At 43.7% G+C, this 473,027-nt stretch overlaps 1 protein-coding gene and 1 non-coding gene across 2 annotated transcripts; one reads left to right on the top strand and one right to left on the bottom strand.

Moving 5' to 3' along the window:
- The first annotated feature begins 163,554 nt into the window (after positions 1-163,554).
- Positions 163,555-447,188, top strand: slc4a10b (solute carrier family 4 member 10b). The gene is made up of 25 exons (XM_041200245.1): positions 163,555-163,632; positions 164,474-164,555; positions 237,719-237,862; positions 246,739-246,877; positions 249,275-249,435; positions 260,597-260,782; positions 272,524-272,612; positions 298,320-298,477; positions 311,598-311,685; positions 326,349-326,495; positions 332,475-332,575; positions 334,459-334,633; positions 342,335-342,468; positions 354,988-355,233; positions 361,840-361,945; positions 365,372-365,533; positions 370,635-370,748; positions 374,838-374,999; positions 376,208-376,459; positions 389,477-389,545; positions 402,438-402,611; positions 403,701-403,823; positions 414,187-414,254; positions 415,814-415,930; positions 447,137-447,188. Exons 1-25 carry the CDS (start codon positions 163,555-163,557, stop codon positions 447,186-447,188), a joined length of 3,327 nt encoding a protein of 1,108 aa, XP_041056179.1.
- On the bottom strand, positions 383,141-383,275 carry LOC121285356. The gene has a single exon (XR_005944650.1). It is a non-coding gene; the product is annotated as a U11 spliceosomal RNA (small nuclear RNA).
- Positions 447,189-473,027: the final 25,839 nt, after the last annotated feature.

The following is a 473,027-nucleotide window of genomic DNA, read 5'->3' as shown; positions in this document are numbered from 1 at the left end:
ATTTCTATTGGGTAGTATGGAGCCTACACATTTATGCAGAGTTGGCTGTTGTATCAGGGGGAGCAGTGGTGTAGGAGGCGGGGGTGCTGGTCATGATGGCGAGAGATCATCTGAGATCCAGTGGGTGAGGCCATTGAAGGTAAGGCAGATATGGAGGGACAAAGATGAAGAATATAAAAATCTGAGCAGGGACTAATAGGGGAATTAAGGGACAAATTTTGAGTGTCAAAACTGAATGCTTAGTGGGGTGTATTTGTCCAATTTTATCTGTTTGTAAGGAGGAGAATAAGAAAATGACTTGTAAGAGCTCTATCAGAGATTAAGATCTTGAGACTCCGTGAGATCACAAGGTTAAAATTATACTTGTGGGTAGTGAAGTTGATGTGGACAGTAAGGTTGAGGGATCCAGGGAGGGTCACAGACTGGGCAAATAAATCAATGGAATAAGAAGAGGATGAGTTCAGATGGAGGTCAAAATCATCAAGGTCAATGTTATTTTTCAGTACAGATACAGGACAGACAGACAAAGGAGTTTTAGTAAGGAAATTATCTGGGGGCTTAAGTGTAACAATGTGAGGAAGACTTTAAAGAAAAGACAGACAAGATGACATAAGGTTAGGTGCTCAAAATTAGAAGAAAAATGAAGTATAGTGGCACAGGTCATGTGAAATTTGGAGATAATATTCACATCATGATTCTGGCAGTTAGGGCAAAAGGTAAAACACTGGGAGTAGCCTTGATGAGAATAAAATACTGCAATCAGAAATCCAAATCTCTATAATACTGAAGACATCAACACACTTTTCAAAACAATGTTGTGAATGATAATAGACTGATCAGCGATAGGAAGGAGTTTTTGAAGGGCATTGCAAAGTTAAAGAGAGTATAAGAAAGAAGGGAAAGAGGACAGAAGAATAGGAAGGAGTTTTGAGAACATAATCCAAAAGGAGTGGGATGGATGAAGGAAGTGGCAAGAGAGGATAATAGGATTGTTGCATGGTTGATGATAAAATCATTATGTCTCAATAAACACCATCAGAGAACAATCGAGCTAGAATAAAGAGAGGCAATGGGCCCAACTAGGAATTACAAGAGATAAATTGGTGGAGAAAGAGAGACTTTTAGATAGAGAAGTAATAGATGGGACCAAGAAAACACTTGAAGGGGAATGGAATAAGGGAGATGGAGAAAGGGCAAGGGTTGGTGGGGAAGAAAACAGGACAAGACATGGAGGAGGTAATAAAAGTTGAGGGATCTTGTGTCTGGAATAGTCATTTGCCCTGATACTTGATAAACAAAATCTCTACCAACTGATTCATTTAATATTGTGTCTGTAGTATTTGCTGACTGTTGATTAGTTATGTGCAACATGTTAACTTCTACAAAAACATTCTATTTCGGTGGCAGTGTTCTGCATCAAATGAGGTGAAAGAGAGACTGGAAGTGTGTGAAGGTCCATCATATTTACTTTTTACAGTATGGTAACAATCAAAAATTCCAGGCCTCATTACTGACCATTCATCACCCCTTAAGCACCTGGAGTCAGACCTATTAATGTGTCTCTTTGTCCTATAGCCCAGGAACAGGAAGTAAGGTGGAAAGTGTTCACCTCTATGGTTGGAGGTGGTCCCTACCTCCTTGTTCAGGCCAGTGGATGGCCCTGCAAATATAAGCAATGAAGCACTGACTGCCTGAGAGTGTTTGCTAAGAGATATGTCTGCAATGTTTTAAATGGGTCTATTGGCTGGTACCTTACGCTGTGTGGTGAAAATCTGGTTCATAATTCATATGTCTTAGAATAAAACTTTTAGTTTCAAGAATATAACTTTAAGATTGGGGGTTAAAGTGTTAAATTTAAGATAAGTGGACATCTGATTGAGAAACTGATAATAAGCCTGGGACTATTACACTTAAAAGGTAAAATGTGTTTATCATGCAAGTTGCTATGAAAGCCATATGTACCTGCTTGTTGGGAACAAAAGTCAGGAATTAAGCCCTGATAGTCTTTGGACTTCCTGCATATGCACAAGCCAGGAGTGGGCTGCATGTGTGCAGTTTGTGTCTTTTATGTTCATTGGGCCGAGGGCAGGGAGAGTTCCCAAAAGGAATTACCAGGTAAGGGACAAAGACACGGGACAGAAAAAGGTCCCAGTTAAGTTCAGTGAAAAGGAAGGAGCAGAGAAACAGGCTCCAATTAGAGAAAAGGGCTGTGGGAGTGGAACTTAAGTGAGGTGGGCTCAGGAGAAGCCCTGGTAATTGAAGAGGGCAGCTAGGGCAAAGGTACCCATTTGGAGTAGTAGCATTCCACTCGGCATAGCCGACAATCTGAAATTGTGCTTGTAAGCTGATGTTTGTGTACTCGGGAATCCAGGGGAACAGAATCTCAGAAGGCGAGATTGAAACCCAGTGAGGTGGGCCATTGTTGAAGCTATCTGAGTTGGAGTGACTTTTGGAGGGAATTCCAAGGCGAGATCTTTGAAGGTGAAAATTGGAGAGAGACAGTTTCAGTAAGATTGGTTAACTGTGTTATGTACATCTGGGGGGTGGGTTGTTGAGAAATTCATGGAATCTGTTTTGGTCACACTTGGCATTTATTGTGTAGCATGGTGCATTCGATTGCCATTGGTTTGGTGATTCATATGTACCTCATAATAACCCTGAATGTTAGAGTATAAGATAGATATTATAAATTGTTTTATATTTCTGACCTTGTACAGTAAAGTTTTTTTTGTTTGTTCAAAACCTGCAGAATCTTGTGGCTTTCTTCACTAAGCAAGTGTCTTGAATGTCAACTTTTGGTCAAGGTGTAGGCTGCAGCTTACTGACTTGGGAGAACCAAAGAAAATAAATGTTCATCAGTTAGGCCTGCACTTCAAGCAGAGAAAATACTAACTTTGTCAATCACCATGTGGAATGTGCATGGGGCTCTATCTCAGTTTGGATTTCCTGAGGGAAAAGCAGCTGGAAGATTGGCTCTAGCTTGCAGCTAGTGGAAGAAATCTACAGTGGTTCTCACAGAGCCTTGTGACAGAAAGCAGAAGGCAGAGTTAGCTTGGCAAGCTATGGGAAGGCAATTGAGTATCTGCTGGCAACCAGAACAATTGCTGTGGCATCCACAGGCATGAGGTATTAAATAAAAGTTGGACGGCTGCTTAGCCAAAAAGCTAATGGAAGGATCCCCATAAAATATTACCAGGGAGCATAGCTAGAATATTGAGGAGAATTAAAGTGAATTGCAGGGGGCTGTGGCATACCTTTGGGTTGATAAAGGAAAGCGAATGAAGCTTCAAGATTTTTGTACTGCAAGGAACTCTTTGGGGGAGGGGGAATAAAAAGTAGAACTGAGTTCTTAGCATAAGTAGTTATAAACTATAGCATTAAGTTAATAGTGCTCGAGTGCTTGCTTTGTTTACTTTTCATATACAATAAAGTTTGTTTTTGTTTAAAAAGGTGAAGTCTTGTGGTATAGATCTGTCAGTTAATTACTGGTGTTTGGATTTCTCTTTAAATGTTAACGGTCCCTAAGAGGATCGGAACACTTGAGAAGCATTTCCACCTGTGTCATCTCTTGCCATTTATTTGCTGCTGAGCACTCCCCACCCAATCATGATCAGAAATCTGCATGAAGGAAAACTGCTAATCTACAATGAGATTTTTGAAAACTTTATTCATGGTGTTTTCAATCTAATTCTTTGTGGCAAGAATAAAATATTTTTGTTTATAGCATTTTGTTTCATTTTTTCTTGTGAAAGTATGTCTTGCCTTTTAATCAATTGTAGTAATCTGATGTGTAATATACCTTTAAGACAAATGTTGTCATGTACAGTCACATGATCTTGGTGCCCAATAGCAGAGTAGCTGGCTACCTCTGTAGCGTAGTCTTGAGTTAGTCTGAAGAGTAAAGACAGAGTTTTGAGTTGTAAGCACACAAGTGTAGCTGCTGAGTTCCTTTTGTAAGTAAACAGAATATGTTTCTTTTAAGAACAGTCAGCTGATCTTCTCTGTCTTGGTACCAACAACATCACCCTGAAACAAGTGTGCAACCCGGATCCTTTAGCACCAAAAAACCAGGGCACTGGATCGAACAAACTGGCGACAAGAGTAAAAAACAAGAAAAAGACACGAAAGGCCGAGGTAAAAAGCAAGAAAGAATGAAGGAAATCAGAAGAACCGAAATCAGGCCATACCCCAAATGGTAGTTGTAAGTAAAGAAAAATTTCCTTAGAGCATGCCACAATTTGGAAGAGTTGAGCCTTTTGATCCAACCTCAGATGACTGGTCTCATTATGTTGAATGTCTCGCGTTCTTCTTCCAGGTGAACAACATCGTGGGGAAGAGAAGAAGCGTGTGATCCTTTTATCAACATTTGGGAGTAATGTATGGATTAATTAGAAAGTTGTTGGGACGCAGTGCACCAGATTCAAAAAGTTTTGATGACTTAGTGAGCCTTGTAAAGAATCATTAGCAGCCCAAGCCGTCAGTGACAATGCAATGGTTCAAATTTAACTTAAGGAATAGAACTGTGGTGGAGGCAGTTGCTTGTTATGTTGCAAGTCTGAAACTATTAACTGAATATTGCGAGTTTGGTACATCTATCAATGGTATGCTTAGGGATCGTTTGGTGTGTGGTATAAGTGAAGGTGTGATTCAGAAAAGATTATTGTCTGAAACAAATTTAGATTTTCAGAAGGATTTGGAAATTGCTCTGGCAATGGAAAGTGCAGTGCGAGACTCAAAAGCCATACAGGGAGTGCAAAATGGCGCTGTCCTCCATGTTGGACAGGAAGCATCAGCCCAAAAGAGTGTGAAAGTGCAAAGCTTTACTCAGAAATGGGAAGCAGCCACCGCTACCAGACAAATTAAAAGAGATAACTTAGCAACAAAAACATGGCATAATGTTAACAGAGGCGGAAGCAGTCACCCTTGTAATGAATCATAGTTTAAAAAGATTGAAGGCTTTTTCTGTCATCGCAATGAACGCCTCTTGAAACATTGTAAAGATAGAATCAGGCAGACTTTCAGACAAATGCAAAAACCCAATGAGATTAACAGCATTGAAAATCCTGAAGTAATAGATTCTGATGCTTATTCATTGTATAATTTAAAAATAGGAAGAACGAAGCCTATGTATGTAACTGAGAGAGTGAATGAGAGGCCTATCAGAATGGAGGTGGATACTGGAGCGACCATTATGGTGATAGGTGAGCATACTTTTCAATACCTGAATCATGGGGAATGTAAACTAAATTTATAAGAAACTGATTCCCAATTGAAAACTTACAGGGGAGAAGACATACAAGTCACAGTACACAGTACACCAAGGAGGTCAAACAGTGAGATTATCTTTGATAGTGGTAGCATGTGAGAGACCTAGTCTGCTCGGATGAAACTGGCTGAAAAAAATTAAATTGGAATGGACTGAAATCTTCCAACTGAGAACTAATGGGCTAACGGAGCTATTACAAAAATATGCCTCAGTTTTCAAGGACGAACTTGGAAAGATTGAGGGGCTACAAGGAAAGATTCATGTGGATCCAGAGGCAACACCAAAATTCATGAAGGCAAGACCAGTACCTTAGGTAATGCCGGAAAAGGTAGACCCGAACTGGACAGATTAGAAAAACTGGGAGTGATACAATTAGTGCAGTTTTCAGAGTGGGCAGCACCAATTTTCCTGTTCTCAAACTTGACTGAAGCATTCAAATTTAGTCAATAAAGTGGGGACTACAAATTAGCAGTTATTAAAGTGGCTAAGTTGGACAGACATCCCAAACCAAAAATTGAAGACTTGTACTCTAAACTGGCAGGTGGAACTGCCTACACGAAGCTTGATATGAGTCATGCTTATCAGCAATTGGAATTAGAGTTTGTCACCATTAATACACACAAAGGGTTGTACCAATAAACCTGTTTAACCTTTGATGTATCTTTAGCTTGTGCCATATTCCAAAGAACCATGGAAAGTTTACTATCGGGTCTGCCCCACGTTGTAGTTTATTTGGATGATGTTCTCATGACAGGATTCATCGAAAAGGAAGGTTTTGATGAACTTGGAAGAAGTTTTGAAATGCTTTTTGCAGGTTGGAGTGAGGTCAAAAAAAGAAAAGTGGACATTCCAATTGAAAAGAGGTAACTTACCTAGGTCACAAGTTAGATTCACAAGGCCTACATCCAGTTGAATAAAAAGTGAAAGTAAGGAGGCACCAGTGCCAAAGAATACATCCAAACTGAAATCATTCTTGGGGATGATCAATTACTATGGACGCTTCTAGCCTAATTTGTTGACAGAACGAGCACCCCTGTGTTACCTGCTCAAGAAAAACCAGCACTGATCTTGGCAAACACCACATGAAGAAGCTTTCACAAAAGTTAAACAGTTGTTACAATCATCAATGCTTCTAATATATTTTGACCTAAAAGGAGAGTTGGTATTAACGTGTGAAGCATCTCCCTATGGAGTGGAAGCAGTGCTTTCCCACCGAATGAATGATGGACCAGAATGACCTATAGGATATGTATCAAGAACACTCAATACAGCAGAAAAAGTGTACTCAAATAGAAAAAGGTCTGTCAATCATCTTTGATGTTAAGTTTCACCAATATGTACACAGTCATCATTTTACTATCTTATCGGACCACAAGACATTATTGCGATTGTTCAGCGAAGTCAAAGCTATACCCCCTATAGCATCAGCTAGAGTACAAAGATGGGCATTCATCTTGGCTGCGCATGAGTATACTTTCATTCATAGACTCGGAAGTCAAATTGCAAACACATATGCACTCAATCATTTGCCCATGCAAATAAAAGATGAGTATATTCCAATTCCTCAAGAATTCATTTTGTTATTGAACTTCCTGGACTCATTACTGATGTGTGCTAGACAGATTAAAGATTGGACAAATCAAGACCCAGCCTTATCCAAAGTGCGAGATCAAGTTCTTTGTGGTTAGTCATAAGAACAAGAATCTGATTAAATGAAACCGTATTTCCAGAGAAGATACAAAATAACCAGCCAGGAAGTTATCTTATTGTGGGGAGCACGAGCGATTGTTCCTCCAAAAGGACGAAAGCCGTTGTTATCTGAACTTCACAGTGCACATCCCAAAATTTCCAGAATGGAGGCAATAGCATGCAGCTATTTATGCTGACCTGGGATGGATGGAGAAATAGAAAACTTAGTGAGAAGTTGTATGCAGTTTCAGCAAGTACAATTACCTGTGATAGCTCCGTGAGTTGCCAGGAAGGCCATGGATGTGAGTACTATGTGGGACCTTTTATGGGAACCATGTTTCTACTTATCGTCGACACTCACTCAAAATAGGTGGACATATATGAAGTCGCTGACATCTGCTACAATTGACAAGCTACGACAAAGTTTCACAATCAATGGACTACCTGAAGTGGTTGTATCAGACATTGGAACAGTATTTGAGTGCTGAATTTCACTGATTTTTATCAGCCTCAATGGTATTACTCATGTGAAAATGTCACCATACCACCCTTCATCAAATGGACTGGCTGAGAGAGCAGTTCAGACATTCGAATCTGGTATGAAGAAATTGTGTGGAGATTCTATGGTAACTAAGTTAGCACATTTTTCCATTATATAACCACCCCTGATATGACAATAGGTGTCACACATGCAGAATTGTTGATGCGCCATCTCTGATCAAGATTAAACCAAATTATGCCAAACCTGTGGAGAGGAAGGTGGAAAGGAGTCAGGGAAATCAGAAAATTGAGCATGACTGTCAGTCGTGGCAGGAAGTTTAACGTAGGACAGAAGTATTTGTGAAGAATTTTAGAGAAGGACCAACATGGTTGTTTGGGGAAATAAGTGTAGTCACAGGACGTCTTTCCTACCACATGAAAGTGGAAGATCAAGTCATATGGAGACATATGGATCATGTAAGAAGAGGAAGAAGAAAATACCCAGAAATGATTCCACCAGTGTTCATGACTGAATCAACGCCTCCTGTTGAAAGAACTCAATTAAGTGCAGATGTGTCTGAAGGGCTGACTGTACCTGAAAGAGTTTAAGAAACAAATTTGCAGGTACCTACTGAAGAACCAGATGCTCAGCTGACTATAGTAAAGGAGGTACCGGGTAAAACATCAGAAGCTGTAGACCTGAGATGTTCTACACACATAAGGAAACCCCCCCAGAAAGACTGACTTTGTAAATTATTTATCTGTGTGAATAGTTTGATATTTTGAGAAAAATTGTATAATGTATTTGAGTAAAGGGGGAGGTATGTAGTAATCTGATGTGTAATATACCTTTAAGACAAATGTTGTAATGTAAGATCACATGATCTTGGTACCTAATATCAGAGTAGCGCGGACTACCTTTGTAGTCAGTAGTCTTGAGTTAGTCTGAGGAGAAAAGATAAGAGTTTTGAGTTGTAAGCAAACAAGTGTAGCTGGTGAGTTCCTTCTGTAAATAAACAAAATGCGTTTCTTCTAAGAGCAGTCTACTGATCTTTTGTCTTTGTACCAACTCCGTCACCCTGAAACAAGCATGCAACTGGATCTTTTAGCCCCAACAAACCAGGGCACTGGATCCAACATCAGTCATGCAACTTTGTTTAACTAACTTTGTGACAAATAATCAAGCATAAATTATATGACATTTATACTGTTACTTTTTGACTTGAAAGCCCATTCTAAGGATTTTTAAGATGGCAAGTGAACATACCTGCAAAGACATATGATGTGGCTGCTATAATCATATGGACAATATAAAAGTTGGCGACAAGGTGCACACAAAATAACAGCATGAGAAAAAAATCCCCCCAAATTAATTGAACTATTGATAGTGCCTTGCAAACAGAATATCTCACAGCCAATAGTGAGATCGGGTAAATATATCCACTAAAGTCCAGTTGAAATTTATTCATGATTACTAGGTTTTTGGTTAAACCATTGGAATTGATATTCAACAATAACAATTAACTTATGATGCCTTTAACATAATGAAATATCCCAAGATGCTTCACAGGAGCATTGTAAAGCAAATTTAGACATCCAGCCTTGTAAGGCAATATTAGAATGGCTGGCCAACAGCTTGGTCAGAGAGGTATATTTTATAGAGCATCTTAAAGGATTTGGGAGACAACAACACGTTCGAGGTCTTTGGGAAGGAAAAGGAGGTTGGACATGGGTTGGAGGATTGCCAAGATGGTCCGGTCAAGGGTTGTTTTTTGAGGAGAGGGGTGATGACTGCCGAGAGAGAACCATTAATAATAGCAGCAAACGTGGACAAGAAAGGGAGTAAACACAGGAAATGCTAGAAATACTCAGCAGGTCAGGCAGCATCTGTGGTGAGAAACAGAGTCTTAGGGCAGAATTTCGCCTTTGGTGGGCGGGTGGGCGGGCCCCAATTTTTCGGCAGCGGGCGGGCAGCCGATCGCTGCCGCCAAAGCGGGCCCGGCTGCCATTTCAAGTGAGCGGGCCAATTAAGGCCCACCCAGTGGGTTGCCCGACCGGAAGCGCTATGTGCTTCCTGTGCGGGGGTGGGGGAGGGATTCCCCAACTGTCAAAGTGTGCTTTCTCGTGCATGCGCCCGAAAGAGCGCACATCTCCCTGAGATAAAGTGCTGTCTCAGAGAGATCACTGACAGTGCTTCAAAGTTTAAAAATAGAATAGTAAAAAATTTATTAACATGTCCCCCTCATGTGACAATGTCACATGAGATGGGACATGTTAATAAATATGACTTAAACTTTAATAAACTTTTGAAAAACAGACATGAAACCTCTTCCCGCCGGTGGATGAGGTTTCATGTTTTTTCAGAAGCCCGCTGGGGCTCCTGGTCTGCCGGCCAGCCTTAAGGTTGGATGGGCAGGGCCTTTAATTGTCTTAATTATCCTGTCAATGGCCTCAATTGACCATTGACAGGTTGGCAGGCGGACAGCTAATTTGGCTGTCCACCTGCCTTCCTGAATATTTAAATGAGGCAGGATGATGTTGGGGGGTTCCACCCGATGTCAGCCTGCATCATTTTCATATTGGCGAGCTGGCCCCACCCTCAACTCGCTGACGGAAAAATTCTGGCCTTAATGTTACAGGTCAATGAGCCTCATGATGAAGGATCATTGACCTGAAATGTTAACTTTGTTTCTCTCTCCACAGATGCTGCCTGACCTTCTGAGTATTTCCAACATTTTCTGTTTTTATGTCAGATTTCTTACTTTTACAATATTTTACTTTTTGTATTATAACCAGGAAGGGAAGTTGGTTGATCAGCACTTTAGTGGGAATAAGGTTGAGCCAGCAGAAGGTGGGTCTCGTAGACAAGATGAGCATGGAGAGTGCATGAGGGGAGATAGGAGAGAAGGCATAAAAGGAGTGAGATCAGGACTAGGGCATTATGGTATAGCTAGCAGTCAGTTGTGATGAATATGTGAATTATTCACAGTTTCTGCGCAGTATGCAGCCATGTTAATGTTGATAAAATATGGTTTTGAATGCACACTGATGTGCAAGAAACAATATAACAAGTGCTATGCCAGCAATATGAAGCTGGCGGTATAAAACCTACAGTACCCATTCTTGCACAAGGTTAAAGCTGTACCTTTACAAAGTTTCCAGGTGGCTCTTTAGATTTTTGAAGAACTTCATAAGCTCAAAGAAGTCTTTATACGGTAGAAGAAAGTGTTCTGTCCCAACAATAAAAAAGTCTATCCAGATTGTCAGTAACAGAAATAGCACAGCCACAAACATCTGCCAACTTCATCTAGCTTCAGTAACAGGTGCTGCATTACTTAATTTTAAATGTCACAAGCTGGAATTTGTGACATTGGCATTAGTCTTGTCATGTAAACTAGTAAAGCCTTTATTTTGTAAATTGACTTGACTGAGGTGGTTTATTAGCCTTCTCACAATAAAAATCTGGTCTCACACATTAGTACTGGCTATTTTATGTGAGATACCTTCAGGAATGAATGGAGAAATGAGGGAAAATTGAGGAAAAAAGCAAAATACTGTAGATGCTGCAAATCTAAATTGAAAACAGAAAATGCTGGAAAAATTCAACAGGTCTGGCAGAATCTGTGGAGAGAGAAACAATGTTAATGTTTCCAGTCTGTATGACTCTTCAGAGCGTGGAAAAAAAGCATGTTCTCTTAGAGAAACTATATATTTTCATGAAGGGGTGTGCGGATGGGGTATGGGTGGTGGGGGTGTTCCCTACCTGTCTGGTGTAACTTCAGTGGAAGAGCTCCGTCAACCCTGGAAAAATAAGATCATGGTCCATACATTACACTTCATTACTGATGAAGAAAACAATTCTAAAAACTTGGGTATTTCCAACCAACACTTCTAATCTCCAGTGTGAAATTAACAAATACGTTCCAATCTGAGAAGTTCCCTTAGGACAAATGAACTTCTGAATGATCTGAATTCAACGAGACCCTAAAGGACATAGATCTATGGAAGCAAACTGGCCTGTTGAGAATTGGAGTAGCATTTCTGTCCTTATAAACAGCAAGTCATTCAAATTACCATCTGTGATGTCAAAAGTGATCATGAAAATAGTAACCCTGAATACATTCCCCATTTGTGTGTGTTTATAGCTCAAACTGAAATATTAGCATTTCTGAAGTTGAATTCTGAGGTGGGACCTGTTTCCATTGGACTTCTGTCCTGTGATAGCAGCATTGTAGTTTCAAATGTGATCTTGTTACTTACATGTTTACACTCACCAATGCTGCTAAGAGCTCATTAGTATGTTTTAAATGAAGGGAAAAGACACTGGTGCCCTCAAATCCTGTCGCTTGTGCTTCCATTGCACCAAGGGTTGTTAATGATGAGTTAAGAGAGGTGTACCTATTGTTAGTGTCAGAGACTGGCAGGAATGGCTTACTTCAGAGCCTGCCCCACCAAATAACCATTGAAAAGAGATTGTTGGGCCTGCAAGATTACTGTGATATTTTTTGGCTCCACCCATAAAAAGATTTTTTGAGCACCAGATATCGGATTTCCAATGAGTAATCCTTGGGGAAGAATGAGGTGAGAAATGAGAAGGAAGAGTAATATAACATCATAATCCTGGCCCTCTCCCAAAGAATTTTCAGGCAAAAAGAGAGTGCTGTCTGCAACTGCATAAAGTCCTGCAGCCAAGATTATCGGTTTAGACAGCTCTGACTGTGGCTGTGATGGCTGCATTTAATTTTTAAGCAGTCTGATGGATCTGTGCAATATCATCCTAGCATGTATTCATCAGGTAATTGACAATTTGGGGAGAGCTGAAGAACTCAATGGATTGGCATAATGGCAAAGCAGTGTCATCCAATTTTATTGTGTTGCTGGTATCCCTAGAGTAGCAGGTGCAATAGATGGCATGCATCAGGCATGCAATCTTCAATTGTTAACCTTCTTAATAGGAAGGAATACCAGTTGCTGAATGTCCAAAGTGTGTGTGACCAGGTGCAAAGAATACTTCACTTCAAAACTAGATTCATTGGAAGTGCCGGTGATACACCCATCCTCAAGAATTCTCACCTCTTGGAGCTTTTCCAGGAAGATAGTGAAATGAACGAATGGCTTGTGGTGACAAGGCATACCTCTTGCTGCTATGAATAATAACTCCTCTAATAATGATTATCAACAAGATTAGTGTTCATAGTGTGTGCAAAGCCTTGCAGTTTGTAAACCCCATTTCTCACCTCTTGCCTTTCAAAGTGATGAAAATTACTGGCAGGATAAGAACAGGAAAAGAATTCTGGAATGTTGAAGATAAATAAATGTCAAGATAGTACTGGAATAAACAATATAAAACATGAACTTTTATGAGATACTTTTCCTTTTTCAGGAAAATAATGCATATTCATGGATTTGTTTGTACAATTGATGTTTATTAAATATATATTTACTGTTCCAATGTCAGATTCCTCCCACTTTTCGATTATTCTCCTCAAAATCTTTCAGGAATGCTACTTCGGTCTGGTTCTTATCGGCTTACTATTGTTCCTACTGTCTGCTTGTTCATCTGCTCCACGTACTTTCCATTTCTTGTGTTCAATCACCCAACTATGGTACTGATGCAGGAAGCATTTATACATTGCCTCTGCCCCCAACCCCCACCCCCACCAAATAAAATTCTTCCTGTTTTTTGACATGTCTGACTGCCTTCAAGCCATGCCTTTTATGGAAACTGGATTGGTTGCATTCTGTTTAGTATGAACGATCCAGGCTTGGTCACCATATGTGACATGTGTTTGAACATTAAAATTGCATTGAGGCGCAATGTATCTCATAGAACCCTGATTTAAATATATTACTGAGGCTCTTGCCTCTTTTGCCACCTATTTCAAGCCCTCCTTCAAAACTGCAGCAGGCAGAAATTTGGTGAGAAGTTTATATTTGCCTTTTTCTTCTCATTACTACATCATTTCTGCCAAAGTACATGGTGGTAGCAAAACAAAAATTGGTCCCCATAACTTGATTCCATGCACTGAATGTTTAGGCCCTGATGACGGTGGCCATGGAGACATGAGGGTGTAGAACTTTGCACCACCAGCTGGCCTGCTTGTCCCCTGGCTCCAATCCATTACCCAGAGGTGGTAAGGGGTGGGGTGGGGGGTGCAGTCAGAGCTTTCTGCCCACAAGTGGCAGGTAGCTAATTCAGCTAGTTAATGGTAATTTAACGCCTATTGTTGGATGCTGGCTGGGATTCTGTAGTCGGCATCTAGGTCCCTGCAGGTGGTTGGAAACAGGGCTGCTGTCTGGAGGTGAGTGCCTGACAGCAGATCCAGGGGCCCAGCACTCCAGGCCCTCTCTGCCTGCCTGGCTTCATATGTTGCTGCAGCTTCCCCCTCCATAGTGGTGGCCTGGCTGCTAAGGCCTTTTATAATTTAAGAAGTTGGAGAGATAGCAGATGGGCTGTAGAAGCTGGAGGGCCAATTGGCCTCCTATTGGCTCTCTGGCTTCTATAGCCTGTCTGCTGTGCTTAACTGGACACCAGTTCTGCTCTTTGGCCATTAATTGGCTAATTCAGGGAAAATGACAGACAAGCAGAGTAACTGCTCCTCACACAGGCTTCTGTGAGGAGCCTGATTGTCGCAGCCTGAAGTCTGCAGGGAAAATCCTGCATACATCTCAGAGTAGCTTAAAACAGTCTCCCATAGATCAGCTGGTATTACATGTCATTATTGCATTGTGTGACAAAGCACAATGGAATAGATGCGTTCTCTGCTAAAAAATAGTTCAGTGTGAGCTTGCTCCCATTATTCACCACAAAGAGTTGGTGTTGACTGAAATTTATAGAAGGTTGCTCACAGAAAGTAATGGAAAATAAAAGCATCAGTCACACACAGATTCTTCCTCATAGTCAGTCATAAAGACCAGAATTTTCAGGCCTTGCCAAGGTTGAGAATGGAGGTGGATGGGTCCAAAAAATACTGGAACTGACCAATGTGCTGGTTTCCCTATCCTGTTCCCAACACCAGCCATTTTTGCCAAGATGGGTTCAGGACCACCAGGGCTATCTAACCCAATGGTTCCCCAAAGTGTCAGGGGACAGTTTAATCCCCACTAACCACCTCAACAGAACCCCCCCCCCACCCCACAACCCCCACCCCCCACCCCCACCACACCACCACCACCATCACTGTTGTGGTCTGGATGCTGCATCTGTTTTTTATTTAAAGATTTAGAAAGTTGCTGTAAGTTGTTGAAGTGCCCTCCCTGTTTCCTACACTCTATTGCAGTCTGCTGCTCCTTGTAGCTCTGTGATTGGCCCTCCAGTTTTGAGAGCCCACCCATGGCCTTATTTTGTCTCCATGCCTATTAAGGGAATGCCTTCATGAAAATTCTAATGAGTGACTGCTTCCCTGAGGGTGGGTTCGGAATCCAAAAAGAGTCTCAAATCCGGTTTTGCACCCCCGAAGAGGAAGTTCAGCCCAAAGTGACATTGATAAAGGTCGGGGCTAATTTTTTGCTCTCTCTCTCAGCCAGAGATAGGGCATGGCATGGAAGACCAAAGAGAAGGAGAAGGAAAAAACCAGTATACGCACAGCAAAATCATACTAGAGTGATTACTAATGCCGGTTTCCAAAAGAAAGAAGAGAAATTTCACACAATAAACTCATGTAGTATAATAGCTATCATAGGCTGGCAGACCTGCTGAGTGTACTTTGCAAAAGTGGCTCCCACACAATTACAAATGACTTGGCATATGGTCTCATTGTTTATTCAGTGTGCAGGAGCTATTTATTGCTTTGTAAACTTGGCTGCATAAACATATATCACTTAAGTATATGGTAGCATCACAATTGGCATTATAAACAATAATTGCATGACAAAGGCGATTCTTTAAAGTTTTATATATATATATTAATTTAGTAATTTTTGTAATAAGTATGAAAATATTGGCTTAGAAATTTACATTGTGATATTTGTAGACAAACACTTAACACATTGCTTGCTATTTTAATGGAGGTGTTAATCTATTTAGTTGAAATGGGTTAATTTTTCCACCAAAAGATTGGACAGAGAATTATTTTACAAGTACATTAATCATTTGTTTGTTGATATCACTGACAGCAATTTTTTTAGACTTACATGGAAAATAGTATCCTACCAACTTACAATGACTTATTTTTCTTTGAGGGCAATTTTGGATAATGCCTCGAAGGAACCTTTCTTGGAACATCTCTGAAGTGTGTCCTTAACTTAAATAGTACAAAGTAATTCACTTTCACTGTGATTCTCTTAATTATTCAAATGCCCCTTATAATTGCAATTTCAATCATAATTTTAATTGCAATAATTAATCATATGCTTTTATTAGGCCATTGGTTCTGGGGTTTTGAGATCCTTGTTGAGATGAGGGCTAAGTGATGGAAGAAGCGTATGCACAGGCTGAAGCATAAATGACGAAAGATGAGGCAGAGGTCCAGGTGAACAACTGCTGAAGATACAGTACTGATCAGGCTTTGTTGAGTCTTATATGGCAAATGGACTCTGATGTTTCTATTTTCACATCCTCTTCTAAGACCAACAATTTAGAGGCACTTCAGATGCTGGTCATGAGAAGATCTTGTCCATGGGTCTGTTGAGGTACTGTGCCTTCACGTACAGTAGCTGAAAAATAAAATGAGCCTGTCTTGTGTGGAAACTCATGACCTTGTTCGAGTCTCCAAAGCAGATATTGACAAATCTACACCTGTAGAATTTGCCCAAAATGGAGAGCACATTCCCTCCTTATTCACAGACTGGCAGAGCCAGGAATTGGGAAGCCCATATGTGTACTATTGGAATTTAACCAGCTAAAACAAGCAGCTTACCAGCACTGATGAGCTTTTTGCTACTTATCTAGCTAGGATCACCCTACATGTTAGGACATTAGCTGGTGCTGATGGAACTGAATGGGAATAATTCTATTCCTCACTGCCAGATCTATCCCATGAGATTCCTTTAGTGGGACAGGCTGAGAGGTCAATTATCAACAGTGTGCTTTGGTGTACTGTGTATCTGTTGGTTTAGGTAGCCAACTATGGAATCTACCACAGGGGTTTGACTAGGCTCTGAACTTCCGCTGACAGCTGTGTTAGCTGGGAGCCATCTTGACCCCAAAGAGTGCCTGTTTACCCCACCCTACTCATCCCAAGGAGGATATTCATTGGTTGGTCTGTGTAACTGCCAAAAGCATGTTATGTCCTGAAGTTGTGACATGGCATAAAGTACTAGAAGCTCCCCACAAGTGGTATGGTGAACAGCAGATGCACCATAGAATATGTGAGTGTATCACCATTATTCTTCTGACCAATAGATGGAAGCGTACTATGCTCAATTGAATGGTGGTTCCACTAGTTGGAACAGCAGCTGGAACATCAATATTTCAAGTATTTATGCACGAAATACTTTGAGATGTTTCTGAGGGTTGTAATAAGATTTTATGCAAAACCAAGTTTTTCTTTCATTAGTTGTAGAACTGCAGGTAGACGAGAATTGCAACTATTTGGCTCAGTCTTTACTGATATTATTTTAGAATGCAGTAATAAAACACATAATTTCCATTTAAAATAAGATGTGATTTATTTCAGGACCAATAAGTCTGTATATAACCTAATCATAGCAGGCACCACACTCTGGATATTATATTCATATTCTCAGACCTAATCATCAGCTCATGCCTTTCAACAGCTGTCGTCCAAAGTTTCAAAGTTTTCTCATCAGTTCTCCAATTTACAGCTGCTTTCTGCATGGTAGAAGGACCCATAAAGGACAGCTTGAAATGTCAGGCATTTTCACATTCTAGATTTCCAATTCCTTATTGGGCTAACTTATTATCCTAAAAGACCAATGAGATGAATCCCCAATTAGTTGTGTTGGTTGGTCGGGGGATAAATGTTGGCCAGGACATTGAGAATTCCATGTTGTTTATTAAATAGTGCCGGGGATATTTAACATCTACTTAAAACATCAGAACAAGTCGATGAACCTTAGTTTAATATCTCATCCAAAGTACAATACTAGGCAGTAATAATTAGTAATTAACTAATGGTTGCCCCTAAGTATTATCTAATTGCAATTAGCAATTGACTAAAGTATCAATCAAGACCATGTGCTCTCAAGTCCTGGTGTGAAGCTTAGTGAAGTCATACAGCTGTGATTTGCTGTGCTGACTGTACTATAAGATATTTTAATGTATAAAGAAGGAATAAATAGCTAAAGATGTAAGGCTATTGGTATCATTCATAATTCAAATATTTCTAAATCTAAACCTTAAAAAGGGATTTATTTATAAGAGTTGCCATATCAAGGTTGGTGGCTGAGTAACTGTAACATGATGAGATTGGTTTACTAAATTAGTTTATGTCTTTGAAATGGAGTAAAAAATTAGCAACTGTCACATCAGATGGCTGATCACAGCTATTGCATCAACTTTGAAAATTCATTAAAGGATGTTCCTGAGACACCTAATCTAGATATGTGAGATTCAGTACTTCCGAAACAGCAGTTAAGCCACCCAAACAAAGAACTAGGATGTAGTGCCTGAAGAGGTGGCAGAAGCAATTTGCTTTCGTGAAGTCTGTAAACTTTGCCACTTTCAATAGTTTAAATCTGTGCCTACTAATTCATGACAAATTCATTTTACAAAGTCAGAGAGGAAGTTAAGGCAAATCGTTTTAGCCTTTCAACTGGGATGTAACATGTTGGTATAGTGCTACATAGGAAAAAAAAAGTAAAAATAATTAAATCTCTGGGTGCCAAATTCAGATGCGTAATACCCAAGGAGTTGCCTTAGAGGTCAAAAATGGTTTCCGTAGCACGCGCACAAACTTCTGCTGTGAGTTGTGCAGATGTTTAAATTGGTGAGTGCATTGATGCATGTCAAGTAAAAGTCCACCAGAAGTATTGTAGAGCATGAAGATCATGACATCAATCAGCGTGCAACAATGTTTTGACATCAGTACCGCCATTTTGGAGCTCAACTTTCCAACTAATTCCTTCCTTTAACCTCAGATGGCTGAACACTGTTCAGTAATAGGAAGAACCCCTTGCCAATGCTATTTAAAGAGATAATCAACTACTTTCAGGTTAGTTGCTTATTGATTTCTACTGTCTGTTACTGCAATTGTATAAGTGTTTTGTGCTTTATAGAGTGCTTTAAAATTGCTGAAGTTGACAGGGGTGTTGTGACAGGTGCTAAAGGTCCCATCCACCAACAGTTCCACTTATAACCTCCCCTCTATCTTTGACTATTGTGCCATCCCTTAGGCCACAATGGAAAAATAAAGGCCACCAAAATAGACATTCCAAATTGATTTTATAAATTAAACGATACCATATTACAAACAAACACCAATGAATCATCCTTGTGCATTTCCTTAATGTTCTGTCTTACTGGTGCCTTTACCTGTCCTAATTAATTCCCCTCCACACTGTTATCCCAGTGACTGATGGAATGCTGCTGACTCTCATTTGAGGAAACTGCAGATGGCGTTACAGGACAACCTCAAGCAGCTCTGGATGTAAAAAGCATGGCTTTGTACTGCACCATGTTGGCATGGGCGGCAGTAGTCTGGGCTTATTAGCTGCCAGGCAACAGCAAGGACCCTGGACCCTAGTGGAGCAGCAGTGGTAAGAGAGACATGTCACTCTGAAAGAGTTCAGTAGGTTTGTGCTCCATGGAGCCAGTGCAACACGTGCCTCAACCCCCCACCCAACCACCACCACCCCCCCCCACCCCTCCCCTGGGATTATCAATACCGGTGTCCATAGAAATGTTGGCAGCAATCTGAGTTTGCTTGCGAGCAGTGTGAACTTCCACTGTAGCACTCGCTGATGAACTGATCAGAGCTGATGAAAAGGCATCTCGACCCAAAATACTGTCTGACCTGCTGAGTGTTTCCAGCATTTTTTGTTTTTATTTCAGATTTCCTGCATCCACAGTATTTTGCTTTTGTATTAGACTCTGGGTCATGGTTGGGTCCACAAATGTGCAAATGGAGTTGGCCACTACTTTCCACACTGAAAAGGATGGGCTCCAAGCCCTGCAGAAAGCCCTATATCAAGCTGGTCCTAGACTCCTCTTTGCACCTTGACATTGCACACAGGCTTTCTGGCAGGCCTGCCAATGTACCAAGCATTTCATTGGGCATATCCATCAGCCTTATTCTGTAGCCTGCCCCATCAAAGTGCTCACCTGAGTGCTTCACAACAGAACTTCTATGCAATCTTGGCCTGGGGAAGCCTGCACCTATACTATCCTTGCCCCCTGCCTGGCTGCAGGGTGCATGTGGCCAGTGCCTCAATGCATGCATATCCCGAGCCTATGCTATCTACTAAAGTACATGCAGTGCCAGTATTTGAGCTGTGAATATGAGGTCACGTGAAGCTGTTTCCTCATCTTCACTGTCTTCTTGCTTTTCCACTTCTTGCTCTTCCAGCACTGTCAGTCAGGTTGCAGTTTTCATGTTTCTGAAAGGGAAAAGGCATGGACTAGGACTCTGGTGAGGACCTGGGCTGGTGGGTGGAGCTCGCATCATCTGCAGCTTGTAAATCAGAAAAGATTGTGGGATGCAAGAAGGGGGATTTGGTAGGAGGATACCATCATCTTCAATGGTTCCAGCCACATCACTGGCTATGGCCCCAGCAGTGGCTGCTCTAATGATGGTGCATATAGTCTTTCAAAAAGATAAGGACTGGCAGCTGTGTGTGTCCCCCACTGGTTAGCACCTGCTGTCTCAAGTTATGCATCGCTATGTCCTGAAAGAGAGGAGGAAATGTGTCGGTGAGTGTGGTGCAATTTGTTTGGGTTATGTGGCTAACATGGTTGAATAGTTGGCAGTTTATGCCAATCTGTGAAATGTGCGTGTTGGTTTGTAAGTATGTGAAGGTGAGATGAAGCTATGAATGTTTGATATGAGTCCAGATATATGAGTAATTGGGGAGTGTGGTGCACTGACCAGTGTCTGAGGTTAATGGTACAATTGGTTGGATATTTGAAGATGCATTCACTGATCTTGATCAATCGTGGGTCATTGGACATTTTGTGGCACTGAATCCAGGTCTTCAGGGTTTCACTCCTGGCATTGACTGCCACAGCTATCTGGTCCACTGCCTTATTAGAGTCTGTCTGGAGAGGCTCCCTACGGATAGCACATCTCTTCCCCCCACCTCCACACCTGCTTGACTAAGGCCTCCAATGCAGCTTCAGATAACCTTAGAGCCCTTCATCTCCTATGCTGTGCATTTCCCAGGTCAGAATCAGTTTTGGAATGACTTCAAGCCCTTTCTTTAGCCACGATACACCTCCCCTTTAAGAGGGAGAGATCTAGCAGCATATGTGGAGAAAAAAATAGAGTTAAAATTTCAGGTCAATGACCTTTCATCTGAACACTCAGTTCTTCAAGAGGTATGGGCCAGCTTTAACTGGCACTAGCTTCTCATGATTGTGAACCTTCTGCTGTGATATGTAGTCATTCAACAATGTGGCTATCACTGGTACATGCTGTAATCATGTAAATTAGTAGACAGCACCAATTTGATGTGCTGCCTGCATCAGAAACAATAGTTGAAGACTAATCCCAGTACTTTGCGAATTCTGAACCTGCTTTTGGAGGCTATCAAATTTGCCCCTTCTATGCCCAGAAGCACCAGGCAGGTATGGATATAAACCTATGCATTTTTCCCCCATTGGGTACCAAATTAGTTATTGCAGCATGAGTTTGTTCTGCACAAATGATTTACTACCTCAGGATACTGATCCACTCTTTCTTTACCTGATATTTCTTCATCAAACTGTTTAATGAGGCCTGGAGCAGGTAGAACAGTGGAACTCAAACTTGTAGGGGCTGCTACAGTCGCTGATGCCCTCCTTGCAGCCTGTCTTGTTCCCAACTGATCCTCCTGCTTTGCTGATAGAATTAGACATTTCAGTATGTATTTCAAGAAGGAATCCTGGCCGTGCCATAGATTTTACCAGATGAGGAATTTCTGCTTACAGTAAGCGATCGTCTGGTCCTAGACTGAAGCAGTGAAGTTAGGAACTGGAGTGCAGCATCACAGCACAGACAGTGACTTTGTAAATGGTGGTGGGGAGAGCTGGAGGGAAGAGTTCCTTTTAAAGAAAGGATACAGGAGAGGAAGGAACATGAGTCAAAGAAAAAAATTAGGATAAATTGCTGAAGACCTGAAAGTCTGACAGTAATAAGGAATAAGAGTTAACTTTGGAATACGGAATAGGAGGAGACCTGTGTGGAACAATAACATTGCACCTAATTGGCCATATGCCTGTTTCTGCCTTTTAAGTACTTTGAAATACAGTTCTCAGATTCATTTGATGATTGGGCAGCTTTTAGGAAGGTGGTAATCAGGTGGATATATTGATTACAGTTAAATCAACAGTTTATTTTTCCAATAGTTTTTAAATCAATTAAAACCCTAACACTTGTGAAGTAAACAAAATCACATTTAATCCAATGCATCATTTGTAATTCATATTTCAAAATATTCTGATACAGTGCATTGTTAGGATCCAAATGGAGAAACCATATTTCAAAATAACCAAATTTACTAAATGAACCCCCAAAGAAAAAATTGCCAACAAGATTTCACTTTTTGTAACTTTTACTTTAACATAAATCAGAAGCAACAGAAATTAAACATGCATTAACAGGCAACGGATAGTTCAAGTAAAAAGGTAAATCTTCACTTCAAGCAGTGATACAACAAAAATATGTCTTACACAACCACAAGCATTCCCATTCAGCATTACCTAGATACACAATTACACAACATGCTGCTCTTTACTCTAACAGGGAAGGTCAGGAGCCTTAGCTGACAATAGCTTTCAGTCCCGAGTTTTATGGGTACTATCATCGTCAGCAAGGCAGACTTCTACAAACCTACTCTCCCTTGGGTAATGACAGTCCTGATGGTGTAGCTTTCCAGAGTTCCTTTTCATGTGGTGTGTAAGTTCACGGTTTGGCCACTTCTGGGAAACACCCAGCTCTTTAGCATAACTGAGCCATTCATATAGTTTTCCAGGTTTCAGATCTTTTTAACCAGCTAGCACAGTGTCTCCAAGAGCTCCTATCTCCTTTTCTTCCTGATAGTGATTTGCTTCTTCTCATCACAAGAATTTGGTGTGTCCCTCTTTCTGTCTCTGTCTGCACTTTCTCTTTATGTCTAAGTCTCTGCCTTCACCCTCCAGCTCCTCTGCTCATAGTCCTTCTTTGTGTTTGCTACGCTTCTTTGTCTGCAACATTTCTTTGTATCTGGCTACATGGTTTCTGTATCTTAACTTCCTTCTTTTGGTGCTGCTTTCAGGTCAAGGTTACCAGGCTAAATGGACCAGTATTCCTTATTATCCAAGAAAGATACAATTGATCCTTTTACAATTGATGCAAACTCCTAAAAGTCCTTTTCAGACATTTTTAAACAACTGCAGATTCCACAGACGTTTTAAAGAAATTACAATTTTTCCTCCCTTTACTGCTTCCAGGCCAAAGATTGTCACAGTGTGGACAGATTTTCTTACAAGTCCATAAAAGACGGATTGATGCCGCATTTGGAGGCAATGCAAAACATTCTGGCCAGAAGGTGTCAGGTACCTCAATGTGCTGCACCAACTATGTGGTCTGCTTCAGAATCCTCAGATGTAAGTTCATTCTTCCAGTTCTTAACTGGACTTTAAGTGAAAGGTACTAAATAGACAAGAAAGCTTTGCTCCATGGGAGAAAGTCAAAGTTAAAAATAATAAGATGGACCAGCATGCTATCTTATGTTTCTTCATGTCTGATTATAGCATAACAGTATTGGCAAAGACATGGGAGTAAATCACCTGTATGCCATATTTGTTGGGGGATGGTGTGTGATATGGGAACTTAAAAGATGGATTAGCAATAGAAAATAAGGGCTCTGTTGGCATCAAACCAGAAATCAGAACACGATCCCATTCAATGTAGTATTTAGCAGATTTAGATTTGTCAAAAAATTCATCACTGCCAGAGTTTGCTCAGTATCCTGTGGAAGTCTAGAAACAGTCAAAAAAAATGATACCCAGGATTGAGTATGTAGAAAGAAACCATCAAATGGTTTATTTTAGTTATTAAATAAAAACAGAAAATGCAGGAAAACTGAGCAGGCCTGATTGTTCCCCTCTCCACAGATGCTATCAGACCTGCTGAATTTTTCCAGCATTTTCTGTTTCTATTTCATACTTCCAGCATCTGGAGTATTTTGCTTTTATTTTAGTTATTTTATTGAGAGAAGTGGGAACTGAAGTAGAAACTAATTCTATGATTAGGGTATCTATCAGGATTCTTGGCATTTTCATTTACTTCCTTGGGAACTGTCATTCTCTACGAAAAATCTGATTATGACATTGCATTATAAAGCTCATAACCTGATCACTACACCGGGCCTTCTTCAACTATCACTGAGTCAGGACAGGATGACGAGGAAGTTTGTATTTTGAAAGTTAGTGGGTGCCATGTTCGACCTGCTGGAGAATATGCAGGTGGAGCACAAGGAAACCATGGGCTTGTTGAGCAATGATTTAAACCTAAGGTAATAGCAGAGGATTAATGAAAGGCTGTGGTCTATGATTTCCGATCTGTGCTCGCTGTAGGTGTTGCTTCTCACCAATAGTGGCTGGCAGCTGTCGCAGGGAGTCAGGTGATGTTTGGTGATTAGGAGCCATGGTTGTCTCATGAGAGATTCAATGTACTTAGGTTCAACCTATGGTTTGCTAAGTTTCTTTTTACCAGGGATTTTAGAATTTCACACATTTACTTAACTTTGTACTTGAGTTATCTCTTTTCTGCAATCCAATTTCAGCATCAACTTTCTTTTTCCTAATTCTTTACTTCTGAAGGTTTTTCTCTTGCTCATCCTTAAACTGCTTTGTAATCTTTATGTGCAGTCAGATTGGCTTCTTCCTATGTGGTTTGACAGTGTCACTTTTGAGTAGTAATTAAAGTGGGAATCTGTGAAGGAGTTAGAAGAAGAAGAACAAAAAACTTAAGTAGATAATTGGCTTATGGAAAAATCATTATGGCGGCAGGTGCCGGATTGTGTTGATGATACAAATAAAACAAATAATCATAACTCATAACATAGTTATAGGCAATTATTAAAATAAAATTAAAGTATAAAATAATAAAAAGATTGCACAATTATAAATAATTACAATATGTTGCAAAATGCAGGTCTCCTTAATTTACAGAATAAAAATGAAATGTCTACTGCACTCTGCATTTTGTATTAAAGCCCATAGATCGTATGTTGTCAAGCTGAGTTCATTAAATTTTCAATCATTTACATACTATTTACGAACTTTATAAAATTGGCACTTGGGCTGTTTGCAGTCTATTCATTCTATATTTTATTTGCAGAATGGTGTCTTTTCTCTTAATTCCATTGCACAGTTACTTTAGTGTGGTTATGACAATAGGAGGTGAGATTCAAGTGTTTTCTAGCAAAGTCCAGAAGTGCTTTTTCTGCCTTTCAGCAAGGGAACACATATTCTGTTGTTTGTGTCAGAGTAGCTTTGGTACATGGATCAGTTTCAGTGCCCATTTCTGAATGCTTTCAAGCTTGTTCACATGCTCTTTGGTAAGTCCAGCATTCCAAGCAGATGCTGCGTATTCAACATGTGTCTTAGGTAACTATTAAACACTGTGATTGGTCAGTTTGAGAAAGTTTGTGATGCTTGAGAAGATGTAGAATCTTATAAGCTTATGTACATGGTAAACCTATTTAAGATCACTTTGAATGTGGATTCCTAATAGTTAAATGCACGCTTGTTGTGCAATCACAGCATCATCTAAGAGATGAGAGGGATATCAGGAGTATTGTGCATGAAACACAATTCCAGAGCATTGCATTTTTTTTGGGTTCAGTCTCATGGGATTTGCTGTTTCTCATTCATTCAATAAAGTGATTATCTCTTGCAAGTGTGATGTGTCACCATGATTACAATACTCCAAGAGGGTCAGGTCACCCACATATATATAGCATCTGCATATATATAGCAATGAATAGGCATGGTGATATCAATACAGGCATTGATTATGATGGCTAAAGATGTAATAGGATCTAATTTGGTTCCTTGTAGGGCCCCAGCATGTAGTGTTATCCAACTGGACATATTCGATATAGATTGAACAATTTTTGTTGATTCCTGAGAAAGTCTAAGTTCAAATATATACATGATGGGCTCACTCTTAAACGAAGGAGATTGTGATTGTAATTGCATGGGTGAAGTTGGTTGAGATAGGGTGCTGTCAATCTGTATCTCAACCAAGTTAAGGCTCACAGATTTCTACTTTTCTTAGTATTCCCTTGATCCACAGTATTTCCCCAAAGACTCTTGCAGCACTCCAATATATATTTGCCATATATTTTTATTCCTCAGTACTGTATTGCTCTAGATTCCCCACTTCCTTCTATGTGCATTATTTTCATTCCTTTCCCCTGTGTTTACGAGTAATTGCCCATTTCTTTTACTAGATGCTAAGGAAACTGTAACAAGAACATTTCTCATTTCTATCTTTTAATGCAGCAGTAATTAAAACAACTTGATTTTGATTAATGGACAGGAATGCTTAAATTTACCTCAAAACAGCTTTACTTTCAAACCTCTTGGCAACCTTCACTCTCAGATTTATAAATGTTTTCACTGTCATAATTATATAGATATTGGATATTTTTAAGTCCTACATCTAGCTATGATGACCTAGATTGAAATGAAAGCAATTCTTTTCCCAGGTTTAAAATGGAAGGCCAGATGGAATTTGTTTTACAGGACCACATGTTAACATAAAGGCTTCTTTGATTTGGGCTGTGATTGAAATAGTGGAGATCACAAGATATCAACACCTGTGCTGACATCTTGTGATCTTCATTATTACAACTATAAGTTACACCTCAGCATTGTATAGCAGATGTTTAACACCATTGTCTTTTGAAAAAGGATCACCATTCTAGTTGTCTACTACTTCTCATAAATTTATATTAAGAAACAGGAAGAGAGTCTGTACTTTTGTTGTGTGCTATTTGATTGACAGTCCCTTCATAAAAAAATTGTCTTTTAAAGTGGGAGACTTTCTGTTGATGAATATTGTAGCTGTTCAGCTGAAAGCCTGCCGAAAAGGCTAAAAAATTTGGATTCTGCACCAGAGGATGGTTGAGAGAATTGTTTTATTTAAGGCCAGAATGAACTGCTTACTACTGAGGGCAAATACTTGAACTGGATAAATAACCCGGTGTACAAGCAGCATTATTTCTTACATGAGAAAAGCTGAGCGAGCAACTGTCTTCCTCTGAGAATATTCCAGATATACAACAACAACTTGCCTTTAGACAGTTCCTTTAGTGCAAATAAAGTCCCAAGGCTAAATCCCAAGTATGTATTTTAAAATAGGACTTTGTATGTCAGGGCTTTGATATTAACCTCCAATCTACGATGGATGGAAGAAGGTTGTGGGGGAGGGTAAGTGCTTAAAAGTGTAAAATCTGACCCTAACCTCACACGTTCAAGCCTGCCACCCTCTGGGAATTTTATCCTTATGGGTGTTATTATTTAAATTTCATTTGGAAGGAGGAATACTTGGCAAGAAAAGAAGCATCAGCAGCCCCAGTAACCAGCATAGCATCCAGGCTTATTAGGAGATAGTGGCTGAGGATGCAGTGTAGTGCTATACACAGTGTAGTACACAGGGTACACATGATAAGTGCCACTTCTTTTTGGATCTATCTGGGGGGGCAGCGCTTTGGGAGGTTGCACTTCTCAAAGCCTTTGTTGCAGATTTCTGCAGCCTCCTGCTGGTTGTTGGATCAAGGAATCAAGGAGAGGGAGTTTCATGCCATGTTGGTGGCTGTCAAAGTGGCCACAGGCCTTAATGTATTTGCCACTGGCTCCTTTCAGTCTGTTATCAAGGACATCAGCTATATATCGCAGCCTGCTATACAAAGCTGAATTAAACAGGTCATCAATTCCCTGTTCACCAAGGCTGACCTGTACATCACCTTCCCCATAGACATTAAGGTTATCACGAGGCAACTCAGTGATTTTTGCTGTGGCTGTTTTCTTCACATACAGGGAACCATTGACTGCACATAGGGTGCCAGAACACCAGTGAGCACCACTTATCACTAGAAAAGGTTATCACAGCATCAATGCCCAACTATTCTCCAAATACAGGAGCAGGATCATTGCAAGTTTGTGCATAGTTTTCAAATAGCTGCCATGATCAATTTTCATGCATGGCCGTGCAGCTTAGAGGGAACATTGGCCATGACACATTCATCTTGGGACATTCTATTACCCAACAATGCTCAACCATCTCAGGAACGTAAAAGGATGGTTGCTGGGGGCTAAGAGATACCCAGTGCACAAATAGCTCAGCACATCCTTTTGCAGTATCAAGCCTATCAGCAACATAAATATAAACAAAACCAGGGGACCACCAGAATCATTACTGAGCACACCACAGGGAGGCAGAGATTTGTGTCTTGACATGTTTAGGAGTTGCAATAATGTGCCCAATGAATATCCTTCCTAGTGTGTGAAGCATCCTAAACAACCTCATCAGTAGGACCCTGAGGTACATCAGTAGTAGCAGATTTTGTTCTGTGAGGAAGATGGGGGAAAGCAAGGAAGCAATGAAAGTAGGAAGGCACCTCAGCGACTTGCAGAAAGAGATGTGAGGGATCAGCTGACTGCTCAAAGATTCCACTCACCTCATTCTCCTGCCTTGAAAACTTACAAAGAGCCCCTTTGCATTAACAGTCCGTGTTATATCATTCAGCATTCCCTTAATCCTGTGTTAAGGAACACTCAAACCATTCATACAGCTACTATACCAAAAGGCAGACTCAGAATTTGATATTAAATCACACTGCAGACTGCTGCAGGGTGTTGGTTATCATTCAGTAGATCTGAAGGAGTCTCTGTAGTCATATGTAGATTAACTGTAAGTCTTTATTGACTCTTAGGATTATTTACAAATATACAGTAAAGAGTACAAGCTAAGAACTGTCTCCATGCTTGCTGGTACACATGGCTCTGTCCAACACTCAACTGACTCTGGGTGAGGGTTATGTGCTCTCTTACATTACTGTGTGAATGGGACTGTACTGAGTACCACATTAACCCTATATGTGCTGACCCTTATTCTACATCTCCCCCAAGTTTTTGTCCAATGTATTTTAAATTATTATAATTACCTTATGTCTTACATTGCTATTACTATCATACATTTACATCATCATTATTACATTATCACTACCCTACCTCACCCCTTCAAGTCCTTGAATTCAAAGGTTCAGGCGGTCTGGAGGCTTTATAGCCTTTCCATATCTCATACACACTACTGTTGGAGGAGTGATAGGCTCGGTTGCTGCTGGTTCTTCCTGCAGGTTTGGGGGTTATTCTGGCATCTGGGTATGTTTTTATTCTTCTCTTCCAACCTTTTATGTTGATTCAGCTGTTGCGCTGGTTGGTGGTTGCTACCCTAACCACAGAAGGCCAGGTATGCTCTCATCAAGGTCCCTATGGTATTCAAGAAAGACTTCTTTACACTTGTACTCCAATTCCTATGTAATAAAGGCTATTTGCTTTCCTAATTGTTTGCTGTGCTTGCATGTTAACTTTGTGCTTTGTGCACAAGGATACCCAGGCAATGTTCCCTGCAAGCTGTGTGTGCAAGTGGCCCTGCACCAATCCAGAGGTATTGCACAGGCTGCTCACAAGTTTTCAAATTCTAGTCCCAATACTTTTTCCAGTATTACTTGTTTACTAATAATAATTTTCTTAAGTCCCTCATTTTCTCTAGATCCATGGTTCACTACTACTTCTGAAAAGTTTTTCTATGTGTTCTACCATGAAGAGAAACAAAACAAACTTAATGTGAATGTGAACTTTCTCTTTTTATGTTATCAAGGTTAACTGTAAAACCCTTGAAAAAAATTACCCCTTTTAGAATGGGGTGTAACTTGGTCTTTAATGACACTAAGTCATAATTACTGCTGAAAAACCTTAACAGCTCTGATAAAGTAGATTTGTATTTGTGGAGCATCAATTTTTTCTACTATGATAGAAAGTTCCACAGATTTTTAAAATAATTATTTTTAAAGATAATTGTTCATGATATTTTACTGTCTACTTTAACCCTATCTGTATATCTCAATCTTTATTTCACCCTCAGTAAAATAATAAAAATTTGATTTATCATCAGTGGTTTTTATTTCCTGGTTTGCTGTCTGTTGGAATACTTGAATGTGATTATCTATTAGATGAAATGACTGCTGCTAGATGCTGAAGATTCCCTACAGATCCCACTGGAATGAATTTAATTCCAGGTAAGGTGAAATCCATGTCACAGAGATTGTCAAATCTTTGTGGGCAGTTTTCTTTGAGGTTACTGTTGAGTGCTGTCACTTCGTTGCTGAATGCAATATCCAGGCTATTCCATTCATTCCTCACCCATGGATCAATTTATAGTGCCTTTCTTATAAGGCAGTTTCCGTTCTCTCCTATTCCTATGAGATACTTCCCTATCGGCCTCAGCAAAGCTGGTGGAAGGCCGTTGTTTCTCATATTGGGAACTTTTGAGGTGCTCGTGACTAGTGACTTCTGGGTGTTCAATCCATTGAGGGCCTGGCTGTAGGCTGCTGCCAGTGCAGTTTTGCCCAGCTGAGTTGTGGGTACTATAGCAGGTATCTGTTGAAGGGCAGTGAATTCACAGGTATGCTGACATCCAGAGAAAGGATGCACTACTCCTATCATGCTATTGCCACTCCCATGAGGTTGTGCTCATCACTTTGACTGATCTGCAGAAAGTAGACTGACGAGGGTTACCTGACCTTTTGAAAACCCCTATCTAATTGGTTCACCAATGTAGACACGTACCTTTGCAAGGTGTAGCCTAGAGCCTGCATGGCAGGTTGCTCCCAACAAAGCTGAAAAGGTTGATGGCACTGACTTACTTTGTGAGGGCAGAGTTTTAGCATCCCTGGAGGTGTTGGTGTAGTGGTAATGTCACTGGACTAGCAATCCAAAGACCCAGGCTTATGCTCTGGGGGTCAAGGGTTCAAATCCCACCATGGCAGCTGGTGGAATTTAAAATTTAATTAATTAAATCTGGACTTGAAAGCTAGTCTCAGTAAAGGTGCCATGAAAATATCACTGCTTGTCATAAAAACCCATCTGGTTCACTAATGTCCTTTAGGGAAGGAAATCTGCCTTCCTTACCTGGTCTGGCCTACATGTGACAGCAATGTGGTTGACTTTTAACTGCCCTCTGAAATGGCCTAGCAAACCATTCAGTTCAAGGGCAATTAGGGGTGAGCAACCAACACTGGCCTTGCCAGAGGCTCCACACCCCATCAAAGAATAAACAAAAGGTAATCACATTCTCCATGTTAGGCTGCAAAGAACTGATTCATACAAAACGGCACAACACTGACTGGAAGCAAACTCCTTCACATGATCAGCTGTAGTGCTAATACTCCTTGGCATTGGCATGCCTTTCAATATGATGTATAAGTGCATGTGTGAGGTTAGTAGTTAGTTTTTGTAATGATTATTGTTTTATTTAGTGTGCAATGTACCTTTAAGAATAATACTTGTTAAGGAAGATCACATGATTTATAGTAACCAATAGGAGAGAAGCACGGGCTACCTGAACAGTCAGTGTAGAATTGGAGTTGCAGTTGAAAGCACACGTGTAGTTGCTGCTGAGTATATTGCAAATAAACTTAAAGTTGCTACCCAAGAAGTGTCTGCAGATCAACTCTATCACTAATAGCATAACTTGGCCAGATTACAACAGTTTTGTTTTCTTCTCTGAGGTCCTCAACTCTGTCCTACTCAGTAGAGCTTTGGAAAGACCTCATGTTCCAGCCAATTCTCATGAGCTGTCTCTTGTCACCAATACCTGTTGCTGCCTCCTCGTGCTTGGTGTCTGTCTCACTATCCCATGTGAAACACCAATGTCTGTGTTGGTGCTTAGGAGGGATGGAACACATGATGGCGCATCCTCAGGGGGATTTTCCTACTCTGAGGTGTCCATTACAGGAGACTCTTGCAGCTGAGAAAGATCAGGATGAAAGAGAAAGGGGACAAGAGTTAGGATAGCATTAAGAAACTGGTGATTACAGGTGATAGCTTTGAGAATACAACTTGAACTTTTGAAGCTTGCTGCATTTTGCTGAGGTGAATGAAACATTGGAAATAATATGCAGGCACACTGTGCAGTTAAGTTGCCTCTCCTGATACTTGTGGATCTGCCTGGGCCATTGATCTCCAGAGCATCTAGCTATGCTTGAGTAAGTGCTATAATTTTAATCACTCCTTCCTCGGTGTTCTCCCTCACATTTTGCTTTGTTTTGTCCTGCTGTAGGATTGAGTGAGATTTGGTGAGTGGTTGTTGCCCACCACCTCGGCACAAGGCTGCTGGGAAATTGCACTTTCCTCCTTTCCCTCATCTCCTCCACCAGGACCTCCAGGGTGATATTGGTAAATGGGAGGTAGTTGCACAATAGTTTCCTGGGTTGTTCTGCTGAAGATCAGAACAGGTTCTGCAATATCACTTTGCATTTCCTGCCATAAATAGGCCTTAGAAGTCCTATGTGTTCTATTGTACTATTGTCGTTGACATCTTTTGATGATCTGCTTCTATCACTGCTTGTTTGTCCCTACAACCACACACCCCCCCCTCCACCTCTCTGTCTCTCTATCTCTCCACCCCCCACACACACACCTTAAACCAGCTTATATTTCAGCTCTTTCTTGGACTCGAACTCAAGTTCTGTCGAAGGGTCATGAGGACTCGAAACGTCAACTCTTTTCTTCTCCGCCGATGCTGCCAGACCTGCTGAGTTTTTCCAGGTAAAAATTCTGTTTTTGTCTTAGAAGTCCTGCTGGAAACTGTGCATGTGATGTAACCAGGCTGCCTGATTTCCATTGGATTTGTATGATTATTACACAATCTAAGATGAAGTTGGGATAAATCTTGTAAAATTTCTCCTGCAACGATTATTCCTATACCATTTTTTTGGTGTGTCATAAGGCAGGTGTAGCATCTTGTTATCTACACCCCTGTTTGACATAATGATGCTTTATTTAAAACTTTTTTTGTGCATACAAAAGCTTTTTGTACAGTAAATCCGAACTTAAAGTTATCGTAATGGAAAAGCTGTAGATAGGTTCTGTAGGACCTTCCTCATCAAAAAAAAACATTAAAACATTATAAAAAAAAAAACAAACAAAAAAACTGCGGATGCTGGAAATCCAAAACAAAAACAGAATTACCTGGAAAAACTCAGCAGGTCTGGCAGCATCGGCGGAGAAGAAAAGAGTTGACGTTTCGAGTCCTCATGACCCTTCGACAGAACTTGAGTTCGAGTCCAGGAAAGAGCTGAAATATAAGCTGGTTTAAGGTGTGTGTGTGGGGGGCGGAGAGATAGAGAGACAGAGAGGTGGAGGTGGGGGGGTTGTGGTTGTAGGGACAAACAAGCAGTGATAGAAGCAGATCATCCCTACAACCACACCCCCCCCCCTCCACCTCTCTGTCTCTCTATCTCTCCACCCCCCACACACACACCTTAAACCAACTTATATTTCAGCTCTTTCTTGGACTCGAACTCAAGTTCTGTCGAAGGGTCATGAGGACTCGAAACGTCAACTCTTTTCTTCTCCGCCGATGCTGCCAGACCTGCTGAGTTTTTCCAGGTAATTCTGTTTTTGTATTAAAACATTATACCCTGTAAGTTGAAATACTTCACATTACTAAATTGTTATATTGGTGAATGAAATAACTTTCAAAATAAAATAAGTGTAAAAATATAAAATAAATACAGTATGGTAACTTTCTATTTACCTCCTGCTCACTGCTGATCCTGTTTTCCAAACTTCCCACTCACCACACATCCCGCTCCCTGACCCACGCTGCGGACCCTTCCTCTCGCCAACCCTCTGACTTGTGGCCTCTCCCGCTCCCTAAACCACCCTCTTGCTGCTGACCCTCTGACATTTGGCCTCTGCTGCTCTCTGACTCATCCTCTTACCAATCCCGAACCTCCTGCTCTCTGGCTTTCTTGCCCGCGCTTCCCTCTCCTGAATCCTTGCTGTGTGCGAAGGCTCTGGGGATAATGGTGAGAGGTAGGAGGAATGGCTTTGACTCAAATCACTTAAAAAAAAGAAATAACTCCATGGCATCTTTAGCCTTAAATATCAAAAAGAGAAAGATGGTTTGCACAGGGGTAGCAGATTTTCAAGATATGACCCTGGAAATAAGTAGCTGAGGTGGCACTGGGTCTCCACGGATGCAAATGCAGTGCGAAGTGGTGGAAATGTGCACAGCAGACAGTGATATGGGGAGAAAATTAAACTCATTCCTGGTTTCACATACTGTATGCATTGTTATGACCCTGGACCAGACCCCCAAATGTTTGGAATGATCTGGCTAGGGACTTTTGTTTAAAGTAGACAAAATTTGAGATCTGAGACAATTGTTCAAAGAATAAAGCCGCAAGATTCCATGGGTTTTGAATGAACAAAAATAAACTTTATTATACAAGGTCAGGAAGATAAAACAATTTACAATCTCTATCTTATACTCTAACATTCAGGGCCAATATGAGGTACATATGAATTTACAGGCAAACTGTGGTCAAACACACCAGCCTGCGCAATGGTAAATGCAACCAAGACAGATTCCACAGACATCTCAAGAACACACACAAAGGCACCAGTAAACACTGTGAGTCAACCAATCTTGCAAAAACTGTCTCCCTCACGAAGGATTCCGGTCCTCAGCCCTGAGGATCTCGCCTTAGAATTTCAAAAGTAGATCCAACTTGGACTGCGTCAATGATGGCTTGCCTCACAGGGTTTCGATCTCGTCTCCCAAGATTCTGTTCCCTGGATTCCCGAGTATGCGCTCAAGCACAGACTCTCAAGCACAATTTCAGCTCTTTGGCCAGGCAGCTGAATACTACTGGTCCGAAGGTTTACCTTCACCTTGATGGCCCGCAGCATGGAATCACCAACCTTCTGCTGCTCTCTTCAATTGCCAGGGCTTCTCCTGAGCCCTCTCTACTTAAGGCCTGCCAACTTCAGCCCCTTTACTGCTTGGAGCCTCTCTCTCTTTCTTCTTAACTGGGACTGCTCCCTGTCCCCTTCCTGGGACTCTTCTCTGAAAATTGTGCCCTGTTCTTTTTACCACTTCATTTAGGTGCCCCAAGATCCTCAAATGCTGTACTGTGCATGCACAGCCTGCTCCCAGTCCACGCACGTGTAGAATCTCCCAAGGACTGTCGGGACTTGCAGTTCCTGGCCCCTGTTCACCAATGAGGTAAGTTTGGCTTTTGTAACAGCATTTTTAAAAAAACATTGATTATAATAGCCGCAGCTTGGTGCTGCTGCATCAAGATCTGGATCTTGGACCTTCTTTGAACAGGAACATAGGCTCAGGAGAGGGAAGTAGCGAGCGGGAAGTCCGGAGCAGGTGGTTAGGCGAGAGGGTGAGTCAGGGAATGGCAGGGGCTGCAGGTTCAGGGTCGGCAGCAAGACGGTGGTTTAGGAATGGGGGAGTCCGCTCCAAAATGGTGCCGATAGGTCTTGCGGCCCCATGTCAGTCTAGCACAAAACAACTTTAAAAGGAAACTTGTGATTCTAAGTGAGAATACAGGCCCATTAACTGACTGACGTTAAAGTGAAACAACGAAACAGGGCAAACTTTAAATGGAAACTTACTTTACAGTATTTTTAGTATAAATACCATTGTTACAAGATCATTATAAGTTCATTGGTGGCATTGTTTTCAAGAGCAAGTGTGATTTTGGTGATAAACCATTTAACTTGTGTTTTTTTTATAATCTTTTCCCTTTATGTATGAACTAAGTTTGGTCCTAGATACTTAGTACTTGTAATTTTCATCTAAAACACTAGAGACCAGTCTTGCATTGAATTAAACCTCTCCACGAGGCTAAAAGTTAGTTATTTATCTTTTTAAAGCATTGCAAAACATTGCACTTGGCCTGTTGGAGCTCAATTCACCAGTACCCTGACTGTCTCAGACTAACAACCATCAACATTTTTAATGCTCTAATATCTTTGCTCTAAGTCCTTTAACTACAGCACCTCAAAGTTTTTTTTCCATAACTACTGTCTAGTAATATTCTGCAAACATTAGGCAGGAGTGATTCTGACATGGATAATCCTTCTGCTCACTGATGAAGCACTATGCTACTTCAAAGTGTTTCATTTATAGTCAGACTAAGAAATGGAAATAAAAAATTCCTAGAAGTGGGTTAGGATTGACAGGCAATTGAAAATGGGTCTTTAAACTTCTGGCACAAAAAATGGAATCATGTAGCTGTAGACCTTTCTGAATGACTGTGTTTTTAAAATTTAACATTCATTCCTTGTGCTTTTATGACACTACATTTTATAATTATAGCTTCCTCAGTTTTTCTTCTTGTTCTTTCTATGTTCCAAACACGCCAAACTATTCGCTGTTCCTCCTTACTGCATCCCAATCTATTAAAGACTCACTGCACCCACCAATTTATTCATTTCCTGGACCTCAAAATTGTGCATTTCTTACTACTCTATGTTCCCTTTATGAAATCTTTAGGCTTTTAAAAGTTTAGCTCTATGTTATCTAATCACTAATATATGATTTCCCTCCTCTATTCTGTTAAACATTGGTCATGTTATGCATAATTCTTAAGTTTCTGCCAACTGTAGATAAATAAATGGCCACAATGTGGAGCTATTGCACGATCATTCATCACAATACAGAAGTGCCCTAAAATTGAACAGGATCCAAAAATGTGCACAGATATCGCAATGCAAAATTAACTTGTACTCTGATTTGGGCAACATGCAAACTTCATGCTGTCTGATGATTTGGAAAATAGCTACGTGCAGTCAGTGTCAAACACGTGTTGAGTGGCTGCACGCCACAGCAGACGGCCTACGTTTCCATAACACTAACATTATTTAAAGCTATCCTATACTACTTAAAGTCAGTCTACAGCAATTAAAGGAAAGGTGCATTCTAGCTGGTACAGGTGCTGGAACAACCTGCAGGGCAAAGTGTGAGCAAGAAGAATACTGTGTTATGGCACAACAGGGAAGGGAGCATGCGCCAAAATTTTCTGACTCTATGTTGGATGCCTTGCTGGAGGAAGTGGACAAGAGGAGGGAGGTCCCATGTGCACAGGGTGCCAGGAGGCCCTTCAGAAAAATGGTACAATGGCATTGCGATCAGATGGCTGTGGCGGTATATGCCAGGCTCTGAGGATCTGCAAGCAATGCTGCAAAAAGTTCAATGACCTCTCATGAGCGGTCAAGGTCAGTGAATGCATCTTAAAATGCCAAATCACCCAACTGCACCACTGACCACACACATTCTTCAATTTACCACAGCCCCATCTTTCACCTACTAACAATCTCTATCAAGTACAACTCGCACCTCAAATTCATAGCTTCACCTCACCCAATGAAACCACTGAAGAGGATGGTATACTCATACTTAATCTTGCTTTTAACACCCCACTACGCCTTTATCCTACAATTTCTTTCTGTTTTATAAGCTGCATATAATATAAGCATGCACCTCTTGATTTCCCACCTTCCCTCACCATAATCCTAAGCTTGTATTTTTCTCCTTTCAGAACTGCAATCAGGCCAGGCAGTGGTGGAAGAGAAAGAGGTGGAACAGCAGGGAGACAGTAATGAAGAAGAAACATTGTCACTCACACTCGCAGCCACCAGCTGAGATACTGTTAATGTGCATATAGTGGGACACCAGGCACAAGTAGCCTGCGGCCAGGTCAGAGGACTAGAATAGCGCAGGTGCCAGCTTACAGGAGGACGAGGTTGCACAGAAGTTCTGCTGCTGAGCAACCAGGTGAGGTCTTCAGAAGAAGGCTGACAGGTATGCAAGCTGAAATACCTGGTACATTGGCAGATCTGCTAGAAAGCCTGTAGACAATGTTAAGGTGAATGGAGAAGTCTGGCTCCAACTTGGCACAGCACTTTGCACAGAGTTTGAAGGCCAGGTTTTCCAGTGTGGAAGTGGTGGCCAACTCCATGAGAACTTTGCAAACCCAACCTGTGCAGCATCTGATGGCCAATGTCCCAGCTTCCATTGTAACACAAGCAGGAGCCACCTAACATCTGCGTGTTGCAGTGGAAGCTCAGGCTGAAGTCGGGCAAGCTGAGCTTGCTGTCATGCAGGCACAGGCTGCTGTCATCAAAGCTGTAGATACTGGTGATCAAAGGGGCTTTCCATGTCTGGCAGCAGTCCAGCAATCCCACACGTTGCTAGGATCGTTGAGGCACTACCCAATGGCAGTGGCACCATGGATCAGGAACCTGTCCACACTCAGGATGACAGTTTTCATCTTCCCACTGCTACCAGTCCAACATTGCCCTTACTCTTACCTGTCTGCCAATCATCTCAGATTTCTGCCACTCATGCCGAGGTGATGCAGTTTGACATCAGGCCTTCTAGGGCCAGAGCCACTCAAGGTTGTCCTGGAAGACCATCTGAAATCTTCCCAAATGAAAGTCAGTCCTTTCATTAGTCATGCTGTAGCCACTGGGGTAGCATTGTACAAGGGCATTAGAGCAGGGAAAGGCACATGGAAGGCAGGCACTAAGGTAATGCACAAGGGAAAATAATTAACTTTAGTATGTATTATCGCATGGTTTGATTTATAAATGTAGCTTTGAATTTTTGTTTCGTGGTAGCTTTTATTTTCGCTTTTGGGCCAAGAGAATGGTGTAGTGATCAGTTATAGAGGGAAGGGAAGGTGTGGGACTGTTGGTGAAAAAGGAATTGGGGTTGTGTTCATTTCTACTGTGATCAGGGGAATTGGTCACGGACAATCTGGTCACAAAGGGATTTTGTTGGTTTCCTCCTCCATTCCTTCTGCTCAGCTGCTGGCTACATAGCTGGTGGCAAGGGTTGTGCCCTCAAGATGGTGAGATTGTGCAGCAAGCAGTGAACACAATTAATTTTGACACATGCTGTGCTGAGTTCTGCAGGGTTCCTCTAGAATGGTCCAGGCAGCAGAAGCTTTGTTTCAGTGGCCAAATGGTCTGCTTGATCACAATTCGTGTGGCAGCATGGTTCTCTTTTATATGCATGCTTCCCATATCATTGTGGTTTGTGCATGAGGCAAATGGTGAATATGAATAGCCCATGTCACCCAGTAGCGATCCTCTGGATTGTCATGGTGGCTGAAATGTAGACAACACAGTGGACTGATCCCTTATCTTTTGGGAAGAGCGGTTGGAGAGAGAGGAGATACACGGGGCAGGGAGAGAATAAATACAGCTCAGGGAGCATGGCCTACATCACTCACCTTCGGGAAGAGCAATCAGAGAGGCAGAGAAGTCAGAGAGACGGACCTGTCAGCTGCTCAGAACTGGCCCGCGTTGAGTTCAAAAGGAGAGTGAGAAAAAAACCACATTGTGGCATCACAAGGAAAAAGCAATTTGATTGGTTAGAGAAGAAGCTAACTGTTTGGTGAGTATCTAATAAGTTGTTTAAGTTTATTCTATTCCTAATGTTTAAAATAAAGTAGGAACTGTACTTTTTGGTAAGCTTTATTAAGTAGGATTTAAAAGTTTAAGGTTAAGGCATGGTAGGACAGCTCAGCCAAGCAGAATGCCTCTTCTATGGCATGTGGGGAGTCATGGACACTCCTGAGCCAGACGAGCCCATGTGCAAGAAGTGTCACCAGTTGCACAAGCTTGAGCTCCGTGTTTCAGAGCTTGAGCAGCAGCTGGAGTCACTGAGATGCATCCGTGAGGCAGAGAACTACGTGGATAGCACGTTCAGAGAGGTGGTCACAACACAAGTTAGGGGCAAGCAGACGGATAGAGAATGGGTGACCGCCAGGCAGTTCAAGAGGAACATGCAGGTAGTGCAGGAGTCCCCAGAGGTCCCGCTCACTAACCGGTTTTCCATTCTGGGTATTAGTGAGGGCGATGGATTCTTGGAGGAGTGCAGCAAAAGCCAAGCCCGTGGCACAACAGCTAGCCCAGCTGTACAGAAGGAGAGGAAGAAGAGCAGAAGGGCAGTACTGATAGGGGATTCTTTAGTTAGGGGAACAGACAGGCGTTTCTGCAGCCATCAATGTGACTCCAGGATGGTTTGTTCCCTCACTGATGCTAGGGTCAAGGATGTCACAGAACAGCTACAGGACATTCTTGTGGGGGAGGGCGATCAGCCAGAGGTCGTGGTCCACATTGGTACTAACCACATAGGTAGGAAAGGGGATGTGGTCCTGCAATCAGAATTTAGGGAGCTATGTAGAAAATTACTAAAAAAAGAAACTAAAATAGTAATATCTGGATTACTTCCAGTGCCACATGCAAGTGAGTAAAGAAATAGGAGGATAAGAGAGACAAATGCATGGCTGGAAAGATGGTGCAGAAGGGGGGGCTTTAGATTCCTGGGACACTGGGACTGGCTCTGGGGGAGAAGGTACCTCTACAAGCCGGATGAGTCGCATCTGAACAGAGGTGGGACTGAGTTCTTTGTGGGTCATTTTGCTGGTGCTGTTGGGGAGGGTTTAAACTAGCTCAGTAGGGGTGTGGGAACCAGGAGAGAATATTAGAAGGAAAAGGGTGTACAGAATGTTGGGAGAGGCTGATAACACTAAAATAGAGAATAGTAAGTTAATAGATGAAGTCGGAGTAAGGGAGCAAGAAATGAAGTCTAAATCATGCTTACACTGCATATATGTGAATGCACGGAGTATAGTTAATAAAATTGGGGAGTTACAGGCACAGGTTGCCTTGTGGGATTATGATGTTGTAGAGATAACAGAGACCTGGTTTAAGGAAGGGCAGATCCGAGTGTTCAATATTCCTGGCTGCAAAGTGTTCATAAAAGATAGGAAAGGGAAAAAAGGAGGAAGGGTGGCGTTTTGGTTAAGGAGAGTATTGCAGCACTGGAGAAATAGGATGTGCCAGAGGATTCAAGGACAGAATCAATTTGGCTAGAGCTGCTGGAGGACTGGAGAACTGCAACCTTTTTCAAAAAAGGTTGTAAAGATCTGCTCTGGAATTACAGACCAGTCAGTTTAACTTCGGAAGTGGGGAAACTTCTAGAAACAGTTATTCGGGGTAGAATTAATGGTCACATGGAAAAATATGGATTGATTCGGAAGAGTCAGCATGGATTAGTTAAAGGAAAATCATGTCTAACTAATTTGCTGGAGTTTTTTGAAGAGGTATCAGAGATGGTTGATGAGGGCAAGGCCGTTGATGTGGTATATATGGACTTCCAAAAGGCATTTGATACAGTGTCACGCAAAAGACTTGTGAGGAATGTTATGGGTCATGGAATAAAAGAAGCAGTAGCAACGTGGGGACAAAATTGGCTAAGGGAAAGGAAACTGAGAGTAATGGTATTTTTCGGGCTGGAGGAAGGTTTGTAGTGGAGTTCCCCAGGGGTTGGTATTGGGACCCTTGATCCAGACCTTGGTGAGCAGGGGACAATTTCAAAGTTTGCGGATGATGCAAAACCTGGGAGAATTGTGAACTGTGAGGAGGACAGTGTAGAACTTCAAAAGGACATTGACACATTTGTGGAGTGGGCAGGTAGGTGGCAGATGAAGTTTAATGTGGAGAAGTGTGAGATGATACACTTTGGTACAAAGAACATGGAGAGACAATATAAAATGAAGGATAATATTCTAAGGGATGTGCAGAAGCAGAGAGAACTGGGTGTATGTGTACATAAGTCATTAAAGGTGTCAGGACAGGTAGCGAGATCTGTTTCTAAAGCATACAGTACTCTAGGCTTCATTAATGGGGGTATAGAGTAAAAGAGCAGGGAGGTTATGATGAACTTATGTAAGACACTGGTTAGACATCAACTGGAGTATTTTGCATAGTTCAAGATGCCACACTATAGGAAAGATGTGAACGCATTGAAGAGAGTGCGCAAGAGGTTTACGAGAATGGTTCCCAGGATGAGATACTTAAGTTATGAGGAAAGATTGGGATAAGATGCTTAAGTTATGGGGAATTTTCCCTGGGTGAAATTGGAGAAAATTGTGGCTCATCCAAGGCTAGATATTGGACAAGCAGTCTGATAGTACAGAGCGGTAGAGGTTTTGAAAGAGAGACGGAGAGTTAGAACTTTGTCATCAGTGAATGCATGGAAGCTGACCCACATCTTTGGCTCATGTCACCAATGAACAGCTTGTAGAAGATTCTACAACATTCATTGTATGAAAGGTGGGCACTAATTTTGGAAATAACATCACGTTCATGAACTTTGGATAGGTAAGGAAACCTCATAAGACCATCCCCTATTGCAGCTGTCTGATATTTTACCCACTTTCCACAACAGCCATTCAATGGCATCTTTGATTGAGATTGACAATTAGTGCAAAATTAGGCATAATTAGGATCTTTTGCTAAGGACCAATGCCCACTTGGGGTTACACTGAGATTAGTTCCCCAAGAGCAGTATAAATTGCAGTATACCATAGATACCTGTTTCTATTTAATGGCATCAGTTGGTCCCAGATATGACCTGAGTATTTTATCACTCATTGGATTTAGCTCATGCTGCCCTATATCAATGATAGTTTTATAAAGGAAGGTTCCAGGAACATAGTGGGTGAGGTCAAAATATGTCAAATGTTGTTGCGTCTGCATTTGTTTGCCTGTTAATAACTCTTGCTCATCTCAGTTGCGCAATGCATTTGTAACTTTTAAATACCAAAAGCAATCAAGAATAATAACATTTTGTCTGAAAATAATGGAAGGTTGCCAAATAAAAGTTGTGATGACATGAAATAAAATGAAGGAAAAGACAATTGAAAGTGAAAGGAAAAACATTTACCTGAGGAAGAAGTCTTTAAGAAACCTACTGGAGCAGGCCAGATCCTAGAATTCATCATCCACCAATTGGGCAGAATTTTCTGGCTGGCTGGCAGGTGGGCAGAGTGGGAGAGGGCGCGGGCAGGACCTGATTGCTGCCTGCGAGCAGGTCTGTGGCACCATTTTATGTGGGCTGGCCAATTAAGGCCCACCCAGTATGAATCGCAGCTCCCGAGGACAGCAGGAGTGGGTGGGCGGCGGTGGGACTGCAATGACCACTGGGTCCAATGGTGACCCGATGGCCTGTTTTAAAAAGTTGCTGCAGCCTTTCAAAGGCTGTGAATCATGGCCAGTGGAAGCGCTTCCCAGAGCGCTGCTGGTGAGCAGGCCAGGCAGGAGGGTAGTGCAGGGGGGTTACTGACGATTGCCTTGCTGCCCTCCTCGAGGAGGTGGCAGCACGGCTGGAGGTCCTGGTACCCCAGGATGGGAGGAGGAGGCCCCCCCACATGACCAAATGCGCCTGGGAGGAGGTGGCGGAGGTTGTGAGCTCCCACGGCAGCACAAGTGCTTCAATGACCTCTTGCGCTTGGGAAGGGTGAGTACCATGTTGCCATTGGTCACTTAACTCAGCAGGTAGGTTCCCCCCCCCGGCACCCCTGCCCCCAACCACCCTTCCCTCTCCGAGCCTGAGTGTAGTGATGGCATTGAAACATTGACGGCACGTGTCCTTCGTTGGGTGGGCCAGCAGATATTACCCATGCCACCTTGGGAGGGTGGTGAAGAGATGTGTTCTGCCCCTGCAGCATGTGGTACACTGAGACCCACATTACTGTTTTGGGGACAACCTGGAGGAGCTGCACCTGGGCGCAGTGCTGGAACTCCAGGATGTGTCAAAGTCAGGGTGATGACATGCTGGGAGGGGAGCTTCAAGGTGATGTAGGCACCGATTGATCTGTCCTCTTCGCTTCACATGCTTGTGCCTCCTTGCTATGGAAAGTTTGAATGTGTAGTGCCAAATGCGATGCAGGCAGCATTTGGCCAAGGCGGATGGGGGGAACAGGCCTAGCAAGTTTGTGTGAGTGTTCAGTAGCAGCAGGGTGAGGGGGCGCTGGACCTCTGCAATGTCCCACTCTGGTTGGGGTGGACCAGCCACGAAGAGAATCCAGGTACAAGTAGCACTAATCAATGTTCTTCTCTGCTTTTCGGGAGAATGATGCACATAATGCCGCCGAGTGGGGTGAGGACTGGCAGAGGGCCGGCCCAGGTGGCGATGCTTAGCCAGTTCAAACAGGAGTCCCTAGATATGGAGAGGCGCCATTAGCTCAGGTCCACCGGTATCAGTGAGGCTGGGGTGCAACGGGCAGGTATTTTTGCCCAGCACTGAGGTCACTGTTGTTCTCCCAGCAACCATGGCAGTGCTGAATGTTCAGTGATTGAAGCTTGCAACATGGCTTGACCATTGCTTATGGAAGGATGAGCGCATAATGATCCGGGGGACAGGGATGCACATTGACATTTTCTCCACATTAACTAATCAAATGTCCTTGTTCTTCCTTTCAGTATCAGTGGAGCAGGGCCAGGAGGAGCAGCAGCAGGGGCCCCCTCTCACACCTGAGCGCCCTGAAGTCTCAGACTCACCAGTGTCACACCATCTATGCCAGGCAGGCACCGGTGCAGATACTAGCACCTCAGTGGGAATTAGAACATCGGCTAGTGTCCTGGGGCACAGTGGTGAGGGCACTTCACAGTTGCTGAAAGAGCTGGTGGAGACAGAGAGTGCTCATGGTGCCAGCAGTCAGAGGACTGTAGGGAACCACGCACATGCTCAGTCGATGGCTGATGATGTGCCTTTGGAGTTGTCTGCGACGCAGCAAACACAGGAAATGCAGCAGGATGAGTGGGAGCATCTGGTGGAGATACATGAGGCCATGCTTGACTTGGTGTCCGTGGTGGAGGAGTCTACACCAATGCAACGAGCCTCATGGCCAAGCGCCATGCGTCCTCAATGGAAAAATTGCAACTCTCATGTTCTCCTCCAGGAGACCCATCAGGGCTTTCTGGGGTTGCGCTCAGACCAGCAAGCCCTCACATCGGCGTTGACCTTAGCTGGTTAATGCCATTGTGGGAGAAGGTCTGGGCACCAAGTTTCCCAGCTCGGTGCCCATTCATCTACGGTAAGGTCCGAACCGACCTCACATTGGCATAGCAGCTGCCTGTCGTCTCTGTGGGCTCCTCTCAAGGTGCTCCGGATGAGGGGGGCAGCTCCTCCGCCCCTCTGCCAGTGACCATTGCATCCAATGAGGCTGCGATGACTGGGGAGATGCCAGCTGTGAAACTGGCAGCTCCCTCTCAGGCGGGGCCAGCACAGGCTCCACAGGCCAGAGGATGGCTGCCAAGGTCATCAAGGCCTACAGGACAGCAGAGTGAGCAGGCTGTCTCAGATGCCACTCCCAGTGAGGGAGCAGTACCAAGTCGTAGCACCTGAAAACGTAAACATAAGGCACCTTAGGCACACCATGAGTTTATCACTGGTGCTTTTGTGTTGGCCCACAATGAGGTCTTTATGAGTTGGTGTGATGTTGAACACCTTGTCATTTTGTTCTCTTAAGTTCCTTTTGTTATACCATTAAATTCAGACATGCCACCATGGCTGAGGGTGCCTCTCTTCTTCTGCAGGTGGATGGTTACCATTGATGTTATGAGTGATTTGTGGGACATTCAGCTTTATTGGCAAGGCCCTTAATTAATGTTCCTACCAGGCAGATTTTGCACTCAGGTATCAAGTATGGAGCCTGCAACCCAGGCCTGTCCTGGAGGTCCACCTGTGGTCTGCTAGCTCAAGGTTCATTGGATTAAAGCCTCCTGGGTATCCCTGCCTCCCTGGAGTATGCCTGGGTCAGCATCTACTCCCTCAGCATTTCCCTTTGCGTGTTCATCCTCAGACTCACTGCTGGACTCATTGTGTGCAGCAGCAGCCACTGTGTCTACACCTTCGTCCACAACGTCCCTCCTTTCCAGCGCAAGGTTGTGGAGAGCGCAGCATGCAACCGCTATCAGCGACACACGATCTGGGGGGTACTGGAGTGTGCCCCCTGAACGGTTCAGGCATTGGAAGCGCTTTTTGAGAAGACGGATGGTTCTCTCCCCCACAGCCCTTGTGGAGGCATGGCTCCTATTGTACTGCTGCCCAGTTTCTGTTTTTGCATGGCGGAGAGGGTCATGAGCCACCTCCTGAGGGGATAGCCCTTATCACCCAGCAACCATCCATCCAGCTGGGCTGGAGCACTGAAGAGCCTTGACAGCTGGGAATGTCTGAGGTTGTAGGCATCGTGGGAGCTGCCTGGGTATCTTGTACAGACTTGTAGAATCAGCATCCCGTGATCACACACTATCTGCACGTTCATGGAGTGGAAGCCCTTCCTGTTGATGAAGGCACCGGCCTCACCTGCTGGCACCTTGATGGCCACATGTGTGCAGTCTATTGCACCCTGGACACAGGGGAAGATGGCAATAGCCGCGAAGCCTCTGGCTTCCTGTGCCTGAATTGCCTGGTCCCAATGGAAGTGGATGAAGGTCAATGCACACCTGAACAGAGCATCTGTAACCTGCTTGACACAAGTGTGGGCAGCTGATTGGGAGACACCGCAAAAATCACCCACTGAGCCCTGGAAGGAGCCAGAGGCATAGAAGTTGAGGGCAGCTGTGACCTTTAGAGCCACTGGCATGGGGTGTCCACCCACACAGTTAGGGGAGATCTCAGGCCCAATCATCTGACAGATATAGTTCACTGTCTCCCTTGAGAGGCAGAGCCTCCTTTGGCACTGCACCTCAGACATATTGAGGTAGCTGCTTCGCCACCTGTAAACCTTGGCAGCAGGATAGTGGTGTCTTCTGCAGCCCCTTCCGCCTTAGACTTGGCCCTGCATCCCTTGTACCTACGCCTCTCCTCCCAAAGGTGGCTCCCCTAGAAGCTGAATGTGCACTCCTGGCCTCCTCCCCCTTCTAGCCCTCTCTTCCTCCTCAGAGGAGGTGCCTCCAGTGGAGAGTTCAACTTCATTCCCAGGCCAAAGGGAGGCTTCCTGAAACCTGCAGGCCCAGAAACAATTCTTCACTGCAACCTGAAGGTTGTGAGTCCAGTCCAAGCAGCTGGTATGTGTTTTGAAGTATTGCAGATCACACAGGCAAGTATCAGTAACTTTGCAAATTAAATATTTGACAGAGCACACTCGCGACCCCACTGACCCCTCTTATCCCACCCGTGGATGAGGTTTATACAAATGTCTCCTACCCACCTGCCCGTTGCGCCCGTGCGATGAACCGTCGATCGCAGGGCACTGAAAAATCGTCGTTAATTGGCGCCTCAAGGGCCTTAAGTGGCCCATTAATTAACGGCAGGCACGCATTGGATATCATCATGCGCCTGCCCGACAAAATATCATGATGGCGCGCAGTGACATCGGGACACTCGCTCGACATCACCGTGCGTCATTTTACACATTGGCGTACGGGCCCCTCCTCTGTACGTCAACGGGAAAATTCTGCCCATTATTTATGTGTAAATTTGCACTGTGGCTCCTGTGAATTGGCTGTGCAAAGTTGGCCAGGTCACCCATTTTTCAGATGTGTCACAGGTATGGACTCTCCATCCTGGCAGGGCCTTAAAAATGAGTTTATCAATATTTTCAACAAAATAAATGATACTTTAATAAATATAGGGGTTGAAATGAATGCTAACATCATGGTATGCAAACATTCTATTTCTGTGGAGGCATTAACAAAGTTAAATTAAATAGAATAATGGCTCTGTTAAAATAGTAGGTAGAATTAATCATGTGTGTAATAACATTACTCCTGGTATTTTCTACCCTTTAGATATCAATCTCATTACAAAAATGGTCATTGAGAGCTAAGGTTATGACTGGGGATTTTCCAGCCGTGCTTGCTGCCGGGACCTTCCAGTCCCACCAAAAACCAATAGACTTTTGGTTGGGCTGCCGCATCCCCCATGGGGGGTTCCACTACAGTGGGGCAGGAAAATCCTGGCCTTTTGTGTATTATATCAATTTCAATGGAGCAGCGTTTTCTCCCTGAAGTTATGTTATGACCAATCAATAGTTTTGATGATTCTTATGTTTTGGGAGCTTTTCATCATTTTTCCACTGGAAGAGTTTGGAAAAGAGTAGCATTTAGTCATTTACCACAAAATTGCTCAGAACTGATCTTGCTCAACCAGCATTACTTTAAGCAATATTATGGCCTTTGGCTTTTTTTAAAACAAAGTATATTGGCACTAATTTATAAAAACATTGAAATCAGAGGTTGTTAAAAGGCTGATGAGCTAGATATGAAAATTGTTTCCACTAAGCCTGCAGTCTGCTAATCTGCCACACTGACTGATAACCCTCGCACCCATTGGCCTAGAAATTTTGGCACGCCGACTTTTTGCACAATTGGGGTGGGAGGGTGGGGTTGCTTGGGCACAGGGTACAATTCCTGTGTCTGAATGGTGAAGCCCTGACGTAACTCCATTATTAGCATCCAACCTCATTTCCATGAAGTGGGCAAGCTGCAGAGAGTAAGAGGCAGCTCACCTGATGAAGTGTAGTCACAGAGAGGACCACTCTTGGGTAAGTTATGAAGATGGGAGTGGGGTGGGCTGGTGTGGAGATGGCTGGATATGGGAGGATCACTAGAAAGCAGGTGAAGGTATGGGGAGGGGAGGTTGAATTGGTAGGTTGGAAGGGATGGCCATTATCTGGGACAATTGGTAGTCAGGAGGGGGTTAAGTGTGTGTGGGGCCGGGGGGTGTGGGGTGGTGGGCAGTGTGCAGATCACTAGCTACATTGGTGGCTGGAGATGTTGTAGAGTTGGGTGATTGGTAGCTGCAGCAGCATCAGTTCATCTTCTTTTATTGTTGGGAGGAGTCCTCCTGCTAATCCCAGTTCCACATTGAGTTAATTATATATTTTTAAAAACTTGCCTTGTTGGTTGAGGCCCAGCAGGATGCCCCCTTAAGAACTGCCTGTTAGGCTGCATGTAAGCCTGGTTTTCTTATGGCTGGTGTTGGTGTTGGCTGCTTTTGGGCAAACCAATCTGGCGATGGGAGCTCAAATAGGTGTTAGGTCCCTTTTTTGCATATGCAAAAGATCTCTTGCCAGTTTCAGTTACGAGCAATGTACAAAGGTCATGTGGCCTTGACCAATAGGGCTGCTGGTGCACTTAGTAACATAGGAACAGGAGAAGGACATTCAATCTCTCAAACCTATCCTGCCATTCAATGGTCTGGATTTTACACTCTTTCTGTTGGCAGGTTTGAAGACAGTATGAGGGGCGCATGAAATCCAAAGGGTGGCCTACCGGTCCACCCCTGCCCCACTGCAATTTTACCAGTGGTGAGGGTGGTGTTGGGCAGTTAATGCCCACTAAAGGGCCTCATTCCATTGCTGCTTGAATTTAATGGACGTTGGTGGAGGTTTATACCAAGCGCCCAGCTGAACACATTTACCTCCGTGGGTTAGTGGTGGGTGCGGGGAGGTCCTTCTTTAACTAGCTCCTGAGCCCAGGGGCCACCCCTAAAAGTTGTTACCCCCAAGTTCCTCTTCCCCAATGTCCCCACTCGCCTTGGTGAGACTCCCAAACTGTTCCCTGATCCAGTGCAGTTCGCCTCCTCAAGCCCCAAGTGCAGTACTAGTGGTGGCCACTGCTCTCTGTGGTGCTTCTGGTATTGGAGAGTTGCTAAAACCTGATTGGCTGGCAGGTCTCTGAGGTAGGACTTCCTGTCCCTGAAGGTTAGGAATCCTTCCTCCAGTGCATTAACAGTCAATTGGCTGTTCATCTGCTGGGCGGGCTCCCCCATCCCCAACTGTTTAGTGGACCACGGTTCCCTGCAAGATCCAGCCAATGGGTTCATGTGTATGCTAACTCCATCCATCCACCTTATCTATAACCCTTGGCTAACAAAATTGTATTGATTTCAGATTTAAAATTGAGCTCGCATGCATTCCTTTTCGTAGGTGAGAATTCAATACTTCTACTCCCCTTCTGCATGAAGAAGTGTTCCCTAATTTCCCTCTTGACTGGTTTAGTTCTGATTTTAAGGTTACATACCTTTGTCCTAGACTGCACCCCGACAGGAGAAAGTGTTTTGGTCTATCAGTTCCTTTCAAAATCCTAAAACCTCGAACACATCACTCCTTAACTTTCTATATTCCAGGGGTTACAAACTTAATTTATGTAATTCCTCCAATAATCTAACCTTTGGTGCCTTGGTAACATTCTGATGAATCTGTGCTGCACTTCCTCCAAGGTAAATCTATCCCTTCTAAGTGCTGTGCCCAAAACTGTAAACCAGATGTACTCCAGATGTGGCCTAACAAAGGTTTTGTATAACTGTTGCGATAGATCCTTCCTTTTATATTCTAGTCTGCTGATTACCATATATGTTGCATATAAGACACACCAGGATTTTGGAAAGAAATATCCAGGAAAAAATATTTTAGTGCATATATGTAGCTAATAACATTTACCATCACAGAACAAAGACAACAAAGTAGCATGAAGTTTTAATATAAAACATTTACATTATGGAACAAAAACAGGAATGCAGCACAGAGTTTAGCTATTAAAGTTTACCATTACAAAACAAAAACAATAATGCAGCATGAAGTCTTAATGATCGTAGAAGCTGAAAGTTTCCTTAGTACTGCTGGCACACTCATCATCACTGGTGTTATGTAAACTGTCACTTTCTTCAACTAGTATGTCATCTTCACTACCATCGAGGGTGTAGCTGATTTCTTGAATCACGACACAATTATCTCATGTTTCGCTAATTACCATGAACTTCTCACCCACTCACATGCCTATGGAATGCTGGGTTGCTTCATTTACCGTGTTGGTATCAAATCCTGACTTGGAGTCTCCATCCATCCGGTCCACTTCTCACACGTGCATTAAATGATTTGTCCATTAAAACACCCGGGGACTGTAATTGGCTAATAAGACTGCTTGGAATTACAGCCAGCTGTGTCTTTAATTGTGCAACTTCCCTCTTCGTGGCCTCGGTTACATATGTCCAGAACTGGTTGCCCAATAATAGGGCTTTTTTTTTAAGAGGGCCACCTGAACATTTCAACTGCACTTTCTCCAGGCACAATTTCATCCTTTCTTCATTCATCCATCACATAGGGTGAACTTGAACAAGAATTACATTGGAATTTCAACCTTTTATGTTCTTTATCTCTTAAAGATCAGTAACGGTGGCAGATTTTTGCCATCAGAATATCATGCCAAAATGATAATGTAGTTGATCTTTTTCTGGTAAGATGTTTTACTGGTATTATTTTAACACTTTTAATGTCCATAGTCTTGTTTGATAAAACATTGAAAGTTAGGGGAACTTTATCCAAATTATCTATCTGTCCAAGTTGAAAATGTGTTTTTTTTTCTTTGCATTATTCAAAAACCTGTGTAATTTGCTTTGCATTTGGCTAGCATCTCCTGGTTCTAGTAAGCATGTTTAGCCTGTGCCTTTTCATAAATCTGTAGCACCAATAGAGTCCCAATCTGTTAACTATTGTTATTGTTAACTCCGCTTGTTACTGCTATTCTTCTTGCTTCACATATAATCGTTTAGTAGATAAAGAAATGTAATTTTTGCTGTGCTCTATTATTCAATTTTTCACCTCCTCTTCCATCTATGGTTACTTTCAGAACACCTACAAAAAGCGTACTTGCTCTTTTCTATTTTCACTAGTTCTTCCTCTTGCTTCTTCCATTCCCATATCATTTCCTCGGTTGGAGGAAGACCAAAATGCCTTTCAGCTACTCTATTTCCATGCTCTTTGACATAATCTCAGTTATCGTAAAAGGAAACTTTTTTGTTTCACAACAAATTTACAAGAAACCCACAACCAATTAGTCGTATCATCATCACTGTACATAACTCCAAAACACGTGCTAATGACTTGTGTATGGGGTAACTTCGGATCTAGGATACACATTAATTTTAGGTGGCTTTTTTCCAGAAAAATGTGCATCTTATAGTCTAATAAATATGGTACAAAAGCTAAATTTTGATAAGCCTTTTGATTCTTTTTGTACCTGACTACTAAATTTTAGTGATCTGTGCACATGGACCTTGCTATGTCTTTGGGCCACCACTGTTCCTAATTATTCACCATTTTAAAAACACCCTGATCTATCCTTTTATGATCTGAAATAGGTGGCCTCACACTTCACTGTGTTGAAATCCATCTGCTACAGTGTTGCCAAACGATTTGGTCTATCAATGTCTCTTTTTATCTTCTGCTTCTGTTTATGCTATTTTCTTAAGGCACCATTCTTTGTATCATTGGCGATCTCAGATATAGATCTCTTTTATATTATCATTAATAAAGGAAGAACACTGAGAGACAATATACGGGTACAATTTTAAAGCGGGTGCGGGAGTTTATACGTGCATAAATCATTGATTTATGCAATTAAGAAAGCATACAGCATCCTAGGCTTTATTTATAGGGGAAGCAAGGAAATTATGCTAAACTTGTACAAACACTGGTTTAGCCTCAACTGGAGTATTGTGTCCTGTTCTGGGTGCCCCACTTTAGGAAAGATGTGAAGGCATTTGAGGGAATGCAGAAAAGACTCTGGAGAATGTTCCCAGGATTGAGAAACTTCAGTTACATAGATTGGAGAAGTTGGGACTGTTTTCCTTGGAGAAGAGAAGGTTGAGAGGAGATTTGATAGAGGTACTCAAATTCATGAGGGGTCCAGACAGAGTTGATAGGGTAAAACTGTTCCTATTGGTGAAAGGATTGAGAAAAAATGGGCACAGATTTAAGATAATTTGCAAAAGAAGCAATGACAACACAAAGAAAATCTTTTTCACACAGCAAGTAGTTAGGATTGGGAATGCACTGGCTGACAGTGTGGTGGAGGCAGGTTCAATCAGTCAAGAGGGAATTGGATTGTTAGCTGAAAAGGAAGAATGTGCAGTGTTATGGGGAGAAGGCGCGGAGTGGCACCAGGTAAATTGCTCCTATGGAAAGTGTTATGTTCCTTTTGTCGGGTTGCTTTGCTCGCAAGCACAGTTGCACACTATCTACAGGTGGGTCAGTTGGCAAACAATATACTGCAGATGAAGCGACCCTCAACTATTTACACAAATAAACTACTTACAAATTCAGTCTTTCTGGAGGTTTCTTCAAACGTGTCAAACATCGTAGTGCTACGACTTCAGATGGTTTATTTGAGGCCTGCCTCTCAGGAGTCATCTGTCCACTAGGCACTCCTGTAGGAACCTGTAAGTTTGTCTCTTCGATTTTCTAAGGCTCAATGGATCCTATAGGTACTTCCGAACCAAAGGGAATTCCTTCCACATGTGGTGTAGACTCAAATGGGAATGCTTTTACCCTCTTTTGAGCCCAATCGCATGCACTCCTGCTGCCCCTCCCCTCCAAGTTCAAGAATATGAAGGTCAACTGTCAGGAAGGTTCTCAAAATCAGGATGTGGGCAGGGCTAAATTCAACACAGTATGATTAGCTTTCTGTTGTGTAAAACAAAAAATCAGAGCCTTGTCAGTAATTCCGCTTTTTCTTCCTATGTGTTGTCTTTTGATGGGTTTTCTTCTTGGCAGCACTGACTTTAATCTTGGCCTTCTTTTCAATTTCCCTATTGGTCAGACTAGACTTAAGGTATAAACTCAATTTGAGTGAACTCGATGGTTGAGTCTTCCAGCATTTCCTCATCTGTCAGCTCCTTTGAAAACTCAGGGGTCTCTATTTTTAAAGCTTCTTGGCTTTTACATAGCTGATTCTTCAGCTCTTCCATTTCTTTTTTATATTTGTTAGTTGTATCCTGGAGAATTAAACATTGTTGTGTTTTTTTGGCTAATTTCTTCTTTATCCTGGCCAGGGATATACTGAAATTTTTCTGTTCTTCCTCATACCTTCTTACTGGTATGACTTGGGATCTGAGGGAAATTTGTGATATGCGAAAGTCCTTCAGCAGGTTTTCTTTTTCTTTTTCTTTCTGGTGGTTACTGACTTCAACTCAAACTCTGTCCTGAAGCATCACCTCTACGAGTTCCTTTTGTTGAGTTTTTACTTTACATGCTCCTTTTTCCAAACAGTAACATTTCCTGCTTCTGATTGAGATCTCAGTTGTCTCTCAAGATTAATCTCTCTTAATCAGTTTCTTCCGAGGAGACTAGTCCTATGCCTGCTGTCACCTTTAGGGGTAGATTAACAGACTGATTTCTGTACTGTACTGGGACCTTGCATGTACCTCTTACTCGTATGCCTTCACCAGTATACATCTTTAATTTAGCATCTGACTTTTCCAGATTTAATGGGTGGTCTCCTCCATTTAGATATTTGAATGTATGTTCCCCTATAACTGTTGTGGATGCCCATGTATCCACCTCCATTCAGATGGGTTTTCCGTTTTCTTCAACAGTCACATAGATTGGCTCTCTTTTACCCATTTTTAAGTTGTGTAGTGAATAAATATCTGTTTCCTCTATTATGTGGATTTCACGATTTCTACCTTTTTGTTTAAAATTTTGTCTCAATCTGTCTTTACAATATCACATAATGTGCCCATTACGATGGCAGTAGAAACACTCAATTCTTTTAAATTGTCATTCGTTTGCAGGTGTCTAGTTCCATTTCTGGCATTATTAATGTGGGTTTTCTCTGTTAAATCATTGCTTTTTGCTAGTCTGTTAATGGTGGCTGTTTCTCGCCTTTCTGCGGAGCTCTGCGCTTCTGTACCATTTTAACCGGTGCTTCCCTCCTGATGTGATGGACAGCGCCATTTTGTGCTCCCTTGGTTGCTTCTGAATCCCTGACTGCACTTTCCATTGCGAGCACCAACTCCAGTGTCTTGCTGAAGTCTAAATTCATTTCTGACAACAACCTTTTTTGAATGGCGTCTTCATTAACCCCACATGCTAATCAATCTCTTAACATGTCGTTGATTGACATCCTGAACTCTCAGTGCTCTGTCAGTTGTTTTAAGGCTGCTATATAGGAAGCAACACCTCAAATTAAATTTAAAATGCTGCGTTGTTACTCAGGATTTTGGCTGAAAGTGGCTTTTCACGAGGTTTACCAACCCTTCAAAGCTCTTGGGATCTGGGGTGTTGGGTGTCGTTAGACTACAAATTAGGCCACATATTTTACTACCACATGTCGATAAGAGGATCGCCCACCTCTTATCCTCCCCCGATATGTTGTTGGCCTAAAAGAAGAATGCGAGGCATTCATTGGTGGTCTGATCAAATGGTTCAATATGGCCAAACTATGGCATACAGGAGGGAGATAACTTCACTGATTATGGTGAGGGCTGTACTTACAATTGACCATGGGAAAATGGCCTCCTTCGATGCTGTAACAATTCTGTGATTTTGCTCATAGCTAAAGGGAGGCAGAGATCATATTTGTAATTTTAATTAAAAACCAGTCTCTTGCTTTTTGAGACATGGGTGCTGATTATAGCATATTACCAACATATTCATTGTAATTTACAAGGTGATATTGTACATTGTTAAGTGAACAAAACTTTGATGAAATGTTATTTTAGAAATAATTAAACAAAAAGTAGATGGGGGGAAATACGTAATCACATAATTTTGGCTCATATAAGATACTGAATGAGCTTGATTTTTTATAACTATACAATCATGTTGGTTTTAGAGATGATTTCTGATCAAGTTGAAATACTGGAGGCTGCAGCAAGTCTGGTTAAGTTAACCTTTGAAGCTTGGAAAAATCCTTCCAAAAATGGGTACGACTTATACGCTGAGTATAAAATATGAATGAATGGCCAATGTTGGTGTAGCTGATCGCTGTCGAAATTTGAAAAACATAATACCAGAAATCCAAATTAAATCAATATGTCACATTTTACTAAATGAGATAATCTTACAAGGATGGTTTGAACCACAACCATAATGCTATAAAAACTGTCAAATTCATCGCCTTCGGCATTCAATGCAATGAGTTCATCAAATTCATCCTGAGTCACTTAGGCTATAGCATCATTGTAAGGATCCCACTCTGGATCAGAAGTAGTGCTTTCACTTTCAGAATCGTCCCTCCACAACAAATCATCTTACTTACCGTCCATTGAATTGGATGTTCCACATTTTTTGAATAATCTAACGACAGTTTGTGCCTTAAAAGCATCCCATGATTCCCGGGCATTTCAATCATGTGGTCAATGTGAAATAATAGGCACTTATGTTTTTGCTGCTGTCTGATGATGGATTGCTGGAAACTGATAATTTTGGCGTCAAGGTCTTTTGGTCATCTCTGAGTGATTTTGGTCTTCTGCTGCAACACTAGATATTTTCATTCCATAAAGCGGCTACACCAATTTGCAGGACTTGGGGTTTGACTTAGCATTTAAATGCTTTGCATTTCTGCTAATATGTAATCATTCTAAAGATTTTCAAGGACCCATTCCAATTCATGTTTCTCAAGATCGGGCCAGTGACTAGTTTCTGTTCTGATGGTACATTTGGTCTTGGGCATCTTCTTCAGGGTGGATTCCTTCTCCTTCCATTCTCACACCAGTTTTTCACTGACACTGAATTCCCTCCCTGCAGCACAGTTATTTGAAGAATTAGCAAATGTTATGACTTCTAGCTTGAAACCAGCTTTGTGCTTCATTCTTTTTGCAGGATGACCCATTTTTGTTTGTGTTGCCAAATGCGGTCTGCTTTGTGTGGTTGTGTCTTATATTTCTGCACACCTACATGCCAACACGGCCTATAATGCCTGCTTGATCCCATGTGCTAACTTATAAGGTGAGTATAACCCTAAACATGTACTTCTGAGCTGTAAAATGAGTGGTGGTGTGCGGCTAACACGCCAAGTATAGGCCTAAACATGTATTCTTGCACCAAAGATCATATCGGCTGCGATCTACAGTATGGATTTTAAAGCCACAGGAAAATAAAGCAGTTATTCAAATTATTCATCACACCTCAGTAGAGATCAGATTAAAATGGAAGATTTCTGAATGAGTAGTATACTTTAAAGTACACGTGTGAATGCAGAGGTTTGGAATTCAGGTGTTAAAGCAATCATAATTAATTCAGAAATTCATCCAAAGGCAGGATTTTCAGAAACCATTTTAAATTCTCAATCAGGAAAAAGAGGAATTATTGAATAGTGCTGTACTAGAGATATAACTATGGAAACTTCTTGCTCAGTTCAAGGAATAACTATGAAGAATACAAAGAACCATGTATAATGTATGAAGAGGTTGCTTTATATCAGTCTGAATGATCATTTGATTCACTTTAACTTGAGAAGAAGACATCCAATTTTTGATGTGGAGTATCATCAAATTCCAAACCAAAGGATTACAAATTTAGCAGTTGTTTTCTGAAAGCATTTTGTGTTAGTGGTGTAATAAGGATTATAAATGTGGCTAAAGACAGAGGCTGGGGAAGGGTATGGAAGGCCAAGGCTTGACTGGGAGGGGTGGAGCTGTGTGGCAATGGAGCCAGGGGAAAGGGTGCAGGGAGACACGTTGCTGGAGGGGTGGGCGTGGCTGACTGGGGAAGAGAGCACAGAGACACATGGAGGATGACTGAGGAAGAGGTGGGGGAGGGATGACTGGGGAAGAGAGCACAGAGACATATGGAGGATGACTGAGGAAGAGGTGGGGGAGGGATGACTGGGGAAGAGAGCACAGAGACATATGGAGGATGACTGAGGAAGAGGTGGGGGAGGGATGACTGGGGAAGAGAGCACAGAGACATATGGAGGATGACTGAGGAAGAGGTGGGGGAGGGATGACTGGGGAAGAGAGCACAGAGACATATGGAGGATGACTGAGGAAGAGGTGGGGGAGGGATGACTGGGGAAGAGAGCACAGAGACACATGACTGGGGGTGGATGGGGTGCAATTAGTTGGGGCCAGAAAGCATAGACCATCCTGGGCAATAGTGCAAGATGTAGTCAGGACCAGAAAGCAGAGACAGTCCTGGGGATTTGCACCATAATTTAGAGGGCTGTGCTTGGCACACCTGTCCTCACCTCAGTTGTGCCCAGCATGGTGCACAGGGCGTTGTCATTCCCTCACACACTTTGGTCCTGGGGATTGGCAGCTTGATACTGTGCCACAAATGACACAGTCACAGTCAGGGGAGACATCTGCAGCTTGTATATGGGAAACAGGTAATGTGGGGTGGGGGGTGGGGGGGGTTGACACTCAATGGTCTCATGGTGGGGGGGTTGTGGGTGGAGAATCTCAGTAAGTCACAGTGCAATGAGCCTCAAGATGGAAATGGGGTTAGGTCTATTTGGGACATCAGGACATCAATGTTAAACAGTTCCGTGGGGAGAACAGGGATACCAATGACAATGACTTTAGGGTTGAGGATTAGATGGGGAGGAAGGAGAGTGATTGGAGTGAGGGAAATGTGTATATGATGCTCTTCCAGCAAGATGGTAGGGTAATGTTACTTGTTTTATGTTCCAGAGACCTAGGGCAGAATTTTCTGCTTGATGTGCGAGGGATGGGCCCTGCATGTCAGCACATAAAATGATACACGTTGACATTGGGCGAGCGTCCTGACTTCACCATGCGCCATCACGATATTTTGCTGCTGGGCAGGCGTGCAATGAGGTTTGACGCACGCCCGCCATTAATTAATGGGCTAGTTAGGCCCTTAAATCGGTAATCGATGCCTGTGTGATCTTCAGGTTGGTGGGCAGGCGGGTAACAGACTTTTCAATAAAGCTCATCCGCGGGCGGGATAAGAGGGGTCAGTGGGGTTGTCAATCTAGCCTGTGAGTATTTATTGCAGAACGTTTTTTAAACTTGCTGTGTGATCTGTAGCAGTTCAGAATGAATTCCAGCAGCTTTCTGTGTACTTTGAACATTCAAGTCACCACTCTGCAGTCAGTAATCTTTACCAGGCCTGCAGCTTTCTGGAGGCCTCCCGTTAGCCTGGGTATGGGTTCTGACATGTCCACTGCAGGCAGCTCCTCTGAGGAGGAAGGGAGGGCTGGAATAAGGAGGAGGCCAGGAGTGCACAATCAGGCTCCAGGGGAACCACCTTTGAGAGTACAGGTGCAGGCACAAAGGGACGCAGGGTCAAGAGGTAGTCCAAGGTGGAAGGGGCCACAGATGATGCCACTATCTTGCTGCCAGGGTATACAGGCGGAGAAGCAGCCACCTCAACATACCTGAAGTGCAGTGCCAAAGGAGGCTCCAACTGTCAAGGGAGACAGTACACTACATCTGTCAGATGATTGGCCCTGAGATCTCTCCTAACTGTGCGGGTGGACACCCCATGCCAGCGGCTCTGAAGCTCACAGTTACCCTCCACTTCTATGCCTCTGGCTCCTCCCAGGGCTCAGTGGGTGATCTTTGCAGTGTCTCCCAATCAGCTGTGTACACTTGTGTCAAGCAAGTCACAGATGCTCTGTTTAGGCATGCATTGACCTTCATCCACTACTGTTGGGACCAGGCAAGTCAGACACAGCGAGCCAGAGGCTTCACGGCCATTGCTGGCTTCCCCCATGTCCAGGGTGCAATAGACTGCACACATGTGGCCATCAAGGCGCCAGCCTTCGTCAACAGGAAGGGCTTCCACTCCATGAACATGCAGATAGTGTGTGATCACAGGATGCTGATTCTACAAGTCTGTGCAAGGTACCGAGGCTGCTCCCACGATGCCTACATCCTCAGACGCTCCCAGGTGCCAGGGCTCTTCAGTGCTTGATGGGTGGCTGCTGAGTGACAAGTGCTATCCCCTCAGACATGTCTCCATCATCCAATATCAGAATCTGAGCAGTGGTTTAATAGGAGCCACACCTCCATAAGGGCTGTGGTGGAGAGAGCCATCGGTCTTCTCAAGATGCGCTTCCGATACCTGGACTGCTCACAGGGTGCACTCCAGTACCCCCCAGATCGTGTGTCAGTGATAGTGATTGCATGCTGCGCTCTCCATAATCTTGTGCTGGAAAGGGGGGATGCAGTGGATGATGAAGATGTTGACGCAGTGGATGCGGCTGCACAGGATTAGTCCAGTGCTGATTCTGAGGATGAGAAAGCACAGGGGAATGATGAGGGGCTAAATGCTGACCCAGGACTACACCAAGGAGGCAGAGACACCCGGGAGACTTTAATCCAACGAACCTTAAGCTAGCTCCACAGAAATGGATCAGGAGGACCAGCCTTGCCAGGTGCTTCCATACTTGCCACTTAAGTGCTAGATCTGCCACTTCATCAGCTGAAACTAAGGGCTTTGGACATAAACTTCAATGTCCACTCAAACACTCATGACATGTATGTAAAACATAAAATGCAGAACAAAGGAGCCACCCTCAGCCATGGTAACACATCTGGCTTTAATTTTCACCATCATAATGTCACACAAAGTCAAACCAAAATATTTTTCAAGCATAAACAAATAATAATTCCCTAATCTAGGGCCAACACAAAGGCACCAGCGAAAAACCCATGCTGTGCCTAAGGTGCCTTATGCTGACATTTCTGGCTGCTACGTCTTGGTGCTGCCCCATCGCTCAGAGTGGCATCTGAGACAGCCTGCTGACTCTGCTGTCCTTTTGGCCTCGATGACTTTGGCGGCTGTCCTCTGGCCTAAAGAGCCTGTGCTGGCCTCGCCTGTGAAGGAGCTGCCAGGTCTACAGCTGGCATCTCTCCACTCGTCGCAGTCTCACCTGATGAAGTGGTCACTGGGGGAGGGGCGGAGCAGCTGTTGCCCTCATCCGGAGTGCCGTGAGAGGAGTCTGCCGACGTGAGATTGCTCCAGACCTCCCTGCTCACCATTGATGGATGGGCAATGAGTTAGGGAGCTTGAAGCCTACACCATCTCCCACATTGGCAATGACCAGCTGTGGCCACTGGCACCGTGAGGGCTTGCAGGTGCGAGCATAACCCCAGGAGAAGCTGCTTGTTCTCCTGGAAGCCCCTCTCCACAAGGGTTGCCACTCTCCATGGAGGAAGCATGATGCTCTGACATGAGGCTCATGAGACTCCTCCATCAAGGACACCAAGCGAAGCATAGTCTCATGCAATGCTCCCAGATGCTCCTGCACACCCAGCTGCATTTCCTGCAGCTGCTGTGTCGCAGACAACTCCAGAGGCGCATCATCACACACCAACTCAGCATGTGCCTGGTCCCCTGCGGTCCTCTGTCTGCTGGCGCCATCGGCACTCTCTGTCTCTGCCAGCGCCTGCAGTGATTGTGACGTGCTCTTTCCACTGTGCCCCGGGACACTAGCTGATGTTACAATGCCCACCGATGTGCTGGTATCTGTGCTGCCTTTCTGAAATGTTGTGATGCAGGCGACAGTTGAGGGCCCTCAGGTGTGAGAGGGGACATCTGGAACTGCTCCTGGTGGACAGGCTCTGATGATGCTGAAATTAACAACAAGGACAGTGGATCAGTTAGCGTGCACACACTGACACACTTCATCCCTTTCTCCCCGGCTCTTCATGCACTCAACCTTGCAGAACCTATGGAGATGAACATTGGTGGGGTGGCAAATAGTCAGGAGGAGATCCTTACATTACAGGAGGATACAGACAGGCTGGTCAGATGGCCTAAGGAATGCCAAATGGAATGTTATGTGGATAAGTGTGAGGTGATGCACTTGGACAGGAGAAACAAGGTAAGGGAATACACAAGGAATGGAAGGACCGTGGAAAGCAAGGAGAATCAGAGGGACCTTGCTGGGCATGTTGACAGGCCCGTTAAGGTAGCGGGACAGGTACATAAGGCGTTTAAGAAGGTAAATGCCAATTTGCCTTTATTAGCCGAGGAATAGAATATAGGAACAGGGAGATCATGTTGCAAGTGCAGAAAACGCTGCCTAGGCCACAGCTATAGTTCTGTGTGCAGTTGTGATATGCACTTCGCGGGAGAGATGTGATTGGAGTGGAGGGAGTACAGAAGTCATTGACCAGGATGCATGCTGGGCTGGAGAGTTTGACTTATGAGGAGACATAGCATAGACAGGGGTTATGTCCCCTAGAGCAGAGGAGATTGAGGAGTGACATTAATGAGGTGTATAACATTATGAGGGGCATAGATAGGGTCGACAGAAATGAACTTTTCCCCTTTGTAGAGGGATGAGTAACCTGGTGGCATTGACTTAAGGTAAGGGGCATGAGGTTGACAGGTGAAGTGATGAGCAACTTTTGGACACAGTAATGTGGGATGCACTGCCTGAAAGGGTGGTGGACGCAGAAACCCTCCTAACATGTTATAAGTATTTGGATGTGCAGTTATGATGCCATGGCATACTAGGCCATGGGGATAGTGTCGGAAATGGGACAAATGACTTTGGAAGGTGCTTGATACGCGCATCCTCAAGGGGCCGAGTGACCTTTGTCTATGACCCACACCTCTGACTCTATCAGCCTGTGAATGAGCAATGTTGCAACAATAACGATTCAAACAATCAACAGTGCTATGGATGGTGAGAAGACAGAGCTATGTCACTGTTGACCTCAAATACCTGGCCGTTCCACCCCAGCCTCACTGACACCAGTGGACCTGGGTGCATGGTGCCTCTCAAGCTCCAGGGCCTCCTGCTAGAAGCAGCTTAAAATCATGAGCTGGGCCTGGCCGCCTCCAGTCCATGAACGCTCACATGCATTATGAGCATTCTTCTTCTGAAAAACAGAGAAGACCATTCATTGTGGCTAATCGCATATGGACTTTGTACGCGCAAGCTACACCCCAACCACAGTGGCCCATCTCTGGCCTCCAGTGCCTCCTCTTCCCACTACTGCTGATTAGTCACACAAAGATCGTACGCCTGCTCCCAACCCCCCCCAACATCCACCTTGGACACATTCTGCATCCATCACTTTAGGAAACACATGGTCTTAGCTCCCATAGCAAGGAGACGCAACTACGTGCAGCATTGAGGGCAGCAAATGGCTCTTGGCCACGAGACCTTGAGGCTCCCCTTCCACCATCTCATCACCGTGAATAGGACATGTGTTGGAGTTCTGAGTATGTGCCTAGTTGCACCTCCTGTGGGTTGTCCCCAGACTAGTCCTGTATGACTAAGAGCAACACATGGTGCAGTGGAGAACTCATCTCCTCATGAACCACCCAGGCTGATGTAAGCATGGGCACTATCTGCTTGCCCACCCAGCGTACGAGAAATGCCCAACATGATTCAATGCTTGGTTGTTGGCGGGGGGCCCTCAAAGGCTAAGGGTACCTGCTGGGTTAAATGCCCTATGCCAACATGGTACTGACCCTCTCAGAGCGCAACAAATTGTTGAAGCGCTTATGGCACTGGATCCAGGTGCACCGCACCACGTTGCGGGAGTTCACCACCTCCTCACATGCACGTTTGGTCATGTGGGGGACTCCTCCCATCTGGGGGACCAACACCTCCCACTGTGCTGCCATCTCCTGCAAGGCAGTCATCAGAAAAGCGAGGGGCACATTGGCCTCCTGCTGGCCTACCCTGCAGCCTGCCCTGCTCCAGTGGCAGATCCTGCAGCCCACCCTGCTCCTCTGCCCTTCCCTCCAGCGTGCCGTGCTCAGCAGACCCCCTGCAGTGTGATCTCGACATGGCCATTGTGAGCGGCCTCCAGGAGGCTGCCAGGCCTTCCTTTAAACAGGCTGCCAGGTTGCCATTGGACTCGCGGTCTGTACACACCCGCTGCAGCCCGCATACTCTCGTTATTCATGGGAGTTGAAAATGCACTGGGTGGGCTTTAGTTGGCCCGTCTGCGCAAAATGGTGGCACGGCCCCGATCGCAGGTGCCAATCGGGTCCGCACCTGTCTGCGGCCGGTCCTGCTCCACCCGCCTGCCAAATGGAAAATTTTGGCCCTAGGCTCTAGGGACATGGGTTCAAACCCCATCATAGCAGCTGGTGGAATTTAAATTCAGTTAATAAATCTGGAATATAAAAAAGCTAGTCTCAGTAATGTTGACTTTGAAACTATCATCAATTGGCTTAAAAACCCATCTGGTTCTCTAATGTTCTTTAGGGAAGGAAACTGCCACCCTTGCCTGGTGTGGCCTAAATGTGACTCCAGACCCACAGCAATCTGGTTGACTCTTAACTGCCCTCTGAAATGGTCTAGCAAGCCTCTCAGTTCTAGGGCAATTATGGATGGGCAACAAATGCTGGCCTTGCCAGCGATGCCCACATCCCATGAAAGAATAAAATAAAAAGATGGGAGGAACTTCAAAGGTCACAGTGAGGTGGGCGGGGCGATTGGGCACTGGTCTTATAATAAAACCTCAGCACCACATTTTTCAAGTTGATCCAATGACATAGTTGAAAAACAAAAAAAATGAAAAAAACTGCCAAGGGAGGGCACTCAAGGCTTGTGGGAGGAGTCAACTACTGCACTTTTGGGCCAATTGAAGGGGTACCTTACTAATTTCCACTTTACCAAATGGAGGGGAGGCAGAGCTGAGACATGTTAGGAACAGTCAAATGCCAATTAAGGGATTGTGGTGCCTTAACTCATTCTTGCGCATTCTTGTGAGAGCCTCTACCCAATGGGGGCCATTTTTGGATTGGTTTCCAAAGACCCTTTGTCCCTCTCTAAGAAAATTGCAATGGTCAGAAAGAACCAACTGTAAAGGGGCAATGGCCAAAATGCATATGTCTAATGTCCCAAATATCTCCAGATCTCACAGATGCCAGATTCAGGCTTTGCACACCATGTATACCATTCCCCCACCCGCTAAATACTGTCATAACATTAATGCAAGTTGGGGCAATTGTGTAATCCAATGGATTCAGTCTGACAGTGCCCTGACTGAGGCTGCTATTGCCTGGCAGCATTCAGTCAGATCCAAGCCCCTGTGTGAAAGACCTGTCATGTCTGTGGTGTTTGTGGGGAGGGTGCTGGGTGGGTGGATGGGGGAATGAAGCCCCTCACCCAGTCTTCATTCTGTGCCCTAGCCACCCTCAGTGCTTCCTCCAAGCGGTGTTCAACATGGAGTACTGATTCATCAGCCGAGGCGGGGCAGTAGGGGGGTGGTGCTGCGGTAGGTGGTAATCAGGAGGTTTCCTTGCCCATGTTTGACTGATGCCATGAGACTTCATGCCATCAAAAGTCAATTTTAAGAACTCCCAGGGCAACTCCATTCCGATTACATACTGCTGTACTGTCACCTCTGGTGGGTCTGTCCTGTCAGTGGGACAGGATATACCCAGGGTGTGGTGCCTAGCTCAATACTGAGTGATCCGTCCGGTTTCGTTCCTTTTTGCAGACTTCGTAGCGGTTTGATACAACTGAGAGGCTTGCTAGGCCATTTCAGAAGGCACTTAAAAGTCAACCACATTTCTGTGGGTCTGGAGTCACCTGTAGGCTACACCAGGTAAGGATTACAGATTTCCTCCCGTAAAGGACATTAGTGAACCAGGTGGGTTTTTATGACAATTGACAATAGTTTCATGGTCACCATTACCAAGACTAGTTTTTTAATTCCAGATTTATTATCTGAATTTAAATTCCACCAGCTGCCATGGTGGGATTCAAACTCGTGTGCCCAGAGCTTTAGCCTGGAGCTCTAGATTACTAGTCTGGTGACATTACTACTATGCCACTGCCCCATTTTCCATGATTAATTCCGCAGACTCACACTCTAGAGGACTTTTTTTTCCTTTTTAAATACCTGTAGAAACTCTTACTATCTATTTTTAGGTTTCTAGCTTTCTCTCATATGTTAATTTCTCCCTTCTTACTATTCCTTGCTGGTTTTTATTGTGAGGAACCTGCTTTTTGGAAAATTGGAAGGGTATTGAATTTTGGACACTGTCCCTCCTGAGTTGTTTTAAAAGTCTGCAAGTTCATTTCTGGGTTGTGAACAAGCTGTCTTTTTTCAAGAAACCACAGGTCAACAGCTAGATGACCAGCAAGACACCTGGTGAGAGAAGAGTTACTTTGTTTACCTGAATTAAAGTAAAACTGCTGTTGCCAGGCTACGGACTCTTGTTGATTGGTTGAAAACACCTGGCCTGAGAGAAGTGTTCTCTGCACATCTTATTTTGTCAGAGTCAGTGAGTGTGTGACTTGAGAGCAGGCTGCTGAAGAAGACTCTTTCTCCCTCCATCTCCCCCACCTTGTATTGCAGTCTGGAGTGAGTTAACCCTCAGTCAGAAAATTCTCATCAGAATAGAAGAAGAACAGAAGAAGAAGAACAGAATTCTCATCAGAACAGAATAGAATTTTGGCACAGACTAGAAGGGCCAAATGGCCTGTTTTCTGTGCTGTAGTGTTCCATGGTTCTAATATCAACTGTATTTTTAAAGTCTGTGAAGTTGTGACAAGCAAGAGTGATCAAAGAGTGTTTCACCAAAGATCCATCTGAAAGGACTTCCAGATACTGTGACCAGAATTCTGTTGGATCAATAGAGTTGAGAGCTTTTCGAATTTATCCTTTTAAAAACAGTACCTTACTCCAACCTCTATAGAGATCTTGTTTGTATTGTTGGTTTTGTGTTTGTGTGTGTATGGGTGATGGGATTTTTTTTAAGAAGGGAATTATTATACATGAGATTACAAATTGTATGTTAACCAGTTTTGCAACTTGTTTTAAAAGAGGTTTGTTTTTATAATAAATCAATTATTTATGTTTATTGAAAGGTAAACCATTTACCATTTTGGTCAGTGAATTAAACATTTACCTCAATTGTTACGATCTGTGAAGATGTGGGGCTAGAATTAACTGTGCACTCCTCCTGTACTAGTTGTAACATTGTATTCTGTCCAATCTTCTGACCTGCAGCTAATCTTCTCAGAATTGTATGTTTTTTTCTTTCAATTTGATACTATCTTTAACTTCCTCAGTTAGCCACAAATGTTTTTTCTTGCCCCAAAAGCTTTTCTTTCTTACAGAAATGTATCATTGCTGAGTGTCATGAAATATCTCCTTAAATGTCTGCCATTGCAACTCTGCGGACCTATCCCTTAACCTAATTTCTCAGTTCACTTTAGCCAGTTCTGTCTTCATAACTTCATAATTGCCCTTATTTCAGTTTAAAACATTAGTCTAAGACCTACTCTTCTCCTCCTCAAATTGAATGTGAAATTCAATCATGTTATGCTCATTGCTACCTAGGGCTGCCTTCACAATGAGGTCACTAATTAATCTTGCCTCATTGTACATTACCAGATCTAGAATAGCCTGCTCTCTGGTTGGCTTTAGAACATGCTGCTCTAAGAAACAGTTCCAAAAACACTCTGTGAACTCATCATGCGTGCTACCTTTGACGATCTGATTTGTCTAATCTATATGTAGATTAAAATCACCCATGATTACTGCTGTATCTTTCTAACAAGCCCCCATTTATTTCTTCCTGTATACCCATCCTACAATGTGGTTACTATTAGGGTGCCTATAAACTGCTCTTACAAGTGACTTCCTACCTTGACTTTTTCTTATCTCTACCAAAAATGATTCTACGTCTTAACCTTTAGAATCAAGGTCATCTTTCTCTAATGTACAAATTTCATCTGAAATTAACTAAGCTACATTTTCCTTTTCCTAGCTTCCTGTCTGTTAATAGGATCCAAGCTGGTTGGTGAAACAGAAACCAAGACACAGAGATATCTTTACTGAGACAGTTTATTGGCTTGTGCAGTCTCACAGCTCACCTTCTACACATCCCAGTGTCTCAGCTATCCCCTATTCAATGTGAGCTCAATTAATATCCATCATCTGTGTCTCTTAACCTTAACAATGTAATTAACAAACCATAACAATGTAATTTAACAAGGCATTAACACTGTCCTTCTGAAATGCCAGGTACCCTTGAATATTTGGCTTGGCCTAAATAGCCAAGTGGTTATGGTACTGGGTTTGTAACCCCAAGATCAAGAGTTCAAATCTCACAATGGCAAACTATGAAACAATGTAACTTCATCTGAAACAGATGGAAACAGGTTTACTCAAAAGAGTATCAAGAGTTCAAATCTCACAATGGCAAACTATGAATCAATGTAACTTCATCTGAATAGGAACAGATGGAAACGGGTTTGTACTCGAAAGAGTTACCCTTGAATATTCAGATCCCAGCCTTTGTCACCTTGCAGTCATGTCTCTGAAATGGCATAGAGTCATAGAGGTCTACAGCACAGCGAAAGGCCCTTTAGCCCATTGAGTCTGTGCCGGTCAAACAAGCACCTAACCATTCTAATCCCATTTTCTAGCACTTGGCCCATAGCCTTTGTATGCCATGGCATCGCAAGTGCACATCCAAACACTTCTTAAATGTTATGAGGTTATCTGCTTCTACCACCCTTGCAGGCTGTGAGTTCCAGATTCCCACCACCCTCTGGGTGAAAAATTCTTCCTCACATCCCCTCTAAACCTCCTGCCCCTTACCTTAAATCTATGCCCCTTGGCTATTGATCCCTCCACTAAGGGGAAAAGGTCCTTCCAGTCTACCCTATCTATGCCCCTCATAATTTTATACACCTCAATCATGTCCCTTCTCAATGTCCTCTGCTCCAGGAAAAATAACCCCGGTCTATCCAATCTTTCCTCATAACTAAAACTCTCCAGCCCAGGCAACATCCTGGTAAATCTCCTCTGCAGCCTCTCTAGTGCAATCACATCCTTCCTATAATGTGGATTCCAGAACTGCACGCAATACTCCAGCTGTGGCCTAACCAGCGTTTTATACAGTTCCAGCATAACCCGCCTGCTCTTAAATCCTCTGCCTCGGCTAATAAAGACAGGTATCCCATATGCCTTCTTAACCACTTTATCTACCTATCCCACTATGTTAATGGTCTGGTGGACATGCACATCAAGGTCCCCTGATCCTTGGTACTTCCCAGGGTCCTACCATTCATCGTGTATTCCCGTGCCTTGTTTGTCCTGTCCAGGTGCATCACCTCACATTTATCCGTATTAAATTCCTTTTGCCACTGTTCAGCCCATCTGACCAGCCCGTCTATATCCTCCTGTAATCTAAGGCTATCCTCCTCACTATTTACCACGCCACCAATTTTCATGTCATCCGCGAACTTACTGATCAACCCTCCTATATTCAAGTCTAAATCGTTTATATACACTACAAACAGCAAGGGACCCAACACTGATCCCTGTGGAACCCCACTGGACACAGGCATCCAGTCACAAAAACACCCCTCGACCATCACCCTCTACTTCCTGCCACTCAGCCAATTCTGGATCCAATTTGCCAAATTGCCTTGGATCTCATGGGCTCTTACCTTTGTTATCAGTCTCCCGTGCGGGATCTTATCAAAAGCCTTGCTGAAGTCCAAGTAGACTACGTCAAATGCATTGCCCTCATCTACACACCTGGTCACCTCTTCGAAAAATTCAATCAAATTGGTCATACATGACCTCCCCTTAACAAAACCATGCTAACTGTCCTTCATTAATCCCTGCCTCTCCAAGTGTAGATTAATTCTGTCCCTCAGAATTGCTTCCATTAGTTTCTCCACCACTGAGGTTTTCCTGACTGGCCTGTAGTTCCCTGGTTTATCCCTTTCTCCCTTCTTGAATAACGGTACCACATTGGCTGTACTCCAGTCCTCTGGCACCTCTCCTGTGGCCAGAGAGGTATTGAAAATTATTGCCAGTGTCCCTGTTATCTCCTCCCTTGCCTCACTCAACAGCCTGGGATACATTTTATCCAGGCCTGAAGATTTATCTACTTTTAAGCATGCCAGTCCACTTAGAACCTCCTCCCTGGCTATCAGGTTATAGGGAAGAATTTTACCCCCATTGGGAGGGAAGTTCAGGAGCGGGCATGTGCAGATGCGCCTCTGATTGGTGCCCCCAATCAGGGGCACGCCGCCATTTTACGTTGGTGGGCTAATTAAGGCCCACCCAGCATGACATCCGCCAGGAAACGCTATGCACTCCCTGTGTTTGGGTGGGGGGGGGGGATTTCCTAAGCCGAGAGTGTGCTCCTCCGCACATGTGCGCGAAATTTTAAATGACACGGGGTGACATCAGGAGTTCTGCCTGACATCATCCCGCATCACTTTACGTGTCAGCAAGCGGGCCCCGCCCCCCCGCTCGCCAAACTTAACATCCTGCCCATAGATATTTATTTCAATTTGAGCTGTCAATTCATCTATTTTGTTGTGAATGCTATACGCATTTGGATACTGTCTCTGACTTCATACTATTTTCACAACCTCTAGCCTTATCTGCTGGCACACTCAAGTTTCCATTCTGTCCCTTCCTGCCACACTCTGATTATCATTTCCCTTATTGCTACCCTATTCTCTTGCCTTGTCTACTCTCTTTAATTTATCGCATCTTGCCTCATTTGATCCCTCGTTCCCACTACTAAAGCCCCAGCTATCATCCTAGTTATGCAACTCACCAAATTACTGGGCTCCAGCATAGTTCAGGTGAAGATCATCCCAACGGTACAGCTCCCACTGTCCCAAGTACTGGCGCCAAAGCCCACTAAATTGAAACCCATTTCCTCCACACCAACCTTTGAGCCACGTATTTAACTCTAAACTTAGTTACCCTATTCCTAATTTCCTTGTGGCTCAGGTAATAATCCAGAGATAATTACCTTTGAGGTTCTGCTTTTTAATTTAGCCCTTATCTGCTCATACTCCATAAGCAGAACCTCTTCTACTCGCCCTGTTCATGTTGTTGGTAACTATGTGGGACACGACAACTGGATCTTCCCCTCCAATTGCAAGTTTCTCTCCAGCCTCAAGCATATGTCCTGAACCCTGGCACCAGACAGGCAATACAGCCACCTGGACCCTGGCTCTCGGCTGCAAAGTACTGTGCCAATCCCCTTGACAATACTATCCCCTGATACTATTACTCCTACATTTCTATTAACTCCCCAACTTGAATAGCTTCCTGTACCAAGATGCAATGGTCAGTTCGTTTATCTAGTCTGCAGCCCCTGCTTTCATTCCCACAAGCTGCAAGATCTGTTGGACAATTGCTAGGGGTGAGGTGCCATCACTTCTACTTTCCCAAACCCCTTACCTGCCTGTTATGGACAGGAAAGGGGTTAATTTAAACAGCACTAATTTTTCCGCTCACCACCCTTCCATAAACAGAAAAGTGTTTTGATTTGTTTATAAGTGGTGGTGTATTTCCCAACCCCTCAGTTTTTGTGTGATCTAATTTTCGATTAATAACCCCACAGCAAACTCAATATAGAATGAACTCAAAAGTTTATTTGCACACATTCAGAAAGCGGGAGGAGTGTCGCGACACCGCCTCCACACTTAGAAAGTAAAGAGAGGCATAGAGAAAAGAAAGATTTACAGTATAGAGACCACTGAGAAAATAAATATTGGTTCCCGCGGGTTCCAGAGTCTCAAATCAAAGTCTAATGAGGTATTCCTTCACAAGGTCGGTGGCTTGAAAATCAATGCTGTATAATTCACTTTTCTGGTGGTGTTGAATTCACGATGAGATGGGTATGCAGAGATGAATCGGCCTTGTAGGCAGTGGTACAGAAAATCCAGCAGAAGCAGGGTAGATGGGGCCAGGTGTCCAACCTGGGCCTGTGCACCTTCAGTGTGGCCTGCTGGACAGATGTTAGACAGCAGACTGAACTTTGCAGCTCAGCAAGGCAATATTAGCTTGTTCAACAAGCCAGAAGCTTAGGTTACATGATCTTACCTCACTGCAAGACCTTCAACAAAAGATGCCAATCCAGGGTCTAGAATCAGCTTGGTCTTCAGACTGCCATCATGAGTTAAAAGGAATGTTTGAGAGACCGTTGTCTTAGTAGACATCCTGTCTCCATTGGCAAGCCTGGGTTATTAAATACAAAAACCTTCGATGTAGTTCCCTATGAAGTTGGGCTGTGCAGTCCCCAGGTGATCATTTGCAGCTCCTCAGAGATAATGAGGTGTGAGATTTCCAAAACTGAAAAGTGGCTCCTTTTGTTGTGGGGTCACAGACAGACACAGTTTCAGCTATTTTAAGAATCTTTGTTCAGTTTTTAAAATTTTAGAAATAGCATGAGGACATCTATATACATTTCATAAAAATATACAGCGTGAGGTCTTAGTCCCTCATATTACCTTATTCACATCATACCCTCCTGTCCCTGACCACTGTCCAAATTAGTAGACTCTTTCCTCGGGTGTATGACTGCCTCCTAGAACAATGGGCAGCATATAACGAGGGGGCAGACAGAATGCCTCCCTCACCCACCAACCCCCACCCCCCACCCCACTGCAGGTAAAGCCAAGGTGGAGCCAACCCGCTCCACACCAGCCTGCCCTGCAGCCATTATGACACTGAGTGTAGACTGAATTGGGCCATGTGGGACTTTTGCCCTTCACTAGGGAAGACAACCTGCCCTCGGGAGCTGAAGGCCAATTGGATTGGCTGGCAGCTCCAGCAGTCCCAGCAGCACCAAGAGCACATTAGTGGGTGCTGCCAGGACTGCAACCAGGAACAAGAAGAAGACCCATGGATCCTGGAACCAGGTAACTCCAGGGTCTTGGGCAGGGAGGGTTAGAGCATTTAAAGTAGGGTGTTTGGGCTGGGGAGGGGTTGGAGTGTTATTTATAGTGCAGGGGGGTAGGAAGAGATGGAGGGTAATATCTTAGGGGGAGGGCAGGGGCTGTCCCCCAATGTGCATAGCCCCCTCCCACCCTGCAAAGATAGTACCCTTCTTCCTTCCTGCCCTTTGAAAAAGTTTTTTAAAAATGGCTTTCCCACACCTGCCCTACTGCCAGTGCTAACCATGTTATGACATGGATGGTGTATTATCAAGGTCAATTTGCTTGTTAGCAAGCTCATTGAGCTTCAATTATTTATTTAAATATGACCACCCTCTCCCCCACCCCTTGCATTATGGGGGTGCACTCGGGGGTAGCCGGGATGGTGGTGGGATGGGAACCTGCCCTATTTTATGTGTTCCCGCTGAAAACACATCCATTGGGGTATGTAAAATGCAACTCAAAGTGTCCAGTTAATTTTCCTCCTCCTTGATGAATGCAGTGTCTGTAGCTTGGCCTCCAGCTCAATGACTCTGAACCAAGCTCCTCAAGCTACACACGCTTCATGCAGATGTGCTTGCCTTGAATCACACTGCTGTTCAGGAAATCTGCAGGTACAGCACATCACCTCCCCTGACATGTTCATTATGAGTTAATTAATTTATTATTTTCTTAATTTATATTTAATAAACCCTACTACTCCCAATAAGCTTTACTACTGCTAGTAAACTTTACTCATATTAAAAAAATTTTACAAATACAAAAAAAAATACACAGGTTTTGAAAGATAAACAAGCAAAACACTCACCAACCAATCACTTAACTGTTTCCCTGTGATCAGATTGGCCAGCAGCTCTTGAGGATGAGACTTTCTCCCACTGAGGGATGGAAGTCCCACTCTCTGCCCGTTTAGGCCCATCATGTTATTGCTGCAGGGTGGCATTTTTTTAACTCGGTAGCTTTGAATTTGACTTATGGAATGGGGGTCAGGGAGTTCAGCCCCTAGTTACTGTCTCTCATTTTCTTAAATTATGGAGCTCCATTTGCAACTTGCCAATCTAAGGGGACAATTCCTGGATCAGGAGAGCTTTCAGCTTATGTTATATGCGTTCTTCCAGCCCATCATGTTAGATGCTAAGGATAATTAGTGCCCGTACAATAGGCCATTTTGCTCTAAGGTTGTACTTGGCATAAATACTGAAATATTATGGGCTGAAATTTTCAGGAAGCCATGCTACTTGCCCTTTCTGGAAGAAAAGCTGGTTGGAAACCGACCAACTTTAAATAAGGCAACCTCGCAGTGATATACACTCTGGGCGGCCTTAATTACCTGAGAGTGGGACTTCTGCACCTTAATGGAAGAAAGTCAGCCTCGAGAGCTAGCGGCTAATCAGATTGTCCAGCTGCTGTTGCAGTGCCAGCACCGCCAAAAGATAGTGGTAGGCACTGCTTGGGACTGCAAGAAGGCCCACAAAGAAGCGAAGATGGAGGGTGGGCATGATAAGCCTGAAGTTTCTTGGGTAGGGAGGGATCAGGCACCCTGTGGCAAGTGGGGTGGGGTTTGGGTTTTGGAGGCCAGGCTGGGAAGCACAAATTGTGGTGCAATCTTAGGGGTGCAGGCCCTGATGTGCCTGTCTATTCATCAACTTTGGTGAAAGAACAGCCTTTCCAATCTCGCCCACCTTCCACTGCCCATTGTATTATGGCAGTGGAGGTGGATTGAAGCCCTTAATTGCCACTTTATTGAACAGTTAAAGGCCTGAACATGGCTAAGGACAGCACGCTAGTCGGCGCCTTACCAATGTCCCCGTATTATGTGGACCGGGTGGGCAGAAAGGCAGTGGACTACCCAGCTAACCTATTTTGCATGCCCCCGCCATAAATGCGGGGTGGCAGGGGGTAGCAGGGGCTATAAAACTCCTGCCTACATAATGGTGAAATGCCAGAGTGTGTCTGGCATGAACCTAATTCATTTTGCATGTTTTTTTCATAACATTATTCATTCGTTTCATATGCAGCAAATAGTTTGATGTCTTTAAGAGTTGCTCAAAGCTTTTTCGCACTTTTGAGACTGTATATTCATGAAAATATCAGCTTTGTTGATACTTGGCAGAAAAATCAATGTTTTGTGTTATTCCAGCTAAGAATGAAGGTTCATATTCAGAACAATCTTGTTTTGTGAGCGTATGTTGCTAAGTTGTGTGGAATGTGCTCTACAAGTGTTGACTTAGCTAAATCCATCAGTTTAATAAATGTAATGAGAAAGTAGCTGTTCATAAAAAGTGGCAAAATCTATAGGGAAAACACTAATTAAATCATAGAATCATAGACTGTTAACCGCACAGAAGGAGGTCATTCAGCCCATCGTGTCTTGTGCTGACTCTCTATAAAAGCTGCTCTTCTACTCAGCTAGCCCCACTCCCTACCTTTTCACCATAGCCCTGTGAATTTTTCTCCTTAGATAATTATTCAGTTCTTCTTCAAAAGACAAGGTTGAATTTGCCTCCAACGCACTTTTAGACGATGAATTCCAGACCCTAACCACACGCTGCATAGAAAAGCTTTTCCTCACGTCGCCAGAGGTTCTTTTGCCAGTCATCTTAAATCAGAGTCCTCTGATTTTTGACCCTTCTGCAAATGAAACAGCTTCTCTATATCTACTTGGTCTAGACCCCTCGTGATTTTGAACACCTCTATCAAATCTCCTCTCACCAATTTATCCTTGTAACTGAAGTCTCTCAGCCCCGGAACTATTCTGGTGATTTATTTCTGCACTGTCTCCAAAGCCTTCAGGAGTGAAAACAGAAAATACTGGAATTGTGGGAAAATGTGAGGTTGTCCACTTTGCAGGAAAAGCAGAATATTATTTAAATAAAGAGAGACTGCTGAAATTCTGCTGTACAGAGGGATCTGGATGTTCTTGTACATGAATCACAAACAAATTAGCATGCAGATACAAATGGAATATTGGCCTGTTTTGCAAGGGAGATGGAGGGAAGCCTTGTTACAACTATACGGGGCAGTGGTGGGACCACACTTAGAGTATTGTATACAGTTTTGGATCTTTACTTAATGAGGGATATATTTGCATTGGAAGCCTTTAAGAGAAGTTCACTAGGTTGATACCTGGGATGAGGGGTTTGTCTTAGGAGGAAAGGTTGAGCGGGTTGGGCCTATACTCATTGGAGTTTAGAAGAATGAGTGGTGATCTTATTGAAACATAAGACTCTGAGGCAACTTGACAGGGTAGATGCTGAGAGGATGTTTTCCCAATTGGGATAATCTAGAACTAGGAGGCACAGTTTCAAATTAATGACAGGGCTGAGGAGGAATTTTTGCCCTCAGAAAGTTGTTAATCTTCGGAATTCTCTACCCCAGAGACCAGTGGAGGTGGCATCATTGAATGTGTTCAAGGGTGAGTTAGAAAGCTATAAGGGAGTCAAGGGTATGGAGGGTTGGCATAATCATTTAATCAGCCTACTGTTATAGCCACAATCAGATCAGCCATGATCTTACTGAATGGTGAAGCAGGCTCAAGGGGCCAAATGGCCTACTCCTGCTTCTATTCCTTATGATCTTATGAAATACTCAACAGGTCAGGCATGAATCTATGGAAAGAGAAACAAAATTAACATTTCAGGGTAATGACCTTTCATCAGAATCTCTACATTAGGATATCTATTCAGGTCACACAGTTCTCTGCATGCATGTTAATGAGGCCCTGCTTTCAAAATTGGGCAGGACAATGTTCTCTACTGGTCAGCTGGCTGCCCAATGGTTAAATTCTACCCCATGATATGCACTGACAACCTGCAGCAGACTTGCCATTGGTGTTATAGAGAAAGTTTCATCCAATTCCTTCCAAGGATACCTACAAATTGTATATTTTTACTTTCTGTTGAAGAAGTTCACTGTTGATGAACTTGAAAGAGGGGTGTGTGTTTTGCTAGCAAGGCAATATTTATTGACTAACTCTGGTTGCTTTAAATCAACAACAGTGCAGGACTGGAAAATCCTATAGGCCGAACAAGGTGGAATGCGCAGGTCTCTCTCTGAGGAACATTAGTACCCCAATGATGATCCACAGATCTTGTGGTCATTTTTCTGATGCTGTTTTGAACTCAGTTTCATAACTTGCTATTGGATTCAAACTTACACCCTCTCATTTGCTCACAGCTACCATGGGTAACCTCCCATGCTATTTATTTTTACTGATTTAGTGTTTGCAGGGAATTGCATATATTTGTTTCTCTTACTTTTGGACACCTGTTGCTTTCTTGCATAATGAACAAAACGCAGTCTGCAAGCATAGTACACTAAAACTGAATTGATTTTGTTGATTATAGGTGCGTGCATTTTGCTGTGTGACTTATGACTCAGGAACTTCTGTGTGTTGCTTTTTTGTGTACTGTTTTACTAGCTGATCTCCTAATTAGTGGAGTGGTGGATAGCTGTCATGTGAACCAATGAGGGATTTAGGGGCCCGTTAACTGTCTCTTTCATTAATGCCAATAGAGTTCTTTGTTCTTATTACTTTCAGAAATTGTTCACTGCCACTCGTTGCTGACATAGAATTGCTGATAGCATGGATACAACCAGCAGTTGCTCTGCTGCTGCATCCATGTCACTTCCAGAGGTCATTTTCTCACTTTACCTGATTGAGTATAGAACAGTGAGCCTGTGTGGGGTCTTTGAATCCCTCCTTGATAACTATAACTTTTTTCCAAGAAAGTTGAAATTGGCTATTATGGTTTATTGGGATTTGTGGCACTAAAGCTTCTATAGCCACAGTGGTATTATTCATCAGTGATGCTCCTGTTGTGCCTCTGGCCTGTGCAAGTGAGATCCCTATTAGAGAGAAGCTGCCACGTGCTTAATGGAAAATTGCAACCCAGACAACCGCTGTCGTTATTCATATGAAGAAGATGCGTATATCTGCGTGTTGCATTCCTCAAATCTAAACAGATGACCTTAACACTGCTGTGTGCAAGGAACCAAGTGACTGGACAATCCTGCAGTCATAAAAGTCTCTGGTAAGGTGGAATGCCTGACACCAGAAGAAAATGCATGTCATTGGCATGCACAGGTGGCCAGTGGTGTTTCCCCACTGAATTTTATGGGTGACAGCCAATTAAGTGGCAGTCACCGGGGCTGCCTGCAGCCCACCCCCGAAAGCCTTAAGCCCAGGCAGAAGGTCAGCAGCTCAGTAGCGCCACAAAGAGCAGTGGCGACCTGCTGCCTTCACAGGTAAGGGAAAAAAAATTGAGCGTCTGGAGGGAAAATCCCTCTAGGGAAATCACTGCAGCTGTGTGGGCCGCTTTCCCTGTCTACCGACCTGTTTGCTTTAGAAAATCTTCCCCTCACCCTCAGCCTGCCACTGGGAGCCAACCCCATTTAACTGGAAACCTCCTCACATGGCAGGGAGTCAATCCACCATCAGCAAAATGCTGATGGTATCATAAAATGGCCTTTACTAGGGTCTTTACATATGTAAATTGGCTGCCTGCCTGCTTCGGGCAGGCACTCTGATTCCGATCCTGCCATCGGTGAAATTACTCGACGACAGGACATGGCCAGGGAGCAAATCCCATGATTTTACCATAATGTTCCAACTCCCAGCCCCCAATCTCTGCCTCCTGGGGACTGGTAAAATTCAGCCCAGCCTGTTTCAAAGCAAATCAATTGCGACCTGCTTAATTTTGGAACTCAATAAGAGCACTTTGTGTGGAATTGATATTCTGCATGAGTTGGCCCCACCTGAACCATCACTTCTGGTACCCTATCATCCCCTATGATTCTATAGAAGTATCAACATCTATTTTGCTTAGTTTTTTTAAAAATCTGTGCTAGTGTTTGATGAAAGTATAAAAATTGGTGATCTTTGCTACAGTAATTGTAACTTCTCTAATTTTGTTGCAGGTCACATGCTCTATGAAGAGAGCACTTGGCATATTATGTGGAATCAGGTTCATTTATCCATTTAGCCATTACAAGCTCCATTATGTATTGTGTTTAGAAATATTTATATCACATATAATGCGGATCATAGAGTATCTGCAGAATATGGTACATGTAATAAGTTATACACTCTCATCCAACCTCTGAAGACCTTCTGTTTTCCAAACTATTTCTGCCAAAAAGATTGATGATGAAATCCTTATGGGATGTTTGAATCTTCTGTGTGGGTCTTGGCCATCTGTTGTAGTTCTCACTCTCAGTTTATAAGCCAGTTTTTCCTTTAAACATAACTGGAGATATAGACAGCATTATTCAACTTCGGCAAAATTATCCTTGTAGTGTATAGTCTGCCCCATCAATTTATGTAAAATGCAGATTTTCATATCGTTATCTTCATTTAAAGTACATTTTATTAACATTTATTTTATAAATAGTTATTTTTTAAACACATCTTTTAAAAATGTATTGATCATGTCCATATGAAGTTCCCTTGTTATTCAGACTGCAGCATAATGCTCTTTCATTAATTGATTTTTGTACTAACTTTCATCCAGTATTTTTCATTGATGCAGTAGTATTCACCATATTCATAATAATGCTTCTATGCTTGTTTTCTTCTCAGTGCACTTGTGCATTATCTTTAGTTAGCAATTGTGTCATCTCTGCACTATATTACAAATCTCCTACATATTCCTGCACCTCATCTACAAAATTTCCTTCATAATGTTGCTGTTATGTCCATCAATTAACTGTTTGATAGTTATACCAGTGAAACTACTTGAGAAGTGGTGAGGCTGATGTTTCATAATTACCTATTATTTGTAACTGCTAACAAAATTTTTCTTGCAGGAATCAGATGTTACAAATTGTGAATTCAAATGCTTTTGTCAGCAGTTCAGCTATATTTAAAAAATGTAGACCCCTCTGCTACATCTCTTTGGAAAAAAGAAAAATCTCATTTTCCAACTGCTATATTAGAAGTTGTTATGACAACGCCATACCGCATTATTGTTTCCTTTTGTGTGTTCTTAAATCACCATCTGAATCTGAAGAAGCTTTGTTTTGATATGATTACATGATGGTAGAATACCAACCTGAAGTCCTTAGGAATCTACCTTGTGTTTTTTGAGATTTTGCTACCAATGATAACTATTATGTTTTTTTGTGGAGTTTATTTGCTGGCTTTGAATGTATGATCGGGTTTTTTTTTGAGTTGTATCCAGTTAATGTTATTTGGGGTTGCATATTGTTTGTTTTCTATGTCTCCTGTGGAAAAAAAATATTTATTCCGATTGATTTATAAATTTGTCCGTTGAAAATTGTCTTTGGATATTAAAGACTGAAATAATATCAATTGTATAAGATGTTTTTGCCTTGCTCTTTATTTTAAATTTTTTTTTTGTTTTAGGAGATGTTTGCTGCATCAAGATGTTGAAGTGATATTGTCTTAATGGAAGAATGCTTGTAAAAAAAATGGATCAAACATTTAATCTGATCATGGAAATTGACTTAAATGCATTGTTACATGGAAATACATTGTGATCAAAATACAGACAGCTATTCTGAATTCTCTCCTTTCCTCAACTGTTTGTCAAAGATTTTTCCATAATAAAAAATCTCCATTTGAACAGTTTTGATAGGTTGCTGACAGGTATTACTATAAGTGCTGGGACTTGAGAGTCTATACGAACATACAAATGAGGAGCAGGAGTAGGCCACTCTGCCCTTTGAGACTGCTCTGCCATTCAATAAGATCATGGTTGACCTGATTGTGGTCTCAACTCCACATTCCTGCCTACCCCTGATAACCTTAGATTCTTGACTAACAACAGAGTCAATCTACCTCTGCCTTAAAAATATTCAATGACCTCTGCCTCCACTGCTCTCTGGGGAAGAGAGTTCCAAACACTCATGACCCTCTAAGAGAAAAAAAACTCCTCATCTCTGTCTTAAATGGGAGAACCCTTATTTTTAAACTCAATATAATGCTCCATATAGCCTATCCCACAAAGAGAAACATCCTTTCAGCATCCACCCTGTTAAGTCTCCTCAGGATCTTATGGCCAGAATTTTTACCTTGGTGGGCGGGTGGGCCTCACCGGCTCAGCGGTGGAGTTCGGCTGCCTGCCCGCTGCTGAGCCGGGGCCCGCCGCCATTTTGAGTGGGTGGGCCAATTAAGGTCCACCCAGCGGCCTGCCCGACAGGAAGTGCTTTGCGCTTCCTGTGCGGGGGTGGGGTGGGGGGGGGGGTGGGGGGAGGGATTCCTCATCTGTCAAAGTGTGTTGTTTCGTGCATGTGCGTGAAATAGCGCACATCTTCCTGAGACTAAGTACTATCTCAGGGAGATTACTGACAGTATAGAAATCTTTAAAAATAGAAAAATATTAAAATTATTAACATGTCCCCCTCATGTGACAGTGTCACACGAGATGGGACATGTTAATAAGAAGCACATAAACCTTAGTGAAGTTTTTAAAAATGGACATGAAACCTCATCCCGCCAGCAGATGAGGTTTCATGTTTTTTCAGAAGCCCGCTGGGGCTCCTGGCCTGCTCGCCAACCTTAAGGTTGGATGGGCAGGGCATTTAAAAAGCTTAGTTATCCTGTCAATGGCCTTAATTGGAAAGGGAATGGAATATAAAAGTAGGGATGCTTTGCTACAGTTGTATGGTGCATTGGTGAGGCCACACCTGGAGTACTGTGTATAATAATTGGCCATTGACAGGTCGGCGGGGGGACAGCTGATTTCGCTGTCTGCTCGCCTTCCTCAATATTTAAATGGATCAGGATGACGTTGGGGGTTCCTCCCCATGTCATCCCGTGTCATTTTCCCGTCGGCGAGCAGGCCCCGCCCCCAAATCGCCGACGGGAAAATTCTGCCCTATATGGTTTCAATAAGATCACCTCTCATTCTTCTGAACTCCAATGGATACAGGTCCAGCCTGTCCAACCTTTCCTCTTAAGATCAAACCCCCCCACCTATTCCCAATACCAGGTATCCGTTCAGTGAACCTTTTCTGAACTGTGCTTAATACATTTATATCCTTTCTTAAATAAGGAAACCAAAGTTGTACACTGTACTCCAGGTGTGGCCTCACCAATGCACTGTACAACTGTAGCAAAGCATCCCTATTTTTATATTCCATTCCTTTTGCAATAAATGATAACATTCAATTTGCCTTCCTAATCACTTGCTGTACCTGCATATTAACTTTTTTGTGCTTCAAGTACAAGGACACCCAGATCCCTCTGCACCTCAAAGTTCTGCAGTCTTTCTCCATTTAAATAATATGCTGCTTTCTATTCTTTTTGCCAAAGTGAACAAGTTCACATTTCCCCAAATTATACACCATCTGCCAATTTTCTCCCACTCATTTAACCTATCACTTAATCATATCACTTTGCAGGCTGTTTATGTCCTCTTAACAACTTACTTTCCTACCAACCTTTGTGTCATCAACAAATTTAGCAATGAAATTTCGGGAAATTTAGTCCAATGCTTACAATTGGCACCAGGGAGCTAATTGTTATTCTGTATACATCAAATGATGCATCACATTACTTAGCAGTGAAACAAGCAAGTGTGGTGTGGGTGTGGTGGGTGGTGGAGGGAGGATTAGGGGAATAAATAACATAACACACAGGAACAGGAGGGGGCTGATCTGTAGCTTAACTCCATTGGCCCATATTGGCTCCATTCCTTAATCTCTTTGGCTAACAAAAATCTATCAATTTCCGGTTTTAAATTATTATTTGAACAAGCGTGTGTTGTTTTTTGTTTGAGAGAGCTCCACACCTCTACCACCGTTTGCATTAAATGTTTTACAATTTCTCTTCCACGTGGCTTGACTCTGATCTTAAAATTATGTCTCCTTGTCCCAAACACCCCACCAGTAGAAAAAGTTTCACTCTAGCTATCCTATCAATTCCTTCCAAAATGCTAAAACCCTCCATCAAATCACCCCTTAACTTTCTATATTCCAGGAAATATAAACCTAGTTTATGTAATTTCTCTTCACAGTCTAATCCATGCATCCATGGTAACATTCTGGTGAATCTGTGCTGCAAATCTTCCAAGGCCAATATATATGTTCTAAGATATGGTACATAGAATTGCACATGGGTGTGATCTAACTAAGGCATGATATAGCTGTAGGAAAACTTCCTCCCTTTTATATTCTAGTCCTCTAGTTATAAGGGTTAACAATTCTTTAGTGTTTGATTTTACTTCTTGCATTGACTAAAACTACATTTTAGTGATTTGTGTACATGGACTCCTCAATCTCTTTGGACCTCCATTGTTCCTAGCTTTTCACCATTTGAAAAATACTCTGATCTTACCTTTTTTGGTCCAAAATGGATCTCTCACTTACCTGCTTTGAAATCCATCTGAACACAGCTTTGTCCTCTCATTTAATCTATTAAAGCCTTTTTATAATTTTATGTTCCCATCTACACTATTTACTATTCCACCATTCTTTGTACCATTGGCAAACTTGGATGTATCTCGAGGCATAGGCCCTTGTGGGACATCACAAGTCGCTTTCTTCCAATTCAAGTGTTATATGTATTAACCCCACTATCTGTTTTCTCCCACCTAATCAATCTCCTAACCAGACCAATAATTTGCTTTCAATTCCATAAACTTCAATATTAGCTGTTTTTAGCCCCTTATAGAATGCCTTCTGGAATTCCATATAAAACTAGATCCACAGACATTCTCATTTATTACTTTAGTTACACCCTCAAAAAATTTGTTTGTTAGACATGATCTGTCCTTTACAAACCAATGCAGACTTTCTTTAATCAGCTCACGTTTCTCTAAGTGCTCAGTCTCTCCCTGTCCTTAACTATAGATTCCAATAACTGACAAGTTTGTGATTTCCTGGCTTCTCCCTCTCACCTATCTTAACAGGCAATAAAAGCCTAAGTAGCAAGAATATTCATAATCAACTGAAAAAAGTGTTAGTAATGACTGATTCTTGATGTAACATCAAAAAATATTTGTTAGAAAACAAATACTGCTTTTTATTTATCAAGAATGATATGCAATCATTATGGTCCCCCATGTGGCCATTAATACAATGCAACTGTTGTAATGGCAACTGAGATAAAAACAGTACCTGATATCATGAAACCTCTTACTAAATATCTCCCAGCAGGGTGAGGAGAAACATTTAATATAAAATGGATTTAAGTTTGACCTTGTTAAATGCCAGCCTATAAATCTCATCAGCAGGTTCAGTCCACTGTTAGGTGTAACTTCTGGTGATTATAAGACAAATGCTTCATCTTGTTAAAAATATTTTCTACACAAACATATAGAATCACAGAATAGTACAACATAGAAGGAGACAATTCAGCCCATAAAGTCTGCACAGGCTCTTCAGAAAAGCAATCCCTCTCTCTTTCTGCATATCCCTGCATTTTTTTCCTTCAAATATTTATCCAATTCCCATGTGAAGATGACTATTGAAACTATTTCCATCATTCTACTAGGCAGTGCTTCCAAATCCTAACCACTCATGGTGTTAAAATGTTTTCATTTCATCATATCTGATTCTTTGCCAATCACCTTGAATTTCATCCTTCAGTCATTGGCAACAGTTTCTTTTTCTAAACCCTTCATGATTTTAAACACCTCTATTCGATCTTCTCTTAGCCTTCTCTGCTCTGCAGTGTCAGCCATGTCTCAGTGGATAGTATTCTTGCCTTTGAGTCAGAAGGTTATGGGTTCAAACCCACTCTCCAGGAATTTGACCACAATATCTAGGTTGATACCCCCAGTGCAGTACTGAGGAAGTGCTGCACAGTTGGATGAGTTGTTAAACCAAGGCCTGTTACCCTCTCAGGTGGACATTAAAGATCCCATGACAATTTTCTTTGAAGAAGATCAAGGCCATTAACCTGGTACTCTATCCCTACGGTAACATCACAAAAAGCAGATTATTTGGTCAATATCATGTTGCTGTATGTGGGAGCTTGTTGTGTACAAATTGGTTGCTGGATTTCTTGCATTACAACAGTGACTACACTTCAAAAGTACTTTATTGGATGCAACATGCTTTGAGGCATCCCAAGGTCATGAAAGTTGCTGTATACCTGTAATCCTTCCTTTCTTCCTTCCTCCCTTTCTTTTCTGGTATAGCTCCCTTTCCTTTCCTTCCTTCGTCTCTGCTTACGTTCCTGGCTCCTCATTCATTCTTGCAGTTCCTTTCACTTCAGTTTCATTCATTCCCACAATACTGCCAGCTATTACTTGACATCTGATATTCACTCAAAGTTTGGTAGGCACATCTAAATGAGTCTCTGATAGCTTCAGCCTCTCAGTGCCCCACCCGACCAAGGTTACATAGAATTTTCAGCACAGAAACAGGCCATTTGGACTAAATCACAATTTTATGCTCCTCATGAGTTTCCTCCCACTCCTCTTCATCTCACCCCAGCAACAGTTCCTTGTATTTCTTTCTCCCTCATGTTTATCTGGTTTCCTCTTAAGTGCATCTACACTATTCATCTCAATCACTTCTTGTGGTAGCAAGTATCATATTCTCACCAGTCACTGGGTAAAGAAGATATTCCTGAATCCCTATTAGGTTTATTGGTGACAATCTTATATTTATGACTCCTAGTTCTGGGACTTCCCCACAATTGGAAAGTTCTTATATATCTACCCTATCAAAACCCCCTGGCGATGGGCTATGAACCTGAAATATTAACTTTGTTTCTCTCTTCACAGATGCTGGCAGACTGGCTGAATATTTCCAGAATTTTCTGTTTTTGTTTCAGCTTTCCAGCATTTGCCATGTTTTTCTTTTGTACAAGCTCCAGCAATTTGTTTTTTTATACCTTATTAACCTGTGTTGATATAAGAGAAGTGCCTACTTCCACTGTTTATGTAATCATCCATTTGTGAGCAAGAGTTTGATCTGCAGATGCCAAAAAATGTCAAACATTCAAATTTTTAGAGAAGGTGCCTGAGGTTGTTTTTAATATTCTACATCTTATTATTGGAATCTGTACAGCTATAACTGCAATATTTAAATCTGTTATTCCTGTTGATTTCTTTCTAGCCTGCATTTGGAGCCAGAATTATGCGGAAACACATGAAACAACAGTAGTTAATAAAAGTTAATTATTTTAATATCCTGATCTTGAAAAATGCAGTCATCTATATTAGTATGTATAACTATGCAAATACACTGATTCTGTTTAAGTATACAGCTGCTAATTTCGTGTAAAAATGTACAACAGCTGGAAAACATGTAAACAGTGTTATCAACCTTTTAGCATTTTATATTTTAGAGGCTTGAAAATAAACAATGATAGGAAAAAATATAAAACAACACAAAGTTAGCTGCACAGACATGGAAACAAATTGCCTAATAGCTATCCAAATAAAGGATTCATGTCAACTTCAACATTTGGAGTGCAAATCCACCAAGTTTTTATATTCTCCGGTCCATCTTACACCAATATCTGATGAGAAAGGAGAGAGTGCATGTGTGTTAAATTATACAGAGGAAGAAATGGATAAGGTCAAGATATTCTAAGCCAAGGAGCTTTTCATGAAAAGAATCATAAGTCTGTAGTAAAGCCCTGTCACTTTGTTTATTCAGTGCAGGAGCACCAATATTCAATGCCATCCATAGATCATTGGCTGGACTAAGTTTTGTGGTATTCATGTGCCACCAGTTTAGTTCACATATTATTTGTTAGAATAAGTTTATCCATGGGTACAGAACATTTTCTATTGTCATTCTTAGGTATTAAGGGCATTGAAATTATGCTGTTAGATACTAATATAGAAAAATACACTGGTTCATCAGAAATTCCTCCCTCCATCAATATGCTCCTATCTCATTGTAATCTCAAGATTAGGTGCCCTGGCTTTAACTCTAGGTGTGAGTGCAGTGTGCAGAGACCACAGTGAGTGGCAAGTTTGCGTGGCATTATTGCATTTTAACTTCAGGCTACATTTCTATTTTTGATGTCTGTCTCCTGTAGGAACCGTGTAGGAATGGCTAATTGGACACCAGACCGGCATGTGACTTAGGGTTGCAGAAGGCATTAAGGCAAGTGGGCAGGTTGGTGCAGGGGGTAGAGTGGTCTGCAGGCAATCACAGTTAGGGACTAGGAGGGAAGCTCCTGGGCATGGGAGGCCCCAGGTTTCCTTGTGGGGCCTGGAGGAGCATTTCTGCTTCTCTGGACCCACAAGGAAACAAACTTTAAATTATCTAATGTCCAGTGCCCTTTGTGGCCCAGCTTATGCTTGCTACCAATTTCACTGGTGGGTCCTGTACTCTGTGACAATTGTGTGTTAAAATTACATCAGGATCCTAGCTGCATCATAATTTTTTAATTTACTAACGAGACTCCTGCCAACTTGTAATACATATAAAATTTTTTACCATCAACCCTATCTTCAAAGTTTCACAATTTGGGGGTTTCTACACTGGATGCTCTTGCAGGTTCAATGTTACCAATCACTTCCAAGAGTGAATTTTGCATCCTCTACGATCAAAAGTGCACCTTATTTGCCTCTCATCTAGATAAATGATAGCTTGACCTGGGATTCTAACAAAAATGCTTACTTGTTAATACTGTCTTTGTAGGAATGGGAATGGGCATGGCCTACTTGGTATTGAGGTAACAGCTGTTCCTTAAAGCATCCTCCACATTTACGTCACTTATCGACACAGACAGGACTTCTCATAATTGTTCCATACCTTCCCACAATGGATCTAGATTCCAAAACCATGCCCCCAAATACTTCCAGACCCTTGGGCCTATCCCCACTAATCCCACATGTCAGGAACACATTTCCTGCTCCCACATTCCCTTACCAAGAAATCTAAACCCCAACAACTCTCTTTTGGTAGTCCCAGATTTAGAGTCCTCCTATATCAATGTACTCAGATGCTTGCAGCCTACTGCTCCTAAACCTGTGGGACACCTTCTCCAGACCGTAATACCTCTTTCCATTATTCCAATATCTCATGAATCCCTCTAATTCTGCACTATATATACATGTCGCCTTACTAGAAACAACTTGGTACATCTTCCCTACTGTTTTCTCATTTATGTTGGTTTTTGAAAAAGGTAAGTGATAAAACTGAGCAAAGCAGACATGAGGTAGAATAATAAATATGTATGTAATCATGTAATTCAAAGCTAAAAATATTATGAGTGTTCCCACAATACCAATAACATAAAAATGCAATTTAACTTCAGGTACTGTAAATCAGTGGCCTAGATAATATATTGGATATTATACGACACAAACTATTGTTCTCTAACTCACCATGGACAATGACCTGGACTTCGACCAGAACATAAGAATGTAAAGGTTAAATACAAAACAATATTGAGTAGTTGTATTTGTTTACAAATTCAATACCAATATAAGCTTTTAAAACACCATGTTATCAATTAAACACAGTTGAACTTGGTACATGAGGCTACATATGTCAGCAGGTTGTTCATTCATAAGGAGGCTAATAACATTTAATATAAAATGGATTTAAGATTTAACTTCTTAAAAATTATAATTCTCATCAACTAGCTGCATTGACTCTTTGTAACTAATAAGTCAAACGATTTGCAACTCATTGTAATTACAAGGTAAAATCTTTCTTGCTTTTCTAGCCAGAGGAAGGTGAACATTGGCAGTGGCTACTTACCCGGCAGCAGCGGATACTGGATAGCCAGTAATGAGTAATTACAGCACTATGAAAGCAATAGGAAGGATGAGGGGGAAGGGAGGGAGTGGGAGAGGGGGAAACCAGAAGAGGGGCCCACGTGGATGAAAGGCACAGCCAGGGTGGAAATGAATCCTCCAGAAGTGTTTCCCTGCCACTCTAATGGCCCTACAGGCTTTAGAACTTGTTAGTTTTGGAATTGTATTGGTGCTCTTGCACTTCTTTCTGACTGAGCACCCACATCTCCTGGTGGGGCTGCCCACCATCCCCAGCTGCAGCCCCTCAATTGGGCTCTGCAGGCTCAGCAACCTGCCAACTATTCTTAATTGAACGGTGAACATGGAGGCAGCCAATAAGGCTACCTCCCAGAAAATCACGCAAAGGGTGCACTGCACACCTATGTGGGATTAGGATCTGGAAATGGTCCCAACACTTGAAGAAATCTAGCATTAGATTCCACCCCATGGCTCCACTTTACACAGCATTGATCAAAGAATCGTTTTGGTGGCTGAACACCAGACCCACATGCAGGCAAATGCTCTCCTACTCTTAGTTAGCAGGACATACAGGTGGATTCTGCAAAAGAATGTGGAGAAGGGGCTGAGGGCAGTCAGGCCCCTCTTCATGGTCCTTGCCCTCACCTCTCAGACAGAGCTGCACATGATGACTGTATCTGCTCCTGCACAGATGCAGCTGGGGCAGTCTTTAGTGGGCTCCGAAGCCCAGAGAACATCTGCTGTGGGCATCTTGTGCTCTCCTGAAGCCACAGGAGTAGCACCATATAGAAGTAATAGAAAACATGATGAAAAGGACTTAGTTGCACAAAGGGAATTATTTGTTACATTATTATATTACACTATATTGATGTGCTTTGAATGAAAAAATTAGTTTTTGTGAACTAATTGTTAAGGTGTCTACTTTGCTGGACCCCCCATTGTTTCTGATTAGTTAAAATGCTGGTAAATGGCAAAGTGATGGGTGGATGCATGCCTGTAGGGTTGCAATTTTCTGGTGGTGGTGGGGTATCAGAGAATTCCCAAGCCTGGTTGTGAAGCAGACATTGAAACTAGGCTGCTTTGGTAGAGGCTGTTTATTGATCACCATACAGCTTACTCTTTCACTCTTAACACCATCACCACAATGCTTTTCTTTTGAATAAACCAATTAAACTAAATTAAGAAAAATGAGGGACAAAATAAGATGCAGCCCCTTAAAAGGACACTGCAAACAAAAAATCAAATGTTAAAGGAAACTTATGAACATTAAACCAAATGGGGTTTGCGGCCGGACATCACATGTTCCATCTCCAGGGACACCCAGCCGCAAACATAGCTGTGATAACCACAATGCTGCAGACACTTCTTTATATACACACCTGATTATAATTAATCAATACCCAACACCTGTTCACTTTATTACCTTAAACTATTAGGTTCTGTTGATGGATGTTAAATACCTATTGGATACTAACATGGGGTTTATTTGCACAGGGGTCACGAGGAGAAGATTTCAATGCTGCAAGCATACTGCTCAAGTGAAACACACTTGGATGGGGGCATTGTGGTCTTCTCAAGCATGAAGATCTGTGTCTGCAGGCACCAATGGCATTTCAGGATATGCCTTGTACAACTTTCCAACTTCCTCCGGCACCTGCTCCAGCCCTCTCTACCTCACCGCCCTGTGCAGGACAGTGAATACCACTACTATCCGGGAGCTTGCTGGGATGTATTGAATGGCACCTTCAGAATGGCCAAAGCAGTGGAACATCATTGTGAGCAAATCAATGGCTTGCTCTATTATCATTTTGATAGTAAGATGGCTCAGATTGGATCTCTCCTGTGCCCCTATAGTAGTTCTCACTGGGATCACCAGCTAGATCTTGAGTAGACATCCCTTGTTGCCCAGGAGCCAATTGCTGAGGCTGTCTAATGAGTGGAGAGTTGCAGAACCAGAGACTGCTGAAGCATGAACAAGGATTGCATGACTCCCTGGTTACTTAGCACACAGTTGCATTATTCTCTTGAGGTAGTCACTTATTGGTTGTATATCAAAGGAGTGAAATCCCTTACAATTGACAAATATGCCTGGCTGTGCTGATAGTGTCTTGATTGCCACATGGGTGCAGTCTACAAACCCTGGACCTGTGGAAATCCCACAACGGAAGCAAAACCAACAGCTTTTAGGGTGTGATTAGCCTCATTGATCTCAAAACTGATGCAGTTGGGAGTCCTCACAACCAAGACATCGATGACTGCATGATGCAGTTGTGAGCTCCAGATTGTGAAATTCTATGGGCAGAATTTTGCCCTTGGTGGGTGGGGATGGTCAGGAAGCCGGCTGCCATCCGTGATCGACACTGCACCGCAATTTTATCCTGGCGGGCCAATTAAGGCCCGCCCAGCATGAAACGCGAATGGCAGCGCTGAACGCTGTCCATGTGGCGGGGGGAGGAGGGCGAGCATGCGCACAAGTGAGCACTGCATAATTTCCCTGAGGCATGGAGCTGCCTCAGGGAGATGAAGAGATATAACAAAAAATAATAAAGAAAATAAAAATGTAATAAAACATGTCTCCTCATGTGACTCTGTCACATGAGCAGGGACATGTTATTAATTCAATTGCAAAAATGTTATTTCATTTTTGTTTGCTTTTGGAAACCTCATCCCGCCCGTGAATTCTGGAACCTACAAGGCTGAAGGCAGAGACACCCTTCTCTTCAACTTCTAATAGAGAGGGGACATAACCCACTTAATACTCCTCTGGGCCCCCCTATGGTTTTCAAACTCTTGGTTCCTCACTATTTTCTCCCATGTGAATGTCCTTGCTCTGGTATCTGGGAAAGAAGAAGAAAATAACGTAGGTGGGAATCTGCAGGGATTGGGGCACAGGTTGCTGTGAGCCAGAAGGAAGCGTGACCTGGCCTGGTATCCTTTCTGCTCGCTTCATCATCATCCATATAGGCTGCTAGGGGGAAGGCCCCATGTCTGATAAAATGTCATTGACCTGAAATGTTAACTCTGCTTTTCTCTCCACAGATGCTGCCTGACCGGCTCACTGTTTCCATCATTTTCTGTTTTTTATTTCAGAGTTCCAGCATCTGCAGTATTTGCTTTTGTCCAGGTCATCATCTGCCTTCTGAGGCCCCTGCTGCTCTGGCAAATCTGCAGGAAAACTTGGCAGAAGGTAATCATGGGTCAGCATGCCCCTCTCAGGATGAAGCAGACATAGAAAAGAGGTGGCAGGCTGAATGTGCATGGTAATGCAAACAGTTGCCAAAGTGACATTATAGGGACACCCAAGATGCTAAAGATGCACTTACATGGCTTTGCCTTCATAATGGGTGAAGGGCTTGAAGATGGGGATGCATCTTCCAGTTGTCTGTCTTTATTGGATATCTACCACCTATTTCAAAGAGATATCAGCATATATTTTTTATTTTGCTATGAAAAATACAGTTTGAAGCCATGTAATCCTTACACATCCATATTTGTCACACATTTTAAGAAAATGCAATTGTGGAATTTTCTAGTTTCAGTGCTACAAAGATGTGTTCGATGAAACAAAAGATGTAATGCATGCAGGTCTTAGTGAGGATAAATAAAAATGTGCTTAAAAATACACCAGAAATGTGTAAAAGCAAAATACTGCAGATGCTGGAAACCTGAAATAAAAACAGAAAATGTTGGGAATACTCAACAGGCCAGGTAGCACCTGTGGGGAGAGGAACAGATTTAACGTTTTAGATCCATGACCCTTCATCAAAAATGAGGAAAGATAGAAATGTACTAGGTTTTGAGCATGTGAAAGTGGGATGGGGGAGGAAGAACAAGAGGGAAGCTCTGATATAGGGTGGAGGGAGGAAGAGATTCAACAATTAAAGGTTCCTTTATTTCTTGTTGCACCTAAAATACTGGTTGTAATATTTCACCTGTTTTGAACCAGCAGGAAATTTGTGTATACCATTCTTTAGCAGAGGGGTGCAGCCATTATAATAAAATAAAGGAAATATGTACATTTTATAGCACCTTTTCATATTGTGATGACGTTTAACCCAGAAGCAGTACAGTCAGGAAAAATTGTAATTTCTTTAAAATATCGGTGGAATTTGTAATTGTTTTTATTAATGGTTGAAAAAGACTTTTAAGAGTTTTCATCAATTGTAAAGGGATCAACTGTAATTTTCTTGAATAATAAGAAATACTGGTCCATGTGACCTGGCAATCCTTGACCTGGAAGCACTACCAACAGGAAGGAAGTTAACATTCAAAAGCCATGTGGTTTGACACCAAGAAGAGCTGCAGTAGAGGGGTGAACAGAGAAGGCACCTTTATAAGGATACATATTTAAATATATTTAAACAGGATAGAAAGCTGAACACAGCCAAGGTTAGACAACGGTTGTAAATGGGACAATTGCACTTCTGCTTCTGTTTTGCCAGAGCTGACCAGAGCATTTAACAGATTTTTAAAGGGTTGGGGTAAGTGAGTCTCTGGGGAGCTGTGCCATCAAGACTGTCATGAACCTAGCTAAGGAGGTTCTGCAGGAATGTAGATTGATGATTGTCTGCAAGGATCTCAGGTGGAATATGGCTGCCTATGGATGTGACTCAAAAGCCAAATCTATTGAGTGGGAGAGTGAGAGATCCTATGTACCAGAGGTCACTTTGGAACTGCATGTGGCATTACATATCTCCAGGAAGTGATGCAGGAGCTTATGGTTTTGTAAGATATATCTTTGGTGGATGGAGTATTCAAAGTGATATTTACCTTTTTTTTGAAGTTTTGTTTGCCTGTTAATTCATGTTTAATTTGCATTGGATCTAATTTGTGTTAAAGTAAAAGTGACAAAAAAATGAAATCTTATTGGTAATTTCTTCATTTGAGGGTCGTTTGATAAATTTAGTTATTTTGATTTACAGATCCTCAAGGGGATCATAACATCGTCCTTATAGCATCCCAAAGTGCTTCGCAGTCAGTTAAATAATTTTATGTATATTTACTGCTGTGACATAGGAAATAATACAGCCAATGCAGCAATGACCAGGTACTTTTTTTTTGAGGTGTTGGTTGAGGAATAAACATTGACCAGAACACCAGGGAGAACTCTAAGATAAAAGCAAAACACTTTGGATGCTGGAAATCTAAAACAAAAATAAAAATACCTGGAAAAACTCAGCAGGTCTAGCAGCCTCTGCGGAGAGGAACACAATTAATGTTTTGAGTCCGTATGAGTCTTCAACAGAACTAAGTAAAAATTGAAGAGAGGTGAAATATAAGCTGGTTTAAGTGGGGTGGGGGGGGTGGACAAGTAGAGCTGGATAGAGGGCCAGTGATAGGTGGAGATAGACAAAAGGACAAAGAGATGTTGAAGGTGGTGATATTATCTAAGGAATGTGCTAATTAAGGGTAGAAAGCAGGAAAAGCAAGGTACAGATAGCCCTAGTGGGAGTGGGGTGGGGTGAAGGAATTGAAAAAGGCTAAAAGGTAGAGATAAAATAATGGTGGAAATACATTTTAAAATAATGCAAATAAGTGGGAAAAGAAAATTCTATATAAATTATTGGGTAAAAAAGTGGGGGGATCGGAAAGGGAGTAGTGATGGAGGAGAGAGTTCATGATCTAAAATTGTTGAACTCAATATTCAGTCCGGAAGGCTGTAAAGTGCCTAGTCAGAAGATGAGGTGCTGTTCCTCCAGTTTGCATTGAGCTTCACTGGAACAATGCAGCAGGCCAAGGATGGGCATGAGAACAGGGTGGAGTGTTGAAATGGCAAGCAACAGGGAGGTCTGGGTAACGCTTGCGGACAGACCTTTTATTTGGAGGAAATGAGAGGAGTTTAAGGAGGAATTGTTCAGTGTGAGAACAAGTTCAGCGAGACGGAGGAGAGTAGTGGTGGATGGGGATTGTTCGGGCCTCTGTTCGAGGAAGAAACGGAGAACCATCAGACCATCCCGGTGGGGGATGGAGGTGTAGAGGGATTGGACCCACCCACGGTGGTTGACGAGGCCCTCAACCGTGTCCGGCCCAGGTGTTCTGCAAAGCATTCACCCAGTCTGCGTTTGGTCTCTCCAATGTAGAGGAAACCACATTGGAAGCAACAAATGCAGTAGACTAAATTGGGGGAAGTGCAAGTGAAATACTGCTTCACTGGAAAGGAGTATTTGAACCCTTGGACAGTGAGGAGAGGGGAAGTAAAGGGGCAGGTGTTGCACCTTCTACGATTCCATGGGAAGGTGCCGTGGGAGGGGGTTGAGGTGTAGGGGGTGATGGAGGAGTGGACCAGGGTGTCCCGGAGGGAACGATCCCTACGGAATGCCGCCAGGGGGGTGAAGGGAAGATGTGTTTGGTGGTGGCATCATGCTGGAGTTGGCGGAAACGGCAGAGGATGATTCTTTGAATGCGGAGGCTGGTGGGGTGATAAGTGAGGACAAGGGGGACCCTTTCATGTTTCTGGAGGGAGAGGAAGGTGTGAGAGCGTATGTGCGGGAGATGGGCCGGACACGGTTGAGGGCCTCGTCAACCACCGTGGGTGGGTCCAATCCCTCTACGCCTCCATCCCCCACCGGGATGGTCTGATGGTTCTCCGTTTCTTCCTCGAACAGAGGCCCGAACAATCCCCATCCACCACTACTCTCCTCCGTCTCGCTGAACTTGTTCTCACACTGAACAATTCCTCCTTAAACTCCTCTCATTTCCTCCAAATAAAAGGTGTGGCTGTGGGTACTCGCATGGGCCCCAGCTATGCCTATCTCTTTATGGGGTATGTGGAACATTCCTTGTTCCAGTCCTGCTCCAGCCCCCTCCCACAACTCTTTCTCCGGTACATCAATGATTACTGCGGTGCTGCTTCATGCTCTTGTCTGGACTTGGAAAATTTCCACCCCTCCATCGTTTTCACATGGTCCATCTCTGACACTTCCCTTCCCTTCCTGGACCTCTCTATCTCAATTTCTGGTGATAGACTGTCCACCAATATCCATTACAAGCCTACCCGACTCCCACAGCTACCTCGACTACAGCTCCTCACACCCCGCTTCCTAGAAGGACTTCATCCCATTCTCTCAGTTCCTTCGCCTCCGTCGCATCTGTTCTGATGATACCACTTTCAAAAACAGTTCCTCTGACATGTCTTCCTTCTTCCTTAAGCGAGGTTTTCCACCCATGGTGGTTGACAGAGCCCTCAACCGTGTCTGGCCCATCTCCCACGCTTCAGCCCTCACACCTTCCTCTCCCTCCCAGAAACATGATAGGGTCCCCCTTGTCCTCACTTATCACCCCACCAGTCTCTGCATTCAAAGGATCATCCTCTGCCATTTCCGCCAACTCTAGCACGATGCCACCACCAAACACATCTTCCCTTCAGCCCCCCCAGCGGCATTCCACAGGGATCGTTCCCTCCGGGACACCCTGGTCCACTCCTTCATCACCCCCTACACCTCAACCCCCTCCCAAGGCACCTTCCCATGCAACCGCAGAAGGTGCAACACCTGCCCCTTTACTTCCCCCCTCCTCACCGTCCAAGGGCCCAAACACTCCTTTCAAGTGAAGCAGCATTTCACTTGCACTTCCCTCAATTTAGTCTACTGCATTCGCTGCTCCCAATGCGGTCTCCTCTACATTGGAGAGACCAAATGCAGACTAGGTGACTGCTTTGCAGAACACCTTCCGTCTGTCCGCAAGCATGATCCAGACCTCCCTGTTGCTTGCCATTTCAACACTCCACCCTGTTCTCATGCCCACATGTCCATCCTTGGCCTGCTGCATTGTTCCAGTGAAGCTCAACGCAAACTAGAGGAACAGCACCTCATCTTCCGACTAGGCACTTTACAGCCTTTTGGACTGAATATTGAGTTCAACAACTTTAGGTCATGAACTGTCTCCTCCATCCCCACCCCCTTTCCAATCCCCCCCTTTTTTCCCAATAATTTATATAGATTTTTCTTTCCCCACCTATTTGCATTATTTTTAAACATATTTCTATCCATTATTTTATCTCTACCTTTTAGCCTTTTTCGATTCCTTCACCCCACCCCACTAGGGCTATCTGTACCTTGCTTTTCCTGCTTTCTACCCTTAATTAGCACATTCCTTAGATAATATCACCACCTTCAACTCCTCTTTGTCCTTTTGTCTATGACATCTTTTGGCTATCTCCACCTATCACTGGCCCTCTATCCAGCTCTACTTGTCCCAATCGCCCCCCCCCCCCCTTTAAACCAGCTTATATTTCACTTCTCTTCAATTTTTACTTAGTTCTGTTGAAGACTCATACCGACTCGAAACATTAACTTGCTCCTCTCCGCAGATGCTACCAGACCTGCTGAGTTTTTCCAGGTACTTTTATTTTTGTTTTGACCAGGGAGAACTCCCCTGCTTTTGTTCAAAATAGTGCCATGGGATCATTTACGTTCTCCCTGGATGGCATACTACTCCACAGTTTAACGTCTCATCGGAAGGAATGTCAGCTCCAATCACGCAGCATTCCGTCAGCAATGCACTCAAGAGTTTGGCTCTGTCTATGTCTCAAACCTGTGTGTTCTTGGAGTTCAGGGCCCCCCAGGATTCTTACAGTATGGGAGTTTAAACCACAGCCTCTGAGTCAGGTGATAATGCTGGCAACTGAGCAATGAAAGGCGATGTGCAGAGCTCAATACTCAAGGAACGATCATAAAAAAAGGAACGAACTTCAGGGTAAAGCACGCGCCGAATTTCGTTGGTCTTTTGCCAGAATTTGGTTTTAGATCCTAATAATGTGTTTTTGGGCACAGATTCACAAGAAATTCTAGCGCACTGTGATGCGGTGAATCATGCAACGTTTTGTCCGGCCTCTGGATATTTGACACTGAGTTCAACTCTTTCAGTTGTTTTCCATGCTGTATGTTATCCATTTTGCATATTTTCAGGCTTTTGGGGGTCGTGGGCCCCTCAACATAAATTGGCTCTTTTTTCTATAACACAGTTTATGCGTGCGCCATACAGTCTGTTGTGGACGCGGTTTTAGCATCCACTGGTGCTTGACCACTAATATAGAATGTGCCAAATAACCTTTCCGGACTTGACTGAGTAGTTGGGGCAACTATTTTTGCGACCAAAGGAAGGTCTATGTTCCTTAAGGATTGCATCGGGGGGCAGCTGTTAAATAATATAGCGCTGAGGATGACCACGGTGTTAAAAACAGTTACAATACAGCAATAATTTTCCAGAACATTTAAGGACATTGCGCCTTATTTCTTCCAGTTATTCGGTTTAAAACAGGAACAATTTGGATGCTTTTTTCAACTGTAGGCCTCTGCAACTAAAACATCAACCAAATGTTCATGCGCATTAAATTCAGAATTCATGGATACGCTCAGAAACGTTTCTGTCAACTCAATCAGCTGAGGCACCAAATAGGCTTGAAATGAAACCACTTCGGATGCAATGTTTTATTTCTCCAAAATATGTGGAGTGCATTTGATATAATATGAAATTGCACTATTCAAAATTATTTTAAGATAGTTACGACATATATGGAAATAAGGAGAGTATTTTGCCATTTCCTGACTCAGACATGATTTAATTCCAATCCACATCACATTAAAAAAGGGGCTCTAAGCGGAAACGCTATTACTTTTCATGCAAAGCCTTCTCCTGGTGAGGGCTGTCTTGAGCCGCCGTCTCCCCAGCATTTCCCTGGACAAATCGAGGTTCACTCCCGTATTACCCTTAATGCCTTTGATGATCTATAAATAGCCATTGCATGAAATTGTCTACGCGCAGCCAGAGATTTTTCATGTCGTTATGCACAATCTGACGGAACTACTGCGGTCAGTCTGTCAGTCACACTAAAAGTAACAGCGACAAAATGCAGACGGATTAAAAATCCAAATACAGCAGGAATGGGGACATAACGGCAGTGTCAATCCTTTAGCAACTGCGGTGCGCGCGACTGAACAGAACGGGTCAACGTTCCAACTACAAACCCCACAATCCACCCACCGCTGCACCCTGATTGGTAGAAAAATCGCCTCCGCAATTACTATTGGCTGAGGAGACAGATCCCGTGCCCGGAGGCGCTGTGTGATTGGTCGCCCGGGCCGGTGTTACCTGATACGAATATCAAGCAGCGAGACAGAGCAGAGGGGCTCGCGGCTTGCGGCACAGGTATCAGCAGAAAGTAGACATGGACACCAAGGAGCAAGGAGCCCAAATGGAGCCATTATTACCAACGGTAATATTTCAATCTGTCTTCCACATAGGGAAATCAAATTGTATTTTCCTTCCGTTCATTTATAGACTTCCCCCCGCACTACGGCACCCCCCCCCCCCCGCGCCGCCGACCCCGGAGTAAACAGTTGCCGGGCGACTTTTTTTTGTTTGTTGGTTTGTGAACGGTGACAGATGACAATGCTGTTATTAATGTTTTTTAAATCTATTTTGAAACGATATCGTGCTTTCAGCAACAAAACGCATTGATTGAAAAATTTTTCCACCTGAACTGGCAGAATCCCTTGAATGTTCGGGCGATCTTTGAGGCTACGCGAATACCAAGTCAGTGAGATAGTAACATTAGTCATGGATGCGGAATATCCCCCGCTGAAGTGTGAATAGCCACTCGCCTTTTTCCATCAAAAGATGTTGGAAAATCTGCGAGAGCGAGGGGATAGGACCGTTAATAAACTGACGTGTTCAGTGCTCTGTATTGAGTACGCAAAGTCATGTTACACTGGAAAGCTAAGAAATGGACTTGACGCAGTTAGAGACTGTGGGAGGCAGTTGTTAGCACGTCGACATCAAAAGAACCCGCCGAGTTCATATTTGTTGGTTATTAATAAACAGAACGAAATATTCTTAATACAAAGCCACGTGAATATTGAATGCTGAAGACGAATAGTTAAAATAGATGTATCATACTAAGGATTTGTAGTACGCCACTTCGAAAGGTTTTTTCTTAAGCTGAAAAGCAAATCCTTGAGAATAGTCACTTACGACGTTTCTTTTCCCATTTAAGAACCTAATTGCTTTATTCCTATTACTTTTATTAAACCTAGAAACATTAAAAAATAGCATTACTCACATTTTAGATGCTCCGCCTCTTCAATGGCAAATTATATTTTTGACGTCAGATTTCCTATAGGATCAATACTACAAACCAAGTTTATTATATTGTGACCAACAAACATAGAACTGCCCATCATAAAAGTTTGCAATAAATATTTGATCTTGACAGTTATGTCTTAAAAATAAATGTATATTTAAATGTCTGGAATTATCAGGTCCCACTTGAATGTTGTTGAATTAAATTTATTGTAAATTTAGATATGTAGATGGAGTTTAAATTTATCATAGTCTTTAAATGGGTAAACCTGGAACACTAGTCAAAATGGATTTGCTCATGACAAAGTGATATGGTAGGTACTTTAATCTTACAAAGCTGTTTTTAACAAAATGAAATGAAAGGGTTTTCTTTATCAAGACATCACTGATGTGTATGGAGCTGGGCAACTTTGCCAGACATACCTGTGTCTTGTGTATTGATGCTCAGTTTCTCTGTTTAGTTAATTATTTGTTCTGGATTAATTTTAGATATGATACAATAGAATTATCGAATTTTGCAGCACAGAAGGAAGCCATTTTGTCTGTGCCCATCTATTTAGTTCAATTCCTCTGCCCTTTGCCTAATTTTTACATATATCAAATATATCAAAATTGTGAAAATCATCTAATTTCATAACTTTCTTTGAGCCATTGAAAAGATGCTCCGTTCCTTTCAGAAAAAGCTTTTTATCCCAAGTATCACCTCTTTTGTATCCTCTCCATGCCCTTGATGTCCTTCCAAAAGTAGGACACCTAAAACGGGACACAATATTCTAAATGTATGGCAGAAACTATTATTTGTATGGATGTAGCATTACTTATCTTCATTTGTATTTCATGCTATTACTTATGTAACCTAATATTTCATGCACATTTTTGTAGCTTTATTAATTTGTCCTCTACCTTTAAAAAAATGTATATCTAAATCCCTATTTCTTTCTGCTCTTCTATTCCAGTTGTGGCATTTACTTTGTGTAATCCCTGAAGGTGACATGTGATGAAATTAATTAGCTCTATAGTGGAATTTGCTTGCTTTAAGATTGACTGATGTGCAACTAGGCAACTGTGTTATGTATTTGATTTAGCGAATGCATCTTAAAATTAAACAGGTTTTCCATTCACAGATGTAAACAAATGGGACCTCCTAGAAATATATTTTGAAAATAGTTTTGAACAGTGGCATTTATTAACATGCATGGCTGCAACAACAATTACATTTATACAGCACCAGAACTGGCTGGACTACTTAAAACACTATCGAGTCCTGTTCACATCTGCTAAAACTGTTCACTATTCCATGATCATCATGTAATGCAAAGATAACGTCCAGCTTTTATTTACTGCAAACCAACTTCCTAAACCCCTCTGCCCTGTTTCCTCCACCTGCAACATCAAGTCATGGACTCCTTTTTCACTAAGCCTGAGATAATCCGATCAGTTGTCTCTGCTGCATCCCTCCCTTCCACTAGTCCATATGGCCAAACTTCTTTTAGCACCCTCCCCTGTCGCAGTCCTGAACTTGCATCTTTCTCTAGATTTTTTCATATCTCCCCTCGTGCTCTCTCTCTGAGCTCATCTTGCTCATTAAGACCTACCTGCTGTTCCTGTGAACCTGTTTCCACTGAACTGCTGATAACCCAACTTCCCTTCTGCACCCCCACCATGTTAGCTGAAATTCTAAACAGTTCTCACTTCAAATGTTGCCCCTCTCTCCTTTAAATCTGCTGTTATCACTCTGCTCCAAAAAGCAAACCTTGACCTCCAGCATCCTTGCAAACTATTGTTCCACCTCCAACCTCCCATTCCTCTCCAAAGTCCTTGAATGTATCCCAGCCGCCCAGTCCTGTTCCCATCTTTCCCAGAACTTCATGTTTGAATTCCTCCAATTGGACTTCCACTGCTGCAACAATACTGAAACAGTTCTTATCAAGTCAAAAAATGACAGTCTATTGATTGTGGCCACCAGTTTGTTCGCAACCTTGGTGTTGCATTTGATTTGCAGATAAGCTTCCAACGTCTTATTTGTGCCATCACAAAGACAGCCTATTTCCACCTCTGTAACATCTCTTGATTTCACTCCTCTCTCCAGCTCATCTGCAGTTGAAACCCTCATTCACACCTTTGTTACATCTACAGCTGACTTCTCCAGTGCACTGCTGGCCTCTCACATTCTACCCCCTGGAACTTGAGCTCACTCGAAACTCTGCACGTGGCTTAACTTGCAGTAAGCCCTGGTTCCCTATCACCTGCTGAGCTACACCCCCAGTAAACCATCATCTTGATTTTAAAATTCTCATCCTTGTTTTCAAATCCCTCGGTGGCCTCAACCCTCCATATCTCTGTAATCTCCTCCAGCATCACAGCTCTCCAATTCTTCTAATTCTGAACATTTGTGCATTCCCAATTTTAATTTTTCCCCATTGGTGGATGTGTCTTCATCCTCTGACCTAGTATCTCCTTACATGGCTCAGTGTCATACTAATGCTCCTGTGAAGTGTCTTTGGATGTTTCATTATGTTGAAGGCTATATAAATATAAGTTGTTATTACTGTTATTTACACATTGTTAACCGCCCAAGATGCTTTCCTTGGGTAGAAGTGACACTGATCAGTAGTTAGAGAAATTAGTTAAGGCATAGATGAAGAAGTAGGTTTTGTGGAGGCTTTTGAAGCTGAGCAAAGGTAGCAATGTTAGAGGGGTTTACCAATAGAATTCCAGAGTATAGGGCCCAAATTTTTGAAAACTCAGATAGACTGGATGGAGTGGTAGGGTATGTAATGAAAATCAGAATCAGAAGAGGGGACGATATGAATGGTTGGAGGATACTGAAGTTAATGGAGTTTGGCAGGAAGAGGAATGATAAAAAATGTGAGTTTTAGAGCAGGAAATAGGATGTGGGCAGCAGAGTTTGGACAAGTTGTAGGGTTAAGGAAGGAGATCAGCAAAGAGAAAATTTGAGATATCGAACCTCAAAGCAACAAAGAGGACCTTTCAACAGCAGTGAGAGTGAGGTAAAATGGTGACGTTGCAGAGGTGGAAATAAATGGTCAATGGTCTTAATGCTGGATAGGATATGGTATTTTAACCTCAGTTCGGGGTCAGGCAGCTCACTGAAATTGCAACCAGCTGCTTCAGCAATCAGTCAGAAACAGGCAAGATTCAGAAACTAGAAAATAGTTTTTGGTGGAAGGCCACAATGTGGCCTCATTCTTGTTAATAAATTTGATTTTGCTAAGAAGTTTTACTGTACTTACTTCTAGTTGAAAATTATGCATTGTGATGACCTATTGACCCTAGAAGCAGTATAGTAAGGAAAATGTCTGTGGAAACATAATTGTTTTTAAGAATGTTTTGAAAGGACTTTTAAGAGTTTGCATCAAGTGTAAAGGGACCAACTGTATTTTCTTGGATAAGAATAAATGATGGTCCATATGAGCTGGTGATCCTTGACCTGGAAGCAGTACCAACAATAAGGAGGTTGAGACCAGAATTCATGTGGCTAACAGACATAAAGGAGAGCTACAAGCAAAGGAGCTGGAGATGAAGGCACAGATGCAGTCAACAAGAGCAAACAGTCAATGACAGAAAGAGGAACACACCAAACTCTTGTGAGGAGAAGAAACAAATCTCTCAGGAATAATCAGTTTTTCTGTTTTGTAGAAAAGGATACGGGAGCTTTTGGAGGCACTGTATAAACTGGCTACAAAGGTCTAAAAGCTGGAAACTGTGAATAGCTTGGAGATGCTAAAAAGCTGGGTGTTTTCCCATAAGTGGTTAAACTGTGAACTGGGGTTTTATTGGTTTTCAGTTGAAAAGGAATTCTGGAAAGCAACACCATTGGGACTGTTGTGACTCGACTGAGAAAGGATTCATAGAAGTGTGCCTTACTGATAATAATTCTACCTGTGAAACAAGGGGTGATGGGGGTGGGGGGAAGCTGTTGTCAGGAAGGACTCTTGACCTCTGATGCATGCATAAAAGAACAACAGTTGTGGAACTCTGTAGCTATATAATGCCATACATGCTAAAGGGGAATTCTTGTGGTTGTGCAAGACCTTTCGACTATTTAAAGTGAAATTTCCCTTTTTTATTTGAAGTATCATTTGCCTGCTAATTCATGTGTAATTTGCTTTGATTGTGATTCATGATAAATTAGCTATAAAAAGTAGAATCTTGGTAATTTCTTCATTTGGGGGTCATTCAGTAAATTTGGTTAGTTTGGTTTGCCCCACAGGGATCATTACAGCATGCTCTATAAATCTCAAAATTGACTACTAAGTTTCTCAACATTTTGGTTGTTGAAATGGAACAGTTCTTGGCACACTGAAAATAGTGTGAGTATGTCTGCTTGGGATATTTTGAGCATGATTCTGCATGCGCATGCTAGTTGAGAGTCCTAATTGAACTGCACAGGCATGGAATGGATATTGATGTCCAAAGACGCAACAGTAATGTAGACTAGACAGAGTACTATCCCAGCAATATTATTACAGAGGAAAGGGTTTAAGGAATTTCATTAATACATGGCAGAATGCTGGTTGGTGACTTTTAGCAAGACTATGAAAGGTGACGTCCTGATGCTTTATTATCAAAAGTGAGATGAGAAAATGGTGCTGTTGTCGTCTGGTGCACTGACCTCTACCTCACGGAGGCCGAACATCAACTCGCAGACACTTCCTCCTACCTCTCCCTGGACCATGACCCCACAACTGAACATCAAGCCATTGTTTCCAGGACTGTCATTGACCTCATCTCCTCTGGGGATCTTCCTCCCACATCTTCCAACCTGATGGTCACCCAACCTCGGACGGCCCGCTTCTATCTCCTACCCAAAATCCACAAACAGAACTGCCCCGGTAGACCAATCGTCTCAGCTTGGTCCTGCCCCACAGAACTCATTTCTCGTTATCTTAACTCCCTTCTCTCTCCCCTTGTCCAGTCCCTTCCCACCTACATCTGTGATTCCTCTGACACCTTACGTCACATCAACAATTTCCAGTTCCCTGGCCCCAACCGCTTCCTCTTCACCATGGACGTCCAATCCCTCTACACCTCCATCCCCCACCAGGATGGTCTGAGGGCCCTTAGCTTCTTTCTCGAACAGAGGCCTGAACAATCCCCATCCACCACTACTCTCCTCTGTCTGGCTGAACTTGTTCTCACACTGAACAATTTCTCCTTCAACTCCTCTCACTTCCTCCAAATAAAAGGTGTGGCTATGGGTACCCGCATGGGCCCCAGCTATGCCTGTCTCTTTATGGGGTATGTGGAACATTCCTTGTTCCAGTCCTACTCCGGCCCCCTTCCACAACTCTTTCTCCGGTACATCGATGATTACTTCGGTGCTGCTTCATGCTCTCGTCGGGACTTGGAAAAATTTATTAATTTTGCTTCCAATCTCCACCCCTCCATCATTTTCACGTGGTCCATCTCTGACACTTCCCTTCCCTTCCTTGACCTCTCTGTCTCAATCTCTGGTGATAGACTGTCCACCAATATCCATTACAAACCCACCGACTCCCACAGCTACCTCGACTACAGCTCCTCACACCCCGCTTCCTATAAGGACTTCATCCCATTCTCTCAGTTCCTTCGCCTCCGTCGCATCTGTTCCGATGATGCTACCTTCAAAAACAGTTCCTCTGACATGTCTTCCTTTTTCCTTAACCGAGGTTTTCCACCCACGGTCGTTGACAGGGCCCTCAACCGTGTCCGGCCCATCTCATGCCCATCCGCCCTCACGCCTTCTCCTCCCTCCCAGAAACATGATAGGGTCCCCCTTGTCCTCACTTATCACCCCACCAGCCTTCGCATTCAAAGGATCATCCTCCGCCATTTCCGCCAACTCCAGCGTGATGCTACCACCAAACACATCTTCCCTTCACCCCCCCTATCAGCATTCCGTAGGGATCGCTCACTCCAGGACACCCTGGTCCACTCCTCCATCACCCCCTACTCCTCAACCCCCTCCTATGGCACCACCCCATGCCCACGCAAAAGATGCAACACCTGCCCCTTCACTTCCTCTCTCCTCACTGTCCAAGGGCCCAAACACTCTTTTCAAGTGAAGCAGTATTTCACTTGCATCTCCCCCAACTTAGTCTACTGCATTCGTTGCTCCCAATGTGGTCTCCTCTACATTGGAGAGACCAAACGAAAACCGGGCGACCGCTTTGCAGAACACTTGCAGTCTGTCCGCAAGAATGACCCAAACCTCCCTGTCGCTTGCCATTTTAACATTCCACCCTGCTCTCTTGCCCACATGTCTGTCCTTGGCTTGCTGCATTGTTCCAGTGAAGCCCAACGCAAAGTGGAGGAACAACACCTCATCTTCCGACTAGGCACTTTACAGCCTTCCGGACTGAATATTGAATTCAACAACTTTAGGTCTTGAGCTCCCCCCTCCATCCCCACCCCCTTTCTGTTTCCCCCTTCCTTTTGTTTTTTTCCAATAAATTATATAGATTTTTCTTTTCCCACCTATTTCCATTATTTTTAAATATTTTAAATCTTTTATGCTCCCCCCACCCCCACTATAGCTATACCTTGAGTGCCCTACCATCCATTCTTAATTAGCACATTTGTTTAGATAATATCACCAACTCTAACACCTATGTGTTCTTTTGTTCTGTTGTTTATGACATCTTTTGATGATCTGCTTCTATCACTGCTTTTGCCTACAACCACACCACCCCCCTCCACTTCTCTCTCTCTCTCTTCCCCCCCCCCCCAACACCTTAAACCAGCTTATATTTCAACTCTTTCTTGGACTCGAACTCAAGTTCTGTCGAAGGGTCATGAGGACTCGAAACGTCAACTCTTTTCTTCTCCGCCGATGCTGCCAGACCTGCTGAGTTTTTCCAGGTAATTCTGCTTTTGCTCATGAGAAAATGTTATTGTTTCTGATTAGAATTTACAGTAATGTCACCTAACTTTTTGAAGAACCTTTTAGATAAACCCCTTGTTGAGTAAGTACACTACGTGGTGTGGTACTGAGCTGTCCAGTTCAAGAAGATCCTAGCCTAGGTTATTAAACTGTAATATGTTATCAAATTTCAACCAGGGCAGCTGTTGCGGTACTAATATTAACCTTCACATCCATGGGGAGGGGATGGGTTTAAAACCAGCCATGTGTTTTGCTTCAGATCATTATCCATTGATGCCTGCTGGAAAGTGTGTATATACAGATGTTACGTGATGACAAGAACAGGCTTGTATCTGATCCCTTGAGTAGCACATAGCCTGCACACACTCGGTGAATAGGTTTATACCAAAAATAACCACTTGGTAATGGAAGATTACAGTGCTAATGACATTGTACTACCAGGACTAAGTATCTTTAGGATTTGATGGGAAATTAGGTGAAGGGTTGGAAAGACTATTTCCTGGAAAAAAACAGATGTGCAAGGCCTTATAACTGTGAGTAATCATAAATTGCCTCTATAATAAATTGACTCTAAAAAGGAGTTATGGAATTTTAAGTTCCTTTTAAACATATACCATATATGTTCTTTAAGGCTGCCAGACTGCTCTGTTGTAATGGCCCAAGTTTTCTGGTTTCCAGATTGTCAGAGATCGGATGTATGACCGAGATGCATGTTGAGACCCTGTGGAAGTCCTGAATTGCTGACCCACGTGGGAATTGCCAAGGAAGTTTCAACCTCTGATGGGCAATTTCCCTGCTTCCTGGGACTCTCCATGAATGTCTCCAACTACAAGCTAGAGTCGGAGACTTCGGACAGTTCTGATGTACTTACCTGGGTAGTTACCCAGGAAATGTTAGATTAAAATCTAGTCTAACAACTGGATAACTATACAACTGACCCCCTAATCACGCACACTGACTCCCCCAACTTGACCTGACTATCCCCCTGGCCCCACCCAACTACTCTCCAGACTTGACTGCCATCTCACCCACCTGCCAACTCACCCGCTTACCTACCTCAACCATCCTGCCCATCTACCCACTTACCTCATTGAGCTACCCCTACTCATTCAACCACTTACCCATTCACTAACATTCAAACTGGACCATTAAACTTACCATTTGGCAGCTAGTGCCTTAAAAAGGGGGCATTTCTTTTATTCCCCCAACTCTAATCTACTATGATGGAGTCCTCTGAGGGGCGCTACACTCTGCATTTCTGGAAAAGCCAGACTTGAAAGGTCCTGGAAGAAATGCGGAGCAGTGTTTTGTAGGGGGATTGTTCGAGCGGAGTGGTAATTGGACAATGATTGCCGCTCCTTGGAAGATTTGGGTCAATAGCTTTTTGTTTATTTGCTTACTATTGATGTATTTTTTGATTAAGTAATTGGATGAATCTATTGTTAGATGTATTTTTTGATTAAATAATTGGATGAATCTATTGTTAGTTTGAACTGAAAAAGTTTGGAGTCCTGGAGAATTACTGTTTTGCTGAGGTAAATGCCACCAGATCAATTTACCTGGCATAATTAAATGCCTATTCAATTTAACATTTCAATGTGGCAGCTTAAAACAGTGTCATAATGTACAAACTTTGTAGATTGCAAAATATCTATATTAAGTTTTTATTTTGTATCTTGATTTATTTTGTAATTCATCAGTAATGGTAGTGGTTTTATCAACCAGATAAAATTCTGATTTTCCACATTCAGTATGATTTTCGTAATCTAAACAGGGACATTAAACCCACAAGAATGGCATTTTCAATGATACATTCCTTGCACTATTCCCTTTTGGCAAATTCTAGCCCTATTTCTAGTGTCTCCTACAATGAATTAGTTTTCAGTTAAACTTTCTTCTCAGCTTCTTACTATCCTGGTTGTAGATATTTTATCGTGCTTTAACCTGTTTTTATAACTTGGTACACTCTTGAAAACGTCTAATTACATACTTTTTAAGTATAAAAATGGGAAAGTTTGTACATATTCATCTCTTCAATTCAGTAAGGTTATTTATGAATACAGGGACCTACTGATAAATCTATGATGTATTAACTTTTCAGCAATATAAAACCTAAATAATCTGATCACAAAATGGGTAGATTTGTATGATAATGTTCTTTTGGCCTTTTAGAGATCTCATAACATAAAGTTTGAAGGAAAAATGATTAAGATTGAATGTAAACCTAAATGTTTACATGAACTGTGTTATGACTGGGATGGGAGGAATGTGCAGTTTGACTAGCCCCATTACTCCACAGGTGTCACCATTAGTTTAAAAGTTTGCTTCTCACCAAAATAACCAATTATTTACCTTTGCTACTGTTACCCAGAATAAAAGAGATTTCACCTAAGCTTTTTTCAATAAACAACAAACTTATTGGCCTGAATTTTTAGGTCATCGGGTGCTCACGATTGTCTGGCCCAGGAGCGAAAACAGACCTCTGACCGCGATCGGTCCCTGACTGCAATTTCACGCTGGCTGGCCAATTGATGGCCAGCCAACCTGCAATGCGGGCTGAAAAGCTCAGCGCTGCCGGGTGGGAGCAGGAAGAAGGTTGGGCGACGATGTCACCATGGGTGCGGGTGAGCACTGCGAAAGCTCCCTGAAGGCAGACAGCTGCCTCAGGGAGCTGCTGACCTGCAAATAATGAAATAAAGCTGTAAAAAGCTGCAAAAAAAAAATGTCCATGCATCACAATCAAGCACCTGAAAGCATACCTCATAAAAATGCTGTCCACAGATATTTATTTTTATTTTGTTCCCTAATGGAGATTTCATCCCACCCTTGGATGAGGTTTGATGAAAGATGTAAAGGCCGATTTGCCCTTCCGCCAACTGTAAGGTTAGATGGGCCATTAAAAATTGCAGAAAATTTCACCATTAATGGGCTTAATTGCCCGCTTAATTGTTGGCGAGTGTGCGATGACATTGGAATGCTCGCCTGACGTCATCTCGCACGATTTTATACCTTATTGGGTTGGGTGCGCGCCTGTCCACGGGACATAAAACTCTGCGCATTAGTTTATTAGAAAACCAGCCTTGTCGAATACAAAGGCAAAGCTTATTAATATACAGTATGAAATATGAAAGTATACCAATTACTCTTTCGAGAAGTCTCTCTCTCTCACACATACATGTATATACACACACACACACACGCACACGCACCCCAAAATAAGAACAGAGGAATTCTGCCAAAGGCTAAAAGTCAGTGGTTCAAAGGAAAATGAAAGATGATGGAGTCTGAGAAATGGCATTCGGTTTATGCGGTTGGTCTCTCAGCGCTGATCTATGAAACGATCAATGTCCCTTGCACTACTTTTCAAGTGGATTTGAGGAATACCTACAGGTACTCAATTCCAGCACATAGAGCAACTTAGAAGCAGCTTATGTTCACTCCCAGCTATGGACTGCAAAAAGGCTGCTGTCTTCTTACACAAGAAGTTGGTCCTCCTTCTCAAAACAAAACCAAAACCAACTTTTAAACACAGTTCCAGGCATGGTTTTTCTTTCTAGAGCCATAAACTACCATGTGACCCCTTTTGCACACAGTCCACCAGGGTCAAGAGGTGTCCAGCTTCTTTATGACTGCTTAATTACCTTTTCTTGTAAATGGAGGTCTCTTCCAAGAAAAGCACTCAGAGTCGTTGCATTGACCTTTTTAAGGAACAGTGTATTTTTAAACAAACATTCTTCCAGAATGTTCTTAGTCCTTAAAGATGAACCATTTTATGTGATTAAAGTGTCCATCACAATTGTATTTACTGAATGGTAAATGACATAAGATTTCATGGCTCTACAGCACTTTTTAATTGAGCAGATAAGTAAATGTAGTTAATGAATGGAATCATATGGCATTGCTCAAATCTAAACATTCAACAAGATGGCTAGCTCTTGGAAAAAAAATTAAATTTTATATATAATTTACATTAATTTACATTTTCAGAAAGTAAAGTAGAACATTATTGCATGAATTTAAAGAAATCATTTTATTTCTGTCCTGTTGACACATTAGTTGCATCAATCATATGAACATGCGCATTTTGAAAATCCTGATATTGAGTTTTTTAGTTTTGAAATGTGGATTGATTCCAGATTAGATGAATTTTGACATTTTTTTCACTTTGTATGACGCATATATAGGTTAAAATAAGCACACCTTCAAGATTGCCACTGACCCAAAGCTATTTAATGCTCCAAGGAGTATTAACTGATGAGACAGGACTTCCACCTCTCACCTGGGCGGAAATCCCAGCTCAGAGAGCTGATGGGCTGGCAGCTCTGTACTGCCAGAAACACCAGTGGCCAGGATTGGGACTGCAAGCAGTCCACAGATTCTAAGAGGAGAATTTTCTCTCCATTGGGGGAATTGGACTGGACTAATTGCCGCCCACGATTGACTGCATGCCGCCATTTTAATTGGCCCGCCCAGTGTCACGCGCACCCGGAAGCACTGTACGCTCCCTGTGCTGGCGGGGGCGAGTAGGCTGAGTCGGTGCCTGCGCTCTTTTGCATGGTTTGATTTTGGAAAAGTGTAACGAAGAAAGAAAAACATTTTAAGACTGTCCTCTCATGTGACATGTCACATGAGCTGGGACATGTCAATGACTTTTATTAAAAACTTTTATTAAACTTTAAAAGCCTTCATGAAACCTCATCCCGCCCATGGATGAGGTTTCATGATAAATGCAAAGGCCGTCTGGGCTCTTCGCTTGCCCTGGACAAGCAGCTCTGTTAATTAGTTTAATTGGTGTTTAAATGGTCTTCATAGGCCTTTGACAGTTTGGCGGGTGTGCAGCCAACTGGGGACGCACACCCACCCCTGCTCGCTAACCCCAAAATTCTGGCCTAAGCTCCGAAGTGCAGGACCAGGTAAGGGTGGGGAAGGGAAGTGTGGCCTGGGGGTGGGGGTCTTGGATAGGCTGGGTGATGGGGTGTGGGTGGTGGTGTGGGTTCTCGATGTGGAAAGGGGGCCCTTGAGGGAGGCACCCTTTTTCTGCTCAAGCCCCAAGCAGGGTGACCTGAACTTTGCCTGCCAGATCAAAATTGAGGCCCAGTGGAAGCAGCCCTTAAGCGGTCCATAATTGAACCATTTAAGTGTTGCAGTTGGGGTGAGCAGGCTGCCCTAAGCCTCGCCTGCCTCACGTAAAATTGTGGACAGGTTGGGGGCAAGTGGGAGGGTGGTGGTAAGGCCACCTGGGGAATTTTATGGGCTCCCCACCTGCAAACCCATCAGCGGGGGACAGTAAAATTTTGTCCTCATTCAGAACTCCTAGGCATACGGTTGAAAGACATCCTCTGGTCCATAAGTCAGATTCTGGGAAAAGCTCTGAATTACATATTGAATGGTGTTTGACGTACTGCTTCTCCTATTTCTTAAGTTGTTATGTTCTATGAGTTGATTTCAAATCCAGCATTTAAAGAGACATTGCAAACATGAAATCTGACAGGTTTTGTTGTTGGGAATAGAACTTAATGATTTTACAGAATAGAGTGTACATGCTCAAATGGCTACCTCTCATTTTAATGATGCCCGTATGGATGTAAGGCTGGGGACAGTAACCTGTTCCCTAATGAGACACACATACCCCTTTATGCAGCGTCATGTCTCTCCTACATGGTGACTGTCAACAAATGCTCTTCATACACATGCCATTGCCCTCCACTCATTGGTATCTTCCCCTTTGCAGGAGGAGAGAGCACAAAATATGAGGGAAAGATACTGAACCAGAAGTGGCATTCCAGCTATCTTGCAATTGACAGCTGGTTAGGAGAAGGCACTGGACACCAGCAGAGTATCATCATGCTTGGCCATCATAGATGGGGACCTCCCAACTATCTGGTGGCAGAATTAAATAACAGACAGCCACAGGACGAACATTAATCACTCATGGTGACTTGATGCCAACAGCCTGTGAAATATGACCAAGTACATAATGATTAGCTAAAACATTCTTAAATTGGCAGTTCTAATTCATTTCTTCATTTCCCCCACAGGACCTTCAAGCATGCTGCAAGAGGTGGTGCAGGAGAAGAACAATAACTCCTCAAAAGAGGTTACTCATTTTGAAAGTGCATTATCATAGGGCTCATGCAGACCATGCATCAGCTTGGATACACCTTGGTGGGATTGATAAGGAAGTTAGTTGGGCTTTAATCTGGTGAATTACACATCAAAAGTGAGCAGGAGCAAATGGTAGAGACAGTGACAGCAATGTACAGTCCACATCGAAAGCTACAGGATGTCCCAAGCTTTGTTTAGGTGCACACACATGCTGAGCCCCAGGGTCTGTAAATGTACAGGATAACTCTGGAGCAACAGGAGAGAATGTGCAATGTGCTGGCAGGTGTTTCAGCCACACTGTGCTTGTTCACAGAGATTGGAGGAACACGTCTCAAATATGAGTGGCATGATGCAGGCCTTTGCAATGATGTTTTCATCCATGGGAAGAGTGGCCACATGCATGGAGTATCTACTGCAGCAATCAAATGAGTGCATGCAAACCCTCACCAATGGTTGGTGCACAATGAATGCTACCTTGAATAGGATTTATGATGCACTAGCCTTGGCCCCACTGATCTGCAGCAAAGTGCTTTCCAGCTTATTGCTAGCAGGAAAGTGTAGTTAGGCTATGAGTGGGATGCTGGTGAAAGAGGACAGGGAAGTGATGATTCAGTTCAAATTCTCACCTGTTAAAATCAGCCCTGCTTCTGGCCCCACACTGCCCTTGTCAGTACCCTATATGCTGACTATGGTCAAGTCTGCCCCTGTATAAGCACACTCTTGGGCTCCAAAACTCTGAAGTTTTGAGATGGGCATCTCAACATCAAAGCAGGAATCTAAGCCACCGGCCTCTGATCCTGTGGAAGCCAGAGGGGTTGCATTATCTAGAAATGCTGGGAAGAGGATGAGTAAAGATTTGTACTTGTATAGGTCCATGAGCATGTTAAACAATGTTAGAATGTTATGTTTGTTTAATTTTTGAGCCACAAATATTATTTGTTTCTCCCACGTACCTATGTTGCCCCTTTTTGGTTGCTATCCTGCAAGTGACCTTTTCACTTGTGATTAGTAAGACAAGAATTTGACACAGCAGTTTGGGGGGGGGGGGAGCGGTGGTGGGATGCTGTGAAAGGGTTACTGCAAGACTACTTTGCATTGGAGGAAAGCTGGGGGCTTGGTGGGTGAAAGTAGCTTTTGCTTGTCGCTTAAAATGGGTGGACTGGTGGAACCTAAGTGAACCTCACAATAGGAGGCCTTCCTGTGCCCTTTGCTGAGACCTTGTCCGCAACAGGTTCCTCCACCCACTCCTCATTTGAATCACCTGACAAGCCTCTGTGCTCTGTACCTTGTGCCTCCTGTATGTGCATACCATGCTGCAATGTTGTACGGAGTGCAGTTCACCATGACCATTATGGTGCTCTTTCTGTTGCTGCTGTTGGTACTGTTGATGCTGCTGGTCAGCTTGGTCCTCATGTGAGGCCCAAAGTAAAAGAGCATAAGTGCACCCACACTGATCAGGTAGATCAGAGCTCCAAAGTGGAGATCACTTGTATGAAATTCCAAAGATGTGAAACTCTCAGCACAAATACTGTGAGCAATCAGGTAAGAAAGCAACTCCTGAGGTTTTATTACTTACTGGCATATTTCCCTATCATGTCTTCAGTACCATCAATTGTCAATGTTACATAACCAATTATATGCTAACACATTTTGCAGAAGTACTATGAGTCATATGTGATGTTTAAATCATTGCCTGGAATACTTCAGATTGCTGAATATTACAAACAACAACTTTTAAACCAAGGCCTCAGCAATGTCTGACTCACAATGTATTCACTAGATTCCTTTAATGCCAGCGGCTTCTTGAATTCTACTTCACTAAGCACACGTGTTAGAGACTGTTCCTCTGAACACTGGTACAATCCAGATGTGCATTTTATTAATTATAAGTGTTGACCTACCAGTTTAAAGAACATAATGGGGGTATATTTTTTTCCCTGGAGTTAAGTGCAGCAAAGAATGAAGTCAATAAACTTGACTGCTGATTATTCCCAGAGATATTCTCATAAATGTACAATTTTTGATGTTTTGTGCATTCTTCCTCTGGGAAAATAATTTATGGGAAGGTATGGGGAAACATATTGAAAGATAATTAACAAAAGCAGTTAAGAGAAATAAATAATTGCTAAGAACACTCTGATGGTGCGGGGAGTGGGGTGCATGATGCGGGGGGGGTTGGTGGTGGTAGGAGGAAGAGCTAGAGGCGGTTATTCAAACCAGTACCAATGACATAAGTAGAAAGAAGGCTGAGGCCCTCCAGGCAGATTTTAGGCAGCTAGGAAATAAATTAAAAAGTAGGATATCAAAGGTTGTGATCTCTAGATTACTCCTGGTTCTATGGGTTAGTGAGTTCAAAAATAGCAGGCAGGAGTTCAGTTGGAGAAATGGTGCAGGAGGTAGGGAGTTAGATTCCAGTGTCATTGAAACCATCCTGGGGGAGATGGTACCTCTATGAGCCAAGCAGGTTGAACCTCAACAGGCTGCGACCAATATCATGGTGGAGAGGTTTGCTAGTCCTTCCTTTTGTGAAAGAGTTAAACTGGCTTCAAAAGAGCAAAACACTGTGGATGCTGAAAAGCTGAAATAACACAAAATGCAAGAAATACTCAGCAGGTCAGGCAGCCTCGAAGAGATGAACTGTTAATGTTTCAGGTTGACGTTCTCTTGTCTGAACTGCTGTAGACTGCACGAAGATATTAATGGATTGGTCAGGAGGACAGAAAAGTGGCAAATGGAATTCAATCCAGCAAAGGGTGCAGGGTTACGCGGAGAAGGTGCAGGAATGGCATTAGATTAATTGCTCATTTGGAGAACCGGTGCAGACATGGCGGGTCGAATGGCCCCCTTCTGTGCTTCTATGGAGTGTGCTGGAATGTATTTGGGCAGGACAAACAAGGCAAGGTAATACACAATAAATGGTAATGTTATGGACAGGAGAGAGAGAAGCTGAACTTTATCCTCTCCCCGATTGTCCATAAACGGAGGTGTTTTTGAATTATTCTTAACGTAAGCTGTGGCGTGTTTTGCCAAACCCTGGGCTTATCCAATTTACAAATACTTCATAGCAAACTCATGTTATGATTAGCTCAGGAGGTTAGTTTATTCACATTCAAACCCAGAGGGGAGTGCTGGTAATGTCACATGCACATGCACGCGCACACACACGTACAGTAAGTGGGGATAGAAAAGAGGAAGGTTTACAACTATAGGCAACAGCAGTAAAAGAAGAAATTAACATTAGTTCATGTGATTTCCAAAGTTCGAGAAGTCAAAGCCCAGAGAGTGTTTCCATCGTGGCGGAGTTCAGTCCTGATGAGTTTCTAGTTGGAGACCACAACACAAAAGTCCTTGAAACAAATGACGCTGCAGTACAATGGGTTTTCTGTGCTTAGACTGTTTGGCAGGTGATGATCAGAGACTTTGAAAATCAAATTAGCTTTGAGGAATTGAGAGATGGGGGCTGGCTACTTGGTCATCTAGGGCCTGTTGAAGTTCTTTCCAGTTGATGTTAAAACAGCAGACTGAGCTGTGAGGCTAGAAATGTAATATTGAAACAATCCAAAAGGTTAGAAACATGGGCTCATGTGATATGATTAATGAGTTAATTGCAGCCTTGCACGAGTTTCTGTACTTTTCGCCAAAATCCATTGTTTCGCTTAGCAGTGAAATGGTGGCTGTTAACACTTCTTCAGATACGAGTTTTGATGTCTTTATCTTTTTTATCATCCCAGCTGGAGGAATCAGTTCATCTGTTAGTCATCTAGTTTCATGATTATAATGTGACCTTAAAATGATGTGAGATTTCACAAGGATGAGAGTGGAACGCTTTTGTTCTTGCACTTTCTGTTGGTAGCTCCCAGAACAGATGGCCAATCTTGAGGCATGTGACCCGTAGCCACCATTCTGTGATTCAGCAGAAGTCCAATTTAAAGTAGCAAAAAAAAAAGTTCGGACACACAGTTTTGGTTTCTTTTCAAGTCTTATTGACATGACATTAAGTTATTGAAAAGTGAAGAGTGCATGCCCACAGATCCCTGAAGGTAGCAGAACAGGCGGCCAGGAAGGCATTCAAAATACTTTCCTTTATTATCCAAGCCTTACGATATCAGAGCAGGGCCTCCCAGGAATGGCTGTTTTCCCACCTACACCCTGCCTCTGTTAAAACTGGAAGTGGATGGGTTTGAAGGAAATTGGGCTTGGTTTTGAGATTTTAGAAATCTTTACATCCCACCCAACCAAACACAGTCAATTTTGCAGGTTCTAATTCTCCTCTTATTTTCTGAAGCTGCAAAAGAAGAGATAATTTTCCAGCCTGAAGTCTTTCAAAGTATAACAAAGGTCAGATTTAATTCTCTCAGTGGTTAGTTTGGAAAGGTCACTTTTCTTCAAGATGTTCTTGTCTCATATAAAAGGATGAGTTTATTGTAGTTTTGGCCTTGAACTTCCCTGTGCAACTGATCTGATTTGTCAAAGAGGCCTGAATGGTTTGAGTCTGAATGCTAATAGTAATGCTATTTCAGGGCTCCCTTCTCCTCTAAAATGAGCATCACAGAGTCTTGTGCCTCTGCTCCAAGTTATTACTGTCTCCCCTTTGTTGATGTTCTCCGTGGCAAGGGAAGGAGTGTTCGGAGTCCATCCTGGGAATGGCAGGAAAAAGAAAATCGAGGCTGGTGGAAGGAAATGGTGGTCTCATTTTCCCATCAGTTTTACTACTATCCCACTTAATTTGTGGAGGGATAGCTAAGGAAAATATCAGCCCATACATCAGTGTATCAGTGAGAGTGCACTGTTACTATGTATGCATAAATTTAAAATGCCTTAAATGGTTATCTTCAAATATGTTTCTGCAGTCTTTATTGGGGTAGGCAGGTTGTGCAGTTTAATTTTTGTACTATTTCAGGAGTTTTCTCCAAGTTGTGGAGCTTTTTTGAGACTATCCCATTTCTGATTCTGCCAAAACTTAGTTTCCAAATGCACCCATGAATAATGGGGACCTGAGAAAGATATGGAAAGGTTGCGGTTGTCTGTGAAGCCAACATAATCCAGTGCCTTCAGGTGAAAGGAGGGAAGTGTAAAAGCAGGTAAAGGATTAAAAAAAACCCCAGCATAACAAAACTAATCTGAATAAAGCTTTTGTATTTCCATGAATAGTGCATCTTACAAATCTGAAGATTTTCTGACCTTAAACTTCCTGTTACTTGGTTGGCCCGGATACACTGGATTACTTGTGGTTTCTTTAAATTGGCAGTGTTATTAAAATACCTTGGAGTGACAAAAATGAATTATTGTGCAGCAAAGATTTTTTATTGCAGCTGTGCTTCCCCCTTTGAAAGCAATATTCAGTTAGAATTATTTATTATTGTTTTTATTCACTCCCTTCTCAGTTTTAAATTATCATATTTTGCCTGATACTTGTAGCTATGAAATTAAAGCATATACAAATGTGTTTTTTTTGTGTGTATATGCATATATGTTTGTAATTTATTGTTAGAATTTTGACAGTTTGCTGACAGAGGTCACAAAATTACCTAATTTTATTGTTCAATGTTCCTTTAACTCTTGTTGGGTTTGTTTTGAAGAAATTACATTTATATCAATGTTTCCTGGCTGGGTAGAAAATCACGAATGTGCCTCTGGAAACTAAGTGGTTGATATTTAATGGATTAGATGGAGTAAATTGGTATATTTGTGACAAACATTAGTGGGTACAAATTAGTTAAGGTCAGCAGGCTGATGGTAATGGGGCACATGAACCATTCCCCGTGCTGAAACAGTTATACCCAAGCCCTGATTGATATTTGACTTTCTGTTACGGACAGAGGAAGAAAAATAAACTGAAACCCACCAATTCCCTTCCTTGCTGCTGCAATCAGTGTGGTTGTTTTGGTAAGTTATGTATGTTTCCAAGCCATTTTTAGTGTGTGGTCTATTTAAACAACCAGCAGCAGATTTTTGTGAATTTAAAAATATAGATTACTTATTCAGACTTATCCTGAGTCTAAACACTACATCAGTCGCACACCACATACTCAGGAAAGATACAATTAAAGAAGATAGTGCACTTTTTAAAGTGTTAAATCAGAAGAATAATTAACAGTTCATGTCATTGGCTTGTTGTAGGAAATCAGTCAGGGCAGGCCTGGTAAAGAGGAATCCTTTCCAACTCTTGAATTGCCAATGGCAGAGCCTTTTGGCACTGCTGTTCTGCAGCTTTCAGCGTTCTCTTTCAGACTGCCCAGATCCTTTTCTGGATCTTGGGATAATATAGGATTTCAGCACCAGAGGCCAGTTTCAGACGCATGATCAACAGCCACTGTCTACCCAGAATGGTTTAAAGCTAAAAGGCCACCGATTTACGATTGAAATAGTCTTTCACAGTTCTATGGATAACTTTTTTCGGCTCTCTTCTGTGAAGCATTGATCTTGAAGGCAAGAAACCTAGAGATCTATTACTTCTATATTTGGAGTGAACTTTGAACAATGGCAGATGTGAATTCCACAGAGGGATGTTGTCTGGGCATTTCCATTCAAAGGGGTAGCCCCACCCCTCCAACCAAGTATGGTTCAATTTGGAACTTTTCAGCAGCTTGAAATAGTCTGTGTTGAAGTTGGAAAGGTCACCTGACTCTTGACAGCCATCTAAGCCACCTTGTTAGTATCCATTTTAAAATATAAAAGACAGTTCCAGAAGCCTCCACAGGAACACAATCCATGTTTGAAGTTAAGAATAGGATATGCCTTCACTGGGCATAACACCTAACATCTTATTTAATAAGACTAGTGAGCTGCTAATGGCTGCTATGCATCCTCTGACATCATGTGATGGCCCTCAAATAAGTCCTAGGAAGGAAGAAGTTGATCAGGAGGGGGCCAAGTGTGAGACAGCAACCACCTGCAATCATATAAACAAGAAGAGAGCATGAAAAGAGGCCGGCAGTGAATATAAAAGGGAATCCCAAGGTCTTCTTTAAGCATGTAAATAAAAGGGTGGTAAAAGAAATGTATGGTAAAAGAAAGAAAGAAAGAAAGAATAGGTCTGATTAGGGACCAAAAAGGGGACTTGTGTGTGGAGGCTGGAGAAAAAGTGGAGGTGTTGAATAAGCACTTTATATCTGTCTTTACAAAGGAAGAACTTGCTACCCAGGCCAAGGTGAGAGAGGAAGTAACTGGTACTCCAGAAAAACTTACAATCGAGAGGAAGGAGGTGTTGGGAAGGCTATTTTTACTTAAAATAGATAAGGTTCCAGGACCGGATATGATGCATCCAAGGGTACTGAGGGAAGTGAGAGTGGAAATTGCTGAGACACTAGTGATAATCTTCCAGTCTTCCTTAGATACAGGAGAGGTGCTAGAGAACTGGAGAACATTAATGTTATACCTTTGTTCAAAAAGCAGTGCAAGGATAAAGTGGCAACTACAGGCCAGTCAGTTAGACCTCAGTGGTAGGGAAACTATAATAACGGGATAAAATCAGTAATCACTTAGACAAGTGCAGAATAATTAGAGAAAGCCAGCATGGATTCATCAAGGGAAAATCGTGTTTAACTAACTTGCTGGAGTTTTGTGAGGAGGTAACAAAGAAGGTTGATAAAGGAAATGCTGTTGATGTGATGTATATGGATTTTCAAAAGGCATTTGATACAGTGCCAGACAACATACTTGTGAGCAAAATTCTAGGTCATGGGATAAAAGGGAAAGTAGGCACTTCAATAAGAAATTGGCTGAGTGGTAGGAAACAAGAAGTAGTAGTAAATGGTTTGCTCTGAAGAAGGGTCATACAGACTCAAAACGTTAACTCTGTTTCTCTCTCCACAGATGCTGCTAGACCTGCTGAGTTTTTCCAGCATTTTCTATTTTTGTTTCAGATTTCCAGCATCTGCAGTATTTTGCTTTTATATTAGTAATAAATGGTTGTTTTCAGATTGGAGGAAGGTTGAAGGGGTCAGTGTTGGGACCCTTGCTGTGACTGATATATACTAATGACCTAGACTGGTGTGCAGGGCATGATTTCAAAATTTTCAGATGTTATGAAGATTGGAAATGTTAACTGTGATGGGGGTAGTCTTGCACTTCAAAAGAACATAGAGGTATTGGTGGATTGTTCAGACAAGTGGCAGATGAAATTCAATGCGGAGAAGTGTGAGGTGTTTCATTTTGGCAGGAAAGTTATGGTCAGACAGAATAAAATAAAGGGAGAGCCTTTAAAGGAGGTGCAGGAAGAGGGACCTTGGTGCATATGTACATAGGTCATTGAAGATGGCAGGCCTTCTTGAGAGAGTGGTTAATTAAGCATATTGTATCATAGGCTTTATTAATAGAGGCATTGAGTACAAGAGTAAGGAGGTCATGTTGAACTTGTATAAGACACTAGATAGGCCTCATCTGGAGTACTGTGTACAGTTCTGGGTACCATACTTGAGGAAGGATCAGAAACCATTGGAGAGAGTACAAAGGAGATTCAGAAGAATGAATCCTGGGATGAAGAACAATAGCTATGAGGATAGATTGGAGAGGTTGGGACTGTTCTCCTTGGAGAAAAGAAGGCTGAGATGAGACTTGATAGAGGGATTCAAGGTCCTGAGGGGTATGGACAGGATAAATAGTGAGAAACTATTCCCACTTGAGAACATCAAGAACTAGAGGACATAGATTCAAAATAATTGGCAAAGGCAGTAAATGTGATGTGAGGAAATTTTTTTTCAACTAGAGGGTAGTTGGGATCTGGAACAAACTTCCTTAAAGGGTGTTGGAGGCAGGTTCATTTGAGGTATTCAAAAGGGAATTGATTGCTACCTGAAAAGAGAGACTGTGCCAAGGTTATGGAGATAAGGCAGGGGAGTGGGGACTAGGTGGAATGCTCTTTCAGAGAGCCAATGCAGACTCAATGGGCTGAATGGCCTTCTCCTGCACTGTAAAGGTACTTTACTGTTATGGGTACACGCGGAGGAGTGAAAAAAATCACTCATCTGTCCTGTCACTCCAACCCTGACCGTAACAAGGTTTTTTGTGAATTTGTAAGGATGAAGGTATTTGCTCAGTGGGTGTAATTTTCCATTTTGGAGAATTGTCGTGATTCCCGCTGGGTGGCGGGGTGGGTTTTTGTGCCTGATTTTCCACCTTTCAGCTTATTATTTATGCAATTTTGAGGAGCACATCAGACCTTGTAGTGGGGCGGGCAGTGATTCACCTGCCCTGCTATGACCGCATAAGCTTCAACGTCCGTGCACCATATTTAAACTGCATCTGAACAGCCATTCACTGACTGCAGGCCAGAACCTCAGGATCACATTTAAAAAAAAAATGTCCAGGAGAAGACAGTAACCATCAGCCCCACGGTTCAGCAGTGCCTTCCTAGAGATTCTCTTCCAGGCGGTCGTAGAAAGGTGCACAGTCCTCTTTCCAAGGGATGGGAGCTGGAGGCCCTCCCGCTTGACCATGGTGGCCTAGCAGGAGGTTGCCAGGGAAGTGAGCACCAATCTGGTGATCACCTCACAGACAGGTGAGGCAGTGACAGTTGAAATCCTTGGTACTTGGAGGACAGGTCCCTGCCGAGTTTGAGTCTGATGACAAGCCTCTGGAATCAGCCCTAGGACAAATGTTGGACATGCATAGAGAGGCAGGGGAACACCTGGCAGAGCTGTCAGAGGCCGTCAGCAGAATGGGACAATGGATGGAGAAGTCCGTCTGCATTCTCTCTGATGTTGTGACTCTGGCATGCGGTTGCCTCGAAGTCTCCGTGGGAATGGTGGTGGCCACCTTGGAGATCCAGGTCCAGCAATTTCTGCTGGATTTGCATTCGGACCTACACTCCATCGCTCTAACCATGGGTGGGATCCAGCAGTGGCTAGGTGAGAGGGGGACAGGGTACCTCAGCCTTCTCCCAGGTGCCCCTTTTCCTCAAGGAGTCAGGGACCACCTTGGCACCCACAAGGAGGAGGAGTGCCAGCCAGGGCACTGCGGATGCATCCACCCAGGGCACTTCAACTCCCCTCTGCCAGTGACCCCACCGCTTCCAGCAGGTCAGGCTGAGGAGAGAGCACTTGCCTTAGAGCAGGAAACCTTTAGCAGGGCAGGGCCCTCTAGACCTTGGACCTCTAGAGGATGCCCACCGAAGTCATCTCAGATAACAAGGCATAGCAGTTAGCCTACTGCCGCCACCCTTGTTGCAGATGTCGGGGCTACACTTAGATATAGTGCAAATGTGGGATGATTCGCTGGCCGCAATAGCGGCCTCTGATGCTGTATTTTCACAAACCCACCGCATTTAATTATGCGTTCCTGGGAAATGCACCGTTTCCATGGTGGGCAGGTGGGTTCTGATTCACCTGTCATATCTTCACCTCACCGCTTCATCCCACCAGATGCCACATTTAAAGTACAGCCGTGTGTGCACCTCTCAGTGCTTCCAGCCCAGGACTGCTGCAAATAAGACATTCGAAAGGTATGGTGACTGCAGCCCCCAGGTTTAGTGACGCGTCCCTCGAGCACATTTTGGATGCTGTGGAGGGCTGCTGTGATGTCCTATACCCCTGCTCTGGCCACAGGAGGGGCAGTAACATTACCACCCTGGCTTGGTAGGCAATGGCGGTGGTGATCAGTACCAATGCTGCACAGAAGAGGTTGGCCATGCAATGCAGATAGAAGATAAACGATCTCATCCATGCTGCCAGGGGGCAACCATCTCATCACTAAACTCTCACTCAAGCTGATTACACATTCACTGGCATCTCACTCACTGCCAGCTCAAGGGACATCATCACTCACTCTTTCATACACCCTCACACCTCCATCTGGCCTCACCTGCTCTGGAGACTGTTTCCTCAGTCCTCACCATCTTGAGGCCATTTGCACAGGCCAACTTGTATGTCCAGACAAATTCCAGGGATACCCCCCACTGCTCCACAGTACAGCCTTCACCCTGCAGCTTCTTCCCTTGCTTGAGACCACTTCTCCCTCTTCCCCAAACAAGCGTAGCTGTACAGGCCATTCCTGCTTTATGGCTGGTCTGGTAGGTAGAGACCTGCCCATAAGCCCCACTAAAAGTGCTGTGGTGCTGTCTGCGAAACTTGGTGCTGAGGACTGCGAGTGCTGTCTGAAGCAAGATACACAAGCAAACCTTGAAGTCCCGGCAGACTATCCTTATAATGATATGCATATCTATTACAGTGAGATTCCCGACGTCCGATGGCGGGCCGTGATTCCCACCGTTGATGGGCTGAGTGGACGATCGCAAACTGGTTTCACGACATCGTGAAACCAATTTTTGGCCGCCTTATCATGTCAGCTGCTCACGCCACCGAGTGCTCCCGATGCCATTGGGCACGATGAACAGTTCTGTCCATAGTGTTGGGGCTCAGAAAATTAAAAGCTATAGATGCACATTGGTGGCATGGGTGTTCATTCATTGTAAATACTTTGTACTTTTTGATAATATAATCTGCTTTCCAAGTTCCATGGATTTGAAGGTTTTTCAAGTGATGCGATGTTCCATGTGCATTCAAAGATCAAACATGCCCCGCATCCCCCCCCATTAGAGCTCCCATCTGGAACTTTAGTTGCATTGATTCCCACATGATCTCACCACAATGAGTAACCTTTATTTCCACATCTGCACCATCAGCAAAAGCACATGATGTGGGGCCATGATGGCTGACCAATGTACCTCATTATTTGAGCACGGGAGAATCGCTCATCAGGCTTGTTGATCATCTGCTGTCGCCTTTTCCAGGTAAAGGATATTCTGGAGGACCAGAGGTGGGTGTTCTTCCTGTTCACAGGTGAGTGTATATGAAGAAAATGCTTTTTGACCAGGGTGGTGAGAGCCATGTGCAAGAAGCCTCACGCAGACACTTGTCCGCTTGTCTCCACTACCCTTGGAACTCTATAGAGAAATCATTGCCTTGGCAGCATAGAATACCATCTGCATACTCCCTTGTCCGCTACACCATTCACTGGGAGGATAGAGGTTTGGAGTTGTGAGCTGAATGGCACCTCCAGCCGTGCCCCTGTAGGCATCCACCTAACCTCTCTTCTGGTCTGACTGCAGCGATAGCAAATAGCTCAGACTGAATGGAAGCTCCACACCTTGCTTGGATCTTGGTGTTCTGAGACCCATGGTTCAGAAGTAAACCTGCTGCCATGTGGGCTTCACCATAGAATGAGTATCACAACTAAGCATTATTGTCATACAGCTTCCTCATGATTGTTAAGGTGACCCTTTAGTCAGCCAAGTGTGTTGACCTTAAACTCCACCCAGCCAAAAAGACCCTCCTCCAACTTTGATATATTGCAGTTTTACGTCGAGAGCTTTGCCTAGCTGCTGATGGAAAAATGGAATGATACGTGTACAAAACTCTCTCCGCCTTTGACACTCCCTCGTCACCCACCAACTTGCCCCATACCCCCATCACCGTTGACCTACCCAGTGTCACCTTTACTCTTCCCTTTATCACCCTTGAACATCCCTCCCCTTTACCACGGATCCAATCACCATCCACCTCCACATGTCTTTTCTCCCCTCGGAACCCACACCTGTTACCGTCCCCGTGCCTACCCTGTTCCTGCTCCTCCTGTTATCCGGGCCACCCTTTTGTCCCACTCCGTGACCCCCACCCAATGACACCTACACTTGCGAGAAATGCACCCTGAACTTCCCACTTCTTCCTCTGACTGCCACTGTTCCCTCCTAAGACCAGTACCCTGGGTTCTCCCCTCAGGTCCCCACCCTGCCACAGACCCTGCCCTCTAGCATACTTCTCCCCATCTCCCCCCACACCCCCCCCCCCCAGACCCCACCCCCTTTCCTAGCCAGACTCTGACCCCCTTCCCCGGGCACTCATTTTTACCCCCCCCCGCCTTTCCCTGCTTTGCCTGCCTCCCCTATACCCTTTCACCCCTCTTCCAGCCTTTGCCTGCCTCCCCTGCCCAGTCATCACGTCACACTTCCACCCTTCTCCCCCACCTCCGTGCACTTTGCCTGATTACAGATTCCAACCAATGCAGCAGCTTTGGCTACTGGCCACCCGAGAGCAAGAGGCACCCCAAGAAGGCAAAAGCAGTGTTGACTGACCGAAAGTCCTGGAAGAAGTTTACCTCGCCAGTCGCACACCACTATGTATGGTTGTGAAACAGAACCTTCTAAATTCCCGTTAGTGGGGTGCCTAATTTGGGGGGGAAACAAAATTCTACTGTGTTGGCCTTCTATTGAGCATTCATGAGATACAAATAGGGTTCCAGACAAAACTTCGTGGGACACTCGCCCTGCCTTTAAGCCACCATGAAAGTTGGGAGTGCAAGATTCCAAACTAATTTCCTGCTGTTGGGAAACTTTCTTTTGGCCTCTCGCCAAATCCTACTCCCCTGCTGGCCATGATTCCTGCGCTGGCGAGAGCAGAAAATTCTACCCAATGTCTGTTCTTAACCATTTACGTGCTGATTGCAAAGAAACAAGTCGGGCAGGCTTTCTTGAGTTTAAAACAAAGAGGGGGTAGTTTTTATTGAGTCAAAAACTCATTCAGATAAAGAAATAAAAAATATTTAAAAGAATAAACCCATGCCTCAACCTTTGCAACCCACATTCATACACACACACACAGACACACATGCAAAATTTACAAGTTATACTATACGTATACTTTCTTAGCCAAATTAAAGCTCACTGCTGAGAGGAGAAAAAAACTTTTGAGTATTCATTGTTTATGAGTCCTTTGCTGCTACCTTTGGCTGCGGTAGACATTTTTCATTGTGGTCTTGAATTTCCAGGAGTGGAGTTGAAGACCATCTGAAACTACAATTGTTGGAGCCAATTTCTTTTTGAACCACAATCTGTCTTTTCCTCAAAGTCAATGATTTTTGGACCTGAGGTTGCTTCCAATGAAAATTCACTATCTCTGTGCTGGATTTTTAACTTTAATAGATATAAGTCTTTGACTTGAGGGAGAAGGGAAGAGAGAATATTCCTGCCCCATTGGCAGTTGTTCCAGACTCCTGTCTTAGCAGTTTGCGTGCTGTATTCAAAAGAGATTTCAAAAATGGTTACTTCAGTCACATGATTTCTCTCTCCCCATAATGATTCCAGAATGTATTTATTTAGCTGATGCCTGAATGATTGTGGCTATTGTTCAGCTATTAGCTTTTGAATGGTTTGTTACCCAATTTGATGAGATAGGGAAAAGCACCTTTCATGTAGCTATTATCCTGTTAGACCTTCTGGTCCTGCTTGAGAAGCAGCTTTATAGAAATGCAAATAAAAGGCCCAATGAAGTTTTCAGTAAATCCTTTTAAAGGTGTTCTTGATGTCAGCAGGTGTGAAATTCCATGAGGGTGGCATGTTTGAATTATAATTCACATTGGAACTTTCAAGAAAACTGGTGAACCTGCAACACCAGACATCAGGTGACTTGTGGCAACCACCTTAAGTCCATGCTTTTTCTTGCTTTTAAAAAGACCTTTTTAAACAGTTCAATATATGTTTCATCAGGTGATGAAATTACAGATTGATACCACTCATGCTCAAGTCACATCATCATGACAGTACTAAGGAGCCTCCATGCTCCACATTAAGCTAAATATTTAATGAGAAGTACCATTTTAAAGAAAGAGGCTCTGCTGAGGGAGCGTGCGCAGTTAGAGGCTATATAAAAACAGAACCACAAAGCCAATAGTTGCTGGATTACTACATGAGCCATGAGCAAATTGACTTGGATGAAGGGACCAAGTGTATGTTAGCCAGATTTGCTGGCCATACAAATCTAGGTAGAAAAGCAATTTGTGATATAGGTGCAAAGAGCCTGCAAAGAGATATAGATAGGTTAAGTGAATAGGCAAATATTTGGCAGGTAAAGTATAAAGTGGAAAAATATGAGATTGTCCACTTGGTGGGAAGAATCGAAAGGCAGAAGATTATTTAATTAGAGACTATCGAATGTTGCAGTACAGAGGGATCTGGTTGTCCTTGTACAGGAATCACAAAAATGTTAGTATGCAGGTACAGCAAGCAATTAAGAAGGCAAATGGAATTCTGGAGAAACCAATGTCTAGCTATGTGTTTCTGTTGATATTGTTGCCAAATGACCTATTATGACTGCTTGGCTGAGTACCAACACTCACTAATTTTATTTTTATTTGTTCATGCGATGTGGGTGTTGCTGGCTGGGGGAGCATTTATTGCCTATCCCTAATTGTCCTTGTTTAGAGGGCATTTGAGAGTCAACCACATTGCTGTGGGTCTAGAGTCACATGTAGGCCAGACTAGGTAAAGATAGCAGATTTCCTTCCCTAAAGGGGCAATCAGCAACAGTTTCATGGTCATCATCAGACTTTTAATTCCAGATTTTTATTGAATTCAAATTCCACCATTTGCTATGGTGGGATTTGAACCCAGCTCCCCAGAGCATTACCATGGGTCTCTAGATTACGAGTCCAGTGACAATATCACTATGCCACCACATCTAATGTATTAACTCAGCAGGGGCCTGTTTACTCAGGCTGAAGTGGAGTGTTAGCTTTGATTGATTGGCATCTTTATGAGGTTTTAATAAGTTATTTTTTCTTTGATCCATTTTTTTCAATGTCCATATGCTTATTTGGGCAAGATTATGAAGTGAGGCAAGGTTTCTGTTATTGAAACTATGAATAGTTTGACACTATTGTCTGATTGACTCTTATATAAGGTTGTAAGAGCAGTTTTTTTTTCAAAGCAGATTTCCAAATGGGCAAGAGCTTGGTCAAAGAAATAGATTTTAAGAAGTGTCTTAAAGGAGGAGAGCGACCTAGTGAGACAAGAGGTGTAGGGAAGGAATTCCAGAGCTTAGGGCTTAGGTGGCTGAGGGCACAGCCGCCAGTGGTGGAGTGATTGAAAACGGGGATGCTTAAGAGTCCAGAATTAGATGAATGCAGATAACTTGGAGGTTTTTCATATTCGTTCTTAGAAGACAAGTGTTGATGGCAAGGCTGGAATTGATTGCCCATCCCTAATTGCCCTAGAGAAGATGGTGGTGAGCTGTCTTTTTCAACTGCCGCAGACCATATGGTGTAGGTACACCCACAGTCTGTAGCGAACAAATTCGAGATTTTGACTCATTTGTGAGGCTGGAGGAATTTACAGAAATTGGAACACAGGAGCAGGATTGGCTATTTGGCACTTTTAGCCTGCTCCACCTTTCAATTAGATTGTGGATGACCATCTATCTCAATGCCACTTGCCTGTGCTATCCCCATATCCCTTGATGTCAATAGTTTATTGATTTCTGTCTTGAACGTGCTCAATGATTGCATTTCCGCAGCCCTCTGGGGTAAAGAATTCCAAAGTTCTCCTTTCTCTGAGTTAAGAAATTTCTCCTCATCTCAGCGGCCTGCCCTTATCCTGAGACTGTGCCCTCTGGTTGTAGACTCACCAGCCAGAAGAAACATCCATTCTATATCTACCCTGTCACACCCTGTAACAATTTTGTAAACTTCAATGAGATCACCTCTCATTCTTCGAAACTCTGGAGAATACAGGCCCAGTTAACTCAATCTTTCCTCATAATACAATCCTGCCGTTCCAGAGATTGGTTTGGTGAACCTCCATTACGCTTCTTCCATGGCAAGTATATCTTCCTTAAATAAGGGGACCAAAACTGTACACAATACTCCAGGTATAGTCCCACCAAGTCTGTATACAATTTCAGCAAGACATCTTTGCTCCTGTACTCAAATCCCCTTGCAATGACGACCAACATAGCATTTGCCTTCCTAATTGATTGCTGCACCTGCATATTAGCTTTTAGTGATTCATGAACAAGGACACCCAGGTTCCTTTGGACATCAACACTTCCCAACATCTTACCATTTAAGAGATATGGAGGGGTGAGGCTATTGAGGGATTTGAAATAGAAGGATGAGAATTTTAAAATCAAGAAATTGCTTGACTGGGAGCCAGCGTAAGGCAGTGAGCACAGTAGTGATAGGTGAACGGGACAGTATGAGTTAAGAGATGGGCAGCAGAGTTTTGTATGACGTCAAGTTTACAGAGGGTAGAACGTGGGAGACCAGCCTGGGGAGTATTGGAATAGTCAAGTCCAGAGGGAATGAAGACATAATGGAGGGTTTCAGCAGCAGATGAGCTGAGACGGTTGAAGTTGGGCCATGTTTTGGAGGTGGAAATGGCCGATCATTGTGATGGTGTGAATATGAGGTCAGAAACTTATCTCTGGTCAAATGTGACACCAAGATACAAGGAATTGAGAGATGTTGGTGAGATAGAACCAGGTGTCATCAATTAGTAAAATCTAACGCTGTGCTTTTGATGATGTTGCTAAACAGCAACATGTAGATGAGAAATAGGAAGGGGTCAAGGATAGGTCCTTGGGCGATAAACGAGGTTATGGTGTGGAAGTGGGTAGAGAAGCCATTGCAAGTGATTCACTGGATATGATTACATAAGGATGGAATCAGCTGAAAGTACACCCACCCAGCTGGATAATGGTGGAGAGGTGTTGGAGTAGGATGGTGTTGCCAAAGGTTACAGACAGTTCAAGGTGGGTGAAGAGGAATAGTTTACCTTTGTCACGGCTACATAGGAGGTCATTTGACTTTTGTAAGAAACATTTTGGTACTGAAATAGGGCAGAAACCTGATTGGAGGAAGTCAAACATGGATTTCTTGGAAAATGGGCATGGATTTGGGTGGCAACAATATGCTAATGGACTTTGGAGAGGAAAGGGAGGTTGGAGATGGGGCAGTAATTTGGAAGGACGTAGTGTCAAAGGTTGGTTTTTTGAGGAGTGGGGTGATGACTGCAAATTTAAAGAAGAGATGGACAACACCTGAAGAGAGAAATATTAACAATATCAGCTAACAGGGATTTAAGGAAGGGATGTTGGATGAACAGCAATTTAGTGGGAATAGGATTGAAGGGACATGAACAAGATGAGCTCAGAGAGAGCATGAGGGGAAGTAGAAGACAAATTGGAGAAAGATGCAAGTTCGGGGTTAGGGCAGTGGGAACTTTAGAGGAAGTTTGGCCCAGTGGGTAGTGGAAGGGAGAGAGGTGGCAGAGGTAGTTGATTGGATTAGTGGTAATGTGGTCTATGAGCTCCTTGCTCTTGTATCTGGAGGTGAAGGTGGAGGAATCAAGGAGAGTAGTTTAAGGAGATGGTTTGAGTAGAGGAAAGAAACCAGGGGTTATCTTTGCATTCCAGGATGATTCTGGAATAGTGAGCGGTTTTAGCAGTCAAGAGTAGGACCTGCTAGTGTCTTGTGTGGTCCAGCTGGATTTAGTGCTAGATGCCTAAACTAGTTTTTTGCCATATCCTTTCAAGTCTGTGTCCCATGGACTTAGGGAGCAGAAGTGAGGGCCATACCAGGGGTATTGTTCAGGGTGAGAGAGAGTAATAGTTTTATTGGAGACTAGAACATCAAAGGTGGAAGTGAGGGTGCAGTTGAGCAAATCAGTTGCTGCTGAAATTTTGTTGCGACTGGAGGGTTAAAGGCTAGACAGTTGGGGCTTTGAAAGTGCAGTTGTAAGTGAATTTGGATAGTTTTTTCTGGGGCTAGATGGAGAAGGAAGTAAACTGGGACAGAGAAGGTGGCTGTGACTGGAGAGTGATATAAGGAAGTCATCAGAGATGGCCCTGAATGTGGGCTGGAAAGTTTACATGGAGGGAGAGATTAGGGAAGATAAAGTAGTGAATGCAGAAGAGAGGGAGCATGATGAGTTGAGATTAAGCCTGAGAAGTTGTTTGCTGCAGAGGCTGAGGGAAGAAAACAGTGAAGATAAGAAAATTGTCAGATTTCCCTGGTGCCAGAAAATATGGTAGGTGAAAAGAGGTGGAAAGATACCATGATGTAGGTGTCTTTACAGCACATGGTGAGCCAGGAGGAACAGGAATGTTTCTCAACATTCCCAACAACAAGCTACACAGTAAACCTCCCCCACCCCACTCTTTGCTCCAGAATCTGCCTGCTTCCCGCATCCCACTAGCAGATTCCCCCCACTCTGTCCAACCAACTCTTCCTCGAACAGTCAGTGCAAACCCCATTGCTATCGGATCCCCTCTGCCCACAGTGATTGAACCCCAAGCAGGAGCTCTGCTTAAGACCCGACTATGACTTAAAAAGAACTTTTCTGGCATTCAGAACAGCTGCCACCTTGATATTTATGAAGAGACACCAATGACCCAGTGACCGCAGAGACCAAATTCCAACTGTCATTTACAGTTCTTAGGCCAGGCCTGGCCATTGGAGATGGAGTCTGCTAGGACAAAGGAACTTGAAACCTCTTTTGAAGTTGTTAATGGTTGAAACGTTACCACACTCAAGGATCCATATTAAGGAATATACATCTTTTGTCGAAGCCAAAGTGGAGAGGTGGGAGTCACAGGACACACACACACACACACACACACACACAACCCCCCGCCCCCCCCAAACCCAAGCTGGTGGAACCTGTAATATTGCCTTTTGGAGCTGCAAAACAGTCTGTCATCTTACATCTAGCAAGCAGCAGCTTCAGAACCAGAGCTCTGATTCAGGTTGGAATGCCCGGCCCCATTGATGTTGTTTGTATGGGAACTTCTGAACTTCTGTACCGGTGTCTACAAGACTAATTCATCTCTACGTTCTTATGCATCATGGAAGTCAATTCTATTGGAAAAGTAAATTACCCAGCATCAGTCTTCAGGCTGCAGAGTCTGTGAAAGATACACCATTGGAATTTGATTCTGGACTCATGTGAATTGCTAATTCTTTATTCTGTGGTTTTTGCCCAGTAAACCCCTCCCTTTCCCACACCCCCCCTTTTATTGTATGAGTGAAAAGGGAGGCCACACTGTGACCCCTTTCTCTTGTGTTTGAGTGTGCGTGAATAACCTACCCTCTGAGTTTATCCTATATCGAGTTTGCTGTCGAGTTGTTAATAGAAATGGGATCACGCCAAAATTGAGGTGTTGGGAAAATATGCCACCACTTGTAAAGAGAGAAATCTAAAATGAAAAATCGTCTTTCTGTTTACAGATGGGTAGTGAGAGGAGAAATCAGGGCTGTTTAAATTAATTCCACTCCTGTCCGCAACAGTAGCTTATTGGGCTTGGAGAAAACATTCCTATCCCTCCTAGCTTACAACCAGGACTGTAAAGTCACTTACCTCCTGGAATCAGCCTTTTTTATTTTCTTCCGACTGTTTATGGGGAGATGATGGTATAGTGGTAATGTCATTGGGCCAGTAACCCAAAGGCTCAGGCTAATCTTTGGGGACAAGTGTTCAAATATGGCAGCTGATGGAATTTAAATTAGATTAATGAAATTGAAAGCTAGTCTCTGAAATTGAATGTAGGGAATGGTGATCATGAAGCTATCATCGATTGTTGTAAAAGCCCATCTGGTTCACTCATGTCCTTTAGGAAAGGAAATCTGTCACCCTTACCTGGTCTGGCCTACATGTGACTTCAGGCCCATACAATTTGGTTGACTCTTAACTGTCCTCTGAAATGGCCTAGCAAGTTACTCAGTTCAAGGGCAATTTGGGATTTGCAAAAAATGCTGGCCTTGCCCACATCCCATAAAAGTATAAAGAAAATCAGACTTCCTGAGGCCAGGAAAGACCTACTGACATGAATTGAAAATAAAATGACTATTAAAATTGAGGCAAGGAGTCTCATTATTGTGTTGGATTAGAACCTAGATTTCTAGAGCTTTCTAACATGTTTAAAGAGGCCTCCAGGCAAAGAGGCACAACCCCTCTGCATTTAGGGGTTGTTGGAGGGGTCAGCTGTCCTTAGGCTTAGTAGCTCATATCCCAACATCTGGGGTCATCAGTGGAGGTGTGAGGGGGAAAGGTTTTTTTTTATTTATTCATGGGATGTGGGCTTCGCTGACTGGGCTAACATTTATTGCCCATACTTAGTTGCCCTTGAGAAGCTGGTGGTGAGCTGCCTTCTTGAACCGCTGCTGTCTATGTTGTGTAGGTACACCCACAGTGCTGTTAGGAAAGGAGTTCCAGGATTTTGACCCAGTGACAGTGAAGGAACGGCGATATATTTCTAAGTCAGGATAGTGAGTGACTTGGAGGGGAACTTGCAGGTAGTGGTATTCCCATCTATCTGCTGCCCTTGTCCTTCTGGACAGTAGTGGCTGTGGGTTTGGAAGATGCTGTCTAAGGAGCCTTAGTGCATCTTGTAGATGGTACACACTGTTGCTACTGTGCGTCGGTGGTGGAGGATGTGAATGTGGTGCCAATCAAGTGGACTGCTTTGTCCTGGGCAGTGTCAAGCTTCTTGAGTGTTGTGGGGGCTGCACTGATCCAGGCAAGTGGGGAGTATTTCATCACACCCCTGGCTTGTGCCTTGTAGATGGTGGACAGGCTTTGGTGAGTCAGGAGGAGAGTTACTCATCGCATAATTCCTAGCCTCTGACCTGCTCTTGTAGCCACAGTATTTATATGGCGAGTCTAGTTCAGTTTCTGGTCAATGGTAACCCCCAAGATGTTGATAGTGGGGGATTCAGTGATAGTAATGCAATTGAATATCAAGGGGCAATGGCTGGATTCTGTCTTGTTGGAGATGATCATTGCCTGACGCTTGTGTGGCGCGAACGTTACTTGCCTCTTGTTAGCCCAAGCCCTGGATATTGTTCAGGTCTTGCTGCATTTGGACATGGACTGCTTCGGTATCTCATGAGATGCACCTCATACAGGTGAAAACCTGCTTGTGGAGGCCCCTTCTCTGATTCTGCATAATTCAGTGGACAAGATCAATGGCATAATTTTTTGTTGCAGTGCTAGCGTAAATGTCAGGATTTGTGGGGTTGATATCTTAAATTGCAGTTGTAAATGTCAATGCTTGATCTAGTGAACAAATAATAACACTTTGTAAATGAACTAAATTTTAGTGAAAGGAAATGAAATACAACATATCTGGACTATGTAAAGTTAATTTACGGTTGGTATATTATGAATATGTAGAAGCATTCTCTTTGGATGATTTTTTCATATTTGTTTAAGCTCAGGCTGAAAATGTTTTCTGGCAGCACAGATCATGCTGTGTTACAACATATAAAGCTAGATTTACAGAGTATTCACTTCCAGCAACCATTCCAGACCAGCAATGTAAGATCATTGGCTGATAAAGAGTGGGGATTATGTGAAATTTAATCTATCTGATGGACGTTTCAAATGAGGATGATCAAAATAAAATTGGAATTCTAGCTTTTGACCTCTACATTGACTGCTTGAGTTAAAGTAGCTCGCTATACTGCTAAGTTCAGTGAAGGAATGATTAATCCTTAGCCCAGCTGGGCATGCAAGAGTGCAAATGAATTGATTATAGTACTTTATATTAGTATTAGTATTAGATATTAGTAGTATAAATACTTAAAAAAAGGAAAATGTTAACCATTGTATTAATCTGTTATGGTTTTATGTGAAGTGATTTTTCTTTGTATGTAGTATGAAGATCATTTTATGTGTATTCTAGCCCCAAAATTGCCCTGCTGCTCCAATGAACTTGATTCTTAAATTCAGCAGATAGACTGGATCCTGGCCTTAAGACAGAATTCCCTAGATGATGTAAGAGAAAAGCCCCCATCTAATCCTAACAATTTCTTGAACTGTGGCAGTGAAGGTGGAGGGTGCGGTGAGGATGGAGGGGGTTGCAGTTGACTTAAACAATGGCAGGGATTTACATAGTTTGGGAGTTCCTTGCAACCAGGCTTCAATTGGGACCTAATGTACCATCAGTGTAAGCATAACTGGTTGAAACTAATGGCAGTGGGACCTACTTCTGGTGCTCTAGGCTGAGGTTGGGTCCTGGACCCTGCAGTGATGTGGGACGCTATGGGGCAAACCAGATTGTTCTTCTAGGGGAGGAAACACCTGGCACTATTTTGGCTGACCACCTTCTGCTGGTGTTTCCAGTGTTCTTGGCTCTGCCACTAATATGCCTTCAGGTTCCGGAGGCCTGCCCCCGGAGACCTCTGCCCCAACCTTGTGATCTTTGGTTACATCATCACCAGAGCTCTAGGGTGAGGATGATCCCAATTTAACTGCATCAGCTAGTAATAGGTGTAGGAGATACGTACATCTTCAGTTCATAACTGCTGGAATCCTGCTGCACAGATATTCTAATCCAGTATGTCCAACTAAAATTGTCACTATTATAGGTTAGAATTAAAGAAGGCAGCTTTTCTATACAGGACCTCTCTTTTGAAGATATTCTTTAGCTAAAGGAATGACTATGAAACAATTTAAATCTGCTTCCTTCTGTGCATTTGATGGTCACAATATACACTCACCTCTTTCTAGTGATGCTAAATGTGTTGGATAACACTACATTTAAGCAGGCAGTGATCTTTCCAGTATGCTGCAGGGTTACTTTTTACAAAAGGTTTATCCATTGCCTTATTGTATCAGATTAAAATCCTTATGGAGATTTGTAAACTGGACTGCCTTTCACATTTGCCTGCATATTCTCTTTAGCTGCATTCATGTCATTAAAGCTTAATACTGCTGACATCTGTAGCTTCGCACTGTCAATGTTTTATGGTCCAAGGTCCAAAAGAATCAGTTGTAGCCTGTTTGTATTGATTTTGTGTGTTTCATTGGTTGGTATGTGAACTGAAGATGTACATGTCTCCAGCACTTATTGCTGTTTGTTGCTTGACTGTAAGGAGATTGTAACCCAGATTTCACAGTAGTATTTATTGCAAAACAGTCAGTGTCTGTCGTCATTACACATCTGAGACTGGCAACAACTTCTGGAGTCTGCACATGAGGCAGAATTTTGCCCTCCGTGGGGGTGAGCAAGAGCAGCTATGAATCGGACTGCCACCCGCGATCGAGCCGTGACTGCCATTTCATGGCCAACCAGTATGAATCATGCGCTGCAGCGCTCAGCCCTGCCTGTGTGTGTTGGCGGGGGGGGGAAGAGGGCAAGTGCAGAAGTTTGTGCATGCGCGTGGGTGCACGCAGTAAAAGCTCCCTGAAGCACAGAGCTGCCTCAGGGAGCTGAAGCTTCTTGAACCTAAGAAAATAAAGAATTTAAAAATGTTAATAACATGTCCCCTCATGTTACTCTGTCACACGAGCAGGGACATGTTAAAAATAGTTTGAAAATGTTTTTTTTTAAAGCACTGAACAAAACCTCATCCCACCCGTGGATGAGGTCTCGCAAAAATTCCAAAGGCCACTTGGCCTTTTTGCCTGCCTGCCAACTTCATTTCATTTAATTTCATTTAATTAGAACTTTAATGGCTTTAACAGGCCTGTTAATTGTCAGCGGGCATGCTGCTGACTCCCGTGCACGCCCGTTGACCGAAATATCACGTGTCATTTTATGCTCATTCGGGTTGGGCGTGCGCCAACCCGACGAATGCAATATCCTGCCCATGCAGTTAAAAGCAGAAATTCAGAAATTTCTGGCAGTGATTTTACATTTCTTCTGAAGAGCATGCAGCCCTTAATTAGAAATCACTGAACTGACAAGAACTTGCCCTTTTATGTTATTAACCATATTGTAAAAACCTTTGAAAAAATTACGCCTTGTTGGATGAGGTGCAACTTTGTTTTTAACGGTGTACTAAATTCATAAATTTGTTGAAAAATCTCCCTTGCCCTGAAAAGCTAATTTTGTATTTGTGGAATGTCACATTTCTTCTGCATAATGATTTAAAAAAAAACATGTATTTTTAATTTACTTTGAAAATTCATTTATGACTACTCAGCATCTATCTGAATCCCATGTGTCTGTCCCAATCATTTATTTCACTGTCTGTGAAATTGTATTTAAAAAATGAAGGATAATCAGTGCATTTTACATCCTGGTTTGTTGCCTATGAAAATTCTTCAGTATGATTTGGCTGCTTTCTCTAATTGATGACATCACTTTTGCTGGACACCTTGAGATTCCCTTAAATTAGCACCAGAATCCAAACTAATGTCAGAAAAGGGGAAATCCATGCTACATGTTGTCACTTTGCCACAGACTGCAAAATCTGGACCATTGTTTCACGATCGGTAAAGAGTGCATGAAACATGTACATCTTTAGTTCATGTGCCAAGTCTTAAAAATCAGGTTTTCCCCACCCAACATGCAGTTAGCCTGTCAATCAGGCTGGTTGTGGGCAGGAAACTTACAGAAGAAAATTTGAAAACATTCTGTGGGTGTTTGGGGATCCCAAAACAGCAATCCCATTCCCTCCCCACCTCCTGAGCTAATATCCAAACCATGTTTCTAGAATCTCATTACACTGAAATATGAAGTAATGGTAAGGTAGCCATGATGCATGTGGTGTGAAGACTCAATTAACACAAGGATTTTGTTTGCTCAATTTTTGTGTCATTAGAAGTTGAGCAGCATGCTTATTTTTCACAGATCTTGAAAGCCTCGGAGGTCTTGTGCAGTGGTAGTGCCCCTGCCTCTGGTCCAGAAGCTCTGGGTTCAAGTCCTACTTAGGACTTGATGGCCATGGAAGGTGCATTCATAATGTGGTCAAACAGGTTGATTATCAGCCTGTAATTCCTTTCAATACACTTGATGGCAGACAGTAAGAGTGGGAGAGTTTTCTGGCCAGCCATACTGCAGAAGATAATGGCAAATCACTGCAGTACTTCACCAAACACAACCATGGACCAATCCAATAGAAGTCCATGGTTGCTAAAGCCCTCTTGGGGCATGGTAACTGAAGGAGGACTACCTTGAAAGTTGCTATTTTCAAATTGTAAATAGTGCATCCATGAAACTGCACTGAAAGAGTTCGAAGCAACATGTAAATTAAATGCATTCAGAAAACTATATGAGATATAAAACTGCATTATACAGTGATGGGCAAGAGTGCACAATCTTTTCAAAGATCAGCACTTTAAGGCTGCTATCTTCAATTTTTTGAAGATTGTGAAACGAGGTACAGCCCAACATGTTTGCATGTTTAAATGTGTTGGTAAAGGTGAAGTAACAAATGGTACCCTGATGGTCAGTGTTTGAAGTCATAAGGTCAAATGTGAGAAACCCAAGTTGACTGCAGTCTTAGGTTCAAAAACCTAGCTGTTGGGGGTTTCACTTTGACTCTGATGTGACAGTCAAATGAATTTGACCAAGTTTGGAGTTCCATTGCTAGTCTTGTATTGCTGCTAAATAGAAACTATTACAGTATGTAAAAGTATTAGTGTAACTGCAAGCACTTTACCAAGTACTTTAAAATGGAATGAACTAATGCTAGACACTACAATTTTAATTTTGTTATATTAGAAGCTGATACTCTGAAATATTAAACATCAATAAGTTGATTATAAAGGGAATATCTGTGGTTACCCACTGTAATAATGAAAACATTATGTCTGTTACAGACAAGAGAGAGACAGGCAAACTGTACTTATTTCCTCCCACCACCTGTCTCTAGGCAGAAGGCGTTTTGAATTATTTTTAAAGTATGCGGTGGCGTGTTTTCCCAAACCCTCAGTTTGTGTGATCCAGTTTACTAATATCTCATAGCAAACCTGTGATATGATTAACTCAGAAGGTTAGTTTTTTCCACACTCAAAACCTGGAGGAGGGGTGTTCGCAACTTCCCATTCCATTACACACACACACACACAAACACACACACACAGTAAGCGGCAGGGTGGGTAGGGGGGGGCGATGGAACAAGCCTTTTTACAACTATAGATAGTAACAGTGCAAGAACCTCAGAAATTAATATTAGTTCATGTGATTTCCAGAGTCAGAGTCCAGTGAGGAATTCTTTCACATAGGAGTTCGAGTTCAGCTGGCTGAAGGCTGGAGTTGTAGAATTCACTTTACCGATGGTGATGATACTGCAAGATGAAGTAGGTACACAAAGACTGAGTCGGTTCTGCAGACAATGGTAGGAAATCTTCCAGCAGAGATTGGCTTGAGGAGAAGGCTGTTGTTCTGCCTGGAGGGCTGCTTCTTGGTGGTTCACCAGTTGGATGTTAAATAGCAGACTGCTTGTGAGGCTAAAGATGTAATGTTAAAACTGTCCATAAAGGCCAGAGGCTTAGGTCATGTGACATATTGCATTTATGATTAATTACAGCTTAATATTAGTTTCTGTGCTCCTGGCCAGAATTCCATTGTTCCTCCTTAGGAGAGAGACAGGTGGTTATTAGCATCTCTTCCAGTATAATGAGCTTTGACCTCTCTATTTTGTGATAGTTCCGGCTGGAGGAGCCAGTTTGTCTGCACTTCCTCTGCTTTCGTTGATTACAAGGGGTCTGTACAATGGGGTGAGAGATTCCAGAGACTGAATGAAGAATTATTTTGCTCTTGTAACTCCTGGTGGTAGCTCCCAGAACAAAGGGCCAGCCATGTGATCATGTGACTTGTAGCAGCCATCTTTTATGGCTCAGCAGAAAGCCAATTTTTTAAAAAATGGCAAAAGAATAAAGTTCTGGATTTCTTTTCATATCATATGGAACCCATCAATGTTATAGAACTATAAATTTTTATAGCACACAAGGAGGCCATTTAGCCTATTGTACATGTACTGGATTTTTCTTAGAGCAATCCAGTACGAATTCACTGACCTCTTTACTCTTGTCCTGTATTTTCTGCTGCTTCTAACATTCATTTGCATTTACTTTAAAGAGCTCAGTTTTCAATTACTTTCTGTGACAAAACAGCCTTTAATGTAGCAATTCTATGAAGAAGTATCTCATAACCTCTTGTCCAGTGGCAAATTAGAATCAATGAACCTTTCATCAGAGGAAACAAATTTCCCTATTTGTCCTATCAAAATCTTTCATTATTTTAAAAGGCTCTCCTACATCTCTTAGCCTTCATTGCTCCAGTGGAAGCAGTCTCTGCATCTGAAACATAACATAAGTAACTCAGATGACTCAAGATATGCCACATATGGTGGAGGGGCATAGTTTAGCTGGGGGTAGTAGGTTGGGGGTGGTGGGGGGGGGGTTATGAGCCGCCATGTGGTTGGGTGGAGGGGCATAGCTTGGCATGGAAGGTATGGGGGGGCCATGGTGGTGAGGGGTGGAGGGCATGTGGTGGGATGGATGGGGAATGGGGAGCATTTGGGTGTGTGAGAGCTGAGTGCTGGAGTGCCTTACTGTTTTTATTATAACTGGGAAGAAGTCCCAAAGCATCGAGGCAGGTCTTTTAAACAGCCCGCCTCAGCATCCGGCAGCCCCTGTGGCTGCCTCTGAATGCTTTCTGGGGGTGACGGGCCTGACTCCAGCACGCACATGCACTGCCAGACCCCCTCCTGCCTCCCCCAGTCCCCCCGTCAGCTGAAATGAAAATCCCGCATTTGCTGCACCTTCTCCCCTGACAGGTGTGCTGAGCTGGGAAATTTCACAACTTCTGCTACCCGCCTCTATGATGGAGATTCAGTCCAAAATGCCTGTTTTTTCCCTCCAGGAGCATTGATGAGTCCCAATAGTGTAAATTCTGATCTTTTTATAGAACTGTTGGAATCTCAGTAACTTTATGGCCAGGATTTTCCCCTTGGCGATTTGAGGACGGGGCCCGCACACCGAGGGGAAAATGACGCGGGATGACATCATACCGGTCCCTTTAAATATTCACAAAGGCGGGCGGACAGCGAAATCAGCTTTCCCCCTGCTGACCTGTCAATGGCCAATTAAGCCATTGACAGGCTAATTAACCTTATTAAATACCCTGCCCGGCCAACCTTAAGGCAGACTAGGAGCCCCAGCGGGCTGAAGATTATTAGTGAAACTTCATCCACTGGCGCGATGAAGTTTCATGACCGTTTTTGAAAAATTTACGAAATTTTATGTGTTTATTATTAACATGTCCCATCTTGTGTGACATTGTCACATGAGGGTGACATGTTAATAATTTTAATATTTATCTATTTTTAGAGTTTACTTACCTCTCATGAATCTCCCTGAGACAGGACTTTGTCTCAGGGAGCAGTGCACTCTTTTGCGCGCATGTGTGAAAGAGTGCACATTGAAAGACGGGGATTCCCTCCACCGCCTGCACTGTCGGTCAGGCCGCTGGGTGGGCCTTAATTGGCCCACCCACTCAAAATGGCGGCGGGCCCCGTTTCAGCGGTGGAGTTCGGCTGCCTGCCCGCCACTGAGCCGGTGGGGCCCACCCGCCCATCAAGGTAAGAATTCTGCCCTATGAAGGTTTGAAGTATTCCACAAAAAAACTAATTACTGTTTTTATTATAACTGGGATGAAAAATAATTAGTTTCTGTCTTTTGCATAATTTAAATATTAAAGATTGATCAAATTGAAAATAGTCAGAGATTGCTATGCCAAGTTTCATTACATTTAATCATAATAAGATTGGAGCCACAATATTGTGCAAAATCATAAGATCATAAGAAATAGGAGCAAGAGTTGGCCATTCAGCCCATTGGGCCTGCTCCGCCATTCAGTAAAATCATGGCTGATCTGATTATGGCCTTAACTCCATTTTCCAGCCTTTTCCCCATACTCCTTGACCCCCTTTAGATCAAAAATCTATCTAACTCCACTGCTGTCTGGAAAAAATTATTAAGTGTAACAACCCCCAGAGAGAAGAAATTCCTCCTTATCCCTGTCTTAAATGGGAGACTCTTATTTTGAAACTGTGCTTCCCAGTTCTAGACTCTCCCCTGCAGGGAAGCATCCTCTCAGGATGTTTGCCAGCCCTCGTACACACTGTTACCTGGACCTTCTCAACGGAATATAGTTACAGTCTATTAATCTTCATTTAAATGTTTATTTCTACATGCACCCATTTCTAGTTCAAAATTGTGTCCATTGGAGTTTCTTCCAATCAGATTTTCGTTTCTATTTGTGATAATCACAGGTGTTCAGTGAGAAAACAAGAATGCTTAAGCAATGGCAGCACTCATTATTTGCAAACCCCAGTTTTATGCCTTATGTCCATCAATAAGACAAATGTCATGGTCCAGTATGTTGGCATATCATCATCTATCTGCATTGATAGTGTGATGCTGTAGGTTTCACGTGGCTTCACATATCTAGGCTCTACGATCACCAGCAATCTGTCAGTTAATGCTGAAATCAGCATTTGCATTGTAAAAGCTGCAGAATATGCCCAAGTTGAGTAAGTGTGGAACAGCAGCAACTTGCCTGACACCAAACAGTGAGTTTACCAAGCTTGTGCCCTCAGCACAGTCCTCTACTGTTGTGAGACTGGACACCATATCCATGTAGGGGAAAAGGCTGAACTGTTTCCACCTTTGCTGTCTCAGACATATCCTTGGCAACTTTTGGCAGGACAAGATCACCAACTCATAAATCCTGGAGCATGCTAATTCCATCAGCGTACACTTATTGCGAAGCTGGCTCGGCCATGTTCATTGGATAGATGACAGTTGTAAAGCCAAAAACCTTCTGTACAATGAACCGGCCACTGGGTCACGACCTCCTGGGCATCCACTGCAAGTACACCTGCAAGAGAGATATGAAGATGGCAGACATCGACACAGCTGGGAGACAGTCGGCAATGACTCTGACCTCTGGAGGGCTAACTGCTTGAAGGGGCATTGGAAGAAGTGAGTAGAAACAGAAAGCTCAGCTCAGAGGGCCCAGAGAAAACAGAGGCTGGTACATTCTGTATCTTCCCTGCCCACTGTCTTCCTCTCCAGCAGAGACTACCATGATGGAGGGGGGCTCCTGAGTCACACCAGGTGTTGCTTAAAACAGTTAACCACCTCATCACAAATCATTGTCTCACGAGAAGGCAGGCTGCCAATAGGGGATAATATTTAAATTTGCTAATTTAAGGCATTCCAAACATGCACATTGAAAAACATAATTATCTACTGATAAATATAGTGGAACAATGATACCTTAATAAAGGTGGAGACTTTTAAGAAAGGAATCTCATTATATTCACATTGCACTACAGTTGATAGTTTAAAGTAGTACTGGGAAGATATTAATACTCTATTAAATTTATAGTTTAACTAGTTAAACTAAATGTAACTACAAATTGTTGTTGAGTAGAATTTTTAAACTTGAAACTCTAATTAGTTAACCTGCCCTTCGATCTTTATTGTATTTTGTTTGTGTTGCAGCTGTAGCACATGGAATCTGGTGGACATCAATGTGATCCACAGCAACCACATGGTCAGTAAATGTCTGCAGCAGTCTGAGCATCGGATGCTGCAATGCATCAGCGGGGAGGTTACCTAGTCATTTTTTTCCAGGAGGCAGTCACACCCCTTGGCTTAGGTAAATTAGATTTAGTCTGTGGTCAGGGTCAAGAAGATGTGACTACAATTGAGGCAGCTATGAGGATCCAGAAGATAGCACTGGAGGAGCTTCAGCCCTTGCAATTGTCCAACAGTTTCAAGGCTCTTTCAACCTGTGTGCACAAGAGCAAGGATTGCAGTGAGAATGAGCAAACTGACCGTAGCACTGTGGTGCAGGGCGCCATTCAAGTGGGACGGTTAAAAAGGAAAGTAGTAGTAGGGGACAGTCTAGTGAGGGGGATAGATACCATTCTCTGCAGCTGAAAGCATGAATCCCAAAGACTGTATTGCTTATTTGGTGCTGGGGTAAAGGACATCTCCCTGGGGCTGAAGAATGGGAGGGAAAGGACCCAGTTGACGTAGTTCACGTAGGTACCAATGACATAGGTAGAACAAATAAAGGGTTTCTGCTAAGGGAATATGAGCAGCTGGGAGCTAAATTAAAAAAAAAACAGAAGCACAAAAGTAATTACCTCTCCATCAGGGTGGTGAAAAAGGCATATGGGACAGGTGTAATGAAAAAGGCATATGGGACACTTGCCTTTATCAATTGAGGCATAGATTACAAAAGTAGGGAGGTCATGTTGGAGTTGTGTAGAACCTTGGTGAGGCCACAGCTGGAGTACTGTGTGCAGTTCTGGTTGTCACATTATAGGAAGGATGTGATTGCACTGGAGGAGGTGCAGAGGAGATTCACCAGGATGTTGCCTGGGATGAAACATTTAAGTTATGAAGAAAGGTTGGATAGACTTGGGTTGTTTTCGTTGGAGCAGAGAAGACTGAGGGGCGACCTGATCGAGGTGTTCAAGATTATAAAGGGCATGGACAGGGTGGATATGGAACAGTGGATAGGGAGCAGCTGTTCCCCTTAGTTGAAGGGTCAGTCACGAGGGGACATAAGTTCAAGGTGAGGGGCAGGAGGTTTAGGGGGGATGTGAGGAAAACCTTTTTACCCAGAGGGTGGTGACGGTCTGGAATGCGCTGCCTGTACTTTAAGAAGTACCTGGATGAGCACTTGGCACGTCATAACATTCAAGGCTATGGGCCAAGTGCTGGTAAGTGGGATTAAGTAGGTAGGTCAGGTGTTTCTCACATGTTGGTGCAGACTCAATGGGCCGAAGGGCCTCTTCTGCACTGTGAGATTCTGTGATCACTACCTGAGCCATGACCAAATTAGCAGAGGATAAATAAGATCAGAGGATTGAATACGATTGTCAAAGCTTGGTGTGGTGGAATAGGTTTGATTCATGGGGATGAAAGCAAAATACTGCTGATGCTGGAAATCTGAAATAAAAGTGGAAAATGCTGGAAAAACTCAGCAGGTCTGGCAGAATCTGTGGAGAAAAGAGTTAATGTTTCTAGTCCGTATGACTCTTCTTCAGAGCTAAGGAGAAGTAGAAATGTGGAGGAATTTATACTGTTTAAGGGGGGTGGAGCAGGCGAAGCAAGATAGAACATCAGGGATAGGTGGAACTAAGGAGAGATTGACGAAGATGTCATGGACACAAGTCAAAGGAAGTGTTAATAGTTGTGGTAAGGAGTACAGAAGGTGCAGATTGTGGCAGACTGTGTCAGTAGCAGAACAAGGGCAAGCGCTCTGTGAAGGCACAACATAGAAAAGTGATACATGGCGCTGGGTGGGGGTGGGGGAGGAGGATGAAAAAATGAATAAATAAAAATAATTAAAAATAAAAATAATAATAATGAATTAAATTTGAAATAAAAATTTTTAAAAACTGGATTAAACAAAGTAGAGATGGAGGAGAGAGTTCATGGTCTGAAATTGTTGAACTTAATGGCCTGAATTTTACTCTTGTCGGGGGCGCGTGATCATGAGGGATGGGACTTCAGTTGGAATCCACATGAGTTGTTGGTGACGGAGGAAGTGAATATGGCTCCCTTGCCACCACCCCTCCTACCTCCGTCAACATCCCGTAGGGACCATTCCCTCTGTGACACCCTGGTCCACACCTCCATCACCCCCAACTCCTCATCCCCTTCCCACGCAATCGCAGAAGGTGCAACACCTGCCCCTTTATCTCCTCACCTTCCAAGACCCAAACACTCCTTTCAGGTGAAGCAGCACTTCACTTGCACATCTTTCAATTTGGTCTACTACATTTGCTGCTCCCAATGCAGTCTCCTCCATACTGGGGAGACTAAACACAGACTGGGTGACTGCTTTGCGGAACACCTTTGCTTAGTCCGCAAGCGTGACCCAGACCTTCCTGGCATCTGCCATTTCAACACACCATCCTGCTCTTGTGCCCACATGTCTGTCCTTAGCCTGCTGCAGTGTTCCAGTGAAGCCTAATACAACCTGGAGAAACAGCACCTCATCTTCCAATTAGGCATTTTACAGCTTTCCGGCTTAACATTGAGTTCAACAATTTTAAACCATGAACTCCCTCTCCTCCACCTTTACTCCTTTTCCTAATTTGAATTTTAAATATTTATTTCTATTTTAATTTTTATGCTTAGTTATTATCATTTTATTTTTTATTTATTCATTTTCCCAACACCACCCCCCCCCAACAGGGCCATCTATCACTTGCCTCTATGTTGTGCTTTCATAGAATGCTCACCCTTGTTCAGCTATCAACACATTCTGCCACTATCAACATCTTCTTTAGTCCTTACCACTACTAACACTCCCTTTGTCTTGTGTCCATGACATCTTTGTCAATCTCTCCTTAGCTTCCACCTATCCCTGACCTTCTATCTTGCTTCACCTGCTCCACCCCCTCTTAAACAGTATAAAACTATCACATTTCTACTTCTCTTTAGCTCTGAAGAAGTCATACAGACTTGAAACGTTAACTCCGTTTCTCTCCCCACAGATGCTGCCAGACCAGCTGAGTAATTCCAGCATTTTATGTTTTGATTTATGGGGCACTGGCACTGATAATCAGAGTGTGACAGGAAGGGACAGAGTATACAAACATCAGAGTGTATCAGCAAGTAGGGTCAGAGTAGGGAAAAATGATGAGATTACTAAGAGGTCTGGAGCTGAGAGATCCTAGCGAAATGCAACATGAGTTTTGGTGAGCGTCTTATTGCTGAGTAACTGCTGCCTGAAAACTGTGTCAGTGACACTGTCTGTCGTTTTGCTGATGATTGAGAGTAGACTGATGGAAGGATAATTGAGTTGGATTTGTTCTGTTTTTTAGTGGACAGGAAAGGCCTGGGCAATTTTCCACATTGTTGGGTAGATGCCAGTGTTATAGTTGTACTGGAACAGCTTGGCTAAGGGTGCATCTAGTTCTGGAGAAAGTCTTCACTAGTGCAGCTGGGATGTTGTCAGGGCCCATAGCTTTTTTTGTATTGAGTGCCTTGAACCATTTCTTGGTATCACGTGATTGAATCAAATTGTCTGAAGACTGCCATCTGTAATGGTGGGGACATCAGGTGGAAGCCGAGATGGATCATCCACTCAACACTTCTGGTCGAAGATGGATGCTAGTGCCTTGTTTTTTTTGCACTGATGTGCAGGGCTTTGCCATTATTGAAGATGGGGATGTTTTTGGAGCCTCCTCCTTCAGCTATTGTTTAATTGTCCACTGCCATGCATGATTAGATGTGACAGAACTGTAGAGCATTGACTTGATCTGTTAGTTGTGGGATCGTTTAGCTCTGTCTATAGTATGCTGCTTCTGTGCTTTAGCATACCTGTAGTTCTGTGTTGTAGCTTCACCGGGTTGGCTTACTTATTTTTAGGTATATTTGGTGCTGCTCTCGGCATGTTCTCTTGCACTCCTCCTGAACCAAAGTTGGTCCCCTAATTTGATAATAATAGAATGAGAGATATGTTGGGCCATGAGGTTACAGAGTGTGGTGGAATACAATTCTGCTGCTGCCTCATGGATGCACAGTTTTCAGCTGCTAGATCTGTTCTGAGTCCCAAGTCATGATGACACAATCCCAAATAGATTGTGCTGACTGACACACTTCCTTCCCCCTTGCAGGACAAAGTGGAACACAACCAGAAGGAGCAAGAACTAACTGGAGGGGAAGAGACATAGATGTACATCTTAACACCCATGGATGAGATAGTTATTGGTCACTCTTAGCCATTATTGAAATACCCAAGGCTGATGCTGCAGCCAGTAGCAGGACTGAAATCACTAAAGATGTCAGTATCCTCATATCTAATCTTCCTTCTCACATCCCTTTAACCCCTTATCCCAGAATCTCTTATTTACAAGCTGAAGATTGTGTAACCATGCAGCTCTTACTTTCCTGCCTCTCCTCATCACACGCTTATCCTTATGCTTTTTGGTTTTCAGACCTGGCCAGGCAGTGGAAGAACACCAAGAAGGAAGTAACGTTGAAGACCAGTGTTCCTTATAAGCTGATGTGTGTTCTTGGCTGTACAGCAATCCAGAATGTAACGCGCGGGGAACAAACAGGTTATGCAGAACCAACATGCCCTTTAAGATGTGCACATGTGCGGTCTTGCGGCAATCTTAAAGGAACCATGCAGTGCAACAAGTTGTTTGCACATAACAAAAAGAAATTAGATGGAACATTGATGAGGAAATACCATTACTTGATTTCATACTCATAACAACCTACTCAGACACTGGCATTGCACGTATCTTAGAGGATAGGTTATAGGTGAGATCTACATTAGATATGAGGACACTGGGCACGTGCGTTGCAGCCAGGCCAGGGGGCAAGGATAGTGCAGGTACTGTCTCACCAGAGGGCAAGGCTGCACTCAAGTTCTGCAGCAGAGGACTCGGATAAGGACGTCAATGGGGCAGATTACAGAAAAAGGCTAGTGGGCATATGTAACAAAATACTTAGTGCACTGGAAAACTTGCTAGAAAGTGTGCATTCAATATCGAGGAACATAAGAGGAGCCTGGTACCACATTTAGAAATGGCTTTTCACAAAGCTTAGTGCCTATCCTTTCCAATAGGAAAGCGGTGGGAAACAATAGGAGCGCAGAGGCGTGGACCCAACCATATTGCAGCGTCTGATGGTTGATTAGCAAAAGCAGCTTCCACCAAAAATCTGACTGCTGCAGTGGACAGTTTGGTTAGTTTGCTGCCTTGTAGGATTAGACTGCCCTCGTGCAAATTTAGAATTCTGCCACCATGGCTGTAGGTACTCGTGTTCAGTGGGAGTTTAGCAGAATCCCAAAGCAACCCAGTAACTTGTCCTGCAACAGATTACTAGGATTGCTGAGATGCTTCCTCAGGGCTTTAGACAGTGGCTCCATGAACCTGCTGTCATCTGTGACGATGATAGCATTTGCACTCTGCCCGTTGCTCCCCCCCTCGCCCTCTCTCCACCTCCTACCCTGCCAGCATTCTTGATATTGCCTTTCAGCCAGCCAATACAGACTGCTGCCACCTGTGCTGAGATGGGCCAAGTCTTCTAATCTCAAAGCTGCTTGAGGTCGTCTTCCATGGCTATTTGTCATCTTTTCACTGAAAGTTGACAGCCATTCACCCGTCATGCTGAAGCCACTGGAGAAGTATTTGTAGGAGCATTCAGACATACAACAGGCAAGGGAACAGAGAGGACAAATGCTAAGGGAGTGCCCAAGGGTGATTAGTTTAATTTTATATGAAAAATGGCATGATTTTTATTGTATTTGAACATTCCAAGTTTTGTTTGGAATGTTCATTTTGTGGTAGCTTTTATTTTTGTATTGCGTTCGAGGATGATGTCTTGACCAGGGACAAATAAGGAAGAGGAGTCTGTTGGTGAATGAGGAGGTTGCAGTTGCTGGTATTGAGCTTGTAAGTTTTTCATGGATATCCCGGGCAGAAATGGTTAAGTCTAGGTTACTGCCTCCCTTCTTCCTCCTTTTCCTCTTCCTACTCTTCTTCTTCCTCCTCTTCCTGTTTTTCAGTTGCTCAGTCTTTTGCCTGAGAATTGGTGATAAGGACTGTTTCCTCATGATGCCGAGATTCTGTAGCATGTAGTAGACCACCACTATTCTTGACACCTGTTCTGCGAGTATTGCAGGGCCCCTCTAGAGTAATCCAAGCAGTAGAGGCATTGTCCAGCATGCCAGTGATCTGCTCTGTCATATTTCTGGTGGCAACAGGGCTCTTAATGTACACATGCTGCACATGTCTGCATGTTGCAAGCTGGAGTCATAAGCCATATAGTGAGCAGATAGCCCTTGTGACCCAGTAACTACCCTTTAGTTTAACATGATGGTTGAAGTGGCGCACAGCACAGAATGAGGGCATCATGTAATTGTCCAGATACTGGATGTTGACCTACATGATGTGCCACGGATAGCCTCGCAATAACTGCACTTTGAGAGAGTGGGATCCTTTTCAGTTGTGGAATCGGATAGAGTTGACATTTGGTACTTGCAAGGGAATGTGTATGCAGTTAATGGCACCCTGCACTGTGGAGAAGCCTGCAAACCCTTGTGCTTGCTTCGTCTGCTTGTCTCTGGCAAGAGATAATGAAATATAGTTGGTTCTCTTTGAACAGAGAGCCTCTGTGAACTCCCTTTTGCAAAATCTAATGACAAACTTTGAAAAGTTGCTAATAACTTTAGCTCTAGCCTGAAAGGAGCCAGATGCATAAAAGCTCCCCACCACAACCACTTTCACAGGTACTTCCAATGCGGACCTGTGTGCACTGAGATTATAGATTTAGCTCTAACAGTTGGCAGATTTCATTGAGGGCATCCTTATTGAAGTGCAGATGTTTCACACATTGGGGGGAGTTTTGTGAAGTCTGCAAGAGCGGTAACTGTGGCATGTGGTGTGACTGAATTACGTGGGAGCCGAAATTTCAGCTTTCCAATGGCAGGTTGAGATGCAGAGATTTGGTCAGCAGCCTGCTTTGACCTCAATGACCATGTGGCACTAAGTCTGATCATCCATTCACTCTTCTGGCTTGGCTGCCCACTCGAACATATACATTATTGATGACCCCATGAGAGACTCCTTTGTGAAGATGTCACACTGGCACTCACCCTGGCGGACTGAAGGAGAACATGAGAAATAGGAGCTGGAGCAGACCAAATGGCTCATTGAACCAGCTCTGCCATTTAATCTGATCATGGCTGATCTTGGGCTTCAACTCCACTTCCCTGCCCATTCCCCATATCCCTCGATTCCCTGAGAGATGAAAAATATGTCTATCCCAGCCTTAAACGTATTCAATGATGGGGCATCCACAACCCTCTGGGGCAGATAATTTCAAAGATTCACAACCTTTTGAGTGAAGTAATTTCCCCTCATCTCAGTCCTAAATGATCGGCCCCTTATCCTGACACTGTGACCATGCTTATTAGATACCCTGACAAGCGGAAACAATCTCTGTGTCTACCCTATGAAGCCTCTTGTATGTTTCAATGAGATTGCCTCTCATTCTTCTAAAATGCAGAGAGAATAGATGCAATTTTTCTCAGGCTTTCATCATGGGACAGCCCCCTCATCCCAGGGGCCAATTGAATGAACCTTCACTGTACCACCTCCAATGCAAGCATATCTTCTTAAATGTGCAGACCAAAACTGCACAAAGTACTCCAGATATGGTTTCACCAAAACCCTGTACAACTCAAGCAAGACTTCTTTATTTTTTTTTGAGTTTTCACATTTTATTTTGCAACTACTGTGCATGAAGATACAACCACAACAGACCAATGTACGAGATCTTCTCATGACCAGCATCTGAAGTGCCTCTAAATTGTTGGTCTTAGAAAAAGATATATAAACAGAAGCATCAGAGTCTATTTGCCATGTAAGATTCAACAAAGCCTGATCAGTACTATATCTTCAGCAGTTGTTCACCTGGACCTCTGCCTCATCTTTTGTCTTTTACGCTTCAGCCTGCACTTAAGCTTCTTCCGCCACTTAGCCCTCATGTCAACAAGGATCTCAAAGTCCATGCATTCTAATCCCCTTGCAATAAAGGCCAACATGCCATCTGCCTTCCTAATTGTTTGCTACACCTGCATGCTTACTTTCTGCATTCCTTATATGAGCACACCCAAGTCTTTGAACACCAACTCTGACAAGTTTCACAACTTTTAAAAAAGGTCTGCTTTTCTATTCTTACAATCAAGTGATAGCTTCACATTTCCCTATATTATACTCCATCTGCCATTTTGTTGCCCACTCACTTAACCTGTCTATATCTCTTTGTAGCTTCTCTGTGTCCTCCCCACAATTTACCTTTCCACCTAGCTTTGTATCATCAGCAAACTTAGATACATAACTCTCCGTCCCTTATGGTACTTCACTGTTCACTACCTGCCAACTTGAGAAAATCCCATTTATGCCCATTCTCAGCTTCCTCTCTATTAATCCTCTATCCAAGCTAATATAGTACCTCCAACTCCATGTGCACTTATTTTGCCTATTAACCTTTTGTGTGGCACCTTATTGAATGCCTTTTGGAACTCCAGGTATACTACATCTACTGGTTCCCCTTTATCTACCTTCCTAGCACATCCTCAAAACAACTCCAATAAATTTGTTAAACAGGATTTCCCTTTAATAAAACTATGTTGACGTGTTCTTGCTTTTCTAAGTGCATTGTTAATAATAATAATAAACTCCATAATAATAGATTCCAACGTTTTCCCAACAACTGATGTTAGGCTAACTGGCTCGTAGTTCTGTTTTCTCTCTCCCTCCTTTCTTGAAAAGCGGAGTAATATTTGCCAACTTCCATTTGATGGGACCATTCCCAAGCTCAATGAATCCTGGAAAATCACAGCCAGTGCATCCACTATCTCTGCAGCTATATCCTTTAGAACTCTAGGGTGTAGGCCATCAAGTTGTTGACCTATTTCCTACACTGAACCCAGGTTCCTGTATGGACCCAATGGTTGCTCACCTCCTTTGCCACCCCCGTCTAGGTGGGAGGGCCTTCTGGCCCCATTTGAAGGAAAGAGCATCTCCTGCATTTCTCTAGTGGCTTGGAGGAGAACCTGCACAGAGGCATTGCTGAACTATGGGGCTGGTTTGTTGTGACGCTTAGACATCATGGAGGGTTTACAGTTTTGACGGGATTGACAGTGAGGTGGGGGGTTATTTTGCAGAACTAGTAGTAAGTAAGGAGGGGAAAGATTTGGGGAGAAGCCTGAGAAGGGGGCTGAGGGTTTTGAAGGGTTTTTCAAATTGACTTGTGATGAATCTCAGACTTGGGACGACCACTGGAGCATTCTGTTAGTGATGCAAAGCCTCCCATTTGACCAGGAGGCTCTTTTATAGCCTAGTTGTTGCTGTAGCATTGTTGACTGACAGTGGGTTTCACCAATGTAAAGCTTCCCCTGCTGTGGAATCACATGTGTCCCTGTGCGCATTACCAGCACTTTAAATTTTAATTAGAATTGCGTTGGAAACAGGAAAGAGCTGGAGGGTGGAAATAGCTTCCAGGTCCACCATCGGGAACAGCACACCACAGTTAAAATTCTGCTCATTGTTTCTCATTGGCGTTCAGGTAAAAGAATTGCTTCCAAATCAGTTGAGCAGATATGGCCTCCATATCTGAAAGCCCTTCTTCCTCTTCTCCACCTCTCATCCTCTTCTTCTGTTTTCCAGCAGCTTGTCGTGTTCTCTGTGGCCTCTACTCATTCTCCCAGTTATGCCCCTGGAGCTGACAATCTCAACAATCTCTTTCCATGTGGTGCACTTGGTGTTTCAGGATCCTCTTCGCGTTGGTTTAAGGTTGCCAACCCACCATGATTTTCCTGGATTCCCCACGAAGTAAGGATTAATCTCTGAGGCATTTACGCAGAATCAGTATGACACTGGAGGAGGTCATTCGACCCATCAAGTCCATGCTGCCTGTCTGTAGAGCAATCCAATCAGTCCCATTCCCCTACTCTATCCTAGTAGCCTGAAAGTTTATTTCCCTCAAGTGCTTATCCAATTTCCTTTTGAAATGATTGTCCCTGCTTTCGCCACCCTCGTAGGCAGCAAGTTCCAGTCCATTAACATTCGTTGTGTAAGGAAGGTATTCCTCCTCGTCCCCCCACTACCCCCATCACTTGCGCACAACATCAAACCTGTGTCCACTAGTTCTTGTGCCATCAGCTAATGGGAACAGTTTTACTTTGTCTACTTTATCCAAACCTGTCATAATCTTGTGCACCTCTATCAGATCCCCCTCAACCTCCTTTGCTCCAAGGAGAACAATTCAAGCTTCTCCAACCTAACCTTGTCGCTAATTCCCTCATCTGGAACCATTCTTCTCTGCACCCTCTCAGGTCCTTCACATTGTGCTTAGAGTGTGGTAACCAGGATTGGATGCAACACTCTAGTTGTGGCCTCAATAGAGCTTCATAAAAATTGAGCACAATTATGATTTTTAGATGATTCTTAAAAATGTGTTTAAAAAAGTTTTCTTTGCACATTTTCATTTATTAGTTCAAAAATATTGGCAGTAGGATAAAAGATTGTTTCACTAGAAGGAGCATTTGGAGATGGGAAGTCATGCGAGGAAATCACCAGAAATATACCCATCCAAAGTTGGCAACCCTAGACTGGCTGAAAGTCGATCTTGTCGCTCTGGCCTCTTCCAACAGGACCTCTATTGAAGCTTCGTCAAACATGTCTATGATTCAATCTGAAGCACTTTCTTTGTCCATCACTCCAAAGCAAAAACAACAGACATGAATGCAACTTCACTTTAAGAGGAGCATTCCCATTTTATGTAGGCTGATGCACTGGAAATTGCACTCCAAAATTGGTGGTGTTCTGTTGAATCCACCAATTGCATTGAAAACCCATCTGAGTTTAAAATAGCAAAAGAGTTAAAATATCTTGGATAGGCTTTTGGTGCATTAGGCAATTTTCTGACTCATCCCACTATCCATCTAAAATCCAGAGATAGTTATTTTTAAAAAATCACACCTCCTTGTACATAGGTAGATTCTGCTTTGAAAAGACAAGCCTTTCAAATGGTGAGTTGGTTTAATTATTTAAATTCAAAAGGAACTCCAAATCAAATCCTTGTGTGAACAAATCATAGAATGTTTGAAACAAAAACAAAAATACCTGGAAAAACTAATTTTTCCAGCTATTTTTGTTTTTGGTTCAGATTTCCAGCATCCGCAGTATTTTGCTTTTATCATAGAATGCTTGAATTTGAATTGGGTACCTGAATCTCTCCTACAGCTAAACCAACAGCTTATTGTAATAAAATAAACTCAAATATTCTTTTGTAGATGAGGAAATGTCCAATTGTGTGTTTAAGCATTTGATTTAGCAAAATTACAAATTCAAGTCTCTCTGTTGATTTGCGCAGCAAATTACAAAGCTTGTGCACAGTTCTGGTTATGTTGAAGCTAAAGAATTAACCAGAGTGAATGAATGAATGACAAGGGCACGATTCAGGTATACATAAGCACTATGACATCTTGTGAATAACTTCCACTTTGGGCAAAGGCAGATAGCTGATGGTTGTGGCCTACTCCTGCCCCTACTTCTCACATCCTTATTAGCCTGTGTATACACTCCACCTGATATTCTTTTCGATCTCACTTAACTTGCAACTTTCCAACAGCAGGTTGAAAATAATCCCCTTACTGAAGTACACATCTTTATGTGAATCAGTGCCTTGGCCTTTTACATTGTGGATGCAAGCAATTGTTTTACTTGATTGGGTTCCCTAGAGAGGCTTATAATGTTGATTATTTATTCTGAATATGAGTTGCAAGCAATTAGGAAGGCAAATGGTATGTCAAGCTATTGTTACAAAGTGATTGGAGTATGAGGGTAAAATGTCTTACTATAATTATACAAGGCATTGGTGAGGCCATACTTGGACTCTTGTGTGCAGCTTGAGGTTCCTTACCTAAGGAAGGACATAATTACCTGAGACAAAATGCAACAAAGGTTCATTAGACTGGTTCCTGGGAAGAAGTGATTGTCCTATGAGAAGAGATTGAGTAGACTAGGCCTATATTTCCTGTGATTTAGAAAAATGCCAAATGATCTAATTGACACACACAAAATGCTTAAGCAGCTTGGCAGGATAGATGCTGAGACAATGTTTCCTTTGTTGGGGAATCTAGAACACAGTGTTTTAGTCTCAGAATAAGGGATCTTTTTGAACTGAGATGAGGAGAAATATTTTCACTCAAAGGGTTGTGAATATTGGGATTCTTTACCCTGGAGAATTCATTATGTATGTTCAGGACAAAGGTTGATAGATTTTTGGGTGCTAAGGGAATTTAGGGTTTTATGTACAGCCCAAGAATGTGGAGTTGAGGTAGATCAGCCATGATCTTCTTGAATAGCAGACCTTGCTCAATGGTCAAATGGCCAACTCCAGCTGCTATTTCTCATGTACTAATGACATCCAGCCTGCAAATAAAATACCATACAGTATATATTGCATATTTGAGTTTGACAATGGGGCCTATGACTAGCTTGAGGGGTTTTGAAAGCTAGTTGAAAATGACAATGGGATCTTCACCTGTGCGTTGCCAGGGGAAAAACCCACAACCTCAAAGTGAATTTATCAAAAATTGGGCTGCAAAATTCAGCTCTGTAGTGCCTGTGTTTTTGGCACTAGGGGCTCTGTTTTGGGGGAAAGATATTTGGGTTGTGTGCACACCCTTGGCGCAGATCCTGCCACATCCCAGATTGGTGAAGGGACTAGGGTGGGCATTAGGAGTGTGTGCTGGAAATATGCTGAGTAGGCAAATCATGATTTCAGTTAGCATGTAACACTAATTTGATTCTAGTGGTTTTTGATCTTAATGGTCCAACTAATACTCACTGGTAATGTTGCGTATCTGAGCATATGTTCAGCAGCAGGAAGGATTCCCCACCACAACAGCACAATTTAAAAGAACAATTCTCAGGGTCATAATCCTTATGCACTGCTTTCCCAATCTGCCCTGCCACCTTCAATGATTTGTGTACATAAAGATCCTCCAGGTACCTCTGCTGTGCACACTCTTTAGAATTGTATCCTTTATTTTATATTGCCTTTCTTCATTCTTCCTGTCAAGAAGGAGCGTTTTGCACCTCTCTGTATTAACTTTCATCTGCCAAATGTCCACCTATTCCACCAACCTGTCTATGTCCTCTTGAAGTTTATCACTTTTCTCCTCACAGTTCACAATACTGCCAAGTTTTGTGTCATTTGCAAATTTTGAAATTATGCCCTGTACTAGCCTATAGTTGCTGGGCTTATCTTTATACTTTTTTTGGATCAAAGGTGTAACATTTGCAATTCTCTAGTCCTCTCGTGCCACACCTACAGCACATGGACTGCAGTGACCAAGAAGGCAGCTCACCACCACCCTCTCAAGGGCAATTAAGGAGGGGCAATAAATGCTGGCCCAGCTAGCAATGCCCACATCCCATGAATGAATTAAAAAAACACCAAGTCTTGGTCATTATTATATATGTATCAAGAAATGCAGTGGTCCTAATACTGACCACTGGGGAGCTCCACTATAAACTGTGCCCCTGTCCTTGAGAAACAACTATTCACCGCTACTCTCTGTTTCCTGTCATCTGGCCAAGTTCATGCTCATGTTGCCACTGCCCCTTTTATTCCATTGGGCTTCAATTTTGCTGACAGGCTTTATCAAACCCCTTTTGAAAGTCCATGTTAACCTCCTTACCCTCATCAATCCTTTCTGTTATCTCATCAACAAATTCAATCGAATTAGTTAAACACGATTTGCCTTCAACAAATCTGTGCTGGCCTTTCTTAAGTAACATGTTAATTTTGTTCCAAATTATTTATGTTCCTTCTATCGGGTGGGTCGTTTTGCTCAGCGAACACGGTTGCACGCCTATCTACTGATATGTGAGTTTGTAATAAGACCATAAGACATAGGAGCAGAAATTAGGCCAATTGGCCCATCGAGTCTGCTCCGCCATTCAATCATGGCTGATAAGTTTCTCAACCCCATTCTCCCGCATTCTCCCTGTAACCTTTGATCCCCTAACCAATCAAGAACCTATCTATCTCGGTCTTAAATACACTCAATAACCTGGCCTCCACAGCCTTCTGTGGCAATGAATTCCATAGATTCACCACTCTCTGGCTAAAGAAGTTTCTCCTCATCTCTGTTCTAAAAGGTCTTCCCTTTACTCTGAGGCTGTGCCCTCGGGTCCTAGTCTCTCCTACTAATGGAAACATCTTCCCCATGTCTACTCTAGCCAAGCCTTTCAGTATTCTGTAAGTTTCAATCAGATCCCCCCTCACCCTTCTAAACTCCATCAAGTATAGATCCAGAGTCCTCAAACGTTTCTCATATGTTAAGCCTTTCATTCCTGGGATCATTCTCGTGAACCTCCTCTGAACCCTCTCCAGGGCCAGCACATCCTTCCTGAGATAGGGGGCCCAAAATTGCTTACAATATTCTAAATGTGGTCTGACCAGAGCCTTATAAAGCCTCAGCAGCACATCCCTGCTTTTATATTCTAGTCCTGAATCAAGATGATGCAGATGAAGAGACTATTGTAAGATGAAACACGTTCTGTTTATTAACATAAGTAACTGAGCATAAACACAAGTGTCTTCTCACTTACTCTAAAACTACTGATTAACAATGTAGCCCCTGCTATACAGCAGTTGGGTAATACAATCACGTGGTCAATCTGCTCACATTCTTCTAAAGATGTATTGCACCTCAGATTACCACTTTCCCCCTCCCTTACTTGAAGGTACAATGTACAATCTTTACAATATATCAACTATTTACATAAATAAATTATTTACAAATTCAGTCTCTCTGGAGGCTTCTTCAAACGTGTCGAACATCGTAGCTTTACGACTTTGGATGGTTTATCCAAGGCCTCCCTCTCATAAGAACATGAAAAATAAGAGCAGGAGTAGGCTATTCGGTCCCTCAAGCCTGGCCTGCCATTCAATAAAATCGTGGTTGACCTGCCCCATGCTTCAACTACTCTTTTGTGCCAGCTCCTCAAAGCCCTCAACTCTCCAATATTTCAAAAATCTATTTACCTCCTCTTTAAACACTTTCAGTGACCTCGCCTCCACAACTCTCCGAGGTAGAGAATTCCAGATATTCACTACCATCTGAGAGCAGAAATTCCTTCACATCAGTTTTAAATGAGTTTCTCCTTATTCTGTAACTATGTCCCCTAGTTCGAGACTCTCCTACTAGTAGAAACATCTTCTCAACATCTTTTCAATAAGATCACCCCTCATTCTTCTAAACTCTATTGAATAAAGGCCTAATTTGTTTAGCCGTTCTTGTCAACCCCTTCATCCCAGGAATCAGCCTAGTGAATCTCTTTTGAACTGCTTCCAGTGTCAGTATATCCCTTCTTAAATATGGGGACCAAAACTGTACACAGTCCTCCAGGTGCGGCCTCACCAGCACCCTGTATAGTAACAAGACTTCCTTATTTTTAAACTTCAACCCCCTAGCAATACAGGCCAAAATTCTATTTGCCTTCTTAATTACTTGCTGCACTTGCATGCTAACTTCTTGTGTTTCATGCACAAGAACACTCAGGTCCCTCTGTGCTACTTTTTTGGTGTCTCTCTCCATTTAAATAATAATTTACCTTGTGATTCTTCCTACCAAAGTGCATTACCTTACACTTCCCTACATTAAACTCCACCAGCCAAGTTTTTGCCTGCTCATTCAACCTATCTATATCCCCTTGCAGATTCCTTACGTCCTCAACCCACCTATTTTTGTATCATAAGCAAGTTTGGATACATTATACTCTGCCCCTTCTCCAAGTCATTAATATAGATAGTAAATAATTGAGGGCCTAGGACAGATCCTTGTGGTACTCCACCAGTTACATCTTTCCAACCTGAAAAGGAACCATTAATCCTGACTCTCTGTCTTCTGTATGTTAACAAATCCTTAATCCATGCTAATACATTACCCCCAATAATATGAGCTCCTATCTTATGTAATAATCATTTATGTGGCAGCTTATTGAATGCCTTCTGGAAATCCAAATACACGACATCTACTGGTTCCCCTTTATCAACTCTGCTTGTTATATCCTCAAAGAACTCTAGCAAATTTGTCAAACATGACTTCCCTTTCACAAAACCATGTTGACGCTGTTTGATTGTGTTAAGCTTTTCTAAATTCCCCACTATTTCTTCTTTAATAATGGACTCTAGAGGCAGAATTTTGCCCTTGATGGGCGGGCAGGCCCCTGCGGCTTGGCGGCGGGTGGCCAGCCAACCCCCGCCACTAAAACTGAAACGGGGCCCGCCGCCATTTTAAGTGGGTGGGCCAACTAAGGCCCGCCCAGCGGCATCCCCGACAGGAAGCGCATAGCACTATGCAATTCAGTCAGTAATGGTGGTCTTCCTCTTGGAGACACAATGACTCTCGCTCCCCACAGCAAGATGCCACCCTGGCAGGTGAGGGCTTCATTTCATCAGACTTTGGCTTGTTAGACCATCCCAGTAAGATTTGTTCCCTTACATGAGACAAAACTGGATTGTTTGTCTGGCATGTACTGGTGACGAATCCAGAAATTTTAATAACAAGACAAGTTCTTGGGAATTTAGAATGTTCACATTGCTGCCGTTCAGAGGTAATCGGCTCAGTCTGTTGGTATTTGCAATCTGGCTACCTGCCCGGTGGATAAACCTATATTTGTAAGCATCTAGAATCAGTGCCCACCTTTGGATGCATGCAGAGGCAATTGGGGGTATTGCCTTGTCTTCGCCAAACAAGCCTAGTAGCTGCTTGTGGTCGGATACAATGGTAAAGCGGCGACCACGGATGTATTGCTGGAACTTCTTAATGCTAAATATAATGGTTAAGCCACCTTTCTCTGTTTGTGAGTACCTTCGTTCTGCAATATAATGAGCCGTTCGGAGCCATCCGCCATCTGGTGGGAGAGTACCGCCCCTACTCTGTAAGGGGGTGCATTGTAGGTCATAATTAATTCTTTCTTTGGGTCGAAAGGTACCAACAGGGCTGATGAATGTAGCAACTGCTTTACTTTTGTAAAAGCCTCTTGTTGTGGAGCTTGCCAAGACTACCTGGGGTTTTTTTGAGTAAACCATATAATGGAGCCAGTACTTTTGACAAATTTGAGAGAAAATGGCCATAATAGTTAATCATTCCGAAGAAAGACTTGAGTTCTGTGGTGTTTTTCGGTGTTGGCACCTCACAAATAGTTCTCACCTTTTCTTCTACTGGGTGAAGGCCCTGCAAGTCAACCCTATGACCCAGAAAACCACTTCTTTTGCCTGGAAGATACATTTTTCTCTTTTGAAACATAAAAACTAGGAGCAGGAGTAGGCCCTTTGAGCCTGCTGTGCCATTCACTATGATCTTGGCTGATCATCCAACTCAATACCCTTTGATCCCTTTCACCCCAAGAGCAATATCTAACTCCTTCTTGAAAGCATACAATGTTTTGCCCTCAACTACTTTCTGTGGTAACAACTTCCACAGGCTTACCACTCTCTGGGTGAAGAAATTTCTCCTAATCTCAGTCCTAAATGGTCTACCCCATATCCTCAGACTGTGAACCCTGGTTCTGGACTACCCCACCATCGGGAACATCCTTCCTGCATCTATCCTGTCTAGTCCTGTTAGAATTTTATAGGTTTCTATGAGATCCCTGCCTCATTCTTCTGAACTCCAGCGAACATAATTCTAATCGACTCAATCTCTCCTCATATATCAGTCCCGCCATCCCAGGGATCAGTCCGGTAAACCTTCACTGCACTCCCTCTGTGGTAAGTATATCCTTCCTCAGATAAGGAGACCAAAACTGCACACAATATTCCAGGTGTGGTCTCATCACCAAGGCCCTGTACAATTGCAGCAAGACATTCCTGTTCCTGTACTTGAATCCTCTGGCTACGAAGGCCAACATACCATTTGCCTTCTTTACCGCCTGCTGCACCTGCATGCTTACCTTCAGTGACTGGTGTACAAGGACATCCATGTCTTGTTGCACATTCCCTTTCTCAATTTATAGCCATTCAGATAATAATCTGCCTTCCTGTTTTTGCTACAAAAATGGATAACCTCACATTTATCCACATTATACTGCACCTGCCATGCATTTGCCCACTCACTCAACTTGTCCAAATCACACTGAAGTATCTCTGCACCCTCCTCAGAGCTCACCCTCCCACCCAGCTTTGTGTCATCTGCAAATTTGGAGTTATTACATTTAATTCCCTCATCTAAATCATTAATATATATTGTGAATAACTGGGGTCCCAGCCCCAATCCCTGCAGTACCCCACTAGTCACTGCCTGCCATTTGGAAAAAGACCCGTTTATTTCCTGTCTGCCAACCAGTTTTCTATCCATCTCAATACACTACTCCCAATCCCATGTGCTTTAATTTTACACGCCAATCTCTTATGTGGGACTTTGTCGAAAGCCTTCTGAATGTCCAAATAAACCACATCCACTTGCTCCCCCTCATCAACTCTACTAGTTACATCCTTGAAAAATTCTAGTAGATTTGTCAAGCATGATTTCCCTTTCGTAAATCCATGCTGACTCTGTCCCATTCTACCACTGTTTTCCATATGCTCAGCTATTAAATCTTTTATAATGGACTCTAGAATTTTCCCCACTGCCGATGTCAGGCTGACTGGTCTATAATTCCCTGTTTTCTCTCTGCCCCCCTTTTTAAATAGTGGGGTTACATTACTTACCATCCAATCTGTAGGAACTGTTCTAGAGTCTATAGAATCTTGGAAGATGATCACCAATGCATCCACTATATCTAGGGCCACTTCCTTATCAGGCCCGGGGGATTTATCGGCCTTCAATCCCATCAATTTCCCCAACACCATTTCCCTACTAATACTGAGAACTCCATCTTGTGAGAAACCCTTCAACACCTCTTCCAAGTTAGCCAGGTGTTCTTCATCAGTTAGTCCTGTTACCAGGAAATCATTGAGATAAACCCCAACATAGGCAGTCCTTGAAGTAAACTTTCCATGGTCAGTTGGAAAATGGCACAAGCTGATGAGACTCTGAAGGGTAACCGCGTATATTGGTATATCCCCCTATGTGTGTTGATAGTCACAAAGTCCAGAGAGGCCTTTTCTAGCTTGACTTGCTGGTAAGCATGGCTCATGTCATGCTTCATACATGTAGTTCTCCCTGCCAGCTTGGAGTACAATTAATGAATTTTCGGCATAGGATGCCTGTCTAGTCTAGCCACTTTGTTAACCGTCAGCTTATAGTCCCCGCATATTCGTACACTCTGGTCAGGCTTTAATACTGGAACTTTGGGTGCTTCCCATTTGGAAAATTGTACAGGTTGTAAGACTCCCAACCTTTCTAGCCTGTCTAATTCGACATCACCTTTTTCTCGCAGTGCATAGGGTACTGGCCTCGCCTTCATGAATCTGGGGGTTGCCTCAGGATCCACATGGATTTTAGGTTGCTGGCCCTGAATCTTTCCAAGCTCCTCCCTGGAAATTGAGCCTTATTTCTGTAATAATTCTTGCAGATCTTTCAGTCTGAGTTGAAAAATCAAGGCCCACTCCAACTTTATCTCCTTAAGCCAGTTCCGACCAAGTAGACTTGGACCCTCCCCTGCTACCACTATTAGGGGTAGATTAACAGACCTATTTCCATACTGTACTGTAACCTTGCATATACCTCTTACTTGTATGTCTTCACCAGCATACATCTTTAATTTAGCATCTGAATTTTCTAGATTTAATGGGTGGTCTCCTCTCTTCAGGTATTTGAACGTATGTTCTCCTATAACTGTTGTGGATGCCCCTGCATCCACCTCCATTCGGATGGGTTTCTCATTGACTTTCACTGTCACGTAGCTTGGCTCTGTTTTACCCATTTTTCAGTTGTATAGTGAGTAAATATCTGACTCTTTCTTCTTGGTTCCGCTGTTATGTGGATTTCACGATTTCTACGTTTTTGCTTAAAGTTTGTTTTAATCTGTCTTTACGATGTCATATAATGTGTCCATTACGATGGCAAAATAAACATTCAATTCTTTTAAATTGTTGTTTGTTTGCAGGCTGTCTGGTTCCATTTCTATTATAATTATTGTAGGTTTTCTCTGTTAAACTATTGCTTTTTGCTGGTCTATTCCGCATACATCTCACTGAGGCAAAGTGCTGCCTCAGGGAGATGGGCTCAGATTTGAAACTTCAAATAAAGATGAGAGAAAAAATTTGCTGCCATATCCCCTCATGTGACAGTCACCTGAGTTGGGACATGTCCATAACTTTCATTTTGAAATATTCTGAGATTTTTAAATCACTCATGAAACCTCATCCCGCCCGTGGATGAGGTTTCATGCCTTTTCAGAAGCCCACCAGGGGTCCCGGCCTGTCGGCCGACGGGCAGGTCCATTAATGGTGTAAATTAGTTTTTTAATGGCCTTAATAGGCTGTTGACAGGTTGGCAGGTGCGCAGCTGAGTCGGCCAACCTGAAAATCTAAATGACGCCCCGACGTCACCCTGCATCATTTTACATGTCAGCAAGCGGGCTGCGCCCTCGCTCGCTGAATAGAAAACTCTGCCCATGGGTATGGAACTCTGCCTTGATCATTGTTTTTAGAAATACCACACAGCACATTCTGAGGTTAGAAGTTGATTCTATTAGTGCAGCTGGGTATTTTTTTTAAAGCTGTTGGATTGCACAGCCCTTTTTTAACCAATGTATTCATGTACACCATGTACATCAATGTATGTGCACCTGTAAATAATGTTTAGTCAGTAATTGCAAATGAAAACAGATTCTGGCTGTTAATGGAGTTTGCATAGTATGGCAGGAATTAGATTACAGAAGAGAAGGACCCTCTTCAGGAAAGCGGGAGTGGGATAAACCAGGAAAATGCAAGCCAGTCAATGTAACAGTAGTGGTAGAGAAGTTATTAGAAATCATTATTAAGGTCCAAATAATCTTTCACTTGGAAGACATGAGTTCACAAAGGAGAGCTAGCAATGATTTGTTAAAACAAATCAGTGTCATTATCTTGATTACATTTTTTGTTGAGGTAACAGAGAAGGTTGATTCGAGATAGTATTGTAGATGTTGAATACACAGACTTTTTAAAGGCATTCAACAAAGTACACACAGGAGTCATGGAATTAAGGAGAAAGTGATGGTTTGACACAGAAGTTGCTCAGTGACAGCAAGGCTGGAAAGTGGTGGCTGTAGCGGGTAATAGACTGTGGAGGGAAGCTGGGCTTCTGGGTGCGTTTGGCATGGACAGAATTTGAGTCATTAGGGTGGTTACAGAACAGAGGGATGTTGGGCCATGAGGGGCATTACAGTGTGGAGGGAAATAGGGCCAGGAAAGAGGTTACAGTATGAGGGAAGTTGAGACATTGGGTGGAGATACAGAATGGAGGAAGTTGAGCCATTGGCAGGGCTACAGTATGAAGGGAAGTTGAGCCACTGGGTGGGGTTACAATATGGTAAGAAGTTGAGACATTAGGGGCATTACAATATGAAGGGAAGTTAGGCTGACAGCGGCATTACAGTATGGATGAAAGTGGTGCCAGTTAGAGAATCTTACTGATTTGCAGAATCCAGGAAATCTACCAGTAATTTATGATTCTGAAAGACTTGTTTTGCAATAAGGGAAAGTCCGACTATTGTAATATTTCCTTCGAGAATCTGCTTCTTCTTGTTCCATGTGAACACACTTGTCATTTTAGTATGATCACACAAAGATCTTTACATTCTGTAAACCTTTGGACAATAAGTGTAATTGTGAAATGTTTATTTTTTTAATGATAGTACATTTGAAGAAGATCGAGAAAAGATTGGTTGTAGATATTTCTTCAAACATTTAGGAATTAAGGAGCTTTTTGTTACTTCTTAAATTTTAGAGAAATGATGAAGAAGCTGTGTTGGACAGAGGGGGAACATGCACCATTCAAAAATCGCATTTTGAAAAAGAAGACTTGGAAGGTAAAACAAATGACTGAACTATCCTTTGAGTGTCAGAGGAGGAATTTAAACCTCCTCTCCCTGTATGTAATTGCCATGTGGGTGTCCTGAATATGAACCTACATTCTGTCAGCCACTAGCACACGATGTGAATGAACCATCCCACTATGACAAATATAATGGACTATCTAAGGAGTACTTAGATTCATCATCTTGTGCTGATCCAAGAGTTACAAAAATAATAATTTCATTCATTACTCCTATTAATTATTGAGTGTTTAATGATTTGTAAACATTTATAGAATGTAAACCCTGCTCTTTCATCCTAGAATGATGAATGTCCGAGATCTAAGCCGTTCATTTTTAGGCTTCCTCCATGCCAGGTAGATTCTCCCACCAGCTTAAAAATTGAGGCTGGATGGGAAACAGCCCTTAAGTGACCAATAATTGGCCATTAAGGGCCTCAATTGGGGCAAGAGCGGGTGTCTCGTCTGAGGCTTTGCCCACTCCAGTGTAAAATTGCTGTGAGCTTGGGGCGGGCAGGAACCCAGAGGGAGTCCCATTCCTTCAATTTTACACTCCCCCGTCTAAAAACCCGTTGGTGGGGAAGTGTGAAATTCAGGCCAATGTTGCAGAAGACTCTGCCTCTCCATGGAGGCGGTCACAGAGCTATGCATAATAGAGGACGGGCTGAGCCCCTTAGGAAGTGGTGGCTACCCAATGCCAGTGGCACTGAAGGTCACCGTGGTACTGACTTTCTGCACCTCAGGATCATTTCAGGGATCTACTGCACCTGCAGCTCATCACTGCATCAAAATGGTCACCAATGCGATCTCAAAATGGCCATCCAGCATGTGTCTTTGCACCAATCCAAAGAATCAGGAGAGGGCTGTATGAGTTGGGGCATTGCTGGATTCCCTTAGTTGCAGGATATCATCATGTATGCATGTGACATCAATGCAAGCACTGACCAGGCTGAAGCCTTCATTAACAGGAAGAGTTTCCACTTGATTAATGTACAACTGGCCAGTGGCCACTGCAAGTTATTCCTTCTGGTCTGTGCATGGTTCCTGGGAAGCAACTGCAATGCCTACGTACTTCATTAGCTCCAGGTGCCAGACCTTTTCAGGACCCCGTGTGCATTTAGGGATGGATACTGGGTGAAAAGGAATACCCACCGAAGGCATGGCTACCGATACTGGTGAGGAACCCAAACAGTGCTGCAGAGGAGATGCAACACCTGCTATGGATCAGCTGGAGCAACCATTCACCCATGGAGCTTATGAAGATGTCGTTCAGATGCTTAGATTTGATGGAGCTCTTCAGTATGCCCCAGCAAGAATCTCATGTATTGTGGGGCCTGCTGTGCTCTGCACAATCTGGTGCTGCAGAAGGGAGAGCTTTTGAGCAAAGCGGATATCGTGGGGTACAATGCCTGCTCCAGTAATGAAGAAATAGAGGGAGATGATGAACAGGCACAAGAAGCTGAAGAACCCTGAGGTCCACAGGCAAGGTGCCATGAGATATGTGCAAGGGGTCCTTGGGATGTGTAAAAGAGCCTTGTTTCACATCATCTTTGATGGCAGACCCACACAATTCAATAAAGCTTCTTTGCAGCCCTGTTGCTACCACCTTGCCATTTACCTGTGCTCAGTGAGACATTAAACTTCGCCATGGAGAATGCATCAACCTCACATGGTGTGGCCCTACTTTTCACACCCTTTGTCAGAGTAAAGGTATTACTGAAGTCTCAGTGGCCTGCAAGAAATCCGAGGATGCCTATTGCTTTGCCACATTGGATGTTTATCGGAGATCCAAACATTTGCAAGGCAATATGCTTTAACAAACTATTAACCCGTGAACCCCGAGTGCAGCTAGGTACTTTTCTTAAATCAATTAAGTGTGCTTCGACATTGTGTTCCCCTTGTGCTGGCAGCTGACTTGGAGGTAGGCTGCTGACTTTGCTTCCCCATTGCTTTTGATGACTTTAGTGATTGCCCTCTGGCGGCGTGAGGCTTGGTGGCCACCAGCATATTGAGGGCCTCCTGCACAAGTGCCGGAGTCTGTCCTAAACCTAGTGAAGTGCTGTGGTCACTGATGGAGGGACTGAGGAACTGCCTTCTGTATCACGAACACCCTGAGAGGAGCTCCCAGATGCTTCAGGCAGTTGCTCCTCCTCCCTTTCAAGACACACCTATAGGAGAGTGAGCACATGGCAATCAGTCCAGATGCTTCACTGTCTTCCTCCCCACCCCTGCCTTGCCTTTGGTGCATAAAGCTTATGGAAATGACAATCGCATGCAGGCCTGTACCCAACTCAGGCATGCACTGAGTAATTTGCTGGACCTGGCTCTCCATAAGAGGGTTACCAGTCTCTTGATGGAGGAAGCCAAGCTTGCCCACGACAGAGGCATGGTGACACACATGGCCTGGTTGGACCCATCCATCGTCCGTGCCAGTGTGCCAGAATGTCCCCTTCCTCATGCTGTAGCTCCAGTACCTGCTGCCTTGCTAACGACTTTAGAGGCAAGTCATTAACCTGAGTCCTAGCATTGCTTTGGCCTCCCTCAGACCTCCAAGTGTGGTTTCCTTGGTTGTCACAGCCTCTGACAGCTGCTCAGGCATGTCTGTGCTGTGCTCACCAGATTGCGATCCCAGATCTACTCATGATCAAATACCCATAAGAGTATCTACCTGGTGGAGGGTGTTGGTAATGATGGGATGGTGTGTCCTCTGAGGCTCCCGTCTCCTCCTCAGGAGTGGATGGCTGTTTCCTGGCCCTCTGGAACTGCCTGCTCTTGTCTTTGTCCTGTTTGAGTAAGAAGATTAATTGGAGGATAATGTGCATTCCACTACAACCCCTAGGCTACGCCTAGTGTCCATATGACACTGGTGGATGCAAAAGCGCTATACCTTGTGGTTGTCAGAGGTGCTCGTGCTCATCCATCCGGCCACTCATTCACTCCTGCCTCACCATCTGCAATGGAGTGGGCTCCATGCTGGCCTCCAAGTTCGAGAACCCCTGCTCCACGGGGGTCAGGATTATGAGATAAGGGAAGCCACTGCCAGCCTGAACCCTCTCCTTGGCATTTTGGGGATGAGGAGATGACCAGGATGGGCAGTGGCAAGCACAGGCTGGTATTCACCTGACATAGGAGGAGTACTCTTGCTCTTTTTAGCTCCACATTAAGATAATTTTAAAAAAAATTAAACTTACCTGTTCCACAACCTTTCAGGATCAATATTTAGGCTGTGATAAACCAAAAAAGTTGAGCAAAGCATTGCAGAACACATTTCATAGCAACATTAAAAATAGGAGTAGACCATTCAGCCCCTTGGCCCTGCTTGGCCATTCAATAACATCATAGCAGATGTAACCATTGATACTCCCACCTAACAAAAATTTATCTGTCCCAGTCTATCCCAAATTTATTTGATATAATTTCCACAGCCTTTGGAGAGAGAGTTCCAAATATGTGTTAAACTTTGCACAGTCTTTCCACATTTCATCCTGAATGGACCAGCTCTAATTTTATGATTATGTTCTTTTATGATGTTCTTGAGAAGATAGATACAGGGAAGCTATTTTCTCAAATCCTTTTAATATTTTAAACTCCTTGATCAGATCATCCTTCAATCTCTGATACTCAACGAGGTGCAAGCCAAAACAAAAGCAAAATACCGTAAGTGCTGGAAACCTGAAATAAAACAGAAAATGCTAGAAAAATTTAGCAGGTCTGGCCGCATCTGTGAAGAGAGAAACAGAGTTAACATTTTAAATCCTTATGACTCTTTCAGAGCTGAAGAAGAGTCATACTGGCTACAAGCTAATTTTATGCAACCTGTCCTCATCATTTAACCCTCTATTCTGGTGAATCTGTACTGCATATATTCCAAGACCATTATATCCTTCCTGAAGTGCAGTGTCCAAGATGTAATACTGTACTCCAAGGCTCTATATAGCTGAAACATAACTTTTTTCCCTTTATAATCCAACCCTCTTCACGTAAAGGTTAACAGTTTTTTTGATAGATTTTTGTACTTGTCTACTGACCTTTAATTATTTGTGTACTTCGACTCACAAATCTCTGCTGCTCCTTCGAGTACCTAGTTTCTTACCATTCAGAAAATAATTTAATTTATTTTTCTTGGGCCAGAAGTGGGTGACCGCATACTTGTCTACATTGAATTCCATTTGCCATAGTTTTTCTCACTTAATCTGTCTCAACCTCTTTGGAACTGCCTACTCTGTCTGCTCCATTTATTGCTGCTCTTAACTTATTCTCCTCTGAGTTTCTGCTGAATTTGGCAGCATGGCCTTAAAACAGATGTTAGCCTCTAATTAACCCATTAAAAGAGCCTAATGCTACTGTGTGAGGTGGGTGCTTTCTATGTGGAAGTTGGCTTCCAGAAATTGCCCCACCCCCCACTTCTATTTTCTCTCAGCCTCTTATTATTTCCGTTTAATCTTAAGTGATTTTGGGCACAATTTTGCCATGAGCATCAGGATCCCGAAGACATGAGGATTTTTGGGCAGTGTGCCTTCTGGTTGAATTTTATGGGAGGCGGCAGCCAATTAATAGGTCACCTCCAAATTCATCATTCAATTAGTGATATTGGGGAGATTCTGGAGGCAGAAGATGGAGACAATGTGATTTGTTACAAGGAAAGCCAGTAGCCCTCACTTTGTGACTGATGGGAGCACTGCTGAGGACCAAACGAGCGAAGCATTGAAGGCCCAAGTAGGAGCGAAGCCGCCATCAGCAGCAGGGAAGCATAGAGACCTCAGTAGGCCCATGATGATAAGGGGCATCTGCTTGCATAACTTCTATATTCAATGGCAAGGTGGTGACATAGGAAGTGAGCATCTTGCTATTTTCTGCTGGAAACATTTAGTTCTTGATCAGCTGTTGTGCAGCCTTCTCCTCTCAATTGCTGGGGTACTGACACAGTTGGGGCCTGTGTCACACCAGTTGCCACTGGATGTGAAAGTTGTCATAATTAGCCACTTGACAATGCCACCTGCTTCAGGTGCACAGTTTGCCTGCCTCAGACACAGCCCTCCACTGGGAAAGTGGCTGGAGGTGGGAATTCATTGAAAAACTGGCCAACGCTTTTTGAATTAGCTTGCTCGCCGCCCACCTCCACCCCCGGCCCCCACACCACTTCAATACCCACCACGAAGTGCCTGGGAAATTTCAGCCCTTTGAGTTTTATTTTCATTGAATGCATCTTTGTAAAAAGACCTATTTTTTCCTCCCCATTTTATTTCTTTTTACACACACTATAAAACATGGTGGATTACATATTTCTTTGCTTCTACTAGTGCCGCTCTGGAACTGGTAACTTGGAAGTGTATAGGCTTTTACATTAGCTTTGCAATTTTGATCCATCAGAAACGACCTTGTATAATGCAAGATGTTTATAAGCCTAATTCCTTCTTTATTGTGAACAATAAGGATTCTTTCCTGAAGCATTTCAAAAGAATTGATTGAATTGGTAACACCTGACTTCTAAGTGCTAAGGGATATAAGCAAATATTTATTCCTCCTTGTACCTTATAAGATCACTAGAATAGCATCACAGCTATACACCCTCATAGTGTCATTAGCCACAGAGAAGGGCATAAATATCTTTGCCATTAAAACATTTTGACAGTTGCTGTTGGTAATGCTTTTCAGTAACAGTACCATGGTAACTATGTACCTTTTGTATTGCTCTGTTCATTTGGATTCCAGGAGCCCAGCATCAGTGAAGTAATTTCCAGTGTTTATGGTGTTTAGATCCACTTTTCATTGACTGCTGGCGGGTTTATGAATGCAGCTCTGTCTGGGTGCACAAAGCTGGTGCCAATTTATTGAACGCAGATTTAGTCTGAAGACAGATCACAAACAACTGACTTGTGGAATCCAAATTCAAAGACCAGCATAAGTTGCACTTACATACTATTTTTTTCAAATTAGTATAGATTGTTGTTTTCTTGAATGTTTAGGATTTTTAAAAACAATTTATTCTTTCACAAGAGTCCGGCGTTGCTTGCTATACTAGTGTTTATTGTCCATTCCGAATGGCCCTTGAGAAAGTGGTGGTTAGCTGCCTTCTTAAACTGCTGCAGTCCATATGCTGTAAATACACCCACATTGCTGTTAGGAAGGGAGTGGCAGGATTTTGACCCAATAACAGTGAAGGAATGGCAATATAGTTCCATGGCAGGATAGACTGTGGCTTGAAGGGGAACCTGCAATTGGTGGTGTTCCCATATATCTGCTACTCTTGTTCTTCTAGTCAGTAGAGATCATGTGTTTGGAAGGTGCTGTTGAAGGAGCCTTGGTGAATTGCTGCAGTGTATTTTGTAGATGGTGCACACTGCTGCATCTGTATGTTGGTGGTGGATGGGGTGCCAATCAAATGGGCTGCTTTGTCCTGTATGGTGTCAGGCTTCTTGTTGGAATTGCACTCATCTAGGCAAGTGGTACTCCATCACACTCCTGACTTGTGCCTTGTAATTGGTGGAGCGGCTTTGAGGAGTCAGGAGTAGTACCTAAGCACCTCTTCCTCCACCCAAAATGAGATGGTGCATCCTCAAAATAATGGTTTGAAACCAGCAAGTCAAAGTAGCCAGCATGTATCAAGAATACCTGAAGCACTAATGAAAGACTCAGCATCTAAGCAAAATGACCTGGAAAGTAAAATGGGAAATAAAAACAAAAGCCTTGCACCCTATAAGTAAGTACCTCAACTCCCTACTGAACAGGAATTGTTGTGGTGCTGCCCCGCACTGAGCAGAACATTGTTGGCAGCATTTTGTTCTCCCCATCCATAAATATTCCCATATATTCACCAATGGCTGCATCTGCCTTTCCAATCCTTCCTTGTCCATGCTCGCTATATTTCACATCCCAACAGTCTGGCTGCTATTACTTCCCCATCCAACCCCCCACTGGCTGCATTTCCCCTTCTCAGGCTGCCCCCTACCTTTTTTCGTTTGCAAATGTGTAGTAACACTCCAGCTACTACCTTTCTGAAAAGCAACCCCTCTCTTCCACACCCCTTCCCCACGCTCTACCCTGGCTGCATTTTTCCTACCAAATGGCTGGCTGTTTATTTCCCCCTATCTCTGTTGATTTGAATTGCCCTTACTGAGCACCCCGTTAAAGAACCAAACTTGTACTGTTGTCTGTTACCCCTTGACTGTGGAGTCTTTCCATAACACTGTAAATAGGGCACATTTTACACACATGGAGTCTCAGCACAATGCAGGAATTCTGCAGGGAGAGTGTTACTGCAATATGAAAAAGGTCTTCGAAGTGAGTTCTCATGGTTGATTTCAAAATGGACTTTCTGGGTGTTTTTCAGTTTTTATTATCATCATCAAGAATCAGGAGAAAGTTTTAAAAAATCCAAGGTAAATTCTGGGTATTTATTTTGAACAGGGTGTTTATAAGTTTTGAGAAAATAACCACTCCCAACTGTTTACACATTTCACACCCACTACTTTATGGTCCTCAATAGCAGTTAGAAAATAATGTTCATTTCCATGATATATTATTTTTCTTTATTATTTTATGGGATGTGGGCATTGCTGGCAAGGCCAGCATTTGCTGCCCATCCCAAATTGCCCTTGAACGGAATGGCTTGCGAGGCCATTTCAGAGGGCAGTTAAGAGTTAACCACATTGCTGTGGGTCTGGAGTTACAAGTCGGCCGGACCAGGTAAGGGTGGCACATTTCCTTCCCTAAAGGACATTAGTTGAACCAGATGGGTTTTTACAACAATTGATAGTCTCAGTAATGGCGTTCATGAAACTAGCTTTCAATTCCAGATTTTATTAATTGAATTTAAATTCCACCAGCTGTCATGGTGGGATTTTGAACTCTTGTTCTCAGAGCAGCGGCCTGTGCCTTTGGATTACTACTTTAGTGACATTTCCACTATGTGACCATCTCCCCATTAGGCCACCATCTCCCCACTAATTTTAGCATTATGCCTGTAGTATTTATAAGTGGACAGTGTGCAATAAAATGTTGTTTGCTAAATTTAAGCTTAAGTCAGCACATCACTGCTATTATCATGTAACCTTTTTAAAGTTTAACTAAACTATGAAATTGATTCTAAAATTTAATTTTTTCAACAGTTGAATTGAACAGTTCTATTGTGATCACTGCATGCAGTGCATCCATTTGGCTGATTGCATTGTCATTGTCATTAATGTCATTATCAAGATGCTTCATCATGACTAGACATTATAAATGTAATGTCCTTGTCTCTCCAAACCTGGCTGCCAGTGAGAAGGTAGTTGGAAATTTCACTTGTTTTGTTCTTAGATTTGGTAGAAAATCACTTTTTTTTTATCAATTTGTCATCCAAAACGAGGGAATTTATCAGTGGCAAGAAGTAATCATTGTTTTAAAAGCCACTAAACATTAAGGGGGAAAGCCAGGTGCTTTGAATTTAGAAATGACATTTCACTATATTTAAATTCTTTCAAATTATGTAAGCCTTGAGCTTTACATACATGTATAGTCAATAGTAAATGAGTTTAGACACAGCTGTTTATAATGCAATTCTTGATATTGCACCTTTTGCATGATTTAAATATAACATATGCTGACAAGGTGTTTGAACATTTCTTTGAAAATAATCATGTATTTTCACGTGAATATAGTTTGCATTTGCAGTGTGAATAAATAGCTACATATTGCTTTGTGTATAAACTCATCAGCTGCTAACTATTTTTTCTATGCATCTTATTAACCTGGACAGCATCATTGATGGATGATGGCTAAAAGTGGTGTTTCTACTTTATACAAAAGATAAAAGATGGAAGAAGGTATATGGTTTAAGGTGTTGATTGACAGACGTGGGCTGAGTTAGCTTGATGTTTGGTGCATAGCTCAGAAACCTGCTGTGACTAGTTCTAGCTAGTTCTGTGCTCTGGCTCATTCTGACTGTCAAGTTGACGTATTGAACAAAGAAGTCTTTTACATCCAAATTGGGTTTGAAGTGTAATTTCTGAGCAACTGAGATTTACATTTGCTATTACTATACTGAATTCTGGTGGAAACAAACTATATAAATGGCTGACTGTAGATTGTGACCTTTACTAGAATAATACTTTTGTGTAGCTAGATAAGAGGCAATCTGTATCTCAAAGAATCATAAATGATTGTTTCTAAAATGATAGTTGTATGCAGTTACTTTTTCATGATATGCTTGTATTTTAGAATGTAAGTAATGGATCACATTTTAACAAATGACTTGTATTGAACAAAATACAAGCTTATTTCTGCATGTTAATGTAAGGATGGGAATAAAGCAACAAAAAGAGAACTTAATTAGGGATTACAGGCCTATCAGTTCAGCTATTAGTGCCTGCTTTTTTTTCCAAGTGCAAACTGGCCTGTTAAGTCCCCAGTTCAGTAAGCAGGAAACATGTGTGCATTTCCAGCAGGAAGTATACTGCCTGCCATATTGAGAAAAGAAAAAATAGATGTCCTTTAGCCAAGTGTGAAACAGGTGTTAGCCCCAAACAAATGCATATAAAGGGCTAAATGCTAGCTTAAGGTCCACACTTTAAGATTAGTTTCCTTTGGGGCAGCTTGTGGCAGGGAAATCAGACATTGAGATTGCATGTGATATAGAACATAAAAAGTAAGAAATTAGAGCTAGAATAGGTCATGTGGCCATTTGAGACTGCCATTCCAAAAGATCACGGCTGATCATCTACTTCATCTCCGCCTACTGTACAATCCTCATATCCCTTCAATCCTTCCTGCCTTCTTACCAACATCCTGATTTAAGGCTGTGGTGGGAAGGCCCATGGACAATTAATGCCCACTTAAGGGCGTCATCCTGCCGCTGCTGGTATTAACCCAGTGATGGGTGGGGGGCTCACCATGCAGGAAGCATGATAAGCAAACCCACGTGGGGTTGCTTGCAGGCTCCCTGGGGGATTCCCTCATTCAAAGGCACCCATGCCTGACTGAGGGACCTGGCATTGGGAAGAGAGCCACCCCCTGCCCTTGCTGCTTACATCCCTTTCTTTCTCCCCCATGAACCCCACCCTGTGACCTCCCACTGCCATCACTCACCTGTGGCCTGAGATCCAGCGATGATCTAAGGCCTCAGATGGAATTGCGCTGGCAGCAGCAACTGGTGGTGCTGCTGTTTGATGGAGCTGCCAGTCTCTGATTGACCAACAGCTTTTGGCAGATGGGACTTTCACCCCGGTGTGCTTTGACAGGCCTTCTCTAAAGACGGCGAGGAGCTCCGTTGGCTGTCCAGCTGGCGGGTGTGACCCCTGTTACCTGCATTAAATACCATCCCTTGTGTAGCATCTTACTGACTGCTTTTTGAAAATCCAAATACAGTATATCTACTGGTTACCCCTTATCCATTCTCATAAACCTGATTTCCCTTTCATAAATCTGCGCTGATTCTGCTAAAACATGATTTCCTAAGTACCCTCTTGCCACATTCCTATTAATACATTCTAGCATATATCATATTGTGATGTTAGGTTAACTGGCCTATTGTTCCCCAATTTCTTTCTCCTCCTGTCTTAAATAGTAGAGTGTGTTTCCTACTTTCCAATCCTTGGGAAATGTTCTTGAAGCTAAGGAGCTCTGGAAGATCACAACCAATGGGTCCACAGATTCAGCAGTTACTCGTTTTAAAACATTATGGTGCAGGTTGTCAGCTCCAGGGGGTTGCTGCCACTTAGTCCCACTTGCTTAGCAATAGCCTGCTCACTGATGCCCAGTTTGGGTTCCGCCAGGGCCACTCAGCTCCTGAACTCATTACAGTCTTGGTTCAAACATGAACAAAAGAGCTGAACTCCCGAGGTAAGGTGAGAGTGACTGCCCTTGACATCAAGGCAGCATTTGACCGAGAGTGGCATCAAGAAACCCTAACAAAACTGGAGTCAATGGGAATCGGGGGAAAACTCTCTGCTGATTGGAGTCATACCTGGCACAAAGGAAGATGGTTGTGGTTGTTGGAGGTCAGTCATCTCAGCTCCAGGACATGATTGCAGGAGTTCCTCAGGGTAGTGTCCTCGGCCAGTTCCTCAGCTGCTTCATCAATGACCTTCCTTCCATCATAAGGTCAGAAGTGGGAATTGTTCGCTGATAATTGCACAATATTCAGCACCATTCGCAACTCCTCAGATACTGAAACAGTCCATGTCCAAATGCAACAAGACCTGGACAATATCCAGGTTTTGGGCTGATAAGTGGCAAGTAACATTCACGCCACACAAGTGTCAAGCAATGATCATCTCCAACAAGAGATAATCGAACCATCGCCCCTTGATGTTCAATGGTATGACCATTACTGAATCCCCCACTATCAACATCCTGGGGTTATTATTAATCAGAAACTAAACTGGACTAGCCATATAAATACTTTGGCTATAAGAGCAGCTCAGAGGCAAGGAATCGTGCGATGAGTAATTCACCTCCTGACTCCCCAAAGCCTGTCCACCATCTACAAGGCACAAGTCAGGATTGTGATGGAATACTCCCCACTTGCCTGGATGAGTGCAGCTCCCACAATGCTCAAGTAGCTTGACACCGTCCAAGACAAAGCAGCCCGCTTGATTGGCACCACATCCATAAACATTAACTCCCTCCACCACCGATGCACAGTAACAGCAGTGTGTACCATGTACAAGATGCACTGCAGGAATTCACTACCGCTCCTTTGACAGCATTTTCCAAACTCACGACGACTACCATCTAGAACGACAAGGGCAGCAGATAGATGGGAACATCATCACCTGAAAGTTCCCCTCCAAGTCACTCACCATCCCTGACTTGCAAATATATCACCATTCCTTCACTGTCATTGGGTTAAAACCCTGGAACTCCTTTCTTGACAGCACTGTGGGTGTACCTACACTACATGGACTGCCGGGTTCAAGAAGGCAACTCATCGCCACCTTCTCAAGGGCAACTAGGGTTGGGTAATAAATGCTGGCCAAGCTAGCAAAGCCGACGTCCCATGAATGAATTAAAAAAAATTCCTCCAGCATCATTTGTGTTCTTAGACTGATGTCTCCAAGTTCCTCATTATTGCTACTTTCTTGTTTCCCCATTATTTTCGGAACTTTTGTGTCTTCCATGATGAACGTTGATACAAAGGCCCAGATTTTCTCCATGATGGAGAGCCTCTCTGTTGTAGCTAAAATGGCAGAAGTGGCCGAAAATTGTAAGTCCTGCCCTGGAACATGGCACTTCCCATTTTTGTCGGGGCAGGAATGAGTATGGAGCGCATTTTGTGCATTCGCCATTTACAGAGGCAGCTGACCATTTAAATCATCAGAGATAAAAATAAAAAACTGCGGATGCTGGAAATCCAAAACAAAAACAGAATTACCTGGAAAAACTCAGCAGGTCTGGCAGCATCGGCGGAGAAGAAAAGAGTTGACGTTTCGAGTCCTCATGAAGGGTCATGAGGACTCGAAATGTCAACTCTTTTCTTCTCCGCCGATGCTGCCAGACCTGCTGAGTTTTTCCAGGTAATTGTGTTTTTATTTAAATCATCAGTTGCCTCTACTGAAGTGGGATTTTGTTAGCCCAGAAGAGTGAAACCCTAAGGCTGGAATTTTATGGCCCTGTCGTGGTGGGACCTGCTGCGGGAGATTTAGTGGCCCAGCCAAAAGTCCATTGACTTTCGGTGGGACTGGATGATTCCGGAGTCCCAGAGGTGGGTGGCGGCGGAAGATCCTGCCCTAAGTATGCAAATTGAACCAGGAAAGAACTTGAACTTTGTGGATAAATTTCAATAGCCAGGGTACCCTTTGGAGATAAACTACCCCTATGGATCTGGTCCCAGGACAACTTTGGGGGAGGAAAGGTGTGCTTTGGGGTGGGTCAGCTGTCCTTTGAAATTGTTAAAAGTAGGCATAAAGGTGCATAAACTCATTACTGTCAAGCTCATTGGAACTGTCAACAGATCTGTGAAAAACTGTCAGAAGCACCTGTCAAAGGGACCTGTCAATCTGTCAAGGTATTTTCAAAGTCCTGCCCTTTAAACCTTTGAAAAAAATGATTGGAAAGCCTTTTAAAAAATATGATTGCTTGCTATTTCACTTTGTTGACATAAGCCTGAGAGTTTCCATTACTAGATTAGTGCTAAGTAGCTGATTTCACAACCATCCATTATCACAGTAAGGTCCCAGCCATTTCACTTATTGACAGCTACAATTGGTTATAGACTCTTTGATGTGGGACTATGAATTCTAATGCTTGTTGTTATAAGACATTGTGCACTTGAATAAAATGTTTGTTGTTATAAGGCTTTATTTGATTGGAGGAATGTAAATGTAGTAAAAATGTTTTTTATGAATGGTAGTGCTTTTTTCAATCTGGTGAATTCTGCAATAGACACTGAGGCCAGGAGTGTGAAACTCAAGAGTGTGCAGATTATAACAGATAAGCAGAGGTCTGAATTTGTGGATTAGATTGGATAGCCAGAGTGCTCCTTTAGGAGAGGTAAGGTACCCTTTTGGGTAGGGTCATAGGACCTTTGGTGAGAGCTATGGCACCCTTTGGAATTGTTAATAATGAACATGACTATTCACTTTTTACGTACAAACACATTGGAAATGTCTACTTGTCAAAGGACTGTTAAAGAACTATCCAGCTGTCAAAGCTGTTGAGGAATTGTCGAAGGATACTAGGTAAATTAGCATGGAGGGGGAAAGGGCAAAGAATGATGGGTGGGGGGCTGAGTTGGCATGAGTTGGCACTAAAATGGCATAGGGGTATGAGAGGCCATGGGGTGGGTAAAGGGTCATAGGTTGGTATAGGTTGGCATGGATGGGGCATAGGGAGTATGGATGTGGCAGTGAGAGGTAGAGGGATGTTGCTCGTTTTATTTATTTTTCACTTATTTAAACACAGTGTCGAAGCATAGAGGCAGGCCTTCTGCCCAAACAACTTCTGCACCTGTCAGTTTCCACACTCAGCAACCTCTGCACTCATTCCAGGGTTTTCCACCCTGATTCCTATTTCAGCCTGCACCACCCACCTCACCTGATGGAAAATCTGACCTGCAGGCGGCCTTTTTTAAAAGTGAGATTTGCAGAGTCACAACTCTAAAGACAAAAATCGAGGCCTTAGAACTTTATTGTATATAACTTTATGTTATCTCATCTCTGCATGAGTTCCGAGGTCTGCCCATTGTGGATACTGGGTGAGTTTTTATGGAAGGTGTAAGGGAAGAGGGTGGTTGGTTGGGGGGGGGGGTGGGGGGGCATGGATTGGCATGCAGAATTTGAGGGGTTATGGGGCTGATTGGCGGAACATGAGGTGGCATGGGTTAGCATGGATGGGGCATGAGGAGTGTGTGGGGGGCGGGGTGACGGGTGAGGGCTGGAGGGACAATTCATGTTTTAATCTTTACTTTTAAATCTTTGGACCTAGTGCTGGAGACTGAGGTAGGCCGTCCGCCCAACCCACTTCCGCATCTGCCATCCTCCTCGTTATTTCCCGGGTCGCCTGTCCTGACTTCTAAACCAGCTCGCCCCACCAACCCCTGCCCCCCTCTCCCACCAACTGAAAATCTGACATCTGGGCAGCCATTTTCGATGGTCAGGTCTGTGGAGCTGCGAATTATCCCGTCTCTATGCACCCAACCCAGGAGCGCATATCTGGTCCAAAGTATTTTTTTAATGTCTCTGAAATTCCACATTTTCCATTATAATTTAATCTCCCTGTGCCTGTAATGGGCCCATGCTTACTTTCACTAATTTTTCTCTTTACATACTTGCAAAACTTGCTTGTCGACTCTAAAATTCTCTTTTCTCTTCCCTTAACACTATTATTCCTTAACACTTTCTTGGTCCTCCTTTGCTGAATTCTAAAATTGTCCTAATTCTCAGCCTTGCTACTCTTTTTGACAGCATGAGAAACTTCTTGCTTTGCTCTAACACTATCTTTAACTCCTCACGTTAGCCATAGTTCAATCACTTTTTCTGTGGGCTTTTTGTGCCTTAAAGGGATGTATATCTGTTGCAAATTATATGTCAATTCTTTAAATGTTATCCTGCTTGTCTACTGTCACATCTTTGAATATAGTTTTTCACACTATCCCAGCCAACCCGCCCCTCATACCTACATATTATGTTTAGATTTAAGACCCTAATTTTGGATTGAATCAAATCCCTTTCAAAGTCAGTATAGCATTCTATCATTTTATGGTGGCTTACAAGTTAAGATTTTACACCGACTTACCTGAATGTGGAGGCAGGAGAAACAGGAGTACTTCTTCCACCCCATATTTAAACTCTCCTCCCCAGGTTGCTGCCACTTCTGAGCCCCAGCCCCATGATCGCACTCCTCCAGATCCCCAATCCTGGATTACCACTGACTTCTTTAAATTCATCATGCTTTCTAGACCTGTGATTCCAGTAGCCTCCAATCCTGACCCTGATAGCATAGTTGAATCAGCAGATTTTAAATCAAGGTTAGGTAATTATCAAAATTTATTGTGCTCTAGTTGGACTGTTCCTGCAGTTCTGGTCACCAAGAAACAAGCGAGATATTCAAGTACCAGAAGCAGCACAGCGGAGAGACATGTTGTTGAATTCCAGTGGCAGTGGTTTGAGGAAAGCTTGGTGACACCTGGAGTTTTTAGCCTGGAAAGGAGATGACTGAGAGGTAACCAAATAGAGGTATATAGGATTGTTAAGGGTTTAGAGAAACTAAAATGTTACTTCTAATTGAACTGCAGGATTAAATGCAGTGGACACAGGGTCAAACTAGAAAAGGGTACTGGTAAGAGACAAATCAGGAAATTCTTCTTCGCATAAAGGAATATAAAGAATAAACGTCTAGATAGACTAGAGAAGACAAAAGCCCAGGAATAGTTTAAGAACGAATGGATGAATTGGATCGGCTGAATGACCTTCCTAGTTCGTAATTATCTTGCGATCTGGTAAAAGAAAATGGTGGGTAGTTCATCCATTATAGTAATTTGTGTACATAACTGTTAACCTTATTCGAATTATGATGACTCTAAAGGAGCTTTTGATATGTCTGTCAAATCTAGAGAGTGGAAAGATGAGCTAATCATACCACAAACTATTGCTTTCATTAGCACTGATACAAATGAGATTTACGATTTCCCAAGGAAAAGAAATCTACAGTGATACAATATTCTTAAGCAAGAAAGACAGACAGATGGTGTCTTTCCAGGGTTCTGTCATGCTGCATTTTATCAGATGATCATTGTTATACAGTTAACCTATAATTTTAGTGTTTGAACTCAAGCTTTTGTATTGTCATTTCACGTAATCAATTTATTGATTTTATTTACTTTTTCACTTAAAATGCTTTATCATTTAGCAATCAGTAGTTGATGTACTGATTATAAAACTGTAGAAATCATGTAACTGTAAAAATCTACAATCAATCTACAGTGTCACTAATATATGTGTTGGATATTTGGCTGTCAGCTTGTAGAATCATACAGCACAGAAGGAATTCACTTGGCCCATTGTTTCTTTGTTGGCTCTTTGAAGGAGTTATCCAATCAGTCCAACTCCCGTGCTCTTTACCCATAGCCCTGTAAATTATTCCTCTTCAAATAATTATTGAATTATTTTTTGAAAGTTACCATTGAATCTGCTCCTGCCACCCTTTCAGGCAGCGCATTCCAGATCACAACAACACGCTGTGTAACAATATTTCTCCTCATCTCCTCCTCTGGTTCTTTTGCCCAGTATTTTAAATATGTTATTTTAAATATCATCCATTATAGTAATTTGCACATATAGCTGTAAACCTTATTGGAATTATGATGACTCAAAGTTTTTGGCATGTCTGTTTTTCCAGCATTTTCTGTTTCTATTTTAAATATGTCCCTTTGGTTATCTGCCACTGGAAACAACTTCTCCTTTTTTACTCTATCAGAACCCTTCATGATTTTGAAAATCACTTTTAAATCTCCTCTTAAACTTCTCTGCTCTAAGGAGAACAAGCTTAACTCCTCCAGTCTCTCCACATTAACTGGAGACCCCCATCCCCAGTGCCATTTTGCTAAATTCCCTCTGCACTCTCCCAATGCCTTGACACCTTTCCTGAAGTGTGATGTCACAATATTCTAGCTGGGACCTGACCAGTGTTTTATGAAAGGTTTAGCATAACTCCCTTGCTTTTGTACTCTGTGGCTTTTCCAACAGCATTTTCAACATGTCCTGCCACCTCCAAAAGTCTCTCTTAAAATTACACCAATTATGAGCATTTAAACTCAGGATGGGGCATCAGCGGTAACATTGACCTTTCCTGTGATGTGGGTAAGCTTTAGCTTAAAGGGCTATGAGAGCAAACTCCAATGGAACAACCTGTTATTGATTACTTTGAGCTTTCCTAGGAATTGCAGAGGATTGTGTCCTGTGTACACTAGGGTCTCTTGGTGCCCATGGCGAACATAGATTTCAAAATGTTGGCGAGTTAGAACAAGACACAAGGTTTCTATCTTGACTGTGAAGTACCTTTCCTGATGTTTGTTGAGCTTTTTAGAAAAATAGCCAATTGGACACTCGAGCCCAGAACCATCTTCCTGAAGTGGGACAGCTGCAAGCTCTAGATCTCTGGCGTCAATGGCCAGTCTGAAAGGTTTGCTGAAGTCTGGGGCAGCTAGTAAAGACTCATTTACCAGGATGGCTTTCAATTTTGCAGAAGCCTCTTGGCACGCTTCTGTCCAAGCGTGTGTGTTTCTTTAATGCATCTGTTAGCGGAGTGGCTAGGGTGCTAAAGCTTGGGGTGAACTTTCTGTAGAACCTGCACATTCCTAGGAAACACTTGATTTCCCTCTGGTATTTGGGAGTAAGGAAATCAACTAGGGCATGTCCATTGGCTTCACGGGGTAGCATGCTTCACAGTCCCACTACATGCCCCAGGTCAGTCACCTTGGCTGTTGCGAATAAGCTTTTTGCCGTGTTCATTACCAGGTCTGCCCTTTTCAGACCCTGGAACACTGACTCTAGGTGGCCTAGGCGGTCATTCCTGGTGTCCAGTTATTACCTGGTTGGTCAACCTCTGAAAGGTTGCTGGAGCATTTTTAAGATCAAAGGTCATGATCTTATATTGGTACAGGCAATCCGAGGTGAAACAGGCCAAGATTTCCCTCACCCTGGGGTCATGGGGAATTGCCAGTTCCCTTTTAAAAGGTCAATTTTGCTGAGGTAGGTTGAGTGGCCCACCTTGTCTTATACAATCTTCAAGGCGTGGGTTTGAATAGGAGTCTGCCCTGGTTACTGCATTTACCTTGTGGTAGTTAATGCAGAGCTGTTTTAATCTATTTGGCTTCAGGCCAGTACGATGGGGGAGTCCAACTACTCTGGTTAGGCTTAGTTATATCATTATCCAGCATGTACTGGATTTCCTGACTGACCTGAGATAGCTTGTCGGGGTCAGCCAGTAAGGGTTTTGTTTTATTGGTGGGGTGTCTCCCATGTCCATGTTGTGGACTGTTACGGTGGTATGCCCTGGCTGGTTCCTACAGATTTCTTTGAACTTTCCAAGCAGGGTGGCCACATCTTCTCATTGCTCTTTGGCCAGGTGTGTTAACTGAGCAATTAAGGCTTCCAAGACTTTGGTGTTTGCCAGCCTGGTAGCCAGGGGTTCAACTGAGGGACCCTACAGTGTTCAGTTCTCCTCCTCAGCAGACTTCTCCGGGCTGCCCTCAGATATTTCCATCCTCTGGTAAACACCCCACTGGGCTCTCAGCTGTAATATATCTTTAGCAGGTTAAGGTGGCATAACCTGTGCTTTTTCCTCCTATCAGGTGTGTGGATCAGGTAATTGACTTCACGGATCCTCTTGGCCACTTGATATGGGCCACTGAACTTGAGCGGAAGGGGTTAGTGGGTAGTGGCAGCAGCACTAGGACGTAGTCTCCTGGTTGGAGAATCTGGATCTTGGCCCCATTTGTCTGCCTGCTTTTTCATGGTCTGAGGGGAAGCTTTTAAATGCTCTTTGGCCATTGCACAGACATCGAAGAGCTGTTCTAGGAAGGTGGAGATGTGCTCCAATGTGGAGGTGTCATTCTTGGGCTCCAGAAACTTCTCTTTTAGTAGCTTCAGGGGGCCCCTCACCTCATGCCCATAAAATTAATTCAAAAAGGCTGAGACTAGTGAATTTGCTTCAGGAACCCCTGGTAGTGAACAGCAGGAAGCCTAAACTCTTATCCTAGTCATGTGCATACTCGGAGCAATAGGTCCTAATCAAGGTTTTCAGGGTTCTAGGGCCCCTTGAGACTGAGGATGATATGCTGAGGACTTCAGCTAGGTTATTCCAAAACTCTCTACAACATTCTGAAACATTTGGGACATGAAATTGGTTCCCTGACCTGATTGAATCTCTTGGCAGCTCTCTCTGTACTGAGGAAAGAACTGGGTTAGCTCCTTGATCATGGCCTTGGCTGTGATTTTCCTGAGGAGATTGGTCTTGGGAAATCAGGTGGCCAAATCCATTACAGTGAGGAGGTATTAGTAGCCCTCTATCAAGTTGCCTCTCAGCAGGCAGAGATAGAAACCACTTCTGTTCAATTGTTGTAACCTCTCCGTTCTGGTATCATTCTTTCCTGATAGGTATAACCTCAACATTGTAATGGCTGCTTCATCTACTGTCTGCTTCTTTATGTCAGTGTCACTGAAAAGGCTGCATATATCATCCATTCCTAGTTGTTCTTGAAAAGGTGTGGGTGAGCCACCTTCTTGAACCACTGCAGACTGTGTGGTGTAGATACTCAGTGTTAAGCAGGGAGTTACAGGATTTTGATTCTTTATTTTCCTCTCTTTTATCTCTCCCTTCTCTCTCCTCTTTCTTTTTTCTCTTTTTTTTCTGTTATTTCTGCCGCCTGCCCTGTGAATTCTCCCTGCAAATTCTTCCATGTGACCTCCCTCCACGAAGTCCCCTGTGACTCTCCCCTGGCAAATCTGCCCCCGTGAGTCCACCACTGTTCCCCAGATCTCACCACCTTGAATCTCACACCATGAAACTCCCACCCCCCACATATCTCCCCTCACGAATCTCGTCATGGCGACTCTTTCCACTCCTCCCTCCTCCTCTGCCCCAGCCATGCACATCTACCTGCTGCAGATCTCTCCCGGCAATCTTCCCAAACAGCCTCCTGCGAATTCACACCGCCACAAACTTCCCCTCCTGTGAATCCTCCCCCTCCTGATTCCCCCTCTCTCCTCTCCCATCCTTTCCCCCATTTGCTCCCTCCTCCCACCACCACTACAGGTAATTTCCCCTCGGGCACCTCACAATATGATGCTTGATACAGAGTATGGAGGCCTGTAATATTTTTTGATGTTTTGGTTGTGTATACAAAGTGTATTTTTGTTGCTTTTATTTAAAGTGAGAGAAGGGAATCTGTTAATTGCATATTATTTGGGGATTAATTGTATTCAGGTGGGAAGGTATTAATTTGGGACACACAGCCTGAATTTTACCCTTTGTGGGCAGGTGCGATCAGTGGGCCTGTGACTGGTTGGGAAATAGGCCGCTGCCTGCGATCAACCCCTGACTGCGATTTCATGCTGGCTGGCTAATTAAGGCCCGCTCAGCGTGAAACGCACCTTCCCAATGTTTGGGAAGGGCTGGAGGGGGTGGGGGCCTATGGTTGTCGGGTCTAAAGGCGACCTGGCGACAGTTGAAAATGGCACAGGCAGCTCCTTGAAAGCTGCCAGGGAAGAACATATTTACAGCGTTCTGAAGACTGAAGTTGTGGCCTCAGGTGCAGCTGGAGACGCCAGGAAGGAGGGCAGGTCGGTTGGGCACTTGGCCCCCTCCGCCCCACCACACTTGACAAAACGAGCTTAGAAGGAGGTGACAGCACAGGTTAGCAGCCACTATGTTGTGCGGTGCATGGGGTCCAGTGCTGCAAAAGGTTTAATGACCTGCTGTGCTCAGGAAGGGTGAGTGCTATGTTGGCATGGATCAGTGTGGTGTGTTAAAGCCTGGCTGCCCCCCTGTGGAGCTCAGGGGTGTTAGACTCTGACTGTCAACTGTCACTGACAGAGGTGCCAGCCAAGGGGGTGAGCCCTGGATGCTTGGCCTGAGTGCCTAGCGGGTCGAGGGCCATGACTCAGATGTGCCCTGCAAGGTGCCCCACAGTGGGCTGGTGGGGGGTTGGTGCTTGCCAGGCTGCAATGGTGCTGCAGGTAAAGAGTGGACAAATCAATGCTCGTCTGTCATTTCAGGAGAAGAGAAGCCATAACACCAACAAAAGAACTAGGACAGGCGGAAGTACCCTAAAGTTCCTCATTCTGACGAGGTACAAGATGGATGCCTTGGAGCTGGAGTGCTGCCACCCACTCAGTCAGCCGTTCATGGCTAACCAGGGGTCTCTGAGGAAGGTAAAAGTGCAGTGCACAGAGGTGAGAGTGTCGGATTGTGCAAACGTTGTTTAGTCTCATGATTAATGGGAGCCTCAAATATGAAGTCCTCATTGATTATTGAAAGGTGATGGCAGCATGATGCAGATCTCCATGGTCTCACCAGGGCACCTGGCATGCACAGTGACAGAATGATGACTTAAACATGTTGTTGTTTTCCCCTAGAATCACCAGCTCGCCCATGAATGTTGGACCCCGAAGAGCCACCCCTGACGCCAGAGGATCAGTGGGGTTTTGATGCGCCTGTGTCACACCTCCTCTCTGCAACAAGCACTAGCGCAGATACCAGCACCTCGGTGGGCATTAGATCATCGGCTATGTCGGTGCATTTCGGTTAGGGCACTTCACGATTGCTTGAGGAGCAGGAGGAGCCAGAGAATGCCCAGGGTGCTGGCAGTTGGAGGACTGCTGGAGACCAGGACGATGCTGATTCGAAGGCAGATGATGAGCCTGTGGAGTTGTCCATTAGGCGCCCGATGCTAAATGTCCAGCGAGATGTACGGGGGTGGGGGGGCGGGATTTGGTGGAGATCCATGAGGATATGCGCGTCATGGCCTCTGTTGTGGAAGAGTCCATGTGGAGCCATGGCGCTGCATTAACCTCATCGCCGAGTGCACTGCCTTCTCCATTGAGAGAATGGCGACTCTCATGGAGAGGCAACTCCAGGGAAAGAATCAGGGGTTCCTGGGTCACGCTTGGACTTGCAAGCTCTCACAGTGGCAATGACTTGAGGTGGTCGGTGCCAGTGTGGGAGATGGATGAGGCTGCCAGATCCCAGCCAGGTGCCCATCCATGAATTGCGAGCAGCGAGGTCCAGAGTGACCTCACGTTGGTTCACGACCTGCTTGTCATCTCTGTGGGCTCCTCTTAGGGCACTCTGGATGATGGCAGCAGCTCCTCTGTCCTTCTGCCTGTCACCATGGCACCTGATGAGGCAGTGCTGACTGGGGGAGAGGCCAGCCATGGCACTGGCCGCTCCTTCCCAGGTGGAGCCAGCACAGGCTCCACTGGCCAGACAACGACCACCAAGGCCAACAGGATAGCATAGTCAGCAGGCTGCCTCCAATACCGGTGCCAGCGAGGGAGTGGGGGGGAGGGGGCAACAAGAAGCAGCACTTGCAAACCTAAGTTTAAGGCACCTTGAGCACAAGAGGGACTGTTCACGGGTGATCTTCTGTTCTGCCATGTTTTGTTAATATGTTTACTGGTGTGACCATTAAAACCATATATTGTTATGTTCATTTGATGTGAGTGCCAACACAAAATAAATATTGCTTTTGTCTTAATGCCCTAAGTATGCTTCACTTGTTTTGTAGGTGCAGGGCACACCAGTATCTCATACTGGATGTGAGTGGCTCTAAACTTTATTGCACAGGCACTGAGTGGACTTTGGATTCAAATGAAAGGGACATTTCAGACATCCAGGATGGAGGCAGCACCCCTGACATGAGGTGGAAACAGATCTCTGGCAGCCTAGCTGAAGGAGCATTGGATCAAGGTGTCCTGTTTCCCCTGCCTCCCTGAAGGATCCAGAGGTCTGCCTCCACGTCCTCACCATTCTCCTCACCGGGCTCCTCTTCTGACTCACTGCTGGACTCATCATCTGTGGCCTGTGGAGCTGCCTCAAGATCCTCTTCCTTCAGTAGGTCCCCCCTTGCCAGAGCCAGATTGTGGAGAGCGCAGCATGCAACCACGATCAGTGACATCCACTCTGGGGGGTATTGTACTGCGCCCCCTGAGCAGCCCAGGCATCAGAAGTCCATCTTCAGAAGACCTATGGTCCTCTCTATCACCGCCCTTGTGGAAGCATGACTCCTGTTATATTGCTGCTCTGCCTCTGTTCTTGGGTGGCAGAGAGGCATCATAAGTCACCTTTTCATTGTATAAAAGCAAAATACTGCGGATGCTGGAAATCTGAAACAAAAACAAAAATTGCTGGAAAAACTCAGTAGGTCTGACAGCATCTGTGGAGAGAAAGACAGAACTAACATTTCGAGTCGGTATGACTTCTTCAGAACTGTTTTCATTGGATAGCCCTTGTCACAGGGGAGGAGTAAAAAGTGTGGGAATGCAATAGTTATAGGCGATTCAATTATAGGGGTAATAGATAGGTGTTTCTGTGGCTACAAACGAGACTTCAGGATGGTATGTTGCCTCCCTGGTGCTAGGGTCAAGGATGTCTCAGAGCAGCTACAGAACATGGTGAATGGGGAGGGTGAACAGCCAGTGGTCATGGTACACATTGGTACAAACAACATAGGTAAAAAAAGGGATGTGGTCCTAAAAGCAGAATATAGGGAGTTAGGAAATAAGTTGAAAAGTAGGACCTCAAAGGTAGTGATCTCAAAATTACGACCAGTGTCACGTGCTAGTCAGAATAGAAGTTGCAGGATATATCGGATGAATACGTGGCCGAAGAGATGGTGTGAGGGGGAGGGTTTCAGATTCCTGGGACATTGGGACCAGTACAAACTGGATGTGTTACAGCTGGGCAGAAGCAGGATTGATGTCCTAGGGGGAATTTTTGCTAGAGTGACTGGGGAGGGTTTAAACTAAAATGGCAGGGGGATTGGAATCTATGCAAGGAGTCAGATGAGGGGAATCAAGGACAAGAACAAAAGACAGAAAGTGAAATAAGAAAAGTGATAGGCAGAGAAATCAAGGGCAAGAATCAAACAGGGCCTCAGTGAAAAATAGTGGGAGCAGGACAAGTAATGTTAAAAAGACAAACCTTAAGGCTTTGTGCCTGAACGCGAGGAGCATTCGCAATAAAGTGGATGAATTAACCGCCCAAATAGATGTAAACAAGTATGATATAGTCAGGATTACGGAGACATGGCTGCAGGGTGACCAGGGATGGGAACTGAACATCCATGGGTATTCAGTATTTAGGAAGGACAGACAAAAAGAAAAAGACTGTGGAGTTGTATTGCTGGTTAAAGAGGAAGTTAACACAATAGTGAGGAAAGATTTTAGCTCCGACGATGTGGAATCTATATGGGTGGAGCTGAGAAACACTAAGGGGCAAAAAAATGTTAGTGGGGGTTGCCTATAGACCCCCAAACTGTAGTGGTAATGTTGGGAAAGGCATTAAACAGGAAATTAGAGTTGCATGTAATAAAGGAACATTTGTAATTATGGGTGACTTTAACATGCATATCAATTGGGCAAATCAAATTAGTAACAATACCGTAGAGGAGGAATTTCTGGAGTGTATACGGGATGGTTTTCTGGACCAATATGTTGAGGAACCAACTAGAGAATGGGCCATCCTAGACTGGGTATTGTGTAAATGGGAAAGGAATAATTGGCAATCTAGTTGTGCGAGGCCCCTTAGGGATGAGCGACCATAAAATGATAGAATTCTTCATCATGACGGAGAGTGACATAGCTGATTCTGAGACTAGGGTGCTGAATCTTAATAAAGGAAATTACGATGGTATGAAGCGCGAGTTGGCTATGATGGATTGGGAAATGTTACTTAAAGGGCTGCCAGTGGAAAGGCAATGGCAAACATTCAAAGAGCGCATGGGTGAATTGCAATTATTGTTTATTCCTGTCTGCCGCAAAAGTAAAACAGGAAAGGTGGCCAAACCATGGCTAAGAAGGGAAATTAGAGATAGTACTGGATCCAAGGAAGAGGTAGACAAATTGGCTAAAAAAAAACAGACCTGAGGATTGGGAGCACTTTAGAATTCAGCAAAGGAAGACCAAGGGATTGATTAAGAAGGGGAAAAAAGATTACGAGAGTAAGCTTGAGGGGAACATAAAAACTGACTGTAAAAGTTTCTATAGGTACGTGAAGAGAAAAAGATTGGTGAAAACAAATGTCGGTCCCTTACAGTCAGAAATAAGGGAACTTATAATGGGGAACAAAGAAATAGTTGACTAACTAAATGCATACTTTGATTCTGTCTTCACAAAGGAGGACACAAATAACATACCAGAAATGTTGGTGAACACAGGGTTTAGTGAGAGGGAGGAACTGAAAGAAATCAGTAATCAGTAGGGAAATGGTTTTGGGGAAATTGATGGGATTGAAGGCCGATAAATCCCCAGGGCCTGATAATCTACATCCCAGAGTACTTAAGGAAGTGGCCCTAGAAATAGTGGATGCGTTGGTGGTCATCTTCCAAAATTCTATAGACTCTGGAACAGTTCCTACAGATTGGAGTGTAGCTAATGTAACCCCACTATTTAAAAAGAGAGGTAGGGGAAAAACAGGGAATTATAGACCAGTCTGCCTGACGTTGGTAGTGCGGAAAATTCTAGAGTCCATTATAAAATATTTAATAGCTGAGCACTTGGAAAACAGTGGCAGAATGGGACAGAGTCAGCATGGATTTATGAAAGGGAAATCATGCTTGACAAATCTACTAGAATTTTTCGAGGAAATAACGAGTAGAGTTGATGAGGGGGAGCCAATGGATGTGGTTTATTTGGACTTTCAGAAGGCTTTCGACAAAGTCCCACTTAAGAGATTAGCGTGTAAAATTAAAGCGCATGGGATTGGGTGTAATGTATTGAGATGGATGGAAAACTGGTTGGCAGACAGGAAACAAAGAGTAGGAATAAATGGGTCTTTTTCCGAATGGCAGGCAGTGACTAGTTGGGTGCCGCAGGGATCAGTGCTGGGACCCCAGCTATTCACAATATATATTGATTTAGATGAGCGAACTAAATGTAATATCTCCAAATTTGCAGACACAAAGCTGGGTGGGAGGATGCAAAGATGCTTCATTGTGATTTGGACAAGCTGAGTGGGCAAATGCATGGCAGATGCAGTATAATGTGGATAAATATGAGGTTATCCACTTCGGTAGCAAAAACAGGAAGGCAGAATATTATCTGATTGGTATAAATTGAGAGAGGGGAATGTGCAACGAGACCTGGATGTCCTCGTATACCAGTCGCTGAAGGTAAGCATGCAGGTACAGCAGGTGGTAAAAAAGGCAAATGGTATGTTGGCCTTCATAGTGAGAGGATTCCAGTACAGGAGCAGGGATGTCTTGCTGCAATTGGTGAGACCACACCTGGAATATCGTGTGCAGTTTTGGTCTCCTTATCTGAAGAAGGATGTTTTTGCTATAGAGGGAGTGCAGCAAAGGTTTACCGGACTGATTCCTGGGATGGCGGGACTGACATGTGAGGAGCGATTGAGTCGGTTAGGATTATATTTGCTGGAGCTCAGAAGAATGAGGGGGGATCTCATAGAAACCTATAAAATTCTAACAGGACTAGACAGGGTAGATGCAGGAAGGATGTTCCCGATGGTGGGGTAGTCCAGAACCAGGGTTCACGGTCTGAGGATATGGGGTAGACCATTTAGGATGGAGATGAGGAGAAATTTCTTCACCCAGAAAGTGGTGAGCCTGTGGAATTCGCTAGCACAGAAAGTAGTTGAGGTCAACACATGGTATGTTTTCAAGAAGGAGTTAGATATAGCTCTTGGGGTGAAAAGATCAAAGGATATGGGGAGAAAGTGAGAGCAGGCTATTGAGTTAGATGATCAGCCATGATCATAATGAATGGCGGAGCAGGCTCAAAGGGCCGAACGACCTACTCCTGCTCCTATTTTCTATGTTTCTATATCACCCAGCAGCCATCCGTCGTCGGGCTGGAGCAGTGAACAGCCTTGGCACATGTGAGTGTCTGAGGATGTAAGCGTCATGGGAGCTTCCAGGATACCTTACACAGGCTCGCAGAATCTGCATCCTGTGGTCACAAGCTATCAGACATAAATCGAGTGGAAGCCATTCTTGACCTGCTGGCACCTTGAGGACCACATTTATGCAGTTGCTTGCATCTTGGATGCGGGGGAACCCAGCAATCACTGCAAACTCTCTGGTTCGTTTAGACTGGCTGGCCTTGTCGGTAAGGAAATGAATAAATCTCATTACCAGCCTGAACAGAGCATCACTTACCAGCATGACACAACTGATTGGGATACTCCACAAAGATTCCCCACTGACTCCTGGAAAGAGTGGGAGGCATAGAAGGTGAGGGCCACTGTAACCTTCAGAACCACTGGCATGGGGTGTCCGCTCACAAATTTGGAAGTGATCTCAGGTCCAATCATCTGAGAAATGGAGGTCACAGTCTCCCTGGAGATGCGGAGCCTCCTTCAGCACTGCACCTTGGTTATGTAGAGGTAGCTGCATCACCGCCTGTAAACCCTGGCGGCAGGTTAGTGGCGTCTCCTGCGGCCCCTTCTGCCTTGGAGTACCTGCTGGTCCTGCGTCTCTTGTGCCTGCGCCTCTCTTCCCACAGGTTGCTCCCCTGGAAGCTGCATTGGGACACCTGATTTCCTCTCCCTTCTGCCCCTCTCTTCCTCCACAGTGGAGGTGCCACCAGTAGAGACTACAATCCCCATTACCAGGGTAACAGAAGGCTGTTTAGAACCTGGAAGGCTGCTCATGGTGAAAATCCTCCGGGGACCTTGGAGACACCAATGAGTCCCGAATTGAAGCCTAGAAGTGCTAAGATTGAAGCTCAGAACAAAGGTGAAGCTGTCAAGTTCAAATAAGCAAACTATCTCGTTGCTCTTCACTACTCACACTGGCAATGCAGCTCATCCATTTTATCCTGCCCTTGGATGAGATTTTGGAAAATGTTGTCCACCTGCCCGTTTTGCCCGTGCGATTAGCGTGAAATCACATGAGCAACCTAAATCCGGGTTCAGCTGGATTTTTAATGGCCTTAAGTGGCCTCTTAATTGAAGATGGGCACGGCTCCAACACCCGTGTGCACCCGCTGACCTGAAGATTGCGCGTGTGCAGGATGACGTCAGTTGCGCTATTTTACACCCGATCGGCCAGGCTTGCGCCCGCCTGTGAGGCGTAAAGTTCTGCTGCACCTCTGCTCATATGTGTTGGAACAGGCTGAAAGAATGTTGTTGCTGTTGGTATGTAATCAGCAAATAAAAGTTGATAAATGGATGAAGATGTAGGCCGGTATTTTCTGACCCTGCCTGCCACCGGGATTACCTGATCCAGCCGAAAGGCAATGGACTTTTGGCTGGACCGCCACATTGCTGGTGGCGGGTTCCGCCACGATGGGGCTGGAAAAGCCCGGTGTTCACTTAAGTGTTTTGCCATTTACCACCTGGCTATCTGAGTTTTGACAGCCACGCTGATAGATAAAAAATAGTGCAACTTGTGACCGTCGTCATGTTCTGGAAGAAACGTCGGCAATGTGTGGTGCGAGTTGTGCACTTACAGTCCCATCATTGAAAACTTGACCATTTCCTGAGAGAACATTGCCAGTTCTCTCTTGGAGCCTCAGGAAGTAGGGGACAAATTGCCAAGAGTTTTTCTGAAATGGCCATGTTCTAAGAGACAGCGCTGCTAGGCTGTGGGATACCAGTGTGCAATTTGATACGTCTGCTGGATGGGACAAGCTTGATAGGTCTGATAGAACTGTACAACATGACGGCCAAAGTAAAGACCGTGTGTGGGCTGTTCATTCTATCTGGGCCCTGCCTAGTGTGTGGCTCAGAGAGTTCACCCAGTCAGTAGCTGAGTCAGTGACAATCCCAGACTTCAACCCCCTTTAAGAGAATTTAGCTCTTCCTCTATCTGTTCCTCATTAGGATCCATGCACAAATCAGGCCACACACGGTAAATTTTCCTTCCATGCTTATTTCCTGATGTTAAACTTCTTACATTTAAGTCATTGGAATAAAACATAACATACGAAAAATGACAGACGGGAAAAGATCCTCCAGTCCATCCAGCCTGTCCCAGATGACTGCAATGCCTTGTGCAGCAAAATATATAGACTTCTCCAGCCGAACTGAGACTGTGTTACCTCCTGGGAGAGGTGAAAAAGCTGATTAAAAATTAAGGTTAATTTCAAAAAAAATTTTCTCCAATCCCATTAGCTGATCGACAACATGTTCTGTCCTGGTCACTAATAATGCGATCGCCTAGGTGATTGATTTTCTACTCCATCTGAACACAGGTCCTTGGATCTTGGGTTCCAACGATCACCAGTCCAGCTCAGTACCAGCAGCCACTTCCGGAACATTCGTTGATCACTTTAAAGCTGTGGATGAGTTGTCCAGAGTTCCCACTTCTGTGTTGTTGTAATTTGTACAAACAATTGTTACAATATTTATCTTTTAAAAGTGCCAGCTGTAACATTTTTTAACTCACTGAGATCTGATCCCTTTGAATTAATCTCAGGCATGGTGGTAGAGTGTTGTTGAATTTATAATCCAGAGGACTGAACTCTTAATGAGGAGATATGAGTTCAAATCCCACCATGGCATTTTGTGAATTTGAATTCAGTGATTTGAAATAACTCTGAAAAAAGACTATCAGTAATGTTTACTGTGAAATTATCAGATTGTTGTTAAAACACAACTGATTAACCAATATCATTTAGGGAAGAAAATCTGCTGTCCTTAACCTAGTCTGTATGCGATTCTAGATCTACTCTGAATGGCTGAGCAAGCCACACAGATTGTATCAAAATCCTTCCAAAAAGTATAAGAGGAATAGTATTTGGCTGGATTACTCGGCATTGACCTAGGTATAGGATTTGGACAGTATAAAGACACACGCAGTCCAGTTGACCATGACAGATCCTCCTCGCTAATATCTGGGCACTTGTGCCAAACCTGGGAGAGCTATTCCATTGACTAGTCAAGCAACAGCCTGACATGGTCACATTCACTAAGTAGCACCTATCATGTAATTTTCCAGAAATCCTTCACCACCACCCCTGGATATGTCCTGAGCGGGGGCAGCACAGTGGTGCACAGTTAGGAGGGAATGGCACTACAAGACTTCAGCATTGACCTTGGACCCCATGAGTTTTCAGGCTGTTGCAAACAATGGTGGCCATGACTTCACTTGCTTACATGCCAAGCTCTGGAATTCCCTCTAAACTTCTCTGTCTCTGCTTCTTTAAAACCCACAGGTGATGATTCTGTACTCTTCCATATTGAACACCATTTGGAAAAAGCATTGAGCAAGGGCACATAATATACTCTGGAGACAGGCTGCTTCAACGTCCATTAGTAGCAGCACTACCGAGCTGGCAGAGCCCCAAAGGGCTTAGCTGCCACACTGGGTAGGTGATGACAGAACATAAGGGAAAAGCCTGGTTGACCTCACCAATCTACTTAATGCAAATCCATGACAATATTGTTCATGGTGACCATCGCGTTGTCCTCGTGGAGACAGAGCCCGATCTTCACAATTGTGTTGCGTGACACTCGTGTGGGATAGAGTTAGAACAGATCAAGAATCTCAAAAATGAGCGTTTGAGTTGCTGTGGACCAGAAGCTGTTGGATTGTATTTCATCACTTCTGTAACTTTATGTCAAGTCATTTTCTCACTGTCATTATTATCAGGCCAGGTGATGAACGCAGGTTAAATGAGGATTATGGAAGAGCCTGTCAATCGGAACCAGGCGTACCTGAATAAGAACATTTCTACTTGAAAATGAATTGTCAACTTGGTGAAGCTACAAGCTGAGAATACATGCATGCGAACAATAGAAACTGCATGCTTTAGACAAAGCAAAGAAATCCCGCACAGCCAGTGCATCAATTCAGGGTTCTATAGTTCTGCCACATCACGTCATGACTTGTAGACACAATTTGTCTTGGAGAAATCTCTTCAGGCATAACCTCCCTTTCAAATATTTTCTAAAAATATCCTAAACCTGAAGAGCTTGCAAACAGTGTGAGTGGCTCTAGTGTGTTGTTAACTTTTAGCACAGCCTAGAATTCAGATTGTTGACACCCAATGCAATGCAGAATGAGGAAAAGAAACATAGTAGACACTCTCAACAAGGACCGTAGGCACAAACGGGCACCTGGTAAATGCAGTGTTACTTACAGCTTGAACAGGATTTTATAATGGATTATTTGACAAGGGAGCTGACCCTCTTTCAGGTATTCTGTACAGAAAGCTGGGTACTAACCAAGTAATACTAAGGGCAAGGATGCTGGAGGCACTTGGACAGGAATGGAGACTTAAGTCAGCTGATAAAGTCTTTGCCAAGAATGGCAGGCTGGATAATGAAATTTCCTGAAGATATGAGGGTATGTTGTAGGTGTATTTGGGGTACATGTGGTGTGTCTACCATGACCATTATCACAGTTCAGACATACATTAATCTGATAGGAATTCCACCTCAACATCCAGGCCAACAATCAGATACCGGCAAGACCTAGATTTCAGCAATTCTGCGTAACTGCTTGGATCTATTGCCCTGAATAACTCTGCAATAACCTATTTGCCCTAGGAGGACCAGCTGTTGTTACCATGACTAACAGATGGTCTGTGTTTGGAAAATAAAGATTCACTGAATTAAAGGAGGTTAACTTTACTGTTCAAATGGCTTGTCATTCTCCAGTGTGCCCCTGAGGTTAAACTGGCAGCATTCAACATCAGGAGTGCCTGAGAAGTGCAGTTGCAAGACTGGTAAAGTATTAACTAGACCCACCTTCTGCTGTAATATGCTGTTGCATCTGACTGCATCTCATTGTGAGTCAACCACTGGCCAGGATGGATTGCAGGGCAGCTGATTGCCCTGACAGTTGTGTTCCCACTCCAACTAAACGTGGTACCAAGAATCTCACTTTATGGCACAACTAATAATGGGCTGGAATCTTATACTAAACAACCTGGTGAGGTCGGAAGTGGGTTGGTAAACCATTTGATTCAGTAGTGGATTTTTCCATGACTGTTTTACTCAGCCATGGCATCAGGTTCCTGCTTCTGCATTTGCTGGCCAATCAGAGTTTGGGCAGGTTGTTCTGCTGAATCTATCAAAGGAAGGGTTCCTCATGAGCCTCAGGCTTTCATGGCAGGTCATTGCTGATATCTGTAGCATCTGGACAGCATTTGACTTTGGAAGAGGTTTGCTGTGCATTGATTCTGGAAGCCTTAGCAACCAGAAGAATTGAGGGGAGAAATGGGAAAGCTGCCACTGGGTTGCAGACACTTAGCTGGAGTTCCTGCTGTGGGATATGAGGGACTGAAATGATGTGTTATTAGTCAAGGATGAAAGGAAGAGGCCAACCTATCAAACCAAGCAGGGACGGATGAAAGTGGCCAAGGAAGTGAGCAGCAGGAGTGTCGTCCTTTAAACATGGCCACAGTTCACCAAGGGCAGCAGTCAGAATTCTCTGCTTAAATAAAAACAGAAAATGCTGGAAAGACTCAGCAGGTCTGGCAGCATCTGTGGAGAAAAGAACAGGGTTAATGTATCCAGTCCAAATGATTCTTTAGAGCATCTCTTCTTGCTCTCCTCAAAGCAGAGAGCTCAGTACTGCAGAGAGAGAGATGGAGAACTGGGGGCTAACCCTCTAATGACAGTTTCTTCACAACCAATGGCAATGTCTGTCCAACCTGCTCCAATGGGGAGGAAGCCAAGCTCCAGGAGACTGAAGATGTGAGCAACGACCTGCCATGAAAGCCTGAGCCTCCTGATTGAGCTTAATTGCTTGGATCTGGTGCTCAAACCTGTCAACAGCACTCTGCCTGTAGACCCCATTTTGGGGTGTGCTTCGCCTCCTTCCTGCTGGATCTCAGTGTCCATCAGCTCTTGCCTGTGGAGTAGCATGTGGCTGAGGAGAATTGGGCAGCTGGTTCTGTTGCTGCTGGATTTGTTCCTGCGGGTGTTGGTGCTGTTGGTGTTTCATCTTGTTTTGAGTTCAAAGGCAGCAGTGTTCTTAATGTCTTTCTGAGTGTGAGTCTTTATTGAACTGATTTAAAATGGCAGCTTACATATAGATTCCCTCATGGCAGAGGTCACATGAGAGCAAGCCAGATAGGACATGTAATAATGTTGCATTTCAAAACCCAAATACCCCCTTTTCAAAATGAACAAAAGGCAAAATTGCATATACCATCATGTGTACCTGTGAGTTACCCAAGTTACCCACCATACACTCACTGTTTTCATGCTGTTTGTTCTACTAGTCAGTCTCTGCCCCTTCATTACATACATAGTCTTTAAATTGTGCAGGTCTCTTAATGGTAGACATGTGTGTTGTAATTGGCTGTTCGTCTGGGTGATGTTCCTTGTCCTGAGAGTGTTGTTCCCGTGGCACTTACTGTTATTGTTCCATTGGATTGTTGAGGATGCATGAACCTCTGGGATTGATGGTAGAACAGCTGGTGAGATCCCTTCTCCCGGACTGGCCAATTGCTGGTGAGGGAACAGTTTCACTAGTTGTGCATATATGCCTGCAGTTGCGCTGGTATATTTGGTTGTTCACTTTCACTGCTTACAATTGAGGTGACAACTTCTTTATGCATGTCCCACATTGCCACTTGGGTTGACTCCTGTTGAGAGTGTTGAAGGTTTGTGCCCTGATTGGCTGTCCAGTACTCAGCTCTGGAAATGGCTCAGCAGTCTTGCCAAAATTAAATTTGGCTATCTGCCATTTCACCTTGACTTTTTCACTCACGCCTGTCACTACTACTTCTGGTTTGAATAGCTTTTTTGCTATTGGAAGAGTAGTTTGTGTATGGCATGACGTTAGTCTTTGGACTGGTCTACTTTCCATGCCTTCAGTCAGTGTGTTTCTGCACTTGAAGATTGTCTTGTATACATCTGTGCTAGATTTGCTCGATTTCTTGATGATTCCTTTGGCGATTTTCACAGCCGTTTCAGCCTTTCCATTTGATTGGAGATAGTTTAGAGATGATGTATAGTGTTGAATTTCCCAATCCTTTGTAAAGTGCCTGAATTCCTTACTTGTGAATTGAGAGCCATTGTCACTCATCACAATGTCTGGAATGCCATAACAACTGTGCTTTCAGACATTCTACTATTTCCTATGTTGTTGTTGAAGTCAGCTGGTCTAACTCCCAGTAGTCAGAATAGTAGTCTACAGTGACAAGATAACCAGTTCCTGCTATGGTGAAGAGGTCTGCTCCCAGCTTCATCCATGGTCTGTCTGTCATCAGTGGCTCTCTAGCTTGTTTAGCTTAGTACTCGTTACAAGCACTGCACTGGCCTTTGTGGTCTTTAATTTCATTTTTCATGTTTGGCCAGTAGAGCAATTCTCTTGCCTTTCTCAGACCCTATATTCAATTCCTCGATGGCTTGCATGGATGCTCTTCAGGATCTGTCCTTTCAGTTTACAAAAGGAACTGAACCTCATTCAGGTGTTCTGTACAAAGTGCTGGGAACTAACCAAGTAATTGTGGGGACAAAGATGGAGGAGGCACTTGTATGGGAATTGAGACTTAAGTCAGCTGATAAAGTATTACCAAGAATGCCAGCCTGAATAGTGAAATCTGCTGACAATGTGAGACTGACTGCAGTTTGTAGGTGTACTTGGGACAAATGTATTGTATTTGTATATATAGTGTATGGCCATTATCACTCTGTAGGTATACAATAATCTGATAGGAATTCCACCTCACCTTACAGGCCATCAATCAGGTACTGGCAAGATTAAGGTCCAATTCAGCTTAATTGTTTGGATTTAATGCCCATGAATAAAACCCTATTTGTCCTAGCAGAAGAAGCCCTCATCATCCTGAGTACCCGTTGGATTGTGTTTGGAAAAACAAAGATTTCCTAAATTAAAGAAGTCTTACTCTTCAAACGACTTGTCATTCTCCAGTGTGCCGAGGTTAGACTGCGACAGCATTCAAAACCGGGGGTGTTTGAGAAACATAGTTGGTGGGCCTGTAAAGTATTAATCAGAATAATCATCTGTAGCTTCTGGGCTACGTCATTGTGGATCATCCACCGATCAGAGTGGATTGCAGGGCAGTTGGTTGTTTTGACTCATGTGTTCCTACTCTGATTAAATGTGGCACCAGGAATGTCACTTCATGGTTAAAGTATCAATAGGTGGTATTTTATCCTAACAGACTCGACAATGGATTGGGAAATTGTCTGATTCATTAGTGGATTTTACCGTGGCTGTTTTATTCTGTTACAGCATCAGCATCCTACTTCTGCATTTGCTGACTCAATCAGAGTGATTGGGCCTGCTGGCGCACTTATCTGTCAAAGGAAGAATTTCCCTTAGGCTCAGTCTTTCATGACAGGTTGTTGCTGACATCTGCAGCATCACAACAATATTTGACCCTGCTAGACATTAGCATAGTTGAACTGTACATTGATTCTTGAAGCTGCAGCAGCCACAGGAATAGAGAGGAGAAATGGCAATGCTTCCTCTCGGTTGCATATGCTTAGCTGGAGTTCCTGTTGCAGGATCTGATGGATTGAAATGATGTTTTATCTGCTAAGGACGAGAGGAAGAGGCCAGCCCAACAAAACAAGCAGGGATAGATGAAAGTGGCTGAGAAAGTGAGCAGCAGAGTGTTGTCCCATAAACCTGGCGACAGTTTCCCAAGAGCAGCAGTCACAATTCTCTGTTTTTTCTTCTTACAGGAGAAGAGAGCTTAGAACTCCAGAGAGAGGTAGAGAACAGGAGGCTAGCCCTCCACTAACAGACACCTTCATGACCATTGGTAATGTGTGCCAAACATGCTCCATTGGGAAGGAGGTCTTGTTTCAGAAGACTACAAGTGTCAGCAATGACCTGGCATGAAAGCCTGAGCCTCCTGATTCTGCTTAATTGCTTGGATCTGTTGCTCACTGATGTTGAAAGAGCTGACTCCCTGACTAGACCCCATTTTGGGGGAGCTCACCTCCTCCCATCTGGAGTTCAGTATCCATCACCTTTGCTCTATATGGTCATACACTTACACCCAGCTGCTTAAAGTCAAAGAAGGGCTTCATGAACAGTTTTGTTCCATTACAATCAACCCCATCTGAAGCCCGTATCGCCTTGTGGAAAGTCTGGCTCGCCAGTCTCGAACAACCCCCGAATTTCCGATGGAAATTCTACCGGATGAAAGCCTTCCTCCAGGAGCTACTTGCAATTGGGCAACCTGGAAGTGCCTTAACAGACATAGGACTGTTGTAGGTCGTTCAAAGGTGTCACTAAGCAAATGGGGATGTACAACCAGCCCGACAACTTGTGAATGTGGAACTGAGCCACAGACTATGCAACATTTCCTGCAATGCCTATCGCTAGAGGAACCCTGCATTGTTGCAGATCTTGCCGAATTCAAAAACAAGTTACAAAAATGTGTCCAGTTCTGACTGGGCCATGTATAGACTGTGCGTGGACATGATAAGAAGAAGCTTTGCTCTTTGGAGCAGCGTGTACTGAGGAGAACTGGGCAGCTGGCTCTGTTGCTACTGGTTTTGCCGCTATTTCTACTGATGGTGTTGGTTCTGCTGCACCTCTTGTTCCTTATCAGAGGTACAAGTTGGAGCAGCATAAGCTGTTCCTGTGCTGTGGTGCAGCTAGGCAGCAGGGAAGTACAGGTCAATGTGAGCGAAGTCCAAAGCAGGTGAACTGACTTCCAAGAAGTTGGAAATCACCTGTCAGGCCATAAAATCACACTTTCAGAAGATGAGCTGTAAGCCGCAACGTCTCCCCTGGATATGGCTGCAGCTCCTGTTTCAAGGCTAGCTTGCCTGACAGGTTCATTGAATCAGCATTCTCCCTGGTTTTTTCCCACCTAGTTGACCCTGGTGAGTTCCACTCTATGCAGGAACATCTCAAGGAGTGAGAGACACCCCAGTTGTTGCTTAATGTTGGAGAATGTGATTGGCTGCCTAATACCCCTCATTAACCAATCCCTGCCTTCCCATTCCACACCATTGGGTGAGGTGCTCATTCCAATATATACTAAGGCTTCATAAAATTAAGAGGAAGACTCCCCTGGCGTCAGCTGACTCTCAGGCCATGCATACTGGTGCCAGACTGAGTTCCGCCCAGCACCACCAGCTATTCTTGTTGAGGCATCCACTGCCCCTCTAGTGACACCAACTCAGCCCCGGAACTTGGCCTCTATTTGGGCACCAGCTCATTTGGGGTTGGAATCCTTAGAGGTCTTCACTCCACTCAGGGTACTGGAGCATCTCTTGCGTTGAGATTTTCCTGTTCAGTCCCAGTTGACATCAGTCAGAGATGACTGTATGGGTTAGGCCCTAACTTGTGCCTTTTGCAGTTAGCACCAAGCAGTGCCAAACTGAGCCTGAAGTGGGAGCAGGGTTGATTTTTAATGCCAGTGGTGATTGGCAGGGTTTGGCGGTGGGGGGTGGGGTTGCGGGGGTGGTGTGGTGAAATGAAGGTTTGATGTGAAATGTCCAGCCTGGAATGGGTGGTGGAATTTTACAATAGAACAATTGAAATAGATGCCAGAATAAAGGCTGGCAGGGATGATAATAATGAATATCTCTGACTTTTGTGTCCAGAAAACAGGCCACAGATTATAGGCAGCCTCTGTCAGGCTCTACCATCTAACCAATGAGTTTCACTTCTTTATCTGTTTATCCAACTTTCTCTTAAAATATGCAATGGTCCTTCCCTTAAATATTCTCTGCAGCAAGGCATTTAGAAAGGTCAGTGGGGAGGATAGTTGTTCACCATCAGTTGAAAAACAAATTAAAGGATGTAGAACTGGCGTTGAGATATGGATGGGTCAAAGAGGGATGACATGAGGAGAATTTCAGTTGCAGTGCTCTTTTGTTTGTGGTAGCTCTTTTGGCATTAATTGGCTTTTGGTCTGAATTTGCTCTTTCTTACATTAGTTCTATTTGTCTTTATTGTTTACTATACAAGGGGACATATACAATATCAGCTGTACTTGCTTCAATCCAGTATTTTCTGTGCCTAATTTTTTCTTCAGCCACACGTACAGAGTTAGTGTCTGGGTGAGCAAGATGAGTCATGATGAGTCTGTGGGTAGTTTGATAAAAAAAAACCCATTTTGTATTGCTCACCCACTCTGTATCTGTGGATGAAGAAGAAATCAGGGCCAGAAACTACTGGATTGAAACAAGTACAGCTAGTATTGTATAGCTCCCCTTGTATAGTAAAAGCTTTTAACCCATAAATACTGAATTCAGATTCTAAGGGCAAAACTGACTGGTTTGTTTCCTTTCTCTTAATCGCATAGCTGCCAGATTATTATTAAAAGCAGAAGACAACTGATAATTTCTTTGGATCATGTTACAGTTTCTATCTCAAAAGCCACTAGTTCTAACCATCTGTGTGAAGAATTTCTCCAATTCTCCACCATTCATTCTCCAAGCATTAATCCTGACCTCTCAGTGCTGGTGGATAATTTGAGAAGCTGATTATTCATTTTTTCACTTCCTCCCTCTCAGCCTCTACCTTTATTTAGTTATTCATTCTATTCCAAAACTACACTCACCACCAATCAGTGATCTCAATGGCTCTCAGATACATATATAAACAAACCTTTTACAACAGCAACCTTCTGAATGTCAGCTGGCTCGCAATATTTCCATTGTTCATGCTCCTTTCACAAAGCAAAGCTGTTCAAACCTTCTGCTCATCCGTAATCACTCTTAAAGGGATCAACCAGGGAGAATAAGAGTCAGTGCAGGTGCATTTCCATCACTGAAACTGGTTATTCAACCTCCAGCATTAAATTTACCTAGTTTGCAAACCTGAGATGTCGGATATCACTGTGATGCTCAGTGTGAGGCGACCCTGTGATGTTATTGTTTCGCTTATCCAGTTAAAGGTCCTCACCTTGTGAAAGTGTTGAGCAAACATCCATAGGCTTCATTTAGGTCACTGACAGAATGTAAAGACAATGTAAGTAGTTACGAGTGAGAGAACAGAGTCCAAACGTAATGGGCAGTGAATGGAATATTTGCCTTTCCCATACCTCCTGCACTTGGTGGAGGATGGTTCCAACACTCTAATGTCCTTCTGAAACAGTGCTTGTCTTTCTTGCCTTTGGATCATTGTAAAACTGAGGGCTCCAGATCATTGATGCTATTGGATACCATTGATCAGGATCCACTGATGCTGGGTTGGCATCAATAAAGCAGGGGAGTTGATTGGTGCAAGTTGGGGTTTTACATGGTGCGGAATCCAATTTGACTGTGCTGTTTGGGTCAAGGCTTTTCCATATGTTGTTGCCCCAGAGAACAGACATGCTTAAAGAACTAGTTCTGCTAAGCTCCATTATATACAAGAAGGTAGCAGGGGAGAGGAGGGGGTAGACAGTAAATGCTTTCCTAGGACTTCAGCGTGAGACCCAGTAAAGACTGGTAAACTATTGCCCATCCTTCAGACTGACACCAGCAATACCATGGGAGATCTACCAATGAAGTTAAGTAGCTGTTTACATCTAGAGAACGGAATGAACATCAAATTCAAGGACACGTAGCAGCTGGTTGGTAAGGGACAGAGGAGCTGTGTGACCATGAGTAACCAGATTCTAGGACCCAGACTACCCATGAGCAACAAAATTGAAGATTTACTAGCAACAGGAACTTTGATTAAGCCATCTGAATCTGCATCAATATTATTGAGTATGTTACACTGATCATATTGCTTATTATAACATTCACAAATTAAGATTAGGATAACCATGTTGAGATGAACCATTTAATGTCCGCAGCCCTTTGTCTAATCTAGTGGTGATGACATTGCTGTTGGTCACAATCCCTTCACAAAGTAAGTCTGTTCAATTTTTCCAGTAGGTCCCATTCACTCCCGGATAAATCAGTTAATAACAGTCCACATCTTTCACTGAAACTAGTTATGGAGCCTCCTGCCTCAAATTTACCCAACTTGTGAATCTATTGTGATGTTTGATCTCACTGTGATGTTCAGTGAAAGGGTGAGGCTTAATCTGTGATCTCATGGTTTGACACAACTAGCTAAGGGTGATGAAGGTGTTGGACAATGTGGGCAATGGTGATATGATTCTTTGCCTTTTCTGTGAAGGACGATTCCAGTGCTTTAGTGTTCTTTGAACCAGTGCTATGTTTCTTGGGTTTTGAGCACTGTAGAGCTGGACACTCCAGATCATTGGTGGTACTGGATACCATTGATCAGGATCCACTGATGCTGGCTTGGTGCCAGAGGCAGGGAAACTGAAAGGTGCTGTTGGAGGCTTTAGATGGAGTTGAATCAAATTCTTGCTGGGTTATATGTGTTTTTGCAGCTGAAGCTTTTCAACAAGTCCTTACTGAGAGGACAGGGAGATGAAGCAGCTCTCTCAAGCTTGATTCTGTACATGCTGACAGCAGGGGGTAAATGTCTACCTGGGACTTTAGTGTAGGTCTAGCAAACACTGATACTCTTTGTTCAACATCTAGAATATTGCAAAGCAATGCCAATGATGTTAAATACCGTAGTTGAATATGTGACAGGGCAAGGCATGAGAATCAAAGCTCACCATCTGACAGTGAGCTGGTCAGTCAAGGATTCCAGGAAGGCTGATTAACCATTAGAAATCAGATTCCATGCACCCAACTATCAATTAGCAATGACGTGCAATATTTACTTCTGACAGCAAATGCAACTATTCCATCCTACTGTGCAGCAGAATTGCTGGGTTTATTGTGTTCTTCATAAACTGCAATACAAGATAATCATGTTGAGGCAAACCTTTCCATATCCATAGCCTTCTATTTAATCAGTCAGTTAATGACATTACCATTGTTCATGCTCGCTTCACAAAGAAAATCTGTTCTGTTCTCCCAGCCGACCACAGCCAGCTACGAATAGTCAGGATAGCTTCATTTCTTTCACTTAAACTGAATGTGCAGCTTCCTGCCTCAAATTTTCCCCGTTTACAAATGTTTGAGTTGTTTGATATCACCATGATAGGCTTTGTGAGGCCATACCTTAACAGAATTGAGTTTGGCTCACCCTTGGGCTTCATTTAGGGTAAAATATTGCACTAGAATGGAGTAATACGTTTCCATGTGATCACATCCATGAGTACAGGGAGTGCAAATGATGGATAGCAATGGGATTCTTTGCCTCCTGCCATTGATGTTCAGTAGTTGTATATATTTACAAATAGAGTAGGCCATTCAGCTGACTGGGCATATTTCACCATTCACTTAGCTCATGGCTGACCAGGACATCTAATATATTACACCATTCTTAACCCACACCCTTGATAAATATAGGAAAATAGAAACAGGAGTAGTCCATTTAGCTCCTTGAGCCTGTCCTGCTATTTCATCAGGTCATGGTTGACCTGTATCTTAACTCTGTCTCGCTTTCATATCCATCAATAACCTAATTAAGGTAAATATCTCACTCTAATTTTTAAAGTTTTTCAATTAGCCTGCCCAATAAAAAGCCTTTTTTGGGCGTGGATTCCTGATTTCCGCTACCCTTCGTGTGATAAAGTGCTTCCTGACATCATCCCTGAACAGTCTAACTCTAATTTTAAGAATATGCCCATTGTTTTGGTCTTCCTCACTGGAGGAAATAGTTTCTCACAATCTAATATGACATATGATCAAACCCTTAGCACCTCAACTAGATCAATCCTTAAGCTTTAATACTTGAGAGAATACAAGTTTAGTGTACCAATGTGTCTTCATAAATTAATCCCTTTAATCCCCAGTATCATTCTGGTCAATTTACACTACAGCCCCTCCAGGACCAATATATCTTTCCTGAGGATGTGGTGCCCAGAACTGAACTCAATACTCTCAATGAGATCTAAAACAGAGCATTGCACAACTGTAGCATAGCTTCCAACCAATTCCTTTAGGTTGAAAACTAACATTTCATGAGTTTTTAAAATTATCTTTTGACTGCCTATCAGTTCCCAGCTTCTCACCATGTGGAAAATATTCTGATTGATCCTGCTTAGGTCCGCAGTGGATGGCTTAGCAATTCCCCACATTAAGCTCCTGATGCTGCAGTTTTGCCTACTGAGTCTGTCAATGTTCCTTTGCAACTTTTCACCCCACCCAGAGCCTGGGAGAGGGCTGTACAGACAGTGTTAAACACTGGTGCCCAGGGCTTAGGGGGCTCTGAGCTTTAGTCCTTCTTTTCTATATCATTGTTCCTTATTTTCTACCACCTCCTGCTTATTTCCTCCATCAGTGATAAGTGGGGGCAGGGACCAGAGCGCCACAGAGAGGGCAGGGAAGCTGCGTTTGATTGACGTGATGTTTCAACTTTTCATTGATCCATGGCGCTGTCCATCAATTGCACAGGCTTTGTTGGCCTGATGTGTACAAGTATGACATGTGGGCAGCGGCGATTGAGTGCTGGATACAACACAAGGCACTGGAAAGGCAAAATGTAACCACCAGTGCAAAAATCTGGTTAGTTCTTTTGGATTTTAAATTAACTGCTTTGTGTATGTCAAGAATTCAAGCAGATTCTGCTATTTAAAAAGGGAACATATTTGATTTACTATTTGGCCTTTCAAATCCCTCACCTATTTAGGCCTATAAAATGTAACTTGTTGTTACATTTGTACAGTACCCAGCATATTCCAAGTATTTGGAATCATATTTTGAGGTGATAGGAAGTTTTCTTTCTCTCCTGTAGTGAGTAAATCACCTCCTGACTCTCAAAAGCCTGTCCACCATCTACAAGGCTCATTAGGAGTGTGATGGAATACCCCCCACTTGCCTGGATGAGTGCAGCTTCAACAACACTCAAGAAGTTTGACACCATCCAGGACAAAGCAGCCTGCTTGATTGACATCCCTCCCACAAACATTCACTCCCTCCACCACTGACCAACAGTGGCAGCAGTGAGTACCATCTACTAGAAGCACTGCAGAAATTCACCAAGGTTCCTTAGGCAGCACCTTCCAAACCCACAACTGCTACCATTTAGAAGTACAAGGGCAGTTGATACATGGGAACACCACCACTTGAAAGTTGTCCTCCAAGCCATTCACCATCCTGACTTGGAAATATATCATCACTCTTTCATTGTCACTGGGTCAAAGTTCTGGAACTCCCTCCCTAACAGCACCCTGGGTGTACCTACACCACAGTTCAAGAAGGTAGCTCACCACTACCTTCTAAAGGGCAATTAGGGATGGACAATAAATGCTGGCCTAGCCAGCGATGCCCACATCCCATAAATGAATGAAAAAAAAATTAATTGGACAACACTATACAATGTATTTTAAGTGACTCTGAACACCCAAATCTTGTAGGTGACCATTGATAGTGATTCTATGGGCTTTAATTCAAAACTTGCAACTTTGAGCACTGGAACAGTTCCCAAAACTAAATAAAAATTGCTTTTTTTTTAAAGGAGGCGAATAACAGATCCTTGTGTGATTGTTGCTCTTTTATACATGCAGATAGTGTGTTCTATGGGAGCATTTTATAGAATCCAAGCACTGGAACCCAGACCATGGTTTAATGAATAACAGTGCACTGCATTCCCTTTTGAAGGTGTGATACGGTTCATCAGAAAATTCATAACATGTATAATTTATCCGATGTAGTATCAATTAGGCACTTTGCAATGGAAAGCTCAACTCAGGGTTGAGTAGGACACTGAGATTGTAATTTAGTTCAGTTTGAGACAGTGAATAGGGAGCGAGATGGATTGGTGCTGTTTTAACTTACCTAACTGGAAGATATTACAACCCATTTAAGACTGGATCTCAGTTGAGGAGCTGGTAACACAGAGGAGGTGGAGGGATAATGAGATTTGACGTGGAGGGTAGAACTGGGTGAGCTCAATCAACATACATGTGGAAGCTGGCATGTACAGCGGCGGAAAGAGAAGTCACTGTTGGAGAATTTCTGGTTACAATCAAATAGATAAAACTGGGACCAAGTGAGCTGGAAAGCAGCAAAATGTATTGAGAAAGGATGTATTGGTGGGACCACATCAAAAGCTGTAGGAAGATCAAGGCCTGATGTGTACCTTGGTCCCAGTCACAGAGGATGTCATTGTAACTTTGCTAGGAGCTGTTTCAGTGCTGTGGCAGTGGTAGAATCCTGATTGGAGAGATTCAAAAATTGACTTGCAGGAAGGATGGGCACTAGAGCAAACAGCATGTTCAGAAGAAAGGGATGTTGGAAATAGAGCAGTAATTTACAAGGTCAGAGAGATTGAGAGTTGTTTTCTTTAGGGGAGGAGTTTTGAATATAGAAGGGACACTCCCCGAGGACAGTGAACTTTTACAACCATTTTTGTTAGCCATTTTCCTGGGGACCAGGAAAGGAAGTTGGGTGGTCAGCAGTTTAGTGGGAGTGAGGCAAATAGAATGTAAAAGTCCAGAAGCTTTTCTAAATCTCTAAAATACCAGTTCACCTGTTTAGAGTATTGTGTTCAATTCTGGACACCCCACTTCTGGAAGGATGTGAAGATTTTGGAGAGGCTATAATAGAGATTTACTAGAATGGTTCAGGGATGAGGGATTACAGTTGCAGAAGCTGGGATTGTTCTCCTTAGAGCAGAAAAAGCTAAGAGGAGATTTCATAGATGTATTTAAAATCATGAAGGGTTTAGATAGAGAAAATAAAGAGAAGCTGCTTCCAATAACTGAAGGGTCAAAAACCAGAGGACACAAATTTAAGGTGATTGACAAAAGAACAGAGACAACATGAGGAAAAATGTCTTTTTTTGCAGTGAATGGTTGGAATGTTTTGCCTGACAAGGTGGTGGAAATAGGGTCACTAAAAGTTTTTAAAAGTGAATTGGATAAGTATTTGGAAGAAGAAAGTATTTACAGGAATGTGGGGCAAGAGTGAACTAGATTGCTCTTTGAAAGAGCCTGCCCAGACTCAATGGGTCAAGTGGCCTCCTTCTGTGCTATACTATTCTATCCAATTTTTAGATTCCTTAGTGGTGCATGGCTCTGTGTGGAAGGACTGTTCTTGACTCCAAATTACAAAGGTTAAAGGTGGACTGCCATTCACCGTCCTCCTGAGTCAGAGGATATGAAATGAAAGATTCAGCTGTTCAAGTGATTTTTGGAAAGACTTTTGAACAGAGCATGAAATTGCATATAGTGCAGTGTGTTTTAATAAGCTGATTGTTCAATCATTGCCATTTAAATATATATGTATAGTTTAACATAACATATTCAATTGTATTAAAACTGGCATTGTGTGCAAAGAAATTGTTAAACTTATTTAAGTTCAAAAATTTAAAATTGTTACGTAATGCCATCAGTGGTCCTAGAAACAGGAGAAGCACCAGGGCCCATGGTTTCTCTCCCTGGCTTTGCTCCCACCTAAAACTACTTTCTGCACCGCTTAGTGCCATCAGAAAACTTGGATATATGTACAGCTCTCTATTCCTTCATCTCAGTCATTGAAAAATATAATGAAAAGCTGAGACTCCAGTACAGATTCCTGGGAACATCATTTGTCACACACTGTCAATCAGAAAAAATTTTCTTCATCCCAACACCCTGCAATCACCTCCCAAAACAATTATCAACCTATGTCACAAGGTTACCTCCAATATCAAAGATACTCACTTTAAATCTCCTGAGCAGAGCCTAATAAAATGCCTCTGGACGTCCATATGACTCTTCGTCAGAGTCATACGGACTTATTCTGTTTCTCTCTTCACAAATGCTGCCTGACCTGCAGATTTTTTCCAGCATTTTCTGTTTTATTTCAGGTTTCCTGTATTCACAGTATTTTGCTTTTAATCCCTGGGATAATGAGATTCTTAAGAGAAGATATCGCGGAAAATGAACCTGTATTCTTGAAGAATGAGAGGTGATCTCATTGAAACTTACAAAATTCTTACAGGCTGTGACAGGGTAGATGTGGATAGGATGTTCTCTCGGCTGGTGAGTCTAGAACTAGGGGACACAGTCTCTTAATAAGGGGCAGGCCATTTAAGACTGAGATGAGGAGAAATTTCTTCACTCAGACAGTAGTGAATCTTTGGAATTCTCTACGCCAGTGGGGTGTGGAAGCTTAATCATTGAGCGTGTTCAAGGCAGATTGATAGATTTCTGGATACTAATGATATCAAGAGATATGGGGATAGTGGGAAAAATGGTGTAAGAGGTAGATGATCAGCTTTAATCTGTTGAATGGCGGATCAGGCTTAATGGCCTACTCCTGCTCCTATTTCCTATGTTCCAACCAACAGGGCAGCTCCATTCCCTTCACTTAAACTGAATGTGCAGCCTCCTGCCTCAAATTTACTCAGTTTACAAATGCATTGTGATGCCTGTTATCACTGTGATCAGCACTGTGAGGGTGAGACTTGCACTGTGATGTCATGGTTAAACCCTCAGTTCAAGTGGCCTTGATGAAACTGTGTTTAGCAAAGCCTTGGACTTCATTCAGGGTACAGTGACTTACTACACTAGAATGCAGTAATGGGTTTCATTTGATTATATCCCAGAGTACAGGGAGCATGAGCGATGGACAGCGATGGGATTCTTTACTTCCTGCCATTCATGTTAGGTAGTTGTATATATTTACAGTGACAAGAGTCATTATTCAGCTCCCCAGGCATATTTCACCATTCATTTAGCTCATGGATGATCAGTACCGGAAACTTTGATCAAAATCCATTGATAAACGTAGGAATATAGGAACAGGTGTAGTGCATTCAGCCCCTTGAGCTTGTTCCACTGTTCCATTAGATCATGCCTGATCTGTATCTTAATTCAACCTAGTTGTCTTACATTATTTTCTTACAATAACCTAATTAACATAAATCTCTCACTCCAATTTTTGAAGTTTTCAATTAACTTACCCCAAAAATAGGTTTTTGGAGGGAAGAGTTCCTCAATTTCCTTACCCTTTGTGTGATGAAGTGCTTCCTAAACTTTTGAGAATATGCCCATTGTTCTGAACACCTTCTGACTATCTAATCTATCATATTATCATATCATGGTTAAATCTTAAAAACCTCAACTGGATCATTTAAGTGTCTAACTCAAGGGAGCACAGACCTAGGATGCAGAAAATGTCCTCAAAATTAAACCTGTAATCCCTAGTATCATTCTTGTGAATCTATGCTACATGCCCTCCAAGACCAATATGTCCTTCCTGAAAATGCAGTGCCCAGAACTGAATGGATTAATTGTGTGTTCTAATGTTCTGATGTGGTCTAAACTGGAGCATTGTAAACTGTGGCAATGCATCCAATGACCTGCCCATTTGAGATGAAAGATGACATTTCATGAGCTTCTTAACTTGTTGTTTGACTTGTCTTCTGGCTCCCAGTTCTCATCACGTAGGAAATATTCTGATTGATCTTTCTTAGGTCCAAAGTGGATTGCTTTGTACTTCCCACTCCATCTGCCGCAGTTTTGCTCACTCTATTAATGTTGCTTTGCAACTTACAGTTCCAACCTACAATATTTACTGCACCCACCTGTCTTAGTGCCATGAGCAAACTTGGATACACGGCTGTATTCTCTCGCCTCAGTTATTGAAAAAAAAGTGAAAATAGTACAGATTCCTGAGAACACTTGTCATGTCCTGTCAATCAGAGAAAATTCTCTTTACCCCAACACCGCGTCTCCTATCTCCCAACTAATTACCAAACCATGCCACAAGGTTACCTCCAATTCCAGGTACCCTCATTTTTGCTATAATCTCTGCAGAACCATATAAAATGCCTTTTGATGTCAAAATAGAAAGCAACTATAGATATTCCTTTTCATCATGTTAGTGACATCCTCAAATTCCTTTCACTAAATTGGTCAGATGGGACCTATCTTTCACAAATCCATGCATACTTAAATTGCTTAACTATGAGCAATGCTGTGGAAGATTTACCAACGATATTAAGTAGCATAATATAGTTACAGGGCATGAGCACCATACTCAGGCTGTCTGCAAGACATTCAGTCAAGGACTCCCAAGAAATACCTGAGAGTGGGGTTAATTAATCATCAGAAATCTGGCTTCAGAGACCTGACTACTTATGAGCATTTACATGGAAAACCTACTCGTGACAACAGATATGACCATTCCATCCTACTGTGCAGCAGCATTACTGAGTTTATGTTCTTCAAAACGTATAATACAAGGTAATCATGTAGCGACAAACCTTTCAATCTTTGCAACCTTCCATTGAATCAACTAGTTGATGACGGAAACATTGTTCACACTTTTTCCCAAAGTAAATATATTCAGATCTTCTATTCAACCACAAAATTCAGCGCAGCTCCATTTCCTTCACTTAAATTGATTATGTAGCCTCATGCCTCAAATTTACTCAGTTACAAACATATTGTAATGTCTGATCTCATTGTGATAGATATTGTGGGGGTGTAACTTGCCTTGTGAAGTCATAGTTTGACCAGTTAGTTAAAGGAGCCACACCTTGATGAAATTGTGTTTGGCAAACCCTTGCACTTCATTTAGGTACAATGATTTACTGTGATTAGAATGCAATAAGAATAGAATGAGAATAGGGAGCATGGGTACTGGACAACAACGGGGTCCTTTGCAACCACCATTGATGTTAAGAAATTTTATCTATTTACAGCAATAGGAGTAGGCATTCAGCCCCTTGGGTATGTTTCACCATTCATTTTGATCATGACTGATCAGTACCTCAAATATCTTAGCCCTTCTTTGATCCATACCCTTTGATAAACTTAGGAATATAGAAACAGGAGTAGTCCATTCAACTCCTTGAGCCTGCCCCAGTGTTTAGTTGGATCAAGGCTGATCTATATCGTAAACAAATTTAACTGACTTGTTTATATATCCCTGAAGAACCCAACTAAAATAAATCTATCATTCTAATTTTTAATGTTTTCAATTAACCTAGCCAAAAAAGAAAGCTTTGTGGGGGAGAGGATTCCTGATCTCCACTACCCTTTGTGTGCTAAAGTGCTTCCTGGCGTCATACCTGAACAGTCTAACTCTTAAGTTTAAGAATATGTCCATTGTCCCGGATTCCCTCATTGGAGGAAATAATTTCTCCTTATCTAACTTAACATATTATATCATGATTAAGTCTTAAACAACTCAACTAGATTAACCCTTAAGCTTCAGTACTCAAATATAAACTTAGGTACTAATATGTCCTCAGAAATTTAACCCTTTGATCACCAGTATCATTCTGGCAAATCTACGCTACACTCCCTCCAGGACCATTATATCCTTCCTGAGAACGCTGTGCCCGGAATTGAACTCAATACTCCAGACGTGGCCTAAAACAGGGCATTGCACAACTGCTTCCAACCAGTTGTATTCCAGTCCCATTGAGATGAAAAAAAACATTTTATTAGATTTTTGAATTATATTTGACTTGTCTCTCGGTTCCTAGCTTCTCACCATTTAAAAAATAATTTGATCGCTCTTTCTTGGGCCCAAAGTGGATGATTTTGCATTTCCCCATGTTGAACTCCATCTGCTACAGTTTTGCCCATTCTGCCTATCATGTTCCTTTGCAACCTTCTGCTCCCACCTATAGTACTTACTGCATCACCTCTTAGTGCCATGAGCAAATTTGGCTCTCCATCCCTTCATCTCAGTCATTGAAAAGCATAATGAAAAGCTAAGGCCCCGGTACAGATTCTTGAGAACACAACTTGTAACATCCTGTCAATCAGAGAAAATTCTCAATATCCTGTCTCCTAACCAATTACCAATAAATCATAAGGTTACCTCCAATTTCATATACTTTCATTTTTACTATAATCTCCTGTGCAGAACCTTATAAAATGCCTCTGGGTGTCTAGAATAGATAACACCCTCTACACCAAGCTAGCGACCTCCTAAAATTGCTTTTATAGATGAGTCAGATATGACCTCCTGTTCCCAAAGCCTTGCTGACTTAATTTGCTTACCTATGAGCAATGCTGTGGAAAATCGACTAATGACGTTATGTGGCTGACTATAGTGACAGAAGAGGGTATGAGCACCAAACTATCAAACTGGCAGTGACCCTAAGGAGGGATCTGAGATTGGGTCTGATGAACCATCAGAAATCAGGCTCCAGACACCCAACTACCTATGAGCAATAACATGGAAGATTTATTTGTGACGACAAATACAACTATTGCACCATACTGTGCAGCAGTATTTCCGAGTTTGTTATGTCCTTCACAAATTAGACCCATAGAGTTTTACAGCACGGAGAGAGGCCACTTGGCCCATCATGTTCCCGCTGGTCATCAAACCCCTATCTAATCACATTTTCCAGTACTTGGCCTATAACCTTATATGCTATGGCGTTTCAAGTGTTCACCTTAAATGTTGTGAGAGTTCCCGCCTCTACCACCCTTTCAGGCAGTGAGTTCCAGATAACCCCCAACCCTCTGGGTGAAAATTTTTTCCTCAAGCCCCCTGCCCCTTTCCTTAAATGCCCCTGGTTATTATTGCCTTCCAAAATGCATCATCTCACACTTTTCAGGATTAAATTACATTTGCCACTATTCTGCTTATCTGACCAGCCCGTCTATATTGTCCCAAAGTCTAAGGCTTTCCTCTTCCCTATTTACCACATCACCAATTTTCATGTTATCTGCGAACTTGCTGATTATACCTCCTACATTCATGTCTAGATCATCAATGTACACTACAAACAGCAAGGGACTCAGCACCTAACCCTGTGGTATGCCACTGGACACAGGCTTCCAGCCACAAAAACAACCTTCTATCATCACCCTCTGCCTCCTGCCACTAAGCCAATTTTGGATCCAGTTTGCCAAATTGCCCTGTATCCCATGGGCTCTTACCTTCTTGACCATGTGAGACCTTGTCAAAAGCCTTACTGAAGTCCATGTAGACTACATCAACTGCACTACCCTCATCTACACACCTAGTCACCTTGAAAAATTCAGTAAAATTTGTTAGACATGATCTTCCCATGACAAAGTCATGCTGGCTATTCTTTGAATAATCCTTAGCCTCTCCAAGTGGAGATTAATTCCGTCCCTCAGAATTTTTTGCAGAAGTTTCCCTACCACTGATGCTAGACTCACTGGCTTATAGTTCCCTGGTTTATCCCTACCACCCTTCTTGAATAATGATACCACATTAGTTGTCCACTAGTTCTCTGACACCTCTGCTGTGGCCAGAGAGGATTTGAAAATTAATGTCGGGGCCCCTGAAATCTCCTCCTTTGCCTCTCACAGCAGCCTGGGATAGATCTCATCTGGGCATGTGGATTTACCCCCTTTTAAACCCGCTGAAACTGCTAATACCTCCTCCCTCTCAATGTTAATTTGTTCAAGTATATCACAGTCCCCCTCCCTGATTTCTGTACCTATATCATCCTTCTCTATAGCGAATTTAGATGCAAAGTACTCATTTAAAACCTCACCCATGCCTTCCGGCTCCTTACACAGATTGCCATTTTGGTCCCTAATGGGCCCTACTCTTTCTCTGGTTATCCTCTTGCCCCTAATATACTTATAAATGCCTTTGGATTTTCCTTTATTTTACCCGTCAATGTTTTTCATACCCCCTCTTCTCTCTCCTAATTTATTTTTTAAGTAACCCTCTGCACTTTGTATACTCCTCTAGGGCTTCTGCTGTTTTGAGCCCTCGGTACCTAGCATAGGCTTTCCTTTTTTTCCTTATCTAATCCAGTACATTCGTCAACCTCCAGGGTTCTCTGGGCTTGTTGGTCCCACCCTTCATCTTTACAGGACATGTTTGGCCCTGCACTCTCACTATTTCCTTTTTGAATGACATCCACTGCTCTGATGTAGATTTGCCTACAAGTACCTGATTCCAGTCCACTTTGGCCAGATCCTGTCTTATCATATTAAAATTGGCCTTCTCTCAATTCAGAACCTTTATTTCTGGTCCATCTGTAATCTTTTTCCATAACTACCTTAACTCTTATGGAGTTATGGTCACTATTATTGAAATGCTCCCCCACTGATACTTCTACCACTTGCCCAGCTTTTTTCCCTAAAATTAGGTCTAGCACCAACCCCCACCCCTTATAGGATTTTCTACATGCTGGCTTAAAAATCTCTCCTGGGTACATTTTAAGAATTCCACCCCCTGTAAGCCTTTCACAGTTTGTCTATCCCAGTTAATATCGGGGAAGTTGAAATCCCATATTATTACTACTCTAGTATTTTTACACTTTCCTGAGATTTGCCAATATATCTGCCCTTTTATGTCTCCCTGACTGTTTGGGGGCCAATAGTACCCTCCCAGCAATGTGATTACCCCCTTTTTGTTTTTAAGATCTACCCATATGGCCTCATTTGAGGGACTTTCTAAGATATCATCCCTCCTTATTGCAGTAATTGACTCCTTGGTCAATATTACGACTCCACCTCCTCTTTTACACATTCCCCCATCTCACCTGAAGATTCTATACCTGGGAATATTGAGCTGTCAGTCTTGCCCCTCCCTCAACCATGTTTCCTGATAGCAATGATATCATATCCCTCATGTGTTGATCAACACCCTCAACTCATCTGCCTTACTCGCAAGTCTCCTTGCATTAAAATAAATGCCATCCAGCCTTGCCATGCTCCCTTGTGCCTTAATTTGACTATAAATGCTCTGCCTTCCAGAATGATCGATTTTTGTTCTATATTTGTCTGTGCATCACGCCCTGCTATACCTCCACTCCGGATGCCATCCGCCTGCCAAATTAGTTGTCACTCTGTTAACACTTCCTGAAGAGCCAGAGAGAACCCAAACACTTACAATGTAACCTTTTTGAAACAAATATTTCAACTGAATCTGCCAGTTGATGATATCATCATTGTTCACGCCTCCTTCACAATGTAAATTCATTAGATCTTCTAGCTGACAACGTTCACTCCTTGATAGATCAGCCAGTTTGTAAAAGTCAGTGCAGCTCCATTTTCTTCACTTAAACTGTGCAGCTTTCTGCCTCAAATTTTTAAAGCTTGATATGAGCAGTGATCCTATTGAATGGCAGAGCAGGCTCTAAGGTCCATATAGTCTATTTCTTTCTTGTGGTTCTTTTGTCTACTCAAGTGACAAACATATTGTGATGCCTGATCTTACTGTGATATGAATTGTGAGGATGAGATTTGCACTGTGATATCACAACTTGAGCTTCATTTAAAGGGGCTACACCTTGATGATATTGTGTTTAGCAAACTCTTGGGCTTTATTTAGAATATTGACTTACTGTGCTGGAATGCAATAATAGGTTTCCATGTGAGCACATCCCAGAGAATAGGGCGATGGACAATGATGGTATTCTTTGCAAACTTCTATTGATCTTAAGTAGTTGTATACATTTACAACAACAGGAGCAGGCCATTCAGGCCCTTGGATGTAAGTTCACCATTCATTTAGACCATGACTGATCTCTACCACAAATGATCCATAACCCTTGATAAATTTAGGAATATAGGAACAGGAGTAGACCATTCGGCTCCTTGAGCCTCTTCAGCTGTTCAGTTAGATCAAGGCTGAATTTTAATCCAACTACCTGCTTGGTTTGATATCTCACAATAACCTAATTAAAACAAATCAGCTGAGAAAGAAAGTCTACAAGAAGGATGCATCATCCATGGCTAACTTTGGAAGCTAAGAATGATATCAAATTGTAAGAAAAGTGTACAATATGTATTGATCAGTGGTAACCAAGAAGATTGGGAAAATTTTAGAAACCAGCAAAGGATGATTAATAAACTAATAAAGCAGGTGAAATTGGGGTTTCAGAGAAAACTAGCAAGAAATATAAAAGCACACAGTAAAGGCTTCTGTGAGTTTATTTATAGGAAAAGAGTGGCTAAAGTAAGTGTTGGTCCCTTAGAATTCCCTGGGGAATTAATAATGGGGAACAAGGAAACCGCGAAGACTTTCAACAAGTATTTTGTATCTGGTTTCACAATATGTTACGAAGCCATGCTTTATAAAAAAAATGACGTTATGAATTTACTGGCTGGAAACCACATTAGAATGTGACTTCAGACTTTTAAAAATCCAGTGACTTGAAATTGCAGTTTCAAAGCTGGCAGAATATTTGCATCATTGTATCTACCTACTGTACCTTGCAAGGCAATTGAAATGGAGACAAACTCTGCAAAACCTCACCAGGAATAATTTCCTTGAAGGAGTCTGAATGGGGTCCATCTCCTATACCATTATCAAAGCATCCTGACAATCATCTAGACACTCAACTGGCTGGGGACAAACTATTAGACATAATCACTTGGACAATGAAGATCTGGCTATGAAGGGAATATTCCCAGATGTAATCTAATCTTTAAGTGAGGCAACTGGAATCAATAGCCATGAATATATTTGGGTCACTGGACAGTTAGAGAGAATCATTTGACAAGTCAGCTTACCCTTTTTATGTTTAAGCAACTGTTTTTTCTGCAGACCAGCACATGCAAATGAAAAACTGAAGAAGCAAGATCCTGAGTGGATCCAACCCCCCCTCCCCTTTTTCTCCTTCTAACTTGCAAGTTTTAAGCACTGTCTGCTGTTCGATCATCCATATGCTGCAGGCAGAAAGTAAAGAACCAACCTAATAGATACTCTCCCCAGAAGAAAAGATAAATTAACCGTCAACATTATCACCCTCTCGTGCTGAACGTAAAGGGACCACCGAGTTCAGCCTGAAGCCAGCCAAATCACCAATCTTCAAGATCTGTATACCACTAACTTTACTGGACTTTAAATTGTTTAATCCAACCTCCCACTCTAACTTATTTGTGTGTGTTTGAGAACTTTGGAGTCTGTGTGCATGGAAGTTGGACCATTTTGATTATTTTACTTAGGCCATGTTAAGTACAAATAAAACTATTATTTTAAAAACTGCAAGGAAACCTGTCTTTACAGTCACAGCACATAAACAGTTAAACACTCATTGAATTAGCAAGCACATCCTAAATACCTGTTACGATCGAACAAACAGTGGGGAAAGAGGGAAGCCATCTTACCCTGCCTTACATGTTCGTAACAAATAGAAGGCATAAAAAAACCTTCCCAAGAATAGTGGAAAATCAAGAGGCAAAAGGGATAGAGAAACTTAAAAACAATCACTATCACTGGAGAAAAAGTACTTAGAAAACAAATGGGTCTAAAAGCCGGCAAGTCCCTTAGACCTGATTGCCTGCATCCTAAGGTATTAGAAGAAGTGACTAAAGAGATAGTGGAAGCATTGGTTGTAATTTTCCAAAATTCCCTAGATTCTAGAAATGTCCCAGTGGATTTGAATCCTCTAGGAGGAAGACAGAAAGCAGGAAACTATAGGACAGTTAACCTAACACCTGTCATTGGGAAATGCTAGAATCCATTATGTAGGAGGTAGTAACAGGAATATTTAGAAAACCAAACAACAATCAGGCAGTGAACATGGTTTTGTGAAAGGGAAATCATGTTTGACAAATTTATTGCAGTTCTTTGAGGGTGTAACAAGCAGGTTAGATAAAAGGGTACCAGTAGATGTGTATTTGGATTGCCATAAGGCATTCGATAAAGTGTCACATTAAAGGCCACCGCACAAGTTAAGAGCTTTCTGGTGTTGGGTATGATATATTAGCATAGGTTGAGGATTGGCTAACTAACAAAGGGATAGTTAGGATAAATGGATGATTTTCAGCTTGGCAAACTGTAACTAGTGGAGTGCCACAAGGATCAGTACTGGGGCTTCAACTCCAATCTATAATTCATGACTTTGATGAAGGCACCGACTGTATTGTAGCCAGATTTGCTGATGATACAATGATAGGAAGGAAAAAAGTTGTGAGGAGGATACAGAGTCTGCTAAAAGGTGTAGAAAGGTTAAGTGAGTGGGCAAAAATTTGGCAGCTAGAGAAAATGTGGGAAAATATAAGGTTGTTCACTTTGGCGGCAAGAATAGAAAAGCAAAATATTATTTATATTGAAATAGACTGCAGAATGCTGCAATACAGAGGGTTCTGTGTATCATTGTATGTGAATCACAAAAGGTAAGCATGCAGATACAGCAAATAATTAGGAAGGCAAAAAGAATGTTAGTCTTTATTGCAAGGGGTTTGGAGTATAAAAGTAGGGAAGTCTTGCTACAACTTGACAGGGCATTGGTGAGACAGTACCTGTGTACTGTGGAGCACTGTGTATAGCTGTGCTCTCGTTACTTAAGGAGGGATATACTTGCATTGGAAGTAGTTCAGGGAAAGCTCACAAAGCTGATTCCTGGGATGAAGGGGATGTTGTATGTGGAAAGGTTAAACAGGCTGGATGAATGACTGGTGTCCGCCATTCAATAAGATCGTGGCTTATCTGATTGTGGCCCTAACTCCACTTTCCTGCTTGCCCCCTCTAACCGTTGACTCCCTTGCTGATCAAAAATCTATCTAACTCAGCCTTGAATATATTCAATGAGCATCCTTAACTGCTCTCTATGGGAGAGAATTCCACCACTCAGTGCTGAGTTCAAAGAGACCCAATTTTTGTAGTAGCCAGGGCCATAACCTGCAGGGTGGGAGTCATCAATTTTAAAAGTCAATGTAAACATTCTTGAAGGGTGGATAAAGTCTGCAGGACTGTCATGCTACTAAGTTATTTAAATCTGCTGCTCTTTAAAAATGAAAAAAACAGCCCATCTGTGTTAGAAAGAGGTAAAAAAAAAATCTGGTCTAATAGTTATAATAGCTGTTTGTTAGCATTACCTTAAGGGTTATCATTAATTCATTGTGAATGCTTGGCTGCTTTCCACAACCTAAATTATCCCAGCAGTGTGTACTAATTTCACAGTTTGATTAACAGTTCAAAGAGCTTATTGAAGTTTTAGCTGCCTTGAAGTGGTGTTATGAATACCCAGAGCAACGATCCCACCATTTGGGGGGTGTTTCTTCTGAGGCAGATGTGGTGAGCTGGGAAAATTCCCTTCTCGTGCTGTCTGCCTCAAGAGTGAAATCCGGAGCTATAGTTCCTCGATTCCACTGATCCAATGTACCATTCATTGGCCATCACATGAAAGAAAGAAACACTTTCATTTATGTAACGTCTTTCATGACCACTGAATGTTTCAAAGTGCTTTAGAGCCAATGAAGCATTTTGAAGAATAGTCACTGTTGTAGAAATGTAACAGTCAAATTGCACACAGCAAGATTCTTCAAGCAGCAATATGATTATGACCAATTCATAGAATCATAGAAAAGTTAAAGCACAGAAGGAGGCCATCCAACCCATCAAGCCCATGCCAGGCCTCTTACAGGCAGAGCATTCCAGACCCTAAGCACTCAGTGCGTGGACAGTTTTTTCTCATGTCACCTTTTAGTTCTTTCATCAATCACCTGAACTCTGTACCCTCTGGTTCTCAATCCTTCCACCAATGGGAACAGTTTTTAACTATCTAGTCTGTACAGAACCCTCATGATTTTGAACACCGCTATCAAATCTCCTCTAAACCTTATCTGCTCAAGGCAGAACAATCCGCATCCAGGAACAATCCCAGCCTCTCCATTTATCCTCGGAACTGAAGTCCACATGACATTCTCATAAATCTCTTGTGCACTCTTCTGAGTGAAGTTGGGTGAGGTATAAATATTGGCACAGGGCAATCTCATCTTTTTTTTTCCATTAGCAGTGAAAGATCTTTTCCACCCACCAGAAGGGGTAGATGAAGCCTTGGATTAACATTTGATCCAAAAGAGAGCACCTTCGACAATGCAGCTCTCCCTCATTACTACACTGGGAGTGTCATCCTGGATAGAGTGATAAAGTCAGATTATTGCAGAGTTGAACTGACTCTGGAGACTTTTAAAAATGGCAGGTGGAACCTGGATGCGGAAGTTCCGCCCCCATTTCTGACAGATCCTATTTATGCCATTAGGAACAAGGGAGCAAGATGCGAATCACAGACAGGAAACCAAAACTCAGCAAAGCCATTTCAAGTTAGTGCTGAGTTCAAACATACCTTATTTTGCTCTTTTAAGGGCCTTAACTTGCAGTGTGGAAGTCACAAATTGATGGGGTCGATGTAAATGCTCTAGAAGGGTGGATAATCTCTATTTAAGTCTCATGATCTGAAGTTTTTAAAATTCTCAGCCTTTAAAAATGAAAAAAAAACAGGCTGAAGTTAGAGTTAAAATCACCAGCTGTGGGACACCTTTAATTGATAGGTCATTTGGGGTATTGAAAAAAACATTTCCATCTGCTCATGCATTTTCAATAGAGTTCATTGTTGACAGGTCCAGAGGACTGTTCTAGCAGCTGACGTTGTTATGAATGCTTGGCTGAGTTTCAAAAGCTCAAACAGCCCATCTTAGCTGGGAGTGCTGCGTGCACATTTTGATTGACACTTTAAAGAGGTTATTAAATGATTAGTCATCTTTGATGTGGTTACTAAATAGATGCTTGATTGTTTTTATAACAGACTGGACACATGAGGGAATTTAAAATCTTTGAATGGATATCATGAGTGGGAGTTCTCTCTGTACTAAGTGTGTATGATTGAGTACTCTATTAGATTATTAAGAAGTTTATTTTTTTCATCTCCATGTGGCTCCTGGGGTCTGCCCATTGTGGAAACTGGGTGAGCGGCTATGGGAATAGCATGGGGCTATGAGGCGGCATGATAGATGCATGGCGATCATTTATGGGCCGTGGTAGGCATGGAGGGGACATGAGGTTATGAGGAGACATGGGATGGGTTGGAGGCATGAGTTGGCATGGAAAGGGCATGGGCACTGGGTGGGGGACTGAGAGAGTGAGAGGATGTGAGGGGTGAGGGCTAGAGGGCCTAATAGCTTCTAACACAACTGGAATGAAGTCCTAGAGAACCGAGGCAGGTCTTTTAAAATATTGTGGCTGCTTATGATCTGCTTTTGGATTCGGCAGGCTGGCTATCCTGACCCCATCTCCCCAAAGCAAAATAGAGTGTAAAGGGGCCCTTTAAACAGAGGCGAGTCTGCTGAGTCAGGAAATTTCGATAGTGAAAATCTGGCTCATAGAGTTATTTATGACAAAGAAGGAGGCCATTCAGCCCATTGATTTCATGTCTTCTCCCCATGAAGCAATCCAGCCAGTCGCATTCTCCCCACCTATCCCTGTAACTCTTCAAGTTTAGTCCTTCAAATGCCCATTCAATTTCCTTTTGGAATCATTGATCATCTCTGCTTCCACCACGCTTGTGGGCAGCAAGTTCCAGGCCATTATCACTTGATGCATAAAAAAGTTCTTCCTCACATTCCCTGAATCCCTTCCTAATTGGATATAATGGGACTTGTTCTCCAATGCATGTGTGGCCTTACGATCAGTACGCAGGAGATTGAAGTAATGTACCAGCCTGCTTCAGGAAAGCCCTATCTCAAACTCAAATTTAAGTCATGACCAAAACCTGGATAAGTTCACTTATCTCAGTAGCACACTCTCTCTTGAGCTGTCTATATTGACAACAAGACAAATGCAAGAATTGCCAAAGGAAGTGTAGCCTTCGTCAGATTTCGAACATCAGTCTGGGTGTGAAGAGGAGTAACTCAGCCCACCAAACTGAAATCTGTAGAGCAATAGTCCTGCCTAGTCTGCTCTACACATATGAGACTTGGACTGTGTAGCAAAGTCATGTCAAGAAGCTCAACCACTTTCACTTGAGCTGCCTTTGGAAATTTCTGAAGATCAGATGGCAGGACAAAATACCAGACGCTCGAGCTGGCATGTCAAGCATCCGCACCATATTGAGACAGTCACAACTGAATTGGGCTGGTTATGTAGCCAGAATGTCTGACACTTGCTTACCAAAGCAAATCTATGGAGAGCTTGGGTCTTGGGTGTGCACTCATGGTGGTCAAAGGAAGTGCTGCAAGGATTCTCTGAAGGCTTCACTTAGGGGTTTTGATATCAACTTCAAGCCCTGGGAAAAACTTGCCCAGGATTGCTGCACCTGGTGCAACCAAATAATAAACAGTGTGGCCTCCTTCGAAAACAAGCACATATACGAGAGGAAACGCAAGGAGAGGCAAGGAGAGGAAATCCTGATGCAGCAACTTGTCCAAAACTCAGGATATCCTGCCCTATTTGCAGCAGAACCTTCTGGGTGCAGGTCAGCCATAGCAGTCACCTACTTACCCATTAGAACTCTACCAAACATCCCAGATAATGAATATGGTCATCTTCACCTTGAAGGGCAAACAAGACCTGGGCTTGTATTTTCACAATGGTAGAGACCCTCTCCGTCATTGCAAAAATGGTGGAAGAGGCTGAATGCCAGAGGTCCCGTCCTGAAATAGCACGTACCTTTTTCACAGCATGGATTGTGTTTCAAACACATGTGTTTTCTGGAGGCGGCTGCCCATATAAATCAGCAGCTGCACCCAATCATGTCCGATTCTGGTGACGTGGGTGTATGAAACACGACATGTACAGATTAGATCTGGTAGGATTCTTTGAAGAATCTTTTGGAGGCATGGGTTACCCTTTTGGAGAGATAGGGTACCCCTTTGGATATGGTTCCGGGACAGCTTTGGAAGGGGTCAAGTGCCATTTGGCATAGGAAAGCCACCCTATAGATGAGATAAAGTGCTGTTTAGGATTGTTAAAAGTGGATGAATGTGTGCAAACAGTGCATAAACTCATAGGAACTGTCAAGAGAGCTGTCAAGAGGAACTGTTAAAAATGCCAAAAGCAACTGTCAAGCTGTCAACGTGTTTAAAACTGCTGGCCTTTAATTCTTTCAAAAATACTGTGGAGTGTTAAAAATAAATCATTGTTTGCTATTTCACTCTGCCTATTGACATAAACCTGAGGGTTATCATTACTGGATTTGCGCTGCATGACTGATTACACAATGTTCCACCATCACAGTGGATGCCTTCCACTTTGTAGTTTGATAGACAGCTCTATGTGGTGATAGACTCTTTGAATTGGGACTATGAATTCAAATGCTTTTTTTATAAGGGATTAAGCACTTGCATGAAATGCATCTCCTTATAAGGGATTATGTAGTTGAAGGAACGTAAATATAGTGAGCGTTTTTTTGTGAATGAGAATTATTAAAAAAAATAAAATGTGTAATAGACACATAGAACTTTATTTTGTTTAATCTCAGCATGTGCTCCTGAGGTCTGCCCATACTGGATATTGGGTGAGTTGGCATGTTAGGTGTAAGGGCTAGGGGTGACGCATGGGGGGCATGGGTTGGTATTAGGTGGCACTAAGTTGCCATAGGTGCTATAAAGGGCCATGGGGGTTGGTGGAGAGCATAGTTTGTCATTGGAGCTATAAAGGGTCATTGGGAAGAGTGGAGGTCATAGGTTGGTATGGAGGGTATGAGGGATTATAAGATGGGTGGAGGGACATAAGTTAGCATGGAGGGCATGAGGGGTCATGGCTATGGGTATAGGGCATGAGGTGGCAAGGGTTGGCATGGATGGGGAGTGACCTGGGCTGCAAGTCTGGTTACAGATGCTGGCACAGGTCAGCTAGGACTTTCTTGGTGAATCTAAGTTTGCAAAATTTAATTTCTTCTCTCATGCCCTTGTTATGGTCCCAGCAGAAGTTACCGCTGGACAAGCCTGATCCCAGAGTGGAACCCAGCTTGATAGTTCCTAACCTTTATGTGTTTACTTAGATATGTGGAGAGTAGCTACTGAATAGAGTCACAGGAGTCACCTGATGAACTTTTAACAAAAGAATAAAACATTTATTCAGCAAGAAAAGATAAATTACATTACAATACTTCTTTACCCACAACTACACCCTTACAGATATATACAGATTTGTAAGGATAACACAAGTTACACATTAAACTGTATGTCCTACTCACTGAAACAGATGGTCCAGCTTTCCTGTTGCAACAGTTACAAGAGCTACAGCTGATCTCAGTAAACCATGAGATGAATGAGGCAGCACTGAGCATTGAAGGTAGTACATCCATTGAAAAGCGGCCTGTGATCAGAAGCAAGGAAGATCTGGTACAAATGCATCCAAAGTGCTTTGATGAGACCGCTGGATGCTCGATGATTTTGAGTATCACATCATTATTGATCCAGCGAAGAAACAAGTGATTCATCCCCCATGTAAAGTACCAATAGAACTAAAAGGAAAGCCTGGAAGAGAGCTCCAAGAGATGGAAGAAAAGAAAGTGATTACTAGAGTCACAGAGTGTACCGATTAGGAAATTCCATTGTGGAGAGAAAAGCCAAATGGACAACTTAAGACTTTGCCTGGATCCAAAAGATCTTAATCAAGCAACAAAGAGAAATAACTACCCTATTCCAATAGTGGAAGAGATCACACCAGCACTGGCAAGAGCAACAGTTTTCAACAAGCTTGTTGCCAGAAATAGCTACTGGAACTTAAAGTTTGACCAGGAATTTTTGCTGTTGACAGCATTCAACTGCCCTTTGTACATTAAAAATTCCTGTGTTTACTCTTTGTCCTTAAAGTGAACCAGGGTGTGTTCCAGCAGAAAGTAGACAAGACATACATAGGAAGTAAAGGAGCTGTGGTGTAGATGAAAGAGATCATATCTACCATCTACATGAAGCCAAGGAGAGAACACAAAGCTGGGATCAAGCTAAATGCAGACAAATGGATTGTGAAGGTGACAGAATGCCAGCTCTTTGGAATAGTATCCGTGCCTGCAGTCAAACTGAGTCCTGAAAAATCACAGCTATCTCTGAGATGGAAGCTCCTAGAGACAAGAAAGAGCGAGAAGTTTCCTTAGCTTGATCCAGTACATGCGTTTTTTTTCATTCCTCATGTCAGATGGGTTCATTTTTGCTAAATTACTATATTCATTTTCATGGGTAGATCAAACGACTCGTTCACAGTTGTTAGATCAATCAATTTCAATTATTTCAGCTTTCGCTTGGATAGAGTAATCTATTGCTGGCTGTTCGTTATGAAGGTGTGAATCTAAATATTGGGTATGAAAAGCTGAATAAATGTGCCTCACAAAAATAAAAATTTTGTTCATGTTGGCATTTAATTCATATGCCATATAGTAATATAAGTGTTAAAACACACAGGAGACTTAAAGAAAACAGCTCAGACTCCAGACACATTGTGCAACATACCACAGCTAATGTATGGTGTTAGGGAAAAGCATAACAACAAGCCTAAGATGCTGATTTTGTTAGCTGCAGATTTTAATTTCCGTGGCAAGCATTATAACCATTGTTACAAATTGACCCTACATTCAGGACTGATGAGAGAAAAACTAGTTATGTAACTGGATTTTATCCTTTTGAATTTCAAAGTGGTTAAAATTCTGTAAGAATTCTATATTGCCTTGAACAAAGGTCAGTTTTCAGCATTTCATTCAATAAAAAGATCCTGAATTGAAGAATGGTGTTGGGCTAGAAGGTATGATTTACATATTTATTCTTGGTGTGAATATGAAATGACAATAACAAACTTGCATTGTAAATACAATCTTAAACACATTTTTAGGGCTTGTGGTCCTGAGATCACCCAGGCTAAAACCTATGTTTCATCAGAATTTCTTTTAATGATTGAAAATTTGATGCACTGCTGTAGTTTTAGTAATGCAGCTGAAACACAAATTATAGAATACAGAAACCATCCAAAATCAAGACTTAATGTCATCTTTGTTTTTTCCACTCAGGCCAGTTGCACAGTACTGCAATAGCTTGTGTGAGGAGCTATTCCTCAACCTAGTTTCACAATTTTTTTTATATATACAAGATGAATTTTAGAACCATTTGCAGTGAATACCTGTCAGTGCTGCAATTCTGATGTAGGGTGATGAATATCTTTGTTGTGTTTTCTGCCTTACTTGGACTAGTGCGAAGTAATAACTTGATCCATGCAATTGACAAATGGCTGCACGTATGTGGTATTGCTCTGATTATCTCACCCTTTCTACATGTGCCTGAGCAATTAATGCCCACAGGCTTCATTCTGCTGCCACCAGGATTTAACTGGCTGCAGGAGAGGCCCACGGCAAGCAGCCAGCTTGGCACGTTTCCTTGCGTAGGATGGTGGCAAGCATGGGCCTGTCTCTTTTTAAGTGGCCCTCTGGGCCCATTGGTGCCTCTGTTCTGCAAGGTGTTACTCCTCTCCATGTTCCCCTCCCCCCATAATCTCTCAAACCCTATTCCCCCCACCAACCCCACCCCCCCACCCCGGACCACCCCCAACACTTCTTGCATGATCCTGGCGAGACCCGAAACACTTACAAAGTTGTGATCCAGTGCAGCTTGCCTCCACAAGCCCCGAGTACAGTTCCGGCGATTGCCACTTCTCCCAGTGGTGCTGCTGGTACTGGAGAACTGCTTGCTTCTGTCTGACCAGCAGCTGTCTGAGGTGGGATTTCATGTTGCTCAAGGGCAGAAGTCCCACCTCCAGTCTATTAGCGGCCAATTGGCAGTCAAATGGCTGTGGGGTAGTCGTTCTTCCCCTGGGTAGGGCCCCCCTCCCAACATTTTAGCTGCGGGTTGGGAGGCAGGGCCATGGCACCGTGTAAAATACAGCCCTTTACCTCTTCCAGCGCACTCTTGCAGAAGTTATGGTATCTGTACTACTACAATTCAGGTTGGGTTTGGATAAATAACAAGATGCTGGAAATCTGAGATAAAAATAGAAAATGTTGGAAATACTCAGTAGTCAGGCAGCATCTGTAGAGAGAGAAGCAGAATAAATGTTTCCTGTTGAGGATCTTTTGTCAGAACTGGAAACATGTAAAGATGTAACAATGGTTTTATGCAAGTCCAGAGACAGGGAAAGGGGGAGAGGGAAAGAACAAAAAGGAGTGTCTGCGATAGGATGGAAGGCATGAGAGATTAAATGACAAAAGGAATGATGGTGTAAAGCAAAAGCAGATGGTAAGGAGATAAGTAATGAAACAAAAGATATATCTAGAAGAGGTGTAAATGGAAATAGCAAGACTATCAAGAATAACTGCTATCCTAAAATTATGGGCATGGAAGTTATGATCTGAAATTGTTGAACGCAGTGTTGAGGTCTGGAAAGCTGTAAAATTTTGAATGAAAAGATGAGGTACTCATCACAAGCTTACATTGAGCTGAATTAGAACAGGGTAGGATGCTGAGGACAGTAAAGTTAGTATGGACCAGGGTGTCACAGAGGGAATGGTTCCTTTGGAATACTGAAAGGGAAGGGGAGGTGATGATGTATTTGGTAGTGGGAACATGCTAGATATGGTGAAAATGGTGGAGGATGATCCATTGAAAATGGAGGCCAATGGGGCAGAAGGTGAGAATAATGGGAACCTTATCCTGGGAGGGAGGGGAAGGGAAGAGAAAAGAAGTGCGGGAAATGAAACAAACATGTTTGTGGGCCCTTTAAACCATGGTGGAGAGGAATCCTTGGTTTGAAAAGATGGAAGACAAATCAGAAGCCCTGGTACGAAAGGTGGCACTGGCAAAACATACGTGACTGCGACAGAGACAGAGGCCCGAATTTTCACTCCCAGGTAAGGAGTACAGAGTTGGGACATTTCCCAGCTCTGCAAACCTGATCTGGGAGAAAGTACCCTGGAACTTCAGAATTTCTTTCCGGCTAGGGAGGATGAGAGTTTCTGGGAACTGTGGCGGGTAACCCTGGAAACAGTGTGGAGACTGCCGGATGCCAAGGTGGCTTGGGGGGATAGTCTGCCTTGGTGCACTGACATTTGTCCAAGATTTTTAAAAAAGCAACACAACAAAAAGCAGCCCTCACCCATCACAGCCTACACCTCCCCCCATGCCACCACATGACCCATACCAACCCCCCATGGACCCTCATACACTCCATGCCAACCTATACCACTCCCACTCATGACCACTGATACCCTCCATGCGAGCTGATGTCCCTCTACCCACCCTCCATGGCCCTTCATACTCTCCATGCCTAACTATGCCCCCCCACCCACTCCCATGGACATTCATAGCCCCAGGTCAACTTAGCCAACTCATGCCATCCCAGACCTCCCCCCCCTGCCCACCACCCTATACCTATCATGCCAGCTCTCCCAGTATCCATCAAGGGCAGACCTCAGGACCCATGCTGAGATAAAATAAAGTTCACAAATGTTAATTGAAAAATTCACTAGTTTAAAAAAAAACACTCTTTCATTAAAAACATCACTACATTTAACTTCCTTTAACCCCTTATGAAAACAAACATTGGAATTCATGGTCCCACTTCAAAGAGTCTATAACCACTTGGAGCAGTCAGTCAAACAGTGAAATGGCAGGCACTCCATTGTGATAATGGAAAGTTGTGAAATCAGTCATGTAACACTAATCCAATAATAACAACCCTCAGGCTTATATCAACATACAAAGTAGCAAGTAATGATATTTTTAAACTTGACACAGATTTTTCAAATGCTTAAAGGGCAAGAGTTTTAAATTTTTTGACAGCTTGACAGTTGCTTTTGACAGTTTGTTTTGAAAGTTGCAGTGAGCTTGACAGTTCCACTGAGTTTATGGACTTTTTGTGCACATTCACGTCTACTTTTACCAGTCCCAAAGGGCGCCATACCTTTCCCAAATGGCACCTTGCTTCTTCCAAAGGGCAGTTTACTTCTGAATGTTTAAGCTTGACTTTTTAACAAAACAATCTGCATCCTTTGCCACTTTACACATATGCTCTAGTGGGGTCAGTGACCAAATTTATCAGCAGTGGCATTCCACCACTAATATTAGGATGAGGTTGTCATGGGTTTTTGTGGCCTCTATGGTTTGTTTTGTGCATGGCAGTGTTGGTCAGTCTTTTTCATTGGTTAAGTGTTTAAGTTTCTGTGTTGTTCTCCTTTCAGATTCTTTACTTTTTGCTATTGTTACTAACTAATCTTATACTGCAAAGCATTTTCCTCATAATTGTATTGTTTCACCACCCAGATTCCAGCAAAAAAACTTCTACAATACAGCCACAATGGCATTCCTCATCTCCAACAACTGTACTTTTCAATTATGTAGTTTTGCTCATGCTACAGAAAATCTTCACATTAAGGAGGAAAAAACAATGGACATTGGTTAGGAAGGAGAAACAGAAATGAGGCTGGGTTAGGAAAAGTTGGGGTGCACTTGGTTAGACAAAGTCGTGGTGTCCAAAGGCACAGTTGAGGCAGAAAATTTTGAGCTGGTTTTTGAAAGCAGGGAGAGAAAGAGCAATATGGAGAGAGCTAGGCAAGGAGTTCCGAAGAATGGCCTGGTTTCTGAAAAAAAAAATGGGTACCAATGGTGGAATTAGCACAAGTAATATTCTGGTCAAGATGGAAAAAGATGGGAAAATGGAAAAGTCAAGTTTAGAAGCAGCGAGATTGAGGCAGTAGATAATTTCAAGCACCTTGGCGGGATAATAAACCCTAAGGATACATCCAAGAATGAAATACGGGTTAGATTAGCTATAGCAAGATGCGTGACCAATAACTTATGTAGTGTCTGGAAGTCCAAAAAGCATCAGCACAAAGCTGTAGAGAAATCTAGTACAGTCACTCTTGTGGAGTGTTGCATTCTAAGCATGCAAGAGTTATACTCTGAAGAAAGATGAGGAGAGGAGGATAACATTTTCTGAAATGTGGTTATTGCTGAACAAAGAGACATGTTAAAACTTCATCTTGCACCCTTCAGGGCACTTCACAAGAATACCAATATAGGGGGAAGATAACAATATATACTGTATGTGAAGAGACTGCTGATTGGTTTGTAAGTGGATTCTGATTGATAGAGGTGTTTGCATGGGGAATGCACCAGTGATGGTGACTGACAGTTAACTGCCAAGCATTGTTTGAAATTTAAACCAGGCAGCTTGACCATGATTGGTCAAGGCATTGCCCTGAGGAATGAGTCAGTGAATGCCTGTCGCTTATTTTCTTTAGCTGAAACAGGCGCAATGTGTGTACCAATCAGATCCCACTTACCAATCAATCAGCACTCTCTTCACATACAGTATATATAGTTGTCTTCCCCCTATATTGGTATTCTTGCTAAATGCCCTGAAGAGTGCAAGATGAAAAGCTTTGACATGGCTCTTTTTTCATAAATACTCAAGTTCTCTACGACCAAATGACTAAATGTGAGTATGGTGAAGGATGCTTAGAATCAGCTGGATGGGCAGAAAGACTAACGAATGAGTTAGTTCAAGAGTTCAGGGATCAAAAGGGTTGCTAAGTACAGTTAGAGAGAGAAAGATAGCCAAGTGTGGACATTGGAAACAAAGACCTGAGGGCCTTGTCCTGGAAACAATTGAAGGTAAAAATAGAAGAAAAAAGTAAAATTTGATAAGTGGATAATGTTGAGATGTGGAGGCTTGAAGAAAGCCAGAGAAGAAGCAAGACAGTGCCAGTGGCCCCACTAAGGTGATGGTGAAAACAAACAAATGAGTATTCTTCTATCAAAGGATTTAAGCAAAGCCCAGTGTAAAGTACTAGGAAAGGGAAGTGAGGCAATTAAGATGACTATGTGAACAGAGTTCATAGCTTGCGCTGTAATAAATACAGTATAAGATGCCCAGGTTGAGGCAGAGGAAGGCTGTGAGCTATTTCAGTCAGATTAGTCAGAAAATAGGGGAAGAAAGAACTGTTTAGTTCTTCCAGTATTTTTTTGTGTGTAAGGATGCTATTGATGAGTAGGACAAGAAATTTCACTTTTGGAGCTACCTGTCATTGTAGGTTTTTGTTCCTGCTCTTTTGTGCATGAATTATAGCTGCCAACCCAGACCCAAGCTCCTCTGGGTGGCCTAGAGAAGAAGATGGTTATGGAAAATTAGTTGGGTAGGGTAATGTGATTAGAGAAGTGAAGGTGGAGGCAAAGAATATAGAAAGAGAGATGGGTGAGGCTGTGAGGCTGCAGGAAATGAGTAGAGAGGCAGAGGAGCTTGGGTCTGAGTTGGCAGCTATAACTCATGCACAAAAGAGCAGGAATAAAAACCTACAATGACAGGTGGCTCCAAAAGTGAAACTTCTTGTCCTGCTCATCAATATCATCCTTACATACAAAAAAACCCGAAGAACAAAACAGGTTGTTGGCCCCTGAGTATACTCGTCTATGTCTTTGATTCATGATCTTTTCCTGGCAAGCTGGTTTCTCTTGTTCAGTAGCTCCAGCACATGCTAATGTGCATCTCTTAATCAGACTAAAATTCCCAGAACCACAGTGCAACTGGAGTTCCAATGCATGTGCAAGCCAGCCCTCTTGCTTGCATAAACCAGCCAGCTAAGCTTCACTAAAAATCTGCTCAAATTTCTCCATTACAGTGGTTACCAGTATACAAGTATATTTCACAGTTGTATTAACTAACTTTTCAATATTTATTTTGATTAGATATTTCATTAGCACTTGATAAGTATTAAACATCATTATAAATGAGCAATGTATTTTTGATGTTGCATTCTTAAAAAATGCGTTTTAATTGTGCCTTCTTGCAACATTTTATTGAGTTTTAAAGTATGATTTACAAGCATTTTATTGAATCAGAGAAAAATGTAGTTATGAGCTTTATGCCTTTATTCCTTGCTGTAGCTTCCTATGATTCTTGTTCTCAGAATGCTGATGCATGCCTGAGGTTATGGAAAATATTGTTATCTTTTATCTTTAGTACAATTTCCTAAGCCATTTTCTCTTCTCAGCAGTCACTAGAGTCAGTTTTGACGTAATTGTCCTCGTTGCTGTTGTTTGCAGGTCCAATGTCACCTTACATCTACCAAAAAAAGTATGATTTTTGAATGATGTTGTTTGAAATCTTCGTGATTTAAATGCTTCTTTTCTGGACCAGACTTCATGATAATTTGTATAAAAAATACTTATTTAAATTTAGATTATTGTATATCATTTTTAATCATAGTATCATAATGCATAGAAGGAAGACATTTGTTCCATTGTACCTATGCCAGCTCCTTAAAAAAGCTGTCCAATTATTTCCACTCTTTTGCTCTTATCCCATGGCCCTGCAAATTTTTCCTTCCCTTTTGAAAATTACTACTGACTATGTTTCCACAATCCTTTCAGGCAGTGCATTCCAGATCATAACTTACTGAGTAAAGAAAATTGTCCTTCTCTTCACCTTGGCATTTCTGGCAGTTTCTTAAATCTGTATGCTCTGATTATTAACCCTCCTGCTAGTAGGAACAGTTTCCATCTATCAAAGCCCCTCATAATTTTGAATACATCCCATAAATTTCCCCTTAACCTTCTCTGTTCTAAGGACAATAGTGTCTCCAAATAACTAAAGCCCCTCATCCCTAGTACCATTCTAGAATGAGGTCTAATGACATTTTATCAGCATACAACTAATGGACACCATCTGCGGCCCTGAAAATCTTATTTTATATTTGTGGAATGCCAAATTTCTTCACAATGATAAAAAAATGTTTTTATAAACCTATTTTTTTTCCTTATAAATATTTTTATCTTTATTTTAGCTTGTATCTTAATTAAGTCATAGTCACTTTTTTGTTACCTGAAAATTGAAATTAAAAATGAAGGAAATTAAGTGCTTTTAAGTTCCTGATTTATGTGTGAATATTTAAATGTGATTGATTCCTTGCTTGCAAACATGACTACTGTCGTATGCCAAGACAGCCCCTTGATGTGACAATGGTTTAAATTGGCACCAAGAGAGAGGAAAACCACACAACAGAGATCACTAGATTTTTGTGGGTGGCTTTTTTATAGGCGAGAAGAGTGCACCCTCTCATGACTGCTGACTGCAAAATTTGGGCCAGTACTTTAGCTGCAGGCTTAGCCTCACTTCCTTGCTTTTATTCTCTGTGCCTCTATTTATAAAGCCAAGGATTCTGTAGGGTTTTTTTAAATCTGCTTTATCAACTTGTCCTGCCACCTTCAAAGATTAATGTATGTGAAGCCCTATTCTCTCTGTTGTTGCACACCTTTAATATGGTGCCATTTAGTTTATACTTCCTCTCATAATTTTTCCTTTCAAAATACATCATTTCACACTTCTTAGAGAAAAGTGAAATTGAGAGTCATACAGTAAATAAATTTGGACAAAATTATGTGGTTAGTTCATGTATGTACCATCTTTATTGATTTATTGGTTGAACATATATATGATTGACATGTAAGTTGTCCTACTGAAAAGATGCACCCTCCATTAGAACTGAGAGTTCTACGCTAAACCATATGTCACAATTTACTTTTCTGAGAAAACCATGGGCAGAAGCTTGTGGAAATGATGGGGTCTTGGTCTTGGAGCGCAACTATGACCCCCACTATGCTTTTTTTGAGGAAGGCCTGCCACATCTTGTGCCACTCAGGCACGTAACAGGCCAGCAGCGGAATCACCACCCACTGAGAGCTGCCAGCCAATCAGAGGACGACAGCTCTTCTGTAGTCAGCAGCCCCAACTAGAGAGGGGGTGGCTGCTGCCAGTACTACACCCACCTGAGGCCTCAGATTGAGGAGGGACCCAGGCACAGGTGAATGATGGGGAAAGGGGTAAGCAGGATGGTCACCTGGGAGGGGAAGTGAGGGTTGGCAGCCAGGGCAGGGGGATAGATTTCAGCAGATCCCCCCTTTCCGATGCTGGATCCCTCAATCAGGCACTGAGGGACCACCCTGGGAGCCCACAAGCAAGGGCCTTCTCACTTCAGACTTAATTGAGGTTGAGGTGGGAGGGTGGTGGGGTCACCACCCACCATCCATCTACCCGATTAAATGCCGCCCCCCCCCCACCCCCACCTCCAAACTTACCACAGTGGAGGGCACAAGATTCTGCCCCATTATTCAATGTTTAATTATTTGACTCAGAATTCTTCAATTAATATATAATGGTATAAGTGTATTTTGTTTACTATTTATAGTGAAAGATGATTCCAACTGACACTTATGCACATTTTAATTAAAATTTGGAATAATATCAGGAAGGTTAGTACTGCTTTCCAAAGGCTTAGCTCAAGGCAAAACATTGAGCTCGACGGGCGGACGCGCTTCTGACCTGGCCGAGTGTAAAATGGCGAGTGTCCCGACGTCAATGCATAGTCCTGCAATAGGTCAGCCGACAATTAAAAGGTCTATTAAGGTCATTAAGTTACCACTTGTCCTGAATTTTTCACTGCCCATTCAACCTAACGGTTGATGGGCAAGCAAAAAGGCCAAGCGGCCTTTGCATTTTTTAGGAAACCTCATCCATGGGTGGGATGAGGTTTCCAAAAGCAAATAAAACTAAAATAAAAATTTCACACTTGAATTAAAAAGATGTCCCTGCTCATGTGACAGAGCCACATGAGGGGACACGTTTTATGAGACTTTTATTTTGTGCTTTAGTTTTTTCAAACAGTGCTTCATCTCCCAGAGGCAGCCCTGTGCCTCAGAGAGATTGAAGCACTGTTTCATGCGCAAGCTCGAAGTTCTATCTGAGTCCACTCGCCCTCCTCCCCCGCCACCCACACAGGCAGTGCTGAGCGTTGCCACTCGTGTTCCATGCTGGGCTAGCCTTAATTGGCCCACCTGTGTAAAATTGTGGTACGGTGCCGATCATGGGCGGAGGTCAGCTTCCTGACCTCCCCTTCTGCCCCCGCTGAGCACCCCCACCAAAGGCAAAATTCTGCCCCAAGAATTTGGAGTCAGCATGATATCAATTTGCAAACAACCATCCTGACATACTTACTCCATAGCTGTGAACTTTGGAAAGAAAAATTTTGTAAGCAGATCAAAGAGTTTGATTTCAAGTGCCCATCTGCCATTCTTAAAATCAGTTGCCAGGGCAGGACAAAATCTCCAACACTGATATCTTCTTCACAGAAGAAACATGCAGGACTGAGGCCTGATTGTGTAGGTGGATATGAAACAGGTTAGAAGCATGAAGAGAATGTCAAATGACAGCCAGTCAGGATCATATTTTACTCATTGCTGAGGAAGTCACCCCTGAAGCTGGATCTCTCTACGCTGCAGAATATATTTGAGTCATAGAGGTCAAAGCTAAGGGACAGCAGGATGGAAAAGTTTAAATTTAATCGAATTTGACAGTTTCAAAAAAAAAATCAGAATTGCTAATATCGGTGAGATTAAGATATTCAGATTGCAGTTTGATTTTGGATGGTTTGAGAGTGGGCAACCTGTCTCATCACCGTCAGTGTTGATAGCTGCTACGAATACAACTATCAAAAATAACTGAATTGTTCTGAAAGTATATATACGAGAAATCTAACTTTCTTTTCTTTGCCTCCAGGTCATCGGACTTTGTACATTGGTGTTCATGTACCACGAGGAAGGCGAAGCCACCGACGACACAGGCATCGTGGGCACAAACATCGCAAGCGTGACCGAGAGAGGGACTCCAGCACAGAGGATGGTAGAGAGTCTCCTACTTATGGTAAGGCGCTCTCCTGTCATGATAAGGATCTATGGACAGGTGACGGTTAATTTTAATTGTTTTTACTGGGCAGAAAATGGGTGGTAGCAGGGTGGCTGACTGTTTACACCTATACAATAGGCTGGGTAACTATTTGATTGCTGGTCTTATGCTAGCTCTTAAGAACTCATAATTTCTGGTAAAAATTGTTTTGAATTCAGAAATGCATTGGTTAACCAAGGACGTGTACATGAATTTGGTAGAGGCAAATTATGTTTGGCAAATTTAATGTGCAAAATTTAATGCCCTCCTGAGAGACAAGTTTGGAAACAGTGAGGCATTTAATCGGGTGGCAGGTGGGGACCCAACCACCCTCCCATCTCTGCCCCAATTAAGTCCGGGGAGGGAAGGCTCATGGATGGCCGCCAATTCAGGCCCTCAAGTGGACAATTATGCCCACTTAACAGCCTTATCCCATCAGCACTGGTATTAAATCAGCAGTGGGAGATGGACTTGCTATACAGGGAGCCCAAAAAGCAAATCCTGTCATGTTTGCTTGTGGGCTTCCACCACCCCCCTCCCAACTCCCGGAAGGGGAGGAGCCGCTCATTCAAAGACACTCAATGCTTGACCGAGGGACCTGGCTTTGAGAAGAGTTGAGGGACTGCTGAGAGCCAAACCCTGTGCTTGCTGCTGACTTCCTTACCCACTCTGCCACGTCTCCACCCACAACCTCCATCATGCCCTCACTCACCTGTGGCCTGGGTCTCTGAGTGATCCTATGCCTCTCCCTGGGTGAATTACTGACAGCAGCCACCTCTCTCATTGGTGCTGCTTGCAATGCAGAGCTGCTGGCCTCTGATTGGCTGACAGTCCTGGGGAGGTCAGGATTCCTGCCACTGGGGTCCTTGATTCTGGGGAAGGATTGCTATTGTCCACCTAAGTGCCCAATTTAATCTTATTTTGTCTCTTTTACCCTGTTCATCTACATCAGTATCTGTTTCCTTACTTGTGCTTGATCATGTATTTGCTAAAACCTGCTTTCACAGCCCATCTTGCTTCTCAGTTAATGTGTTCAGTTCTAACTTATTCCAAGTAGATTTCAAATTAAATTCCACCCTTCATGTTTTAGATCCACCCATGATCACTGATGTCTCCGTGGAATTCTGGTCAACAACCTGAAACATTGGGTGGTATTTAATGCAGGCATTTAATTCGGTGGGCATTCCTAAAAGGAGGTGACAAGGGGCTCTTGCAGTTTTCCAGTTGATGGGCAAGACCCCCGTCAACCTGCGTTAAATATCGCCCAGTGTTTCAGATTGTTGACCAGATACTGATGTAACTATTTGAGTCAAAACAAATAAACTAAGTTAACAAATCAAGGGACAAATTAAAAGGCAGCCCCTTAAAGGGAAACTGCAAATACAAATGACAAAATTTAAAGGAAACTTACAAACATGAAACCAATTTAAATAACAGCAACACCCATGAACAGAGTAAAAGAGAGAAATTAAAGTTATGTTGGAGAGAAGAGTAGAATTCCTTCAAGATGAGCATCCCAGGAATAGAAGTGGCAGTAAATTAAACAATAAAACAAAAGCAAAATGCAGATGCTGGAAATCTGAAATAAAAGCAGAAAATGCAAGAAACACTCAGCAGGTCAGGCAGCATATATTGAGAGGGAAACAGAATTAGCACTTCAGATTGATGACCTTGCATCATTTTATGAGGTTTTTATTTGAAGAAGCCTAAAATTTTGGGGCCTTCATAGGAACAGGAGTCAGCCATTCAATGCATCGAGCCTGCTCCACTATTCAGTTAGATCATGGCTGATCATCTACCTGAAAACCACTTTCCCGTGTTATCTCCCTTGATGCCATTAGTCTCCAGAAATCTATCAATTTCTGTTTGAACATGCTCAATGATTGAGCTTCCATAGCTCTCTGGGGTAGAGAATTCCAAAGATTTGCCACCCTCTGAGTGAAGAAATTCCTCCTCATCTCATTCTTAAATGGCTTGCCTTTATCCTGAGATTATGCCCTCTGGCTTTAGATTCACTGGCAAATGAAAACATCTTATTTGTACCTACCCTGTCATGCTCTGTAAGAATTTTGTAAGTTTCAATGAAGTTAATATGCCCTCTAACTTATCTTTGGAGCGCATGGGTAATTTGTTTAAGTGTGCAGTGCCTTTTAATTTTTTGTGCAGGTACACACTGATGGTAAGTTAAAGGGGCTAACTTGTGTGCGGCCTGCATGGGAACTTTTGCAGCTGCTCAGCTCATTGGAATGTGTACTATGCAATCTAATTTTTAGCTCATGAAATGTGGGTGAATGGGCAGAATAACCAGAGCTGGATCATTGGCCTTAATTATATTCACCCCACAACCTGATTGGTGGTAGAGAGTCAGTGTGAAGTTACAATATGAGGATTGGGCAAGTCAATTCCAACTCAACTCCATTTCCAACCCTTAGATTTGAAAATGCAGAAGCTCAGGCCATGGACGAGGCTCGCACAAAAGCCAGGTGGAAGTACCACAACTTAAATTTAATAGTAAGTGAGGGGAAACTCAACCTGTAGCTGATCAGAGACAGGAGCTCCATGCTGCCTAATATAAGTGGCTCTTTTAGCTTCCTTGTGGGCTAGGAGGAACAAGAGTGCTCTCTTAAGGCCCCTCAAGGAATCTTTTGGCCTTCCTTAGCCTCAGTCTCCAGTATTTTGCCCATCTCCATGCTTCCCAATTGCTGATCACCCTCCAGTCCCCTGCAGAGACCTAATGTTCCCATCCCAGTGCCATAAACCGTCCTCAAAAGTCCCCATGCCGCTAGTTCCCTCCCATCCACTGACCAGGCAGTTCACTTGGTCGGCAACCAACATGTTAATGAGCCTTTGCCATTAAGGCTGGAAAGCCTCCATGGCCCCTGCTATGCTGTGCCCTTCAGCCAATTTCAGCCTCCTCCGCACTCTCCCCGACTCCCCATTAATGGTGTGACTATTGTTTCTTTGCAAGTACTTTGCTATTTCCATGCAGTTGCAACAGCCTATAATTTCACCAGCTAAAATGTATTTTGATACCCACTGGCTATCCTTTTTTCAATACATACCTAATAGGAAATGAGGATGCTCAGTAGATGAAAGTGATGCAGAGGAATTTCCCCCCCCGCCCTCTCCAGACAGCGTGCCAAAGACTCAGCTGTAATGGGAAGTGTTGCTAATATCTTGTTTGTGATTCATATATTTTAGAATATAACTGTTAAATGTAACATAAATGGAAAATCCTGATTGAGAAACTGGCAGTAACCCTGAAGAAGGTGCAATTTTGAACAAGCTTGGAGCCATTACACTTAAAAATTTGGGGCCATGTTGATTTAAGAGGTTAATAGCCAGAAAGGAAAGATCATAAACAGCAGGTGGGCTTACTTAGTTAAAAACTGGACATGTAACATTTGCAGTTATTCCAGTAAAATATATGTTAATCACGTGGTTTCTCAGAATTAAGGAAATCTTTATAATTAAAAGGCAGTCAATTTGTATTTCTACCTGGGAACAGGCCACATGTGCCTTATTACCATGGAGATGGGTGGAGCTTAGTGAGATTCTTTGTTTTGAGTTTATCTCTGAATTTTGTTGGAACATAGCCAGCAGGCAAGACTGGTTAATGTTTGGAAAAACAATTAAGACACTGTTAGTTTGGTTCTTATGTAGCTTGTAGCTTCTTCAAAGTCGAGAGATAAAGCCAGACTGTTACAACCAGGTGAGGAGGGGTCAAATTCCTCCCCTCTTTTTCCTCTCCTCGTTTGATGACAACAGGCCTTTTTGATTGAAAGGATATATGCCAATTCAGTGAGTAGTTAACTGTTTACGCGCTGCGATCATAGAAGAATTAATAGGACAGGTTTTCTTAACAAAGAGGTTAGTTTTATTATGCTTAAACTGATTTAAGCAAAATAGTAAATTATACACTGACTTGCACGCACACATATACACACACATACACACATTATAGAGTGGGGAAGGATAGTTTTTTTTACCAAATTAGGGTCCATTAATAAAAGTAAAAGAGTATACAGCCTGTAGCTTGGTGACGCAGCTGGCTTCAGCTGAATTTGATGGTCTCGATGCTTCCAGTTTAAGGATGTAGATGACTGAGTTGGTTTTTCTTCTGGAGACACAGCTGTGGAGTTGAGTTCTTTCTCTTAAAATCTCTGTCTACTGCACATGGAGAAAGAGTCAACAATAGCATGCAGGGCCCAAAGCTTGCAAGTTGTGTGGAGAAGGAGAGAGGCAGGAGGGATCTTTGTCAGCTGCTTGGTTGCTTATTCAGTTCTGCTGAGAAAGCCTGTGCTTAAATCACACAAAGGGTTTGGCTTGTCAAGTGACTGCCCTCTCCAAATGCCAATAATTCAAACATGATCATATATTCCAATTGTAACATGACTAGCTTAGATTTGGAAAGCTATCTTAAACCAGGGTCCCATTATCCTAGCAACTAGCCTGTAATGGCCCATCTCCAAGAGTTGAATACCATAGGTGATTGCCATAGGTTCCTTGTTAATGACGTAGGAGATGTGGGGTCTTTCATACTTCCCAAGGGGTCATTGTTTTTAATGGGTTTTGCAGATTTTTGCCTTCATTGCAATAGGCTTGTAATGCAAATTAGGTGACCATCTTGGCTGTGAAATCACTTTTTGTCTATTTTTAAAAAGCCTATTTTTTAAAAGTTCAATTTATGTTTCCAGCTGGTGGGTTAAAAATCATTGTTTGGCATCAAGCGTATCTTCATGATACAGGCCTACATCTGAAGTAGAGTAAGTGCTGGAACTATTATCCATTACACGTCCCACATTTGGAAGCTGGTATTCAGTTTAAGGCAAAGTTGGAAAGGGGAGAAATGACTGGAAGACTTGTTCATCTGGAAGCTTAAAGGAATAAATCTACAGTAATCCTCTTGATAAAAGGTAGTTAACCTTGTTGCAATTGCAGTATGAAATCATAGTAACGGACTGTTGAAAACTAAAAGTGTTTTCTGATGTTTTAAGTCACTGCGCAGGAGTCCCAGGGAGGTTCATGCTGGAGCTGTAGAATCCAGGGTTGTGGGTTAGTAAAGAAATTGGAGGGTCAAAAGTTAATGGAAGGACCCCCATGAAATCTGTACCTTGGAGAAATAGCTGGAACACTGATGAGAAATCAAAGTGAATTCCAGAGAGTGATGGTTTACCTTTTTAGTTTGTCCCAGGAAAAGTGAATAAACCTTAAAGATTTCATAAAATAAGAGGTGTTTGTGGCAGGGGGCAGCGGTGGGGGGTGGTGGGGGGGGGGGGGGTGTTGGTGTTGTGCAGTGGGGAGGGGGAGGTGGGTATGGAAGGGACAGAAAGTTGAACTGTGTTTATAGGATAATTCTTTATAAGCTACAGTGTTAAGTTAATAGTTCTTACTTTGTTTACTTCTTTTTGATATATAATGAAGTTTATTTTTGTTTAAAAATGTGAAATCTTCTGGTGTGGTTCTGTTGGTTGAATGCTGGCTATTTGGATTTCTTCATTAAACATTAATGGTCCCTAACTAGATCTTAACAGAAGCCTAGCACTACAACAGCTTTTGCTGTGCAAGGCTAGTTCCCATGATCTCTTCTTTTGTCTCCTTATCTCCTTGTCAAGAGGAAAGAAAGATTCCTGTGTCTGCATCGGGGTAAGTGCTGGCATCCGAAACATCAGAGCAAGCATTTTCACACCTTACAAATGTACCCACCACCAGCTCAGACACAGTAACCTTAGTGGGTCTTTGTGCATCTATATTTAGGGTGGCAGTGGATGATGATCATGTCATGAGTGAGCAGGAGGAGGTGTGAAAGACAGAGGCAGTTGTCAGGCAGGATGGAGGATAGATACAGCCATACTCAGCAAGACCTTGGGAGTCAGAAGAGGCTCCATTTGGACCAGCAGCGTCACCAGATGTGATCCCACATGTCTGAGTTGTCTGAGACAATACGGGACCATGGACAATGGAGAAGTCTAATCTACCTGTGTGTGCAACCCTGGCTCAGGGTTTTGAACGCATGAGCTTCTTCGCTGAGAGAGTGGCCAATCTCATGGAGGGCCATATGTGGCGACACTCTGAGTGGATGCAGGAGCAGCATGCTGACATGTACAGATTGCATATCACACTATGGAGCCTTGACCAGTTAGTGGCGCTGATGCTGCAGTGATATCTGAAGGGGGTGCCAGTTGCACCCCAGCTAGTGGTCCTCTCCAGCCATTAGGAGCGAGAGTCAAGGGTTCTGTCCGTCACCGAGTAGGATGATGGAGCACCTGCTCATGGAACATCATCATCATTGGCCTCCTTGGCCCCTTAGATTGAGGGACCATCAATGCAGCCGGGTCCAGTGAGGGAGGCCACCCCTGCATTGACACCAGTGCAGAAGCCTCTAGAGATGGCCCCACGGGCACCTCCACAATGAGGGTAACTGCCATGTGCATCTTCTCCATAGGCTGAGGCAAGGGAGTAGGCTGCCTCCACCTCTGCCAAGGCCTGTGTAGAAGTGGTTGAGAGTGGAGGGCTCCATGTTGGATAAAGCCCTGAGTTGGTCACTGGGGTTTATTACATCTGTAAATGTGCTCTTCATTTCTCAACAGCATGTACATATTGACACATGGCACTAGATGTATGAGCTTCCGTTTTTTAATGGTGAGATAAGAGGCGAGGATGGGGTGGTGAAGGGAAACAACAGCCACTGAAGAATGACAGTGAAACCTTTGGACAGATGTGCGACATTCATTGGGTTAAGAATTCAAAGCTGCATTTTCAGTGGAAGTGTTCTCACAAGTAGCTCAAAGTGAGTTCTAGACCATGCCATCCTCCTGGGTTAGGAGGGCTCAACTGAAACATGCCTAGATCAGAAAATCCTTGATGACAAGATAAGAGAAACTGGCAAGTTGTTCATGCTGCAATTTTTATTTCCCTCCACCTCCTTCCCTCCTCCTCCGTTTCCACACCTGGGGGATCTAAAAATCCTGCCCTTTTTCCTAATACTGTAATGACCTTTGTCCCTTTGTCTCTCCTCTCAGCTTCAGCACTATGACTTTGAGAGGCAATATATTAGGGCCTGCAGAGCAGTATACTGTTGATAGTGTGATAAAGCTCCAGCAGGGAAGATGTTGGAACAGATCTCCCATGGAGTGGCAATCATCGTTGGATTACTGCTCCGCTCAAATTTTACCTTGCCACAAAACTACTCAGCATTTCTTGCCAAGTCTTCTGAGCCCAAGCCAGATGGGTAGGGTGACGGGTGACGGGTGGGTAGGGTGACAGGTGGGTGAAGTGGTAGGTGGGTGAGCTGGCAGGTAGGTAGGGTGGCAGGTGGGTGTGGTGGCAGGTGAGTAAGGTGACAGGTAGGTGAGGTGGCAGGTGGGTGAAGTTGCAGGTGAATAGGTTGATAGGTGGGAAGGTGGCAGGTGGGTGGGGTGGTAAGTGGGCAGGGTTAGAGGTGGGTAGGGGCAGGTGGGTAAGGTGGTAAGTGGGTGAGGTGGCAGGTGGGTAGGATGGCAGGTGGTTGAGGTGGTAGGTATGTCGTTGAGTAGGGTCAGGAGGAGTACTCAGGTTGAGGGCTTGTCAGGTCGGCTCGGGAGGGTCTTGGTGGTAGCATGCTCGGAAGTGATGGTTAGGTCGGGTGGGTTGTTGAGGTGGGTAGTCAGCGGGGCGAGCCAGAATGTGTAGTTGGGGGATCAGTGGGGGTAGTTGGGGGGTTGAGAAGGGTGTAGGTGGTGGGGGGATTCACTGTGAGTGATTGGGGGTTCTGTTCTGTTATATGATGTATGTGCCTGCATTCCATTGTAATGTAAAGGTGCTCAGCAGAGTAAGGGTTAATGTAAGACTGAAAAATAGCACCACCCATGTTATAGTGCGTAGAGTCATATGGTAATAGACTAAGAGAACAATCCAGAAGCAACCTACCTGCATGGCAGCAGCACTATGCATGATGTCATGATATTAACTGGGACCTGGACATAGTTAACAATTAGCAATAAATGATTCATGTTTAAACATTCAAGCCTCAAGATCTCTTCGAGACATCAAATGAACCCATGACACAATAAGTTCTGCAATTACCCAGCAGTTACACTAGGATTTTTCTGTTTAACATTTCCTGATTAACTATTCAGACAAGTCCCAATGAAATGTCCCGAAGTCTCCAACTCTGGCTCAGAAATGGAGAGCTTCGCAAAGTGTGTCGGGGAGCAGGGGAATTGCCCATCGGAGGTTGAAACATCTCAGGCGATTCCCACATAGGAACCCTGAAGCGCACCTTGGGTCATGCGTCCAGTTTCAGATGATCCACAGGCTGAAGATTTGGGCCATTAATTCTAATTTTAAATGGGTTAGGGCCTTGGGATCAGGTGTGCAGAGGTTGAGGTGAGTGGGAAGCCATCAAATTTTTGCACAGATGAGGACCCAGGAGATTTAACTGCCAGAACTCATTTCAATATGATTAATAGGCTGTCCTCCCAATCGCGTTGGAAAATCTGCAGCCCAGTTACTTTTCCCTGTGCAGTTTCCATGGGACTCTCTAGTTCTATTTAAAGGAGCAACAAATCTCTTGAAAAGAGGCTGCATTCCCTTCTGCCTGATTTACTTGTTTCGCTGCTGCAAGAAGGAGCATGAGTCACAGGTTTTCTTAAGTCTCCTGCGACATCCTTATGGAGGAGATCATTGACCTCAATTAATTTTATTTAAAGGAATAAAAATAGGAAATGCCAGAAATGTGTAGGAGGTCAGCCTACATCTGAAAATAGACGTAGGTTAATAATCTGTGCTGTGATTGTTCATCAAAAATGTTGTTTGTCACAAAAATGTCACTTGTAACATTTGTTTCTTGGCTCTGTTTTTAAAATGTCTTTCAGATACTCCATCCCAGCGTGTGCAATTTATCCTCGGAACAGAAGACGATGATGAGGAACATATCCCTCATGACCTCTTCACTGAGCTTGATGAAATCTGTATGCGTAATGGTGAAGATACAGAATGGAAAGAGACTGCTCGGTAATTTTTATTTCTGCATGTTGCTTGAACAAGTGCAACTGGTAATGTTCAATTTTCCTTGATGTTTAAATCTGTTGCCATGTGCTTTTTTGATGTTTTAGCTGATTAAGGCACTGAGAAACTGGCCCATACAGACACAAAACTTCTCATGTTAAATTCTGGTTGGGTTAACTCATTTCAGTAGGGGTGGTGAGGCAGTGATGTTGGTGGGTGTACTCCTGGGTTAAGGGAAATCAGCCAATGCCCACACTCCTGATCCCTGTTCACTCAACTCTGTCGGAGGTGTGTCCACGAACATCGCATGAGGACCTAATTACCTCTTCCGAACACGCGACCTCGCAACCACCTTTCCAAGCTGACCTGAGGAGCCCTCAACCTGAGTATTCCTCCTGACCCAACTCAACTACATGCTACCCACCTTCCAGCTCACCCACCTACCCACTTGCTACCTCACCCACCTGCTATCCTACCCACCTGCCCCCTCACCCACTTACCACCTTATCCACCCTTGGCCCTGATGCCTATAAACTAAATTATGCTGCTGTCACTCAATATGCAAGGTCACACAAGGAGAGCTTGCTCAGGTGGGCAGGACAAGGTGCTTGTTAAGCAGTACACACAGAAGGAGGCAACTCATTTTGGAGAGAGTGGAGCAAACCATTTAAAACTTGGTCACACAGGAATGATATTTTATATTAGCACAATTCATTTTTGTACAAAGCAATATTATCTGAAGCAGATTTTAAAGTTCTGGGAATAATTGCGGGGGAATTTTATGGGGCCCCAGCCATTGTATTTGCAGGGTGGGAGCACGTAAAATAGGACGGCTGGCTAACCCACTGTATTCCTGCCTACCTCCAAGCTGCCCCTCATAATACAGTGGGAATAAATCAGCCAGCCCACCCACCCTTAGGCCTATTTGTTGTAGGGTGTTGCATACTGTTTGGTAGGTCTTAATGAAGTCTTCGTAGTCTTAAGTAGGTTAACTGTATGTGTTTACTAACTACAAGAACTATGCACGTATACAGTAACATTGTCATGTGCCCACATAATGATGTAGAGAGTCACATGATAATTGACTATGTGTAGTAGAGCTGAGCAGAAGCCAGCACCCATACAGGGCTATAACTTGGAAATGTATATAGTTGTGAGTTGTCAATAAACAGCTTATGTTCAACCACATAAGACTTCAGAAACTCTTAGTGAGACACCAAACAACCTTACAACATGGTGGTAGTGAAGAATGGACTACAAAATCTGGAAAGCATGAAAAAATTAAGAAACTGCAGTGTGACCGGTGTGAAGTGCACCTAAATCAAAGACACAGCTGAAGATCGCCTGAAATAGTTCCATTGCCAGACCTGAGTGCACGGCCCTATTAAGGCTCTGAACTGGCCAATTAATGGCCAGTTAAGGGCCTGTTTCCACTTCCACTGCCATAATATGTCTGGCTAGGGAAGACAGAATGAAGAAGGCTTGCCCGCTTTTTCACCATCTCAGGTGCCTCCTTTTGGGGATCCCTTGTACCCATTGGGGGGCATCCCCCCAAGATGTTACCACCTCCACCTCCTTTGTGACTCCCCCCTGGCCTCCAGAACCCATCCCACCACCCCCATCTTTCCCTAGGGTCCCTGATTCCCCCCTTGTCCACAAACCCCAGACTCCTCTTTCAGTCCAGCATCCATGTTCCTTCTCCTGGAGACTGCTTGTAGTCCCAGCAGCTGACACTACTGAGTTCTGACACTGTGGGACTACCCAGCTGCCAGTCATCAGTTGTTGAGGGTTGGACTTCCTTTCTCTGAGGGATGGAAGTCCCACAATTATCCTGTTAAGGCCCCCCCAACCTATTATAGCTGAGAGGCAGCCTTTTTAAAAGTCAGTAGGTTTGCGACCACCAACCTTCTACTGGGGTGGGGGGTAGGGATGGGAGTGTGTGCGGTTGGTGAACAACACATGCACCCTCCTGCTAAAATTCAGCCTCATATTTCATTAATAGCTAAAAGGGTGTATTCTACATTACATTTAATACATTTGATCTCAATAAAATGCAAGCTGCTGGCGAATAATGTTTAATTGCTCGGATGTGTTATTTGAATTTTGATAACTAAGCCAGCAAAATATTAGAAAATTGCTAGAATAGTGAGAAATACATATATAGCTCTTAATAGTTTAGCAGTGTGTTGTGTGATTAAAGATGTGCTTCTTTTGCTTCTGAAAAATAAGATCTTTGTGTACTGACTACAATTTTATAAAATAAAACGTCCCTGTGGGCAGACAGAATGCAGCACTCAAAATGCCATCTTGTAGATATGTATCAGTACAGTAGTTCATCTTGATAAATGATATAGTGGGCAATTTAAGCATGTTATGTACTCAGCTGTATGTCTGTGAATTCAGATGGTTAAAATTTGAGGAGGATGTCGAAGATGGTGGAGATCGATGGAGCAAACCGTATGTTGCTACATTGTCACTTCACAGCTTATTTGAGTTGAGGAGTTGTATCATCAATGGGACAGTCCTGTTGGACATGAGGGCCAGCACCATTGAGGAGATTTCAGGTATGTTGCAAATGCACAGAATATCATAGCAAAACTGTTATTCAAAAGTAGATGGAGCATCATGGCTGATTAATGACGGCATGCATTATAACTAAAAACAACTTTGTCTTGCTTGTGTCATCAAGTGGGTGGGACCCTAAATAGCAGGCTTTTGATGCTACCAGGACAAAATCGTTTATTTAATTTAATTCCGTTAATTTAACTTATGAATGACATCAAACATGAGGCTGTTGGAAATACCACTTTGTTCAAAACTGCTGTTTCAGCTATAGTTTTTGTGCATTTCCATACCATCAACTGTCTTTGACCAAACAATGATCCTGCTAGAAATTCCATAATTCTAGATGTTGAGTGAGGACAGGTTGGCTTGACTGTGATTCTCCCACAGCCAAATAACTTGCCAGTAATCACTGTCTTTGGAGCAACATGAGCTGGATAAAATGCCACAGGTCTGCAGTTGTATAGGGAACTGTGCCCTGGTGTGAATCAACACCTTCAGGAGAGGAATGGGAAAATTGAGGAAAAACTGGAAATATAGTGACCAAAAAAGTACCCAAACATGAAACACCCTGAAAAGTAACCAGCATGCAGTGAAATTCAGATTTATGGACATCAATGCATTGTAACTCATTGTGCCTTGAGGTACCACATGCTTTATCTTATTAAACAGAATGAAGTCTCACTTTGTGCTAATATTAGATCATTCAATATACTTTTGCAATTTTATGCTGCAATTCTGGAGTGCTTAAGGAAGAAAAAGGGGCCCAAATTATAACCCAAAATACATTTGACAATTGAAGATGTAGATTTCCTATTCACCACAAAACAACCAATCAGAAACTAAGACCTAGATTTTTGCTCCCAGGTCGGAATGGCAGAGATGGGACATTTCCTGGCTCTTCCAATCTGACCTGGGAAGAAAGGCCTAACAGTTGGGATTTTCATTCCAGGGGGTTTGGGGGTGGGGAGTGGGTGGTGCTGGATTAGAAGTCAGGCTAGCTGACTTGGACGAATGCGGAGGCTGCCGAATTCAGAGGTGGGCTGTGTAGAAGGCCTGCCTCTGTGCTCCAGTTCTGTGCTGAAGTTATTAAAAAAATGGTTAATACAAAAAACAGCCCCTCAGCCCTCACCCACCGCTGCCCCATATACTCCACAAGCCCCGTTCATACCAACATATGACACCTCATGTCCCCCATCCAACCCACATGGTCACTGATATCCTCCATGCCATTCCTATGCCCCTCTACCAAGCCCCATGACTCCTCATACCCCCATGCCACATTATGCCTCTCCTTACCCCCACATCCCACATACCCAAATGCCACCTTATGCCCCCTCACCTCCACAGCCCCTCATACCCCCATGCCACCTTATGACCCTCTCACCTCCCCATGATACCTCATATGTCAACTCATGCCCCTCTACCCACCTCCGTGGCCCCTCATACCCCTTTGCCTTTGTTTGCCCTTCTACCCATCTTTCATAGCCTCTCAGATCCCCATGCTACCCTATGCCCCTCTACCCACACCCATGGCCCCTCAATATCCCTATGCCCCTCTAACCACTCCCTTTAGCCCCTCATACCCCCAATGCCACTCCACGCCTCTCTACTTACCCATGGCCCCTCACACAACCTATGCCAACCCATGCCCTGCTACCCGCCTCATGGCCTCTCATACCTCTATGCTGCCCTATGCCCCTCTATCCACCCCATGGCCCCTCATGCTCCCTATGCCAGCCTATGCCCCTCTAGCCATTCCAGGGCCTCTCATATCCACTATACCAACCTCTGCCTTTTACCCACCCCCATGGTCCCTCAACCTATGCCTTCTCTCATCCCCTGGCCTTTTATAGCCCATGTGCCAACTTAGTGCCAAGTCATGTCAACCCATGTTCCCTGTACACCACCCTTTGCTCTTACTTTCTCTATGCCAACTCACCTAGTATCCATAATGAGAAAATCTCAGGAGCCAAGCTGACCTAAAATAAAGCTATGTGTCTATTGATAATATTACTATTTAAAATCACTTTCATTGATAAAAACTCATTCATTACATTGAAATTCCTTCAACTAATCTCTTGTGAAAACAAACATTTCTATTCACTTGGAGCTGTCAGTCAAACTTCTCACTTAACAGGCACCACACTGATAATGTTAAGGTGTAAAATCAATCATGCAGCACAAATCCTATAATGAAAGCCCTCATGCTTATGTCAACAGACAGAGTGAAATAGCAGGCACTGTTCTCTTTTAAATGCCGCAATTTTTAAAATATTTAAAGCCCAACAGAGTTAAATCCCTGACAGCTTTGCCAGTCCCAATGAGTTTTGACAGTTCCAATGGGTGGAAATTTTCTGCTCCTACCACTAGCGAGAATTGTGGCAGGTGGGGCCCTTAATTTGGCATGAGGCAAAAAATCAGTTTCATGATGGCAGGAAAAAATATTGGAATTTTGTTCAGTTTTCCGACTGTGGTACAAACCTGACAAGCTTCAATTCATCCATGACTTTGAGGTCAGTAGATATTGAATTTGCCTTCCTGTTGACCCACCAGTCTTCCATATCACATGCCGGTAGCACAAGCTGTGCCAAGGCTGGGTAAGGGAGGCTTGACCAACAGGGAAGGGTGGGATGAAGGCTTCAGAGGAGTTGGAGGAAGGACCAGAGAGGAAGGGTGACAGGAAAGCAAGACTATGGGGTGGGAAGGGCCAGTGGGGAAAGGGTGAGATGGAGGCAAGACTGGGGTGGGTGAATCAAGGGGGAAGGATGAGACAGAGGTAGGACTGGGCAGTGGGGGAGAGGGGGGGTGGTGTGGTGTGGGGTGGGGGGGATTGGGGTTGGGGGCGTGGGGGGGACTAGCAGGGAAGGGTGAGACGGAAGCAGCATTAGGGAGTGTGAAGGACCAGCGGGGAAGGGTCAGAGAAACACAGCATGTTTAAGAGACCATCTGAGGAACGAGGCCAAACGGTTGGGGCAAGTTTAAAAGACTGTCCCGTGAATTAAGCCAGACTGTCCAGGGCATAATAGAGGGGTCAGCATGGCGCGCATATCTTGGTCCCAGTCTTGGGTGGGGGATGGCCTCTCTGGGCAGTGATGGTCTTACAGTGAATTGTGTAAAGGGTGTGGTCCATCGTTTATTGCATTTGGTCAGAGGGGGGACAGTTGGATCTGCTACGGTGGATGTTTGAGTGTCATGGAGGGGTAGTAGTTGGTCTCACGGTGGACGGGAGTGGTCTTTAAATGCAAAGCTGCAGCTGGCCTTGAGAATGGGAGGGGTCAGGTTCATGAGGGGCAGGGGCAAGTAAACATTGAATAGAATAGTTGGGAAAACAGGAAAGTCGACATAAATAATAATGGGGAGGCTGGATGGTCACAGGAGGGAGAGGAATTAGGAGGTGGTGATTGTGGAGGAGGGTAGGAGAAACTTGGTGGGTGACGGGGTGGTTGGAAGGTGCTGGAAGCATTCGAACTGAAGAACTATCTTCTACTTTCCAAACTATTGATGCAGTTTGAAAGAGATTCAGAAAAAACGACAGGGTAGGGGTCTCAAAGCGAGTGAGAGGAATTAATGACCCCTCTTTGGGCTGTGTGTAGGGGCACCCTGTCAAATATTTGCTAAAGCCATGGAGAACCAGGCTCAGCTGAGTATTGTCCTCAAGGCTCAAATGCCCTTTGAAGGAGCATTGGTCCATGGCTAAGGGTGCACATTCCTGCGAGAATCCATTAAGGTTTGGAGCTGGAGTTGAGTAGGCGTGATTGGCCATCTGTACTTGACAGAGGCAGAAAAGATGGGATGGAGGTGAATTTATTCAAGGGGCACGGCTGCTGAGTAGTAGCTAAATACACACTCCAAACCTCCAATTCCTAGCTAAATGGTCATGGCTGACAAAGCATGAAATTCTTCCATCACGGCTATGTTCTCCCTATAGAGCGTCGAGAGTTATGGAGTCAAGCTGACAATTGCCTGACGGCTGCCATCACCTGGCTCAAGATGCAATGTTTGCATGCGCAGTCATGTATTAAGGGGAGGAACACACATCTGTGGTCCTCCAGGATGTCCTTCACCTGGATGGGGTGGGCTGGGGATGACATGTCTAGAAGGAGGACAAGGCCAAGGGCTTGGCTGGCTTGGAGATAGAGGGTAACCTACTTAGGGAATGCTCAATAAATATATCAAATTGATTTGTTTACTGATACAAAGAGGCACGAAAATGCTGGCAGCACGCAACCCTGCCTTGGATCTTGCTCTCATGCGAATGAAGAGAAGAAGTGTCCGTCGCAGATTGACACAGGTTCAGGAGGAGCAGCAGCCTGAGCAGCAAGAGGGAGTGGGTCCCCAAGAAGTCTCAGATGCTCCCGAAGAGGGACAAATGCACCAAAGACCAGTGGCCCGACTTTGGGTATATTGCTCATTTATGGAAATGAGTGAAAGGTAATGCCAGAATTGCCTTTGCTTGTCGAGGGATGTTGTAGCTCACATTTGCCAGCTTCTTGGGGAAGAACCGTGGCCGTAAAGATTTGGAGGGCATCCCATGCCAGTGACATTGAAGGTCACTGGCACACTGAACTTATTTGCCAGCGGTTCCTTCTAGGGCTCCACTGGGGACCTGTGTGGCATCTTCGAATTGGTGACGCTCAAATGCATATGGGTGGTCACAGATGCCCTGTTGATTAGAGCTCACCAGTATGTCCAGATCCACATGGACGCCGGAAGCCAGGCTGCGAGAGCAATGAGATTCACGGTGATACCTGGTTTCCTGCAAGGGCAGGGTACCAATGACTGCATACATGTGGCCTCGAGAGCTACCTGGCAGTAGCTGTGAGATTGATCAATCGAAACGGATTTCATTTTTTGAATGTCCAGCTAATTTGTGATCATAGAAGGCAAATGCAGCATGTTTGTGCTAGGTACTCAGGGATCTCCCATAACTCTTACATTTTGAGCCACTCACAGGTTCCATAGATCTATGAAGGACCTAAGCAATTAAAGGGTTGGCTCCTCGGGGGCAAGGGACACCCCCAGAAGACGTGGCTGATGATGCCAGTTCACTGCCTACAGAGTGCTGCTGAGGAGAGTATAATGCTGCACATGCCTCCATGAGGGCCTTGATAGAGCAGATGATAGTTCTCCTGAAGGTGCGTTTCCAATGTTTGGATCACTCAGGCGGGGCTCTCCAATACTCACCACAAAGTGTGTCCAGGATCATCATTGTCTGCTGTGCCCTGCACAACCTCGCACTGCAAAGGGGGAGTCTTACCTGAGTGAGACATAGAGAAGCAAGGAAGAAGTTGAAGGGGATGAACCTGACGAGGGCCAGGATGTTGATAAGCCACATGAAGAGGCCATAGCAGGGTTATGATGTGGCAGACATGCCCATGACAATTTGATAGCTAACAGATTCCAGGAGGAGTAATGTGCCAACATATTTTCACAACTTTGCTGTCTGGAAGGCACCAGCAACTTTTGGCTCCCAGATAACTTCTCTCCAAATTTCCATGATTCCTTAAGTTTAAGGAAATATCAGTACTCACCCTGTCTGGCCTGATGTTGGTTGCTCATTTGAATGTGCTAAACCAAGGCTAAGTGCATAGCCCTAATGATTTATGGCTGCTGTAGAACCTGATCAGCACTCCCTCCTCCCACGACCTTAGGCAACTTAAAATGGAATAGTAATTTCACCTAGGCCCTCATCAAATCCGTGTGCATGAAAGCTTATAAGCGACTTGAACTCTTATTTAGCCAGGAATGCACTTGTGTAACCCTTACACCTGCTCCCAAAGGAGGGCCGATCAGACAGATCACTCTTTCAAGCATAAGCAGATGGATGGGGCAGCAGGGAGCAGCAGCATGAGAGCACTATATGTCCCCTCGCCTGGTGCTCCTACTCCTTGTGGGTGCCTGATGGCACCTTCCTGATACCTTGAGGAGAAGGAGCACCTAGAGAGATGTCGAGGTCTGCTGTTCCCCTCTCGCATAGTCACTGCTGCACTCCATCCATGACTAGACTGATGGAATGCAGGTCTGAGTGCATATCCGGCAGAAAATGTGCTTTCTGCTGGACCTTGGTCTCCAAGGTGGCCACCATCCTTTCCATTGAGACATCCAAGTCCTCGTATGCCAGAGCCACGAGAGCAGACAGATTGTGGGTGGACTCCTCTAGTCTTCAGTCTAGTCTGAGGACAGCCTCTGGCAATACTGCCTGATGTTCCCCTGCCTGCCTCTGCATCTCCAAGAGGTTTCCTAGGGCCGTGTCCAGAGGCTTGTAATACAATTCAGAGTTAGTGGGGCCTTGGTCTCCAGCAGTTCTCCGAGTGTCAGAGGCCTTGGCTGTCATTGCCTCCAATAGCTGTGGACCCGTGTCTGTGATGTGCTTGCCAGATTGTGACCCTGAGCCTGCTCTAGAACCAGGACCCACCAAGGTGCATGTATCTGCCCTAGTAGAGGGTGCAGGTGAACGCTATGACCTTGCTTCCTCTGAGGATACTGAGACTTCCTCATCAGAAGTGGCGTAGGGGCTGGGGCTGTGGCATCTCCGGGTTGCTGCCCTCCCACTTTTCTCGCTGGTATCTGGAATAGAGAAAAGAGAGCTTTAGTGATTGACTAAGCAGTCTCGTACATTAAAGATCGCTCACAGTCATTGTGTGCATGTTTGAAGTAGAGACAGGATGCATTCTCACTGGGTTCTTGGGGGTGGCTGATCTCACCTTCCATGCAGGCATGGTCACGCTCCTCATCTGCAAGCTCTGCGGAATGCTCCCTGAAGCTACTGAGGGGACAAAGTCAGGTGTTTCACTTTCGGTCTTGGCCTGTTTGCTTTTGTTATGCGCAATCTTGTCCTACGGAACGACAGAAGGATTGATTGTGAGGCCATTGGGTGAATGAGCAGTTCAGAAACATGCATCTCTATGGTTACTGCTGAGCCCTCCCTGATTAATGAAACCGTTTGTTGGAAATGTTATGAGATTGTGAGCTTAAGGTGGCTGGCACACATTCGTGCTGATGTCCCATCTGCTGGTTGCGTGTGACGTCCTTGTCCACGCTAACCCTTTGACTGTCTGATGCCTTATGATAGTGTGGGTTTGCAGTGAGTAGATGGTACATTTAACTTGGTGGAACACAGCAGAGATCGTGCAGTTTTCCTGCACAACGGGCCATTTCCTTTTTGGACTCCACGGGCAGCAGCCACCCCAACGACCTTCTCCCAGGCTATTGTGGTCAGATGGGAGGACTTTATGCTCCCATCCCGAGGAAACAGCACCTCCCACCTCTCCTGGAAGGCCTGGAGAAGAATCTGTGGAAGATATCGCTCAACTGTGAGGGCCAAGTATTGCTTCCTTCTCTTGGACATTTCTCCTGTTGAGTAATCCAGAGCTCCTGGCCTGCAGTGAGTAAATATCTGTTCGGGTGCCCTTTAAATATGGCACCAAGACCTGCGACCCCACGAGGTTAAAGCAGAGCAAACAACTTTCTGCCCACCCTGCCAAGAGATCCGCCAAGCTTCTCACGGATGTATAAATAATGAGCTGAATAGCGGAAGATTGCGTGTGTTCAGCTGTCCCGCTGCCCAGTGGGAATCACATCCCCACCCAGCACCAAACTTAGACTTCAGAGTGGAAGATTCTACCCAATGAGTTTTGACAGTTCTTTGACAGCTTGACAGTTCTTTGACAGCTTGACATTTCCAATGAGTTTGTGCACTTTTTATGCACAATCATGTCTACTTTTCACAATTCCAAAGGGCACCTGCCCTACCTCAGAGGGCACCTTACCTCTCACAAAGGTTTCCCTGGACCATATCCAAAGGGGTACATTACCACTCCACAGAAGTACCCTGGCTTTCCAAACAAATCCACAATGTTCACACCTACTCCTACCAGGTCTAATTTGCACACTTCGGGTTTCAGACAGCTACCTCACCAAGATGAGTGGAGGCAGCTGCTGAGTTATATGGGCAGCTGCCTTGGGGAACCACGGATGTGAGATTTATAACCCATTCCAATTCCCCCTGTGCGAAAATGGCGGAGACTTGGGTTTGGGGGTAGGACTTCTGTATTCTGGTCTCTGCTGGCATTTTTGGGCAGACAGAGATTCTGCACCAAAATTCAGGCCTAAGTCCCAACTTTAACTGGGAACATGAGTGCAGTTTGTGTGGGCCTGGATGCAAGAAATGCCTGTGTTGCCACAGATATGAGACCATTTCAACTCCTAGTCCACATTCAAAGGATGGATGGCTGACTCCACCTAAATCCAACTGGGATGAGGAGGAGGCTGTGAGAGAAGTAAGACTTTATGCAAGACTCCAGGGACCCGAAGGATCAATTCCCTGCACTAAATTAGGGGGCTTTGGTCAGGATGGGTAGGGTATTTGATGGGAATTGTGGTGGGGAGGTGTGTGCAAAGCCTGGGGGCTGCGTGGGCCATGGTTTCCTTGTGGGGTTTGAAGGAGCAGTCCTTCTCCTCCTGGCTTGCAAGGAACCCTTAAAAAATCAAGCTTACCAGGACCATGGTTTCATTAGTTGTTCAGCTGCAGACTGGATTGAAAATAACACTGACTGTTACCAACAGGTTCCTGATGTCTAAAAATCGATGTCTAAAAAATATAAAAATCACACTTAGCTGGGTCATAGTCTTTAATGTTGTTAGGTTTCACTGGTGGCACCAGCGCAGGGTGTTTTGCTCCAGCCTAGAGTAAAAATCATGTTGGGGAACAGAATGTTGTTCTATTGGAGTTTGACATTTAAATATTCATGATGCTGCCATCTGCATGCAGCGGGTGACTTGATCAACATCGTATTCGGCAGTTGCAAACCCATCAAGAAAACTGCAGGAACTGATCCATTGTCATTTTATCTACTAGCATGTCCAAGAGTGGGGCAATGTTAAAATTGGTCCCTTATATTCACAACCTCATACAGTACAAATTACTTTCCCTCAAAATTTCACATTCATAAAAATTGGAACCAATCACATCCCTGTTACTGTCAGAGGTGCTAACTTTCAGATGAGACATTGAACTACAGTCTTTTCTTCCTTCTCAGGTGAATGGAATAGATCCCATGGCACTATTCAAAGGAGAGCAAGGAAGCTCCCTCCCTGATGTCCTGGGCAATATTTATCCATTAACCCAGTTTTCAAACTATTTTGGAAGAAAGACCTCTTTACAAATGGATTAGTTATCACGGACCTCCTATCTAAATTGTAATATATGATGCTTATAAGTTGGGCTTGCTTTTAATAAAATAGATATTTATTTATAGATACTAGTAAGATGAGTATGTGTGCTTCTCAATGCATAGTCTGTCCGTCTTTGGCAGGAGAGACGAGAAGCCCAGAGAGAGCAGGGGGCTAGAGAAACTAGAGTACGTAGAAAGCACTAGGAGAGCATAGGGTAGAGCGGGAGCAGTGGAGGCAACAGGAGCACTGAGAAAGCAGGAGGGGAGCAGGGGAAGAACAGGAGCACTGTGGGAATAGAACATGTAGAGAGCAGAAGCATGGAGAAATTAGGAGCCCAGAGAATACAGGAGCAGGGAGAAATCAAGGGCATGGAAAAAGTACTAGGGGAAAAGAACAGAAGCACTTTGGGAGCAGAGCATGGGGTAGAGTAGGAGCACAGAGAGAAAGAACATGGGGGAATGGGGAGCCTGTAGAAAACAGGATCCTGGGGTGAGTTGGGGGGGTGTTTTTGGAGCAGGCGCACCCAGGGAACCAGGAGCACGAAGAGTGCACTAAGGGAGCAGGATAGAGCAGGAGCATCGGGAGAGCAGAGCATGCCGCTGGCCGCCACTCACTTGCTTACTTTTGATCACGGTGCCCCAGGCCATTGTCTACTTGTGGCCAGCCTTGCATCACAAACCCTCTTTCATCACAAAGGTGTCTGCCGACTCCAGTTTGAGAACAGCTGCTTTAACCAATATAATTAAAAAGCAGATTACCTGGGCCAAAATCCTAACAGCACTGTAGGTGTATCTACAACAGATGGAATGCAATGGTTCAAGAATGTGGCTCACCACTACCTCATCAATTGCTGGCTTTGCTAGTGATGGTAACATCCCATGAAAGAATAATACAAAATTAATTCTTATTCCTGTTGAAGGGAAGTTGTTGTGCGCAGGTGGGCTTGGAATGTATTGAGATCATGATAGACATTATATAAATGCAAATTCTTTCTCTTTCTTTGATCATTTTACTAACTATTGGGTCAAAATGTTTTTCATGCCCTTGTGTGCTACTATTACTTTTTTGTACATTCAAGATTATGCAAATGTATGGTTGCAATGTTTTCTGAACTATCCAGATGTTCAAACTCCCTGGCCTCTCCTCTGCTTTATATTTCTATGCTTTACACTCCACGTTCCTCCGCCCTCTTTCTGCTCATGCTGATCCCACCTCTTGGCTCCACCAATCTCTTGTCTGCTCTCTCTTCCTGGTTGCTGTTCTGCTCCCAATCGCTTCTTGGCCCGACTTCGGTTAGATTGTGTGCAATGCTACAAGTAGCTCCTGATAGTAGAAACAATGTCGTCAGATAAAAAAAAATCATAACTTACCTGTGAGACAAACTATGTTGTTGATATGCCAAGTTTGAACTTTGTTGTAGCTCTCTCTTGGGTATACAAGTAGTCATTTGGCAATATAGAACTTGAGTATGCTGAAAAAAGAGACAAGCCATCAAAGCTTTTCATCTTATACTAATCAGGACAGATTTGCAAGAACACCAATTGTAAACGGAACAACACTTAATACTGCATGTGAAGGGAGTGCTGATTGGTTGGTAAGTGGACACAGCAAAAGGCGCAATGCCTCTGCCAATCAGAACCCACTTGCCAACCAAGAGAAGAGAAGCATTCTCTTCTCATGCAGTATAAATTGTTGTACCCTTTGCAATTGGTATTCTTGCAAATCTGTCCTGATGAGTGCAAGATGAAAAGCTTTGACAGCATGTCTCTTTTTTCAGCAATTCTCAAATTCTGTACTACCAAATGTTTATTTGTATACCTGAGACAGAGGTACAACAAAGATCAAATTCAGAATTTAAAAAAAAAATTGTTTCTGCAAACTAAGTCTAAATTTACATTTGTTGGATCGTCACTAGCTAGTGTGCAGAATTTCTCAGCAACATCTCTCAAAAGTTAGCAATAATTGATTTCAGTTTGCTTTTCACAGACCTAATTCTGGATCAACAAGTGGCCTCAGGACTAAGTGATGATGTCCGTCAAAAGGTTCATCAAGCCCTCCTAAAACGACATCATCATCAGAATCAGAAGAAGCTTAGTAATCGAATTCCTATAGTCAGATCCTTTGCTGATATTGGAAAAAAACATTCTGATCCACACTCATTGGATAAAAATGGTGAGCTGCTTCTTATTATTTCAAGTCTGAAAATGAAAGTAAAATACATGTCAAAGCAAAGATTGTAAATTTGTTTAGTATTTATAACTAACAAACATAGAATTAGGACAGTTTTATATATTTAAATGACATTCAACAGTTATTTGTTAATAGTAGCTAGTAACTATTAAAGAGATGGCATATTCTAATTTAACTTTGTTCAGCTAAAAATCCTTTCTAATATTGTATTTTATGTCATCCCATTTTGTTTCACTTTAAGTTTCTGCACTTCCTAGAATGCCAGTTGATTTTTGTTGAACACAATATTTTATGATTTTGACAAAGTTCGGAAGTAGTTTTAATGCTTCCATAGTGGTTTAATACCACACAAGAATACTCCATTTTTATTTTTAGTTTGTACCGTGTTACCCAATCTCAGCCTGGGGATGAGTAGGGGTACTCCGCTAGCGTTTTACTCTGTGCGGTGGTTTGTAGCTCTACTTGTTAAATTTTTAGTGTTTTCTATCCTTTTGACTGTAATTATTTTCAACAATTGTATCTTGGATCATTCTCCTAGGCGTTTGATATCTTCATATGCCTTTGAGAGTATCTTCACTACCCTTGCCACCTATGTCAAACATTTGGGAACATGCCTGTGGCAAAAAGAAAACTTTGATTTGTCGTTTGTTTTTAATTTGATGGGATTGTTCTTATGCAGACACGGGGAAAACCATCCTAACAGAATAAGTGGCTCCGTGAGCGGACGGGCGCTTAAGAGCACTGAAATTGACAGCAAGTTGGCAATCTGGCTCCAACCCGCCAACTTCCACTTTTAATTGCACTGTCTTCGGCTGCACATGAGAATCTTCCTTGGGAGAGGCAGATTGCCAATTTAAATATGTTAATGGCTCATTAACAACTATTTTTACTGGGATTTTCAACTTTAACTGTGAGTTAAAAGCAAAAAACTGTGGATGCTGGAAATCCAAAACAAAAACAAAAATACCTGGAAAAGCTCAGCAGGTCTGACAGCATCTGCGGAGAGGAACACAGTTAATGTTTCGAGTCCGTTTGACTCTTTTCTGGACTTCCTGGAATTCGCTAGTGAAAGCAAGGTGAGAAGACAGTGGGAATTAAGGGAGCTGAACAAATGACAAGCAAAAAATTCTATAAGTACTAAGACTTCACACCTGCTTCCTTGTCTAACTGAAAAGTTTTTACTCGCAGCACATATTATTCACTACTTTGGAGATCATTTCTACTACTTCGGAGTTTTGTGCAACTGGTCTTTCCATCTGACAAACATTAGTTCAGCATTAGTTCATTTTTCCAGCTTTACCTTGAACCTCAGATGAGGACCAAAATGAGCAGCAGCATTACAACACCAGTAGCAAGAGCAGCACCAGTCGTCGTCATCTTACCAACCTGTCACTCAACAGGAGAGAGGAGATGAGCATGGCAGTGCAGTTTGGAAGAAATGATACCCCTGACACAGGGTAAATAGCTTCAAATTCTTGAATATGTCCAAACACCAGTTCCTTAGGAGGCTTAGGGTATCTAGTCAGGTATTTGTTGACATTTGCAGCCTGCTAGAAGGAGATCTGCCACGTGGATCTGCTGGCCATGCTCCCGTCAACTTCTTTGCATTTGGCTCCTTCCAGGGCTCCACAAGAGATATTTGCAGAATTTTACAACCTCCTGCCCACAACTGTACTCAGGTGACTGATGCCATGGCCAACAATTATGTACATTGCCATTGATGAGGATAATCAGAATAAGTGGGCACTTGGTTTTGTGGCTCTTCCTGGCTTCCCACAGGTCCAGGAAGTCATCACTTCACACATGTGGCAATAAAGATGCCCCTAGACCAACTTGGAGTCATCATCAATCTCAAGGCTTCCCACTCCATCAGTGTGCATCTCGTGTATAACACTAAAAGTTCATTATGCATGCCAGTGCAAGATTCCCAAGGAGCTGCTATGATGATTTTGTCCTGCGCCTGTTCACTCTCCCAGAGCTCTTTGGACCTTGAAGCAGAGTTAGTGGCTGGCTCCTTGGGCTACCTACTGAAGACATGGCTGATGACACAATCAAAGCCATGTAACCACAAGAACTACCACTGAGTAAACAATCATGGGCTTTAGGCACCTGGACAGATCTATGGTCCCTTCACTATGCACCAGCGCAGATTTCAAGACTGCAAGTGGTGTGCAACATAGTGCAACAATGAGGATTGAAACTGCAATAGGGAAAAATGTGCTAAGCAGAGTTCCTATTCGGGAGGAAGAGGAGCAGGTGGAGGGCAAATGTGATGTGGTAAAGACACCAGCAGCCTTGCATATTGCTCCCCAGCATGGCCTAATTCTGGAACAATTTATTTCGATTGAACTGGGTGCACCTATCAGGAAGTCACATTCTGAACCCACTGGGCAGTGCCCCTCAACTATTCTCCAATCCGAAGCAGCTCAACAACTAACAGTTCCTCTTTAAGTCTCATCTTACTCTGCATCACAAATGAGGAGGCCACTTGCTAGGCAGCAGACAAAAATAGGCAACACAGAAAATATTGCAAACAAATAATTTATATGAATGAAAAATGGAACAGAAAGTTAACAACCTAACCTTGTGTTAAGCACCCATGATACAACAAATCATTAATCTTCCTTATCCTGCTACTCCTATGTGGCTTCATCTAAAGCTGGGCTGCTTGTATCCCTGCTTTGACTGTTCAGATACTCTTGCCCAAGTTTCTCTGGGTTTTGGAATCTTCAGGCACCATGGAAAAATGTCCTACCTATACATGTGTAGGGGCACACTCAGCCATTAGGACAAGAAGCAGCATGTAGGGGACTGATTGCGGGGGAGGTGGGACAATGGGTGAAGAGTGGAAACTCTTCCATGTCCCCTTTTTCCCTTTTTCCATCCTCCCTCTCATGGCCCACCCACACTTCCCTGCTACCAATGAACCGCAGTGCCATTCACTGGGGCGCTGAGAGGCATCGCTAGGTTTGCATCAATCCTGTTAAGGTGGCATTCATAATGTATAAGTCCTTGGAGTGGGCCAGTTTGGCTGCTACATTTGATGCATGCCTCTATATAGATGACCACTGTTTCCATGGATGAAGACATCATTGTGAAGGCCTACAACATCTTGGCACTCATGCTTCAGACAGACTCCTCCAATCTCTCTCCAAGCATGCACAGTGTGGCTGGAAAGGCAGCCAGCATCTCACGCATTTTTAGCTGTTGTTCCAAAAGTATTCTTTCATTGACGGCCCTCAAGACTGAACCTCTGTGTCAAGCTGAACAGTGTGTGGAGCATCCCACATCCCCCAATGGAGAATTTCCACTGCTGTTCCCGTCTCTGCCACCAGCTCTTGCTCACCTGTGATGTTTAATGCACCACGTGAAAACCCAGCTTCTTGTCTTGGCAAGGTATATGTATTTGAACTGGTGCACTGTCTATGTGAATTCTGTGACTGTGCAACCACAGAGTGAGTTACCTCCTCTAAGAAGCCTTAATCTTTCCCCTGCACCATCTCCTGTGGGACATTTGATGGGCCTGTGGGAAATGAAAGTTAAATTTGAATTGTCAAGATAGGAAAGTGTTAAGTCAACATTGTGCATATCATCATATTTCATTAGCTGCTGACATCAAGTCAACATCAAAAAGTGTTGTATGCCATATAGCAATGTGATATTTAATTCTGGGTGGCTGGGAGGTCCCCATTTGTCCCTCTTTGATGGTCAGGCATGCCAAAACTCTTCTTATCTCCAGCTGTACTATGCAGCTCTCAAATGGAGATGGCAGGTGGACCATATTCAGTTCACTGTTTTTCCCTGGTGTTCTATGCTCTGTTCTACAGGAGGGAGAGAAGAGACCCATGAATGTGCAAAAAGGAATGTGTTGAGTGAATGGATGGACAACATTTGTGAAAGGTATCAGGGATAATGTGGCAATGCATTAAGATAAGAATGGTTTATGATCTGTTAGGGAGGTGAGGAGATGCATAGGCAGAGGGGGATGGGTGCTCCTGCAAGACAAGTTGGTATGAGGAGAGATATGTAGGCGTAGATTGAGAAGGCAGAGTGAGGGGGGTTGGTGTTAGGTGCACATAAAGAGGCACATGAAGATGCCATGATACTCACCTTTACTGACCTGATTACGTCATTAGGAGCGGAACCATCCCAGATTTGCACAAAGTGCAGTAGCGGGTGGGAAATAAGTTGATTTACCCGCTGACCACAATGGTGAGTTTTCGTGCCATGTCGTTCCTTTTCTGCCTCTCACAGGCAACACACCATTTCGCTGGTGGGCAGCCTTTGATTCACCCGCCATGCCATCACCTCGCCGTTTCCTTACACTGGGCACCATATTTAAACAGCAGCTGTGCACACACCTCTCAGTGCTTCCAGCTCAGGACTGCTTTACAGAAGACATGGCCTCGAACGGCCAAGAAGACAGCAGCCCATCGATTCAGTGACGTGTCCCTGGAATGTCCCTGTGGAGGCCTGCCATGATATCCTCTACACCCATTCTGGCCACAGGAGGGGCAGCAACATCACTATTCCAGCTTGGGAGGCTTTGGCAATGACCACTGCTGCCACTGCTGCCCACAAGAAGTTGGCCACCCAGTGCAAAAGAGGATGAATGATCTCATCCGTGCCTCCAGGGTAAGTCAACCATCTCATCACTCCAATCTCACATGGCCATCACACATTCACTGGCATCTCATTCACTACCAGCTCAAGGAACCTCACGACTCACTCTCTCACACACACCCTCACATTTCTATCTGGCCTCATCTCCTCTGAAGATCGCCTCCTCATCCTGTCCATGGCTTCACTCAGCACACACGTATGCCTGCCATTCTTCTCATTTGGCCAGGCATGCTCCTTGCTCACACTCTCTCCACCTGTCTTTATGGAGGGCAGGGTTGTGCATAATAAAAGGGAGAGGTCCCAGATTGGGGGTGAAGTACCTGACATCAAGGTCCTCACTTCCTTTGAAGACCACATGTTAGAGCTGGCTGGAGAGTGCGGACAGCATTCCTGCAGCAATGGCGAGGTCGGCGCCAAGCATCCAAGTGAGGATCATGCACCAGATCATCCCTCTGGCAACTCAGCTGTGAATCCACTGTTCTGTGTATCGTGGTGGCCATGCACTAATAATCTCCACTTTCTCTCATCGGCACATCTGTCATGTCACCCTAAGGCAACCTTGGCCCCAATTCCAGCGCCGACAACACCTTGGATGAGGACCCTGCAGACAGCACCCTCGAAGACCTGTCACAGCGCTCACCCACACCCTTCACCAGTGCAGCGCCACACACCTCAGTGGGACCAGCAGGCTTGGGTTCATTATCTGGTGAGCACAGCACACAGTCTGTCCCACAGCAGGCAGAGGCAGGGACACCCAAGGTCGCCAGCACTTGGAGGACTGCTGGAGGCAAGGGATCTGCTGAGTCCGAGTCAGATGATGAGCCTCTGGACTCGGTCCCCAATCAGTTGTTGGAACTGCAGTGACAATCACAGGAACAGCAGGAAGGGATCACAGCTGCACTCTTCAGATTGCAAGGCACGATGGAGAGTCTGTCCACCTTCAGTCCGAGATGATTCCACTGTCATGCCAATGCATAGGGGCCAACATTAGCAGAATGGCAGCCACCATTGCAGACCTTGGTCCAGGACATCTGCCTTGCACTGCTGTACAGGCTGACCTCCATCCCGGATGCTGTAGCTGTCCCCCAACAGTGTCAGTGCGAGATGGGTGTGGAGCAGCTCGATCTCACTCCAGCTTCCCCTTCTCCTTAAGGAGTTGGCCAGGGGCCATTGGTGGCCCATAGTGGGGAGGACCAGCACCTCGGGGCCATCTACCCAAGTGATTCCGGGAATGTCCAACTCCACTCTTCCTGCGACCCCATCAGCTCCAGCTCCACAGGCCAAGGAGGGTGCACTTGCTCCACAGCAGGAGACCCAAAGCAGGCTGGGGCCCTCCATGTCTCAGCCCTCCAGAGGACACCCACCAAGGTCATCACAGACAGTCAGCAGGCTGCCTCCATATCCACTTTGGATGTTGGGGGAGCACCAAGACTTAGCAGCAGGGTTAGGAAGGTTAAGAAAATGTAGTTTCACTGCGTGGGCATGGGTGTTAATCAATTGTATATAATGTTGACTATTATAAATAAACTCCCAACAATGTCACCCTGTCTGTGGCTCATTGTTATGATGAGCAGTGTTTGTGTCAGTCTGAAATGAAAGCTTGTTTCCTGCACAAGATAAAGGCAGGTGTTTCAGTCCAGGGCTTCCTCCCTGTGCTTTGTGGAACCATCCCAGCACACTGATGGTGTGCCTTCACTGTCACTGGTCACATCAGTCATGCCTGCGCCTCGATGGGGTTTATCATTCCTGCCAGAATGTCCTGGTCTGGTGGCATAGAGTTCTGTCACTTTCTCTGTGTGCTCTTAGCACTTTGAGCTGAGTCTGGCCTCCCACCTCATCAACATCTGTGTCCATTGACCATGTGGTCCTGAAGGGTTCCGCTCACAAAGGATGCCATAGGATCAGGAGAAGTTAAAGTTTCCCCACTGCAACTCCATGATATGACCCTGTTCACAGAGCGCAAGGGAGCTGTCAGCAGCCAGACAACAGTCAGACATTCACATAAGCTATGTGAGGATCTATGGAGTGTCCCCACTGCATGTCATCTTATCCTCCTGGAATGTAGGGACTATGCGCATCTGCTGCGTCTCCATGACAGGAGCCTTATCACAGAGGGTATGTGCGCTGCTGTCAGCCAGACAGGTGTCAAATGTTCACAGATGTGATTGAGGATCCATGGAGGGTCCTCACTGCATATCTTCATCATCCTCCACGAAACTAGCTGCTATGAGGGCCTCCTGAGTGTGTCTACCTCATCTGGACAACACGATGGCTTCATTGCCATCATCCTTGTCTTCCAGGACCTCATCACCCTCATCCCCGTTGATGTCCTCCTCATCGGAGGAGACGTGCAGCTCCTCCAACTCCTCCGGTAGCTCCTCCCACTGTTGCCACGCCAGGTTGTGTAGGGCATAGCAGATGACAACAACGATTTGTGATACCCTCTGTGCATTATATTGCAGGGCTCCGCCAGACTGGTCCAGGCACAGGAACCTCATTTTCAGCTAGTCTGCTCCACCAAGTTGCGAGTTGCAGCATGAACCTCGTTATACCTTCCCTCTGATGCACCCTGAGGCCGCCGCATGTACATCATCAGCCACGTCCTCTGTGGGTAGCCCTTGTCCCTGAGGAGCCAACCTTGTGAACCCTGGAAGATGTCAGGGATCTGAGACCTGCTAAGAATGTAGGAGTCGTGGATACTCCCTGGGAATCGTGTTCAGACCTGCAGGATGCTTTTGCTGTGGTCGCAGACCAGCTGAACATTCAATGAGTGGAAGCACTTGCAGTTCACATACTGCGCTGCTTGTTGCCATGGAGATCTAAGTGCCATATGAGTGCAGTCAATAGCATCTTTCACCTATCGAAGACTAGAGACCTGTGGAAAACTCAATACTCTTGCTTCCTGACTTTCCTGATCCAAGTCGACATGCACAAAGTTGTGTGCCTTTGCGAAAAGGCATCCGTGACCTCCTGGATGTTCTTGTGTGTGGAGGCTTGTGAGATCCCACAGAGCTCGCTTGTAGAGCCTTGGAAGGAGCCACTGGCCTAAAAGTTGAGCGTTGCGGTCACTTTCACAGGCACTGGATGCCCTCTAAGTCCCCATGGTGCCAAACCTGCAACAGGTGGCATATGTGACAGACCAGTTCCCTGGACATGTGCCGTCTTCGGTGACCCAGGTTCTCGGTATTCCGCAGGAATGACAATTGCTGTCTGCAGACACTGGGTCTAGCTAGGCGCCAACCCGTAATGGCTCACTGTGGCTCTTCAGTGACATGTGTAGGAGCCCAAGCCACCCCTTCTTCTTGAGGGTGCTGCTGCTCCTCCCTCTGCCCAGCTTGGCATCTCCGTCGCTTTCTTCTCCTTTGTTTCCACTTCTTGTAAGCCATGCGACATACAGCTAGGTCATCAGGCTGCATGCTCCTGATGTACTCCTCCTGCAGGATGAAAGAGAGAGAGAGCTTGGCATGGGAAGCCATAGAGGGTGGGTGGAATGGTGAGGTTTCGCTTGGGTACATGAAGGGCATATGGGGTAGGGAGGCATGAGTGTCATGGACGAGTGACATGCTCCAAACAAATTTTGAGCCAATGCTTTAGTAAGTCATAAAATACAAAAAGGAATATAATTTTTGAGAGACCATGCTTGAAGCAAGGCTCTAGTTACAGAAAAAGAATAATTTTGAAAACCTCTTGGGGTGTAGTTCACAATTTGAAAACTGATGCTATAGGCTCATAGTTGAAGACTGGGCAAAGAAGAAAAAATGGAAGATTGCTGACACTTCTAGAACATGGGGCAACATATTCAGCAGAAAAGGGTATCGTAAAAAAAGAAAGATTTAAATAAAAGACAGAAAATGCCGTAAATACTCAGCAGGTCTGGCAGCACCTATGAAGAGAGAAACAAACTTAATGCCCTTGACTTTCATCCTCGAGGAGGTTAGCGGGAGTCAGGAAAATTCCTGGCTCAGCCCGTCTGCCTTAGGAGAAAACATTGTTTGATTGACAGCTCAGGCTTTCTGATCTCTGCTGATTTCACAATGTGTTTACACAATGTTAAGTGATTTCAAAGGACTGTGATTTTTATTACTGATGCTTTAAAGGGTTTGGATGATTGATACTTTTATTGGCTTGTAGTGAAATGACCTCTTTTCAACATTAAAAAAAGTAATTCATTTATAACTTTTTACTATGCTTTCTTCAACATATTCTACTGTCACTATAGGGTTCATTGGTTTTACACAGTGTACAGTGGGTCAGTGGGCATGGAAATGCTGAAGTTTGGCATGGGGACATGAGAGGGCATGGGTGGAAGGGCAGAGATTAGCATAGGAGGCATGAGGGGCCATGGGAATGGGTGGAAGTCAGAGTTTGGCATAAAGGCATGAGGGGGTTTAGGAGATGGGTGAAAGAGAAGAGCTTGACATAGAAAGCATGAGGAGGACCTTTTAAACTTACTCTCAATTAGCTCCCTGCCGATGGCAGGAAACGCGGCCCACTGTCACTGGGCAGAGCGGACGATCGCAACCTTCCTTCACGCCATCGTGAAGCAGGTCACACCATGTTTTCCGAGCACACCACCTATCACACCCGCTGCCAATGGACTCAGAAAATTCCGCCCATTAATTTATATTTATCATTTATCTGCAATATGAACTGGTTTTATAATGCATACATTACAAATGTTCTTCAAAGTATAGAGTTCTTATTTTGTTTACATGAATTTCTGAAGGTTTATTGAAGTATTTTTTGTACTCCTTTGAAATGTTAACTTCAGTAACAACGTCACTTTAGACATGAAAAAGGATGACTTTAACCCTAAGAGAACACAAGCCAATTACTGAACCTGCTAAGGCAATAATCAAGAAACACAACTTTACCATCTTGTTTGCCAAGTGTGAATGCATTACTAGATATCATGGGCTGGATTTTCATTGAGTTGGGGAGACTCCACGGAGGTGTAAAAATGGCAGCCGGGATCTGATTCCAGGATTCCCAACCCAATTCCCCAATTTTCATCAGTGCGGTTTAAAGGTGAGGGCTGATGCAGATCACGATCCTGCATCCTGCACTCCCGACCTGGGAGTGTATAGGCATTTCCTATTCCCCTGCAGTTTACATGGATTCAGGCCAGTTTTTAAAGAACTCATCTTTCATGGCTCCTCAGAGATGTTGTGAACCATAGTCTGGATGAGAGAAGTTTTAAAATGTTATGTTCAAAAGGTCTTACCCGTGCCCCCCATGCCAAGCTATGCCCCTCCATCCATCCCCCATGGCTCCTCATACCCTCTGTGCCAAGTCACACTCCTCTACCCATGCCCCATGTCCCCCCATAACCTCTATGCCAAGCTATGCCCCTTCACCCACCCCTCTGGTCCTTCATAACCTCTATACCAATCTATGGTACTTCCGTGCCCATTCATGCACTATATATTCTATACAGAATGAATGAGCCCAATAGTAGCAAGAATGCATAATGAGCCCTGGCTGAGAGCACAGACATCTATTAGTCTGTTGTAACAGCTACACCCCAGCGAAAACATTGCTTGATTGACAGCTTTTGCTCCACAATCTATTCTGTCAATTGCACAATGTTTACTTACACAAGATAAAGCAGTGTAAAGCACTTGCACTTTCTGCTTTTGATACTTTAAAGGGCCTGGATGATTGACACTTTTATAGGGCAGTAGTGAAAACTGTTTTTTTTAAGAAAGTAGGAAGTTATGAATGAATGAATGTTTGTTTGAAGCTTTATCACACATCCTATTAACAGTATAGGGTTCATTGGTCATGTACAGGGTGTATAGTTGGTGTATAGGCATGGAAGTGCCATGGAGAGTATGAAGGGCCATTGGAGGTTGATGGAGGAATATAACTTGGCATGGAGGTTAGGAGGGGCCATGGGTGATGAGTGTGGGCATGAGTTGGCATGAATGGGGCATGGAGAGCGTGAGCGGGTGTGGGGTGAAGGCTAGAGCGTTCTTCATTTTGCTGTCGTTATTACAACTGGGATGAAGCTCCAGAGCACTGAGGCAGGTCTTTTAAGCAGCCTGTCTTGGCACCCGGTAGCTCATGTGACAGCATCCAAACTCTTTATGGGGGCGGCAGGCCCAACTCCTGCTATCACCCACGCCCCCGGAACAAAAATTCCGTGGTTGCCGGCACTTTATCTTGAGGTGGGCAGGCCAAGCTGAGAGATTTCCTGACTCCTACTACCTGTCCCTTATTGGCATATGTATACTTATATATATATATATATACATATATGTATATAATATATATACACACACATACTTATTTACTTCTGTTGATTTAGTTTACTTATCAATAATGCTGGTTTATTTTTTCTTCTCTGTTCACTAATTTCATAACTTTTATTGCATTTTATGCATTTCTCTACAAATTTGTCTTACATCTATCATTGTTGGTTCATATCCTCATTAGTCCTCATCTGTTTTCTGTGTCTTGTTTCCACATTTGTACCTATCTCTAACAGGCTGAACTCTTTCTGCTTCTCTTACTCCTTTCTTTTTGACTCATTGAAAGCTGGTGGGAAGACCTCAAGACATGTTGAAACCTCTCCTCAAAGGGCTTCAGGTGATTCACAATTTACTCCAATCACTTAAGCATTAAACATGTTTTCCAGTACATTCCTTCTCATTGTGAACAATATTGGTTAGCATTGCTGGCATGTGCTGAGTACTGCTGTGGCTCTCAGGAAGTAATTTGCAAAAAAGAACAGACCATAATTGTAAGTAGTCTTTTTAGGCTATCAGTGTTTATGGATGGAGCCCATTTAAACAGAATTGCCTAATAGACCACGTTAAAACAATGTAGTTATTGTCTTCTAATCCTGTTTGATCATGTTGTTTTTTGTTTAATGAAGATTTTCTGTAATTTAATGCATTTCATGTGATCTACCATAAAAGCACTGACTATTGTGAACGACTTGCATAATTTAATTGCAAATCTATATTGTAGGTTTGAATCTAGGCACGTTTCCAATGTATTATTTAGTTCTAGTTACTTTCTTCTAATACTCTTACAAAACTAATTATAAATAACCTGGTACTTTGGAGGACTATTAACATTTTTCTTTGAATCAGGTCACATGATCTCACCACAGTCTGCACCCGCTAATTTAGAAGGCAAAACTGACGTTAGCCGAGAGAACAGTACTGTTGACTTTAGCAAGGTGAGTTGTTTCTTTCGCAGAATTTTAACTGATTCAAAGAAAACTAAAGCAAAAAATGAATGTTGAGTGAAACAACCACCATTTTTTCTTGAGTTACATAGGTTATATACTAATAATTCAGTTTTTCCTTGCGTTTTTATGATGGATTGGTGTTAAAGGCTGAGACACTTTCTATGGAATATTGAGGTAGGTTTTCTGCATGTTTCAGCTAGTTACAATCTGGGCAGAATTGGCCAAGCAAATGCAAAAGACCATGCAATTTTTAATTTGAGTTATGCCCAAACCACATAGGTTCATGCTTTCTGCCATATTTTCTGCTAGTCCAAGGTTGAATTTACTTGAGTCAGGCTCCCTGCCCACAAAACTGGCCCTGCCAACAAGCCAAAAGTGTGAGACTCCGCCAATTGCATTGGGTTGAGAAGACTGTTCAAATTGCACTAATTTTCTTAGGCACTCAGGCATTCGTAAGCACATGTTAAACGTATTTTCATTCTAAAAAAAAATTTAATAAGAAACTGACTAGTATACATCAATGAGATTATTAAGCTGTTCAGTATAGTTTTTTAAAGTCATTTTCAGTGATTTTAAATTAGATTACTATGAAAAACAGAACACTATTAATGAAAATGTTTATAATTGCTGATAAACGCATTTTCAGCTGTATTAATAAAACTGTACCAGATTACTCTTAACTACATAAGTGAATACTATTTAATGGAAAGTAAAGAAATGTATATGTTTTGCATTTTTGATTATGCAAATTACTTTTTGAAGGAAACTTGAAACCTGATTAAACAGTGCAATTTCAAACACAAAATGGTAACTCTACCTCAATATTGCTGAGCAGTTTTACGTGCATTTGGCTGATTTTCTGATCTGAGCTTCATTGTGAATTTATTTTATATCATTAAATATATGTTTACTGTTCCTTGCTGGAATGTGAATGCATCAGGAATTGCATTAGCAATGAAGTTAACAAGAATCTCCTTTGATTTCATATTTGACCAGAGAGCTTTTGATGCGTTCACTGAAACTGGGAAATTGCTTTATTTTCACATAAGCACACATATAGGGCAGAAATCTCAGCCTGGCAGGCGGGCCTGACCAAATCTCCAGTGGGCGGGGAGCCGATACCCGCCAGAGAAGCGTACCCCTCTGCCATTTTACTTGGGTGGGCCAATTAAGCCCAGCCCAGCATGACATCCGGCGGGAAGCGCTATGCACTTCCTGTGCAGGCGGGGGGCATTCCCCATAAGCGAGAGTGCGTTCTTTCGCACATGTGCATGAAAGAGCACACATCTCCTTGAGGCTAAGTGCTGCCTCAGGGAGATTGCTGACTGTTTTAAAAATGTTAAAAATAAAATTTAAAAAAAGCTTAACATGTTCCCCTCACGTGACAATGTTCCATGAGATGGGATATGTTCATAAATTACACTAAAACTTTATTAAACTTTTTGAATCCCTACATGAAACCTCATCCTGCCGGTAGATAAGGTCTCATGTTTTTTCTGTTGCCAGCTGGGGCCCCTGGCCTGCCCACCAATCTTAAGGTTGGACGGGCAGGTCCTTTAATTGTTTCAATGATCCTGTCAATGGCCTCAATTGGTTTTGCTGCAGGCCCACCTTCCTGAAAATTTAAATGGGGCGGGCTGACATCGGGGGTACTCCCAACGTCATTCCGTGTCATTTTACGCGTCGGCGAGTGGGCCCCGCCCCTTGTTCGCCGACGGCAAAATTCAGCCCATAAAAGCATTTTCTGTGGAACAAAATTTTTTAAAAAGAAACATTGCTTGTGAGCATTAACAGATGTGTTTGAATTGCACAAAGAAAAAGGGATTGAAATAAAATGTCCCGTCAGCAAATGCTGCTTTCCAATTAACCCAAATTAATCAGCTTCAAAATTGGCTGATTTTAATCCCCATTTATATTTGTTTTCATTATAGCTCAAAGCACAGACTCTGTTAACAGTATTCATTTTATGTATGGCCTAGTTTGAGGATAAAGTGTAATATAAATGCTAAGTGGATTGGGTGAGTACTATTCATTGGAATACAAACTGAGACAAAAGGCTAGCTGTAAGCAATCTTGAAGATGGGACACCTTTTAAGGTAGCTATTTTCTTCACTTTAGATTTGCTGTATTCTTTAACGGGATGCATGTGTTGCTGGATAGGCCAGTATTTGTTGCCCAATCCTAATTTGCCTTGAGAAGGTGATAGTGAACCACCTTCTTGAACTGCGACAGGCCATGTGGTATAGACACATCCACAGTGCTATTAGGAAGAATGTTCCAGGATTTTGACAGAGTGACAGTGAAGGAATGGCAATATAGTTCCAAGTCAGGATGGTGTGTGGCTTGGTGGGGAACTTGCAGATGGTGGTGTTCCAAGCAACTGCTGCCCTTGTCCTTCTAGATGGTAGATGTCACAGGTTTGGAAGGTGTTGTCAAAGGAGCCTTGGTGATTTGCAGCAGTGTAACTTGTTTATGGTATACACTGCTGCCGCTGTGCATCAGTGGTGGAGGGGGTGAATGTTTAAGGTGGTGGATGGGTTGCTGATTTGTATTTTAGATGTATTTTGTTCCCTTCTGCCTTTCATCATTTTCTGGGTGAGAGGCTGGGAAGACTCTTATCCCAGATCTTTACTAATGCTTTTGTTAAATGAGTACCAAGGGATGTATTAGATAAGTCTACTGTGACTCACATTCTTATTTTTCTTCTCAATTTCCAAACATGGCCCTGTATTACACACTGCCAAATTTACCACCTCAGGAACAGTTTCTTACGCAAAATGAAGTTTGCCATGGTTTGACTGTAATTGATGTCTATACCCATATGATTACAAATTTGTTATAGGCATGCAAAATTGTTTGTCTTATAAACTATCAATTTACAGTAGTTTTGCTGCTTACACAGTGCATTAATTATCACAATTTTAAAAGGATCTATCCTTGGCCCCATCCCACATCTCATCTACATGCTACCCCTTCGCAACATGCTGCCAAGTTCCACATGTACTGCCAACACCCAGCTCTAACTCATCAGCACCTATTTTGACCCCCTCCACTGTTTCAGTTTATCACATTTCTTGTCCAATATCCAGTATTGGATGAGCAGAAATTTTCTCCAATTAAATATTGGGAAGACCAAACCATTATCTTTTATCCCTGCCACAAACTCCATTCCCTGGTCACCAGCTCCATCCCTCTCATTGTGTACTCTTGAGGCTGAACCAGACCATTTGTAACCTCGGCTTCCTATTTTACCCTGAACTGAGCTTATACTCCCATATCCACTCCATCACCAAGATCACCTACGTCCAACTTTGTAACATTGTCTGTCTCAGCCCTGCCTCAGCTCATCTGGTGCAGAAACCCTTAACCATATATTTTTTACCTTTAGACTTGACTATTCCAATGCTGTCCTGACCAGCCTCCCATCTAGCATCCTCTGTAAACTTGGGCTCATCAAAAACTCTGCTGCCAATATTCTAAGTTGTAGCATATCTCTTTTATCCTCAGTCTTGTTCTCATGGACTTACATTGGTTCCCAGTCTGGAAAAACCTCAATTTTAAAATTCTCATCCTTGTTTTTAAATCCCTTCATGGCTTCATCCCTACTTATCTCTGAAACCTTCTCAAGCCCCACAGCCCTCTTGCTCCTCTAATCATGGTGTCATGCATCCTCAATCCTAATCACTCCACCATTAAATTGCCTGGGCCCTAAACTCTGGAATTCCTCCCTAAACATTTTTATCTATCTAACTCAATCTCCTCTTTTAAGACATTCCTTAAAATCTACTGTTAATATGTGGCTAAGTATCAAATTTTATTCAATAATCCTTAATTATAGAAGGACAAATTGATAAGACATTTAAAAAACAGTTACTCAGGTTTATAAATTGAGGTGTAGAATATAGAAGTAAAGAGATTATACTAGAAATGTATAAATCACTGGTTGGGTCTCAGCTTTAGAATTGTGGACTATTCTGGCCTCCACTCTTTAGGAAGGTGTAACGGTCTTGGAAAGGAAACAGGAGATTTATCAGGATGTTACCAAGTATGAGGAACTTTAGTTGTGAGGAATTATTGGAAAAATTCTTGGAACAGAGTAAGTTAAGAGTGACCCAACTGAGATTTATAAGATGGTGAGCAGCTTTTATAGAATAGACAGGGAAAAAATAATCCCTCTGGCCAGTGGGTCAGTAACCAGAGGTCATAGATTTACAATAATTATCATAAGATCTAGAGGGGAGGTGAGATATTTTTCAGTCAAAATTGTTGGGATCTGGAATGTTGTAGCTGAAAACATCGTGAGAGCTGATTCTATAAATAATTTGAAATGAGAATTGGATAGGAACTTGAAGATGAGGAAGATATAGGACTACAGATAAAATGAAGGGGAACTAAGCACAATGCTCTTTCAGAAAGTCTGCCCGGACAAGATGGCCTGAGTGGTTAATTTGGTAGAAGTTTCTACGCTTGTATAGATGGAATTGTTCTCAAGCATTTGAAAGATTAGTTGTGAAAACTTTCCATTCTTATGTTCGCAACCATTTAACTTAGTTATAACTTAACTAGTTATGATCAAGATAGTTATATTAAACAAATGTGGCCTTTATTTATCTTTGCTTGGAAAAATCAAGGAAAAGCTGATTTTTTCACAATTAGTGACTTGTTAAAAGTCCATGGGAATATGATTTTAATTTTAGATAGTCAACTTTTTGAAAACTGGATTTCATTAAAGAGAATTAGTTCACAACCTTATGTAATAATGCTCTTTTAACTTTCCTCAAGCAGCCAACAAATTATAGCTTCTGATAATTTGCTAATCCAACTGTGGAATGCTCAATTTTTATGTGAAATGGCTCAATAAAATGATTCATTAAAAATTGATAACATCTGTTTTCTTGTAAAATGAATGACGAGTTTTCACAGCTCACTCTTGATGAACAACGCATTCCCACTGCCCAGAAACACACTCCCAATAAACAAACCCCACAAATTCACTTACAGCTTGCTCACAGTTGACGAATAACCACAATCACAACAAACCCACTCACAGATCACTCTCAATAATCAACGTGCTCCTAATTTCCACATACATATGGTTAATTTGCAATCTACATTTCATGAGTTTTAAACCCCACATACTCAGTCATAGCTTGATCTTCATGAAAATGGGCTCTTCCTAACCACAACTCGCTCAAAACCCTGTCTTTCTCAAAGAACAATGCAGTCCTCCTAATCCTCACTCACAGTTCACCTGAATGAACAAGTGATCCTTTTAATCTTAGATGACACTCTCATTGTACACTTTCTTTTTAGTTTAAATAATGGTTTTAATAAAAATGTAGAATGTGAAGATTTACCTTTTAAAGGAAAGCTACATCGTATTTGACATTCAGTGAAAATCAAGTTTGTTCCATGCCATTTAATAGACATTTTATTCGGAAATAGTGCCTCCAGGTTCTTGTTCTGCAACAACAACATATAATTACATAGCACCTTTAAGTATCAAAACATCCCAAGGCATTTCACAGGAGTATTATAAAATGAAGTATGTCACCCAGCCACATGAGGAGATGGGTCAGATGACTTTAGTCAAAGAGGTAGGTTTTATGGAAGAAAACAAGGTAGACAAGTGGAGAAGTGTAGGGAGGGAGTTCCAGAGTTTCCAGCTAAGCAACTGAAAGCATGACCACTAATGGTGGAAAGATTAAAATTGGGGATGCTCAAGAGGACAGACTTAGATATGTCAGATACCTTAGAAGGTTGTGGGGTTGGAGGAGATTAGAGAAAAGGAGGGGAAAGTTCACAGAGGGATTTCAAAACAAGGATGAGAATTTTAAAATCAAGACATTGCTTGACTGGGAACCAGTGTAGGTCAGTGAGCTCAGAGGTGATAAGTGAAGGGAACTTGATGTGAGTTAGGACACGGGCAACAGTTTTGGACGACCTGAAGTTTATGGAGGGTACAATGTGAGAGAATAATTCATTCATACAAATTTGACAGACTCTTATTAGGTACGGATATCAAGGGATAAAGATCAAAGGCAGGGAAATGGAGTTGAGGTATAAATCAGCCATGATCTAATTGAATGGCACAAGGGCTGAATAGTTGACCTCTGTTCCTACATCTCTGGCATGGGCTTGAATCCAGAATCTGTGGCTCAGGGTGTAGAGAGATTGCTTACATTGAGCTAAGGTAAACACCTAAGTGACAGCAGATTTGCCTGAGTCAAAATGTTGTGGGTAATCCCCCACTTGAAGACTTGATGGCATAATCCAGGCTAACTCTTCAGTGCAGCACATTTAGATTAGACCTTAAACTGAGCCCTGGGTGTTTAGATGGATGTAAGATATCCAGTGGTGCCATTTGAAGAGGAGCAGGTAATTCTTCTGGTGTCCTGGTCAACGTTCAGCTCCATCAAAAGGATAGTAACCAAACATTCCTCTCATTTATGGGGTATTTATGCAACCTTGCAGTCTGAATATTAGCTGCCTTTTCAAAGCAACTTGTTTTCAAAGTGTGGACAATATTTTTTTCCCATTCTTAGTTGCTGTAAGTCATTCAAGTGATTGATTGTACAACTGAACGGTTTGTTTGGCCAGTTCAGAAGGCATGAAGAATCAACCACATAGATATTGCTTGGAAGCTAGGCAAATGTTTGCTGGAGGGTATGAGGACAATCTAACAGTTCCTGTCATTGTTGTTTTAAAGTACCATTGCACAAGTTAATATCTTTAATGAATATCAATTTCATATTGTATCATTGCATGATTTAAACTTATATCCACTGAATTAGCTGCCCAATACCATAATCAGCATGCTCCAGGGCTTTACATATTTCACAAATATTAAGCGAAAGCTGTTGAGATGCCTCAGTATAATTCTGCCCTGCAGCTCATATTGCATGCAAGAGCGCTGTGGAAAGTGAAACATATTGACCTAGATTTTCACCATGTTAGGTTGACGGGAGTTTAAAAATGGCAGGCATGTCCCAATTCTGGGATTCCCGACCCCATGCCCAGGCTGTGCGATTTTTGGGAGTGCCTTTAAAAGGTTCAGGCTGGCTCCCATCCCGGCATTCCCGACCTGGCCAGCTCCATTGTGGAGATAGGCATCTTCATTGAGTCGGGCAAGGTTTTTAAAGAGTAGAGGTTCTCGGTCCCTCAGAGAAGTCTTAAAAGGTAAATTCAAAAGGTCCTTCTCCTGCCCCCTATCCACCCCCTCAGGCCCTTCATGCCCCCATGCCAAGCTATGGCACTTCCATGTCCATTGACCCATTGTAACTTTCTAGAACCAATGAACCACGTAGTGTACAGTGATTTATGTAAAAAAAAACTTTGGAAAAAAATGACCCATTGATAAGTTTCTCTTGTGCTTAAAAAAAGTCTGGATGGCGAGCCAATAAAATCATCTAGCCCCTTCGAAGTTTGAAAACCCTCGAAGCCATTTAACTTATGTAAACAAACATTGTGAAATTGACCACAGAGATCAGCGAGCCTGAGCCGTCACTCAAACAATGTTTCCTCTGGGCTGGAGGTGTTCTCATGTTAAAATAGTTGTCTGGGAAAGCCCAGGCGGCTCTTATAATACAAGAACACCCGTACTCTAGAGGTTAAGTAGTTTCAAAGATTTTGTGGCTTTTGAGTCTCCTGTAGTAGGACCTCCAGGGTTTTAACATTGGAAAACCCATTGATCTGGATTTTACTTTCCTTTGCCAGATGATTTGAAGGCGGCTGCTTAAAGCCTAGTGGGTGGTCTTCTCGCTGCCTACCCACCCACCTCAGAGCTGTCTGAAATCTTATAGGAGGCACAGGAGGCAATGAATGGCCCGCCTGCCCTTGGTCTTTGATGGGCACATAAGAGCCTCATTCCATCCTCACTGGTATTTTACCCATGGTGGTGGGGGGGAGGCCCAAACTGTGCAGGAAGACCAGCAGCTTTAGCTATGTGGGCTGACGTCGGGGAGGGTGGGACCTCCTTTGAGGGCCCCTGAGCCCATCAGAAGCATCCCCACTAATATCATTCCCTCCCCTTGTCTGTCTCTCTCCTGGCTTCTTGAACTCAACCCTCCACCCCCTCAACACCCCCATTGTCTCCACTTGCCCTCCCCACTGCAACCTTCAACCCCAGACTTAACTGTCAGCCCAGGCTCCTCAGTACTGGGGGCTGTTTGTAATCTTAGTGGTGGCTCCTGGTGTTGCTGCTGGGCCCACAGAGGTGCTGGGAAATCCAATTGGTCGACAGCTCTTAGGTGGGGCTTTCTCACGGGAAAGGGGCAGAAGTCTCGCCTTAAAGCAATTAACTGATTTGTAGGAGGGATTTTAGAAGAGTAGGATTTGAAGGCATTAAACTCAACTAAGTATCAGATCGATCAATTCATCGGAACCTGAATGTATGTTAGTCTGTTTTATCTGTGGGCAATCAATTGTATAAGATGCTACTAAGGCCTCATCTGAAGAACTGCATCCAGTTCTAGGTGCCATACTTGAGGAAGGATGTGAAGGCAGTGGAGAGAGTACAGAGGAGATTCACAAGGATGTTTCCAGGGATAAAGAGCTGTAGTGATGAGGATAGATTGGAGAGGTTGGGACTGTTTTCCTTGGAGAAAGGAAGGCTGAGAGGAGACTTAATGGAGGTATTCAGTACCCTGAGGGGTATGGACAGGGTAAATAGTGAGAAACTGTTCCCACTCGAAAGCATCAAGAACTCGAGGGCACAGATACAAAATAATTGCCAGAAGGAGTAAAAGTGATCCGAGGAATCTTTTTCTGCACCCAGATGGTGGTTGGAGTCTGGAACAAACTTTCTGAGAGCATGGTGGAGGCAGGTTCGATCAAGGTATATTCCAAAGGGAATTGGATTGCTGCCTGGAAAGAGAGAATGTGATGGGTTATGTGGAAAAGGCAGGGGAGAGGGACTCGGTAGAATGCTGTTTCAGAGAGCTAGTGTAGAGTTGTTGGGCCAAATGGCTTCCTTCTGCACTGTAAAGATTCTGTGATTCAAACACATTGAGTTCGTGGGACGGTTCACTCTGTAACAATCCCACCACCGACCGTTAAAGTTTAAAGAGAAATTCGAACATTCAGTGTACCTGTCACCATCTGTGGATTCGAAATCCCACAAAGAGCCACTAATTTAGTCAAGGTCTCTGCAGAGTTCATTAATGTTTAAGAAGAAAGGACCACCCAGTGATCAACTGAAAGAAATTACACTGCAAGATTCCATGATTTAAAACAAATGAATTTTACTATACAAGAAACAAATAAAGGAAACACTGCTAAATAAACAGTCTTAGGTGAGTACTTATACTTTACATTGAAAAGCAAAATAAAACACTTTCACATATACTTTAGACAAAAATTTTCAAAGGAACCTCCCTTTTATCGTTCTCACTTCTCTCCAGAATGTTTTTGGCTATTTATCTGGCTCTTGAAGGTTCCTTCACTTCCTGGGACCAAACCAAATTGCCACAGCTCTCAGGAATTCACTTTGATTTCTCCTCAGTGTTCTAGCTAATCTCCGAGGTATGAAATTTCATGGGGGTCCTTCCATTAGCTTTTTGGCTAGGTGATCCTGCAACATTTCTTCAAAACCTCACAACTCTGGGCTGTTCATCTCAAGCATTGGCTTCACTGCACTCTTGCTTACTGCCTCCACCTCAGAAAGATCCCTAATTTCTGATAGCTCTTTTGTTTCTGTTCTACAGTTGCTTGTCTGTTCTTAGCAGAATCCTTCTTTCTCTGCCTGCTGAACTCAGGGCTTACACCCACCAACTTGTGTGAGTGAGCAGATTAGTGTCGTCATTGGGACCTGTTATAATGCTTGTCCAATTCTCTTAAACTAAAATCCTCTCTACCGAATACTCTAAGATTCCAACATCTCTTCATTCTAATATATCCAAACCCTGTCTCCATCCTTTTCAGTTCAGCTAGATCCTTTAACTCATCATGACCAAGATATGTGTAAATATGTGCAGATAGAAATAAACACTTCCAAAGATAGCCATAGAGATGGAGGTATAAAGCTTTAGATGTAAAGATATCTAGAGAAATGGGCCAGGATTTTATGGCCCCTTCCGCCTGGTGGGATATTACGGTCCCGCTGAACTGAATAGAGATTTAAATGGCTTGCTGCATCAGCTAGGGGGAGACAGGCCACGGTGGGGCTGTAAAATCCTGGCCATAGAACCAATATCCCTCCTGAGTTGTGAAGCCGGACAATCTGAAAGTTCTCATGCAGACTGCACGCAAGTCTGTCCCTTTAAGTTACTGCGTTTATATGGCCATATTTAAACAAATCACCCGCTCACTACAAAAAAGATTAAAGGATATGTTGGATGGAACTAAAATTATTATGAAAACTCTTAATGACTCTGTACAGGGATGACTCAAAGTAACTTTGTCTCAAACTTTGGAATAAAAAATTATTTAAAATATGAGTAGTTTCAGCTGAATTGCAGCCTTAAATTTGTCATCAATAATATGGAAGATTGAAAATCAGCCTGTGCATTGGAGTATAATAGTGTCGCAGACACAAAGGGAAAATAATGGAATAGTGTGGAGCAACTGAAACATTCTTTCTTATTTTTGATCAGAAATCACTTCTGTATCTGGATATAGTTTAAACATTTTGTTTGTAGAAATACAGAAAGAATTTGGTGTCGAAGGGTGGAATCTTCTGTTCCCATCAGCAGCAGGAATCTTGGCGGGCAGGGGAACTCAATTTGGCGAGAGGCCAAAAATCAGTTTCTCGACAGCGGTATGAACTTTTGCAATTCTGTTCTCGGATCTTTAAAGGTGGGTCAAGCTTCCAGACGAACAATGTCGGGAAGCCCTTTCGCATGCATTAGCATGCTCATTAAAGGCCAGTTTGCCAGAGTTAAGTTCCCCCTCCAAATTAAGTTCCCCACCAGCGAGAAATTAGAATATTCACATTTACGACTGCATGTAAAGGGCATGTAACCTAGGGAGGTTGACTTCTTCCACAACTTTGGAGTAAGTAGCCACTGCTTTGGCCTTCTTGGAGACTGCTCACAAGTCAGCTCTTGATTGAGATGAGGTGCTGGGAGACCAAGGTACGTGAAGGCTGGACACGTGAGGCAAGATCAGCAGGGAAGGGTGGAAGGGTAGTGCGGAGGCTGGGCATGGGCAGCAGGTTAAGGGTAGAAGGATGGGAGGCTGTCCGGGAAATGAAGACAGACTGTCCGGGGAAGGAAGACAGAGTATCCGTGGCAACAAGGGAGGCTGTGAGGGGAAGGAAGACAGACTGTCCAGGGCAGGGAGGGAGGTTGTCTGGGGAAGGAAGACAGACTGTCTGGGCCAGGGAGGGAGGCAGCAAGGGAATGGGAGGTTGCAAGGATGTGGGATAGAGGAAAGGGCCTTGTTTTTTGGGGCTGGGGATCCTGTGGTTGGGTGCAGGTTTCCGGTCAGGGATGTTGGTAGAAAGTTGATTCTAGAGGGCGGGGTCAGTGCAGTCTACGGTGGGATCCTGGATGTTGAACTGAGGATACTGGGCAGCAGAGGGAGTAGTCACATTGAGAGGGGTGAGTGGGATGCAGTAGGGTGGCAGGTCCAGGGTAATAATCAGGTAGCTGAAGGTTTCATGGGAGGGGTCACAGAAACAGATGAAAAAGGTGGCTCAGATAAATGGAGGGGTCAGGGTAAGGGTGGGCATGGGGACAGTAATGGGCGTAGGCTCAGATGGGAGAGAAGGCATGGAGAGAGTGATGGTTATGGGTACAAAGCTAATGGGGAAGATTCAAGGGTGACAGAGGGGAGAGGAATGGTTATATTGGGTGGGTCAAGGATGATGGTGGGAAGGTGGTTGGTGACGGGAGAGGGTAGAATGTGCTGGAGCAAGTCGGGAATGTGATGCGTACTATTATTGTACTCACTGCTATATAATGCTATTGCTGTGAAAATGCGATCCCTTGAATGGGAGGAGGGAAGGTGAGCACAATTGGCTGACTAAAGGGACACCCTAATGATCATGAGGCAACTGGATGAGAACCATTCTCGGTTGCGTTCTCCTCTCTTTGGTGAAGCCCACATGGCAGTGGTTTGCTCCCTGACTCATGAGTTTCATAACATCACGATCCCAGCAAGGTCTGAAGCTGCCATTCATTCTGAGCCATTTGCCATTGCTGCTGTCAGAGGCAGGGATGAAGGAAGGGAGGGAGGGAGGTAGATGCCTCCAAGGGGAATGGCTGGTGGACGCCAGCAAACTCATGACTCCAAACCTCCATCCTCCCGGATGGGTGACAATGGCTCATGTGGTAAGTCTTTCTATGTTGCCAAGGCAATGGTCTCTCTATAGAGTCTCGAAGGTAATGGATGCAAGCTGAATTGTGTTTGAGGGAAGGTTCTTGCACATGGCCTCTCATCACCCCAGCCAAATAACAATGTCTCCATGTGCAGTCATGTATGAACAGGAGGGACACTCATCTCTGTTCCTCCAGGATGCCCTTTACCTGGAAGGGGTGGGATGGGGATGCCATGTCTAGATGGCAGCCAGGCACAGGGCTTAGCACTGGCTTAATGGCTCAGAGATGGAGGAAAATCTGAAAAGAATATGCTCACTAGATTGATTACTGCAATTTGTTCACAGATCCACTGAGGCCTAGATGATGCAGGCTCCAGGCAACTCTGCCTTGCTCCTGGCTCTCGTCCAGGTGAGGAGAAGGGACTGGCACAGGTGGGCAGAGAGCCAGGAGGAGCAATGGCCTGAGCAGCAAGAGGCAGTGGGGCCTCAAGAAGGTCAGGATGCTGGTGATCAGGAGCCAGTGCGACAGCAAGCATTGATCCAATCATGGGTATGTCGCAGGCAATGCACCTACCTATAGCTGAGCAAAAGGCAAAGCTGTTGGTGCCTCAGGATGTTCCGGAATGTAGTTGCTCATATCTGCAAGCTTCTCCACGACGACCTGCGGCTGCAAGGACTTGGAGGCAATTCCATGCTGGTGGCATTAAAGATCACCGCTGCCTTAAACTTCTTTGCCAGTGGCTCCTTCCTGGCTCCGCTGGCGATCTGTACAGCATATCCTAGTCAGCGACAGGCAAGTACACCCAGGAAGTAACAGATGTCCTGTTCAGGAGAGCGCACCAATTTATCGAATTCTGCCTGGATCCTGAAAGCTGCAAGAGCGTTGGGTTTTACAGTAATCACAGGTTTCCTGTAAGGGCAGGGTGCTATTGACTGCACACAAGCGGCCTTGAGAGCTCCATGGCAACAGCCAGTCACATTCATCAATAGAAAAGGATCCCACTCTTTGAATGCGCAGCTGATATGTGATCAGAGAAGACAGATCCTGAATGTTTGTGCTCGGTTCCCAGTGAGCTCTCTCAATGCCGACATTCTGAAACACTCACAGTGCCAAAAATTTTTAAAGATCTCGGCGATAGCAGGGCTGGCTCCTGGGAACAAGGGATATTCACAGAAGACCTGGCTTAAGATACCAGTTCACCATCTGTGCAGTGCTGCTGAGGAGAGGTACAATGCCACACGCTTCCATAATGTCCACAATTGAGCAGATGGTAGGCCTCCTGAAGATGAGGTTCAAATGTTTGACCACTCAAGCAGGGCTTTCCAGTACCAACCACAGAGAGTGTCCCAGATCATCATTGTGTGCTGCGCCTGCACAACATTGCCCTACAAAGGGGGTATGTCTTGCTGAAGGAGATATGGAGGACTGAGATGTCTCCTCTGTCAATGGGGATGGTGATGACAAATGTCAGGTTGTCGTTGCAGAGGCCATTATAATGCATCAGAGAGGCCCGTGACAATTTGATAGCTGACAGCTTCCAGGCAGAGTAAGCTACTATTTGGTTTTCTATCCTCTGCTGGCTGGCAGGCCCCAGCTCCTTTTTGGTAAAAGACATTATGCTTTCCTCTATTGTTTCTCGATTTATGATAGCTAAATTAAATTGCACTACTCAATGTCTGCCCTACTGGTGGTTTGATCCTTTGCATATGCCAAACTGCTGATTTGCTGAGCCCTGGAACTAAATGTGCACATCAGAACCTGCAAAACACTTCACTCTCCCTCAACCTCAGGCACCTATAAGTAGAAATTAGATTTTTCCCATGCCATCAGGAAGTCCACACACATGACTATTTGGAAGGAATAACAAATCTTACCTTGGCAGGTTTGCACTCATGTCACAATGACACCTGCTCCCAATGGGAGGACAGACCTTGCAGACAGCTCTTTCAGACAGAATCAGATAAATGGGTCCACAGGGAGGAGCAACCTGAGAACACCATTTGGCTATGTGAGATCAATCTTCCATGCAGAATGATCAGGGAAGATTGTGTTCCTTCCTGCTGATCGTCACTCATCCATAGTAAACCCATATCCCTTGACATCTTTATCATGCCAAAAAGTTTTGAAGTTATTTGGAGTCCACTCACTTGAGAGTGCCTCATCTGCATTGGGTTTTTAAGTAGCAAACACTCCACACCCTCCAATTGCCGAGAATCCCACAAGTCTCAGTCCTAGATGGCCCCTAGTATTACGAGAAACTGTGATCCATCATTCTGGACACCCCAGTCAAGGTAAACAGCTTTCATGCATGGGCCCTGCAGAGCCCTGTTAAAGCTGCTGAATCTTCACATGAATAACCTCACAGTCCTCGGCACAGTCCAGCACACAGGCCCATTCTACTCTCTCTCATGTCACAATCCTTTAATAATATTTGGTGCGCTTTGGTTGCAAACCCTTTATATGAGATCTACTGCAACCTTTGATAAGGAGACAAGCTGGCCAAACAAATCTCCATGTGAGATTTCACAAAGGCTTCAGTCAACTGCACACGCACCTCTTTAATCTTACGCTCAATCCCTTTGCAGTCAAGGCTAACTCGCCCATTGCTTCCTTACTTGCAGCCTTCACCTGCATGTTAGCTCAAAATGACAAATCACTGAGGACGGGCGGTAAGATTGAATGTCCACTACAACTTTCTCCAAATATGTCGGGAAGCCTCTGGTTTCCTGTTGTTAAGAAGACAGTGTAGAGCTTCACTCTTTCAACCCTGAAACTGCATCTACGCTGTTCTTTGCCACCCACATAGCATGTTCAACTACCCTTGAGTACTCCTTGCATACACCCACATCTCACATCAGGGTAACAGCAGCAGGAGATGCAGTGACCTCGCTGATATCATTTTTAGAGGTCAGAACAAAGTGAGCTGCAAGTAATGGCTTGCATGATGTGTGCCCAGGCTACACATTCACAAGTGATGCCCAGTGCTTAATCATGCACATGTGGGAATATTGAGTAATCACTATGTTGATAATGTGAGAGAACTGAATCTACAGGAGTTCATTATCAGACTCTGACCAGGGCCCAAATTCCACATCCTTAAATGCCTGTAACCATTGAAGCAACTAGCAGCGAGATGGAATTCAGGACGCTTCCAAACTGTGCAAGCACCAAAAGTATATACAATGGTTGTACACCCATACTACCTGTGTGTCTTCAAAACTTCTTTATCTTTCTTTTTCTATTACTTTGTCCGGTTGCAGTTCCCACATCCACAACTGAGGTGGAGGCAGCCTGCTTACTGCTATGCCTTGTTGACCGTGATGACTTTGGCAGGCATCCTCTGGTGGCCTGAGGCCTAGAGGTCCTTGACCTGCTAAGGGTCTCATGTTCAGGTGCAGGTGCACCCTCCTCAGCCTGACCTGCTGGTGGCAATGGGCTCACTGGCAGAAGGGAAGTGGAGCGGCAGGGCACCCTTGATGTGTTCTGGGCTGAAGCCCCCAGGGTGCCATACTGGTGCTTCTCCTCCCTGTGGGTGCCTGGTGGCACCTCCCTGACTGCTTGAAGAGAAGGTGCATTTGGAGGGAAGTTGTGGATCCCTGTCCCCCTCTCACCTAGCCGCTGCTGCACTGCATCCACGGTTAGAGTGATGGAGTGCAGGTCCAAGCGCATATCCGGTAGGCACTGTGCATTTTGATGGACCTGTGTCTCCTAGGCAGTGGCCACCCTTTCCTTGGAGGCAGCCAAGTGCTCGCATGCTCGATCCACTGCAGCAGACAGAACTTCAGTCCGACAACTCTGTCCAGTGATCCCCAACATCTCCACCAGGCCTCTATGAGCCGAATCCAGAGGCTAATCATCATGGGGCTGAGTAGGGCCTTGATTTTCATCAGTTCTCCAAGTGTCAGAGACCTCAGTTGTTGCTTTCTCCACCATCTGTGGATCCGTGTCAGTGATGTACTTACCAGATTGTAACCCCGAGCCTACTGTAGAACATGTACCCACTGAGGTGAATGTATCTGTGCTGGTGGAGGGTGCAGGTGAACGCCATGATGGCGCATCCTCTGAGATAGGGTCGGAGATGGAGCAGTGGCTGGTCTACATTGTGGGCCTCCCCCTTTTTCTTGTTGGTATCTGGAATGGACAAAATAAAGATTTAGGGGATGCTTAAGCAGGCTCCTTAATTAAAGCAATGTGTTACTCTCACGGCGCATCTGACAACTGTAGCTGGAGGCATCCTCACTGACTTCCTCAAGGAGTCCTATCTTGCCTTCAGCACAGGCACAGTCCTGCTCCTCCTCAGTTACCTTGATGGCTTGCTCCTCCATAGGGGTGAGGACTTGAATGTTTGGAATGCCGCCTCCGATCTTGACCCGCTCTCTACTGTTGTCCATATTCTTGTCCTGCACATGGACAGAAGGATTGATTGTCATCCCAATGGGTACATGATTAGTTTAGAAGAGTGCCTATGGCAGCTCCTGAGCCCTCCCTGGTAAGTGATTAACAAGCTGGTGTCCTACAATTGATAGAACATTGAGAGCGTGAAGTCACTGGCACACATTTGGTGCACATATCGCATCTGCTGGCGAGTCCTCAACGCAAACCCCTGTCTGACATCCCTGTGCACTCGCACCTTAGACTGCCTGATAGGAAGATAGGAACATAGGAGCAGGAGTTGGCCATTCAGATCCCCCTTATGAGTGTTATTTTCCAGTAAGTAGACTATGCCAATTACCCTGACGGAGTGCAGCAGAGCGTTCATCCTTTTTCTGCACTTCTGGGCAGTTCTCCTATTGGCTGCACGGGCACTAACCTCTACTGTGACTTCTGTCCAGGCTGCCATCATGAAACAGAAGGAGCTCCTGCTGACAACAGCACTTCTGCCTTGCATGGCCTGAAGAAGAACCTGCAGTGAAGCTTTGCTGAACCGTGGGGCCACATATTGTCTTCTCCATGACATTTTGGCCTTAGCAGACTCTTGAATGACAGCCAGACTGATGCTCCTGGCCTGCAGTGAGTGAATGGCTACCCAGGCGCCCTTTAAATATGGTGCCCAGACCTTCAACCCAATGAGGTAATGGCAGGGATGGCGACTTCCTGCCCGCCTCCACCACGAGAATCGGCAAGCTCCTCGCGGGTGCATATGTGATGAGCTGAACAGTGCAAGGTCGCCTGTGGTCAACCGTCCCACCTCCAGTGGAAATCACTCTCACATTTGCACCTGCCACCAAATTTAGACTCCAGATTGGAAGATTCCTGCTGAAGTTTATCCTAGTTAAATACTATTGAAAATTGCAAAAAATGCAAAACTAGACATAAGCAGGTCATTAGCAAAGGGGTTGGAGGTTTAAATTTATTACAAAGGAATTAGGAAAGATTTGGAGCTAAGGGTTCGGTTAATTAAGAGTTTTATACTTTACGATGCTTGTGAGAATACAGCAGTCATGTTATTGCAGTTTCTAGGTTAATTTAGTGTAAATCTTTCAGCATTTCAGTATGGTAGTTGCCAGCACGGCCATTCTACTGATCTCTTTGCTTTGACTGCCACCTTACGTTGCTATTTTTGACGCATTGCAGTAGACTGTGAGACTGGAACAGCATATAAATTAAGTGGCATTTATATATGAGTTAATAATGAGAGTAAGAAGAGGATGTGCTAAATTACATAAAATTCATGATCAATGTATACAAATTCATGGAATATTTCTGCAAATTGTGATTTCTATTATAGTTTGTATATGAAATAATTTATCATTTGAGATGTATATTCAGTTCAAAAATGCAACTAAGCACAAATACGTTAGCCCAGCAGATGTCAGGAGGCATTTATTCATCAGTTGGAGGATATGTTGTTTACAATAATATGTCATTATGCCATGTAGGGGTCACAGATTACAGTGACTAAATAAGTCAAATTCTATTTCTGTTCATTATGCTAAGACTTTTTACTTTGGGCTTTGGGAATTTGACTCCATGGCTGTATAGCATTTGCAGCAATCTTCAGCCAGAAGTGCTGAGTGGATGATCCATCTCGGCCTCCTCCTGAGGTCCCCAGCATCACAGATGGCCAGTCTTAAGCCAATTCAATTCACTCTACGTGATATCAAGAAACGGCTGAAGGCAGTGCATACTGCAAAGGCTGTGGACCTTGACAAAATTCCAGCAATTGTACTGAAGACTGTGCTCAGAACTAGCTGTGCCCATAGCCAAGCTGTTCCAGTACAGTGAAAACATTGGCATCTACTTGGCAATATGGAAAACTGCACAGCAACTCAGCAATAACCTGCTCACTGATGCTCAGTTTGGGTTCTGCCAAGACCACTCAGCTCCTGACCTCATTCCAGCCTTAGTCCAAACATGGACAAAAGACCTGAACTAAAGAGGTGAGGTGAGAGTGACTGCCCTTGATATCAGGGCAGCATTTGAATGAGTGTGATATCAAGGAGCCCTAGCAAAACTGGAGTCAATGGGAATCAGGAGGAAAACTCTCCACTAGTTGGAGTCACTCCTAGCAGAAAGGAATATAGCTGTGGTTGTTGGAAGTCAATCACCTCAGTCCCAGGACATCTCTACAGGAGCTCCTCAGGGTAGTATCCTAGGCTCAACCATCTTCAGCTGCTTCATAAATGATCTTCCCTCCACCATAAGGTCAGAAGTGGAGATGTTTGCTGATAATTGCACAATGTTCAGCACCATTCACGACTTCTCAGATAACGAAGCAGTCCGTGCCCATGTGCAGCAAGAACTGAACAACATTCAGACTTGGGCTAATATGTGGCAAGTAATGTTCACAAGTGCCAGGCAATGAACATCTCCATCAAGAAAGAATCCAACCATCTCCCCTTGACATTCAATGGCATTACCATCGCTGAACACCCTGCCACCAACATTCTCAGGGTTACCATTGACCAGAAACCGAACTGGACTAGTCATATAAATACTGTGGTTACAGGAGTGGGTCAGAGGCTGGAAATTCTGCAGAAAGTAACTCACATCCTGACTCCCCAAAGCCTGTCCACCATCTACAAGGCACAAGTCACGAGTGTATTGGTCCTCAGCAGTATTGGGTAGGGCAAGTGGGCTTTAGTTGCATTTGCGGAGGTCTTGCCTTTTCCTACCAATGGAGGATGGCTTTGGGATTTGGTAGGATTGGTGCATGGTTCCTGGAGTTGGCAGCATGCTGGCAAGGATCATTTTAAATGGCAACACAGTAGAGGGGGTCCTGTGTTTTGCAGAACTTGGGGACTTATTTAGGGTTTGAGGAGTGCAGAGAGGGGAGGGAGTAAGGGTAGAGGAAGAAGTAAGGTTAGAGGAAGAAGTTGGGAAGGGGGAAGGACTAAGTGGAGAGGGTGAGTATGGGGGTGGAAGAGTTTCATGGGGAAAGGGGGTCCAAGGGGGGAAGGGGTTCCGATGGGAGAAGGAGTTCCAAGGGGGGGGAGATGTTCCAAGGGGGGAAGGAGTATGGAGGAGAAAAGGGGTCTGGAGGGGGTTGGAGTCCCGGTTAACATGCAAGGGAGTGTTTTGATGAGTCCATGACTGCCTTCTGGAGGGCAAACTAAGGGTGGGTGTGGTACGAGTGAATGACCGAGGGCAGAGTGAGGCAGTGGGGTGGGAGGGTAAGGGTTTAAGGGTATCAGTAGAAGGAACGGCAAGGGTGGTTGGTGAGGACTTGGAGGCAGATGGCCCCTGGGGATGGGAAGGAGGTGGTCAGGGAGGTGAATGTGGATGGGATGGGATTTTTGGGAAGGAGTGGAATGTGCACGTTCACTTCGACATCCCCAAAGAAAAGGGTTGTGGCTGATAGGTGATGGTGGGGAGCTGGAAGGTAATGCCAGGGGGGCCGACAGTGATGGGGGAAAGGAAATGAGTGACATGGGGAGGGGAGAGGGCAGGGGACCAAAAGAAGAAACTTCATTACTACCATGCTGGCTAAATCAAAAGAGAAATGAGAGTTGTGGTGGGTGAGATGAGGTGCTGCATCAGTGGGTGGGCGGGAAAGCAGGTCAGCTCAGATAGACAACTAAAAGCGAACTCCAGCAGGCAGTATTGAAAATGCTCAGGACATTGAGTGAGTGTGAGATGCGAAGGATCCACATGCGTGGGACAGTGCTCGCACAAGGCTCTGAAAGGCTCTGCCACACACACACTTCTCCCTCCAGAATCACTGGTGGGTGAGGTGCATGTAACTGAACAGCTAATTGGGGGGTGGGGAGTGGGGGATGCAATGGGAGGACTTGCGATGCCTCTCAATTAAGCTGAAAGACATCATTACATATTATTCAGTGAAAGTGTATATTTCCAGATTGTAAAGTGACGAAATGTGTTCACCTGTGCAACCAACTGTGATCAGAATTTCTCAGCTTTTAAACGTCTTAGACTTACGTGTGCTGCCCTGAGATCCGCAACAGGGATGGAGAAAGCCTGCATAAAGGTTGGCACTGTTGCCTCTGTTGCCTTCAGCATGGATCCTCTGGAGAATCCAGGCCTTGGGGGCCCCAGTTTGCCTTGGCTGTCCTGTGGGCCAGCTGTTCTCTCTGTAGTGACAGAGGATGAGGTTGTGGGGGTGACAGGCAAAGGGGACTTGGAGAGAGAGGGCAGCCTCTGAGATTCCTGAGTGGATGACCCAGGGGTGTACAGTTGCCACTCCTCCTCCCTTCAGGTGTCCAGGGGCCCCCAGCCTGACTCCGTTTCCCTCTTGCGTCGCCACTGCAGGAACTCACCCATGGCTCCCTCGATGGAGTGCAGGTTTGCACACATCTCCGCATTCTGCTGGACCAGGGTCTCCATGGCATCAGCTATCCTCCCTATGGAGTCCTCCAAATGCACACACGTGGGCACCATTTCATCAGATAGCAGGTGGACCCACTCCTCTGACTCGCATGCCACTCTGTTGATGGCTTCCAACAGCTCTAAGTGATGTTTCCCCTGCCTTCTGCTGATTCTCCATGATGAGCAGGAAGGCCAAATCCAGAGGTTCATCATCTGACTCGGACCTAACAGGTGCTTGTTCCCCAGCAGTCCTCTGAGTGCTGGGGAGCTCAGCTGAACCTGCCTCCTCCTGCTGCGGATATGTGTCTGTGCAGTGACCAACAGATTGTGAACCTGAGCCTGTCCTACATCCAGGTCCCACCGAGGTGTCTGTCTCTCCGCTGGTGGAAGATGTGGGTAAGTGCTGTGACGGGTCTTTCAGGCTGCTTATTTCCAGCTCCTCAGTGGTGGAGGTGTCCTCTTAGCTGAAGGTGAGGACCTTGATGGAGCTGAGGGACTGGCTGGCTGAGGGTGTTGGTCACTTGGCAGAGCTCCCTATGAACCAAAGTAGAGGTAATTAGTGCATGGCAGCAGAGTTAAAAGCAGGAGAGAGAGAGAGCACTCACAGTTGTGTTGAGAGGGGGATGATGTAGCGTAGGATCCTCACGAGGGTGTTCACCGCCGACCTCATTGTTGCTGCAGGCACAGTCCACATCCTCACCAGTCAGCGTGATGGCATGCTCCTCAAAATGAGTGAAGGGCCTAATGTGGGCCTCTCCCTGCTGTTGTCAGCTAGCTTCTCTTGCGTAAAAACAGATGGAGAGAGCGTGAGCAGGACACATGGCACTGCGTGGAATGTTTGTGTGGCAAGCAGAGACATAGACAGATTGAGGCCGCAAGCTCCAGAGGATATGAGCCTGAGGAAGATGTGAGGGTGTGTGAGATTTAGTGATGTTGTCCCTTAAGGCCTGAGATCCCTGTGGACGTGTGAAGATTTTGTGAGCGTATGAAGTATGAGTTGAGAGTGATGAAAAGAGTGATGTATCCTGGCAGAACAGATGAGACCATTCATCGTGTTATGGCACTGGGTGGCTGTCCTCTTTTGCAGGACATTGGCACTGACCACCGCTGGCCACCTCCCCTGCTGGATTGGTGATGCTGTTGTCCCTCCTGCAGCCAGAGCTGGGGTGGAGGACATCATGGCGAGCCTCCACTGCATCCAAAAGGCACTCAAGGGATGTGTCATTAAACTAGGGGCTGCAGTCTTTTTGTCTTTTGGGCCATGTCTTCTTTGCAGCAGCCGTGGTCTGGAAGCACTGAGATGTGTGCCAGCAGCTGCACTTGAAATGTGGCGCCAGCGTGATGAGGCAGCGAGGCGGTGAGGTGATGGCATGGCAGGTGAATGAGAGCCCATCCACCATTCAAATGGCGTGTTTCCCAGCATTGCTTAATTAATGCAGCAGGATTGGGACGATATGGCGTGAGAAGCCGTCATTGCGGCCAGCGGGTAAAACATCGTTTTTCCCGCCTGCTCCCATACTTAGTGCAAACCTGGGATGATTCCGTCCTATATCTCAAAAAGTCAGCTTACCTGACTTTTGCTGTCTCAGCTCATCTGTCTGTCACCTTCTGGTCTCTGTTTCTGTAGCAGGGAAAATTCTAGAGTGCATTATAAAAGATTTAATAGCTGAGCACTTGGAAAACAGCAACAGAATCTACAGAGTCAGCATGGATTTATGAAAGGGAAATCATGCTTGACAAATCTTCTGGAATTTTTCAAGGATGTAACTAGTAGAGTTGATGAGGTGGAGCCAGTGGATGTGGTTTATTTGGACTTTCAGAAGGCTTTCGACAAAGTCCAACTTAAGAGATTGGCGTGTAAAATTAAAGCGTATGGGATTGGGGGTAGTGTATTGAGATGGATAGAAAACTGGTTGGCAGACAGAAAATAAAGAATAGGAATAAACGGGTCTTTTTCCGAATGGCAGGCAGTGACTATTGGGGTACCACAGTGATCAGTGCTGGGACCCCGGTTATTCACAATATATATTAATGATTTAGATGAGGGAACTAAATGTAATGTCTCCAGATTTGCAGATGACACAAAGCTGGGTGGGAGGGTGAGCTATGAGGATGATGCGGAGATGCTTCAGTGTGATTTGGACAAGCTGAGTAAGTGGGCAAATGCATGGCAGATGCAGTATAATGTGGATAAATGTGAGGTTATCCACTTTGGTGGCAAAACCAGGAAGGCAGGTTATTATCTGAATGGCTATAAATTGAGATAGGGGAATGTGCAACGAGACCTGGGTGTTCTCGTACACCAGTCGCTGAAGGTAAGCATGCAGGTGCAGCAGGCGGTAAAGAAGGCAAATGGTATGTTGGCCTTCATAGCCAGAGGATTTGAGTACAGAAACAGAGATGTCTTGCTGCAATTATACAGGGTCTTGGTGAGACCACACCTGGAATATTGTGTGCAGTTTTGGTCTCCTTATCTGAGGAAGGATGTACTTGCTATAGAGGGAGTGCAGCGAAGGTTTACCAGATTGATTCCTGGGATGGCAGGACTGACATATGAGGAGAGATTGAGTCAGGTAGGATTATATTCTCTGAAGTTCAGAAGAATAAGGGGAGATCTCACTAAAACCCATAAATTTCAAACAGGACTAGACAGGGTAGATGCAGGAAGGATGTTCACGATGGTGGGGGAGTCCAGAACCAGGGGTCATAGTCAGAGGAAACGTGGTAGACCATTTAGGATGTGATGAGGAGAAATTTCTTCACCCAGACAGTAGTGAGCCTGTGGAATTCATTACCACAGGAAGTAGTTGAGGCCAAAATATTGTATGTTTTCAAGAAGGAGTTAGACATAGTTCTTGGGGCAAAAGGGATCAAAGAATATGGGGAGAAAGCAAGAGCAGGCGAACGATTGAGTTGGATGATCAGCCATGATCATAATGAATGACGGAGCAGGCTTGAAGGGCCGAATGTCCTACCCCTACTCCTAGTTTCTATGTTTCTTCCCTATCTACTCTGTTTATGACTTTTAGGTGTCAGTAGTTAGTATGCCTTCATTTTCTAGCTATTAACAAAACACACATGAATATCATTTAATGATTAGAAGCTTTGGTATCCCACACATAAATTCAATCAATTTGTTCTTTTAAAACACGAGGACCTAGAATTTCCTTGATGTGATTTACATCCTATTACATTGCAAGTTTCCTGCGTGTAGCCGTTTTGTATACTCTTTGGTGCAGACAATCATATAGTAAAACGTACGTAAAATGGGTGTAAGCAGTTGACACACTGGAGAACATTTGTGCAGCCTTTTAAATGTGTTCAGTCTGCCCTGTTTAACATTACTTGGGGACAAGCAAGAAAAGTAGGAAGAGTTTTGACTCATCGGTTCACTGCATATCTTAACAAGATTTTGTTTATATTTGGACAAAATGATCACTCTTTAAAGTATTAATGAGGAACTTTATGAGGGTGTGTGAGTCTATGGTGGGTTAGTGGGAGGGTGTGGGTAGGACTAGCAGGTGTGCAGTTACTTTATTTGATGAGTCAATCTTTATTCGTTGTAACCATTGTATACCAGTTAAATCATTCTTTCTCTGGTAGCTGCCTGCCCAATCCCACATCCTGGCTTCCCTGCCCCCTATCCTCTTGGGGCTGGATTTTACATTGGGATCATTGGTCCTGCCCCCACATGTAAAACCTAGGGGCAAACCCATCTCTGGGGGGGGGCTCATACTGCAGCCATTTAATGGTTGACTGGCTGCTAATTAGCTTGAGGTTGGACTGCTGCCCCTGTGCAACAGGAATGGTGGCCACTGCCAATAGTGCAGTGAGGACTGCAGAAAGGCATGTTACATTGGAGCTGGGAGCAGAGGTAAGTCTGGGGGTCTCTCCGGGGCCAGGATGGCAGACTCCAACAAGGATGTTGGGGAACGGGATCGATAGGCCTGGGGGAAGGCGAGCTGGCTTGGAGTAAGAGACGCCCTCCGATGGGCCAGGGGTTGAGAAGGTAGTCCCCCACCCCCCCTTGGCCACTACCAGCTTGCACAGTGAAAGCTGCTGGGGTGACCACTTGGCGTGGGCCTCTCCCACTGCTGGTTAAATCCCAGTAATAGTATGTGGCATTTTACAACCACACAGCCCCCAGCCCCCATCCCCTGCTGCCTGCCAACCCACTGCTGGTGGGGGCCATAAAATCCAGCCCTTGGTGAGGGGAGGTAAGTGCTTCTGCACTCTTCTTCATAATCTTCAGCTTCTAGAAGTAGGAAGTCATTTGTCAGGCTTCCCTCTCTTCGCAATATATGAAACCTGTCCAGCTGTTATGTGAATCATGATGCCGTAACTCATGGAAACTAAAAGCCATCCTCTCTACCAATGACCTGTACATAGCAGCAAAGCACGCTTATTGTAATTGATTCAAAAATAAATTGCTTTGAAGATTATTGTTCTTTTTCTGTTAGAAAACATTGTTCTGTCCCCCAGATAAAAGCTTCACATAGGCTTGACTTCAGCAGACACAAAGTTAAAACTACTGGTGTATAAAACCTTAATTTGTCTAAAATTTATAACTGGAATGGCATGTAAAGGATAAAATAATTAGTTTTTCAGTTACGTTTCAGGAATGCACAAGTTATGCAATGCTCATTTTTATATTATGCTCTTCTTTCAGGTGGATATGCATTTTATGAAAAAGATCCCTGCAGGTGCAGAGGCTTCGAATATTTTAGTTGGTGAACTTGAATTTTTGGATCGATCAATAGTAGCATTCGTCCGTTTGTCTCCTGCTGCTGTTCTCTCAGGAGTTGCTGAAGTTCCTATTCCAACACGGTTAGTCTCTTAAATGCACAATGTATGTAATTCCCTGGTAACCTATAATTATTGATATATGTACTAGAACATCAATTAGAAACAAAGGCAATTCAACTGACAGATATAAGGATGTATGCAAGTTATGTTCCCTTTCCAGTTCCAAACCTGGAATCTCTAACATTTTGGTATTCCAAAGCTAATCACTAAGTTTTAAAAATTAAGTCTATTATCCTAGGTTAACAAAAAATCTTGAAGCGTTCTTTTAATTACCCCAACTGAATTCCCAGGGATTAAAGGGTGTACCTGTTCTCTATCCTTCCCAGAGTCTTTTGCTTTACATTGGGGGCATTTGAACTGAATGGTTTCAATTGAGCTAACTGAGACTTTTGATGATTAAATGAAAGATCTTTTTACTGCCTGGATGCAAGTCCACAGTAAGGAAAAATGTAAATTTCTTGGGTAAGTAAAATGTAGTTTTAAAATCCTGTCAAATGTTTTCACTGCTCCATTTTTGTGTGGTTCGTTGTAATGAAGTAGAAAATTGTACTCTTGTGAGAGAAGAAAACTATTTGAGTTAATTAGGAAACATTCATATTGCCAGAGAAACTTCTGCCTACAATGCCTTTATAGACTTGAGAAAATAAGACCACAAAAATCTGTAAAAGGTGGAAGAGTTGATTTGGTGCAGATCTGAGATAGGACAGAGGTTGTTGAGGTTAAGCTTCCAACGTGTCTACTTGACAAGAAGATTAGTAAAAGGTTGGGACAGTTGGGTTTACTGCTAGAAAGCTGGCAATGATGAAGGCCTTGAATGGCTTGACCCACCAAAGGATATTGAATGGGTTCAGTGTTGTTGGGGGCTTATTCAGTGGGTGTCAAACCCGGATTAACAGCAGGAGATTAGGAAGATTGAGGATCACTGTTGGGTAAAGATTGGGAGGGTGAAGTAGAGAGATTTGAGAGTAGGGAAAAGGCAGCTAAAAGTTCCCACAACAGTTGTGAGGTAGAGGGAGGATGATATGGACAAAAGGCCAGAATTGGAAGTCTAAAGCCTGTAGCAAGGGATATACAGCCTGAACAGTTTTCAGTAATGAAGTGGGGAGAGCCTGTGTTGGGGTTTAAAGAACAAGATGATATTTTTTGTTTGCCATGTTGGAAGGCCAGCAAGGATAGCGTTGGTGAAATCCAAACTAGAGATGACAAGGACATGTTAAGGGCTTCACCAACATTGAGGGTCACGGAGGCAGTGCAGTAGAGTTGGAAATATATGGTTTTGATGATGTAAACAATGTGGGGTTTGAAGCTTAGATGTGGGAAATAAAGATTGCCAAGGTTTTATACTGGCCAGTTCATCTGGTATGAAGGCATTGGAGTGTAAGGACGTAGAGGCTCTGGTGTTGGGTTGGGGGTCCAGGGTACAGCTGAAAACAATTTCTTTGTTTAAACATGTCTACTGCCTTTTCTGCTTGTAGCATGAAGGGTTGATAAGTACTCATTGTACTCCAGGCAGGTTGCAAGATCATGTTCGACACATTTGTTTCCCATAGTTGGCTGTTACAGATCCTCTTTGGCAAGCAAATGTATATTTCCAAATAGTAGTGTTGTAAAGCATAAAGCATTTTTCTGCTAACTTCCTACAACAGTGACTACACTTCAAAGTACTTCTTCAGCTGTAATGCGCTTTGGAACACCCTGAGGTCATAAAAGGCATTGTAAAAATACATATATTTCTTTCTTAGGCAATTTGTTCACCATTGTGTCCAAAATGTAGGAAATATTTTAAATACTTTAAATAGCCCTTTGTATTATATTTTTATCTTATGAATGTGCATCATATTAGACCAGTCTTGTCCAACCGGTGACCCGTTGGCCAGATGCAGCCCCCAAAGCCATTCTAAGTGGCCCCTGAAGTCAGTTTTTAAAATGCTGGTCAAACAGTTAAGTTGGAGTGGAAGATTCTGTGGAAAGCTGCTACTCTAATCATAGGGCATTCCTCTGCCGTATTTGCTGTCGATAGTGGGCCTATCAGCAACAAATGTGAGAGAGAAACAGTCTGTGATTGGAGGAACAGTGAACACCAGTAGTGGTGAGTTTGCTGGAAAGAGTTGTCTTTCAGAGGAGGCGGCAGGGAACCAGAGTGCCGGGTCTGGCAGCGAGGAACCAGAGTGCCGGGTCTGGCAGCGAGGAACCAGAGTGCCAGGTCTGGCAGCGAGAAACCAGAGTGCCGGGTCTGGCAGCGAGGAACCAGAGTGCCGGGTCTGGCAGCAGAGAGCTGGAGTGATGGGGCCCCAAGGGAGGAGAGGCTGGCTGGGAGATGTGTGTGTCTGTGTGTCTGTGTCTGCGTGTGTGTGTGTGTGTGTGTGTGTGTCTGTGTGTGTGTGTGTGTGTGTCCTCCACACGCCAGCACATAGGCACTTGCACGCAGTGGGTGTGGGTGCTTGCACCCTTAGACCGGGAGTGAACCTGGCATACACACTCTGACCCTCTACACTCTGGTAATTTATATTACTTATTCTCTTTTTTAATTAACACTTTATTACTATTACATTGCTTTATTTTGGCTCAGCAATTATTTCTTTTCTTATTACTTCTTTTGAAATTCAGTTTAATATTGTGCCAAACATTATGGCCAGAATTTTTCGCTGAGCGGGTGGGCATTCTCCAGACCCACTGGCAGCTCCCATGACACGTACATCCTGAGACGCTCCCAGGTGCCGAGGTTCTTCAGTGCTCCAGCCTGACTGGATGGATGGCTGCTGGTTGACAAGGGCTACCCCTTGAAAAGGTAACCTATGACGCCTCTCAAGAACAGAGGCAGAGCAGCGGTATAACAAGAGCCATGGCTCCACCCGGGCAGTGATAGAGAGAACTGTTGAGGAGTACGCTGAGGGTGTGGGGGCAGACCTCTGTAATCTCCAGGGAGGCAGGGACACCACTAATGCCTTTGTCCAAAATTCCTTCAGCTAGGCTGCCAAATAAGTGCAGCCACCTCATGCCAGGGCTGCCGCCACTACCCTGGATGTTTGCAATGACCCTTTCCTTTGACCCCAAAGTCCACCTGCCTGCGCAATAAAGTTTCAAGACACCCATGTCCAGCATTACATACTGGTGTACACAGCACCACATTAAGTAAAAAAGGCGAAGCATACTCAGGTCATTACGCTAAAAGAAAATTTATCTCATGTTGATAGTAAAAACCAGTCACTGGTCTTCAGCCCCAGACCAGTAAACATAAACAAAACATTGCACAACAGAAGGTCACCCGTGAACAGTCCCTCTTGAGCTCATGGTGCCTCAAACTTACGTTTGCGAGTGTTACGTCTTGGTGCTCCCCCCTTGCTAGTACCATCATTGGAGACAATCTGCTGACTCTGCTGTCCTGTTGGCCTTGATGACCTTGGCGGGCGTCCTCTGACCAGTGGAGCCTGTGCTGGCCCCGCCTGGGAAGGAATGGCCAGTTTCACGGCTGGCATCTTCCTAGTCGCCACAGCCTCATCAGATGCCGCGGTCACTGGCAGAGGGCTGGAGGACCTACTGCTGTCATCCAGAGCACCCAGAGAGGAGCCTGCAGAGATAACAAGCAGGTCATGCACTAATCTGAGGTCGCTCTGGACCTCCCTGTTCACCCTTGATGGACAGGCACCTAGCTGGGATACTGGGTGCCTCATCTATCTCCCACACGGACAGTAACCACCCGAGATCATTGCCTATGTGAGGGCTTGCAGGTCCGAACGCAACTCCAGGAACCCCCGAATCTGTCCCTGGAGCTGCCTCTCCATGAGAGTCGCCACTCTCTCAATGGAGCAGGCAGTGCACTCGGCCATGAGGGTCAATGCAGTATTTATGCTCTGCATGGACTCCTCCACAACAGAGACCATGGCACACATACCCTCATGGATCTCTGCCAGATCATTCTGCACATCTCGCTAGACATCCAGCATCTGTCACCTAATGGATGACTCCAGAGGCTCATCATTTGCCTTCAGATCAGCAACATCCTGGTCTCTAGCAGTCCTCCAACTGCCGGCGTCCTGGGCACTCTCTGCCTCCACTTGCATCACAAGCAAGTATGAAGTACTCTCACTGCTGTGCACCTACATTCTAGCCGAAGATTCTAACGCCCACCGAGGTGCTGGTATCTGCGCTGGTGCCTGGTTCAGAGAGCAGGTGTGACGCAGATGCATCTGGAGCCTGGCAGTCTTCTGGCGTCAAGGGTGGGTCTTTGGGGTCCAATGGTTTAATGTGCTGGCAAATCTAAGGGAGAACAATGACATGTCATTAGTTTAAGTCATCACACTGTCACTCTGCATGCCAGGCATCCTGCTGAGACTGTGGACATCTGCTTCATGACTCTTCTTCATAGTTAAACTGCCATTTAAATGTTGTTCAATGGATGCAGGTCTGTTTGCAGCAGTTGTACAGGTCAAAGATCACATTCACATTGACATTGAGGCATAACCCTTGACTAATTGTTCCTCACTGAGGCCACAGGTGAGGGGGATGTCAATGATATTCTTACAGCACTGGATGGTCCTGATTCCTAAATGTCCATCTCTCATGCTGCTCCTGCACCACCTCCGCTAATGTTTCTGGCAAAGAAAGATCTGATGCTACCTCCCATGCTGCTCTCCTCTTTGTAAGACTTATTTATAACTAGAACAAAAAGAGAATTACCTGGAAAAACTCAGCAGGTCTGGCAGCATCGGCGGAGAAGAAAAGAGTTGACGTTTCGAGTCCTCATGACCCTTCAACAGAACATGAGGATTCGAAACGTCAACTCTTTTCTTCTCCGCCGATGCTGCCAGACCTGCTGAGTTTTTCCAGGTAATTCTCTTTTTGTTTTGGATTTCCAGCATCCGCAGTTTTTTGTTTTTATTTCTTTATAATTAGTTCTGTTAAGATTTTTCTCATCTGCAGTCACCTTAATCCCTGTTTCTGCTGCTTTTAGAACAGCTGTGCACAGTTAATACAATTTGGCAATCAGTAAATCTTGATTAGAACATCACAGTCCACATTTGTTGCCTAACAAGCAAGAAATTGATAATAGTTAGCACCTTAAATTGTTTACTCCCAAAGGCAAATTGGGCATGTGAAAAGTTGATATATGCTTTATCAATGCAAAATTACTACGCTTTAATGAACAGTATCAAATTGCTTTATTTATGAGAAAAATGGCTTGTGTCAGAGAGAAACAGTGTTTTGTTTTGTTAACGTTACAGCATTAACTTCCTTCTTATTGTTAAAAGATGTGACAGAAGCAGTATGATTTAAGGAAACTGACAAAACTGCAGTTGTACTTTGCATTTGTGCAAATCACATTACTGACCAAATAAAAGATCGTTTTAAAGTGTATTTCATTAGCATTAAGATGTAAGAGCTGTTAATCTCTAAACATTGCTGTTATTATAGCTATTTCGGTGGATGAGTCACTAATAGTGTACTGAAATAATGACAAATGAATGGAGCATAAGGAACAAATTGAATGAATTGCAGGTGCAAATTCAGCTTGGACAGTGTGACCTGATACCTATCACTGAGTATAGCTGCAAGGCAGTCTGGACTGGGAATCAAATATACCAAGTTATAAGGTCTACAGAAAAGATAGGGGATTAATGATGAAATCACTTTGATGATAAGGAAGGATATAAAGAGGTAAGCAGGCAGCGGAGACTTTATGGGAATTAAGAAATAGAAAAGGATTTAAGACTGTAGCGGGAGTTATTTACAGCCCCCCTGGCAACAGCTCTGACGTGGTATATTGCATTAATGCAGAGATTAGACAAGTACATGGTAAATGCAGAGTGGTTTCACTGGGGGTTTTAACCCTCATATAGATTAGGACAAGCAACTAGCACATGTCAGAAAAGTAGTGAATTTCTTTAGTGTGTCTGGGATAGTTTTCTGCAATGGTATGTCATTGAACCAACAAGGGGAGCCCATAGTGGATTTAGTATTGAGTTAGGAGCCAGATTTATTTAATAGCCTAATGGTGCATGAACATTTATCTAATAGCTATCATAATGTGATTGAGTTCAATGTAGTGTTTGAAAGGGAGAAATGTGAAACAGCTCCTCGGGGTGGAATCTTGTTGAAATGACAGGGGTCCGCCTGCTGGAGAACCAATGAGACCCCTGCATCGCCGCTTTTCGAGAAGGCCCCCGCATCTTGTGCCATTCAGGCACTTAACAGGCCTACGGTGGGTCATTCCTCAAGTCAAGTACCCTGGGGGCAGAAGTCCCACCCAGCGAAAGGTGTTAGCCAAATAGGGGACAGCTGTTCTTCTGTACTTAGTAGCAGCATCGGGGAGGCAATGGCTGCCATCTGATACCAAGGATTAAAGAGGGAACCAGGCACAGGTGAGTGATGGCGAGAGGGGGTGGTGTCATGGGGGAGGGAAGTTGGCAGCAAGGTCAGGGGTTGGCTTTCTGTGAGCCCCCTCCCACCCCTCCTTGATGCCAGATCCCACAATCAGGTACTGTGCCTTTGAACAAGGCACCCACCTCCTCCAGGAACCTGCAAACAAACATGCCAGGGTTTGTTTGTCATGCTCCCCACATGGCGAGTGTACAAATTTGTTATGTTTTGGGACTCTCTTTAATTTAGGGTAAAATGGAGGAATGAAAGAGGGTCATGTGCCCTGTTCTGAATTCTGCTTGACAACAAGCTTGAATGGATTAGTTGTTAAAGGGGTCCCAGGTTGTTGTACTGGGGAGAAGGTGCAAGATATTCACACCTATTAACAATGATCTGAGCAGCTGTGCTCACAGTGGATTGGCTGTCAGTTTCCAATTCCTAGGGAGGTGTTATAGATGTCAGGTTTTGTAAACAGTTGTATTTTAAACTGTCCACTTAATTCGAAGATCGAATAGAGCTGGGGGTCTAGAAGATAGCTAATTAGTATTTCTACCTGGATAGAAGGCCCATGTGATTCACATTGCCATGGAGAAGGTCTTTGAGAGGGGAAGAGTTCATGGGAAGCTGTTGTAGTATCAGGTTACAGGGTTTTTCTCAGATATTCCTGAAACTCTCAGAGACAAGGGAATCTGCAAGAATGAGAGAGAGAGCCTAAAGAGACTTTTGGGAGATGAGAGACATGTATCTACATAGATCATTAAAATAGACAGGTAGAGAAAATAATCAAAAAGGCTAGTAGAATTCTGCTTTTTACATCTAGAGGTCAAGGAGTGCAAATCATGCTTCAGCTATGCAAAGCCTCGGTTACATCAAATCTGGAGTACAGTGATTAGTTCTGGATACTACATCTTTGGAATAGTATATTGGCTTTGGAGGGAATGTAGATTTGCATTGCCAGAATGGTACCTGGACTCCTGGAGTTAACTTACGAGGAGAGATTGCACAAACCAGGATTGTATTCCATGGAATTTTGAAGATTATGCGGTGATTTGATTGAAGTTTCAAGATATTAAGGGGGATGAATAAGGTAGCTAGAGAGAAACCATTTCCACTGGTTGGCATGACTGGGATTAGAGGCAAACGTTTCAGGAATGAAATTAGGTAACACTTCGGCACACACAGGATGGTAAAAGTTTGAAACTCTCTTCTGCAAATGGCATTTGATGCTAGATCAGCTGTAAATTTTAATTTAGATTGACAGAATTTTCTTATCCAAAGATCTTATGGAATATGAGGCAAAGGCCCTATATGAAATGAGGTTATAGTTCAGTCATGATCTCATTGAATAGTAAAAGGGACTCGAGACATTAAATGGCCTAGTCCTATTCCCATGACAGCTGTTCATTACACTTGCCTATAGATTTTTTTATGGGCTTTTGCACTGCAGGTTGCAATTATTAGAAATCCAAAGCAGCGTTTCACCCTGTAAAGGGGATCTTGGACCTTTATGAAAAGGCAAGTAACTGGGCATCCTCTTAACCAGTCAGATTGGAGAAACTTTCTCAGGCACATAGGATGACAAATCCACACAGTGCTATACACAGACGTAACTTGCTTTCTCAGAACCAGGCAGTGGTTACCTGTGTGGCATTCATTTCTGATATGGGTGCACACAGCAGCATCCCTCCATGCACCTGAACATGTAGAAATGGCACTCTCCTGATATCATGCAGCCCAACTGACTGATGTGACACCAGGCTACCAAAATTGAGCAACACCAGTCCTGCCAATGCCTACATTGTTCAGAAATGAAATAAAGAAGCATGAAGCAGCAAGGTAGGTCCTACGGTACCTACTATTTGTAAGTCTTTAAAATATACTTTGAAAGGTACTTGAGTTATCACTATCCAATCAATCAGGACTCCAGATATTGAGTTTTAATAAGAGTTTAAGGCGGGTTATACAGCAAAAACATACAACCATTGTAAGTACCAGTTCAGATCAGCCAGCACTTTTTCTTTCATGGAACATGTGCATTTCTGGCAAAGCCAACATTTTGTCCATCCCTAATTGCCCTTGAACTGAAGGCCATTTGAGAGGGCAGTTAAGAATCAACCACATTGCTGTGGGTCTGGTGTAACATGTAGGCCAGACCAGGTAAAGATGGCAGATTTCCTCCCTTTAATGATAGTTTCATGGTCACTATTACTGACACTAGTTTTCAATTTCAGATTTATTAATTGAATTTAAATTCCTCCCGCCACCATGGTGGGATTTGGACCCATATCCCCAGGGTCTCAAAGTGACTAGTCCATTATACCACCATCACTCTCAAACAGAAGCAGCTCTTTCTTTCTTCTTCCACTTCAAGTTCGTTAAGTCCTCTCAACTTTTCAAACCCTTCAGCAATGTTTGATCAGAGTCTTCCTCCAGAGCCCTTTTCCACAGCCTACTGCCCTTAACTTTCCCAAAGTCTCTTACTTTATACCCTTTCTAGAGATGGATACCTGGGTGGATCATTGATCAGGCCTTTTGATCCTAAAAAAATTTACTTCATTTCAAAATACTCTATCAGGCAGTCAAGATCTCTGTCTAAACTTTGGGTTGAAAATTCCACCTTTAATGTCATTACCTACCATTAGCATCTTGAGCCTTCACATGTACCTTCTGACCATATTTAATCACTCTTACCTCATCTTTCCCTTATCACATCTCAAGCTGTTCTTCCCAGGCTAGTTCTATCCTCCCAGTAACATCTGGTACCAGACTAAATTCCAAAGGTTTCATTTATTCCATTATCAGTTATTTATGTCCAAATCTATTCGGAAGATCTGCTATTCAGTGCAACTGCTCTCATTCCTTATCAGGCTTTTGAACCATGCTGCTATTCACTACATTCACATCTAGTCTATTCCCACATACTAGTGAACTCATGTACTTCAGAAAGCATCTTAATTAAGAAAGGTTAAATGAAAAGTTTTAACATAATTTTGCACTACTGCTAGCTTTTCATATACTGATCCAACTATGTCCCATGTATAAGCTAATTGGCTTAATCCAAGAATGATGATTTCCCCTAGCCTGGTTTCCACTGAAATGAAACCTTAAGCAATTCCAAGTTATTTGGGATTATGGAATAATGTTAGAATGCTGAACCACAGGTGTTTAAACCAGATATAAATATCTATCTGATACATAAAACAGCAAAGCTAGTGTTAAGACACAAAAGTGCAAATCTTCAAATTCATTCGCTTAAAAATATGGGCTGATGTGCTATTGTATTGGTACAGAATAAAATTGATTATCATCAACAGTTAAGCAATACACCCCTTTATAAATGTTCTTTAAGGTTTGTAAATCCCAATGCATTCATTGTATGCATTTGAACTTGAAGTTACCTCAAGCTCTTATCTCCACACTAATTTAGCGCGCACACACACACACACACACACACACACACACACACAAACATACACACTGCTCCCAGCCCGGTCTAGTTGCCAGCCCGAATTAAGGAACCAGTACAACAGAGAGACAGGAGCAGAAACACAGCAAAGCCTGAAGGTGCCACTCACCTTCAAGCTCAGCCACATGACCTTCTGTATTTCCATCACTCTAGATGCATCAGTCAGTCACTGAGTTACATTTATATGCCTCTGCCTTTCCCAAGTTGGTGCACAATCATCCCGGACCTACTTGGCATTTGCTGATAAAAGTGTCGTAAAGTTGAAGAGCATTTTGGGCTCACCATCCGTCCCTTTCTGTTTGGCAGCATTGATCCAATGGATCCAGGGCTGTCCCACCAGAGCCTCTGGACTGGGTCGTCTCCTCTCCACAGTCGTTTCCTCAGAGGAGGGAGGGTCACAACACCAAAGACTATTTCTCTGACCTCCCAGTTGAAAAGAAACTTCTGTGTTTCTGGATTTTGGATTTCGGACTGGAGAGGTTATGGTGTATATTCTAACCCTGTTTCTAATTTGTAACAAGTAGAATTATTTAAAGGGTTAAGGACCTTTGTTGCAGCTATGTAAAACTTATGGAACATTTTCAACTGGAAAATGAAAACACGCAGAAGTGTTTTTGGAGAAGTTTTGGTGCGTATACCAGACAGTGTTGCCACATCTTCACAGGAATGGCAGTAGTGACCTGTTCACACAAAGGCTGCGAGATATTTGGGGGCTGCAGCAGGTAGTACCTCTGGATCTGCAGCAAGGCAGGGAGGTGAAGCTGAAGCTTTCGAGAGGGGAAGCACCATGCCATGCCCTATGTCGAGTTGGAACTCCTTGCTCCTCGACAGTAACAGGAAGCTATCTGGTAGTCTAGCCATTGCATGCATTGGTGTATAAGACCATTATTGCTTTCCTGTATGCTGCCCCATTGTGGTCTTCATCTAGTCCTCTGCAGCAGTACTCTTCTATCTCATTCTTTGGTGAGCTGGCAAACAAACCATTCTTTATTCCTGGCCTGCCTGCAGCCCATTTGTGCCTGATGAATCACCACATGCTGGTCCCAGGTGAGTACAGTGCCAGTATCTGAGCTGGTATTGCAGGTGTCATGTTAGGTGATGCTGCTGCTCTCTCCTTGGGCTGCAGCGGCTGTGCAGGCGACTGATCTTGGGTGGCTGAAAGCAAGAACTCAGAAGGGAAGGTTGATGTGAGGGAATGGGTTTGGAGTGGAAAGCAAGAAGTCCATGATCACACCATTAACAGTACTCAGCATGGCCAGAAAGCAAGATGAGGATGAGCAGGGAGTTGAGAAGAGGCATAAGGCAGGGGGATGCCATCATCTTCAATATTCTGAACAACATTGAATGCTGCTGGCCCTGTCACAGCTGGCACCATGATGTGGAGAACCATCTCCTTTGTAGGGCTTTGGAGATGTGGGTGTCCTTGTTCCCCACCAATTCTGCACTGCTCCCTTCTATGTTTTGCCAATATGTCCTGCAAGAGAGAGGGCAGAATGTCAGTGGTTGTGCAGCACTGTCTGGGTAATGTGCCTACCACAGCTGAATGGCTAGAGGCAATGAGAAGTGGATGTGGGGCTCGCAGAATTAGTCGGTGTGTAAGGGGGAGACGGAGTATCTGATGTTAGGCATGAGTCCTGAGTAGCAGTGGTGCTGGGCGAGGGATGGGGTTGTGGTGTATTAAGCAGCAGGAGAGGTTAGTGCTGTTGTGGGTAGAAGATATGACTTGGAAATGCATTTACTGATGTTAACCACCCATGTGAGATAATTACACCTCCAGTGGTCCTGCAGCCAGATCCTCAGATCCAGATTCTGGGAATTAACCTTCCTGATCACCTGCTATAACCCCCTCTATGGGTTGCCCTTGAGGGTCGCCTGGCACCCTTTGTGACTGTGATATCTTTCCTTCTGCCCACTTGCACCACTGATACCTCCAATGCCACATACATCGCAGAGCAGGAAGATGCCATCATCATCAATATTCTCAACAATATCAGATCTCTCTGTGCCCTGGTGTTCAATTTTTAAGAATCTCCATTGCACCAATCTTTTTTCATCTTACCTTTAAGAAGCAGCCTACCTTTAATTTAAAAAAGTTGGCAAACAGTGCCACTCGCACTACCTGCTATGTGCAAAGCTCGCCAGCAACAATGGAGGCCCAGAAATTTGAGCCACAAACATGCAGATGAGGTGAGTAGACCAATTTTTTGTTTTATCTGCCTTGATCTGAACAGGTGCTGGCACACTGCAAATCACTTGCCCTGTGCCCAGAAATTGGGGAAATTGGACTTAACACTCACAGAGTCTGAAACAATAGTGCGGTTAGAATAGTTAATTCAGTACCAAATCATGTACAGGAAACAAAATCAAAAGAGAGGCAAAGAAAGAAGGTATTAAGAAAAATTAAAGAGACAGAAAGAAAAAGATTGGAAGAAGCTTTTATTTCAGATTTTTAAATCTTCAGCAATAATTATAATCTGAAGGAAGAGACTCCACACTTATAGAAGTAAATTTTCAATGCAAAGAGGTTGTTTGATAGTAATTAAGACATGACGCGCCATTAAAATGCTATCTACGCTTGAATGGACAAGCCTCTTTCTGACAGGTTCAGTGGATATTTGTCAAATAAGTACCTCAACTTCATGTCATTCTACGTATTTGAATTCTTAGTCCTTCAGCATGATATCGATATGGCGAAGCTTCTCGAGGAACAAGAGCAACTTTCTGATTTCCACATTTAACAGTGCAGGTGCAGTGCACTGATTTACTCTTTAATAAGGGTATGTGCTGATAGCCTCACTGTTTAGCTCAAAATCCAGGTCATAAGAGACACAATGAGTGGAATTCAGTGGCGGCCAACATGGGTCCCACCCATCAGTTAGCAAACAGATGCAAGCTCCACGTTGCCTTTCCACAGGAAGCTATTCTGAGTTAATCAGGCACTTACCTGGACAGTATCGTGCCTCCCTGTGAGCTAAGACACCAGTAGGACAGAAACCACACCCCTGAGAGCTGTTGGCCAATCAGAGGCCTTGCACCTCACTCAATATAGCATCATTCAAATACAGCATTGGAATTTGTATGCATTCATTTTTCTGTAAATCTTTCCATTAATACTTGGATGTGTCCACAATTCATAACCAATACTAGGGGAATATAAATGATCAGCAAATTGGATAATACATGCTGCAAAACAACAAATAATGTATTTCTGTGGCACTGACTGCTTTAATTAAAAATTAATGCCGACCAGAATTTTCTATGACTATGATAATTCCTAATATTCTACTTACTTACTTTACTGCTTTTCTCCCCCCATAGATTTTTGTTTATTCTCTTGGGGCCTCTTGGTAAAGGTCCACAATATCATGAAATTGGCAGGTCGATTGCAACCCTGATGACTGATGAGGCAAGTGCTGAATTCCAAAGTATTTAATTTAAAGTGATCTAGAGATATTTGTTGCACACTTTGATCATTCATTAATTGCAAACTGTCTAATCTGATGTAATCATTTTTGAGAATGCTACAAAAGTAGTCAGTTTAAATTACATTGGGGGAATGGACAGTAATAAATTGTTCATGAGTTTGAAAGGACAGATGTTTTAAGTTCAATTCTGGTAGACAGGAAGTCACACTTTGTATCATTACTACCAAAGAAATAAGAACTACATGTAAAATGGTATTTGGTCACATTTTAAAAAAATGTTTAGAAGGTATGACTAGTGAGAATGATTTCTCTAGGCACAGGTATGCTGACACTGCAGCTATGTTTGGAATTGAACCAAGCTCTTGATTTTTGTACAATAAAAATGGACATTTGCAGTGTTTTCTGTTCTTTTGTCGTCCATGCTTTCTTAAAAAAAATGACCAAATGCAATCATTTCACCTGACATCACTAACAACTCAGGATTATGCTTTATTATAAACATTTAAATAAGTTAACTATTGATTGTAGGTATTTATGGAGATTTATTTATAGTTATGATTTAGATATATTGGGAAAAGTGCCAAATCTGTAATAAGTAACAATTTGAGTCTGAGATCAATGAAATGTAAAATAACTTGTGCTGTTAAAGGAAAGGATACAGTAATCCCTGCTTTATGCTGGACTCAGTCAACATTTAACGCTTATGAATGACGCTTTAATGTCATTCATAAAATAGGGACTATATAAATGTCGTTCATAAAATAGGGACTATATATCCAATTAATGTTGCAACGTTCACTATAATGTTGTGAATCACAGACTTCCTGCTCCGTGTCCTGCTCGTCTCATAGGGACACATGGCATTTTCTCACATATTCTCCAGTGCTGTTGGGGTCAATGAACCATCATTGGGGTCCTCTTCTGTTGCTTCTCTTCCCTTCATTCCCACCTTCCCTTCTGGTTCTGCTCCCGTCCTTAAGCCCCCAGCTCCCATTCCCAACCTCCATTCTCACTTTTAAAGACCCCAGTGCCTGTTGCCACCACTGAGACTTCTTCATGTTTCCCATCGATCCTGTTCTTGCTTTCAGCAAGTACTGAAGTCTTGGGACTTCTTAGCTGGTCCCTGCACCGACCAACTTCTGCCATTAGATGGAGCCCGGTCAATCGGAAAACAGGCAGCTAGTGATTTTAACCTTTTTTTACTTTTATTTACATTTAGATTGTATTTCCTTAAAAAATTTCAATTTATTTTTAAAGGTTATTTCATTTATGAATGTAAGCATTTAGGAATGTACAGCATTTCAACTTAGAAAGTTTTAATGATTTTTTTTCTGATGAGAAAGGTTCTAAAATACTTAACTACAGTATTTTATTATATCTAGTGATTTATTTTGTTTCACAAGTTATTTCAGCTAGGAATACAGTGCTGCACGTATATTGCACAGTATTTCAACTTGTACATTGGTTCTTTTGGACATTACTCATCCGGAAAACACAAACTCTGCTTTAAACATTGATTTCTGTTGGAACCTTTAATTTGCCTAAAGTAACTTCACTTAGGGAACACAACTACAACTTTAAGTGAGGACTTGCTGTATCCAATTTGCATACTTCTAACATTTGCTGTATACTGCTAAAACCAGTGACTGCACGAGCAGAGCTTTTGTTAAATTCTAACATAAAAAATGAATTATTGTTTTAGACATTTTCAGGGTCAATTAACATTGATGATCTTCCGCCAAAATGGCTTCATGGAACTAAATTAATAAAAACAGTGGAACTCTCTGATACCAGTAGTTTTCAAACTGTGGCCCCTATAGAAAATTTCCAGGTGTTCAGCAAAATAATATGAAAGTGCTTATCAGACAGGCCAGCCCTATGGATGATAACACGGGAGACTTTGTTCCTGGTTTCCCCACCAAAACTGAACACGGTACTCCAGTTCCGAGTTTCTCACCATTCGGAAAACACTCCAACGTATCTTTATTGCGTTCAAGTTGGATAACCTCATATCTGCCCAGATTAGAATCATAGAATCTTACAGCCCAGAAGGAGATCACTTGGCCAATCATGCCGGCACTGGCCCTTTGAAAGAGCTGCCCAATTTCGTCCGAAATCCCAACTTTACAGCCATAACCTTGCAAATAATTCCCTTCAAGTAAAACGTATTCAATTTATCAGTTTTTTCACTCACTTAATTTGTCTATGTGCCTTTGCATATTCCTGCTCCCATCTCCACTAGTTCATATGAACATACGAATTAGGAGCATGCACCGCCATTCAGTATGATCTGATTGTAACCTCAACTCCACATTCCTGGCTACCCCTGATAACCTTCGTCCTCCTTGTTTATCAACAACCTATCTAGCTCTGCCTTAAAAATATTCAATACCTCTGCTTCTACCCCCTTTTGAGGAAGAGGGTTCCAAAGATTCTCAACCCACTGAGAGAAAAAAAATTCTCCAAATTTCTGTTTTAAGTGGGTGACCCCTTATTTTTAAACAGTGACCCCTAGTTCTAGATTCTCCCACAAGAGGAAACATCCTCTCCACAACTACCCTGTCAAGACCCCTCAAGATCTTATCAAGGCACCTCTTGCACTTCTAAACTCCAGCTGATACAAGCTCAGCCTGTGCAGCCTTTCCTCATAAGACAACCCGCCCGATTCAGGTGTTAGTTTCATAAGCCTTCTCTGAACTGCTTCCATCGCATTTACATCCTTCCTTAAATAAGGAGACCAAAACTGTACACAATACTCCAGATGTGGTCTCACCAATGCCCTGTATAACTGTAGCATAACTTCCCTACTTTTGTATTTCCCCTTGCAATAAATGATAACATTCCATTAGCTTTCCTAATTACTTGCTGTACCTGCATACTAACCTTTTGTGATTCATGCACTAGAACAACTAGATCCCTCTGCATCTCAGAGCTCTGCTACGTCTCACTATTTAGATAATATGCTTCATTTTTATTCTTCTGCCAAAATGGACAATTTCCCATTTTCACACATTTATTCCATTTGCCAGATCTTTCCGGCACCTCCTAACTTAATGGCCCGTAACTTCCGAGCTCTGGGATGTCTTAACTGGGGTGCACCCCAGAGATGTGCTGGGGAATAGCCCCCCCCCCTCCACCCAGAAGTCTCCAGGTAAGGACTGCATGACAATTGCCCTGGAAGTTCAAACTTTTGTTGGACAATTACCCTGCAACCGGAACCATCTGAAAGTACAATTTAAATCGCAACCTTCAGATAGTTCCGACTGTCTTACAGTAATAGTTACCCTGGAAAAGTTAGAAATGGTTTTAATTCTTCTAACTCCTGGGTAACTATAGTACTACAGCCCCACTCTCACACCCCCTCTTGACTGTCCACAGGAGCCAGCTGACCACCCCACTGACCACGCCCTGACAATCCAAACCCTACCCTCACTGACCACGCAAACCCCCCCACCACTGACTACCCCAGCCCCCTCACTGATCACCTCCCCACATCCACCCTGAACCCCTGCCCTGATCATCCAACTCCAGACCAACCCACCCACTATCAACATCCAACCCCCCACCCCACCATTGACCACCCGGCTTCACCCTCCCACTGAACTCTGGAACCCCCTCATTGTTCAGGCTCCCCCCACTGACCACTCCCCACTGACCATCCAAATCCAACCCTCCATTGACCACCTGACCCCTCACTGACCATTCCTCCCACTGACCAACCCCCCCCCCCCACCCCCCCACTGACCTCCCGAACTCCTACCACATACCATCCGACCCCCCACTAACCACCCCCCCCACTGACCTTCCGAACTCCTCCCACCCGACATCCACACTGACCATCCCAACCCACCCCACCCACTGACCACCCAAGCCCCACCCCATCCACTGACCAACTGAGGCCCCCCACTGACCAACTGATCCCTTCATTACCAACCGGTCCCCCTCCCCAACTAACTCACCCCCCCCACAATCATACCCACTTACCTTACAAACTAACCCTCTTCCTGGCTTCCGAAAGTGGCTGGACCTTTAAACCCACCTAAAAGCTCTTGTTTGTCCTGAGTCGGAAGGTTGGTTGGGAAAGGAGTGGCTGGATTTCCAGGTAAGAAACTCGGAGCAGAGTGGCAATCCTATTCTGATTGCCATTCCACTGAAGTTCAGGCCTAATGTCATCTGCAAGCTTTATAATTACCACTTAACAAACTTAAGACTATCAATACTAAACTCTCAATATGATAAGCAAAGTCTACAGATATTGAGAAAATTTATGTTTGTGCAGGGTGTTACTCACATTGTTAAATTTTGTTTTTTTTGTTAGTTTTTTGTCCAAGAGTGATTTTATCTGGTCGGCTTAAAACATAGAAAATGGACATTCTAACGGGGAATCTTCTACTTATGAGTTATGTGGAGGAGAAAAAGAGGATCGAAGAAAGAGACATGTCAGATGGCCTTAATCCACAGGCAGAGGCATTGAATGTAGGAAATGTGTCTCTGTATGTGGATACAGAAGAAAGATAACATGTTGAAACTTGACAAGATAGTCTGTTGTAACCCAAATCTCTTTATCAATAATACGCACATTCATTTGAGATATCACGACTTGGCTCTTTCATTGCGGGGCTGTGCTGCAGGTGCCCTGGAATGGCCATGTACTCCATGATTTTGCAGTTCTATTAAATGATTGATATGTAATATGGACTCTTCTGAAGTCACTTCCAGCTATTTTAGGGCAGTTAGCACATTCTATTATGAAAGTAGAAAAACACTGCTGCTCTAGTAATATCATTCTTTAAAATGTGGACCCAGAGACCCAGATTCCAGGGCACTCTCATCAGCAGTTTCACACCATTCATACTTTGTGATCCTCTTCAAACAGCCACAAGCCTGGATGTGCCTGTTAGAAATAAAATGAATGGTATTGAGTGCTTTGAGGTGCTGGGGCTCTGTGGGCACTACCTGGACCTGCTGCTTCCACTTCAGAGTCATATATAGGAACAGAAGAAGTTTAACAGAATTGTTGTTGAACATCCCTTGACGCAACTTATGAAGCTTAAGCATGTCTTTATAGTTTGCTTTAATGTGTGTGATTGGGTAGCAGAGGAAGAACAAGAAAAGGATTGTGCTAGTACTGGGCTTCATGGAGGCCTGCAGTTCCACCACTACTCGCTCCCTCTATATTCGTGTCCAGCATAGCCTGTTCATATCAAAGAATCTGAAATAAGGGACCCTTCTCATTTACTCCTTTTGTGCTCTACTTTGCTCCACAAGCATGGAAACAATGCTGACATGTTGGAAATTTGAAGATGACATAAATGAGTGACAGTCAACTGGCCATCTTGTTCTGATGATTGTGCGTGCATAAACAAACTTGGATATTGTAGGATAAATTTCCTTTGTGGGACCAACTTTTCAAATGGCAATGTGGCGGTCATTCCAGTTTGAAGTGCTCTCTGCTATGGTATAGGCATACATCTGAAGCTTGACAAAAGCTGTTTTTTTGAAGGTTAACCAGCAGCTTCAGGGTGTAACAGAGAGGAAACTAATTGTGATCTACTTGCTTGGCTTATCTATTTCATTTAGTGCAATGCTGGCTAGCTTGATCTTTGCAGATATTTTGAGGCACTTAGCTTTTCCCTTTTGTGAGAAGGGCTTTGCTGCCATTCCATTATCATTTCTAAAGTTCCATCTGAAAATCTAGGTGCTCTATATCATAAGCATGTCATGATTTCTTGTCTGCATAGTAAAACTAAAACAACTCTTTAAGCAGCAGCTGAAAAAATTGCAGGTTATTTCCTGCTGCTGCTAATTGCAAGCAACTGTAGACTGACACAGTAGAGACTAGGAACTTGTCACTAATGTCACTAAGGCTGGCTTCAGAAAAATCTGTGATCTTGACCCAACACAATGTAGTACTAAACTTGCAGATCCATTACTCACTACTCTGCCAGGGAGTTAACTTATGGGGTGAAGCTTGGCTTTGGCAAGGCTAAGTAAGCCATAGTATTGTGTGGCTGGCAGATTTTATAGAGTCATAATGGCATAAAAGGAGGCCATTCAGCCTATCATGTTCCTGTTGGCTCGCTGTAGAGCAACCCAGTCAACACCATTCCCCTGCTTTATCCCTGTAGCCCAGAATGTTTATTTTTCTTGAGTGCATATACAATTTCCTTCCCTAAATCACTGATTGTCTCTGCTTCCACCACCCTCTTGGCAGCATGTTCCAGGTTATACTACTTGCTGTGTAGAAAGTTCATCTTCACATCCTCCCTGTATCTCTTGCCCAAAACCTTAAATCTATGTCCCCTAGCCCTTGTACCATCAGATAATAACCTTTTTTTATTTACTTTATCTAAACCTGTCATAATCTTGTACGCCTCACAGATATCTCCTCAAACTCCTTTGCTCCAAGGAGAATAATCCCAGCTTCTTCAACCTAATCCTGTAGCAAAATTTCCTCATCCCTGGAACCATTCTGCTAAATTTCCTCAGAACCCTCTCAAGGACCTTCACATTCTTCCTGATGTAGCTTAACCAGAGCTCTACGAAGGTTCAGTATATCTTCCCTGCTGTGCTGCTGCTATATCCAGAAGCCAACTTTACACCAGTGGAAAATCTAGGTTAAAATCTTTGGGAGGAATTTTCCATGCCTGCTGGTATCTGGCAGGCGTGAGTGAACAATATGGCGAGAAGGCCAAAAATCGTTTCACGACTTTGTGAAACCAGTTTGCAATCGTCCTCTCCGCTCGTCAATAGCGGGCCACGTTTCCCGCTGCTGAACGTCAGGAACTTCATTGCAATACATTTGCACATCATTATAAGCCCAGCTCACTGAAATTATCCCCCTGCCCTTGATTGTCTGAGGATCATGCCAACATGTTTCACAATAGCCTTTGTAAGGCGTACACCTGGCGAGCTTCACTTTAAGGGGAACTCGGAGGTGAGTGCGCAGTAACATCGCACAGTGCTCGCGATGGTTGCCTGTTTGACCTCAAGGTTAAGGTGACGCCATTGAGGTGAATTGGTGGAGGGGAGCAAGGGCTGCACTGCGGTTGAAGTAATTTGGGGGCGGGCAAGGGCTGCACTGCAATTGATGGGAGTGCACAAGCACATGCGGAGGGGCGTGGGGAAGGAAGCGGAAACACATTAGGGAAACCTTGTGTAAGGTGACTATTCCTCTGCAGCTGAGACAGTTCAGGCACATTGTGCCTCATTGACATACTTGGTGTTGGACCTTTAGCTTATCTGCCCACTCAAGCAATTCAGAGGCATCAAAGTGCCACCAAGTGCTCCAGAGCTTTTCACCCCTCGGGCACAGACTGCAAACTAATGAGCATTTTGGTGGACTGCAGAACAATTGGACGACTGGGCATGTTGTACAATCTCCTTGCGAAAGCTGGCCATGGAGCAGTCACTGGTGGAGACACTCACAGCCCCATGTAATGTCATCATTCAGGTTTGGACCAGTCTCCCCATGGTTCAAGCTAACAGTGCAGCCTTGCAACGCAAAATAGGAGAATGCCTACACCTGAGGTGAAAGCACAGCATGCAGTCCAGTGGGGAAAGCTGCCACCAATCGGTCAGGTGGAGTGGGGCAGAAATGGATGGGGTGTCGGGCAGCCACGCAGCGCACTAAACTCTGGCTATCTAAGTGGTGGCCAGCATTCCCTGGGATGCATTAAGGGGCCTTCATACTTAACCAAGAGAGGTTCTTAGGAGAAATACATCAGGAGCATGGAGCATGGTGACCTAGCTGTATGCCTACAGAGAGCGGAGGCAAAGAAGATAGCATCAGATGGGCAGAGGGAGGAGCAGCACTCTCAGGATGAAGGGATAGCTGGGACTCCCACACACGCTGCTAAGGAGCCACAGTGAGCCGTCGATGGTTGGTGCCTTGCTGACAACAGGGTCCTTTAGAAGTCAGCAAAGGTTCTAGTTTATAAGACCATTGTGTTGACCACCCTCCACTACTGGAGTGAAGCATAGACTGTCTACCGATGCCACATTAAGATATTTGAGAGCCTCCATCAGCAGTGCTTGCATTGATTCCTGGGGATCAAATGGGAGGACCCCCAGAGTAATGTGATGTCCTCTGTGAAGCTGATTCTACAAGCATTGAAGCCCTGCTCCTGCAGAACCTACTCTGATGGACAGGCCATTGTGTCTGGATGCCCAAAAACTGGCTCCCTCTGCAGGTTCTCTTCTCGCAGCTCTCCATTAGTTAAGGCTCGAAGGGTGACCAAAAGTAAAGTTATAAGGTTACACTCAAGGTCACCCTAAATCAAGAAGGCATTAACACCACTGACTGGGAGGCGAATCCTGCCAGTCTCTCGGCATGGCACTGCCTGTACCATCAATATGCAAGCGACTTTGAGGGTCAGCGACTTGACCACAAGGCGCAAATGCTGCGACAGTGGAAGGAGAAGGAAGCCAACCTGGGGCTGCGATTTCCACTCCCCTGAGCAACAATGTGCCCCCGCTGTGGGAGAACATGTGCATCGAGAATCGGGCTCCTCAGTCATTCGATGTCTCATCAAGTCTGACGGATGTCATCCTCGAATCCGAGGGACCGCTAACGATGATGATGACAATGAGACCCAGGGACTATAGACGGCACTTGTCATTCCTGCAGATGATCCTGGCAACTAGGGATGGGCAATAAATGCTGGCCTAGCCAGCGAAGCCTGCATCCCGTGAATGAATAGAAAAGAAAAATGACCGAGAACCAATGTCACTGAAGCCTGCACATGTCCAGGGAATTGTTCGGTCACAACTGCCACATGCTGCAAGATTTGGTGTCATGGGGACATGGAGGGCATCCATTGCCAGTGGTGCTCAATTTTTATGCCAGTGGCTTCTTTCAAGGTTTCACACGTGACCTCTGTGAGATATCTCAAGCCTACATGCCCAATGTATCCATGAGATCACAGACGCTATCTTCTCAAAGTCACACAACTTTGTGTATTTTGCCGGGGATCAGGAGAGCCAATATGTAGGAGCGCTGGGATTTGCCTAGATCTCAGGTTTTCCACAGGTCCAGAGTGCTATTGACTGCACTCATGTGGTGCTCAGATCTCCATGGCAACAAATGGTCGACTACAGCAATCGCAAGAGCTTCCACTCCCTGAATGTTCAGCTGGTGTGCGAGCTCCAGAAATGCATCCTGCAGGTCTGCGCACAGTTCCCAGGGAGTGTGCACAACTCCTACATTCTCAGTAGGTCTCACGTCGCTGACGTCTTCCAGGGTCCACAGAGGCTGCAGGGTTGGCTCCTCAGGGACAAGGGCTACCTACAGAGGATGTGGCTGATGATGCCTGTGCGGTGGCCTCAGACTGCAGCAGAGTGATGGTATAACGAGGCTCATGCTGCAACTTGCACTTCTCTGGAGCAAACCATCGGTATGTTGAAAATGAAGTTCTAGTGTCTGGACTGATCTGGTGGAGCCCTGCAATATAGTCCACACAGGGCGCCACGTATCATGATAGCCTGCTGTGCCCTTCACAACCTGCCGTTGCATCGGGGAGAGGGGCTGGCTGAGGAGGAGATGGGGAACTGCATGTCTCCTCCGATGAGGAAGGTATTGATGGGGATGAGGGTGCGGAGGCTTTTGAAGGCAAGGATGATGATGATGAAGCCATTACACTGGCCAGGTGAGGCATGCACACTTGAGAGGCTTCATAGCTGCTCAATTTGTGGAGGATGATGACGACATGAGTGAGGAGACACCCTAGATCATCACATTGCATCTTTGAACGTTTGACTCCAGTCTGGCTGATGGCAGTGCACAAACCCTACATGATAAGGCTCCTGTCATGGAGACACAGCAGATACCCATAGTTCCTACATTCAGGAGGATGATGCTGACATGCAGTGGGGACACTCCATAGATCCTCAAATAGCTTATTGTGAATGTTTGACTCCTCTCTGGCTGATGGCAGATCGCTTGGACTCTGTGAGCAGGGTCATATTATTGGAGATGCAGTGGGGAATATTTAACTTCTCCTGATCCTGTGGCATCTTTCATGAGCTGAACCCTTCAGACCACACTGTCACCGGACTCAGATGCTGATGAGATGGTGGGAACAGCTGCACCCCAAAGGTACTCAGAGCACACAGAGAGAATGATGGAACTCTGTTCCGCTGTCCGAGGACATTCTGGCAGCAACAATAAGCCCCATTGAGGTGCAGGCATGATTGATGTGTCCAGTGACAGTGAAGGTGCACCATCAGTGTGCTGAGATGGTTGCACAAAGCACAGGGAGGAGGCCCTGGATGAGACACCTGCCTTTATTTTGTGCAGGGACCAAGGTTTCACATCTGAGCAACAGGGACACTGTTCATCAGGAACCATAGGCAAGGAGACATTCTTGGGAGTTCATTAACAAAGTGAACATCATGTACAAGTGATTAACACCCATACCCAGGCTATGCAACTACATCTTCTTAAACTTCTTAACCCTGCCGCTATGTCTTGGTGTTCCCCCGATGCCCACAGCAGAGGTGGAGGCAGCCTGCTGACTGTTACACCCTGTCTGTGATGACCTTGACGGGAGTCCTCTGGAGGACTGAGACCTGGAGGGCCCTAGCCAACTTTTGAGGTCCTGCTGTGTGGCACCTTCCTCAGCCTGTGGAGCTGGATTAGCTGGGGTCACAGGAAGAGGGGATTCAGATGGGCCAGACACTCCCGGAATCACCTGGGTGGATGGCCCTGGGATGTGCACCTGCTGATCCTCCTCCTTTTGGGTGCCCAGGGTACCGTCAGTATAGGAATGGTCCAGATCTTTGTCGGCCAGCTGGATGACTTCATTTTCAAAATCTGTGAGGACCTTGATTGCAGGCATTCATTCCACCACCAGTCTGCAACCTTCAGTTTTGTTGTGTGCCAATTTGCCTGCATGAATACAGATGGAGAGAGTGTAATCAGGACACCTGCTAGGCCAGATAATAAGTATGCCTGGCATGTGTGGGTGGTGAGTGGTGCCATGGATGGGATGAGGACAACGAAGGTTTGTGTGAGAGAGAGTGAAGGCGATGTCCCTTTAACTGGCATTGAGTGCGATCCCTGTGTATGTGTGATGGGTTTGTGAGTGTGTGAGTTGAGAATGATGAGAAGAGTGACTTACCCTGGCAGAACGAAGGAGATCATTCATCCTCTTTCTGCACTGGGTAGCTATCCTCTTTTGCAGGGCGTTGACACTGACCCCCCGCTGCCACCACCTCCCATACCGGATTGCTGTCCCTCCTGTGGCCAGAGCGAGGATAGAGGACATCACAGCGGGTCTCCACGGTGTCCAGAAGGCATCCCAGGGACGGGTCACTGAATAGGGAGGCTGCAGTCTTCTTACCTTACAGTGCGATATCTTCTGTGCACCAGTCCTGGTCTGGAAGCACTCAGAGTTGTGCATGTGGCTGCACTTTAAATATGGCACCCGGCGTGAGGAAGTGATGCTGAGGTGAATGCATGGCGGTCGAATCGGAGGCTGCCGGCCAGTGAAATAGCGTGTTTTCAGGGAATTATTGATTAGTAAGGTGGGATTGGGATGATGCGGCATGAAAAGCTGCCATTGAGGCCAGCAGATAAAATGTTCTTTTTCCCACCCATTAGCACACTTAGTGCAAATCTGGGGCGATTCCATCCTTTAACTTCTTTTAGTAGTTTAATTTCTTTAATTTCTTTTAGTAGTTTGAAGCTTTTTAAGGTCAGTTTGATGTGTTAGTATTTCCACCATCTCTAACTCTTCTGAATTACACTTAAATGCTACAAACCTTGTTTTCCTTCATTTGAAATGAAATACCAATAACAGAATTGCAGCCAACCATGCACAATTTACAAAATGAGTTGCCCTGCCAGAGTAGTGGGGAAAAAAAAAGGATTGAAGGGAAATTCCAACTATAAAAGCCCCATAGGAAAGCTTTGACTGCCTTTGCATTGAATGCAACAATGCAAATTTGACTGCAAGACAGTGCCTGTATTGCCTGCCACTACACAGTCAAATAATTATTTAACCATGACATCTGATGACACACCAGGTGGAGGAACATACCAACATGAAGAGCTCTGAAAGAGTCCACAGCTCTTCACAGTTGTCTCAAGTTAATCAGACAATTTGAGAGGAGTAAGAACTAAGGCTCTGTGTAGTTTGTCATTTAGATGCAAAACAAAGTTCCAAGCAGTAAGGGTTCTATGACCCAAGGTTGCAGGACATCAACTGTTCTACATAGCTTCCCAGTTGGTTTCCACCAAACTAATATGTGCCCTACAAAATAAGAGTATTGGTGACATGCAGGCAGTGTGTGTTGTCAGCTTTAGCACCTTCCCTGTTAATACAAAGCAAGCTGGAAAGTGCAACGGTTTTAATATTTTTTGACAATCCACATTCATGATCTAACCTAGGAAGATAGAGGGTGGTGAATGGCTTCTGGGGAATTTCAGCTATCTTCTTTGACCTTGGCTGATAACACCAGAGATAGTGACTGTGAGTAGGGTTGCGGAGTGCTTCATTGAGGTCTGTGCTGAAACCACAGTGCTTATTTAGCAGCGTTTCAGAGCTTTGAAGCACAATTCCATTGCTGTACATAGAGGTGTGAGGTGTGATGCATTTTGGGATGACTAACATGGCAAAGGAATACGCAATGAATGGTAGGACCCTAGAAAGTACAGAAGATCAAAGGGACCTTGGTGTACATGTCCATAGATTCCTGAAGGCAGCAGCACAGATAAGGTGGTTAAGAAGGCATATGGATACTTGCCTTTATTAGCCCAGGCATAGAATATAAGAGCAGGGAGTTTATGTTGTAGCTGTATAAAATGCTAGTAAGGCCACAGCTGGAGTACTGTGTGCAGTTCTGGTCACCACACTATAGGAAGGATGTGATTGCACTTGGGAGGGTGCAGAGGAGATTCACCAGGATGTTGCCTGGGCTGGAGTGTTTCAGCTATGAAGAGAGATTGGATAGTCTAGGGTTGTTTTCTTAGATCAGAGAAGGCTGAGAGGGGACCTGATAAAGGTATACAAAAGTATGAGGGAGGTAGATAGGAAGAAGCTTTATTCGTCCTACTAGCATTACTGTAATAGTAGAGGAATTAATCCTTGATGTTTTACTGGTATGCCTTTGTTGTTTTTGTTTTGATCCCAGTTGAGACCAGTAACTTTTTTTAAAGAAGATGAAATCCGACATCCGTGTTATTTACTGAAAGAGTGAAGCCACAAGATTCCACAGTTTAAAACAAAATAATTTTTAATATACAAAGCAAAAACTAAATACTATCATGGGTATCCAACTATTCTCTAAAACCCAGAATCAAAATAAGTTAAACATGAATTAACAGGCAAATCGTGGTTGATTATAAACAATAAGTGACAAATTAAATGTCAGATACAGCTAAGACAGATCTTTATGAATTGGCTTGGCAGTCCACTCAGCACTTATGTCATCAATCTCAGCCACAAATTCCTTCAAAATTCTGGCCGGGATTTTTCGGCCCCGCCATGTCAGGACCTGCTGTGCGAGAATCAGCAGCCCAGCCAAAAGTCTATTGACTTTCAGTGGGACTGGATGATCCCAGCGGTGGGTGGGGCGGGAAAATCCTGCCCTCTGTCTTGCTCATGAAGAAATTCCACTCTTCTTCTAGGATTAGCCTGAGCCCCAGCTGACAACAGCGCATAACCAATCTGGGTTCCATTAACACTGTCCTCCCCAAAAATGGCACACATCTGTAGAACCTCAACTCTGTTTATGACAGTCTGGATGGCGTAGCTCCACCAATGTTGTCTTCAAGTAACAGAAACAGCTACAGCAACTGTATATTTACTGATTCTCAGCTTCTGGATCTAAACTCTGTCTTCTTCAGCCTGCCTGTACTGCACCACTGGAATCAGCATCTCCAGCTGAGCTTTGATGATTCTGTCATTTTATATGGTTTCAACCAGTTTCACTCTCCCCAGAAGTTTTGGTTTCCAATCTAAGTTTCAGTCTTTGTCTCCTTAGAAATTGGAAGTTATTTTCCTTTCTCAATTTCTTTTTTCAGTTCCCCTTTTCAATTAGGGCCTGTCTCAAAAAATACAAGCTTTGAAACCACGGATTCCATCACATTCCAAAAGTATTGATTAAACGTTAAGCTATGGAGCTGGCTAATTGACCATAATGATTTTTTCTGCTCCTGTGTATTTCTATGCTCCTCAATTGAATTAAGACAATGATACAAATTTCATTTAAAGCATCCATAATTCTCATAAATCATCAAGGGATATTTTATTAATTTCCTGAAGTGCAAATTTTAGAGTAATTTTTTTATTGCCGTATTTAAGACATACAGTAGCACAATCTTAATAGAAATAAGTTAAGAATATCTTAAGATACTGTAAAATTAACAAATAAACACTTTTTATTTCTACAATGGTATGAAATTTTACCCATTCATTCAACACCACTTCACACTTGGACTGGATACTAATATCATGTTTCTTCTAGCTGCAGGATAATTCTAGTGTGGTGTCTTATCCCTAAATTTATAACGCACACAATTATTGTTGACAGTAAGACAGTAAGGTGTGATGCATACTAGAACGCATGTATTGAACTATATCTAATTGGTGTATATAGATTCCTTGTATAATTGGTTCTTGTTTGTGCAACTATATTTCAGGTATTTCATGATGTTGCATATAAAGCAAAAGATCGTAATGATTTAGTTGCCGGTGTGGATGAATTTCTTGATCAGGTGACTGTTCTGCCACCAGGGGAGTGGGACCCATCAATCCGAATAGAGCCACCAAAAAGTGTACCTTCCCAGGTATGTAGGTTTTCATGTCATTGTTCTCAAATACTGCTCTTGATATAGGGCTCTACATTTTTGTTGAAAAGCAATATTAACCTAATAATAAAATATTGATTTAATTCTTTCATGGAATGTGGGTGTTGCTGGCAAGACCAATATTGTTGTCAATCCCTAATTGTGCTTTTAGACACCTTATGATTATTCTATTAGAAGCTGGAATATATTGTGGTAATTAACAGTATAAAACTGTAAAGCCTCAAACTCATCTATTGATGAAGCTCACTGAATAAAACCATAGCTCAATAGAAGTTGCTATATCATTCTATCTCTTACTTTTCTTTAAAAAGGTACTGAGCTGCAAATGTAATTATGCTTATTGATTGGGAATGCAAATGTGAATAAACTGTAATGGCAACCTTAATAAATAAGTATAATTTATACCTAGGAGTAATTAAAGACATGTAATCTCATCAGTGTTGATGTCATTAATAAGTGTAATATATACCTTGGAGTAATTAAAGGGGGGGGAATGACATGGGGGTGGGGGAGGAGGGTGGGTGCATTTGATGGCTCCAGGGGCCTACAAAGGAGCTGCCTGAATCCCTTGCCCAACACCAGCCACGTAGAAAGCTTGGCAGCTTTAATTGCATGGCTTCCACTCCCAGTGGGCAAAACACCAGCGGTGTTAAGGTGAGGCCCTTAAATGTCCATTAAGTAATCACTTAAGGGCTTCAGTAAGCCCAAGGGTGAGCCAGCCAACCACCCAACACCTCCCCTACCCCCATAAAGTTTCAGACAGGTCAAGGGTGGGTAGGTAGGTAGGTGGCAGGAGGGCTACCTATTGGATTTTACATGCTCTCCCCACCTTCAAACTTGTCATCCCTGCCCCCCTTTAGACCTCCGCCTGGCCTCTAGAACCCACCTCCCATCCCCTCACCCCACCTCCCCAATCGTCACCTTGCCAAGACCCCCAACACTGGACTTACTTGGGCTCCTCGGTGTGCTGGGCCTGCCTGTGACCACCGCTACCAGTTGGCACTGCTGGTTCTAGAGCTGTCAGCCATCCGAATGCTTTAAAACAATTAACACTGGTTCTGGCATTAACTTGTTGTGGGGCAGCCGTCAAGACCGTGGGCGGGCTGCCCCATGCCTCCAGGTTTTAGCCAGGGGTGGTTGATGAGGGGGAGGGTAGGGGGGTGGTGAAAGGAATGTGGTGCCCTGTAAAATCAAGCCCTATCAGTCTATAAGGTAATGGACCAGAATTTGCTGGAGCATGACATCTCTTGGCATACACTGTTAGTTAAATGTCTTCTTGCACATTTCAACTCAAAATGTTTAGTATCCTAACTTGCTGGAGTACAAGCTAGATAGGGCAACAGGGCATCTGGGACCTTACTTAACCAGTTTCCTAACCAATGAGATCTAAGGCGCGAGAAATAAGCAGAGAGCGTATTGAGAAGGCAAGTGAATTAGCTTGGGCGAATTCCATGTTAAATCAGGTACAGAAATGGAAATAAAGTGGAAAGCAAAGCTTAGATTAAGAGAAAAAGAAACAGAAAATAAAAATAAAAATACCTGCAAGTATTTAAAATTTAACAATTTTAAATCTCCAAAAACAATTCATTGGCTGATAGACTGAGACACTGTACTTTTGAAACAAAAACAGAATATGCTGGAAAAACTCAATAGGTCTGACAGTATCTGTGGAGAGAAAAACAGAGTTGACGTTTCAAGTCTGTATGACTCTTCATTAGCTCTGAAGAAGAGTAATACGGACTTGAAACATCAATTCTGTTTCTCTTTGCACAGATGCTGTCAGACCTGTTGAGTTTTTCCAGCATTTTCTGTTTTTGTTTCAGATTTCCAGCATCCACAGTATTTTGCTTTTACTGTACTTTTGATTGTTCATTTTCTGGGCCAGATAGGTTTTTGGGCAATCATCAATATTTATTAAGCGATTAAAGACATAATTACGCAAATAATTTCTACACTTAACCTTCTGTGTTGAGAATTGATGTACATATCAAGCAAGATCTTAAACAAAACATGGAGGGTAAGGGCAAGATGCTGTTTGCCTAAAGCAAATGGCAGAGCGGCATAAATCAATCTGCAAATTCTTGAGATTCACAATTCCACGTATAGCTCCTAATTCCTAAATTTCCTGGCTGATCTGCTCATTAATATTGGTGTGCATTGTTCACATGCCATAATGTTTTCAGCAAATTCTGGCCTGATATTTTTCCTACAACTATTCCTTGGAAGCCGGAGTCTGAGTAATGTGCTGAGTGTAAAATCTCTTAGCTTGTATCAGAATAATTTTCTGAATGCACAACTTGAAAACTCTTTCCCCGTGCTATCAGAGGATTTCTGACTAGATTTTTCCTATGGCAGGCGGGCTGGGCGAGAGTGGGCGGGGGCAGGCACAGAGCTGATCACCATCAGTGATCGGCTGCACATCGCCATTTTACGAGGGCGGGCCAATTAATGTGTGCGAAAGAGCGCAGCAATCTCCCTGAGGCACGGAGCTGCCTCGGGGAGATTGAATAGAGAACAAAACCTTTTAATAAATGATGTAAAAATTGATTTAAACATGTCCCCTCTTGTGACAGTAAGACATGAGTTGGGACATGTTTGTGAAGGTGGGAAAAGTAATTTATTGAATTTATAAAAGCTTCAGGAAACCTCATCCCGCCCGTGGATGAGGTTTCCTGAAAGACGCGAAGGCTGCTTGGGCTTTTCGGCTGCCCGCCAACCTCAAGGTTCGACGGGCAGCATTCTTAACTAATTTAATTATTTTCTTAATGGCCTTAATAAATGGTTGACATTTTGGCAGGTGCACAACCGCCTCTGGCGCATACCCACCGAACGAAATATTGAGATGACTTCGGGCTGCACGACTGACATTATCACACATCATTTTACGCGTCAGCATGTTGGGCCTGTCCCCGCAAGCCGACTGGAAGATTCAGCCCCTTGTTTCTTCCAGTTCATTCGGAAACCAAAAGTGAATTCCACATTAAAAATTTAACTTGGGCAAAATTTCACATTCAAAATGTTCAAACTTAACTTGCCACTTCAGAGATACAGCCCGTGCGTTGGCATCTACCATTTGTAATGCTTCACTTTTGCAGCACAGTGGGATTATGTGAGCTAATTGAGTTTATTGTATAAATCTTGATGACATAAGCCGTTATCATTCAAGTTTTTCCTCACATAAATGCTGTTACCTGAGAAATTCTGTAAATCTTCTTGATTTAAAGAGCAGCCACTAACAATATAACATAAATAAGCTGAATAATTTTTAAGAAAACATTACAGATAAATTTAAAAAAGCAAGTCTTGTATTTTACATAGAATTTTTCATGAGCACTGGACATCTCCAAGTGCTTTACAGCCAATTAAGTATTTTTTGATGCGTAGTCACTGTTGTAAAGTAGGAAATGTGGCAGCCAATATGCACTCAGCAAATTCCCACAAACTGCAATGATGACCAGATAATTTGATCTTTTTGTGATGTTGATTGAGGAATAAATATTGGGCAGGACACTGGGGGTAACTCCTCTGCTTGCCTTCAAAACAGTGCCATGGGATCTTTTACATTCACCTGAGCAGGCAGATGGGATTCATTTTAATGTCTCATCTGAAAGACGGCACTTCCGACAGTGCAGTGCTCCTTCAGTATTCAAGCTCTGTGCTCAAGCCTTGGTGTAGGACTTGAACACAGAACCTAGGCATGGATCTGGGCCTATTAATAAAATTAAGATATGACAGTGGGGTTGGAGTGGCCCACTTGCACAGCCTCCATTTTCATTTTTCCTGACTACAATATACAAATCACCTGTGTCCAATTTCATGAACCATGCTTGCTATCACAGGCTCCATGAGTGATTTGGAGCCTCACCAAATCAGGCTATAATGTACATTTTAAAAAAAATTTTGGCTTCAAACTTGCTCACATTCTGTCATGAAAGCTTAAGTAATGCAGGAGTATAAGAGTGGTTTATTGAAACCCTTGATTCTGTTCCACCAATGAATCAGAATGTGGCTGATCTGCACCTCAACTCCATTTATTTGCCTTGGATCCACATCCTTTAATGCCTTTGCTCAACAAAAACCTATCAATCTAAATCTTGAAAATTTCAATTAACCTATCATCCATAGCATGTTTTGAGAAGTTTCATATTTCCACTACTCTGTGTGAGAAGCATTACATGCGTGAACACTGATTGCTCTCCAGTACCACACCTCAGTAGCTTTTGGCCACTTATGTCCTTGGATATTGGGTGTGAGCAATTGTGGAGGTGTCATGACAGAAAGCGGATGTGGTCCTCACTAAATGCCTATACACATGCTGGGTCACTGAATGGTGACCAGGAATGGAAATTTTCACTGCATTTTCTTCCTCTCTAGTCCGGCATTAATGAGGCCAAATATCTCCAACCCAAACGAGGCTAACTCAATACAAACTGAATCTCTGAGCTTTTGATTTAGTTAAGTACTGTCTTTACAATTAACCCGAATAGTGGAACTCTCTGCATGCAGGTTTAAATTGTGTATTGGATAATTTTTCTATGACTCTGTTGTAAAGATTATTGTAATATTTCATTAAAGTGTATATGATTAAAACAAGCATGAAATATAGATTAGGATATGTATCTCACTTAAGATGAGGGCAGATATAGTGAACTGGTTTCATTAACATCGTGAGAAATACATGGAGACTATACTGAGGTTTTCTCCAATATTTACAGTGAGTTTTCAGTGTGATGAAAATTTTTGCAGTTTGGTCTGAACCAGTTAGGAAATCATTGGGCATATAAGATTCTTCACTATATAAAACAGCAAATTGAAATATTTAACAACCAAATTAACATCATGTTCTGGAGAACATTTAGGCAGCAGTTATGTTGTGGCTCGTGCACCAATGCGCCAAAAGCAGTGCCAGAGCCAGGTCCAGATCTAACTCATGGTTCCATTAAAATTAGGTAATGTCAATCCAAGAAGCATCACATGCTACTTAGGCATTGTGCTGGATAGATTATTATGACTTGCAGCCAAATTTAAAAGCTATTTAGTTGGCCTGTTGTATCTCTTTGACACTTTAAAGGGACTTAATTCTTAATTTATAATGTTACAAGAAAGGAGCAGATTTAATTGGTAGAAGGATTAGGATGGAGTTGAGTAATCTTTTTCACCCAGAGGGTACATGGTGGAGTCCGATACTCACTGCCTGAAAGAGTGTCAGAAGCAGAAACCTTTATCACATTTTAAAAGAACATTTTAAAACTTGGATAGGCATTTGAGGTGCCATAACCTACAGGACTGGTAGATGGAGTTATACTGGGTAACTCTTTCTTGATTAGCATGGGCATGATGGGCTGAATGTTCTGCACTCTTTCCATGTTTCTATATAACAAGACAGATGTTCTCACCTTCATTCTCCCATGGTTAAAAAATAGGTTCTGGGGAAATGGACCTCTGCACACAGCTGCAGAGCTCCCTCCTGTTGAGCAGTGTAAGTTAAAGACAGGAATGACTTTGTCTTTGTAATTTTGTCTTGCCAGCTGTATTTTGCATTCTACAGTTGTCTTTTTTTTATTTCATTTACGGAATGTGGATCGTGCTGGATAGGCCAGCATTTATTGCCCGTCCTATTTACCCTTGAGAAGGTGGTGGTGAGCTGCCGCCTTAAACTGCAGCAGTCCATGTGGTATAGGTACACCCACAGTTTCTGCTGGGTAGTATACAATTGCAACCTTAATCACAATCACAAATTGGTAGATTGTGAGTATAACTACTGATTGATGGATTTAACATACTGATACTTTCATTTCTGTGTGCACTCTTTACTATTGGGTTAATACTTGTGTAAAAATAGTGTGCACAGAAATGTGCACTTTTGCCATTTTTATACAAACTTTTTAAATTAGAAGTTCTACCCTTGGATCTTGAACTTCTGTATTTTGCTGCTCTTTTCCCTTGTAAATTATGCAGGAAAAAAGAAAAATTCCAGGGATTCCAAATGGAACCACAGCTCATGGGGACCCTGACCCATTTGAAGGGCACAGTGGACCTGAGCTACAGAGAACTGGAAGGTTGGTGAAAGCAGCATTCATGTTAAGATAACCGTGTTTTATGTCATTAAATCTCAAACGTATTTATGTTCCATAAAAATATAAAAGGTTGCTCAATGGAAAGGTAATATAAGATTATGCCAGGATTTGCACCTTTTTTTGGGGTGTACTGTCTCACTTGCCATTGTAATTACTGACCAGTTTAATAATTTAACATCAATCATCAGTATGGTCGATTTGAATCCCTTGGGCTATTTTTTCCTTTATGCCATAACATATTGTTATGTTAGCATAAGCACCATTTTCACAACCTCTCCTATCTTTCTCCTTAGAAAAAACCTTTAACTAGGGACAAGTAACAAAAATGAATAATAAACTGACTCCTAACAGTCTGTAACAATTTAGGAGATTCCTGGGTGTAATGGCATAGCAGTTTCATTATGCCAATTCTGAGAGATTACCTTAATGTCAGTACATGGCTATAGCAATATTACATTTAAGCAACTTTTCAGATCCAGACTGCAGTGAGTTAATTTGTAGCTTGGAGGTTTACAGCAGAATTTGTGCTGAGAGAAAAGAATAAAATTGTTTATTCCACATTCAATGAGACAATAGAAAAATAAAAATATTAGAACTGACATTTTTTGCATTTGTAATTTATTTAAAAAATAGTTTTCATTTTGTCTTTCCATTTGTTTTCTTCCCTCCCTCCTTCCTCTCATTGACTTCTTGCTAGGGTGTATTCCATTGGTGCAGGACACCTGTCTGTGCCTCCCCAAGATGGTAATTTTGTACATCATTCAATTGCACAGCTGAGCCTAATCTCATCCTCACCTGATATCTATGTATGCTTTTTGTAGCAGTGTCACTTGATAACAATCCATAGTTGGAACCTTGTTTAAATTTAGTCTCTCTAATGCAGAGACATGAGTTCTAGCTGAGATCAGGAAACTCGACTCAAGCTGCAAATTAAATTTAAGATTATCTTGGTCTGAAGGGCTTTGTTGTTCACTATGTCAACCAGCTGAACTATTGCAAGGGCAAAAAACATATATGAACATACAAATTAGGAGCAGGAGTAGGTCATTCGGCCCCTCGAGCCTGTTCCGCCATTCAAAAAGATCATGGCTGATCGTGGCCTTGTGCCACTTTCCCACCTATCCCTAATACCCTTTGACTCCCTGCCTTAAAATTATTCAATGACCCCAGCTCCACCATTCTTTGGGGAAGAGAGCTCCACAAACTCAACATCCTCTGAGAGAAGAAAATTTTCCTCATCTCTATCTTAAATGGGAGATTCCTTATTTTTAAACTGTGCCCCTTAGTTCTGGCCTCTCTCACAAGGGGAAACATCCTTTCAGCATCCACTCTGTCAAACCTCCTCAGGCTATTCTATATTTCAATAGGATTGCCTCTCATACTTCTAAAGGATGGAGGACCAAACCGTCCCATTTTCCTCATAGGATAACCCCCTCATCCCAGGAATCAATCAAAGTGAATCTTCCCTGAACTGCTTCTAGTGCAATTATGTCGTTTCTTAAATAACTGGACCAAAACTGTGCACAGTACTCTAGATATGGTCTCACCAATGCCCCGCATAATTATAGCAAAACATCCCTTCCACTAAAATGAAAACAAAAAACTGCGGATGCTGGAAATCTGAAATAAAAACTGAAAGTGCTGGAAATACTCTGGCAGCTCTGCGAGCATCTGTGGAGAGAGAATCTCTGCACAGATGCTACCTGACCTGAGTATTTCCAGCACTTTCTGTTTACCAGTTGGTCATAATGCTTCGTATTTATAGATTAGTAAAAATATCCTGTGTAAATGAATAATTGTCACATTAGATTCATTAAAACCATATGTTTTGTACTGAATTATCTTTTTGATTTTTCAAAAACCAGGCTATTTGGTGGATTATATGAAGACATCAAAAGAAAAATCCCATATTTCTGGAGTGACTTTCGGGATGCAGTCAACTTGCAATGTGTCGCATCTTTTCTGTTCCTTTACTGTGCTTGTATGTCTCCTGTTATCACATTTGGTGGTCTACTTGGAGAAGCCACAGAAGGTTGCATAGTAAGATTAATAATTTTATTTTCTGGAAAAATAATTGTGTTGAGAATTTCCTTTCTTACCTTGTTTATTCAGAGAAAAACATTTGTCTTCCACAGAAGTGTAAAAAGTTGCTCTATTGTTGTTCCAACAATGGAAAGGTAATATAAGAATGTACAAGGCTATGCTCAATTTTTCTGGGTGTGCTGTATCACTTTCCATGGTTAATTACTGACCAGTTTAATAATTTAACATCATTCATCAATAACTATAGTTACGTTCTTGATTGCGACCAGTTAGTTTTTCTTAAAAAGAGAAAATCCAAAACCCCAGTTATCTGCTGAATGAATGAAGCCACAAGATTCCACATTTTGAAATGGAAGAATTTTTACTGTTCAAACCAAATATGAAGTATTGTCCCAGCTAACCACCTATACTCTAAAACTTAGAATCAACACAAGTTAAACATGACAGGTCTTTCAAATTGGCTCCTCAGTCCACCCAACATAGATGTCATCAAGCTCAATCAGAAAGCCCTTCAAAACTCTGGGCGGAATTTTCTGGTCTTGCCTGCAGCAACTTTCATGGCGGACGGGAGTGAAACTTGGAGAGAGGCCAAAAATCAGATTCCTGCTGGAGGGAATTCAGTTTGGAATTTTCCCCTCACCACTTTCATGGCAGGCTGATGATGGATCTGGTTTCCCGCTGATTCATGACAGGAACACTATTTGCACGCATTACCATGTCATGAATACTCATTAAAAACACAACTCACCAGAATCATTCTCCCTCCCAATCTTGTGCCACATCAGTGGGAAATTAGACAGGTCTAATTTTCATTTGGAAATAAGTGACGTGCAATTCTTGGCTCACACTTTGCACATGGCTTTGAGGTGAATGCAACATTCAAAGCCTACCTGCAGCAGTGCTGCTGCAGGTTCTCACCAATGCTAGTGAAACACTACATAGGTAGGTGTGTAGGGTTGACCTGCTCACTGGCTTCCTCCAGGTGGGTGTATTCTGCAGATCTTAGGCAGGGCTGCACTCTGACACAGAGAGCAGCATTGTGACCAGAGGGTGGTTGGGGTGGGAAAAGGATGCTAGAGACACAAGAGATGATGGGAAATGGTGGGGTTGCAGTGGGGGGGAAGGAAGAAAGAGACATGAGGGACAGTGGGCTATGTGGGGTTGGAGAGAGGGGAAGGAGGAAAGAGAAATGGGGAAATGGGCTATGGCCATGCTGGAGAGGGTGGGGATGATGGCAGGCAGAGGGAGACCAAGAGTGGGGAAGCTGCAGCGCAACATGGAAGAATGGAATGCAAACACAGAAGTGGATGGATGGGCATTGAACTATATGAATGTGAGGGATATACGCAGATTCTGGAATACGATGGTGGGGAAGAGTTGTGTTAGTGTGGAACAAGAGGGGTGGGTTGCACAAAGAATCATGGAGATGTATGAGTCGTAGAGTCATAGAGCTCTACAGCACAGAAAAAGGCCCTTCAGCCCATCGAGTCTGCACCGGTCAAACAAGTACCAAGCTATTCTAATCCCATTTTCCAGCACTAGGCCCATAGTCTTGTATGCCATGGCATCACAAGTGCATATCCAAATACTTCTTAAATATTATGAGGGTTCCTGCCTCAACCACCCTTTCAGGCAGTGAGTTCCAACCACCCTCTGGGTGAAAAGATTCTCTCTCACATCCCCTCTAAACTTTCTGCCTCTTACCTTAAATCTATGCCCCCTGGTTATTGATCCCTCCAGCAAGAGCAAAAGTTCCTTCCCATCTACTCTATCTATGCCCCTCATAATTTTATATGCCTCAATCATGTCTCTATCAATCTCCACTGCTCCAGGGAAAATAACCCCAGTCTATCCAATCTTTCTTCATAACTAATACTCTCCAGCCCAGGCAACATCCTGATAAATCTCCTCTGCACTCTCTCTAGTGCAATCACATTCTTCCTATAATCCGGATTCCAGAACTACACGCAATACTCTAGTTGTGGCCTAACCAGCATTTATACAGTTGCAGCATAGCCTCCCTGCTCTTCTATTCTGTGCTTCAGCTAATAAAGCCAAGTATCCCATATGCCGCCTTAACCACCTTATCTATCTGTCCCGCTACCTTAAGGGACCGGTGGATATGCACACCAAGGTCCCTCTGATCCTCGGTACTTCAAAGGGTCCTACCATTCATCGTGTATTCCCGTGCCTTGTTTGTCTGCCCAAGTGCATCACCTCACACTTATCCAGATTAAATTCCATTTGCCACTGATCAGCTCGTCTATATCCTCCTGTAATCTAAGGCTATCCTCCTCACTATTTACTTACCCCACCAATTTTCATGTCATCCACAAACTTATTGATCAACCCTCCTACATTCAAGTCTAAATTGTTTATATATACCACAAACAGCGAGGGACCCAACACCAATCCCTGTGGAACCCCACTGGACACAGGCATCCAGCATAGAAACACCCCTTGACCATCACTCTCTGCTTCCTGCCACTCAGCCAATTCGGGATCCAATTTGCCAAATTTCTTTGGATCCCATGGGCTTCGTTATCAGTCTCCCATGTGGGACCTTATCAAAAGCCTTGCTGAAGTCCAAGTAGGCTTCGTCAAATGCATTGCCCTCATCTACACACCTGGTCACCTCTTTGAAAAATTCAATCAAATTAGTCAGACATGACCTCCTCTTAACAAAACCATGCTGAATGTCCTTGATTAATCCCTGCCTCTCCAAGTGTAGAATAATTCTAGTCCCTCAGAATTGCTTCCAATAATTTCCCCACCACTGAGGTTAGACTGACCGGCCTATAGTTCCTTGGTTTATCCCTTCCACTCTTCTTGAATAACAGTACCACATTGGCTGTCCTCCAGTCCTCTGGCACATCTCCTGTGGCCAGAGAGGTACTGAAAATTATTGCCAGTGCCCCTGCTATCTCTTCCCTTACCTCATTCAACAGCCTGAGATACATTTCACCCAGGTCTGGAGATTTATCTACTTTTAAACCTGCTAGACCACTTAGAACCGCCTTCCTCTCTAAGCTAATTTCTTTAAGTATCTCAGTCCTTCTGCCTGATTTCCACACCTACATTGTCCCTCTCACTTGTGAACAGTAACACAAAGTATTCATTTAGAATCCTACCTACATCTTCCAGCTCCACACACAAATTACCCCTGTGGTCCTTAATGGGCCCTACTCTTTCCCTAGTTATTCTCTTACTCTTAATGTACTTGTAAAATAACTTTGGATTTTCCTTTATTTTACCTGCCAATGTTTTTTCATGCTCACTTTTTGCTTTCTTAATTCCTTTTTAAGTTCCCCCCTGCACATTCTATATTCCTCTAGGGCTTCCGCTGTTTTGAATGCTTGGTATCTGTCATAAGCCTCCCCTTTTCTGTTTATCCAATCCTGTATATCCCTCGACATCCAGGATTCCCTGAATTTGTTGGTCACACCCTTTGTCTTTACTAGAATATGTTGACCCTGTTCTCTCCCTATTTCCTTCTTGAAGAGTCCCACTGCTCTGACGCAGGTTTACCTAAAATCTGCTCCCAGGCCATTCTGGCCAAATCATATCTGATCTTATTAAAATCGGCCTTCCCTGAATTTAGAACTCTGATTTCTGGCCCATCCTTGTCCTTTTCCATAACAACCTTGAATCTAATGGAGTTATGACCTCTATCTGCAAAAAGCACCCCCACTGATACCTCTACCACTTGCCTAGCTTCATTCCCTAAAATTAAGTCCAGGACCGCACTGGAGGGGGTGCAGAGGAGATTCACCAGGATATTGTTTGGGATGAAACATTTAAGTTAAGAAGAGAGGTTGGATAGACTTGGGTTGTTTTCATTGGAGCAGAGAAGACTTAGGGGCAACTTGATCGAGGTGTACAAGATTATGAGGGGCATGGACCAGGTGGATAGGGAGCAGCAGTTCCCCTTAGTTGAAGAGTCAGTCATGAGGTTCAAGATAAGGGGCAGGAGCTTCAGGGTGGATGTGAAGAAAAACTTATTTACCCAGAGGGTGGTGCCGGTCTGGAATGCACTGCCTGGGAGGGTGGTGGAAGCGGGTTGCCTCACACCCTTTAAAAAGCACCTGGATGAGCACTTGGCGCATCATAACATTCAAAGCAATGAGCCAAGTGCTGGTAAATGTGATTAGGTAGGTAGGTCAGGTGTTTCTCACGGTGCAGACTCGATGGGCCGAAGGGCCTCTTCTGCGCTGTGTGATTCTGTGAGCGCCCCGTCTCTTGTAGGACCATCTACTTAATAAGCTCTCCTGGATGCATTTTAAGAATTCCATTCCCTTTAAACCTATCACATTATGACTAACCCAGTTAATGTTGGGGAAGTTGAAATCCTCCACTATTATTACCCTATTATTTTTACACTTCCCTGAAATTTGCCTGCATATCTGCTCTTCTATTTCTCTCTAACTGTTTGGGAGCCTATAGTACACTCTCAGCAATGTGATTGCTCCTTTTTTGTTTTTAAGTTCTACCTATATGGCTTCATTTGAGGAGCCTTCTAAGGTGTCATCCCTCCTTACTGCTGTAATTGATTCCTTGATCAATATTGCGATACCCCTGCCTCTTTTACCTCCTTCCCTATCTTGCCTGAAGACCCTATATCCTAGAATATTGAACTGCCAATCCTGACCCTCTCTCAACCATGTCTCTGTGACAGCAATGACATCATACTTCCATGTGTTAATTTGTGCCCTCGTCTCATCTACCTTATTCGTCAGACTCCTTGCATTAAAATAAATACCATCCAACTTTGCCAAGCTCCCTTGTGCCTTAACTGGCCTATAATTCCAAGCCTTCCAGACTCACTTGCCCTCTCTTCTAATTTTGGCTGTGGATCTCCCCCTGTTGAACCTCCTTTTAGGATCCCATCCCCGTGCCAAGTTAGTTTAAACCCTCCCCAACAGCACCAGCAAACCTCCCTGTAAGGATGTTGGTCCCATTCCAGTTCAGGTGCAACCTATCTGCCTTGTACAGGACCCACCGCCCCCAGAAATGGTCCCAATGTCCCAGAAATCTAAAGCCCTCCCTCTGCACCATCTCTCCAGCCACTCATTAATCTAGCGCGTGGCACCGGAAGTAATCCAGAGATCACTCCCTTTGAGGTCCTGTTTTTTAACTTGCTTCCTAGCTCCCTAAATTCTGCTTGCAGGATTTCATCCCTCTTTCTACCTATGTCGTTGGTCCCAATATGTACCATGATCCAACACAGAAAAACGGTTCTCGAGCGAGATGCACCCTGGGGATTTCCTGACTACCTGCCTGACACCTTTCATCTGACTGATGGCCACCCATTCCCTCTCTGCTCTTCCGTAAGCTGTGGGGTGACCACGTCTAAAAACATGCTATCCATGAAACTCTCAGCCTCGCGGATGCATCTCTGTGCCTCCAGCTGCTGCTCAAATTCCGAAACTGGGAGCTCAAGTAGCTGCAGCTGGTAGCATTTCCTGCACATGTGGCCAGCCAGAGCGCAAGGAGCGTCTAAGACTTCCCATGTATGGGCCTCACCTATAAAACTGTGGACAGGTCGGGCCAGTGGAAAGACCATCTCGGGAACTTTACCACTCCCCTCCCTGCAATTGTGCCAGCGAGGGACTGTAAATTCTATCCTTGGTTTCCAATCTTAATTCCAGTCTCGCCAGAAGTTTTGGTTTCCTTTAGGCTCTGTTTCAAAGAATGTAAGCTTTGAAACCATGGATTCCATCACACTAATTCAGTTTGGAGTTCTCTAAGATAAATATAGTTAGATTAATTGAGATAAGTGAGGATGAAATAATTTCAGATATTCAATTAATTTTCAAGACATGGTTGTCGCTGAAAAGGCTGGTATTTATTGCCCATCCTCATTTGTACTTGAGAAGGATGGACCTTCCTGAACTGCTGCAGTGCTTGTGGTAAAGGCACTCCTATAATGATGTTAGATAGGGGTTTTCACCCATGAACTGAAGGAACAGCTGACTAGGCACCTCAGATGCCACATATGGGGCTAGATTTTGCCGTCGGCGAGCAGGGGGGATCCCGCGACGTCATCCCGCCTCATTTAAATTTTCAGGAAGGCAGGGGCACAGCACGATCAGTTGTCCGCCTGCCGACCTGTCAATGGCCAATTGAGGCCATTGACAGAATAATTAAAACAATTAAAGGCCCTGCCCGTCCAACCTTAAGGTTGGTGGGCAGGCCAGGAGCCCCGGCAGGCTTCTGAAAAATCATGAAACCTCATCCATCGGCGGGATGAGGTTTCATGTAGGGTTTTAAAAAGTTTATTACAGTTTCACTGAAATTTATTAACATGTCCATCTCGTGTGACATTGTCACGTGAGGGGGACATGTTAAGGATTTTATTATTTTTCTATTTTCAAAGTTTATACAGCTTTCAGCAATCTCCCTGAGGCTGCACTTTGCCTCAGGGAGATGTGTGCTCTTTCGTGTGCATACGCAAGAGCGCACACTTGCATTTGGGGAATCCTCCTCCTCCACGCGCCCCCCCTGCCTGCACAGGATTGGCTCCCTGCCTGCTGGAGATTGGGTCGGGCCTGCCCGCCCAACAAGCAGAAAATTCTGCCCATGGTGTGTTTCACCCATTGGGACCTAAAATTGCAATTGTGGCCCGACAACAGCATTGTACCCTGATTTGCATATTTAAATAACCTCCTGCCTGAAACAGGTGGGTGTACTATGTATTCATTTACCAGAGCCCTCAGAATTCATCAGATGGGCCTTGGATGTCCTGGGACAGCTGAGTTCCCCCTCCCCTAATTTTCTCCTGCCAGGTGATGGTTTTTCAGGTGGAAATATAAACATTTAATATTATTTAAATACAAATTATTTCTTTCTAGCTGTAATCAGATCACAAAGCTGTGCAACATTTGAAGTATGGTGACTATTAGAGACAAATATAAAAGCTATATGCTGTTATAAGCAAAGCAACAGATCTGGTTTTTTTTAAATGTTCAGTTGAATCATAATATCTATACAATTCTCTGGCATGTTATCTATGTATCTGAACATAAACAATTAATTTGAATAATTTTCCAATTTGAATCCATTTGATAAAAACTGAACTTTTGTCAACAAACATCCCTTTAATCACATAACATGTAACATTCTAAAATCATATTGCATTTTTATGAATTGTTCAGCTTTCAGTTTTATTTAAACATTGAATAAAACAGAACAGAGACAGGACAATTAATTTAATTTATCCTTCACATACCTTAGGAAAGGCCCATACTGGAGCGAATCACTGGGACTGCCAATCCAGGAATTTTATACTTTGAAGTCATATGGCAGTATTTGAAATAAAACAATAAGTGCTGGATATACACAGTAAATACACAGGAGAGAAAAGAGAAAGGATTATGTTTTGGGTGCAGAATATGATTTTTACCTTTAAATTTAAAACCTGTGTGTTATGAAATTTATATGAAATGTATATATACGTATACAGTAATAAATGTTAAGATTTGTGTCAAATAATGTAGATTTGTATAATGTTGTGACCCAAAGCTATTCACAGCAGACTTGTATATACTGAAAAAAATGGCATAATGCTATTTGCAGGATAATGGCTTAAATTACTTAGGAAAATAAGTGAAATAATAAAATAATGTATCTTCTTTACACTTTTCAGTGCAATATACTTCAATATTGATCTATACTAAAAATAATGTTTTTTTTTTACAGAGTGCAATTGAATCTCTGTTTGGAGCATCTATGACAGGCATAGCATATTCACTGTTTGCAGGACAACCACTAACAATTCTAGGAAGCACAGGACCAGTCTTGGTGTTTGAAAAGATATTATATAAATTCTGCAAGTAAGTACTTCAACTGTTCAATTCTATTTTCTACACAGATTGAAGAATGACTCCTGTAAAAACACCCTACTTTTCTAAAATTTCTAATTTTTGAATAAGAGGAAGTAGTGCCTGACATTTCAACAAAGTGTGTAAAGCTACTAGCATAGCGTATACAATTGTCCTTCTTTAGCTGTAACCTTTAATACCATGTGCACAGGGCAACCATCTGAAGTGACATTTCATTCATAAATTTGAAAAAGTGTACTTAAAATGGCTGACTCTCATGCAGAAAATAAAAGTCTTGGGAAATGTATTAACGTGCAGGGACTTAGCTATCATGATGTTGTCAGTATATGAATGCATTGCTTGGTATGGTACTGAGTCCCCCTGAGCAAGAAGGTCTTGGTCCAATTTGTGGCTTGTGCTGATTTATAATCAAGTCACAACATGCTAGCATCTCTATTATGGTAGTCACACTGCCACAAAAAATGTATTGAGCTGAACATTGGGGTGCTTAAACAATGATTCCGCTGCCTGGATGATTCTGGAGGAGCCCTGTAGTACTTGGCAAAGCATTTAACATAACCTGCTGCCACCTGCACACATTAACCTGCATGAGGGCACAACCCCTCTCCCCAGGTAAACTGTGAGCAGCAGAGAAGGAAGAGGAGAGGGAAGAAAGTTGGAAGTACAACACATCTCCTTTCTGACTGAGATATCTGTGATCAGCTCATCTGACTGTAGTATCAGTGAACACAACCCCAGACTTTGGGTGGCTTCTGTCCATGCTGCGGTGGAAGTTGAGGCATTGCCTATTCGATGCTATGTTATGGTTGAGTCTGCAAGTGCGGTGGTGAAGTTGGCCACCACTTACGCTCTGGAAAGGATAGGCTCCAAACTCTGTGAAAAGCCCTCTGTGAGGTTGGTGCTGATTCCTCTGTGCTTTTTGACAGGGACTGCAGCCTGTCAAAGCACCAAGCATTTCATTGTGCATGCCCATTAGCCTTCCTCTACCCATCAGTCTTTCACATTAGAACTCATGTGTGACCTTGTCCTCTAGCAGGTTGGCACCTGCTTCCCCCTGCCCTAGCAATAAGCCACTCATACCCAGTGTCTTACCACATGCAGATCTCACCCCTAAATAGACCTATAAAGTACACTCAGTGTCAGTATCTGAGCTAAAGCTGCAGGTGTGAGAGCAAGTGACAGTGTTTCTTCATAATCAGCCTTTTCTTCCTCTTGCACTTCCTGCTGCTGCACCATTATGTAGCCAAGTTCCAGTTCTTGGATATCTCAATGGAGAAAGGCTCAGGTTGCCGTGAGGGAATGGAAAAAAAAGAGGTACAAGCTTGGACCATTTGCAACATGTAAATCAGAAAAGATTGTGGGATGAGGAAAAGTGAGATGTGAGAAGTAGGTTTATGTATGAGCATACCATTACCTCTGATCCTTTCAGCCTCACCGCTGTCCATGGCCTCATTCATATCTACTTGTTACCATACCTTAGTGATTCAAGGATCATGTCTATGTCCAGAAGTCGAATTCCTTCAGGCCCGTAAAGTGGCTGGCTGCTCCAGTGTTGGTGAGCAGTCTCCTCCATCGCAGTTGTGCCTGTTCCCTACCAGTTAGGTGCTGCTGCCTGTCAGTATGTGTCACTTTATCCTGCAGCGAGAAGTGATTGTGGTGAAATGTATTTGGGTGATGTGGCTGTCATGGTTGAATTGCTGGCAATATGAACAAGCTGTGAGATGTGTATTTGAGCTTGCCCTAGTGCCATGCCTGTGAGCGTGAGGTGAAGCATATCCATGTTAGAACTGAGTCATGATTGTTGGAGATTGTCATTAGGTGGTGAAGGGCGAGGCAGGCAGTCTGAAATCTGCCTAAGCACCAGTAGCTGGCCCACAGCAACCCCAAATGGCTAGCTAGTGAAACAACAAAGGGGCAGAGAGACTCCAGGCCAAGGAAGGCAGTACCCAAACCGATCACAAACAGATAGGCGACCATGTCAGCACTGTGGAGCCAGATGACCACACAAGCAAGAGCAATGTCCAGCAATCTCAGTGCAGTGTCTCAACTGCAACCACCTGGGACATTTCGGAAAGCTATGCAGAACTAAGACACCCGGATGGGCAGAGGATCACAAGACAATCCATGAGGTTGAGGTAGCACACTAAGACTTGTGCTTCTTGGGTAAGATCAAGGATCCTGGATTCTCTTTTTGGAATGAGAACATCTCAGTAAACGATCAGCTCACTAATTTTAAATTAGACACAAGAGCCAGTGTTATGGTCCTCTCGGATAAGGAACCGTGACTGACGGACCTCTGGCTACGACGACAGACAACCACTCTACTGGCCTGAAAGAATCTGACTTCTGGTGATAGACATCATCCTTGAATCACTAAGGTATGGCAACAGGCAGATATTCAAAGTCATGTATGTCATCCAAAACCCATCTTTTCCTCTCTTGAGCAGAGATGCCTGTGTTGTCCTTAACCTTCTTAAAACGGCAGAAGACGTCAAGGCAACCTCTGTCATCAACTGCACGGAACTGCAAGTTTCCAGGAGGCATACCAGTAAAGGGACTCCCAACTGAGACTTCAGCTTTGAACTGTCTTCACACTTTGCAAAGCGGGTTTGTCAAATCCTTTTGCAGGTGGCAGAAGCTCCTCTTTGGTCAGATCAGCTAAACCTTGAGATAATTACCACTGTACTTCAAGTGGAAGACACACAGGAAAATGACCAGCAACAGAAGAATGAGCCCCTACCTCAGGCTTCAACAGTTGCTGTCACACTACCTGTAAACACCATGGCAGACACTACAATCTCCAGCCAACGTGCAAAACTGCAAGATGATGTTGGAGCAAGGTACAGACCATCAACTTGCAGGAGCACACCTTAGTGAGGCATGGAGACACATGGAAGAACAGAATGTTGCAATAAAAGCCAAACTGTAAGGTGAGCCCACTGATGAGGAACATCCAAATGACAGGGAGAGACACCTTCAACTCCCACTTAAATCACGGTGGACCACATGGAAAAAGACAAACCGGGTTCATACCATGAATGATTGGAGTGAACACTCTCTAGAAAGAATGGGATAAGCTGGTGGTCCCCGAACAGAGCAGATGAGGAGTTGACAATGAGAAGTTCAACTGAACCAGAAGAAGACAACCAAGTGCCAGAAGCATAGACTTCAACTCAAACTCTGAATCAACAAAGGTTGCCCAAATCAACAGAGCCTACCACATGTCCGAATGTGACCAGAATGAGATTTGGAAGAATTGTCAAGTCTTCAGACCATCTGAATTTATGAAGTCAGAGATTTGAAGGGAGGGGGAGGGGGTGGTGGGGAAAGGGTATCAATATTGTAATGTAAATACATTAGGTAAAGACTTGGGGGGAGGTGTAGTATAAGGGCATATGGCAAAGCATGGGTTAATATGGGGCAGCAAAACATTACTACCCATAGTGTGATGTAAAGAGACACGTGATCTGAGACTACAGTCAATGATGGACTGGACAGAGAACTGTGTAGAAGCAAGCATGGAGTTTGCTCCTAGCTTGGGTTATATATCTCTCTCTCTCTATGTACATAGCTATGTATTATCAAAAAGTACATGTTCAATCATACAAGACTCAGAACCTTTCACAAGACTTACTGAACATACAATATACAACATGTTGGTAGCGAATAGAAAAACACAGAACCTCAGAGCACTCAATTTACACAGAAGTATTGAGGAGAAAGAAACTTGAAATTAGCAGAACAAAACCAAAGAATGTTAGAGAGTGCTAATTGCTTGCAATTAATCTTTAAAAGGAGTTGCAGATGTGATCCTCATTCTACTGAATGACCTTGTGCCAAATAGTTAGAATCTTCATTTTGGAAGTAGAGAATGGGAGATTTATTTCTGATAAATGAATAAAAACTTCTTGTTTATAGATTCCAAGTTAAGAGATTTTATATATATTTGCTTTGGTATTTGTGCTACCTTGCCTATCTAAAGAAGGAAACTAAACAAAAATCAAACAAACACAGAATGTAATGTTACTGCGTGAATACAAGAATTAGTGAGAATGAGAAAGGAGTCTCTGAAAATCAAAAACCAGCCCCTGCATTTGGTCTCTATACCAGTGGCCCTTTATCAGTTTGGAGAGACCAAATGCAGACTAGGTGACCGCTTTGCGGAACACCTTCAGTCTGTCCGCGAGCATGATCCAGACCTCCCTGTCGCTTACCATTTCAACACGCCACCCTGCTCTCATGTCCACATGTCCGTCCTTGGCCTGCTGCAATGTTCCAGTGAAGCTCAACGCAAACTTAAGGAATAGCACCTCATCTTCCGACTAGGCACTTTACAGCCTGTTGGACATAACATTGAGTTCAACATCTTCAGATCATGAACTCTCTCCTCCATCCCCACCCCCTTTCCAACCCCCCCCCCCACTTTTCCAATAATTTATATATTTTAAATATATATATTTTTCTTTTCCCACCTATTTCCATTATTTTTAAATGTATTTCCATCCATTGTTTCATCTCCACCTTTTAGCCTCCCCCCAGCCCCACTAGGGCCATCTGTCACTTGCTCGTCCTGCTTTCTACCCTTAATGTCACCATTATCACATTCCATTGCTAATATCACCACCGTCAACACCCCTTTGTCCTTTTGTTTATGACATGTTTGGCAATCTCTTCTTTGCCTCCTCCTATCACTGGCCCTCTATCCAGCTCTACCTGTCCCACCCCCTCAACCAGCTTATATTTCACCTCATTTCAATATTTCCTCAGTTCTGATGAAGAGTCATCCAGACTCGAAGTGTTAACTGTATTCCTCTCTGCAGATGCTGTCAGACCTGCTGAGTTTTTCCAGCTATTTTTATTTTTGTACCATAGCCTCCAATGTTGTTTACGAGAAATTTGAAACCTGCTGTCTTCCCTTTTGCATCATAGACATGTTTTTTGCAGATCAGGCATTCTTTTCCAGCCACTTCCAGCACCTGCTGCAACAAGAATGCCCTCCTCTTTAAGAGGGACAGGCTGGCTTTAAGTGGTGCTAATCTCTCATAATTCTGCACCCACTGTCCAGGGATGCAGGCATTCAGCAACCTGCTTAGCCCTGGCTGCACACTACAATCATGGTAACGAGCAGGCAGGATCAACTTTACATGCTGACTGCATTGGAAGCAATAAATATGGGTTAATTGCACATTGCAATCCCTGTGCCTGTTTTGAAGCCTTATCAAATCTTATGGCCTGCATGTTTCAGCAATTCACTGCATGAGGACATATCTCATAACCTCTGTCCTCAGTCTCTCAGTTCACTGATCAGGGTTGAATTAGTATTGCTGATTCAACAGTTAATTTTAGTGTAAGACTCGGCAAGGCAACTTCACTTGCACTTCTCAATACATGTAGCAGATGATAGCAATTATGGTGGATTCCTCTACCATACTGTGCCCGGCTCCAAGGTGATCCTTCCTTGTTGCATCATATCATGTAGTGTGTGGCAGCTTAGACATGTCTGCAGAAACCACACCTCAGCTTGAGTAGCCCAAAACCAGTTAATGCATGACAGTCCCTGGCCCAAGAGGACTTGGGAACAGACTAGAAAGTGATGGCTTCTGGATTCCAGAATTTTTGGATCGAGATCTAACTCAGTATCTTTTTGTCTTCTGGGTCTATAGGGAACCATTTGGACAGCTGCCATGTTGATCAATGGCTAGCCGGAATGTGGCCCTATACCAGTGTAAAAGACTGTTCACATGCTGTTGCTTTTTCAGAGTAGCTGCACCAGAAACTACCTCTGCAATAGATCGACGAGGGCCACTTCTTCTGTGTCAACAGTTTCTCAGTCCATGTTTGTAGCCAACTACCCCTTTCTCAGCACAAACCTTGAGGCAGCACCTGGAAGACACATGAGATTAGACAACAGAAAGGTGACGCAGTGGTACCAAAGGAAACCCAGTAGTTTTCAGCCGTAAGGAGCACATATAGAGACAGAGAGAGATGGAGGGAGAGAAGTTTCATTGTGTGGTCAGGGTCTAGATGGAGGTTTTGGGGATTGTCCATTCTCCCAATGTATGCTGCTAAAGTCTGTAGTTTCTCAAAACCATTATTCTTTACACATTTGCACCTCTTAATGAAATGAGAGCTTCTTCTCCTTCCAGATCTCTCTTTCTTCTCAGCCAGTGCACAAACACTGCACACAGTGCCATGCAGCCTGCTCACTGTCTCTCTATCTGTTTTCATGCAGGAGAAGCTGGCTCACAACAGCAGGGAGAGGTCCCAGACCAGGGGTGGAATGGACCACATCAGGCCCCTCACTCACTTTGAGGAGTGTGCCATCACGCTGACTGGTGATGACATGGACTGTGTCTGCGGTGACAGTGAGGTTGGTGGCGAACACCCATGTGAGGTTCCTGCACCACATCATCTCTCTCTCTCAATGCAACAGTGAATGCTCTCTCTCCTGCTTTTGACTCTGCTGCCATGCAGCCATGACATCATTATTAAATCAGCATCATGTGTGCTTCTGATGTTAACCCTTTATGAGAAAGAGAGCGAGAGAAAGAGAGAATGAAACATTCTTTGGCTTAGGAACGACTATGGGGTTCAGTAATATAATTTGATTATTGTAGTGTTGTTGGAAGTTTGTGTCCCCAGAAGTCTTACTTCTGATGATTGTTTCCTTGGTGTTTGGAGATGCCACATAGACACTGTGAATAGGGAAAGAATATAATGAGGGTCATGGAAGCTGAAGACCTTCACCAGGAGAAGATGTCCTTGAAAATCTCCCTATGGGCGGAATTGTCCCAGATTTGCGCTAAGTGCGGCAGTGAGAAGGAAAAAGGACGTTTTACCCTGGAGCCATGAACAGGATATCACGCCATATCGCCCCAATTCCAACCTCATTAATTATGCATTCCTGGGAAACATGCTGGGGCACTGGCTGTGCGTCCTCTGATTTTTCTGCCCCGCTGTCACCTTAGGCCTTCAGTAAACTGAGTGCCCTATTTAAAGGTCATTCCTGCAAAGAACTAGCACTCTTTAAGGGATAGGAAGCTGCTGGGAACTAATGGCTGCCAAAGGGAGGAAACATGCTACTCCCAGATTTAGTGACACCTCCCTGAAGCATCTACTGCACGCACTGGAGGTCTGCCGTAACATCCTCTACTCCCCGCTCTGGAGATTGTGTCTCATCCCGTTCATGGCTCCAGTCACCGCACAAACACTGCACACAGTGCCATGCAGCCTGCTCACTGTCTCTCTATCTGTTTTCACGCAGGAGAAGCTGGCTCACAACAGCAGGGAGAGGTCCCAGACCAGGGGTGGAGTGGACCACATCAGGCCCCTCACTCACTTTGAGGAGTGTGCCATCGCACTGACTGGTGATGACGTGGACTGTGTCTGCGGTGACAGTGAGGTTGGTGGCGAACACCCATGTGAGGTTCCTGCACCACATCATCTCTCTCTCAATGCAACAGTGAATACTCTCTCTCCTGCTTTTGACTCTGCTGCCATGCACTAATTATCTCTGCTTTGGTTCACAAGGAGCTCTGCCAAGTGACCAACACCTTCAGCCAACCAGTCCCTCAGCTCCATCAAGGTCCATACCTCCAATGAAGAGGGCACCTCCTTCATTGAAGAGCTGGAAATAAGCAACCCAGAAGTCCCATCAAAATGCTTATGCCCACTCTACACCAGTGCAGAGACACACACCTTGGTGGGACCTAGATATAGAGCAGGCTTGGGTTCACAATCTGGTAGTTACTGCATGGACACGTGTCCGCAGCAGGAGGAGGCAGATTCAGCTGAGCTCCCTGACACTCTGAGGACTGCTGAGGTAGAGGCACCTGTGAAGCCCAGGTCAGATGATGAATCTCTGGATTTGGCCTTCCAACTCATCATGGAGAATCAGCAGAAGGTGGGGGAATATCATGCAGAACTATTGGAAGACCTCAACAGAGTAGCACGCAAATCGGAGGAGTGTGTCTGCCTGCTCTCTGATGAAGTGGTTCCCATGTGTTTGCGTATGGAGGTCTCAATGGGAAGGATGGCAGACACTATGGAGCCCTAGTTCCAGCAGACCGCAGAGATGGGCGCAGACCTGCGCTCCATCGTGGTAGCTATGGGTAAGCAGTGGCAACATGAGAGGGAAATGTAGCACCTTGACATCCCTCCAGGTGCTCCTTCCCCTCAAGTAGCCAGGCCAGGGCCCTCAGGCACCCAAAGGGAGGAGGAGTGGCAGTTGGACACCCCTGGATCAGCCACTCAGAAATTTCAGAGCTTGTCTGCTCCCTCCGAGTCCTCTTTGCCTGTGACCCCTCAACCGCATCCTCTGTTACTGTAGAGGGAGCAGCTGGCCCACAGGAGGGCAGCCAAAGAAAGCCTGGATCCTCAAAGCCTCAGTTCTCCAGAGGACCCACGCTGTAGTCATCAGAGGCAACAGTGCCAACCATTGCACAGGCTGTCTCCACCCTGGCTGCAGATGTCAGGGCAGCACCTAGAAGAAGTTGTCGGTCTAGAAAAGTTAAGAATTTCTGATCACAAGTTGTTACATGGGTGAACACATTTTGTCACTTTATAATCTGAAAATATATTCACTTTCACTGAATAATGCATAATGGTGTCTTTCAGCTTCATTTACAGGCTTTGTGAATCCTCCCCATGCATCCCCCACCAAACCCCCGACTCCCCCTCCACCTTCCCCCTGCCCACTAGCAGTTCAGCTGCATGCAGCCAGCCCATGAGTGATTCTGGAGGGAGAAGTGTGTGTGTGGCAGTGCCTTTGGAGCCTTGTGCAAGTACTCTTTCCTATGAATGTGGATCCTTCCTTGGTCACACTCATCTCAATTTCCTGAACTTTTTCAATGCTGTCTGCTGGGGTTCTCTTTCAGTTGTCCACCTGAGTTGACCAGCATCTCAGCCCACCCACTGATCGCACTGCCATGCAGCACCTGTACCCATCCAACACGAGGCTCTTTTAGTTTCAATTTTAGAAGCATGGTGGTCATTAAGTATGTCTTCTGCTCCCCTGTCCTTTTTACTCCCCCAGTCATCCATGTCTTTTCCCCCATCACTGTTGATCCCCCCCAGCATTACCTTCTACCTCCCCACCATCATCTACCAGCCAGAACCCTTTTCTTTCCGGAATGTCCAGGCAAATGTGCATGTTCACAATCATCCTGAAAATCTCACACCCATCCACATTGACCTTCTGGATCTCCTCCTTCCCCCAGGGTCCATGTCTGCCTCCAAGTCCCCACCAACCACCCTCACTGTCCCTTCTACCGCTACTGTCGCACCATCACCCTCCCACCCTACCAGCTCCCTCTCTCCTCTCTCATTCTCACCATTCCATCCTACCATGCTCACCTTCAGTTCACTCCCCAGGAGGCAGTCATTGACTCCACAGACCCCTCTCTTGCATGTTAACCTGGACATCCCCCACTTTCTACTTCCTCCACCCTAACTCCTTCCTCACCTGGACTCCTTCCCCCACCTCTTAACTTCATCCCTCTGGACTCCTTCCCTCTTCCAAACTCCTTTTCCACGTCTGAGCTCCTTCCCTGATAGCTTCCTCCCCCATTACACTTACCTCCTCAGGAACCGCATTCTGCCCCAATACACCCACCTCACCCCTCGACGCCATTGTTGCTCTCCTCCTAACCTCACCCCTCAACACCAACATTCACCCCCTTTGAACCTCAAACCCCTTTTCAAACCCCAAGCCGCCCCCCAACTTCACCGCTGCCCGACACCATAATTCCACCACCCTCCTTCCCTGTGGTACATCTTCCTCTTCCAGTCAAACCTAGACCTTCCTCTCCCACTCATAGCTGGACTTTCCACACCCTCGACGTTCATCCGTAGCAGACCTAGGCCAGGACACATGTCCCAAAGCAGACCCCAGACATCAATGCCCATGATGTGAGCAAGGCCCTAATGGTAAGTCCCAACTTCTGCACATCACATTTGTCAAGGCGTGTTGTGGGTCAGCGTGTATTCCCGCCGACGTGGGCGGTAAATTTGATGTTGGGGGATGATTCCAATGAGTATAACTTATAATTCAATGCATAAAAACATAGATATATTATGCAGATATATCAAAATGATATTCCTGACATGCGGCGGCAGGAAAGGTGGCCTGCCCTTGATGGGTGAAGCGGATGATGGCAAGCTGGTTTCACAACGGCGTGAAACTGATTTTTGGTCTTCTTGCCATATTGTCTGGTCATGCCAGTCATGACTCTCGACACCAACAGGGATGGAAAATTCAAGCCTATGTGTTCTTCGGGCAGTGAAGTTTGTGCAATGTCTCCTTTTAAACTAACATGTCATTTCGGAGCCATCCAGAAACCTGCATATATTTTTTGCAAAAAGAGCTGGTGGACTCGAATGCTGCAAGATCAAAATAAAAGGTCAGATTTTAGGCAGTTAATAGCAAACTATCAGTAGTGGCCTTATTTACCTCTCTAAAACTGACTACAATTTTGGGATGTAACGCATGGGCATATTAGTTCAGAAATGCTACAGCTGCGGTTTGTCACTCAGGGCCCGGATGCAACCTGGGCCGTGGTGCCCTCCTCCAGAGCCAGCATTCATGAAATCAGCCAGTATTTCAATTTTCCTGCTCTCATATTATGGTTGGAAACCCCATAAAAAATGACACCTTGTTTAATTTGGTGTAACTGGGTTTTTAATGGAAATGAGATGGTTAAAATTTTCTGAACTTCAAACCTGGTCTTGAAATTTTACATTTGCGGAGTAAAATGGTTAATTAGTAATTATTTTAAACTAAGATTTAGATTTTTTTTAAAGCTTTTTTTTCAGAATATTTTAGCTTCTACCTTCATTCCACGTGTATGTCCCAATCTTTAATTTTGCCTATATAAACAATTTTTTCGTAATTTCTTTCACAGCTTTTTCATTCATGGTTGGGTGTCTTTGAAAATCCTTTGATGTGATTGGCTGCTTGGACAGCCTAATGACACCGTGGTAGCTTCATGCCAAGAATGCCTAGTAAAGAACACTGCAATCAGTTGCAATGCCACCACATGGAAAGATGGGTAATATTTGAGAGATCCCTCAGCAAAGCATAATTCATAGCCAGCTGTGAATTCCCTTTCTTCACTGCTGAATGGAAACTCTGCACCGTTATGACAGTTTCCAGCAAAGATCTGTGCAACATAGCCACTCTACATGGATTACAATCCTTTTCTGTTAAATAAATCCTGGGTTTTATAGATGGGGACCTTATAGTAATTGGGCCCTATTCCCAGCTCCCTATATCTTGACCTCATTGTAAGCTTGCATGGCCCTGTCATACTGCTGACATGCAGTGATTGTGATGTACTATAACGGTGCTGCCATTGGATTGTCTGAACCATTTTTTGTTTCAGGCCTTGTTTAAATGTAACTGGTGAGCTGAAACCAAATGGGCAATGCACTCATTCTCATCAGTTGTGGAATGGCAGGAAATAGATTGGGGTCGAGGAGTCAATCCTGGGGGAGAACAGGAATGGGCTAGTAGTAGACTGCAGTTTTATTGAGAAACCAAAATAATTTCTGTGTCTTTGGTAGAGCGGCCACCTTTAATGACCTCGAACCAGGTTATTTGTATGTAAATTTCTCAAATGGGGTACTAAAAATGACGTAGAATCTCAATTTGCATCGTTTATCAGCCTTTCACCTAAAGCAGGCATGTGTGCTGCTCCCTTATTTATAGACCTGCCTGAAAATTGCATCATGTGAATGTTGGACATCGATGGGCGGCCAAGGTACCTCTCCATTACTTTTGACTGCTGGCTACTCAATTTTCAGGCAATTGTTGCTGGCCATTTTGTGATTCTGAAGTTGAGGTTTGAATATGTGGCTTATGTCCAAGGATAAAACGTACGCAAAGGATAACCATTGTGCAGGGCAACATTTGTCCAGCAGTATATACTAAGAAAATATTGCATGCAATTTTCTTAAATTAATTAAAAACTAATTCGACAATTCCTTCACCAGTTTTGTACTGTTGCTTGATGAAACTAAAAGTTGAGTTATAAAAGTGAATAACTTAAAGTCAAACTTTTCTGTATTAAATAAGGAGCGCATGATATTGTTGATCATTTCTAACTCAGTGTAGTTTTTAAAACGTTTTTAAAATGCAGGAACATTACATTACAATAGGATACCACTTATGTGACCAGTGTTTATCTAAACTGAATGGTTAACTGAACTTGTAGGATTCTGAGCTGACCTACCAACAGAATTGCTAATTTAGCGATTAAAGCTGTCCTCTGTGGTCTATGTGACGGATGTACATGATTGTATTTAGTCATATTTACAATTTTTTGTCGATGCAATGTCTCAGGAATATGACTGAAAAAAACTATATATAAGATATTTTTGAATATTTTACAATTGAGAATATAGAGAATATTAAATAGTATTTCGAGTTTGATTCTTAAATTGTGTGCCGCTTTTGTAGCTACATGTCTGTTAATAACATATCAGTTTTATTGATATTTTTATTTATTACAGAGATTATGGCTTATCCTACCTTTCTCTGAGAACCTGTATTGGACTTTGGACAGCTTTTCTTTGCATAGTTCTCGTTGCTACAGATGCAAGCTCATTGGTCTGCTACATCACCCGGTTCACTGAAGAAGCATTTGCTTCCCTTATTTGCATTATTTTCATCTATGAGGCACTAGAAAAGCTGTATCATCTTGGTGATACATACCCTATCAATATGTACAATCACCTGGAACAGCTGACCCACTATTCGTAAGTATCTGAACCATTCTGTCTTAACGCTTCAAATATAGAATACAAATGCATTCTGCATTGTAAGGATTAAGCCTTCAATTCTCCTAATTTATGTGTGAATCCTTTTACCAACAAAATAAAGTTTTAGCCAAAAGAATTAACTGAAGAGTTTGATTTTCAGAACTGTATTAGTTTTAGTGCAAATTATAAATTGTAAATGCAACATTTGTAAGCAAAATTAATGCAATTTTAACTAGTGAAAACATAATTAATAACTAATCAGAGAAAGCAACTTTCAGAGGTAACCTAACAAAAATAATGGTTCATTTTTGGATTTGTGACTGTAAGCTAGATTGGGAAGTAACTCAGCTTATTTGCCATAATGTGTCAACCCATACTATTTAGACTCAATGCTTCTTAATATCTTACTGACTGTAATTAAAATAAACTAAAGTCAGTTTAAATAACTATAATTTACCTGCCCCTTGCTCAAAACCTGTTCCATTTCTAATTTGTCCCAGTCCTGATGAAAGATCATTGACCTGAAACATTAACTCTGGGCAGAACTTTGCCCTCGGTTGGCGGGCGGGCAGCCAAACTCTGCCGCCCATGTGGGCCCCACCACCATTTTAAGTGGGTGGGCCAATTAAGGCCCGCCCAGCGGTCTGTCCGACGGGAAGCGCTATGTGCTTCCTGTGCTGGGGGGGAGGGATTCTAAGTGCTCAGGGAGATCGGTTAAAGTGTTACAAAGTTTAAAAAATAGAAAAATAAAAAAATTATTAACATGTCCCCCTCATGTGACAGTGTCACACGAGATGGGACATGTTAATAAATATCACATAAAATTTATTAAAGTTTTTAAAAACGGACATGAAACCTCATCCCACCGGTGGATGCGGTTTCATGTATTATCAGAAGCCCGCTGGGGCTCTGGCCTGCCCGCCAGCCTTAAGGTTGGACAGGCAGGGTCTTTAATTATCTTAATTACCCTGTCAATGGCCTCAATTGGCCATTGACAGGTCGGCGGGTGGACAGCTGATTTCGCTGTTTGCCTGCCTTCCTAAAGATTTAAGTGGACCGGGATGACACTGGGGGTTCCTCCTAAAGTCATCCCATGTCATTTTCCCGTCAGCAAGTGGGCCCCACCCCCAAATTGCTGACAGGAAAATTCAGGCCTCTGTTTCTCTCTCTATAGATATTGCCAGATCTGCTGAGTATTTTCAGCATTTTCTGTTTTTATTTCAGATTTCCAGCACCTGCAGTTTTTTTGCTTTTCATTCACTACAAGTTACCTCTCCAGCAAGCAGAATCAGCTTAATTGAAGTAGATTCTATAAAGGATACGTAATGATGACCAAAAGAGATAGTACTATGCTGATCACATCTCACCGTATGCTCTGGTGCAGCCCCTTGGGATCAAGGATGACTCGCATCCCCTCCAGTTTGATGGGTTCTGAAGTAGTGATAAGTCTAATGCACGGTCTGTAGATTTGAAGGGGGCGCGTAGTTGCGGTGGGGGGGGCGCGGGGGGGGGGGGGGCGGGGAGCGGAGCGGGGGTTGGGGGGGTGGTGGGGGGGGGTGAAGTGGTCTATTAGTGCTTTAAAGGTTTGTTTGGTTGTTTGGAAGTTTCTGCGCTCTCTCCAATGTTTCAACTTTGCCTCTGCATATTCCTAACAAAGTCTCTCAATATGTTCAGGTACATTCCTGAATGAGCCTTCTCCATTTTAGTTGGTCACAAGCCAGGACTTCCCATGAGTCAGTGGATATGATGCTGATATTTGGGGAAAGGCAAACCGTGAGAAAGATTGCAGGAGATTGCAGCGGAATATAGATGGGCTAGTGGTGTGGGCAGAAGGATAGCAGATGCAGACCAATTCAGACAAATGACAAGTACTATATTTTGGAAAAAGAAATGTGGGAAAGAAAAATTGGGTGGGAATGTCCTATGTAGATAGCTAGCTAACATCTTCTAATGGCTGGCCAAAATAAGCATTGGCACATACCTGGAAGTGAATCATGTACCTCCCTTAGTGGCAGAGACCTACGTCAAAGTGCATCTAATATAAAAAGACATGAGGATAAATTACATTTGCAGGAATACATCTGATTGTAAAAGGGTTAATACAAATCGCATGTGTAATTAAGTTAAAGCTCTAGTGTCGTTTTGCATACAGATATTTAGCTGCATGATATGAATGGATCTCACCCTCATTTTGCTGTTAAAATGTTAACAATTGTGTAAAATTCTTCATAAAATTACAGATTTCAGTCCCATTTGTACTAATATGGAGTAACAGACTTTTGATGACCCCGACGTGATTGTTTTGTACCGTAGAAAATTTTGTGAAGTTGTTTTTGGACGAGTTGTCAGAAACTGGAAAGTGATTAAACCAAAGAAATTCAATTCATTCCTCCATTTATATCTTTGGCAGCATTTGTAGTGCACAGTTACGTTCTCTGTCTCAGTCTTTTAGTTGTTCTGTTTTGTATGCACTTATATTTTATACAGAGTACAAATGGAAAGTAGTCAAGAGGTTTGTTATAAGGTTACACATAATAAGTATTTTTCATCAAAAATTACTCTTCTATTCATATTTTACTTAGTTAAAATGTCCTAGGGAGTACTTGGCAGTTTTCCCACAATTATGAAAACCATTTGACTGACCAGGGCCTTTTTCTGCAATGCTTCTAAAATCCATGCACATGGTCTCTCCTGTATCTGTAAAATGTCCTTCCATGTCTCCAGGATTCTGTATTCTCAGGGTCTCTGAGTAACACTTACAATCTGTGTTGCAGCTTTCTCCTCATAACATACTACTTCTATTTCCCCCACAAAGTTGCATGATTTCCCTGATTGCCAAAGTCTCAGCCCCATTTGATGAGATTTCTTTATAATTGGTTTCATTTCCATTCATATGCTGAGTCTTGCTTCTTCCAATTTCACCTCAAATTTATCTGCCACCAATTTTTGCTCCTGGCCCTTATTTTTCTCCATCCCACACCACAGATGGAATTTAATGCCCCTCCCGGATGGTTTGAATGTGGGGGATCAGGCAGGAGGATGCAGGGCGGAGATTCCACTACCCTCCTACCTTCCTCTAATAAAGTCCAGGGCAGGAAAGCTTGCAGATGGCATTCCCACCTGGTGGCCCACTTGAGGCCCTTAAGTGGTTGCTTAAGGGCCTCATCCCGCCGCCACTGGTATTCAACAACTGTTGAGCAGGGGGTTCTCCATCTAGGCCAGCAGACAACCGAAGGGTTGGATCCTTGTTCACAGGCACTCTATGCCTGATCAAGTGAGCCAGCATCTGGAAGGGGGGGCCAGACAGGAAACCACACCCTGCCCTTGCTTCCTACCCTCCTCCCCCACCCTTGCTGATGACCCCACTTTGTGATCCCTATCCTGCCTACACTCACTCCAGAAATCCATTAGCAATCCCTGGTGAAGGCTCCGCTGTAGCACTGGAAATGGCCACCACTCCCAGGGCGCTGCTGGTACTGGAAAGTTGCCAGCCTCTAATTAACCAGCATCTCTTGGGTGTGGGATCTCTGCCCTACTCGAGGCTTAATCTGAAGGGAGGCCCAATTCTATCCAGGTAGATGCCTGATTGGAATGTAATAATGTCGGGCCTCCCGGAGAAAAGTGACACAGGGTTCCCACTGGTTCTCTAACTGGCAGTTGAAATTCCCATCACCCAATTTAAATCCCAGCTCCCATGTACTTTTGTGTTGCCATGTAGAGTACAGCAGAAATGACTTGGCACCAGTGAATCCCTTAACTGGCAAGCTGAGAAGCCTGCACACGGAGAAACAGAAGCTAGCCTTAATACAGTTGACACAGTTGAGTATCCAAAGTACCATTTTATTTGTTAAGGCTAAGAAAAATGCCAGTCTAATACCTGAGCAAAATCACCAGTGGCAGGAACAACAATGTCAAATCAACACACCAGCTGGCAGCCCTAATTTTCATGCCTGCCCACCTCTGCAATTTCCCCAGTGGACTTAAAAATCCTGTCCTATTTTCCTTCCCTGGCCTGGTCAGTAAGACTCCCAACCATCCTGTTATCGCCTCCCTGTTGCCACAACTCTCATCATTTCCCTGATTTCTTCTGCTGATCCCACCAAACTCAGGGACTTCTATTTGAAATGTAACAGTTGTATTGGCAGCAGCAGTCATAGGCCCAGTAATGCCTAATTTGAAAGCAGATGGTGCAGTAATGGATATCTCTCCTTCCCCTGTGACCACAAAACCTTAGGTGTGTCAGGTTTTGGTTTAGACTGAGGCCTGACACTAAACTTGTTGCCACATCTTCAGGGTTCTTTGACCCTTTGAATTCAGCTTCCTTATATAGTTCTGCTTCTTCCTTTCCTGGAGATGGTAGACTCTCTCTTAGTGGTGTTAATACTGCTGGGAGTCTGCCTTACAGAATAAATGAGATGCAAAGGATAAAGCAACTAGGTTCTTGGCAGTGTTGGGGCAGGAAATCATGCCCTGATCCTCCGACAGTAGATTAAGAGAAATCCAATCTATAATCTCTCAAAATTATGAAGTTTTATCTGCAGCACATATAACGTAGTTATATGGCTGTGGAAGCTTGAGCAGGAGTAAATGCCATGACAGGTAAGGAACTAGTCAAGATACTGGGCTTAGATTTTTGTTATGAAGGAATGGGTAGGTGGTTGGAATTCCTACCTTTTATTGCTGAACTTTCTATTGTCCTCTTGGATTTCCCACTTAATGAACATTCTACCATTCTTGGATCTCAACAAATGATGGAAATGAACATCTGGGATTGGTCCATGAGTTAACAGCATCACTGATTCAGAGTCAGAAATAGCTTGAGATTGGATGACACTGAAAAATGATGTCATTGCCATGACACTCCAGATTGAATACTTTGCTACTTTTTAAAGAATTGCATTCTCAAGGTAAGGTAAGAACATATAAAACAGCATACCCTTGAGCCTGCTGCACCATTCAAAAAGATCATGACTGATCTACAACCTCAGCTCGATTTTCCTGCCGGAACCCCATATCCATTGATTCCCTTAGAATCCAAAAATCTACCAAGTGAGCCTTTGTATCCTCAATGACTGAGCATCCACAATCTTCTAGGGCGGAGAATTCCAAAGATTCACAAACCTTTGAGTGAAGAAATTTCTCCTCACCTCAATCCAAAATGGTTGATCCCTTATTCTGAGACTATGTCTCCTAGTTCTAGACAGTTTGCCCAGGGGAAACAGCCTCTCAGCATCTACTCTGTCAAGACCTCTCAGAATCTTTTATGTTTCAAGAGATTACCTTTCATTCTTCTAAATTCCAGAGAGTGTAGGACAATTCTACTCAATATCTCCTCATAGGACCACTCTCTTGTGTTAGGAATCAATCTGATTTGGTTTACTTTATGCATTATCAAGAGAGTTGCTAAATAATCTGCTCTCTGATTTTTAGTAATGCTATTCTGGAAGCCTGCTAATGTTTGAAAGTGACAGGTGCTTACCCACCTTTTTTGTCTTCTGAGGAAGAGTCTTGTTTATCCTTAGCATGTTCCATCATGTGTTTCGGATCAAGATCACTGCATGGGGAATAATCATTGGCATAAACCCATAACCTAACACCCCATGGCACAATTCATGACCTTATAAGTGAACTGTAGAACTCGGCAATGCCTATGTGTTTATTCCTAATCTGTTACTTTTGCATTTATTATTTATCACAACAACTCATTTTGTCCATGAGAATTTTTTCCAATCAGGAGTGTTACCTGTCACTGTATTATGAATCAAATTTCATACTAGCTTCTCTGCCCTGGATTTTGCTGTGGCTGGTTGGTTTCTTTTTTCTTCTTAGCTGAGTTGCAGGTATTTCTGCTTTAATGAACCATTGCTGTTGGGTACATAGTTAGTCAGTATCACTTTGGTAAAGAAAAGCCACATCAAGATTTTCCAGTATAGTATTTACAAGACACAGTCATACAGTAATATAGGTAGAAGGCACATCATTTCCATGCAAAGAATTTTATTTTTATTGAAATGCAGAAATGAATGCATAACTTTTGAAGACTGACAGGTCACTTAGGATTTATAAAAGGATACCTCTCACTGAAACAAAAGAAAAATAGAGTGAACTATGGAAATCTGAAATAAAAACAGAAAATGCTTCAAAACATTGCAGGTCAAGCCGCATCTTTGAAAAGAGAAATAGTTGATGTTTCAGGACAATGACTTTTCATCAGAGCTACCACTTATTTTGCAAAAACTGAATGTGATTTAGGTCAGAGTGATTGGAAGGGTAGTCATTGTCAACAAAATTGAAATGATTTGGTACTGAATTCCTAAATAAAAGCTGAACCTAAGTACCTTTATATGTAAAAACTGGTAAATACCTTAAACTGAATGAAGCATTGAGATGTTGATTTTGCTCTTGTAGCAATGATCTTTGGTGAAACTTTAGTATGTATTAAGAGTAATAAAATGCTAGATAGGCAGTCTTACACTAAGGTTGGACTAGTTTCTGACTGCATCAGTAGTAACGATGACGAAAATAGTCATATTGGTTTTGTAAATTTCATGTGACTTATATAATTTATTCTAATTTTGCTCTTGGTAAATACATATGTTACAGATGCATTTGTGTAGAACCACAAAACCCAAGCAATAAAACTTTGCAGTACTGGAATAGCCTCAATGTCACAGCAACAGAAATTCCATGGGGAAATATGACTCTGTCTGTAAGTTTGAACTGAAGCCACCTATGTCAGATGTAGTGGTGTGTGAGAACATTTTGTGAAGCCAGAAAGAAAATGAAACTTTGGACAATTGTGTTTCTTGAGTATTGCTGAGAAAAGAGACATGTCGAAGCTTTTCGTTTTGCACTCTTCAGAACATTTAGCAAAGATGCCAATATAAGGGGAAAACAACAATTTATACTGTATGAGAAGAGAGTGCTGATTGGTTGACAAGTGGATTTTGGTAGAGGTGTTGCCATGGACAATACACCTGGTGACTGACAGTTAACTACCAAGCATTGTTTGAAATTTAAACCAGGCAGCTTGACCCTGATTGGTCAAGGCATTGCCCTGAGGAATGAGTCAGCAAGTGGCTTTCACTTATTTTGTTTAGCTGAAACAGGCAAAAAGTTCTGTCTGCAAAGAACAGGGCCCTGTATATTAATATATGTAGCTTCCAATTCATGCAAGTGTGCCACACTGCAATCCTGTCTGACAATCTTAACATGGTTGTCAGTGTAATTCTGAGGATTATCCAGCAAATGTTGTTCAATCATGGTATCACATCTAATGTTGGACAACGTGTTTTGAGTTTTGTAAGTATGAGCTGTTTGGGTAGGGCCTATACCTTGCCTGCTGTGAACACCGGCTGGGACATGCTGCTTGTTACGATCTGCCAGTTTTTGGGACACATGGCCTACATACCTAGCATCACACTGGCACTGAAATTCATACACCACATAACTCATTTGTGTGATAGGCAGTACGTCTTTTTGGCTTGACAGCAGCATCCTGTTAGTGATGAATACCACTCGTTTTGCTACTGCACAGTAGCAGCGTGAAACAGCTAGCTTTAGCTGTAGCTCAAATTTTTGAGCTACGTTGCCCTTCCAGGGTAATCTAAGGTATACTGGGCACTTTTCAGGACCGAAAGTGACAGCCTTAAGTCTGTTCGTGAGTTGTATGATATACAGCATGAAATGATTTGATTGAGGTAGCCATTATGTGCCCTGTCTCTTTTTTCAGCAATACTCAAGTTCTGTATTACCTATGACTAATTGTGCTTTTTCAAAATATATTTTATATAGAAAAACTGTGTATAGTAAAATGTAAAAAAATCAGTTATGCCAATATGAAAATTCTAATCCAAAGCATTCAGGGTAATGAGTTTAATGGCACACAATTATCCAGAATTTAGCATTCAGGTAATCTACTTTTCACTCTGCAAGTACAAGGAAATGATTTGTATGCTAGTCCAACTTGTAACAGGAAACAATGAGCTGAATTTCATTTCTGGGGTCAGGAACTGATGTCAGGTGAATTCCTGGGTCCAGTCTGGTGCCACGTTGGGTGTCAGATGCATGACGCGCTTTTTGGCGAGCTGGTCAATTAGTGGCCAGTGTACACCTTCCAGCAATGACACATCAGCAGCCCCACTGCCATAAGTGGGAGCTGCCAACGTAGGTGGGGAGAATGAGAGGGTGCCTCAAAATGTTGTTGCTCTCTGTTTCATTGTGTAGCCAGGGTCTGATGGGTGTTTTGGGGATTGTCTATTCTCCCAAAGTATGCTGCTCAAGTCTGTAGTTTCCCAAAATTATTGCTCTTTATTCACAGCAAGTGTTTACACATTTGGACCTCTACAGGAGGTTGGAGCTTCTCCTCCTTCCAGATCTCTCTTACTTCTCAGTCATGTGATCTGACATCATTATTATATCACCACCATGTATGCCTCTGATGTTAACTCTTTACACCCTCTGAAGAGATTTTAAAAATTTTGAACATTAAAAAGGCCACAGCTACCAGGCCATCTTTGTGGAGGTGCAACCCCTCATTGGCTGGCCACTAGCTACAACTGTGGCCTACAGCTATAGTGAGTTCAGTGGGTATTCCCTAGTTAAATTAAATGCTGGACCCCCTGGTCAGCTGCAGGAAGGCTGCCTCCAGCCCTCAGCCATATTTCACAATCAGTGGGGTGCTCACATGGCAACTGGAAAAATCCTGTCGATTTCTGCTTAATAAGCCTTTTAATTGACTTAATGGGCTACCCACCACTTGTAGTCATTAACACCTGGTTCCCCTAGAACAGAAAGGACCTGGAGGCGGGACCGTGATGGGAGACTGGTAGTCAGAAATTGTGGGTCTGTCCATATCATTCCCAGCTCTGCGGCTGTTTGAAAACTTGGCCCAACTTCTCTCTGACAGTTATAGTGTGGCTACTGAGATTTCTTTTGGCTATTCTGTTTTGCATTTTGAAGTTAGGTTACACCATGTAGGATTTGTGGCATAAAGCTGTATTTTTCTGCCTATTTTAGCATATCTAGCCACTACACGTTTGCTAATTCCCTGTATCTTCTAAGGATCACTGCCATGCTGTTAGCATTCTTTGTACCCAAATTTGCCCCAATATTCTGATCTAGTTTGTAAGCAAAGGTTTCTGTGATGCTGTCTATGCAATATGCTTTTACACTGTGGAATTTCCTCTCTACCCCTCTCTATCTTATCTGCTTCCTTGATTCCTCTAATCCACCTCTTTGACCAAGATTTTCATCACCTTTCCTTCCTTGACTTGTCATTATTTTTTTTCGTATGTCTTTTTGAAGCACCTGGGCTGTTTTCTCTGCTCTAAAGATGCTGTATAAATTGAAGTTTTTGTTGTTGTTGATGATAGCTTTTGCCGCCTGCTCTGCTGAGATAGCTCCTCACCTGGCTACTTACATTGCTGCTATGTGGACAAGTCCTTCTTCTACATTATTAAACTGGTAGAAATGTTTCCAAAGGGTAGCTACGCTTTAAAAATGTCTTGGCTCACGCGCAATGAGAAGACAAAAAATGGAAACACTGACGAGAAGTGTAATGGTTAAAATTAGTATGCCTTGTGGCTCCTTTTTGGTGTAAAGGAGTTTAGGAGTGGAATGCTCTGCAAGTATTCAGCCTACTACTAAATTTGTCAGGTCCATTTTGAGGCATTTTGAATGGCCACTTGCATATGTTAAGTAGGGGCCTATCTCCTGTCAAAGCTCCCCTACACCTGAGGAGAGGGAACCATTTGTAATGTCAGTTTGCATGGAGACAGTTAGAGAGTCAGTTATTTTGTGGAAATCAGGTCAGGAAAGCTGAAGGTGGGTCTTATGGAAGATAAGTTTTGAAGTGCAAAAGGAAAGATAAGAGCAAAACTTGTGAAAGATGCAGGTTCAAAGCTAGAGATAAATACACCTTAACTAGTCTAACTAGTGGAGGTGCAAAATATTTTTCCAATCACAAATATTGCAAGAAGAATTAAAGTACTTCATTTATTCTCTGTTATTTAATGTCATAACTATTTATTGTTGTACTGTAAGTTTATCAAAATGACCAGTTCAAAGATCATATTTTCAAAATTCTGTTACACTTCAGTCTGTAAGCTACTGGCTGTACGTGTTTCTGTTTTAGGAATGTATACAATTTCATGGAAGCTTTTTCGGGACAGCCTGTGGACACCATGGCCCGTATGTTCCAGATGTTTTGTTCTGGTCAATTATACTGTTCTTTTCCACATGTACGTTATCACATTTCCTGAAGCAATTTAAAACCAGCCGGTACTTCCCTACTAAGGTAAATGTTTTTATTAATACAGCTCGACAACATTTTGAAGGGAAACTGTTTTTGTGAAAGATGCTTAACAATACTTTTTTGCTTAAGGAAGTAGAAGGTATTTAAGTCATTTTCATCACAGTGATATAATGTAGAAAACGTACATTACGACTTATTGTATGACTTACATTACTACATTATGGTTATCAACAACTAATTAGAGGTTTTTCATGAACTCAGTGCCTCTTTCATTTTGCTACTTGTTAGTACAGAAAGCATTGCCATCTAGTGCATAATCAGAAGAATAACAGTTAATTGAAAGCAAGTGAGGCTTCAAAATAGTACAATTTTGTGATATAGTTACCAGTACTAGGAAATTGTGGTCATGAAATTCAGTGAATTAGTGTGTGGTTTTTCAATGCTTTTGAGTGCCTTTTGCCTCCAAAATCATGTTGGTGGGATGTACCTGGCTTCAGACTGCAGCATCCTGGCGCAGGCAGCAGGGTGGGCTGGCAGGCTTACAGTCAACAGGGCACTGGCAGAGAGACATTGGTGAGAAGACACACGCTGACATTTGAGAGAGGTCAGAGGGTTTGTGCAGCATGGCAACGCTACCATGGACCCTGGGCAGCACCTCAGCATTCCTAGTCATCTGTTTGAGGACAGGTTGCTGGATTGCTATGACACCCTACAAGTCCCTTTGAACACTGGTGTCTACACCCATGATGCAGCAGTCTGAGCTTGCATGGCAACAAGCTGAATTTGCCATCTTCAGTCTGAGCTTCCACTGCAGCACCCAGGTGTTAGATGACTCCTCTTGTGCTGCAATTTCTGTTCAGCAGCTTCTCTTGAGCTGTAATGAGGGCTGAGACGTTGGCCACCAGATGCTGCATTACGGTTGGGTCTGTAATTGTGCTAATGGAATTGGCCACCACTCCAGTTCTGGAAAGAGTGGGCTCCAAAGCCTGGGCAAAATGTTATGCCAACTCTGTGTGGTCTCCTCCATGTCCCTTGACAGTGACAACAGGCTTTCTACCCAACCGGCTTCTTCCGTAGGCCACCCCATCAAAGTGCTCACCTGAGTTCTTTGCAGCCAAAATCATGATTTGCTCTACACCCGGTAAGCTGGCACATGCTACCCTTGTCTGGTTTCTTGCAGGCTAAGAAGGATTAGGTAAGGAGATACTATCAACTTTGATGGTTTTCGCCCCCCTGCTGACCATGGCCTCACTATTAGCTACTTCAATGATGGCAATCACAGCTCCTCCATTGGGCTAAGGACATACAGCTGTGCTTGTCTCCCACTGGTTAGTTTCTGCAGCCTCTGGTTATACACCATCTTGTCCTGCAAGAGAGAGGAAAGTGTATCAGTGAGTATGGTGCAATGTACTTGAGTGATGTGGCTGCCATGATCGAATAGCTGACAGTGTGTGCAAGCTATGCAAAAGGGTATGAGGGTGAGATGAAGCTATGAATGTCATGCATGAGTAGTAATTGATAGAGATTGTTGGTAGGTGATTGATGAGGTGTGGTCCATTGAACTGGGTGTTAGGTTAGTGATGCAGTTAGTAGAATATAGCATTTGAAGATACATTCACTGACCTTCACTGCTTGTGTTGGGTAACTGAATATTTTGAGGAAATGCATCTAGTTCCTGGGGCGAGGATCCTGGCATTGACTGCCACATCAATCTGGTTCCATTCCTTTTACAAAGTTTGTTTGGAGGGCCACCTGGTCTTCTGTAACATCTCCCCTCTCTACCTCCTGCAGCAAGGCCTCTATTGTGACATAAAAAAAATCTAGGGACAGAATTTTATGGCCCCATCACAGCAGGGGTGGGGCCATAAAATGCAGCGAGCCATTCAAAATTTCATTGAGTTTAGCGGGACTGTAAAATCCCTCCAGCATAAAATTCTGTCCAAGTTGTCCACTCTATGCTATGTTGCGCCAATATTGAATGTTTCCCCACATCAAGATCATTTTGCAAATTACTTCCAGTATTTGCTCCAGCCACAATGCACCACACATTTAAGAGGTGCAAGCCGGCTTTATGTAATGCAGGCTAGCTTTAACTGACTTCCATGGCTTTGCATCCCTGTGCAGGCTTAGGAAACAAAGGATGTGCTATAATCCTGCACTGCGATCCTCAGGAGCAGGATTTTTCCCTCGTCGGGTGGGCGCAGTGGGTGGGCCCAGGAGCAGCCTTGACACCGACCGCCGCCTGCGATCAGGCCCCTGGCCGATTAACGGCCAGTCACCGTGAAAGGCGTGCTCAGAGCTTCAGCGCTGCCGGGGTGTGAGCAAGAGGAGCACTAGCACTGAAGTGTACACATGCGCGGGGCTGCACTCAGCGAAAGCTCCCTGAAAGCATAAAGCTGCCTCAGGGAGCTGAAGATTTTTAACATTACAAATAAAGAATTGGAAAATGGCGCATCATGTGACTCTGTCGCATGAGCAGGGACCTGTTAAAATTGAGTTTTAAAACTTATTTTTAAATCACTTTTCGAAATCTCATCCTGCCCATGGATGAGGTTTCGTAAAAATTGCAAAGGTTGCTTGGTCTATTCGCCTGCCCGCCAACCGAAGGGTTGAATGGGCAGCGAAAAATTTGAGGCCATAACAGGCATCTTAATTGTCGCCGAGCACACTGCTGCCTCTGGTGGGCCCGCCGAGTGAAATATCACGAGAGTGCGCGATGACGTCGGGACGACTGCCCGACCTCATTGCACGCTATTTTACTCCTGCTCGGGCTGGGCACATGCCCACCAGATGAGGGAAATATCCTGCCCCATGTCTGTTTTTGGACTCTACAATTTTATGGTCTGTCAATCTCTCTCGGCTGCTGAAGTACTATTCACTTCCAGCTTGAGGTGCTCCGTCTCCAGCCAAGTTATTAATTTAAATTAAAGAAACATTAAAAAAAAAATCGAGCTTGTTTACACATTAGGGGCTGGATTTTTCCAGGGAGCCGCAAAAAGATGTTGGGACAGTTTCCGGATCCCAAGTTTGTCACCGGGGCAGTGGAGGTGGAGGGAGGGGGAACAGTCATTAATTAGAATTTTTATGGGGCGCCTACTTAATTGGTCTGGAGACAGGATCCAACTAAGGATGGTAGGTGTACTTTCAAAGCTGGAGGGCCAATGGTAGGTAAGTAAGAGAGAGGGTGCTTCAACATGGAGGCACCTTGTCTCCAACTTTTAAAAATCTTTAATGAAAAATAGTTCATGTTGGCAGGCTGCCATGTTGGAGGGAGTGGGGTGACTCCCCTCCACATGGGGTCTGCATCAGCTCTCACATCAGGCTAGAGGGCCTCTAAGCCTGCTGGAGGGCTTTACCCCAGCCTGCTGCTGGGTGCCCTCTCCAGGTACCTAAGCTGGCCCCTGCTGGTGGAGCAACCTGGAGGCTGATTGCAAAATTCTAATTGGCCTCCTTTAATTGAACTTAATAAGGCTCTTAACAAGCCTATTCGCTACTTGTTGTGTGAGGGCATATATCCCTGGTGCTCTGATCGCTCCTCCACGAAAATAGCCCAGGGGCTGGATGCAGCCAAGGAATCAGCACAGCTAATTTTCAGCCCTGCTGAATCTGCCTCCAGCATGGGCTGGAATTCCAGCTCCAGCGCACGTTTTAGCAAACATTTATTCTGTATAGTGTAGTTTTATAATTTAAAATTAGCACAATGTACATTTGCAAAATATTCTTTCCTCTTAACCCAAAGATCCTTAAATCTACTTTTTATTGCAGATATTTTAATTCCTGATATTGCAATGTTATTACGTTGTCTCAATTCATGCAGGTGTTTGGAGTCTTAAGGTAGATTTTAACTCATGAGTGACTGACAGAGCACATGAGCTTGGTGCTTAATGTTCCCAGTGGGAGATCCAATTCATTTCAGGGCCAGCCCTCATTACCATAGAATCAGAAAATGGTTACAACATAAAAGGAGGTCATTTGGTCCATTAAATCTGTGCTGGCTCTCTGCAAGAGCAATTCAGCTTGTTCCAATTCCCACCCTTTCCTCTTGACCTGGCAAATTTTTTGTCTTTAGGTACTTATCCAATTCCATTTTTAAAGCCACAAATTAATTTCCTCTGCAACCTCTCAGGCAGTGTATTCCAGAAATTAACTATTTTCTGCGTAAAATAATGTTTTCCCATGACGCCTTTGGTTCTTTTGTAAATTATCTTAAATCTGTGCCCTCTGGTTCTCGCATCTTCCACCAAAAGGAACAGTTTCTCGCCATTCTGTCTAAAGCCTTCATGATTTTGAACACCTTAAGCTATTGGCTCAGGGCTGGTGTAATATCTGTGAGCCAAGTGGTTGACTAGCCAGCAGCAAGCTATGTAGTATATGGGTCTGGTATATATAGGGTTAATGTGGGACTGAGTACAGTACCACCCACATAGTGATGTAAGAGAGCACATTCCCGCACCCAGTGTCAGTCAAGTATTGGACAGAGCTGTGTGTACCAGCCAGCATGGAGACAGCTCCTAGCTTGTGCCCTTTACTGTATATTTGTAAATAGTCTTAAGAGTCATTAAAGTTAACCTATATATGACTACAAAGACTTCTTCAGACCTACAGAACTGTAACTGACACTCCACAGCAAGATACCTTTGGATGTGGGGGAATCCAATTGTGGAGAGGAAGGAGACCATGGCAGTAGCAGCCCACGTTATTTCTATGTGGAGACTGGAGGACTACTGTTGCTCGCTGAGCCTACAAAAACAACTTTTCACTTAGCTTTGTAGAACCTCTTCCTCATGTTACTGTTATACCCAGTTCAATGCAGCCCATGAGACTGGAAGAGGTTCAAAGAGAGGTACAAACCCCTGACCTGAACAAATAATTGCACTTTTGTCTTTTTCCCCTGCCCCCCTCTCTTTTGCTGTTCATTCCTGCATGTTGGTGCTGTGTTCTAGCCCCAGTCAATGCTGATATCATACCCAAGCCTATGTGAGATGTCCAAACCTTGATTTTCATTTTTAGCGTTAGTCTAGGCATGAAACACCTTAATTTACAATATCCATGCATACATTGTAACTAATACTTTACTCTTATCCCTGGTAAGTCATTGAATCTTTTAAAAATATGAGTAACAAGCTTTACTTTCTTGTTACAGGTACGATCAACAGTCAGTGATTTTGCTGTCTTTCTTAGTATTGTAACTATGGTTTTAATTGACTATGCACTTGGGATCCCATCGCCAAAGCTCCAAGTCCCCAGTGTTTTCAAGGTAACATATATGCAACTTTCCAAGTTAATTTAATATGGTATTTTCTTGAACAATTTTATAAAAATGGAACCAGAGAAGTTTACAGCACACAAGTGGCCATTAGACCCATAGGGCTGAATTTTTCCAATCCGGTAGAAATAGGTTTGGAGGCTGGGGTGCAAGGAAAGTACCGAGAAACTCCTTCAGGATGTTTCCATGTTGCTGTCCCGCATCCAGGTGATCTTACCAGGGTTGGCCTGCCACAGGAATTGGAAGATTGCTTCTTGGACAGGAAAACAAGTAAGCTAATTAAGGCCCCAAATAAAGGCTATTTTCCCCCACCTCTGCAACTTCCCTGGCATTGCACGGGCCCCCTGCTGCATCAGGAGTCCGGAAATGTGTCAGAGTCAGCTTTGCAGTGGGAGGTCTGTATTTGGACTCAATTGAGGGTTTACGTTTATTTTCTGGTTGTAATTCTCAAAGGAAACCTATCCCAAGCAGTAAGCATGCCCTTTCAGACACTTCTTAGAGACTGCTAACTACTCTAGTTCTTGCCCTCCTTCAGTTGCCACAACTGAAGGTGTCTCCATGGCACCGCTGCTACTCCTGCTCATGGCCAGGCAAAATGGTTGCCATCTTGATGGGCCACATTGATTGGACCTCTTGACCCTGGAACTGGGCTGCATCCCTAATTGTACAGGGCTCCGGGGTGGCTCTTTAATTGGCTATCTTTGGGAAGTTAGTGTCCGATGCCCTGCCATGACCATTTAGGGCTCCCGACCTGGAATTCATCCTGACTTCGCAATTGGCATGCTAGTGGCTATGTTGGATCTCTTGCGTTTTCTCCACTCACCAACTATTCTTTAAGTTGCGTGTTTTTTGCTAGTCCTCAACCTTCAGCCATCTGTAGAGCTGCTTACTTGCTCAACCGCGAAGGATTATGGAGCATGCTCCTCCATTTTGGCTGCCTCCAAAGGTTTGTCATCACCCTCCGCCTCCTCGATGATAACATGCAAGCTGTGGTCCTGACCAACGGATCTACCACAGACCCAATCCACGTTCGGACCGGAGTCAAGCAAGGCTGTGTCATTGCACCGATGTTCTTCTCGATCTTCCTTGCCGCAATGCTCCATCTCACTCTCAGTAAGCTTCCTGCTGGAGTGGAGCTAACTACAGAACAAGTGGGAACCTGTTCAACCTCTGTCACCTGCAGGCCAGATCCAAGGTCATCCCATCCCCTGTCATTGAATTACAGTGTGCAGATGATGCTTGCGCCTGCACACACTTGGAGACCGAGCCCCAAGCCATCGTTAACACCGTCACCGAGGCATATGAGAACAAAGGCCTTACACTAAACACCTTTAAGACAAAGGCCATCTACCAACCTGCCCCCTCCACCAGTTATCAAAATCCATGATGAGGCCTTGGACAATGTGGACCACTTTCCATACCTTGAAAGCCTTCTGTCAACGAGGGTGGACATCGATGACAGGGTTCAACACAGCCTTCAGTGTGCCAACACAGCTTTCAGCTGGCTGAGGAAGAGAGATTTTGAAGACCAGGACTCAAATCCAGCACCAAGCTCATGATGTACAGGGCAGTAGTGATATCTGTACTCCTATATGGTTCAGGGACGTGGACTATATACAGCAGGCACCTCAAAACCCTGGAGAAGTACCACTAGCATCGTCTCCACAAGATCCTGCAAATCCATTGGCAGGATAGGCGCACCAACATCAGTATTCTCGCTTGCCAACATCCCCAGCACCGAAGTCTTGACCACACTCGATCAGCTCCACTGGGCGGGCCACATCATCCACATGCCTGACAGGAGACTCCTGAAACAAGCGCTCTACTTGGAGCTTCAACACGGCAAGCGAGCCCCAGGAGGACAGAGGAAATGCTTCAAGGACACCCTCAAAGCCTCCTTGAAAAGTACAACATGCCCACCGACATCTGGGAACCCCTGGCCCAAGACAGCCCGAAGTGAAGGAAAGCGACCGGGAAGGAGCTGAACTCCTCCAGTCTCATCGCCAAGGGCTAGCTGAAGCCAAGCATCGACATCGAAAGGAGCGAATGGCAACCCACTCGTTCCCCCTACCACCATCTGCCCCACCTGTGACAGATACTGACGGCCGTGCATTGGACTTGTCAGTCACCTGAGAACTCATTTTTAGCTTGGAGGCAAGTGACCCTCGACCCCAAGGGACTGCCTAAGAAGAAGAAGCTAGCAGAAAAATTCAGGCCATCGTGTCAGCGCTGGTTCTTTGCTGAATCAATCTACAGCTAATCTTGCTGTCCTGCTCTTTTAGCCTTCCTTTAGGTTAGTTAAAATATGCAACGGTGCTTGCCTAATCAACCCCCTGTAGCAAAGTGCACCAAACTCTAACAATCATCCCGCATAAAGAAATTTCACCTAGCCTCTTGTAATAATTTTAATTTAATGACCCCTTCTTATTGGCTGCACAACTAGAAGAAATAAAGGTTGATTTTAATGGCAGTGGCAGAAAATGAGCAGCGGTGGATTGGTTACCCAATCTACAACTTATCCAACTTTCCTTTTCACTGATGTCAATGGAAAGGAACATTGGACAAGGTGTATAAGGATCGTCAATCTGTTGCTTCCCACTTGCTGCCACTGTCAAGAGTTAAAATAAGGCCCATAATCTTGCTGTGTTCACACAACCAACACTCTTCGGTATTTTAAAATCTACTTACTTTCCCTTCAGAGAAATAGATTTTTACTCTATATATATGTTATTGTTCAAGGTTGCATGGAACACAAACATTGATTTAGATTATTTGGACTGGATGCCCTGTTTCTGTGTTGCAAATTGTATGTGTATAATTGTACGTGTTTGCTCATTAATTTATTTAATAAATTTACATAACAATTTAATACTAAATTGAGATCTAATGAAATACTCTACCACATTAGAGCTCTGCAGATAAACTTTATGATGTGTTGTGAAAATCAAGTTCAGAATTCCTATGTTTTAAAATATAACTTTTAGTTTTAGGAATTAAAGTTTTAACAGTAGATAACTGGGGGCTCTACTGAGATCATAACAACTGGGGGGTCTTTGCAGAATGTACTGGGATATTGGCTAAAGTTTAAGTTAACAAGATTTCACAGACACTTTTATTGTATTTATTGAGAAGCAGAATGCCTATGTCAGTTGCTAAGACTTCTTGAGAAGGAAGATTTATTCCCGAGTGTTCTGCAACAATTAACAAAGGTGAGGTTGAATAGCATTAGCAGAAATGATTGAAGGGTTGGCTCAATAGTTAAAACTTGGGGAGGCAATTTTGAACTTGCTTCTTCTGGAGAAGAACCTTGAAAGTTTAAATCTGGAAAATTAACTTAAAAACAAAGAAACTACAAACATGGAAGACAGTCAAGTTCAGAAGCTGAAATCTGAACAGACTGTTTCAAAGACTGAACTTGAAAATTCATATGTGAATAGCAGTGAAAAATCTCTTCTTGCAGATGGAATTTTGAACTATAATTTTTGCAAGAATAAACTTTCCAAAAAGATTGTAAAAAGTAATATTTTACATCTTAACATGGATATGGATTGGGCAGCACACTACTGAGATGGGTTTGTGAATTTAATTTAACAATGGGGTACTGGTTATTGTGTGTGTTGCAAGTAGTAAGATAGTTATTAAGGTATGCAATATATTGTAAATTGTAATATTTTAACTGGGAGAAATGAAAATGCATCACAAGGGTGATGCATGTTCATTTCTTCCTGGGGAAGCTGTTGCGACAATCTAGTTTATAATCCGTATGTTTTAGAAATATTACTTCTCAATTTAGGAATTAAAGTTTTAACTGTAGTTAATTGAATTAACTGAATCATAACAGCATAAGAATACTTCCTGTAACTTAAAAATAATTGACAGATCAAGTTTTCTCTTTGTTACCCACGGAGAAATTTCAATCATAAGATCAGCATATTGTTCTCATAGTCATAAAGTAGGCAAGTGACCTAAATATTTAGCTAAGAAATTTGGAGTAAAGAAGGAAAAAAAGACACTAAAGTGGTGTCAGGAATCAGTTTCATTGTAAGTATTTTGATTGTGACTTGATTTTTCTTGTTATAGCCAACTAGAGATGACCGTGGTTGGTTAATTAATCCTTTGGGTCCAAACCCATGGTGGACAATAATAGCGGCTTTTATACCAGCCCTACTTTGTACTATACTAATCTTCATGGACCAGCAGATCACTGCAGTTATTATAAACAGGAAGGAACACAAATTGAAGGTGAGTTCAGACATGATCTTTGAATAAGTAAAAAATGTTAATGAGTATTATTTTTAAATGCAATGTCTACTTTGTGTTTGTTAGTCTTTTGTATGGCATATACTTGATTATACAGACTAAGTTTGGAATTTGTTGCTACGTTTCCAATGATAATAAACTAGCATGTTGTTTAATAAAACCTAGTGCAATGTGGAGAATTGCAATTGCTGTATACTATAAGGCTTATGAGATGTGCAATTTTATTCAAACCTTCGGGCAGAATCATGAACACCTTGCCTAAGTTTTACTTTATTTGGATCATTTCTCGATTAAATAGGCTGTGCTTGTGATGTTACTTTATTTGCACCATCCTTCCATTCATTACTTAAACCTGCAACATTAAGCATTTTTACCAGCCAAACACTTTGACTTAGTAATTTTTAAATACCAATTCATTAGTACTGAACACATTCACATTAAAACTGAGTGCTTATTATTGGGATACCAAATGCTACAGCATGCTTGCCTAATTTCAATCAGGTGCGGAAGGTTGTGGTGGCCCATCCTGTGGCCTCTTTTTGTAATCTACAATTACAGAATAATTTTTGGGATGTTAATGTGTGATGTATGTGTGGCTGATGTAAAAAATAAACATTTCTTACAGTTTCTTTTTCATTTTACAATAAATTTGGCAAAAAAAAATTACAGTCAGCAAAACTTTAAGCCAGTCTTGCTAATTGGCTTTTCATTGCACACGTCAGCCTTCAACTCAAATTGGTGCTGGTAAGAATTCTTTACCTTTTCTTTATGCTCTCTGTTTCTGTCAACAAATCCAAGTTCTGTCTTTAAAAATATGTTGTTACCCTTTAATATTTCTGCAATTAATTAATTTCCTTCCTTAAATATGATGAAGATAAGTCATTTCTGCTAATCAGAAGTAATATTGAATTATTCATAGAATTATGTTGCTTAACTGATATTGGAATTTAAATTTCAAGGAAAAGTATGTGGGCACTACCATTGTGCTAGCTGATCAATTCAGGTTTATTTAAAAAATGTGCTATTATTATTTTCACAATTGTACAGTAAGAGACACTGTACATTTAATTTCATCCTGAAATGACAAATTCCAATAAAATCTTATCAAAGATGTTTAATTTATTGTATAGACAATTGTCTTTTAGAAATATAGGTATTTGATATCCATTATTATTTTAATTGTTTCACAGAAAGGATGTGGTTACCATTTGGACTTAATAATTGTGTCCATCATGCTTGGAATTTGCTCTATTTTGGGGTTGCCCTGGTTTGTTGCTGCCACTGTACTCTCCATATCACATGTCAACAGTCTGAAAGTGGAGTCTGAATGTTCTGCACCTGGTGAACAACCAAAATTCTTGGGTATCCATGAACAACGAGTAACTGGCCTTATGATATTTTTTCTTATGGGGTCATCTGTCTTCATGACCTCTGTTCTACAGGTAACGTTAATGTATAATAGTCGTTCTCGGCATTTCAACACAAAGATAAATCTGAATTGTAACAAAATAATCTAACAATTGGCTATTAGACTAAAAGCATTTTAAGTGAACGTGCAATGATTATATTTATTGAATACATTTTTCTATTAGGATATTAAGCTGTCAGGATCTGTCCAACATGATGGGATTGAATAATTAGCAAGGATGTGCTGGTTGATTTGCATCTTAACATCTCTAAGGCTGACCTGGTCAATGTCACTGATGCCCTTTTTTGACTGCAACATTTCTTGTTATTGTTCCTTAACTTCCCTTCAGCATTTTCTATATTGAACCCCATCCTTTTCCATTCCTCCCCATTTGCCCTTTTCTGATTCCATTTTTACCTGTCTGTACATGGCTAGGAAGTCTGCAGCAATGATCTCTCCTCCCACTACCATGTAGGGTCTTCCAGTTACATGTTACTGCTCAGTGATATTATGAAATCAGTTTTCATATATTTGAAGGCAACACTCAATCAAACTTCTCCAACAAATTCCTTGACTCTTCATCTGACATGAGTGGCCGATGAGTCTGTACTTTCTCCAACAGAACATTGGGAAGACTGAAAATGTTAATTTATAATTTTGTTTTATTTTAATGGGTCTACAATTTTGCTTCCAAGATTGTTTGTATTGCTATAATATAAATTATCATGGACTTTGGCTGTTTGGGAAGCTTCATAAGACAGCAGAATCCAGTGTGGAATTGAAGACCAGCTCCCCAGTACAAAGGTAAAACGGGGAGAATAGCTCAGTGACATCACTTGCTAATATAAGACCTAATTCCAATGTGAAGATAAATGTTGACTTCTAACAATCTGGCTTGGACCTACCCCGATACCAGGGTGAGGATCCTACACTGACAAGTCGGCAGTGGCAAAAATAGAGACCAAAGGACCTGTCAAAAGTGAAGTGGATCCAAATGCAAGTTTTGGAAGTGCAAAACAATTGTCTTTGCTGCTGGTATCTATTTTCATCAGATAAACTGGGGTGGATATTCCTTTGAGGGCTATTTCAAGCTTGAAATGCAGGCTTTAAGCCACTTTATTTATTTATATATAAGGCCTAATGCCAGTTTTAGGAGGCCACAAGAGAAGCCTAAAATGTGGCTCAACCCTATATCGAGACTCAGCATCACAGAATCACACAGTGCAGAAGAAGCCCATCAAGTCTGCACCAACATGTGAGAAACACCTGAACTACCTACCTAATCCCATTTATCAGCACTTGCCCCATAGCCTTGAATGTTATGAAATGCCAAGTGCTCATCCAGGTAATTTTTAAAGGATGTGAGGCAACCCGCCTCCACCACCCTCCCAAGCAGTGCATTCCAGACTGTCACCACCCTCTGGGTGAAAAAATCTTTCCTCACACCTCCCCTAAACCTCTTGCCCCTCGCCTTGAACTTATGTCCTCTTGTGATTGACTCTTCAACTAAGGGGAACAGCTGCTCCCTGTCCATGCCCCTCATAATCTTGTACACCGCGATCAGGTCTCCCCCTCAGTCTTCTCTGCTTCAACGAAAACAGGCCAAGTCTATCCAACTTCTCTTCAATACTCAAATGTTTCATTCCAGCCAACATCCTGGTGCATCTCCTCTGCACCCCCTCCACTGCAATCACATCCTTCCTATAATGTGGCGACCAGAACTGCACACGGTACTCCAGCTGTAGCCTCACCAATGTTCTATACAACTCCAACATGACTTCCCTACTTTTGTAATCTATGACTTGATTGATAAAGGCAAGTGTCCCATATGCCTTTTTCACCACCCCATTAAAATGCCCCTCTACCTTCAGAGATCTATGGACACACATGCCAAGGTCCCTTTGTTCCTCAGAACTTCCTAGTGTCATTGAATACTTCCTTGTCAAATTACTCCTTCCAGAATCACCTCACACTTTTCAGGGTTAAATTCCATCTGCCACTTATCTGCCCATTTGACCATCCCGTCTAGATCTTCCTGTAGCTCAAAACATTCAACCTCACTGTTAACCACCCAGCCAATCTTTGTGCCATCTACAAACTTACTAATCCCACCCCCCACATAGTCATCTATGTTGTTTATATAAATGACAAATAATAGGGGACCCAGCACAGATCCCGTGGTATGCCACTGGCAACTGGCTTCCTGTCACTAAAGCATCCTTCTGTCATCACCCTCTGTCTCCTACAACTAAGCCAATTTTGAATCCACCTTATCAAATTACCCTGTATCCCATGTGCATTTGCCTTTCAGGTGTACTTTGGGCACAGGACATTGGTTACCAAAATTAATGCTCACATACTTTGATCCAAGTAAAACAGATGTAAAAAGGTCTAATATTTTATCCTTTCCAGTAAAACACCTGTTTCTTTACCTCCAAGAGTAAAGGTATCTATTAAAGTTTGAAATAGTTCAGATAATACATTTTGTGAATTAACATGGGTTTCAGCTTTTCTGTTGAGGGACAATTCCTGTTTCTGGTCCTACTATTTTTGCCATTAGCATTTTTAAGTTGTCCTACAAGTATGCTGGCACCTGAAATATTGTGCACCAGCAGCAAGGATTATCTGGCTTTGTGATAATTTATGGGTTGGATGAATTTTCTTTTAGCAACCTTCTCTCCATTGACATAAAATTAGACATATGGGTATTCTCTGAGGACATTGCTCCTGTGCAGAATTTTTCGCTCGGTGGGCGGGCATATGCCCGACCCGCTCGAGCGTGAAATGATGCGCGTTGACGTCGATTGAGCATGTCAATGTCAATGCGCATTTGCGCGTTAGTTCAGTCGGCGGTTGTGCACCAGAGTCTACAGCATGCCTGCCGACAATTAAAAGGCCAGTTTAGGCCATTAAATAATCAATTAACCTAAATTTTTCACTGCCTGTCCAACCTAACAGGCAAGCGAAAAAGCCAAGCAGCCTTTGCATTTTTTGGAAACCTCATCCACGGTGGGATGAGGTTTCCAAAAGCAAATAAAAATGAAATAAAAGTTTTAAAATTTAATTAATAACCTGCCCCTATTCATATGACAGAGTCATAGGGGACATGTTTAAAAACATTTTTATTTTATTTTTAAAAAACGTTTCACCTCCCTGAGGCAGCTCTGTGCCTCAGGGAGATTTTCAAGCGCTCACTCGTGTGCATGCACAAAGTTCATGCTCAGCACGCTTGCCCTCCTCCTCCACCCAGTGTTTCACACTGAGTGGGCCTTAATTGGCCTGCCAGCATGAAATCGCGATCTGGTCCCAATCGCAGGCGGCGGCTGGAGTCCTGACCGCCTCTGCCCACCCCCACCGAACCCAACCAGCAAAGGCACAATTCTGCCCCGTCTGTGAACAAGTCCTCAGGTGCCTGCTCAGATTATGCAAATATGGTGACTTCCCTCTGACCCTGTTTATTTTGGCAAGAACAGCACTGGAGGGTGCATCCAGGTATTTACACCTTGGTGGATAATGGGTGGATTTTGGGGCCCAACTAATTTTGCAATCAGTGCAGGCTTGGCACCGAAATTATTTTTCCCCAAAAATACACTTTTTCCATAAAATTAGCAAGAATTATATTATATAAAATTCAATTTTGATCTTACACAAAGTGCAATACAGTTCAATTGCTTTTAGTGCAGTAGGTGGCACTCTTAGGTGCCTCATGACATTTACAATTACAAGGTTATATTTACAATATACACTGTTATGATCCCAGCTAATGTTACTACTAGACAAGCCAGATACCAGGGTGGAACCCAGCTTGATAGACCCTAACATTTACTTTTTGTTTAGAAATGTGCAGGGCAGCAACTGAACAGAGTCACAGGAGTCAGCTGATGATCTTTTAGCAAAAGAATAAAACATTTATCAAACAAGAAATGAAGAACTTTATTACATTACTCCTTCATGCACAACTACACCTTTACAGGTATACTGATTTGTAAGGTAACACAAAGATAACACAAGTTACACAAGTTATCTTAGGTTCATTATAAGTAACAGTCCATGTGAACCAATAGGTGACCTGTGGTCAAGCACACCAAACTCTGAAACCAAGTGACAGATGCCACCCCAAACAGATGCTATGGATCCCTCATCAACTCCCCCAGACACTTGTCACAGCATGAGCCAACTGGCCTCACTGAACTCCATCTTTCACACGAGGGTTTCCAATCTCCACTTTCAAAGAACCTGCTTTGGAAACTTCTCTCAAATGACACTTTCACAAGGGTCTACTTCCAAGGTTTTGATCTTGCTTTATGATGTTCCTCACCCCTGAATCGCCACGTCCATTTGAGCTTTGCCTTCCATGCATTCTCTCTCAGATACTGAGCAGTGTCAACAGAACACCACTGCTTCACATGCCCATAGTAAAGAGTTACAGTCCTTCGGCTATCTCCTTGGGTCTCTGGCTTCTCACAAGCCTATTTTGCTTTAAGTCTGCACCCTGCAGCTTTCTCCCTTTGAGCTTGGAGCCTTCCTCTCTGCTCCATACTTTCACTTCCATGGAACAGGACCTTTTCCTGACTTCTGTTCTTCCTTTGACTAGAAGATCCTTTTGGGATCCCTCCTTTCTGTCTCACTCCTTGGCTTTGGAACCCTTTGGTTATTTTGAGAAATCTGCTCTCTCTGCAGTTTCCCCTGCTGTGTCCAACTTATCCTGGCTCCAACTGTATTGAAACTATGGCTGGAATCATTCCAGACTTGGACTAAGTGCAGTAACGGGTGGGAAAAAGAACATTTTACTTGTCAGCTGCAGTGGCAGTTCTTTACGCAATATCATCCCAAACCTGCCTCATTAATCATATGTTCACATGAAACACGCCGTTTCGATGGTGGGTGAGTTCTCATTTGCCTGATATGCTGTCATCTCGCTGCTTCCGCATGCCAGGATTTAATTTGTAGCCACGCGCAAACACTCAGTGCTTCCAGCCCAGAACTGTTGTACAGAGATATGGCACTGAAAGACAAGGAAAAATTTAGCCCCCCAATATAGTGACGTGTCCCTGGAACGCCTTTTGAATGCCATGGATGCCCCCTGTGATGTCTTCTACAACCGCTCTGGCCATAGGAGGGTTAGCAACATCACCAATCCAGCTTGGGAGGTGGTGGCTGCAGTGGTCAGTGTCAATGCCCTAAAAAAGAGGACAGCCACCCAGAGCCGCGAGAGGGTGAATGATTTCTTCCGTTCCGCCAGGGTAAGTCACTCTTCTCATCACTCACAACTCACAAACTCACAAACCCATCACACATCCACAGGAATCTCACTCACTACCAGTTCAAAGGACATCACCATTCACTCTCTCGCACATACCTTCATTTATCCTCACCCTGTCCATGGGACCACTCAACACTCACACATGCCAGGCATATTTATCATCTGGCCTGGCAGGCATCCTGCTAACACACTCTCCATCTGACTTCATGCAGGACAAACTGGCACGCAACAAAAGGGAGAGATCACAGACTGGTGGAGGAATTCATAAAATCAAGGTCCTTACAGACTTTGAAAATCGAGCCATACAGTTGGTTGGCTGGTGAAGATCTGGACCCGTTCCTGTGCTGATGGCGAGATTGGCGGTGCTCTACCAAGTGAGGATCCAGCAGTGCAACATCCATCAGATAACCATGCTGTGAGTGATGTGTCCTGTTTCACAGGCCGCTGCCATGCACTAATTACCTTTCGTCAGCACATCTGGGAAACAGCCAGGTCCTCGACTCAAGCACCGAAGACACCTTGGAAGAGGAATCTACTGAAATCCCAATTGAAGACCTGTGACAGCACTCACCCACACCCTCCACTAGCACAGAGACACACACCTTGGTGGGACCTAGTTCTAGTGTAGCCTCGGGGTCACAATCTGGTGAGCACATCGCACTGTCTGATCAGGCAGCGATGGAAGAGATTTCCCGGATGTCCGGTGTTTAGAGAACTGCTAGAGGCCAGAAATTTGTTGAATCTGAGTCAGATGACAATCCTCTGGACTCAGTCATACCTCAGTTGCTGGAGCTGCAAAGGCAAGCCCGGAAACATCAAGAAAGGATGTCCGCAGCATTCCTCAGATTGCAAGGCACGATGGAGGAGTCAGTCGGGCTTCAGCCTGAGATGATAGTGCTGGCATACCAACACTGAGCTCAACACTGGTAGGATGGTGGCTGCTGTGAAGACCTTGGTCCAGGACATTGGTCCTGAGCTGCTGCATGGGCTGAACTCCATCGCTGACGTCACAGTTGGCCTCCAGCAGTGTCAACGTGAGAGGGCTGCAGAGCAGCTCGATCTCATTCCAACTACACCTTCTCCTCAAGGGCTCAGCAAGGGGCCCTCGGGCACCCAAAGGGAGGAGGGTCACCAGGTGCACACCCTGGGGCCATCCGCCCAGATGACTCTGAGACTGTCTGGCCAATCCGAATCCCCTCTTCCAATGACCCCAGCAGTTCCAGCTCCACAGGTGAAGGAGGGTGCCACTGAAACACAGCAGAACCCCAAAACCATGCTGGGGCTCTCCAGGTTTCAGTCCTCCAGAGGACACCCATCAAGGTCATCACACACATGGTATAGCAGTCAGCAGGCTGCCTCCACCTCCACTGTCAATGTTGGGGGGAGCACCAAGATGTAGCGGCAGAGTTAAGAACGTTAAGAAGATGTAACTCTTTTGGAGTGTTTTTTTAGCAGAGCACCGAGACAACCGATCACCAGCAGCTCCAAGAAACAAAAATTGTGCTTCCGAAATCTCTTGATATTGATTCTGCAGGGATAAAGCACAAGCGCCTCATCCATGTGCCATTCACAGCAGAAACCCTTTGCACAGCCTGGACACTGGTGTTAATCACATGTACATAATGTTCACTATTGTAAATAAACTCCCAAGAATATATTCTTGCCTATGGCTCTTTGTTATGATGAGCAGTGTTCGTGTCACTCAGACGTGAAACCTTAGTCCCTGCACAAGATATAGGCAGGTGTCTCAGTCCAGGGTCTCTTCCCTATGCAGTGTGTAATCTTCAGATCAAAGTGATAGTCCGGCTTCACACTCACTGGATGTATTACAAATGCCTGTTTGTCATTGCAGCCAGAATATCGCGGCAGGTGTCACAGAGTCCCATCATTCTCTCTGTGTGCTTTCAGCACCTTTAAGGTGGGGCTGGTTCCCCCATCTCTTCAGCATTTGTGACTGGTGGTGCTGTGCTCCTGGAAGGGTCAGGTGCTGAAGGTTGACAGAGGATCAGGTGCATTTAAAGTTTCATGGCTATGTCATGAATATGATCCTGATCACAGAGTGCTAGCGAGCTGCCCTCAGCCAGACAGGAGTCAGATGATCACAGAGGCCATGTGACAATCTATGGAGTGTCCTCATTGCATGTCATCGTCATCCTCCTGGAATCTAGTGACTATTAGGGCCTCTGCTGTGTTTCCGTGACAGGGGCCATATCACAGAGGGTATATGCGCTGCCAACAGCCAGACTGGAGTCAAACGTTCACCGGTGCAATCTGAGGATCTATGGTGTTTCCTCACTGCATGTCGTCATCATCCTCCACGAATCTAACAGCTATGAAGGCCTCCCAAGTGCACCTGCCTCGTCTGGCCAGCATGATGGTCTAATCGCCAGCACCCTCACCCTCAAGGACCTCCTCACCCTCATCCCCGTCATCGTCCTTCTCATCAGAGGAGACGTGCAGCTCTTCCATTTCGTCCTCAACCAGCACCTCTCGCCGTTGAAGCACCAGTTTGTAAAGGACACAGCAGGCAACGATGATGCGTGACACCCTCTGTATTTTAGGTCTCCTCTAGACCAGTCCAGGCATCGGAACCTCATTTTCAACACCCCGATGGTTTGCTCCACCAAGGTGCGAACTGCAGTATAAGCTTCGTTGTACCTTCTCTCTTCTGCAGTCTGAGACTGCTGCACAGGTGTCATCAGCCATGTCCTCTGTGGGTAGCCCTTGTCTCTGAGGAGCCAACCCTGCAACCTCTGTGCACCCTGGAGGATGTCAGGGATCTGAGACCTGCTAAGGGTGTAGGAGCCGTGGACAATCCCTGGGAACCATGCGCAGGCCCGCAGGATGCATTTGTGGTTGCACGCCAGCTGAACTGGAGATCTGGGCAAATCCCACCATTCTTGCATCCTGGCTTCTCTGGTCCCTGGCGACATGCACAAAGTTATGTGTCTTCGCGAGTATAGCGTCTGTGGTTTCATAGATGCATTTGTGGGTGGAGGCTTGCAATATCCCAGAGGTCACTTGTCAAGCCCTGAATTGATCTACGGGCATAGAAATTGAGCACCACAGTCACTTTCACAGCCACTGGCAGTGGATGCCCTCCATGTCCTCATGGCGCCAAATCATGCAGCAGGTGACAGATGACCAATTCCTGAGACATGCGCAGTCTTTGGTGACTCTGATTCTTGGTCATCTGCAAGAATGAAAGGTGGCACCTATAGACCCTGGGTCTAACTAGGCACCAACCAGCGGTGGCTCACTGTGGCTTTTCAGCGGCGTGAGCTGGAATCCCAGCTGCCCCTTCTTCCTGACAGCGCTGCTCCTTCCTTTACCCAGCCAGGCACCTTCGTCATACACTTCTCCTTCATCTCACTCTCTGAAAGCCAAGAGGCATCCAGCTAGATCACCAGGCTCCATGTTCCTGATGTATTCCTCCTGCAGAATGAGAGAGACACGTGGGTTAGCATGGATGTTCTAAGAACCACTCTTAGTTAAGTCTGAAGGCCACTTACACATCTCAGAGAGTGTTGGCAACCACTTGGATAGCCAGGGTTTAGTGCGCTGCATGGCTGCTCAAATCTCCGTCCACCTCCAATCCACCTCAGCTGACGATTGGGCGCAGTTTTGCCCACTGGACTGCATATTGTAAAACAAAAATAAAAATACCTGGAAAAACTCAGCAAGTCTGGCAGCATCTGCGGAGAGGAACACAGTTAATGTTTTGTGCCCGTATGACTCTTCAACAGAACTAAGTAAAAATAGAAGTAAGGTGAAATATAAGCTGGTTTAATGGGGGGTGGTGGGACAAATAGAGCTGGATAGAGGGCTAGTGATAGGTGGAGATAGCCAAAAGATGTCATAGACAATTGCATACTGTGCTCTCAGCTCAGGCACAGGCTTTCTCCTAATCTGGACTGCAAGGCTGCGCTGTTAGTTTGAACCATGGGGAAACTGGTCCAAACCTGAATGATGATATTGCAAGGGGCTGTGATCATCTCCACCAGTGACTGCTCCACAGCTAGCTTTCGCAAGGAGATTGTACAATGTGCGCAGTCATCAAATTGTTCTGCAGTCCACTAAAATGTTCATTAGTTTGCAGTCTGTGCCTGAGGGGTAAAAAGCTCTGGAGCTCTTAATGGCACTTTCAGGCCTCTGCATTGCTTGAATGGGCAGATAAGCTAGAGGCCTGACTCTAAGCATGCCAAAGTATTTGCACCTGAACTGTCTCAACTGCAGAGGAATGGTCACATTATACAAGGTTTCCCTAATGCGTGGCCGCTTTCCTCCCCCCCACCACTCCCTGGATGTGCATGCACACTACCATCCACCGCAGGGCAACCCTTGCACCCTCTCCCCAATTCGCCTCAACTGCAGTGCAGCCCTTGTTCCCCCCAAACTCACCTCAGCCACAATGCAGCCCTTGCCCCAGCACTGCACTGTCAGCCAGCGGGAATAGCGACCCGCCTGTGCACTCGTCTGAATGCGCAGCACCTCAACCTTGAGATCCAACAGGCGACTCTCGCGAGTGGTGCTCAACGTTGCTGTGCACTCACCTCTGAGTTCCTCTCTAAGTGCAGCTCGTCAGCTGCGCGCCATATAAATTCTGTTGTGAAACATGCTGACATGCTCAGATGATCCAGCATGGGGGTTGATTCCAGCGAGCTGGGCTTATAATGATATGCAGATGTGTTACAATGAAGTTCCTGATGTTTGGCAGTGGGAAAAATGGCCCGCCATTGGCTGGCGGAATGGACGACCACAAACTAGTTTCACAACATTGTGAAAATTTTTTACCTTCCTGCCATATTGTCCACTCACACCCGCCATGGCACCCGATGCTAGCGGACATGAAAAATTCTGCCCTACTTGTCTGTTTTTCTCTGTCTCTGTGGGTCACTCTCTCTGGCCCCATTTTCAGTCAACAGCATAGTTTTTTTTTTACCTTGTGTCTGTTTTAACTTCCCTTCAATAGTCATGAAACCTCATTAAAATGCAGACATCTTTTAAAGTGAAACCAAAACTCAAGGTCCCCCTTTTCTTAACACGCCAATACAGAAATACAGATTAAACTTAAACTTAAAAGATATATTTTATACCTATCACACACAAATTCACATGTAACTTACTTAAAACTATCTCTAGTTCCTAACAACAAACACATTGAAAATTAATGAAACAGGCAGTGCTGGCTGTCAAACTTTGATTTCTTGTCCTTAAGTCCTCGTTCACCCATTTCCAATGGCACCCAAGAAACTGATAATGGATCTTGTACCTGGAGCACCCTCAAACTGGAGGTTCTGAGAAGCCCAGGCAGAAAGGTGAAAAAGATCAAATATTTAAGTGGCCAGTTTTTTATTAGCCGCTTGGAGGTCATGTTGACTACAATTTTTCAACAGCAGTAAGAAGGTGGCCAAACCCACAGTGGTGCTTGCAATTTTGTCCTAGATTCCTGGTACATTCCTATGCCAGGGGATGAGTCTTGCACCATCTGCTTATGCTAATGACCTGGCCATATTATTCCAGTATATATATCAGCCTGTCCATCACTTGGGAAAGGAGAGGGGTGCAATTTTGCAGCCTGAAGCTGATGCACAGACTTCAATATCATTCAGTTGTAAATGGTGATTAAAGACATGAGGGCTTCTTTGCCCTAAAATAGTGTCCATATTATGGGCACATATAGTTGAATAGTGGGCACTAATCCTTCTTCCTGATTTTGTGCCTGAGAAGTGTTACCACTGAGATCTTTCTCTGGCTTTTTTTGGCTTTTGCACTAAGCATATATTTCTTCTAAAATCACTGGATGCAGTCCAAGAATAGATTGTTCCATGAAATCCTGGTAATACTGCTTCAAGCACTTTAAGGTGAAATTAGCCTTTGGTGGTAATGCAAAACAGGTGATAATGAATTGTCGGCCTTTTTATATCCAGCCCAATTTTCTTTCCATTGAAGCTTTGAAATATCTCTGAAGACCAATTTCACCCCCTTGTGGCCTAAAGGTATTAATGTTAAGAAAGAGCTGACAAAAGCTTTGGTCATCCAACACTGAATTCTAGCTACCTAAAAAATGCAAGAGCTGCTATCCCTTTCCTGGCTCCATAACAGCTTCTGCACAAACCCCTTTAATTTCGCTACTGCACATAATGAGTGGAATTTAATGCCCTCCCCTAAGGCGATTTGGTGGTTGAGGGGGCATTTAATCGGGTGGGAAGGCAGTGGGTAGGTACAATGCCACCTTCCCACCTCGACTCCAATAAGTCTGGGGCAGGAAAGCTTGTGGGCAGCCTTCCAGCCCCACCAGCAATTGAGGCCCTTAAGTGGCGATTAATGCCACTAAAGGGCTCTATCCCTCTAGTATTCAACCAGCAACAGGTGGGGGACTTGCCATGCAGAAAGCCACTAACACAAACTCTGTTGGGGTTGCTTGCAGGCTTCCAGGAGGATCCCTTCTTGTCAAGCATTTAGTGCCTAATCAAGGGACCTGACATTGGGAAGGGGGCACCCACTGAGAGCCACCCCACCCTTTCTGCTGATCCCTATTTCCCTCCCCTGCGACCCCCACCCTGTGACCCCCCTCTCCTGCCATCAATTACCTGTGCCCTAGGTCCCTTGGCTATCCTGGGCCTCAGGTGGATTCATTACTGGCAGCAGTTACCTCCTCCCCAATGGCAAACAATGCACAGCTGCCTGCCCCTGATGGGGTGGGATTTCTGCCACTGGGCTCCTTGACCCCTCGGAAGGCCCGCCACTGTTCACTTAAGCACCTGATTGGCACTTAATGCGGCAGGCCTTCCCAAAAGTAGGCGAAGTGGGACTGTCTCTGGCTCTCTAGCAGATGGGCGAGAACCATGTTGCCTACATTAAATTCCGCCCAATGAGTGTCTACTTCAGCACTACAGCTGGCCACTACACCAGTACAATTCCTGTGAGATATATATTTATAAAGTAACTGTAAGTAAAGCCAAGCCCATAAACATTCAGGATGTGCATGTGCTTTACTATTGCAGTATACTATATAATTGTTCTTTTGACTGTATATTTAGAACAGTGCAAGCACTTCCTCTACTGTTGGTCTTGTGCCCAATAATATGCTAACACATGTACCTGGCACATGCCTGCAATATTTAAGTTAGGCTTAAGAAGAAATTCAGTTGCTGAGTTCATAATTCCTGCAGAATGCACTTTCAGTGCACTCCACCCAAATTTTTGAACAAAAGACAGGAAGAAAAATCATCCTGAATATATTCATGAAATATCCAACAGTTCAGTTAATTTGCTGAATTCCTATCCCTTGTTTCTAATTCTAAGGAGTTTAAGATTCATTAGTTTGATAAAATATATTGGGAAAAGTAACCTGCAGTAATGGAAATTAACTTTGGGTCAATGGTAGCATTCCTACTTCTGAGTCAAGATTATGGGATTGTGCCCCACTCCAGAAGTCAGGTGAGCAGAAATAAGATACTGGGTTGGCATCCAGTGGGATACTTGCATCGAATGGACGGGGACTGTGACATTTCATTGCATTTAACTGATCTACCTCCTGAGACTAATGGCCTGCTTAAATTTTTAAAAGAAGATTTTTTGTTTTGAAAAACAAGATCATGATCTGCTGAATGTAAAGCAGTGGATGAAATAGTTGTTTCATGTATGAATTAGGTATGGAAGAGAGAAGGGAAGCCTAATATATAGTAATATTTAACAGTGAAGGTCCAAGCTTTTGCTATAAATTATTATAGATAGAAATCTTGCAATTGTACCAAAGAGCAAATATTTTTTTCTTTGTTTTAGTTTATCCCGATGCCAGTATTGTATGGAGTGTTCCTATACATGGGTGCATCTTCTCTAAGAGGAATTCAGGTAAAGATTTATGCCTTTGCAACTGCATGCCTTTAAAAAATAATACATTTTGTATTTATCAAGGTAGAGGATGCCAGTGCTGAAAAAAATCCAAAGTATACAGATCAACATCCTGGGTTTGACCATTGACAAGAATCCTTACTGGGCGAGCCTTATAAATACTGTAGCTGCAAGACCAGGTCATAGAGTGGTAATTCTGCAGCAAGTAACTCACCTGCTGACTCCCCAAAATCTGTCCATCATCTGCAAGGCACAAGTCAGGAGACTGACTAAATGCTCTTCACTTGCATGAATGAGTGCAGCTCCAACAACACTCAAGAAGCTCATCACCATTCAGGGCAAAATAGCCCATTTGATCGGCATCCTATCCATCACCTTAAAAATGTACTCCCTCCAGTGGCAGCAAAGTATATACCATCTGCAAGATCCACTGCAGCAACTTGCCAGATCTCCTTTGATAGAACCTTCCACACCTGTGTCCATATAGAAGGACAAAGTCAGCAGGTGCATAGAAACACTACAAGGTGCAAGTTCTCCTCCAAGCCACACACCATCCTGACTTTGAACTCTCCCTTCACTGCCCCTGGGCCTACAACTTTGGATTTCCTCCCTAACAGCCCTGTGGATGAACCTACGCCACATGGACTGCAGCAGTTCAAGGAAGTGGCTCACTACCACCTTCTCAAGGGCAATTAGGGATGCACAGCCTTTGCCAGCAATGCTCACATCCCAGGAATGAATTTTTAAAAATCTATCAGCCCCAGGTAGTTCAGAATGGATGTAAACTAAAGCTTCCTCTATTCTCTGAGAGCGATTATTGGTGCTAATATCAGAAGAGGAACCCCAATGTAACAGTCTGATTTTTTTTCCCATTTCTGTCTCTATATCACACTATACCTTTTGCCTCCCTGGAGTGAGACTACAAGATTTGATTTAAACCATGCATAGTTTTGTAGTGTGTATTAATTGTCAAAGAGCAATTGATAGAAAATATTCTTGAGCTGTTTTACATGGACCGAGCCAACCAAGCTGAATGAAATACTGTCTGTAGTTTACAGAACTAGAACATTTCTGACAGCAGGACAGGCATGTCTATCATGACAGATTGATTGTTAATCAAAGATAACCGCTATGGTCATGGTTGATGACTCCATTAAGGCTTCCACAGAGTCCGAGTTCTGGAATTCCCCATAAATTACTACGCGTTTTTGGAGAGAATTTGGGGTGGCAAACCGAGTAGCATTGGCTCATTGGAGGCTGTTGCCTCAAATATGCACCTCAAAAATTTGCACACATTATTATAGTCATTTACTGTACAGAAATAAACACCAGCCGACTTTGAGGCCTGCTGGGAGCCCAACACATTCATAATGAGATCAAAGGAAAAAACTTTACACCCATAACCCATGTCCCCAAGTATCCATCCATAAATAATTAGTGCCACTATATAAGTAGTAATAAGAATACAGAAAGGTAACTCTGCGGCGAATGACACATTGAGAATGCTATTTTGTGTGCTGCCACTGAAGATTGGCATGACTTTGTCTTCAAATTGATCTGTCTGGTGCTTTGGAACTTCAGTAATAACTTTTACTTAGTTCTACTAAATGTACTGTTTTGTATTGGATTTCCTAATGGGAAAAACTGCAATCTACGAAGATAAGAATATTGGAGATATGGAAGAGACTTGATTGGAAATTCCTAGAGTAAAACATCTTAGAAGGTGCTCTTCTAAAAATACTCACACCCACTCATGAGGATATGTTGGCCAAGATAAATTCTTCTTTAGACTTCTCTGGTTTTCAGAGTCTCAGAAGGCTATGCTTCTACCTACCCACCCACCCAGCCCCACACCCACCAGAAATTATTGAGGAGATATATCAACCACTGGCTGAAGATCTGCTGCCCACTTACACCAAGAGAAGCTTATTAAATATATCAGTCAAGGTCACCATGAATTTCTTTAAATTTGGATTTTTTGAGGCACCTGATAACCTTTGTCAAATGTAGGTAGTTACTCACCACTACATCAAGAAGGCCACTGGTGATCTATTCTGGAGGGTTGCCCAAATCATATCCTTCCTTAATGAAGTAAGCATGCAGAGAGAGAGAAAGAGCTATTCAATTCTATCTAGCAGAGCTCCCACAAGTATGAAGAGTAATTAAGAGAATGCATGTAACACTCAAAATCTCTATATGGCAATCTCCTGAATTTTAACAAAAGGAAAGGTTTTCATTCTATTAATGTCCAGTCGTGTGGTATCAGTCACCTCATCTGCATGTCAGTGACAGAAGCCCAGGAAGTCTTCATGATGCTTTCAGCATGTGATAAACCATCATGCCAGGCCTCATGATTTGCAGTCATGTATTCATGTGGTTGATTGGTGATAGGGATATCCCCTGTGGTCATGGCTGATGGCTCCAGTAAGACTGCTACAAACACAATGGGTCAATCGATACAAGGAGGCCCATGTCATTACAAGAAATGGCAATGAACAGCATATGGGAATTATCAAGTTCCATTTTAGGTGAGTGCCTTAAGAATCTGTTGTAGCTTTCTGTATTCTACAAAGTATACCAATGAAAATGGAAGAACCAGCAGAACCAGTGTGGGATAAGGGAAATTGCATTTCCTGAGCCCTACAGAGGAAATGGATATCAGCATCATGGTGCTGGTTGTGACAGAGCACATGTTATCCGGTGTTGCTAAGGACATTGAGAATGACGATATTTTCCAACATTATGCCCCAGCTCACCCTCATCTTTCTATCTGACGTGATGAGCAAGCTGCTGATGGTGTGACCATTGACCTTTTACTTCCCATCCCAAACCTTTCCCTCACAGTGATCCTTCCCCTTCTGATTTTATGCTTTCAGCCACCTAAGAGCTGCTGCCTACCCAGTCACAACAGCTCAAGGATGAAGAGACAGCTACAGCACAGCACTAATGAAGAGACCCTGTCACCAGTTCAGTTACTGGCACTGCATGTACTTTGGAGGCTAACATAAAGTTGGAATCAACACATGGTGCATCACCGGCATGAGTGGGCTACAGTCAGGTTGCCTTAAAGGGTGGCTCATTTCACAGCTCTTCAGAGGGCAAGGTTACACATGATTTCTGCTGGAGAGGCTTCGAGTGAGGATCTCAATGGAACAGGGTATAGTAGAGTGCTGATGGACATGCACCCTGAGATACTGGGTGCATTGGTTAGCTGCCAGACAGACTCTAGTCACTGTTAAGGAACTTGGAGGAGTCTAGTTCCAAGTTAGCAGAAGACACCATTGCAGAGTTTGTCCTTTCCACAGCCTCTGTTCCATTTCCTTATCGTGTTGCAGACTCAGAGACAAGGCCACCAGCTATACCTAGAGGAGCAGCAACATTCTTTGGCAAATCCAGAAACTCACTACACCATCACAAGCACTCTGTTGTACTTCCAAATACTTTGCAATAGCGTAAGCTCTGCAAACTTACCTTACCTGCAATGTGGATGTCTAGTCTTTAAAATAGTGCTAGTGCAGGGCTTATTGGAAAAACCCAGCAGGCCTGGCAGCATGTGTGGAGAGGGAAGCAGAGACCCAGATTTTTGTGCCCAGGTTAGATGTGCAGAGTCAGGAGAATTCCTGGCTCAGCAAACCTGACGTTTAAAAATGTCCACCCACAGGTCGGATTTTCAGTCGAGGGGTGGGGATAAGGTGGTGAAGCCGGCTGAATTAGGAGTTGGGGTGTGTGACCCTGGAATGAGTATGGAGGCTGCCAGGTGAGGAGGTGGGCATGGACAGAAGGCCTGCCTCTGTGCTTCAGCACTGTGTTTAAATAAATAGAAAAAAGAAATAAACAAAAAACATCTCTCCAGCCCACTGCCTCATCCCCCTCGCACACATCCTATACCCCACCCATGACAATCTATGCCAAATCATGCCCTCCACCCACTCCCCATGGTCTCTCATGCTAACTTAGTGCCAACCCATGTACCCCACCCACCACCTTTTGCCATTACCCCTTCCATGCCAACACACCTAGTTTCCTTGGACACTTTTTTGACAGCTGGACAGTTCTTTAACTGTTATTTCACATCTGGACAGTTCCGATGAGTTTGTGCATAAGAAGTGCATAATCATGTTCACTTTTAACAATCCCAGAGGGTGCTGCCCCTCTCCCAAAGGGTGCATTTCTTCTCTCAAAGGTGTCCCAGAACCCTATCCAAAGGGGTACCCTGACTATCCAAACAATTCCACCAAGTTCTGACCTCCTCATTCTTGTTCTAATCTGCGCACTCTGGATTTCACACTCCTGGGCTACCAAAATCTCACTTCAGTGGAGACAGCTGGTGATTTAAATGGCCAGCTGCCACTGTGAATCACCCATGCATGAACAATTAGGGCAATTAAGGATGGGCAATAAATGCTGGTATTGTCAGAGATGCCCACATCTCATGAATGAATAAAAAAATCTTCAGCTTAACTCCACTGTTGTTCCCATAAAGATGGAAAATGCCAGGTTTGGGGGCGGGACTTAGAAATATTAGCCATTTCCAGGATCTTTGCGACGGTGTAAGAGCCTCTTCTGAGTGACCGTTCTTTGGAAGGTCTTAGTTGTGTTGCATCCAGTGGCACTATGGTGATGAAATTCATACTCCTGTGTCATAGTTAACAACTCCACGTTATTTACAAATTCCCTTGCTTCTCCAGGCACTGAACTTTCAGTGGCTGACACTGTGGGGTCTAGATTGGATAACCCTTGAAAACTGGTGCGTGGATTGAGTTGCACAATTGATGCATGCCCACTCAAGTCAATGGAGGCAGCATGCCAACTTTGTGCTGCCTGCTCACTTGAATGATTGCAGCCAGCACTCAACATGCTTTAGCAGGGAGCCCAAAATTGTAAATTCCTAGCCTGCACTGATTAAAGCTAGTCTCCATCTCTTAAAGGGGAGATGCATTGCAGTTGGAGCACATGCTGGCAGACATAAAAGAAGTGAGTCTAACCTCGGAAACAGTGAATAACTATGCACATGGCTGCTGCACTGGAGGCCTTGGTTCTGGAAGAGGTGGAAAGTAGGAGTGATATTCTGTACCTGAAATGGACCAGGAGTACCCCAGACACACGCTTAAAAGGCTGTAGGGGCAGAAAGTCATGGAGGTCAATGCCAGAAGTTGAGCCCTGAGGACCAGGATGCAGAGAGGCAAGAAGTTCAATAATTTTGCATGCATGATCAAGGTCAGTGAATACATTTTCAAATGCCTTATCCTACCATCTACACCAATAGCCTCAGACACTGCTCAATTCATCACACCCCAACACTTCCATACCATCAATCTCTATAAATCAGGGCGGGTACTTGATACATACACATCTGTGCATCACCACACTTTTGGCACTGCTGCAAGCCTCATGCCCACATCTCACAGCTTGCACACATTGCCAGCTATTCAATCATTAGAGCCACATCAGCCAAACAGATTACACGACTGTCACTGACAAACCTCTCCTGCTCTTGCAGGAGCACACGGTGCACTACCGAGGCATCAGCAACTAACTGGAGGGAGGGTGAGAGCATTTACATGTCCTAACCGCCAGGGAAGAGGTAGTGTTGGCCATTTTTGGGGCACACATTTCTGAAGTTGTGGCTGACAGTGATGGCATCCTCATACCTAAACCTTCTTCTTACATCCTATTCTCCCCCATCCCAAAATATTTTCTGAGTTCTAAGTTCCAGATGGTATAATCATGAATCTCCACTGCCACCCATCCCCAGCCTGCAGCACAACCTTACCCTTGTGCCTTTTTCCTTTCAGATACTCAAGAGATGCAAACCGGCCATGCAGTGGACGGACATAAATAAGAGAGTAATGTTGAAGGCATAGCCACTGGCTCAACTACTGGCACTGCAGCAAGCAAGGGGCCAAAGATAACACAGGTGCCAGCTTGCCGGAGGGTAAGATTGCAGTTGTGTTCTGCTGCAATTGACTCAAATGAGGACCTCATTAGGGCAGCCTACAGATGAATGCTGATGGGTATGTACAATGACATGTTTAGAATTGGGAAGCTTGCAGATATTCTGTGTCAAGGAACATGGATAAGTTCAGCATCAAACTGGCACAAGGCCTTGTGCAGAGCTTGGAACCCATCCCTTCCAGCACGGATGTTGTGGCCAACTTTGTTCACACATTTATGGACTCAACTATGATACAGCACTTAATGGCTAATAATGCAGCTTTCATTGCGGCACAAGCAGCAGCCAGTCCAACATCTGAGTGCTGCAATGGGAGCTCAGACTTTTTAAATACAAGGTCAATTTGCTGGCATGCAGGCTGAGGCTACTGCCATCATGGTTGTGGATTACAGTGTGCAAAGGGTAGCACAGCAGTCCAGCAATCTGTATTCCAACAGATTACTACGATTACTGATGCACTTCCCTTGTGGTGTAGCAGTGGCTCTGTGGTGCATGAACCTGTTACCCTCTCTCAGGAGGACAGCATTTGTCCTCCCTCCACATGCCACCCCATTAGTTCTTTCTGTTTCCTGTCAGGCAGCAGCCCAGACTGCTGCTGCCCATGCCAAGATGGTGCCACAGCTGAGTGCACCGCTTCCTGTATACTTCTGCAGCTTGAAACAACCATAGCAAGCACTAAACTCTTGTAGAATCCTAGAAACAGCCAGAAGAAATTAACCAACAACTAACCTGTAAGCAGATAATGGGTTGGAGTGTCTATTTTGCTGAATACACATTCAGCTGTACAGATTAAGAGAGGGCGCTAGCTGCAGTACGTGCTCCAAAAATGGGCACAGCCAACATCAAATCACTGTTGAATGTTGATTTGACCTGCCTGTCCTGCACCCCTTTCACTGCAGCTATGCTAAAACCATTAACCACTGTGTCACTTAAACCACAAGTGTTCACTGATGCCATTTTGGTGTTCTAAGGACACTCAGAGGACCCAGGAAAGAGCACTAATATGTCTATTTTCTCATGCATTATATTGATGCAGGTAACTCTTCGGCCAGTGCACTAGGCAGTGCTATTCTAAAAATCTATGGGTCAGTAATGCAGTGTTTTCTTTTCATTCACTGGATGTGGGTTTTGTTGGCTGGGTCAATATTTATTACCCATCCCTAGTTGCCCTTGAGAAAGTGGTGGTAAGCTGTCTTCTTGAACTGCTGCAGTCCATGTGGTAGGTACACCCACAGTGCTGTTAGGAAGGAAGTTCCAGGATTTTAACCCAGCGACAATGAAGGAACGGTGATATATTTCCAAGACAGGATGGCAAATGACTTGGAGCGCAAATTCAGGTGGTGATGTTCCGATCTATCTGCTATCCTAGACCTTCTAGATGGTAGTGGCTGTGGGTTTGGAAGGTGCTGTGTAAGGAATCCTGGTGAATTCCTGCAGTGCACCTTTGTAGGTGGTACACAGTACTGCTACTGTGCATTGGTGGTGAAGGGAATGAATATTTGTGGATGTGGAGCCAGTGAAGCAGGCTGTTTTGTCCTGGATGATGTCAAGCTTCCTGAGTGTTGTGGGAGCTGCACTCACCCAGGCAAGTGGAGAGTATTCCATCACACTCCTGACTTTTGCCTTGTAGATGGTGGACAGGCTTTGGGGAGTCAGGAGGTAAGTCACGCATTATCGGCTTCCTAGCCTCTGACCTGCTCTTGTAGCCACTGGTATTTATATGGCAAGTCCAGTTCAGTTTCTGGTCAATGGTAACCCCCAGGATGTTGATAGTGGGGGATTTGATGATGGTAATGCCATTGAACGTCAAGGGGCGATGGTTAGATTCTCTCTTGTTAGAGATGGTCATTGCCTGGCAGTTGTGTGGCGCGAATGTTACTTGCCACTTGTCAGCCGAAGTCTGGATATTGTCCAGGTCTTGCTGCATTTTGACATGGACTCCTTCAGTATCTGAGGAGCTGCAAATGATGCTGAACATTGTGCAATCATCAGCGAACACCCCCACTTCTGACCTTATGATGGAAGGAAGGTCATTGATGAAGCAGCTGAAGATGATTGGGCTAAGGACGCTACCCTGAGGAACTTCAGCAGTGTTGCCCTAGAACTGAGCTGACTGACCTCCAACAATCATAGCCATCTTCCTTTGTGCTAGGTATGACTCCAACCAATGGAGAGCTTTCCCCCTGATTCCCATTGACTGCAATTATGCTAGGGCTCCTTGATGCCACACTCAGTCAACTGTGGCCTTGATGTCGAGGGCAGTCACTTTCGCCTCACCTTGGGAGTTTAGCTCATTTGTCCATGTTTGAATCAAGACTGTAATGAAGTTAGGAGCTGAGTGGCCCTGGCAGAACCTGAACTGGTTGTCAGTGAGCAGGTTATTGCTTTACTGATGATGGAGAGTAGGCTGATGGGGTGGTAACTGGCCAGGTTGGATTTGCCCTGCTTTTTGTGTATAGGACGTACCTGGGCAATTTTCCACATTGCCGGGTAGATGCCAGTGTCGTAGCTGTACTGGAACAGCTTGGCTAGGGGCGCAGCAAGTTCTGGAGCACAAGTCTTCAGTACTATTGCTGGTATATTGTCAGGGTCCATAGCCTTTGCATTATTCAGTGCCTTCAGCCTTTTCTTGTTGTCACCTAGAGTGAATTGAATTGGCTGAAAACTGGCATCCGTGATGCTGGGGACCTCTGGAAGAGGCCGAGATGGACCATCCACTCTGTACTTCTGGCTGAAGATTGTAGCAAATGCTTCAGCCTTGTCTTTTGCACTGATGTGCTGGGCACCCGCATCATTGCTGAATGGATGTTAAGGGGCTGACCACCTGAGTTATTTGCTATCAATGTCTTGTTACAGATAGTGATATATCATTTTTCCAGAGAATTTCACGTGGCTTCGGAGGTCTGTCCACCTGGTGTTTAGTAGGTGGCCCAGCAAGATTAATTAAATGAAGTGGTGGGCTTAAAATATGTTCAGAATACCTGACCAGTGTTTAGAACCCATATAAAATGTGAGCTAGCTCATCACCCTATCCAGCCTTTGTTTGTTTTAATGGAGAAGGATTTGCTTTGTATTTGTAGCGGTTTGATAAACTGCAAATGTAACACCTCTGTTCAAGAAAGGAGGGAGACAGAAAGCAGGAAACAATAGGCCACTTAGCCTAACATCTATCATTGGGGAAAAATGCTAGAATCCATTATTAAAGAGGTAGTAACAGGATCAATATGCTTTTGTGAAAGGGATATCATGTTTAACAAACTTATTGGAGTACTTAGAAGATGTGACAAGCAGGGTGGATAAAGAGGAAACTGTAGATGTAGGCCAGGATTTTCCGGTTCTGACAGGACCTGCCGCTGGCGAGGCGGCGCCACCGCCAGAATTCCATTGACTTGTGGCGAGACCAGAAGATTCCGGTGGTGGGCAGGTGTGGAAAATCCCACCCGTAGTGTATTTGGATTTCCAAAAGGCACTTGACAAGTTGTCACATTAAAGGTTACTACACAATATAAGAACTCATGGAGTTGGGGATGATATGCATGGAGAGAGCATTGGATAAGTAACAGGAAACAGAGAGTCAGTATAAATGGGTCATTTTCAGGATGGTAAATGGTAAATAGTGGATTGTCACAGAGATCAGCGCTGGAGCTTTAACGATCTATATTAATGACTTAGATGAAGGGATCAACTGTATGTAGCCAAATTTGCCAATGATACCAAGATAGTTAGGAAAGCAATTTGTAAGGAGGATACAGAGAGTCTGCAAAAGGATATAGATAGTTTAAGTGAGTGCACAAAAAATTGGCAGATGGAGTATAATGTGGAAAAATGTGAGGTTGCACACTTTGGCAGGAAGAATAGAAAATCAGAAAATTATTTAAATAGAGAGAGAACGCCAAATGCTGTAGTACAGAGGGGTCTCAGTGCCCTTGTACATGAATCACAAAATGTTGGCATGCAACTAATTTGGATGTCAAGTGGAATTTTGGCCTTTATTGCAAAGGGGATGGAGTATAAAAAAGTAGGGAAATCTTGCTACAGCTGTACAGGACATTGCTGAGACCACACCTGGAGTACTGTGTACAGCTGTGCTCACCTTACTTAAGGAGGGACATAGTTGCATTGGAAGCAGTTCAGGGAAGGTTCACGAAGCAGATTTCTGGGATGCTGGGGTTTGTCTTAGGAGGAAAGGGTGAGCGGGTTGGGTTTATACTCATTGGAGTTTAGAAGAATGAGATGGTCTTATTGAAACATAAGATTCTGAGAGGACTTGATGGTAGAAGTTGAAATGATGTTTCCTCTCATGGGGGAACCTGGAACTAGGGGGTACAGTTTAAAAATAAGGGGTCTCCCATTTAAGACAAAGATGAAGAGGAATTTCTTCTCTCAGAGAGTCATTAGTCTTTGGAACCCTCTTCCCAGTGAACAGTGGAGCATCAAATATATTCAAGGCTGAATCAGACAGATTTTTCATTGACAAGTGAGTTTAGTGTCATGGGGGCAGGCAGGAAAATGGACTTAAGGCCACAATCTTAGTCATAATCTTATTCAATGACCTACTACTGCTCCTATTTCTTACGTGCTTATGTTCAATTAGATTATGACAAATGAATACAGTGATTTGTCAATTTAAATGCTGCTTTGTTTTGGCTTCACTATGGAAACAATTTATTTATGCTAAAGTTGAACCCACTCTCCCAGCTGTGAGTGGTTGGCAACAGAACTCAAATTGTCAATAGTCTTAATAGCATCCTTGGGTATTCCACTGGGCATACCAATCTGTCTGCTATTTCTGACAGAGGTAAAAGAGGAGTCATGCAAAACAAACCTGTTTGCACCTTAGCCAAAGCAATTGTATTAGGCATTTTGATGCACATGGAAATTATGGTTAGTGAAGGAGGTTCTGAGAGAACTGTGCAGTTCTTTAAACAGACCTTGAATCTATGGTTATGTTAATTAGTTAATGTCAAGGTGGCAATTGTCTTCATCTTTACTGCCCCTGCTGTTTTTCATGCAACAGCATAACATTCCTGAGTGCAACCCTCCTAAAAATCTTTGTCCGCAAAGAAATGCCAGGAAGAAGAAGCAAAACATATTTGCAAGACTTCACCGTCAGTAGTGTGCAGTTGCGTCACGTAGGTGACAGATGCTTTATTAACCCAAGACAGGTATTTAATTATTTTCCCTAGGGAAACCAGCCAATATCTTGAAAGACCCCTGCACTTTTACTGCCTATGGATTGCCCAAACTGTGGAGCAGTGTTTCCCAAACTTCCCGGAGTGATTTCATTTTACTGCCTCAGAACTGGTGAGACCACAGAGTGAAAATTTGGAGTCAGGGGATGGTCCTCAGTTGTTGAGCAGGGTGGGATATCACCAAAGTAAAACAAAACAGCAGGATAGTAACCTTCAATATTTAATTGTTAACATTCACACAAACAATAAAACTTCTGACAATCTGTGTTTTGAAATTTTAACTACCTTGTGAAAATGTCATCTTACTCCCTGGGCCTAATGAGACACAGGTTCTTTACGTTGACTCTTTTGATGTGGCCCAAACTAGATAAAAGGAAAGAAATAATTTAAATCTCTGGTAAACATGTTCTATAAATTAAACAAAGTATGCGATGCTGGAAACATGAAAAATCCCATATGTCTTGGAAAAAAAAGGCTTCAGCAGCCATATTGAATAGGCTGAGAATGAGCAGTCTTTAAACAGAACCTTTGGCGTGCTCAAGGCAGACAGTGAGGCTGCCTGTGCAAAGCTCGTTCACTCCGCTCCCCTCCCAGCAAACTATGAGCTGGGGAAAAAATGAGCACTGTGTCATTGGCTTTGGAGTCAGTCCCAGGATTTTCCCAACAGCATCTCCGCTCTACAGCTGCCATTATGGCATCTAAGCTCATGTCCCCTAATCTCATCCCACGACCCCACTGTTTGGGAACCTCTGCTGCAGAGTATTATTACTGCTGCGTATGTACCCATATGTTCCCTACTTACAATGCCACCCCTTGAGCAAAAAAGGAGTTCCATTCTATGAATATGCAGCAGAACCTTGTACAATAGTACTGCTGCTCTGGAGCTGCCATGATTCCTTTATGGCATTTGTTGGTGCCACCATTATTTTAAGAGACAGAAAGACTCATTGGATAGCTACTCAAGACCAAGGTAGTTGACTGGAGCTCTGGCTCATGATTCTTTGGAGGCACCCACAAATAAGACCTGAAGAGAGTAGCATTGAGGGTCTTGGTAGAGTGTACCATTGAAATATTAAAATAAGGGGATGAATGTCTCAGCAGATCAGATCAGGAGAAGTGTTGAAATACAGTTTGTTTATGGGAGCCAAAGTTATTGTCGCATTCTGCACCTTCTAAAGCTTTTCCCTTATGAAGGTCATCACCATGGAAAAGGTAGATAAAGAGGAATCAACATTTATATCATTCTTCTGAGGGTCTGGCAATCTCCCACCAAAGTTATGGAAAACCCACATTTCAGACCCGGACCTTTACTGCCAATGTCATCCAATACAAAGCTGCCAACTGCACATGTGCATAGGATTCTATCAAAAAATAGGATCACCATGACGGCTTTCTGCCTTTTATCAAGAATAATTTATATCATTGCATTTCTCCATAACAACTTTATTCCGCCTCATCTTAAATGAACTGTCATTACATATTTGAGTAGCAGTAACCCACACCTTCCACGCATGCAAATGTAAAATCATAGCTGAATTATATCCTTTTTATTCCAATTTATCCACTTAGTTGTATTTTAAAAAATGTAGATTTATGAAAGTACCATGGAGCAATTAAAATACATTTTTATGTAATATTTGAGTCACAGAGAGAAAATCCATGATTGGCAGCCCTTCAATAATTCAGTAAAGCTTTGATCAAGTTTTTACATCAAATTATTCAGGAATGATATTTGTCTTTTTTACAGCTATTTGATCGGTTAAAGCTCTTTGGGATGCCTGCAAAACACCAACCAGACTTCATCTACCTACGACATGTGCCTCTTCGGAAAGTCCATCTCTTCACTGTGATTCAAGCTTCTTGCTTGATTATTCTCTGGGTAATAAAAGCTTCCCGGGCAGCCATTGTCTTTCCTATGATGGTATGAACCTATAATAATAAAGATATGCCCTAAGTATTTTAGAAATGAAACCAAAATGAACATAAGGCAAAAGTTTTCCCTCTGTCAGGGAGGGGAAGAGTGGGAGCAGACGCGAGTGGGCGGGTTCCTGATCGGAGCCCCCGGTTGGGGGAGTGCCGCCATTTTACGTAGGCGGGCCAATTAAGACCCGCCCAGCGTGATGTCCGCCAGAAAGCACTATGCACTCCCTGTGCAGACGGGGGGATTCCTACAGCCGGGAGTGCGCTCTTTTGTGCATGCGCGCAAAATAGCGCACAGATCTCCCTGAGGCTAAGTGCTGCCTCAGGGACATCGGCTCAGATTTTCAACTTTTAATAAAGGAGTTTAACAATTTTCCCTGCCACGTCCTCTCATGTGACACTGTCATATGAGTTGGGACATGTCCATAACTTGTATTTAAACATTTCATTAAAATTTAAATACCCTCATGAAACCTCATCCCGCCACTGGATGAGGTTTCATGTTTTTTCACAAGTCCACCTGGGCTCCCGGTCTGCCTGCCAACCTTCAGGTTGTATGAGCAGGCCCATTAATGAGCTGAATTGGTTTTCTAATGGCCTTAATAGGCCGTTGACAAGTCGGCGGGCATGCATCTGGCTCGGCTGCGCTTCTCCCGACCTGAAAATGGAAATGACACGGGTGACTTCGGGAGTTCATTTTACGTGTCAGCGAGCAGGCCCCACCCCCGCTCGCCGACCAGAAGATCCTGCCCATACGGTTAACAGTCCAGCTTTACTTAAAAACATTCTTGGTGATAATGCATTAAAAATTAAGATGCAAAATGATCATTATATATATTTACTTCATTCAAACTTGAGAAGTAAGTAAAAGTTTATTAAAATTCTCATAAATAAAACATTTTACATGCATTTTTGAATACAAAGTATACACAGGAAATGATTTAAAAAGTGATCTATCAATGGAGGATTTATTACATTTCAGGAATAGCAGAGGTTATTTTTAATTAGTTTCACAATTATACTTTTCCAGGCCAAGCAACATTTTTTTAGTTTTTTACTTGGTGACTGCTGAAGCTTGCATATGTTACAGGTTTTGGCACTAGTGTTTATACGAAAACTGATGGATTTCATCTTCACTAAACGAGAGCTGAGCTGGCTGGATGATTTGATGCCTGAGAGTAAAAAGAAAAAATTAGAAGATGAAGAAAAAGAAGTAAGAGACTTGTCTATATCTGCACTGCCTAATTTTTGGGTCACATTAGAGTAGCCAGACGTGGAAAGTTAAACAAGGTCTCACCTGCTGAAAATGTGGCAAGTTGACACCCTCTCTCATTTTCAGATGTGTCAGACTAGTATCGTTTAAATTGCTCAGTTCAATTCGGTGGCTGTGTCTGACTTTAATGTTTACCCACCTATCTCATCACTCTTTGCCCTTTTGCTTTTTTTTACATTTTTTTAAACCTGCCTCTTCTATTCCCATGCCTCCTTTCACTTCTGCCCTCAGGTACTCTGTTCTCCCAATTCCTGACTCCAATCCTTCAGGCACTCCCCGACCTTCCTGCTTTCTTGCCATTATTCCAGGCTTGTCTCCCTCCTAGTGACCCTGCTTGTTTGCTCCTTCCTGTCCAACTCACTCCTCCTTCTACTGACACTGTGGACTCTGCCAATGGATCAGCTCTCACTGCCCCTCTGCACATCTCCCTCCAGTATGTCCGTTGACTTGTGGACAAGGTCCTTTTCATCCATGAATTTACAATGAATGATTGCATCAACATCATGGCCTTGATCGAAACCTGGCTGAGAGATAATGTCACCTTCTGATCATCTTCCAAAATTCTATAGATTCTGAACAGTTCCTGCAGATTGGATGGTAGCAAATGTACCCTACTATTTAAGAAAGGAGGCAGAGAGAGAAAATGGGGAACTACAGACCTGTTAGCTTGACATCAGTAGTTGAAAAATACTAAAATCTATTGTAAAGGATGTGATAATCAGACACTTTGAAAATAATTGTAATATTTGACAGAGTCAACATGGATTTATGAAAGGGAAATCATGGCCAGAATTTTACGTCCCACGGGTGGGACCGCGCCTGACCCAGCTGGCCACAAAATAGCACGAGATGATGCCGGGCGAGCGTCCTGATGTCATTGCGCACTCACACGATATCTCACTCTGCGGGTGCGCACGGCAATTGGAAGCATGCCCGCCGATAATTAAGCAGGCAATTAAGCCCATTAAGGAGGCAATTGAAAATGATTTTTCGTGGCCTGTCCACTTTTACAGTTGGTGGGAGGACAGGCCAATCGGTCAGGCAGACTACATTTTTGCTCAAACCTCAATCCAGGGTGGGATGAAATCTCCATGGGGAAATAAAATAAAAAGAGATATCTGAGGACAGTTTTTAATGAGATATGCTTTCAGGTGCTTGATTGGGCTGCAGGGACATACTTTGCAGCATTTTTGTTGTTTTGTTTCCTCTGTGGAGGTCTGCAACTCCCTGAGGCAGCCGTCTGCCTTCAGGGATCTTACTGGAAGTGCTCACCAACACCTGCAGTGACGTCGGCACCCGCCCTCTTCCTGCCCCCACTGGCAGTGCTAAACCTCTTTCAATGCACATTTCATGTTGGTTGGCTGTTAATTGGCCAGCCAGCATGAAATTGCAGTTGGGGGCCCATTTCCTGTCCACTCCTGGGCCTGCCGATCGCATGTGCCTGACAAGCGAAAAATTCAGCCCCATGCTTGACAAACCTTTTGGACTTTATTGAGGATGTAACTAGCAGAATAGATGAGGGGAAACCAATGGATGTTGCTTATTTGGATTTTCAGAAGGTTTTCAATAAGGCTGCACACAAGCAGTGCAGAAAATTAGTGCACTTGGGATGGAGGGGGTGGGGTGGGGGTGGTAATAAACTGGCATGGACTAAGAATTGGTTAGGAGGCAGAAAACAGATGGTAGGAATAAATGGATCATTCTCAGGTTGGCAGGCTGTGACCAGTGGGGCACCACAAGGAGCAAGGCTTATTCATAATCTATATCAATGATTTGGATATGGGGACCAATTGTAATACTTCCAAGTTTTATGATGGCACAAAGTTAGGTGAGTTGTTATATTATTATATTGTTTAAGTGGAGAGAGATTGCAGAACTTGAGGTACAGAGGGATCTGGGTATCCTGGTACATGAATCAGGAAAAGTTAGTATGCAAGTACAGCAAGCGATTAAGAAGGTAAACGGAATGTTGTTTATTGCAAGGAATATAAATGTAGGAATGTGTTGCTACAGTTCTACAGGACTTTGGTGAGACCACATCTGGAATATTGTGTACAATTTTGTTTCCTTATTTAAGAAAGAATATAAATGCGTTAGAAACAGTTCAGAGAAGGTTCACTCGAATGATAGCTGGGATGGGGGGTGTATCTTATCAGCGAAGGTTGGACAGGCTGGGTCTGTATCCATTGAATTTTAGAAGATTGAGAGGTGATCTTATTGAAATATATAAGATCCTGAGGAGACAGGATGGATTCTGAAAGGATGTTTCCCCTTGTGGGAGAGACTAGCACTAGGGGACAGTTTAAAAGGTCTCCCATTTAAGGCGGAGGTTAGGAGAATTTTTTTCTCTCAAAGGGTTGTGAATCTTTGGAACTCTCTTCCCCAGAGAGCAGTAGAAGCAGGATGAATGAATGTTTTTAAGGCAGAGGTAGATTTATTCTTGACTGTCAAGGGAGTCAAAGGTTGTCGGGTTTAGGTGGAATGTGGAGTAGAGGCCATCAATAGATCAACCATGATCTTATTGAATAGCAGAGCAGGGTCAAGGGGCTGAATGACCTACTCCAGCTCCTAATTCGTATATTTGTGAGGAGGATGCAAAGAGGCTTCAAGGGGATTTAGACAGGCTAAGTGAGTGGGCAGGAACATGGCAGGTGGAATATGGCGTGGAAAAATATGAAGTTATTCACTTAGGTAGGAAAAACAGAAAAGCAGACTATTTTTTAATGGTGAGATATTGGGAAGTGTTGATGTCCAAAGGGACCTGGGTGTCCTTGCTTATGAGTCACTGAAAGCTAACATGGAGGTGTAGTAAGCAATTGGGAAGGCAAGTGGTACATTGGCCTTTATTGCAAGAGGATTTGAGTACAAGAATAAAGATGCCTTGCTGCAGTTGTATAGAGCTTTGGTGAGACCACGCCTGGAGTATTGTGTACAGTTTTGCTCTCCTTACCTAAGGAACATTAGATTTGACATAGAGAGAGTGCAACAGACGTTCTCCAGGCTAATTCCTAGGATAGCAAGATTGTCCTATGGGCAGAGGTTGAGGAGACAGTGCCTGTGTTCTCTGGAGTTTAGAGGAATGAGAGGTGATCTCGTTGAAGCATACACAATTCTTACAGATCTCAACAGGGTTGTTGCAGGAAGGATGTTTCCCCTGGCTGGGGAGGGGTTAGAACCAGGGAGCACCATCTCAAAATATGGGGTAGGCCATTTAGGACTGAGATGAGGAGGAATTTCTTCACTCCGAGGGTGGTGAATCTTTGAAATTCTCTAGGTGGCTGTGGAGGCTCATTGAGTTTGTTCAAGACAGAAATCGATAGATTTCTAGATATTAAAGCCATCATGGGATATGGGGATGGTGTGGGGAAAATGACGTTGAGGTAGAAGATCAGCCGTGATTTAGTTGAATGGTGGAATAGGTATGAGGGGCTGAATGGCCTGCACCTATTTCCTATGTTCCTATGTTCTCGCTCAATGAAGCCACCCTGCCTGGCTATACATTTTACCACTGGTCTTACCCAGACCATCACACTTAGAATCAAACCTCACCTTGATCTGTTCCCTTTCTCCTCTGCATTTCCCTGACTTTCAGCATTTCACCTTGTGCTACCCCTCTCATTTCTCATTTAAAATCCTGGTTCTCCACCTGCTGCCAAATTACCATGTCAGTTTTCTCAATGCGGTATCTTCATTGCTTTCCTCCCTCAGCCTCTGCACCAACTAACTTGTCAGCAGCTGGACCTCATAAAGCACTATTGGGTCCTGCTTTTGTATGTCAAAACTGCTCATTATTCTAGAATCATCCTGAAATGCAAAGATAATACCTAACTTCTTTTCTCCTTTGCAAATCACATTCTAAATGCTTATCCCTGTTTCCTCCATTCTGACCTCCAATAAGTGTGAGGAGTTTATGGATGTCATTGTCACTAAAATTGAAACCATTTGATCAGCTACCTCTGTCACGTTCCTTCCTTCCATTAGCCCACAGGGCTTAACTTCCTCTAAAGTTCCCTCTGTCTGAGCCCTAAACTTGTGACTTTCTCTATTTTCCCTTCCATCTCCCCTTATGCCCTCTTCAAACTTAGCTTGACCTTGAGACCACCTTCTGCTCCCTTGACACTATTCCTTCAAAACTGCTGCCCTCCCAACCTCCCCTCCTAGTCCCCATGTTAGCCGATATTGTGAATGGTCTCCCTTTTTAGGTGTTGTCCCTCTCTCTTTTAAATCTGCAGTCATCATCCTTTTTTTCAAAGAACAACCCTTAATACCACTGTCCTTGCAAACTACTGAACCACCTCTATCCTCCCTTTACTCTCTTTAGTCCTTGAGCTTGTTATTGCTTTCAAAGTCTGAGCCCATCTATCCTAGAACTCCATGTTTGAATCCCAGCCACAGTATCAAAACGGCTTATCAAAGTTGAATGAAACATATGAGATTGTGATAAAGGTAAGTTTTCCCTCCTCATCCTTCGCAGCCTTTGACGTGGTTGACCACACTATCCTCTTCCAACACCTGTCCACTGTTGTCCAGCTGCATGTAACTGCTGTCACCTGGTCCATTCTTATCTAATTGCAGCCAGTGCATCACTTGCAATGGCTTCTTTTACAGCTTCTGCACAATTATGCCTGTTGTCCCCCAAGGATCAGTTCTGGGCCCCCTTCTATTGCTCATCCATGTGCTGCATCAACATCATCCAAAATCACATCCATTTCCATATGAAGGCTGATGACACCCATCTATGGCTCACACCATCTCTCTTGACCCTGCCACTGTCGATAAATTATCAGACTACTTGTCTGATATCAAATACTGGATGAGCAGAAATTTCCTCCAATTAAGTACTGGGAAGACTGAAGCCATTGTTTTTTGTCCCAGCTGCCATTTCTGCTCACTAGCCACTGACTCAATCCCTCTCCTTGGTACTTGTTTGAGGCTGAACCAGGTTGTTCAAAATTTCTATGTCATATTTGACTCTGAGATGAGCTTTCAACTCCTCATCATGCCATCATTTACTATTTCCACCTCCATAACATTGTCTGACTCTGCCCCTGCTTCAGCTCAACTGCTGCTGAACAGAACCCCTTGACAATGCATTTGTTACCTCCAGACTTGAGTATTCTAATGCACTTCTGGCTGGCTTCCCAAGTTCCAACCTCTGCAAATTTGAGGCTGTCCTTACTTGCAGCAAATCCCTTTCACTCATCACCCCTGTGCTTGCTACACATGTCTACACCTTCTCCCAGTTAAGCAATGCCTTGATTTTTAATTTGTTATCTTTCTTTTCAAATATCTGCATGGTTTGACCCCCTCCCTATTTCTGTAATCTGCTCTGGCCCCAAAAACACCCTCAGAGATACCTGCACTGCACTGATTGAGCGTCCCTGATTTTAACTGTTCCAACATTGGCATCCGTGCCTTCAGCTGCCTAGGCCCTAAGCTCTGGAAATCCCTCCCCAAAGCTCTCTGCCTCTCTACGTCACCTTCCTCCTTTAAGTCACTCTTTAAAATCTGCCCCCTTGACCTAGCTCTTGGTCATCTGACCTTATATCTCCTCATGTGGCTGGATATCATGCTTTGTTTTATATTGCCCCTGTGAAGCATTTTGAGATATTTTATTACGTTAAAGTTGCTATTTAAGCACAAGTTGTTGCTTTTTAAGTAAAGGATGAGAAATTTCCACCAGTTAACAGAATTCTGACTTGTGAACGATGAAATTTCATCCGTTTAATTTTTTTTCTGACGTCCACATCCCTTCAGCCGCCTCTCCTCTAATGAAGCCAAAGCTGGGAGGAGAAAGTCTCAACCTGGACAATCTGCACAGGTAACAAGGTTGGGAGCAGGACCTGGGGGAGCCGCCACTCAGCCTTGCGCCAGCCCAGACCCGGCTGCCGTCACTCATCCTACTAGAAGGGTGCACTCTGCTGTGGGATGCTTGGTGGAGCCACTGGGTTTGGTAGACCCGGGGGTCAGCGGGGGGAATGGCAGAATCCGAACCTCCATTGGGCTTGGGAGGCCCGAGGGGTGGGGGTGGTGGGGAAGGGTTCAGCAAGCCCAGGACAGGAGGGGTTAGAGAGAGGGACTGCTGAGTGAGTTGGAGGAGGGTGGTTGGGAACAGGGGCTGCTGAGTGAGTGTGAGGTGTGTGGGAAAATGGCAATGTCGGGGGGGTGGTGAGGGGCTGATTACAATATATGTGGGGGCGTGGAGGAAGAGGAGCTTCAAGAATTTTTTGTCACCATGGAATATGTAGACTCGGCTGAAATCTACATGAGTATATAAAATAATATTTTTACAAAGATACACAAGCTTTAATAATTCTATACTGAATGTTACCATGCTGCTTTATTGTTGCTTTGTTTTTGCTGGTATCTGGGGTCACATTAATTTTGATAGTTTTTTAATATTCAGTTCAAATTCAAAGTTCATGGGATGTGGATGTCACTGGCAAAGGCAGCATTTGTTGCCCATCCCTAATTGCCCTTGAGGAGGCGGTGGTGAGTTAAAATGGGGTCATATTGGAAAACAGTTTGTGAAGCACTGTGGTAGCCCATTGCTTTTCTTTGCTTGTATCTAACCCAACAAGGCCATGTTCTGTTGTTAGTATGGCTTTCATCGTACTGCATACAATACATACATTGAATGCTGAAATGCTGAGGTTACTTTGATAATTTGATACAAATGCATTAGAACACGGTCTTGATGGTAATAGAAGGTAAACAAAGGGAAAACTAATGTTTCTACCTACTTGAAATTTATTAATTCCACATATTTGAAATGGCCTAGCTCAGAAATTCTGAAAGATCAAAACAAATGCATCCACTATCTCTAATAGCACCTACTTTAAAATCATAAGATGTGGGCCATCAGATCCATGAGACTTATTAGTTTTTAGTCCCATTAATTTTTCCAGTACTATTTCTTTACTTATACTGATTCCTTTAAGTTCTTCATTCTCACTAGAACTTTGGATCCCCACTATTTCTTGAATTTCTTATGTGTATTCTACTGTGAATAAAGATGCAAAATATTTTTTTAATGCCTCTTCAATTTCCTTATTCCCCATTTCAATTCCTCCTTTGATTTGAATTGGTTTGGTTTGATTAGATTGGATAGATATGTATAAGATTATCACAGGTTTGGATAAGGTAGAGAAGGAAAAACTGTTCCCATTAGCTGACGGTACAAGAACTATGGGACCATAAGGTTTTAAGCAAATGATACAGGGCTGATGTGAAGAAGAACTTTTTTATCCAATGAATGGTAATGATCTGGAACTCCTGCCTACGAGGGCGGTGGAAGCACAGGCAGTCAATGATTTCAAAAGGAAATTGGATGGTCACTTGAAATAAATAAGCTTGCAGGGCTTCGGGGATAGATTGGGAGGAATGGAACTTATTTGATTGTTCTACAGAGAATTGGCATGGACTCAATGATCCGAATGACCCCCTTCAATGCTGTAAATGATTTGGGTTGAATTTTACTGACACCTGGGAGGCAGGCTGGGAGGTATGGGGGCCAATAAAATTGCAGGGAGGTGGGTCGGATTGGTTCCTGTCCTGTTGTCGGGGTATTTTACCAATGATGGGGCTGGAAGCAGACAGGGGTGACCAGCCAATTTACATATGTAAAGGCCCTATTAAGGATGTTTTTTGTGCTGTTTGCATTTGCCAACAGCGGGGTGACTTTCCTCCACATGGGAAGGCTGACAGCTAAATGGAGGTGGCTCCCCAGTGGCAACATGAGATGGGGAAGGGGAAGGCCTCAAGGGCCAAAGAAGAGGCCATGGGCAGGAAAGGGAGCGCCCGCAGCCCCAACAACCTTCTTGGATGCGTGTCTCCTCATTTTTTTTCTCCTTACTTGCTTAGATGCCGTGGTGGCCTGTGTGCTTCAGCAGCAACCTCCTCTCCTGATAGCATTGCTGAGGCCTCAAGCTGCCAGCCCTCTGGGCCAGCAACATGGAGAGCTCACCCACAGTCTTTAACTGGATGGCATGGCCAATTAGGTGGCCATCTTTGGTAAAATCGCTGAATGGACCTTGCTGCCGGCAAATCTGGCCTTGGGATTTGCTTTTCACCCCAATATCAGGGTCCCCAGTTCCCTGATAAAATTCAGCCCATGTCTCTATGACTGCTGTCTCTGCTTCTAGGGGATCCACATCACTTTTGTTGGTCTTTTTTTTGCTTATTTAAAGAAACTTACCATTCATTTTTATTTCTCTTGTTAATTTGCTCTTATATCCTTTCCCATTATCAATTTCTTGGTCATCTTTTGCTGAATTCTAAAATCCTCCTAGTCCTAAGATTACAACTGTTTAGCAACATTATAAGTCTCTTGCTTTAATATTATCTTTAACTTCTCTTGTTAGCCATGGTTGGACCACTTTTCCCATGGGGCTTTTATTCCTAAGGAATGTATATTTATTGCAAATTATGAAATGATACTTTAAATCTTTTCACTGCATACTAACCATAATATCTTTTAGTCTAGTTTCTCAATCAACTTGCCCCTCATAGCCACGTAGTTTGCTTTGTTCAGATTTAAGACCCGTTTCGGCCTTTACAATACAGATCACAGAAATTCAAGAAGTGTAGAGACTGCCAAAATTTTGAGATTTCATAAAAGATCAGTCTTTTTATGAATAACTAAATAATTTCAAAGCTAGAATAAATTTAAGGACAACTGTTTGCATCCCATTATGGTGCAGAACAATATCAATCAAATTTTAAATGTGAAGTGCAGATATTTGGAATATATGGTGAATTTCCACTGAGGTGTATGTGCTTTCTTTATTCATTCATGGGATGTAAACTTTGCTGGCTAGGCTGGAATTTATTGCCCACCCTAAATGACCTTGAGAAGGTGAGATGCCTTCTTGAACTACTGTAGTCCATGTGGTGTAGAAACACCCACAGAATGTAGTTCCAGGATGTTGACCCAACAACACTGACAGAACGGTGATATAGTTCCAAGTCAGGATGGTGTGTGGCTTGGAGGGTAATTTTCAGGTAGTCATGTTCCCATGCATTTTCTGCCCTTGTCTACTGTCAAAGGAGCCTCGCCGAGTTGCTGCAGTGAATCTTCTAGATGGTACACACTGCTGCCGCTATGCATCAGTGGTGGAGGGAGTGAATGTTTAACATGGTATATGGGGTGCCAGTCAAATAGGCTGCTTTGTCCTGGATAGTGTTGAGTTTCTTGAGTGTTGTTGGAGTCGCACTCATCCAGGCAAGTGGAGAGAATTCCATCATACTTCTGACTTGTGCCTTGTATATAGTGGACTGGCTTTGGGGTGTCAGGAGAAGAGTTACTCTCTGCAGAATTCCCAGCCTCTGACCTCCTCTTGTATCCTCCATATTTATATGACTGGTCCAGTTCAGTTTCTGGTCAACGGTAACCCCCAGGATGTTGATAGTGTGCTGCATGAAAACTCCCTTTATGCGTACCCAAGTAAAAATTCTGCTTCTGTGAGTGAACACTATTTATTCCTTGTGGGTGGTTTGAATTATATAAGCTAAATCCCTTATCAAGGGTACATTTCCTATCTTCCCTTACAGTAATGTGCTTTCATCCAGTATTACATTAAGTACTTTTACTAAGTAAGTTGGTATGCAATTGAGAGGCAGATTTTCCCCTGTTGATTATTTGTAGCAACTTCTAGGATGAAAGGAAGAGGGAAGTGCATGAGACCTGTTATGCCAAATCTCTGCCCCATTTGCAAATAATGTATATTCTGGGAAATCCTTGCCATTAGCAGGAAGTTTCACCTGAACCAGGTAGGATTATTTCAGTGGTATGAAGTTGGAGTGGCCGCATAATGCTTCCTATGTGAATTTCCTAGGATTATATTACTTTAGAGGTTACAGGATTGCTCGCAGGTTTGCCACTTCAAATTGGAGAATTTGTAAAGTAAGCACCAGCAATTTTCTAACAAGACAGTTAATTGCTTGCTTTACCTTTATTCTGTTATTTCTGAGTTCAATACAGTTGTCCCCTAATGATGGAAACAGCAGCCAGTAGGTGTGAATTTCACCCAAGTTTGCGCTGCCAGAGAACTTCAAGGCCCCAATTTGGAGTAAGCACTAATTATCAAATCTTGGGTCTATTTGATATTCACTCATATTTAAACAAGCTAAACCCAGAAGGATGGCTGGGTTCAGCCAAGTTCAAGTTGGGTACTTAAGAAAAGTAAAATGATCAACTTATACAGGGGTGAGAAGCAGTAAAATTGGGGTCATAGACCCAGACATGCAATTTATTTGTTCAAGTGTATGAATCTTTATTAATAGTTATTTTTTAATTCCAAAGGAAGAACAAATAATGTTGACGATAGAAGAGGAAGGAACAATTCAGTTACCTTTGGATGGAGATTACAGGTAGAATTCATGCATAAAGTATAGCTAAAGCTTTTCTTTGAGTTACTATATAAATTGTTATTTTACAGCTAATAAGCTTTTACACTTTTATATTGAATTATGGTTTTACTAGTATAGGTTAGGGCTGTAGTCCATAAATAAGCTTGTGAGAAAACTATGGGGCTATTTTTCTGTTGTCCCAGGAAGTGGACAGGCAAAAGTATATCCAAAGTGCACAGTGTTTGTACTGGCCCCAGTCTATATGAGTTTGGTAAGTCATGTAATTTGCATTGACTAATTAGATTTCCTGGGAAGGCTTTGCACTTGGAAAGGGGTGAGTGCACAGCACAACTGCAGGCCTCAGATATTCTCATCTGGGAGACTGAAAGCCAGCCTTAGGAACTCTTGGTTCCTGTTGACAATTAGCATTGAGGATATTTTGAGGCCTAAAGGCAGTTGAGAAGCTAGGAAATAAGTTTCTAATTGTCTTTTTAGTTCCTCCTTTTGTCTGGTTCCTTAGATCCTCCCTGATCTAAAGATGCTTAGGCAAAAAAACATAAATGCAAATTTATTTGAATGTCCCCTCAAAGTAGCTCTTCTTAAATCAGAGATGGAGGAAACTAAGGTTGGAAATCTGGGATCACCTGATTCCACCTCATCTCTACAACTGCCCTTGACTTGCACTTGTTATAGATGGACCCTCGTTGCATCTCTTTGGTGAAAGCCCAGAAATGCTGGAAGTACTCTGGATAAGGGAGCCCTAACCATATTTCATTTGCTTTGCACAGGGAAATGAACATTCTCTGGACAAAAATACAGAAAAATCTGCCTCCATATCCATTCCATTAGCAGATGCATTTTATAATTTTTTTCTTTGATATTGTGTAAAGATGTACCGTATGTATTCATATTGCTTCTTTTATATTAACTGTTAGAATTAAAATGTTTCATAGTATTACATTCTAATTATGTTGTAAATTTGCTGTAATATCGACATCAAGCAATTATCAATTGTTTAGAAAGAACATTGATTATCAAGAACAAAAACAGAATTACCTGGAAAAACTCAGCAGGTCTGGCAGCATCGGCGGAGAAGAAAAGAGTTGACGTTTCGAGTCCTCATGACCCTTCGACAGAACTTGAGTTCGAGTCCAGGAAAGAGCTGAAATATAAGCTGGTTTAAGGTGTGTGTGTGGGGGGCGGAGAGATAGAGAGACAGAGAGGTGGAGGTGGGGGGGTTGTGGTTGTAGGGACAAACAAGCAGTGATAGAAGCAGATCATCCCTACAACCACACCCCCCCCCCCCTCCACCTCTCTGTCTCTCTATCTCTCCGCCCCCCACACACACACCTTAAACCAGCTTATATTTCAGGTCTTTCCTGGACTCGAACTCAAGTTCTGTCGAAGGGTCATGAGGACTCGAAACGTCAACTCTTTTCTTCTCCGCCGATGCTGCCAGACCTGCTGAGTTTTTCCAGGTAATTCTGTTTTTGTTTTGGATTTCCAGCATCCGCAGTTTTTTTGTTTTTATCTCTATTGATTATCAAGAGATTGATTCTTTAAAGTGTAACTTTCTTTAGGGATGATCCTTCTGTTATTAACATTTCTGATGAAATGGCCAAAACCTCTGTCTGGAAAGCACTCCCTATGAATACTGAAAATGCAAAAAATAAGGATACTTATTTTTCATCAAAAAGGTACTTTTTATTTACATTTAGTTTCTTGGTTAGTTGAATAGAAGTTTAGCATTAACGATTTTTTAGTTTATACGTACTAAGAGTATATATTAATGGAGCACTTTAAATGTTAGGAAGAGAAATAACATTTTTTTTTTGTGTTTCCTGTTACTACTGGCTGGATTTTAAGTTCCTAACATGCTGGGATTGGAGTGGCTGTGGGGGTGGTATTCAGTAGCACAAGGGGAACCTGGAAGTAAGCGCAGCGCAGCTATGTGACTTTTTAACTCAGCCACTCCAAGGGCCCAAACACTCCTTTCAAGTAAAGCAGCATTTCACTTGCATTTCCCCCAACTTAGTCTACTGTTATTGTTGCTCCCAATGCGGTCTCCTCTATATTGGAGAGACCAAACGTAAACTGGGCGACCGCTTTGCAGAACACCTGCGGTCTGTCCGCAAGAATGACCCAAACCTCCCTGTCGCTTGCCATTTTAACACTCCACCCTGCTCTCTTGCCCACATGTCTGTCCTTGGCTTGCTGCATTGTTCCAGTGAAGCCCAACGCAAAGTGGAGGAACAACACCTCATCTTCCGACTAGGCACTTTACAGCCTTCCGGACTGAATATTGAATTCAACAACTTTAGGTCTTGAAGTCCCTCCTCCATCCCCACCCCATTTCTGTCCCTTCCTTTTGTTTTTTCCAATAAATTATATAGATTTTTCTTTTCCCACCTATTTCCATTATTTTTAAATATTTTTAAATCCTTTATGCTCCCTCCACCCCCACTAGAGCTATACCTTGAGTGCCCTACCATCCATTCTTAATGAGCACATTCGTTTAGATAATATCACCAACTTCAACACCGATGTGTTCTTTTGTTCTTTTGTCTGTGACATCTTTTGATGATCTGCTTCTATCACTGCTTGTTTGTCCCTACAACCACACCACCCCCCTCCACTTCTCTCCCCCGACCCACCCCCCCCCCCCCGACACCCACACACACACATGCACCCTAAACCAGCTTATATTTCACCCCTTCCTTGGATTCACCTAGTTCTGTTGAAGGGTCATGAGGACTCAAAACGTCAACTCTTTTCTTCTCCGCTGATGCTGCCGGACCTGCTGAGTTTCTCCAGGTAATTCTGTTTTTGTACTAAATTAGCATACTGTTTCCTGGTTTCTTGAACAAATTAGCATACGTGGGTATGATGATGACCCATGTGAGTCAATTTCAACTCTAGTATTTAAAGTGACATTGAGAACATGGAATTTGATGCATTCTGGAATTTGGAATAAAGCACAATGATTTGACAGAATTTTTTTTTCTTGTTCGTTCATGGGACGTGGGCATTGCTAGCTAGGCCAGAATTTCTTGCCCATCCCTAATTGCACTTGAGAAGATGGTGGTGTGCTGCCTACTTGAACCACTGCAGTCCATATGTTGTAGGGACACACACAGTGCTGTTAGGAAGGGAATTCCAGGATTTTGACCCAGTGACAGTGAAGGAACAGCAATATAGTTCCCAGTCAGGATGGTGTGTGGCTTGGAGGGGAACTTCCAGGTGGTGGTGTTCCCATGCAACTGCTGCCCTTGCCCTAGAATATGCAGGTTTGGAAGGTGCTGTCGAATTGAGCCTTGGTGAGTTGCTACAGACCGTCTTGTAGATGGTACACAATGCTGCCACTGTGCATCGGTGGTAGAGCGAGTGAATGTTGAAGGTGATGGATGTGGTGCCAATCAAGTGGGCTGCTTTTTCCTGAATGGTGTTGAAATTCTTGAGTGTTTTTGGAGCTGCTGTCATCAGTGCAATCACACTTCTGATTGGTGCCTTGTTGGTGGTGCACAGGCTTTGGGGAATCAGGAGGTGAGTTACTCTGTACAGAATTCCCAGCCTCTGACCTGCTGTTGTAGCTATAGTATTTATATGGCTTATTGGTACTTGGCAGCTTCATCACAGTTCAGGGCTTCATTTTTCGCATTTACAGGCTTCATTTCAGGACTTACTGGTGTCTCCAAGACCCCCGGAGGATTCAGACCATGTGGACCCTTCCGGGTATCAGACAGCCTTCTGTTACCTTGGTAATGGGGATTGTGGTCTCTACTGGTGGCACCTCCTCTGAGGAGGAAGAGAGGGGCAGAAGGGAGAGGAGGCCAGGTATCCCAATGCAGCTTCCAGGGGAGTGATCTGTGGGAGGAGAAGCGCAGGCACAAGGGGCCCAGGGCCAGCAGGAAGTGCAAGGCGGAAGAGGCCACAGAAGACACCACTATCCTGCTGCTAGGGTTTACAGGTGGCGATGCAGCTACCTCAATATGTCTGAGGTGCAATGCCAAAGGAGACTCTATCTCTCCAGGGAGACAGTGACCTCCATTTATCAGATGATTGGCCCTGAGATCAGCTCTGACTCTGTGGGTGGACACCCCATAACAGTGGCTCTGAAGGTCACAGTGGCCCTCAACTTTTATGCCTCCGGCTCTTTCCAGGGTCAGTGGGGGGATCCGTGTGGAGTCTCCCAATCAGCTGTCCACAGTTGCATCAAGCTGGTGACAGAAGCTCTGTTCAGGCGGGTGCTGACCTTTATTCTTTACTATGTGGATGAGGCCAGCCAGGCTGAGTGAGCTAGAGGCTTTGCAGCAATTGCTGGGTTCACCTGCATCCAGGGTGCTATCGACTGCACACATGTGGCCATCAAGGGCCAGCGGGTCAGCCAGGTGCCTTCATCAACAGGAAGGGATTCCACTCCATGAATGTGCAGATAGTGTGTGATCACAGGATGCATATTCTACAAGTTTGTGCAAGGTACCCTGGCAGCTCCCATGACATGTATATTCTGAGACACTCCCAGGTGCTGAGGCTCTTCAGTGCGCCAGCCTGACTGGATTGATGGCTGCTGGGTGACAAGAGGTGGCTCATGATGCCTCTCCACCACCCAAGAACAGAGGCAGCACAACGTTACGATTGGAGGTATGCCTCCACAAGGGTGATGATAGAGAGGACCTTAGATCTTCTCAAGATGCGCTTCTGATGCCTGGACACTACAGGGGGTACACTACAATACCCCCCAGAGCGGGTGTCACTGATAGTGGTTGCATGCTGCGCTCTCCACAATCTCGCAATGGCAAGGGGTCCCACTGAAGAAAGAGGATCTTGACGCAGCTGCACAGGCCACAGATGATGAATCCAGTGGTGAGTCAGAAGAGGAGCATGGGACAGAACGTTGATGGCATGGAGGCAGACCTTGGTAACCTACAGGGAGGCAGGGACACCAGGGATGCCTTTATCCAACACCCCTTCAACTAGGCTACCAAAGATCTGCTTCCACCTCATGCAGGACTGCTGCCTCCTATCTGAAATGACCCTTCCATTTGCACCCAAGTCCATTCAATGCCTGTGCAACAAAGTATCAAGCCACTCACATTCAGCATTACATACTGGTATACCCTGCACCAGAAAGAAAAGAGTTAAAGCATACTTAGGCCATCATAACCAAAGCAAATTTAATGTTATTGTCACATTGAAAGCATAATGACATTACCAGTACTGGTGTTGATGTCCACACCAGCAGGCATATAAACCAAACATAAATGAACAGAAAATCACCAGTGAACTATCTCTGTTGTGCTTATGATGCCTTTAACTTACATTTCTGAGTGCTATGCCTTGATGCCCCCCACCTCACTGGCACTGGCATTGGAGACAGCCTGCTGACTCTGCTGTCTTGTTGGCCTTGATGACCTTGGCGGTCATCCTCTGGTCAGTGGAGCCTATGCTGGCCCTGCCTGGAAGGGAGCGGCCAGTGCTACGGCCGGCATCTCCCCAGTCATCGCAGTCTCATCAGATGCAACGATCACTGGTGGAGGGGTGGAGGAGGTGCTGCTGCCATCCAGAAAACCCTGCGAGGAGCGTGCAGAGACGACAAGCAGCTCATACGCCAATGTGAGGTCACTCTGGACCTCCCTGCTCATCATTGATGGACGGGCACCTAGCTGGGATACTGTGTTACTGCCTCAACCATCTCCACACTGGCATTGACCACCTGGGGTCATTACCTGTGTGAGGGCTTGCAGGTCCAAGTGCAACCTAAGGAACCCCTGATTTTGTCCCTGGAACTACCTCTCCATCCTCTCAATGGAGGAGGCAGTGCGCTCAGCCATGAGGGTCAAGGCAGTGCTCATGCTCCGCATGGATTCCCCCACAACAAAGGCCATGGCACACAGGCCCTCATGGATCTCTGCCAGATCCTTCCGCACATCCCACTGGACATCCAGCACCTGCCGCCTAATGGATGACTCTAGAGGCTCATCATCTGTCTTCGACTGAGCATCATCCTGATCTCCAGCAGTCCTCCAACTGCCAGCGCCCTTTGCACTCTCTGCCTCGGCCTGCACCTCAAGTGAGTGTGAAGTGCCCTCACCAATGTGTACTGACATTCTGGCTGCTGATCTAATGCCCACTGAGGTGCTGGTATCTGTACTGATGCCTGGTTCAGAGAGCGGGTGTGACGTAGGTGCAAATGAAGCCCTGTGGTCCTTCATCATTGGGGTGGCCCTTTGGGGTCCAGAGAATAATTGCGTGCTGGCAAATCTAAAAGGGAGAACAAGGACATGTCATTAGTTAAAATCATCACATTCTCACTGCGCATACCTGGCGAGACAATGGAGATCTGCATCATGGTGACATCAATGATCAATGAGGGCTCAAGGTTTGAGGCTCCCATCACTGGAGAGACTACACTAGAAAGGTTGCACAATCCAAAACTCTCACTCTGTGCACTGCGCTCTTACCTTCGTCTGGCACCTCCGCCTCTCTGCACTTGGTTGCACGTGGAGCATGCCAGCACTCCAGCTCAAGGGCATCCTGCTCAAACCTGGTGAGGGGGCCTTCGCCTGTCCGTGACCTCTCCATGTTGTTGTGGCTTGCCTGAAAAAACAGCAGAGCATTGATTAGTCCACTCTCTACCTGCAGCGCCATTGCAGCCTGGCCAACCCCAGCTGAGGAATGCCTCACAGGGCACATCTGAGTCATGGCACCTTGAGCCACAAGGCACTCAGTCCAAGCAGCCAGGGCGTATCCCCTTGGATAGCTCCAGCATCACTGGCAGTTTGCACTGACTCTTGAGGTCCAAGAGGGTTCGGCCACACCTTAACAGTTCTATACACTGACCCATGCCAACACGATACTCACCCTTCCTGCGTGCAGCAGGTCATTGAACCTCTTCTGGCACTGCACCCATGTGCTCCGCGCCATGTCATGTCTGCTAACCAGTGCTGCAACCTCCTCCCATGCACTTTTTATGAGGTGTGGTCTCCTCCTCTCATTTCTGGGGACAGGATGTCCCTCCTGGCAGCCACCTCCTCCAGGAGGACTGTGAGGCACTCATTTGAAAAGCAGGGGGTGGGGGAGTGCCGAGTGCCCACTCAACTTGCCCTCCTGCCTGCCATGTCCAGCCACTCTCAACTCCATAACTCGAATGTTGAAGATGCAGAGGAGACGTTCTTCCATGGCAGCCTGCCAGGGGCTGCCTGGGCCATTTCTAAGCTGACTGTCGAGTCGCCATTGGACCCAGCAGCCAATAGGCTCCCACCCGCCCCCGCCCACCCCTTCCCGACCAATGAGAAGCCGCGTTTCACACTGGGTGGGCCTTAATGGCCCACCAGCATTAAGTTGTGGCAGGGAGTCGATCAAGGACAGCGGGCCGTTTCTCGGTTGCTCCCGGGCCCACCAACCACGCCCGCACCCCGACCTCAAAATTCTGACCTATGTAATGTCATGCTTCTCCCTTATAATCAATCTGAACAAATGCACTTTATCCATCCATTGAACAGATGCCATTACTTTCATCTGTTCATTCATATAAGTCTCTTCTTTTCCTCCTTGCTGGTGAAGGGAACATGATATGAGGAATAGGGAGATGACCGGGATGACCTGCTAGCAATCTTGCAACTGACAGCTAAATAGGCAGAAGCAGTGGATCTCAGTGGAGTCTCCGCATGCTTGGCAATCAGAGATGGGGCCTCCTAGCTGCCTGGTGATGGAATTAAATTTCAAATCACTACATGGCATGTACTCATGTTGACGTGATGTCAGCAGCAAGTGAAATATGATCAAGTGCATAATGATCAAATAAAACCATCTTACCTTGACAATTCTAATTCAGGTCTTTAATCTCCCTGCCTTCAAGCAGATCGCAGGACATGGTTCAAGAGGACAATGTGAGTCCTAAGAGGGGGCCACCCAGTCTTAGGGTAAACTGAGACAGGACTCATGCAAAGTGTGTGCTAATTTGGATACTTTGGTGGGACCAGTAAGGAAGATTAGTTGGTTTTTCACTCGGTGACTCACACATCACAAGTAAACATTCGCAGATGGTGGAAACAGGCACGGCAGTCTGCATCAGAGCGTGCAGGATGCTTGAAGCTCTGCTTAGCTGGAGGAGATGCTGAACCTCAGGGCTTGTCAACAAAGAGTATATTTCTGGAGCAGTGGTAAAGAGAGTGGAATGTATTGGTCAGCATTCCAGCTTCATCATGCTCACTTAGCAGAGAGATTGGAAGAACCTGTAAAGCATGAGTGGCATGATGCCTTCATGACGGTCTCTTTGTCCATGGAAATAGTGGCCACCAATTTCTTGCTTGAATGTCACCTGGTCTAGAATTCATGTTACCCTAACCATGGCCCCAATGATCTGCAGCAAAGTGCTCTCCACCTCATTGCCAGCATGGACGCAGGGTGGACCATGAGACAGATAATGGTGAAAGGGGATGTGTAACTGCCAAGTTGGCTCAAGGCACTTTCACTTTTCACCCACTGCAACTACCCCTGCTCACTACTCCCCCCATTCTAGTTAACACCACCACATGCAGTCTTGTGCCTCAATAGCCGAGTCTACCACTGTACAGATGCAGATGGAACCTTATGGGCCACAACATCCAAAGAATATCAGCTGTTAGCATCTCAGCAGTCAGAGCAAGAATCTGCAAGGCTGGCCGTACCTCTGCTGAAGCCATAGTAGAGCTAGGAAGAGGAAGAGAAAAGATTTGTATTTGTACAAGGGTATGCACATGGTTGTGTTACAAAATGTTAAGTTTCTGTTTAATTTTTGAGCCACATAGATGCTATTTGTTTCCGCCAGTTCCCATGTTGCCCATTTTTTGGTTTCAGCCTGGCAAGTGGCTTTTTCATTTGTGATGAATGGTAAGACAAGAATTGATGTCAAGTAATGGGTTTGTGAAAGGAATGCTCTGTCATTTGTAGGAGTGCTTTGTGTTGGAAGGGTGACAGAGTTGGGGGCATGAATTGGCTTCTGCATGTGGCTGTTAAATGGGTGGCCCAGTGGAACTTTTGAACCTTGCAATATAATGGGGGAGTCCTGGGCAGCAGTGTACGCTGTTGCTGGTGTCTTGGCCACTGCACATTCCACCATCTCCTCCTCCTCAGGATTGTTTGAAGTGGCTCTGTGCTCTGTACCTTGCTCCTCCTGCAGGTCCAAAGCATGCTGCTGTACAATGTTGTGCTGAAAAGGCCACAACCATTCTGTACATATTGAAGGGTATCTCCAGCCCTATCAATGCACCTGAAGTACATCTTCAGTATGCTGATCAATTGCTTAATAACAAATCTGGCTTTCATTGCATTGCTCCTGGGACTCATTAATTGGGTTCCTCATGGGTTTATTCATTCATGGGATGTGGGCATCACTGGCTAGGCTAGTATTTATTGCTCATCCCTAATTGCCCTTGAGAAGGTGGTGATGAGCTGCCTTCTTGAACTATTGCCGTCCATGTGGTGTAGGTACACCCACAGTGCTGTTGAAGAGGGAGCTCCAGTATTTTGACCAAGCGAAGGAATGGTGATATGTTTCCAAGTCAGGATGGTGAGTGGCTTGGAGGGGAACTTCCAGGTGGTGGTGTTCCCCTCTATCTGCTGCCCTTGTCCTTCTAGGTAGTAGCGATCGTGGGTTTGGAATGTGCTGTCTAAAGAGGCTTGGTGAGTTCCTGCATTGCATCTTTTAGATGGTACACATTGCTGCCACTGGACATCGATGGTGGAGGGAGTGAATATTAGTGGATGGAGTGCCAATCAAGCGGGCTACTTTGTTGTGGATGGTGTCAAGCTTCTTGAGTATTATTGGAGCTGCACCCATCCAGGCAAGTGGAGAGTATCCCTGACTTGTGCCTTGTAGATAGACGACAGGCTTTGGGGAGTCAGGATTCCTAGCCTCTGACTTGCTCTTGTAGCCACAGTATCTATATGGCTAATCCATATAGACCCGTTCTGTTGAAGGGTCATGAGGACTCGAAACGTCAACTCTTTTCTTCTCAGCCGATGCTGCCAGACCTGCTGAGTTTTTCCAGGTAATTCTGTTTTTGTTTTGGCTAATCCAGTTCCAGTTTCTGGTCAATGGTAACCCCAGGATGTTGATGGTGGGGGATTCAGTGATGGTAATACCATTGAACATCAAGGGGCGATGGTTGGATTCTCTTTTGTAGGAGATTGTCATTGCCTGGCACTTGTGTGGTGCGAATGTTTCTTGCCACTTGTCAGCCCAAGCCTGGATATTATCTAGGTCTTGCTGCATTTGGACATGGACTGAGGAGTCATAAATGGTCCTGAACATTGTGCAATCATTGGCGAAAATCCCTACTTCTGACCTTATGATGAAAGGAAGGTCATTGACGAAGCTGAAGATGGTTGGACCTAGAACACTACCCTGAGGAACTGCTGTGATGCCCTGCAACTGAGATGATTGACCTCCAACAACCACACCATATTCCTTTGTGCTAGGCATGACTCCAACCAGTGGAGAGTTTTCCCCCTGATTCTCATTGACTCCAGTTTTGCTAGGGCTCCTTGATGCCATACTCTGTCAAATGCTGCCTTGATGTCAAGGACAGTCACTCTCACCTCACCTCATCTCTGGAGTTCAGCTCTTTTGTCCATGTTTGAACCAAGGGTGTAACGAGGTCAGGAGCTGAGTGGCCGTGGTGGAATCCAAACTGAGTATCAGTGAATAGCTTATTTCTAAGCAAGTGCCACTTGATAGCACTGTTGATGACCCCTTCCATCCCTTTACTGATGATCAAGTGTGGGCAGATGGCAGTAATTGACCGCATTGGATTTGTCCTGCCTTTTCATATACAGGACATACCTGGGCAATTTTCCACATTGCCGGGTGGATGCCAGTGTTGTAGCTATACTGGAACAGCTTGCCTAGGTGTGCGGCAAGTTCTGGAGCACAAGTCATTAGTACTATTGCTGGAATATTGTCAGGCCATAGCCTTTGCAGTATCCAGTGCCTTCAGCCATTTCTTGAGCGAAGTGAATTGAATTGGCTGAAGACTTTCATCTGTGATGCTGGGGATCCCTAGAAGAGGCCACGATGGATCATCCACTTGGCACTTCTGGCTGAAGACTGTTGTGAATGCTTCTGCCTTATCTTTTGTACTGATGTACTGGTGTCATGAGCCGTACTTTAAGTGGGTATCCCTTGTCTCGGAGAAGCCAGACGTTAAGTTTGCTCATAGGTGCAAAGAGATTAGGGAGGATGGACTACTGCAGGGCTAAAGCATCAGGCAACATCCCCGGAATCTTGCACACACCTGCAAAGTGTACTTTTGTGGTCAGACATCAGCTGCGTATTGATGGAGTGGAAGCCCTTAAGATTGATGAGTACTCCAGGGTGATCCATGGGGCCTTAATTGTTACATGTGTGCAGTCAATGATGCCCTGCACCTGTGGGAAGCCAGCCAGCTATGCAAACCCAAGCGTCCACTGACACCATCAATGGCAAAGTTGACATAATTGCCTACCTTGACAAATAAGCCAGTTGTCTTTGCATTCATGGTCCACTGACTGTGAGATGCTACAAATGTTCACAACAGGTTCTGGAGGAGCCAGAGGCAAAGAAGTTGAAGGCAGTGACAGCTTTGACAGCCACTGGTAAAGAGTAGCTGCCAGGAGACTGCAAATGCCTGCTACCACTTGATGCAAGGCCCGAAGTCTCCTGAGACAATGGTGTTCTGACATGTTGAGGAAGCTTATCTTTTATCCATAGACCCATGCTGTCTGTATTGTCTCCTATGAACTGTAGCTGTTTACTCATCACCTCCTTTCTGTGGCATGGCAGGGCTCTTAGGAGCTGGTAATTGCATCTGCTCCTGTTGATGCTCTTCCAGCTGCTGCTGCTTCTGTTGCTGCTGTTGGTCGTTTTAGTCCCCATTTGAGATTCAAAGTAAAACAGTAGAGTGGTACCCATGACCATCTGGTAGATTGTGCTCCAAAATGGAGATCCAATGTAAAAAACCTCCAGAGTTGTGAAAGTAACGCCAAAGGTTTGCGAAATAACATCTCAGCACAAGTATTGCGAACAAAGGCTTTCACACAATCAGGCAAAAAAGTAATGGTGAGATTTCAGTACTTATTAGCATCTCTCCAAGTCATGTTTTCAGCTCCCTCAATTGCTGCTGTGTTCTCACCTTGCTTTCACTGACGAGTTCCAGGAAACTCAGGAAACCATGAACCCTCAGTCTTATTCCAAAACTCATGTTAATATCAATGAAATTCAGTGATTAACGTATTGAAATTGCAATCCGTTTCTCCTGAGGTCGCTCACACACAGCCTACCTACGCTGCAGTTAAAAACTGAAATCAGCAGGTTGGAGCAAGCTTCCCAATGTGCTGTCAATTTCTGAGCTTTAAAACCCACACCTGCTCCCAAGCCCATGCTCCTGAAAGTTAAAATGCAGCCCTCTACGTGTTCGCTGCAAATATGATTAGGAATTTATTGGAACCAAAAACCCCCTTATTTGTTCTCAGAATAAGATGATTCAGTTTCTATAAATGTAAGATCATCTTTGAGCCAATTGTCAATTAGAAATGTGAAATGTAGCAGTATCCGAAATTGGGGTGAATAGCACTGATCCAGCTGGCAGGCTCCCACATGCAAAATGGATCAAATAAGAAACCACCCCATAAAAGAGGTTATTGGAGTGAAGGAAAAAAAGTGAGCGATTTGTAAAGATGGTAAAATCCATGCAGCCAGTACTATCAACATGTACATAACACAGCTGAAGAGTTAATCAGATAAAATGTGTGCTGGAGCTTTTAACATTGATTTTAATGAAGAGAAAAATCAGGCTTGTTTTATAATGGGTGGCCACTGAACTTAGAAGAACATCAATGTACAGAACTATTGAATGGTGTCTCCTATTCTGCTAAGTTTCCTCTCATTATGGGAATGTGCTGAGTTTAAGGAAATTAAGTGTTGATAGTAGAATTATTCTTGGGCCTATTGCTTGGCATATCCCAGCAACAAGTAAAAGTCTGAAAACAAATTCTCTCCATCTGCTCCTTCAAACTTTCTTCCTCTCAGCTTGGGAAAATAGAAGAGTTTGCCCTCATATAAAATAATAAAATGTGTAAAATAAAATTGCATCCATTACAAGTCAGCTGCTGGTGCCAAATGGAAAACATAGGAACATAGGAGCAGAAGTAGGCCTCTCCATCATTCAACTAGATCATGATTGATTATTTACCTCAATGCCACTTTCCTGCGCTATCCCCATACATCCTGATGTCATTAGAATCCAGAAATCTATCAGTTTCTGTCTTGAACTTGCTCAATGAGTGAGCTTCCACAGCCCTCTGGGGTAGAGAATTCCAAAGATTCACCGTCCTCTGAGTGAAGAAATTCCTCCTCATCTCAGTCTTAAATGGCCTGCCCCTTACTCTGAGAGATTCTGAAAAGATCAATTTGTTGATGGGAAACAGCTAAATTTAGCTAATGAGATGAATTAAAATAAGATGTGCCTAAAACAATAAACAAATCTTTGACAGAATTGAAGCAGGTAAAGGAAGTGCAAGAGTGTGAGAGTTAGGCAGGAAAACTGTACACCGCTTCCATTTTAAACTTCCGATTGTTGACACTGTGGCTATGACTCAGCTGTTAGTTGATTTTCTTCTGCTATAGTGTTCCTGATGACATAGTTCACTAGGATAAAGTATGCACACATTAGAAAACCAATACAGTAGATACATATAGGTAAAGAACCAATGCTGAAACCAACAAGGTTGCAAGAACATAGCCGCTACTTCACCACGAAAAGTAGACCTCACTTTTAGGAGGAATATTATAGAAGTTGCTGTATTCCTTGGCTTCTTTTTCTTTCCTGATCTTCATTTTCTTCCATCTCTGCATGTTTCTTAATGCCCAATTCTTGGATAAAAGTTTCAGCCTGCCACACATCAAATTGTCCTTCATAATAATTGAATTCAGGAATATTTTCAACTTCAAGTTCTTCTCCACGATTTAACCTTTTGGTTTTCTTTTTCCAGAGATGCAGGTTTAACACTGCCTCCTTCTGTGCAAACAGTTCATTTTTCTGTTGAGTCAAATCCTCTTTAGCTGAAGAATTTCATTATGGTTATGCCCAAGTTCAGCTAAGGGAGCTTGATACTCGTTTTTATTTAGTTCATAAATGTTATTGATTTCGTTTTGCTTTCCTTTCTCTGACTGCACTTGAGCTTTGTCTAATTCCTTTATAATTCAATACAATTTGATTCAGTTCAATTTCAATTTATTGTCCATACGAGAATTCATTTCAGGCATGTTACCCGTTTATTAAAATAAATTACATATGAATAATAACACTAAAAAAAGAAAATTATCCTATCACAAAAGTCTAACTTTGATTAAAATATATTCAATCTATTCCAGTATATTAAAATAATCAATCAGTGAGTCCCACCCTGAGTACATATCCTCATCCATGCATCAAACTCCTGTTAGAAGTTCTTCTGGAGAAGGGCGCAAATGAATTAGGGAACCGATTTGTCCTGCATCTGAGGGATTGTAGCCTTATCCCTGAACATTTCCAACAGTAATACTGAGACAAGGGGTGATTCACACTATTAATAACACTTTCTTCAAAGTTCTTCGAGAACAGAATTCTTCAAGAGAGATCTGCTCATCAAACACCCTGACTGCCTAACTCAGTAATCTCCGTATTCTTCATAGAGTCATAGAGGTCAACAGCACAGAAAAGGCCCATCGAGTCTGCGCCAGTCAAACAAGTACCTAACTATTCTAATCCCATTTTCCAGCACTAGGCCCATAGACTTGTATGCCATGGCATCGCAAGTACATATCCAAATACTTCTTAAATGTTATGAGAGTATCTGCCTCTAGCACCCTTTCAGGCAGTGAGTTCCAGATTCCCAACACTCTTTGGGTGAAAAAAATCTTCCTTACATCTCCTTTAAACCTCCTGCTCCTTACCTTAAATCTATGCCCCCTGGTTATTGATCCCTCCGCCAAGGGGAAATGTTTCTTCCTGTCTACCCTATCTATGCCCTTCATAATTTTATACACCTCAATCATGTCCCCTCTCAATCTCTTCTGCTCCAGGGAAAATAACCCCAGTCTATCCAATCTCTCCTCATAACTAAAGCTCTCCAGCTTAGGCAACATCCTGCTAAATCTCCTCTGCACTCTCTCTAATGCAATCACATCCTTCCTATAATGCAGATTCCAGAACTGCGCACAATACTCTAGCTGTGGCCTAACCAGCGTTTTTTACAGTTCCAGCATAACCTCCCTGCTCTTACATTCTATGCCTCGGCTAATAAAGGCAAGTATCCCATATGCCTGCTTAATCACCTTATCTACCTGTCCCGCTACCTTAAGGGACCGTTGGACACGCACGCCAAGGTTCCTCTGATCCTCAGTACTTCCCAGGGTCCTACCATTCAAAGTGTATTCCTGTGCCTTATTTGTCCTGCCCCAGTACATTACCTCACAATTATCTGGATTAAATTCCATTTGCCACTGATCAGCCCATCTGACCAGCCTGTCTATATCCTCCCGTAATCTAAGGCTATCCTCCTCACTATTTACCACCCCACCAATTTTCGTCATCTGCAAAGTTACTGATCAACTCACCTACATTCAAGTCTAAATCGTTTATATATACCACAAACAGCATGGGACCCAACACCGATCCCTGTGGAACTCCACTGGACACAGGCATGCAGTCACAAAATCACCCCTCCACCATCACTCTCTGTTTCCTGCCACTCAGTCAATCCTGGATCCAATCTGCCAAATTGCCTTGGATCCCATGGGCTCTTACCTCTGTTATCAGTCTCCCATGCAGGACCTTATCAAAAGCCTTGCTGAAGTCCAAGTAGACTACGTCAAATGCATTGCCCTCATCTACACACCTGATCACCTCTTTGAAAAATTCAATCAAATTGGTCAGACATGACCTCCCCTTAACAAAACCATGCTGACTGTCCTTGATTAATCCCTGGCTCTCCAAGTGTAAACTGATTCTGTGCCTCAGAATTGCTTCCAATAGTTTCCCCACCACTGAAGTTAGACTGACTGGCCTGCAGTTCCCTGGTTTATCCCTTCCTCCCTTCTTGAATAACGGTACCACATTGGCTGTCCTCCAGTCCTCTGGCACCTCTCTTCTGGCCAGAGGTCTTGAAGATTATTGCCAGCACCCTTGTTATCTCCTCCCTTGCCTAACTCAACAGCCTGGGATACATTTCATCCGGGCCTAGAGATTTATCTACTTTTAAACCTGCTAGAACACTTAGAACCTCCTCCCTTTCTATGCTAGTTTCTTTAATTATATCACAGTCCTTCTGCCTGATTTCCATACCCACATCGTCCCTCTCACCTGTGAATACCGACACAAAGTATTCATTTAGAACCCTACCTACGTCTTCTGGCTCCACACACAAATTACCACTGTGGTCTTCAATGGGCCCTACTTTTTCCCTAGTTATCCTCTTACTTTTAATGTACTTGTAAAATAACTTTGGATTTTCCTTTATTTTGTCTGCCAATGTTTTTTCATGCCCCCTTTTTGCTCTCCTAATTTCCTTTTTAAGTCCCCTCCCTACACATTCTATATTCCTCTAGGGCTTCTGCTGTTTTGAAAGCTTGGTATCTGCCATAAGCCTCCCTTTTTCTCTTTATCCAATCCTGTATATCCCTCAACATCCAGGGTTCCCTGAATTTGTTGGTCCCACCCTTTGTCTTTACTGGAATATGTTGACCCTGTACTCTCCCTATTTCCTTCTTGAATGAGTCCCGCTGCTCTGATGCAGGTTTACCTAAAAGTAGCTGCTCCCAGTCCACTCTGGCCAAATTATATCTTATTAAAATCGGCCTTCCCCGAATTTCGAACTCTGATTTATGGCCCCCCTCTCTTATAGACCTTCTACGTACTGGCTTGAAAAGCTCTCCTGGATGCATTTTAAGAACTCCACTCCCTTTAAACCTATCACATTATGACTAACCCAGTTAATGTTGGGGAAGTTGAAATCCCCCACTATTACTACCCTATTATTTTTACACTTCTCTGAAATTTGCCTATATATCTGTTCTTCTATTTCTCTCTGACTGTTTGGGAGCCTATTGTACACTCCCAGCAATGCGATTGCTCCTTTTTTGTTTTTAATTTCTACTTCATTTGAGGAGCCTTCTGAGATGTCATACCTCCTTACTGCTATAATTGATTCCTTGAGCAATGTTGCGATACCCCACCTTTTACCTCCTTCCCTGTCTCGCCTGAAGACCCTATATCCTGGAATATCGAGCTGCCAATCCTGCCCCACTCTCAACCATGTCTCTCTGACAGCAATGACATCATACTTCCATGTGTTAATTTGTTCCCTCAACTCATCTGCCTTATTCGTCAGACTCCTTGCATTAAAATAAATACCATCCAACCTTGGCAAGCTCCTTTGTGCCTTAATTGGCCTATAATTTCTATGCCTTCCAGACTCACTTGCTTTCTCTTCTAATTTTGGTTGTGCATCTCCCCCTGCTGAACTTCCTGTCAGGATCTCATCCCCTGCCAAGTTAGTTTAAACCCTCCCCAACAGCACTAGCGAACCTCCCTGCAAGGATGTTGGTCCCATTCCGGTTCAGGTGCAACCCGTCCGCCTTGGGAAGGGCCCACTGCCCCCAGAAATGGTCCCAATGTCCCAGAAACCTAAAGCCCTCCCTACTGCACCATTTCTCCAGCCACGCATTCATCTGGACTAACCTTCTATTTCTGTACTCACTAGCACGTGACACCAGAAGTAACCAGAGATTACTACCTTTGAGGTCTTGGTTTTTAATCTGCTTCCTAGCTCCCTAAATTCTGCTTGCAGGACTTCATCCTTCTTTCTACCTATGTCATTGGTCCCAATATGTATCACGGTCTCTGTCTGTTTGCCCTCCCCCTTTAGAGTGCCTTGCAGTTGTTCAGTGACATCCTTAGCCTTGGCAGCAGAGAGGCAACATACCACCCTGTAGTCACATCTGCAGCTGCAGAAATGCCTGTCTGTTCCCCTTACTATCAAGTTTCCTACCACTATTGCCCTTCCCCTCTTTTTCCTCCCCCCACCACCCCTCCGCTCCCCCCCACCCCCCCCCCCCCCCCCCCCCCCTCCCCCCACCCCCCCTTGCAGCTGAGCCACTCACAGTGCCATGAGTGTGGCTGTACTCCCTGGAAGAAAACGGTTCTCGAGCGAGATGCACCCTGGGGATTTCCTGACTACCTGCCTGACACCTTTCTTCTGACTGATGGTCACCCATTCTCTCTCTACCTACACTTCTGTAAGCTGTAGGCTGACCACATCTAAAAACGTGCTATCCACAAAATTCTCAGCCTCGCGGATGCGCCTCAGCGCCTCCAGCTGCTGCTCAAGCTCCAAAACTCAGAGCCCAAGTAGCTGCAGCTGGTGGCACTTCCTGCACACGTGGTCAGTCAGAGCGCAAGGAGCATCTAGGACTTCCCACGCGTTGCAGGCCATACATAACACAGGACTGAGCTGCCCTGTCATGCCTCCAGTTGAAACAAAAACCCTTACTTTAAGTTAAATGCAGTAAAAAAAACGTTAAATTATTTATGTGCTTTAAATAAAAATTAGCACCCTTACCTTTCCTTAGCTTAATCTACTTTAAACTGGAGAAAAACACTTACCCACTACTCACCAATCAGCTCTCACCTTTGTGCTGATGTCAACTTTTGAAGCTTACCCGCACTCGCACTGGTTCTGATCTCTCCACTGCTCTCTCGCATGTCTTGTGATGTCAGTCTTGTTACTTTCAACAAGAACTGACTGCAGAATACTCTTCCCAGACTCCTTAAAAAGTCTAGTTTCCGAAGGCAACAGCACTAGGAGAGACATCCAAAAAGGACAGCACTTTCAACTACAGCCATACAAAAGAGTTTCATGATTGTGGGATCTACTTGAAAGGATTTTAACTTTCTTAGGGTAGTATAATTGTGTAAATCCCTTGGTTACCACATCTGTAAACTGCTCCCCGCAATTCAGCTTATCATTTTCTTTGATACCTAGATACTTGTAACTGGTGACTATTTCTGTGTCCACATCACAAATCTTCACAGGAACAATATCATTAACTGTTTTTTTAACAGTCCATAACTAATTATTTTGCTATTTTTTTATTCAGTTTAAGGAAATTATCATTGCACCATTTTACAAACTTCTCCGTGTTCCTGTGGTTTACTTTATTATTCCTGAGTAGGCCCACAAATACCATATCATCAGCATACTTCAGGGTCATTATGTCATCATGCTCTGATTAGCAATCATTCGTGTAGAGGATGAAAAGCAAAAATTAAAATGCACAACTCTGAGGAGATCCAGCAGTCATTAACATGGGTTCAAAGTAGAACCCGGAGACCAGCATTTGTTGGGTCCTGTTATGAAGGAAATCATTGTCTAACAGAAAATTAACCTTCTCATAGTGCTTTGCTGGCTCCTCCTCACATGAATTCTGCTTTCCTCTTTCTGTTTCTGTCTGCTTTCTCTTTATGTCTGCACCTGTGTATTAATTGCCTTCACCCTCTGGCTCTCCTACTTTCCCTCTCCTTTGTATTTGGCCACATGGCTTCTATGTTAATCTTATTTCTGTTAGTACTGCTTCCAAAGCAAGGGTTGCGAGGTCACATGGACCAGTATTCCTTATTATCCAACAAAAATACAATTGATCCATTTACATTGATAAAAAGTCTTAAGAGTCCTTTTCAAACATTGTTAAAAATAATTACACAGACATTTTAAAGAAATTACAAATTTTCTTTTCTGTACTGTTTCCTGGTGAAAGGTCATCACAGCTTCACTAAGGAGCCATAGCTGCAAACTCAGAGCAGGGCTGGGATAAGGCTTGCATTTCCAGTAGCTGTGAAAATTATCATGTAAAGAACATTTATGCACCTGGCTCCTTCCAGGCAATGCTGAAGATACTGGCAACATCTCACAGTTTGCGGTGCACTGCTAAAGGTCACTAAGGCTCTCAATGCAAAGAGAAATGACTAATTTCATTTCATTTTGAAAACGGGCAGAGAGCAAAAGCATTTTGCAAAGATTTCAGGCTTTGCCATGGTGCAGAGTGCCATTGACTGTATACACATTGCCTTGCATGCACCTCATGCCAATCCTGTCATGTACTTGAACCAAAAAGAATTTCACACCTTCAACGTGTAGCTGGTGTGTGACCATAGGCAGTATATCATGCAGGCCAATGCCTGGTATCGTGGCAACAGTCATGCTGCATTAATTCCATGGCAGTCATCTGTGCCACAGCAATCACCACAGCAAACCAAAGGGTGGTTACTGATGACAATAGTTATCAGCCAACGTCTTGGCTTATGACTCCAGTTCATAACTCCACACATACATGCCTAGCAGGCATACAAAGACAGCCATGCTGCCAGAAGAAATTTGTTACAACAGACCATTGGCAACCTAAAATAATGATTCCTTGGACTGTACTGCTCTGGAGGAGCCCTGCAGCACTTGGCAGAGGGGGTCTCAAGGTGGTGGTTTGCACAACCTTGTTGTCATGAAGGCACAATCTTTGCCACCAGCTATCAGGTCAGAAACTGAAGAGGAGGAGATGAGGGAGAAGGTGGTGAATAAGGAGTTCAAAGAAGGGAGACTGCAGCCTAGACAGTCCCTTTCTGCCCAGGGTTTTATGAACAACTAATTTAATTCTAATTGCAGTAAACTGAACCCCAATTTCTAATTCAACAATAGTTCCCCACACCTTGTATTTGCTCTGCCACTAAATATCATATTCATCCACAATGCAAAAATAAAAGCCAATGCAAAATGTATACAAATTAAATCATGCCAAATTGCATACAAATATCAACTAACCACCATTGCACATTCTCCTAGTTTCCAAATGCCTTTACCTGTCCTAGTGCCCCTAGGAGATGCTATCCCAGTGACTGTAGCATGGCAGGTGGAAGGCGGCTGAATTTCAGTGCTGGAGGACTGCCGATGGCCTTGGAAGATGACTTCAAGGAACTCTGGGTTTAAAAGGCCTGGCTTCAGACTGTGCCATCTCAGCATGGGCAGCAACAGTCTGGGCTGGTATGCTAAGAGGCAGCAGCAAGGGTAAAGGCGGTGTGGCAGAAGTGTGAGCACAAATGCTGTCATCCTAAGAGAGGACAGCAGGTTTTTGCTGCAAGGAATAAAAGCAGAAAGTGCTGGTATAACTCAGCAGGCCTGGCAGCATCTGTGAAGAGAGGAATAGAGCAAATGTTTCAAGTCCAATATGACTCTTCTTTGGCAGAAGAGTCATATAGGACTCAAAAAGTTTACTCTGTTCCTCTCTCTACAGATGCTGACAGACCTGCTGAGCTTTTCCAGAACCTTCTAAGTTTTTTTTCCAGATAGGCAGCATCTGCAATAATTTGCTTTTATCATATTGTGCAGCATGAAACCACTGCCACTCTCCTGGGCAGTGCCTCAGCAATTTGAGTACTCTGTTGCAGGACACATTGCTGGATTGCCATGTCACCTTACAAGTCCCTTTTGACAGTGGTATCCAGAGTGATGATGACTTCAATATGAGCTTCTAATGTAGCACTCAGATGTTGGGTGATTCTTGTTTTTGTTACAAATGAAGCTGAGACATTGGCCATCAGACACTGCACCATTGCTGGATCCACAATTGTATTGATGGAAGTAGGCACCAGTTCCCTGTTGGAAATGATGAGTTCTAAGCTCTGCACAAATCCCTGTGCCAAGTTTTTGTCAGACTCCTCCAATTTCCTTGACATTGTATAGAGGCTTTCTGGAGGCTTCCCAATAAACCAAGCGTTTTGGTGTGTACATCCTCAGCTTTTCCCTGTAGCATGGCCACAATAAAATCCCCATCTGAGCCCTCTGCAGCAGTTCTTCTGTGTGATCTTGCCTTCTGACAAGCTGTTACCTGCACTATCTTCCCCTTGCCCTGACTGAAGCACACTTGTGCCCAGTGTCTGACCATGTACAGATCATAGCTCTAAAATATGCAATGTCTTAATTGGAACTGGTAGCTGCAAGTGTTCAGTCGATTAATGGGGTTGGATTTAACAGGGCATCAGGGTCCCCGTCCCCACCAGTGAAAAAGTCAGGAGCAAGCCCACGCTCGCACCCATGCTCGCCCTGCAGGTATTTAATGGTCACAGGAGAATTAATTAGTTTAAGGTGGGACTTGCACCCCCATCTAGGCAGGAAGTCCTACCTCTGAGACAGTTGGCCAATCAAGGGGTTAGCAGCTCCCTAGTCCCAGCAGTGCCTCCTGGAGTGATGACCACAACAGTTCCCACTACCGGAGCCGAAGTGAAAGGTAAATGGGAGGGATGGTATCACTATATCACCAACAGCCCATGCAATGAAAGCTGCCGAGCTGGACGCTTGGTGTGGGCCTCTCCTTTCGCTGGCTTTATCTTAGGATAAGGCCCTTAAGTGGCCATTAATTGATTTAAAAATTGTAGCATGGGCAGAGTATAGGTGACAGACATGGTACCCATGGCAATTTTCGGGCTTCTCCTGCCTGCAAACCCATTCATTGGTGTCCATAAAATCCAGCCCATGTTGTGACTTCACCTTCACTGCCTTCCTGCCCTACCACTGCTGCATGGGCAGGTTGCATTTCTTGGATATCTGAAACGATAAAGGGACAAGTTTTGGGTTGTGGTAAGTGGAATGGAAAAATGAATGCTTACATCATCTGCAGTTTCTAAGTAAGAATGGAGTTAGGGATGAGGGAAAAGCAGAATTGAGAGGGAGGATTAGGTATGAGGTTGTCTTTGGCCCCAGCAATAATCTCAGCCACGGCAATAGCCCTTCCCATAATGGCATGACTCCCCCATTGGGTTTAACAGGCAGGTGTGCCTGTTCCTCTCTGGTTAGCTCTTGCTGCCTCTTGTTTGTGCCATCTTCTCCTGGACTAGCATAGTGGTAATATTTTAAATCTAGGAAGCCCAAGAACTGAGAAACTGAGATAACTCTGGGTGTGGTGAATGATGAGGGAAAAAGGAACATATACAGATAAATGGAATGGGGGACACTCCAAGCTCTGGTTGAGTTAGTATCTCTCTGTTACTTCAGCAGGAAAATGGACTGACCTGCATGATGGATGTACAAAATCACAGGCTTAATGACTAACAGAATGCTTGTCATATTGGACCATAATTTCTGTGGCAGTACATCTAACAGTGTCTGTTGTTACTTAGACTTGCCCTTGTATGTTTGGGTGTATAAAACCTTTGCATGATAAGTTGCTGAAAGTTCAAGCTGAATGCAGTGCAATAAGAGAATCCAGGCCTGAAAGAATAGGCCAAGCAAGTGTGTACCTCCTTATCCAGTTAGATTGAAGGACTAAAATGAACATGCAAGGAGTGAGAAGGAAGTATAAATTAGAATGGATGAATTCAATGTCAAATCAGGTACTGAAAGAGACATAATGCATGGAATCATCTGGTCCCATTAGCGTCGGGCGTCATGGTGGGCGGGGGGGGGGTGGTGGGGGGTGGGGGGGGTGGTAGGCGGACAATATGGCGAGAAGGCCAAAGGTTTGTGTTACACCATCATGAAACCAGTTTGCAATCATCAGCTCCACATGTCAATAGTGGGCCATATTTATCACCACCGCACGTCAGGAACCTTCAGCACAAACTGAAGGAAAAACTCAAGCAGATGCCAGACGTGGTGAATGCGTGGCACCTCTTCCTTGATGTCCTACGGGTGATGCTCCTGAGCGCTGCGCAAGATTGTGTGCACTCACCTCCGAGCTCCCCTCAAAGTTCAACTCATCAGATGCACGCCTTTTAAAGGCAGTCCTGAAGCACGCAGATCTGAAGTCATGGTGAGGGGCTAGGCAGAAAGTACACAAGCACATGCCTGGGGGTGGTGGGGAGGTGCGTGATGAAGGAAGCAGCCACGCACTTGGAAAAGCTTGTCAAAAGTTAACATTCTTCCGCAGCTGAGACTGTTCAGCAGCAGCTCCATTGACATGCTTGGTGTTGGGATTCTGAAGATTTTTCGCCCAACAAGCAATGCAAAAACATGAAATGCCACCAAATGCTTCAGAGCTTTTCACCCCTCAGGCTCCATATTAATGTGCATTTTAGGGTGAGCAGAGCAATTGGCCAACTGGGCAAGTTGTAAAATCCCCTTACAAAAGGCAGCTGTGGCACAGTCACTGGTGGAGGTGCTCACAGCCCCTTGCAATGTCTTTATTAAGGTTTGGACCAGTATCCACCATGGTTCAAGCTAACAGTGCAGCCTTGCAATGCAGGTTAGAAGAATGCCTGTGCCTGAGCTGAGAGCACAGCTTGCAGTCCAGTGTGCGAAGCTGCCGCCATTCGGTCAAGTGGAGTGAGTGGGGTTTCAGACAGCCAATGAGCGCACTACACACTGGCTATCTAAGTGGTGGCCAGCAGTCTCCTGTGTGCATGAAGGGCCTTCAGTCTTAGCTAAGAGAGGTTCTTAGGACATATATGCTAACCCACGCATCTCTCTCTTAGATCCTGCAGGAGGAGAACATCAGGATCATGGCGCCTTAGCGGTATGCCTCATGGCTTATAGAGAGCAGAGAGGAAGGAGAAGTGTGGCAGAGGCACCTGGCTCGGCAAAGGGAGGAGTACCTCCCTCAAAATGAAGGGCGGAAGGGCCTGCTGGGCACTCAGCTGAAGATCCACAGTGAGCCATCACTCGTAGGTGCTTCGCTAGATCCAGGGTCTATAGACGGCACCTGCAATTCCTGCAGATGACTAAGAACCAGTGTCGCCAAAAACTGAATGTGTCTAGGGAACTGGTCAGTCACATATGCCACCTACTGCAGGATTTGGTGCCATGAGGGCACGGAGGGCATCCACTGTCACTGTGAAAGTGACTGCGGTGCTCAATTTTTCCGCCAGTGACTCCTTCCAAGGCTGCACAGGTGACCTGGACAGGGTCTTGCAAGGTCCATGGACAACTGTATCCAGGAGATCACGGACACCATCTTCACGAAGGCACGGAACTTTTCTTTCAACTGGGATCAGGAAAGGCAAGAAGCAAGAGCTCTGGGATTTGCGCAGATCTCTAGTTTTCCACAGGTGTATGGTGCCATCGACTGCACTCACGTGGCGCTTAGATCTCTATGGCAACAAACAATCAACAATGTCAACCGCAAGGGCTTCCACTTGCTGAATGTTCAGCTGGTGTGCGGCCACCACAAAAGCATCCTACCGGTCTGCACATGATTGTCCATGGATTGTCCATGACACAGACATTCTTAGCAGGTCTCAGATCCCTGACATCTTCCAGGGTCCAGAGAAGCTGCAGGGTTGGTTCCTCGGGAATAAGGGCTACCTATAGTGGATGTGGCTGATGACGCCTGTGCGGCGGCCTCAGACTGCAGCAGAGAGATGGTTATAATGAGGCTTATGCCATAACCTGGACTTTGGTGGCGCAAATGATAGTCATTTTGAAAATAAGGTTCTGGTGCCTTGACACGTCAGGTGGAGCACTGCAATACAGTCCACCAAGGGTGTCGCTCATCATCATTGCTTGCTCCGTGCTACACAACTTGGCGCTGCAGCGGGGAAAGAACCTGGCTGAGGAGGAGATGCAGGAGCTGCACATATCCTCTGATGAGGAGGACATCAAAAGGGATGACCATGATAAGGTCCTCGAAGGTGAGGTTGCCAGCAATGAGGACATCACACTGGCCAGACGAGGCAGGCGTGCTCAGGAGGCCCCCATAGCCACAAGATTTGTGGAGGATGATGATGAGATGCAGTGGGGACAGTCCTGACATCCTCACCTTGCATCTGTGAACATTTGACTCCTGTGTGGCTGATGGCAGCGCACATACCCTCAGTGCTCAGGCTCATGTCAGGGAGACGCAGCAGAGGCCCTAATAGTGGTTAGATTCCAGGAGGATGATGACAACATGCAGTGAGGACACTCCTTGGATCTTCACATTGCCTCTGTGAAAGTCTGACTCCTGACTGGCTGATGGCAGCTTGCTTGCGCTCTCTGATCAGGGTCATATCATGGAGACACAGTCCTGAAACTTTAAATGCCCCTGATCTTTTGTCAGCCTTCAGCACCTGACCCCTTCAGGAGCACAGTGTCATCATTCACAGATACTGAAGAGATGGGGCCAGCCCCATCTTAAAGCTGCTGAGAGCACACAGCGAGAATGACGGAACTCTGTGACTCCTGCCCATGAGATGCTAGCAGCAATGACAAGCACCATTGAGGTGCAGTCATCACTAACGTGTTAAGTGAGTGTGAAGCCGACCGTCACTTTAATCTGAAGGTTACACAATGCATGGGGGAGAGGCCCTGGACTGAGACACCTGCCTTTATCTTGTGCAGAAACCAAGGTTGCACACATGTGTGACATGAACACTGCTCATCAAACCAAGGAGCCATAGGCAAGGAGACATTATGTACAAGTGATTAACACCCATGCCCAGACTGTGCAACCACATCGTCTTCACCTTCATAACCCTGCCATCTTGGTACTCCCCCGACATCCACACCAGAGGTGGAGGCAGCCTGCTGACTATGGGCTTTGTCTGTGATGTCCTTGGTGGACATCCTCTGGAGGGCCCCTGACCTGCTTTTGATGTCCTGCTGGGGCCAGCTGCACCCTCCTCAGCCGTTTGAGCTGGAGCTGTGGGACTCACAAGAAGAGGGAATTTGGATTGGCCAGGCATTCCCAGAATCACCGCGGTGAATGGCCCCGGGCTGTCGAGGTGCTGGTCCTCCTCCCTATGGATGCCCGAAGGCCCCTGGCTGACTCTTGTGAGGAGAAAGGGAAGCTGGAGAGAGATTGGGCTGCCCCACACCCCTCTCACATTGACACTGTTGGAAGCCAACTATGGCATCAGTGATGAGATCAGCCCACGCAACAGTGCAGGTCAAATGTCCTGGACCAAGATCTCCATGGTGGTTGCCATCCTACCAGTGTTTTCCTCAGTGCATTGGCATGCCGGCGCTATAACCTCAGACTGAAGGCGGACAGACTCCCCATTGTGCCTTGCAATCTGAGGGGTGCAGCGGCCATCCCTTCCTGATGTTCCTGAGCTTGTCTTTGGAGCTGCAGCAACTGAGGTATGACCAAGTCCAGAGGCTCCTCATCTGACTCAGACTCAGCAGACTTCTGGCCTCCAGCTGACCTCTGAGTGCCACAAACCTGGGAAGTCCCTGCCTCCACTTGCTGTGGGTCAGACAGTTGATGTGCTCACCAGATTGTGATCCTGAGGCTACTCTGGAACTAGGTCCCACCGAGGTGTGTGTCTCTGTGTTGGTGGAGGGTGTGGGTGAGCGCTGCGACGGATCTAAAATTAGGGTGTCATCAAATTCTTCTTCCGAAGTGTCTACAGGGTTTGATTCGAGAGTGGACCCCCCTCGACTGCTTCCCAGACATGCCTACGAAAGGAGAGATAATTAGTGCATGGCAGGGGACTGCAGAACAGGGGAACTCACTCACAGCATGTTGGTCTCATGGATGTTGCACTGCTGGATCTTCACTTGGTCGAGCACCACCGACCTCACTATTACTACAGGAATGGTCCAGATCTTTGCTGGCCAGCTGGATGACTCTATTTTCAAAGATCATGAGGACCTTGATGTTGGGCATTCCTCCACCAGTTGTGACCTCTCCTTTTTGTTGTGTGTCAGCTTGTCCTGCATGAATACAGATGGAGAGCATATAAGCAAAACACCTGCCAGGCTAGTTGAGAAGGATGCCTGGCATGTGTGGATGGTGAGTAGTGCCATGGATGGGATGAGGACACAATCAGCAGGGCAAGTGAGGGTGTGTGTGAGAGAGTGAATGGTGATGTCCCTTGAACTGGCAGTGAGTGGGATCCCTGTGGATGGGTGTTGGTGATTGTGTGAGTTGAGAGTGATGAGAAGAGTGACTTACTTTGCGAAACAGTGGAGATCAGTCATCCCTTTTTGGCACTGGGTGGCTGTCCTCTTTTGCAGGACATTGATACTGACTACTGCTGCCCCTTCCTCCCAACCTTGTTTGCAGGTCTTCGCCCAGAGATAGGGTAGAGGACTGCACAACGGGCCTCCACTGCATCCAGTAGGCCGCAGAGGGAGGCATCGCTAAATTTGGGGGCAGCATGTGTCCTCCCTTTTGCAGCCATGGCCTTTTAAATAAAGCGCCCAGATTATTGAAGGCCTGAGATGATGGCGGGATGGGCGAATCCTAGGCCACCCCACCAGCGATCCAGGGTTTTTCCTGTGAATGCATTATTGTTGAGGCTGGATGCACCGGGAATGGGACGATATGGCGCAAAAACCCACCATTGTGGCCAGCAAGTAAAATGAGTTTTTTCATGCCCGTACTGCACTTAGTGCAAATCTGGGACGATTCCATCCAATGATTGAATGGCGAGAGAGGCAAAAAGCAGAAAGGAAAAGTAAAAGAAATAAATATCTAAAACTTTACTTATAAAATTTCCAACAAGTCTTGTAATAGTTAATTTCCATACCAGTGAGATGAACTGGCAGTTTTTAACACTTATAACATCAAGTTTCTGTGGTGAGTTTAGTTTGTATTGACTGCACAAATACAGTAACTTGATGCAGTTCAGTGCATTTGAATTGAACCAGACAGATCCTGATTTTGTGAAACTGCAGACAATGTGGCACATCTCAGGCAGAAACTTGGGATTTCTGATTTGCCTTAACTTGCTGATATTGTTAATGGCTTTTTCCCGTCAGGTTCCCCCCTCCTTCAAATCTGCTATCATCACCCCCTCCTCAAAATAAAAAACCTTGACTCAGCTGGTTGCAAACAACCATGCCACCTCCAAACTCCCTTTCCTTTCCAAAGTCCTCAAATAGATTTTCGCCTCCCAAATGTGTTCACCTTTGCCTGAACTCCACATTTGAATCCCTTCAATCAGCTTTCCATCCCTACCACATTTCTGAAATGGCTCTCATCAAAGCCACAAACGGCATCCTATGTATCTGTGACAAAGTTAAACCATCCCTCCTCGTACTTCTCGACGTAACTGCAGCCTTTGAAATGGTTGATCAAAACATCCTCCTCCAGCAGCTCTCCACAATTGTACACTTGGGTAGAAGTGTACTCCCTTAAATCCATTCTATCAATCTAATCTTAGCCAGAGCATCACTTGCAATGGCTTCTCTCCCAGCTGCTGCAATTATGTCTGGTGTCCCCTTAAGGATTAATCCTTGGCTCCCTTCTATTTCTCATCTATATGCCATCCCTTAGTGACATCATCCAAAAATCACTGCATCAGTTTCCACACGTGCACTGACAACACCCAACTCTACCTCACCACCACCTCTCCCAACTCTCCATTCTCTCTAAATTGTTAGACTGCTTGTCTGTTATCCAGAACTGCATGAGCAGAAATTTCCTCCAACTAAATATTGGGAGGACTGAAAACATTGTCTAGCCACTGATTCCGTCCCTTTCCCTGGCAACAGCCTGAGGCTGAACCAGACTGTTTGCAACCTTGGTGCTATACTCGACACTGAAAAGAGCTTCTGATCACATAGTTATACCATCACTAAAACCGCTGATTTCTACCTCTGTGCATTGCCCGAATCGTCCCTGTTTCAGCTCATCTGCAAATGAAATCCTTACCTGTACATTTGGCTCTTCAGCAGCAACTCACCAAGGCTCCTTTGATAGCACCTTCCAATCCCGTGACTTCTACCACCTAGAAGGACAACGGCAGCAGGGAAACAGGGAACCTGCAAGTTCTACAACAAGCCACACACCATCCTGACTTGGAACTTGCCGTTCTTTCATTGTCACTGGGTCAAACTCCCGGAACTCGTAACAGCACTGTAGGTCAGCACACACACAGGGATGATCCATGAAGGGATTAGGTGCAAGTTAGGACATGGGCAGAAGAGTTTTCAGTGACCTCAAATTTGCAGATGGGAGAAGATGGGAAGCTGGTCACAACTGCATTTGATTTTTAAGAATCCTTCCCATGGGTGTGGGCATCGTTGCCTAGGCCAGTGTTTATTGCTCATCCCTAATTGCCCTTGAGAAGGTGGTGGTGAGCTGCCTTCTTGAACTGTTGCAGTCTATGTGGTTCGGGTACACCCACAGTGCTGTTAGGGAGGGAATTCCAGGAGTCTAACCCAGCAACAGCGAAGGAATGGTGATATGGTTCCAAGTCAGGATGGTGAGTGGCTTGGAGGGGAACTTCCAAGTGGTGGTGTTCCCATGCATCTCTTGCCCTTGCCCTTCTAGATGGTAATGATCGTGGGTTTGGAAGGTTCTGTCTAAGGAGCCTTGGTTAATTCCTGTCATGAATCTTGTAAATGGTACACACTGCTATCACTGTGTAATATCATAAAAATCAGTGCTTGAGCCTCAGTTATTTATGATACATCTCTTCACCTAAGTCATTCATATCAAGGGTAGTGTATCAAAGTTTGCTGGCAATATAAAGATCGGTGGGAAATAAGCTGTGGGGAGGATGCAAAGAGGCTGAAAAAGGATATAGAAAGTTTCAGTAAGTGAACAAAAACATGGCAGATGGTGAATTGTGAATTTAGCCACTTTGGAAGGAAAAATAGAAAATCAGAATATTTATCAAATGGTGACGGACTGAGAAATGTTTGCATTCAGAGAAACCTGGGTGTCTTTGTACAAGAATCACAGAAAGTTAACATGCAGGTACGGCACGCAATTAGGAAAGCAACTGGTATGTTAGCCTTTATTACAAAGGGATTAGAGTATAAGAGTGGAGAAGTCTTACGACAATTGTGTAGGACCTTGGTGAGACCACACCTGCAGTACTGTGTACAGCTTTAGTCTCCTTCCCTAAGGAATGAGAGACTAGCTTTGGAGGGAGGGCAACAAAGGTTCACTTGACCAATTCCTTGACTGAGAGGATTGATTTATGACGGGAGATTGAATAGATTAGATCTATATTCTTTAGAATTTAGAAGGATCAGAAGTAATCTCATTGAATCATGTAAAATTCTTAAAGGATTTGATAGGGTAGATGCTGGAAAGATATTTCCCATAGCTGGGGAGTCTAGAACTATGGACCACCATGTCAGAATAAGGGATTGGGCATTTAGGACAAAAATGAGAAATTTCTTCACTCAAGGACTTATGGCTCCTTCAAATTCTCTACCCCAGAGGATTATGAATACTAATTCGTTGAACATAGTTGAACAGATATCGATGAATTCCTGGATGCTAAGGGAATTGAGTAATATGGGGATAGCACAGGAAGGTGGAATCGAGGTAGAAGATTACCCAGATCATATTGAATAGCAGCACAGGCTCAAGGGCCGAATGACTTAGTCCTGCAATGAAAACAGAAAATGCTGGAAAAACACAGCAGGTCTAACAGCATCTGTGGAGAGAAAAAAAAGAGTTAATGTTTCGAGTCCTTATGACTCTTCTTCTTTCTTCAGTTTTTTTTCTCTCCACAGATGCTGCTGTTAGACCTGCTGAGTTTTTCCAGTATTTTCTGTTTTTGTTTCAAATTTCCAGCATCCGCAGTATTTTGCTTTTGGCTTAGTCCTGCTCCTTGTTCTCATATTCTTATGTTGCTAAATTTTATACCTTGTTGTCAAAAGCTAACACTAATCATGTGACACTGCTATTTGTTGTTAGTTATTGCTGATCATTAGTTAGTTCATTATTTTGGGGCATTTTTATGTTGCACAGAATGTAAAGTTAATCAATTCATTTAACAATCCAGATTAACAACACATGGATAATTCATAATCTATGTCTTATAACCTGATTTGATAAACCAAATGTGTTTATTATATATTATTAATATTAGTGTATTCATACACTCAGTTGAGGTTTGTTGTAATGGAAAGTTCGAAAATAGCAAAGTATGCATCTTTTGCTGTTTAAAGTGTGGAGCTTTCTCTTTTCCCATTTGCATAGTGTTGATCTGTTTGGAACTTCAGAAGCTAAACAAGATAAAGACTATAAAATTCTGGAAATACTCAGCAGGTCTGGCAGCATCTGTGGAGAGATAAACAGACGGCAGGATTTTGCATTTTGGGTCGGGACCCCAATGTTGGGATCAGATAGATGGGTTCCCAACTCCGTACTGAGTTGGGAACAGTCATCAAGGAGAAGTCTTCCCTTGATTGGCCAATTAGTAGCTAGGGAATGTGCTCACCATTCAATTAAGGATGATGGGCAGGCTCTTGAAGCTGATGGGCCAATAGGAGACCCTCCAGCACAGAAGGAGATGCAGCCTGCCAATGTAGGGAAGAGAGAGAACATGGTTGCCCAAGTTTTGCAGTTCACCTCTCAGCAACTTGGAAAAAATGTGGAATAAAAAACTGGCCAGAGCTGCCAAGCCACCATTATAGAGGGAAACCCCCTCAATAGGGCAGCCGCAGTTTTGGGCCAGGTATGCTGAGGCTGGGTCCTCAAAATCTGCCACCCACCACTCATCCCTACCACCCCCCACCCAAGCCACTCGATCTCTGATAAAGAGTCATTAACTTTCCAGTCTGTTAGCTCTGTTTCTCTCTCCACAGATGCTGCCAGACCTGCTGAATATTTCCAGCATTTTCTGTTTTTATTTCTAGATTTCTAACATCTGTGGTAATTTGCTTTTGAGATCAAGACTAGGCTGAGTATAAGTCCTCCAACAAATTAGGTTTCTGTAGGAAAAGGCTGGAATTTTGGAAAAAAATGCTAACATCATTGTATCTTGTTAAATATGTGTAGATCACATAAGGCAGTGACTATGATTGTGCTGAATGTCTGAAACAGGATTAACATCTCTCTTAATCTGCTGTTTCATTCCATTTCTGTCATAAGCTCCCCTTCCTTACCTCTCTAGAAGCTAGTTCCCCAAAGGTAAGTCTCTCTTCCCTTTGATCTTTTTGTCATTCATGCCTGCGTTATCTTGCACACTCTCTAGCTACTCATACTGTTTTACACAAGCTGTGCAGAAGATACAGAACCAAATATAAGGTAAGAATTTTTAAACATTCATGAGAAATTAAGCACAAACAACATGGATTGTTCAAAAAGATTACTCAAAATACATTTTGACTGTGTTCTGTCTGCACAGTTGTGGTGTAAAAAGGTTTTGTTTCTTTGTTTTATGGTTTGCTGATATGGCAGATGTAAGCTGCTCACTTAAATGCTATTTTGAATGAAATAAGACTTGCTAATATAAGATTGCATTTGAATTGCATAGTTTCCTAAACAGCCGCATGGATCATCTTACTTGTAGTCACTTTGTGTTATATTCAGTTGTATTTTGATTTCAGCATATCTAAGCCTCAGCACCTTCAATATTTTCCTTTCTCTTTTTTCAGTTCACATGCTAATCATGAACGAAGAAAAGAGAAGAAAGCCGACTCAGGGATGGGTATCGACAGGGAAACATGTCTTTGATCTATTTTATATTCAGTTCCATGTTTACCTGCTCAATGAAAAAATAATGATACATTTAATTATTCCATCCAATTTAATTCCAAATTTACTAGTCTTGTAATCTAATAATTTATCATTGAAACCAGCGCATAATAACTTATTAACAGTGTTGGATGCACTAATATACTATTATGTAATAATATGTGTTTAAGGTTTTAAATGTGAAAATATTAGTGTATCAGGTGTGCAGATGACATAAAAAAGCTGCAGTTTACTTGTTGTAACATAGTGGTCAAATATCTCACTTAGGTTTTATATCTGTAATTTGAAAGTCAGTGTTTGTGATTTTACATTTTAAATATGTGGTTATCTACTTATTACTTTATATTGCTTTACACGTTTATATTTGGCCCTTACTATTCAAAAGTAATGAGTTAGTGTTGACGATATGTCCCATTCTTAAACTATTATCTTTTTAGATGCTTTTCATAATCTCATGTATTACGCAAGATGCAAAAGCTTTATCTGGGAGATATATGGAAGTATGTTTTCATAGAATTACGCTTCTGCAAAATTAATATATTTTCCAGTTTATATCCATTTCTAAATCTAATCTGTGTTAATGTAAACACACTAAGCAAGATAATAGATGATGGAGTAAGATCAAACAACAATAGTATGATTTTACTTAATTCTGCAAGATTACATACATTGATCAAGCTTGGAGTGTTCAGAATTTACTGTATCCAAATAATCTGATGAGAATCAATGATTTTGTAGTTGCTGGTATTCCCCAATGATATCATTATGGTCTATTTCAAATTGCAATATTAAGATGGCTGCTTATTTTGCACAATATATGTAATTGACAGCACATTTTCTCTGGATATCTTAAACCTTTCAATGTTCTGAGAAACAAGTGAAACCAGCTATCCATTATTATTAGCAAGGGGTCCACATTGTTTCTGTAAACATGTTCAATCCAATAGGAAAGCAACAATTTTTCCTGTGAAGTGGATGAAGAACAAAATATCCATAATCTGTATACAAAATTAGATGAATGTGCAAGTACTTTTGAACTCTTACACAGCATTTATCTGTAATGTGTTGTACACTTAGCAAAGTACAAATTTTGTTACTTGAACTTAGAAATCTCACTTTATTCATGATATCACAAATCTTTTTAATGTATGTAAATTTAACGTTGTTTAAAATCTATTAGCACAATTAATTTTTCCTTAGTGAATCAATTAAAATTATATCTGTATATGATGGGTAAACAGTATTAAAATTCGTAAACCAATTTATTTTAAACTATTTTCTTGATGAAAAAATTAAATTCAACAACAATGGTTGCTAACAGTAGTTGTTTTATGCAGAAATATAAATACAGATTTACTCAATGGAGAACAGTTCTTGTGCATCTTTAATGGCCTTGCCATATTGAACAGTTCCAATAGAATTCACAAAAACTGGTTTTAACTTTGTTCTTTTAAAATTCCTATTCTTGTCAAAGGTGATAAAACAAAGCTGGCAAAATTTATTGTTATTATAACTTTCAGCAGTATTGATTAAATAACAAAATCACAGTGGGGTTTTATTTTCGCTAACTGAAAATGTTTGGCAAGACCTAATAAAAAAATTCATCTTATCCATTATCCATCCATTTTGAATTATGCTTACATAATTCCTGTAGCATAATTCTGAATTCCAAACAACTTTCTTTTCTACCTTCTGTGGGCAATGCAATCTTTATTACACTGCTACTTTCATCTACTTGCTGCAGTGGCATCAGCAGAAAACACATCAGATTCTACATGTACACTGGTGACCCTGAGCTCTGTGTCTTCACCACTTTTCTCGACTTCTCTATTGCTTCTGATTTCTCACACTACTTGTCTGACAGGTGGTTTTGGATGGCCTGAAGCCATTGAGCGGAATTTTATTTCAGCTGACCTGCAAGCGGTGGGGAAGCCTTAGCAGGTCACAAACACATCTGTCAATGAAGCAGGCTTTGCTGTTGGTTTTTAATATTTAACATGCCGGGTTTCTGAACCAATCACGGAGGGCAGACAGGACTGGCTAAATATATTAATGGAAGGATTTCCAAGTAAAGGAGCCCAGCAAGGGTCAGGATGACTGAACTGGCAATGGATTCCTGAGGCTGTAGCAACTACTGGAACGGAGAGAACGTAAAGGCTTCCCCCCTGGGTCTTTCACTCCTAGCTGATGGTCCCGCTATGGGATCTGAGGGACTGAAGTGATGTGATGTTTGCCAAGGAGGAAGAGAGGGAGGTAGAGGCCAGCCTCTCAAACCAAGCAGGCACGCAAGGAAGAGGCCAAGGAAGTGAACAGCAGGAGACTGATTCCTCAAAATTCATGACAGGGCATCAAAGGGCAGAATCATCCCAGATTTCAGATTTGCACAATAGTGGTTGGGCTAAAAGTGTGCTGGGTTTTCACACCATTTTGTCCCATTCCCATCTCATTAATTATGGAACCACAGGAAACACGCCATCTTGTTGGCGGGTGGTCTCCAATTTGCCCGCCACACCGTTACCTCACCGCTTCCTCACGCAGGGTGTCATATTTAAACTGCAGCCATGTGCATACTTCTGAAGGCTTGCAACCCAGGACTGCTCCAGTGAAGACATGGTCCCAAAAGCAAAGAAGAGTGCAGCCCTTCTATTCAGTGACACATCCCTGGGGCACCCTCTGGATGCTGCGGAGGCCTGTTGCAATGTCCTCTACCCCCGCTTTGGATGCAGGAGGCCCATCAGTCTTACCACTCAGCTTGGGAGATGGTGGCAGAGGTGGTCAGTGCCAATACTACACAGAAGACGTCAGCCATCCAGTGCAGAAAACGGATGAATGATCTCATCTGTGCCATCAAGGAAAGGCAACCATATCATCTCTCTAAACTCACCCACTCACAAGCCCATCACACATTCACTGGCATCTCACTCACTGCCAGCTCAAGGGACATCATCATTCACTCTTTCACATACCCTCAAATCTCCATCTGGACTAATCTCCTCTGGAGACTGTCTCCTCATCCTTCACCATCTTGAAGGAACTTGCACAGATCAACATGTGCCCCCATATACACCCTGGGCTATCCCCCTTCCCCAGGACAGCCCTGGCTCTGCGGCCTCTTCCCTAGCCTGAGGCCACTTCTCCCCCTACACCAAGCAAGTCCTAGCCCTGCAGCCGCTGAAAAGCCAGCCCCGTCTTAAGGCTAGTCTGGTAGGTACAGACCTGCCCGTGAGCCCCCAAAAGTGATGTGGTGCTGCTTGTGAAGCCTGGCACTGATGACCGTGAGTGCTGCCAGAAGCCAGATAGGCAAACAAAACCTTGAAGTCCCGAGCAAAGTGCAGTACGCCAGCGGCACGTCACTTATGTACAGTTGTGAAACATGCCCATGTGCAATCACCCAACGTGCCCAGATGATCCAGCATGGGGGGGATGATTCCAATGAGCAGGGCTTATAATGAGATACTAAATTATTGAAATTAGGTTGTCATGTGCAGTGGCAAGAAATGCGGCCCGCCATTGATGGGTGGAGCGGACGAACATAAACTGGTTTCACAATAGCGTGAAATTGATTACTGGCCTTCTCTCTATAGTGTTGTTGTGTCCGTCCCCCCCCACCCCCATGCCAACCATGACACCCAACACCAACAGGCCTGGAAAATTGCAGCCAAAGACTTCAGGACAGCAGGAAAAGTGAGTGGCGAAACATTCTCTGACTTTCCCAGTATTCTCCTGAACAATGCTCTTCTGAACAAAACAATTTACAGCTCCAATCATTCCTCCCTCTCCAGGCACCTCCTCAATCCCCATCTGGGCAGCCAACACTCACACCCGTGCTGAACTTGCCACCTCACACCCATGCCTCACAGCCACTCTCATTTCCCCCTCTCTCCCTAGTCCATTTCTCACACTCACAAATCTCTGCTTTCTCTCCTTGCAAGAAAAAAAGAGTGCATAACTTTGAGGAGAGGCAGAGAGAGACAAGGTGGAGGTAGGAAATGGAGAGGCCTTCCAATGATGGCCATTGGTACTGCGTGCCCCCCTGGCTCCCGGAAAAGGGAATCAGGAGGCTGCAGATGTCAGCAACGGCCTGCTATGAAAGCATGAAGTGCTGGTGTTTACACATGGCGAGGGAGCTGATGCGCTGCCTGTACCTCCACCATTGGGAGTCTTGCCTCTTAGAGTTGCATCACTGTCCACCTACTCTGCTCTGTGGAGTGACATGTGGCTGAGGAGAAGGCAGCTGCTGCTGCTGGTGTTGCTCCTGCTGTTCTGGTGTTGTTATTCCTTTTGTTCCTCCATCAGAGGTCCAAGGGAGAGCTGCATAAGCTGCTTCCATGCTGCAATTAAACTGACAAAAGGCAAGTGCAGCTGAAGGTGAGTGAAGTTGAAGGCAGATGAATGACTTCTCAGGAGTTGGAATTCACCTCTTCAACAGTGAAAGCACTCTCTCAGAAGAAGTGCTGTGAGGAGCAACCCCTCACCTGGGTATGTCTGGAGCTCTTCAGTTTCATTGTTCAAATGCTTTCCAGCTTGTCAGTTTCACTGAATTGTAAACAGCTCGGAAAATACATGCACTTGCTGTTAAAGTTAATTATAATTATAATGAATTACCTATTTGCATATTACAATTATATGCCCAACAGCCCTAAGGAAGTTTCATTCTTGCCTGAAAACCTGCCTGGTTAAATCCTGGAAGTGGGTGGGATGATGTCAGAATTTAATGCCCTGTTTGTGCCTAAAAAATAGGGGCTTTAAAGACACTTTAAATCACAGGGAATGATAAGCCACAGCCTCATGGAAGTGACAGTCATGCTAGAGGAGTGGGACATGTTGTCCTCTCTCAAGATGCCAACATGTCTTCTCCTTTACCAGGAAGACCCTTCGCAATCCTCAGCTATTTTGTCACATCCTTGAAAGAATCTAACAGAGGAAAAGCTGTGGCATGATGTTATTGTGACAACTGCTTGGGAACATTTGACAACTTTGTTTTATCCTGTTTTTGCGATGAGCTGGAAATTCCTATTTACAAAGACTGCTCACAGGACTTCTGGTACCCTGTAGTCAACATAAGTATAGTCTATCGTGCCTCGAACACAAAGGAAACAAGTCAATGCTGTAAATCCCTCCTACAAGCAATTCCCTTTAACTGCTCCTGCTGGTTGGGAAGGCTGCATCTCCTCTTACTCTAATTCTTCTTCCATCCAAATCGAAGTGGCTATAGTGACACATGATAAACTGTGAGAGCATAATCAGGATAAATAAAGCAATTAATTTCTGATTGAAGCAATCTGAATGTTGGAAATCCAACAACATCCGACAGTCCAAGCATACAGCTGAGCTTCCCTTTAAATACTGTCTCCTGTCATCCTGAGAGAGGATGCAGTTTTAGTTTCCACACCGCCACTGGAGTTGGCACTACATAAGCCTTTCACCTTCACGGAGATCTGTGTTGCTCCACCAGCTGCTTCCTGTGGGGTCCATGCAGTATGGCATTTTGAGAAGGATGCCCACATGGACATATCCTGCATGCAGTGAAAACAACTGAATCAATGCTATCCTAACACCACACAGCCATACCAGCAGATGTGAAGCTGGACTTTCTAACTTGGACTATGTAGATCTATTGAGTGAATTTGCATATCACTGCATAAATAACAAGGGTTGAGCTTCAAGCTGGACAATAGATCAATGCTACTTAAAGGTACAGGCACCCAACTTGCAGGTAAGGTAATTTTGAAGAATTTCTGTTATTGCAAAGTGCCTGGAAGTGCTGTAAAGTGTTTCTGGAGGTGTTGTAGTGAGTTTCTGAAATTAGCGAAGAGTGTTGAATCATCCTCCCAGGTATGGCAGAGGAGTAGCTGACCTGTTCACACAAAGGCTGCAACAGGTATTGAGGATCCAGTTTCAGTGCCTCTTGGTCTGCAACATGACAGGCAGTTGGAGCAGAGACTGTGGAGAGGAAAGGATCTGCACAATGTCCTCTGGCAAGTTGCAGGTGGACTGCTCCCTGCTCCTTGATGGTGACAGGATGCTGTATGAACTTGATGTGCATGTGCATCAGTGCTTTTCTATATGCTGACCGACTGAGGCCCGCATCTGACTCTTTCGCAGCAGAATTTAATTTGTGACCTCATTGTTAAACGAGGTGGCAAACAAACCATCCTTTACCCTTGGTGTGGTGCAGTCAATTGGTGCCCAGTGATTCACCACATGCAGACCTCAACTCAATAGTCTCCAAGGTATCAAACTTTTAGTAGTTGAAATAAATTTGTGAAATACATTTACTTACACTGGGTGATAGTAAGAAAATCAAGTGCCATTATGTTTTTCCCCCAAAATTTAATGTTTTATAGAAGTTATTTGCTTTCTCATTAAACTGCTGCCCACCCAACTTCTCTTCATATTTAAAAGCAAAAAGCAAAAAAACTGCAGATGCTGGAAATCGAGAACAAAAATAAAAATACCAGGATAAACTCAACAGGTCTGGCAGCATCTGCAGAGAGGAATACAGTTAATGTTTCAAGTCCGTATGACTCTTCAACAGAACTAAGGTAAAATAGAAAAGGGGTGAAATATAAGCTGGTGGTGGGGTGGGGGGGGGGGGGGTGGTTTGGTACAAGAAGAGCTGGTTAGAGGGCCAGTGATAGGTGGAGATAACCAAAAGATGTCACAGACAAAAGGACAAAGAGGTGTTAAAGGTGGTGATATTGTCTAAAGGAATGTGCTAATTAAGGGTAGAAAGCAGGACAAGCAAGGTACAGATAGCCCTAGTGGAGGTGGGGTGGGGTGAAGGAATCGAAAAAGGCTAAAAGTTAGAGATAAAACAATGGATGGAAATACATTTAAAAATAATGGAAATAGGAGGGAAAAGAAAAATCCATATAAATTATTGGAAAAAACAAAAAGGAGGGGGGGAGAAACAGAAAGGGGGTGGGGATGGAGGAGAGAGTTCATGATCTAAAATTGTTGAACTCAATATTCAGTCTGAAAGGCTGTAAAGTACCGAGTCGGAAGATGAGGTGCTGTTCCTCCAGTTTGCATTGAGCTTCACTGGAACAATGCAGCAAGCCAAGGATGGACAAATGGCCATGAGAGCAGGGTGGAGTGTTGAAATGGCAAGCGGCAGGGAGGTCTGGGTAATGCAGATAGAACGAAGGTGTTCTGCAAAGCGGTCACCCAGTCTGCGTTTGGTCTCTCCAATGTAGAGGAGACCGCATTGGGAGCAACAAATGCAGTAGACTAAGTTGGGGGAAGTAGAGGTGAAATACTGCTCCACTTGAAATGAGTGTTTGGGCCCTTGGACGGAGAGGAAAGGGGAAGTAAAGGGGCAGGTGTTGCATCTTCTGCGGTTGCATGGGGAGATGCTGTGTGAAGGGGTGGAGGTGTAGGGGGTGATGGAGGAGAGGCCCCAACTGCTTCCTCTTCACCATGGACGTCCAATCCCTCTACACCTCCATCCCCCACCAGGATGGTCTGATGGCTCTCCGCTTCTTCCTCGAACAGAGGCCCGAACAATCCCCATCCACCACTATTCTCCTCCGTCTGGCTGAACTTGTTCTCACACTGAACAACTTCTCCTTAAACTCCTCTTACTTCCTCCAAATAAAAGGTGTGGCTATGGGTATCCGCATGGGCCCCAGCTATGCCTATTTCTTTATGGGGTAAGTGGAACATTCCTTGTTCCAGTCCTACTCTGGCCCCCTCCCACAGCTCTTTTTCCAGTACATCGATGATTACTTCGGTGCTGCTTCATGCTCTCGTCTGGACCTGGAAAAATTTTATTAATTTTGCTTCCAATTTCCACCCATCCATCATTTTCACATGGTCTATCTTTGACACTTCCTTGACCTCTCTGTCTCAATTTCTGGTGATAGACTGTACACCAATATCCATTACAAGCCTACTCACTCCTACAGCTACCTCGCCTACAGCTCCTCACACCCCGCTTCCTGTAAGGTCTTCATCCCATTCTTTCGGTTCCTTTGCCTCCGTTGCATCTGTTCTGATGATGCCATTTTCAAAAACAGTTCCTCTGAGATGTCCTGCTTCTTCCTTAACCGAGGTTTTCCACCCACGGTGGTTGACAGGGCCCTCAACCATGTCCGGCCCATCTCCCGCGCATCCGCCCTCACACCTTCTTCTCCCTCCCAGAAACATGATAGGGTCCCCCTTGTCCTCACTTATCATCCCACCAGCCTCCGCATTCAAAGGATCATCCTCCGCCATTTCCGCCAACTCTAGCATGATGACACCACCAAACACATCTTCCCTTCACCCCCCCGGCGGCATTCCATAGGGATCATTCCCTCCGTGGCACCCTGGTCCACTCCTCCATCACCCCCTACACCTCAATCCCCTCCCACGGCACCTTCCCATGCAACTGCAGAAGATGCAACATCTGCCCCTTTACTTCCCCTCTCCTCATCGTCCAAGGGCCCAAACACTCATTTCAAGTGAAGCAGCATTTCACCTGTACTTCCCTCAACTTAGTCTACTGCATTCGTTGCTCCCAATGTGGTTTCCTCTATATTGGAGAGACCAAACGCAGACTGGGTGACTACTTTGCAGAACACCTTCATTCTGTCCGCAAGCATTACCCAGACCTCCCTGCCACTTACCTTTTCAACACTCCATCCTGCTCTCATGCCCAAGTCTGTCCTTGGCTTGCTGCATTGTTCCAGTGAAGCTCAACGCAAACTGGAGGAACAGCACCTCATCTTTCGAGTCGGCACTTTACAGCCTTTCGGACTGAATATTGAGTTCAACAATTTTAGATCATGAACTCTCTCCTCCATCCCCATCCCCTTTCTGCTTTTTCCCCCTTCCTTGTTTTCTCCAATACCTAATATAGATTTTTCTTTTCCCATCTATTTCCATTATTTTTTAATGTATTTCCATTCATTGTTTTATCTCTACCTTTTAGTCTTTTTCGATTCCTTCACCCCACCCCACCCCCACCAGGGCTATCTGTACCTTGCTTGTCCTGCTTTCTACCCTTAATTAGTACATTCCTTTAGATAATATCACCACCTTCAACACCTCTTTGTCCTTTTATCTGTAACATCTTTTGGTTATCTCCACCTATCACTGGCCCTCTATCCAGCTCTCTTGTCCCAACCACCCCCCACTTAAAACCAGCTTATATTTCACCCCTTTTCTAGTTTTCCTTAGTTCTGTTGAAGAGTCATGTGGGCTCGAAACGTTAACTGTGCTCCCTTCCACAGATGCTGCCAGACCTGCTGAGTTTTACCAGGTATTTTTGTTTTTGTTTTCTCTTCGTATTTGCTGTCTTTAAAAAACTGCTGTTATCACCTCCTTCACAAAGCCCACTTTCTACCCTGCTGTTCTTGCAGACTATGCCCACTAACAAGAAGGCTGGGAGTTCTGCAGTGAGTAACTTACTCCTGACTCCCCAAAGCCTGACAACCATCTACAAGGCACAAGTCAGGAGTGTGACGGAATATTCTCCACTTGCCTGGATGGTTACAGATCCAACAACATTCCAGAAGTTTCACACCATCCAGGACAAAGCAGTCCACTTAATTGGCACCCTATCCACCACCTTAAGCATTCACTACCTCCACCATACACGCCCAACGCCAGCAGGCACGGAAAACTTCACTCATTGACTTAAATCATGAGGATAGGTTCCATGAACCTGGCTTATATTCCCTTGAGTTCATATGGTTGGCTTTATTTGCTACGACTATAACTTCACAATTGGTCATCAAACTTCAAAGATTAGTGCTCAAAAATATTGAGAACTCTCTTTTACCAATGGTTTCATTTGTTTTCCCTGTAGTGTTCCATGCATGTTTACTATTTGAACAGCTTTTGTACATGACACTGTACCATTCAATGCAATGATCTAGGAACAGTGTTTGAAGAGGCTATGTTTCATGAAGAAGGTTGTTATGGAGTTATGCTGCTTCTTTCACACTGACCTGGAGCCTCAAATCAGGGCAAGAATGGCCCTCCCAGTAGCTGCGTAGGTTACCATCGCCCTTACATTCTAGACCAAGGGATCCTTCCAAGCAGGGACAGCTGACATCAGCAATGTATTAGTTTGCCTAACATTGAAAGATCAGGGCGGTCACAGAGGCATAGAAGAAGAGGGGAATTCATCCTCTTCTCCTTGAAACAGGAACACCAGGATGCAAGCACACTTGAGCTTGCAGGGATAACCAGCTACCTGAGGGTCAAGGGTGCAATCGACTGCATACAAGTGGCTGTACTCCTTCATGTTGATGGGGAGCAACACTATAAACACAAGAGCTACAACTTCCTGAATGTGCAGTTGGTGTGTGACCACACCAAGAAGTTCATCTCGGAGAATGCCTGCAGCTCTCCTGGCAGCACCCCTGATGCTTTTATCTTGCACAATAGAGAGCATCTTTAGGCCTTCAAGATGCACCAGAGGATGGTTGCTTGGTGACAAGGGCTATCTCCACCACACATGCCTTATGACCCTTTTTCACCATCCACCACACAGTCAGAGGGCCTTCAATTGAAGCCACAGAGCAACCCTCAACACCGTGGAGCAAGCCATCGGAATCCTGAAGCAAAGGTTTTACAGCGTAGATCACTCAAGGGATCGCTTCAGTATTTCAATACACATCCAAGAGACAGTTTTTGGTGGTGTACTACATTCTCTACAATCTTGCAATTCTGAGGACTCAATCACTATCTCCTGGAATCCGAAGGCCACCTTGAAGAGAGGAGGAGAAGAAGGTCGCATCCACAATGTGCAACTGGGCAAAGTAAGAGGGACCACATTTTGAGGCTTCAACATCCACCCCAAAATGGACCCACCATTCCCTAACAGAATGTTCATAGCCGACTTCACATCACAAAGTTTTCTTAGCAACATCACTCAATAAAGGCTAATAGTGAAAACCTTCACTCAACAATTTCATCCAGCAACACAGGAATCGTTCAAAAAAACCTAGAACTATTCACGTTAAAATAAAAATAAAATACTGCAGATGCTGGAAATATGAAATAAAAACATAAAATACTGGAAAAACTCAGCAGGTCTAACAGCATCTGTGGAGCGAGAAACAGAGTTAACATTTCGAGTCCGCACAACTCTTCTTCAGAGCACATGTTCTGTTAGGGAATGGTGGGTCCATGTTGGGGTGGGTGTTGAAGTGAAGCCTCACAATGTGTTCCTCTGAAGAAGAGTCATGCAGACTCAAAACATTATCTCTGTTTCTCTTTCCACAGATGCTGTCAGACCTGCTGAGTGTTTCCAGAATTTTCTGTTTTTATTACGTGAACTATTCGTGCTATGCATCCCTTTAGTGCCTGTCTTGTGGGTTCCCTTGCTTGACTGAGTGCTCCTGTGCAATGTTATCACACTGGCTGCAGTATGGCTGTGGAATGTAGCTGACTTTCACTTGGAGAGACTGGAGGTGGCCTTACAGGACACCCTAAAGCAGCTCTGGACCTGAGGGCCTGCACCATCTCAGTTTAAGTGGCAGCATTCTGGGCTGGTTGGCTGAGAGGGAACAGCAAGAGAACGGGCAGCGGTGTCAGTGCTGGGAGGAGGAATGGTGTCATCCTGAGAGAGTTCAGCAAGTTTGTGCTCCATTGTGCCTCTGTAATTCCACCAGGGCAGCACCTCAGCAGTCCTGCTGGAGCACAGATTGCTGGACTTCTGTGAGAGTTTGCATGCCCTGTTGAGCACATAGTTCCACAGCCATGATTGCAGCTGCCTGTGCCTGGATGGCAGCAGCTAGGGATCTCTTGACCTCTGTCTGAGATTCTACCATAGCACTGAGACATCATGAGGCCTTCACCTGTGCTGCAGTGGAAGATGTAACAGTGGCCAGCCAATGCTCCATCATGGGTGAGTCGAGAAATGCTACCATTGAGGTTTCTATCACTTCCACAGTGGAAAGAAGATGAATCATACGGACTTGAAGCATTAACTCTGTTTCTCTTTTCACAGACGATGCCAGACATGCTGAGTTTTTCGAACATTTTCGGTTTTTATTCCTTGGATGATGTGCCTGCCATAGTTGAACAGCTATAGGTTTACGAAGACATGTAGAGGTGTTTGCGCAGTTGGCATGACTGGAAGGTGTGTGTGTGGGTGAAGTGCAGTTTAAGGATATTAGGTGTGAGTCCTAAGTGTCAGGATGTGCTGACCAGTGAGTGATGGGAGTGTGGTGCAATGAACAGTGTGAGAGGTGGGTGGTTTGGTAGTGCAAGATGTGATGTGCAGATGCATTCCCTCACCTTAACCACCCAAGTGAGGCAATTGAACTTCTGACAGCCTTGGGGCTAAAAGGCCAGGCTTTGGATTGTATCATTGCAGCATGGGCAGCAGAAGTCGGGGTTGATTGGCTGACAGACAAATGCAAGGGCATTGGCTGAGTAACTGTGGTGGGAGGATGATTGCTGTCATCCTGAGAGAGGAATTTACCCCTCCTTTCTGCCAGTTCCACCAAGGCATCCATTGGAGCATGAAAGAATCTCGAAGCATGGCTTCTCCCCATTACACCTTAACTCACCTTTTCCTCCTCACTATCTCTTTCACAAGCAGTTCCAGTACCTGCTTTACTTGGACTGCACTGTCTCATTACAAGATGGCAGCTGCATTTAAGTAGTGCAGGCTAGCTGTAAGTGATGCTAGCCTCGCACAAACTTGAATCCCCCACTGAACACCACATTTACCACTAGCTACAGCAACAATCACATAAATTAGCAGGCAGCATGAAGTTGGCGTATTGCCTGCATCAGAAGCAAGGGGCGTGAGTTAATCACTCATTGTGTTCCCCGTGCCTGCTTGTACAGCTAAAAAGTTTATTTTCCTATGACTGTATAAATACTGAATTAATAATCAACGTTACAACAAAAAAACCGTTGTAAAGTTAAACCTACTTAGAACATTTCTTTTAAATGTCCCCATCATTAATATACACAACAAAATACTTATTCATGCATTTTATTTTGAGGAATGCAAATATTTGGAATGGAAACACCACAGAGTAACAGTTGATTGAAATATTAGTGGCAAGTCAGCTTCCCAATACTGAGTTTGATTAGTATGGAATGCATACTAAGTCAATCTCTGATCTGCTTGGCTGTTCACTTTCATCCAAGATAATGTCACTAATGGCTCTTGTTGGTTTTAGAAGATACCTCGCATTTGGAGATACACCTGCCATTTCATCCCAGGTTGGCATGTTTTTAGCTGCTTTCAACCATAAATTTTCAGGTTCGTCTTCAACATCTTCAGTAAACCATGCCTCCTAATAGCACAGTAAAAGAAAATTGGTAACATTTTCTTAGCATTTAATGATGACTAGAAACATCAAGCAATGTTAATGATGAAGAATCCTCAACCACTTTGGCTCAGTGGTAGGCACTCAGGAGAGTAAATCTAGAATTAATATGTAATTTTATAAAAGCAATTATGAGAAGATGATTATGAAACTCATTCAGCTCTCTTAGGCCAAGGCTCCCACCCTAAAGACCCTGGAATTCACCATTGATAAAAAGCTAACGTGGACCAACCCTATACACAGTGTGGCTACAAGAGCAGGGCAGAGAAAGGGTATTCTGACAAGTGGCTCACTTCCTGATCGCTCTAAACCTGTCCAACATCTACAAGGCTTAAGACAGGAATGTGATGGAATACTCACCACTAGCCAAAATGGGGCAGGCATAACCGCATTTAAGCTCAACACTTTCCAGGAAAAAGCCATGAATCTCTGTCACTAGAACCACCTGTCCATCATTTGCACATTGTGGCTGCAGTATGTACAATTTACAGGATGCATTACAGCAGCCCATTAAGATTACTTCAATTGCAACTTCCTCCTTTGTGGCATCTACCACAAGAACAAGAGCTGAAATGCTTGGGAACACTTTCATCTCCAAATTCTCCTCTAAGTCACGTACCATCCATCCTTCCTTCATCACCACAGAGTCTTGGAATTCCCTCCCTGAAACCATTGTGGAAGCATCAATACCACAAGGACAGTAGCAGTTCAAGAAGAGGGCCCATAAACACCTGGGGATGGATAATAAATTTGGCCTTGCCAGTATCACCCACGTTCCAAGAATAAAGAATAACAAAAAAGGAAATATGATGGCAAGGGCCAGCTGAGAAAGTTTTCCTACTGTAAAATATGCAGCATTGAGTTTATTTTCAAGTACAACAATTTGTTATTGTGCACATGACAATCAATACACCAAACAAATATTGTGTGAGTGGGATACAGGTAAACAATGATTGGAGAATGAATGGAGAATGGCCTTAAATAGCTTATATAGCATTTGTCTGCAATAAGGTTAAAGAGCACTTGTGGTATGACTAGGCAAAGATCTTCCACTCAGTGTTCCCCAAGTAAATTGTATCAAGAATGAATCAGGGTTTGGTAGTATATATATGATAACTCTGAGATATTCTTCAAAAAATGCACGCTGTGTTTCATCATACATCCTACATATATTCTGAAAACTCCAATGAACAAAATACAGTTCGAAAAAATGCAAAAGCAACTTGTGAATATTTACTATTCCTGCTTATTCCTAAGGCCTGTCTTTGTTATTTATATGCATTTTTGAAGTAGATTATAATACTACTTAAGAAATCCCTAAGTTCTAAAATTTCCACTTTTGTCTTCAAACTCTTACTTGGCCTTGCCCTCCCCCAATCTCTGTAATTTCCTCCAGCCCTAAAACCCTCCAAAATATCTGTTCCTCCAACTTTGGTCCATTGACATCCCCCATTTTAATTGTGCCAACTTTGGTGGCCAAGGCACAAAGCTACGCAATTCCCTCCCTAAACCTCTCTATCCTTTTTTCTCCCTTTGAAGTGCTCCTTAAAACCCATCTCTTTGATCACATGTTTGATCATCTGCCGTAAAATCTGCTTATGTGACTTAGTTTCAATTTTTTTGATAACGCGATTGTGAAATGCCTTGGGGTGTTTTGTTATGTTAAAAGTGCCATGTAAATAAAAATTATTGCTGTTGCTGTTTACAAAACCAATGGAAGATGGACACATGAACGTAAGTGTATTGGGGCTACCCTTCCATTGCCTTAATCATACTCTCAGAGTATGCAGGAGGGAGAACTGATCTCTATATGCTTGGGAACACTGCAGCATCAGTTCAACCATATGTACAATGATTGAACAGTATCGCAAAATATTTTGCAGCATTTTGGAGCTCATTTGTCACAGCATGTCAATTCTGTGTATGTTTGAGTAAAAGTGCAAAATTAATCTAGAATACTGGTTAACATTAGAGAAAACAATGAAAGGATCAAGGCAGCAAAACAGCCAGCAAGATCAGCAAAATACTGGAAGGTGCAACACAGACTTGCCTTGATTTATAAACTAGGAATTTATGCTGAATGGATGGGACGAATATTTTTCAGCTTGTGTAAGTATATAGTCTGAAATGTGTAAGGGATGCAAACTGGGCTCAGAAAGGAGATGGTTAGACTTTTGATTTAGGTTTATTCAATATACTTATAAACCTAAAACTTATTTCTTTCTTTTAATAGTTAATTGTTAACTTATTTTACCAATGATCATCAAAATTGCAAGCTCAATAATAGGTAGCACTTACTTGACTTATCGTTATCCAGTTTTCTTCTAATACATTTCCATGTGCATTGCTAAAACTTAAAGCGTGTTGAAGAAGACGGTTTGCATGTCCCACTTGACCAGCCAACATATAGCAATAAGCTTTAAGATGAAAGAGTCGTGGATAGAAAACTGGGCAGGTGTTGCATCGTTGTTTGAATTCACGCAGGTACTATTAAAATTTGAAATTAAATGTCATATTTATTGCTACACATTTTAAAACCATATGGTGGTATTTATTATAATAATTACTGCATTATAATTAGATGTAAATTCATCATATTGAACTAGGAAACAGCTCTTTAAATTTGTTTCAGAGGTCTCTTCACATGGTGACTAAACAAACAAAACCAACACTAAGATGCTGGAAGGTTAGTGACCTAGCACCAAGTGTACTTTATCCAAATGCATAATAGGACTGGTTAACAAATTGGATTTTGCAGTCAATGGCGAAGCAACGGTGTTCACCACTGATCTTGAAGAAAGTCATTCACAAGGATATATTCATTTCAGTGGTGCAAATTTCTCCTTTTCTAACAACACTTTGAATCTGGTGTCAGGAGGTCATGGGAATCTTCATGTCTCTAGCAGTAGTGATGTCATCAAGCAGGCTAACCAGCCAATCACATTGAAGTATTATCATTGATAGAAAATCACAAAGTAAAAAACACTGAATCCCTTCACTTTTATTTTTACATTTTACAGAGAGAAAATAAAAGATTGGGATGTATACATGGGATTAGATAGAAACTAAAATATCATGAACAAACTTAAAAAAAAACCAAAATTTGTTTATTTTTTCATGGGATGTGAACATCGCTGGCAAGGGAGAAGGTCTGTTCTGATGAAAGGTCACAGACCTGAAACATTAACTCTGTTTCTCTCTCCATAAATGCTGCCAGACCTGCTAATTATTGCCAACAATTTTTTTTATATTCAGCAAATACCATCCTTTGTCCTGGCTATGACTCTAACCAGTGGAGAGTTTTTCCCAATTCCCATTTACATAATTTTCCTAGGAATCTTTGATGCCACATTCAGTCAAATGCCCTTTCATGTCAAGGGCAGACATTCCCATCTCACCTCTGTAATTCAGCTCTTTTATCCATGTTTGGACCAAGGCTGTGAGAGGTCTGGAGCTGAGTGATCCTGGCGGAACCTCAACTGAGCGTTGGTGAGCTGGTTAAGTGCTGCTTGATAGCATAGTTGATGACACCTTCCAGCACTTTGTAAATGATTGAGAGTAACGGATAGAGCAATCATAATGGAACAGCTTGTCTAGGGTTGGGGCTAGTTCTGGAGCACAAGTTTTCTGTACTACAGCTGGATGTTCTCAGGGCTCATAGCCTGTGCTATTTACAGTGTGTTCAGCTGTTTCTTGATATCACATGTGGTAAATCAAATTGGCTGAAGATGGCAACCGTGATGAAGAGTGCCTCCAGTGATAGGCAATTTGCTGGCTACTGGCAATGCTTGCCCACCTGCAACCCTGGAAAGGTGGTCTTTTTCCAGGAAGTTGCAGATGTTAGCAGTGACCTGGTGTTTCTCATGCTGCTGCAGGAGCAGTTGGCAGTAGTGTGGCTTATGCTGTTGCCCCTCACCAGAGGTGTAAGTGGAGCTTCATAAGCAGTCTCTCAATGAAGAAACACTTTCTGCTATGCACCCGCCTTAATAACCCTGGCGAGTTGCAGACATGGCCTGGATTCCTGGAGCTGTTGGGAAAGAAGGAATTCAAGGTTAAAAAGGCTTCATAATTGGCTCAATTGCTTTTCCACCAGACCCAAATGGGTTCCCCACTGGGTTTGGAACCTTCACCAGGGAAACCTCTACTTGGCTGGAAAATTTCTGCCCTTAAACACCATGCAAATCCAAGGAATGTATAAAAAAAATTAACCTGCAATATACATTAGGAAAACAAAATTTATAAAAATAAATCATATCATCATGATTCTTTGAGTAGGATAAAGTGTCACTTATCCTGTATTTTGTTTGAAGTGGTTACATGCATGTCATTCTGAAATTGAGAACTTAAATATAATAAGGGAAAAACAAACCTCTTTTGTCTGCTGGTAGACTTCCATGACAGTTTCTTGCTTTTCCCACAATGCCTTTCTAAACACTAAAATCTGACACTCCAAAAACTTGGAATAACCATACATTGAGAATAGTGAGGCGTTTGTGTAGGACACCAGTCGCTTTGCCATTTTAAATGAAGGTCGAGCTTCGTTCCACTCTGCCAATCTAGAATACCTGTTTGACCAAGTCTAAATATCAGCAATGTAAATCATTACATCTAAAAACATTGAATAATATTTTCCATACTGATGATAGTTCTAATGAACTGCACTTTAAATATCTGAGAAATAAATAGTTGTAATATCACTCATTAGGCAGAAATTTCCTGTCAGGGGGGTTGTGCAGGGGCGGGTGCTCCCTGTGCGGGCGGGGGGATTCCCTGAGCTGGGAGTGCTCTCTTTCATGCATGCGTGTGAAAGAGCGCACAGATTTCCCTGAGGCAAAGTGCTGCCTCAAGGAGCTCGGCTCAAGTTTGAAAACTTTATTAAAGGGAGAAAAAAATATTCCTGACATGTCCCCTCATGTGACACTGTCACATGATCAGGGACATGTCAATTACTTTTATTTAAAAATTTTATACACATTCTAAATCCCTAATGAAACCTCATCCCGCCCTTCGATGAGGTTTCATGTTTTTTTTGAAGGCCACCTGGGCTCTTCGCCTGCCTGCCAACCTTAAGGTTGGCCAGGCAGCTCATTTGTTTTAATTAGATTTTAATAGGCCTTAATAGGCCTTTGACAATTTGGCGGCTGCGTGCCCGCCGAACTGACAGTCTAAATAACATGCGGTGACGTCAGGACACATGCTTGACGTCACCGTGTGTCATTTTACGCTCACTGATGTGAAAATGCTGCCATTTATTGCAGCATAGTTACTGCTGGAACACTTGCCAGTCTTTTGAGTAATTAAAGAATGTGATTCTATAAAAACAGAACCATACAAACGTGTGAAAACAAATGAACAGTGTTGGACAGAAAATGACCTCCTAGTTCAACTAGCATGCCCCATATGGTTATCATGCATCGACACACCCCACTTGGCCGGAACCATAAAAAAGATGAAAAAACATAAAATCTGGGCCATTGTAGGGGGAAAAATGCTGGAAATGTTCTCTCAATCTCTTTAGGCAATCTAAACTGGTCCAAGAGATCATATAGACACTGATTTATGTTATAGGTTGCTGATCTCTATATGAGATGATCTCTGTCCTAGCCAGAAATATGCCAGCCTCTTGAAGAAAAATAGTGAATCAACATTCATCACACCAGCTAGTAACTTGTTCCACTGTGCAACTATTCACTGGGAAATAAAGAATCACCCAACTTCCATCCTAGTTATACCCTTGCATAACTTTTAACCTTGATCCTTAGTTCTACCTTATCTCATTTTAATTGGTTTACATATAATCTTGTCTCCTCATTATTTTATAAACCTTGACCTATCACTCCTGAGCTCTTTGAACCTATTTTGGTAACTAATGTGTTTTGAACTAGGAATTAATCTTGTGACCCTGCTCTGAACCCTATCTAGAGCTTTTATTGCCCATTCAAAAGCAAAATACTGCAGATATTGGAAACCTGAAATAAAAACCAAGTACTGGAAATACTCAGCAAGTTTGGTTGCATCTGTGGAGAAAGAAACAGAGTTAACTTTTCAGGTTGTAATCTTTGATCACCTTTCTCTCTCCAAAGATGCTATTGGACCTGCTGAGTAGGTCCAGCATTTTCTGTTTTCACATTTACTCCCCATCATGCGAGGCATGCCAAAACTGGACATGGTATTGGAACTGAGGTTAGCCAAAGTTTTTTACAAGGAAAAAAATGGTATGCTTTGCCTTGTGGTGAGTTGTCCTGTGAATGCAACTTAGATCCCTTTTTGCCTTAGTTATAACTTCACAACATTCACCATGAATCTCGATGCACTAAAACATCCAGACCTCATTCTTTGACAATTGGCTTTAATTCTGTTCTCTGCAGGGAGCAGCCACTGAACATTTCACCCTACAGTCTCTATGAGAAGTTCACTCAAATTGTAATGCGCCAGCCTCATTAACATCGAACCAGCAAGCTGGCCACTGGAAACAGCTGTAAAGAGGCAGCTAAAATATGCAGGTCAGGTGGCTCAATGGCTGTCCACTGACATTCCGATTTTTTTTTTATTCATTCATGGGATGTGGGCTTCTCTGGCTGGGCCAGCATTTATTGCCCATCCTTAGTTGCCCTTGAGAAGGTGGTGGTGAGCTGCCTTCTTTAACTGCTGCAGTCCATGTAGTGTGGGTACACACACAGTGTTGTTAGGAAGGGAGTTCCAGGATCTTGACCCAGTGATAGTGAAGTAACAGCGATATATTTCCAAGTAAGGATGGTGAGTGGCTTGGAGGGGAACTTCCAAGTGGTGGGGTTCAGTAGAATCCTGTAGGTGAAGTTACGGGTGACTTGTATGCCCAGAATGGCACTCCTGTTCTTCCTGGCCTCACAAATAAAAGTTTATTGCTTAACCTTTTGGGGCCTCAGTTGAGTGTCCAACACATTTCATTGGTCAGAGTGACCACGGCAATTGCTCTAGCCTGTACTGTATACTTTTAGATTTCTTTTAAAAATAATCACATTTTAATAAGGTATCTGCCAAATGCAAGTGAATGCATAAGAAATAAGAACAAAAGTAGGCCATAGGGCCCTTTGAATCTGCTCTACCATTTAGTAAGATCATGGCTGATTCTTGACCCTCAACTTCACTTTCCTGTCTGATCACCATTCTCTTAGTATCCAAAAATTTATTGATATTGACCATTGAATATACTCAACAAATGAGCATCCACAGCCCTCTGGGGTATAGAATTCCATTAATTCACAACCCTCTGAGTAAAGAAATTTCTCCTCATCTCAGTCTGAAGTGGCTGTCCCTTTATTTTGAGACTATGCCCTGTAATTCTAGACTCTCCAGCCAGGGGAAACAGTATCTCAGCATCTAGCCTGTCAAGCCCTCTCAGATTCTTCGGCTTCAATGGGATGAACTATCAGTTTTTAACTCCAGAGATTATGGGCCCTTTCTATTGAATCTGACCTCATAGGACAACCCTCTGTGAACCTTTCTGCACCCCTCAAAGGCATGTATATCATTCCTTAGGTAAGGAGACCAAAACTGTACAGAACTCTAGGTGTGAGAATTGCAGCAATATTTTCTTACCATTCTACTCCAACTCCTTATCAAAGACCAACATACCATTTGCCTTCCTAATTGCTTGATGTATCTCTATGTTAACTGTCTATTTCTTGTACAAAAACATCCAAATCCCTTTGAACACCAACATTTAATAGTTGCTCACCATTTAAAAAAACATTCAGTTTTTCTATCCATCCTACCAAAGTGAATAGAATCATAGGCCTCAATTTTCCGGCCCCGTTAGCGTTGGGCATCATGGCGGGCAGCGGATGAGCGGGGGGGGGGGGGGAGGGGTGGGGAGGAACAATATGGCAAGAAGGCCAAAAATTGGTTTCATGCCTTTGTGAAAACACAGTGGGATCATCTGATGGAGTCTGCCATGGCGGAACACCAAACCCATTGGAAGCCGATGTGAACCCGGTTTGCATCCCGCCAATGAAATGCAAAGTAAGGCCCGACTGGAATCATCGCCCCAATCCAGATTTATCATTACACCAGCGGCAAAGCATACCAGCCCAGAATATGTCTGGACAAGTGTGATGTGCAGAAATTGGGCCTTGCTCAGATCACAGGCATCTGAGGAGCAAAAGATGCTAGATCCCTCCAACTACCGGATCCTGGAGGAACACATGCATTGCATGCTAGGTGGATCCTCATGGACATGTCTCTACCACGGAAGGTGGGAGGTCTCCATTGATGTTTTGGGTCTGTTTCAGAACATCACAGTCTTGGCTATGGGCTGCTATGGATAATCAGCGAGGTGGGTGGTGGGGGGAGGAGGCGGGGGGGGGGCGTTGGGTGGAGAGGGAGGTCCAGCTGTTAGTGAGAGAGGAAGGAATATCCAGCAGGGGGGGAGGTTGGGAGAGGAAATTCAGTTTGACTGGGAGAGGAAAGTGTACCTGAGGGGGAGTGGCAGAGGAAGGTCTAGGTTTGACTGGGAGAGGAAGATGTACTGGGGAGTTGAGGTTGGGAGGAGGGGAATGAAGGTGTCAGAGGGGGTTGAGATTGGGTGGAGGGAGTCAAAGGTGTCGGGGGTGAGGTTGGGGGGGGGATGAAAGTGTCGGGCGTGAGTTTGGTATGGGGAAATGAAGGTGTCGGGGTGAGGGGGTACATGGGAAGAGGGTGTAAGGGGGAGAATGTGGCATGTAGGGAGGTAGGTGTAAGGGGAGGAAGGTGTAAGGGAAGGAGTTCGCGGGGAAGGATTCTGGAGGGGAGAAGGAACTGCGGGGGAGGAGGGAGCTTGGGGGGAAGGAGTCCAGAGGGAGGATGGAGTTCAAAGGGTGGGCGGTGTCTGGGGGAAGGAAGTAGTAAGAGTGGAGGAGGGAGTAAGGTGTGGGGGATGTCCAGGTGAACGTCTGTAGAGTCACTGCCTGCCTGCTTCTGGGGAGCAAACTGAGGGTGGGCATGGTAGGAGAGAATGGTGAGTTTGAGAGGGGGCAGATGGAGCAGGGATCGCGCGGGTGCATTGGTAGCAGTAGAAGGGATGGTGAGGGTGGTTGGTGGGGACTCAGAGGCAGATGGGGACCCTTGGGGTGGGAAGGAGGAAGTCGGGGAGGTCATTGTGGATGGGGGTGGGATTCTCAGGAAGTTGGGGAACGTGCACGTTGTTCACCTGGACATCCTGAAAAGACAAAGGTTTGGGTTGGTAGGTGGCAGTGGGGAGGTGGAAGTTGATGCTGGGGTGTCGACAGTGATACCGGGAAAGAACATGGGTGACTGGGGGAGGGGAACTGACAGGGGAGTTGAGCAAAAATCTAACTACGACCATCGTTGTTGAAATCAAAAGTGAGCGGAGCCTTGTATATGACAGGCACAGATGCTGCATGGGAGTTTATCAGTGGGTGGGCGGAGATGCAGGTCAGCTCAGATGGACAACTGATAGAGAAACTCAGCAGGCAACACTGAAAATGCTCAGGGCAGTAGGATGAGTGTGATGGATGAATGCTCACGTGCATGGGAGAGTGCTTGCATGAGGCTCCAAAAGGCCCTGCCACACACACAGGTCTCCTTCCAAAATCACCTGTGGTTCGGCTGCACGCAGCTACACTGCTAGTGGTGGAAATGCAGTGGGAGGACTCGCAAAGCCTCTCAATGAAGCTGAAAGACAACATTACATATTATTCAGTGAAAGTGAATATATTTTCAGATTATAAAGTGACAAAATGTGTTCATTTGTACAACCACTTGTTATCAGAAGTTCTTAACTTTTCTAGGCCTACCACTTCTTCTAGGTGCTGCCTTAACATCCGCAGCAGGGGGTGGGGAGACAGTCTGTGCAATGGATGGCCCTGTTACCTCTGATGACTTCGCCATGTGTCTTTTGGATAGCTGAGGCCTTGAGAGCCCCAGCTTACTTTGGCTGTCCTCCGGTGGGCCAGCTGCTCCCTCTGTGGTGATAGAGGACGAGGTTGAGGGATCAAAAGCAAAGGGAACCCAGAGGGGGCGGACAGCAACTGAGATTCCTGAGTGGATGACCTGGGGTGTCCAGCTGCTGCTCTTCCTCTCTTTGGGTGCTTGGCGGCCCCGCCACTGACTCCTTGAGGGGAAGGAGCACCTGGAGGGACATTGAGGTGCCCTGTCTTCCTCTCGGGTTGCCACTGCAGGAACTCACCAATGGCTACTGCAAAGGAGTGCAGGTCTGCGTGCATCTCCACGTTCTGCTTGACCAAGGTCTCCATGGTGAAAGCCATCCTTCCCATGGAGACCTCCATAAATCCATATATGGGCACCACTTCATCAGAGAGCAGGTAGATGCACTCCTCCAACTCGCATGCCACTCTGTTGAGGGCTTCCAACAGCTCTGCATGATGTTCTCCTGCCTTTTGCTAACTCTGCACAGTGAGTTGGAAGGCTGAATCCAGAGGCTCATCATCTGACTCGGACCTGATAGATGCCTCTTCCCCAGCAGTCCTCCGAGTGCCGGGGAGCTCAGCTGAACCTGCCTCCTCCTGCTGTGGACAAGTTTCTGTGCAGTGATCACCAGATTGTGAAACTGAGCCTGCTGTAGGTCTAGGTCCCACCAAGGTGTGTAACCGTGTGCTGGTGCAGGGTGTGGGTAAGCGCTGTGACGGGCCTTCTGAGCTGCTTATTTCCAGCTCTTCAATGGAAGATGTGTCCTCTTGGCTAGAGGTGAGGACCTGGATGGAGCTGAGGACTGACTGGCTAAGGACATCAGTTAATTGGCAGAGCTCCCTGTGAACCAAAGTGGAGATGATTAGTGCATGGCAGCAGTCAAAAACGAGAGAGAGCACTCACAGTTGCATTTTCACCGCTGACCTCATTGTTGTTGCAGGCATGGTCTACATCCTCACCAGTCAGTGTGATGGCACGCTCCTAAAAATGAAGGGCCTAATGTGGGCCACTCCACCCCGGTCTGGGGCCCCTCCCTGCTGATATGAGCCAGCTTCCCTAGCATGAAAGCAGGTGGAGACAGTGTGAGTAGGAACATGGTACTGTGTGGAATGTTTGTGTGGTGAACGGAGCCATGGACGGGATGAGGACGCGAGCTCCAGAGGATATGAGCCTGCTGGAAATGTGAGGGTGTGTGTGAGAGTTAGTGGTGTTGTGGCTTGAGGTGTGAGATCCCTGTGGATGTGTGATGGGTTTGGGAGTGTGTGAGATGAGAGTGATGAGGTGGTAGACTTACCCTGGCGGAATGGATCCTCTTCCTGCACTGACCTCCTCTGTGCTCCGGTAGTGCTGACTGTGGCTGCCACCACCTCCCAGACTGGATTGGTGACTCTAGTGGACCTCATGCGGCCGGGGAGGACGGGGGAACGGCACAGGACATCACGGTGGCCTTCCACTGCGTCCAGTAGGCACCCCAAAGAGGTGTCACTAAATTTGGGGTCTGCCGTCTTCTTTGCTTTGGGGCCATCTGTTGCCTTGAGCAGTCCTGGTCTGTGGACATGAAGTAGGCTGCACTCTGGTGCACTTTAAATATGGCGCCCAGAGCAAGGAAGTGCTGAGGTCACAGTGGGGCGGGCAAATCCGAGCCTGGCCACCAGCAATCCGGAGTGTTTCCTGTGAATGCATTATTAATGAGGCGGGACGCGCTGGGAATGGGATGTTACAGCGCAAAAACACACCATTGTGGCCAACAGGTAAAGTTTCCTTTTTCCTGCCTGCTTCAGCACTTTGTGCAAATCTGGGATGATTCTGCCCATAGACTCATAAAATGGTTAGTGTGAAAGAGGCCATTTGACCCATCATATCCATGTTGGCTTTCTACAAGAGTATATCAGCTAAATCCCACTCCCCCACAATTTCCTGTAGCTCTGCAATTTTTTTTCTCTTTAGCAGGTAATCAAAAACCCCATTTGAAAACACTACCTCCAGCACACCCTCAGGCAGTGCATTCCAGATCATAGCAACTTGCTGATTAAAAACATTTTTCCTCATCTTGTTGTCATTTCTTTTGCCATTCATCTTAAATTGGTGTCCTCTCTTTTGCGACCCTTTTGCCAATGGGAACAGTTTCCCACTATCTGTCTAAACCCTTCCTTCATGGTCTTGAATACATCTATCAAATCAAATCTCCTCTCAATC

The sequence above is a fragment of the Carcharodon carcharias genome, chromosome 12 (genome assembly GCF_017639515.1).
Source record: "Carcharodon carcharias isolate sCarCar2 chromosome 12, sCarCar2.pri, whole genome shotgun sequence".
NCBI lineage: Eukaryota > Metazoa > Chordata > Chondrichthyes > Lamniformes > Lamnidae > Carcharodon > Carcharodon carcharias.
This window is presented reverse-complemented; position numbering and strand designations above follow the sequence as displayed.

Bases quoted from the DNA above. Each gene is read 5' to 3' on its own strand.
- slc4a10b (XM_041200245.1), top strand. From the start codon at position 163,555: ATGAGTTCACAAAGGAGAGCTAGCAATGATTTGTTAAAACAAATCAGT. The intron at 342,469-354,987 runs GTAAGTACTTCA...TATTTATTACAG, and splicing joins ATATTATATAAATTCTGCAA to AGATTATGGCTTATCCTACC. The intron at 370,749-374,837 runs GTAACATATATG...TTCTTGTTATAG, and splicing joins AAGTCCCCAGTGTTTTCAAG to CCAACTAGAGATGACCGTGG.